Source organism: Chionomys nivalis, chromosome 8 (assembly GCF_950005125.1).
Source record: "Chionomys nivalis chromosome 8, mChiNiv1.1, whole genome shotgun sequence".
Taxonomy (NCBI): Eukaryota; Metazoa; Chordata; class Mammalia; order Rodentia; family Cricetidae; genus Chionomys; species Chionomys nivalis.
Genome location: NC_080093.1, coordinates 26,464,132 through 27,012,891, shown reverse-complemented (window position 1 = coordinate 27,012,891; position 548,760 = coordinate 26,464,132). Strand labels below are relative to the sequence as shown.

Sequence of the window (548,760 nt, the reverse complement as noted above, 5' to 3'; positions counted from 1 at the left end):
AAGTTTTAGTGGTTAGTATAATTTACAGTGTCCTGGCAGGTATGTCCTACCCGAGGCCCACAGGCTTCATACAAAACAACTAGGAATGAAGCCCAAGACAAAACATAAACTTACTTACAGCACTACAGTTGGTCATTCTCCCATCACCTCCCCTCCCCCGTGTGTGTGTGTGTGTGTGTGTGTGTGTGTGTGTGTGTGTGTGTGTGTGTGGTTGAGGGGAGGGGATATGTCTCATTGTGTGATTCTACAGCAGGAAGTTGTAGATAACAATGGCATGTCTACAATTTCCTAGTCTGAGCAAGACTGATAGGGGGAGTAAAAGAGAGGGGAAAAGTAATTCATCATGGAAACAAAGCATCATAGAGAAGCAATGAGGGGGGCTGGGTGGTCTAGAGCCAATCAAATCTCAAACTTGCAAAAAGAAACCCTACTGTCTCAGTCTTTCAAGTATTGGGATTACAAGCGTGCACCTCCACACCCGGCTGCACTAAGAAACTTTTCATTGTGGCGAGATCAGTACATCATCTTACTGTGAGGATGATTTTGTGACAATTAACATATCTCAAAGTTTATCAAGGCATAGATTACATGCACCTTATTATGTATCAATAATTCCCCTAAAAAAAACCTAGGAATAAAATAGGAACAGTAGCAGAGCAATCAGAAAAAAAAAAAAAAGAAGGAAGAGTTCAGAACTTTGGGTACAGAATTGACCAGTCCAACTCTGTAGCCATCCTCCAGGCTTCTTCCAAGCTTGAACCAATTTTCTGGTATTGTAATGTGATGTGGTCCAATACTGTATAGCTTCAAGTAAGTTATGCCACTCTATCGAATATCAACTTTTTCCAAAGTAGACATTAGGGAGACTGCCAGTGAACTCCTGAGGAAGTTTCAAAATTTCTGTTGACTAAAAGGCCAATATCGCATACCTGAAGCACTTCCTAGTCCCCAGAGAAGGTACTCGCTCCTGCATAGGTTGTGTGGCTCTCAGAACATGTGTCCCAGTTGGCAAAGTGTTTAAAAAGCAAAACAAACAAACAACAACAACAAAAAAAAAAACCACCTGAGTTTTTCTTGTTTTAGTAGCTGCATACTTTATTCTTTTCTAATGACAGCACTACAAAGGGAAACCAAATTGGAGAGGTAATTATGGTCTCTGGCCCAGTCTTTCCCACATAGCAGCGGGGTATGGGCAATATGTTACCATGTCCTTCATTCAGCAGCTACAATGATTTAAATTGTCTGTGAAAGGGAGCATGCACACACATAAATGTACTCTTATTAGAACTTGCTGGTTCTCAGAGGGAACTCTTGGCTTCCTTTTTCTGATAAGAGCTGAGATAAATTATGACCATTGGCTTGTCTTACTGATTTCCTGTCAGAGCTTGCAGACTTCCTCACTAGGCTAATGTGTCTTTGCTAAGTGCCTTGGGAATCATCTTCCAATGCCCAACCACAGCCTCAATCCCAGTTGATTCAGCAAAATATTCATGAGATGAAACACCCAAGCCGGGGCTGGAGTGAAGAAGGGAACTTCTGTGGCTGTGATTAGACGGAGCTTAGACAAAGGTCGAGCAATGTAATAATTCTTCTCACCCCTTCATTGTATCTCATTGTGACATTTTTATACATAGATCATTTCTGTTTCTATTCATTTCCCGCAGCCCTCCCTTCTCCCTATTTTTGATCCTCTTCTTCTGCCCAAATAGTCTGCTTTCATAACACACATATTCCACTACCCTCTCAACTTTATTCCCCCTTTAGAGTTCTTTTTCCCTCCTCATAGTAGCCTTCCTATTTATATAACCTAAACACGGTGCACACACAAATGCGCTCACGCACACGTTCAACTATACATTTAAATCTAGCGTTGTCATATGAGAGAGAGGATGCAATAGTTGTCATTCTATGATTTTACTTAGCATGATGACCTCCAGATCCATCCATCCTTCTCCAAATGTCATAATTAGATTCTTCTTTACAGTTGCACGGAACCACCTATTCTTTTTTTTTTTTTTTTTTTTTGGTACCACCTATTCTTTATCTGTTAATTTGTTTCTTGATGGGCATCAAGGCAGGCTCCAGACCTTGCCTATGGTGAACAGTGCAGCGATACCCATGAGCATGCAAGGAGCTCTGCAGTCCACTGATGGTATAGTCTGCAGGAATACATCTTCTGAGGGATAAAGTTGGATCTATGAGAATTTTAGGTTCAGGTTTTTTTAGGAACCTCCACCCTGATTCACACAGTGGCTGGACCAGTTCACATTGCCACAAGCAGAGAATAAAAGTGCTTCTTTCACTATATGTTCGGTGGCATTTATTTATGTGGCTTTCTTGGTGGTAGACATTCTAACTTGGCGGGGGGGCGGGGGAGGAGGTGGAGGAGATGGACTCTCAAGACATTTCTGATCTTTATTTCCCTGATGCCTGAGAATTTGAAACACTTTTTCCAAATATTACTCAACATTTGTATTTCTCCTTTGAGAACTGTCTGTTCTTTGCATCAGCTTACATATTAATTGGAGGATTCAACATGAGGGTGATATTTAACATCGGATTAATCCCCCACCAGAGTGATTCTTGGCAAAGATTTCCTCCATTCTGTACTGTTTTTCTCTGCTCTGCCTGGGCTTTGCTTTGCTGAGCAGAACCCTTTTTATTTTATGTGCTCCTATTTGTTAATCCTGGGGATTATTTCCTGTGCTACTAGAGATTGTTGCAGAAAGTCTATGCTTACACCTGGGTCTCCAAGCATTTTGCATTTTTCAGATCTTTGATTAGCTTAGAATTCATCTCTATGCAGGATGAGAGACATGGATCCATTTTATTCTTTTATATGTGAAAATACACTTTATCCAGAACCAGGTTTTTTTAAAACTTAAATCTTTTTGGTTTTTTAAAGATTTATTTATTTATATGTATACTTTGTTCTGTCTGCATGTATGCCTGCAGGCCAGAAGAGGGCACCAGATCTCATTAAAGACAGTTATGAGCCACCATGTGGTTGCTGGATATTGAAGTCAAGATCTCTGGAAGGGAAGCCAGACTTAACCTCTGAGTCATTTCTCCAGGCCCCAGAACCAGTTTTTAAAGGAGATGTCTTTTTTCTCATGTGTACCTTTGAAACCTGTGCCAGACATTGAATTATTATATCTGTGTAGGTCGTCTATACCTCTGAGTCCTCTATTCTATTACATTGGCCTGAGTTTCTGTTTTTATGCCCATGCCATGCTGGTCTTAATACTGTGTATCTTTAAGAGAGTTTGAGATCAGATCCTTTCACTCCCTTCAGACTCGCTCTCTCTGCTTAGGATTGCCATAGTTATTTGGGGTCTTTGGTGCTTCCATGTGAACTTTGAGATTTTTTTCTAGTTCTGCAAGAAATACCATTGGAATTTTGATGCATTGGTGTTGAATCTGTAGTATTATTTCTATGGATCCATGAGCACAGCAGGCCTATCATCTAGTGTCTTCAGTAATTTTAAGTGTTTATAGATGTCTTTTACTCCTTTGGTAAGGTTTATTTCTAAATGCTTTTGGTTTTTTGGGCTGTTGAGAATTTGATGGCTTCTCTGGTTTCTTTCTTGACCAATTTGTTATTGGCATATAGAAAAGGTTCTGTTTTCTCTGTGTTGTTTTTATATCCTCCTACTTTGCTGAAAATATTTATCGTTAACAGATGGTCTCTGGGTTTGTAGCATAGGGTCATATTCTTTGCAAACAGATCATTGGATTCCTTCCCTTCCTATTTGTATTTCTTTTACCTATTCCTTTTGTCCTTCTTCCAGATAATTTTTGAAATCCCACATCAAATAGCAGCAGAAGGAGTATGTATCCTTGTCTCCTCTGAAGAACTGCATTCAATTCTCCCTGTCTAGTTTAATATTGGCTAAAGATTTGCCATATATAGCATGTTTTATGTTGAGATTGTGTTCTTTCTATTCCTATTTCCTTCAGGGCTTTTATTCTGAAGGGAGACTGAACTTTTTCAAAGCCATTTTGTGTTTTGTTTAAATGACCATTTGAGTTCTGCCTTTAACTTTATTGTGTTTTACACAAACATTTGTTTGGGTATAGTGAGCCATTCCTGCATTCCTGAAATGAAACCAATGTGGTCAAAGTTGCTCTGATTTGTCTTTCCAATTGTGTTTTATTTTTGGATAAAATATGATTCAAGAAGCCATTTTAATTGTTTTGTATGTGGTCATGCTTGCTTTGTGGCCAAAAATACAAATTTTGAGAAGGTGCACGGACTACTAAAAAGAATGTTATTTTCTGTATCTATTAGGTAGAATATTCTGTAAATACATGTTGATTCCATTTAATTGATGGCATACTTTACCTCTGAAACTTGTTCGCTGATTTTTTTTTTTGTTTTGTTTTGTTTTGTTTTTTGAGACAGGGTTTCTCTGTGGTTTTGGAGCCTGTCCTGGAACTAGTTCTTGTAGACCAGGCTGGTCTCGAACTCACAGAGATCCGCCTGCCTCTGCCTCCCAAGTGCTGGGATTAAAGGCGTGCGCCACCACCGCCCGACCGCTGTTTTTTTTTTTTTTTAGCCGCTCTGAGTTATCTGAAAAAAAAAAAAATGTCAGGTGTTGAAATCACCCACTTTATTGTATCAGGACTCATATGACTGTTTATACCCATTACTATATGTTGTAAAATTGAGAACCCCAATGTTTGGTACGCATGTTTTTATAATTGTTCTATCTCAATGAATCATTCTTTTTATTAGTGTATTGTGTCTTCCTTTGCCTCTTCTAAATTTGGTTTGAAGTCTATTTCATCAGATACTAGAATGTCTCCACAGCTTCTTTTTCTATTCCTTGTGGCTTTGTCTTTCATGTTTCTTGGGTTTCCATGTTGCTAATTGGTCTGTGGGTGTCTCATTTACGTTTCTAGAGTATCTTGGTAGTGACTTAAGGATCAATCCTTAATACCACTCAAAACAGTGAAACTAAACCATACAAGATATAGAAATGGTCTTGAAATTGATTTAAAACTACAAATAAGTCACCAATAAATATAAAGAGAAAATGGTAAAATAATGTACACAATGAAGCTTATTGCTTAGAGTAAGTATAGAAATAACTTAATAATGAGATGAAGAAAAGATGCAAACTGGAGAAGAACAGTTAAATAAAAGATAGAGCAAAGAAGAATGCAAAAATATAGAACAAGAAATGAAAGAAAAGAATGAAAAATAGATTTCCCAATAATAATAGAGCTCATAGCCAAAATTAGATAAATACAAGAAGAAAAAATGAAATAATAAAGGTATACAAAAAATCAATAAGATAATGTCAAACTATTAGTTTTGCATGAAGTCACCAACCCACCCCGGCCAAGGAGTCCTATGATTTGCACTGCCCATGCCTCGCCGTTCTTCTCTGCACCGTTTGCCCGTCTGCTTGCACACGCTTTCACCAGCCCATCCCTCCCCTGAATTTCTGAAACTCCTCTTCTTTTTTCTCTGTAATAGCATCTGTGTTTCCTTATCAAGACACTTTCTCCTCACCAAAGTACACACAGGCAGCTTGGCATTCTTCATTCTACTTCTACGTTTTAGAAATTTATTCTTAAAGATTTATTTAGCAGATTTTTTTTAATTATGTGGGAGGAGCTACGTACATGTGACTGCTGGTGTCCCCAGAGGCCAGAGGTGCTGGATACTCCTGCATCTGTAGTTCTAGGAGGTTGTGAACTGCCAGATGTGGGTGCTGGAAACGAAACTCAGGTCCCTCTGAGAGAGCGGCAAGTGCTCTTAAACACTGAGACATTTTTATAGTTCCTGCTAGAAAGTTCTTAATAGTGCATCATCTCAATGCCTCTCTGCAATGCTTTACTCCATGCCATGGACTGACCGAAAAGTCAAGTACCGTGAGTTCTAATCCCAGCCTCACTTGTTTCCTCATTAAAGTGTGAAAAGTGCCAGGTAGTCTCTTTCTCTGAAAGATAAGATCAACGGTTCCCACACTTCAGCTTTAAGGTAGGCCACACCAAATGAGTGGGCATCCCAACAGGAAGCTAGAGTGTAGGACCCAACTGGGTCAACACTGATCAGACTGAAGAATACGTCGTTTGTCTAAACACATTTAAGCTTAATTAAAACAAAGGCAATGGGTGCAAAATAAAATCTTTTAATAGCCTGCTACTTTTCAAACTCAGGCCTCAGAGATCGCTAATGGTTCAAGTCTTAAAGGCCTGTAACTGTCAAAGCTCTATGTATAGGAGAGTTGATTTATAATCACTTAGATCAAGTATGACATCCAGTGGCCTAGTTAGCTAATAACACTTGGATGTTTTTAAGTAGCCTGAGGAATTCTGAGGTCTTCTGTCATTCAGTCTTGCTGATAGCGTTTTAGTCAACTGGAGAAAATCAACCAACACAAGAGGAAGTTTCCGTATTAATTTCCTCAAGTCACGGTGCTGTAAACCAATAGTATCACCCGCTAATACAAAGAAACAGGAAGTGGTGTCCAGGCTTACTAGCTTGCTCATTTACTTTACTAAGCAGTTTTTTTTTTTTTTTTCAACACAATCTGACTGCTGACATCATGCGACATGCCCCTCTGGAGGATTTCAGCACCACTGTTCCCAAGTGTCTGTTTTATCCAAATAGAGATAAGTCTTAGAAAGGATAAATAATACCAAAGAATAAGGAATTATTTAAGGCTGGAACTCGTGACCAGAAGCTCACTCTAGACCACTGGTTCTCAAACTCCTATAGGTGTGACTCTTTAATACAGTTCCCTATGCTATGGTGACCCCCAACCATAAAATTATTTTCATCGCTGCTTCAAAAATACAATTTTGCTACTGCTATGAGTTGTAATGTAAATATTAGATATATCAAGATATGGATATGTGACCCCTGGCAAAGGATGGTTCGATCCTCAAAGGGGTTGCAGAAATGCTGCCCTAGAAACACTCTTCAAGTCCAGGCAAGGCCTCTCAGACTTTAACTGTGGTCACAAACATCCTTTGCCTTGCTTCACAGAAAGGGTACAAGCATAAATTACCATTAATCCTCCATTCTTGGAACTGGGAGAGTAGAAATGAGCACATTGCTTTAAGAACTGGTAACAGAAAGAAGAAAAAACTCGAATATGTAATATATGTATGCATATGTACATACACATACATACCACACATGTACACACGCATGTACACACACACACACATATACAATCTTGAATGGGTAGGTAGTACCAATTAACTAAAAGACAAAAACATCTGAAAGCTTTTAAATTCCAAAGGTTTTGCCCTATATATCCTGGAGAAATAATTAATGGTCACAGTGATAGTCCTGTGGTCATTAAGGAAGATTACATTATTCTTAAATTCTATGTTTAATTAGATAAAGAAAAACTTAATGTAATTTAGGATGGCTTAAAATGGAAGATAATGAGGGAGAATATCTCAATATAATTAAATAGCTTGTCTTGAAGCCTGGCTTGGGTTTGCCACATCTAAATCTTTGAGCATAATCAATAGACTGGTCAAAAAGCCATCTCCTGTCTAGCCAACTCGACCATTATTTATGGGGTTTAGACACAATTCTGGACCCAGAAATCTGTCTTCAGTGCACACCGCCTGATTTTCTCTGCAAAAACACGGAGTCCCTTTAAGTTCAATATCAGAGCAGAGTCACATTCAAGACGTGACTTATAAAGAAATTAGTTCTTCACTTATGTCCCCCCAAACAAACAAGAGAATTCAAAGATGAAAATATTCTCTCACGTGCGGGTAAACACATGTAATCCAACCTGAATGCTCAGAGTATTTAGGAGGCTCAGGCAGGAAGATAATCAGTGTGAGGTCAGCCTCAGCTACACAGCCCAGAATTAAAGGCCAAAGGGAGCTGCATAGTGAAACCCTGGAAAGAGGAAAAGGAAGGGAAGGGAAAGGAGTGGGGGAGGGGGAAAGATGGGGTAAGGTAGAAAGGAGAGGAGGGAGGGAGGGGATTAATTGGAGAGAGGAGAGAAAATAACTTCAGGTGGAGAAATTGCATTACCAAGGCTCCCATGGATGCTAAGTGACACATCCACGTTTTGATCCCAGCAATGCAGACCCCAGAGCTGAGATTATCAACTACGCGAGTGACCACAGAGGGGAACCCCTTATAGCCCCTTTAAGAAGAACTGCTCCCAAGAGCACCAGTAGCTCTCACCTATATTTCGGGAGAAGTTCATGCTTCCCCATAGGATGCCCAGACAAGGAGTAAACACAGCAGAAGCATCAGCACCAGCTCGTCCTTGACTAACACAGACTCCTTCATCAAACTGTCTCAAGACCATGCGGTCTAGGGACGTTGCTATTCAACTGGGCCTCTTGGTTTTCACAATTGCCTTATTACATCTCTGCTGACATCTTAAAGCATCTTATTACATCTTAAAGCTTTTCAACCTATTTCTTCTTCGTCCCACGGGTTTTACGCCCAGGGTCTTTCCTTTTGGCAATTAACTCTTGAAAAACACAAGAGAATGCGGACTGATTGGAGAAAATGCACAACAGAGTAAGACATGGGTGGCTTCCCCTCAACCCACTCGCAAGGAGGACCCCATTCTACACAAAAACGAGGAACACAATTCATCCCTGGCACAAGGGCAACCCATCTACTGAAGAGTCGACGGCGAGCCTGGAAAGATGGCCTGAAGGAGGCAATATTCACGACAATTCAGTGCCTTGGATATTTGAAGACTTTGGGAGAACACTGCCTACAAGAATGTCAGAGTGGGCAGGAGTTTATTAATCTTCAAAGAGGAATATTGTGAAATAAAGGTGGTTGATAAAGAACTACGCGATAAGTGAGAAAAACCAGCGCACCTCTGGAATAGATAGCTTATCTATGGCCTTGGTGAAACAGACACAGCTGAGACGTGGCTGAAAATATACTCTACGTCACGGGCCAGGCATCCAGCCATTCCTTCTGGGACTGCCTGTTCTTTGTGTCTGTTTCTTACTGACAAAGTACCTAATCTGTGGCTAAGTTTGAAAACTGAATCTCGGAGAATTAAAATAAATTAAATCTTTCTTTCATGGCTAAGAAATTCAAAGTCTTATGTAGACCTGGGAAGGGATCAGAGGAAATACATCTTACACATTATTCCGAATCCTCAAGGAAGCTTAGGGAGGTATACCAAGCATAGCATGATTACCCAGCATGCACAAGGTCCTGGGAGTACTGCAGGACTTTTTTTTTCTCTAAGAAACAAAATAAGGAAAGAAAGAATGAGAGAGAGAAAGGAGGGGGAGTGAATTTTCAAGAGAATGCCCTGGCTTTTGAAGTAGGTAGATGGGCTGTTGAGGAATGAGACATAAGCCACCTTAGTCATTCATCACAGGAAGGACACTCAGCTGCCAATATCCAAAACGTCGCTGCTTGTTTCTGCAACATGAACTTTTGAGTTGTCCCTCCAGCGAACATGAGCAGAACATGGGTCTGATATGACTCTCCTGGTCAGAGAGATCTTGATGAAATGACCTGCGGAGTAGCTGTGTGGCCTTATGGGAGCAGTGTGGTCTTACGAATCAGACGTGCCTGTCTTTTGTTCCAGTCTACAATTCTGAGCTGTGCCTTGTGTACAGGGACCTTCTGTTCTTTCAACTCCAGCTCCTTCTGCTGTGAAGCAGAGACAAAATCGTGAGGCTGCCATGAAGTGCAGACCAGGGTACATACACAGAACATATAACTTCCTGTCTGGCATAGGAGAGACCAGGATTGGAAATGCTGAAAAAAAAAAAAAAAAAAAAGCCTGAATCCCACTACATTTGAGAGACACTGAGTTAGAAAAGGTAACTGAAATGTTTTGTTTTCTGTGCCTCAAAGCCAGAATGATCTGTGAGAAAGGGACTGAGCAGTTTGTAAATTCGTAGAATTCTTGGATCATAGAAGTATTTTGATTTGGCTTGGGTTTAAGTTTTTTTGTTTTGGTGTGTGTGTGTGTGTGTGTGTACATGTCTGCGTGTACATCTATCTGTGTTTGTGTGTGTGTGTGTGTGTTTCATGATGTCAGTATCAATAATGCAGGCAATGTCCATTTGAAATAAAACCTATCAAGTATTGCTTACCTCCCTTCTCCCACACAGACTTCATCACCTCTTAAATGGCATTCAAATGATGCATTTTAGTTTTGTAATTTGAAAGACATCAAAAGTGGGGTTTTGAGTTTTTAACCTTTATACCTTTTATTTAAAACACTAATTCTAAGAAAAGAAACAAATGATTTAACGTACATTGGCAGCAGATATAATTATACTTCATACTGAATTAAAAATAGCAGAGAGACCTTCTCAGATGGGTTAAAACAAGACATTGCCTTGCAAGTAAACTAAATTATGGGATGGGAATATGTGTTTTTAAATAAAAAGCAAAGATTTCCTGTAATGTTCCCATGTCCACGTCAAAGCCTCTGTACACTTCCTTTCAGGCCCAGAAGATGGCGCTGCAGGTCCAACACAGAACCTGACAGTGAGCGAAGGTAGGAACTGTAGGGTGAGGGCTTCTCTTTTCTCTGCCCTTGCTTCAGAACAGAGATGTCTGTCTCCGAGATGGAAGCTGTCAGTTGTGCTGGAGTAGGATATTGGGTCAAGCAGTACAAGGTATAGTTTTCTGACCCTTCTGAAATTCTATTTGTATATCTGACCCATTAGAATACCGGAAAAATGGCTTTTATATTTATATGTCTTATTTCAACTATACAGTGATAAAATCAAAAATTAAAATTTAACCAAAAATGTATGTATAAAATGTTTCCAATATTAGAAAAGTGTATCTTATACATGCTTCATTAAAATGGTATCTCACAAAGGAGGTTATTTACACAATGCCATGAATGGAGAAGGACATAGTCCTTCCATGGTTTGGCCACTAACTCAGACCTTCCCCTGGTGAATCAGTGTGCTCCAATCACAGCCATCTTCCCACAGACCCAAATATCATCTCTCAAACCTTTTTATATCCTTCTTCAAGCAACTACTATATGCCAGTCAACAAAACCACCAAGGGTGAAATCTATTTATAATATTAACTATAATTCACAGACTTGCAAATCCTAGACAAGACTCAGGGCTGCTAAGAACAATCCAAAGTTTAACAAGTGGTTTGGGTCTTACTTAGGGCTTCTTTCACTGTGAGCAAATTGGGGGAGGAAAGAGTGTATTTAATCCTATTCTTCTGTATCACAGTCTATCATCAAAGGAAGCAAGGCAGGCATTTATGCTTGATATTCTATGTCAGGTAAAGAGCAGTAGATGCCGCCATGTCTGCTCACTGTGAGTTGAGCAATGATACAAATGGAAGAGTAATCACTGGAAGTGAGTTATCGCAACCCACTAGAGCACAGCGAAGCTGACTTGAAATGCATACGAGCTACCAGAACCATAACCAAATTAAGAATGCTAATTTAATTTTACCAATACCGACTCATGTATCCCTTTAAATAATTATTATTTTATTCTTTCTGGCTTGTGGTTTTTTTAGTGTATTCATATTTTTAAATTGATTTATACTTACAGAAGATTATTAAATCAAATGGATTTTTGCCTAATTTCTTTTCATATACTTAACAATATTTAATGGGGAGGATGTATCAGGAAATATGGCACTCATGAAGACTGTTTCTTTCTTCCATTTAATTTCCATCCCAGTCATCCCCTCAGGTTAAGAAACACCAGGCTAACCTTGGGTCAGAGCTATACTGAGGTCCTGCGGTTGACTCAGAGCTAGTCACGGACACTGGAGTTCAGGGCCCAAAGACTCAGTCTTCACAGGAGCTGCCCTGAGCCCTCTGTCGAGATTTACCACACATGGCAGACAGTTGGCTGAGCATCCATGGTTTCTAGGACACATTTTGCACCTCTAGAGATGCCGCCTCGCCTGTTCATAAATCTAGCGCACTGTGACAGGCAACACATTGAATGAACACCCTTGTGTTTAGAGAACGGAATTCAACTTCAAAGACAAACCAAGGCCTAGGCATAAGGTTCACCAGCCTTTACTTTGGTGAACTATGAAGAAGTCACATAATGGCTACTTTCAGGCTTCCTGCAGAAAAGTGCCAAAGATGGAACAGAAATTGCAGCAGGATTCCTCTTTCCTGAAACTTGCTGCCTGGTTCTCAGCACATAAAAAGACAAGTTTTTATTCGTTTTAATAACTACTGGACAGAAATAGCTACCCTTCAGGTCATGGTTAGGTCAGCATCATGAGGGAGCATTGCTGGCAAGGAAATGTAGATGGGAGACAAAAGGAAAGGGAGCTACTTTAGTGGTTAAGCAGTAACCCTCGGAGCAGGGGGCACTCAGTCAATCAGTGAGCAAACAGCAGCATCCATGTGGGCAGGAGCGTGCCACCTAGAGGAGATGGCAAATGTAAATCATTGACAAATTATGGAAAATGGAAAATACCTAAAATATAGAGTACACTATTTTGTATACAGCCCACCATTTAAAAATGGCAGTCTGAATAAGATGACCTAGAAAAATAATTTCTTCACAAATTAGTAGAGAGAGCAAGATTAAGTGAACAAGTATCTATAGGGAAATAGAGGAAATCACAAAAGAGTCCTGCCAGAATTTAAAATAAAATAAAATAAACTCAGTGAAAGTCACCACACTCAGATGGTTTTGGAACAGAACTTCATGAGATAAGAACTGTCAGCCAGTCCTGCTCACACCTGAGATCTAAGACAGTGTGGAAAAAGAAGCAGAGCTTGAAATTTAATACTTCCTGTAAAGTGAATATAATATTGCTACCAATGCCTAGCAAACACTGAAAACAAGCAAAAAAACACACACACACACATTACAAAACAGAACAATGCCTTTGTTCTAGGTTCATTTCTGTTGCTGTGATTTAAAACAAAATACACTGACAAGAAACAACTTACAGGAGAAAGAGTCTATGTTAGTTGACAGTTCTGGGCTACTGCCCATCAGTGTATTTCTGAAAGCAAGCAATGAAACCCCATAAGTACTGGGTGGGGGAGAAATAAAGCCAGGAGCATTAGGCATTTCCTCTCTCAAAACAGTGTTTTCTAAGTTGCTTTTCCCAGGAAACAGAATCAAACCATTTTTGGACTAGTGCCTGACTCCATGGTTCACATGGATTTTTAAAAGAATGGATGAGACGGACAGCTCCTGAATAGGGTGTCAATCCCAGCTGAAGTGATACCATGTGTCTCTGGCTTTGTGAAATAGAAAACAAACAGCATTACCAACAACGGCTTCTTGGTAAAAAAGGAATGAAATAAACTGAATCTAATTAAAATGTAAGCCAGGTGTGCTGTCGTGGTGTCCATCCACAGTCCCATGGATGGCAGTTATAGGAGGCTCATGGATTCAAGGTCATCCTTGACTATATAGTAAGTGCAATGCTAGACTGAGATCCTCAATGGAAAGAAAAGGCTAAATAAATAAACAGATAAGGGGCTGATGTCGGTCCCCATGATGATGAAGGACTTGCCTGCTGTGCCAGCATGAAGACACAGTTCAGATCCCTGGAATCCATTTTAAAGCCAGGTGAGTATGGCATCTTGCCTGGAATCCCAGCACTGAAGAATGTCTCTGGGGATCTGGGGGACTAGACTAGCAAAATCAGCATGTTCCAGCTCATCAAGAGATTGTACCTCAAGAACTAAAGAATAATCCAGAAGGACACCTGAGGTCAACCTCTGGCTCCAAATTGTGTGCACACACATGCACTCACAGACATGAAAATGCATACATACTACATTCACATCACACACATATATATACACAAAGAAGAAAGAGAGAAAAAGAGAAAGGATGGAAGAAAGGAAGGAAAGAAGGAAGGAAGGAAGGAAGGAGGGAGGGAGGGAGGGAGGGAAGGAAGGAAGGATGTGTTTCCTACAAACAGTAAAGACAAGAAGAAAAAATAAACCACAAGGAAGAAGTTTGTCATAACATGGCAGGGAAATCTAGTAGACAACATGGTTTCCAAGACAAAAAAAAAGGAGAGAAAAAAAAGTTGAGAATTGTTTTATAATAAGTTCAACATAAGATGCAAGTAAAAATGTTAAGCACGGATCTAGAATGGACTTATTAAATGGAACCAGTGCCAAAAGACATCCTTTAGACATTGGGAGCAATTTGACCATCAGCTCTGCAGTAGATGGAATCAAGGAACCATTGAATTTGATAGACGTGAAGTGACCTTGAAGTTAAGTGAAGCAAAAAGAAAAGACTTTATTAAAGAAACAACTATTTTCAAGAGAAACATTCAGGTCAACCTCTCCCCACCCCAGAAAATGGGAAAGAAATGAAAGGAACAAGATCAGGGGAAAGTACAAAATTTCCGAAGCTGCATGGTAAGGTAGGCAGGGTACCATCACATCATTTTTTATAGGAGTGTATATGTTTCAAATTTTCCACAAGAAGATAATCCCGAAAACACACTTGGTGGTAGTCATCTAAAACTGGTTTCCAGGCAGGGTTGTCATGGCGCTCTTCTTGTACCATGGTGAACTACAGGAAAAATGAGGGGGACCCTAGATTCCTCTAGAAGTGTCATATCTCCCAACCATGGAGGAACACATTATTTCTCACAGGACTCCCTTCTATGTCCGAATATAATGGCTGAGATGTTATTTTGTTAATCCAAAAACTAAAATGCTCTTGAAGATTAGAACACGATCTTTGTGGTGGGGTCTCTAAAGCCTTCTCCATTCATAAAAGCTTTTCTTAAAACTGAAAATACTCACCCTAAACATGTCCTGAGTTACTAAAGGGGGAAAAGTTTACTACCATGGCTATCTGTAGTATCTTCTAAATATAGGTACAACCATCTTCTGCCTTCATTTAAAATTGGGTCATTCAAACCTCGTTAAGTTCATTATGATTTGTTTCTGGCTTGCTTCCAGGTAAATGGAACGATATACTGACATTTTCCTAATTGCTTCAGAGGGGATTAACTTACACAAGAAAGAAGAAAAAGACCCAACTGGATCAATCTCAACTAAACATATTTACCCTTGACTCTGCTATCTTATTTATATATATAATAGATATTCATAGTCTTATCCATCATCGTTAAAGATCAATTCCAAAAATTTCAAACTTTCTTTCTATAAAAGTTTAGTTATTGCTACACTCCAACTGATTCATTTGACTTTTCATGGCAAGTAAATTAGCTTCAGATTTTACTAAAGTTCTGGACAGTGATAGGTGACCCTCATAGCTAACCAATATTATATAACATCAGTTGCTATAAAATGTCCATCTTGTGGGGGCAAAGTAAAGAACAGAATAAATTACTAAACCCTCTAAATAGGAAGGTATCCAAGAATCTCTTTTGACTGATACCCAAAGAGAAGGAGATCCATCTGCTGGCCCATGTTATCGTCTGCTGCAGCTGTCCTAACCAAGCACAGTGGAGTGAGGGGCTTGAAGGATAGAAAATACTGCTCCACCGCTCCAGATGCTGTGGAATAATCCCTCTGTACACTGGGAAATGTGCTGCTCTCCTTGTTAAGAAAAAGCTGATTGGCAGACAGCTAGGCAGGATTTTCAGGACAGACAGAATGCTGGGAAGAAGAAGGGCAGAGTCAAAAGAGTCATGAGTAAGATGCAGAAGAAGCAACATGAAGTTCATAGATGATGTAGACGAGTCACAGGGCAGCACAAGCCTGAGCTGTTGGCTGAGCATTCATAGTTAATATTGAGTCTCCATGTTAATTATTTGGGAACTGGTGGATGGGAAAGAAAAGTCCACCTACAATCATGTTTGGAAGTTTAAGATCAGTGTCAGTAGGAAAGGTTTCTCTTGAGAAACTGAGAGAGAACCTGCTCTAAGCTTCTCTCCTGGCCTATTCTGTTTTTTTTTATTTATTCTTTTTTAATTAAAATTTCCAACTGCTCCCCATTTCCCATTTCCCTCCCCCTCCTCCCACATTTTGCCCCCTCCCCCCACTCCCCTCCCCCATCCCCACTCCTCTTCTCCTCCCCCCAGTCCATTCCCCCTCCCTCTCGATACTGAAGAGCAGTCCAAATTCCCTGCCCTACAGGAAGACCAAGGTCCTCCCACTTCCATCCAGGCCCAGGAAGGTGAGCATCCAAACAGGCTAAGCTCCCACAAAGCCAGTTCATGTATTAGGATCGAAACCTAGTGCCATTGTCCTTGGCTTCTCATCAGCCTTCATTGTCCGCCATGTTCAGAGAGTCCAGTTTCAACCCATGCTTATTCAGTCCCAGTCCAGCTGGCCTTGAAGAGCTCCCAATAGGTCAGTTCCACTGTCACAGTGGGTGGGTGCACGCCTCGTGGTCCTGATTTCCTTGCTCATGTTCTCCCTCCTTCTGCTCCTCATTTGGGCCTTAAGAGCTCAGACCGTTGCTCCAAATTGGGTCTCTGTCTCTCTCTCGATCTATCGCCAGATGAAAGTTCCTGTGCCATTCTCCTTGGCCTCTCGTCAGCTCTCATTGTCCACCACATTCAGAGAGTCCGGTTTTATCCCATGTTTTTTCAGTAGCAGTCCAGTTGGCCTTGGTGAGCTCCCAATAGATCAGCCACACTGTCTCAGTGGTTGGGTGCACCCCTCATGGTCCTGACTTCCTTGTTCATGTTCTCTCTCCTTCTGCTCCTCATTATAACCTTGGGAGCTCAGTCCGGTGCTCCAGTGTGGGTCTCTGTCTCTATCTCCATCCATCGCTAGATGAAGGTTCTATGGCGATATGCAAGATATTCATCAGTATGATTATAGGATAGGTTCATTTCAGGTTCCCTATCCTCAGCTGCCCCAATGAACTAACTGGGGACATTGCCCTAGGCATCTGGTAGCCATTCCAAGTTCAAGTCTCTTGCCAACCCTTAGGTGGCTCCCTTACCTAAGGTATGAGTTTCCCTGCTCCCCTATCCAACCTTCCTTTATCCCCAATCACCCCGATTCCCCCAGTTCCCCTCATCTTCTCCTTCACACTTTTCTCTCCCCATCACCCCTCATCCCCATCCCATTTGTCCAACTATGTTCATAGCAGCATTATTTGTAATAGCCAGAACCTGGAAGCAACCTAGATGCCCTTCAATGGAAGAATGGATGAAGAAAGTGCGGAATATATACACATTAGAGTACTACTCTGCGGTAAAAAACAATGACTTCTCGAATTTTGCGTGCAAATGGATGGAAATAGAAAATACGATCCTGAGTGAGGTAACCCAGACCCAAAAAGAAGAACATGGGATGTACTCACTCATAATTGGTTTCTAGCCATGGATAGGGGCCACTGAGTCTATAATTTGTGATCCTAAAGAAGCTAAACAAGAGGGTAAACCCAAGGAAAAACATATAGATATCCTCCCAGCTAAGGGAAATAGACAAGATTGATTGGGCCTATTCTGGTTTTCTGGCATCTTTGGCATCCTTCACCTGTCAAGACAGCCTTGTGACCACTGCCGTCATGGTCATACTTCCTTCTCCTCACATACATTTCTTTGAAAGGGATTTTTTTTTTTTTTTTTTTGGTTTTTGAGACAGGGTTTCTCTGTGGTTTTGGAGCCTGTCCTGGAACTAGCTCTTGTAGACCAGGCTGGTCTCGAACTCACAGAGATCCGCCTGCCTCTGCCTCCCGAGTGCTGGGATTAAAGGCGTGCGCCACCACCGCCCGGCCGAAAGGGATTATTTTATAAACACTATTGGATTAGGTGCTCACCCTTCTCTAGTATAACAGCTTTTAAACAAATTATACCTGGAATGACTTTGCTTCTGAATAAAGCTACATTCAAGACAGGCAGTCAGGGGCAGGACTTCACTTACCTCTTTGGGAGGAACACAATTCAGCTCATACAGAGTCAAAGAACAAAAAAACAAAACAAAACAAAACAAAAAACAACCTACCATATCTGTCCCAGATAGGGTTCCTAGTGCTGTGATGAAACACAAAAGCAAATTGAGGAGGTGAGGAGGGAGGAGTTCCAGCTTACACTTCCATATTGTAGCCCAATACAATTGGGAAGGCAGGAAAGGAGCTCACACAGGGCAGGAATCTGAAGGCAAGAGCTGATGCAGAGGCCATGGAGAGCGGAGAGGTTCTGCTTACTGACTTGCTCTTCATGACTTGCTCAGCCTGCTTTCTAACAGAACCCAGAACCACAAGCCCAGGGGCAGTATCCCCACAGTGGACTGGGCTCTCCCACATCAATCGCTAATTAAGAAAACTCCCTACAGACTTGCCTACAGCCTGACTCTACAGACACATTTTCTCATTTGAGGCTCCCTCCTTTCTAATGACTCCAGCTTGTGTGAACGTGACATAAAACTAGCCAGCACAACTGGTCACTCGTCAACTTGACACACAAACACAAGACTATTAAGCCACAACCTTTCTTTTTTTGTTCATTCCCAAGATCACATGTTAACATCGACATCACAATATAAAACGTTTTGCTAACTTAGTTTCACAGTTGTACAAATTCAAACACTTTAAAGGTTCAGTCTCTTTTGTAAAAAAAATGCAAAGTCTACCAACTGTAGGCACCTAGAAAATAAAAAATAAGGAAAATACTTTCTTATTTCAAGAAGGAAGAAGCAGGGAACGGTAGAACAGAGCTCCAACTGCATAAATAACTTAATGTCCAACATCTTGAATATACTCATAATCTCCTAGTCTCCTCCAAAGGCCCTGGGTCCTTTTTCCTGACTCCACATGTTGCAGCCCACACAGATCGCTTCCTAAGTTCAGGCCAGTTCCACTCCATTGCTGCTGCTGTCCTTGGTAGTAGTGCCACTGTCATCTCCAAAATACGGGGGTCTCTTGCTGCAACTGAACTACACTGTCACCCATCACCTCTACTGGGCTCTCCTCAGAGACTCCAGCCCTGCCTCATAGTACCAAGCCTCATCTTCCCCATGACCCTGTCATGCCTTCAAAACTGGTACCAACTGGGTGACTTACACTAACAAGCTGGGCTGCCAGCACAAGGTACAACCATCGCCATCTCTAGAATATAGCTTCTGTGTGCTAACTCAAGATTTCCAGAAGATTCCACCTCAACAGTGCTGGCCCTCTCTTAATCACAGCTGATTCTTCAGTCCTAGCTGACCAACATTCATTATCCCAGCAAAATAAAGATTTTCCTCCAGTGGTTTTGGCCTCTTCTTGATCTCAGCTGCTTACTTAGCCCCAGCTGACCAGACACGACAAATTCTTCACATATAAGTTCTGGTAGAGTCTTTGCTTCCCTCGGAAACTTCACAAAACAGGCCTCCGTTATCAACACTGCTCTCAATGTTCTTATCATTCAAGTTTCTAAAGAACAGCCCACTGAGCTCTTAGCACTCAGCGAACTAGCCTAAAGTTCCGAGGTTCTTCCCCAATCTTCCCCAAAACATGGTAAGGTCTGTCACAACAATACCCCCATGGTCCTGCTACCAACTTCTGTCCTAGTTAGGGTTACTATTGCTATGATAAAATACCAAAACCAAAAGCAACTTGGGGAGGGAAGGGTTTATGAGACTTAGAGTTCTATAATATAGTCCATCATTGAAGGAAATCAGGGAATGAATACAAACGGCAGAAATCTGGAGGCAGGGGCTGATGCAGAGGCCATGGAGAGGAGCTGCTCACTGGCTTGGTCCCCATGGCTTGCTCAGCCTGCTTTCTTGTAGGACTCAAGACCACCAGCCCCGGGGTGGCACCATCCATAATGGGCTGAACCCCATTAATTAATTAATTAATTAATTAATTACTGATTAAGAAAATGCCCTACAGGCTATCCTACAAAGACATTTTCCCATCTGAGACCTCCTGCTCTCTGATGATTCCAGCTTGTATCAACTTGGCATACAACTAGCCAGTGTCAAATCATTTTCCACAAAACAGCTAGAAAAATTTACCCTCTAATTTATCAACTTACAGAAATAAGTTGATAGTTGTACTGGCCAGAGAAGTTGATATTTGTCTGGCCATGATCCAGAGAAGAAAATACCTAATTGACAGCTTTCCTGGAACTTTACTACACATATTAATTGAAGTTCAAGTTCCAGCTCTTGTAATGGCGAAATGTTATTGTGAGAACTCATTTTTTCATCACTTTGAATTAAATGACCCAAGTGCTGAATTAAACGACAAGTTTGGATTGTTTGACAATTCCAAACTCTTAGGGCCCCAAGTATTTTCTGTATCATTGTTGTCTTTAACACAAAGCTCCATCATTATGGTTGATGGCTGCCCAAGTTCTTGGTATCTTGTTACTTTTACATCTGTAAGGAAGGGAATCTGGTCAGTGGGTTATATGTCTATAACATCTGTGAACATCCATGGGAACACGTTGCTTATATACAATACTGGGCCTGGTCACAAGCACATACACAATGTCCCCTTCCTTCTGACTAATTTCTTCATGTACTTTAGGTCTTACTAAGAGGTCATTTCCCAGGAAACCTACCAGGATATTTCCCTAAGCTATACTGAGTTGTCGTCTCCAGTACTATGGACTACTCTAGTATTAGGGTCCATGTTGTTCATAGTGTCTGTTGACCTGTCTGCTTTGTCCTTTAAACTTCAAGTTCACTAATAAAGAGAACAGCTCTGTGGCCTCATCATTTTTTATCTTAAAGATTAAATATCAACCACAAAGTACACAAATGTTAAATACAAACTTGCTAAAGAAATACACACATTTTCCATGCAACTATCAGTTCTTCTTGAGGACGGTGGTTCTCATGGCTTTTCTAAAATATATTTTAGGATAAAACTCATTGTCATTATTTCAAAGAGAAAATAGGGTGGGGCTTTAGGTATCATCACTTCTTATGTTAGTAAGCTATAGATGTGGCCATACATGAAAAAAAAATGTTATACGGTAATGTCAAAAGCTGATGTATGGCTTTCCATACTCACTTCCCTAAGTCACAGGTCCCCTTTCCAAAAAGATGAAAGTATCATTTTAAAATGAGCTATGTACAGCTGAGTGCCAGGCATACATCATGGATCAAGAAGTAAATCTCCAAAATTACAAAAGAATCTGTCTTTTTTATGAACTTTAAAAAGCTTCATTCTCCATCTCTTCATTCTTGCTATTAGGATTTGCCCTCATTTCTCAAAGGAGAAAACATCTAATAGTCTCTTTTCAAGCCTCCCTGAAGCTGTGACTATCAATCACATGGCTCATTTCTGGAGAAGAAAATATAATGGGGATTTTTCTTGTATTCTTACTAGTTTCCACCTTCCAAAATAAGATTCAAAGTGGAATCTCCCTTCCCCCTTTACTTTGGCATGCATCTGTACAAAGCAATCTTTTGACCGAGAGGGTAAGCCAAAGAATTCATATCAACATGCTGAGAAGAGTATCAGTGATGTCACTGAGGAGCTAGAACACACCTGAATCAGTCACTTCAAGAGTTAGTCCCATGTGAGGTTGCTTACCATCTGGACCACTCTTAATCAGAAATATCTTGTTACTTACAACTGGATGCATCGTAACTCTTTGTGTGGGACAGTATCTGTCTGTTTCCTTCCCTGAAATTTTATCAGTTAAAGATTCCAAAATCCAGTTTAAATAAGCAAGAAAGAATGAATGCTTGAGAACCATGGTTATGAAGAAATCATCTAATGATGGTAATTTATGTTTAAAAATAAAACCCACATTTTAATACCATGGAAAAGCAATAGGCTTGCTTATGCTAGATGAGAAATATAAGACAGCAGGTTGACAAAGGGTGTTCAACAGTAAATTTATTCTTGGTCTTGCTATTCAGAATCAGCTCATAACTTTATAACTAGTCACCTGCCAAGAAAACATCTCAGTTGTCCAAAAAGTTCACAAAGTGCCTGCTATACACACGTTATTAGCATCAGACCTTCAGAGGTTGGGAGGGAACTGGGAGTGGGTATATTCAGTTTGAGTGACTATCTATCTACGAAGCTTATAGATACTACTCACTCCGACCTTGAATAACATAACCACAGCCTTCTTCCATCTTTCTTCCAAGTGTCCACACTACCTCTCATTACAAAATACTTTTCCCAAACACTTTTTCCAAGTATAGTTCTTAATTTATTATTAAATATTCTCTTGAATACTGACAATTTTACAGAATAATAACTTTTACAGAATGCATAAAATATAGATGTGGAAAAGAAATTGTTTTATGCACTCTAAAGGAATCACAGTATCCTTGAAATCAGAGTAGGCAAGGCACAACAAGTGAAATACAGACAGTTGGACAAACAGACTCTCCTCCAAAACAGTGCTCTCGCCAACCCAACCACCACTTCCCACATCCTTTTCCAGAGCTTCTTCCATGCATTTTGGCTCCATGAAGTTATTTACAGACAGAGACACAAACAGGGTCTGTGGCTTTAGATGAACTGATCAGATCAGTTACCTGATGGGGTTCCTTGATGCCCAGGTAACAGGGGTTATATAATGTAGGGACCTGGTCATGGTTTGTCTTTTTTTTTTATAGACTGCAAAAACTAGAAGCATACTGGCTGGAAGAGAATAAGTCTACTGAGGAACTATGTTTCTGTGGTTTATTTCCATGCAGGACTGGGCACGCAGATACATGATACAATGGTCACTATGGCATAGTTACCAATGATAAGGAGGGATTCCTAGGCAGACTTTTTGAGGAAAGTTTCATTGGGGGAATGGTGATGGGAAATACAACTTTGTATTGTTCTGGGCCATAGGAAATACATTTTCAATCGCATCATGGGTTCTGCTATAATTTTTTATTTTAAGATAAACTATTCTCAAAATGTGTTAAGTCCTTGAATATTTACACTTAGTAGGGTGTTCTCATCAGAACAGATATTTACACAAACCTTGAAAATCCTGATTAGCTCATTCTTCAGCAGTCATCCTCCATAGAAACACTGGAAACCAAAGTCAGCAAACCATGCTCTAGGTTCGTTTTGGTTTTGTCTACTATGCTTAAGTACATAAACCATAGGGGAAAAAAGTGCAGGTCTGCCTTACCATTTCTGTTTTTAAAATAAGCTTACTTTTGAAATGAAGATTGATTTTCTCTTAAAATGCTTACTTCTTTACCTACCTGCAATAATATGACTTGACTTTACTAACTTAGGTAATTTTAAAATGCAACTAAAACTTTCAATTCATATTAGATTGTCCTATCTCATAGCTTAGACTATATCATAAGCACTAAAACATTACTTTCAGACTAATATTTAAAAATTATTTGGGCCTCTTTCTTCCCAAATCATAATAATTAGCATAGAAGACATCTAATAGATGATTTGAAAATTTGTGATTGTCAAAGATCCCTCCAGAACTTATATTTCTGGTTGACTATTTTATTCTTCAGAGGATTAATGTACACAATCATTTCAATATGACATGAATGAGTACAACACTGGATATGTATGTTTAAATTACTATTCCATAATTCAAAAGAACCCTGAGTGAGTGAGTAGTTGCTAAGAGAACAGATAAATGTCTTTTAAATTTCCCCTTTGATGACTGTATTTCCAGCGTTAATATTTTTGTCTTAAGATCTACATCCAAGGCAAAGCTTTATAGTTTGAGGTACATTTGACTGGTGAAACATTTAAAAACCATTTCTAGTAATTCTTGGGAAGACTAGACATGATCTAGCAGCATAAGGACACTTTGAGGAATTCAAGGCATAATCAAAGCACTGTAAGTAACATCCACATACTCTGGAGGCAATCCCAGAAATGATCTGAACATGAACAATAACCCTGAGCCAGGCAGACCCATCCCAAAGTGATTGATTGAAAGAACTAAGCTCATTCGAATGCAGAAAAATCTGGCATGCAATTTTTCTGGGTGTATTTTAGCCGGGCTCATATATTTGTAGTAAGTTTACATGATACTTTGTAAATGCAAGTAGGGGAAAATATATAATAATCTTATTCTAACCTAAAGTGAATTAGACCTCGTTATACCTCTCTGGAAAATCAAGTATCAATCTAGAGGATTTCTAGAAAGTTCTCTAGAATTCTCATTCAAAAAGTGTATAAATAATAGGTTAAACATTGTTCACATATCTTCAGATACTATCATTGTATTGCTGAGATTTCATATTAAAGGGAATTATCTCTTAAGCAACCTCAAAGCCTCAAGTAAAATCATGCTTTAGTATGAAGACCACAAGAAGCATGATTACCAGACAACTTCTCTCATACATATTCTCTCATTCACTAATAACCATTCATTCATTCTTTCTCTCTGCCCCCTTCTCTCCCTTCCCTGTAAGCATGCGTATGCATAATCATACAAACACATAAACATGCATATCTGTCTCACCAGCAATAAACTATCTGTCCCCCAAGCAGGGACAACCACAAAAAAAAAAATCAAACTGATAGTTCACATTCGTGTGAAATCACTCTATAATGTACACAGAGAAAAGCTGTTTTTCAAGATCTGTCAACATTTCACTAAGTAGCTACAACTTCGAAAGGAGAAGAAATGCCTTCAAATGCAAGTATGACAGCAGGCTTTAGAAGTTCTTGCTTCCGGTTGTGTCCAAAATATCGTATTCTGTAGATTCCAGGCTGTGCAGTATCTGGAATATACCATTCAATTGTTGCATTGCTCAGACCCAGTAGCCCCTTGTGCCAATAAAGCCTGTTAACAGAAAACAAGAAAATAAGAAACAAAAAATACAACATTGCTCTTTAAAATGTTTGATTTTCATTCTGCGCAACAGCCCAGGTCCCCATCTTACCAGATGACTTCAACCTTCAACCTGCAGACCCAGCCTGCTGTGTACAACTTATGCCAGGACCTTGCTGGTTCACTCTTTGAACATCCTCCCCAGTCCTGAGATCGACCAAGAGTCCCACATTCAATTCCCCATCCCAGTCCAGTCAGCCACATCCAATCTGTCCCCAACCCACAGCCAACATCATCCTAAACGGAGAAAAACTTGAACCAATGCCACTGAAATCAGGAATGAGACAGGGCTGTCCACTATTTCCACTCCTTTCCAAAATCATGTTCTAACCACTCGCTAGAGCAATAAGGCAAGAGAGGGAAATAAAAGAGATATAAATTTGAAAAGAAGAAGTCAAATTATTTTTCTTTGCAGACGAAATGATATTATATGTAAGAGATCTGAAATTTTCACCAGAAACAATCTGGGAACCATCAATAATTTCAACAAAATAGCAGTATGCAAAATCAGCTTACAAAAATCTAAAGCTTTTCTATACACCAACAATAAACACCTTGAAAAGGAGATCACAGACACACTCCTATTCACAATAGCCTCAAAAAATATAAAACATCTAAGAATAAACCTAACCAAGCAGGTGCGGGACCTCTGCAATGAGCTCTACCAAATCATGCCAGCTCTTTCACCTAGGATATTTTTCAACCAATTTACAAGAGGGCTGACTAGTTTTTCAAAAAATTCCTGTGACCATGGGAAAAAACAAAATCAGTGCAAGCTAGAGAGGGTCAGAGCTCAGGGATATTGCGCTTTCCCAGTGTGTGCTAGGCTCTAGATTCCACCCCAACAACACTAAAATAAAAGCCAAAAGATGTACGTTTGTACTTAATCCTAAACATCTCATTGTACTTAATCCTTAAGAAGCCAACACTATGCTGGCTGCTCCTTGTCAATAGAGTTCAAATGGAGCCTAATTAAAAAAAAAATGTGGCCAGAAGGAGCCTTAGAAATTTAATATCATTAATATCATGTCATGTATTAAGAAGTCTTTCAGTTTGTCCTTCCTGCATTTTGAAGCAACTGTTTTCAAGGCATCACGGACAAATAACACGTAGACATGCTTACCTCGTCTCCCAGGAGGCATCATTATACATTATCTGCCAGTCGGCTATAGAGTCCTCATATTTCTCCACAGTGAGGAAGGTTTCATGGGTCTGAAATACAATTAACACCGTTTATCAAGCACAACACAGTCACAGAGAGATGCGGTCTGCTCTGGCTCCCTTCGCTACACACCAACCCACCAATGTCTGCTGTGCACATGCATCAGGATTTACCCAAATTCCTGGGCACACTCTTTTATGCAATGTCTTCAGAATAACACTTTACCTCTTTTTTAAAAAAAGAAAAGCACAAAAATTTAGAAATTTTGAGGAAACATAATTATGGTATTCACAGCAAATTTGGAAGTTAGGGCTGAGCAGAAATTTAAAGTGAAATGAGATTTTAAAAAGACATAAATCGGGGGCTGGAGAGATGGCTCAGAGGGTAAGAGCACTGGCTGCTCTTCCAGAGGTCCTGAGTTCAATTCCCAGCAACCACATGGTGGCTCACAACCATCTGTGATGAGACCTGGTGCCTTCCTTGCCAGCAGTACATTGAATGCTAAATAAATAAATAAATAAATAAATAAATAAATATTTAAAAAAAATAAAAAGACATAAATCAACATCAAGAGGGCAAGCCTCTCCAGTCACTCCATGATTGAGGAGAAGAAATGGGGCATCTTCCTCTCTCTCGCTCTCTCTGCCTCCAGGTAACTGAATTATTATTTACCATGCCTTCCTAAGTCAAAAAGTTGAAAAAAATGCATACATTGTCCCTGTCCTGGGGTGCTAAAGACACTTCTACACTGTAATAATAGATGCCTAGAAACCATATCATAGGCAGAGTGTATTTCTGCACTGAGAGATAACTATAACAGAGCAATTTGTCTCAGACCAAGAATACAGCTTCAAATAAAGCAAAGGTTTGGATGATATGACAAGGTAATCAATAAAATGGCCATATATCTCTATTACCATCAAGGTTTGTCCACTGCCTCCCTGAAAGATAGGGCTCAAAAATCTGTGAAGATGGGTCGGTCGGGAAAGTGCTTGCTGTAGAAGCATGAGGACCCGAGTTGAATGCCCAGAACCCACATGTGCATGTTGATATGCTTAGAATCGCAGTACTGGGAGGTGGAGAGAGCCCTGAAGCTCCCAGGCTAGTCACCTTAAGGCTCTAAGTTCAGTGAGGGGCACTTTCTCAAATAAAATAGAATAAAATAAAGATAGAGAGCAAATGAGGAACATATGCAATGTTGGGCTTTGACCTCCACGTCTCTGCACCCAGCACATATGTGTCCACATCGACCTGAACACACACACACAAACAGGAGTTGTATCTACTTCATCTTTACTCTTCACAAGCCTGTATACCTGCCATTTACAAACCTCCAGGTAACTTTAATAAACAGAGGATTTATTTTTGTTTTGGACATGTCATTGTTTAAAACAGTAATCTAACTTTTCAACTGATACATAACATTTAATAAGGAAGGGCTGTTTCTGCACATTGAGGGCACAGTGGTGTTGTGGGGGCCTTAGATGGAGTAGGAAGTATGATGGTCCCTAATAACTAGGACTAGAATATAGCTTGTAAAACATGTCTAGGTGCTCAAAATATCAGGACAAAACTTCTTTATCATAATCTCTTACAGGTACATATTTATTAAAAAGTAATCTCTTTGCCAATGAGTTTATTTATATACAAAGTAAGGACAATAAAACAAGCTACTGCATAGTAGAGAGGATTAATTAAATGCATGTAGCAGTATATATAAATCATCTAGCTTAATATTTTGAGACAACAATGTTCAGCAATTAGGGATAGTAACAATATGATTGCAGGTAATGAAGAGCACTAGAGATTGCTGTGCACCTTTCCAGAGAGGGCTCTGAGGAGTACCATCATGATGCTGTTAGCATCCTGTCCTCACAGCACTCATGAGATGAGTGCTCTGAGGATGTCAAGCATCATATAGCATTTTGATATCTTCAGAAAGGAATGTTCTGACTGTGCAAATGTTCTGGAGGAACTTGACCACAGGTGCACACTGACTGTCCAAACATTGGAATATCTCTCCCAAAACTTATTGTGATCGCATCATATTGCCACAATTCTATCATGGAGCAATGGCGTTTGAATAGACCGAAAGGACACAGCTCATTTGGCTGGAAGGTGCTTTGGATTACAAGTGATTTTGGACCGTAGGAAGTATGACTCAATATAACGGCTGTATCCACAGTCAGGGTAGAAAAGTGACCTAAAACCCACTTTTGTGGGTCCACTTTCCTCCAAAAATTTCTATAGATTTTGTTGGGAGTTTGTGGTATTGGTTGCTCCCTTCTTTTAATTGGTTAGTATTTTTAAATTTTTGTTAATTTATGTCATTGAGCATGTAGCACAAAGAATGTATGAATGCCACAACACACATGTTGAAGTCAGTTCTCTCCTTCCTCCCTGTGGGATGCTGTGACTGAACTCAGGTTCCTCGGCATTGGCGACAAACTTCTTTACAAACTGAGTCACTTTATCAAACCAGTTTTCTTTAGTTTTTGAGACAAAGCCTTGTTGTATAGGTCAGGCTGGCATACAACTCTTGGTTATCTAGCCTCTACTTCCCATATACTGGGATTTCAACTGTGAGTCACTACGTCTAGTTTGATTAGACGCTTGGAGTCAGAACCTATATCGCTGTTGTTCATTTGGATACAAGATTACTCTATGGAAACTGCAGAAGACAACAGTCATTTATTTCTAGGCATGTTATGTATGTGTATATGTGGTTTATCATATATATATATATATATATATATATATATATATATATATATATTACCAAAGGGAAAAAACAGGACATGTTTGGTAACAAATTTTTAACAGTAATTAACTCTAAAAAACAGATTTGTGGGAAGAGGTACTTCCATGTCCTACTTTATTAATTTTTGTGCTGTTTGTTTTTACATCAGGTATGTTATTTCTTATGTAATTTTTCCATGTTAAACATTCAGTTGTGTCAACAGGAAACCAGCCAATGTAAAGCACATGAAACAGAACACTTAGGTCATGTACCAGTGTGCGATCATTCCAAGACAGAAGACTGAAGTAGCAATGCTGGAGGGGTCAGAAAGGACCCTAAAAGGAGGGGAAATCACCTCCTTATCTTTTTTTGCCCCTTTCACTATGATAACACACTTAGTTAGTTCTAAATTTAAATGTGTAAATGAGAATGTCTCTCAGGAATTGTTCTACACACGACATTCTGAAGGGTCCAGGATGGTCTTCCTGTGTGCTGTGTTCCACATTCAATTGCTCACCAGCTGTACCTTCTGAACATTTTCCCACCTCCAAAAATAAAGTAAGAAAGATCTGATATATTTTTGAATATGTGCGATTCTCCTGTAAAGTGAAGGGAAGCTTTAAAAGTGGATTTAAATTTGGGAGACAATGAAGCTCACCTGATTTTCTGCTGAATTCTTTGGGTTAGCACCTACAAATGTAACTTCAACCACTTCTCCCTGCAAATAAAAATGACCCTAATTAAATCTAATACATGCCTCTTTGCTGTATTCGGATTTGAAACATTATCTCCTATACATCCTAGCATCAGATAGATAGATGATAGATAGATAGATAGATAGATAGATAGATAGATAGATAGATAGATAGATAGATAGATATAGAGATATATATTCCATATACATTCCTGTATGCATGTTCTATTTAATTAAGTGATGCCCTTCTAAGTTTGTTGGAAATTGGAGCCAAAGAATTTTATTTTGGCAGATTCATATATAATAAAGATCCAGAGCTATAGTTTTTAATGGGGTAACACATTAAAATGACTTCAAATTTTGTTACAGAGCCCTATCATGAAACAGCAGTCACATACACCACAGAGAAATCAGAAGTTAACCACACAGTTAGAGCCACGCAGTCATTAACAAAGCTGTCAAAACATTAACTGGAGAAAAGACAGTTTTGACAATGATCTCCGATAACACAGGGAATAATTTGGAACTAACAAATAGGATTGCATGAAATTAGAATATTTCTTCAGCCCAGCAGAAGAAGCCATCATCAGAATGAAGGGTATTTACAGGATGCCCTAAATCTTTGCCAACTATTCATCTTTCTTAGCTTCTTTTCCTATTCCTATGATAAAATACCCTGACAGGAGCAACTTACGGGAGAAAGGGCTTGTTCTGGCTCAAGGTCAAGGTTCAAAGGTCAAGGAAGCACTGAGCTCATTTTCTACATTTTCTTAAAGATTTATTTCAGTTTTAATTATATGTGCACATATATGTCCATTTGTAGACGTCTGCACAAATGTGGGTGCTGTCCGAGGCCAGATGCCTCAGATCCCTCTAGAAGTGGAGTTTCAGCTGGCTATAAGCCTCTGACATGGGTGCTGGGAGCCACACTCCTGTCCCCTGGAAGAGGAGTGCACACTCTTAACTGCTGAGTCACCATCTCAACCCCTAGATTTCTCCATTTTATACAGACCTGAATCTTCTTTCTAAAAAAAAAAAATGGTTCTGCCTACAGTTAAGATTGACCCTCAAACTACTTTCCAAACACCGATGTAAACAAATAAACAAATGCTTCTCTTCGCTTTAATGAGAGAAGTCTCTCTATACAATGAACAGCAGTGAATGCAGATTCTTGCCTACTCAAGGTGCTGAAAATCAAATAGCTGGTTGAGTTCTCAGCCCTAAGGAGACCATTTATACCATTCCAAGTAAGGTTTAAAAAATATTGCAAAACAATGTGTAGAAGGAATGTAAGAGCCAGGAGACAGGGAGGGGGGCTATGAAAAGCTGTTTTCTGGCCTTGACACAGCCATGGCGATCATGGGCTCACAGCAACTGCCCTGGCCCCACTCAAGACTGGACCTGTCAAAAGTCAATCAAGAAACGGGAGGTTTCTCTGTGGCCCTACCCACCCTTTCTAAACCAGTGGCTATTTATGGATTCTAGGTGATGGGCAGTCATCTTCACATGTGTACCCACTGGTGTGCCCAGCAGGTCCCATTGTCTAATTCCATACCCATGGTCACACAGATGGTGCAGATTAAACCCAGCGGTCCCATAGAACAAAACGAAAAGACAAGAACATCAGAAAGGACCTGTAGGGAGGAGGGAGTATCAACAAGAGTGAGAAGGAGGTAAGAGAGGGGAGGGAGGGAGGAATCAGAATATATGTGTGACATTGCCAAATTTAATTAATTAATTTAAGCAAATTTAATTAATTAAAAAAAACTTCCAGAACTATAAACCTCAATGGTAAATTTTACTGTGGATTATACCACAGTAGCCTCTCCTAACATACATTTTTAAGTCCTAAAAATAGAAAAATAAATAGATATGTTAAAATCAGAGAAAGAAAAGCTGGGTCTTCCAGCATCAATTAATCAAGATAATTTCCTGCAGGCATATACCCAGGCCCAGCTCCCAGGTGATTCTAAATTCTTTCAAGTTTGACAATTAACTCTAGTCAACACAAGATCTAATAATGTAGTCCTGTCTAGATTCTACAGAAGAATCCCAGAAATTAAATCCTTAAAAATCAATCATCTGATCAATAAATGGACTAATGAATGTAACATGATGTTCTGCAAGGAAGAAAGACAAATGTCCTAGTGATACTTCCTTCAAGTACTCAACATCGGTAGCTGTCAGGGAAATACAGTTTAAGACCACATTGAGATTTTCTCTCGTGCCTGTTGGATTGACTACTGTCAACTAACCCAGCAGCATCCACTGCTGGTGTGGACAGGGGACAGAGAAACTCTTCTCACCTAGCGCTGGAAATATGCACTCCAGACCAGGCTTGGGTGTTCCATTGCATGAATATTTTGTTGCATCAGCTTGGTTGGGATTGAGACTGTGGTTGGGCATTGGAAGATGATTCCCAAGGCACGTAGCAAAGACATATTAGCCTAATGAGGAAATCTACAAGCTCTAACAGGAAATCGGCAAGACAAGCCAAGGGTCATGATTTATCCCAGTTCTTATCAGAAAAAGCAAGTTTGAGGAGACTTAAGGGAAGGAAATGAAAGAACAAATAAGAAAAAAATATGACACTATATATAGATATAATTTTGAAAATATAAGAACTAAACCCACTTCTTTGCATACTAACTAAAAACAATATAAAAATGCAAAGAAGATGACTATGTATAAAGTATATAATATATAGTATGTATGGCCTTTGAGTAGAAAGGGGACTATGGTGGGGTGGGAGCATGCCTAAAGTGGGGGTAGAGGGGAAGAGAGGGTAATGGGGTTGGTAAACAAACATTGCCTGTTTTCTCTAGATTTAAACAGATATAGGAAGTGAAAACAGACAGGGACCAAGGCACCAGGAAAGCCAAGCATAGGAGCCAAATACTGTGACATACAAGTGGCCTGGCTAGTTTTTCTCAACCTGATGCAAGCTAGGGCCATCTGAGGAAAAGGAAACTTTATCAAGAAAATGCCTACATAGGATTGGCTTGTAACCAAGTCTGTAGGGCATTTTCTTGATTAATGATTTATATGGTAGGGGCTAGCCCACCGTCTGTTGTACTGCCCCTGTCCTCTGCATCAATTCCTGCCTCGGGTTCCAGCTCTAACTGCCCTGGATGATGGACATCAAGCTATAAGATGAAATAAACCCTTTCCTTTCCAAGTTGCTTTTGGTCATGGTGTTTTGACACAGCAATAGAAACTCTAACTAAGAAAACATGGATGAAAATGCCCTGATGAAACTCCTTACTCCTTATGCAAACTAAAAACTTTAATAAAATAAATTGGCCATGCTGAGCAGTGGTGGCGCACGCCTTTAACCCCAGCACTCGGGAGGCAGAGGCAGGCGGATCTCTGGGAGTTCGAGACCAGCCTGGTCTACAAGAGCTAGTGACAGGACAGGCTCTATACCTCTAGCATTCAGATGCCATCACCGCCTTCTTTCATCTATGGGTACCCACACATGCGTAGCAAACACTCTTACACACACACACAAATAAGTAAATAAACAGGAGAACTCTGGATACTTGTCTCCGAAGATCAGAGACAAGCCATGGCTACCAAGTGTCACAAATCCTAGTCCAGATTTGTTGTGGTTTAAATTGATGTGTCCTCCCTCCTACAGTGGTCACTGTATTGAAGGCTGGGGCTCCAAGGATCAGAACTGTTCAGAGATGATAAAAGTACGAGGACACTAACATCACAGTGGGTTTGTCCATTTTTACTCACTATGAACTTGTACCGAACGAATCATTAAGGGGGTGACCTGGTAGAGAAAGCAGGTCACTTGGAGCATGGCTTTGAAGCCTCTATCTTCTCCCTGGTCCTTCCTCGTGTTTCCCTACACTTCTCAGACACTGCAGTGGGAAGATAATCCCATCACACCTTTCCTTCTACCTCATTAGGCAGAAGCCCAGGGCAATGGAGCCAAGTGACATGGTTGAAACCTCTAAAATCATGAACCAAAATAAAATTGCCATTTTGTACTGACGTAGAGGTAAGAGTTAGTGGCTGGCTGTTTTGTTTTTCTGACCTTTAGGTTGAATCCAGTTTCTACCTCTGAGTTTTTATTAATCATGCTTCATGAATAAGTGAATTTATTTAATTTACTGATTATATAATAAGTGTGGAATTTTCTAAGGAATTCATTACCAAAAAATAACCTTTCAGAATTAATACATTTTTCAGTGATGATGAAAACACATAATCAACTTAAAACATAGTGGTGTGGATCCTAGCTCATTTCTGCATGCTTTTTCATCATTTGATCTAAAAACACAACTTGGCCTAACTCCTGTGCACAGTTCTTTGACCATCTATTTAATAAAAAGAATAATTTGCATTTTAGAAAACCAATTTTATATAGTTAACCACCAGGGGGAAAAGCAGTGTTTCCCATTCCGCTCACTTTTGCAGAACCTCTGTAGAGATGGAAATAGATGTCAACATCATCACTGCTGAAGCTAGCCTGTGGTGCCATCAGCATCATCACTGCTGAAGCTAGCCTGTGGTGCCATCAGCATCATCACTGCTGAAGCTAGCCTGTGGTGCCATCAGCATCATCACTGTGAAGCTAGCCTGTGGTGCCATCAGCATCATCACTGCTGAAGCTAGCCTGTGGTGCCATCAGCATCATCACTGCTGAAGCTAGCCTGTGGTGCCATCAGCATCATCACTGCTGAAGCTAGCCTGCCTGTGGTGCCGTCAACATCATCACTGCTGAAACAGTAATATGGTACCTCTAGAAGGAGGTTACAGTGTTAAGCAACACCCTTCCTTTTACCTCCAGAAGCAAATTCCTAAAGCACTGTAGAATTCCCCATGAATCTTACCACTCTGTATTCAGGTTTTGCTGCCTGCAGGACTTCCCCAAACTGTCTGCCTATCGGTGCTCTATCTGCAATATTAGGGATAAGTGTAGCTATCAGGTTCTCGAAGAATGGAGGCTCAGGACCGCTGCTCATGTTGGCTACTGTGTCCTGAAACAGAGAGCATTTGTTAAAAAAAATTCCCTACCCCCAATCACATCTCAAGAAATATCCTTATTAAAGGAGGCACACATATATCTACACAACTTAAATGGGGGCATCAAAAACAATAAACTCATTTTTTCAATATCCTTTGATGTTTTTTAACCGTTACATTGGACTATTAATTTTTATAGCAATACATAGAGTGGGGGATGTATGATCACTCTTACTCTACAAGCAAGAAGATGGGATTGAATATACTCAGTTGGTTCTCAAGATCATATAGTCAGTCTTAAACTAAGTGATCATAATATAGACCAAGAACCAAGTGTCCAAATGACTAAGTCTAAAACTCAGAGGGGCACTGTGGTTTAAAAATTGAGTAATCAAAATATATTCAAGTCCCAAGATTGTATTAAAATTTCAAATACAATAGGCAGTTCAAGTCAGAGGTATATGAGATTGTCGTAGTTTGTCTACAGCATGTAGGTCTCCTCTGTTTCAATCCAGTACATTCACACTCTTTCTTTAAATGGTTTATAGTACTTGCTATGCTGCAATTTCACAGCTTTTACTATTATAAGGCTATCATGAGGCAAGTAATATACTTACAATTATAAATTTACATGTGTTATATACAGATCTGTTTATTATTTTAAGTTCTTTGTTCTACTTGTCAACTAATTGTACCACAACTGCAGTTATATAAATAACTGTATCCTAACGGGACTTTTTTTATACTAAGAATCTTTAAATCACTTGTACACATTTCAGAAACACACACATGTGAATGCCAAGGCAATATTAGAGTTCAACAAACCTAAGCATCCATTCATCAGAACAATTTATAGTATTTTGAACTATCAAGAAATTTAAAATGCTACTTGTTAAAAGGGTAAGAGTCCTCTCAATGGAAGATACATCTCAATTTCAGAGATGTTATAATGAAGAAAATGAACATCTCAAATATTCTGTATCTGTGTGGCCTACTCGACTCTCTGAATGGGAGTAGAGAATCTGGAAACTGAACACTGGCTACAGTTAGAGTACAGATGGCCACTTACTACCTTCAAGAAATTTTAACCATCTGAAATATGGAGAAAAATAATATCTCCTTATTTCAAAAGATAGCTTCATGTTTATAAGATATATAAATGCATAGTATCTTATAAATATACATTTTATATATGAATACACATATGAAATATATATGCAAAAGACTGTGATTACTAAATGGTAGTGATTGAACTTGAGTATTGCTATCATTAAACTTTGAATTACTTTCTCAATGATACCAAGTAGTTCAGTTTTCTTCCCTAAAGAAAACTGCATATAATTTAAAATTTGTCAAATAACATGTATATAAGGTTTCTTTCTTGATTCTGTGCCTCCTTCTCCTGAAGATAATCATAGACATACAAACACACACACACACATTTGATTACCGTAGCAATTGCTTTAGCAAGGTCACTGAAGAGCTGGATGTATGCAGACAGAGTGTGTGGTCCATAAATTGTAGATGCTGCTTCATACCGCTGAGCCTACAGAAAAAACAAGAAGAGGTGTAGACATTTTGTATACACCAATCTGTTTATAGAAGTATTGCATTTTCGGCAAAGAGATGTCCGAACCACTCACATAATCCAATACCAGCAAATACTCACAGTGTTTTTGTGAAAACAGAATGTAAGCCTTTTCCACTAACCAGCGTAAGTGAATGACTGTGCCTAGTCATTGTAAAGGCAATGGGATATTTTGTTTATGTCATTTAGACCACGATTTCTTTTACTCTAAAAGATGATACAGACTCCCACCTTTTGTGCCCGTGGCTATTTAAAGTTTTTGCAATATTAGTGATCTCCCCAGGCTGAAAGAAAATGAGGGTAGAAAGGATTCTATTTAGTAACTCCTAGATAAGTTGACTGCTAATGGTTCCCTCTGTAGAAGGACTTCTACCTCACCACAGAGATAAGAAATAGAACCAAATGCATCTCAGCATCTCATTATGAACTCCCTGCCTTTGGTGACTCTACAGGAAGGCCATCAGTATGCAGGGTCCTCATCATTACAGAAACAGCAGTATTCAGCATGACACCCTTCCAGTATCTTCTGCAATCACTTGGCCATCATATTAGAGCCCTCTTCCTACCTCGTCCTACATTCTGTAAGTCTGCAGATTGTTTCATAATTGGCCTTACCAAAGCGTAAGACAGCAAGTGCATTCTGGGTAGTCATTTGCATGTCAGAATGCAGGTTTCTTTCCAATGCCCCCATCAAAGCAGGTTCCAGGAGAAGGTGGAACTCAATGAGACTATTCTGCTGACATATATTTGAAAGTGATGAGTGCCAAACCAAATATAATCTTTGGCTTATTCTCATCAAATCTTCACCTAAAACCAAGTCATCTCTCAGAATCTCAGAAGTCCAGAAAGAATGTGCAATGAAAAAGAAAAAGCCATGAGACTTTTTACTTTACCTGGTATTCTTCATACGTAGTGATGTAATGTGTGTAAACATTGCATAGACCCGAAACAACAACAGTCATATCCTTCATCCCATACAATTCAAACTCCTAGGAGGGAAAAGTGGAAGACTTATACCTCTTAAGGCTGTTATCTGAGCTCTACATAAGGTGCACATTGCTACGAGTTATTAACAGAAGACAAATCTCTTTTTTCATTTTTTTAAAAATATTTATTTATTTATTATGTATACAATATTCTGTCTGTGTGTATGTCTGCAGGCCAGAAGAGGGCACCAGACCTCATTCCAGATGGTTGTGAGCCACCATGTGGTTGCCGGGAATTGAACTCAGGACCTTTGGAAGAGCAGGCAATGCTCTTAACCGCTGAGCCATTTCTCCAGCCCCCTCTTTTTTCATTTTTTATTGATTTTATTTGGCTATACATTTTTCTCTGCTCCCCTCCCTTTTAACCCTCTCCCATGGTCCCCATGCTCCCAATTTACTGAGGAGATCTTGTTCTTTTCTACTTCCCATGTAGTTTAGATCCATGTAAGTCTCCCTTAGGCTCCTCATTGTTGTCTAGGTTTTCTGGGTTTGTGAATAATAGGCTGGTTTTCTTTTCTTTATATCTAAAAGCCACTTATGAGTGAGTACATATGATATTTGAGGAAACATACCTCTTAAGGAAAATCTTCCCAATGACCAAGACCACCGAGGGAAGAGAGAGATGTCAAAGAGTACTTTGTAAATTGGACCTAATCTCCATTAGAGTTGGACAAATCAATGGTGCTATGAAAATCTTAATAATCATATCAGTGGATGTAGACTCCTATTATTAAAGAGTAATTGCCCCAAAAGTATATTGAGTTTATACTATATATAATTCAGAAATGTTATTAGACCCAACTAATAAGACAAGACATTTATTAGGTTGTCATTTTACAACTATTCTTAATACATCCTGACTCTCAAGAAAATATAGGGAAGAAACAAAATTCTCCTAGTGCAAGGGTTTTATTTAGCCCATTCGTGAGATTCTAAGCAACCTCTAGACATAATTTACTACTTATGTCATGCAAGTATTAACAATTTTAGTTATTAAAATGTAAATTCCAATAAAATATTTTAACTTGCTTATAATTACCTTACTGACATTTCATATTTATCTCTATCCATGACCTTCAAGAATTGCAAACTTTAGCCATTTTAGGAAAGAATAATTCGATAGGGAATTTCTTCCTTTTCAAATACAAATGTGCAAGCATTGTAGCATTGTAGTTCCTATTTAACTTACTTTTTTAACTGCCTCTCGAAATCTTCGTCCTGACATGGTTCTGTGGCAAGAAAGCAGAGTTATGTAAACATCCTCCCATTGGAATGTGTGGGAACGATTCAGAAAGGCTTTTCGTAAATGCCAAGAAACTTAGCCTAGTTCACCCACAGCAGTAAAATATGTAGGAAGTTGATGGTGGGAGGGGGGTGGAAAGGCTTAGCTTTTTCCCTTGACTGGCCTGTCTTCAAAGAACATAACACAACTGCCCCAAAGACGGAAATGAACTCAATGATCTTCCGAGAGAGGAAGATCATCAAGGGTTGGGGTGTAGCTCAATGACGGAGTACTTTCCTGACAGGAACAAAGCCCAGAGCTCCTCCCCTGGTGCCATTAAAAAAAAAAATGACAACATTCTTTCCTATTCATGGTTTCGACACAATGGGTTAGTTGCATGCTACAAGTGACAGCTTGGGCAGAGAGAAAGTTTGATGGTTGGCCCTACCTACAAGTTGGTAATTTTTCATTTTTATATTTATTCCTCCAATATCATCTTAAATATCTGCTGCTTACCAGGACCACTTTTACGTGCTGATGATTTAATAGAAGGGAAATCACATCCCAAGAATGGAAGGTGACCACCGAGGAAGTGAGCTGAAGATAAGGGGAGAATAATAAAGCCAAGTAACGATGGAAGGGGGTGGTGGGAGGGGTGGAGGTAGTAACGGTGCTGATGTTGGTGCTCGCACTGAAGGGAGAGTGACAGCAATGGGTTCTTGCTGGTAAAGATGATTTTAGGTAGTGTGAATAGAATTGGCATCTCTATTCGAGATTCGAGCAGAGGAGTTAAAAAAATTAAAAGACTTGGCCATGAGACTAAGCAGAGAGGATGTGTTTCATGCAGAAAGAACCAGAAATTTAAAGTCCCCGAGTTCAGAACATGCTTAGTGAATCTAACAAGTGTATTTGTAGTTCTAGCTATACAAAAAACCTTGACAATGGTGCAGCATGACGAAGCAGGGCGAACAAGAGGCAAAATCAAAAGATACCAAGACAGGGGGCTTCATGAGACACAGACTGTGTGGGAACCTGAAGGAAATCGGAATGATCCGAGGATTACCTGGAATAGATGAGAAAGGACTGGAAGGTTTTGGACAGAGGAGTGGCATACTGGAATCCTGGTTTAAAGCAATGTTCCCAACCTGTGGGTCATGACACCCTTGGCAAACCTCAAGCTCCAAAAAATATTAGCAAAAATTATGAAGTAAATATGAAATATCAAAGAAAACAATGGTACAGTCACCACAGCATGAGAAACTGTGTTAAAGGGTCGCAGCATCAGAACCACTTTTTAAAAGAAATGCAGGAGACTGCTGCATTGAGAAAGGACTACAGAGGAATCATAAAGGAACCCAAATTGGAGGTTACTGAAATATTCTGAGCGAAAGATAATGATGATGGGGAATTAAAGAATGTGCTGGGTAGAACGTAAGAACTTGATGTATTCCTTAAAGAGGTGAAAAGAAAACTCAAGGACTATTTCAACAACTTCCTCTAATGAAAATAAGAAAGATTGGAAAATATACAGGCTCCGAACATTCTTCAGTCTTTCCAATACCTAAACTGATGTGTTCAAATCTTTTCCTATTGTTTCAAGTCCATGTACGAACACAATTTATTGCACCCTTCTACCCTTGGAACGCCAAGTTTGTGGATTTTTCACACTTTCCCCATCTTTTTCATGGGTGAGAAGTCAGCATAGACAGATTTATTCTTCAGAGGCCCCGCGAAAAGAGGAAAAATTATTTGTCACTGCTGCCAAACATAGTCCAAGAGATCAGCAGAGAACTATCTTCCCCTATAAATTAGGCCCAGGGACAAAGAGATGCCTCGGGAGGTAAAGGTCCTGGCCACCAAGCTTGTGACCCAAGTTCTGTCTCCAGAACCCATATGGTTACTTGTGTGATCTATCCTCTGACCTCCACAGGTATGTCAAGACCTATGTGTCCCACCCACAAATACACAACAACAGATAAGTGATTTTAAAAAGAATCAGTCCCAACAGAAATCCATTTGTTTAGTATGAAACACTTTATAAAGAACTTACGTAAATTCCCCAGGGATAGCAGCTATGGCCAATGACCCAAGAGTCACAATCTGAACATCAACAATATCTGGGTGCCAAGGATGAGGTTTCGTCAGCTGAGACCCAATACAAGAAAATGACATTAGGTATAAATTAACCTTTCCATTGCCAGCAGTCATACGAGTGTCTTATTAAACAATTTCACATGTTTGAAGCTAATTTTGTTTTTTCACCACATCCATAGGATTCATTTCTAGCTATGATGTAACATTAAATACATCATGTACATGTTTCTGTTTTGGCTGTAGCATGTGAATCTCAAATGCAAGGCTTCCTTGCTAAGTTCAGGGTGCTAAAGCATTTGAAGGAGCTTTGGTGGGCTCCTCATTCTGTGCAGGGTAAATGATGGCCTCCTTAATGGATATAGAAAACCATCTGTAATAGTTTATTGCAATCATTTCTATTTTTACCCTGGCATTGTTTTAAGTTGAGAACTCCCAAGTCTGGCTTTATCTTCCAAGGTTCCTTCAAGAGAATCTATACTTTTCCATACTCTGACTAGTGGAAACTGTCTCTCCATCCCTTCCTTCCCTCTTTCTCCTACCCTAACAATTTTAATAGGATACTGGAAGAGTCTACTTTATAAATACTTAACACTCCAACAACATGCTCCTATGAATAGTGGGATGATTTTTTAACACTGCAAATGTTAAAAAATTACATTCTGAAGTAGTGTTAAAAGAAAAATACTTTAGCTGGACAGTGGTGGTGTATGCCTTTAATCCTAGCACTTGGGAGACAAGAGGTAGGTGGGTCTCTGAATTTTAAGCCAGCCTGAACTGAGTTCTTGAGTAAGTTCCAGGACAGCCAGGGCTACACAAACAAATCCTGTCTTGAAAAGCAACCAAAAATTTACTTTAAATACTGATGTTGACAAATAAGCAGAAGGAATTGAGTTAGATCTGCAACATCCACATAAAGACAGGCATGGTGGTGTGGCATGTCCTTAGAATCTTAGCACTGGAAGGTGGAGACAGGGGGAGCCCTGGGACTTGCATGTCAACCAGTCTAGCCTAATTGGTGAACCCCAGTTCCCAGTGAGAGTCTGTGTCTCAATACATAAGGTAAATAGTGCAGAGGAAAAGCATCTGAGGCTACCACTGTCTCCACATACATACACACACACACACACACACACACACAAAAGTACACCTATACATTCAAAGAAAATAAATGTATATGTAAATAAAATTTTAATACTAAACATTTATGTGGGGTCTGGCTGACCGAGAAGACTCTGCAAGTAAAGTGCTAGGTACACAATTCTGAGTTTGATCCTCAGGACGCATGTGCAAAAAGAGTTCTGCACAAAAGTGTCCTCTGCCCTTTGCAAACATTCCCCCACATATATTACATATGCATGATAATAATAAATATGTAATCATAATAATAAATTATTTAAGAATATCTAAATAAGCTCTTCCATGTCAGTATACATTGACCATTTATTAACTGACCATTATTATATTGACCACTTATTATAGCTCAGACACCACAAAGCATAATATTCTGACTCCATTATGACAACCAAATGCCTCACCTCTCCAGTGTGAAGTAGGATTGGCTTGGGTTTATGGCATTCTATGATTTCTTCAGATGGTTTGCCCAAGAGCTGGTCCCGAATAGTGTCCCAAAATAGATCCCCTTCTGTTGTTCCTATTAGGATTGTTATGATTAATAAGATCCCTATGCCAGCACTCTGCGGATGCTATGATTTAGATAGTATTACACACAGTCATTTTAGACATATCAAATATTTTGTTAAAGTCACCGCTCAATGGCTTCAACAATTTGAGCAATAAAAAGAGAAGTGTTTTTTGCGTGTCAAAAAATAATAGCCCTTAATTAGATTGTCACTTTTATAAAAGATAATAGAATACATTTTGTGTGATAATCTCAATGTTTGGTTTATATTAACCTAACTAATTTATGTCATAAACAAAGACAGTTTTCTAATCCACATATTTGTGAACTGCATCATCTTTTTCTCATTTTAAAAATTAACAAGGATGACTTCAACATGTAATACCAGCTGTCTGGCATGTAGACGAAAATAGTAAAACTTTTGGAATTACAGGGTAAGCCTTAATGACGATGCATGGTTCTTGGGTGTGATAGTAATCCACTAGTCACAAAAAGGAAACTGATCTAGACATTTTTGTCTCAACAAATATAATCATAAAATTGCAAAGACAACCTCTCAAAGTAGGGATTTTTTTCAAATAATTTATCTGATGAGGGGTTTGTACACAAAAATATATTTTAGAAAACCTCATAACTCAATAGTTACAATCGAAAACCCAAACTTAAGGAAGAATATATAAATAAACACTTCTCAAAAATTATAGATGATGGCCAATAATCACAGAAAAAGACCTATGACATTATCAAGCATATGCCAATCTAAAATACAATAAGAGACACCATTCCTCACACATGCTGACTAGAATCAGCACACTAGATAACAAGTATTGATGAAGATGTGGAAAAACTGAATGGCTATATTGAGGGTGCAGACATAAAACAACATAGCTATTCTAGAGCTCGTATGATAGGGCTTCAGATGTTAAGACACAGTTAGTATATGACCAGCAAGCTCTCCTCTAGATACACGCCCAAGAAGAAAACAACAAACACAGACACACCCAAGCCCTTGGACATATATACTAAGGACCTCATTATTCATAATGTATTTTTAAAAAGTGGAGCAACCCCAAGATCCATCAACTAAGAAACTGGCAAGTAACATCTGGTATATTGATACCATGAACTAATTTGGCCATAAAAAAAAAATGGTATGCTTCCACAGCTATATCTCCATGTACCTTAAAAGCACAATGCTACATAAAAGATGCAACAAAAAATCTAGATATTGTGTGTTTCCATTCATATGAAATATCTAAAGAAAAATGTAAAGATGGGATGCTTATTTGTTGCTTATATAGTGGCAGAGATGTGACAACTAACATATTCAGATTTTCTGCTGGAGTGATGGAAATTCCAAAGTTGACTATGGAAAGAGCGTATGCCTGCCAACATATTAAAATCCATCCGATGTACTTTAAATGGCTTGTCAATTATTTCTCAGTAGTAACTGTTACTGTTGACTTAGAGGAGGTTTTCTAAAGTATATTTTCTGTACAATTCCCTTAAATTATTTGAAAACATTTTCTCTCATTCTCATGGTTGTTGTTGGGGTTTTTTTCACTTTCTTCATTATAGTCTTGGCACACTGCCATCACAAGGAAATCATGACTGCCTAAAGCAATGGATAACCTGGGGCCAGGGAGATGGTTCAGTGAGTGAAGTCCTTGCTTCCAAAGGGTAAAGATCTGAGTTCAAATACACGCGCGCTCGCACGCGCGCGCGTACCCCCCCCCACACACACACACACTAAATGCATTACCAAGGTTCATCAATATACTGAAGTGCCAAGAGAATTTGTTTCTGCTTCTATTTGCATTAACAAAGCTAAGGGGTAAAAGACACCTATCCCTGGGAGATCGAGACATCACAGCCAAACTTGGCCAGCCTGAAGCCTCCTGAGTCAGACACGGGAGTCATAAACACACTGACCACAGTTAAGCTTCATTGGGAAACAGAAGCCTGACGCCTCCGAACCTGGAAGCACGCATTCCATCCTCCCTCTCACCCTGTGTAATATTGAGGCCCGAAACTCCGTCAATTGTGCCTGCCGCAAAACTGTAGCCCAGGGCAGGTTTACACGTCTTCGCCTGAAACGGGGATCATAAAACAAAAACAAAGACACAGAAGGTCAGCAGTAAGTAACAATGGGCTGTGCTCTGGCCCTGTAAGAAGGTCAGGGCCCTCTGTCATACTCACTACGTGTGTGGCATTGATCTGCACGCTCACATCTGTCATGTTCACCCACTGATGAGCTGCAAACACTGGTCCAGTCACCTCCTGGGAGGCAGAATCGTGCAGCTCCTAGAAAATTCATATAAACTCACTGTCATGAGGGGGAAAAAACTGGAGAGAAACGAACACTAACACAGGCACCTAGCACTTTCTGCACCAACACACCTTCCTCTTACTCACTGCTTGAGAGCATCCTCAGCCCCTTTCCCATCCCCACAGTTCTTTCATTGTTCCCAGGACTTCCCAGAACCTGAAACCTCCAGGAATGTGGACCTGCATCTATTCATCCCAAATAAGAACTTAACATGAAGCAGATCATGACATAAAAGCTCCAATCTCACACTCGCTGGAATGCCAGGCTACCAGCAGGCAGACTTGGCATAAAGCATCCTCTTAGGACTCCTGAGCTCTCCAAAGACAGGAGCCAGGTGGTGGCTCAAAGACACTGTGTCTCTCAAATATCAGCTAGTCTTTGGCATTCTTGTATTTAAAAAAAAAAATCAAGTGATATTTTTCCAAAAGTACAGGAAATGTAAGTTTAATACTTTTGGAGACAGTTGTGCTTATTCCTCTGTGTCGTTCAGTACAGGAAAATCCTACTTCAGCACAAGGATGCTGGCCTGACATCTAGGCCAGTTCCATAACAGCCACCTGTGGCCTTTTAAGACAAGTGACTGGAGTCCCAGCTGCAGCCCGCCTCCCCTGATAAGCAGGGAAGTTGTGCCTCCCTGAAAAGAGAGCCCAGAATTTCTCTGCTCTGATTCTTTCTGTTCTCAGGCCAAGGACAGAAACAAAATTTCGGATACCAAAGTGTGTCACAGGCTCACCCTAAAAAGAATCTGTTAATTTAGAATAATCCACTGATAATAACACAGTAAATAAAAAGAAAGTACAGCAATTAGTCTGCCTGTGGTTATAGATCTTATGTCGATTTTTTTTTTTTTTTTTTTTTTTTTTTTTTTTTTTTTTTTTTTGGTTTTTCGAGACAGGGTTTCTCTGTGGCTTTGGAGCCTGTCCTGGAACTAGCTCTTGTAGACCAGGCTGGTCTCGAACTCACAGAGATTCACCTGCCTCTGCCTCCCAAGTGCTGGGATTAAAGGCGTGCGCCACCACCGCCTGGCATGTCTGATTATTTGAAAGGCTCTTTGGTTCTTCTTAATTGCTTCTGAAACATTTTAGAACTCGGAAGAAATTATCTATTTAAACACAAGGAGGCAGTGTAGATGTGTACATACGCATGCGCACACACACACACACACACGTATGTGTAAGCCATGAAAACAAGGGCATTTAACACTATCATGGACACAGCAGTTAGAAGCCATTTCTCTTCATCATTTCCCTTCAGATACAACTCTGTAGAAGCAGATACAAAAATGGGGACAGAATAGAAGACAAAATTTAGCACATCACTGGGGATATGGCTCTGTCCGTAATGTGTCTATCACACAAGCATGGAGGTCTCAGTTCCATTCCCAGTACCTGTGCAAAACTCGGTAGAGGAGGCACACTTCTAGAGCCCCAGTAGGGTATACAGGCACACTCTTAGTACCTCAGTAACATAGAGAGGTATGCTTCTAGAACCCCAGTAGGGTAGAGAGGCACACTTCTAGAACCCAAGTACTATAGAGATAATGACAGGATTCCTAGGACTTGTTGGCCAGTCAGTCTAGTCAGTCAGTAAGTTCCAAGTTCTATGAGACATCTCCTCTCAAATAACAAGATAGAGAGCAATTCAGCAAGACTCCCAACCCCAACCTTGGGTCTCCACGTACATGTGTACACATGCATGTCTATACATGCACCACACACACAAAAGCACATACCTATACATACATCCATCACACACATGAAACAAAAATTTTAGGAGCAGGAGGAAGGTGGAATCATTCATAGCAATCCCATTGAAAGCCAGAGTCTCCCTTCAACACAAGGGAGAGAAAGAGATGTGACTTTTGCCCTTTCAAAGAAGTATACAAATAAATAAGAATTCGTGGTGCCAGAGATGCTCAGCTCAGCTTTGTCGCTGAAGGCCAAGTTCAGAAGTGGTCAGGTGCCTTTAGCCAGGCAATGACTGGAGAGGTTTCTGAGAATCCTCACGAGGCCACATTAACCGAACACTTTACAGTCTATCTGTCAGCTCAGTCAGAGCTGCGCGCTCAGGCTTTCTAACATCCTAAAATAGAATATTTTCCTGCCTGCTTGGTTTTAAGTGCACTAGGAAGTCTGACCAGATGAGACAGAGTCCTGTGTGGCTCCCAAGGGCAACCTCCCAAACCCAAGTCTTTCAGACTTCCTGGCCAGGCTGAGCTCTTGCATACGGACTTCCTCATAAATGATGTCTGTGGGTTTTAAAGAGCAACACAAAACAAAGATGCAAAGCACTGGGCTCGTGCCTACCTTGGCTCTCTGGTAGATGGCCCGTCCTATAATCTGTGCGCTGTCAAGCATATCTTGCCCAGGTCCACTGGCCATGCACATGCTAGGCTGCAGCAAAATGAGACAATATGATCCATAGTGAGATGACGGATGGTTTTAACAACTGGAAAATTACAAACTGAATCCAACCAACTATGTATGCTAAGTCAATTCTAGCTTTTCTCTTGAAACATTTTCTCCATTTACAGGCTAGGGCAACCAGAATCGTGCTGCATTTGTAGTAGGGAGTGCTTTTAGAATGCATCTATTCCAGGCACTTCCTTCTAAAATTAGGAAACAGAGCTTCGGCTTGGTTGAGAAATTTGCTGGACATTACTAACTCTGAACTGGGACTGGAAGGTAGGCGTTACCCTCTGTCGCTGCCTTCTTACTTGCTCTTGCTTGCCTGGGACTCTCGCTCTGACTGTCTTACAGGGAAACTCATTTGGATTACATTAGAACAGTTAGCAATCCTGGGAGGAAAAGGAACAACTCCTGTAGTGGCGCAAATGAATGCAGACAGATTATATAGATATATACAGCTTTAATAAGGAAATAGACTTACAGGACCACAGGTTCCCGCGGAGCACTGGAAAAGCGGAGCAAAAGAAAAGGGCTGCTGGGATCATGCCCGGCAGATTTATCCGTAAACATTAGCCCGAGGCGAACACGCCCCCAATGGGTGGGGCTATGTCCCTACATCTCCCCCTTTTGTCTAAATAAGATAGAACCAAACCAAATACAACTATAAAGGATATGTTGAACAAACAGAAAGGGGTGAAAAATACCCCCAAAAATAGGTTACATAATGCTTTGTTAACCTTGAATTTCCTCAACGCTAATGAGAAGGGAACATCGAGATGTAGGGACATAGCCCCACCCATTGGGGGCGTGTTCGCCTCGGGCTAATGTTTACGGATAAATCTGCCGGGCGTGATCCCAGCAGCCCTTTTCTTTTGCTCCGCTTTTCCAGTGCTCCGCGGGAACCTGTGGTCCTGTAAGTCTATTTCCTTATTAAAGCTGTATATATCTATATAATCTGTCTGCATTCATTTGCGCCACCACATTTGGCGCCCAACGTGGGGCATATTTTGCCCCCGACCCGGCACAGGGGGGGCGCAAGCTCCACCTTTCCCGGCTAGTTGCCTGAGCTCAGGAAGGCGATTTACAGCGTGCTCCCTGCTCGCTTTCCCTTCTCCCACTCCAGACAGACGCAGGTTAAGATCTTCCCTGGTAAGCCAGCTCGTAGTACTACACAAAATATTAAAAATGGGTTAGATCAATATGTAAGATCTAGCCAATAAGAGGCTGAAACTAATGGGCCAGACAGTGATTAAAAGAATACAGTTTCCATGTAATTATTTCAGGGCATAAGCTAGCCATGCGGGCGGCTGGATGCTGGGGATGTAGCCCCGCCGCTTCTTATTACAACAAACTCCAGCTTTGTATCCAGTTTCCAAGAGCAGAAAAGCCAAGATTGACCAAATACTTAAATACAATGAATGTCATAAAGACACATGGAAAGAAACTACAGGTGAATATATGGTAGATAAATGTGAGAAATAAAAAAGACTTAAAAATAATAATAATAAACATCTTAGTAAATTTGACATCTTAAACATTTTAAAGATCTATATAAGAGGGATGACCTAAATAAGGCTGGGAGAGAATCGATAGACTAAGAAATTTTGTACTATTATGACAAATGTTTTAAGAATTAATGTATTAGGGATCTTAAGATTCTCCATAAGGGAAAACATACTGCTTTTACTTATGCAAAAGAGATGAACTCATTATACTCGTTTCTTACACGTCTTTCCTTGCTCTGACACTATCCATAACAGCTCCCATCAACCACAGTGCCCACCAGCGGATAACTAGCATGCGTACATAGTAGAAGGCTTCTTGGCAATGAAAAGGAGTGGAATCCCTTCATTTGCAACAATGTGCATGGAACTGGAGATCTTCTGTTCAGTGAAATAACCCAGGCACACAAAATCAAACACCACGTACTCTCATTCACTTGTGAAGGCTAGAAAGTTGATGGCATGCAAGAATGGAATGGAATAGGAGTCAACAGAGACCAGGAAAGGTGGAGAGGAAAGGAGTGGAGAGATGTCAGATAAGGTCATCAGAACAATACTAGACAGAATTTGTTCTGAGTTTCTGTAGCACAGTAGGGCAACAACTGTTGGCAATAATGTATTCAAAATAACAAGAAAGGTGCAAAATGCCCACCATGTAAAAACGATTAATGTCTGAAGAGGTGGGTGTGCATATTATCCTAATATCATTGTGCAGATTTGACTTCACAGTGGAAAACTCAGAGAACCTACTTAAAATTTAGAGGACTTGGGTAAATGCTTCAGAGCACAGCGGAGACTGGAGACCAATGGGCCAGTGTGTACTTGGAAACAACACTTTTGCATTTCATTGATGAATATTCAAACATGAAGTACAAGCCCTTACTACATACCCCACCGATGGGACAGGTGCTTTTCTCGTTGTCACAAGACTCTCCTGTGTTGGTACAATGTGGACCGAGGATGTTGGGGGACACGTCTCCGAGATTTGATGAAGCAAAGCCTGCTACGAATGGTCCCTGCCAAAATAAATGCACATTACCTTTTCTTTTATTTCTTTAGTAATGACTTTCATTAAAGACACAAACACTCAATCCACTCAAAACTTCTGTATGAACACACGCATGTGGAGAAGTGCAGAGGTCAAACCCAGGTATCTTTCCTCAGAAGCTCTTCCTCATTCCGTTGTTTGTTTTGGAGGCACAGCCTTTCACAAACTGTCCATCTGCTGATCAGGCAATGCTGACTGACCAGTGAACTCCAGGATCTGCCCATCATTGCCTCTCCTAAACTGAGATTATGAGCATGCCCAAATTTTGACTTGAATGCTAGGTACAGAAAGTATTTTAGTAACTGAACTATCTCTCCAGCCCTCAAACATAATCATGTACAGACAATAAAAAGATAAATAATATTCTGAGAATTTTTTTTATTTTATTTGCTGAACAAAATTTATTTTATTGGATTTATTTTTATTTTATTTTCTAATTTTTTAGTTTCTTAAAAGGCTTGTGTTTTGATCATATTGATGAAAATAATCCAATTATTGACAAAGTTTTCAAAGCAGTTCTTCAAAGGCACACCTCCCTCTAATACACAATTTGACAAGAAACGCAGACTACACCAAATGACAAAATGTGGAGTCATCTATCTATCTAGTATCTGGGACTTTACCTGAAACCCAGAAGTCTACATGCCCTTGACAGTTACCACTGGAGCTGGCCCCCTGTGAGCTCCTCCTTTCTTAATCAGATTAGAGACAGCGGGCACAGTCTTGGACCCACCTCATCCACCATTTCCAATAAACATCTTCAGTTTTCTTAGAGAAAGACATAAATCTATGGCCTTTTTAAGTATAAAGAGGAACCCCTTCCCCCAGATTGAATGGTAGTACACATTTGGAATCCTGACAATGGGGAGGTTAAAGAGAGAAGATCATGAATTCAAGGTTAACCTAGACTACATAGCAAGGCCTTTTCAAAAAAAGGGGGGGATGAATAGAAGGAAGAAAGGGAGGGGAAAAGGCAGGGAGAAAAAAATGGGAAATAAGGCAAAAATCAATGCTAACTAAAAAAAAGAAAGATAGAGTTTTGTCTAAAAAGAGGCTAAAAGATCAGTTTTTAAAATGAGGTTACTATCTATATAATAGAACTGTCATCGTCCACTATGAGCCTTTGATTCTTATCATCTTTATTTATCTACATCTGGTGCTTGCATCCAATGGCCAAGCAGAGAAGTCTCTCCACCATTGTCTATCTGTAGACACTAGTTACCCGTAGCTTAAGAGGTTCCTGCCATAAGTCAATTGACTTGCTGGTTTCGTATCTCATTATTATATGAGTTTCAAGGTCACAGGTGTCTAGGGTTTCTGCTGGCTTAGGTTTATTTTTAATGTGTTTGGGTATTTTGCCTGCATGTATATTCATGTACCATGTGCATGCCGGTGCCTGTGGAGGCCAGAAGATGATGCTGGATTCCCAGAGACTGGAGTTATACACAGCTGTGAGCTGCGGTGTAGGTGCTGGGAATGGAGTCTGGTTCCTCTGGAAAATCAACCAATGCTCTTAACTGATGAGGCACCTCCCCAGGTACTTGGGTTTTGTTGGATAAATAAGGTCCTTGGAAGGAATGTTTTCTCTATAAGAACCCTGAATCAATAAAAATCGTTCATGGTTTTACACCACCAAGAAAGTGCACGATACTCTCCAGCACCGAAGATGAACGTTAGCATCAGCAAAGTGAATTATATTACCAGCTTATCCACAGACTATTACAGGCTACAAAAATACAAATCTGATCTTTCTTATATAATTGGTTGTAAATTTACGAAGCCATCAAATAAGAGACATCTGCTACCAAGAACAAATGGTGCCTTGATTATTTGAAATATTGCTTTCCACAATGGGAGAAAATAGATAGACAAGTAGATATCTCTTTGTGTGTTGGGTGGGGGGCAGGTAAAGCACTTCCCATACAGGCCAGAAGAGGGGTCAAATCTCCTGAAACTGGAGTTGTAGCTGATTGTGAGGCTCCTGATATGGGTGCTAGGAATCAAGCCCTGTTCTCTATAAGAGTAGCAAATACTTTTAACAATGAGTCACTTCACCAGGCCAGTGAATTCTTCCTATCCATGAGAACACCTTATTCTTAACATTTGAATCAAGGTGAAGATTTCAGGCATGTTGATTCTCACCTGTCCAGGTAGATAGCCTCTGTTCTTCTCTTGCTCGAACAGGTAGGCTGCATAGCCCATATTGTCACTGTTCACAAGGTGGTTGCTATTGTTCATGCTGACGGGGTGGATGGCAAACCAGCTATAAAAGAGCAGAGAGTTCCAAGTTAATCGATAGAGCCCAAGGAGTGGGACAAAAGGTGACATCTTCTCTCAGAGGTTTAAGTCTTTTCCAGCAAGTAAAAGCACTTTGTGAGACTGACCCGCTACGCTACCTACTGCCCCAGTGAAGCGCATTAAAGTGTCTTAAATTCTAAGCAGCCTACATTCAGATTCTTTCACTGTTGGTCAGATAAAATTGCCAATTATATGCTCAAGAGTTCTAATCATTCACATTAGAAAAATACAGCACTTCATTTTCATGAATATTGCATTACGATTATCTTCATAAAAGCTTTAACAACTTCCAAGGGTGGTCAGTTACTAGAGAATAGTCCAAATAATTGGATAGACATAGACTTTGTCCTTCAGGACAGACACAAAGATGATAACTACCCCAATTAACCCAATCCAATTCAGTAGACTCTTAGAGTTAGCAGCATGCCACGCCTGGAATAAATGGAGGTTTCTCTTAGAAACTCACAGAAGACAGAGATGTGGACAAAATGCCCTTAATATGATATGACAAATGATATAAAAAGGCTTTTCAGACACAGATGACTAGCAATTAATTTGAAGGGCATCACAGAGCTAGAAACGGCAGAGGAAGTGCATGAAGGCCTAAGAGAAGATGTTATGCATAATTCAGCATGTCCTTCTGCATAGTAGTACCTTGTTTAAATATAGACCCATGCACTTTACAAGCTAATTACACATCTGCTACTTTATTTCACAATGCTGGCAGGCCGTTCGCCTCCATCTGCACAGGTGACACAGAGAAGCAAAATGATGGCCCGTACGTCATAGAAGACTGGTGTCCTCTGTCAACTTGTCTGGAAGCCATCACACTTCAGACCTTCGCACAGGGGAAAGAAGCTGTTGCTGTGATTTGGTTGTGAAATTTCTCCCACAGAGTCTTGTGTCCAAAAACTTCATCCCTAACTGATGGTACTGTTCCGAGAGAAAACAGAACTCTTTGGCTATGGAGCCTAGCTCACCGATGTAGGATTGTAGGCACCTGGTTTGAAGTCGTAACTTGTGTTTTGCCGTGAAATGAAGCCACAGCTGTCCCCTGTTATCCACTCTGTGGCAATTTCCCTGACAAACTATGAGCAAACCACATCGTTCCTGAAGTTCTCTTCGGGCATGTTGTCAACGTGGTAGGGAAAGCTAGCTATGGGAAATGCCGGTGGAGTGCGGGAGCGGAAAAGCGGCTGAACCATTGCTCAAGCAAAGAGAAATGTTGGTTCATGGAGTCTCAGGTTAATTTAGGAGTTTTCAAACTCCTGAGGAGCCAATCCTATGCTGGGAAAAAGGTTTAAATGTTTAGCTTGCATCAGTACCTAAGTGAAAACAGCACATAAAATGAAACATTTATTTAAAGACTCGGGTCGTTTTAGGACTTTGAGATCCACTTAAATCCTCCATTCTCATTGCCTAATAGTGAAAGCAGGGTTAGGGATGATGGCTTGAAGCCTGGTATATGAAGCCAGCAGCATAAAGTGGTTGCTTTGATTGGTGCAGTGCAGTGTGGTCTGGTGTGGATTACAAAGGATTGGGAGAGACTACAGGAGTTGAAAGCCTCCAACCAGCAGAAGGAGAGACAATGTGGCCAGCTCTTTCACCACATACACAGATCTCTCTCTCTCTCTCTCTCTCTCTCTCTCTCTCTCTCTCTCTCTCTCTGTCTTTCTCTCTCTCTCTCTGTCTGTCTGTCTCTCTCTCTGTCTCTCTCTCTCTGTGTGTGTGTATTATGTAGATATAATAATCATTATATAGTAATTGACTTTACAATTCTTCAGGTAGTAAATAGCACAGAAACAGAATTGTAGCATATTAAGCATAATAAACAATACACATAGTCAAAAATCCAGCCAGTGTATTGTTTTCATATTCTGATTTAAAGAGATAGAAAATAGACTTTATTAGGCTGTCAATATAACTCAGTGGAAGAGCATTTACTTAGCATGTGCACGGCCCTAAACTATACACAAACACACATGCATGCACACAAATCAATTAAACTCATACATTTCAAAACTTTATCCAATACAGACTGGTTATTAAACCCTTATAAGAAATTATTTTATTTTAATTTCAAGAATGAGATGTTAGAATTGGGCTGCTACCTTGCACAGCACCCCTTTTTCAGTTACTGACATATGCCCTTTGGGGACAGTGTCTATGAGCCTGAGCTGGACATCTCACCCGAAGTGACTTTATATCAAGGGATGCACCACATCCTGTACCCCTTCCCTCCCCTACCTCCTGCATGGGAATCTGAGAGACTGAGTACAGATCTGGCTGTGAACCCAGGAGAGCTGTAGAAGGAGGCTCTTTCCTGTGGCACATGGGACTGAATCGCCTCAGAGATGCTCCCATCCCAGGCCCTGGCCCATCCTCCGAGTCCGCCATATTGCTGCATCTCTGTCTATCCATGGCATCGATAACCTTTCTAATACACTCCTCATTCCCTTGGTATCTCTTTCAGTGTCTCTTGAACCCTCACTACATCCAAAGACCTAACCACAGTGAGCTTCAGTTACCTATTTTTTTAAAAATAAGGTCTTTGCTGAATAAAGATGTACACTGAAATATTGATGAATGGAATATAAGCTTCCTGCTGTAGGCTGTAAAAATATTCTAGTAGAACAAACAAAAAACGAGAGTGGAAGAATGAAACAGAATGCCAGAATGTTGCCATTTATATCAAAGCTGATTGTCACTGCATGGAGATTGTCCTACTAGTGACCCTAATTAACTCTAAACTTTTCAAGTGTAGCTTTTGTCTTTCATTAAAAAATAATAATAACGATATCCTTCTGCCTAAGGTTCCCAATTAATTCCAAAAATTACTAAATACAATAAGTTTCTGGAGAAATCATCAGTCTATAAAAATAATTCTGTCCCTAAGGTGTCTACTAGTAACTGTGCAAGGGTGTGGACACAGAAGACAGCCTAAGCTCACCCTCCAGATGCCACCTTCCAGAGTCTATATCTGAAAAAACCCTACCTTAGTCTCTCCCTTCGACTCCCTTTTTATCCCTCCCTCTTTCTCCCTCTATCTGTTCCTTGTTTTCCATCTTCCTCTTAAAACACGAAATAAATTCAAATCAACTATTTCACTATTAGATATATTTTGCTGTTTTAATATTTCATTTATTGGGTTTGGAAGAAAAAACATTGCTGATGTTCACAGTAGCTCATGGTTTCTCCACCATGATCTATTGACAATGAGGTGAACTGGATTCAATCACTATACAATTGAAAAAAAAATGCACAGAACAATTCTCTCAACGTTGACTGTTATTTCTCTCCATGTTCTAGGCAAAGGACTTCAAATACATCTATAGTCAGATTATTTTTCAGAAGCAATGATCATTCTCCTTTTAAAACAATTAAACTAAGCCTCCGAGTGACACAGCAGCCTGACCAAGTCCACAGTCCCGCATTGAGCCAGGTCCCCATTGTGGAACCCTGGTTCTCCCCCTCTATTCATTCACTTGCTCATCGATACAAAACAGGGTATCATCTCGCCTTGAGAAAGCATGTAATGCATTAATTTACCTTCAAGGTAAAGAACTCATGAGAGAAGAAGTAGAGGAAATAGTGCCTGCAAAGGCTACAGATGTGAAGAGATGTGTTCGGAGAATGGATAGATGACCAGGGGCCTGAGCAGAAGCAGCTGAGAAAAGAGGAACAAGCTGCTGGACAATGCATCCTGCCTATGTCAAGTCATTGGAGCATGAAATGTAACTGCTACTGTGCTGATTCCCACGGAACACACGTTTTGTTGTGTTTCCATACCAAAGAAGTCATAATTACACACATTAATGTCTGTGGGGAAATCAAATGCTGAGAATTTCTTCTGATTAGATGACAAACTTAATCTATTTATTTCATCTACTTTACATCTAAAAAAATCAATTGCTCACTTGCAATAACTACTCAAGATGTCACTTGAACTACAGAAAAAGGGAGTACATCTTCCTGCTCTTCCCTTTGAAAGGTATGCTATGAAAATGTTGGGCACATCACAGTGTCTAAGGAACTTTGGTAGTGGTGAATATTGATAAACACATAAAGTCACAGTCACATTCATTTTAAAAGATTATGGCTACAATTCATTTTTTCTGTTCGAAGTAATATTCCTCAAAGCAAATTTCCAAAGAGTGGAGGAAAGACTTAGTTTCTCAGAAAGAGTTCAAATGAAGACCTAAAAAGATAAACATGCCCCTGATGACACTTTATGCATAAGGGTGATGTCATACCTCACTGTAATAAAGGACCCGGAACTCTATTTCAAGTCAGTGCAAAACAATCAAGAAAGTAAGCCAAATCAGAGACCATTTACACTACAAAGGTTACTACAAAATTCCAGAGACTGAAAAACAGTACATGTCAACAGAATGTATAAATAAATAAGCAGTACAATAAGATTGACAAGTATAATGAAGGTTTTCTGCTGTATAAATAAGACATTGAAGGAGGAAGATTCCTAGAGCCAAGGATTGAATACAAAATGTGTTTTTTGCTTTGAAAAAATTCTTAACTCTTCTAAAACAAATAGCAAGCCTACCACTGGTTCCATGAACAGCTCTGAGCCTAATAAAGAAACATAATATGAACTGTACCCTTTGTAAGAGGTACAGGAATGTGGTCACTGGGAACATAACCCAGTGGCTGCTCAGTTCACTGAGCCAGGTACTTCAGTCAGTCCAGAGAAAAAGGCTGGCTTGGTGATACACCTTGCAAGGGCCCCTGTGCTAGCTGTAGCCCCCACCGAGCTTAAATCTCCACATACAGGGAAATATAACAGTGTTAGTACATTCAAAGGTGGTGCTCACAGAGTCTAATGGGGACACGGGAACTCTTTGGGTGAACAATACAAAAAGCTATTATGGATTCATAATCAAAGTAAAGCTTAAATCAAATCATACCTGCTTAACATCGGCCCTAACTCTAATTGCTGACATTCATGAAGAGGAGAAAACAGTAAACAAACAACAAGGACAAAGAGGGATGCCTAGAGCTGAAGAGAAAAGGCAATGTGAGCACGGAGGCAGCCTGAACCATGTGTCCGCAACATGAGGAAGCCAAAGGTTGAGGATAATCACTGTAAGCTAAGAATAACACTGCGCAGACTCTCCCTCAAAGGACGCCATTAACCCTGTTGATGCCTTGATTTTGGACTTCTGGTCTCTTGACGCATGAGAGGACAAACTGCTGTTATTTGAAGCCCTTTCTATCTGTGAGTAACATCCCAGAGAAACTAACACACAGCACACAAAGATATATAAGAACGGCTAAGATTACCAACTCCAAAGGGAAACACTAGTGACTTTCTGATGTGGGGCCCCCTCTGTATGCTGTGATTACCATTAAAGAATAAAGAAAACCGGCTTGGCCTGATAGGGTAGAACAGAGGAAGGCAGCGAAGACTAAACTGAATGCTGGGAGAGAGAAGGAAGAGTTACAGAGAAGCTATGTAGCCCCACAGAACACAGATGCTGGAACTTTACCCGGTAAGCCACAGCCTCATGGCGATACACAGATTAACAGAAATGGGTTAAATTAAGATATAAGAGTTAGCCAGTAAGAAGCTAGAGCTAATGGGCCAAGCAGTGTTTTAAATAATATGGTTTCTGTATGATTATTTCAGGGCTGAGCAGTCGGGAACCAACTAGTGGTCTAATTACAACAACTTTCACCTATTTGAGCTGCAGCATTTAATATCTGTAAAAAAGGAAAAAAACTATCGCAGTAATATCTACCTCAAGCACTTGCCAGTTACAGGAACTAACACAAGTAAAGTACTGAGCATCTAGACTGGCCTAGAGTAAGAATGGAATATATATGTGTGAGTGTGTGTGTGTTATATTATATATATGTGTGTGTATGTGTGTTGTTATATTATATATGTGTGTGTGTATGTGTGTGTGTGTTCATTGTCATGGCATTGATGGGTCTATTGATATTCTAACAAGGATGCTCATGAAGAAAGCATAAGATTCTGTAAGCATAAATATTCATTGTAGTAATAGTATTAATGCAACGTTAAAATAAAAGAGCGGATGACTCACACATGCAGCCCATGCATGTTAAGCCAATAGATGAGCTTGAAATGATTAAATGAGGAAACTCTGCCCTCTAGTGGCAGAGAGAGGATGCTCATTAAATACCCATATGCATATCAATTTCCCACGCCCCCTCAAAGGGTGGGGCATGTGAACAGTTCTGACTTAATGACATGCTTGCAAAAGGACTAACAAATAGCCAATCCTCTGGATTTCCACAAACCTTCACTATGTTAAGCTACTGGAGTTTCATGTTCTGCCTGCTGTGGTATTTGGCATGAATCATTATAATGAACACACCTGGGTCACCTCCCTTACAATCCTTCTTACCTCATCCCATTGAAAACTTTGGGGGAAAGAGAAGGAAAGAGGTCTGATTGAATTATCCTGGAAGCATTACTCAGCCCATAATTTGACCCCAATGGAATCTGAATCTTTCTAAAAGGCTCAGAGAGAGGAAAGACAGTGGTGTGAAGCCAAAGGAGTCTTTCTGGTGGGCAGCATCCTCAGAAGAATGTCCCCATCCCTGTACCCAAGAAGAGATGAATGTTCTCAGCGATCCCTTTCCTCATTCTCAAAAAGCCTGCCCAAGAAAGGCCTTTGCTGTAACGATATCGGGGAGATACTCTGGGTGGATTCCATGCAGTAATGACAAACAAAAATCTATCTTTACAGTCTGACCAAGAAATCAACAGTAGAAAAACAGGACATTATCAACAATGGTGTTTTGTGAAAACTCAGCCTAACTAGGAAGTGAAAAACTTCAAAGGAAACCAATAGCACTTTGATTTTCCTAAGACTGTTTCTGGCCGGGCACGGTGATGGATGATACCATCAGGGCTAGCCCGAGTCTGAGAGGGAACACTGCTCACTTTTACAGAGAGAGCATCAGGAAGGCAACACATAGTTAATGCTTTAAAGTTAAGTATTCCCTTGGCTCAGAGTCCCAGCTTCAAGAAAGCAGCTGGAAGAATCTCTGGAAAATGAAGATTTGTGGAGAAATTTTTATGACAACAGCAAGCCAAGCGTATTCCCACATAACGTGAAGTTTACACTCGAATTGCAAGATACAATGGAATGCATTATGGAGTACTACAAAACAGGTTTAAATGATAATATGAAAATCATTAATACTGAAACATATCCATAAGGTATTGATAAATAAAAAAGTAAAACTTTATAAATAATAAAGCCCCACTTTATAAAGAATTTCTAGCATTTTTGGCAAAAGTTAAAATGACCATGCCATAAAATGTCCTTACATGTTAATTTGAATCCTCAATATTAACAGAAGACTTTTATTCACAATTTTTTTCTTGTAGTTCACAATTTGAAAACTGTGTGAATATGAAAGTCTTTTAAATAACAAGAAACTATGGCCATCACTGGGACAATGTCATTGCTAAAATCACAGGACCAGGCTAGAGAAGTACTTCTGGCTTATTAAAGGGGACTGGCAAGGTCTTCTGAATCAAGAGACACTGTCACCCATGGTATCACTGAAAACTACGATCTGCCATGTAAAGGCGACTTTTAAATCTCTTCCGATCCAAAAGCAAGAGATGGGACAGGAGCAAAGTATTGAAGACACGAAGCAAATCACACATGGAGGGAGACACGCGAAAGCCCAGATGGAGAATGATCAGTTTCTGAAAACAGATTGAACCCAGGATGGAGATTGTCAAATATGAAACCAAAAATGCCCTGGAGGTGGTGGTGCAGGCCTTTAATCCCAGCACTTGGGAAGCAAAGGCAGGCGGGTCTCTGTGAGTTCAAGGCCAACCTGATCTATAAGAGCTAGTTTCAGGTCAGCCGACAGAGAAACTCTGTGTCAAAAATAAATAAATATACAACATTTCCAAGCAGCACCCTCCTCAAACCAAACAACAAAGGAAGATTGAAGAAGTGATTTTTAAAAATGCATTGAGACCACTCCCCTGCAAAGAGTTGAATTCGTTATATTTAATAAAACTGCACCGACTTTGAGTCAAAAAGTATTTAAAGCTAGGAAGAGAGATGCCACAAAACCAAACAAGCAACCAAGAATTGGTTTGAATGTCTCAGTGTGAGAAGGTAACCTCTTGATCTTTTCATGCTATTTTGAAGTTTAATGCTTTGTGGGGGGAAGCGAGTGAGCATGATCAGCCACCCTCGCAGAGTGTTCTCTCATTCACACTTACTTACAACTGTTTCTGTATGGGAAGATTAACTCTTAACCACAGCGGGCTTACAGTGGGATAATTGTATGGTTGGCTTTATCTTTCCTATCTATACTGCTAAATTTTCCATGTTTTTTATTCACATGCTGGAAAACAAAATTTGGATTAGAAAAAAAAAATAGCACCGGGGCTGGAGAGATGGCTCAGAGATTAAGAGCACTGGCTGTTCTTCTAGAGGACCTAAGTTCAATTCCCAGCTACCAGGGGGTGACTCACAAAGGTCTGTAATGAGATCTAGTGTCCTCTTCTGGCCTGCAGGCATACATACAATCAGAACACTGAATACATAATAAATTAATAAAAAGTCTTTAAAAAACAAAAAGAAAGAAAGGAAAGAAAAGAAAAAATAATAATTCCATAGATTTCTTCTGGTTAAGAACTTTTCAGGTACTCAACAATCAAACAAGTTCAAGGTCTTCTGCCTGGTTTTTATGGTTTTGTTTTCCAAAGCTGAGATACAGGAATGTTATCAGGCAAGGGTCATTACTTTGGCACATGAAAGGCCTTATCAAGCACCTTTTCAGAGAAGAAGTACCAGACCTAGCAGGAGGCGCACATGGGCATCTCAACTTCCCTGGAGAAGAACAAAGCACAGCTGGAAGGAAGATCAGGGCTGAGAGCCCACAGTGGCTGTCAGAGCAACTCAGAAAGAGCAGGACAGGAAAGGCCCATAGGGACAGGGACCAGAGCCTCCCAAAGCAGAGCTAATGCTGGCGGAGAAAACAAGGATGAGGCAAAATGGAGAAAAAGGAAAAAAAAAAGACAAGATGCAGACTTGTCTAACTAAACCACAGTGGTACATGCCTGTAATTCCAGCACTGGGGACTTTGGGCTGGGATATCATACGTCTGTGGACAGCATTACACCGTGGGACCCTGCTTCAGTGTTTTATAAATGGTTTCTTGGAAAGTTGCTACTGAAATTTTAGCATTTTTTATGTGAGTGATGTCAAGTGAACAGGATGGGGGGAAGTGGACAGGGTAGAAAAGAGGGAGCCACGGAGAACAGAGAGTCAGGCACAGTGACTTACACAGTCACAGTCGTAGAAGGCCATATATAATATTTACACAAACATACCGTGTCTCTGAGTCCTAGAAAGCCACATGGTTCGGGCATTGCCACACAATGGACTTTGCTAGATTCCTACACAAATTATTCCAAGGATTTTCACACATCAGTACTCTCATTGTTTCTAAAATGTTCCTTCAAAGGCCACCCTTCAGGGTCCCTTTTGGCAAGAACTAATGGATTTGCAAGATACAAAATAGAAGGCAAGGGAGAAACTTCTCACAGGGAGGGAAGGGAGGAAGAATAAGGGACTAGGAAAGAAAAGGGGTGGCATAGCAGAGGGGCTAGGGAAAAGAAGAGAGGGAGGGAGGGAGGGAGGGAGGGAGAGGGAGGGGGAGGGAGGGAGGGAGAGGGAGGGGGAGGGGGGGAGGGAGGGAGGGGGGAGGAGAGAAAGGAGAGAGCACTCTACTGCACAAAGGGAAGGAAGGCAAGCTCGAGCCTGCTCCTTTTGTATTTTTCCTGAGGGAAGACGTCCAAGTTTTCTGAGCTGCCACTCCCAGCCATGTTCAAAGGGACGTGTGTGTCAGGAAGGGCTGGTCCTTTCCCTCTCCAGAACTGGCACTCCCGGCTATCTGCTCTGCCCTTGTAAGGCTGTCTCATTTGGTTTAGAAGAAAGAGACATGGTTTTCCTTTCTTCCCTCACAGGTTCTGACATCAGGATTTCTTAACTCTCTGTCCTATTTCCTGCCCTGAATGACAGACAGATGTGACTTCCAGAATCCATCAAGTGGATCTTATGTATGCCGCACAGCTTCTGTCTCACTTCATGGTTCAGAACACCCCAGACATGCTTCTTTGTCCGGAGGAAAATCACTTAGTGCTTTTGCTTGGTGGTGGGGGCGGGGACTAGGAAATAATGTTTCCATGGACCAACCAGAGCAATGGAGGCTGACAGATACAGAATATGGTGTGGCTTATGGACCAGTTTGACTCCTATAACTTCATTTCCTTGCTCAAGTCCCGCCTCTTTATAACTCTTCAAGTCCTGGCTCCTGATCTCACAGTAAAATACTTGAATGAACAATTTTCTTGGCCTTAACCCCAAATTTCTCCTGGCTTTGTTGCTATTTTAGTTTTGTTTTGTTTTTAGTTTGGCTTTTAGAGATAAGGTCTCAATATGTAGACTGGACTGGACTGGAACTTTGGACTGCTTTCCTGAGTGCTGAGATGAGCTGTATGCACCACGACACTGGACAAGATAAAAAATCTTTACTTTATATCTAATCTGTGACTCTGTCTCATAGGCCCTGCCCCTTTGTCCTCTGGTCTCTAGACACCAGATATCCTATCAGTTGTGCAAATGGAACAGCCTGTGCCTCTCCATGGATACTAAATATTTCTCTCATCCCCGTTTTGTCATTAATAATCAGTTTTCAGTACCACTACTACTTCCTCCGGGAAATATTCTCCTATCTTTCTGGCAGGGTCAAATTCCCTTAGGAAAGCCTCATACCTATTCCTTTCTAAACATGTAAGCCAGCTAGGATTAATTATACAATTCCTAGCATCTAGCCCAATCATTTTATGTGTATTTTATGCTACTAAAAGGCCTTCTGTTTCCATCAGTGGGCTGAAGATCCTATAACAATAGTGGCTCATGTCTATCTTGTATTATTTTTAATGTATTCAAAGAACAGTTATCACTATGTGGCAAGAGGCAGGAATCAATAGCAAGTTACTGTAGGATGTCAAGCATAGCAGAATGAGAAGCTTTGCTAAGATCTTGACAGTTGACTCTGGGACTTCCAGATCTGCAATATGGTGACTTAGAAAGCATCACAGAACATCTTGGCCCTAAAACTAGGTGTTTCGATTGCCTGATACCATTGCTGAATGATTCAAAGCTAGTAAGAAGCAATCATAAGAGACTTCAATTGTTCAGACTAGAGCTAAATCAAAAGAATAAAGGTGAGGCCCCATGCCCACCAATTGTGGTCTACTCCGAAAAACTAATTAGAAGTGTATGTTCTGGTGCCGATCTTCTCCTAAATAGTTCATACTAATGTAGTCTACAACTTGAGCTTGAAGCTCAATTCCCTTTGTCACCCTGTCCTGGACACACACTGTAACCCAACTCACTGTTTTTCAAGTCTTCCTGAGAAATCCTTAACTCCTTCCAAGTTCAGTTCAAGAAACGCTCTTGAAACAACTCAGTACCATATACCCCAATGCCTCGCAGCATTAATGAACACAATACATGATGTGGGAATGATTTCTTTCTAATCTGTTGCTTTCATTGGTTAATTAATAAAGAAACTGCCTAGGCCCATTTGATAGGCCAACCCTTAGGTGGGTGGAGTAAACAGAACAGAATGCTGGGAGAAAGAAGCTGAGTTAGTGAGTCGCCATGATTCTCACTTTAACCCATAGTAAGCTTGGGATAAGACAGTCACATAATGGATCTCTAAAGTCACATAGCTGAGAATATGACAGCCCAGAGGTAACCCAAGATACTTTACTGTAGCACCAAGCATTCCCAGAAACTTTCTGAGGGCATTTTTATAGCTCTTAAGTCCGAAGGTCAAAGTGTTTAGACCAATGCTAGACCACCTACTCAATTCCTAGATCAGTTCAACTGCAGTGAGTGAAATGGCATATGAACACAAACGCCTTCTCTTTGAAGAACGCTAGGCCTATGCTTTCCTGCATAATGTCCCTTTCACAAAACCATGTCAAAATCTGGGCTAAGCTGCAGTTTTGCCTCTTTTCCAGCCTTGGGTGATGTCAGCTCAGCTTCTGTCCCTGGGGGGGGGGGGGCGGGCATTGTCCTGTATTAAATTTTATCCTTTTAGGAAAATACATCACAGAAGTTCGCATGTTAGATCTTGAGAAAGTGAGAAACAGTAACATTTACTGTGTTACTAGCCATGGTAGCACACACCAGCACTCAGGTTGAGACAAGAGGATGGCTATTTCATGACCAACCTGGGCTTCACAGGAAGACAAAGCCAGTCTGAACTATGGAATAAAATCTTGTCTCAGAACCTTAAAGCCTAGGGGTGCAGCTTTGTGGTAGAGCAAGCCTAATATGCATAAGACCCTGGGCTCCGTCTCCATCCAGCACCATGAAAATCAAAGCAAAACAACTCTACTTGGTCTTTATATCATGAGACAGGTACATATATGCTGAGATTACCACTAAAATCCCTCACTTGAGTCATTTTTCTTTTGATTAATTTATAAGCAGTGTGGTTAGCACTTAGAGGCTAAGAACCATGCCCAAGTTCTCATGGCTGAATCCATCCATATGTGCTTGATGCCAAGCCTGGATTTCTATCCATACAACTAATTCTCAGCGCTTAATGCTCATCAAGTGTCTTTTTATTCTCCCTGTAATTATGAAAAGACATTCATATAGGGAGGGAGAGAGGGAGGGAAGGGAATGAGGGAAGGAAGAAGAGAGGGAGAGTGGGAAAGAAAGAGGATGGATTACCTGATAAGGCCCAAGTCTTCTCCATTCAAATCTACCATTTTCAAGATTACCATTTCCTTGTCTGTGTCTGAAGAATACCTGTCAGCCAAATAAAGAAACTTGGTCAGTGTTTGTTAGAAACTGACCCTAAGCTCCTACTGACAACAGATGCAGACACAAAAGCTAACAAAATAGGGGTTGGGGAGATGGCTCCATGGATAAGGGCATTGGCCAGGTAAGTCTGAAGACTTGAAATTGGTCTCTGGAACTCATAAAAAAGAAAGAAGAGAACAAGCTCCCAGAAGGTATCCTCTGGCTACCTTATGCGTGCTGTGGTATAAGTTCTTTCAACACACATATGTACACATGTGCATGCGCACACACACACATACATACACACTAATAAAAATAAATAAATAAAATTTAATGCCTCTTCGTGAACTCCAGAGTAAAGAGCGGTCAGCCCTACACTGCAGCCATGATCTCATTCCTCAGCTAAATAAGTAGTTTACAGTTATGATCAGTGGTAGGGGCATTAGATCAACTAACTGAAGCTAAAATACATTTTTACACCATATGCATAGTATTATATAATGTGGATGTGTCTCTTACAAACAGAATTTATGTTTGAAATGTCTACTAATACCAACTTTCAATAGAATTTCTTCAGAAGGACACAGAGATTGCCAACGAAGGTCAGTCAAGACCTGAAACTTCAGAATTCTCCATCTTTTCAAGGAAAATCAGATTATAACTTCTAAAAATAAGTAGCCTTGGCAACTAGACCGATATAATCTGTCAAGCAGCCGAGGTAGAACTGAGATATCACTGTAAGCTGCCACAGTACCCACGCATCTCTTCTCATCCTTCACAAGCCTGGCTCATCACTGTAAAAGCACAGAGTCCTCACATCCGCTGGCTGCTCCGTTTAGTTACGATGTGTCCTATCTGGCTCTTTCTCTCAGATTCTCTCACCTTCCCTGTTCAGGTCAGGTAGACCAGGGTGATGCATCTGGACAACACATAATAAAATAAGATGGAATAAGCCCTGCTCATTGATGATGTGCTCTACACATTGGAATCTCCATTTTATAGACGGAGCAACCGAGACCCAACAAAGAGGGTGAGAAGTCTCCAAAGGCAGTACAGTAGAAAACCGTAACTCCCTGCAGGGTCACAGTCTCGCAAGCCTCCACAGGGTTTCCCATGGACAACAATGTGTGGAGATGGTGGAAAGAATCCATGTCTGTCTCTACATTTATTTCTTGCTTCTTCTTGCCTGAGACAAACATGTTAAAGTTATCTTCTTTATTACTCCTCTGGGATCCCACTACACCCTAGAACTTACCAGCTCTGCCCTTAGATTTTGTTGCTGTTCAGTGAAAAACACACAGTTACACTGTCTGGATGATTCCCACTGACCTCGCTCTCTCTGACGGTGGGTTCTGAAGGTAAGAAGAGGGGCTTCGGTTGATCTGCACATTAGCAACGTTTCCTTTGTTGATAAAGATTTTGCCTGGTTTAAGATTTGTGTGTGCTATCTCAATGCTCTGAAAGTTCAAAAAATAAAGGAATAAAGAGTTGTGAGTTCATGCATCTTTGTGGAGATGATGAGCAAGGCCAACAGAAGATGTCGCCGACACCCTCCATTGTTTCTTATGTGCCCCCAGTGTAGGGAAAGGCTGGAGACTCACGGGGCGAGCATCATTCTGGAGGGAAGGGAAGTGATGGGTAAGGATGTTTGGTACTTATAAGCCACACCCCACAAGAGTTTCATCTCTTGGGCTCTGTGGTCTGCTAGGTCATGAAAAATTTGATAATTTTAGGGCCAAAATGGGAGACTTGACTTCTACCACTCTGGAACAAAATGTATTCAATTTTCCCCTTGATCTCATCATCCTCTTTGTTTTCAATCATCTTTAACTGGGAGCCATGAAGGGACATTTTTTATCACAACTTAGTATATATTAACTTACACACACTAAAACAAAAGTTCTCAAAACAAACTATACTCTCATAAGGTGTGTAGCATGTAGTTCCCAATCTACTTTCCTGGGATCTTTTATAATTAATATTTCTTACAAACCATGACATTTATTTTATAAACCTTTAACACATTACTAAACACAGTATAGAAATATTGTAAAGGAAAGCCTGTCTTTGTCAGCTGAATCTCTGCATGTGGGGTTAATTTTGTAGAGGAAAAAGAGAGAGAGAGAGAGAGAGAGAGAGAGACTAAATTTGAAAGGCAAAAAGAAAGAAAGAAAAGAGAGAGAGAGAAAGGAGAGAGAGAGAGGAGAGAGAGAGAGAGAGAGAGAGAGAGAGAGAGAGAGAGAGAGAGAGAGAGAGAACACTGATAGAATCTCACACAAGAAATGATAAGCTTGAAGACAACTAGGGAGGAAGGAGTAAAGAGCCCAGGTCAGGAATGGGAGAGGAATTGGGGGTGGGGGGCTGATGAAGGATGGGAGTAAGCAAAGGGAAGGAGACAAAAGGAACCGAATAGGGTCATGCAAGAGTGAGCGTCAATCAGTGCCCGAAAAGCTACTCCTGAAGGATTAGGAAATGAACTGCTAAAGGATATTTCTTTGCATCAATACGATACCCAATGGCCAAAGGGTAATCCTACCTTTTTGTTTTTGTTAATTCTGTGTACTAACACAAACCACGACAATTCCTATGCTGTTTAACTTACAGAAAGTAGTATATTACCTGCACCAGTTTCTCTAGCCACAAGGGATGTCGGGAGGACAAAGTCCCAACTTGCTTAGCATGTGGACTTTCTGCATACTGGCCCCCACCCCACAGCACCTCCTTTCCCTCCTTATAAAAACCCTGTCACAGCTGAGTCCCTAAGGTGTTCTCTCTCCTTTTGGGGGAGGAGATTATAGCATCCTCCTCTCCATTGATCTATCATTTCCTGAATATTAGTTTCAGAGCTCTAAAGAGACAGGTCTGCCTCAGGTGTCATTGGGAAAGAGGAAGAAAGGCAGACACCAAAAGTGAACTCAGACCCCAATCCTCCAGGGAATTTCTCTGTGTCACACTAAACCAGTTCCGAAACATCCTTGCAAATGGTGAACTGCAGCCGGTACAGTTCCGAAACATCCTTGCAAATGGTGAACTGCAGCCGGTAGGGAGCTCTTCACCTACCTTAACAATGCCAGACACCAGGTACTGAAAGGTTCGATTGCTGAAGCCTTCACTGGCTAGTATATAGAGCGTGTATTGGAAATATCCTGCTGGACCTGAGTGTGTGTGAGTGCCACTCAGGATAACGTTGTCTCTTCGATACAGGGAGCCATATTTACTCTGTAGCCTCTTCAGGACCTTGAACGAAAGCAAAACATAGAACTAAGAAGAATCCATGGCATCTCAGCAGGAAAGTGGGTTCTGAAGAGCTCAAGCACAGGTCTGCCCCACCCACTTCCTTTTCGAGTGGCCCCTCCCTCCACATTGCTTATCGTAGTAACAAGTGCAATGATGCCAACAGATGCCAACATTTTGCAGGGGCCTGCAATGTGCTAGTATAGCATTGGCTAGACATTTTATGTGCATTATATTATTTAAAATATTCATAGCAACCCCCAAAGCAGTTATTATCAATCTTATTTTTCAGCTGAGAACACTGATATACAAAAGTTAATTTTCCCACTAATCTAAGGAGTAACAGAGATCAAACTCCAGGTCTAAGACTTTGAAATACAACTCTCATCTATTTCTCTTTCAAAATCTAGCATTTCTCACAGACAGAAATACATTGTTTTAACCGTGAAGGTGTTTTCTTATAATGAAAGAGAAAGCCAAAAATAATTATGTGCTGTTATGCCGCACAGTGATGAACTCCGTGCAGGAAAACATTGCAGGGCAAGGGAAATGGTGAGGGGTAAAGAGGGGTCTCCCTAAAGAGCGGCTCTGTTTGCCAAGTGTTTAAATGAAAGAAAAGAAGCTGCTTGTGCCAGGAAAAGCATCCCAGACTCAGCAAAGGCCTCGCAGCCTCGCTTTGCAAGATAGCGAATCCTCTGTTCTTTGACACAGACTATTGCACTTGTTGGTCTACAGCAAACCACCTTCTGCGTGTGAGGTCACCCCAGGAATCTAGCAGAGGACTTACATAGGAAGGAACCATCCTGTCAGCACTAACATGTGAGATATATGAGTGAGAAGCCCCCCATTTCCTGCGTCTAAACAAACAGACACCGATTGCAGCCAAACCAGCTGGGTACTGCTTTGAGCCACTAGGTTTCTGAATTTCTTTGTTTAGCAGTAGATAAAGGAACTTTAGCAAATGTTCACTACATTAGTCAGTCAATGAACACACATATATGTATACGTAAACACACATACATCAGGAAAACACAGAAAAAAATGGTAATATGATATTGACCATGATTCTGTTTAATCACCTACCACCTGACAGTCGCTATTACTGTTACTTCTCAGTGGCACATCATTACAATGACACCATAAAAGTGTCAGTCACTGCCGGGTTGCCTCCCCAGCCTTAACCGGAAAGGAGGTGCCTAGTCTTGCTGCAACTTGATTTCCCATGGCTTGTTGTAATAAGAGCGGCAGGGCTGCGTCCCTGGCACCCAGCCGCCCGCATGGCTAGCTTATGCCCCGAAATAATTACACGGAAACTGTATTCTTTTAATCACTGCCTGGCCCATTAGTTCCAGCCTCTTATTGGCTAGCTCTTACATATTGATCTAACCCATTTCTAATATTCTGTGTAGTACCACGAGCTGGCTTACCAGGAAAGATCTTAACCTGCGTCTGTCTAGAGTGGGAGAATCATGGCGACTCACTACTCGGCTTCTTTCTCCCAGCATTCTGTCTGTTTACTCCACCCACCTAAGGGTTGGCCAATCAAATGGGCCAAGGCAGTTTCTTTATTAGTTAACCAATGACCTTCCTCCATCAATGGCTGGCTGATATACATGGAAGGCCTGCACTTTGGAAGGAGAGGGAGAAGGAAGGAATGGAGCAGAAGTAGGGGATGGAGAAGGGAGCAGAGGGAAGGACTGGAAAGAGAGTGGGGGGGAACTGGTTGGGCCAGGGGAAAAAGTCATTATTGTTTAATTCATAATAAAATATTTTAAACAGAGGGAATAATAAATTTTTTAAAGTATCAATCACAAAGCACCAACTAGCGGCGCCTCTCAAGAACTAGTGCAATCCAGTTTCAGCACACCATTGGTCTAACAGGGGAGGAGTGTGTGCACTGTGATGCATTTAATCTGTAGAGATAACAATTTACTGTCTTCTTCCTTAACTAAAGCATTCTATCAGCCTTGCTCCCATTTGTGGTCATTAAAGGAAAACAGAAGGCCATGTGAAGTATTTTGCCTCATTAGCCTATCCATACCCCCAAGGTTACCATATATGATGACTGCTTAACCATCAATTTGACACAAATTAGAATTACCAGAATAGGGGGCTAGAGAGATGGCTCAGTGACTAAGAGCACCAGCAACTCTTGCAGAGGGCCCTGGTTCCATTCTCAGCACCCCCATGACTGCTTATAACAGTCTATAACTCCAGTTTCAGGAGAGCTTGTGTCCTCTTCTGGCCTCTTTAGGTACTGTGCATATATATTTCCATATATACAGATAAACACTCACTCATATAAAATAAAATAAATAAACCTAAAGAAGAAGAAATAATTGCCAGAGAGCCTCAACCAAGGAATTTTCTTAATTGCCTTTATTTATATGGGAAGACCTACACCAAATGTGAGCAGGGCCTTTGGGTAGCAGCCCAGACAAGGAAATGTTTCCACCTTTTTCTCTCATTGCTGAATTAATTTACCCTGTTTGCTGCTGCTCCAGAGTCCTCTGCTGGTGTTAGAAACCAGTGTTCCCAGGCTTTCATCACTGATTGAGGATCAGTAGCTCTCCCAGAACCTTACAAGACCTCAGTGCCAGATGGAGACTGCTGAGACACCCAGAAACTATCAGTCTCTCTCATGTGAGTCAGTTACTGTGGAGCTGGCTACTCCCTCTGCAGAGGCTCCCTGCCTCAACGGCCCGGTGATCACCAGGTTCTCAGTCTCTGGGCTGTGAGACAATTGTTGTTACGGTTTCAAAGGAAGGTGATTTAATAAAATACATTTTTTAAAAAAATATTTTCCAATCTATCAGTTCTTTTCCTCTAGAGAACCCTAACCATGCCGCATTCACATAAGCAATACCGTGGAAAGAAAATGACAAGCTATAACTAGCAACCCTCTGACAAAGTAGCCTTCGGCTCCATCCCAGCAAGTTTCTGTCTCTTTTGTTTGACTTTGACGCTAGTAGCAAGGCCTCATCCCTCCCCTATGAACCTAGTAACTACCACAGTCATTGAGAAAACAAAATCTGTCAGAAAGAATCAGTGACTGGACCCACCATGGAGCTGGATTAAAACCAAAGACTGTTGTTCTCACAGTTCTCCACTAGGACAAGAAAGTGGGGGAAAACACAGAGTGAAAGTCAAGTTTAAAGCACCCCCTCCATTTATCTCATCCCTAATAAACTCTAACTTAGAATTAAATACACTTGTTCATGCTGAGTCAAGTCTGAGCTCTTAAGAAAGATAGAAATATGAATGTTGGATTGCTGAACAATGAACAGCTCACAGTCACCTTAAAGCACAGCCTCTGGCAGAGACTGAAGGGAAAGAGCTGAATACTGATATGCTAGCCATGCCTGCAAGTAACTCCTACAGACAATCATGGTCCACTTTCAAGAAAGGAAAGCTGCATTTACCCGGAACAAAGCAGTTACAGTCCTGTTTACTGCTCACTTCTTTGTCTTCCCTTTCTGTTCCATCCTGCTGCGAATGCTCTTGGGAACAGGAGCAGAAGAGGGAGAAGGGCGTTCTGTCTCCTGGCCCGCCACACCGCTTACAGATTGTCCCTATCCTCATTCCACTCTGGAAATGTCTTCAGTCTTAGAGCCGAGAAAGAGACTTGACTAAAACCCTGCATCATAAATACGCTTAAGGCACGTACTTAGCTGCTTTTATTTTTCTTCTACCTTTCCTTGGACCGGATTGTGAAAATTAAGTGGGCTGGTATTAAAGGCCTTCCCCCAGGCCTCAGATTACAGGGAGAGTGAAAACAGAAAGCCGTGGTTAAACCGAAGCCACTATTGACCTAAGAGCACCTAGATCACACCCATCACCTCCCTGCATTCCTCTCTGCATCTCCAGTGTCTGTCTTTTTCTCAGGACTCTGCCAAAGACGGCAACCATAGACATCTTGGATTTCTCAGAAGAGCAGAGTGGTGCAAGGCTAATGAGCTCAGCCTGTGTAATGAGCACAAGGAGGCCTAAGTTTGGACCCTAGCTCTGACAATTCCTTGCCACATAACCTTGGATAAGTTATTCTATCCTCTGCAACTTGGTTTCTCTCTTACTAATCCCATAATAATAGCACCTCTCTCAAAGAGTTGGAGGGTTGCTAATTCTTATGGATTATTCTAACAGTATCTGGCTTTCCATGATCACTAGGTTGTCGTTCCCTGTGTTGACATTAGAACCCGGGTTTCCAGGCTTCCGTCATTGACTGAGGACTAGTCGCTCTCCCAGAACCTTACAGGACTTCAGTGACAGATTGAGGCTGCGTAGACACCCAGAAACTACCAAGTTCCCAGTCTCTCAGGTATGAGACAGCTTATTGTGGGACTGGCTACTCCCAAGGCCGAGGCTCCCTGCATCAAGGATCGGGCGATCACCAGGTTCTCCCTCTTGGCTGCGAAATAGTTGTTGTCACAGCTTCAACTGACTTACCATGAGTTCTAGTTAGTGTTTATGCCCACAGGTCATGGTATTTATCTTGTCCTAGAACCTTGTAGTCTCACTGTCATCCCATTGGATGAAGACTAGTTTCGTGTGATACAGAGGAAATTGCCAGGAAGAGGCTGACAACCCCTCCCAAAACCCTAACTTTCCTTTCAGCCACCTAACACCTTCTAAAACTCTGTAAATACTTTCTGTTTGACTGACCTAGTGTAACTATTGTTTTCCTACCTAAATTCTCACCAATTGAGTCTCCATGTTAAAGACTCTACTATTCTGTGACTTCCTCTCTAGTTCCCCTTTATTCCAGTACAAAGGAAGCATCACTGTTTAATTAAGCACCCTGTATAAAACTGTGTTGATATTACTCCACCCAAACATTCCCTAAGATTCCACATTACCCACATAATTAAAATCAATCTAGGATCCCAAGCTCCCTGTAGCTACAACCAATGCCCCATCTAGGCACATACATGACTCCATATTTTCTATGGATTTCTTCTGTTCCCTCCAATGACATCTGTATCCCTCCTTTACAACTCTTTGTTTATTCTGTCCCTTGCATTTGGAATCTCACTATTATAGTTTGTTTTCTGTTGCTGTGATAAAAATCAAAAGCAATTTGTGAAGGAGGAAATGGTTTATTTTAGCTTAACGTTGCACTCCATTGTGAAGAGAAGGTAGAAGAAGAACTCAAGGCAGGAACCTAACGGCAGGAAGAGAAGCAGAGGCCATGGAGGAACACTGCTCACTGGTTTGCTTCCCCCTCCCCGATGACTTACTTGGCCTACTCTTTTTATATAACCCAGAACCATCTGTTCAGGTGTGGAGCTATCCATCATAGGCTGCTCCCTGTCCACATCAATCATTAATCTAGAAAATGCTCCCCACAAACTTGAGGACCAATAAGATGGAGACGATTTTTCAATTCACATAAACCTCTTTCCAAATAAGCCAAGCTTGTGTACAACTGACGAAAATCTAAGCAACATGCTTGCTCTGTACTTTAGCCATTTAGAATTCTGCTCAGTCAAGTATTACTCCTACCAAAACTTTCCTGGCTCTCATTTCCATATCTTTTTGTCTCCTGTAATAGTCTTGAAAGACTGTACATCCATAAATTCTTTCATAGCACCTCCTTCAAAGAGTGAAGTCTATCTGATCATGGCAGCAAGACTCTATAATCCCAGAACTTGGAAGTTTGGGGCAGGAGGTAGCAAGAATGAGCTAAATAGTCTTTTTTTTTTCAAAACAGGGTTTTTCTATGTAGCTTTGGCTGTCCTAGAACTCACTTTGCAGACCAGGCTGGCCTCAAACTCACAGAGATCTACCTACCTCTGCCTCCCACATCCTGGAATTAAAGGTGTGCACCACCACTGCCCATCAAATTGAATAGTCTTAAGCAACATAGTGAGACTCTGCCCCAAAACTAAACAAACCACAGTACTAAAGCTGAATTTCCTAACTCTAAGCTTGGATGGACTTGATTAATATACAGAACAGTAGGATAATTGTGTGTAACTTCTGGAAACAGGTCAGAAAATCACTGTTCCATCCACCCTGCAAGAATTCATGAGGATTGGAGTGGAGACCTGAAGCTTCCTGCCAACAAACACATTAATGAACCACCTTGCACATAGATCTTGCTCCTCAGTCAAGCCTTCAATGTAGCTCTTCTTTGACGTCCTCATAATTGCAAGAGAACCAAGCCAGAACCATGTAGCTAAGCTTGTCCTGAATTCCAGTTCCACAGAGCAAGTGAGATAGTAAATATTTATCATTTTAGGCCACTGTATTACGTGGAAATAGATAATTACTAGAGAACTATACTCCAGTGATTCATGCTTACCTGTATGCTTCTGTGAGTCTTTCCTCCTAAGACTCAACTAGATGGTGGCCATGTAGGGGGCATGGATTGTGACTTCTTTAGTTGTGTCCTTTAGTTGCAAGCACTAGCAAAATACTTTAAAGAAAGTGGGTGATTGGAGCACTTTTCTCTCTAAAAGAATGATGCCTTTCTTAGTTGAATAGAGTATTTGCATGGTGTACAGAAATCCCTGTGCTCAATCCCAAGCACCACAGAAACCACAAGTAATCCCGGTATGCAGAGGATGTAGAGGCAGAAAAATCATAAGTTTAAAGTTATCCTTAGCTATACTGTGACTTTATGGCCCTCACAGTCTACAAGAGACACTGTCTGAGAGAAAGGGTCTGGGGTTAATGTCTCTTTTGAGAATGAAGTTTTTTCATAACCCAGCTCTAGCATTTGCTAAGAACTGCCTTAATTTTGGAAGGTGACTCCTCTCCTCTAAGATTCTGTCTGGGGATAATAGCAGAGCCAGCTCAGGGATGTATTGTTCATGTAGGAGGGAGGAAAATACTTAACTCCCTCCTCCTGTCTACACATGGGAGAGGCTCCCACTACACTCCCAATAGTGACAACACCATACGCTACCTTCGGGCTGTGTCATCACTAACCCCTCCACACAGCACAGCAGCAAAGCTTTCAACAAGAGAGAATGACAGAACATCAGCCTACATGACTGATCCCTGGTCACTTCTCTGGTCGGCCTTACACCTCTCTCCCTCTTTCTCATGCTGGTGAGTCTGCACACACTCCCAGGTCACAGTCACCACCAGATCTGAGCCTACATAGAAAGTAACTCTGGATCAGGCCTTGAAAACTGGTTAGGAGTCTGGCAAGGGGCCTATGGCTGCATTGGATTTCTCCCTCCTTCCCCTCCTGCCTGGGGTCCTCTCTCTTCCTTCTTCCTCTTTCTCTGCTCCTTAAGGCCTCAAGCAACTCAGGACCCTTTTTGTGCCTCTCTGCTCACCTCAACTGTCTACACAGATAAATATCAATCTCTATATTCAGAGGAGGAGGGATCAAATTCTGTCACGTTCTACAGTAGTGTAAGGATGAAGATTCTTTAAACAACCAAAGCAATTTTCCAACTCATCTTACAATAACCAGACTAACAAAACAGCCCCTTCATGTGACCATCAACCATTTCATTCCATTACCAGTTCATGGTCAACCTCCTTGCAAAGCTTAATTTCAGTCCTCAACTGATTCCTTACACGAATCCTCAATCGTGCGCGAACTAGAGAAGGAGGTGAGTGACCAGGCGGTGCTCTGGGGTGTCTGACAAGGACGACTACGTGAGAATTCGTGTGAAAGGGAGTGGTATATAGCAAGCTTTCAGAGAACATTTGCATTCTTAACAATGAGGAGCCATTTTGGAAAGAAACACTTAGAGTTCAATAACAAAGGGCATCTGCCTGTGTAATTGTCTTCCAGGCTGTCGAGACCTTACATCGAAGACAGGAGATACTCTTTAGCTGAGAAGGCAAGTCTGTGGAGTTCCCACTATGGGCATTCACAGACCATCCCCTGCCCCCACCCCCCACCCTGCCATTTCATCTCTTACCTCCAGCCTGAGTCGTTGGGAAATCATACATAGTTCAACACTGACAAATGCCATCCGATTTGACCCATCTGAATCGGCCAAGATGAAAGCACGGCTGTACAGCCTGGTGAGGAGGCCCTGTGCGTTCTGGCCGCTTTTGCCATAGCCCATCTAAAAGGAGAGAAAGTCATTGAGCTTCTCTAGGAGGCAGGCGCAGTAATACCAGGAGAGACTGCTCAGACACACAAAGAGAAAATCATCGCAACTTTGTGGTTCAGTGAGACCGCGTGTGTGTGTGTGTGTGTGTGTGTGTGTGTGTTCCCAAAAAGAGCAAAGAAGACAAAATCGAGATAGAGTACTGATCAGACTGTCAGTCCTTCTCTCTGAGGAGTGAGCATGTGGCTGCACCTTCGGGAGCCTTTCCAAGCCTTTGATGAGATGCTTTTCTGCTAAGGTCTTAGAAGAAAGGAACTGTTTTCCCTCCCCCCACCTTCACTCAGCTTTTTACCGGTTCATCATTCTCTAGACTAAGCCAAGTAAGACTGTGCACTCTGCGACCCTTCTCTTGCCATCCATTAGGACTAAACCCAAGTCTTCCAATGGCTACCTCTACCCTTCACCTTCCCATTCATAAGAGTGTTCAGTTAGGGTTGATAGTTCAAGGTTACTATTCCGAACAGACTGCTGGGCATAATCCATAGCGCATAAAGAGTATTTGGTAGAAGGGAGCAAATTCCAGCAGACCACTTCCTGCTCTTGTTTCCTGGGCAAGCAGCGAGGTGAGTGGGTATTTCCACCATTGGTATGCTGCAGACGACAGGCTGCCTCTGAGTCACGGAAGCGCTTGATGCTGGCCCTTTCTCAATTTACAGTTTTAGCTGTCTTTGTCTATGCTGACATAGCGACCCTTGCCTTTAATTCCAACACTGAGAGGGCAAAAGCAGGTGAATCTTCACGAGTTCAAGGTCAGCCTGGTCTATGTGGTGAGGTCCAGGCCAGCTAAAGTTTATTTAGCAAAGCATTGTCTCAAAATAATAAATAAATATAAAAACAAAAACAAACAAGCAAAAAAACAAAATCTGCATTTGTCTACCCTTTAAAAGTGGGAGATTTCCAATCTCAAATTTTCAGAGATCTTCTGGCTTCTCACCCCAAAACTACCAAATAGGAAAGGTCAGAATGTATGGATCCACTCACAAAAAAAATCATCAGTTGACTTTAAAAAGGACTTGTAGGATGGACACAGATAGTACTCCCTCAAACCCCAGACTTTAGGGTCTGCGGGGATGCTCTATACCCAGTGCCGGAGGTACCATCATACCAAGTGCTGCCAGAGGTCTCTAGGCCTGGGCATGGCAAAGAGAAAAGGCAACAACTCCATGCCATCCCTTATGGCTAGTATGGGCAGTGTTTAGTCAAGTCCACCAGTGACCCAATCAAGAGCCCTGATGTTGGGCAGTTGGTCACCACTGTGCTGAGAGAGTACAAGGCGGGGGAGCTGCAGCAGGACCATGGACTCAGGAATGGTCCTTGGTAGCAGCCCAGGTCAGGTTGTCACCATCACCCAAGGTGAATGAGTGCAGGCTATCCAGCTGCTGCCCCCCACAGCAGTGAAACACCCCAACAAACACGACCACACATGGTGATCCCTACCACAGGCCCTTGCAGGGCCCCCAGTGATGACAGAAGCCACAGACATCAACACATGCCCACTGGGCTGTGCCAGGGCCTGAGAACAAGAGCTGGCCCTTGATTACAGCCCAGGCCGAGGAATCTCCATGGACTTGGGTGGTCAGCTGGCCATTCCCATCAGGCCATTCCTCACCACCCTCACCTCTCCAGATCTGCCTCTCCCCAGCCCACAAGCCCCCCTGTGGCATCAAGACCAAAGGCCGTGTCTGGTTCCATGGCCCAGTTACAGCTATGGGCTGTAGTGATGCCCATAGCTTGTGTTATCACTGGGGTCATTGGTACCATGCTGTGTTGAGTCGGCCCCACCCTTCACTGGCCCTGGTATCACCTGCCCCTTGATGGGTATTGTCATAGATAAGCCCCACCCTTCAGGGGAGAACTCAACTCCACACTTGGGAAAGATGACCTCACCCCTCACCTGGGAATCACACTAGAGTTGACCCCATGGACTGGGGCACAGATGAGTCAATCCTGAGGGTGTAAGGGCAGGAGAACTGACCCAGCTCCCCGCTAGTCTGCCATGTGATGGCATGGGTGAGGCAAAGATGCCCTTCCATCCTCTGCCCATTGCTACCTGTGGCAGGTGAAAGGGCTGGCCCTGGGGTCACAAGAGTAGGACAGCTAGCCCTGATCCTCATCGACTACAGTGCCGGAGAAAGCAGCCTCTGCTTCCCGTCCAGGTCCAGACAGTACACTAAAGCTGACCCTCCTCCACGCTTTGCTACCTGCGGCAAGAGAGAGAGCTAACCCAGGGCCATGAGAAGGAAAGAACTAGCCCTGTCCGACACAAGCCATGGCATCCAGCAAAGTGAGTTCTGTGCTCTGCCTGGGTAGCACACTACAGCTTACCCTGTTGTTTGGGATCCCAAGTGAGCCAGCTCTGAGGGCGTGAGAGCAGGAGAGCTGATCCCACCCCCACCTCATGTGGCCCCTACAGCAAACAGGAGAGAGGACCCTGTGCCTTGCCTGGCCCTGGTGATATGAGTGAGGGCGACTGCTGTGGGATTATGCTCTTGTGCACTGTAAAGATTTGTCACTTGTACTAGCTTTATATAATACTGATTGGCCAGTAGCCAGACAGGAAGTATAGGTGGGGCAACCAGACTAGGACAATGGGAAGAGGAAAGGCAAAGAGTCAGTTACCTACCAGATGCAGAGGAAGCAAAATTAGAATGCCTTACTGAGAAAGGGTACCAAGCCACGTGGTTAAACATAGACAAGAATTGTGGGTGAATTTAAGTCATAAGAGCTTGTTAGTAATAAGCCTGAGCAATAGGCCAAACAGTATATAATTAATATAAGCCTCTGTGTGTTTGGGGGGGGGGGACTGAATGGCTACAGGACTGGGTGGAACAGAAACTTCCATCTACAGGGGACTCAGATCTGACAGCCCGAGAGCAGGAGAACTGCATTGAATAAGTCAGCTTGGGCAGTGCTAGAGAGCTCATGCAGGTAGTGACAATGACAGAAAGCTAGAGCTGACCAACCCAGCCACCACCCAGGCCCAGAACCAGTGCTATGAGTTGGCCCACCCCAGCATCCACTGAATCTATGAACTGTTGGAGCATGTGAAGGGGATGAACCTACAGATCCCAAACATCAGCATCTCCGTGACACAGGACAACAACAGGGTCTCCAAAAGGAGCCCCAGTGAGAGCCCATTATTGGTGGAGTAAAGCAACCAGGGGACTTTAGCCAGACCAGTGACTTGTGGTAATGAACACTTGCAAGTAAGGATGAAGAGACTAAAGGGTAAACTGTGTGTCTCAAGAGGCCACACTACACCTTCAGTAAGATTCCTCCTTCTTGGTTGTTTTGTTTTGTTTTGTTTTGTTTTGTTTGCTTTAGTTTTAGTTCTTTGTTTTGAGTTTTGGTTTTTCTTTTAAATTTGACTTTGTTTTGTGGAGAGGTTGCAAGGGCAGAAGGCAGATGCGAGGGGACAGGGAGACAAGTGGGCTCTGAATGTATGATGTGAAATTCACAGAGAATCAATACAAGTAAAAAAAAAAAAAGACTTGTGATTGAATTTTAAAAACCGGTTTTTCTTATAAGATAGTATTCTTAGTGCTAGACAGCAGCTATGTCAACACAAAAGCTAGAAACGATTACATGATAATCAGAAAAGAAGGATAGCACATAATAAAATAAAATTGCTTGTTTCGTGCCCTATTTAAGGAGCCCAGACATTTACTTACCAAATTGATATCTGATACTTGTCCTGTGCAGTCTGCTCGCCCAGCACCAATGTAGTAGCCACTGAAGTTCTGAGGTGGAGGAGGGTCTGAGATGTGTGTGATTGGAGAGGTCTGGGTGGCTGGAGGAGGGTCTGAAATGTGTGTGATCGGAGAGGTCTGGGTGGCTGTGGGGCCCTGGGTGGTTGAAGACCCATGATTTCCGGAGTCTAAAAACAGAACAGGACATTTGAGAAACAACACTTTATCGCACTGATGCCCTGGCCGTGATTAGAAGGCAGAGTTTTGAGTTTTCAAGGATGGCGTTTACTATTGTCTCTCATTTTTAGTTTTCTTTGGCTTTGAGTTGGTCCACTCATTTCTTAGGACCGTGTCTCATTATGGAATTCAAGTTGGCTTTGAACCCAAAGATCTTCCAGTCTTTGCCTTCTATATGCTGGGATTGTAGCTGTGTGCCACCATGCCCACGGTAATGCATTTGCCTATCTATAAAATCGAAAGTGAGACCTGGGAGCCTGTGTGAAATCATAAGTCAAAGCATCGTCTTGCTCCTGGACTGGTGATGTTTCAGAAAAAGCAAGGCCTTGGCAAACACTCTCCAACTTCAACTTCTCCCCAGCATTTCCTTGTCGCCCGTCTTGTCCCTCCCTTTCCTACTTTCCTACCCTACTCAAGCCGATCATGTAGAAGTGACTGCTGCTAAGCCTCCTAAATCCAAGCGCTGGGTTGGACTTCTTTTTGCACTCTCTCCAGACTTCCCACTGCTCCCCTCTCCATCAAACGCTGTCCACCACTCCCTTCCGAGCTGATCCATCTCCTTCATTCCTGCCTCTAGCCCAGTTCCTCATCAAAGATGTCATCCAAATGTCACTGCCCTGCTTTGGTCCTTAGCCTGCTTAGGCCTTTCATTAATGCAATTGAGTCATTGCATACTTGGTGACATAATTCTACCTCAATGTCATTTTTCTAATACATGTGTGTATGCATTAATGCACACATATTCCATACCGAATGTGTGTGTCTATAACATATAAACACATAGGAATATCAGGGGATGCAAAATGATATAGAGATTAAAAAGCAAGTGCCAGACACAAACTTCTTGCTTTGAAATTTAATTCTCCCAGTTATTGGTGGAACAAATAACCTAATCTAATTCCCTCTGACTTTCTCACCTATAGTAAGAGCTTAAGGTGCTTCCTGGTGCAGTTTTGTGCAGCAACCATGTGAAGACACATTAAAGCTAGAGCGCTGCTACTCTCTTGCTTTGGTTTTCTTTCCAGTTGGGAATGTTGTACATCTAGACCTTTGCTCATTAGTCTTTCTACTGCTGGACAGTAGCCAGGAGTAGTCATAGCATTAAATGTTATTGTCATAGGCACTGGCACTCAGAACAACTTGGAGACTGATATCTGGCTTCTTCCAAGATTCCAGAACTTTGGAATGAAAATTTTAGAGACCAACAACTCCAACTGTAACCAACCTGGCAGTGGTGAAGATATTCCTAAGGGACACTTGCCTGTCCTCCTAGCTATTAGCTACTTCAACAATGGACGGCAAGTCATCGGAATGTCCCCAGAAATTTCATGCTCCAGAGAGGAAAAGGGTGGGAACATGGTGCCAGCCAGGGGTGGGGCAGGAGCTTATCTGCTAGAACAAGATCTCCCATTGTCCTGACAACTTGTCAGAACACCTTGCAAGACAGGACAAACTGAGACGGGATGTGTAACCAAGCAGCTCCACATACCACTTTCCTTGTGTTTAAATTAACCCTCATGCTAGGGAACTTGGGGTGGAAGGGTCATTGACCCTCTGGGTTCCTCTTCCCACTGTTACCGTATTGAATAAATCTTTTTATGCTCGTCAGTATGACTTTGTCTTTTTAATTGGCCCATTATGGACGAATAACCAAGCATAGCTTGATAGGGTTTCCAGGGCCCAGGCTCCCACCCTCACAACTCTGGTGATATAATCGCCTCAAGTTTATAAATAAGAACCTCGACACTTGGAGAAGCGACAAACTGAGACTTCATGGCGAACATGTGATGAATCTGGTGCCCACACCACCTCAGATGAGGCTTTGATATTCGTGCAACTGTATCTCGGGGCTACAAACACACGTGTCTCCTGCACAGCCTCAGATGTTGCAGGGAGAGAAGCATGACTTTTGCTTTTGCTGCACCGCCACCAACATCGAAATGTGATACAAGCTAAGGCCAAGCCTCATATGGAAGGCAAGCTCTTTGCATTCTTCGTGTTTCAATGTGTAAAATGGCATCAACGTGAGAACTTTATAAGAATTTTGTGAAAATAGATGAAAAAAATTATATGGAATTCTTATTAAACTGCACCACCAAACCACAGCGTGTGCACACGCACATGCGCGCGCACACACACACACACACACACACATACACACAAACCAAGAAAAGTGAAGCCATTTTGAGAATATGCTGTGGCTTCTAATAACCCCGGAGTCTCCTTTTCACTAATTTTAGGAACCATGTTTACTGAGCAATGGTAAGACTTGGGATGATTTCATTTCTAGTTGTCCAGGAGTCTGCTTTGCCTACCACTGCAACAGAGAACCCTACTCTTTTGTGTTTGCAGAGAATCTGCAGTGCCAAGACGTGGTAAGGAGGACACTGCAAACAAAGAAGAGGCTACAAGGAAGGACACTAGAGAAAACTTCCGGCTCCTTTGCCACTTTACCTAAAGCCAGCTCTCTCTCGCTCTCTCTTTATCTCTCTCTCTCTTTAATGTGATCAAAACATTAAGTCCTCATCGATCTTCTCTATTCAGCTAACAGCCACCATGTATCTTTGCCCTGAAATAGAGGCCCCACCAATGGCACAATGATAATATTACCTGGAAATGCAGCCTGCATTACATTCAGGAACCAAACTTACTTCCTACATTGCAGCAAGAAAATCAGGCACTATCTAAACAAAACAATTTCTATCTCCTCTCAAAATCTTTGGTGAGTTAAGCTAATATGATATCATGCTAAGGTGCACCTTGTAGGCAGAATGACGGGCCAGCCCTTGTAGGGATTGAGGCTGAGAACCTGCCTTTACTGTTTCAGGATGGCTTGATTGGTTCGCGTTGTTTTCTACTTTGCTTCCAGTAGAAGAGTACGCCAACCAACAGGCAAGTAAAGATTGAAGGCCTAGCAGCAAAAGGTGGACTTACTAGACTCAGAAGAACCTTGAACTGTGAGTACATCAAAAGAAAAGTTAAGAGGACTTGTGTATCTGTTTGTTATCTGGCCATTTGTGGACAAAGGTAAAAGTGATAAAAGTTGCTGTCTTTGCAGAAAACGTAACTTGTGCAGTGGGAGATGACATCTCGGGCTGCTCACAGGCAGCTGAAGCAGAAAGACACCATTTCAGACCTTGGTGCCACCCACCCATCAAGAAATATCCCACAGGTCTGGGAAGGACATCCAGAAGAGCCCCAAATGCTTGCCTTTGTTGTTTTCGATGGTCCCACTGGTGACGAACAAGAGGGTGAGAAGAGCCACGGTGATGACTGTCATCATTACCAGCAGGAAAATGAGGAATGCCTCCAAGGAGGAGAAGGTACGCTTTGCCATTTCTCCTAAGACAAAACAGAGCAGGAAAAGGAATCACAGATTCATGAGCATGCGCTTCAAGCTGCTGGAGACTGCGTGGTCATAGATATCTCTTCCATTCCAGTAGATTAGAACAAGATGCAAGCACAGAACACATTCACCTCTGGCTCCAAATCCGTGACCCAAATCCTTTGAAACCAAGACCAACACATAAAAGTACTCTTTTGAAAAGCCTGGATATACTTTCCAAATCTTTCTCAACTCAATGATCCTCTTGGTAACAACTCCTACGATTTGACACTGACATCTGAAGAAAAATTCATTTGGCAATACAATACCTCTTTTGTTTGTGGAAAAAAAAAAACCTATGGATTTAAACACAAGTGTGCACTAAGAGTGCTTCTGTCTGTAGTATGACTGATAAACAACTCACTATTTGAACTCTGTGGGAGGCTGGCTGACTTAGAGCTGTGTTTACAGACCAAGTAAAATCATCTTGTCCAGGGCCTAGAGAGGTGGCTCCATGCTCAAGAGTATTGGCTGCTCTTCCAGAAGACCCAGATTGACTATGAGCAGCCACACAGGGGTCCACAACCATCTGCAACTCTAGTCCCAGGGCATCTGAGATCCTCTTGCGGTTTGTCAGGGCACTAGACAAGCAAGTAATACAGACATATTGTATGCCAAACAGTTAGACACATAATAAAATAATGTAGACTATTTATTGATTTATGGAAACTGTCTTTTTGTAGACTAGGCTGGCCTCAAACTCACAGAGTTTTACTTGCCTCTGCCTCCCAAGTATTGAGATTAAAGAACTGTACTACCACTGCCAGACAAATTTATTTAAAAAAAAATAAAGAAAAAGAAACATGATCTTGTCCAGATGGAGGTGAAACCCACTACATTACTGTTCAAACTCTGTTGTCACCTTCACTTACATCCTGCTGCAGAAAAGGAGATTGGTGGCTCAAGCCAGGAATTAGTAAAAAATCTCTTTCAGTGATCAAAAAGATGTCTCATAACTTTAACTCCTGTTTTCCAGAAAAATACCACTTTACCATCTCCTTTACAATATTTCAGAAGAATTTATCATCACCCAAAGTGACCTTGGGTAGGAGAATCTTCTACAATATGAGAAGAAATATGACCTGGTGTTTTAAAACTAATTTCTGAAGTCTAGCTACGAAGTTGAAGTCTCTTACTTTCCCCTTACAGGGAAACCTTAGATACTCAGCCACAGATACATGGTGATCATTTTAGGATCCATGTTACAGAATTCCATAAAATGAGATGCTATGGAAGTCTGCATTACTTCTTTGGTCCCGAGATGGAATTACGCGTGCAATGATTTTCTTTATTACTACGTGTCACACAGTAAAGGTGGCATCCCTCCCGGGGTTGGCTGTTAGAGGGTTATTACAAACCCGGGTGAGATTTTTTGGAGCAGTTTTTCATTAAATTTGGGGGGGTTGATTTGTTTATTTTATATGTGTGAGGGTTTTGCCAGCATATTTGCATGTGTAACACACATGTGCCTGGTCCTCAAGTAGGTCACAAGTCAAATTCCTCAAAAGGGGCATTAAGGATGGCTGTGAGCCACTATGCAGGTGCTAGAAACCGAGTCAAGGGCTTCTGCAAAAGCAACCAGCACTCTAATCAGTGAGCCATCTCCAGCCAGAACCTGTTTGCTTAACCTGTACTTTAGGAACTTCCAGGGGTTGAACTTCCAGGACTTGGCCTCCAAAGCAGCAAATTCTGGCTAAGACACTGGTCACGTAAGAGTTTCTCTTGTTGTTTTAAAATGACAAGATAGCTGCATTCAGATAGGCTAAACGATATCATTGTCAGATTCTGTTAAGATAGAAGTTACACTTATAAATCCGAAAGTTGGCATTTCACCCAAATATAGTTCCAAAATATGGCAGCAGCTGCTGCCTTCAGGTGTGCCAGGTCCTCTCTACCTGTTAATCCCTACCCATGGGCTTGAGCCACCTAATTGCTTCCTGGTTTCTTTATGTATTCAATTGTGTAATCCTTGGACTTTAAGGTAAAAAATTAACTGAAAAGCAGAAATTTCTGGGTTGGATAGATCAAGGAAATGACAGAAAGACAGGAACACGTTTTCTTATTATCTCTTATTTTCTCCTTCTTTTATTGTGACTATGCTCATCCTCAACACCAATGTCAGAGCCACCTCCACTCTAGGACAAGACTAGTTAGGTCTGTGCCTTGGTCCCAATTCCCTTCATCAGTCTTGAGAATCAGGAAACACATCTAAAACATGCTTCTGGACCTCTATACTTAAGGAGATTTGCCAATTACTAGATGCTATTTCAGTAACAGATTTTAAGCCCATTATATTTAATATTTGCTTACAGCATTTTTTTAAAAATATATTTTAATAAATACTTAATATATTTAGATAATATATAATTGATAATATATTATATTTTACATAGCTAACATATAACAAATAATATAAATGATATATCTATAACATGTAAAATGAATAAAATAAATATAAAAATTTAAATAACTTTTTAAAAAGCTATTTCTAGGTGTTTCTTCTGAATCAAGATGGGGAATAGCTGGGCATCTCAACCCTAGAGCATCAGAATGCAGACTGTATATATAAATGTGGTCACAGCTTGCCTGTGAAACACAGATAACGTGTGTGTTTGTGTTTATGTGTCTGTGTGTGTTGGTTTTACACTATCAAATATACAACTATACAAAGCAAGAACTCACTTGCTCTAAGCTCTTACTGGATTTGAGTGTTCGACCCCCTAAGCTTCCCCACTCTGCTTATCTCCCATGAGTGCCGCTAACACATTCCCATTCTTTTTCAACTACGTCAGCTGACTTTACCATCCCCTTTCAGGACATCAAACTTTGTAGTAGCCCTGTTTATTTCCAGCATTGATTAATAAAGTCTCAAATCAAACATGACGGTAACTGTCTTGTCTGTCTTCAGAATGTAGATATTCCATAAGGCACTGCACCTCTCTCACTGCATCTTAAATGAGTCTGGATTTCACAGTGGCTCCCTTGATCGGGCAGAAGCCAGCAAGTGTAGCTATCTGTCATAGCTCCGCAAAGATCTGTTTTTCAAGGAGACAACTATGAAAAAAATAACAATTGGGCACAAACGAGCTTTCAAAACTATGCAAATGAGGTGAAACTTCCAGATTTTACCTAGGTCTTAGGTAATAAGATATGAGCTATGATTCCTTCTCCATCTCTCCCCATTGAGAAAAAAAACCAAAAGTCATTCTTACCTGATTCTGGGAATCAAAGCAGTGTTGACCTCCCAGGAGAGCAAATGGCCATTCAGAATCTTGCTCCTTGTCCCTTGCAGGTTATGAGGCTGATTGCTCAATGCGTTCCCAAATCTACTGAGGAAAGATTCCATAGTCAAGTCCAGGGCCTCATTAGCATACCTGTGGCCGCAGCGGGAGGATGTGTGACTAAAGTACATTGATTACAGAATGCTTACACGCACACTCGCACACTCTCCTGAACCTGCCTGCTACTGGAGGCAGATGCCAAAGAAGGCCTGTTAGACCGAAGGTCATTTCGATCTTAATGCAACTCTTCCAGTATGACAAGTTCTGAGGACAAGAACTGCAACCCACATCGCTGAAAATATTTATCTCCTGTATTTATTCAGCTTGTGAGCTGGAAGAAAATGGATGTTGTTGGGCATGGGTGTGGGCTACGGGAACCACTGAGGGATATTTATACACGTTTCAGAACAAAGCGGTGATTTTAATGTTTTGGTTTTCAGATCCTTGTAGCAAAACAGAAAGTCCAAATTAAACAAGAATGTGATTCATAAATAATATAGATATTCAAAATTATGTTGAAAGCAAGGCACAGTACTGTACACCAAGCAAGCTTTAGAGACCAGTCTGCAGTATGTTCCAAGAAACTGTCTTAAAATAGTGACCACGATGGTAGTATTATAGAACTGACAAACTGAGAAGTTCCAATGACACCAAATATTAAGTTATCTCAAGTTTGCAATAGCACATGATAAAGATCAAACAGATGGCAAAACTGAAGTAATTATCTCATGATTAATGGTAGCTTTTGTTTTCATTTTTTTCATCCCTTGGTGGTTTCTGTAACAGCCCTGTATCACTTTTGTAAAGAAGAAAGGGACTGTTTTTCTTCTCCTTAAATACTGTCATCTTCTATGCAAGTAGGAAGCTAAGCAATGGCCTGTCAGCATAGGCTCACCCCCCGTTTGGATTCCCTTTCTTCCTCCTAAATTCAAGGTCTAGGTAGCAGCTTGCAGGCCGTCTGATCCTTTGCAAAGTTAGAAAAGACAGAGGCCTCTAGAATTACAAGTAAATGCCTCTAGACAGATCACCAAGTGATGAATCTTAATGCTGTCTGCTACTGCAAAAAGGAACAGTTTAAGTCACGGCAGCAAACAAGGGGTTTTTTAGTTGGCGTATTTAGGTTAAAATTCTTAAAGGTAGCTAATGTAAAAAGCAGGAGAAGGAGGGAGATGTGATTTCTCAGGAGGAACAGTTCTGCACATATCAGAGCAGGGGCTCCAGAACCGTCTAGCAGATCACTGCCATTGAGATGGATACTTTCCAGTTACTTTAGGGCACTGTGTTCTTCCTTTGGTCTTTGAGTTCTGAAAGATGGTATCTAACTGCCCCAGCATCGATCAAATTCTTAGGGCTACACTGGCCTGCTATGGAGCTTTCTGTCAGCCGTCAGGGCAGGTTCAAGCCTGGAGGGCAAAGGAGCTTCAGAATGCAGACTGCTGATAGCTGTAGTGCCCATACAAACTGGAGGGAAATCTGTCCACATCTAAACTGTAGCCATTAGTATCGTGTGTGTGTGTGTGTGTGTGTGTGTGTGTGTGTGTGTGTGCGCGCGCGCGCATCACATGTACACAAGTGCCAGTGGAGGCCAGAAGAGGGTGCCATATTCTGTGGAACTGGGATTACAGGTGAGCAGCACTGGGAACTGAACTCAAGTCCTTTGAAAAAGCAGCAAGAGCTTTTAACAACTGACCTATCTCTCCAAGTTCCAAATTTTCACAATATGTTACTTATGTCTATCACTTCTGGGCTCAGCAGGCAAGGTACTGACTTCATATATGCTACATTGACAGCCACAGCCTTTTATTCTTTAAGCAATTTTAAAATAATTAGAAATTGAACTAGTTTAAGAAAGCACCTGTTTCAAATGGCATCCATATTTTCTTCATATCATTTCTTGTTCAAGAAACCAAATATCCTTAGAGAGACAGGAATTACATGAACTAAATCTCTAATATATCAGAATTCAAGAAAGTCACCAAGATTATTAGAACTGTGCCAAAAGAACCAAAAAAGTTCCTAATCTAAGACTGATAGTTAGTTTTAAAATAATTTTAGAATGGGAAGAAACAAATACATCTGAATCTATGATCTCATAAAGGCGGTATGCATTTTCATCTCATATAATATTTTAGAGTTTTTGTGATTAACATAATAATTGCTCTTATTTATGAAGTACAATGTAATATTTCAATTCATGTGAACTAATAAAATCAGGACAGCATTTCCACTCCTTTGTCATTACTCTCTGATCGGTCACACAAGCTAATGCTGTAGTCCACAGCATTTCATCACTGTGCTGCAGACCATCCTGTGTGTCAAACCATCATTTCTGAAAGACCCTAAGGAACAAATTCTCCTTTCTAATAGCTGATAGCACAAAGAAAGAAGGTGGGGGAGGAAAGAAGGAAGGAAGAAAGGAAGAAAGGAGATAATTGGGGGGTGATTTCAGAAATAAAAAATCTATTCTGCTTTTTTCTGTACAAATCAACCCTGGAAGAGTCAAATAATTGGTAAAAAGACATTTTCTCACCATCTAAGAAATGGGCAGGACATGAAAAAGACTCAACATAGAGATCTGGCAAATCTCTAGGTAATGTTCAAAACTCACTTTCAAAAGTTTTCTCATTAAGTTAAACTGAAACCTGAGTGCTTGCTTTATAGAAAACACAAAAACACAAGAGACTGTGTGACAGGACCAATATGCTGAGTCAGCCAGAAAAGGCCAGGCTGCCCCATACTGAACAGGGAGCTGGGTTCTATAAATGCAGATGAGAGGAAAGGAGGGGCAGTAAGAGTGGAAGGAACCCACTGGGGCTGGGAGAGGGAAGGACAAGAAAGCCTTGATGATGACAAGGAGGGATGGCAAGGAAAGGAGACGGACAGCACAGAGTACCAGAGCCCTAAGAGTCAGAGCAGCATCGGACACTGTAAACACCAAGCCAGCATCACTTGGAATCTGATTAAGAGAAGGCAGATGTGTGTCTCCCCGAAGTTCTGAGACAATTTGGGAAAGCTGAATACTGTCTAGGTGTCACAGGCTTTTAAAGAATTTTGTTAAAGTGTTAGTATGGTAATGATGTTGTGGTTATGTTATTGAAGAAATTTTGTTGTGGTTGTTGTCCTGAAATAATTCTGAAACAGAATTGTTTTTTAAGAGAATAGAAGAAAGCAAACAAAAAAGGCTAATTTAGATGGGTGGGTGGGTGGACGGATGCATGGGTGGGTGGGAGGACAGGACAGAGGCACGAGAAACAAGCTTTGTTTGATACGCTGGTTGGCAGGGCAGACAGGTTTCAGGTAATAGCAGCTGAAACAGAAGGCTTCACTCAATTCCCATTCCAATCCCAGATGCTGGACCTGCACCTGCCTATTCTGCCATCATGGACGAGGACCTGCCTGTCAGATGCCCTGCCATGAGACTTAGAATCAGGACTGAGCCATTTGGAGAGACACGGGGTCAGGGCCATGCATCCTACCGCTTAGTCTCACGGCAACATGGACCTTCTAGCAGCTTTCTGGCTGTTTTCTCATTCCACAGCTCTGACCCACGTGCTCTGTCTCTGAGCAGCAAAATTCTAAAGGTTAAGCTTGGTCCAAGAGCTCAGCCTCAACTCTTGGTCTTTAGCCTATGCAGAGATTCTAGCGTTATCGCAGCCCTGTGAAAATCCTTTGCTTCTAAGCTCCCTGGGGGAGACTCTGATACGCCCCCACTAAAAACAGTCCAAGTTCGGCCTCATAAAACCAAGTGCTGGACCTTCCACTCCTTGAAAAATGTCTGCATTCTAAGCAGTAGATTCTGTTCCTGTCAAACGGTTTCTGGGAACATTTGGGGGAAGCGGCATGTATGTGTCTGCTCGATGTACATACACTGTGTGTGTATGTGTAGGTAAGAGTCAACTTTGTATGACATTTCTCAGAAATCATCCACTTTTTTTGAGGCAGGGTCTCTTAGTGGGACCTGAGGCTCACTGATTACACGGGGTTGGCTGGCCATCAAGCCCCAGGGACCTGCCTGTCTCAGTATCTCTAACAGCAGGCTTCCAGGTACAGGGCACCATGCCTCCTCTTTAAGTGGGTACTGGGGACTCCTCTTAAGTCCTCATGCTTACATAGCATGCGTTTTACTAACTGAGCCGCCTTCCAAGATACTCTGGGCTGATCTTTAAAATGTAAAGTGATGAGCAGTTTGACACAGTAAATTTTCATAAAACAAGTTAATTTTAAATGGGCTGTCATTGTAGTACATTACCAACTCACAGAGACTGCACAGGGAGAGGGAAAAAATTGCTTTGAATCCCAAAACATTTTAGCTTAACTGTAGATTCACCTTTTCACTTGTATCAGTTTAACCTTGATCTGCAAGAGAAATCCCTGCTCTTGCAATCTGGAATTCGGATGTCTCATTTAAGGTCACATGCTACACTTACCCTACAATGAGTCTGGGATCGCAGTTAGGGACATTCTACCACGCAGTGGGAAGCTCAAGTCCCTGAGCAAAGACCTAATGAGAACCCTGTGCCAGGGGAGCAAAAGGTATAGAACATGAAAGAACACACTAACCACCCTAGAAAATTCACCAAGTCAGTGTAGCGCCCTAAAGACACCAGTAAGCACTGAGCAGCCTCTAGCTTTGCCAAAAAAAAATAAATAAATGAGAGAAATGACCAGTGTTGTCTTCCCAGTTGACTCCAGCTCTGCCTTAGATGCAAAGGAAAAAGATAAGTGGGGCCGTTTGGGGCGTGTGAGTGGCCGGGACTTGAATCTGAAGGTTAATATTGGTTTCTTTAAACACTCTGGGATTTATTTTTCCTTCTTAGAACAAAAAAACCTAACAAGAACATATTTTGTTAAAACATCATGGGATAATACAATTTTTTAAAGTTCTTTGCTAATTTTATAGCCAAATGTCAGTTGTGACACTGTGTGACTGTCTTAAGAGTGGTAGCTTCTGCGCCTCTAAACCCCTACGGCATAGCTATCTTTTCTTAGCCCCTGTCTTCTGCTGGGTTCCAAAGATCTCCCTACTGAGCTTTGAGAAGCTGCCCAGTGAGAGGAGATAAAATTGGAATTGCAAAACCTCCCCACTTCTGCACTTGTGATCAGCCCTAGAGATCTGTATAACCTTTTCCAGAGTGTTTGGAAATTATTCTCTGGTGATTTATCCTTTTCCAAAGCCACAGATAAGAATTTGTTTCGTTTTGTCAGTGGCAAATGTGACATGTTTGCCATACAAGATTGCAAAGGCAGATGGGTTGGAAACAGGCAACAGCTGCATTTATCATCATTCCAGAGACAGGGTGACAATTTCTTTTCGTTTAACTCTTGCCCACCCTATAAATCTTGGCGACTTGGCATCCCCTGCTTAGACCGTGGGCCTATGGGAAAAGTGCCACATTGTCTTTTGATAAAACTTGAGAAAAGAGGGAGAGTCAGGAGACAGCCTGACAGTATCCAGAATTGGCTGAACTCAAACACTTTTTCTAAGAGACACAAAAGCTAGAGGCGAGGCTGAGTGGAGGCTGGTGGAAGGGATGATGTCTTCCATGTACTGAGCGGAATGAGACCTGAGGATAAGATGCACCTGGTGAGAACCCCCCCACTTCCCTGCCTAGAGCACCCATCTACAGCCATGTACAGAGTCCCCGTCGCCCACGTTAGATTCATCACAAAGCAAAAGGTAGCGGGAGCCTGGCAGCGTCTGTATTTGTCACCACCCAACAAGAAGCAACTTGAGGGATTTGTTTTGGCTCCCAGGATGAGGGTACAGTATCTTAGCAAGGAAGCCATGGGGGCAGGGACAGCTGGAAGAAATAGCAGTGAGTGAGGGGGATGGCAACACTCACCCGGCCGGTTCCTGTTTTCTCCCTGGTTCAGTCTGGCCCCGAGTCCCTGGCATGACACTGCCTATGCAGGGTGGGTCTTCTTCCTGAATTAATCCTCTTTAGAAAGTTCCTTACAGAGATGCCCAAAGGTGCACTTCGCTAATGCCCTAGGAATTGCTTCATTGAATCCAGCTGACAATCAAAGTTAGTCACCCAGCTCCTATTCGGGAACCACATGCCACTTCTCACATTCTCTCTTGGTGTGGCCGTCACTCTACATTCCAAGGAGATTCCTATAAAAAACCTCGGACAAGGGAGGAAAATATTCTCGCTTATATGAATCTCCTAGAGAGATCATGCCTGCAGAGAGACTGATGTCTGCTGGTTTCTCAGTTACTGCATTTGGGATGGTGGTAAAGGCAAGATGACATGTAAGGCTCAAGAGGTACAGCTGAGGAAATCAGAGGGTCAGTATCTGACACTTGTCTACCACTAAACTCCTCTGTTAGTCAAAAACTGAGGTGGACCTGAGACTACGGTTGGAGTTACCTACCTAAATTGGGTCCCTACGTGTTTAGGGGCCGCATCAGTCTATGAGTCAGAGCAAGGGAACCAGACAGGAATCAGGAGCCTGAAGAGGCCAAAGGCAGGATCCTTCTCAGATGTTAGAGCCAAGATGGAGCCAGGGAAGATCTAAGCTGAAGCGTATGAAGCACAGATATGGGGTGCTGAACTTCAGCCCCAAGTCTCCTACACACAACGTACATAACTCCATTTTGTGGGTCAGTAGATTAGAGATTTGCATGGGCTGGGCTGACTTAACTAACCAAAACAAAACAGACAATAATTAAAACAGTCATAGCCCATGGAGACCTTACGTGTAGACATTTGCAAAGCTGTAGGACAAGGAGAGGCACCTTTAAAACTCACTGTAAAATGAACGTGGTGAGCTTTTAGTACATGCTAGACACTGTTCCAAGAACAGTATTCAAATTACCCCCATCTAGTGCCCCAGAACTCTGGGAGGATAATATTATTCCTATATTTGTTGATATCTAAATTGAAAATCAAATAAACAACAACAAAACTATCACAGGGAAAATAATTAACTGAAGGTCCTATAGACAAACTAGATTCTGAGGACAAGCTTAGCTGTCCTTGGTCCTCTTGTGAGCTCTCAGTGTCACTATACAATATAAGCATGTGTCTTATGCTATTAATAGATATGAGAATCTCAGAGTAACAATAAGCTACTGAACACAATGTAATCCAACCCCCAAAGCTACTATAAGAAGAAATCAAACATTTAGACTCTGAGGTTCCAGGAAGAGGTGGGGATTCTGAGGTCATCTAAGTCATACAGTTAACACCAAGAGGCAAACTGAAGTTCCTTGCTTGTGGTCACCGTGGTAACGTGCCGAGCTCACTCAAATCTGGTTCTCCATCCCTTTGTGGACATATGGCAAAGAAATGCTTTCCCCTCTGGCGGTTAACAAGGGGCTGTGGGTTGTGGGTGTCAGCGACATATGTCACTTCTAGACTGAAGCGAATGACAATGAGATATTTGAAGAAGATATGAGCTCCGTCTAGTTTCTCCTTCTACATCGCTGCAAAACTGAATTGCAGTGCATTCCAGGAGCCAGGTCTCAGGTGGAAGAAACAAACCTCAGAGACTCACTAGACAAGGCATATGCTTTTCATAATAAGAAATCAACATTTCCATATTAGGCAACTAAGGAATGCATTTGCTATTACACCGAACCTCTTGTCTGTCTTAATGCAATCATACTGCCCGTGGATGAAGATGGTTCCTCAGGATTCCTCGGCTCGGCTCAACTATACACCTTTGCAAATGTCATTCCATTCATCAAAAACCTCCAATAAAATGGTTATCCATTTAGCTCAAAAGGTATCAAAATTTCTCTAACTCAACATAACAGTTGATGAAGCCTCAACTTTAACACGTAGTTAAGAACAGGAAGTAAAGATAAAAGATCTGTAGCTCACAGAAATTCACAGGAAAAAAAAATCAAAGTTCTATCGTCTGGGAGAGGCTCTGGGGCTTAATCATAGCATGGGACTTTTGATTTGCTTAAGCGTAGCCAAGCATTTTTATTTCGATGATAGACAGTACAACAACCAGTATTTGGGGAAGTGGGTCTTGGTGGCAAGAGAAAAAAGCTGAAAGAGACTCAAAATGACTCAGCCTGAAACTATAACCAGTTGTTGGAGTGACAATCCATGGTTTGGTTTGGTTTATTTCTGTTTGTCGAGACAGGGTTCTCTCTGTAGGCCTGGCTCTCCTGGAACCCGCCCTTTAAACCAGGCTGGCCTCAAATTCAGAGATCCACCCGCCTCTGCCTCCCGAATGCTGGAATTAAAGTAGGTGCTAATTTCTGTCACTTTTTTTTCTGAGCTCTAAAATACCCTCATTGGGAAACACATTCCTCCAGAAGACATGCCCCCACCCACCCCCACTTTAGGCTTTGTAAGAAAGAAGTAAATATTCTAAAGCTATTGAAAATGTAAAGACGACAAAGACAGCGTTAGCTACACTAATGCATCTCAAGACGCTACAAATGTTTGTTAGGGGGCGATTTAAAGAACGACTTTCAGTTTTCATTCCATTTCATCATATTAAATTTCTCCTGTAATAATCACACGTTACTTTTGTGGCACAAAAAGAACCTTTACAGGGATGGATTCAGGTATTTCTCAAGGAGACTGATGAAATCCACTCTCCTTAGGCATAAGATAAGGCCACCATTTAATGTAATGCATTGTGGGGCAAACACAGCCAGCTCAGTTCTGATAAAAATCAGTTCCTGCATCTCTCCTCAGATCCTTCAGACTGGGCTCATCTCAGATTATATCATGGTTGAGCTCCTCAGTCAGTGGACTAAGGTCATGGGGCTTTGGGAAGTAAATTGAGTCAGAGCTAGTGAGCCAAGGTACTACGTGTTTAATTCACTGGGCTAATCAGAGAGCAGGCAAGCTGTCATGCCCAGGTGGAATAACCCTTATATGCACCATAGTGATACAAACTCTTTGGAATTGGATAATTATACTGGTATATACATAAGGGATTTGATAAATCTAGTTTGCCAGGGACTGTTACCAAGTTGCCAATCCTGTTGATTTTGCAAATGAGTACATGGAACTGAAGATATGATCTGAAACCAGAATATTTCCCATTCCGATGTGTCAGTTCGAGGGTTAATCTATTCAAATTTTTACTCAGATCTTCCCAGTGCCAGCTCTGCCCAGTCAGAGTAGACAGATGCCAGAACAAACAATGGGAAGGTTGGCACTCCTGCTGAGGGCAAACCAGCCTGGCTGAGCTTCTCTTTAGAGACATGGGATTTACAATGGCAGAGGGGAGGCTTCATGCAAGACCCAACCATTGAGATAGACACCTCATTAGACCCAACCATTAGACATAGAAAGAATAGTGAAAGCCCCAACGTTTTCAAACCGTTCACTCTTGTCTCATGATGCTTAAAATGTGTTTTATTTCATCAAAATGGAGACAAAACAGCAGTTTTACAAGGTGTGTTGAGAGTACCGCTGAAGGAAACGACATCCGAAAGCTGGCATGAGCGCCCACCGCCCTGCCAGCACTCGTGGGTAAGGATGCCTTCAGCCAGCCATGGCTTCTGCCATCATGCAACTAAGTTACTCGATTTTAAAAATCTTGCTCCAGTTTAGTCAGATGAAGAGCTGAGTTATCCTTGAAAATCCTTTGAATGAGAAGGGAGAACTGAGAATTTGTAGAGGGCCAGGGGCATTAACAATGCTTGGGGAGGCCAGGGCTGCCCACATCACTCTCGTACTCAAAGGGGAAGTAAATAAGTGGACACACTTATCAGCCACTCTTCTTTGGAGCAGTGTGTGAGAGAGACTACAGAGTCTGCAAAGGAACCGCAATGGCACTGAGGGTACTATGGGGCTGACGGACTGTTGCAGCTGGACAGTGTGGCCCTATCCAAAGGGCAGAGTCACCACCCATCGGTGCCATGAGGAAGCTCAGACCCTCATTGATTATTAATAAAACCCTTATTGATTGTTAATGAAACATAAGTACCAGAAGTCAAGATCCAACTTCTTGACGTTTAAATGGTAAGTAAAGAATTTTGAGAGGAAAATAAAACAAAAGAAGTTAGTTCATCATGGTTCAAGATAATTCAGTGGAAGAAAAAAATGATCATACACAGTCTATAAACTGCAACCTCTGCATTACTTCCTTCAACAACATGTTCTGAAAATCTATGGAATACGTAATTAAACAAGGATTCTGAGAGGCAGTAGTGGCTTACATCTTTATTCCAACACTCAGGCGTCAGAGCTCCGAATGTGAGGCCAGCCTGGCCTGTAGAGCAAGTTCCAGAGTTCCAGGACAGCTAAGGCTACACAGAGAAACCCTACCTCAAAAAACACAAAACAAAACAAAAACTCCTGCCCTCACACCTCTCACAGACTGGGCTAGGAAGTGGTTCGGGGCAGAGTCTGTGTCTAGCATGTGTTAGGTTTGGTTTCATCCTCAATACTACTTAAACAGTGGGAGCCAGGCGGTGGTGGCGCACGCCTTTAATCCCAACACTCGGGAGGCAGAGGCAGGCGAATCTCTGGGAGTTCGAGGCCAGCCTCGTCTACAAGAGCTAGTTCCGGGACAGGCACCAAAGCTACAGAGAAACCCTGTCTCGAAAAACCAAAAAAAATAAAAAAATAAATAAACAGTGGGTTTTTTTAATAATGATTTTAAAATAAAAAATTAAATCTAGATTGGAACAGAGATGATATGCAAGTAACTCGAATCCTGGCCTAGTGGTACCTCTGGGATCTCTAAGAGGTAAGCTTACAAAAAGAGGTTGCCAGAAAGGGCTTTGCCAAAGAGTTGATACCTAAGTAGAAACCAAAGAGGTAGCTGATAAAGAATATCAATATTTGTGGCTACATAACAAACCACCCCAACATTTACTAGGCAAAAGTAATAACTTCTTTAGCTCACAGTTCTGGACCAGCAGGGCAGCTGTAACCTGGGACTTATCACATCCACAGCGATGCCAGGCTGGGTAAGGAGGTTGGCAGGGAACCACTCATCTAGAAAGGCTCTGTCAGACAGACTGCCTCTGCTCCATGCCGGTTTTTTTCATCAGCCTAGTGGAGGCTTTAACTTATGACAGCTGAACAAGCTTCCAAGGAGGGGTAGGAACCCGCAAGCCTTTGCAGTGTCTAAGTTCAGAATTGTTACAGAGTAACTTTCCCTGAAGTCTGTTGGTCACAGGCAGTTTTAGGGCCAGCTCAGATTCAAGGATAGGAGAAACGGTCTCTGCCTCCACACAGAAGGCCCATTGCAGAAGGTATGGTTTCTGGTAGAGGTCAAGAATTATAGCCATTTTAGTAATTCTCTTTAACCAATAGAGGATGTGGCATGTGGAAAACCTTGAAGATAACCAAGAGAGTGTGGAAATAGAGTTACAGGGAAAACATTTGTTTAGTGTGTCAGCAGCAAAGAAGCCAAAAGGGGTTTCAAGGGAGGGCACAAAAGCGTGATCAAAGGCCAGGTCACAAGAGACACAGGATGTATGCTGCCCAGTGACATAGGAGACTTTTTAAAGGGCTTTCTCCCTGCAAACAAAGTAGCCACATAGGAAATACCATGCTTAGCTAAATGTAATATTGGGCTAGAGAGAAGGCTCAGCTATTAAAGGCTAGGCTCAGAACTAGAATATAATATTATCTAGGCTCATATCTAGTTTGAAAAAGATTTTGGGAAGGCGTCATGAAAGAGGTAGAATTCAAACTATACTTTGAAGGACCAAAAAAAAAAAAATTGTTTTGCCAAGAAGAAAGGTAATCAAAAGGTGAGCGTTAGCCAATAGGCAAGAATCAAAACACAAAACAAAAGCAAACAAAAAACCGACAAAGCATGGCAAAAACATGATGCTGATGTCACTTGTCTAAGCTGAAAACTGCGGTTCTCAATCTCTTTCAGCCTAAACACTGCGAAAGCCTGCATCCTTTTCTGATGCTATCACGTTCACACCCTGGGTGAGCGCCAGAGTTAAGACAGGATGTGGAGTTAGGTGTGGGTATCAGCTTTGTGACTATACCACCACCCACTCTTACCCTGTGACCCTTTGTGATACTGCATCTGAAGACTCGTTAATGCCGCCCCTGCCTCTGCCTGCCAGGGAGGCAAATGTGGCAACCCAGTGAAGCAAGTAAACAAGCTTCAGATTTTCACTCTCCATCCTCTCCTCCATACCCAATCCCCCAGTTTCATCTCCGGCTCTGTATCAGACTACCTGTTGGGACTCTCATCACTCTCTGACCCCATTTGCAGAGGACTAGGTAGATCCTGGTGGAACATTTTGCTTTCCCACTTCCTGTGGAATCCTTCAGCCCATCCCTGCCCCTGCCCCCAGCCCAACCCCATTCCTAAGCATCAGCTCCTAATAACTAGAAAAACATTTTGTCAGAAATTCCCGGTGGCCACACCCAGCAAGATCCCAGAAGAATTTCCTAGCCAGCAACACACAGTCACCACACTCTCCTAAGAATCAGAGAGGGCAACAGAAACCAAGAAACAGAATAAGCACCCAATAAAGACAAGACCAGAAATTGGCACCGAGAACTACAATCATCTCAAACACAGATGCCCAGAAGCTAGCATAAAGCACACACACAAAAAAAAATAATAGCCAGGACACTATGTCTCCACTAGAGCCTAGCAGCCCTACCACAGTAGGCCCTGAGAATTGTAACATAGCTGCAGCACAAGACAAAGACCATAAAGACATAGTCTTTATGAATATGACAGAAGTCCTTAAAGAGGAAATGAATAAATTCCTTGAATAAATAAGAAACATGCACATTGGAAAGAAGTTAATAAACAGTCCAGGACCTGAAAGTAGAAAGAAAATCAATAGAGAAAACCCAAACTGAGGTAAATGTGGAAATGAAAAATCTAGGAACTCCAACAGGAACCTCAGTGGCAAGCCGCATCAAGATTCTTGTCTTGTGTTCACAAGAGATGGAAAAGAGACTCTCAGGCATTGAAGACACAATAGAATAGATACCTTAGTTAAAGAAAATGCTAGATCTAAAAAAACTTCTGGCACAAAACATCCAGAAAGTCTGGCCCACTATTCTTAAAAGGAATAGGGGGAAAAGAAGAAACCCAGGTCAAACACACAGAAAATATTTTCAACAAAATTATAGAATAAAATTTCCCTAACTGAAAGAAGGAGGTGTCTACCAAGGTACAAGAAATAGACACCAAATAGACTGGACCAGAAAAGAAATTCCCCTCCACACATAATAATCAAGATACTAAATATACTGAATAATGAAAGAATATTAAAAACTGTGAGGAGGAAAAGGACAAACCTATTAGCATAACATGTGACTTCTCAATGGAAACTCTAAAAGCTAGAAATAGATGCTCTATAGACCACAATAGCTAGTGAAAATAAGACATTGATGATAAAACCAAATTTAAGCAATATCTATCTACAAACCCAGACCTATAGAAAGCACTACAAGGAAAATTCCAACCTAAAGAGGTTAACCACACCCAAGAAAACAAGGAATAAATCCCAGACCGGGAAATCAAGAAGAAACATACACACACACACACACACACACACCATTGCCATCACCACCACCACCACCACCACCATCACCACTACCATCACCAAATTAACAACCAAATTAACAAATAAATAAATAACAAGAATCAACAAACATTGTTTTTAGTCAGTCAATGGTAGTGAATGCCTTTAACCCCAGCACTTGGGAGGCAGAAGCAGGTGGATCTCTGAGTTCAAGACCCATCTAATCTACAGAGTGAGTTCCAGGGCAACCAGGAACTCACTGTCAAACCTGAAACAATACACTGTTCATTGATATCTCTCAATTCCAATGATCTCATTTCACCAATAAAAGCCACATACTAACATTATGGATACAAAAACAGAAACCCATTCTGTTACATCACCCAAAACATAATTATGGTATCAAGGATAGACATCACCTTGGGGTAAAAGGATGGAAAATGATATCCCAAGCAAATAGACCTTAGAAGCAAGTTGATGTAGTCATTTTAATATCTGACAAAGTAGAATTCAAACTAAAATTAATTATAAGAGTAGGGAAGGATACTAGATATTAATCAAAGGAAAAACCTATCAATTGCAAGAGGACATTGCAATTCTTAACATCTATGCATCAAACAAAAAAGCACTTGAGCTCATAAAAGAAATGCAGCTAAAGTCATATGTTGACCCTCATACACTAACAGTGGGAGACTTTAATACCCCACCATTGCCAATGCACAGACAAAAAGCAAAGAGAAAGCTGCTGGGGCTAACTATTGTTATAAATCAAATGGACTTAACAGACACTTACAAACATTTCTCCCAAACACAAAAGAACATACCTTCTTCTCAGCTCCTCATGGAACTTTAAAAATGACCATTTATACAGACACAAAACAAGCCTCAACAAATACTAGAAAACTGTAATAACACCCAGAATCCTATCTGATCATTACTGACTCAAACTGGATATCAACCCAACAGAAACAACAGAAAGTTAACAAACTTATTAAAATTGAACAAGTCACTACCAAATGAAAAATGAGTGAAGATAGAAATTAAGAATGAAATTAAAAACTTTCTAGAATTGAATGACAAAGAATACACAACATACCCAAACTTGTGGGACACAATGAAGATAGATCTAAGCGACAAGTTCATAGCACTAAGTGCCTAAATAAAAAATTAGAGAGCGCTCATACTAGCAATTTAACAGCACATCTAAAAGCTCTAGAACAAAAAGAAAAAAAAAATCATACCCAAAAAAATAGATAAAAAATATAATCAAACTCAGGGCTAAAATCAAGAAAACAGAAACAAACAAAAAACAAAACAAACAACAAACAAAAACAAAGAATCAATGAAATGAGTTGGTTCTTCGAGAAAATCAGCAAGATTGACAAACCCTTATCCAAACTAACTAAAAGGCAGAGAGAGAATATACAAATTGCCAAAATCAGAATTCTATCAAACTTTCAAAAAGTTAATACCAATACACCTCAAATTGTTCCGTAAAACAGGAACAAAAGATATGCAAATGTACTTCCGCTCCTTCTTTGTAACTATGAGGTCAACTGGGGGGTCACTACCTTCAGGATACATGATCTAGAGCAGCTACACTGTCTAAACATCAGAAAGCTAATGATTTGGTCTCAGAGTGTTAAAGTGATAGACTGTTTGAGTTGTCCTTTGTATCATGTTAATAAAGTCTTTTGTTATTTTCTTCCCCCTTTTACTTTGAGTATAAAAGCTATGGAAAAATAAACGTGGGCAATTTTAGTATTCACTGGAATGCCCTCCCAGTATCTTCTATGGTTTCTGTCTTATTATTTTTATGTCTCCATATTCTTTACTTATATTTCTAAATTCCCATGCCCCTACCCTGGAAAGAGGTATTTTTGTTTAGGTTGGTCCATGACAACTGTTGAAAGACTGCATGGAGGAAAGAAGACCACTGCTTATTTACTCTATAGGTAGGTCTTTCTTCTTGAGTGTCCTGGTAGAACTAAAGCTAGGAAAAGGTCAAGAGTGGATATAAACTAGCTTCACTTGCTTTCCTTCCCTCTCTCCTTCCCCTTTCTCTTTTTCCTTTCTTCCCTCTGACCTACCTTCCTTTTCCCCTTCCCTTCCTTTCCCTTGCTTTCCCTTTCCTTCCTTTCCCTTCCCTGTCTTCATTTATATGACAAGTCAGATTTGTAATGGATTAAGTAAAATGCTGCAGGTTCCCGAGTGGCTGCAGCGGCAGAAATGCTGCAGGTCCCCAAGCTGCAGCAGTGGGCAGTGGGTCCCATGAAGAAAGACAGACAGATGGGCACACCATGAGACCATACCACAGGTCTCTAAAGGCAGCGGGTCCCAGGCAGGGAGCCACGCAGAGGGCGAGAGACAGAGACATGGATAGGCACTCCATGCAGAGTGAGGTTTGATATTTATTTAGTGGGTTATAGAAGGGTAAGGGGAGAAGAAGGAAGAACAGAGAGAAACAGAAACAAAGAGAGAGATGGGGGAAGGGGAGAAAAGAGGAGAATAGAGTGAGACAGAAGCTGCTTCTTTGGGGGAGCAGAAAAGAGAAGAGACTCAGGCTGGAAGCTGAAGATCAACTTGCCTTCGTGGACAGGGGAGGGAGTGGGTGTGGCTTGTCTCTTAAAGGGACAGAGCAAACCACTACAGGAGCAATTCCCGAATTTTCTGCCAGGCCATGACTGTACCATGTAAAGCGGGGTACCCTGTTTGACGAAATACTGACATTTAGTATTTTCCATTTCTTGTTTGTTTGATTGGTTGGTTGGGTTTGGGTTTGGTTTTCTTTTTAGATATAGGCTATGTAGCCCTACCTGGCCTCAAACTTAAACTTGGTGCATTTCTCGCTCCTGAGTCCTGGGATGTATAGTTTTTCATGCAATGAAAATCAAAAACGGGTGTCCATGTTCAGAGGAGGAAGGACTGATCTTAATCCAGTCTCCTTTCAATGAGAAAATATAGCACTGTGTTCTAAAATGTCCCTTTGGGGATTTAACTTTTCTTCAATTCAAGTCAGAGCATGGTCCTAAAGAGAGGAAGCCACATGACTTCTCTGTGTTTGTTCCGTCATCTGTAAAATGGGTAATAGTATCTGCTAAACATTGCTATGTGGAACACAGTCTCTTGGTGCCAATCCAAGGCATACCTAGTTCTTCCCTGCTTCTCCTCTCAGCCTTTCCTTCCATTCCCTTGCCACCCCTCTGACCTGTAGAACCACTCTCTTCCAAGGACCCCCAGCCCGACACTAGGCTGGCAGTCAGGCAGGCTACCTTCATCCTCCCTCTTGCTCTTTATCCTGGTCTCTCCAGACTTACTTACTCTCAGCCCTGGTGCAACCTGCCTGTCTGAGCCCCTCTTCCCAGCCCACTTCCACCTCTTTGGGATTCAGCCTCTTGGTTTGGATCTAGTTCTTTCTCGCTGCTTCTTTGAGCTTTCTATCTTATCTCCATTCCTTTGTGGCTCCCTGGCAACCTGCAGAATAGTTCTCCACCAGGGACCCCACATCTGCCACACTTGGCTAAGACCCAGAATCATTCAGTCTCTCATAGGAACCCCACAGCCACCACATTTGCCTGGGACTCAGAGTGGACAATAGCATCTCCAAAACAGAATACCCATCTAACATAGGCAAGACCAGATCGCCACACCTAGAAACACTCCAAACATTATAACTCAAGATACCTAAATATCACTGCAGAAACAAAAGCATGACCAACCAAGACAATATGCCTCTGCTAGCAGCCATATTGTAAAAAGCTCTGAGAAAGACAATTTATTTGAAGTACAAGACAAGAACTTCAAACTAACAAATATGAATATGTTCAAGGAGTATATGAATAAATTCCACAATCAAAATAATGGCAGTTGAGTAAAATAATAAAAACATGCAAGATGTGAAAGTAGACTTAACAGAGAAACAAAATAACTAAAGAAAATCCAAATGGAGATAAAACTGGAAATGAAAAACATAGGCTGTCAAACCACAAATTACACAGAGAGATACTGGAGTTTAAAAATATGTCATAGCTGGGCAGTGGTGGCGCACGCCTTTAATCCCAGCACTCGGGAGGCAGAGGCAGGCGGATCTCTGTGAGTTCAAGACCAGCCTGGTCTAGAAGAGCTAGTTCCAGGACAGGAACCAAAAAACTACAGAGAAACCCTGTCTTGAAAATCAGAAAGAAAGAAAGAAAGAAAGAAAGAAAGAAAGAAAGAAAGAAAGAAAGAAAGAAAGAAAGAAACATATGTCATAAATTACTGGGCATAGTGGCTCACACCTTAATACCAGCACTCAGGAGGCAGAGTCAGGCAGATCTCTGTAAATTCAAGGCCAGTCTGATCTATAGAACAAGTTCCAGGACAACAGGACAGCCAGGTCTTTTACATAGAGAAACACTGTGTCTGGGGGTCAGGGAAAGGAGAGTCATAAATCAAATAGACCTGAGATATCTCCAGAACATTACACCCAAACACTAAAGATTATGCTTTCTTCTCAGAAGCCAAAGGAACTTTCTCTAATTATTAGGATATAAAGCAAGTCTCAAGGTATATACAGGTCCTATCTGAGTGTTGTAGACCAAAGCTAGACATCAACAACAATTGAAAGAGTAGAAAGTCTACAAATTCATGGCAGCTGAACAGTTAGTTCACTGCTGAATGAGAATCAGGCCAAGGCAGAAAGCAAGAAGGAAATAAAGAACTTCTTATAATTGAATGAAAATGAATACAGAACATGCCAAACTTAGGGGACACAATGAAGGCAGTTCTAAGAGGAAAGCTGATAGCACGAGTGCCCACACTGAAACAACAACAATAACCTGGAAAAGCTCATTGTTCAGAATGAATGGCACACTTGAAAACTCTAGGAGAGCAACAAGAAATAACAGCCACGCCCCACGCCCAGGATTACTTGGCCAATACAAAACAAACTCAGTTGTATTTTTATCAAATATCTGTCTCATTTTGCTTTGTGCATTTTTATGTTATTATTGGCCTTTTGCTTATATTTGACAAGGTAAAGAAGGGAATATGCGGAGGGCAACTAACATATATGAAAAGTCATATAGAAGCCTAATATGATAGATATTTCCTAAATATAAGCATATATAAAAGGAATTTAAATGGAGACAATGCCCCCACTAGTCATCTTATGCTAACAAGTAAAACCACCAGTGCCAAAATGAGTTACATTTTGTTGAGTCATTAGCCAAAAGGGTCTCATAGACAAACAACAAATACCACACTCTCTTGTCAAGACTATTGGTTACTCTCCATAACCTGATGGGTAAGACCCTATTGCTTAAGACACAATTTATTTATGTCATTGATTATGGAGTATCAAGCTGGTGCCCAACTAGAAGCTTCACCTTTACTGACTAGTGTTCATGGTGCTGGAAAGTACCTTGTTTACTACTGGAGGAGAAAAGCTATCAGCTACAAACCTTGTGATCTGCCTGCAAGCCATGCTGGTGCAATAGCGGCACAAACACTGTAGGATTAACCACCATGTTTTTATTGGATTTAAATACTCCAGGAAATGACACCCATGCCAGATACGGTTAGTGTCACTAAAACCTGAGTCTACATAGGACAGTGGCCCTAGCGGGAAAGCTGATACTATTATTCCGCTAAAGGAGCATAGCAACAAAATGACTCCTAATGGCATATTACTATACTTATAGATTATAACACTATGTAACCCTCATCAAAGGATTTCTTCTTGCAATGGATGGAAAGTAACACAGGCAGCATGCATTGAGTAATGGCCCTCAATTTGGAGCACTGAGCCCTAAATGGGATGCCTTTAGTAAGCCCTTTCCCTCAAGGCTCAGGGGTCTATGCAGAAGAAGAGAGGGAAAGATTAGAGCTAGGCAGAGGTGGTGGTGACACGAAGAAAATAATTGTCTTCCAGACACAACAGGATCAACACACATACGAACTCATAGAGACTGAGAGCGCACACAGGACCTGCACAGGTTCAAACCAGTCAGAATCCCAGCACTGAGATGGGGAAGTAGTCCCAGCCTTAAGAAGCTCTTTGCAATTGATACCTACTAGGAAAGGGAAAATCCATTTTCTCCAATGGAGCGTTTCTGAGTATGTCCACCATATTCCAGGCCAGTCCTCTTGTCCAGGAGAAGTTGGCCAAGACAAAACAGACTCTGTGTTTTGTTTTTGTTTTTGTTTGAGACTGTGCTTGAGAAATAGTTTCTGGGTAACTAAATGACAAAGTTTGTTTTGTTTTGATTTCTTTTTGGTGGGGTTTGTTTGTTGTTGTTAGTTTGTTTTGATTTCATTTTTTGTTGTTTTTTAGGAGTTTGATGGGGTTGTTTTGGAGAAAGTGGAAAGAACACAGAGTTGTATAGACAGGAAGGTAGAGAGGATCTGGGAGGAGTTGGAGAAAGAAAGAATATGATCGAATATATTTTATGAAAAACATTTAGACAAAAAGTTAATTCACTAATAAAAAGATTGCTGTGAGGGCTGCATGAGAAATATATGTCCAATGGACTCAGTTCTTAAATGCAACAGCTTCAGTCTCACAGAATGAAGGGCTCATTCTTTCTGGACTTTAAAGTCTGGTTCTCAGACTTTCCAAGAGAAATTTCCCCTTGGTTTAATATATCTGGACCAGATAAAAAACATTAAAGAACCATGGATGGAAAAAAAATGACATAAAGAAAATTCTCCTTGGTTTTCCTTGTCACTAAGGGGATTCTAGTCACAGAGCAAATCTGCTGTAGTTACCAGTCACACCCAGGCCCCATGTACATGACATTGGGAAAATGAACTTTGGCAACTGCCCTTTCACCATAGAGCACAAGGAAAGAAAAATAATGTATATGCGCTGGAAGTGAAACCCAGGCCGTGTCTTACGTGTCCAAAGCATTATCTCTGCCTCAGAGCTACATTTCCACCCCAACCTGACTAACTCCTTGTACTTTTTGTATTTACACAGGATGGAACAGGTGCCTGGGACGGACTCGGTACTGTCTACAAGGCCGCCCACCTCTTAAGCATATATTAGTGGCTTTTTTAGTACAAACTCAGATGTCAAAGCTGCCCTTGGAGTTGGAGGAGGATACATAATTTTTTCATATATTTTTCTTTTCAATGCAGTACCATCGTAAAGATGAATTTGTATAATTCAATTAATAGGTCTACAAGCGTGAACACCTAGGAAGTAGACTGCTTTGGAAAGATGGAAAGATGAGCTGACCGTAACTGTTCCTGTCTTCAAAGCCTTAGAGTCATCTTAGAAAAAATAATAAGGTTTTGGCTTATTGCAATGTTCTGTTAATAGCTCAAAGTAATTTTTGAATTAAGACTATGTTTTCTCCTGGTGTTTTAAAACAACACATCATTTCTCTATCCAAAATTTTCTGCAACAAATACTGCTAAGCAACTGATAAATTTTGAAGCCAGATCTTAAGGAATAAAACTCTTTGATGTACAACATCTGTCAGTTTCTGTGATATAGACTTCAAGCATTGCTGGTTTCTAGTAACCAAAAGATAGTTCTCAAAAGTCAGCTCTGAGCAAGTCTGTATAGGAACTGGCTCCAACGAACCAGTTTGAGCTGTCTCCAACACGTCCTTGTTGGCAACTCACCTAGGAGCTATATTTCAAACGCAGTCTCAGGGAACAATATGCCCTTGAAGCCAGGAACACACCGCGGTCCAGGGTTCGAGACTTGATCCCTCTGTGGCTATAGAAGTTATCCAAAGAATGTAGTTGGCTTTGATTTGTACGAAAATTGTGGTGTGAGCCTTTTCTTTATGGCTGCTGCTCTTCCCGGATCAGACCAGCCTGGCAATCAATTAAGAAATGTTGGTAATGATGATAATATAGGTCAAAGATGGTTCCCGGAGATTTGCCAAGGCCCTCAGTGATGTCACTTCTTGGTCGAGTTCCAAGAGCGCCTATCTGATTCTCTGTCAGGAGTACATTATTGACGGTGCCCTCTGTGGCCGCATTGCCTTCTATGTTATTGAAGCTGAATCTATTCATAGATGTGAAGAAGCTACCGCCTTGAAAAACAGGTATAGCTGTTATCAGAGCCAACTTCTAAGAGGAATCTGATACAAAGTCCCCCACGGAGAATGTCAAGACGGCGGAGGAGCATGCATGAAGCATCATGGACATAAGAGAGCCTTGGTGCAGGCAGAGGGGATGTTAGGGATCCTTTCTCTCTCCAGAATATTCCCCCAGATGTAAATGGTGAAATTGGAAATGAATAATTGGCGATATCACACCCATTTCCCCCTGATTCTGTGAAGCTCCTCCTGCCTGTGGGCTGGTCCAGATAAGCTTACATTGTTTCCTCCCTTTCCCCACTGGATTGGCTCTGGAGGCTTGCTATCTTCCGCCATCTCTCTCACATCTTGTGAACAAACAGGTACTTCTGTCTCTGGTTAGGAGTGGAGAGACTGGAAAAACCTCACTGCAGAAAGACCTCGGATGACCTGCCAGAGGCAGCTCCTGGAATCTGTTTAACCAGAGGCAAAGTTTCCAAGGCTGCCCCTCACGGGACACTGTTTCCTGTGACAGTTTCCTGTGATGAGGAAGGGCCACATCTTTCTGAATCCTGCTAACAAGAAACCACTTCACAGAATTCAGGAAGAAACACAGGGAAAATGTGTGGTAAACCACACAGATATTGTCTCTTGCACGCTGAGGCCCCTGACAGTTCATTGCTTAAGCTATAGCTTTCTCTTAACTTCTGTGTGCTTACCCAGACTGAAGCTTAACTCTTGATGAGTCTGTCTCCAGGAGACAATTTGGCATCCTATTCTCTAGTCTCAGAACCATCCCAGAGGTTAGTATACAGGATCACATGCCTTCCAAATGAAGCAACTAAAATTTGAGGGGGTTCAAAAACTAACACATTAGAAACATCAGATTTGAATTCTTGTCATTGTATCTTTTCACTCCAACTGCTATGATACATGGCAGATGCTCAAAGGAAGGTCCAGAGACAGTGTCGGGTTAAGATAATAGCCTGGAAGTTGCCTCTTGGTGACCTGAGTAAGAAGAGTCCACATAGGAAAGAATAGTTTATTCCAAAGACAGAATGGGGGAGAACTTTGAAAATTCACAAAAGTAATCAGAACCACTGGAAAGTGTCCGGAAAAAAAGACGGAGCATGGCAGAGGGAATCTAAAAAAAAAAAAAATCCAAAACAACAAACAAAACAAACAAACAAACAAAAACTCATCTCCAGCCTTGCGGCCCTCCTCAAAACAGACACCTCATTCAAGAGATCAGCACGGCATTCCTGGTGAAGGGAGGGGCTGTACACCCTCCAAATGAGCCCGCTGAAGTCCTCACCATGCACCCTCTAGGGGAGCCCACCAGAGTCCACACGAGTACCAAATCCAGTTGCTGGCTTGGGTAGGACAGTGGTTCCTTGGGCCACAGGTTGGCTGTGGAGAGGAATGCCGTCTTGTCACTCTGTATAACTCTGCAGGCAATGTTCAGGCGTTATCCGAGAGAAAACCTACTGTTTCAACCTCATCTGCCCTGGAACGTGGAAACGATGGACAATTCCAGGCCAGGGAACCAGAATTTCACCTGCTACAGCTCCAGGATCAGAGACAAGCCTGGGAGATAGCTGTGGAAAGCAGGGTCGGTCCCCGACGAGCCAGAAAGTGCAGGTGCCCAGTGGCTCCACTCAGGCAGAGAGATGCACTGGGAAAGACTCTCTGCCTTTGGCGTCTGGGAGCAGACCTCAATCCCCTGGGCGGATCAGCCTCGTGAGAATCCGTCTCCACTGCTGGGGAGCACGAGCACACCCCCATAACTGCATCTATCTAGCACTGATACCGGCGCTTTTCCACGTGCATTGACTTCAGTGCTGTGGTTACCTCCTCCAGACCCAAAGCACTTGGGAGACACCCTCAGCTAGAGTGCTAGCCACTCCAGGGGATACAATGTGGAGAGTCTCTGGAGGTGTGAGAAACCTGTCTGCAAGGTTTTTAAACTTTTTTGTCCCTTTAAAAAAAAAAGTTCAAATCTTTCCCATTTCCCTTCCATTTATTTCTCTTCCATTTATTATTTGCACATTTTCTTAAAATAGTTTGTGATTTTATAGGACGTTCCACACTAGTTTTTGTTCTTTCTATTTCACGATCATCGGTGACACATTTGTGGGGATTCACTGTTTTTCAGCGAATGTCTAGTGCCTGGGCATCGTGACACCATTGCTACTGTAGGAGTTTGGATTTCTGTTTTTCCCCTCTGAGTAGAGAGCAGGCTCCAAGTAAAGATCCACAGATAGGTGCTGGAGACATGCCTCACTGGTAACACGCACTTGTTGGTTTTGCAGAGGATTTGTGCTCGGTTCCCAGTCCTTACCTGGCAGCTCACCCTTAGCATCACAGTGTCAGAGAATTGGTGCTCTCTTTTGACCTCCACGGGCCCCAGGCATATACATGGTGCACTTACAGACATGCAGGCAAAACACTCGCATACATAAAATGAAAAGGAAGAAATCTTTAAAAAAAGAAATTTAAGACCCACAAAATAAAGCCAGAAGTGATAGCTAAGCCATCAAATTCTATCATGAAAAAACAGAAAATACTTAAAAGCAAGACATGACAAAACTGTCCAAAATGTGATACCTCTTCAACTTCTGAATTCAAAGATCCCAAAATGGGTAAGATGCCAGCTAGAGATCTCAAATCTTACTAGTAAAGCTGATCACTGATCTCAAAGATACAACTGGGTGAATTAAATACAAGACCCAGAGAGTAAGTTCAGCAACAACAAAGAAAAAAAAAAGCCCATAAAATGGATTTAAAAGAAAGAAAAGAAAAGGGAAAAGAAAAAAGGGAAAGAAAGGCTGATAGCATGGATGAAAAATCAGCAAGGATATGGTAATACATTTTTCTGAAAGTATCTCTTGACTTCAAAGAGTCTGAACTTTTGCTGGACCTCTCAGTCAAGTTAATAATATGCAAAACATAAAAAATAGAGAGAGCAAGGCCTTTGGTTAGTGTCAGGCAGAAGACACAGGGGTTTTAAGTGGAGAATTCAAACTTGGGTTTGCTCTTCGTCAAACTACTCCAAGAGTAAGTTGCTTTATTTTCATTCCTTAATACATTATAAATGCACAGGGAAATGGAGATTTTTTAAAAAGATAGAAATGCTAGAAAAGAAAGACTCAAATATCAAATAATACAGAGGAAAGAAAGACCAACAGACAACCAAGACGAAGAGAATCAACAACAGAAGACAAAGGCAAGGGATTCTACATTCAACTACCAACGCAAAAGCAAACATGAACATGACCACAAAGTCCAAGAACTCTGGGATGTGACCAAGAGAACAAATCTCAAAATCTAGTGGGTAGAAGTAGCTGAGATTAAAAACAAAAGACTGCCGGACGGTTGTGACGCACACCTTTAATCCCAGCACTCGGGAGGCAGAGGCAGTGGATCTCTGTGAGCTCGAGGCCAGTCTGGGCTACAAGAGCTAGTTCCAGGACAGGCTCCAAAGCTACAGAGAAACCCTGTCTCAAAAAACCAAAAAAAACAGCAAAAATAAACTAAAGACGGCTCAGCAAAATTATGGCAGAAATTTCTCAAAACTAGATAAAGGAACGGACATTTAAACATAAGAGAAGAACTTCCCCCACAGCATATTGTGAGTTCAATTCCCAGCAACGACATGGTGACTCACAACCATCTGTAATGAGATCTGGCGCCCTCTTCTGGCATGTGGGTATACATGGAGACAAAATGTTGTATAATAAATAAATCTTTTTAAAAAAAAGATCTCTAAGGGGAAAACACTAAGTTGCCCATGATTATGAACAGAATAACACCAGTTTTCACACTAGCAATCCTGAAAGCCAGGCAACCATGGAGTGATATATCTCTGAGCCAGGAAACCATGGAGTGATCTATCCCTAAAAGTCAGGCAACCATGGAGTGATATATCTCTGAGCCAGGAAACCATGGAGTGATCTATCCCTAAAAGTCAGGCAACCATGGAGTGATATATCTCTGAGCCAGGAAACCATGGAGTGATCTATCCCTAAAAGTCAGGCAACCATGGAGTGATCTATCCCTAAAAACCAGGCAACCATGAAATGTGATCTATCCATGAAAGCCAGGAAACCACGGAGTGATCTATTTCTGAAAGCCAGGAAACCACAGAGTGATCTATCTCTGAAAGCCAGGTAACCATGGAGTGATATATCCCTGAAAGCATATAACTCCAACCAAAATGTCACCTCCAGCAAAGCTAACTCTTGAATAGCTGGAGAAATAAGGATATTCCAAGACAAGCACACACTAAGGCAGTTCATAACTACCAATGCACAGCTGCTGAAGACAGTTAAAAGAATTCTACATAGGGAACAGGAAGAAAGACGGAATGATGAGAGCAACAGAAAGAATGAACTCCATGAGAGGAATGTGCAGCAAAGAAAAGCTAGAAATGAATTAATCGTATGTAACCTAGTAAACTAGAAAAATCCCTAATACTAACAGGGACAGAAGAAATAAACAGGGCTGCAAAGTGGGATCAGCATTCAGGAGCATATACTGTTCTTCCAGCTTACAACCATGTGTAACTCCAGTCTCATGGGAACCAATGCTGTGGAACAATCCTTTTATACACTATTAATACGTATTACTCCCATTGGTTAATAAAAATCGGACAGCCCAGTAGCTGGAAAGGAAGTATAGGCAAGACAGTCAGACACAGAGAACTCTGGGAAGAAGGGGGAGGAGTTAGGGGAGACACCCAGCCAGCTGCCAGACAAGGACGTGTAGAAAATGAGATAACAAACCATGAGGCATGGCAAAGCATAAATAGAAATATGGGTAATTTAAGTGTAAGAGTTAGCTAGTAACAAGCCTGAGCTCTTGACAGAGCACATTATGGTAATGTTAAGTCTCTGTGTGGTAATTTGGAAGCAGTTGCCAGGATAGAATCCAGGTGGTCAGGACAGGAAAATTTTCAACTACAAACCAATGCTATCTTCTGAACATTGAGGGTTCTAGGCACGCATGTGGTACACATACATACATGTAAGCAAAACACTTACATACCTAAATAAAGCAAATAAACCTTCAAAAATGAAAACAATCCAGCCAACCAGAAAACAACAAATACAATTACTGGAATTAGTGAACAAGCAGTTAATATCATTGCCTTTACTGTAGTTGCCTCAAATCACCAGTAAAGAAATGCAAACTAGTTGACTGGATTAAAAATCAAGACCAACTGTGCATTACCTACGGAAAAAAAGCCACACCTCGTTGGTAAAGACATCCAGAGGCTGACAGCCAAAGTCTGAAAGCCAGTCTTTCAAGCTAGTGAAGCTGAAAACAAGCTGGTGTGGTAATTCTGACACTTAATAGTGAAGATTTCAAATTGAAATTAGTCAGACAAGATGATGAAAGCTACTACCTGTTAATAAAGAAAAAAATCATCAAGAAGAAATAACAGCTGCAAATATATATATATATATATATATATATATATATATATATATGCTGAATGGTGGAGCTACCAATTCCATAACAAAATATGAATGAGCATAAAATGTTTGATTGATACAGCAACTGTGGGTGATGTCAATAAATATGTCATCCAAACAAAAACAACAACAACTTCAACAAAGGACACCTCTGAGTTAAAGCATACCATAGATCAAGTTGACTTAATAGCTAGCTCCCAAGTATTCCACCCAAGAGATGTGGAATTACACATTTTCCCCCAGTAGCCTGTAGAACATTCTCTAAAATAGAACACATTAGGTAATCAAATATTAATACATATAACAAAATCAAAATAATTTTTAGTAACTTAATAGAGACATAGAATTAGAAATAAATGCAAGAGAAACTACAGAAAGTTTACAACTACTTGGAGAATGAAAAATATACTATTGAATGGCCACTAGATCAGCAAAATCAGAAAAGGGAATTTTAAGTGTGCTGTGGTATAACCCTCTTGTATGCTGTAAATATGTTTCATTCTCATTGGTTAATAAAATAGCTGATTTGACCTATAGCAAGGCAGGATAGAAGCAAGGGGGAAATACAATCAGAGATACAGAGAGAAGGGCAGAATCAGAGAGACACCAGCCAGCGCTAGCTGCTGCCAGAGGAGCAAGATATATGTATTAGAACACAGATAAATTCATGAGACACATAATAAAATGTAGATTAATAGAAATGGGTTAATTTAAGTTGTAAGAGATAGTAATAAGCCTAAAACACCTGATTGGTCTAATAAAGAGATGAACAGTTAATAGCATAGCAAGAGAAAGGATAGGAAGGGTTGGCATACAGAGCAAATAAATAGACTTGCTTAAGAAAGAAAAAATATGGGAATAGATAGTCACAGAAAGAAAGAAATAGTTAAAAAAAACAGGATCGTTAAAGAGACAGTAAACATAATATTAAGAAAAGCCATGTAAAGATACACAGGGAGTCTGAATCCTATGTAGTATTGCTTTGATTTTAAAATTTTTGAATGCTAATCAAGAAAACAGCAGATGCTAAGAGATATGGGATTGAAAGAGGGACTGACTGATGAAATAAACCAGCCTAGATCTTTTAAGAATGCTCTAACTTCAAATAGAAGTCAAAAAAATGCATTTGTCAAATGGAAGTTAAAAATACTTTGGAGAAGAGATTTTGCTTTTGTTTCTACAGGAAACAAGAGGCTGTGGTTTCCGTCCAGGTTAATGTGGATCAGATTTGACCAAGAGAGACCTCCTGAAACTTGACAGGTGATATGTATCAACAAAGGTGACCACTGGTCTTCCCAGGACTTGGGCATTATCTCAAATTTCTCAGAGACCCCTAAAGACACCTTCACCCACAGTCAACAGGAAGCAGTCTAGAAAAAGCAATGTCCACATTCCCAAGAGTTTGGCTGTGGGAGGCTTTTGGTTAATTGTTGGGTCATGAATGTTTGTTATATTTAGGGAAATATAGGAATATAGGATAAAAAGACAACTACTAATCTCAGATATTTTGTATTGGCATGGATTTTGGTATATTGATACAAATTTAAAGTTATTTTTGCTACACTGTATAAATGTTTCTAGTCTTGTTTAGGGTATTGTACCTACATAGCTCATTTAAAAATGTAAGGTAAAGTTCTAGTTTTTAAAATCTATTATTATAAACTATTTAGTATAATCAAGAAACATAGGTTAGTAATTAGTCATCTATAACAATCAAACTTGTAGATGTTAGGCACGTTTTCTAGATCATACAGAGATATTTTGAAGTATAAAATACATACTTCAAAGATATATAGAATATGGAATTTAAAGTGTTTTGTTAACTTAGGACTTTTCATGACAATGAGACACATCTGCTACTGGTAGCACCAATTTACTTCAAATAGGTTAGTTTTCTCCCTTTGTAACCTGTGTGGCCCCTTTAAAAGATGACCAGGACCTCCTCACACTGGAACTGCAGTTAGCTACAAACTAGCTGGTAAGTTTTACTACTTATCTTCAAAGAATGTCTGTGTGCCTGAGAATTTTCCTTGTAGTTTTTTATATTACTAACAAGTTGCTAATGAATGGATACACACACACACACACATTTGGGAATTTGAGAAGAAATAAAATGAAGAAGGGGAAGAAAGAGCACATGCATAGAAAGAATGTGCGAGAGAAGATTCCTTCCTATAGCCATCAGACTTTAGTTCCTTCGCTTATTGTGGCTTCTCTTTTTGAACCCTAAGTGAAAGCCTTTAAGGCTTGAAGGTTTTAAATATAAAATAAATCTTTAAAAAGCTAATATATTTGTCAAAAGTGTGCATGAAAACGTTAAGATAATATATCATAATTAAGTTGGTTCTATCCCAGGGATTCAATGTTGATTTAACACATGCAAAACAATAAACATAATATCCAAAAGGCTTAAGGATAGAAAGTACACAATCATCTCAAGAGATGCAGAAACAGCTTTTGACAAACTTCAATGACCCTTCTTAAAAATAATCTCTGAATATGTACGAATATAAGGAATATATCTCCACTTAAAGATTATACATGACAAATAAGTAGCTAACATTATATTAAATAAGGAAAAATGGTTTCCTAAGGTCAAAAGCAAGACAAGGGTGCGCTCTCTCTCTCTCTCTCTCTCTCTCTCTCTCTCTCTCTCTCTCTCTCTCTCTCTCTGTGTGTGTGTGTGTGTGTGTGTGTGTGTTCTTATTCAATATGGTGTCCAAGCTAAGGTAAATTTTCAGAAAAGGTATCAAATGGAAGTTAGAGATCTGGACAATGGTTCTCTTGGGTTCTAACTACACTATGTATTCCTGGAAGCTTGCAAACATCTTCGCCTTCGGCACAGCGCTTCTACATTGTATCTTCATGGTCCTCTTTGCCCCCTGAATTGCCTCTGATCCTCTCTCCCATGTTTCCTTGGCTCAGCAACCACTAGTCTTCAGAACCCAGGTTCTACAGCCCTTCCTTTCAGCACCTGTCTTTCACTTTAGCAAATATCCGTGGCTTCAGGCAACATGATCTGATCGAGACATTAAGCCGAGCTCCATGGCAGTGTCTCAGAGTGTGGCTAGCCCAAGTTTTACAACAGCGTTTGAATTTTTCAGAGAAATCTTAGTTATCAAAGGAATGCCTGGGTTGAAATACAGATGAACAGAAACTACCAACCCTTAGAAGAGAACATTCTGAGTAATGCGAAAGCATTTGAATTTTGGTTTTGCTCACCGTGCTGGCTAAGGGGCAACTCAGTTTAATCTGGAGGTAGCGCTGACTGGGAAAAAGTGTTTTTAGCTTGTGGCTGATACTGCAGTGTTGAAATGTAGAGAGAGAGAGCGAGCTCTTTGGGCACAGCCTGTATTCCTTGAAATATATTCCATCAAATTAAAATCTTTGAAGGCATTTCTAGTCTGTTTTGAGTTTCCGATATGGTTTTCACTAACAAAATGCAGGTTTGTGAAGTAATAGCGATGCCCACATGAGCAGTACAGCAGTCTGAGGAGACAACCAGGCTTCCTGAAGGTTGCTTCAGGTCACACTGCATACACAGGGGAATAAAGTAGCCAGTCAGGGGGAAAGAGTCAGATCTAAGGTGATGCCTCCCTCATTCGGACTTGTGATGAATTTGTAAAAGTTGCTACCTGAGTCTGAGGTTTTAAATCTTGCCTCCCAAAACAGGGCAGAAAAATGGATTTCTGCCCCCTGGCTCCACTAATTTGACAGACAACTTCACCTCTGTGCCTCTGGGTAGACATTTACAGGATATATAGCAAAAGTGTCTTTTGAATCTCACTGCAATCATGACATTCAAATGACCTGATCATGCAGCACTAGAATTCAGATCAGTTTAAAGACAGTTCACGGATGCAAGATCAGCTTAAATGAGGACAGAGAATCCGCGGGCAGTTACCCTGCACCCGGGGCTCTTATTTTCATGATAGAAAGCAGGCTAATAGACAACCGCTCTTTCTCAAGGGGACCTTGTTTGCAAACACGAACAATCATTGCTTTGTTCTCTGGAGGGAAAACAATACAGCATCAATCAAAGCAAAGCCACATACCCCAACTCGCTGCTGCAGCTGCTCGGCATTCCCTGCAAGCCAGAAAGCCTGCCGGGACGCTTGGGTATCCTCTGCCTTGGCTCTCCTGAACACCCGCTGCAGGTTAACTCTTGGAGGCTGGATGCTCTAAACCCAGAAAGCCAAGGCTCTCTAATTTAACCACTTGCGTGCTGACTCAGCCAGCAGGCACCAGGCACACTGCTGAGCCTGCTGATGGTCCAACCCTTGCACCATCAATACTTGGAAGGGAACTCACAGAGGAGAAGTTCTCAACCTGTGAGTTGTGACCCTTTCGGGGGGGGGGGTCAAATGACCCTAGGGGTCATCTCAGACCATTGGAAATTTACAATTCATAACAGTGGCAAAATTATAGCTATGAAGTAGCAACAAAACAATTATAATTTTATGGTTGGGGTCACAACGAGGAACTGTATTAAAGGGTGGCAGGGTTAGGAAGGCTGGGAACCACTGATATAGTCTGACCTGTTTGTCTGCTTTGATTTGGAAAGGAATTAGCTCGTTCCCCAAGATATCACTGCACACGGCAGAGACAAGATTGAGCCATCAGTGCAGAGACTGAAGTGTAGAACATTTTGGATGAAGGAGTTAAGCTCTAGGAAAGACAGTGTCTCCACTTTCCTAGACAGAGTGCAATTTGAAGAAGAAAATTATTCGCAAGCAGTAAATGTACCAAATTACCTGGGTAATTTGGAGAAACAAAGTCATATTTATACTTCCTATGATGGCCCTCATGGAAGCAGCTTCCTTCAAAACCACCTGTGTTATCTATATTAAAGTTCCTAGGGCAGGTAGGGAAATGCGGTGTGTGTGCCATTTTTCTGTTTGGGAGTTGATTTACAAGTATCAAAGTCAAGGAAAGAAAGTAAACCCTTCCAGTTTTGGAGCAACTTGTTTTTGTTATTTTGTCTTCAGCTTTTTCTTCTTGTGACACATTATCACTGTGTCCCAGCTTCAATCACAACCATTCCCCAGCCTCAGACTTCTTGAACGATGAGATCTCAGGCATGTGTCTCAAGTCTTTGCAGCCTATCTGAAGGAGGTTGACGAACCTAGAATTCCCAAAGAAAACTTGGTCCTTTTCCTCTTGGAAGTGAATTGCTGCATACTAATACCGAGGCAAGAACCAAGCTATGGCAAGCCCCTGGCTGTCTCCAGGCGTGATCTTCTGAGGCCACAGAAGGAAGTAAGAACTCAGTACAGAGCAGACAGCTGTGACACAAGTGTTTGCTAAAACTGAACTGTTGCAGGTACTCACGAAGACAGATCTGCCCAACAGGAACCAGGGCTAGGGACTGCCTGCTCCTTCTCTTTGCTCTCTGCCTTCTGGGGTTTATTACCTGCTAATTAGGCCCCTGGGCTCCAGGGCCTCCTTTGTCTGAACTACTTCTACCCTGGGAGTTTCAAAGCTCCAGGAAAGAGTGCAATGGACCTGTGCATAGGAGAGCATAGACGCCTGGCAGTAATGACAATGACAATAGCAGCTACCCTGCTGAGGCCGGCACACTGACTGTTTCACACACACTCTGTAAGAAAAGCCACCAGCTAGCCAGCAAAATCTGGGTTCCTTTCTCCTTCCCTGTTCACCCTAGAGTCAGGGCTGGTCTATACCTGAAATCTGAGCTGTGGGAGGTCAGAAGTGACCACACAGAGAAAACTGAGAGGTGACTCCTATCAATCAAGAGGCAAGTGGAGGCTGGGAGGGGTGGGGGTAGCAGAGAGGGAAACACTGAACTAGACTGACCAGGGTGTCTCATTTCAGCTTTGTAGAGAACGACCGTAATTTCTTCCTTAGTGTTTAGTGCACCGTTTTGGAGCTTTCAATCTTACTTTACCACTTGTAATTACTCTGACATGTGCAGCAGCCCTATTTCCTGACTCTTGACCAGAAACGAGCTGGCAGGTGTGTTCAGCTTATGAAAAGAGTACACATCACTTCTGTGTATGGAATACTTCAGGAATATTTACCTTTTTTTTATTTATCAACTAAAAACTAGAAAGTGTCTCTGACTCGAGCTGGAGTACACAGCAATGGATGTTATTAATGCATCACACGACATTCAAGGAGGTCATCCCAACACCTTGTTATCTTAGCATCCCAGGACATTGTTAAGGATCCAGATCAGGCTCTGCTAGAGGAACAGGGCACCTGCACCCATGAGCATCTTTAAGAGCAAAAAAAGCTTCCAAGAAGTTGCTCTAGGAATTTCCTATAAAAGGAAATATCAATCTACGATATAAGCTGCCAATCTCACACCTTCGTGTTTATACACAGGGAAATGTAGATCATGTATCACAGCCTGAGCAAAAGGACACAGTTCATGCAAGAATGTTCTCGGTTGCTTTATTCATATCAGTGCTCAGAGTGGAGCTGTAGCATTTTTGGTCTGTCTACCGCTGCTCCCGAACAAACAGCCGACCCAGCAATGCACACAAAGCAGACCTTGCGCATGGTTGTGATTCAAGAATTGGTAGAAAAGACTTAAAAGAGAAAGGACATATTTTTGCCCACAGTTTCAGAATATTCAGCCCACGGTCCCTTGGCCCTGTGCATTTGAACAGGACATCATGGTGTCAGTACTGCCACAGGGAAGCACTGCTCACTTCATGGGCAACCAGGTAGCAAAGAGAGGGGGGATATGAACATTGGGCTACCTTTCTCCCCTTTCATTCTGTCTGGGTTCCAGGCTGATGAAATTTTACTGTGTGTATTCAGCCTGGGTCATCTGTGGAAAAGCCCTTATACCTTATACCTCATGGCTATACCTTATTAATCTCCTAGATGATTCTAGATTCTAGATGATCTAGTCAAGTTGACAGTGAAGGCCCTTAGCAGGGAAGAATGTAAAAAATATAAAGCAGAGTAAAACAAAGCAGACATAGAGACCACTTACTGAAGACACGGTATTGTGGGGGAAGAGTGGAGGGCTGGATATATATCTCAGTGATAGAACACTTGCCTATCACAGTAAAAAGTTTAAAAAGAAAGAAAGAAAGAAAGAAAGAAAGAAAGAAAGAAAGAAAGAAAGAAAGAAAGAAAGAAAGAAAGAAAGAAGAGAAAGGAAAGGAAAAGAAAAGGAAAGGAAAGAAAAACCCAGGGCATCTTAGTTAGGGTTATCACTGTTGTGATAAAAATACCATAATCAGAAGCAACTTGGTGTCGGGGGCAGGGGTGAGTAAAGGGTTTATTTGGTTTACATATCCTGAATTACAATCTAACAATGTTGTATAAAACAAGGACATTGTCACCCCAAGGTATGATTGAGGGGAAGGTTTTTATTATGGGAGAGAGAGAGAGACAGACAGACAGACAGACAGACAGACAGGGGAAGAGTCCAGAGCAGAGAGAGAAAATAGTAGATTAAACACCGCCAGTAGACTGAATTGGGCCATAAGAGGAGGGGGAGTGAGGGAGAATAGGAAAGGGGATAAAAAGAGAGAGCAAAAAGGGCCAAGAGAACACATGGCCTGCAGAGTTATATAGGACTGAGAACCTGGGAGTTGGGGAGCCCACGAGCTGGAGAAATTTAGGGTAGGGAGCAGGATGAGATGAGCCAGATGCCAGGATGGACTCTGTAACAGGTACTTACGCTGCTGAGAGAGCCTGGAGGCTGGCATGGGCTTTGTAGATGCTAATAGGCACCACAATTAGATATTTGCCCCAAGTTTCTTCTGGACCTGAGCAGATATTATTCTGGAAACCTGCTCCACCTGCTTTCTTTTTGTTTCTTTGCTTTCTGTTTTTTCAAGACAGAATTCCTCTTTGTATCTCTGGCTGTCATGAAATTCACTTTGTACACCAGGCTGGCCTCGAACTCACAGAGATCCACCTGCCTCTGACTCCCAGGTGCTGGGATTAAAGGTGTGCGCCACCACCATCGCTGTTTTCTTATAGAACCCAGGCTAGTCCAGGAGTGGCTCCACCTGGGCCTTCCCTCATCAACCACAAATAAAAAAAATGTCTTACAGGATTGCACACAACCTGATCTTGGAAATATTTTCTCAGTTAAGGGCCACTCCTCTCACAGAGGGTCTAGCTTATATGAAGGTGACATTAAAAACTAGCAAGCACAATAGTAGAAACAAAGAGTGGGGCTTGATTTCAGCTCTGCAGGGCTATCAAGGCTGACTAGGAAAGCTATAGGAAACATTCTCTTGAGATAGCATTATCTGATATCTTGATATTTGGGGTATATTAACACATTTTTCAAACAACTAAAGTACACTAATCTGTATATTTTATCATGAATTTTAGATATATGCTTTTTTTAAAAAAAAAGTATTTTTTCTTTCTAAGAGAATGAATTTTGCTGGACCTTGCAGCCAAGTCAATAATATACCTCAAGATGATTTAAGACTATATGTTTACCCCTGCGGTCCTACTGTGTACACCCCCTGTTTAAGCTTAACCTGCCTTTAAGAGAACAATGTAGCACACTTAACTATTTCTTAGATTTCTTATGCAACTTAGTCTTCACAATATAAACTAAATGCCTAGCTTTAATCTTAAGTTATGGATTCTTCCATGCCCTAATACAGAATAACATATGTATGTGTTGTGGCAATCTTTTGCTAAAAGAAGCCAACAGTTTGAAAGCAACCCTAAACCAAACAAATGCTGGAAGTGACATGTATGCAGTTGATAACGTCTGTGTAGTTTTGAGTGTTCTTCTGGGTGAATTGTGTGAGGATAGTAGCATCCACCCTTGTAAAACTCTGCCAAAGAGCTCTGCCCGGAATCGCTTGTTCCTTTCCCATACTGTGTCTTCTGTGCTGGGCAAGGAAGGCAGAGGAAAGCCAGTTGTTAGGGACAGGCAGAGATGTAGGACAGACATAACAGAAAGGCATCAGGAACAGATCAGGCACATACAGCAGACAGACAACAGATGGGTCAGGAACCACAAGCTACAGACAGGTGAAGACACAGAGAGAGAAGTACAGAAGTCAAATTTGAGCTGAATCTTGGCCAAACTAATCAAAGAGGAAATTTCTGTCTTCATTCTTTAATGCCACATTGACATATTTTGGTGTACACTCTGAGGTTGCTTTAACACATTAACTAACACAATCAGTAAATCTTAATTCAGAAGATAAAAATCTGAACAAATTTGAGCTGAGGATGTGCATACTGACCTTGGGGGGAAGTGAACTGGCACTTTTATCTAATTTGGACTGTGCGTGAAAATAAGATGAATTGATAAAGAGAAGCATAAATGATCGCTCTGCGGAAAGCAAGCGGATTAAAGTAATGGTTGAAACTATATGGAACTACAGGGTTTTGTTATGAAATTCTTAAATAAGATTTCTCATAACGAAATGGAAAGAGGAAGAGAGTTTGTAGAGAAAAGTTCCTCATCTTGTCTAAGAAAAGAAACGGGCTTTCTGAGGATGGGCAATCCATCATTTCTTCTGATTTTAACGAGTGATTGAGCACTGAGCAGCTCACATTTGGTGACAGTTTTGCTACCCCAGATGTATGGGAAACTCAGTTTTCCACCCAACCCACGTGTGAAAGTGACATTTCAGAAGCCTTGTTCCATTTTCACTTTTGTTTGAATGTGGCTCAGGTGAGTGTTCAGAGCGCCGACATCTTCTCTTCTGGAGAAAGAATGGTTTCCTCCCTTCCCCCACGTTCTAACAACCTCTGCTATTGCTGGGCACAATGGGCACAATGGGCACAATGGGCCGGAAGCCTTCTGGCTCTATTCTTCCCTTCAGTTCTTCCTCTCACAGTTGCCTTCCTGGCTCCCTCTCACAGCTGATCACCATTCAGAAGTCAAAAGGCTTCCTTGGCAATAAGCACACAATAAGCACACTTCCCACAGGCCTGGCAATGGGGTGACTATGGCCTCCTGAAACTCAAAGTCAATGAGAAAACAAACATCTTAGTAGTTAGATCATCTTTCACACAAATGATCATTGTCTTATTTTATTATTATTATTATTAAATATTCTGATGCGGATATGTAATTAGGTTATGTGCATTGTAACTGAGGTAGGTTTAGTCATTCTGACTAAGATGGGTAGAGTATCCAGACATCTGGTTACTTGCACATCTGGTAAATATGAACCTCTATATAGGAGGCTCCTTAAAATGCCAACTCTCCTTTGTTTGATGTAGATGGGTGTGCTGTGCCATATTCATGACTTCATCATTAAAAATTTAGAGAGGGCTCCAACTTTCATTGGGTCTCTTGAGATAATTTCTTCCTTGACTATTTCAATAACATATGTTAAATTTTTTGAGATTTTTATTTTAAAAAGTAAATTTTCAAATCTACCCCACCTGTCTTAGTTGGGGTTACTACTGCTGGGATGAAACACTGTGACCAGAAGCAACTAGGGAAGAGAAGGGAAGAGTTTATTTGGCTTACACTTCCACACCACTGTTCATTATCAAAGGTGGTCAGAACAGGAATTCATGCTGGGCAGAAACGCAGAGGCAAGAGCTGGGGCCGAGGCCTTGGAGGAACACTGATTACTGGCTTACTCCTCGCGGCTTGTTCAGCCTGTTCTCTTATAGCACCTAGGATGACCAGCCCAGGGATGGCGCCACCTACAGTGGGTTGAGCCCTTCCAAATCAACCACTAATTAAGAAAATGCCTTACCAACTTGCCCACAGACTGATCTTACAGGAATGTTTGCTCAGTTGAGGCTCCGTCCTTTCAGATGACGCCCTTCAGCTTGTCAAGTTGACATAAAACTAGCCAGAATACCACCCCATTCCCCCATTCCCTCCCCTCTAATTCATCCTCTGTCTCCCCATACTGCTATTCCTACCCCACTTCAGCAGCCATCAATTGTCGATAGATTCTCAGCTAGAGATGGGACTTTCTGATTCTTTCATCTGCTCTTGCTAGGATTTTCTCTGGCTTGATCTGATGTAAGCTTTCTGCATGCATCACAGCTGTGTGGGTTCATCTGTACAGAAAGCACTGTTTCCCGACTGTCATCCACTACCTCTGGCTCTTATATTTCCACCCTCTCTTTCACTATGATCCCTAAACCTTGGGAGCAATAGGTGTCATATAGATGCCCAATTTAGAGCCAAGCATGCCTCACGGTCTTGTTTTCTGAATGTACTGGTTGTGAGTCTCTATACTGATAGCTATCTTGTTAAAAAAAAAAAAAAAAAAAAAAAAAAAAAAGCAGCTTCTCTGATGATGGTTGAGAGATGTGCTAATCTTTGGGTATAGGGTATAAAGATGATTACTTAGGGGCATCTTAATACCATGTATATATAGCAAGTAGCAGTAGATTCTCCCTTAGGGTCTATGTATTGTTTAGCCACAGGTTCTCAGCTTAGCTAGTGGTACCAGGCATGAGTTTCATCTTGTGACATAGACCTTAAAACTAATAAGAATATAATCATTTACTCCTATAATATCCAGGCCACTGTTAGCCTGGTGGGCATAATTTTACCAGGCCAGTCATTACTGTAGCTTGCAGCGCTCACAGCTGAGTAAGACACGGTTCATTTTCTCCTCTGATAGATACAACATAGCTCCTTCCAGGACAATGAAAGCTAGCTAGTGGGGATGAAATGTGCAGGTCAGTACCAGTTTGACTGATCCCTTTTCTTTGACATAATAAGTATGTGGTATCTGGATGGGATATCAACAAGCTGAGCAACATTCACAACAGAGTCTGAATGGTACATCAAGTTCTAGAGGGTAATCAAAAACAATGTTAATAGGTTTTATTGTTTTTGGGGGGGATGGAATCCCACCGACCAACAAATGAAAGAAAGGAGTGCCTACCCATACTTGACACTGGACTTCTGGATAGCCTATGATGTCTAATTGTAGGGGCACTAGTACCAGTTACAGGGGAGCTCCATTCAAACTGCACATAGTTAAAGATGTTTCCACGGTGAGTTTTCCTAAGGCTTCGCATATGTCTTTAGCTTTATTATCCCTCTCCATACTCCCTCCTCCACGCTTCCCTCCCATTTTCCCATAATTTTTCCTGCTCTATAATCCCCTTTCCTCCTTCTAACCACCTGTGTTCAATTCCCCGTCCCTTACCACCCATCGCTATGGCCCCTTATTACCCTTGTGACCTCTACTGGTATTTAAACATACACAAAGAGAGAATCCATATGTCAGAGAGAATAAGTAGGTTCCTTCTGGGTGTGGCTTTACCATACTTACAATGATTATTTCCAGCTTCATATATTTGCCTAGAACTTTCAAATTTTCATTCTTTACAGCTGAGTAAAGCCCCACGGTGTATATGTCTTACATTATCATTGCCCACTTATCTACTGATGGACATCTCGGCTGTTCCCATTTCCTGGCTACTGTGAATAGAGCAGTAATGGGCATGGATGAACAGGCGTCTGTGTGCTAAAACAGAGTCCTTTGGCATCTGCCCAGGAGTGGTCTAGCTGCATCACACATCCAGTTCTAGTTTTTGGAGGAACTTCCATGCTGGTTTCCACAGTGGTTGCAGCAGTTTGTACTCCCACCAACAGTGCATAAGCGCTCCCCCTCCCACCCCCGTCCATGCCACCATTTGTTCTCATTTATTTAGTTTCTCATTTTGATCCCAGACATTCTGCCTGGGGTAAGATGAAATCTCAAACTAGTTTTAACTTGCATTATCCTGAAGGCTAAGGATGGTGAATATTAAAAAACAAAAGCAAAACCAGAAAATCTCAGCCATTTATAGTTCTTTTGAGAATTCTGTTTAGTTCCATGCCTTAATTTTTAATTGGATAGTTTGAGTTCTTGGTGCTTAGGTTTTCGTTTGCTTTTTACAACCTTTATTTTTATTTTATGTGTATGGGTGTTTTGTCTGCATGTATATCTGTGAACCACATGCACACAGTGACCACAGAGGCAGAAGCAGGGTATTAGACTAGAGTTACAGACAGTTGTACATCTCCATGTGAGTGCTGGAAATTGAATCTGTGCTTTCTAGGAGTACAACCAGTGCTCTTAACTGCTCAGCCTTCTCTGCAACACTGATGTTGAGTTTTCCTGAGTTTTTTCTAGATATTTTTCTATTCGGTAGGCCAACTCTTCACTCAGATGTTGGTGTTCTTTGCTTTATAGATACCTTTTAGTTTCAGGAGGCCTCACTCAATAACATAATTTTTTTTTCTTTTTCAGTAGAGCAATGTGACATCTGGACTTGTATATAGCTTCATTCTAAGTCCTATATGGGCATTGCCAGGCACACCGGCACACCAACAGTTCTGCAAAGTCTCACTGTCAAGAAGCCTAGGGAATAGGCCTCAGCAATCTGAAGATATGCTAATTACAGGGTCCGAGAACACCAGTTCTCAAACTGTGGGTCTCAACTCCTTTGGGGGAGTCGAATGACCCTTTCACAAGGGTTGCCTAAGAATATCTGCATATCAGATATTTACATTAAGATTCATAACAGCAGCAAAATTACAGTTCTGAAGTAACAACAAAATAATTTTATGGTTTAGGTCACCATATGAGGAACTGGATCAAGAGGTCACAGCATAAGGAAGGGTGAGAACCACTGCACCAGAATGTAACACTTCTACTTTTCATGACACTGTCATTTTCATTCCTCCATGTCCTGACTTTCTGGACATCTGCTGGGTTGAAAGTTGGGACACAAGGTAGACTCTGATAGCCAGATTTAGCTTTTCAACTGTTGTTAGGAGACAAGCTTATGGTCTCATTCACCGTCTCAAAAAATATTACCAAAAATCTCTTTTCTACAGTGTAAAAGCTTGGGAGGTATCATGGCAAGAAAAGGCTGGACCAAACAGAAAACAACTTTTCTTGGATACATCGGAGAACTAAGGTTGTAGGTCCAACCACCACAAAATGTGTAGCCGCATCTAGAATAAGGACCAAGTTCTGCCACAGCAGTTCCAAGACAGAACAGCAACACTGATGAACAGCTGGGGGGAGAAATAGAAGTCAGTGCTAGAACGAGAAATGCTTGGGGGCCTTTATCCCATGCCAGTTACTTCTAACCTTCCCATTTGACATAAGGGGACAAAATACCCAACAAGAGTCAAGTGGTAGATGAGAGGGTTTCATATTTACTTGTGAAGTTCAAGCTTGGAAATACAGCCACACCCGTTAGTCATGAGGGCTATCCAAAATAGTACATCAAAGAGCTATGGAGCCTGTGGTGTCTACAATTGCAAGCATTAAGTACAACACTGACGAATACATTAAAATTAAATTCCTATTTCCCAACTTAATAGGTCTACCTTTCAACAAAAAATTTACAAAGTTTTCTAAAAGACAGGAAGAAATACTCCGAAGAGAGAACATACATACAAAGCAAGAATAAGAACAAGACCCAAGGCCTGGAGAGATGGCTCTGTGGTTAAGAGTACTTATTATTCTTATAGAGAACCTAAGTTCAGTTCCCAGCACTCCCACGATGACTGACCATCATCCATGACTCTGGTTTCAGGGAATCTGACACCCTCTTCTGACCTCTGAGGGGCACCAGGTGTTCATGTGGTACACATACTAACACATTCAGGCAAGATATTCATACACATACAATTAAAGATAAATCTTAAGATAAAAACAAATGTGATCCAAGAATGACCCAAACACACACACACAGAGAGAAGAGAGAGAGAGAGAGAGAGAGAGAGAGAGAGAGAGAGAGAGAGAGAGAGAGAGGAATATCCAGAGAACTTCAAGTTAGAATATGCAGGCCGAGCTCGACAAAGTGGGTCAAGGAAGAGGAGTCCTTTGTGAGACAGATGGGAAATTCAAGGGCTAAGGGAAATGTCAGAAATCATGAGTATTGGAATAGAAACAAAGAGTGTCTGTGGTGTGCTCATCAGTTGGACAGCACTGCCAAAGAACAAGCAAGCTTGATAGTTACATGAAATACAAAAAGAAACAATCAAAGGAAAAATCAAAGAAACATTCCAAACCTTGAGGCCCCTCCAGAAGGTTCAACATATCACCAGGAAGGAGAGTGGAGAAGATCTGAAGTGGTCATGGCTGGGAACTCTCCAAAGCTAATGATGGACACTAGAGTAGACACGTGAGATGCTCACAGAACACTGAAATTAAACATTAAAACCCCAGCGCCTAGGCATGTCCCGTTCAAACAGACAGCGAAGGTCTGTTTTGAAGAAGCCAGTGGAAAGACTCTAACTGCCACCAGAGAAACAAGGATGACAGCAGGCTTCAGGTAAGAAGCCATGTCAACAAGATGTGGGCCACAGAGTCATCACCATGCAACCTAGATTCCCATACCCAGCAAGGTATCCTTTGGGAGTAAAGGGAAAATAAACACATTCCAAGACAAAGCTAAAAGAGTTCATCACCCGCTAACCTGCTCAGAAAGGAGTGAGAATTTCCTCAAGCTAAATGAAAATGGCGGTCAGAAGCTTACATCTAGCTGGGTGTGGTGGCACACACTGTAATTGCAGAAAGAGGCAGAAGGATCTTTGAGTTCCAGGCCAACCAGGACTACAGAGAGAAACCTGTCTCAGAAAACCCCAGAAGAGACAAAACCCTTACATCTACATAAAGCACACCACTACATAAACACAATCATTGACTTTTTCTGATTCTTAATCCTCTAGTCCTTAATTAAACCTAAAAGATAACTACTTGCTTCAGGGAATATGGTGATGATGTACTGGGTGATTATGACGTTTGGATAAGTGACCAGCAGCAATGCTCCCAAGGGACAGAAAGGAGGAGCTGAGCATATACAAAGATGAGACAGATCCTACATTACACTCAAGACAGGCATAGCTTAGGTAAAAACACACACTATAAACTCCAGAACAAACTTTAGGTATATCTTTTTTATGTATATAGATACAAATGGTCATGCCAAGGACACTGGCATTCTGTTCCACTTCTTCACCTTATTGCACTGAGATAGCTTCTCTAGCTGAACCTGCAGCTAGGCTGGGGACAGCAAATTCTCCTGTTTCAATGCTCCTCCCCCAGGATGGAAGGTATAGGTGCCTGTGGTGCTGGGATTTGAACTCAGGTCCTCAGGAAAATACAGCAAGCTCCCTTATTAACCACCAAGTCACCTCCCAGACACTTGTTTATTATGGCAGGGTCTTGCTATGTTGCTTGGGATTGGAATTTTGAGCTGTGAAACAATCCTCCTGCCTCAGTTTATCTGGGACTACAAAGCACACACTATCATGCACCTGACAGAAGGGGGAGTAACTGGTATACCGAGATCCTTTGATGACAAGGATCACATAAATTCCTTCTAACCTGTATTCTGAAATAGTTGCTAGAAGCAGAATGCCAAGAGTTTTACTTTCTTTCCAGTAAGATTGCTGACCACAGGGAGAGAAAGATAAAGGCTATTACATGATTTGTGCAGCAAACTATTCCAGAGTAAACTCAAAACCTAGTTGACTTTCTGTGTAGTCGGGGCCAGATTACAGTGGCACAAATTCTCATTTTCTGTGGTTCCAACCAAAATGACCAAACCTGGCATGCCTCAGAAAAAGAACCACATGATCGCTAGGGCAATGGTAAATTTCCCTCACACCTCACGGTGTACATATCATGTGACTCATGCCATCATTAACAGTCATCCCGCTTACGCTCACCCTCAGAAGCAGAGGCTTCTGCCACTGTTGATTCATTACCTTCAGCTCCCAGCGCTGCCCCGGAAGGGTGGAAACTGGGGACTCCCTGTACCACATCTGCACCCTTGTCACTCTGACTGGTATACACATAACAGAGGACTGTGACTACATCGTGGTTGCATGAAGGTTACCAAGATAACACACATAGCATGCTTAACGCATCAGATGAGTGAAATAATTGTCGCGGTTGTCTAGGGCTTTATCTGATCCAACAGGGCAGAACCTACAGGTGCAACCTGCAGGATAAAAAGACGTTTCTGTGTCCTTCATGGGCTCTACAGCAGGTAGAAGCAAGTCACATCTGTCTGAGGACAGATAGCATGTGTTCTCTCTCATTTTCGTTCGCAGATTTTATAGTCACATAAAATCATGTAGGTACATAAACTGGAAGTAGATGTGAAATTGTTGGGGGAATAATGGGGACACATGAGGCACAAGGGTGCGCTCCTCAATATACAGCATGTACTCGATGTGAAGCTAACAAGGCAATTCCCTGAAACACACACGGCAAACAAACTCCTAACTATACGTTTTAATATAATTGCCTCAAGTTTCAGCCAGGCATTATGGCACACTCCTGTTATTCGGGAGGCTGGGGCAGAAGGGTCTTACATGCTTTGAGCCTGTCTGAGATACAGCGAGTAGTAGGTCAGCCTAGGTAACTTCAGACCCTATAGCAAAATAGGGAAGGAAGCTGGCTGTGCTGATGTGTACCCGTAATCCCAGCCCCTGGAAAGTAGGGGGAAGGCAGATCAGGAGTTCAAGACTAGCCTAGGTTACATGAGATCGTGGGAATGGTGTGGCAGGAATGCAGCAAATGGCACACTACCTTCCCAGAAGATTCAAGGCCCTGGATTCAACCCTCTACCACAACAAAACACTACCTCAAGTTTCTTAGAGGGAGAAAAAGAGCCCATTTCTAAGATGTGTTAGTAATTTATATGGCTATCCACCCTGCTTCCTTTTCAGTACATAGCATCTGTTTAGTGCACAAGGGAAGCCAACCCCACCAAGAGTTGAAGATGGACCAGGTACATCATTTTGTTTGTTTGCTCTGTAGGCCTGGGACACACAAACTCCAAATTCCCTGCAGTCTGGTTTTACCAGCCTCCCTGGGGCGCTCCTTTAACAAAAAAAAGATAGGCCTCTTCTACTAAACCCTTCTGTGCCTTAAATCAGGGATTAGTATCATGTTTCTGTGAAGAGTTTTCCCAAGTCACAGACTGTCCACTCTCTGCCACTGAACCTTGACTCAGATTAGAGGTTCTCAACCCGTAGGTCACGACCCATTTGGGATCACGTATCAGATATTTACATTACAATTCATAATGTAGCAAAATTATAGGTAAGAAGTAGTAATGAAATAATCTTACAGTCGGGGCTTAAGACAACATGAGGACCTGTATTAAAGGGTCTCAGCATTAGGAAGTTTGAGAACCACTGCCTCAAACCCTTACTTCCCATCTACGGGAAAAAGGTTACATTGGTTCATTACAGAAAAAAAAAAAAAAGTGAGTAATTTGGTTGAGAATTCAAGAATTCACAGGTAAACAATAGTAACAGTTTGATTTTAACTTATCTGTGTTTCCTTTTACAGACTGAAAAACAAAGAGTTGTAGGAGTTTTTGATGATAAAAATACATCTTAAAGTCCTGCATGGAGAAATAGGTAAATACTAAGGATTTGGATCACACACGCTTTGAGGAGATCTCGAGGCTTGGTTTCCGGCACTGATTTAACAAGGTCGTGAGTTCCATGAAGATGAACACAACAGAACGGCCATATACTTTCAGTATCAGTTTTTATTACAAAGTGCATCTTGATTAATTTATGATTTAGGTAAGCTGTAAGATCTCAGTATACGCTCTGGAATAATAACTTTACAAAGATTCAAAACAAACAAAAATTTAAAAGCCTTTTTATTTCCTTCACCATTATTGTTTTACAATACAAATATCACCTTGTGAGTAACACACACTCACACACACGCGCACACACACACGCTTGTGCACATATACACACACACACACACAACCTACAGAAGGTAATTCTGCTGCACATAAAATACAGAATGGAACATATATATATATATATATATATATATATATATATTTCTTCGTTCTTAGAAAACTATTTTGTTCTCCACGTTGGCAAGTATGGAGCAGAATACTTCCCCAAACACACGCATGTCAGGAGTAAAACATGCAGTTTCTGCACAAATCTATTTTTAAGGAAATAGATCTCTTTTTTGTTGTTATTCACCAACAAAATTGTCATGAGAGTATGGACAACTAATTTATAGCTTTCAAGTTTTAGGCTAAGTGATCATTTTCAAAACTCTCTTTAAAAAAGATATTCATGGCTGTTTTTATTGAGTAGTTAAAACTGAACTACCAAATAGATGAACTAATTTCAGTGGTATGTCCCATCACTGCCTGCTCACAAAATGTGAATGGGCACATACTCTATTCACAACCCTATTCTTTAATTCAAAACATTTTTAAAACCATTAGCAGTCTTTTCATTTAATTTAGCTATAAATGCAAAATTTAGTAGTGTATACATACATTTATATTTTCATGGAATACTTTATTTTAAATAAAAACATTTAAGATTGCCTACCGACCATACACTCAAGACAAGAAAGGCACTAGAAACATAGACAAATTTCTCTCCCAAGAAGCATTTTTAAATTTTCACTCTCTTTTCTGTGACATGTAAAAATCTTCAAATTTGGTTTTCATAACATCATTTTTGAAAAATAAAGTTAGGAAATACTTAGAAAAATCACTTTATAACAGAATCTTTTTTTTTCCTTTTTTGCAGTTTTTAATACACCGTCTCTGCTGATTTTATAAAACCCCAAGTGAGCAGACCTCTCCAGACCTACCATCTTCAGCTGAGCATCAGCGCAGCAGGCAGAGAGATTTTGGAACCAAATCCCGTTCAGACACATTGAACCCTTCATAGAGACATTTGCTAGAAAATGGCTTACAGCCCTGTCTTTGGGGCAAGAGATATGAAAAGTATGTTTTCCCAAGAAAATAACACACTTTATTTCCAGATATGGCTGGAAAGGCCAGAGCTTATGACATGGAAGCGCGCACGGTGGCGCTGCTGAATTGCACAGAGGAAGTGGTGGCTGCCAGTTAGAGAAGCCCCAGGCTTGACAACAGGAAATGCGTACAGTGCATGAGAAGGGTCTATTTTCTTTATTGTTGTCCACCGTAGGTCCTTTGGAGAGAAAAAAAAAGATCACAGTGCTGACCAGGTAACTCAATAGGTTAAGTCAAGGTAACTGTTGAAAGATAATAGCAGGAGGGAGGCGTTTGTTTATGGCATCTTCTCTCATGGAGTTCTTAGCACTTCGGACAGGTCCTCATTCCCCTCTTTGCAGCGCTGTTATGTGTCGTTTACCAACCGGCTATATTTAACTTGCCTACCAAGGTGGACTACTGGCCAGGGGAAGGGCCAATGGTAAGATCGAGGTACAATTCCTTGGACATTCTTTTCAAAGTACTGAAATGGCCTGTACCACCAAACCCTGGCCAGGAGGTTCATCGGGGATGCTTCCTTTAGCACCTAAGAAAGCGAAGAACATGCGCATTGTTTATCTTACAATCTTTCATTTAAAAACGCTTCCCATGTTGAAATTCAAAGGATCCCAGACTCGCCCCACACCCACCCATACAGCCCAGCTTCACTCCTGGTCCTCCATACTATTCCCCGAACCCATAAAATTCCAGCACAGCAAGGGAAACTGAGACTCCCTCAACTCTTGCCTGTTAAATACCTCAGCCTTTCCTTTCTAGCCTATGTTTACAATAAGGGAAAACTTAAATATAACCACAAAACTAGTGAGGGGCCCAACATAACAAAAGGAGGCTAAGAAGGCATATCAAGCAAAGTGTAGACACGGGCTTAGCGAATATTCTTTTCTCAGCAGTGGGGGTCTGTATTCCAGAAGAAAGCAGTATCTGTGTCATTACAGCGACACTTTACAGAACGGATTCTGCAGAGGCTCAGAGGTATAAAAGCCAGTGCCATCTCAGTCTGCTACTCCTAGGAAGGAAAAGCTATAAAAATATCCATATATTCTTTTCCTCCCCGTACCTCTGACTCCAGCCTACAATGGTGGCACCGAGCTCAGCATGAGCAGCTAAAATCAAAGGCAGGGAAGGGGCAGACTCACTTGCTGATTGGCCATTGTGTGATACCACCAGAAGAGTCTTGTGGTGATGTAGTAGGCCACCACCACGTCCACCGTGTAGTGGTCATGCGCTAAGAGAATGCAGAAGATTCCAACGACGCTGAGGAGCCAGCAAACCCAGTGGTACCACCAGAGTCGCCGAGGGGAATCTAGAAAGAAGAAAGATTTGCAATTGTCCCGTTCTCAGATACCATGAAGGGCACTCAGTCTGTCATGCCTCTGCCATTCCCGAGACCAACTGTTTTACATCTTTTCTCCTGAAAGCCTGGGCCAGCAAACCAGAAGACTTTATTTCTCTATAACCAAGGCTAGCTGGAAACAACTTTCAATGAGTACGTGACAAGCAGCAGTAATTTATATAGGGATAGAAGTTACTTTACATAATTAGAAATGTAACTTAAAAGGTGATTACGGAGGCTAGAGGGATGGTTCAGTGGTTAAGGGTACTGGCTGCTCTTCCAGAGGACCCGGGTTCAAATCCTAGCACCCAGTGCAGCTCACAGCTATCTAATTCTAAAATCAGACACTTTCACACAGACATACCTGCAGGCAGAACACCAATGCACACAAAATAAAAGTAAATACATTTTAAAAAAGGAAAGGTGACTATAACCAAATAGGTACAGGTTATTGCAATGCACTTCAATTTTTTTGTTTTGTTTTTTTGTTTACTTGTTTGACAGTAGGTCTTTCTGTGTAGCCCCAGCTGTCCTGGAACTCATTCTGTGGACCAAGCTAGCCAACACATAGAGATCTGGCTGCCTTTGCTTCCTGAGAGTTGGGATTAAAGGCGTGTGCCACCACAGCTGGCTACTTTCAAAGACTGTTCACAGACATTTTTACATGTATATTTGTATGCATGTTTATATGAGCGTAGACACACATGTATGGAGGTGCATGTATGTCTCACACGTAGAGGTCGGAGGTTGTTGACGAGTCACTCTATTGATTCTCTACCTTATATGCGGAGGGGGGGTCTCTCAATCGAAACCACAGCTCACCAATTCAACTAGTCTAGCTCCTCAGCTTGCTCCCAGGACTCCCTGTCTTGTCCACACCAGCTCTGGAATTACAGTCTGTGCCTACCTGGTATCCCCATGCTCACACCTCAAGCACTCTACCCCCTGAGCCGAGGCCCCAAGCCCTATTCAATGACCACTAATTAAATTTCACTTGTTGATAAATTGAGGCAAATGCTTTATATAAACCCAATACCCAATGTGTCACAGATCCATTTTTAAAATTTAATTTAATAACATTTCTCCCTTCTTCCTCCATCCAAACCCTCCCATATGCCCCTCCCCACTCTCCTTCAAGGTCAAGGCCTCTTCTTTCACAAAATTGTTACTGTGTACATTTGTGTTCGTATATGCATACATATTCACAAATATCCTGCTGAGTCCATATAATATTACTTGTACGCATGTTTTCAGGACTGATCGTTTGACACTGGGCAATCAATTGCTATGTTCTTCCCTGGGGAGAGCCCCCCTCTCGTGTTCCCAGCTTTACTCAGTTGTCTACAGTTCTCTGTGTAGAGTTGAGGCCTCACGGCCTTTCCCCTATCCAGCCTGGCGCACTCAGTGGGGCCATCCTTGTTTAGCTCATGTTTGTGCCACAGAGGCTTAAACACGAACAAAGCAATTATAATCGGTGCGGCCGCCGTCCTGCCTTCTGGGTTCTGTAACTACACAATCACCTCACTATGGCTGCCGTCCTGCCTTCTGGGTTCTGTAACTACACAATCATCTCACTCCAGCTGCCGTCCCGCCCCCTGGGTTCTGTAACTAAACAATCGTCAGAAAGACTGTGAGGCTGCTAATTCAGAAATATAAATAAAAGAACAAATGCCTAGAATTTGTAGTTCAAATGTCTTCCTAAAGACAGGACCCTACCACACAATTACTTGTCTGTACCCGGTTCTGGGGAGACCACTGAAACAGCCCTCTGTTAGTAAAGGTATGTCTTCCTCTTTCTCATTCTCAAGGGGTAGGGGGCTAGAGGGCTTGGGAGTTCAGAGAGAAGTTTGAAGGGATCTACTGCCCCCCTTCCGGGAAGAAGGTACTGCCGTTTTCCTGGATTTTCAAGAGGTCTATCAGTCACCCACTCAGGCAGTGTGCATCTACCATGCCCAGAGACGGGTCCTGCTCGAGATGCCTGGACCAACGCTCAGAGGAGGCAAAGGATGGCCTTGGTTGGGGGAAGCCTTGCCAGAAGGGGAGAGCAGAGGAAGACACTAATCACAGGGTTGTATGAGTACTGAACAATAAACAAGGACAAGGGGGAGCAGGAGGAGAGGGAGGAAAGGGGTTTTTCTTTGATTTTTTTCCCCTAATTTTAAATTGGGTGGTGGGGGCAGGAATGGCCCACTAATATTCATACTTGATACCTTAACGACACAGAAAAAGCAGCTACTGCATATACGTTTTCTGTGTCCATCCACACCATTTTTAAAAATGTTTTTAACTTCTTCCCCACTCATGAAATAAAAATTCATTTTAAAGATGAAGAAATAAAAAGTCGCACAGAGATTAAAGATTTCTCCCAGGGTCACAGTGCTGGTGGCTGATAGTTCCAGGATCCCACACCAGAGTCTTGTGATTCTTGCATGGTGCTTGCCTGGTCTTGTGTGGTGCTTATGATCCCTTATAGATTTTAACATGAGAAACTATTTCAGGTGTTGACCAGTAGGGGGCAGGCACTCCTTTCCCAAAGGGCTGAAGGCATCTGACCCCTAAGGTTCCCGTTTTCTATATCTGGTTATATTATGAGATAAGGTTCATATACCCTTTGAATAGACATTACTAGAATTCACTTTATTTGATCACATAGTCACATCCTTTTACTTTTGTTTCAAGGTCAGGGCTGGGCAATCTGCTTCCTTTTCCTCCTTCCCTACTTCCTATGTGATATGTACATCCCCCCAATCCCCCCCCTCTCCCGCTTCTGTACCTTCCACTTCTCCCCATGGGTGATGGGCAGGTCAGGCCACACCCACTCTGCATAACTACAACAGAAACCAATGACCCATCTCTTGGTCTCTGGTCTGCTCTCTCCAATGCCCCTTGAAAGCTCCTGCCGGGGTGTTTTCTCCCACTTTGAAAGAGATTCAGAAGACACTGTTCCCTGTTCTCCCATTCCCTAAGTGTACCCCACTGACTCTGCTTTGCAGCTTAGGGTACCCTCTGATCGTTGCTACTTATCTATTGATTCTCTTTCTCGTTACTACTCTCAGCGCCCAGCACACTGGCTTTCAGTTACAATGCACCTAAAACACTTTCGGACTGTGGCGGTGGCATGCATCCCTCCTCTGCAGGACCACAGCAACCTACTTCATTCATCACTCTTCAGGGGAACTGCTTAGAGAGTGTTCATTGAACAGTTTATGACAGTAAAATTTTGAGGAAAACTGAATTTTCCGGAGAAACAAATAATCTGTTGTTCAATTACAGGGCTCAAATTCTAACAGCAATGAGAAAGAATGAACCAAACCTCATGTACCAAAAACAATCTGAAAGGAAAAAGTAGCAGAATACACACACACACACACACACACACAGACACACACACATATATGTACATACATATACACATATATGTACATACACACATACATATACAAGCACTCAAACTCATATATACATACATACTTATGTAAATGATTCCATTACATATATTTAAAACTGACCAGATATTACAGCAGCCATCCAGGAACAAAGCACCCTCCACAGAGCTGCAGCTAAGGTCTTTCCCCACATCCGCAGGGTGCACAGGCACAATAAGATAAGACAGCAGTCCTCATGCCTCCAGCCTGGCTTTAGGGGACTTTCCGCAAACTGATTTTCCAAAGGACCACGGGGAGTGGCAGGCGAAGACATTACAAAGCAAGGTTGTTTTAGACTTACACTCTTTGATAAATAAGTAGGTGAGCGTTAGCATGACCGTGTGTCCACTGTACAGATAGTCCCCGCACATGTTGTGAGAGCCTGTGATGGACAAGCCACCTCCGGCGATGAGCTTCATTATCCTCCGCACTTGAGCTTCCCAGTCTCCAAAGAGCTATGGGAAAGGAGAAATGAGATTCACCATTAGTTCCCATGAACCTTTGCTAGCATCCCATTGGCTTTTTATATACTTCATCAAAACACACATGGTCCTCCTCATCAAGTGTGCACGCACTGTTCATTGTGTTAGTGGCAGCCCCTGGAAAGTGTATGGTACTAGCGATGCCGCATCTGGATCTTGAACCTCACTCAGATGCTGGTGTTCTTTGATAGTACATTTCAGCGATGTTTAGGTTCAGGATTTTAACCCAGGGCCTCAAGCATGGCAGGCAAGTGCTCTACCACTAAGCTATGTGCCTGTATCCAACTTAAATTTTAATACAATGAAACAGAAGGAATTAATGGTTGATTTACTGTAATTTGTACTTTGGAAAAAGAAAGCATGACTCTTAAGCAAATATTTAGAGATACACTTTTGCCCAAAGGATAACAATTCTGACCTATTAGCCAAAGCAATTGAAGGTTAGTCGGTCAAATGCATGAAACAAGGAACTCAAAACGATGTACGTTCAGCCCTCTGAAATTACACAGGCAACAGTGGCTATTTTTCCTGTTAGTAAGAGTTGGAGAGAAACTTATAAAGCAATCTATCTGCCTAAGATGCAAGCCTCGGCTGGATACTCAAGTAATAAATGGCTTAACTAACTCACTTGATACAACGTGTAATTGTGCCACCAAAAACACGCAAATGTTTGTATCTATGAGTGCAGTACACTTTTTGTTCAATTTTTTCTTAGATTTATTTATGTGCATGGATGTTTCACTTGCATGTATGTATGTATACCAAGTGTGTGCCTGGTCCAGAAGAGGGTCCTCTGGAAGAGCAGTTATGGATGGTTCTGAGCTACCATGTGGGTGCTGGGAGGTCAAACTCTAGTCCTCTATAAGAGCCATAAATGCTCTTAACCACGGATCCATCGTTTCAGTCCTTGCAGCATTCCCGTTCATTCTAGTTGGCCAGTTTAATTACCGTAATCCCCTTTCAACATTTAATTGCTAATACCCCAGCTTTGGAAAAATGCATGTTTCATTATCTTTTTCCTTACAAATAGCAATCAGGTTTTCTACTTCAGGAAAGCAAGCTGCCAGATCACCCAGAGGATTTGACTTTTCCAATACAAAGGCAACTCTGAATGCTCAGCAAACAGAAGGAAGCAGACTTACACAGAAAGAGTTCATGTTGCGGCACTTCAGAACTGGGTACTGCCGTGCCAACGTCCTCAGAGATTAAAACCAAGCTTTAGATGAAGGATCCAAACAGATATGACTTTGAGAGAACATTCCAGAAAGAGATTGCTTGAGGGCAGGGAGAGGGCTTCAATTTATTAAGCAATGTGATTTCCAATTTAGATTTTAGACCTAGCCACGCAACTAACCCTTTATATGTACATAAGACTTTAGAAAATTTGTCACATCTCTATTCTTCTTCAGGACCTGCAGAGGGTGTATTTTACAAAGCTGGTGGGTAAATGCAGAGAGAGAAAGACCCAGGTCTTTCTGGGAGGCAATGAAGGGAGAGCCACAGCACTGTGTGGCAGTGGCAACATGGACTCACAAAGTGCCCAGTCTAGATGCTTTCCAGAGTTATTTGAGGGCAGGAGACCGGTGGGTTAGCCAAGGCTTTTGACTATAAGGCATAAGTTGAGTAGAAAGAAATATATAGAAAACTACTGAAACAAAACAAAACACAAGGCAACTGTCAACCCCGGGGAAGCAAACTACTGTACAGAAAAGGAAAGGTAATCACAGCAGCGGTTCTCACCCTTCCTAATGCTGTAATCCTTTAACACAGTTCCTCATGCCATGCTGACCCCTGACCCATGAAACTGCTGCTACTTTACAACTGTAATTTTGCTACTATGAATTGTACTGTAAATATCTGTGTTTCCTGATGGCCTTAGGTGACCCCTATCAAAGTCATTCAACCCCCACCCCCAAAAGTGGGGGGCACAGACTAAAAGTCACTAAATTACAGGAAAGTGACACTTGGCTGTCTGTTAAGCACACTTACAGAACTGTAATTGAGTAAGTGCTCACCTCTAAGAGGGGATCCTGTGTACGGTGACGAGGGAGGGGACCCCGTGTACGGTGACGAGGAAGGGGACCCCGTGTACGGTGACGAGGGAGGGGACCCCGTGTACGGTGACGAGGGAGGGGACCCCGTGTACGGTGACGAGGGAGGGACCCCGTGTACGGTGACGAGGGAGGGGACCCCGTGTACGGTGACGAGGGAGGGGACCCCGTGTACGGTGACGAGGGAGGGGACCCCGTGTACGGTGACGAGGGAGGGGACCCCGTGTACGGTGACGAGGGAGGGGACCCCGTGTACGGTGACGAGGGAGGGGACCCTGTGTATGGTGATGAGTGGATCCCGTGTATAGGGAATCTGCTGCAGACCAGGGCTACTGTGTGTCTTAAGAAAATACTTTTGTTTTACATGTATTTTTACAGTATATTTGCTTTACAATGTATTTTAATGTAAGTATCATTACAAAGGAATACTAGAATCCAAAGTTTATAAAGAGTTACAGTATGTGTCAACTTATTAGTGAGGGAAACAGTCTCTGCAAGTGGAGCACGGCCTAAGTGTGCAGTGTCTACTAGGTCTACAGGAGCACACTGTAGTGTGTAGTTCTAGGACTTCCCACTACTCCCTTGGCTGCTGCAGAGCAAGCTCCATTCCTGGCGACTGCCCTGAGCTGCACCTTCAGTAAATCTTTTAGTTTACATTGTATGTTTTCATGACTAGACATATAAATACTGAAGTCAGGTTACACTCGCCTATAATGCTCAACACAGTCATATGCTATAAGGCTAGTTTTGCAGTCTAGAAGGAACAGGCTAAATCTCAGGGGCACAGAGTTTGCATATGGATGAATTAGTCCATCGACATGTACCTGAAAACATCCTTGTCTTTAAACAATGCACGACCACACTATTAGCAAAGTACCGTGCCAACTGCCATGCTAGTCCCTCAGAGTTTGATCAGCCCGATCACCGGATCCAGAGGGAGTAGCAAAGTATGAGCACACTATCAATGTCGCATTTCAACTACCCTGGTCCGCCAAAGATCCCTTAGGAAAATGCCATTCAACCACTGATTCATGGACTCTATCCACATTGGCAAATTACAGTGTATTGATCATAAATAACGGTCTTCCTTCAAACTAGAAAATGCATTATTATTGATCACATGTCTCCGAAAGCTGCTTCTTAAAGCACCCAGACCAACAGCAGGGCAGCTGACCACACAGGGATCATACAGCAGCGACAGAAACAGAACTGGTGGGCTCCTGCCTTGAGCATCCTGCCACCGAGAAAGCCACATGCTCGAAGGGCGGGCTCAGTCAACTCTACAAATGATGGCAAAGCATGCCGTTGTCTGAGTTTTAATGGGCAGGTGTCCCTCTAAGAACAAGACTGGATACTCGCACACTAAGAATTGAGGCCCCACTAGGATAGTAAAGTAACAGGAAGGAAGGACAGATTCCTCAGCAGGAAGATCACTCAAAGTCGCCTGCTCCCTTCTTGCTTTGTTCTCCTGTCACCTAGCTGCTCAGTGATAAAGGAGTAGTGGGGAGGCTTTACAGAACACAACAGTACGTTCCCTTTACACAGAGATCCCAAACTTGTAACAGGATTCTCCCATCAGCTGCCTCCTTTTACCATCCTACGCTCATCTGCTGGCTAACAGCGGTGTTGTGTTCATCCTGCAGAAGAGAAGTACACAGAGGGCTGCGGACTGCTCATGAGGACATAAGGACTCAGATCAGAACAAGGGGCCCTATCTGTGAGCCAAATACAAATGATCCTACCCTGCTCCTGGAGAGAGCACCCCGTGGCTGTAAGCATCTTCTGAAACAGCAAGGGGCAACATTTCCAAGTTCATACTTCGTTGCGGTTCTAATAAAAGTTCATTGATTTAACCTTTTCCTTTGCCTTCTTAAGCCAGGTACTCTCAACCCAATTTGAGCTCTCCTTGCTTTCTATTATGCTACACTGACCTCCAAGAGATTTTTTTGCATGTGTGGGACAGGTTCTTATCATGGAGTCCAGACTAGCCTCAAACTCAGGGCCTTTCCTAGTGCTGGGGTTACAGGTATGCACCGCCCTGTCATGCTTACAAATATACTTTATTATTTATTTCTGATTGTGTATGTGGGGCAGCTGTGCATGAGTGTGCCACTGGGGGACATGCATGAGTGTGCCACTGGTGGGGGTGGGGGGGGAGCTGAGCATGAGTGTGCCACAGTACACATGTCGGGGCCAGACGATGACTGTTGAGTCGGTCCTTTCCTTCCACCTTGACACTGGTGTGAGGACTGAACTCGGGGTTGATGGCAGATGCTAAACCGTCTCACTGGATCCCCAGATACACTTCATAGGAACAAAAATGAGCTCAAGTCTAACTCAAGCCCTATTTTAAATACTTTATTTAAGCTGGGTGTGGTGGCACACGTCTTTAGTCCCAGCACTTGGGAGGCGGAGGCAGGTGGATTCTCTGAGTTCAGGGCCAGCCTGGTCTACAGAGCAAGTACCAGAACAGTCAAGGGCTACATAGACAAACCCTGTCTTGAAACTGTCCACTTCTCCCCTCCCCGCAAAACCCCTTTACTAAATATTCATACATGCACATAATTTGTTTGGATTCAATCGATACTCCATTTTCTTCCCTGTACTCTCACTTTTCCCTACGAACTCCATGTTCCGACATGAGTTTTTAGGTTAACCAAGCAGGAAACATTTTATCTCTCCTAGCCTCAGGTACTACCTGTTTTCAAAGTGACTGCTCGCATTACAGAAATTGAGGACAGTATTACTGTTATCAAGTTGAGGCAATTTTTGGAGGGGGAGCCTCAGGCTCAGTTCCTAACAGCCAGCAGATGAAACGGAGAGGGCTCTCTGTGAACCTGCAGCTCCGCTGGATGCTCACTCAGGAGACTCTTGAACTCTCTGTCCTGCAGAGACAGGCTTTCCTCTGCAAACACCACCACACCCACCACGACTTCTCAGCGGGAGGCTTCACTAAGCACTTCTCCTATATGGTTTCCAGGACTTTTTATTCCACTTGGCTATGGACGGTTTGGCCCTTTTCCACACTCAAATGTTTGCATCAGTTCCTACATTAAGCAGGCTTTGGGGTGGGTGGAGGTCTCTAAGCAACCTCAGCAACAAGACACTAATCTGCCACCAGTCTCTTTAAACTCCAGCCAGAAATAATAATTTTTCATAGCCTTTAATAAGGACTCTATCCAAAGGCCTCATAAAAACTTTAAATTGGATCCACTCTGGATCTGTTACTCACACTCCAATGTTTAAAGCAAAATGTCCCTATAATAAAATTACATTGCTCTAAATTTGGGAGGTAGGAGTGTTCAAGTTCCTCTAGTCAACTCTAGTTAGGAAGTGGATGCTACAAAGAATGTACTCATGTTTTTATTTTGAAATTTGTATATGGAAAAAATAACGAAGCCCTTCATTTTGACTCCATGTCAGTATTTCACTACATCTGCTTCTCTTTTCCTGTGCCATAAGTTTTACAACACCTCACTCCAAAATCCAAAGTAAGAAGCTCTCATCTATAATCATGCATGAAATCTACAGTGATCCAACCTCAGTCTCACCTCATAGCCCCTATGCAGACCACTCACCAGCCCCTACATCATCTCTGGATCCCTGCCCACTGACCTAGGATCAACTCAGGGACCAGCACCCAGGGGCCTGTCATGCTCTGGCTTTTCACAGACATGACAGAGCTTCTGTCTTCATTTTTTTCTCCTGTGATAGTCACACTTTAAGATCATCTCCTTCCTTGGATTTTCTCTGAATGCTGCAGTCTGCTTAAATTCAAATTCAATGCTGTTGGCAGAACAAACAGAACGGCTGTGGTCTCTATCCCAGTGCACCTGTGAGGAAGCCCTGGTGACATCTGTCCGGCTGCTGGTGTGGCCATCTGGCCACACAATGCCTGCCAGATTTCTCCACTAAATATGTTATCTTTGCCCTCTAATAATTAATAAGAAAAGTAGGGATAAGCCCCACCCATTGGGGGCGTGTTCGCCTCGGGCTAATGTTTACTGATAAATCTGTCGGGCGTGATCCCAGCAGCCCTTTTTCTCTGCTTTCCTGTTCTCTGTGGAAAACTGTGGTCCTGTAAGTCTATTTCCTCATTAAAGCTGTATATATTTTTTATAATCTGTCTGTATTCATTTACGTCGTTACAAGAAATGTGAAAAAACTGTTTAAATATTATTGAACCCAACCTTCTCCCAAAAGCTTCAATACCACCCATTATGGATTATAATTTTTGAATTATTTCTGCAATAGCTACCAAATAATCATTTTCTATTTCTTTTACATTTATTCGTTTTTTTCTAAAGTGTCTCTCAAGTTATAAAGTTTCTTTTGATTTATTGCAAACTGATATTGCCATGTTCAAACTGTCTCAAGCATAACCCTGAGGGATGAGGCTACAGCTCAGTGAGAAAGATAGATGACAGAGCCTGGGCTCAAGTCCCAGCACTGCAAAAGCAAGAAACAAAGCTTGACAAACCCATCATGGCCAGAGGGAGAGTTCCCAAGCAGAACAGCCTGGCTTTTTCAGAGTTATCACTGATGGCCTCTCGTGCCCGGGTAGCTCCAAGACCATTCCCGAAGATCAAACTGCCATTGCCCACCTTCCTCTACCCTAAGCCAGTGGGGAAGTGCTGTGGGATAATCCTCTTGCATACTGCAAAGCCTTGTCACTCAAATTGGTACACTAAAACACTGACTGGCTAGTAGCCAGGCAGGAAGTATAGGAAGGGTGATCAGTCTAAGAGTGATGGGAAGGAGAAGGGCAGAGTCAGTAGTCACCAGCCAAATGCAGAGGGAACAGGAGATGAATGTTATGCTAATAAAGGTACCACCACATGGCAGACAAAAATAAGGAACATGGGCTAACTTAAAATGTAAGAGCTAGTTAGTAATAAGCCTGAGCTATTAGTTGAGCATTTATAATTAATATAAACCTCTGAGTGTTTAATTGAGAGCAACAGTGGGACACAGAAACTTCTGCTTACATATGATGTCCAACATGGGGTCGTCATGATCTAAGTAATTACACAGTGGCTTTATTATTATTATTTTTTTTTTTGCTCATGCAGACAAAAAAGGTTACAGATATACATTAAGGACAGATTCAAACAATAACAAAAACCCTCTAAACAATTACAGTGTGTTTAAGGATATATGTAGGTTTGGGAGAGAAAAGAAAAGGGGTAAAGAAAGTCCTTAAAAATGAAATAGAGCAATAACAAAAATAACAAGTCACATAAAGATAGAAAAAACAGAATCTGGATTATGTATATTATTGTGTTGTCTTTAACATTTTGGGTTGTTAAAAGACCTTGGATTATGAAAACTGCTATGTTAAGCATATATTTTAAAATATCTTGACTTCAAAATTTAATTAAAAAATTATGTAACTTTGGGGGAGAGGTTATGCTTTTATATACATAGGAAATGTAAGATTCTGAATTCATTCTGGGTTAAGAAAAATCAGGTTTGAGTGATTGAGGAAGACACCCCTGAAAATCCTGGCTATAAACATAAAAAAAAAAAACCTAAAAGAACTTCAAGGTATGTGGTGTATATTTTACCTGCTCAACACAAAACAAAAAAATCATCTTTGGCTGACTTGTGTACGATACAATCTGTACTTTATTATAGATATTTATGTTACCTTTAGAAGTTTATGTATTTTCAGAGCAAGGAGACCAGACACCAATGAAAACAGATGGTCCAGGTGATTCAACATCTTAAAATGCCTCTGTTGTAGTTTCTTCAGATTTCTACATCCAGAACAGTTTCAAGGCTGCTGACTGAGATGATTCAGTCTCATGACTATTCCAGTCAAGACTTAACCATTATCCTATATTTTCTCAGAGTCACCCAAAGACTACCAGTGTCCTCAATCAATAGCAAGTAGTCTAAGAAATTACATCCACATTCACAAAATATTGGATATATTTGTCATCATTTGGGAGGATTAATTACATGCTGCTATTGGTAATGAACAGGAAAAAAGCTGAACATAGGAGATTGGATTCAGGAATTTTGTTTTAAAAAGAAAAGGGGGGATCTAGAAATGATAGTATAAAAGGGTAGATTACTGAATCTACTTTAATCCAAAAATAACTATTAATCTTACATATTTTACATTAGTATGGATTTTGGCTTATTGATACAAATTTAAAATTAATTTTGCTATACCGTATGTATATTTCTACTCTTTTTTAGGATATCAGGTATATGCAGCTCATTTAAAAATGTAATGTGTAATTAAGAAATACAGATTAATAGTCATATATAATAATCAAACTTATAGTCATGTTAGGTATGTTTTCAAGGTCATACACAGATATATTTAGATACATAATCTTTAAAATACTTCAAAGACCTAAAGAATATGGCATTTAATACGTTTAATAACTTAAGACTTTTCATGACAGTGAGACACATCTGTTCCTGGCAGCACCAATCTATTTCAGAGAAGGTGATGGACATCGAAAAACTCCACATGGAGCTTGTTTTCTTTACGGAAAAAGCTAGCCATATGTGTAAAGAAACTGCCCTTGCCTCAAGGCTGACAGTTACTGTCCAAACTGGACTAGCAGGACACAAGAGATGTGACTACCAAACTTTGCCAAGACAAGTTAGGATAGTTCTTCAAAAGTCCATGCTTTACAGGAAAGTCTGCCAGACATGCTAAGCCTGTAGGCCAGAGTTGGATGCTCCAATGTTACAGAGGAACTTTGGATGTCTGTTCAGGAAGCTTGAGGTCCCGGCCATTAGGCAACATTTCACCCTCGTGAGGTCTTTAATGAAGTTGAAGACTAAATAGTTATAGTCACAGCTTTCTTTAGTTATGATAAAAGATAAATTAGGTAAAAAATTTGGACTCAAAGGTAAGTTAGATAATAAAGTATTTTATCTAACTTTGCCAAGTACTAATAGACTGGATATTATAACTGTAATTCTTACTTGATAACTGCTTTTGTTGTATATAATCTTACTATGTTAAAGTTAAAACCTTCCTTTTTAATTAGACAAAAAGGGAAAATGCTGTGGAATAATCCTCTTGTACACTGTGAAGATTTGTCACTTGAATTGGTTTAATAAAATGCTAATTGGCCAGTAGCCAGGCAGGAAGTATAGATGGGGCAACCAAACAAAGGATGATGGGAAGGAGAAAGGCCGAATTAGAAGTCACACAGCCAGATGCAGAGAAAGCAGTAGATAAATGTGCCATACTAACAAAGGTACCCCCACATGGCAGTGTGAAAATAAGAGTTAACTTAAAATGTAAGAGCTAGGTAGCAATAAGCCTGAGCTATTGGCCAAGGATTTATAATTAATATAAGACTGAGTATTTAATTGAGAGCAGCTGTGGGACAGAGAAACTTCCACTTACAGGTAAGGTTTCCCCTGAGGTGTACATAGTCACCTCTAAGGCTCTCTGGAACTGCTCAATTAATGTCTTGCTTCTTTACAGTTGATTGCTCCTAATATCTGTAAGGCTTTTTGCCTCCTCAATGTTTCCCTCAACAGTGACAGAGCTACCAGCCAGGTCTAGGTATTCCTCACCAATTCACACAGCCATGAAAAAGTACCATCTACAACAGACAGTGGCCAGATGTCCTGCCTCTGTCACCTGGCAGCTCTGAAACATTACTCAGAGCCACATATCTCTGAACTGACTGCAGTTTCCTCCACTCAGAGTTTTCAGCATTAAATGAAAATAAACCATATTTGGAATCACAGTGAGAATGAAAAAGGGGTACATGATTTGGCACCAATCAAAGTCTATCTCCTTTTCTCCCAAGCACCCTACTGTATGACTAGGAAGATGTATCCAAAAGATAAATTGTGAGTACATAATAACTTCTTACTAAAACCTTTCCAGGCTTCCTATGGTCCTTGAAGTCAAAACTCATTAGAAAGGTATAAAGGCCTTTCAAATTTGCTCACACTCTGTCTGTTTCACTTCATCTCAGGCCCCTGGGGCCAGAGAACCAGATACCTGTGCTCACTAAACCTCAAGTCATTCTACATTCCTTTGCATGATCCCTTTCTATCCATCTTCTCTCTGTTTCCACTTGACAGATTCTGACTTGTCCTTCAGAACCTTGGCTCAGACACACCTCCTGCAGGACAGCTTGCATGCCCAGCACAATGGCTGTTTTCCTGTGTATCCATGGCAACTGGGACCCTCATATTCATACAGGGAGGAGTGAGCAAGCCAGGGAACGACCTGATGGATCACACAAGGATCCTAGCTCTGGAGGCCCATGGAGGGACGATGGAGGTGGATGGGACACTTGCTATATACATTTGTGCCCTTAATATTCAACACTATGTCCACACAGGACAGGCTCTCCAGAGATGTTTGCTCGAAGAAATAACTTGTATTAACCAACTGCAATCACATTAGCAATCTGCATTTTCTTGCAGTCTGAATGAGTGATGCCCTCCCGAGGTAAGGAAACCTCAGAGAAGCTGAAAATCTATAAAATAATGCAAAATACACTTGTCAAATATAAGCTGCAACAAGAGTAATAAATGTGCAGACAGCAGAGCTGGAATTATAAGAAAGATAACCATAAAGGACTAATGTATTGAAATATGAATTTTAAAAAATTCCCTTTGCTATATACTTTCAGTATGTCTATAATAAACCTTATTCACAACACAAGTACTTTTTAGCTGGGCAGTGGTGGTGCACACCTTTAATTCCAGCACTCAGGATATAGAGGCAGGTGGATCCCTGAGCTTGAGGCTAGCTTGCTCCATAGAGTGAGTTCCAGGACAGTCTGGGGTGGTTAAACAGAGAAACCCTGTCTTGAAAAGCAAAACAAATAAGGTAATTTTAAAACTAGAAATGATATGGTATATTGTTACCACTATTGTTCTAAAAAGAAAAAAAAGAAAAAAAATTAGCTGGTAAAGTATACAGAAGACTGCACAAAATCAATATCAATCACTGATAACTTAAGCCCCACACAATTTAACTCTATGACACCAAGTTACTTTGGTAATGTAACCAGCTCTTTCTGAAGTCCTCAGAAGGCTGGCAAGGGCTAATCCAACTACTAAAGCGTGTCAGTGTGGAGGGCTTATGAAATACCACAACTGCCACCTGAGAAAGGGGTATAATAGTAACAGAGCAGACTCTGCTGCTTTGTAAGGTTAGACTTGTGCAAGGCAAGGGGCCCATAAGGCCAGCGAGTTTCAGGAGCTTTGATTCTGAAATCTCCCACTAAGACAAGCTGATAGCAACAGCAGAGACGATAACTGTGCAGGGTTTCCCATGGCTACCCCACTTAACAACCAGCCTCAGAGGCTGCCCAAACATGACCATGGTCCTTGTTTGACAGTGACCTGTTCATTGAGGGCCTGAATAAAACTTCAAATGAAATTCATTTGCCAAGAGCCCTGGCTGAGGTGTCATCTCCTGTCTGAACTCTAAGGTCACCACAGAAACCACAACAGAACATTGTGTAGCTCAGGTTAATGCTTAGTCACCACCAGATCAACTTTTCCAAAAGTTGGCATGGGACTGAATGTGCAAATCTGGGAAGTAAACACAGGGTCCGTCTGCCCTTCCTTCCTTCCTTCCTTCCTTCCTTCCTTCCTTCCTTCCTTCCTTCCTTCCTTCCTTCCTTTCCTTCCTTCCTTTTTGAGTTTAGAAAAATACAAACTTACCTAAACTCAAAGATTGCCAGCTGTTCCTGTTTTTTGTTTGTTTGTTTTAGTTCTAAACAGCTCTGACAAGAAGAGTGCGGTTGGGGATCCATAAATGCTCTTGGGGAGAAGCTGCGACAACACTGCCATAGGCTAGTCAAGGGATCGGACGCTTGGCAGCCTCCAGCATCAGCCTGGCACAGCACGCACCCCACGGGTACAGGAAGGTACTTTGTTGTATGCAATCCATGAGGTGAACACATCTTTGCATGTCCCCAGTGACTTATGACTGTTTGCAGCAATATGTGGTGGGAGGCCTGTGCCTCCGGCTGCCCTGCCACCTGGTGACTATTTCTAAGCCCTTAGCTTCTTGTGAGACCAACTTCTATCATTGCTGTCACAGATTTGCTGCAGCAACTTTCTTACAAACTCTGATGCGGAGGAAAGGATTGGGTATACTAATATGGGGGTAAATGTGACGCTGGAACTAGGTGTAGGTTTCTCATTCAGCAGAGCGCTCGTGTAAAGCCTGAACTGCCTTCCAACTGTTTAGTAATGAGTAAGAAAATCTGTCAAGAAACAGGCCTAAAGAGACCTCAGATGCTGACCATCCAATTCTATACATAAGCATTATAGATTCTCTGTCCTTTCTATGGACTTCTCACCCATAGTCACAGGTTTTACCATCACTCACAATATGACAAATCACAAATAGTTATTTCCTAGCCCTGGTTTTCACTTCAACTTGAGACTACAAACCTAGCCATTATAGATGTCACTGAGCTGTCTCACAAGAACTTATGTTTGTCCCAAAGTCATTAACACCCTTCCTTCCCAATTATAATTATCCAAGTGGTAAAACCCAGTCATTGAAATCTTTTCCTTCCTTTCTCATTCCTCCCAATTATTGCCAATTTAACCCTTGAACACTGCTCAAATCTGTGTGGTGTTTTCATCTTTGGGGTTAGTGGCTCATCTTGATCCTATTACGGCATCATCTCAAAATTTCATTCCATAAGGGACAAGCCTGAACCAGGTGTTTTCAACAAAGTATATCTCTATCTGGCCTATCTCTTGTACCTGAGCTCAAAACATAGTGGGTGCTCATGTAGGATGTCCTTCCATATGCTGTGACTATGTGTTTCTCTTATTGGTTGATGAATAAAGTTGTTTTAGCCAATGGCCACGCAGAATATAGCTAGTGGTAAGTCAAAACAATGATAGGGAAAAAGAGAAGGCAGAGTGGATGAGACGCCATGTAGCTGCCGGGCAAGCGAGATGCCAGGGCATCACCACATCACTGTAAGCTACATCCACGTGGTGATACACAGATTAATAGAAATGGGTTAACTTATAAGAGAGAGAGCTAGCCAGTTAAGAAACCTAAGCTATTGGCCAAACAATTGTAAATGACATTAAGCCTCAGAATGGTTATTTCATAAGGGACTGTGGGGACATGGTGGGCGGAGAGAAACCGATCCCCTGGGACTGGCGGGATGGAGAAAAATCTCCATTTACAGGGTGTTTAATGCAAATTGCCCCAATTCTCAGTAGAAGAGCAGGACAATACCAAGTTCCTTCCCTGCTTGCAGAATCTTACAATGATAGAGCCCCTTATACACTGTCTCTGCTCACTCACAAATCCTTAAGATCACATCAAAGACATTATTAGTTAGATTTGCCCATGAACTTTCTTTCATATGTCTCATGGCTAGCAGGCGGGCATTGTGACCCAGTGTTTTTTCTGCTTCCTGTACTTCTGGTCTTAGAGGCTAGGGCAGTTTGGTGGTGACGATGTCTTGATCAGAGTCATTTTACAAGGCTCTTTTTGATTCTGATTCCCTCAGCCTGGCGTGGTCTCTGAGACCTCTAAAGTGCCATCCTTCTCTTCCTTGTGACGCTGGCCCATACTGGGGCATTCCAGCATGTGGCAGAACAGTGAGTCTCAAGCTCGATCTGCTACCCGAGGGTACTTTGCAGCTCTTCGGCTTGAATCCAGACAGCTCTCTGAGTTCTCTTCATGAAGAATTCCTGCTAAACACGCTAAAACTGAACCAAGTCACGTCTCCAAACACAACTTCCTATTGAGAAAAAGTATGGAGGAGCGAGGAACAAATGAACCGACGTCGCCAAGACACAGATGAGGCCATTTAGAGTGTGAATGCAGGTGGAGATCAGGACCGAGGATCCAAGCTCTACACTTCACTTAAGGGGGTAGGGGTAGGGTGGGGAGTCTGACAGACAGACCCGGCAAATATGTACAGACTCTGGATCCTAACGAGTGCAAACAAACCATCAGAAATGCCTTCAAGACAGACAGACTATTCCACTGTCAATGCTAAAGAATTATTAGTTAGACTACCAAGAGTCTAACGCTTATGTAATTAATGCCCAGTATTCTGGCACTTGCTACATCTGTAGTGATTTCGTGGCTGACACTGTCTGACATATGTTTTAAAATACTTCTAAAATAAAAAAGGCAGACAGATGAACCAAAACTAACACGTTGTGATAAGGACTGAACCTGAGTGTTGGGTAGAACAGATTTCCTTACACTAGCCTCTCTACACTGAATACAATTGAAAATTCCAGAACAAAATAAAAGGTTGTGTTCCCGAGCTACATGAAGTCCTGCATTAAAAGAGCAGTGTGCAGAATTTTTCCTTATTGTACAAAATAAATTAGACTGGTTTTAACTACTGTGTGCTGAGGTGTGCTAACACACCTTCAACTGTTTGTTTTTAAGATTCTGAGTTTTAGAAGCCTGCCATAAAATCACGGCACTACTGGATTTCCGTCCAACACATGGGTGACACGTTTGAGTTAATCTCTGTATGGTGCCTGCTACCTCTGCCTCTACCAACAAAACCCGAGAGCTCTTCTTAGCCATGGACTGTGGTTAGGTTCACTGACGACTCTGGCTGACTCGCCACTCTGGATTTGAAGAGCTGATTCGAAATGCACACACCCTCACAAAGGCACAGCCCTTGAACAAGGGAAGGGAAAACAGGCCCCAGACGTAGACTTACTTATCGTCAGAATCCATATCTACCTACTTCTCTGCGGCAACTTTACCAATATCCAGACTCTATTAAATAGAGTTGAACTGCCCTTGGGTGTGTGCCACAATTGTCAGGGGACAGTAGAGAACATTCTGTTCATCAACCACACTGTCAGCGAGAGCTGCCGGACTCTCAACGACAAGGTATTTCCAAATAGAAAAATAAGGAAATGAATGAGTGAATTCTGTAACCTGGGCACTGCAAGTGGGTTCTGGGAAGCATTCACAAAATGAAATGTGAGGCTGGCTTCCTGGGAAGGACTAAGCAAGGACCAGGAAGAGAGGGGGTAGAGATGGAGGAGGGCTGGCTGAGTGTGGTACTAGGAACGTGCATTCTCCAGAATGCAGTGAACCTTGCAGAGTCAGGAAAGCAACCCATCACCTCTGTGGGAATGCCTGCTAAGTCTGGGAGGAGACAAAGTGCACACGAAAACCAAAAGGATCCAGAACTCCCTATCATAAAGATGCCACGAAAAAATCCAGAGAGAATATTGCAGGCCCCTTTCCAAAACTTCTCTGAGAAGATGTCTCCTTTGGCAGGGAGAAACTTAGAAAGGGATGGGACCAAAGACAGCTGGCTATTGCAGCACACAGCTCAATGCAGATAAATGATCTCAAAGTATAGTATTGTATATATATATTATATAGCATTATATATATATATATATATTTAAATCAAGAAATCAAGGCAAGAACTTAGTTTCTTTCCTTTCTTACTGCACTAAGGAGCTTTAATGTATTAAAGAATTAAGTCATTTTCTATTTGATGACATTCCAAAGAATTTTCTAGTTAAAATCTCTTCCAAAGTAATGATTATTTAAATCTGGTGCAAAGGCAGAGTCACCAAGCAAGAGATATAGGGCAGCTTCAAAATCTTCTGGGATACAAGAAAAGGCAGCAGATGCAAGGCCTCTCATCCTTCCCAAGAACAGCCTCACACAAACTAGCAGAGGACTGCCAAGGGACACGAGCATGCCTGCCTGGCCCTGCCGAAAGCACTGATGGGAAGACAGAGAGGGACAAGTGCCACAGGAAACAGCTTTCTGCCTCAGTGAAGGAACACAGACGAAGGCGTCAGATCTGCACGAAGGAACATATCTAATCGTCTGGCAGGAAGCAAAGAGCTCTACCCCCACAGAGAGCTTCAAGCACACTCCCTAGCCACACTTGTTCCTCTCTGGAAGGGGCTGGCGAAGCTGGGGAATTCTGAGAAGGGTGTGGCCGTCAGGCCCTATAGCTGAGGGACATTCCCAGATGAAAGTGATTCTGAGCAAATTTTCATCTTGGCCTTAGTGTAAGGTCCCCAGGGCAAGAGGAGAAACAAACAGAAAGGGGAAATGACAGGGAGGAATAATTTACCTTCGGAGAACAGTTGAAATGCATGCCGGGTACTGGGAGTGTAGTTACATACATTGTAATACACCGATACAGGTACAGCGTGCCCACTATGCAGAAAAATCTTCTGCTAATAATAGACCTAGAAAAAGGGAAAAACAGGGCAGATTCTCAGTCAAGAAATTCCGCAGGTTCATTTACTTAAAAGTTTTCAAAGACCCAATAGAACAAACCCAAAAACCTACTCAAGAGCTTGAAATCAGAGTGGTAAAGTATCACTGGCAAAAGATCTAGGTGGGGAGTTTTAGAATACTGTAAGCTGTGCTTTATATATACGGCCATTAGTTGTCCAAAGGATCACATGGATTTATACTGCTACAAACTAGGCTTTACGGGCCTTAAATCTGAGTTGACATTCAACTAATGGATAAGCAAATCTTATTCAGAGCGGTCCAAGCCATGCAGGACCCGGGGCATTTAAATGTTCTGTGTCTCTGTCTAAAATGTCAAGGTGCTTAGAATGACATGAGCATGAAAACTTCAAATGTGTCTGTGTCAAGGAGTCAGACAGGAAACAGCGAGGGAGTACACATCCGGAACTGACGTTCTAGCATCCTGGGGTCAAAGGAAGAACTACGAAAAGCAAAGTAGAACCCCTGACACTGCTCCTCATTGCTTTGCTCCCTCAGACAGTACTTCTCCCCTCTTCCTAATAGGTAAAACAGGGATGGATAACCACTCTAGAAATACTATCTGGAGCCCCCGACAGAGCAGGCATATAGACAGAGGGCTACAAAATAGAAACAAGGACAAGGAAGAGCCATTAGTTTGTAATGAGAGAGATGAATACAGGCATATATCATGTCCTATGAATTCTAGCACCAAATTCTACCTGTTTCTTAGACTTGACCTCATTAATGTAGTCCTAAGTGTCTCCTTAAGTAGAAACCTTCATTCTCTTTCTCCCATTCAGCCATGGGCTATGGGAGATACATCACATGGTGTATATCACATATTTAGGCTTAAGGTGTTTTTCTTGGCTTGGATAAATATGATTTAGCAAAAAAGAAAATTTAGGAACAGTGGACAGGTTTTTCCTTTAGAAAAGCAAATGTGTGGTTGCTCTACCATTGTGCGCTGTGTCTATTTTAGCTTGGTTTGTCAATTGAGTGTGGAAGCCAAATGCAATACTGTCATTCGTAATTGTTGATTTAGTAAGAGCAATAACGTGACCCACTACCTGTGTGGTGTGTGTGTGTGTGTGTGTGTGTATCACAACAACTTCCTAATACTCTACCAGCATATCACCGGGATACACACAGTTCAAGTTAATTCAGGATTTAGTAAATAAAGATGGGTGGGTATTATGTCTCCTTATCTGTATTTCACAAGTTGGTCAGAACTGTCATTGTCAGAGCTGGCTTTAATCATTTTCTCATAGTCACGGGGTCACATCCCTCCCAGTGGTGAGAATTCACTCTACATGAGGCTGCCACAGATATGTGTGCGTCTCTGGTTTCAAGTGTAATCACAAGAGAAGTGAAAACTATGGTCAACAGATGTCAGTCAAGAACACCACAAAGGAAGTGCCGATGTGAATAGAACGTGCAGGCTATGGAGGTCACTGTGATGTTCAAAAGCAAAGGATTTATGTTTTAAAGAATTGTATATACTTCTAGTGTACAAAGGCATTCCTTTCCCAAATTCAAGAATTCCACACACTTTGAATTCTTTATGGAAAAAAAAAGATTCAAGGAACATTGAAGAAGAGGGAGCAGAAACATTGTAAGAGCCAGAGGATCAGATCAAGGAATTTGCTATGAGGTTGTGCTTCCTAGGGCTGGCAGAGGGCACACTCATAGAGTCTTGCCCACATGACTACCCGAATAGGAGCTGGACAAGAATGGCACCAATGGACACGAAAAAGGAGATGGGGAAAGACCATGAGACCTCAACCCTTCATCAACTACACAAGGAACTACAGGCAACTCAGGAATGCCGAGAGCAGGAGGAATCGTCTTCCACAAGGAAGAACACACCAACTGATCAACTAATACCAAATGAAAACATACATTCAAGTAACACCATGTAGACTGAGCAAGTTGTATTTATGTATTTTGGAATACATATATGTAACAACAATTAATGACAAAAGAGGCCATGAGTTTGAAAGAAAACATAGGGGAGTATACGAAAGGGACTAGAGGAATGGGGAAATGATTAACTATATTATAATCTCAAAAAATATCTTTTTAAAAAAGAAAAACAATCATAGAAGGAATGTCCATGGGATATTACTAGAGATTAAGCAAATGCCAAGAAGGAGTTAGATGCTGGATATAATTCCCCGAAACCCAGAACATTCATTAAATGTCCAGAAACATGCCTTTCGTGTCCCAAAGTCTGTGTTCCATCCGCTCACACTGCAGTGACTGTCAGTGCACAGACTGCCTCTGCTAACAGACTTCCCACTACTGTTTTGCACACCAGGCTCACGACTACTCACCCCCTTCAGAATATTATATCTGCCAAATTTGCATATAAGACAATGAGTAAAATTGTTAATATTTTATATACAATTAAGACTTGCTACAGATGCATGCTGCTTCCAGTACAGGTGACTTATATAGCTTTGTTTGAGACAGGAATTGGGGTAAGGAGTTGAGTTCAGGGCCTTGGAATACAAGCAAGTATTGAACCACTGAGCCATGGCCCAAGGCCCCTACTGAACTTTATAACATCCCTAATTTCAAAAAGGAAATGGGACTTAGAATCTAATTGTGTGATTCAACAACCAGGCTAAAAACAGCAGTATTATAATGTTTTTGGCATTTAGTACAAAGGTTTAAAATTCTAAAGGAAAAAGGGCCAAAGAAATGAATAGACTATAAAGTTCAATTAAATGCTGGAAAGAATTCTGCCGCCCCAAGTAGTCTCTTTCCATGAATCCACAGCAGCAGGACATGCGGCACTCTTGGCTTAGAGTAGGATTTCCGTTCCCCAAAGGACTATATCAACGGAAAAAAATATTATTTCGTACTATGCTACTTGCCTCTATCTCTGCCCCCGCCCCCAAACAGGGTTTCATGTTTCCCAAGTTGGTTTTAAACTCCCTGTGTAGCTAAGAGTGGCAGATAAGAACTGGCATGCCCACTGGCACTTGGCTCAAAATTAAATTACTCTACTTCCCAAGATCTTAAAGACCAACACATTTAAGGGAATTATAAGCCGGGCGGTGGTGGCGCACACCTTTAATCCCAGAATTGGGGAGGAAGAGGCAGGAGGGTCTCTATGAGTTTGAGGCCAGTCTGGTCTTCAGAGTGAGTTCTAGGACAGCCAAGGCTATACAGAGAAAACCTGTCTTGAAAGTCAAAACCAAACCAAAACAAAAGAATTACAGAATTGTAGATAATGACTACTCTCAACCTCAGCTTTACTATCGTTTTGTGATCTTTCCATTTGTTTCTAACCCATTTCTCTGACATAGACTTCATCACCTAAATCTTTCTGGAAGTTCTTGGCTTTTAAAAACTAATAGACCCATATAAAAAACAGTGAACCAAACAACACATTCACAACTAAGAGGCAATAACAAGGGAGATGCTGTGCAGCATGAGGGGAGCCATCGTAGGCAGAGAAAGGGTCCTGTGCAGTTCAGGTCTCTGCTCAGGGATTCGAGCATGCGATCCACGGGGACTCATCCTCACTGGGCCACAGCAGCGCCACTCACATGCTAGATGCTTTACTTTGAACAGAGACTTTCTTGGTGACCTAAGTCATTTCCATGTATTTCCTATGAAATTTGCTTCTTTGTCAGGAAAAAGGAGGACAAGGGCAATGCCTTCCTTCTTAGAGCATCAAGAAAACAAGTTAGCAATAAACAGGCGATGGAAAAGAACTAAGAATGGTTATTGCAATACTTAACTTACCATTTTTTTTTTATTGTAAGTCAAAAGTTGTCCATATAAAGGTGGGGAATTTTACCAAATTTCTTCTTCATGCCTTCAAGCTTTGTATCATTAATTCATTCTGTTTCTTTCCTTTTATACTTCTATGTGAACATCTGCATAAATGTATAAGCACTACATGTGTGCCTGTTGCCCATGGAGGCCAGAAGAGGGCGTCAGATCCCCTGTGACCAGAATTACAGACGGCTGTGAGCCACCAGTTGTGGTGCTGAGAATCAAACTCAGTCCTCTGCAGGAGCAGCCTCTGCTCTTCACTGGGAGCCATTTCTCCAGGCCCTGTATTCTTAAGATGGCCCAGCAATGCATGGCTAGGATTTCTATTTCACAGAAGGCAGAACTGCGTCTCAGAGAGTCTAAACTGAAGTATAATTACATAAGACAAAAAGGTGCTGGAACTTGTGTGAGAAATCCCATTTTGAGTTCCCACATGTGAGTTAAGATTCTATTAGCTGGGTAGTGGTGGCGCACACCTTTAATCCCAGAACTAGGAAGGCAGAGGCAGGTGGATCTTTGTGAGTCTCTGGCTCCCAACAGCTAGTCCCCATTTCTGCCCATACACATTTGCCCTGTAAACCCTTTAGTTTATCTGCCAGAATTAATCTGCCCACTGTCCCTCCAACCCACATCTTTTTTTCTTTTTTTTTCTTTCTTTTTTTTTTTTTGGCATTCACATTTTAGCTTAAAATATTTGCTGAGATGGCTTCATCCATTCAGACAGGTCTGAAAATCCCTAGTCTGAGCTCTGCCTCCTTTCTCCCCTACTCTCCCCTCCCTACTCCCCCCCCCCCACGCAACACTTTCTACTCCCATTACAGCACTTCTATCTCTAGAGCACCAGAAAGCAAAGCAGGAAAACTCAGGGCCTTGAACTCAGGACTGTTGCGGGAAACTCCAAAGAAAGGCTATTCAAACAGATGAAGGGGCAAAGATCAAACTTGCAACGAATCAAAACCAATGCTCTCCTAAGGTCTTTCAGAATTCACTTAGCATATGGGCATCTCCAGAGGCAAGATGGCAGAATGAATCCAGATAGCCAAGCTCCTACCCCAGAGATGCGTCTATATATGTGCAATGTCTTCTCAACTTTTTAAAATCCAACTCAAACAAAGTTCACACTTTCGTTATCTGCATTTCTACTCAGCAATATTCCATCTCACAAGAGACTTTAGCTACCAGTTGAATGGAAGGATCCCGCATAAAACCCAGGGCTCTAAGGGCTACCCATGACACCCCTTGGAAGAAAACATTCGTGGTCAGTATGCCTAACCATCTGTTGACCTATTAGAAAGTTGGGGAACAAAGTTCACGAGGCCACGTGGTCTGGGAAGGAACAATTGGCTTTGGCAGAACCTTTAGGCCATGATAAAGACAATGACTTTAGTGATACATGAGGCAGAAAAGTGATACACGCTGATACCCTCTCAGAGCTGCGAACACTGACTGCTGATTGACCCAAGAAAAACAGACCAGCAGGAGGCTCTAATGCCACCCCGTGTAGGAGGTGACACCAGTTGAAGGTACAGCGAGAAGACTCAGATTTAACAGACCAGGTACTGGGAAAAGGCATCATCAAGGAAGAACTCAAGATGTTTGGGTTGAAAACAGGTAAGAACAGAGAAGCATATGGGAACAGCACCAGCCTGTGGAGGCCCAAAGAGGCCAAAGGTCAGAGAGTTTGGGACTTGTTTTTAGTTCATTCAAGGTTATTGTGTTTCTAACTCAAAGGTCCCACCTACATGTAAATCAGAGTCATGTCAACAGGTGTGGCTAGTTGCCAGACCTCAAGCTCCTGAAATAGGGAAGTAGTTGGTTCCTACCTAAAACAAAAGTCTAAGGAACCAACTAAGTTTCAGTTCCCTATAAGGAAATAACTAGGGATTCCACCCAGGGAGTGGTTTGCCCACAGAGTGCCTGGTCTAGGGCATGGGTCAAGGGCAAGGGCAACAACTGTGCCCCACGACTTTCAGTTTGTGTGTTAATGCAGTCCTTCTGTTCTGCTCCTGCCTTTGGAATTCAGGGGTATATTAAACTATTGGAAATAAAACACGGGTGAATTTTCAGTACTCACTGAAATTCCCTCCCGATACTATCCTATATGTTTCTGCGTTTTATTTTCATTCGCATCTTCATATTCTTTACTATATTTCTAAATCCCCACGCCTCCACTCTGGAAGAGGGTATTTTTGGCCAAGGCTGGCCCCAACACCAGCCTGAGTACCAAGCACTGTGGGATGCTGTGAATTTGTTTCTACTCAGCATCATAATATTGGGTAAAAACTACTATCATTACATAATATTACATAATATTGGGTAAAAACTACTACATTACATAATATTGGGTAAAATTACATAATATTGGGTAAAAACTACTATCATTCTCATCTTGTAGGTAAAGAAACGATTAGGTAAATAGTTTGACCACAGCGCTCAGTAGGTGAATGTCAGACTAAACCAGGAGAATCATCCCATAGGCACTATCCTGGCACTAGGAGGCTGCTGGGAGAAAGGACACAGAGACATCTGTGGTGGACAGCTGAGAAGGGATTAAAGGGACTGTTGGGGCACGTTAGAAAATAGAAGGCAAAATGAATCCACTTAAAACCACAGATGCAGATTAACAATGTGAACTCAAAGTTATTATTTTATCTCTGGTGAGATGAATAATTAGAATTTTTAAAAATTTACATAAAACACACACTCAAGCATACAGACACCACCACCACCACCACCACCAAGATCAGATTATTTAGCTTATTTGTTCGTGGGTCTGTCTGGCAGCTGAGAAGTCCAAACTCTTGGTGCCAGTGTGCTCAGCGCCCGGTAAGGGACTCCTTGCTACATTACCACCATGAAGTGAAGCAGAGCAAATGAAACAGCCTGTATGTCCCCTCTTCAAGACGGGGAGCCCACCTACCTGACTCATCTAGTCCTCATTATTTCCTAAAAGCTCCACCTCAAAGGATCATTAACATAAAACTTGGGGATTACGTTCCAATGTAAATTTAGGAGCACATATTAAAAGAGTATTACTTATCATTATTAACCTGACTACACAAAAGATCATTCCTTACATTGTCTTAGTGTTATAAATAAAAATTTAACTTGACTCTGGTAAAGGACTAACACAGAATAACTTATGCTGGCATTAACCAATTCAGTGGTTATCCAGGGAAATCTAGTTTTCCCACAATTCCTTTGGCCTGGACTATTTAGGCCATGAAATCTAAAATGGTAAAGGTGAGCCCAGGTAAAACCACGTGGTGCTGAATCTACTGTCTGGTCCCACAGGTTCATCTCACAATGTTCCTCAAAATAGAGGAGGCCAAGCACAGAGTACAGGAAGCTGGGGGTACAGATGACCTGAGAGGCAAGGGGTTCAGAAAAGATCCCCAGAAAAACAGGAAATCATCTCAGTCCTGAGGCCAGAGAGATGATGGGTCAGAATCAAAAGGAAAAAAAAACAAACAAACAAACAAACAAACAAACAAAAAACCCGACAAACTTGATTAAAAAACAGAAAGTGAGACAATGAACTTGGATAAGCTTGGTCAGTCAACTTTAGTGGAGCATTAGGTCTGCAGTTCCCGGTAAAGGGACATTTATCCCAAAATGGTGGTTCTGACTTACCTCGGAGGTTACAAGGAAGCACGCAGCTAGGACTGAACTACGTACATTGGCTATGATGTACAGGGAGCAGACAGATCATGACAACCACAAGGGGTGGCGAGAACACCCTAGCATCCCATTCAAATGTCTTCCATATGAAAAGCAACACACAGCATTATTCTAAAAACCAACCCCATCTGTTTTTATTCTATTTGTCCTTTGTGCATGGAATTAATGCCATAGTATGTGTTAAGAAAATACATTTCTAGAGAGTGTTTGTTTTAGTAGCAAAAGTTCCAGACTGGGCTTACACCAAAGAACCTTCACTTCCCAGCATATGTTCCTATGGGATATTGGACAAGTCAACAGATTCTCCAAGTGTCAGTTACTTTCACCAAGAGAAAAGAATAGCACCATTTATTTTTAAAAGGCTTATTAGATCAATGATATTACAATTCATGTAAAAATTGTTAATTAAAGATCAGCTATCTTGGAATCTGCCTCTTGACTAGTTGTAAAGATTTTTGACATGGAAGAAAAAATTTTCAGAATCAAAGAGTAGACACACAAAAGATTCAGTTACATGTAGCAGGAAAAGTAAGGAGAAAAGAAAGAGAAGAGACTGTTCTGAGCTCTTCTCTCATTTACTGATAGAGAGAACTATGGACAGCATATCAGTCAATCAAATAATGGGAGAGGTGTCAAAAACATTACAGTAACAAGAGGGAACTTTGTGTTCCCAGTTTGAACATTTGAGACATGATGATGGGATCAGTGGAAAATTCCCCCAGAATGTTCTCTGCCGCACCCACAATTCACCTGTAGGAGACATTGAGGTCTCTGTGCTCACTGTGCTATGCTTAATATGCTTAAATATGCCAAAGTAAACTATTAGGGATCAGACTCCAGAAGTCTGAACCAACACTGACCAGTGAGTTGTGCTAAATGGAACTAGCTTCTTGCCTCCTGCAGACTGAGGTTGCAGAGACCCTTTACAATAATGCCTGGTAAATAACTAAACAGAGAAAGATGTTGGAAGGTCAATTAGAGAAGAGCCATCTGGTCTACCATAGCGTATGACACAGCGCTGATCAAGTGAACTGACTCTAGGAAATGGCTCTTCTGGAACTTGGAAAGCAAGCTACTTGAATAGAAACCTGGAAAGAATTGTTTCACGTCAAATATTCTACATCAGGTGCTTTAAGAACTTTGCTTAATCTTCACTATCCAAGACAAGAAAATCAGGGACAGTGTGCTGACAGTATCTGCGGCCATAACCTACCATGGAGATCACAGAGGAATGACTACTTGGACACACAGCTAATGTGAAAATAGGCACTGAGGGAACTCAACTAGAACAAAATGAAAGACAAATGTTAGTGGACAGTCCTGTTAATACCAAACAGACCTGAATGCTTAAAATAGTTCTGACCAAAGCAGCTGCCAATCAGCCCAAAGAGCCTGTCCTCAGAAAGTAAATTCTAGTCTCAAAAAAAAGGGAATGCTATAGTCTTACGGTGGGAGAAATCTAGCAAATATACAAGACTTCCCAAACCACAACTTTGGTTGGAGACTAAAATATGAAACAAAGCGGCAGTGTAGCTCAGTGATAGAGAAGGCGCATTGGCCAGGGATAGAGGAGGTGCAGTAGCATGGGTGAGATCCTGGGCTTAGTCACCTGTTCCTACTCCCTGACATACACAAACATACAAACTTTAAAATTAAAACTGAAAGTGAAGAAAGCCTCAGAGTCCTTCTGCTTTTGCAAAGGACCTGGGTTTTGGTTCCCAGTTTCTAAGTGGTAGCACAGACCATCCACAAATCCAGTTCTAGGGAAGCCAACACCCTCAGGCACCAGGTACACACATGGTACATATACATGAATGTGAATAAACACATATACATAAAAACACAAATCTTAAAAACAAACAAAAAACTACAGAAGACACACTATGGGTAAACACTAAAAATCCATCCTGGTACTGTAATAATAACCCCAGAAGAACAACACTGGAAACCTGCACACGTGGGGACACTTTTAAATACAGATGTCATTTCCCTTATCCGCTTCCTTCTCTTTGGGATCAGTTTTCAAAGAACCCATTCAATGATCATTTCCACCCATCAGCCAGTCCCACTGTGGCCCTGCAGGTCTTTAAGGTGCAATATTCTCCCTCATCACCAAACATCTCTACCATTAAGTTCTTGAGTCCACCCCATAATCCAACTGCTTTCTTCTTTTTTCTTCAAATATTTACTAGTACATTCAATTTGTTCTTACATAATTTGCCACTCAGCCAACTGACTTACTCTACTCTTAAGTGAATGTCTAACCCCAAACCATGACAGAAAACCCAGCACAGGATATAGACTACAGAGTGGAAAAGGCCACGGAGAAACATCTTGACCTTGACCTGACTCCAGTTGGGGGGGGGGGTGTTGAAACCCCAATCTCTGATTTGCCTTAGAGTCAGGCTGCAGAATCCCACCAATCACTGAGGTCCTGAGCACAAAACCCCACCAATCCCTTAACTTGCCTCAGAATCAGACCACCAAAACCCACTAATCCCAAACCACCCTGGAAAACTCCACCCCTGCTCCCAAGAAACCCTATATAAACTCTGGACCCTGTTCATTTTTCTGCTGCTTCTCACAGAAGGCAGCCACCTCACCCCCACCACCAGGATTCTCCCTTACCAATAAATCTTGAGTGAGGTTTGTTGGGCAGTGTGATGTTTTCACTGTAACAACTTTCCCTGGAGCCTGAGCAGACTGGACCAAAGTAGAACTGTAACGCTTTTACAGGGAAAACTTTCCCCTAGTCCAGAAGAATTGTAATACTCTGGGGGACCTAAGTAGAGCTGTAACACCCCCCAACCCCTCACTCCATACCCCCCACCCCAGCAGCCTGAGCAGAGCTGCAATACTTCCCTGGAGCAGAGGAGAACAAGCTGAGCTGGGACAGCATTGATGAGGAAACCCTCCCCTGTCAGAACAGAGCTGGGACACCTGCACCTGGGAACCTTTTCCCAGAACGGGGCTGTAAGCTGCAGTGCTTACAGTGATTCTGTGGTCTCCTTCAGCTCCCGACTGCCAGAATCCCTCTCCACCTGAGCTCCAATGCTTACACAGATCACTTGACTTTGTTCCAAAGAAAATATATTCAAGTACAGTTGTGAGTACCCCTGAATTAGTGGAATCTCCCTCTTTAAATAACATAAAAACCAGGGCTTCGTGGGCAAATCCAAGGCCTCATGTGTGAAATACACTATAACAGAAACCAGTTGTGTTCACTATGGCAATGTGCATCACAACAATTCTTTGGATTCAACTCTTGCTATACTGTTACCTACAAAGCAGCCATATCATTTTAATTTTTTTATCATATTTATTTATTTGGGGTGTGTGTGAGGGGGTGGGCCATAGCACAACTTGTGGGAATCATTTCTCCCCTTCCACTATATGGATTCTGAGATCCAAACTCCAGTTTTAAGGCGTGGTAGTAAGCGTCCTAACTGAGCATCCTGCTGATGCTATATAATTCTTCCACAACACAAGTGTGCTTGTATCATTACGTATCAGTGCTTTATCACACTTGATGTTAAATCCACACACTACTGATTCCATCTGAGACCCTGTCTGTACCTCACTAGACAGCTCTCCCCAGCCATTACAGACCCTTTGGGGCTCAAAGAAGCCAAAGAAATAAACTGACCCTCAAACACTTGCTATGTCTTCTACCTGGAACATTCTTTTTCAAATACCTACTTGGGATTGTCTTCCATTTGACTCAAGTGTGTGAGGAACTGCTGTCTCATCCGGGGCCTTTCACAATTACCCAATCTGAAAATACCACGTCTGCCCTATTTCCAACACTCCGAAGCCCTTACACTGACTCACAGTCTCTAGCTCCCTTACACCAACTGACGCCAGATCCTCGGCTGTTTACTGGCTGCCTCACTCTGCCCAGACTAATCACTGCACTAGAGGCCTCTTCTCGCTGCAGCAATCCCCAGGGTCTAGCATGGCTGGCTTACATACAGCAGGTTCCTCAGTGAACTCAAGTTGAATGAATGGATGGATTTTAAATGAACACACTCTATTTATATCTGCCAGGCCCTGTCACAGCATCAGGATATAAGTGGGAGTGATGAACACGGCATCATTTCCTCCTTTAAGGAAAATTTAAAAAAATTTAAAAAATTAAAAAAAAAAATCTGTCACTGAAGGAGACACATGCAGAACTGAGAGAAGGGAAAGTGTTATGAACTGAAGGTGTTTACAGGGAACCAGAGCAGCCGCGGGTACAATAGGGCAGACTCAATTTTTTTTGTGTGTGTGAAGAGCCCCGAGCTTCAAAGCTAAGAAGTTGTGTCTTCATCAGATTCCACAGTGTGGACCCCAGTTAGAAATGAAAGGAGGAGATATACCTAAACTAGAATTGAACTAGAACATAGAACTAGAACTGACGGAGCTCATTATTTAGACAACACCAGCTGAGTTGTTCTACATTTTTAGAAAATGCCACTGGCCAGAGAAGGGGAAAAACAACTTAGGAAACACAGCTCACAAATCTGGCCTGGGTCCCGGAGAGTCTGAGGCACCCTGATCACCACACTCGGTCTCACCCTCGCCTTAATCAGAAAACCTGACTTGGAAACCTCGATGCTGCCTTCACAAGGGTCGGCAATGTCCTGACAGGGTAGGGCCGCAGGAAACATGCATGGGTGACACTGTGTTAGCTGAAAGACTCAGCTCCATCGGTCTGCAAGCTCCAAATACTCTTTATGGTGCTTTCTTAAAACAAGGGGTACCTGGTTTGCAGTGAAGTCTGACACAAAGGCAGAGATTTCCCGGGAATTTTTCCTAGTCAGTGGCTTGAAAGTCCAATTCTAAATGAGGAGACAACATTATTTACAATTTTAAAAACCAAAAAGAGGTTCAGAACCTACTTTCACAGTGAAGGACAACTGTATACAACATAAGACAGGACTGAATGTCACAAATTCAGAATCAAAGTGTTCAGAACCCTACAAGTCTGGCTAAAGGACTTATTGGTGGCAGATGCTGCCCAAAATTCCAGTGGTCTTACTTCTCAATTCTTCATCATCTTTATCTTTTCTCTTACGTTAGAAAGTACAAAGGGAAAAGGAATAGGGGGTCTTTTTAAGGACTCCAGGATTCTTAACGTCAGAATAATTTGGGAGGCGGGGATGGGAATTTGGGCTCTGTTGGGAACTTAATACTAACCAAACAGCTTTGATTCTGAGGAGCTGAGTAAAACGGTTAATAGTAAACCATCCGGCTGGTGGATGCTGGAGAGATGGGCCAAACTGACAAGAAACACAAAAACAAGGGAAGTTAGGGAGGGAGAGTACCCCATAAGCAGAAAGCTCCATCTTTTCAAACCAGTCCATAAATAAAACTGTCACATAGCAACAGCCAATTAGCTAGAAACGAGGGTAGGTGTTGGGGGTAGCATGTCCAAGGGTTATCCTTGTGATGACAGCAGACATGGCAGTCATCAGCATAAACATCCTGCTCTATCAGTTCGTACCCTCTCCCCTCTTCCACGCCTGGACTGCCACATACACTGGGAGAGGTGACAGACTGTCAGGGTGGGGGATGCTTAGGACAACAGTCTAAGGCAGAAACTAGAGTGAAGGCCGTGAAGACTCCTTAGCTGGCTGCATTCAAGTTAGTTACCTGACTATTCCAAGCCCATCACAGTGGCTTACCCGCAATGTTAGGGCCAACCTAAAAGTTTTCTAGGACAACAGGAACCTTGACTGAGAAGCTGTTATTTTTCCTGGGAGGGGAACAAGGCTCCTGAGTTGAAAAAGTTCATCTAAGCCACCTAGCATGCAAAGCCACAGCAGGGGCTAGAACCCAGGCCACCTACTCCAGCATGGAATTAGCTGTGTAGAAGGCATCCCAACTGGTTTATTGTTGTTGAACAACTTAAATAAATAAATTACTATAGTACCGGTAGTAAGTACTAGGAGAATACCAAATTAGAAAACTTAAAGAGAAACAGATTTGGGGAAAATTCCCTGCTAGAAAAATAAAACACGTAGAAATTAGTCCTATGTATAGGAAGTTCATTCAGAACAAGACTGAAATCACAAAACACCTCAATTGCGCAGTAAGTCTGACTTATTGAGTTATATTCTGGGGCAATAGATTTGCCTGTGTGTACGAATTTTGGTGAAAAGCCAGAAAGCGAACTGGAGAAAAAACAAATTTTAAGGGGAAAAAAATAAAACAAAACAAAAAAAATCTCTCAGTAAGTTTAGTTTGAGCTGCCCTTCCCTTTGTGAAGGAGAACCATGGGGAACAGGTTCAGGCTTTTAGGGAGAAAGGGTGAAAAGCCAAAACGTTCCTAAGTGAGAAGCAGGACCAACGCTGTCAGTCAACAGAATGTATGCAAGGAATCCCAAGCATTGCTATCTCCGAAGCCAATTCCTCTCAAAGCCAAAGCAACATCGTTCTTTTTTTTTTCTTCAACTAGATAGCAGAGCCCATCAGTTCCATTTCAAATTCTACTTAGATCATAAATTTGTCAAACTAGTCCCAAGTAAACCCTTGGCTATGCCAGTGACTTTACCAAAGTGAAGATGGTCTCCCTGATGAGGTCAGCAGGTAATCTTCCCTTTCTACTTGTGAACGTCTGACTTCATGAACTGAGAAAGAGTTTATCCAACACCAGGAAAACACTCAGAGCCAAACTGAACAGAAATGCTCTACCTGCATTTTTTTATATTTTATTATCTTGGAAGACAATTTAATATCCAGTCATTGTTCGGCTCAGGCAACTCAGTCTACCAGAGAGAAACTCAAAACAGCTGGTGGCTCCATCATCAGAAGCTGCCCCAGAGTGACAGTTCCAGGTCTGTAGGGAAGCAGCCCCAGTTCTGGCCTCAGTCCCAGGCATGGCCCTGCTCACTATGTGGACTTGGTTACAGTGCCCAAGGGGCAACAGCAGCAAGCTTGGGCTGTGGCCAGGGCACAGTGGTACCTCTTACTGACGATCCCAGTCCAGTGGGTAAGGGAAAATGGTCATTCCCAACTACCACGGGGAAGCCACAAAGATGTTCCACTAAGGAAAAAAAAAAACAAAAAAAAACCCGAGACACCAAGAGCAATGAATTAAAACCAGGGGAAGACACTTACCTAAGCAAATAGCTCACTTTAGGAGATCCCTGCCGTGATTACAGCTTAGGACATAAGAATCACTTTGGATCCAACTAAAACCAAATACAGACTTACTGAGAAACTTCAGAGCTAGCTACTCACTGCTTTAAGTGCTACACATTCTATAAGATGCAGTCACACAGGTTCCACTACATTCTACCTGCTTAAGTTAAATGAGATATCAGTTTTCCCCAACCAAAGTCATTACAGAATAGCTGTCTGATCTATGGGTCAAAAACTATGAGGACATACTGATAAGGTTCTGGGTCTGGCTGGGGGTGGGGAGGAATATTCCGCCACTCACAGCTCACCCTCCAATTGTCAATTCACCGAGTAACCAAGACTAGGTAGCTTTATCATACCTCCCCTGCCCCCCGTAATTCAACAGCCTTTACTCTCTGAAGATATCTGAAAACAGACCGCCATCCGTCATGGTCTTAATTCTGGAGGAACTGAAAGAAAGAGGCAACAAATACAATATTCTCTCAAAGCTCTAGAAGCTTTAGTTAGTCCCATTTCAAAGTTCTTCAATATGCTGTGATTTCAACACTTGGGTAAATTTCATTTCCAAACCATGACTAGATAGCTAAATGCAAACCCATCATCGCTGGATCTTAAGACTATGGTTTACTCTACTTACTTGTATTTTAAGAGCAGCCACTGAATTAACCAGAGTCCTACAAGGATCATGCCGTTAATTTCGCAAATAGAAAAGGCCCACTGCACCCGGTTAAAATGGTCAAAAAACGTGTCCGGTAGTGGAGGCTGCACCTCCTTAGGAGGTACTCGTTCATGGACGACCGAGATCATCACTGTAGTGAGTACGAAACAGGAAAGTGCATAAAGAAAGGCCAGAAAAGTCTTGCCCCACTCCATGGGGTACTGGGAGCGCTCTGGTTCTGGCATGGGGATCTTTATCATCTCTTTCCTATACCCATTTGGCATTCCATTGGGTTTAATCTTGATGCTGAAGCTGCCATCAGGGTCGGGAATGTCGACGCCAACACTGAGGTGCCCGTTGGCGTGGCCATTCTTGTGTGCTTCGATGTGGTGCTCCATTTTCAGGGTCTCGATCATGTCTAAGAGTCGCTGCCCGTTGTCAGACGAGACTCGGCACAGTGGGGGCTTTTTGAAATCCTCTTGGGTTAGGTTGATCAAGTCCTGGCCTGTGAAATGCTCTAGAGGTTCACAGTATTCTGGCATAGCATTCTCCAGCAGCCAGTCTGCCACCTTCTTGGGTGACCAATAAACCACTTCCTTCATGGTACTGGCAGACAAGACGCAGCACCCCCAACTTGCGTTCAGACGTCAGCAGTCACTATTCGTACAAGGCAGGACACTATCCCTCCTGGGCTGGGTCATCTTGTTGGGTCTCATGAGCAGAGACTCAGTTGGCAAGGTGGTCAGGGCAGTTTAAAACTCGTCGTGGAGCGGTGTCTGAACATTAACTCGCCTCATTTCTGAACAGGATTCTTCCTTCTGTGGGAGGAAAAGAAAAGGTTAGGACCAGGGGACTTCCAGATCAGTTCCTTTAAAATGCAAAGAGGCTGGAGGTACATTAATAAAAGCGTGGGAGGACGGTCATCGGTAAACTGTTTCAGATGTGTTAGTTTCAAGCTTAACAATTCCCTGGTTTATGTCTTCCATGAAAGATCATTAAATTGAATCTGAAAATGTGTAGGTCAGGGAGAGCAGTGGATGGATCTCCCAGGGAGTGCTTATTAAAATAACACAACAGACTCTGGACGCGGCTCAACAGAGACCATTGATTCTCTCTGTACCTAACACACTTCCACGACATCATAGGAAACAGTCTGGCAGCCTTGCTGACTCCATCAGTCTCTCTGCTGGGGAACGGTGAAAATGTGCACAGGATGTGACAACTTAGGTATCACAGAAGAAAATCAGAGAAATGCTGGTCTTGAGATCAGCTAGTCCAATCCAACTTTACAAGCCTTTTTTGTTCTTTTCTTGCCAAAAAAGCCACTAGTTCGCTTTTTCCCAACATGTGTGACCCCTAATACAGAAAAGAGTACCACAGAGGCTGACTTGGTTGGCACAACACAGGCAGAACCCAGGGCCAAGGCTCAGGTGATCTTTCTATCCTCGGTCACTCGACACTTCTGTAGATCCCCATGATTTAAAAAAAGGGGGATTTGATCCACCGCTCATCTATAAAAGAGGAATGCATCCTACAAAGGTCAAAGGTCTTGCCCATAGTTGAATGTAAGTTCTGTGTCTATATTTGTGGTGCTTTAAAAGAAAATGGCCACCAAAGGGAGCGGCATTATTAGGAGGTGTGGCCGTGTTGGAGGAAGTGTGTCACTATGGCTATGAGGTCTCTTTTTCTTAAGCTTCCCTCACTGTGACAATTAGCCATTTTCCTACTGTCTGCGAGATACAGCACTCTCAGCTCCAGCACCGTGTCTGCGCCTGCACTTGGACATGCTACCCTTCATGATCATATGGACTGAACCTCTGAAACTGTGAGTGAGTCACCCTCAATTAAATGTTTTCTTTGTAAGAGTTGCCACGGTCCTGGTGTCTCTTCATAGCAATAAAAACCGTAACTAAGACAGACGGCGTTCGTTAAAATACTTGACCAGCGGTCAAATCAAAGGCCTATGCTCTAGTCAAGACCCCAAGAGCAGGACGCACGCATACAGAACAGGTGCAACCAGAGGCCTTGAGTAATACATAGTACTGCAGTAAACACACAGTACTGCGGTAAACACACAGTACTGCAGTAAACACAGTACTGCAGTAAACACACAGTACTGCAGTAAATACACAGTACTGCAGTAAACACACAGTACTGCAGTAAACACACAGTACTGCAGTAAACACAGACCAGCTAGGCTATGCTTGATGATTCTGAGGGTTCCCATTTTTCTGTCACTGATTTCTTTTATATGTGCATACTAATTTTATAACAATCACTAAAAAAATAAGGAAAGCTCAAAGCAGAAGCCCCAATTTCATATGCAATCTCTCCTGCTTGCCTCACTGTCTGGGCTTCAGCCTGTTCCTCTTTAAAATGGGTGCAGTAACAATAAAACATTTCCTTCAGAGGGTTGCTGTCAATCACTGGGTCTACATATGAAAGCAGATGAAACAGTCGAGCTTTTCAGGAGGTTGGTGGTGCACATGTCTTTTTATCCTGTTTCTAGTCATCAGTCATATGCAGTAGGCTCTGTCCACTTTATCTCCCGCTACAACAAACTCTACCATACGGACTTTTTCTGACATGATAATTGCTATGGTAACTACAGAAGGCGCTCCACATACCTAGAAGTTTAAAAGCTGGAAATTATGAGTGACATTGTTTCCCTAAGAATGCGCTCATGGAACTATATCTGGTAATGCTCACTATGCCTTAAAAGGATAGTTCTTCCACCAAGTACACTCAGCACACACTGTCCTCTTCCCATTGTGCACACATTAGGAAGTTACACACTTGAGGCATTCCCACGTAGATAAAATGCTTACGTGGACTTCTCAAATTGACCTCCAAAAGCTTACCTACTCTCCCCATCCATTTTCTCTCCAGTCTCACACCAAACCCTCAAGTTGACTCTAGACTGAGGACAGACAGCATGTGTCCTCCCAGTTTCTTCTAGCACCAACAGCAGTACCAACCCTTAAGGACACACCCCTGTCCCTCCCAAGTATTGGAGGTGCTGTATACCCCCCGTCACTCTCTCCTAGCTAAGCACCTGCAGATTCCCAGAAGCAGCTGAGTGCCTCACGAAGGCAGCTACTTCAAGCAGCCACATATCTCATGTCCCCAGGGCTCAAAAGCCACTCAGTCAATAACTGGCCAATAGCTTCACAAACATCCCTAGCGTTGTAGAGACTGTGTAATGGAAAATAAGCCCAATGGTGTCACTAATATTGAAATGTCTTTTAAGCTACCTTGGACAGTCAAGGAAATTATGAGCATTTTCCAGAGAGAAAGCCCATGTGACTTCTGCATACGCATAACCATTTCCAGGGAACCTCAACTGGGGTGAACTTGGCCTAAGCGCCAAAAGGCGTGCATACCAAACCCGAGTCCCTGCACAGACTGTACAACACAGGGGCCTGTCTCTTAGGCATGAGACCCACGACCTGGCCTCAAACACTCCCCAGGACAGACATCTAGGGTAACTGTTTGAGAAACCCTCAACATCTACAAGAGGATGCTAAAGAAGGGAGAAGGACATTGGCTTTCTCCTCAGTTCCACATCCCATAATTCTTGCCAGCATTGGAAGCACACCAGTGTCTGAAACCCTCAAAACCACAGACTACACAAAGGCCAAGACATTTCTCACTTTTCTCTGATAGAGAAATAGACAAACCATTTCTTATCGAGCGATAACAAACTTCAAAACAGAAACAAATCAAATTGTGGGAGATAATTTAATATAGAGCTAAATATCTATCTGGCACAGCAAGTACTTCAAACATGAACCAAATAGAGGAACAAGAATCTTGCAAAGTCACATCCATCAAATCATTCTTGATAGCCAGAGGAACTCTCCAAAATATGCTACAAGATAGGCCAGCATCTTCTATTTTGTAGCCAACAAGGGTTAAAAAGGCATTCCCTCCCAAACAGAGATCCTGCACCTCCCCCAATCTGGGATACCTTCCCTCCTCAGTGTTCTACACCCAGCCCTTTCCACATCCCCCAAATCCCTTCCTCACTAACATTGGTGACACACACAGAATCTAACCTCCTGGCATGTCTGTGGGGGGGACCACTCAGACGATTCTCTGCAGCCAACACTGGTACCTTAGTGAGGGAAGTCCTTTATGTGTTCCCAGGTAAACTATCTCCTAGTAACTATCTCACTCACCTTCACACAAGCTGCAGCCATGATGAGAATCCAGTCACATTAAAGGGATCAAAGCCTCAGGTTTCTCCATTAAGCATCTTATTCTTTAAAGAACGCCCTACCTTCTTTTCCAGGGACCAACAGGGCCCACAGGGACACTTCACACACTTATAGAAGCTGTCCTTTCAGATAGCATCTCTAATGTCCCATCGCTCCAACACAGGGCTAAAGACCGTTTTCCAGCTTCATGAGGAAACAAACCTTTATTCTAAAGTGAGCTTGAAAACACACATGCGTATGCTGTTTGTCTGCAGCTGATGCTCAAGTTAGGAAAGCGGGAGAAGTCATTTCTGGGGAAGTGATCTCGCGGACAGGGGCCTAGCTTTTTAACAGCCACTGCAAACAAGCGTGTTCAGAGACTCCAGGGCCTGGCTGGGGACGCAGAAGTGAGAGAGCCATTGCTCCCCTTGCCTCCCTCACTCAGTGGAGATGGAGTGAAGGATTTCTACATAGAGACAGGCAAAACATCTCCACAGCGTGGCCTAGAAGACAGGTCATCTTGGGCAACACCCATCATCATCTGGAAAAGCCAGGCTGAACTCACGCACGTCCCACCTTACCAGGCTTATAGCACAACATGGAGGAGGAATACAGAAGAATGAAAAAGTAATAAACATTTCCTCCTGAAACATCCCAAAATTTAAGAGACAGAGACGGTATGGGAACTCTCATCTCTAATTTTTAGAGACAATGTAGAGTCAGATTTTGATTTGTCTAAAATTCTATTCATAGGGGAGAACTGGCTCTATAGCCAAGGAGTTTGCAAAACACTTCTGCTGCCCAACAGTGAACAGCCTCAAGCCCGGAGCACAGCATCTAAAGTCCTCAGCAGCTCCATTAATGGAAGGCAGACCAGAGCACACGTTCATTACAGGGTCCAAGCCCAGCAGGACTTCCTATTTGGTCTTCACCAAGTGAAAAATAACTATACAAAATTCAATTGGACTCAGATTCTTAAAATAGATACTTTAGTCTTTAATACTATAAAAGCCTTTCAATGATACGCCACACCACTATACAATGAATTTATAGTTAATAATGAAAGCCAGATCTCCACGGAAGAAAAAAAATAAACTAAAGCAATCATTCTGGAAATACAAAGATGACTCAACCAGGCAAAATCAGAAAATAAATCTTTTAGGAGTATTTGCTTACACTTCTTCAAAGGGAGCTATTATATGGCCTTGTCACCTGGAAAAGTGTAGAAATAAAATAGCATTGTGATAATAAAAGCCTGTGAGAGTTAAGAGTGGCATAAAACTAAAACATCACACCAGCAGTCTCAGTACTCGAGTCTGAGGCAGGAGGATGGCAAGCCTGGGGCCAGCCTGGGCTACCTAGCAAGACCTAATCTCACAAACCTGTTAACAACACTATAACATCTCCCCTAAATGACTAGAATTAGGAATCGGTTACAAAATGAAATCCAAATCATTAATTCATATCACTTTACTATGAAACAAACTGACATTTTGCAAAAGCTTCAAGTTTAGAGAAAGGTTTCTGAATCAACTAGAACATTCCATAAATGTCAATAATAACATAATTGACCCCCTAAGTCAATGGAATACTTACTTCTCCATGAGTTCAATTTAGATATCTGCTGGAATGGTTTTTTTTTTCCCTAAAGCAGCTCTAGTAGGTTGCACCTTTTCTTATTTAGCTCTTCGAGAGTTAATTTAAGTAAGAGTTTAGAAATTACATGTGAAAGATAGAGCAACGATACTGGCCGAAAGAGCTACACATTCGCTTCTACAGTCTGGGGAGTTTTAGAAGATTTCTCTGAGCTGCTACAACCTTTGCTCTGGCCTTTATTTTCAATTGCTAGTGCATGCAGAGCTCACAATCCCACAATTCAGCTTTGGTTCACAGAGAAAATCATCCCTCCTGAAAGCAGCTCCTCCAGCTAAGTGTATGCTGACCTATTTTGTGGAGCTTTGCTGAAGGCTCGCTTTACAAAACACACACCTCTGCCTTCTGGTCTACTCGGACAGTGAAGACTTCGGGGCTGAGAAGATCTGCATGTGGGGACATCTTTCCGTCTCCACTCGACCTTGTGGATTTAACTGTGTTTAACACTTTGATTTCACACTATCTGTAGAGAATTCCTCCTCAGTGGCTGCCCAACTGTTTATCTAATGGTCTCCTTGTTTAACTCTCTACTCCCACAAATGCTTGAACTACAGTGAGACGCAGCAACCTTCAATGTCCCTGGGTGGAGGTGACTTTGGGTTGGTAAAACTAATAGGACATAACAACAAGAAAGCAGTCACGCCAACTGTGTACTATGAACCACGGTTCTGTCTACATCAGAGAACTCCATTACCAGCACAGTCCACTCAACCCAGGCATTTCATGATAAGGTGTTCCTATATTCAGCAGTCAGCGATCCTAAAGCATCATTTAGTACAACAAAAAATTAGAAATACATTAAAAATTTATTATACAATACATGACTAAGTCCCCACTAAAGACTGCAACACATTTCTGTATTTATAGTGATATTACAATTTTATGAAGAGAACACCAGCTATAAAACAGAGTATCGATTTTGTTAATATATATGTACAATAAATACCATGGGATAAAAGTCAAGGTATTATTTGTTAACTTCCTGTTGTCCCAGAATAACAGAATTATAAAATAATGTTCTGCTTCTCCGCCCCACGATATCTTAAAATCTCTCTGATAAGCACATTTTACTCTTGCCTAGAAAAGAAAAAAAAATAAATCTTGTCGCTCTTCTAAGTATATTGTTCTGAAATCTGAAGGTTGCACTGCAAGGCTGAAAAGATGCTTCCTATACCAGCTTTCTTCAGAAATAGGAAAATGGGCTTGAAGACACGACTAGAATCTACAGACACAACCCTAAGCCCTACATATGAAGAAACAGTACTGAGAAGTGAGCCAATCTACCAGCAACGATAAGACTAAAGCCCAAACCTACGCCAAAATTCCAGGCTGCTATCCCCCACTGTCCACAGCGAAGACAAGCCAGGAGAATTATAACTACCTACCACCGAGTCTCGCGGTGTCTGCCCACTCAGGTAACTATGAAATGGAAAATACCACTTGGAAATTCTTCCCTGGTTGTTACAAAGGGGAAACTCAGCACACACAGCTCTCTGAAAACTTATCACTATAGTTTTCCTTGAGATTTGATTCTGAAAGCTCACTTAAAACTGAAGCAAATCTATTCCCACTCAACTGACCAGCTGCCTCCCTTGTCCTGCTTGCCGGTTAATCTGTCATTCTTAGACGGGGGCTCACTCTAGGGGCACTGGACAATGTCGGAGCATAGCCAATGCTTCAAATTTCAGCAGCTCCCATAGGAGCCGATGTGTACAGTGCTGATGTCGTCTGGCCAGAAGAGCTTCTCCATTTCTAACAAACCTCACTCTGTGCCTTTCCATTCTTCTTATTAAAAATCAAGAGTTCAAATCCCTAGATACCAGGCTTGTTAGCTGGACTTATAAAGACATATGCATGCATAGCTCTCAATAGGTCAGAAAAGTAAACCAAGGCTGTGGGAAAAAACCCAATTGACTTATTAGCTTGTTTTTCTGTTTGTTTGTTTGTTTGTTTGTTTAACAAAAAAAAACAGGGAGCTGGAAATAGAGAGGTGCTGTATTCCCAGTGGTAAAGTGCTTGCCTGGTATGTGTGAAGCCCTAAATTCACTTCCCAGCACCACAACAAACAAACAAAACCACAAAGCTTCGGTATAGATTCTACAGCAGATATCAGCATAGAGCCTTCAACAGCCTTCGCAGTAGTGCACTGGAGGTGAGCAGTTGTAAGACCAGGAACTGGACTTTTGGGTCTGGGAAGACTGGAACTCGGCAGAAACAGTAAACCGCTGCTTAGAGAAGACGGCTCTGACCAGTCCTGAGTACGATGCCTAGGGCCCGAGAGATGCAGCTTTCCTGAGGTCTTCCGGGGGGCTTTTCTCATGACGCAGTTACAGGTGAGAAGCTCTTGCTCCTACAAGTAACCTCCAGAGAACAACCCCAATAAAAGCCCACTGGTTGGCTGGGTGTGGTGGCATATGCCTTTAATCCTAGGGCGTTGTGGTATGTGTGTTTAATCCCAGCACTCGAGAGGCAGAGGCAGGAGGATTTCTGTGAATTCTACCCTGGTTTCCAAAGTTCTAAAACAATCAGGGTTACATAGAGAAACCCTGTCCTGAAAACCAAAACCAAACAAAGAAAACAACCACAGTCCACCAACCTGGACTCTGCGGCAATCGTTACTTTAGTCTGTCATCGGCTCCCTTTTTGGAATGAGCAGACTCTGTGCTGGTGTGTGGGTGTGCTTTTATACCCTGCAGAAAAAGTTTCTCACATGACATTGCTCGAGAAAACACAAAAAGGAAAAAAGAAGATCAAAAATATCTTTTTAAACTGTATAAATAATCATAAAAATCACTCAGAAAAACTGAAATACCAGAACTCAGGAGGCAAAAGCCGAGAGATCTCTGTGAGTTTGAGGCCAGCCTTGTCTGCAGAGTGAGTTCCAGGAGAGCAACAACCAGGGCTATAAAAACAACAACAACAAAACAAAAACAAAAACACCTGAAGAAGGAATACAATCTGTCCAACAGAACGGGAAGCATACAAACATCAAGCATTCCAAAACAGTAGCTGAAAATATATACTACTATTACCATTTCATATTAATTATCTCAAGGGAAGAGAGAGAACAAAGAAATAACAGACAAGCGGTCCATCCTGCTTTTCACCACGGCTCTATTTCCTCCTGCGTCACTCCAGTCAGAACACTCAATCCCTGTCCTTGACTCCGGTATTGGAACCAGAGTATTTACGTTCACTCTCTGTTATTGACATCTAAAAGCAAAACCATGAGTGTATCTTATAGCTTAACATACAGTAAGCATTTTCTCTGGATTTTCTAAGGTGTTCAGAATTCAAATATATCTCTCCTTTCCCTCAAACACCATGAAAATGTCCTTTAAGATGAAACATTTTGATTTATAAATTACTTTTCTCCAAGATAGCTTCTTCAACCTACAAGTAGATGAATTTTTTTTTTTTTTTTTGTCAAATACATGATTGTTCTGACTCTGAAGTACAGTTGTTAATAACCTGTGAACTCTGGAAATCGGTGTCACGATCAACACATTTGCCATAGATAATAAAAGCATCTGTCTTAAAGCAGGCTCTGCCTCAGGTGAGGATTACCCATGTCAAACGGATGCAGGCAGAGAACTGTTTCTGAATTAATAGAAAAGTCTTTGCATCATGTACTTATACAAAATCAGTTTCCCTCGACCACTGAGGAACAGAAATGCCCACACTAGTCAGTTAGTTGCAAGTCTCCCATGCCATGCTTATAAACTCGACCCACTGAAGCAGAGAAGGTGCCACATTTAAAGGACATGACCCCGGGGACTGACACCAGGCATAAAATTAGCAACACCGCACAGGCCCAGCTAGGAGAAATTAAGTTCAAGTGTGTCTGCCAAAATACATTTTGAATGCTTCTTCGATAACTGATTAAGTTCAAACTATTTTCAGACCAGAGAACATTCACGGGGGACTTCTGAATGAAAGGCTCTTCAGCGTGCCTGCATCCGTGATCACAGAAGCACCATGTCCAGGGAGCCACTGCACGCAGCTCTCCCCGCTTCTCTTTTGGGGGGTAAAACAGGATTGGGAACTTCAAGGAAAACAAAAGTTGACCTCTGCCTTTGCACACCCACAGCACATCACATTTGTGTCTTTTTCAGGCAGCAATTCCTAAAACTAAGCAAGCTTTTATTACTATCTCCCGTGACTCCTTTGTTCTAAGACCTCATAATCCAAACCATCTAAGGCCCTTTTTTCTGAACCTCTTTTTCAACTAACAGTTTAAAACACAGACACAGACACAGACAGACAGACAGACAGACAGACAGACAGACAGACACACACACACACAAAAAAAAATCAAAGTTCAGCTGAGAGCTGGGTACATGATGCAAAGCAGCCCCACAGCACAGAATCAGGTTGCTCTACCTGTGAGCAAAGGTGTAAACCACCAGGGGGCAGCACAGCAGTTAAGGAGATGACAGGCTGCCCTAGCAGTCACCAGGTTATAAAGAACACTTCTAAGAGGAAGTCAGCTAGGTAATGAAACTCCAGGAACGACAGCCTCTGCTTTCTGAGTCACCAACTGACATTCTTTCCCCAATACCCTTATGATTTCAACGTTCATACCATTAGCAATAGAGCTATTTTTAAATATTTGCACTATCCTGCAATGTCACAAAACAATTTCAAGGAAGTACAAAAGCCTAAATATCAGAGATCAACATTTACTAGAGAGATTAGCCCTAAGAGCGACACTAGAAATACATCCTTGTCTTATATAAAATTTTAATAAGCTTTATTTCAATACAATAAAATGAGAACTTCAATCGACGGTGATTACTGAATTACAATTAAGTTATAAACATATAAGCTGTAAAACTCGTTCATAAAAAAGTATGCTAAAATATTTATTTTTAATGACTGAGATCTGAAGAAGCATGGCTAGGCTGTTCTGCATTGGGTCCAACAAGCTCTGTCCTCTTAGGAAGACCTGTGTGTCCATCACTATGTTGTGTCACATGGAAAGAATTGAAGTTCAAAGTAAGCATAAACGCTTTCTCAAGTCCACAGCGTTAAGAGTCTCTACCAGTAACATAGATGGTACAATCATATAAATCACAGCTTTAAAGCTACAGACAAAACACTCCAAAAGTAAAAAGATAAGCAACATCACAGGACAAAATGTTTTTTTAAAGATATAGATCACAAATATGAGACGCTCTTTAAAATCTGATAAAGTTTAAATAAACAGGGACTGTAAATCTTTCAGTCATATACATATATAAAACACACACATACAAGCACACACAGACACATATGTTAATGTGTATGAGACTAGGAGCTTGATCATAGGATCATAGGAACACACATGCATACAGCCCCACACAAAGAGAGAGAGAGAAGTTCAACCTTGTTAGTTAAAAACAATTAGACAGCAAAAGTTGCTGTGCTTTGGTAACTGAGTTGATGAAGAGGAAGCATCTAAACGAGAGATGGTGTTGATGAGAGTTCAAGCGCTTTCCCTGCACGCTACTGCTTAGCTGGTCAGGAATCCACCCCCTTCACTTCTGTTTCAATCACCAAGGTTCAGGCAACACCACACTTCACTGGAGCTTCTGCCATTGTCTCCATTTTTGTGCCTGTACAAAGCCCCTCACCCTCACGCCCTGATTGTGATTCCTATCTTTGAAATCTCGCTCTTAAAATAAAAGGCACACTACATGTCACAATAAGCCCCTTTTTGCCTTAGTGTGGCTGAGTCCCGCCACTATACTGTGCTACCCTGCTCAATTTCCAGTTACGGCTTCAGAGCTGTGTGCAGAACATAATTACACAACTTCTTGCTTTTAAATCTGTTTTAGCAGGTGTCTGAGTCACTGTTTTATTGCTGTGAAGAGACACCATGACCAAGACAGCCTTGATGAAAGAAAGCTTGGTGGCTTGCTTACAGTTTCAGAGGTTTGATCTAGTACTATTGGGGCAGCATGCATGCAGGTAGCTGAGAGCTATTAGTTGATCCACAGAATGAGAGAGAAGACACTGGGCTTGGCATGGACTACTGAAACCTCAAAGCGCACCCCCAGTGATACACTTCCTCCAACAAGGCCACACCTCCTGATCCTTTCAAATAGTACCATTCCCTGGTGACTAAGCACTGAAATATGAGCCAGTGGGGCCATTCTCACTCAGACCACAACAGAAAACAGTTCAGGGCTCTGTTAAATGCTTTTTCCTTAAAAAAAAATGACATTACTCTTCTTTATGATTTTGTTTGTGTGTATGTAAGCATGTGCATGCCATAGGTACGCGTGGGGAGCACAGCAGAGCTCGTAGGAGTTGGTTATCTTCTTCCACCCGTGGGCCTGGGTATGGAACTCAGGTCGATCAGGCTTGGCGGGCAAGCATCTTCACCCACTGGACTACACTGTGGGCTCAAAAATTGAAATATTTATTTCTTCTTCCTTCTCATCACTCCCTTTCCCTTCTTTTTAAATAAGATAGGATCTCAAGTAGCCCAAGCTGGCATCAAACTCCTTATGTAGCCGGGGATGACTCTGAACTTCTTGTCCCCATGCTTCTCCCTCTTCACTGAAAGGATTACAGGCTTTGCCACAACATCCAGGTGTGTTTTGTTCCTTAAGTACTGCAGACTGAACTATGCCTTTGTGTATGCTGGGCAAACATTCTACCAACAGGAGCAAGCCCCTTTCCCAGAAACAAACAAACGAACAAACCCTAATTTCTAAAATTGACAGAAGGAACTAAGCACTCCACTGCAATGACCAAAGGAAAGGCCCAGAAGGGTCCCTAAGTTTTCATTCTTTGTTACAGAGAACATAAAACTGAAATTACACAAAACTTATAGAGTACCTGAACAGCAATGAATTAAAAACAAAACACTCGAAATTTATCCAGCTGGACGCACATTAATCTCTTACAGGAAATAACCCCCCACTCTTTTCAATGCTCCATAAATCCTCTTTCGCAGTGTTACTTAATCAGATTTTACAGACTGGGAATACAGGTCAGTAGCTGAGCAATTGCCTAGTGTTTGCAAGGCCCTCAGCTTAGTCTTCAGCAATGGAAAAAAGAAAGAGAAAGGGAGAATGGAAGAAAGGAGGAAGGAGGGAAAAAGGAAGGGGGAATGGGAGATATTACAGTAGGAAATGCACGCTGAGATAGGATCTTAGGGATGCTTTTCAACAGTTCATTATGAACACTGCTGCATCCTTTAGGGACATGCAGCAAGGAGATACTGATAGGAAGAGCGAGAACATAGGCAGAGCTGTGCAGGGCATCACCAGGACGGCGGGTCTCTAACGATTCCTTACCACAGTTCTGGAGAGCTGCCGGTGTCACTGTCCTAAATTGACTTTCTGCATCTCACTCACACAAAGCTCGATTTTCTAGTCTGCCTACATTAGCATTCAAACTATCAGATAAAAGCCACCTCATGCACAAAGATAGCATTACGTTATCACAGCCCAGGAAGGGGCAGCTCAAAAGCATTTCAGAATCTTATCAAATGGTCTGAAGATATGAGGAGATAAAGCAATTAGCTTCCAAATGCCACAGGTGAAGAAGAACCAAGGGAAAATTTTGATTTCATTTGTTGTGTGTGTGTTTGTGTGTGTGTATTGATCTTTAAGATCAAAACTGGAAAAAAGACTAAGACCAGTCAGTAATTATGATGGCATACAGAGCAAGGCAGAATTTAGCATGTAAAGATGGCTAACAATGGCTCTTCAAACTACGCTGAGAACTACTTTCTTACCACAGAATCAGAATAGCAGTCCTGTAGGTATCTATTACAAACCATCTTTCACTTACATGGCAGAGAAGTCATACCATATACTCAACACAAGAGTCTCGGTTCCTCCGAGAGTTCTGAATTTAGAGAGCTCAGTACACACCACAGGGATATCGTATTCATTAAAGGGACTTGATCAGCATTCAGGGAAGAGATTACCAAAGGCTCTGGCAGGGCCAGTGTCACATTCATTACATTAAGGCACAGCTCAAATATATCTATTTATAAACTTAATGAGCTTTGTCTTTCAGAGAGCCAGCACCAGGGGAGCTAAAGACTAAAGATTACACCACACGGTAAAACCAAATCACGAATTAGAGTTCAACCAAACATTTACTAAGCACCTAGTGCATACAAAAGTAATGCTGCTGGCATCCTGTGAGCCCCAGGGGTACACATATCAGAGTTTTTGCCTAACTAGATGAAAATGCTCAAATCAAATTCCTGCTCTTTTAGAAACCTTCTTCTGGAGCAAAACCCTCTGTATATATAGATGCCCAGCATCTCCCAGACTCCTTCACAGACTCCTTCCAACCTATGCGAGCCCGTCCGTCAGCTTTACCTTCAAGTACAACTGCCTCTGATGCGCCTACTGCGCAAACCTCCTGTTTCCTCCTTGACCCCTTAAGGTCACTTTTGTGTTCAAACCCCGTGGGTTGCAGCCATTCAAGGAGAAGCCTAAACTCTCAGTGGCATTCAGTGCCCTTGCTCTGGGCCCTGCTACCTAGTTTCCCACATCCCCCCTTCTCTCATCCAGGCATGATCTCATCCCACTGACTACCGGAGCCAGCTCAGCAGGTCTCACAGGTACTGGGCGTGCTCACGGGCTCCTATTTCAGGGTCTTTGCACTTGAGGCAACTTTGGGAATACCCCTCCCCAGATATCCCTATGATTCAGGTCACTCCCTTGCCTCAATAGTTTGGTTCAAATACCTTTGGCATCAACTGAAACTCCTTGACTATCACTTTTCATATTATTTTACTGCTTCATATTTTTATTTACTTAATATCTTTGCCGCCTGAGGCTACTGGGAAGGGGAGCTATGAAAGCATAAAGACCGGGATAAGAAAATTTGAGAAATTCGGGACCAGAAGCAACCAGAAGGTCTTATCACCCATGATCCAGACAGTACTAAAGCACTAGCCTGACATGGTGGTGCATGCGTATAAACCCAGATATTGTGAGGGCTGAAGAGGGGGGATGCTTCAGCTCATGTGTTTAAGGCCATCCTGGGTTGCACAGAAAGACCATAGCTCAAAGAGAAGAGAAAATAAGCATGAAGCCACCACTGAAGAAATCAGCTCCAAGCAAGCCATTCTGTAGCATGTGCCATGTTTCAAGACAGAATGGAGACAGGCTCTGGAGGAGCAAGTAGCGCACCCCACAACAGCATGGTAGAGAGAGAAACTCAGTGGGCAGACAGAAGGCAGGCATTAGCTTGTCCAGATTAAACCATCTGAGACCACAAGAAAGCACACACAAACCGCAGCGAACACAGAGCGTGGGATCTCCGTCGCATCAAGGTGACACTGGAAAGTTGTGGTCACTAAGATTTCTGGGGCTTGGAAGTCTACAATCAAGGTGTCTGTGCAGTTATCCTAATCCTCACCCCGCATTCAGCTCTGGATAAAGATCGGCTCACTGCCTCCCTCCCGTCATCTGCTGCCTGCTGGCATCCCAGGATGCTCCTCAGCCTGTGGTGTCATTCAGCCATCTGCTTTGCCTTGACGCTGCCTGTGTGCCAACTCTCTCCCTGCCCCTCAATAAGGACACATATGATCGCAGTTTGGTTTACCTGGATAATCCAACATAAGCTCCCCTTCTTAAAAGCCTTAACCATATCTTTTGCCTGAAATGCTGACTCCTCTACCAAGACGTGCCAATACTAGTTCTTAATACATATGCAGTGATTCTACTTTATTACAAATGATTGGAGAACAATATAATACTTCATAAACCTACAATCTGTATCCACGCATTCTGTTGCAGCTTACACATCCACCTTTGCCCTAGAAAAGTGTGGTGATATTTTGTTTGTGCTTTAACAGATAAAGCTTGCCTGAAAATCAGAGTGTGGAGTTAGACACTAGTTAGCCATAGAGGCCAGGCAGTGGTGGCAAACACCTTTAATCTCAGCACTAGGGAGACAGAGGCAGATGGATCTCTGTGAGTCAAAGGCCATCCGGGGCTTCACGAGATTGAATCAATCTAAAGGAGAAACAGAACCAAATGGTGGTGGCTCACATCTTTAATCCCTGCACTAGGAAGGTGGAGACCGAAAATGATATGGCTGGGCGGAGAGAGGAGTATAAGTCCTCGGAGACAGGAGCTCAGGAGGTTTGGGGTTTCATAGAGAGGGCATTCAGTCTGAGGACTTGTAGAGACAGGATACCCCATTCGGTCTGAGGATTTCATAGAGGCAAGAACTAGTGGCTGCTCTGCTTCTCTCATCTTTCGGCTTTCACCGCTAGCATCTGACTCCAGGTTTTTATTATTAAGACCAATTAGAATTCTCACTACAGAGGAGTCTCTCATGTGACTGATGGAATCATTTCCCTGGTCTTACTGATTTCTTTCCTCACATTTCTTAATCCATAAAGACAACAAAATAATTATTTCTAATTAATAGTACACCAGAAAGAGGTGAGAAGTGGGGAAGCTTCAAATTCTATTTAAAATTCAAAGCACACAACTAAGAATTTTAAGTCTAGTTACATGTTTTAAACAATCTAGCCAGAAAACTACATGTTTTTCTATATAACCAGGCCACTGGCAGGCAAGCAGGCTCTGACACCAACATGTCCGAAAAGCTGACCCAGGTCAGTCCCTCTATCACAGCCAATCACAGCAGCAAGGCCTGAAATGTTTCACTACCCCAGGAAACGCACGTTCATTTGCTAATCTGAACACTTTAATCAGAAGCCCACACGAGCATGTAATTTTCAGCTGAGAACAGCATTTGGCCCAGAAAAGGCTTTGAACATCGGATGAATGGAGAGCACACGCAATGAGCTGTTACTATGCCTAGTGAGCGAGCCCGTCTTCTTACTTCCTTAGAGCTACTATATACTGAACAAGCACCCACAAGCCTGGCTGAAGAGCACACTGCACACGGGTTAAACCATCCACAACCCAGAGTGTACTGAACACTGACCACGAAATCACTACACATCCTAGACGGTAAGTAAAGCATAGCTGCACTAAGGAAGCCAGGCACACACTTGGAACTAGGAAACACGGAATAAAAGGAGCCAATGTGTGAAAAAGCAGGTGAGTCTGCCTTCAGTTTAAATGAAAGCAACCACCAGTTCTAAACATCACAAGAGGAAGGCAAGGTCCATTTACCAAAATCCTTCTCTGAATGGCTGAGACAGAACTCAGGACACCCGAGTGTGACAGGAACTCACTCCAATACTGAGAATGAGACTCACCCCATCCATCCAATTCTTTAATAATACTTATGCTCCATAGTTTCCATTTCCTGATTATGGGAAATATTAAAACATAAGTAAGGACCAATCTTTAGAAATGCTCACGGAAGCACGGGGCATGGCAAGGTATACCTATAATCCTAGCACTTAGACAGCTGAGGCAGGGGGCTTGCAAGCTGGAAGCTAGCCTAGGTCCACAAGTGACTTCCAGGACAGTTGGGATACATAGCAAGATCCTGTCTCAAAATGAATGTGCACATGAGCACACACACACATACCAATGCATCAATGTATGCACAAGCACACACATGGCTTCTTTGTTTGTTTTTTGTTTTTGTTTTTTGCTTTTTCAAGACAAAGGTTTGTCTATAGCTTTGGAGCCTGTCCTCGAACTACCTCTGTAGACCAGGCTGGCCTGGCCTTGAACTCACAGAGATCTGCCTGTTTCTGCCTCCCAAGTGCTGGAATTAAAGGCCTGCACCACCACCCCACAGAGAATTTCCTCAAGCACTACACCCCCCGCCCCCGTGGCCCAGGAGTAGATGTGGAACCCTTCATCATGGAACACCACATTGTAATGAATGCAGAGTGTCTGCACACAGCAACATGCCACAGGGTTCATTTCAGGGTGTATCTACTTATCATCACAGGTAAATGGACATACACACTTGCATCTATATATGTACACGTTTCTGAAAACATAGAAATCCTATGTGGGAGGAGAGGAAGGCAACAGGAGACAACACTCTTCTTCTTCACTTCTACCTTCTTACACTATATACCACTATATACCATCCTATTCTTTGAAAATAGAGTAGAGGGCAGGAGCAAAGCAGAAAGAGGGAAAAACAAAACAAGAGTTACCTAAGAATTCAAGTCTCTTTAAATGGAAGTCGTTTCCTGGAGCAGCGCCAAGTTTGCGGTGGACTTACCATAGCCTGCCTCCTTGGAACTCCTTCCTCTTTGGAAGCCTACATTGCTGGGGCCCTGTGGCAACCCTGCTGGGACCAGAGGCAAGGCATGAAAGAAGGAAAGAGAAAGCTGAGCTGCCTCCCCTAAAAACACAGCTGGCACCTCAGCTTCCAGGCCAGGAGCCCGTTCCTTCACTCCTAACCCGCAAGGCCTGGAACACACAAAGATCCTCTTGCCTTCGACTCCAGAGCGTTGGGATTCAAGTCATGTACATGCCTGACATGATCCTGCTTATGTGGTAATATATAACAGACTCAAATGTACAGAAAGTAAGGATTTATGTCTACACTCCACATCGCTAGAATCCCGGTTGACTTTATTCTGCATATTTTCATAGTCCAAAATTTATTATAATCAACACATTACTTTTATAATTGAGAAAGGCTATAAAATAGAAATCCTACAGCTGGGTGCTCTCCCTCAACACAGCTACACACGTACACATCACTCCCTTCTCTGGTCTCAGAAACTCTGCACACGTGTGCTCAACCTGTGTGATAGGCAGAAAGTGAGAGGGAAAACCCGATGAGCTGACAAACTAAATTTAGCGGACAGATCTGAGTTACACGTCTCAAAAACAACCCCTGAAATAGTCTGGCCTTAGAAAACTAAAGTGCATAGGCTTGTCACTCTGGGCTTCCTGAGGCATCTAGTTCTATCAAATGCCCCCAGGAATTACATCTATTAAACAGAGTGCCACGGCGAGCTATTACACAATGTCCTGGCAACTGCACCCTGTGTCTCTATGAAACACAGGATCCCCATAAACCACAAGCAAAGGTCAACCTCCTTTCCTTTTCCTTGTATTCTGTTCAGTGTTTTTGTTGTTTGTTTTGTTTTTTGAGACAGGGACTCACTATGAACCCTGGGCTGGGTTTCAGTGTGAGGCACCCTCCCATCTCAACCTCAGAGTCTCCAGGATTAGAAGTATGAGCCACTATGCCATGCTTAAGGTTCAAGTCTGGAAATGTAGTTAGTAACCTCAGAAATCACCAATAACAACACCTAATAAAAATACCAAAATTCACAATAGAAACATTTTCCCCGACAGACACCGACACTTTTAATGCATTTTATAATATTGCCGAATTATCTCAGCAAAGATTTTAGGTAATTGTACTGCACTGTTGAAGACAAGAAGGCCCAAGAAATGAATGCTTGAAGTTTTTCACTATGAGTCTAACCCACAAAGTTGACAGAATCATCATTCAATTGCTTAAAGAAACGAAGGCAAATACCTATTTCTCCTTTCGCAAGGTTTATAAATAGTTCTGTTGCAATTCTAGCTGTCAGTATTTCACTTGGGATTTTCTTTTAAACTTCCACTCTTCCTGTTGGCCTAAGTTCTTAAAACAAACACACAACCTCCATTCCTCAACCCAACTCTGCTTAAGAGAACAGAAAGATGGCTTCTTCCAAGGGAACTGAATTCAGCTGTGTAGTGGTACCAACCAGAAGGGAAACCTCAGACTTTGTAAACATTCTTTGAGTAATAACAACAGTTTCTAATGACAAGCTTTTATGTTCCTAGGTAAACGTATACCTGTTTGGTTTGAATTCCAAAGAGCACAGTGTCATAGGACTGTCAGACTGCTTTGGCATTTTCTCTCAATATTGCTCTGTTTATAAACACAAGATATTGAGTGCATGCCAAAACAGGTTATTAGATTTATGTTTTCCTTTGTTTTCAGTAGGTACATGAGCCATCTTTTTTTTTCCAGTATAAAATAAAAACCATCTACCAGGCATGGGGATTGGCCCAGGGAAAATGCCTGTGACATATTTATATTTAAACGTGTGAGGGCCTTTGATCACAGTGCTCAATATAAAGTTACATTTGATGACTGAAATCCCCTTTCCATCTATATCCTGAGGTGAACATGGAAAGAGACGGGGCTTTGGGGAGGTGATTATGTTAACATGATAAGGCCCACACAGATGGGACTAGTGTCCTGAAAAAAAACAAGACCCAAGAGTTCAGTTCCCTTGGCCCTTCCACCACAAAAGGGTCTGATGCTAATAGTCCCAGAGGAAGACTAAGCTGGCCTTCAACTTCTTCCTATCCTGAGGATGGTCAGACATTTCTGTAGTTATGGTAATCTTATGGCAGCAGGGGCGGACTGGGACATGGCCTTTCTCTCCTCAATACTTGTCGATATTCTTCCTTTCCTGCTGACTACTGTTTTGTAGGATTCTCAGTTAAGCTGTCTCACAATTGAGACTTTGGTTACCTTACCCTAAAACAATAGTAAGTGACATGACACCCCTGCCCTCCAAAGGTTTCCACCACTTTTTTCCCTGTCATTCTAAAATAAATATAAGGTTCTTAAAGTTGCAAGCGCAGTATAGGGAATTGAGGTATATCTTTCATCAGCTTTGTGTCAAAAGAATCATGGCACAATGAGTAAAGCCAGGAACTATGACAGTCTTAGCCACAAAACCTGTGTTCTTGTCTCAAATTCACTAGCTCCTCCAAGCTACCCCACCCCCGGCCACCTTCCCACCATGAACAGTTAATTGTAAACCTTTCTTAATTTTGCACCTTCCTCTTCCTCTTTCCTTCCTTGCCTCTGATGACCTCAGCAGGTCTGAAAACCACAGTATTTTGTAGAATTGTAGTGATGAGCTGCGGGCAGGACTGCTTTTCATCTCACCCGGCTCCCGTATGGTTAGCTTTACACCCAAAATAACAACACACAAATTGTATTCATTTAAACACTGCCTGGCCCATTAGTTCTAACCTCTTATCAGCTAACTCTCACATCTTGATTAACCCATTTCTAATAATCTGTGTAGCACCACGAGGTGGTGGCTTACCAGGAAAGTCTCTAGCCTACATCCGTCTCGGGTCAAAGGATCATGGCGTCTGCCTCACTGCCTTCTACCCAGCATTCTGTTCTGTCTACTCTACCTACCTAATTTTCTGTCCTATCAAAGGGCCAAGGCAGTTTCTTTATTAACCAATGAAAGTAACACTAGACCGATGACCGACCCTCCTACAACATTTATGTTCCCCGAGTTTTCTCCCAATTCAACTGGGGTCACACCCTTGGGCTAGAAAACCCAGAAGTGAAACATGTCCTAACCAGTTATCACACCAAACAGCACGTGCCGGCCAACTGTCGTTTTACTGTTTTGGGATGCTGACCCTATGTTATTTCTGTCAATATGGTTATAGAAAATCAGGAATGAGATGAAAGTTTTAGAATTAAGTGGTCTTGGGTCCAATGACCTTTCTACCAATTCATGCACCAACGATGGGAAAGCTGTTTTATCTTCTCTTATTCTATTCCATTCAGTGTCCTATAAAACAAATCTATCTGTGACTGTTAAGAGGACTAAGGACATGCATGTAAAGCTGTCAATGACTAGAATTTAATGCTATTCTATGACATCAAGTATCACTATTGCTTTTAAGTGATTTTTATTTTTTTACAGATGAGCCAAAATAAAGGAATGCTGGAATGGTTTGACTATGGAACCTTCTGCATGGGCTTGAGGTTTGAATGCCTATTCTTAGCTTGTACAGCCACTGGAGGTGTGTGGGGGGGGAGGTTCCAGAAAGTTAAGAATTAGTGCCTAACTGGAGGAAGTAGGTCACTAGAGTGGGTCCTTGGGTAGATATTACCCATGGTCTCCCCTCTCCTCTCTCCCCCCATATCCATCATGATACAAACAGTGGTCCTCTGGCACAATGACGTGGGATGTCCTTCTGTATATGTGTTGCTTTTATTGGTTGAAGCTGTCTCGGCAAATTGTTTAGCAGAGTAAAGTCAGGCAGGAAATCAGAACAAAGATATAGAGAGAATAGGCAGAGTCAGGGAGAAACCATGTAGCTGCCAAGGAAAGACACAATGGAACCTTACTGGTAGGCCACAGCCTCGTGGTGATGCAGAGATTAATTAACAGAAATGGGTTACTTTAAGATGTAAGAGTTAGTTAATAAGAAGCCTGAGCTAATAGGGCCAGACAGTGATATAATTAAAAAGAGGGCATCTAGACTCACAAAAACAGGAATCAGTTGGAGCTTCTTGGTAGCAGTGTTTTTTCAGATAGGCTCTGTTTGCTGGTGACAAGCAGAGGTGAGATTCCTTTAAGAGAAGGCTTCCTGACTCAGCATTAGCAGCAAAATCTGCATGGCTTTTTAAAGAGATGGTATCCTGGTAACTTATGTAATAGAGTTTCCATGTGATTATTCATGTTTGGGCAGCTGGGAAACTTAAGAGCCGTCTCTGTTTACAGCACAAGTCCCAGCCACAACAACATTCTTGCTTTTGCTCAAGGAACTGACATCAGGGGGTAGGTCCCAAATGAGTGGGACGGGGCTGTCAAGAACCAACATAACCCCTCCCATCTTTCCCTAGAGGTTTTTTTGAATCAACAGCTGGATAATAAGAACTTGCAAATGTGAAGGCATTTATCCTGGGTTTCCAGCAAATTAAGTTTATGAAGCAGAAGTTGCCCCTCTCTCTGCTCTCTGTTACAGACAGCTTTCCTACCACTCTCTGCAGCTACCCCAAAGACAGGCTATAAGCACATTTAGAGCCTTTTACCTTGGTATGCACATTGTTGCTGTAGCCCTTACAGTTCAACAGACAGGCAGCACACAAGCAAATTCAGCTGTCTCCTTCAATTGTGCTCTTAATCTGCTTTAGAATGACTCACTTTGAAAGAGCAATGAAATATTCAAGGGTAAAGGAATCCCAAAACTACCCTTCTAAATAAAATTGTCTCCAGTTCTCAAGAAAAATTTTAGACATTTAGGCTCAAACTCCACTGTATTACAACAATAATGAGCACACCAAGGCAAAGGGCCCTAAATATAATCACAGTCAGCCTTTGGGGTAGTTACAGAGAGTAGTAGAAACCAGCAACATGGGAGAGCGGTGATGGCATCAAACTGTCCCACCAGGGTCTGTGCACGCTACTGTCACACTTAGAATGGGCATCATTAAGTATGGGCTTCCGTTAGCATCTCCAGACCCTGTCAATGGTGCTGCAGATTTCCCCAGTATCAGATACAACAGGCATAAATGCTGAGGAAAGAGAATATTCCAGTTTCCAAAGACTTCCCAAACAACACAGAGCATATTCCAGAAAGCAGTTTCGGGTGGGGGGGAGGAGAACTAGAGAACAGCAGCTGACCCACTCCTCTCTAACTTACACAATGGTATTTCAACACTTTCCATTCTGAACCGCTACTGTGATGCCCAAATAAGAAGTCTACAGAGAAATCTTTTAAAAACTGAAATACTGCATGGATCATTATTGAACTAGGGGCTAGTGCATTGATAAAGGATAAGTTAGTAAAGTGAACAATCTTTTGGTGGAGTATGTTCTAAAATAAATCCCAGCAGTTGAGACTGAGGTAGGATTACCTTAGTTGATGTCAGCTACACAATGAGTTCAATCCGGGCTATGATAAAGCCCTGTCTTAAAAAAAGAAAGACAAAAAGAGAAAAACAAACAATAACAAAACATAGTTTTCCTTCTATGAAATTAGGGAACCAAAATGCTATCCATTTAGAGCAATGACTCTTAACCTTTGGGAGTCAAACAACCCTTTCACAGGAGTCATCTAAGACCATGGGACATTTACATTACAATTCATAACAGTAGCAAAATCACAGTAACGAAGTAGCAATGAAACTAATGATGTGATTGGGGATCACTATAACACGAAGAACTCTATTAAACAGTCACAGCATTAGGAGGGTGGAGAATCACTGGTTTAGAGTTTAGAGTTTCCTTATCTTAAGTCATGATTTCTTTATGAGCTTAAGAAAATTATATGTCATTATAGCTTAGTGTTGAGCCTATGTCTAAAGCAGCACCATATAACAGGTACCTGCTTTCCATCTAATTCTGTAAGGATGGAAGGTAGCAGTAATTCCTCGAAGATCTCCAAGGGAGGAGATGTGAATGCCACATCTGGAGTGGTCTTCGGCAGGGGACCAGTCTCTGAAGGGCTAATCACAGGTAAGAACGGAAGAAGTCATACTTCCATAACATAACTAGGGCACAGTCCAGGTGTCACTGAAGAATCAAAGAAAAGGAAAGTCAACAGAAAAGAAAAATAAACAATTGAACAGCAAACACGGGACAAAGTCCAAGGGTGAAATGGCATGTTATCTAAGATCTGCTTTGAAATATTGTCTTCTTCTCCAGACTGAAGGGTGATGAACAGGAGAGAGAACTGGGATCACAGAACGTTGATGATAATACTAAATGATAAAGATATCTGATTTATTTTACTATCCTACATTTAAATTGTCATTAAGTTACTTCTACCCTTTTGTGATCTACTGGTTCCCTACTGTACCACAAGTGCATTAGGTGATTCCTTAAGAATGATTTTAAACTGGAATATTGGAATTTTATCTGTATATACTCACTTGGTTTAAAATAATATATACACGTGAGCATTAAGTACTAGAAAAATTTAAGAAAATGAGGCACAAGAACTAGAGGTGAAGTAATGATGAAGGCAGAGAACAAGTTAGCGACAGGCTAGTACCACGAAGTCAATGAACTACTGCCAGAGGAGGTCAAAGTCCTGCACCAAACCTCCGGCATTCGACCCATGGGGCTGCTCATCCATAACTTACCTAATTCACACAACAACCTTTGATCAAAGCAAGTCCCGATTTTGGAAGGCATCCACACATCCCTGTTAGTGTTGCCCAGATCAACTCTCACCTACATCCACTTCCTCAAACTAAAAACACAGTCCAGCAAACAGTGAAAAGAGAAAAGAAAGGTGAAAAGGCCAAACTCGATGTGCAAGATGCCTGTGTCATGCGGAAAATACAAAGCCGAGAGGCACAAGCGCGGCATACCGTCTGACAAGGAAGGACACACCAAATCTTCAATCGGCATTTTCTTACCCAACCTCCATCGCCCCACTCCTCATGAATGATCTCGCTCCAGAGGCCAGGATGGCCAGGAAACAGCTGAGCAACATCACAGTGACAGATAAGGAAGCAGGCCGGAAGGAAGGTAGGATTGTTAGAAATTCCATTTCAGGAAGTCACTGACCTGCTGCCCAGTTGATCAACAGGCTTGATAAAGGCCCAGAATCCTGAGCCCAACCAGTAGGGCTTCAAGAGGCTGTGTGGGCCCCTCTCTGATACCTACGCCTTGACACCTCAGTAAGTATGTAGGAGAGGGCTGGCAAGTGGCTCAGAGGATGACGGTACTTGCTACCCAGCCAAGGACTTGCACTTGATGCCCATGACCCACATGATAAAAGGAGAGAAATGGCTGAGTGGTTGTGGTAGATACCTTTAATACTTTACCTTTAATACTAGCACTTGGGAGGCAGATACAGGCAGATCTCTGTCTCAAAAAACAAAAACAAACAAAAAACAAAAGACAAAAAATACAAAGGAAAAAAGGAGAACTGTCTTTCAAGTTGTCCTCTGATCATTGCATGCAAATGGATACACTCAGAAGCACTGTGCATAAATGTACACACACACAGAGAGAGAGAGAGAGAGAGAGAGAGAGAGAGAGAGAGAGAGAGAGCGCTTCAAAATAACTTTTTAAATAGTACCTTTATGTCGACACAGGTAGTCAAGATTCAGCTAACAGCAGCTTTGGATGAGTGGGTGAACATCTTAGACTTTCCAGTGAAACGCTAAAGGTCCAGTCCCCCAAATAAGGACTCCTTTGATCTTCCATGGGACACTGTGCTCAGTCCATTTGCCTGGAGCAATGTCCTCATTACTCAAATGTTTAGAGAGACATCTCATCTCTACAGATACTAGGAAACCTGCTTATGACCCAATACTCTACTGAAGGAGAAAAGTTTCCAATCTCTTCTGACTTCTTTCTTTTCTGAGTTTGGAAGAGGAATTTGTTTTGCTTAAAAGTGATCAGTTCCCATTTCCTAGGTAAGGTGCATCTTCTGATGGTTTTCATTTTGCTTTGGCCATCAGGAATCCCTCCGCCAAATCAGGGGATAGGTGGGCAAAGCTAGTCAATAGATTGTACCTAAAGACTCAGTGTTGATCCCTCAAGAGCCTGAGTCTAAAACTCAGTAGCCCCTCCATCAGTAGCCCCATGGATTCCTACTTTAGGAGACTCAGGATTCTAGGATGACAATGCATGTAATGGCATAAATGTAGGCTAAAACTACATGTGTATTCTGTACTATATTTTATGACACACAACAAGACCCAATCACACCCAACTGAAGATTCAATTAGTCATAGCTATCCATACTATTGGTCTTCCCAAAGGCTGTGGATTTGTGTTCTTTCAACAGGTTTGTGCAAATCCTAAAACCAGACAGGAAATGGAAACCAAACTAAATAAATCTGAGGTTATATTAAATAAATAAATGTGCATTAGAAAGATAACCATCCTTTTTCATAGTTACCTGTTCCTTTTGTTTTAATCCATCTTTTAAGATACAGTCTACATAATTCTTTGTCAGCATCAGATTTCTAGAAACTAATCTGATAGGGATGTCTAATGAAGAAACTGAAATGTTGACGTTCTGTGACTGTGGCTGTCTCTTAAAGCATGTCCTATAACAATGCAGTATACCACGAGCTCTATGTTCTAATTCATCTGCACGGACTACCTGCAGCTGTCATCTACCAAGAAGAACTCAGTGGCAGTTGTCTGGTGGCACCTGAGTGAGCACATACGTAATACATTCATTTCAGTGTCCAGGGTCACATGCACTGAGATGAGAAGAAACCTTATCCACCTGCCATCTCTACCATAAACCTACATTCTTATGATTGGAACCCTCACCACAGCCCCCAAAGAAAAACACTTTCATGATACGAATCTACCACACAAGGGTTTATGCAATGGGAGCTTGGTCCCTAGTGTGATATTGGGATAGGGGGGAGGAGACACAGATCTTTAAGGGGTAAAACACCCAGGGCGGTCCTCAATAGAAGGTACTGTGCTGGAAAAGGATTTAGGTGATTCTAGCAGGAGAAAGGTAAGTTCTCCACAGACTGAGTTTTTCTAAGGGAAACCACACTGACCCCTCTGTAGCTTATTGTCCAGCCATGGGAACTCTTTAGTTTGCACAGGTTCTTCTTTCTGAAGGCACTCACCAGTAGGCCCTCAGCAGGCGCCAAACTGATGGCGTGGCCCCATCTTGGTTTCCACAAAACTGGGAGGTAAACAAACCTTTTGTAACTAAGGAGCCTGCCCTAGGTATTTCATTCCAGTATCAGCAAAGAGACCAATCTATGGGTCACTGGAACCTTAGTATCTTTCCTGGCAAAGCAAAGGTTTTACCTGAAGTTCTGCTATCTTGTTATACAGCTAATTCATCAGCTCCAGCTGACCAGACAACACCGATTCTTCACACAAACGGCCCCAGAGGCTCGTTTCCCTGTGAAAGGTCACAAGGCAGGCCTCCATCTGTACTGCTCAGATTTTTCTTCAAAGCTCTTAGAGAATATTCCATTGGGCTCTCAACTCAGCGGTTTTTCTGGCCCAAAGTCTCAAAGTCCTTCCACAGTCCTCCCCAAACCATGGTCAGGTCTGTCCCAGCAATTCTGTTATGCTGGTACAAATCCCTATCTGAGGGTTTCTATTTCAGCAATAAAACGCCAGGACCAAAAACAAGTTGGGGAGGAAAAGGGTTTCCAGGCTTACACTTCCATCACTGAAGGAAGTCGGGGCAGGAACTAAAACAGGACAGGGGCCCGGAGGCAAGAGCTGATGCAGAGGCCACGGAGCATGCTGCTCACCCTGCTTTCCTACAAAAGCCAGGACCACCAGCCCAAGGATGGAACAATCCACAAGGGGCTAGGTCCTCCCCCATCAATCACTAAGTAATAAAATGCCTTATAGCTGGAATTCACGGAGGCATTTTCTCAGTTGGAGTTCCCTCCTTTCAGATGGCTCTAGCTGTGTCAAACTGACGTAAAACCAGCCAGGACAGTACCCTTGACACTTACAATCTAATGCACAGTTAGGAATAAAATCAAGTTAAATTTCTGAAGTCTCTGAGATACCTCTAATAAATAACTCCTCTGAGCAGTTAAGGAGCAGGCATTAAACCACTCAGTCCAAGCTCTTCAAACTATTGAGCCTCTACTTAATCCTCGGCCTAGCTTAAGTCCTCCTGCTGTATATACGGGAATACAAGCGAATGACTAAGGCACTGCTCACTGTCACCAATATTAGCTGACTTAAGCCTGGCCATGCCCTTCCCACACAGTTGCGCAATGCTTACCAAGACAGTTGTATTTGCTTCCAAACCTGTTCACACAGGTTGGACTTGTTTCTGCTGCTGCAGGATTTAATTAAGCTGTTAACTAATGAAATGCAAGTATGAGGGGAAAATGAGTTGCTAATCCTATAAAATTAAACTGAACCTTTAGTGGGGCTTGATAAGGGTAGTCAGGTGACAGAGGAATGCTACCAAACTTGTATTTGAGGCAACTTCAATATTCAGAAGGGGGAAAGTGCCTAAAAACCTCCAAGAACTTGGCAATGGGCTCCTTCTGAAGACTTTGCTGTTCCGGAGCAGCCACTTTAAAGAATTAAGCACAGGACGGTTGGTGAGACATTCCGGGTGTGGTTCCGGGAAGACAGTAAACATCACAAATCAGATAAACTTGCAGGACACTATGCATGGGGCTCAAAAAAGTCAAAGCATTTATTAAATTTTAATTTTTTATTTTTTGTGAGTGAGATGGCTCCACAGGAAAAACACTATAATATAGCCTAATGACCTGAGTCCAATCCCCAGGACCCGCACAAACAAACAACTGTAATAACGTATTTGGATTATTCCCCTCACTATTTCTAATGCTTGTGGTAGGGTATAATTTTAATTATTTTCAGCCTTAAATGATTGATCATTCAACTGTTCACTGCAGAGACGAACAAAACCAACATCTAATTTCCTTCCCGCTGCATTTTCTGCCCTTCTTATAAAAGATAAATAAATAAATAAGATTATTTTGTCTGTGTATGGGGTTCTTAAGTGTATGTGAAAGCCCTATGTGTATGGAGGGGGTGGCTGTGAAGATGACAAGCAGCTAGAGCCGCTGGAACTGTTGTTACAAGTGGTTGTGAGTCACCCAGTGTGTTAGGAACCTAGTCAGAGTCCTTTGCAAGAACAAGTGCTCCTAACTGCTGAGCCATCGCTCAGCACCACCCACTCCCACTGTTTTCATCAAACACATCAACAAGAACAAACTTTGCCTCCAATGAAGTCTGTCTCACCTTTCCCTCACTGGCAGCCAGCAGGTCACAAAAATCCCTTTGGATAGGGCTCAGGGTCCCACCTCTGGGGGCTCACACCTCTAGTTCTGCTACCCTCTCATTCTTATGCAATCCCCGCCCTTTTTTGAAGTCTGGGGCCTGCCAGCTAGAAGCTAACCAGAGCACAGCAAAGACTGACTGGCACTGCCACGCCACAGGATTCTCTCCCCAGAACACTCACCTTGCACATTACTCTGTGCTCAGATTCTGAAGTGGTAACAGGTTAAGACTATACAAAGCAAAGGAGAAAACTTCAGTCTTTGGAAAAGGTGGTGCTCAGGGGCTAGGCAAAGTAATAAACAAGTTAGTCTATGAAGCACAAGGAGCTACACCAAAATTTCACTGTGACTTTGGTAAACTAATAAGCCTTTCTGAGTATTTTTCTTGGCTCTAAAAATATAGGTCCTGCCAGACCTACCTCAATATTCTACTGGAGTCCGACCCAGGCATGGCTGATACTCAGAAAACCACTAGTATGTGTACCAGCCAACTGTCTTAGTTGCTATTCTGCTGCTGCGAAGAGACGGCATGATGATGACAACTCTTAACGTCTTCAAAAGCAGAAGTCTTTGGAAAGCAGCAACTATTCACTTCAAGTGGCAATTAAAAATAAATCTATATTCACCATAAAGAGAAATCCCGAAACAGAGCAAGGAAAACCGGAGTCCAAGTAGAGCTGCCCCGCAGAGAGCACACATCCGAACGCTCGCACCACTGCCAGATGACCTGGAAGCCAGGTCATGCCTCAAGAGATGGAAATGTGAGACCATGAAATGAGAGTAGCTCCAATTGCCCGTGTAAGCACACAGTTATAAGCCTTTAATCTAAAATAGTTTACAATAGCAATAAAGTAATAATTAATAATTTTGAAGGAGCTAGAGATATGGCTTAGTGGTTAAGTGTACTTGCCGCTCTTACAGAGAACCCAAGTTTTATTCTAAGCATCCACATAACAGCCTACAATCACATGCATCTCCAGCTCCAAGGGATCTTCCATCCTCTTTGGCTTCCATAGGCACCAAACATGCATGTGCTGCCCACACATATATGCAGACAAACACTCATATGCATAAAATAAATCCTTCTTTCAATGCATTCATTTGCAATATGACAGAGTTGAATAAAGATGGGTTCTGCAACTTTTCTAAGTAAATTGAATACTTCACATCAAAAACAGGTTTGGGTTGTTATGACCAAGAAAGTTTGAGCATTCCCTCTCACAGGGCTCATCCTAGCAAGTTCTTGCTGTTTAGGCTGGTACACTGCTCAAAAAAGCCAGCACCTACTCAGTTCGCAATCAAAGGAAAGGAGGGGAAGGGAAGAAAAAGCAGAAGGAAGGAAAAAGTAAATTTATTCATCTTTGTTCTTTCCAATAATCTGAACTTCAAAACAGAGCATTAATTAGTACTTTCACAAAATAAATCAAGGTAAATGACATACTAAAGGAAATTTTACCATTCTGTAAAAGGTCCATGTGAAGCAATCAATGGACCAATATTACACCCAGGGACACACTGAGAGAGAAATATGTTTGGGAGACGCTAGCAAATAAAAATGCCTACTCAATCAACAGGATACATGAGATGTGTATACAGATTGTTTATATATAATGTATGCAATTACATATATATTTGGAAAGATGGGCATCAAATTACTCATTATATCTAACCCTTTAAAGTAGACACAGATAGAGGGGAGGACTGTCTATCTAAGTTCAAGGAAGGAATGTGGACATACAATGCTAAGAAAGGTCTATTGCTAGGTGGTACTTGCAGAGTTCTTTCCACGGTTTTCATGTCTGTTTAATGTAGCTGTCCATACTTTCCTATGGGAGAGGCTGGGAAGCAATGAAATTCTGGAACCAGATGATCTAGACTTCAGTCTTGGCTCTTGTACTTACTGCTTTAAGATCTGGAAAAAATTGCTCAACCACTCTGAACTACAGTAGCCTTTACTAGCGGAGGCAACAGCACCAAAGCCATAAAGAGAAAGCAAACTGCATAGGAAAGATACCCAGTACAGAACAGAGCATAAATTCCAACATTTTATAAGTAAAACTATGACACCAAAAAGTAATTTTATGAGACAAAAATTAAACAGAAAATTACCAACATTGACTTACTCTACAAGTTCATTCTGTATCAATGTGGAGCAAAATAAACTGAGAAATAACAAAAGCCCTTAGATCCTACCTTATGGCCAACATTGATGCAATCAAACTCCCTATGGGTCACAGCACGGCCAGAGGGTGCCTGGGCAGGAAGCTCCCTAGAGGCACAGCTCAATGTGTTGTGACCAACTCCTAATGTGGCTGCCCAGCAACTGGGCTGCCTCATGATGACAATAATTAACATGCTTCACCTGACCAATGGTGTGAGAACTCCTGAAACGCAAATGCCGTGTTATAAACACTTATACCCAATAATTGACCTCAATGGGACTTCTAGCCTCACCTAGAAACATACAACATAAACCAGGGTCAATTATCTAACATTTGGGACAGCAATGGGGAAAACTGTCTTACTGGTCATGTTCTAGTAAAACAAAGCAAGTATCTACTTTGCTGAAAGACAACACACTAGAAACTGGCCCGTTCTCCTACCTGGTATTTTAAGAGGTCCACTTTAAACTTTGACAAGCCGGAAAAATATCCCCCCTTAATTTGCATAACATGAGAAACTATTTTGTCTTATTGGTGTGTGTGTGTGTGATTTCTTCACCGTATTTTTCAGACAGTGTCTCTTCACTGAACCTGGAGCTCAACATTTTGACTCGACTGAATGGCCAGCAAGCTCCCAATGCCCTTTTGTTCCCATGTCCAAATGTTAGGTTACAGGTGGAGCTGGCTTTTCTACAGCACTAGGGCTCCAAAATCAGTTCCTCGTGACTGCTTACCAAGCACTTTACCCACTAAGCCACTGCCGCAGCCCTATAAATGTGTAAAGAAATGAATGACACATTTGCTGTGTGGTTATTCGGAGTGACAACCAGACATGCCTCACAAAAGTTCCTGCTGATTTATACATTTTACATTTGCCATGACTGATATCAGAATTCTGTTCATATTTGCTCCCTTTCTCCAGGGACAACTGGCTTACCACCAAGAAGGTCCTTCACCCTCAAACCTGTCTTAGAATAACAAATCACAGAAATTCTTATTTCCGGGACCTCATTTTTCTAAGTAGATTCCACTGCCAGACTCATTTATCCTCCTGTGCAAAATGTCAACGACAATACACAAGTGAATTTCTGTCAGCCTTATTTAGCCAACTTGATTAATAAGTTAAAAGCTGAAGTTACAACTTGGATCAAAGCGACGAAAAACTGTTGGACACGGGAAGCTATTTGTGAACCTTCCTTTGTCAAAGACACAGTCTCAGTATCTCCATTTATCTTTCGTGTCAATATACTAGTTAGAAAAGAAAACTGCCATCACTAAATCGTAGCCAAATTGTCTGGTCAAAGGCCTATTTAACAACATCATTCACCCATGATCTCTTTAGCCTACTTCGAGATGTTTGCTTAAAAAACACCATGATCATTTTGAGTAGCCATAGCTGTTCTCTGATGACCTAGTATCCAATTATTTTCTCTTCTGTGTGAATGTCACTGACCAGTAACAGAAGTTGAAGCCTAATAGCGTCAGCTTTCAGAAAATTCGATATATTTTTCTGATTGTGGGCTTTTGTTTTAGTAAATACAAATTAATTGAGTCGATTATCTTCTGGAAACTGTGAAGAGTAAACAAAGCTATTGGCTCATCACAGGTCAAACAGAAAGAAAAGAAGGTCAGAACTCTACTAGAAATTGAGCTATTAACATTTAAGAAAATATCATTTGTCAAACCAAGTAAGGAAAGGATCATGATATGGCTATGAATATAGATTTTTGAACTCAAAAATATTTAAAATCTGCTCAGGAGATGTGTAAGTAATAAAAAACTAACCTACTATTTTCCTGGGACTTAGATTAAAGCTTAGTTTATATAAATTGCAACAACACATTGTATATTCAATTTTTATTAATTAGAATTCTTTTAAGTTTGTTCATTAAAGAAATATAGAGAGAAATTCACTTAAGTCAGACTTTTTTTGTCTTAATGTGAAGTACCTTTTCTATGACTACTAACAAGAAAACAGACAAGATTATCTTATTAGCAGTCTGTAGAGTAACTGCGTGAACAAGGAGAGAATTCAGTCAACATTGGATACAAATGAACTGTTGGTGCATTCAGTGGGATAAATAGGCTATCATTACCTGGGAGCCCACCCCAGATGTCTAGACGCTGACTGACTAGGAGTTAAGACAGCAGGAAAGGGAGACTCTGCACCATCTAGAGTGCATTTGTGAGATCCATCTAGTCAACTTGAAGTGTCCCCAAATGAATTTCCATTCAAGTTTTCTAATCTTGCTCACTTTTGCCCCTGCACTTCTTGTTCTTCTGAATTCACTCAATATACCATGCTCCATAAGGCAATTATAAGCCTACATGTTCAGGATGTAGGAGAGAATCACCTACGACTTTGGATTGCACAGTCATCTCACAGATGACTACACCCTGGTGTTAATAGTCAAAGACATTTGAAGCTCACCTGCCCAGAGTGCCAAGAAACTGATAGGGGCCAATGCAACAGAGGAGAAGGGCATCAGTGACGAGTACTCCCTATAAACAGTTTTGGTAAACGGGATGTTACAGGTCTTGGTGACTGTGGGACTGACTATAACTATTCAGCCCCCAAAACAGCACAAAGTATGGTTACGCTTTCTCAACCAGCATCATTCTTCGATTTTAACTTCATTTTTTAAAGGCGGTTTAATATTCCTTACACTAAAGTAAAGGCATCAGTGTTAATGAAAGCAAAAAGCTCAAAGAAAGGCAAAAATGCATGTAACATTTATTAAGTAAGACTAATTTCTCATGCTTAAAATGTGCTAATGTAAGTCAATGCAACAGAAGTAAGAATGTTCAGGGAAATGGCAAAGACGAATAAGGAAGAGAAAGAAGAAAATAAAAGCACAGAGTAAAGTACACCAGATTAGGGAATTAAAATCCAGGGAACAAAGAAGAGTGAAAAGATCCTAAGTCTTGACCGGATGAAGAAAAACAAAAGAAAATAGGCATTACTTCCAACTCAGCACACCAGCACAGTTAATGCCGTGGGATTTACAGGGATGGGAGGTGGAAAGATGCAACTCTGGATCACAGTACTGCACCAAGTCTCAAAATAGCTATGGAAAGGTTTCAAATGCTCTTACCAAAAAGGAATGATAAACATCTAAGGTGGTGAATATGTTAAAGACTACAATTTGATTACAGGAAACATACCATATGCGTATTATCACTGCACTGTGAATGCCAGGAGGCAGGCAGACCTCCATGAGTTTGAAATTAGCCAGGTCAAGACAGCAAGTCCCAAGCCAGCAAGGATTATATACTAAGACCCTGTCTCAGATAAACATCTAACAATTTTACTGTGGCTCATAAATTTGTACAATTATTAGCAGTTATCTTAAACAAAAATTAAGAATGAAAATTTGGTTTAAAATTAAAATTGGTGGCTTTTGTGGAATCCAGTTTGGCGATTTTATCTAACAAGGTTCATATGCATTTAATCTTTGATCTAGAAATCCCACTTATAGGAATTTAAACACCAACTTTAGCAGCAAGATTGACACATAGGACAGAGTACAGCCAATCTAATAACTAAGTGAGCACACGGTCACAGTTTGGCAACTATTAAAATGTCTAGAAAGAGGCAAAGGTGAAATTACTGCATATTCATTATATTCATTTAATGAAATACCATACCATCCCTACAACCAAAAGCCATGATTTCTGTGTGTGGTTAGGCAAGATCTCCAAAATATTGTATGTATAGAAAAATTAGCTGCAGAATTATAAAGTTTAACATATTTTTATTAAGAGCAAATGGTGATATGCCACTCCGTTTTAGGGGAAAAAAATCACAAGTATACTAACACATTTGAATGTAACCAACACATCTCATCTATAGCTTTTGTTAAGTTTATACACTAACCACAAGCATGCTTTGCTTTTATTTTTGTTATCATGGTTACCAGGATGTAAGATTATGAGTATCTACTCTGTTTGATGTCATCCAATGAAATCTGGTTTAAAATATAAGCAGAAAACTTAAAGAATTTATAATCAGCCTTAATGTCTGAACCTCCCCCAGATCCATTTAATGAGTACCTTCAGGAGCATTGGGAGGTTAAGCTAACACAACAAGAGACGGGAGACCAGAAGTGGAGAGGAGAAAGCAATGCAGACAACAGACAACTCAGAATCAAGGTTAGGGCTGAGTATGCCTAATATTTCAAACAGCAAGTTGACTTACACATTGCACTGTGTTATGAAGCAAGAGACCACAGAAACCTAGCAGCTCAACGCTGCAGTGGAGTGGGGGGGTCTTTTCACTCTTGGAAGCAGTATCATCTCAACTCATAAAGAAATGCACAGAATACCGACCTCATTTGAGTAAAATCAGAGCCATGGAGTGTCGTCTCAAAACCCTCTCAGAGGCAAGATCCCCGGATGGTTCCACAGAAACTCTAGCTTCAGTGGTGCTCTGCACCTTCACAGGCATTAAGCAAGACATGTGAAATGTCATCGGGCCATGTGACACTTGATAAAAGCTGCTCCAAATGCCTCCCATGGCTTAGGAGGCAAACAAGAAGAAAGAAATCTAACCTTCAATCAGCCTTTAGCATTGAGTCACTACATGGACAAACCAGGAATAAACTCAGAAGTTCAAGAAAGCATGAAACGAGTGCCAGGCTGAAAAGAAAACCCCAAATCCTGAGAAGATGGGATTTGTCCTCCCCACGCCCCATCAGTTACTGAGCTATTGTCTCTCCGATCTGACTGACGTAACTGACAAACTCTGACCTGGGACCTGCATGTATCTTGTTCATTTGCAGGCTGCATAATGTTGGTTTGGGTTTTGTGGGTAGACAGAACAGGAGATACTGCAGAGCAAGGAGCTGCACTTCCTGGTTCTGGGGCCCTCCAACAGTGATGGAGCAAGACACCCCCTGGGTGACAGTTCCCTCTGAACACCTATCCTTGGCCCATCTAAAGAAAAATTTTCAGTAAATTCTGCAAGGCAGGTTGGCAGCAAGCTCTACTGGCAGGGAACTGTGTTGCCTTCTTGGCCATGCAGTGTGCCAGGGCCACATCCTCTGTAATGAGCTCAGAGCTCAGCTGTGGGGGGAAGGGTGGCGGGGAATATAATCTCTTCCTTTGGACACTCCCTCCTTTTGAGTCCCTGGAGTGGTGGCTGCTCCCTATATTGGCTACGCTTGGGTTCTGTTTACATAAACCTACAAGGTCCATTTCATATTTAAACCATGGTAATCTCTGTGTTCTTTAAAGGCTGGACTCTTTCCTGGTTGAATTTTCTTCCCCCAACAGTTTAGCCATACAGAGAAAACTTCACTCAGAAAAGAGACTCCCTTATTTAGACAGGGGATGGCACAGTGCTGGCTAACAGTACGTTCCTACCCTACCCGTAGCTTAGTCAACTGACCTTGCTAAGTTTTTATGAGAATGAGTATGAGCACACACAGTGACAGTTTGGAAACGACGGAAATGGTAGGGAACTGTGAGAATCCAAACCTAGAACTCTCAGTAGAGAGGTGACATTGCTATGCTTGCTTGTTTCTCCTAAGTCTTCAATCCAGGGGGGGACCACTCCCTGGTTATGCCCTGTGCAGATAGCCCATCCCTCCTGACTCTTTTCCCTTGGAGTCTTACAGACCCGTGGGATTTTCGCAGAGTGCAACTCTGTGAGTGCCGGTCTTGCTCAAGTTACGTAGGGCATTCGCTTTGATGGTTTTCCTTTAGGAAGCACTTACTGTTCTATCTCTGACTTTCACATGGGCAGAAGTAAATACATCTGAGTCCTCTTCTGCCGAGACGTCTGCTCCTTAGAGCAAGTGCTCAGGTGTTATGGAGCTTCCTCTCTGGGGTTCCTGGCCTGACAATTACCTAGCTGCTCAACAATGTGGAAACAGCACAATAGGTACCTGAGAGGCAGGAGGATTGCCACGAGTTCAAAGCCAGTCTGAACTACACTGCACTGTGCAGGCCAGCCTAGTATACGCAATAAAAAAAAAAAAAAAAGACTGTTTCAAAAAGACAATAAACATACAAAAATCACAATGAACAGAAGTGAAAAGCATTTCATTACAGTAGTGGGAATTTAGGACTTACACGTACTTTAAGTGTTACAGCCCTGAGAACCAAAACACTCTAGATGCTGGATCCAAACTATCCTCCTGAGAGCCAAACTAAAGCATATTTCATAAACTTCTAAGAATGTTTAGCAATACAAAACCACACAAAAAAATTTGCATTTTTTTTTAATCATGCTGCTTTGATGAGGGATTTCTGTAGCTATCTGGTAGTTTGGACAGTTTAAACGAGAAGTGACACGCCTGCTCACTGGCCTGGGAATCCCTAAGACAGCAGTTAACTCATTTTCTTTACTCACGGACTCGTCACTCACAGGGCGGGGTCCTACGTTCCCTGGGTGAGTAAGCATGCCGTGGTACTCACTTGGTAACAATCTTAGGATGTTCATCGCGTTGCCAGGTTGAGAATAGGATAGGAAAGGGACTCCTGGGGTAGACAAGTAACCCCCTGTGAGACCAGCTGGTTTTAGCGGGAAAATCTTCTTGGATTCACCACAGTTCACGGAGGGGCCCAAAACTTTTGGGCTGAGTACATTCAACGTAGCACTAAAGTAAAAATGCCAACTGAATACCCTACTGTAAAAAACACAAACTACAATGTACGGCTCGATGGTGCCTGCTCCCTGGGAAGAACAACAAATACCAATCATGAGCATGCGCAGCTGGAGTGGAACAGCACCTCATGCTTGAGTCGCCCTGCTCCGCTAGACATGGCGCCCTACGGGTTAAGACACTCTACAGTGTTCAGGGACGGCAGCAAGCCCACATTCCACATCAGGCTTTGTACGGAGGAAATCTGTCCTCCAAAGCACAATGAGCACATCACAGATCAGACGGACAGAGACCTGGGAGGGCTCATCCAGGAGAGGGCCATTTCTCCATGCCCTGGCCAGACTGACCTCTCAAACTTGTTTGCCTGGGGCTGAAGAAAGAGTTCGGCAGTTAACATCGCTATGTGCTATTCCAGAAGCCAAGTTTTGGTTCCCAGCACCCACGCTGCAGGTCGCAACCATCCCTGTCTCCAGTCCCAGGGGATCCAGCTCCAATTCTGATGCCCTTGGGCAGTGCATGCATTACAGGCTTATTTTACAGTTTCTTTCAGAATGAGCTTTTCCCCCACAGTTGGAAGTGGGTAAGTGATCTGCCTATTGGCCCTAATACAGGACTCATATCACACATATCCCAATGTGTGGCAGGAACCAATCATGTTCCAGAAAAAGGAAGTTTCTCGTCAGGAGTTTCCAAGCACATTCAGGAAACGGGACAGAACTGCTTTATGGAAAACCAGAATATGCAGCTCACACCCTGCATTTAAACATGAGCTCTCAAACTTAAACTCTAAAATGCACCATGTCCTACATCATAAGGCACACGGTTGCATTTATTTGTTTTAAAGTTGTTTGTTGTTTTATTTTTTTACCCTTTCCATGTCTAGAATATGTCTGGCCTCTAGGTGATGCCCTCCCTACAAATGCAAAGAAATCTATCTTTATACTCTGAGGCTAGACAATCTAGACCTTGGGAGCTTGACAGCAGATACTGCAGAAGTTGATGCCAAGGCCTTTGCACGTGTGTATGCAGCTTACAAACACTTGCAGCAGCATGTGCTAATTCCCAGTCCCACACCCAAGAAAATAAAGGCAAGGAATGGATCTAATATGAAGTCACCCAATACCCTTCAGGTCTCAAAAACTACAATCACTGGTGCCATTTAAACTCATAAATTGCACAAAATGTCTAAGCAATCTACAGATTCAACACAATGCCCATCAAAATCCCAGCAAAATTCTTCACAGACCTCAAAAGAATGGTACTCAGCTTCATATAAAAAAAGCAAAAAAAAAAAACAGGATAGCCAAAACAATCCTGTACAATAAAAGAACTTCTGGAGGCATCACAATCCCTGACTTCAAACTCTACTACAGAGATACAGTACTGAAAACAGCCTGGTATTGGCATAACAAACAGAAGGACCAATGGAACCGAATAGAAGACCCAGGTATCAATCCACACATCTTCGAACACCTGATTTTTGACAAAGAAGCAAAAAAATATCAAATGGAAAAAAGAAAGCATATTTAACAAATGGTGCTGGCATAACTGGATCTCAACATGTAGAAGAATGAAAATAGACCCATATCTATCACCATGAACAAAACTTAAGTCCAAATGGATCAAAGACCTCAACATAAAGCCAGCCACACTGAACCTTAGAGAAGAGAAAGTGAGAAATACACTTGAATGCATTGGCACTGGAGACCACTTCCTAAGTATAATCCCATCAGCACTGAGAGAAACAATAAATGGGACCTCCTGAAACTTAAACGCTTCTGTAAAGCAAAGGACACGTTAACAAGACAAAACGACAGCCTACAGAACGGGAAAAGATCTTCACTAACCCCACATCAGACAGAGGTCTGATCTCCAAAATATACAAAGAACTCAAGAAATTGGCCATCAAAAGAACACATAATCCAATAAAAAAAAAAATGGAGTACAGACCTAAACAGAGAACTCTCAACAGAGGAATCTAAAATGGCTGAAAGACACTTAAGGAAATGTTCAACATCCTTAGTCGTCAGAGAAATGCAAATCAAAACAACTCTGAGGTTCCATCTTACACCTGTAAGAATGGTCAAGATCAAAAACACTGATGACAACTTATACTAAAGAGGTTGTGGGGAAAAGGGAACCCTTCTGCATTGCTGGTGGGAATGCAAGCTGGTACAGCCCCTTTGGATGTCAGTGTGGCGATTTCTCAGAAAATTAGGAAACAACCTTCCTTAAGACCCAGTAATACCACTTTTGGGTATATATCCAAAGGATGCTCAACCATGCCACAAGGATATGTGCTCAACAATGTTTATAGCAGCCTTGTTTGTCATAGCCAGAACCTGGAAACAACCTAAATGCCCCTTGACCGAAGAATAGATAAGGAAAACATAGTACATTTACACAATGGAGTACTACACAGCAGAAAAAAAATAATGACATCTTGGATTTTGCAGGAAAATAGATGGAGCTAGAAAACATTATTTTGAGTGAGGTAACCGAGACACAGAAAGACAATTATCACATGCACTCACTCATATGTGGTTTTTAAACATAAAGCACTACAAACCACAATCCCAGAGAACCTAGACAACAATGAGAACCCTAAAAGAGACTTACATAGATCTAATCTACATGGGAAGTAGAAAAAGACAAGATCTCCTGAGTAAATTGGTGATGGAGGAGTTACTTTCATTTAATAAAGAAACTGCCTTGGCCCATTTATAGGCCAGCCCTTAGGTGGGTGGAGTAAACAGACAGAATGCTGGGAGAAAGAAGCCGAGTCAGAGTCGCCATGATTCTCCCACTCCAGACAGACGCAGGTTAAGATCTTTCCTGGTAAGCCAGCTCGTGGTACTACACAGAATATTAGAAATGGGTTAGATCAATATATAAGAGCTAGCCAATAAGAGGCTGGAACTAATGGGCCAGGCAGTGATTAAAAGAATACAGTTTCCGTGTAATTATTTCGGGTGTAAAGCTAGCCGGGTGGTGGGACGCAGCCCCGCAGCTCATATTACAACAAATTGGGAGCATGGGGACCTTGGGGGAGGGCTGAAGGGAGGGGAGCAGAGAAAAATGTAGAGCTCAATAAAAATCAATTTAAAAAAAAATCTCATAATTTTCTTAGTCTTTACGTTTATTTTCTTGGAGATTAGGGAAAAAAAAAACAGATTTCACACTTCTTAACCACAGACACTGCTGGTTTTTCAGCAGAAAAATCTCCAGATTCAAAGCTACCTTCTTGTGAGATCTAGACTAAACTCACTAAACCCTTGGCTTATGGTCCTGCAAGAAGGATTCTCTGAGAGTAAGGGTTTGGTTGTAGTTGTTTGCCGATACCGATAACCCAGGAACTTCTAGGTGTCGTGAACCCATTAGAGGTAGAAGGCCTCTGCCCATTTCTGCCCTATCAGGAGAACCAGGTGAGCCTGAAGGTTAACTTAACCAAGGGCTCCCTTAACTCACAAAGCTTACTTAGTCTGCATAATCACTTTCTTAGCTGTGCGCTCTGAAGTCCAAGCCATTCCATTATGCATGCCACTCACACCAAGGCTGCTGTGATTCTAGCTTGTCCCCATTCATGGGGAGAATGTGAATTCTAATTCTGCTGCTGGCAGGAGAGGGTTCTCACACTGGCCACCTTTACAGGCTCAAGTCCTGTACTTCTGAGAGGGTTACACAAAAAGAGACCTTCAGAGGGACAACTGTTTCCAACAGTTAATAAAGCACCCTCCTATGACACAGAACTCTTCAGTACTGGAAGAATTAACAAACTACAAAACATGAAGACACAAAAGTGGATTTGAACACTGGAATCTCTCATCTGCCTTCTACCACACAAAAGTCACACTTATCTTAAGGGGAAAAACGCGCATGATAAATATTCTTGTCAGGGAGCTGCATGATGCTGCAGAACAGACTATGGGGCTTGACACAAAAAGAAGGGGCCAAGAACAGTGGGGTCACGTGATACCGCTACACTAGGGTGATGACGGTGGTGCCTTTGGACCTACCCTGGCTGGGTGTGCTGTTTACAACTTAAGACACAGGGATATACATTAAGAAACCATATTAAGAATAGAGCGGTGGTTAATGGGTTATTCTAGTAGGAACATGGATGATATTAGTGCTGAGAGCAAAGTAAATTATGGCAGCGCAGCCTACGAAGTTTCAGCGGAGAAGAATATTAGTAAATGGCCTAGACTTCTTGCGCTATTTAACAAAGAACATGCCTGCTTTTTGTCCTTGTCTTAAAATTTGGGGGGAGGCTAAACTGAAGAGTTTCAGATTAATGGCATTGTCAGAGAAGATTTCAAGACAGCCTAGCATTGACTATATCATGTGGTCACTAACTGGAGAGCAGAGATCCAAGTATAGGTTTACCTTATATATCCCTCTAGGGGATGGGGCAAATGCTATTGGACCATACCACCAATGACAAAAATAAAAATACCTGCAGGTTTTAGAACAAACTCAGTCTCAAAGGCTCTCTCATAAACACATTCTTCCAGCTAGCTAGTGACAATACCCAAGCAAAAACAGCTATTCTAATTTCACAAACACAACAAGTGCTCAACTGGTAAGCCAAGATTTCTCAACCCTGTGCTACTGACAGTCTGACGGGTAAGTCGTTGTCATGGGACTATCCAGGTGCCTGCAAGCAAGCTGGATAGCAGCATGCCTGGCTCCACCCATCCCTAGTCATGACAATAAAACTATGTCCAGACATTACCTTATGTCCTCTAGAGGGTAAACCTGCTCTTTGAGGAGAACCAGAGTCAGCTGACAGAACTACACGCAGAAAAACTGCACTAAATTCAGAAACTAGGAGGAACTAGCTCCCCTACAACCTCATTCAGTACATATTCCTCTTCAAACCAAGCTACAGCTCCCCGTGGGGGGGCACATGTCACACCAGAGGGCACATACAGAATCTGGTGTCAGCTATCTGCATCCTTTTATTAATCAAGTAATATGCCAGCTTCTCTATAATGAACATGTCCAGTGTCTTCCAACCACTGCCCAAGTGATTACATACCCTCTCCAAAATTTCATTGCATACACAGGATATAGGTCTAAACACAAACTCAGTTCAGACAACCTCCTGCCTCAAGCAGTACCACAAAAGCAGAAAAAAATCCACAGCGACAACAATAACTAAGGGTAAGACATGAAGTTTATTATTGCTCTGGAGCACTTCTCATGAATTAACTACTTTAATCCTTCAATGTCTTCAACTGTCTATGAGGTAAGTATTGTGGGATATTTGTACACTGGGTGAAGATATAATGCGCTGATTGGTTTAATAAAAAGATGAATGGCCAATAGCTAGGCAAGAGGTATAGGTGGGACTTCCTGGCAGAGAGGAAGTAGGAGGTGGTGCACACAGGAGACATCAGCAAGATTGGAGAGAGTCAGACATACAGAATGGAAGGATGGTACAAAGCCACATGGTAAAACATAGATTAATAAAAGCAGGTTAATTTAAGTTATAAGAACTAGTTGGGAACAAGTCTAAGCTAAAGGCCAAGATTTCATAATTAATAATAAGTCTCCATGTCATTATTTACGAGCTGGTGATCCAAAGAAAAATCCGACTGCCAAGTATTCCTTCTCTTTCTGTTTTGTGATTAAGGAAACAGAAGCCCAAGCAGTTCCAATAAAATCACACAAGACCTGACTCCTGAGTCCCAGGTTCTTTACTGTTTTCTGTAGTCAATCCAAGAGCCATGGGAATCACATCTTCTAGGGACTCCACCTGGTAACCCGAGATCCCCGGGTTTATCCAGGCGCATTGCTCAAGACTACTTACGTCTGACATCACTGTTCTTCCGACCCGCCTTCTTTGGGTATAAGACAAGCTTATGTATCCATAGTGCTGTCCAACCACATTTTTCTTCTTGGATAGAGAACCCACAGGACACTTTAAATCTCGTACTGAAGCTGGCATGCCATATGTATGCCAACGTCCTGAAATTCCTGCCCAACGCCTCCATTAAAAAAAGACGTGAGGTTAATGAACACAAATGATCTTTAGCAGGCATAGGCCAGATACAGAGATACTGAGGGCCACACTATGTAGCCCAGGCTTGTCTTGAGCTCCAGATCTTCTTGCTTCTGCTTTCCACAGGGTAACATTACAGACATGTGCTACTACTCCCAACCCTCATCACGTGATTTCTGTGAGAGCCTCATCCATCTTTTAAAAGAATATATTTTGCAATTCTCCTTGATAACAGAACACCCTCTGATTCTGAAGTCTTTGGAACTGACCATCTACCTGCTTTTAAAAATCTCATTTCTGGAATACTTTCCTGTGAGATTTCTAAGATTCCTCCTAAGTGATTCGTTCACCAGACTGGCACATTCTGTTGCATGCTCTCTTACTTTGTTTTTTTCACAGACCAGGAAGGAAACCGAGGCCCTCCTGGGTACTTTGGAAATGCTCTGTCATCACGCTACACCCCTAAGCCCTGATACGCTCTTTCAACATCCACAAGCATGCGTGCTACTTCAAATAGCCAGGATGCGGAGATCTGAGGAGGTGACCAAGGCATTCTTGACTTGAAAGGTGAGTGGGAGGTCTACGTAAGGCAGATGGAGGTGAAGAGGTGGGTAAGCTGGAATAGGTGCCTCTGGTCTTCCAAGAAGGTGGCACTGTTTTCTTGCAACACGATGTGCTAGCCAATGGCCACCACTGGAGCGACACACCGCACCTTTCCCCCCTTCTAACAGGTTAAATTGTAGCCCCTCTCATGTCCTTTACCTCATTATTCTTTTTTAAGTTCATTATTATTATTTTTAATTATGTGAACAGGAGGCAGGAGGGCAGGTGTCCACAGGGGCCAAGGGCACCAGCTCTCCCTGGGGCTACAGTCACAGGTGGTTGTGCTGCCTGGCACGGATGCCGGAAACTGAACTCAGGTGCTCCGTAAGAACTCACTTAAGCACGTAAGCACATGCTCTCAGTCACTGCGATGGCTAGAGGCATCTCGTTTGCCCCTAGCTCACCCTTTTGAAAAGGCAAGTTTAACAGCACACTAAGTGCCCAGACTAACTTGAAAACTATTTCCCCACAGCACACCAGACACAGCCCGTATGTACAGTCACCCATCACACTGCGCCTGGCGTGACACTGGGAGAAAGCCAGTGTGCTCCTTCTGAGGAGCAGGAAGGACACAGTCAGAACTAAAGAGCTTCAGGAAGAAAAGTCAACAAAGAGTGGTCACCCTGAGGCAGCCACATGTATCAACCCACCCATCAAGAAGAGTGCAGGGCTTGCTCAGTTAATATTTGAAAACCTCAAGCTTCCTGAGTAAATATATTATTCTGTGAACTTTGAGACTTGGGCACGGGGCACCGAAGACTTTTAAAATCACTTGGAAATCTGCTTCAAACCAAGACTCTCCTCAGTATAAGTTCACATAGGGAAAACTGGCGCTGTTTGAGAGCTATTAGAGCACGGGGAAAACAGCAAATGTCTGACGCTAACTCCCAACAAAGAAAGCAACTGACTGTGAAGTAGGAAACAGGTTACACCAAGTCTTGAACTACGCAGCAGCAGGGGCAATAACACTGCCCTCTTAGCTACTGGGAACGTCAGTGGGAGGAAGGGGATGCGCACGGCCTCAGTTGCAGACAAAAGGACACCCTTAGATGTTCAGCTTTGTAACAACTGCATGTGAACCATCCACAGTTAGGTTTTAGAAGTTTTAGAGTTAGCAGGCTCTTCTCCCACTCTCTCACCACAGGAGGGGGCCTTCCAACTGCCCAGCAGTGCCCTGAGGCGACTTTTCTCTGGAGGTCAGAGGTTGTTAGCCAAGCTTTCCAAGCGGTTACCTTTCACCCAGACACTGGATCAACCTAAGGCAATGCAGCTGGTGTAACTATTAGCCCAGGAGCTTTCAATGGGTGCTGGACGCTCAGCGGGGAACTAACCTCTCCAATTACCAACAAAACGTAATTTAATTATTCCATTTCTAAGTGCTTTCTTTCTAGAGTTTTCTTTACAGACCTAAGAAAGGTCAGTTGCAGAGAATTTTACTCTGCTCTCTCTCTTTCTCCATCTACTGCGAGCGTCAATCTACAGCTTCAAAAATGCAGACGCATAAAGAATAATATTCCTAGCTCAATGCACATTCTTAACCATAGATCAGTTTTGAAATGTCCCTGGTACTGCCTATGCCATCAGAACAAGTGCCCGCCTTTCTGGTACACACTGATTCTACTTACGATAGCATCTAGGTTGTACTGTGCATTTCCTTAGCAACCAAAAGCTATGTCCCAGGCCTCTACCTTCCCAAGTTATGGCAAGAAAGTCGGTAAACTGGGGATTGAGAGGTTTAGCTCCACGAGAGGTTTTGGACTGAATGACTGCCACCAAGGAATAAAATAAAAATCGGCTTGTACAATACAAACAAATCTGCTGGCCAAACAGATTTTTAAAAAAGCTTTTTTTAAAAAAGCCACAAGACAAAAAATTAGCGATTTAGTTTACCTGGTAGAATGCTTAAGTAGCATTGTGACAGACCTTGGGCTGTATCCCCAGCAACACGCTCACACACACACACTCAACCAAGTTAAAAGTAGAATAAAAATTTGTTCCCATCATGAAAACTGAGCTCAGAATCCTGTTGGGGACAACCCAAGTTAAAACACACAGCAAAAGAAAAACAGGGAGAAAAAAAAATAGGCAACCGTCATGCGTTTCTCGGTTAGTTTCACAAGAGCAATCACCTTGAAGCACTAAACAGAAGCAAAAGTCTGCAGAGTAAACAGCCTCTCTGGAAAACACAGACAACACGTGCTCCCTCCCTCCTGGCACCTGGTACAGGGCTCGCTCCCCAGTTTCTCCAACACTGGCTGAAGGTCTTTCTTTGGTAGAGGTGAGCAGAGGAAGCCTGTAATCCTTAAAACTCAGTAGCCAAGCTGTAAATACAATCTCACTACTCAAAGACCTACTCTAGGAAACCCTGACAACCCCAAACTGAAACTGTGTTGCTTGTGTATTATATACTCGGAACCACATCGGCTAGCATCACACAGGATTTGGTGCATTTGTTGATTCACCCTACCTAGCTGGGGGCACAGTCCCAGTCACTGCACTATTACTAGGTAGTTTTGGACTGAAACCCAATTGGTAAGCCGATTCCCGTGAGTTCTCTTGGTGAAGGAAATCCCACTGGTGATCACCGGGTGCCTTGTGGAAGTTACGCACAACTTTGCTCCTCCTCTACTTTTTCTGGAGTCCCACCATCTGGCGCTGCTACAACCCATCACTCTGGAGAATATTTTAATGAACTGCCTTCCTTTCCTTCCCACAAAGAGCCACACCACGTACCTCTCCTCCCGGAGACAGGCTCCTGGAAAGTTCCTGAAGGATCAAGTTTGAGCCAGGCTCTCCGTCCGAGCAAGCGGCCGGTCGTGGGGAGTGGCTGCTGTCCCCGCAGGCGGACCGCCTCTGAGAAGCTGACCGGCGCGGAAAGCACAGAGGACAGTGAGCTCAGGGGGCTGCAGGAGCCAGGCCCGCGCGCCTCAAGCAGCCCAGGGTTTTGGAATGCAGGGCGTGGCTCTCTGCTACAGCTAAAGAAGTGAGTCAGCCCCTGTAAGATCCTAACCAATAAGCGCGTTCACTGTCGGTTAAGGCGGAACTTTCCTTTCTTGATTTCGGTCGAGTTCAGCTTTAGGTCCAGTTTAAGCTTTTACGAACTTTAGCACTTCGAAAGTTCGTGAAAACTTTTCTGAAGCCAGGATTAATCATGTTATAAGAACCAGTGGAAGTCCTTGGGTTTCTGCTGGTACAAGTTCCCGAGTTGAGGCTGTAATGGGTGCAAAGAGCTCTTTAGACCTCCATCAAAGCAGGCTGAGAGCTGGCCTGCAATGAGTCTGGAATGTGCCCACCTAAGGTGGCCAATTACAGGTGACCTTACATGCAAGACACTTAGCTCAGCGCTTCACAGAGTAGCTACTCAGATATGTCAAGTCCTGAATTCGGAGCGCCACTATTGTCAACAGCCATAGACTGAGTAGGGCCAGGTGACACAGACCTGTAATCACAGTTAATCCAGAGGCTGAAGCAGGATTCCTGCCTGGGCAGTTTAGGGAGACTCTGACTCAAACTTTCAAAACAGTTTTTGTTTGGTTGTTTGGCTTTGCTTTTTCTCAAGACAGGGTTTCTCTGTGTAACAGTCCTGGCTGTCCTGGAACTAGTGTAGACCAGACTGGGCTCGAACTCACAGAGATCCTCCTGCCTCTGCCCTTCAGTGCTGGGATTAGAGGTGTGTGCCACCACCACCGCCGCCCAGCTTGTTTGTTTTTAAGGGGTGGCAGGTGCTGGATGTAGCCATATGAGGAAGTTCTAGCTTAACACCCACCAGGTACTAGGCTCCATTCCCTAAACTGAAAAGGAAAAACTTTTAAATGATAAACTGGCCTTTAACTTTAAAAATTGTTTCTTATGCTAAAAATACACAGAGCATTTTACAGCTGAAATAGCTGTTTGGTGTTGCATGGTTTGACTCTCTTAAATCATGAGAAACGTAGGCTTATGGTTTAAGTTTCTTGGACTTGATGTAATTACATAATTGAAAGGAAAGGATCACTAGTGAAAAAAGGAACCTTAAAGGAGTGATATTTCAAAAATTAAATAGACTTAAAAAGCAAGAATATATTTTTAAAACATTCTATCTAGACACAGTGGCTTAAACATTATATTCTAATAAAAAAAATTAAATGAAACTGTAAACAGTTGGGATTTGGCAAATTAGAGGAGACTACAGAACTCCTAATTCCCGGAATCCTGATCTATTAAAACATGAACTAATCACTAGTACTGATGGAGTTTCTGACAGGAAGAACGATTATTTTCACTAGTTATTATTGTGTGCAGGTGGGTGGCGGGGTGGGTGGGTGCGTGTGCACAAGTGTGGAGGTCAAAGGACAGCTTCAAGCAGTCAGTTCTCTTCCTACCTTATGTGGATCCCAAGGGTTAGACGTGGGTCATCAGGCCTGCATGGGAAGCATCTTTATCCACTGAGCTATCGCACCAGCTCAAGACACTTTGTTTATAAATTGCAGATTAAATCTTCTTAGGTTTAGAGATCTCTTGAATTTGACTCCCTTGCCACTCCCACGTGTGTGTGTGTCTGTGCACATGTGCAAGTGTATGGTATGCACATACACACGAACACATGCATGGCTGAATGTATGCTTAGTGGCCAGAGGAAACTCTTGAGTCCTCAGGACCGCTCATTTTTAGTTGTTTTGGTTTTTTGAGACAAGGTTGGCCTGGAATTCCCCAATTAGGCTGAAGCCCCAGAGATGTGTGTCTTCACTTCCCCAATGCTGCCGCTGTACGCATGCACCATCACACTCAGCTCTCCCATCTATTCATTTATGTGTTTATTTATTTGGGAGGAGGTGTGCCACAGCACCTGTGTGAATGTCAGAGAACAACTAACAGGAGTCAGTTCCCATTCTCCATCACGTGGGTTCCAGGGACCAAACTTGGGTTTATCAGGCTTAGTCTCCATGAGCCCTTACCCATGCCATCTTGACAGCCCATACCCAAGCCATCTTGACAGCCCAAGCCTGGTGTCTGGCTTTTTATGTGGGTTATATAGGCTCTGGGTTTTAACTCAAGGTTTAGTCATTAAACAGCTAACACAGTCAGCGCTTAACAGGCTGGGCCATTTCCCCAGATCACTGTGTGTTCCCTTAGAGCCAGTCATCCCACTGGCCAAGACTTCTTCAAAATGTTCTCTAACCAACGAGACCTAAAGCGAGCATGGGGCCTTCCTAAAACATTGTTCTTTCCTGTGAGGCAATGGGAGAAAGCAGAAAGAACACTGTACCATGAACCAAAAGTGCCCTTCCTAGTCTGGGTTCTGCCAGTAGCTGACCAGAACCGCAGCTTCATCTCTCTCAAGTTCTCTGCCAGCTCGTTCACTAGGAAAAACAAACTGACTGGGAAAACAAATGGTCGAAAAGGGCAGAAGCAAGACAGGTCTTCCACTTCTTTCTAGCAACAGGTACCCAGCACATGAAGGGAGCCTGATGGTGCGCTTCCCCCGTATCCCCCAGAGAGGTGACACTCACCAACCCTCGAAGCTAACTTCTGGCAGCCTCTGTGCTCCATCTCCATCTCTTGGCAACTCCCCATCAACAGGCGTGACAGGAAGGCGGCCCTTATGCCTGTACCATTTCTGCCATTCCTGGTTCAAACACTGGCTCCTTGTGCCAGAGTCATGGATGTTGGATGCTGTCCAACTGCTATTTCTGCTGAAGGCCCCTCCCTCTGGGCCTCCGGACAAATAGCACATCACATGATAAATGTCAAAGTTCAGAATGCCATCAGGTCTTACACCTTTCCTCCCTCAGTCACCGAACTGCACCTTTAGAGGAGGTGCAAACGGAAACAGTCTCCTTAAAAGGCAGCGTCTCAAATGGTCATGTTCATGTGGATTTTTAAAAACAGTGTTTTTATTTTAAAAAAAAACTACTGCTATTTATTTTACCTTGTGAACTGTTTTGGTTATATATTATGTACTAGGATATTATTTACTAGGCAATATGCTGGTTGCTATATTGAACTTGACATTCAGAGTAAGTGTTAAGCCCAGGAAGAAGGAAATCTTCCTAAATGCCATCAGCTGCAATCAAAGCACTTAAAACACATTTTCCCACAGCCTTTACAAGGCCGCCATTATCGATATAGTTATGGCATTCTCACAAGAGGAAGGGGTTAAATATTTCCAGGTCTTTGTTATCCACAATGGCAACACAAAGTACAAAGCTGCTCAGTACACAGTTATGAAAAAACAAAGACAAAGATTAGCCCACAGGCCAGATGCAGACCATTCGGTCTGTCAGAAGACAGCTTCTACTCCACGGAACCCAGTCTTTAAATCACACTGCCGAAGAACCCATCACTCTATCTGTGCTTTCCCTTGGGCACTGAGCACAGTCACCTCCACATCTGTCCCACACTGGGCTTGCTGTCTAATGAGTTTCTTGAATCATTTTACTTCTCCTAGTCCAGACACACTTAATCTTGCCTTCTCCTAGAACTCTCTTCCTGGTCCGAGCCCTGACAAGACTACTCCTGTCTTCTCTCCTTCCCCAAGGGGAACAGACCTCATTAATTCATGCCACCCTTCTCCGTGAGCTCCCTACCCTCTCCCCTAACAGGTGACTGCATCTGAGGCAGGCAGCGGTGTATTTCAGAGGCCTAGATCCCACAGGCCTAAGCTACTCTAAGTAGGCAATGTTGTTGATCTAATGCTGCCCAAGTCATATAACAACCTAGACAGTGAAAAGAAAACTTGGCTGCTGCATCCGGAATAAACAACTATTAGAGTTTCTGAAACCAGCTGGCGAGCAGAAGCCAAGCATCAGCCGTGTTTCTCTTTCCAACACGTTCCAACAGTACCGAAGGCTTCTCAGGAGCCAGTCCAGGACTTCCTGAGAGGAAGGGAAGTTTATGCAGCATGTGTCATCTCAAATCTCAGTTCCCCAAACCCTAGCCCACTCAAGAGTGGCGGTAACTCCGTGTAGCTTCCTTCCAGTAAGGAACATATACGCATGCTTGGTAATTTGCCAAAGTGCTCATTTCTTCTTTCATATAAATCTCTCGGTGTATGTGTTATAGTCGCAATATCTCTCTTTAGCTGCCTTTAATAATGACTTCAATAATAAAGTACAGTATCAAAACACAATTGTATTCTCTCTCTCTCTCTGTCTCTCTCTGTCTCTCTCTGTCTCTCTCTCTCACACACACACACACACACACTCACACTCTCACACACATGTTACAGACTAATCTTTTTGTCCACTGTGACAATGTGTCACTCTGATTGGTTTAATAACAAGCTGAACGGCCAATAGCTAGGCAGGACTTCCAGGCACAGAGGACACTAAGAAGGCTGGAGCCGAGCCATGAGGAGTCACATGCCAGACGGAAAGTGAGCAAGACATACAGGAGGACAAGTAAATGCCACACATCGTGTGGCAACCCATAGGTGAAGAGAATGGGTTAATTTAAATTAGAAGCACTAATTAGAAACATGCCTAAGCTATCAGCCAAGCTTTCCTAATTAATAAAAGAAGTCTCCATGTCATGATTTGGGAGTTGGCAGGAGGGACAGAAAAATCCACCCCCCCCCCACACACACGCCCCATGATAGGGGTACAATTGTTTGGATGATCTAATCAAAAGACATGTGACATTTGTATCAGAGCAAGCACCTAGAGTCATTGCCACATATATACCCACATATCTACAGTCACTAGTTTAATTAGTGTCAATACATATCTGTGTTTATGACAGTAAACATTACCACTCTTCCCAAAAAGCTATGTCAGAAGCCAGCTGCCCTATTATCCAATTAAATGCTTCACAGCCGCTATTTGTGACAAAGGACACTGAAACGTTCCAAATATAAATAATCAAGAGAGGCAGTCAGCATTCTTTAGCCTGTGTGTAACAGAGATGGTACCTGAAGCATCCTAGGCCAAGAAGCAAGATGGGGTGAGCCGAATGAAGACGCCAGGCAGCAGGAATGCCTGATCTCTGGGCCTTAGGATCCACTCCCCGGGAACTCTTCAGGGACAAGAAACCCCCTGGATCCTACCTTCTACTCACCTCCCAGCACTGCCACTGTGAGGGACTCTTCCACATTTAGAGCTGTAAGTTTGAAAATTCTCAGCAAAGACTTCCACCTTCTAGCCAGGGCCATTTATCTATAATGCCCTGGTCTACAAGAGAATCGTCTAGTTAGACTGGTGGGAGAAGTAAATTCCATCAGAAGACAATGGATCTACCAAGCTGAGCGGTGGTGGCACACACCTTTAATTCAGGCACTCAGGAGGCAAAGACAGGCAGATATCTGTGAGTTCGAGCCCAGCCTGGTCTACAAGAGTGAATTCCAAGACAGCTGGGGCTGCTATACAGAGACAGAAAATAAGAAAGAAAATGGGTCTACTTCGTAGAAGTGGGACTGAGGAATTAAATCAGCACCTAGCATGAAATTCACTCTATGCCTAATGTGGAGGCTGATCCAGGCATTTCTCCACCTGGTTATAAACTGCATTCTAAATGTTCACTAAAGGTTAAAGCCACTGAACTTTTGCCTAGCCGCTGAGTTCCTGTCACTGGAGACATGGTGTCTAGAGTGCAGATACTGGCATCTCTGGCCCATCCTAAATAGCCCATTTAACTCAGGATTGATCTGAAATTCGACATCAATAATATTTCTAATACTGCACTCAGACTTCATTCAAAACACGGCAAACACATCTGAAATTCTATCTACAATTTAATTCATTTACGGCATCCTTGGTCATGGCAGTGGCGTCCATCCTCTGCACGTTAGCTTAGATTTGCTCTATCTATAATACTGAAAGTCCATTGGTAACATCTGAAAAATCGAGGACTTACAAACAATACCCTCATAAAAAAGAAAACACCACCTATATTAAACCATTAGCCTAAAGTATTTTAATAGAAAATTTTAAATCTTTTAAATGTTGCTGGTTTAGAGAAGACTATCAGGTATGCCATCACAAACATAGTGGCAACAATCAGTAATATAAACTGTCTCACACTTAAATGTTTTTCATGGTAATCTAGCACTGAATACATTCAAAAGGATGTATTTATGATACCTGTTATGGAACATAATAATAAAATCAACACCCACACAGTCACCACACCTAAGAAACCAGCCATTCGAAAAGAAACCCGATAGCTCTTGTGTTCCTCTTCCTGTCTGAGGCTGAAATGGTTTCAGAGTTGTGTTAAAGATTTAGAAGACTTTGGTCTAAGAAGTGTCTTTTATAATAAAATAGGGTGTGGTGCCCATGCCTGCATTCTCAGTACTGGGGAGATGGACACACTGAAAGACAGTTTAGGCTACATAGTAAAACATGGTCTCAAATAAACTAAAATAAGGGCGCTGGAGAAATGGCTTCGCTGTTACAAGCACTTACTGCTCTTGCAGAGGACCTGAGTTCCAGCCCCAGCGCCCACATCAGGTGGCTCATAACACCTTGAACTCTGGCTCCGTTTCTGGCTTCCTCAAGTATGCACTCACATGCACAAACCCATACACAGGCACACACACATTTATATATAATTAGAAATAAAAATAAAATCTTCAAAATCGCCAAAATGTGCAAACAGAGAAGTAAGTACTCTTTGCCTTCTGAAAACATAGCACAGAGGCAATAGGATATAATGGAACATAAAATTGCTGTGCTGGCTAGTTTATGTCATTTACACAAGCTAGAGTTATCGGACTGGAGGGAGTCTCAATTGAGAAAATGCCTCCATAAGATTAGTGATTGATGAGGGAGGGCCCAGTCCATGGTGGGCGATGCCCTCTCTGGGCTGGTAGTCTAGGTTCTATAAGAAAGCAGGCTGAGCAAGCCAGAGGAAGCAAGCCAGCCATCAGTGTCCCTTCATGGCCTCTGCATTAGCTCCTGCCTCCAGGTTCCTGCCTTGCTTGACTTCCTGTCCTGGCTTTCTCCAAAGATGAACTATGATCCAGCAGTATAAGCCTCCCTAACTTGCTTTTGGTCACGGTGCGTCCTTGCAGCAACAGACATCCTAACTAAGACAACTGTTGAATTCAGTCCTGGAGAAACCGGATCCTACGTGGTACCCTGCCAAACACAGAGACCACTAGGGAGACAGGCTATTGTAGTACCTGGCTTTACTCCATGAACTTAGCCAGGACTAGACACTGGTAATTTAAAAGTGCATCAAATCTCCTTGATACAACGTCAGGTCATGAGATGTGTGCCTGGAGAGGTCAACTCCAAATTACCAAAGGAAGGTATGATTAAGCCAAGACCAACTGGTTCTCTCATGACATAAAAAGACAAAGGAAAGGGGCATCTCAATGAACAATAATGAACTCTAATTCACTTATCATCCATCATGGAAAAGTGAGCCAACAACCAGAGGGGAAAACAGAAATCAAAGAAAACAACCCACTAATGAAGGGCTTAATTTTGTTCAACTGTATGTTAATCCACTTACATGACAGGAGACATAAATTAACATGTCATCTGTGAAATTAAAGGAATTATATGGCAAAGAAAGGGCATGTACACAAGGGAGTGAACAAGTCAGTACAAATTGTTTAAGTGAAAAACTGTACATTTGAGAAGGAGCAGCTTAACACCCAGTGTGCGCTGAATGACATTGTAATACATGCTGAGGAAGAGGACATTAACTGAGCGAACAGAAAGCAATGGCATCTGAAATTGGAGCCAACATGTAGAAAAGTGCAGCAGACTCAACACAGTTCACAAAGTATTGGACTGGAATCACCCTGGAGTGCAGGACGCTGGCTGTTTCTTTATGGATGGGCAGCATGGGATCCCAGAAGCTGGACCCATGGTTCGGAATACTCTATACCTCGACACGGACAACGTTAGGCACGTGCTTAAAGAGAAAAAGACGGTTCTTCTTGATGAGTCCTCATCTCTTATCTAAATGCCTCATTTGGGCTGGAAATAGCTAAAGAAGGTTGGTGTCTTCAATAGCACAACTCCTAACTGAGAGGGCACTGCCTGAAGAAGGAAACTAGGGCAACTCATTTTAAAAAGCAGCCCTCCCATTTCCGCGAGACTTCATGCTGACATATTAATTTCCAGATACCATCTCACTATAGCCTCACTATCACCAGCATGTGGTCCCTCCCAGCGGTGCCTGAACTAGTATTTCAAAGCTGATGAGCTTTTAATTTAAAGTGTTCACAACTTTACAATTTTTTTCCCTCTGTAATGCTAACTCACATAGTTTAGATTGAGACACTAATTAGCAAATGTCTAATTCGAATGTCCTATGCCTCTGAAAGCCGCGTAAATCTAGTCCCCTCCCCCTGACACCTGGGTAATTCCTCACCCTCCTTCGTGCTCTTCTATGTATCTTTCATATATTCTACTACTTTCAATTGAGATATTTATTTTATTTATTAAGGCTTCATTACTAACCCTTGAAGCAGAATTAGCATGTTTTATCTGTACTGGAATTCACCCCCCAAACCCATGAGAGTGGGTACCCAGAAAACTGAGTGCTGACCTGAGCACACCACAAAGCTGCCTCCCAGCTCGGGACTACAGCTGCTGACTACACACACCTTGCAGATCTGACCTGAATTATATTGATGCTTGGGCTACTCAGAAACCATAGAAGGTCCATCCTAACGGGGTAATAAAAGAAATCAAACATTTTATCTGTGAAACACTTCTTTAATTGTTACTCCCATGATTACTTTCTGTTACAAAGACCCTCAATCCTGAGGAAGCCCTAGAGTGATAATTCATAATCCAAGGATGTCTCTCTGGTTTTAACCATAAGCTTCCGTATGGATAAGACAAGAATGAATTTTGTACTAATTCAATAATCCCCAGATTCACTGTGAACTATAAATGCGTTTTTAGAGGAAATAAGAGAAGTGAATGTTTTAAGATTATATAAATCTGATTCATGAAACTGACACAAATGAACGCTTTGAAATACCCCAGGTCTTCTCTCTCTCTCTCTCTTTCTTTTCGTGGCTTAATAACAAGTGTTTTAAGAGACAGGTGGCGGAGATTTAAAATAAAAACAACCACCATGATCTCTGCCATTACTTGGCAATTCCAGGCTTCAGTTACTCCCATCTAAAGGGCAAATGAAAGAAACTGAAAAAAAAAAAGTGCTTCTAGAAGGAACTGAGCCATGTGGTCCGGATGATCCAAGCCTGCTCTTCTCTCTGCTTTACTCTCTGTGGTTTCGTAATCAAGCCAAGGTGAACGTTAAGCCACTCAGGTGCTGTCTCTCGGCAAGCAATTACTTTCCACTAAAACCTAATTTCTGAATCAAAAGTAAAAGCACATGCAGTACACAGAGGTACTCTGATTGCCTGAGCCAAACGGGGAGTTCAGATGTAGAGATGATGGCAAGGGGACAGAAGGAAGTAGAAAGGTAGTGAGCAGGTGGGATCTGTCTCCAAGCCTTGCCACCAAGCAGCCAGAAGACACAAGCCAGGGGTCATCCACAAAGCTGAGCTCCCAGTTGAATAATGTCAGTGGAACCCCTGAGAACAGAGACTTAAGTAAAACATTAATCTGGGCATTTACCTTCCATTCCCAAAGCCATATGGCCACAAGAATATGTATTTAACCAAACCTTGATGCCATCAATCAAAGCGACGTGTTCCTATCACAGCCAAGAACTGGGCTCTGCAGACTTGGGCTCTGATGTGCCTTTACCACAGGAGCCTACCACCCGGTGCATTGGAGCCGACTTGCACCACGCCGCTGCAGCAGACTAATTTCTCAGGGCCACTGGCAAGCTGGCCACAGTAAGAATTAAACTAGAGGAGCTTGGGCTGCAGAGGTGGCTCAGCTGCTAAGAACACTTACTGCTCTTGCAGAGAACCCGAGTTTGTTCCCAGTACCCACATCAGGCAGCTCACACCTGCCTGGATTCCAGCTCCAGGGGATCCAATGCCCTCTCCCTGGGCACACACACAGACAGGCATCCATACACATAAGTAAAAATAAAATGAATTTTAAACAAATTATAGAAACTTAAAACTTTTATCATTATAACCAAAATAAAGATAATAAACACTCAAAATTAATTATTTCCTGATTATTTTGCCATTAGCTAGGCTCCTGATGCTTGTTACAATTACCGCGTCTAACTCATAGAAAAACCATATAATGGAGTGTGCATAGCTTTCAAACCTGCCTTTGGTGACTTCTGTGGGGTAGGCTGAAATCCAGCAGAGTAGGAGTGCTTACAGTCCCAGAAACCTGCTGGCATTGGAAGCCCTCCTGGCAGAACCACAGCGCTGACACTGGACTTTGCCACCTAAGGCGTTTATCAGCATCCTTTCCCAGAAGATGTTTATCAGCATCCTTTCCCAGGGATGCCGTGTTTGAGCTGGGCTATCTTTTAAGTCAGAATAGTCTTATCAATTGTAAATCGCAATACAAAGAATACGAACAGAAAACAACCACCTCTGTTATGCCCCTACAGAAAGGGTCTATACAGAAAGTCCTATGGATAGTCTTTCATGTCACAATAGGGATTACCAAATCCAATACACAGATTATTCAGCTGGAGTAGGTACTAAATGGCACAGGAGCAAGTGGGGTCTAGAAATGCCTGACTCAAGGTATCTGAGTTTCTCACTACCGCATGCAATGATAGCACCAGCAGTGTTATTATCCCAGTGAACTGGACATCAGCTAGATGCAACGGTCAGATACCAACAATTGTTCAGAGACAGAGTAGTATGAGATAATTCTTTACAAGGTTCGCTGAGAGCCAGAAAGTTGGAAAGGGGGCTCTTAAGAGTGGGGGTTCTGGAGGGAAGCTCATTAAGACTCGGGAAATAAACAACTCAGAAGTCCCTAGGAGTTCTGGAAACTGACCAGATGCACTAGGTTATATGAGAGCCAGGGCTGCTGAGGAGACCGGGACTAATGGAGCAGCCTGGACAAGATACTGCCTACAAGTCATGCAGAGAGCTCCAGGGCTCCAGTTTTTGTGAATTACCAACCATGCTGGAGTGGGATTTCAGTGATGTGGCTGCCTTTGATTCATCCCTGCTCCCATAAGTAACTGTTCAACCATAGTCTCCTGCACAGAACTCCAGTGCATGCATTGGTGCACCAGGAGGGACTTGGGTCTGTAACATCTGCAGTCGGTTTCCCATGAAGGGTGAGTAGATGCTTGTTTCCCATCTCTCCAGGGACAGGGTCACAGACAGAGAAGGAAAATTTGTGGGCAACGGATCAAATTTTACTCATTCAGCAATTTTCTTCGTAATTACGTCTAATACCCACAAGAGTTACCTAAAGAAGTGGACATAGACGTCCCTAAAAGCAAGAGCATCAGTATTTTTCAGACGCCATTCCTAGTTTAACTGCTGCCTTAGTACAAAGAATCCACCTGCCGTCCATCAACTAAGAACATGTGTCCTCCACAGAACGGCTCATACAATGTCAAGCCTTCACAGGGTTAGCATCGTGTTCTGAAGCTTCTAGAATACTTTAAGTTTTTCTTAATCCTTATTTTAATTTTATGTGTGTGCACGTTGTGTCTGCATGAATGGCTGTGCACTATGTGTGTGCAGTGACTCAGAGGCCAGAAGAAAGTGCTCAAATCTCCTGGACCTGGAGTTCCAGCTAGTGATGAGCGGTCATGTGGATGCTGGGAATTAAACCTGAGACCACTGGAAGAGAAGCCAGTGCTCTTAACGGTGGAGTCGCCTCTCTGTTTGATGCCTTTTGAAACATTTTCAGTTTTTATATATTTACGTCACTTGACTCTACTGCCCTTTTGCTATGACTTCTTAAAAATGATTCACCTAGTCATTAAAAGAATTCCAAAGAGCTAACAAAAATTTACTTACAGATTATTGTAAAAAGATTCTTGTCATCTTGGTTTCCTATGAGATACTAGCTTCTCCCAGTGTTCCGGCACATTTCCATCACCTGTTACCAGGAGAAGGAATCTCATTAGTTGAATGGCTTTTACTAATAACACTTAGCAAACATACCACAGAGATAACAACAAAAACAGCAAAACCCCCAATGGTCCAAAATTCTACCGCTTACTAGCCACAGGCTCCTGGGAAAGTAATTCCTCTCCCCAAGTCTCCATTTCTAAATGAGTATCAAATACCCCCTATTGTCTATGTTTAATGACAGTGAAGTAAGCTAAAGGGCATGGTCCACATCCTTTGACCCAACAGAGATGTTGTCTCAGCAACAGGGACATCCGACATTTATGATTACAACTTCGTTATTGCCCATATGTTGAGCTCATCAAATACTGGAGATCCACACGCGTTCATCCAATAATGGAATACGCCCAGCAAAGTGTTTGTGTTTCATAAAGAGGACCCATTCAGAACAGTATTTCACCGCTGTTTTTAACCTCGTAACAGGGAGGGCCCACAGACTAGGAATAGGACTTTTGTGTTCTTCTTTGTCACGTAGGGTCACTTGTGCCTCCGGAGAATGCAACTATTGGTGAGTTTATGTGAAGAACATGTCGCTCCAGGGAGTCAACACTGGCAGAGCAGGAACACGAGCTAACTTTCCTAAGTGAAGCCCTACCTCAGAGCAAAGAGAACGACAACACAGGTGATGTGGCTCCATCCACACAGTGCTGCAACAGTCCCCTGGAGGAAAGACAGAGGCTTCGTGCGACCCAAGCCAGTAGGAGGTGCAGGGTGGACCAGGAGGGGAGGAGAAGGAAGAAATGCCACAAAATCCAGGGTCAGAGACAACTGGCCAGCACAGAAGGACTTCCCTTTAGAGAAAGACTAAAGCCCCAACACAGAGAAGGACATACTCATTGGCTAGCTACGGCTTTATAAGGCAAGGAAGCTTTTAAAAGCATGGAAAATGCTGTGCAATTTGACATAGGTTTAAAATAAGTAGGTGTGAAGCACGTCTAGCTAGTTAACAACAGAGCAATCTTTGCCAACTAGTTTATTCATCTAGGGCTCAGCAGACTTAAGGTCTATATGATGAGAACAGTAATGCCTACAGTTCAAAGAAGAGCTGAGTGTGTAGACCATCCACACAAGGTGTCCTCAAAAGAAAACCCCACCTAGCGAGCGTGTAACTACTAATGATCACAGTAGACTATTAATATTAAGTTCCTTGTTAGAAAAAGCAACAGGATGCAATCTAGTAAATTCGTAGACTCTCTATGTGGACACTTTGGAAAGAGGTTTAAATCTTCTGACAGAAACACAAACTTCCTAGTATTTATTTTTCAAATTGGCATTATGCTTGCAATTTTAAAGAATCAAAATATAATTACGTCATTCTCCTCTTCCATCTGTCCTTCCAACCTCTCAAATACCCTCTTCCCACTTCGTCTCAAATTCTTGGCCTCTTTTCTTTAATTATTATTAATTATTAAATTATTAAATACAACGGGGCTACCACTGGGGTTGGATAACCAATAGGGGAGCCCATTCCTGGGGAAGACAAATTCTCCCTCTCTCTGCAGTCACTATTTTCTCGTAGATTTCCCCTTCATACTGGCATGTCTGTTGCTGTTGTCCTTCTGCAGGTCTTGTTTAGATAGCCATACTGTTGAGGTACTGGAGTTTCCCTGTCGTTACTAGGAGACATTTATATCATAATGGAGTGTTAAACGGAAATTGCCATTTTCTCTGGCAGCCCTTCCTGACATAAGCCAAGAGAAAGCGCTGTACACCTGCTGGTGTTGTACCAGCACTGAGTTTTCTATGGTGATGGACTCTGAACTGAAGAAAATGACTCACTTCCATCAGAGGCACTGAACTGCTGGGCACTCATTTTCCATCGAAGGCACTGACCTGCTGGGCACTCATTTCCAGCGGAGGTGCTGAACTGCTGTGCACTGACTTCCATCAGAGGCACTGAACTGCTGTGCACTCCACCAGCATTTGCTGGACACAAGGGTCACCCTCAAAACGGCAGGCAGCCCATCTCCCTCAGCACCACATTACAGTCTCACTGAGGACAGCGTGGATAAGACCATGCCAACCTTGAAGCAGGTGTATTAAAACTCTATGTCTACAGAAGGTATCACTGACACCTCTAACTTGCCCCATTTGACACGCCTCCCAATAATGCAGACTGCTTCCATCTTCAGAACGTCTGTGGACAATGTCCATCAGCACACCTGTCTCCCTTGAGCACAGTCACCACTGATGCATGGGGCAAACCCACCTTATTTCCTATTTATGGGAAATATTTTAATAAATTAGCTAAAAGGGTTAAAATTATGATCAAGGATAGCAATGTGTCACTGCTATGGTTAGTTGTTCCAAGCGATTAAAAGTGACATCAACAAGTATGAACCACCCATTCATGCTGCCAAGCACTGGAAGCAGGGAAGGGGATTTAAGACCCTTAAGGACTGTGGGAGTTTGAATGAAAATGGCTCCTATCAGCTCATGTCCTTATGGGAGGAAGCATGTCACTGGGAATAGGCTTTGGGGTTTCATATGTTCAAGCCAGGCCCAGTGTCACTCTTCCTGCTGTCTGCTGATCCAGATGTAGAACTCTCAATTACCATGTCTGCCTGCGTGATGTCATGCTTCCCACCATGATGACAATGGAGTAAACCTCTGAACTGTAAGTCAGCCCGCAATTAATTGTTCTCCTTTATGAGAGCTGCCATGGTCATATTGTCTCCTCACAGCAATAGAATTCCTAAGACAGAAATTCATGCTAATGACTGGGGTACCGCTGCAACAGGACAGATCACACTTTTGTTTGGACTAAGAAAAGTGATTGGCTCCTTTAAGTAGGCCTTAATAGACCACACTATTAAGAGCATGAAATACAGTGGTGGTGAGGGTGATCAGAACTGCTTGGGTCCAACTTAAGAAGTTTCAGAGGAGAAGAATATCAATATGTAGCCTAGAGATCTTACTTGTGAAATTTTGGTGACGAATATGTCTGCTTTCTGCCCTTATAATAAAAAAATCTGCCCGACACTAAATTGATGAGTTATGGATTAACAGCTTTGACAGAGGACATTTCCAAACAACCTAGCCTTGACTGTGTTGTGTGACATTAGTGATCAGACTTATACAGATATATAATGAAAAGGAGCAAGTGGAGAAAGGGAAAACACAAAATGTACAAAAATACAAAAAAGGAGAGGAAAGGAGCACTACGGAGTATAAACAGATTACAGGAAAACCTGACACTGCGTGGAATAAAGAAAGTGGTCACCTCAAAGAAAGACCCCGCCCAGATAAGTTTCCAAATTATGAAAAGAAATTAAGGAAACTTCTTGCTCTAGTCAAGTATTCCTCACTATGCTCCCTTTCCTCCCCTTTGGAACAGTAATGTATATTCTGTGCCACTGTATGTTGGAAGTATGTGAAAGGTTTCTTATTTTGATTTTACAGGGGATTACAGCCAAGAGATTGCACGAATCTCAGAAGAGACATTGACCTTTGGACTTTTAAACATTGTTGAGACTGTGATAGACTACAGGGACTATTGACACTGGACTGAATGCATTTCTGAACCAAAGGTGCTCATGCTACAGACTTGTCGACGTGAACTCACAAAAAAAAAAAAAAAAAAAATCCCGAGATGATGGCACCATGAATGGCATCTTGTTCTAGAACTTGCTGCTGGCAGGAAGAGCACAGGGACCACGCCGGTCTTTTTTTAATACAAAACATATTATGATTTAGAAAGAACTGCATAAAAATCATGCCCCATACTCAAAATGCTACTCTCAGAGAAAGGAACCTATAGCATGTAGCTACTGGTTGACCTCTGGTTATCTTTCATTGCAGTTCGCTTTGTAAAGAAGGAAGGAAGAGGAAGAAAAAGTCATTCAAGGCAGTTAAAGTCTCTGAGGGTGTGGGGAGGGTGGGAGGGAGGGGAGGTGCAGCAGTAAGAAACAGGATCCTAGTTACACAGAATATACAGAGAGGAGGAAAGAGAAATGGCAGCCTTGGCCAAGTTCAGGCATGGTGGGCCCATGATCTCTGTCTTTCATGATTCATTCTGTAGGCAATCCCCTTCCCTTGGGTATGAGTGAGCCCCATGACTTACTTAACTGACAGGGTATCACTGCTATGACAGGATGTGTGTGTTATACTATAGGAGACTGTAATATCCATTCTGCCACGGGAGTCTCTCCCATGCTGGTTATGAAGACAGGCTGCCATGATGTGAGTTACAGAATGAGAGCCACGTGAGGGCAACCTCGACTGACCACAAGAACTCAAGATTCTTGATCCAAGAGCACACAAAAAACTAAGGCCCTCCCCAGCTGCCCCTCAGATAAGACAGTGACCATGCTCCATACTCAGCCAACTCAGGCCCAGACTCCTGCTCCAGGATAGTCAAGAAATCATATGTAAGTCAGTCAATCTATAAGGACTCTGCTGTACTCATGGCTATGTGGCTCTAAATAGTCAGCGCAGAAAGGAAGAGAAATACACATCCATAATGCCTTCTCATGGCCTTCTGAGAGAAGAGGAGGGAGAAAGAGGAAGGCCCAGGGAGCCTCGGGGCTTAGGAGAGACGGACTCCCATCCTAGGCTGGCCACTTGGAAAGTATAATTAGTCCCATTTACCAACAAAATCATCTTCTAAATGGTGATAGGACACTTGGCTGGCTTCCAAAAGCTACTCAGCATGCCAAAGCCTGGGCCATTGAGATCAGCAAGAGAATTTTTACCAGGAAAGAAGTTCTCCTACAGACTTGGCCATAACAGAATAATGTGAGCGTGCTATATATATGCACTGTATTTAAATGCTGCTTGAAGAAGCAAGCTGGAAACTTGCGCTTAGTGCCTTTAAGAACTCAATTAAAATGAAGACATCAAGAGTTTCATGTAAATTTTCCTAATACAAACTCTCAACACTGAACACACACACACACACTCACACACACTCACACACACACACGTAAATCTTCTGAACAAGTACCTACAACTTCTATAAATCAGTTCAGGGAACTTCAAGTCATGGCCAGAGTGCACTCAGCTGTGAATAAAACACCCCCTCACCTCACAGCCCAGCTGACTGCAAGCAGAAAGGTCACCCCATAGTCACATCCTCTGCAAGGTGGAAAACCTACATTGCTCATTCAGACCCAGCCTTGCAGCTGACAGACATAATGCACAGCTCATCTGTCCAAGGTTTCTCTGCAGCAGCACAGTTCTGACCTCCTGTTTCCCAGGCCTCGTTATACCGAGTTCTCTACCAAATGTTAGCTTCATCATGAAAACATGACAACAGTGATATTATTTTGTGAAGGAAAATTAGGAATTCAGTTTTCAGGATACCAGAGAGTTCTTATTTCTAAAGAGCTATGCTCTAGGGCGGGGCAGGGGAGTGGGTACCACTGCATAAAACACTCATGTTAAATGTTCAGTCCTTTCCAAAGCAATGCAAATCTTACTCTCTGAGTAAGATGGAGTGTGCCTTAAATAGGCTGCTTTTCTTATGAATGACCTGAATCTCTTTCGTTACCTTATGTTAAGTAAGGAAGAAAATCAAAAGAGGGCAGGCACAGAAAATGCGCCAGCAAGACTGTTCAACTATTTCATGTATACTGATCCCTAAAGTCACTGATTCATTCAGTGAACATCTGGAGGATGTCTCGAGCCAGAGCAACATGGCAGGTGCAGAGCACAGGCGCCTGGCTGGCTATCGGCAAACAGAGCTTGCTGACACTCTCAACAGAAGTAACCCCATCTTGGCAGCCAACCAATGCAGCAGAAGAATCTGCAGCATGTGTATCAGGAGGCTGATCAGAATGGAGACAGGGCTGTCGTCACCCCTAGATACCTATGTATTTAAAAGGAAGCAGCAGCTTGCTCATCCATGTAATGACATTGCAAGCAATCCCAACAAACGGGGTCAGATATGTCTAAAACCCCTGTTAGGGAACTTTCCCAAAGGGAAAATCCATATAGCCTTTCAACTTTCTCCTTTTTCCCAGACCATGAAAGAATAAACAAAAAATAAGCAAGGGTTTCTCTTCCCCATGAAGCCTACAGTTTCCACTCAGCAAGGACTATAGGCCCTGTGTTAGCATCGCTTGGACATCACATCTTAATTCAAAATGAAATGTGTGGTGCCACACTTGCTCTTGATGCACGGGGAACTTCATGGAAGTCTTGGTTCTAAGTATACACCATATGCACTTCACAGTGTTCATGCAGTCACACCACACAGTGCCAACAAGCACCACCTGAAATGTCCAATGCTGATATGTAAGCTGCTACCAATAAACCAATTCTAAAACATTTCATTATTTTTTGCCTTGCGATTAGGATGGAATTTCCAGTTTCTGAACTGGCCCTAAACACACTTCTGCCATTTTGTACCATATATTTACGCTAAGTGGTGTTCTCAGCCCTGATGATTATAAATTCAAAATATCAACCAACTGTGAAAAATACTGAAGATATTTTCATCTAAGTATCCAGTATTCGGCCAAGATTTAATTCTTTATGTGAAAATAAACAAGCGCAGCATTTCAGTGTGCAAATGAAGCTTTCGTGTTTAATAAATGGTAAAATTCTCTGTATAGCAAAGAACTGTTCTGACATAAATCTCTATTACCAGTAAATGTTTAAGTTTATATATTTATATGTTGCACATGTGCGTGCGCGCGCACACACACACACACTCACACACGCACATGCAAACACATGGCTTATATAAGGAAGGCCTAAGAGTTCCCGCTCTTGCTCCTCTTTGGGTAGTAATACAAGATAAGGGAGCCTGGCTTCCCTCACCTTGTATGTACTGAACGCTGGCTTCTCTGGCTCCTTTCCAGGGAAGGGAACGCACCTGAGCAATCTTCCCTATTCCACCGCCTTCTGTAAACTCGTGGGATGTTTCCTAGCAGTGGTTTCGTGGTTTGTGTGAGGCAGGCAGGAACATGTTATCTTCAACCAGGCAAAGCTTGTGTCACATGTTCTATGTGACACATCTTCCACGGACAGGATAGTAACAAAAGCCTAGCCCTCGCTCAGTCATCTGGGAAAACACCTGTAATTTCTAAATTTATTATTGATCTCTACTATCTCCATCACAATGCAGCATTCCCAGTTTCAACAATACATTCTAAATGGCTTACACTCAATATTATTGATTTTTTCTATAGAAATAGTGTAATTCACAAAATTTAAGCTTTCTGAGTTCTTATTTATGCCAAATTCAACAAGAAGACTGTCTTTGTGTTACTAGAGCAGGTTTTCATAACAACTACAACCACAACCACAACAACTCACAAATGCCCATTTTCCCACAATGAATTCAAAAGTTAAGTTTACTTTCTCACAGACATTTGCAAGTGAAGGAAATCCATCATGACTGCTCTTGGGTACACAGAAAACAAGAAACACCCATATTAGCCCCCAGGTGCTCTGTTTTCCCACAGTCCTGGGGCAGGTGAAGAGCCCGGTGTTCTCGGGCACTGAGCTGGAACCTCCTTCCTAAGCGATGAGGCTCAGCTCCAGTTCTTTCACTGAAGGCAAAGCTTGTGTTTTTCTCTTCTTGGCCACTCCGAACCAAGAAATGAAAACCTTTCAAGTGTGAGTAGTGATCAGACTTCAAGTGAAAAGTGATAAAAAACAAAGACTGACAGAAACGCACTGTGACATGATCTAAGGAAGAGAGCCAGCCCCAAATATTGACTCGCGTCACCTGGGGTAACTACTGGGAAAGGGGAGAAGAACGAAAAGGCCGGATGGCAGGATGACAAATGGATGCCCGGTTGTGGATAGAAGAGGAAAAATCAATGACTGAGAAGAGCACAAACAAGATCAGAACAGACACATGATTCGAGGTTGGTGGTGTGGATCCTGCCAGGGTTGGAGGCAGAACAGCGCCATGTGTGGGGACCAGCGGCATACAGTTTTAGTTTTCTGGCATAAGATATCTTCCCAAATGCTTAATTCTCACAATTTACGGGGCGAGAATAGCTCGAGAGAAGATTGAAATCAGTGGACGTGGTTGTAATGCACTAGGATGATATTAGCAAGAACAGCTATTGTCCAAATTCACTCTGCAGCCTGTGATTCGCTGACTCCCAGCCTCCATAAGGAAACCAGTGGCTACCATACCAAAAGATAGAAAGAGATGCTACAGGCTTCCCTGAAAAGCTTGGCACAATGAAGCCATTCAGTTGGCACCAAGAGCCTGAGGATTTAAAGTCCCAGAAGTTCCTAGATTCCAGGAAGTGCAGCACTGCGGTGGGACAGGGGTCAGAATGGGAAAGATGATATCCTTCTCAGCATTAGTGATGCAAAGATCCCACCTGTAAAACATGCTGTTCGTTGTCCATAGCTCACAACTGTGACCCTGTCTTATCACATCTTTTACGTAGATGACTGTGGAACAAAAATCATCCCAATACTTCAAAATAACTAAGGAAAGAAGACTGTCATGAATGAAGACAAAGGAGTTCTCATTTGTCTAACACAGGTCCTCTGCCTTCCAGACTGTCCCTAGCTTCTCCTCTCCCATTTTCTCACCCAGCTCTTTATTTAGATGCCAATCTCTTTCTCCAAGAAATGTCTCTCAAAAATCTCAGGTGATATCATTTCAAATCTCATTTCTGTGATATGAACTTCGTCACTGTTAGTATCCATGTCATTCTCGGGGCAATGTCTGCTTCCTGGGCTGAGCACAGACTTCCAGAACTGTACCTTGTTGAACGCCCAGGTCTAAAAGAGGCAAGCAGACCTGGATTAAATAGAAAGCTCTGATGGTCACTGCAGCTCTGCTTAGCAAGGATGTGGGTAGTAGAAATCAGCAGTCAGATCTTGCACAGCGTTTTGAGGCTTTGCTGCCTGCAGTGTGGGCAACGTGATATGGCCGGTTGAAGAAAGAAACTGGCCCTAGACTTATACCATAAGAGCAGGAAGAGCAGGCCACATGTTCTCCAGCCGGTACATGGCTATGTCTCCCATGCTCTGCCACTTGGGGGAAAAACCATGATTTTAGTTGATAATAAAACATATTTTTTGAAGGGAAAATACAGATGATATGGGGGAAAAAAACTATTAAAAAAATGGCCAGAACTTTCAAAGTTCAGCCCAAATAACAATCCCCCCAGCAGGAAATTCAGTTACCCACAACAAAGCTTCGCCTAAAATGACGCCCCAAAGAAGCAACAACAATTTCAAAAATAGTATTAGAAAATGAAAGGTGTATGGGGGTCAATCGGCTGGAGTTTCAACCTTTTGAAACTAAAGAAGACATGATAGCCTTAAATAAATGAAAGTTGAGAACTTGTGGTCAGTAGATAAACACTCCATGACATGTTGAGCAGACGAGAGGGTCTATTAAAAAAAAAAAAAAAAAAAAAAAAGAGGAGTCTTGAGGTAAGAAATGGGCACAAGAAAAGAGATGGTAAATTGCACTATTCTTGCAAAAGAAATTCCTGACCATTTTGCAGTGCATCAAAAGCATGTCAGAGCACTGTTTAGTCTGTGACATACATGCATAAGCATATATGAATGAACGAGAACCAACGTGTGTATGGAGGAAACGAGACGCTACAAGTTTCTTAAGTTTCACATGAAGCCGCACCTTAATTCAAGGTAGGAATTCTACTAAGATAGATATTTTAATTAACAAAAAATATAGAAATATAATGATGCAAAGAGACATACCTAAAAAGCTGAAATAAAAATGCAATGTAAAGAATTTTTCAATTAAATAAAAAGGAGAAGAAAAATAAATTTTAGAAAAATGTCTTAAAAGACAGGATCACACTGGATATTGTTGCATGTCTTTAATCCCAGCACTCTGGTCTACCTAGTGAGTTCCAGGAAAGCCAGGGTTACATAGTGAGACACTGTCTCAAAAAAGGAGAAAGAGGAGAAAGGAGAGAGAAAGAATCTCTTGGGGCAGACTGAAGGCTCCGGGGTATTAAAAAGACACACTGCTCTTTCAGAGGATCTGATGTGAGTCCCAGCACCCCACATCAGGGGCTCAGAATCACTGTAACTCCAGCACCAGAGGATCTGATGACGCTGGTCTCTGTGGGCATTGTACTCATGTGTACAAACACACACACACACACACACACACACGACTAGACACAACAAAAAACATTTTTAAAAGGATGAACCAGGGCTGGAGAGATGGCTCAGTGGTTAAGAGCATTGCCTGCTCTTCCAAAGGTCCTGAGTTCAATTCCCGGCAACCACATGGTGGCTAACAACCATCTGTAATGAGGTAATGAGGTCTGGTGCCCTCTTCTGGCCTGCAGACATATACACAGACAGAATATTGAATACATAATAAATAAATAAATAAATAAATTAAAAAAAAAAAAGGATGAACCAATTAAAAAGAAATTTTAGCGAGGGAACTAATACTAACCGTGCCAATAACTGCAGCCAATAAAGAGAGACTAAATGTTAGAACTGAAATGTATAGATCCTTAAAAAATATGCTTAGAAGGTAACATAGAACCCCGCTCTTGTCGACAATGGATGCTCTTTAAATAGATACAGCCTAGTAAACAGGTGAGAAGGATGTGCCAGGCTGAAGAAAGAAAGAAAGAAAGAAAGAAAGAAAGAAAGAAAGAAAGAAAGAAAGAAAGAAAGAAAGGAGGAAGGGGGAGGGAGGGAGGGAGAGGGAGAAACAAAGAAAGAAAAGAAAAAAACAGAGAATAACAAGAAAATATTAAATTTATGTCACTCATGAGACAAAGAAAAAAAGCTCCCAGATAAACACAGGATCAAGATAAGGACAAATGACTAAAAGAAAGGAATATAGCAGAGGTCACACACATACAATAATTGGTGAGTGTGAGGATAATCTTTGAAGCGAACTAAGCAGGACTAGATGGATCCTAATCACCGCCTCATGACTAAACAGAAATAAGAGTGATAACACAATTAAGCATAAAAGTTAAAACTAAACCATTTACAGGAAAACAAGCCAAAGTGTATTCATAAAGTACGGAGGCCAACCGTTACAGGTAAATAAGAAAAGTGATCATTTGGACTTCATGAAGATGAAAATGCCCCCCTTTTCAAAGATCAAAAAAAAAAACTGAAAAAAAATCAATAATTGCAAAGTATACACCAGGCACACATTAAACGTCCACCCAGATTCACACAAGCCAGATTTTGAAATAGCAGAAGACTTGGCCAGATCCTTCATAAGGAGGACATGAAAAGCAGTATTCAAAAACATTTTCAACATCATTAGCCACCAAGGAAATCACGAGAAAGCACAACAAAATAACACCGCATCTACAGATGGCTAGCATCAAAATCTAACAAAACAAAGTGGAGGATCAGGGATGTGGATGGTAGAATTAGCAAAGCATTCACTACTGACGAGAATGCTACAATGTACATCTCATTGCCAAATGCTATGTGACAACTTTGTACAAAGTCACACATTTCCTCAAGGGGGTATCTTTAAGAACATGTCTCCAAGAAAGAAAAACACATGTTTATAATAAGAAGTGTGCAGTTATGTTCAAGATATCCATAATGGTTTCAAATTGAAGTCCGCCCTAATACACACCAATAGCAAATAGATACAGTCATCAGATGCAATATTACTAAGCAGCAGAAAGGAACACATTGACACACACAAACAACAAGTATGAATCACAAAAGTATCATTACATAGAACAAAAGAAGACAAACCCATTCAGTATGACTGTGTCTGAGGTTTTGGAAGAGCCAGCACCTGTCAACACAATCAAACTTGTGCCCACTCCTGTTAAAAGGGACACCGACAGAACGGGCACATGATGGGAACGGGCGACAGGAATGTCCTTTCTTAGTGGCTTCAGTTTGTTTTATTTTGTTTTCACTAACTTTGATTTATTTTATTTTGTTTTATTGAGACAGTATCTCGCTATGCAGCCCAGACTGGCCTCAGACTTACTGTTCTCCTGTCTGAGCCTCCCCTGAGCTGGAACTTGGGGTGTGAGGCACCATGCCCAACAGAAGCATCCTCTGCCTCTAGAGAGATGACAATTCACTAGCTCTCTTTAAAAAGGAAAAGGAACTGTGAGCTTCCTGTCAAAACAGTCTGTGAACCAGTCATATTAAAATGTTCATAAAATATGAATTAAAAGCAATCTGTATTTAGATCTCATTTAATTTTATTTAACATGCTGACGTGTGTGTGTGTGTGTGTTGTGTGTTTGCTGGGGATCTTCTATCCTAGTCTTCCAAGCACTAGAGTTACAGGCAGGCCTCCACGCTTGCCCAAGGTCTATTATCCATGGAGCCATCATCTCCGCAGTCAATCTAAAGGCCACTTTTAACCCCACGACAGGAAAGGCATGCAACAGTGAAGCAGAAGACAAATCCTGATGCTCTAGTGCTTTCGGTCAGTAGTATCTTTAAACTTCTACAGTACAACAGGTAAGACAGCAGTCACTAGAGAAATGAAGAAAAGATGACTCCCTGTGACTGAGAAACTCTCAGTCTGGTAAAAGACAAGAAACTCACTGAGGTATAAAAAGGGCTGGAATATAATAAATAATAAAAGGGAATAAGAGTCCAGTGACAGAGAGTTCACCTGGAGTGCTCTAGGCCCTGGGTTCAGTTCCCAAAATGAAAACAAAAAGTGCAATTAAATTTAGAGAAAATACATGATTATTTTTCCTTCCAAAAATCACACATGCAATATTAATAACAGAAAAGTACAAAGTCAGTTAAAACTTTTAAAGAACAGAATGATTTTAAGAAAACTTATTTTTTAGTAACTATCTCTACCCAGTCACATTTCTTAACTGTAGTCAAAGTAACTCATTTTCCTTTCTTCTTTGTTCAGCTGATATGTAGAAATTACACATAATTATCATGTGTAATATGATACTTTGATAAACCTGTACAACTGATATGTAAAAATTACATATCATTATCATGTGTAATATGATACTTTGCTAAGCCTATATTTCCCTGTGAGCGACTGACTGCAGCAAGCTTATTAACATATACATTAACTTCCATACTTCTTTTGTTGCCGTGAGACTACTTCAAATCTACTCTCAGAAATGATCAGTAATATTTTGTCACCCACAGACACTATGCTGTATAATAGCTAATACTCTTGCTCAACTTCTTTTTAGTGATTACCATGTCCAAAGCACAGAGGATTGGGCAACTGTATATTGCATACTTCCCAAACCTGCCATACCGAGAACCGCTGCCATCCCCAGTGCCATGGGCACCTGGATACCCCGTACACAATAAAGCTGACTGCAGCACATGCCCCAAAGAAGAGAAGATAGGTTGGGTCTCATCCTTGGGAATCTTCTCATGGTCTCCTGAGCTACTTCTATTCCTACCACTTTCCTTTACAGCCATCATTTCAAAACCATCAATGACCTGCAGTGTTACTAAGGGGAACAGCAGTCCTCAGTTCAGTCTGACAGCCCAGCAGCATGTGACACCGACTTCCTGCAGCTCCCTGAGTCACACTAGCTCCTGCCCTACAGAGCCCCAACCATCTATTTTTTTTCCAGACCTTCCTTTCCATTCTCTTCAAGGTCTTCATTTTTTCACCCAAGTGGCCTCAAACCCAGCCCTGTGTGTCACTGTCAATCCAAAGAATATACAGCCTGAGTGGTTCCTTGCAGTGGTCATAATCTTGAGTGATGACAAGGTTGCCTTGCCAACCTGTCACAAGTGTGCCACCCCTGCAGGAAATGCTGATGATGGGGAAGGGTGTGAATTGATGTGGGATTCCCCTCTGCATGTTGTGAATACCATTGGTTAATAAAGAAACTGTCTTGGGCCTGCGCAGGGAATAGAGGTAGATGGGGAAAACTAAGCTGAATGCTGGGAGAAGAAGGCAGATAAGAGAGAAGCCATGGAGTCCCACTGGACACAGATGCCAGAACTTTACCCGGTAAACCACAGCCACGTAGCAATACACAGATTAATAGAAATGGGTTAAATTAATATGTAAGAGTTAGCCACTGAGAAGCTAGAGCTAATAGGCTAATCAGTGTCTTAAGTAATATGGTTTCTGTGTGATTATTTTCGGGGCTGAGAAGCAGGGAAACAAACAAGTGGCCTCCATGCTACAAATTGGCGCCCAACAGTTAATGCCCAGAACAAGGGCGAATAAACCTCTAAACATCTACTCCCTTCTGTCATGAACTGGGGTATCTCTAAAAGTATAATCTATTAACAAATTAGAGGCTATAAACACGAGACAAAAACTCGTGAGAAGGTGGGACATGGAACACTCTGAGGTGGAGGCAGGAGAGTCACAAGTGTGATTGTAGCTCTAGCTACACAAGAGGAAAGCTCTTGGGGGAGAGGAGGAGAAAGGGAACAAAACAATTTTTTATTTATTTGGAATCCCAGTATTTAAAATTCACTGCTTCCCATGGATGTTAATCAATCTAGCAGGATCTTAGCTTCTCGCATGCCCTTAACTGGAATCCTTCTGAAACAACTGGAATCCTTCTGGAATGAAGAGTCCACACAGAGCAGAGGCTTACTGTGGCTGGATCCTCATTCCTACACTGGTTCTAGAGTGAAACACCACTAAGACATTAGTACTCAGTGAGATTGCTACTGCCAGCAAATTCAGTAAATATGGCTGGGAATCCCCCAAACAACAAAGCTATTTGGTTAAGAGTCTTAAGATAGGTATGAGGGTCACACTTGATGGTAGTTATCAAAATCTCAACACTATGTTCCAATATCAAAGTTTAAGCATCTTTTCTTCATCCTGGCTAAGAAAGCAAAGCAGCACCTATGGACTGAACTCCTCATCCCACCCTGCCATCACCAAACTCCCCTGTCCCACACAAACATCAGCCAGGGGGTGGGGCGGGGGGATGACCCCTCCCCCTGACAATATCACCCACCCAGGCCCTCGCCCTTCCCCAACATCAGGTATGGGGGTGAAACAGCCACAAGTCACTTATTCCCCAGCCTGAGGGAAGGGTGACAAGCAGGCAATGGTGCTTACACTGATCTCACCAAAGGAGTCTTGGATCAGGAAGACTCCTTCCTGTCAATTACCTTCTGCAGGCTCCACTCACAAAACCCCTGATGAAGGCCTCTGGGCTAATGGAGGAAAGTGTCCGTGCTTCTGTCTGTTACACACATGTCCTCCCAGGCCATAGTCTTTGTCACCTTCCACTAAACTAGAATGTCAGGCTTTCAAATTTTCACGTTTAAAACAAGAATATTAAAACTTTTGAAGAAAAATCACATTTTATTTAAAAAGAAGGGGCAGAAATAGTTCTGGAGTGACCTCTTGACCCTAGGGAGGGTAGCTGTAAAAATAAGGTTCTGTTATCTGAGTGCAACACTTAATCTAACTACCTATCTGGTGTCCGTTCCTTTGGTCTGAAAGCCAGCCAGCTAAGCCTTCACTGCTTGTAAAGTATAAAACTCTTCCCAGGTGCTGGGAACCTTTCTAAGAGGAAGAAAACGCTCCTCTTCAAGCAACTTCATGAGAATGGAGATTCTGATGTGGCTACGTCTGGGCTAGCTAGGCTTGTGTGCACCTTTGGGAAGTCTCGGGAGCTCTGTACTTCCTCAACATCTTTGCCTGGGATGTCCTTGCCCCAGATGTAAGCAGGCTCACCCCCCGCTTATGTCCATAGCTGGATGGTCCCTTCTCACACAAGACTTCATGGCTCCCATCTTCACATGAGGAAGGGCATTGTTGGCACACACAGTACACACCTCTGTCTCTCCACCTCTCTCCCTCCCCCACCCTCATCAGGTATAGCACACGGGTATTTTACATATATATGGAGCTTACTATCTTTTTTTCCACTAAACTGAGTCCCACAACACAGGTTTCGGCTGTTCCTTTTTCTGTCTTCCTGCCAATTGTGACGGCTGACCTCTGTCCCCTAACCAAGGCCTACAACAGGAACTCTCAAGAGGTCTGAGGCTTCCTTCGCCCAGTGGGGGCTACTGACCTAACCAGGGTTAAACTGTGGAAAATATTTAAACAACAAAAGAGGATGTGAAGAGTTTTAATTAAATAGCACAGTGAAAAAGAGGGCTGAACTACTTAAGAATAAGATATGAGAGGTTTCGGGTCATAGACTGGCTGCCCACCTCAAAGAAAGAAACAGAGGTTCCAAAATACCCTAGTTTAAAAAAACACCATTCTAAGCCAGGCATTAGCAGCACAGGCCTTTAATTCCAGCACTGGAGAGGCAGAGGAAGGCAGATCTCTCTGAGTTCAAGGCCAGCCTGTTCTACAAAAGAGCGTTCCAGAACAGGCTCCAAAGCTACACAGAAAAACCCTGTCTTGAAAAAAAAAAAAAAAAAAAAACAAAAAACCCACCAACAACAAGATAGATGAAAATCGTGGCAATTGTAAATCCCTCACCCGATACTCTCTTTCCAGTGTGACCTCAAGTGGCTAAGAAGTATGTCTACCTAATACCAGGCAGATCATTTACTCTTTAGCCACATGGAACATGGAAGACTTTGTGCCACGAAGAACACATTATCAAAGGATATTTAAGCATGTAGAAGAAATGCATGCATTGTATAGGGTAAAATAAATATGAAAGATTTGTGATTTTAATTTCGTCTCTTTTTTTAAAGCATACCTATTCATAGATATAAGAATGGAAGCCTCTACACCAAAATACTTTTAAGTAGGGCTTTTTAATTTTCTTTTTATTTTGTTCTGTTTGTTTGTTTGAGTAAATGTCTGTTTGATAGCCCTGACTGTCGTAGAACTCGAATAACAGGCCAGGCTGGCCTCAAAATCAGAGACTTGCCTGCCTCTGCCTTCTGAACGCTGAGAACAAAACATGCACCACCATAGTCTTAAATTTTCTTTAAAATCTGCATAGCAAAACTCTAGAGTCCCATTCAGAGCAAACGACTGAGCTTGGCGAGATACACCTCTAACCACAGCACAAGGGAAATACAGCCCATGTCCAAAAAATTATAGATTGGGAATGGGAAGGAAGAGTGGGAAGGGTGGTAAGGGGGAGGGGGGCATTTTCTTTAGGCAATGACAGACATATGAGATAAAATTCTGAAATCTGCACACCGCTGCCAGAGCTGTCCTTCACTGAGGGATGGCTTGGTCAAATCCTAGTCCCGTCCCTCTACTGATGCAACCACTAAAACAAGCTGACTTGTTTTTAATTTTCTTCTTATTTTGTTCTGTTTGTTTGTTGGAGTAAAGGCCTCTTTACGTAGCCCTGGCTGTCCCGGAACTCACATCTTAGACCATGGCTGGCCTCAAAAGAGATCCTCCTGCCTCTGCCTCCCGAGCACTGGGAATGACAGCATGCGCCCTACGGAGAAGACTGAACTAGCCTAGCACACCTCACAGGCAGACACACCCTCCGAGTCTAAACTGAAACGACCCTGCTCTAAGGAAGCCCCCGATCCAGAAGGAAGTCCCCACTGCTCCAAGGAGAATGCTGTCACCACACCACAGCTTTGGAATGCCTTTGTGTGGATGTGATAAGCAAGAAAATTCCCAGGGGTGGCTGTCACCTCTGTGTGCAGTCAGCGAGGCAGAGCTAAGCAGTCTGGGAAATCAGATGGGTCTCCGATCAAGTTTGGGCTCCTTCATCTTCTAAGGACATGATCTCTGGCAACTTCACCACCTCACAAGCCTCAGGTTGGTCTCTCAGTGAGCAGCTAAGATTTTCCCGGGATTTTGATGACAAACTAAAATATTCATCTATGGGGCTTGAAGTGGCTTGGTGATAGGGTATTTCCCTGTCATGGAAGAGGCACCTCGTTTCAATTCTCAGTACCAGGGGTAAGAAGGAAAAAAACAATGATTAAAATATTTATCAGGATGAATAGTTATTGTTAACTCATTAACATTCCAAAAGCCTAAATATATAGGCTTTTAAGCTAATTTTTAAAATAAACATAAAACAGAATGAATGTCATGTCCCTAAGTTCCAAGTCTAAGTCCTCCAGGACAACCTCTTGAGAGTCAACAATCTGAGTCAATGCATGGTATCTACGTGGATGTCTTGTTTTTCACTTGGTTATATCTACAGTGCTAGGTTTCTCTCCCAGACTACGATAAACTGCAATTCCAGGGGCCCTCTGCTAAAATGGATTTAATGGCTGAACTAAGTTTGTGAACTACGTAAGATTTCTAGAAAAACCTTATCGCTTCTTCTCCAGTATCAGCCTCACTAGGTTCACACAGAAAGGACAGGATGATAAATATGAAACCAGATACCACAGCAGAGCCTGCATCAGAAATAGAAGCACTTTTAATAAGGTCTCATAACAACCATCTCCACAAATGATGAAAATAGTAAGTGTTGAAAATTCCTCAAGAATTAAACACACATTCTTAAATTCAGCTTCAAAAGGAGGTGGCAGCACACAGTGCCATTTCCAGACCATGGAGTACAGTCCACGGCACAGATCAGAGCCCAGAGACAATGGAGTACAGTCCACAGCACAGATCCCGAGCCCAGAGACCATGGAGTACAGTCCACAGCACAGATCCCGAGCCCAGAGACCATGGAGTACAGTCCACAGCACAGATCCTGAGCCCAGAGACCATGGAGTACAGTTCACGGCACAGATCCTGAGCCCAGAGACCATGGAATACAGTCCACAGCACAGATCAGAGCCCAGAGACCATGGAGTACAGTCCATAGCACAGATCAGAGCCCAGAGACCAAGGAGTATAGAACACATCACAGATTCTGAGCCCAGAGAGTGCCAGTGTTGACTAGGGTTAAGTTCAAAAGCCAATAAAAGTTTATTTGGAGGGCACACACTTGCTGAGATTTTAAACTGCTCTGTTCCCAGAAAAGACATCAACGCAGTGTCCGGCCAGAAATTCCCCAGCAACACCTGGCCAGAGTCAAGCTCACTGATTCTTTATTATCCCACAGGCAATGGGAAGGGCTATAAAGGAAGGGACTGAGTCAGAGCTAACAGTAACACTCAGGTTAGAGAACAGACTGACATGTTCCAGTCCTAAGCACTGGCCCCATTCCCACAGGACACGGTGCCTAACTCTGTATATCCGGGTAGGCATGCCAGGTGATTCTAGCAACCAGTTCTTTTATGATAATTGTCATGTGTGCTTTCTGAGGCAGGTCTTGCCAGGTATCATGTTTCCCACCCAGATAATGGGATTCATTACTAGGGACCCAAAGGTGATCTTAGACAGTTTGAGATTAACTCTGAAATAGCATCGTAAAATTCCAAAGCTAAAAGAACCTTACAAATGCAGGAGAACGGCTCAACAGAAATAATAGCACTATGATGGGTAATAATTTGAAAACAACAATAAAACATTCCAATAGTCCTGCTCTACCCCCTTAGCTTCAGCTTTTCTATTTTGTGCTGTTTTCATTATTATTAACATAAAACAGATATAACACATCTTTTCTTAATTAAAAACTAAGTCCTTAACCTTTGTGGTGGTTTGAACGAGAATAACTCCGGCAGTTAGTGGAACTGTTTGGGAAAGATTGAGAGGTGTCTTATAGGAGAAAGTGTGTCACTGGGGAGGGGGGTGAACGTGGAGGTTTCAGAAGCCCATACCTGGCCCAGTCTCTCTATCTCTATCTCTCACTATCTTTAACTTGAAGATAAAATGAGAGTTCTCAGCTCCGGTTCACTGGCAGCCATGAAGCTCATGGACTCATCCTCTGAAAATCTAAGCGGGACCCCAATCAAATGTGTTCTTTTGTGAATTGCCTTAGTCGCGGTATCACTACGGAGCTGTAAATACTGACTAAGACACTCACCTCCCTTCTTCCTTTTTCCTTCCCGTTTAGAATCTCTAAGCCTCGATCTAAATCTTTTTGAGGTTCACATGAAACCCGTGATGAATCCAAGGCCTTTCTAAGCCTCAACCTCAAATGTTCAAGAAGCCACTCCTGAACCCAATGTCCAGGGCATTGGGCAGGCTAACATGCTGAGCTGCTCCCTCCTTTGTGGGGCTGAGATTGAGTGAGAACGTCCCAGATGCTAGGCATGCGCTCTACTGCTGAGTCACAGCCCAGCTGGGAATAAACAACTCAAAGGGCAAAAGCAGTCACCCTCTTGACAGTTCCTTAGAACCTAGTGCTGGCCTCTTGTACGCGATCATGTTCAGTCCAACATGGTGGTGCACACCTTTAATCCCAGCACTTGTGGGGAATACGCAGGCATATTTCTGTAAGCTGAGGCCAGCCTGGTCTACATAGCAAGTTCCAGAGCAAACACAACATAGTGAGTCTCTCTCTCTCTCTCTCTCTCTCTCTCTCTCTCTCTCTCTCACACACACACACACACACACACAGACACACACAGGAAAAGAAAAAAGAAAGACACACAGAAGGAGAGAGAAATAAAGAAAGGAAGAAAAAAGCATGTTCAACCTACCACAGCCATAAACAGTCAAAAAGTAGCAGCTGTCTCAACTAATATGAGACAAAATTTTAAAGCCTAATCCCCTTCCATGGTAAACAGCATTCACTTACAGCTTAGTGGGAATACAGAGATACACACTCATTTATTATATAAAGAACACTACCTCTTAATAAAAGTAATGCACAGCCTATAAGCCCAAAGCCAAAGCCCCATGGCTTTATCTCAATAAAAAGGGAATAACAAATTCAAACTTTCACTAAAAATAAAATAATAAATCAGAAGAGGAAATAAATTCATATTGCTTCATATGGGAAAAGTCTTAGTTTACCTTGATGTCGAAATAACAGTTGGAAAGTAAATTTGCTACTGTTGGCTTTGGGTCCTGGTGCATCACATGTCAAAAGACTACCGAAAAGAAAGCAAGCGGGTTGGGGATGAAGCCGAGGGGCAGAACACTTGCTTGGCGTGCCCAAGGTCTTGGCTCAGTTCCCAGCACCACAAGATAAATTTTAAAAAATAAATAAAACAAATGAAAAAGAAATAGATTTGAATTATTTCTAAAGTACTTTTTAAAGTCTTCCAAGTATTAACTTTTAAAAAGCAATACTTTGGGATTGTGAATGGCCATAGTAACTGACCTGTCTGCACTGCTTCCCTTCAAGTTGCCATTAAAATGATAAGATAGCAAAATAATGACAAATCCATTAAAAGAAAAGAAATGAAAGCCGCACCACAGAAGATAAGGGACACTGGGGCACTATGCATACTGGAAAGCAGAGCAACTGTGGAGGCTGAGAAGCCAAAGCACAGCCACTGAAGTTCCCTCAGGGCTGAGGACAGAGGGACCAAAATAACACTGTAAAGGCAGCCTGCCTAAAAGTCTACAGAAAAACTCTTACCTTATACCATTTACAGAAATTAAGTCAAAATGGATTTGAGCTGTACAAAGTAAGATCTAAAACTAAAATTCCTAGAAGAAAATGCAAGAACGAAGGTTCAAGGCATGTAATTTGTCAACAGATTGCTTAGTTGTTGCTGTAGGAATTCCTACTGCCAGTAGCCTTTAAGTTACTCGCCCCAAATTGGGCGACAGATGAAGAAGGATGCTTACAAGAAATCCCATACTAGTCCTTCTTCAGGTTGTGACACCAAAGGCCCAGGCAACAACAGCAAAACAGACCAGGATTAAATCCAATGTAAAAGCTTCTGCACAGCAAAGGAAGAAATCAACAGAATGGAAGGTAAGCTAGAGAGCAGGAGGCTGTACTGGCAAACCATGACTATGAAAGATATGAACAGCCAAATTTAAAGATCTCTTAGCACTCAACAACAAAAACCCTAAGAACCAAAAATTTATGCACAGACATCTCCCTGGATGATAAACAAATGGTCAACTGTACATGAGTAGATGTTCAGCATCACTAATCGGTATAAGCAAGTCAAAAAGCAAAATCAAATGTGGCCGCCTACATATTAGAATGGCAATTAGCAAAAACAGACAATGACAAGTGTTGACAAGACTGTGGAGAAACTGGAACCCTTGTACCCTCTTAGAAATGTAAAATGGTACAAATGGTATGGAGCACACACAGACAATCTCTCAAAAGTTAAATAGAGAACTATCGTATGATCTAGTTTATGAAGTATATCTGAAAGAATTGAAAATAAGATTTTGAAGAGATATTTGCATATCAGTATTCACTATGACAGTTTTAGTAATAGCCAAGGTTAAAAAACACCATACTATATGTCTACTGACAAATAACTGGGTAAAGAAAATATGGTTGCCTTGTCAGTGGAATACTATTCAGCCCTCAGAAAGAAGATTCTATCATGTGCTGCTACATGCACGAACGGTCAGGTCATTAAGAAGCAACTAGCCTCAAAGAGACAACAGATTTCAGGGACAAAGGAAAAGAAAGAAAGATAATTTCCAGGGGCTAGGGAGAGGGAGAAGGAACTCCATAGATAAGTAATGATTTTCCAAGATGAAAAAAGTCTCAAGATCCTTTACATAAAAGACGTAAATTAACACTACCTACCTCATACTAAACATGATTAAGAGGGTAAATGATGTGATTCACATTTTATTAATCATAGGAAAAGAGGAATTGAGAGATTATCCTGGATTATCTAAATGGGTCCAGCGTAATCAAAGAGTTCTGAGAAAGGAAAAATGGTAGAGAGATGAGCTGATCAGAATCATACAATGTAAGAAATAGCTGACCCATCATTTCTAATTTTGTGACAGAAGAGAGCAAGAAAGTCACCAAACTGATGCTAAGTGAAAAACTACAAATATCAGGGAAAGTGAGGCAGGGAGGAGGAGGGGAAAGAAGAAGAAAAAGGGAGGAAAAAGGAAAGAGGGACTGTGGAAGGGAGCCCCCAGCATGGAATTTCTTGGGATAAAGAAAAGTGTTAACCATTTCCTAGAGGCTTAAAACATCTCATGCAGCCAAATAGGAAGCAGAATGGCTGTTACATGACAACATATACCAAAACACTCAGCCAAAACCAAATAATTATCACAACCCAGCAAATATTAATACTTAAATACAGTCTAGAGCACAGCTGCACTAAGAGAAATGGAAATCTGGACATGGTGGTACATATCTAATTGTCCCAGAGGCTGAGATAGGAAGACTCTAAGTTTGAGGTCAGGGAAAGCCCACAGTCTCCCCCCACCCCTCATAAAAGGAGAGAAGGAGAAGGTGGAGGAAGAAGATAAGTAAAAGAAAAGTGGGTGGGGGTAGGAATGGCAAGTGAATCCCAGCAGTCAAAGGTCACCTTTAAATCTTCATCAGGAAATAGAACAGATAACTAACATTTTTGAAAAAGCCACTAAAGTAACACTTAAAGCATCTTCTCTATTTTGAAACATACATGAATACCAGAAAATACAACCAAAAGAACTAAATTGTCTATCTTTAGTCAAAGGGGAAGATGGGAAACTATTAATCATTGTGGTAGATAGTTTTATATCAATTTGACATAAGCTAAAGGCATTGGAGAGGAGGGAACCTCAGTTAAGAAAATGCCTTCATAAGACCCCTGGGCTGGTGGTCAAGGGTTTTATAAGAAAGCACGTATTTTTACTATTCTTTCAGATATGTAATTGATAGGTTGCATCAGCATTTTCATCGTAAGAGTCATGTTTCAGAGTGTTGACTGCACTTCACACATTGTAGTATGGCCTGTTCACTGTTTGCCATTCGGACTTTATGGACTTTTTGTAAAAATACGTGCTTGTTCAATATACATATATAACTAAATTAAGTGGAATATGTGTTTGACTGTGTCATCTGTAGTACTCACAGTCTTTATATATTCACGTTGGCCATGATCGTTTCTGTAGAACATCTCAGAAGACAGACAGACACTAGAACATAAAAGAATTAAACATCCATTTACCTCAGTCATGCTGTTACTTTTCTTCATCAGTCTTCCATCCAGTCTAGGAGAAAAATAAGTAAATTAAAGTACATTCTTCATACAACGAGCTGCTTTAAAAGGAAAAAACAAGGTCATCACTACCCCCTCCTTATCTGCCCACTGAGAAATAAATGTCCTTCCCTCCTTGACAACTTCACCCCAGTTATTTTGGTAGAAAGACCAGGTTTGTGGTTGGGCAAACAAGCAGAGCACTCCAGACCCGTCTGAGGACACATCATCAGACTTCCAGGCAAGGACCTAATGACACAGCCCCTTTCCCTTCAGATTAACTGCTAACTTACTATTGAAACTGACATGATGGGCAAGCACATTTTTCAAACTGTAAAGATTAGAATTCTGGCAGAAAAGGATAGTGAGATGTTTATAGACTCCTTTGTATCATAACACGATCAACAGCAGCTACATGGAATAAGCATGGGCACATGGAGGTGCCCGTGATTGAAGAACCTGTACACAGATGTGAACCCTGGACAAAACATGCTTCTTTGCCCTGCTTCAGGAGATTTTTTCAACTAAATCAAACATGACCTTTTCAACATGTATGTATGAATAATGAAATTTAAGATACATGTATGTGAATCAAAATACTACAGAGAGACGGTACCTTTAAAAATGGCAGCCTGGCACAGTGGCACATGCTTATTTTTAATTTAAATTTAACACTCAAAAAACTGAGTAGAACTCTTAAGTCTGAGGCCAGTCTTGGCAACAGAATGAATTTAAGAACAACCTAACCTACAAATTGAGACCTTGTCTCAAAATAAATATGGTGTAGGAGGTCCTTCTCTCTATGTGTTGTTTTTATTGGTTAATGAATAAAGAAAATGCTTTGGGCTGTAGCAAGACAGAACTTAGCTAGGTGGGGAAAACTAAATTGAATGCTGGGAGAAAAAAGGTGGAGTCAGTGAGGTGTCATATAGTTGCCAGAGACAGAAGCATGGAACTTTGCCAGTAGGCCATGAGCCTTCTGGTAAAATATAAAATAATGGAAATGGGTTAATTCTAGATGTAAGAGCTAGCTAGCAATACACTTAAGCTATTGGCCAAGCAGTATTGCAAATAATATAGTTTCTGTGTGATTGTTTTGGGGGTCTTGGGCAGCCAGGAACTAACTAGAGGCCTCTTATAACAAAATACATTAAATAAACCACATTTAAAAATTAATAAACATTTTTATTACTGTCACACATACAAACAGAAAAACAATAAAGAAAGGAAAGGAAAAGAAAGGAAAAAGGAAGGAAGGAGGGAGGGAGGGAGGGAGGGAGGGAGGGAGGGAGGGAGGGAGGGAGGGAGGAAGGAAGGAAGGAAGGAAGGAAGGAAGGAAGGAAGGAAGGAAGGAAGGAAGGAAGCTTGGCTTTGAACACACAGGTTCTGCCTAGAGGCAGATACAGGGATCCTTATTACTCAGAAAAGTGTCCGAGTATGAGAATCCACATAACTGGACCAATAGCTGGCTGAGAGCTAATCCTATTCAGGAATATGCTGTCATGCAAAGGATGAAAGTGCTTTGGCTGATGGGTGGCCAATGGCAGGATCTCCAGAGACTATGATGGGGTGTTGTTCATGATAGACAGCAGGGAAAGGGCCTTCCCATCATGAAGCAAGACTGAACTGTTGAATATAACATGGGGGGGAAAGAGGAAAATAAGAATAAGGAGACTGCCAAAGGGGGGTGATTTCCTTTCTACAAGTAAACAACAACAACAAACTCTATAGTAAAGATAACACAATTTATATGTGGTGTAAGCTAGACCAAGTTACTAATGCACCGCTCCACTTGGTCTTCCAAGTCCCAGAGCAAACGCTGAAGTTGGTTCCCTCCAGTCCATAGGAACCAAGAATCTCCAAACAGTGCAACTGAGTTAGCAGGTAAGGCAAGCTATACCGGGCAGGGCCACTGATGCTATCAACAAAGGACTCGTGTTCACAGGAATAAAAACACATGGTTGGATATAGGATCTGACATGTAGTCCCTGCCCAAGCACCACTCAAATCAGAAGGCTCATGTCATTCTGAATCCATTCTTACAAATTACCCACAAACCCAATGACCATTTCTGTGAAGCAGGCACACCAGCCACTCTGTACCCGGGAGAAGACCTTTCAAAAGAAACCTTCCTGCATCCCACCTCCTAGTTCTGAAACCTGCTAAATGGCCCAACTATTCTCCTACAGCCGTTCTGTAACAAGAGACACCAGAAGCACACAGTGTCCCTCCCGGGCAGCAGCTCATGTACTCAGGTACCACCAGTTACTGAGGAACCCCGAGAACACCACCTTCCAACAACGTGCCAAGCCTCTGTTAATATTTCCTTTGTATAATAAGTGATTTCAAAGACCAGGGTCAAAACAGGAACATAGTTCAAAAAAGGGAAGTTTCTGTTATGTCACTTGAGGGGTAAAAAAACAGTAACTACTTTAAAAAGACAGTGTGTGTGTGTGTGTGGTGGCCAAGATATGTGCTTGAAAAGGTTCTCCTGCATCCTCAATGATAAATATAAAACTGGACCTCAATTGCAATCGCAGACTGTCAGTCCCTAAAAGCACGAGGTAGAGTGCTAAAGGAAGCCTTGAAGCCACAACCTAATCAGATGTAGACAATTCAGAGGCTACACAACTTCTCTGGGGTTATACCAGGAGAGAGGGGGAAAGGCCCCAAGTCACGCTTGCTGAATTACTTGGGCTATAATGACCATGACAGCTCTGGCTTCATGATGAAAGCTCCCAGACTGTCTCAAACCATTCAGTAACACTTCCATCTTCTAGTTTCAAGTTATTTGGACTCTGATCTTGAAAAAGGTGTTGGGGGGGGGGGAGTCCCTTTTCCTTGTGCGATGGTAAAAGTGTTTTGCTAGTAAGGAACTTGAGGACAGGAAGTACAGGAGGCCTGGATCCACTCAGGATCTGTCCTGTGAGGACAGCAGCTGAACTGTGAGGACAGTCAGAGCTCCCTGGGGAGTTTCCTTGTGTGAGACTCAGGATGGCCAAAGAGCAGGCTTGCAGGTGTTTGTGACGACACAAATCTTTCTGGGACTAGATAAGCAGGTAACCCGTAGACCGGACATTCACAGATGAATGGCTAGAGAGTGGAAGTCCCCAGTTCTCCTTGCAGCTATGACTTTAAACATTCACTTAGGATCCAGCTAAAGAGAGAGAGAGAGAGAGAGACTAAACAAGACCTGAACAGCAATGACACCACTGACAGACTAACATGGAAGGGAGAACGCTCAGGAGGTCCAACCCAAAAGAAAGAGTTACAAACAACTGGGGACTGTTGAGTTCCAGCAGGAAAAATGGTCTTCCCAGGGGAACAGCCCCCTAACTGGTTATCCAACACCAAGTGGTCAACCCTGAGATCACATACATACAAGTAACACTACACAGAATGAACAGATGTTTTGGTGTGTGTGTGTGTGTGTGTGTGTGTGTGTGTGTGTGTAAAGAATTAAAGAAAAAGAGACCATCCATGAATTTGAGAGAGAGTATGGATGGGGAGAATGAATTGGGGGGGGGGGGAAGAAGAAAGGGATGGGCGAAATGTAACTATAATTTGAAAATTATAGGTAAGGCAGAAATCGTTGTAGACATGAACCCAGTGATAGGCAGAAGATTGCAAGTGGGGGTTCTCGTACTCCTCAGAATTATGGTATGACAATATTTAAATGCCTCGGGGCTTACTACTGGTGATTTTCTCCTAAGAAAAACACACCCACAGTAGGAAAAGACCCAAGAGCAGAAAGGAGTGGACATAAGAGCCACTGTTGAGGAAGGAAAAAATAAAAGCTTACAGGTCTTTGTAGGACACGTGCAAGAATCCATTTTACATTTGGAGGGCCGGCCCTTTCAAATCTTCCTTCATCAGGAAGTGCCAAGATGGCAATCTGATCGGCTGGCTGGTTGGTCAGTTGGTTAGCCACAGGCAGTGGCTCAGAAGCAACCCTGAGAGGCAGTGGCATTGTGTCACCATTATGTGCCATGCAGAGATGGTGTGGAAATGCAGCAAGCATGCTTTGTTTCTGCAGCCTGATGCAAGCCAATTTCAGTTATTCGTTCTTGGAGGGAGATGATGTGTAATTAGACATCGAAAATATAGACAGCAGGAATAGCATAAGAGCAATTCAAATACATTTTCCCGCTAAGACTGTACTTTATTAAAACAATTTTTAAAAAGCTGAAAAATCTTTCTTACAAGCAATACATTGTGTAAATTAAGAGTCTGACTTTAAAAAACATAAAAGACAAAATATGAAGACAGGTTAACCAGGCCACTAGCACCCCAGTGAAGACAGGTTAGCTGGGACCTCCCTTCTGTCTCTCTAATAAGTGAAGAAGGGCCTTTACAACTCTGCCATCTCTCTTAAGGTGTAAAAACACTCCAGGTAGCCGGGCGGTGGTGGCGCACGCCTTTAATCCCAGCACTCGGGAGGCAGAGGCAGGCGGATCTCTGTGAGTTCGAGACCAGCCTGGTCTACAAGAGCTAGTTCCAGGACAGGCTCCAAAACCACAGAGAAACCCTGTCTCGAAAAACCAAAAAAAAAAAAAAAAAAAAAAAAAAAAAAAAAAAAAAAAAAACACTCCAGGTATAGTCTCTGACTCTCTAGGCTGCAAAATTCAGTCTCCCTCTAGAGCAGTGGTTCTCACCCTTTTTTACACTGTGAGCCTGTAATATAATTCCCCAAGTTGTGATGAACCCCAAACATAAAATTATTTTTGTTGCTACTATAATTTTGCTACTCCTGTGGTTTGTAATATACATATCGGATATGCAGGATATCTGATATGTGACCCCAAAGAATGTCACGGTCCACGGGTTGAGAGCTGCTAGTCTACACTCGCCCACAGATTCCTGCTGCCAGCCCTCCTCACAGGAAAATCATCCCGGTGCCTTCATCTCCCCTTCAGTGCGTGGTATTAGCTGTTTGAGACCAACCAAGAGAACATGCAAGGGAGGACTTGGGTGTCTTCTCCCAAGCTTTCCTGAAACTGCCAGAATTCCCAGAAAGCCAGGCTTCTCCTGGGAAACAGAGTGCTCTCTTCTCTGAGGGGCTAGGCTGTGTTGTAAAAGAAAGCACACAACTTTCTCAAGTACCCCATGGTGTACCCCTTCTCAGCTTGCCTCTAAATCTGGCTTTCCTTCCTTTTCCCTCAGGAAAGAACAGTTGATTGGAGGGTTTGTGAGCAGTGATGTCCTAAGGGGAAGACAGAGTTAGCGATTGCAATCTGCTAAAATGTAGGAGTTGAAGGAAAAGATTTGGGGCCATGGGGACTCAAGCAAGATAGGACGCACCCTTAAGGAAGGACTGTGTTCCAGGAACTGGTGAAGAAATGTTCTGGGTGACACACGCTGACGAAAGCCCGGAAGCAGCGGAGGCTGGAATGTACCCTGGAGCACTCCTTCTTATCAAGTGAGCAGGTTCCAGGAAGGAAAAGGCACCTCAGCACTTCACTGGGCAGATGGTGGGGACACACAGAGGTGACAAACTGACAGCACCATGTTGTAAACAAACAACATCAGCAAACATGACTACTCCCTGCTGGGGGTCTCATCTGAACCCATGAGCCAAGACCGCGAGGCCAAGAAACATTCTTCTGTGCTTCACTGATGGAAACTGCTAGGTATGGCATGAAGAACAGGGTCTTCTATAGTGAACCAAATATGGATGACCATGGCTCGGGAAAATGAAATCAGGCAGCCCCAAATACCATGTTCTAAAGTAGTAAGCAGAGTTGTAGAACGAAAGGGAGCCACACATGAAGCTAGGAACATGTAAGTATATTCCAAAATGGTTTGCCTAATGATCACAAGGAGGTACGGTCAAACATGTAGGTGGGCAATGACAAGCTAGCTATTAAGGGAGCTAACAAAAGCCCAAGATAATTTGGCTCCAGAACTATGAAATTCTAATCAGTCAATTGGCCTCATAGAATCTTTAATATGTATTTGGCTTTTGTTCTTGGAATTTCTATCTGTGATCTCAAAGGGGTTTGTTCTTATCAACACTGGCCTTTCAAGGAAGCAAAAGCTCAATCCCTATGTCATCTTTTGAAGGCCCAAATGTGCCTTTGGTTCCTGAAGCTTTCACTGCGAAATTTACCATCTGAGATGATTTCCAGCACCATATCTTGCTAGAGTGACCTCAGTAACATGCCCGGTCTCCAATGTCACGGGAGTAGTGTGAGTTGCTTTTAAAGTTCTGCCAATAGGACTGCCAAAAATACCCTTCCTGGGCTCTCTGGAACACAGTTTCCTCAGGGCAAGCGTCACGCTGCTTTTATGCTTAAAATGCAACAGATCCCGGTCAGCACCTGGTAAATGCCAACATGGCTGTCTGCTATCAGTTACATTAAAGCAAACCAAGTTTCTCAGTTCACTGGTGAAACCATCTGTACTTCAAAAGCATACTGCTGTGTGACTGCCATCTCTCTCCATTCCGGGCCTAGCAAGAGTAATAGAAATAACTCACAGCAATGAACAAATTACCTACCTGACCTTATTTGGTCTTCATTATTTTTAATCAAGCTATAAATATGTAAATACACGCACACACGCGCGCACGTGTGCGCGCACATTCATACACACACACAAGTAAATCTTTGATTTAGGTAGTTAATTACCTCCATGTTACATTTGAATATTAGTATCTTCTATTTTACAGCTCCCCTTTTTAAAAAAAAGGATTAAAAATTGTAGATTATTTTCATTTTCCATACCAACCCTTATCTATTATAGTCTAAGTAGCTTCCATTTGAAATTAGTGACATTGTGTCCCTCGCCAGAAAGTCCCCAGAACACAAGTTATATATCCTACCCCATAACCCAAAGCCTACAGTCCAGTGACTTAATAACTATCGTAGAAACAAATCTAAGAGTCTTGTCTTTTGAAGCCAAGTTCTTTTAAGACATGGAGAAGAATAGGTGTTTACCAGAAATCAGAAGAACAATGAGAACCTGGTCATTTAAAGTGCTTTTGAAATACTTTGAAGTAACATCTTCAAAAGAAAATTCCACAAGAATTAGCAAGCCAAGCTACCATAACAAAGTGTGCCAATGGCACACACAAAAACACTTGTGTTCCTCAGAAGGGCAAAGATAGCAAACAAGTTCAGAGCGTAAGATGAACTAACAATTCCTGTTTGCCCCGGACACGCTGAAAATGAAATGGCTGAGAGGATTATCTCAGGGCCAGAGCACACGTTTACTGGTTCAGACCTGGGCACTCTCCCCAAAACTCCACCCCATAAAAGTGTGTGTGCATATGTAAAATTCTTTCTCAAGGCACATTAAAGAAAATGTTTCAAACCAAAAATCGACAAATTCTCTCAAGTAGTATGCAGGGTATGGCTCACCTACTCTTCTTGGGGAATTCTACTACACCCTCAGATCCAGATGTCTCTCAACTGCCATTGCTGCACTGTCTGATACAATCACACGCACAGACACAACTGACTAAACCTGAAAATATTAGTTACTCAAAAAAAGAGTCCTTTATGAAATGGCCAAAAGGCATGGTTTCTAAAAGGATGGGATCCACAATGAGACTCTTTGCCTCAAGAGCCAGATATGAGTAAGCCTACAAGAACCTAGATGCATGGTAAAAGGTCCTGAGGGACACTTAATGTCACAGGCCAAGTGTGCACAGAAACTAACGGTCCCGTCTGTTCTTGGTCTGGGATCCTCAGATCCACATCCTTACATCCTAATCTTTTCTACAGCAAAATACAACATGACTTTTGCAACCGAGAAAATACCTAAAATACACAGCTAATGATTTAAAAGAAAAAAAAAACCTAAGTTAAATTTACTATTGCCATGTTAGTTAAGCTATTAGAAGAAACATCTTACAGCACATAGGTCAATTTTTAAAACAATACAGCTTTATTCTTTCAATGTCTCTCCCTTGTGCTTCGGGTGTCTCACCTATAGAATGCAGTCAATGGCCCTAATATATTAGTCCTCTTGCCAAACAAAGGGACACAAATAGTTTTATACAACTGGAAAGTATTCTCTACTGTGTGGTTGCCACATGGTAATCCTCGTGATTTCATAATTACAACTAATAGATTTGTCTATCATTTCAGTGATTTGTAGATAATTTAGAACTTCTCAGAGTATTTAATTTTTCCCACTAAAAATATAATTATACTCAGTGTCCTGCCTCTCTCTCTTAAAGAAACTAAGAAGTCCAGAGAATCTTATGTGATTATTAGCAGAAATCCCTAAGTCAAAATGGTGCTGCAGCTTTGGCTATAGTAGTTGCAACACTGTGTGGGGTGAAGGGTGTGGTCACGATACAAGACAATGGAATTGTACCTCTCTCTCCTGGACACTTCCTGTTCAGGCTTCAGTGAAAAAGAAAGAGCCGTTAGCTCAGACCCAAAGTCTATAACTATTCAGTGAATGAAACTGCTCAAAAAATATTTTTAAATGATGTCTCAAAAAAAACTGTCTAAGACTTGAACATGGGCAAGAAAGCCCCTTGAGTGCTTGTTTTTAGACATTAACTAGAGCGGCCTCTGCGATCGGCTGGCCCGTAAGGCCACGCACTACTTCACAGAGAGTAATTCTAAGTGCTTCTTTCCTACAGCACTGTAAAGAAACGATGTCTGCTAGAGATGCCTGGAAGAAAAATAACCCCAAATATAACAGGGCTGTTCTCTAGCTCCTCAAATTCTCCTCTAATTTTCACATTACCTAAGCTGAACAGAACTGGAGCAGACTTTCTCAGAAGCAGCTTTTGCTGAAAAAAGCTACAACTCCTCGCTTGAGTTCACAGGTAACCAGACAGAGGATGGAAGCTAGACCTCTGACCGCTATTTTCAGTCTGGTGTCTCCTTTACATTGTCTGTAAACCACAAACAGATGACTCTCCTTTGCCTTCCCTCTTGAGTCTTCTGGGATCCAGGATGGCAGCACCTTGAAGACTGACACCTCCCCACCCCAGAGGAGAGCAATTATCCCTGACTGGGAAGCCTCAGAAGAGGCCTGGTCTGGAACAGGACCCTGTGGGAAACAGACTAGTCCCTTCATACAGAGACTGCAGAAACAAAGCTCAATTACCCATCAGACCATGCCCTGCCCGGACTGTGTATTTATGCATTCCTCTTGCCCCTGGCTCCAATTCTTCCTCCATTTTAAACATCGCTACTCTTAAAATAAGATTCAGGGTCATTTGTTCCTCTTCCCAATGTGGCCACACTAATGAATCCTCCTCTGCTTCTCACCATCACTTATGTCTGTAATTGTCACACTGGGGAAGGTGTCCAAGGCTGGTGTGTTAAGGCTGCCATAGCCTCAGCTTTCACCCTGAAAGTCCCAGTTACAAAATCGTGGGCCATGTTCCTTTTATATTGACTGGCAGCTTGCTTTTAACCGTTTGAAAATGTTTCTTTAGCACTGATGGTCTATCTTAGTCACTGTCCTATGGATGTGAAGAGACACCATGACCGAGGCAACTCATAAAAAAGAAAGCATTTAATTGGGGACTTGCTTTACAGTTTCCGAGGCTTCTTCCATGATGATCATGGCAGAGAACACAGCAGCAGGCAAGCGTGGTGCTCAAGTAGCTGAAAGGCACATCCTGATCCAATAGCTGGGCGTTGGCTTTCGAAACCTCAAAGCCCACACCCGGTGACACACCCTCTCCAACAAGGCCACACCTCCAAATCTTTTTAATCCTTCTGAAAAGTTCCACTCTCTGGTGAGCGAGCTTTAAGTCCATGAGCCTATGGGGCCATTTTTATTACAACCACATCATGGTCCACTGTCATCCATCCTCTTCACTGGAGTACCGAGAAAAGTGTCTACTATAGTTCTCAGTGAGGAATCGACTACAACCCGGCAGACTGTGCTGCTTGGAAGCCAGATCCATTTAGACAGAATGAGGTAGTAACGTACAGATGACATTGCCATAAACAGCTGAGCCAATTACATTCTTAATCTCCTGAATACATCCATGGACCACACTAAGGCCCAGCCTGGAGTGGCAACTGCAGAGGTGTGTCTGAGAGCTTGTGCTGCAGACACAGAGTTTAAAAATAAACAACTAACAGCTATCATCTGAGTTTCTAAAGATAAAGGGGTGTGGTCTGCATGTGTGTATGTGTGTGTGCACACATTCTCAGATGCACATGTGAAAGCCAGAAGTTTATGCCAGGCACCTGCCTCTATGACTCTCGACCTTGCTTTTGGAGATAGGATCTCTCACTGACCCTGGAGCTGAAAAGTTCAGCTAGCTGCTCCAGGGATCTATCTGTTCACTCAGCCCCCAGCCCTAGGGTTCCTAATGTGGGTGCTTAGACTCCAAACTCAGGTCCTCATGCTTCAACAGCAGCCACTTCACTGACCAGGCCTGTTCCCCGGCCCCTGAATATGCTTCTTAGTGAATATAATACAAACAAAATCCTACAAAATACACAGAGAAGATGTTGTGTAAATAGAGTCCTGTTATGTACATAAAGAAGGTGGTACGCAAACAAATGCTATAAATGTATTAAACCATAGATAAAATGCCATCAGGTCTATGTAATAAAGTTAGCTAGCATACATAACTAAGAAAGTGGGGCTAAGTCCTATCTTAAGAACTAATAACTACATATCCAAAGTAGCAAAGAAGAGACTTGTAGGCACATTATCAGCACAGCCTCCTTCCCCTTGAAAGCCTCACTGCTGGCGGGGAGACATCCACACCAGGTAAAGAATAAACTCAAGCAGCAACATCTTTGCAGGCGCTGGGTCAAAATCCATTTACACATTGATGCAGAGTAAAAGTTTGGGAAAAGGTTTCCATGCGACAATGGTGACAACAAAGCTTTAGACATAGCCACACAGACGCACTCCAGCAAAGTGCAAAGCACCTGTGACTGCCTCAGTAAGAGTGAGTTCTATTGGCTGATAAACTCAGCTCAGGCTAGGGCCTAGGGGAAGGATCTGTGATGAGCATACGGATAAATTTTATTGATGAAGGATACAAAGTTTATGGGGATGAGGTCAAATCCACTGAGAGACATTTAGAGCCTAATCATTCTTGGGATTTGGAAGGGATTCAGGTGGAGGTTGGTTCCTAACAGACTAGCAAAGGATCAGCAGGTTGTCAGACAACAGTCACTCACGTCTTCCAGGTGAAAAGCTTCATTGATTTCCTTCCCTTGAAGAAGAGAGGCCCACGTGACTGACAAGCCTGGTTTCTCCAATGCTTATTTTATTCTAAGCTGTACTTCCTACAGGCAAACACTTTGAAATCCTACAAACCTTAAGCTTCTCAAAATACGTATTTGTGACACTCTGCCTATACCTCAGTATAGTTTGTAAAGGAACTATTACAGGCATGGAAAGGGAAATGGGGCTAAATAATTCGTCTTTACACAAGCAGGGGGCGGAGGTAGCATAGTATTCATTTTCTGAGTCAGAAAATGCATCAACTGAAATAACCAGTTCAGGAGTTTGATATAAGTCAGTGTGATTCATAAAAATATATTTACACACAGGATTTACACAGCAAAATCAAAGATTTATGCAAGTAGTGAGATCCTACTGAGATTTAGAAACAGCAATTGGAGTAATTTATAAAAGAATTTAATTTAAATATAGCTTTTCAAGGAACAACCTATCGAATCAAACAATTTCAAGCTTCAAGCATAGGGAGTGTTGGTCACTCTCAGGTTTGCGGAACCAAAGGTTTCATGTTCCTCCTAAGTAGCTGCAAAAACTGCTTTCGCCACCGAGGTTCCCTCCTCTTCCACAGCTCTGGTTTCTAGCTGTCAATCATGTGCCACTGAAATCCATTCCTCGGCTGTAGTTACCTTGGTTTCTATACATCAAAATGTCCCAGAGTGTGGCTAATGTACACTAGGAATTTCCATTGCTCAGAACTACCATGAAATTAATATCTTAAAGAAAACGATGCACTTAGCTAGGCTCCTGGGCTCCTTCCACTGAGGCATTCCTCATTCTATAAGCGTCTATCCAGGGGCTCAGAGAGTTGGCAGAGTAAGAAAGGCCCTCACTAGCAAGCAGAACCTGAGGTCTCTGCCCCAGAGAGGCTAAGGATTGAGCCAAGGCCTGGTGCATGCAGGCGAGGTATTCTGTGACTGAAGTTTTCTGTGACTCAGCACCAAGACTACTTCATTCACTCACTTACCAACCACCTCAAGGTCAGAAATCAGAAATCTATACGACTAAAGCAGTAATATCCTGGACCTTAGGAGACCCAGGTTAAAGCAAACCTCCAAACAGGCTTGTTTCTATAACAATACAAACATAACTGTCCAGATAACAAAATTATTTAAGATGGATTTTTCTTTCAGTACATTCAAGTTTTTCAGAAATTTATTATTATACTTGTTGACACAGTTAGGCAGGGAGAAGGAAGAGCTTTTTATCAGGGGCAAATTCTAGCCTTGTTCCTGTAAAGTCTTCATGACAACTGTCCAGTGTCTTAGCTGGGGTTTACTACTGTGAAAAGACACCAGGACCACACCAACTCTTATAAGTGGGAGGCCACAGGAACACACAGCAGGTGACAACTGTTGTCCACATGTCAACCCACGAGAGGAATGACTCTCTGATGGAGAAGAATCCCATCCAGGCAAGGCCTGTGGGACCACCGACTCTGGAAACTCTTGCTCCTGTCCGTAATTCCACATGTGCAAAAGCAGCTACAGTGTCTACCCAATACCTGCACTGTTGTGTGTAGCTTCATATGATATCCATGTGTAATCTCACAATTGCATCTCAATCTTATGTGTACATATATCCATAGGTGGTCAGGAAGATGACCTGTCATTAAGCTGTATGATTTTGCTGTACAGAAAATATACTGGAATATGCTTTATAACTAGCCCTATTGTCTCACGAGGACTATAAGACATTTAAAAGCCTGCTTTGCTCCTTTTACTCAGACTAACACAAGAAAATATCAATTTCTCCCAGTCTAAGACAAGCTACACACAATTAGCTCATTTCTACCTCAGAGCAAGTTTAAACTAGACTGGATGTTTTTGTAAAATGGATAAGCTAAAAGCTTTACAGATATGTACAAGGTCAGAGTTACAGATGTCTAATCAAGGTTATTAACACTAAGCAACCTAGAAAACCATGCCAACTCTTCACTTGCCAAGTCTGGCTGATAAAGACCTATATCTAGCAGCTTGTCTGGCCGGGCACTGTGCCCCCGACCTCTGGTCAGTCTCATACCTGGAATCTTGAGCATTTACCATGGTACATGGCTCAGCTCCTTATCATTTACCCAAGGAATGTGCCATGACCAATGAGATGTAACTCTTACAACATTTTTTCTTATTGCCTCAAGATTCCTGTAAAAAAAAAATGTTAAAAAATGTTCTTAAGCTAGGTGAACAGAGAAGTGAGGGAGAATTGAAACAGAGAATTAAAACAAAGGAGAAATAGAAAGAATTAGAACTTATAAGAAAATTAGAAGACAAAAAATACAGAACATGACCCAATCAGCACATGTATAATTTATTCCATACCCCTAAGACAGAAAGGCCTCAAGTTCAGTTTTGTTACACTTTAGAATTTTTTTTGAACCCTGGGAGTAGCCTTAAGAGCTGGTCTTTCAAGCTACTAATAGGAAACATTTAATTGGGGCTAGCTTACAGGTTCTAGGTTTAGGCCATTATCATCGTCATGGTAGGAAACATGGCGGCATGCAGGGGGACGTGGTGCTGTAGAGGTAACTGAGAGTTGTACATGCAGACTGGCAAGCAGAGGGAAGAGAGAGTGACATCAGGCCTGGCTTGGGTGCTGGGAACCTCAAAGCCCACAAGCAGTGACACACTTCCTCCAACAAGGCCACATCTCCTAATAGTGCCACTCCCTGTGAGCCTATGAGGTCCACTTTCTTTCAAACCACCAGATCCAGATACCCACACGAATCTAATATAAGCAAGTAATCTTTTAAACTTAGCCTCCTCTGAAGCTACAAAAAGGGTACTAAGACTAAACAGGCAAAGCCTACATCAATTCTTCTACACCACCCATGACGACGCCTACACAGGAGGCATTTAACTACTCTGCAGTGAGTGGACAGTCTCAGATGATGTTTTACTATTCACAAACAATTCTAGGAACTTTTGATTAGGTTATGTAAAATCCACTTAAATCCTGAGGAAGCATAATTCTTAAAAACCTGCAGGAAGAAAACAAAAAACAAAACAAAAAACCACAGTAGGTAACCAGTTTGGACACCGATTGACATTTTCCAAACTAGCCACAAATTTACTCTTCAGTCCTGTTAACAGGTAACTGTCCTGTCAGGAGCAAGAGAGACTTGTGTCTCCCTTTGGCTTTCCAGCTACTGAACCAATGGACCCCAAGCAGCTGACATTTCTCCAGAAATCCCGTGCAAAGAGAACGAGAAAGCCGATGTCCTGGTGTTAAGCAGCCAGGGGAGCTTATTCCCTGGACGGACTTCCCATGGCTCTGACAACTCCACAGACCTCCTTGTAGAGGGGACTGGTGCCATACAGTTGTGATGAGCCAAAGCACACCTAGACCAGGACCGGACCTGGACCTGAGCTACTTAAGTATACACAGCTCTTGTCCTCTATTTAAACCTAAGCTTCATGTTAGGACCCTAAAGATGGACTTGAGGGGAAGGGGGGTCAGTGAACCATTTTTATTCCTCTTGCCAATGTCGTCACTTCAATAAATATCATTTTCTACTTTCCACTGCTCTGTCTTTGGCTGGACTACTGAGGACCAGTGCCAAACATAACTATTAAGAAGGCTGCCAGGCCCCATGTTCACCTTAACACTGGTAAGAAATCTGAATATCTTCCATTGGAAGGTCAAAATCGCTTATATCAAATACAGTTGCCTGAAGCAAATGGGCAGTGGGAGGGATTCGAGCCTCAAGTTCCGAGGCCTGAGTTGGGAGGCCATACCTCTGCCAGTGTGTGTTACACCTCATGACAGCCTTTGCTCTGTCCTGGGCATTCAGCTGAAAGCTGGGTAAGAAGCTGCCTCATCAGGGATTCTGGATTAAAATGATCTGCATTTACAATGATTCTAACTATTCCAAATTATGAGCAAGAGTGGGGCCTGATTACTGTTGATTAAAAAATTACTACTGAAGGCAACAGAAGTGAGATGTGATGAGACAAGCTTTGAAATTAAGCAATATAAACATGGCATGTAAGAGAAGCCATGGAAACTGTGTGGGCCATTCCTAGGTGACGGAGTCATTGATATCCCAGTGAGAATTTAGTGGGCTGGGTCCAGGGAAGCGGATCACCTCCAGATGTATATATGGGACAGGTATGTCCACAGGAACAAGGAAGAACCTGGTTTGTCAACCATATGATTTCATGCTACCTGTATAATCTGTAATGACCTGGGATTAAGACATTTATTTCTGAGCTTCAAGTTTCATAAAAGTCCAATGTGTGAATAATGTCACTGATCTAAAACAAGGTCTCCAAACCAGGGTAAAGCGCCTGGACACTCCAGGTGACCACTCCCAGCTTAGGTGGCCTCTGACAAGAGCAATTAATAAACAGCGGTGGAGTTCCTCTGGCAATGAAACAGACATTCTATAAAACTGTCTTTCAAAGTAAATTTGTAAGTTGTTGGAGAAGGAAAAGAAAAAAACATCAATAGCACTGGCAAAGACACAGTACATGACATGTTTCCAGACGTGCCCTTTAATGTACGTGTGTTCTGAAGGATTAAATGGCAAAGCTCAGGTGCCAAGCTCCACATTAAATGCTGAAACAGCTCAACAAAAGACAAACACAACAAACAGCAGAAGCAAACCAGTATCAGGTGCTGGAGGCATGGCTGCTCTTCTAAAAGGTCTGGGTTTGATTCCCAGCACCCACACGGCAGCTCACAACTGTCGGTAACTCCAGTTCCAGGGGATCCGATGCTGTCTCTTTTCCTTTGCTGACCTTCCCACCCAACCAGTGGTCTAAGGACCCATTTGCGTGCGGTCCACTCTCTACGTAATTGCTAGCACTTTGCACAATGACAGTTCAAATAGCTGTGGACCAACAGGAAAATGAGGACCCATCTTATCAAGCATCACAATCGGCACACCCAGCCACATTAAAGCTGGGTGTAACACTTGTGCCTTCCCGTTCTACTGTATTGAATCTTCCCACACAGGACTGAACAGAATCAGTACAAATAGGTATGAGAAACTAAAGGCAAAATGGGTGTTGAGAGCCATCATCTGACAAGTTAAGACCAGATAATTCATCCCACTTGCGTTTAACTTGCCTATCTTTTGGTTTCGGATTTCATTGTAATTTTAGTGCCTGTTCACCTGGGTCAGTGCAAATCTTCCACGGCATGTCTGCACTTTGCTTTCCCTCCTAGCTCAGAAAGCTGCTGCTGAGCGCACCCAGAGAGAAATTACCCCGGTAACAACTTTCAGGCAAGTCAACTGCTGAGAGATGCCACTCACTCTGAACTGAACGACATAAGAAAATGCAGACTCCAAACAAGACGGGGTTCTCTAGAGGAACAAATCCTAATGGGGGCACCGGTGGCACATGCCTTTGATCCTAGCACTAGGGAGGCAGAGGAAGTGGGATCTCTATGAATTTGAGGCCAGTTTGGTCGACAAAGTTAGTTCCAAAACCCCAACAAACTCTGAAGAAACCTTAGTTTGATGATATGGGCCAAGCAGTCCTACAACACCCTGCAAATGCAGTGACTCAGTCCCCAAATTGAGTTTGGGTCCCCTCCTAAGTTTCAATATGGTGCTGAAAGCTGGGCAGCTCCCCTGAGAGCCGCTGATATTGAGTATTCCTTGTCAAAGGTTGTAGAAGCCGGGGTCTGATGCTGGCCAGGAGGTCAATGGCATGATTATGGGAAGGGGTTTCTTCCTCGTTTCTTCTCCCTCATCCCTGGACTGGGTAGGGAGGAACTATTACCATATTTGATGCTGATTAAGGGTACAGACAGTCTTCTGAAGAGTCGTGGCCCAGCCCTATAATGCTGTGGGACAATGGTTTGTACCTTGTCAATTGTATTTTAATAAAACACTGATTGGCCAGTAGCCAGGCAGGAAGCACAAGCAGGACAACCAGGCAGGAAATATAGGCGGGACAACCAGGCAAGAAGTAGAGGCAGGGTGATGAAAACAGGAGAATTCTGGGAAGAGGAAGAGGAAAGCTTTTTCTGCAGTCGTGACCCAGCCACAAAAGAAGCAAGATGTGACTGCCTCTCTGAATAAGGTACCAAGCCATGTGGCTAACACAGACAAGTATAATGGGCTAATGTAAGTTGTAAGAGTAATAACAAGCCTGAGCTAATGGGCCAATCAGTCTATAACTAATGTAGACCTTTGTGTGATTTCTTTGGGACTTTGCGGGGACCAGGCAGGACAGAACACCCCCCCCCCCCCCGACAACACTGTAAGATACTGCCATCTCATTAGCACTGTGGCTGATCTTTCCTATCAAGCCTGCGGCTTCAGGATGATGGGGATCATGGTTAAGACCAGGGCGTTCTATGGGTACGAGACCACTGACACAGTTCTCCTAGGGTACAGTGAAGTGAGTGCCATGGTCAGAAGCAATGCTTCATGGAAAAGCATAATGGTGGAGTCTCCAAGTCCGTGAGTAAAAGTTTTTGGAGCAGGGTTAACAGAAAAAAGGCAAATGTAGATCTAGAATAAGTACCTGTTCTAGGAAGGACAATGCGTTACCCCTTCCGTGACGGAAGGCCACAGAAGCTGAACTCTGCGATCAGCATGGGTTGGCAGTAGTGGTGACAGAGCCACCTCCTTCGGAGAGCAGTAGCAAAGGCAGGCACATACTCCTCCTCTAAGGCCTCTTTATAGCTGCACCAACTTCAGAAAGTGTCACCCCTTTGAGGGTGGCTTCCCCACCCGGTTGTTCCCTTAAAGAAACACTGTCTCAGACACATTAGAGCTATTTCCTAGGTGATTCTGAATTCTGCCAAGTTGACAATCAAAACCAATTATCATACTGACAATTAGAGAAATAAAATTCAAAGTCTCAATGACTTCCTACTATTCCTAACTTGTCCCGGCCATCTGTTAAGTGTGTTGGAATAACTCCACTTGTAAAATATGATGGTTTTATATTTTTTATATAACAGAGGGAAGAATTCAAACCCAACCATTTCATCTTAAAATTATTTTTAGTGCAATGAAATACACATCACAAAATCTAACACTGTGGACATCGTTAAGTAGGCAGTCTGAGCATGAAGAACATTCACATTGCTGGGCTGCAGCGGTGCATGCCTTTAATCCCAGCACTCGGGAGGCAGAGGCAGGCGGAATTCTGTGAGTTCAAGGCCAGCCTGGTCTACAAGAGCTAGTTCTACGACAGGCTCCGAGAAAAAAACAAAAAACAAAAAACAAAAACAAACAAACAAAAAAACAAAACAAAGAAAAGCATCACATTGTGGCTGGGCATGGTGGCTTTAATCCCAGCACTAGAGAGGCAAACACAGATGGATCTCTGAGTTTAGGCCAGCCTGGTCTATACACAGTTCCAGGACAGCCAGGGCTACATAAAGAAAACCTGTTTTGATTCTTTGTTGTTTTTTTTTTAAGAAAAAAAAATCACATTGCTGCACAACCCTATTATCATATCACCAAAATGTCTACACCACCCAAATCAGCAGTTCTGTTACACAACAGCTCCCCACTCCCACTGCTCCCAGAGCCAGGAAACCCCCGTTCTGCTGGCAGTTTCTAGGCGCTTCACTGAGTGAACAATAACCTCATTTGTTCCTGTGAGATGGGCTTGTTTTACTTAGCAAAATGGCTTCAAGGTCATACATGTTGCACCATGTGCTGCAATTTCTTTCCTCTTTATGTGTTTATGTGTGTTTCATATATGTACACATATATACTTGTACATATAGATACATGTTGGGGGGACAGACTAGTGGTCAATACCAGTGTTTCCGCTATCACTCTCAGACAAGGCCTCTCAATGAACCCAGAGCTCGCTGACTGGGCAAGTACACCCAGCTAGCAACCAGGGATCCTCCTGTCTCTGACTTCCCTTCACTAAGACCACAGGTGGATACAGCACCCAGCTTATTTTAATGTGGGTGCTGGGATCTAAATTCAGGCAGGTCCTCAGGCATGTGTGGCAAGCACTTTACTGACTGGCAACTCCCTAACCCGAATTTCTTTTAAAAAGCAAAATAATTTCATTCCACTTTGTGTGTAGGGCATGTTCTGTTTCTCCATTCATATCTCAGTGAATATTTAGGTTGGCTCCAACTCTTAGCTGTCGCAAATAATGTTGTTATGAACATGAATGAGTCGTTAAGATTCTATTTGCAATCATTCTGTATAGCCTATTTCTCATTTGTTGAGGAGTTATCAAACTGTTTTCCATGGCAGCGGGGCCACTTTAAATCGCCATCAAAAACACAGCAGGACTCCAGTTTTCCACATCATCAACACACTTGTTATTTTCTGTTTCTTAAGACAGAAATCTTTAAAATCTATTAATTGAATTCATTTTTTATTTCATCGATGTAGTTGGCTAAGAATGTCAGAAAACCTGATTTGCATCAATACTCTAAATATCTCTGGAGAAGCGATTTTAATAAAGCTCTGAAAAGAAAAAAAAAAAGAGAAGCAGAAAAGGACGGGAAGAGAAAGAAAGGAAAGAGAGTGAGCTGTAGAAACTGCGTACAGCTCTGAATCAGCCACTCCCGAGGAAAAGCATTGCCGCAACCTTCGGTCTCTTTACCTGCGCAATTCCCCAAATCCCTTGTCTTCAAAGCTCTTGGGAGAAGTTATAGAATTACACACAACACTTAACATCAGCACCCAGTGAGCACTGAGATCAGGAGAGATGAGATGGTAAGGACGACAAAGTTTTGTTATCACTGGAAAAATTGCCAGAACTCACAAAAGACCTCCTATTAGTATTTCAATATAGGTTCATCACCCATCCAGATGATATTGTCTTAGTATCCATAGGAATATACTTCCCGGATCTCAAGGATGTCATTAGAGTTATATTAACAGCATTTTCTCATCTACACTTTTAAAAATGTAAGACTACAAACCTATTCTTCCACAGAGTGTGCAGAGTGTCAGAAAATAAGCAGTGGCAGCAGCTCTAACTCGCACCTCCCCATGGTTTGGAAGCAGGAACAAGAACATACCATATCCCTAAAATTGTAATGAACCCTAGTCATACAACAAAAGATGGGAGAGCATGGTGAGGCAGCTGGTCACCCCTGTTCTTGATTCATCGATTCAAACGGCTCACCTTTAAACCTTTGGTTTCAGCTGAATTCATATGGTATTTGAAAAAATAAAGGAACCATTAGCTGGAGACTGGACAGGAATCTTTTTTTCTGGGAATTGTATCTGGATTTTCAATGATGTTCACAGAATCAAGGCTATGTGTTCAAAATCATGCAACCCAAACTCCCACCAAATGTCTGCTGTTAGCTTGTTAAAAACTTACTAATGGATTGTAGCAAAATACAAAATGCATTGGAATGTTATAGATACCACTGAAGTGTAACAAAGATGAACATGTTCAAACAAATCAGTGGGTTTTCAAGTAAAACCTAAGCGAAAAGGATGCAAATCAAGCTTCTGCAAGACCCCTGTCATGCTCTAAGCACTTCAAACTTCTAATCTGCATAAGCCTTTGCAGTTGAGATCCATCAATATTATAATGTATTCTGAATAGTTCCTTACAATTTTGACATTTTATTTACATACTCCGTTGAGAAATATTCATGTCAAATAACACTCTAAAACCTTGTTACACTGCTGGCTCAGGTCTCAATCACATTGTAGAGACCTATTATGACTGGGTCTTGGTGAATTGGGCTGGAACACAACTGGCCACAAAGCATGCCCAACAAGATGAATTCCTGAAGAAGTTCATCCCTCTACCCAGCAGTCTGTGTACCACATACCCGGAGTACCTGTATTACATCATTCCCTCTGCCTCCGCGACGTTCTTTCCAATGGACCACCCAGAGAAAGCCAGTAAGAAGCTGAGTGCCTCTGAGAAGAACTGGAGGAGGCACGGGATGTTGGTCAAAGTACATTGTATATGACCTCCTCAAAGAATAAATAAATTTTAAAGAGGAAAAAAAAAGCAGAGTGGTAACAAGCAGGGCACCTCCTCTGTCACTGTTTTTACCCTCAGCCCCACCCTAGTAAACTACTCTTGTGAAAGCTGAGCCTCACCTCCCAAAGGCAAGCTGAGTGCTTCTTTCTGCCTAGCACTGACATAGTTTTTACCAGGACTGCTATTCCGTCCCTGTTAACTAATGTCAGAGGGCTTCCCAATCTCCAACTGCCACCTTTGACAAGGAACCTGGTTCCAGTGCTAGGGACAGGACCACATCTCGGGAGTCTCACTGCGATGATTTCAACCCCAGATTCTTATGGCATTTTCCAGAACACCCAAATGACAGCTCATTCATTCAGAGCAGCTACGTCACACATAAGGACCCTGTACGCCGCTCACTTCTCCATGAACACGGTAATTTCGGCAATTATATGAATGCCTTTTCTAATAACTTCCTCTTCCAGCACTGGAGGCAGCACGGATCCAGCAGAGACCACAAACCACGCTCAGCTCTTGCTCTCCCTCATCCCCTTTACACTGATGCTATTCTGCTTTTATGCTTTATGAGATGATATCTGTTGCTTTAGGGACTATCCTTCAAGGGCAACATTACATCTGTCTGCTTTGTCACCTGACAAACTCACAGACTCATTCTTGGTTGGGGCACAATTCCTGCTGCCAGTATTAGAAATGTGAACCTTGACCCCTTGTCCAAGATGTTTCTGGCCTCCATTAAACTACTTCTATCTTCTTCTGTAATCAACCACACTATTTTACTCACGGGAAGAACAATTCTCTCTGATTTCAGTGTCTGACCTATTCATCTCTTTGGCTGGGATTTGCACCTGCTATCTGGGACTGGCCGCTCTGCAGCAGAGAAAGACACAATCTCTGACTCGCAGAGTTTACATCCTAGCTAGGTAAGGTATATGTGCTCAAGCAAGAGAATAAAGCACACACTTCTGTGTTCTGGTGAATGCTCCCCGAGAAAACAGTGCAGGAATACAGGGCACAGGGAGGTGAGAGGGAGCAGAAACTGGGCCAGCAACTGCTAGGATGGCCTCTAGTCCGCCGGGAACAGTGCAAAAGGGAACTTCAGAAAGCAGAGGTTGTTTGTGTCACTTCTGACATCCAATTCGGAACAAATGTCAGCCATTCTACAACAATCAAGGTCTGCATGTAGCATCTCCCGCCATCTTCTCTTGCTGTCAATACTCGGGCAGTGACACCCATCCTTCCTCCAGTGCACCCCAAGGTATCCCCGTACTCATGCTCCCTTTTCCCCTGCCCAACTGCAGTAGCTTCCTTCTCTTGTCCATCCTCAGCAGCACCCTAGAGAAGGGAACAAGGATGGGAAGGACCAGTTCAAACTGTATCAGTGTAACCAACAAACAAAAGAGAGGCTCCCAACTGTCTAAGACAATCACTACATTATCTATCTCATGAACTCCAAAAGTTTTGCATTATATACAAAAATACTTTGTCACATTTTTAATTAAACATTTTAAATATGTTTAATTTCCCTCTCATCTTCCAGTTCATTAAGGACTTCAGTTTGCAGCTGTAACACTATATGACTCATACAGAAACTAAGAAAAATTAATAAGCAATTCTTGAGAAAAAGCAGTTTGCAAATAACATCAAGACAAAATGTGAACACCCTGGCTAGGAAGATGGGTAAAGATATCTGACCCAAGTTTGATCCTCAGAAATTATGAAAGCAATCTATGGCAACACACATCTATAATCCCAGCATTCTACAGTGAGATGGGAGGCAGAGAAGGAAAGCAGGCTGCAAGGTCACAGGCCAACAAGCCTGGAGTCCTCAGCGCAGCTGCAGAGACAAGGGAGACCTTGTCTCAAACAAGGTGGAAGGTGAGAACTGATGCTCACAAACTGTCCTTTGAGTTCCACACACATGCTGCGCCATGCATAGCTGCACTTGTGTGCATGCATGTGTGTGCGCGCGCACACAAACACACACACACACACACTAAACATCTTTTTAATGTGGACACCCACAACGCAGCAGTACAGTATTTCACTTAGACCAAACTACTAAGTAACACTTGAAGTCCCTTTGATATACTGCTATACTTTATAAGTCCTTATAAGGTCCTGTCTTGTGGGGTGCCACAGGCATTTCTAGAATGTGTGAGCTAGAAGCCCCACTTTCACAAAGTTTAAAATGCAGTTAGAGACTCTGAGAAGACTCAACCAATGACAAACGAACAAAAGAACCTTTTAACAGAAGCTGAGATGGGAAGGGGAAAACCGACTGTCAAAGGTTGTACTCTGACACAGCAGCACATATGCACACATACACATGTGCATGCATGTACAAGTGTGCACACACACGTGCATAGACACACTTCATATATGCACAAGCAAGAATGATGAATAAAAATGTGCTTGTTTTTCAGCCTCCAGGTACTACTGTCAAGTGTGGCTCAAGGGTTTTTAGAAAAGAGGGGCGGATAACTGCACTGGAAACAAATTCACCCTCTAGTAATTGCCCTAACCTGGACTGACTTGTTCTCAAGTCAGAAAATGAACCCGACACTCAAATAAGATTCTCAGCACTCTTTCACTTGTCGTATGACATGAAGATAATGCGAACAGAAAGGCCAAGTTAAGCCAAATCCAAAATGTAGTCAAGTTCCATTAATGTAAAATCGCGACCTCGGGGGATGAGGGGAACAGAAACATTAAGATCAAACACTTTATTAATTACCATGGAATAAGGTAAAGAGAGTCAAAACGACCCATATCCAGAGGCATGCTGAAAAGGAGACCCCGAGCAGAACACCCAATTAGTAATGTCTCCCCAAAACGCAGTCCTATGAATAAAATGTACAAATCCATCTCTTTACCGTTAACAAGGAAATGATCTGGGCTAGAGAGAGAAAATGAATTTGCAGGCTTGTGTGAGAACAGCTGACTCAGAACACACAACTTGTGTGCCTTGGAGTAAGACATGCTGTCTGGTTCCCAGGTCTCAGCTAAGAAGAGTTGAACATGCAGCCGGCCCTCCAATGCTAAAGGCGAGAGGCACTCAACAGCAAACATCATTTCCTGTTACCGCCACACCCATATCTGCATGGCCTGAGGCCTCGGGGGGCTCAGGACTGTGGGCAGGTTCATCATGTTGGTACATATATTATACTGAGCAAGTTATGAGGAGCACATAGCACCAAGAGAAAGAAAGAGTGCCAGGCGTGCCAAGTCACACAGACACAGCTTCTTTGCAGCTAGAAGTCCTCTCATGCCCTCGGAGTGTAGGAAAATGCCACACACGTTGAGAAAAGACTATAAGAAAGGCCTGCATGAGAGGAGACGGTTTTCTCTGTCAAGATTGGAACACAAGTACCAAATACAGACTCACACCTGAAATTCATGCAAAACACCTGAAACCAGGGTGTGCCGTGGGGCTCCACCAGGCCTCTCCCATGGGGAGCTGATGGAGCAAGTCTGGGTATCTGGGTGGTGCCTGAGAAGCTTTGCCTTTAACAAGCACCTGAGGAAGCACATAAGCTCAGGCAAGTCTGGGGAACACTGGAGTGCACAACCATGTTGCAGTCCACAGCCCTTAGTAACAGCACCAATTATGTTCGCTTATAAAATGACAACAATAGCTAATAGTGGCCTTCTTATACAATACTAGCATTTTGACAATATCCATTTTAAAGGAAGGTTGGTAGACTGTGCAACACTGCACAGATAATACGTGATAGAAACGAGATCAGAATAGAGGCCTAACTCCAATAGCTATACTGTATACATTAGATACACAGCTTCACTGACAAGTACAGATCCTGCCCACCCTACCAAAAGTAACAGCAGCTTTACTTATTCTCAAAGGGTGAAAAAAAAATGTAGAGAAATATTTCTGAGTTAGCTCTTTCGAGTCACTGCCAGCATGGTAAGACGCATACTACTTCTGTGCATGCTATCTTCATGCTGCTGGTCCAGCTTTGGTCTTAGTCTCCAGACCTGTCCCTGGGAGGAGAAAAAAAAAAAAACAAGCAAAAAGACCAGGGGTTCCTCCCATATAAACAGTTAGCATAGCAGAGTTATAGTGTGTTACAATTTAGCACCCAAATCTGTGAGATGGAAGGAACTTCTGTTTGCTTTAAAGCCTAGTTGAGTGGTTTAAAAGGGGAAGTGGGGCTAGGTATTTGTGTCAGTGTATGAAGAGTAACAGAGGGTTCAGGTGATCCCTGAACTCCGGTGTTCCACTGTGGTTCTTTGACTTTGCAACGGTGCCGTGGCCAGAAGCATCCAATTGGAACTGCGGCTCACACTTGGAGCGTCCATCTCCCAGCATTGTCCAGTTTTCTCATAACCTGTCCTGTGGCTGATGAGCAGCCAAGACAGCTGCAGATCAGTGTGGAAAGCAAGCCATACTGTGCTGTGCACAGAGCAGCTAAGCTCGGGTGGAAGGTGGGCTGGTTTGGGGTGCTGAACACATTTCAGCCCCGTGAGCTCTTCCGTTTACATGTGGTGTATCTGCACATAAAGCCTCAATCATAAGCCAAGGAGCATCTGTGTGCAAATATTTTTGTATCTGTTGTCTTCGTATCACAGCTCACAGTAAGTTTTTTTTAAAGAGAAAAAACTTGTCCTTGGTTAAAATGAAAGGCTTAATCTGTGGCAGGATCAGTAACCCCAGCCCTCTCAGGTTAGCTGGAAACTCATTTGAGTTTCAAAAAGAAACAAAAACAAAACCATGACTCACCCAGGTACTTGCTGAGGCCCCTAATGCATACAGTCGGATGGGGACAAATGACTCACCCAAGTACTTGCTGAGGCCACAGTGCATATAGCAGGGGCTGGTAGAGACCCTTGTGGTATTGATTCCTTTCTCCTAAGAGGCCCACCCAGGGTCTGTCAGGCTGTGACAAGCACCGAGAAGTAGGAGAGGTGGAGGTAGGGAAGATGTCCCTACTATGGGGTCACCTCAGCATTGGCATGGGGGGACTGCAGATCAGGCACTCCTACAGGGGAGATGACCCCCAGAGTACACAGTTCCCTCCACCCCAACCAAAGCTCAGACCTCTAAAGCCAGACCTCTAGCAGAAGGGGATGGCCCAGAGGGACTTTTCTGACCTCCTGGTCATATGTGACCCCTCTAACTCACAGTACTCTCCAAGCACTAATAACAACTGTAATCAAATCATTTCTAGAAACAAACATCCATGGGGGCAGAGTTCATACCAGTTGGACTCTTTTTTTTATGTCCCCAAAGCTTCAAAAATAGCAAAGTCCAATATACATTGGGCAAAGAACGAGGCGTTTCAGGTACTTCCCATGTGCTCTCTCTCCCTCCTCACTGTTTTCCCACAGACTTCCTTCTTCAAAACAGCTGTAAGGAACTAGGAAAAAGCCATGCGGAAAATCAAAATGAAGGTCCAGACTGAGCAGGGCAGAATTTGTCTTGCGGAGTCTGAGTTCATCTTCTTGAACTATATTCTGAGGAAGGCGCTGAAACAAAGCAAATACCACCTAAGATCACACAGGTCAACCACAGAGCCAAGCCAGCTCACATGAGTAAGTGGTGCCAGACAGAAACAGGAAGCAATAGAAAACCCCCAAAACCCTTCGAGGCCTGTCCATTCGGGGCCCTACGGCCTAGTACCAAATGTAGCAGTCCCCAGCATTTCTTTTTTTTTTTTTTTATTTTTTTTTAGTCCCCAGCATTTCTAACACCCAGTGTGGGTTATGCAGCTGCTCAGTCCAAGCTGCCCAGCTTACAGGAAGGTCCACGCACAAGATGACACAGCTTGTTGGTAGGGAGGTCTGGTCAACAAACTCCATCTCCATGAGCTCATCCACCCTCAAGCACTGCCTGAACTGACGAAGGCAAAGAGAAGGACTGTGACTGTCTGTTCCCCTGTAGCTGCCACCGATCCCAGTCCCACAAGTCTCTTGTCCCTGCATCTCCGTGCAGCTGCTCTACTGAGCAACAGAGCGCAGGACACGGAAGCTCCGGGCTCTGGACAACAGGGAGTAGGCTAAGCAGTCTAGAGAACAAGCAGCTGGGACCTCTTATCAAACACTCTGGGTCACCAAAGTCACATTTTTAAAAAATGCATGATTACCCTTCTGTGCAAGAGCAGGGGACAGAAAGAGGCCTGAGCCGTGGAATACACTCCTGCATACAAAACAGCATGCGAATCTCTGCATTAAGTCTGATGTATATGGAAGTTTAATTTCTATGTGATCCAACTACCTCAAACCAACTGCCTCACCCGTTCCCCCAAACCAATCAGTTAACAACTAATGTGCTGGTATCATAATACCACTTACAAGTCACCAATTGAACACGTGAGACTCTTCTAGGGACAGCATCCTAACTGGCCTCATGCCATGCTCAGGAGCTTCAAGCTGGCAAGACACACTGTCACCATGGTGTGGTGACACAAAGGGAGAACCATAGACACAATTTCATCATTCTTGAATTTGACCAAATTGGGATGGAAAATACCTTGGGGGGGGGGATATATCTGTACCGAACATGCACAAACCTCTTCATTTAAATCATGTTAAATTAGGCATTACAAATAATCTGGAGATGACTCAAGAGTTTTCAGGAGGGTATGTATAGGTTATATATAAATATTGCCTTTTTTTTTTTTTTTTTTTTAAACCAAGGTGCTTGGGCATTCTCAGATCTTAGTATCTGTGGGGCTTCTGGACCTGATTACTGTTTGCTCCAGCACTGGTGGGACCTTAAGTTAAGAAAGCAACACGGACTCACCTAACTATCACAGGACACGAACACTAAGGGTCTGGAGGCTGGGGGTGCGCTTCAGTGACTCCTGGCCTGATGCCCGCGAGGCTCTGAGTTTAAACCCCACCACTGCAAGATGAAGCAAATTTTAGAGTACACAACTTTGTGTAGTATCACCAGGCAGAAAGCAGAGGTGGGGTGATAAGAACAGGAGAATTCTGGGAAGAGGAAAGCACAGTTTGCAGTCATTACCCAGACGCAGAAAAGGCAACATGAGAATGCCTTGTTGATAAAGGTACCAAGCCACGTAGCTAACACAGACAAGAATTATGGGTTAACGTAAGATGTAAGAATTAGTTAATAAGAAACCTGAGTTAATAGGCCAACCAGTTTATGATTAATGTAGACCTCTGTGTGTTTCTTTGGGACTGAACACCTTGCAGGCAGGGCAGGACAGAAATCTCAGTCAACAAGGTAATGTACAAAAGAATGCTGGCTGGCCCTGGAAACTGGAAAAGCCATGAGCACAGACTATCTATACCCTCAAGCCTGTCAGAAGCTGAGTTTTGCCCTGTGTGACCTATGTTGGGTTTTTGAGACCTGCAAGAATTTGTGCTACTCCATCTCCAAAGGCTCAGCTGATTATGCAGCAGCAGCAGCAGCAGCAATGAATACAGGAGAATAAACGTGATGTATTACTTGTCATTTTAAATCTTTCACATTGTGTGACTCCTATTATACCTGTTTAGTTGGGAAACTTAAATGCTTTGCCTTCCTTCTTTGTCATGACTTCCCAAAGGCAAGAACTGCATGTAAGATTCACGCTCTCTGAAGAAAGAAAGAGGGGAGGAAGGGAGGGAGGGAGGGAGGGAGGGAGGGAGGGAGGGAGGGAGGGAGGGAGGGAGGGAGGGAGGGAGGGAGGGAAAAATTAGGACCAGAAACAAATAAAAACCATCCGTATAGCACTTTTCTGGCCAGACAACATCTACACATCAAGGCCCAGCCCTGCACAATGATCTCTCCTCATCGCTCTTCCTGTGGCGATGCCAACCACCCTTGCATGGTCTGTTACACGTTAGCAGATGGTGACAACTCTTCTTTCTGGGTAAACCCAACAACACCTCATGACAGGCAAGGGCACTTGGTCAATGATCAGCAACTGTTTACTCAACCTAGCTGACTACCGGCCAGAAGCAAAGTCAACCTAATCTAGTAAAACCTACTTTAAACCAACAAGGAGCCTCCTATTGGAGAAAAAAACCTGCAATTTTTTTTTTTTTTTTTTTTACATTTGAAAATCTATTATGGGGGAGGAAGTTGAAAAATCTCAGCATAGTTGTTATAGTCGAGGAACAAAACAATCTGAAATTTTGTCTCTACTAATTATAACTATCAAAGGCAGAACAGAAGAAGATGAATGAAATTTGACTAAATGTTCACACATTAAAGCCGGAATTAGGAAGAGCCATAGCCTGTTACACTCTCCCAGAAACACCATGTGAACAGGTACTGGGACAGCACCCGCCTCTATGGTAAGAGTTATTCCTGTGGTTTATAGGCCAAAGTCCCAATGAGGCTCAAACCATATATCCTAACAAGCCAGCACATGACACTAAAGAAGTTTCAATTCTTATCCAACCAGCACGAGGAAACACTGAATCTTCATAGCATTTAGGGCTAAAATAATTATCAGTAGTGGTTTCAGTTTAAAGTCTGTAGGCAGAGGCTGCTCGGTTGTTTCCTGGCCACCCAGACTCGAATAATAACACAGCAACTATATTAATTGCAACACTGTTTGACCAATAGCTTAGGCATATTTCTAGCTAACTCTTACACCTTAAATGAATCCATTTCTATTAAGCTGTGAATCACCATGAGGCTGCAGCCTACCAGTAAGGTAATGGCTGGCAGCTGGCATCTATCTGCTTCGGCAGCTACATGTTATCTCTTTGACTCCACCTACTTTCTATATCTCTGTTTGGATTTCCCACCTGGCTTTGTTCTACTAAGCCATTGGATGAAACAGCTTCTTTAGTAATCACTGGTAATAACACATATTCATAGCATACAGAGGGGAATCCCACATCAAGAGTCCATTTTAATGATGTCTCATTTGCAGACAGTAACCCAACCTTCTTCATGTTCAGCTCTGTCAGTTCTGACAAAAACAGCCACAACCATGGCAGAGGGGGGCAGGGGAGAGAGGGAGAGGGAGGAAAAAACACTTCACTCCTTCCAGATTTCTCTCCCCCTTTGTGCTTCCATCTTCTCTCCTTGTCATCCACTCCCGGCTAAGATGGTCTGTTTCCAAATTCCACACTTCACCTTTTTACAGAATGTTCCTCGAATGGCATCCTACTCGTCATACCCTTGTGAGCTTGGCTTCCATGCACTGTGACGAACCCGACACTCATCCACGGGGCTATGTTGCTCTTTACTGCCAGTGCGTAGCATCCCACTAGTGAGGAACCTTCCACTGAAGGACAGACCAGTTCTTTTATCATCCACTATGTGCTTTATGGTTTTAGAAGAAGCTGCTAGGAATACTAGCCTAGAGGTTTTTGTGCAAAAAGACTTTCTCTTCTCTTGGATACATACCCAGGAGCAGAAGTGCTGCCTTATACTGGAAGAAAGTGGCTGCTTTTCTGATTCCTCAGATTGTTGCCCAGGACTTTGTCCTAACCAATTTTGTTCAGTGTTACTGACTTTGAGGCTTTTTTTTTTTTTTTTTTGTTTTTTTTTGTTTTTTTTGAGACAGGGTTTCTCTGTGGTTTTGGAGTCTGTCCTGGAACTAGCTCTTGTAGACCAGGCTGGTCTCGAACTCACAGAGATCCGCCTGTCTCTGCCTCCCGAGTGCTGGGATTAAAGGCGTGCGCCACCACCGCCCGGCATGAGGCATTTTAATTAGTGCATTGTATTTCTTAAAGCTTTTTTATTTTAAAATAATTCTAGATTGATGCAGAAGTTGCAAATCTTCGAGTTCTAGTACATTCTCCACCCAGCTGCCCTATCTTCCCTAACTACAACACAATGGTTAAAAACGAGAACTTGACATTATATATAATCCCAGTCACGACACTGTAGGCTTCTTGGATGTCACCATTCACTAGTGTTTACTCTTTTTGTATGCAGGTCTATCAAACTTGGTATGTACAGACTTAACACACAACCACCCTCCCAATCAGAACACAAATCCGATGCATCAAAGTGCATTTCATACAGAAAGTGTTCTTCCCTCAGAGTTCCTTGGTCAATCATGATTTTCTTTTGCTCTCAATTTTTATCTCAAGCAAATTTTGAAAAGCAATTATTTGGCTGGAGAGACTAGACTCTGTAGTTACGAGCACTGATTGCTCTTCCAGAGGGTCCAAGTTCAACTCCCAGCACCCAGATGATGACTTTCAACCATACATAATTTGAGCCCCAGAGCATCTGGGACCCTCTTCTGACCTCTGCAGGCACCACACACACACCTGGTGCACAAGCATACATATGGGCAAAACATTCAAACACATAAAATAATAGATAAATCTTTAAGGGAAAAAAAGCAATCATCAAGCAGGGCACTGTGACTCATGCATGTAACCCCAACAATCAGAACACAGAAGCAGGAGATCAAGCTCCAGGCTAGACTTGACTGCAAAACCTCAATCCTAATTTAAAATTATTACACAAATGAGACAGCTATCTCCTCCGCAGCTGCTATGAGCAAGCTGGAGTTCAATTTTCAGGTCCTGTTTAGGCTGTCAGAAGACAATGACCACTGCCTTCAAAGAAACTTCGAGTAGATTCACACGCCCACACAAAGTTGGCACACACTACCCACGGTGACAAGTCACAAGCGTAGTCTGGATAAGACTGAGAAGAAGGTCCTAGTAAGCAAACCCCACTCCCAGACTCAGTGCTCCAGGCCCAGGCCCTCCACAGGAACGAAACAGTCAAGTCTCACAACGGCTAAGTGTTAGGCACACAGCCAAGATACTCTCAAAATAGAAAGATCTTCCAAAGATCTCCAGGGCTTAAGAGCTTTCCTGAAGACCACTCATCTCCTTGGACCAAAGCTTGACTCAGAAGAGATATAGAATCGGTAATTCTCCAAGTGATGTTATCTCAGGGACACCTTATGGCAATTTTCTCCCATAAGCCATCCAACCATCATAGCCCCTTGTTTCAGATGCTCTCAGGAATAGTGAACACTGGAATCCATCGCCAGCTTTTAATTACTATCCAGCATGATCTTCTCTTCGAGTCTGTGGGACCCACACTGACAGCCAGAATTGTTCCTTACTCTCAGTCTGCAAACATTCTGTTACCAACCTCTACTGCTATTGTAACCGTATCTTGTGCCACCTCCCTGTTCAATACCAATAGTCCCAGTTACCCGATACATCTCTTTATCACCTAGTATCTACACCCCAAGTTTCCAGGCACATGGTAAGTGAATCAAAGAACATTTTGCAAAAGTGAAGTGTGGCTATCAAATTGCATTATTAGCACCAGGGTTTTGAGGGAGTGGACTGAGAAACAAACGGGTCTTATGGGGAAAGAAATCTATCAAAGATGCAGTATAGGCAGTCTAGTTTAAGAAGTATATCATAAAGCAACTAAATGTTGACAGGGAGATGCCCATGTGTCCGAGAAAGGGACAAGTAGAAAACAAGATATTCCCGCACATGATTGAGGCTTGCAAGCAGCTAAGCAGTACTGTAGGGGAAAGCAGATCTTCCCTGCTATCATGAAGGTCGACGGAGCAAAGCGCAAGCTGTGTCTTATGACTTCATTGCTAAGGGCTTCTGCCAAGAGCTGTGCTGGCAGAGACACAGCGCTCAAGAAGCATCAAGAATCCATAACAGCTGGGATGGGAGTCATCAGGACACACTCAAGAAAGGGGGTGGGGCAGGGGAACACTTGCAGAAAGTCTCTTTCCAGAGAGACTATCTTTCCACAGCCACATCTAATGTTCAAATCACCCTCACAAACACACGCCCAGGAGACCCTAGTCCAAGGCAATGAATGGCCTGGATTTGGCAGACTCTAAGCTTGTCTCTCCTCTGCTGAATCTCTTTTTTAAACATTTATTTTTAATGTTTATTTATTATGTGTACAATATTCTGTCTGTGTGTATGTCTGCAGGCCAGAAGAGGGCACCAGACCTCATTACAGATGGTTGTGAGCCACCATGTGGTTGCTGGGAATTGAACTCAGAACCTTTGGAAGAGCAGGCAATGCTCTTAACCACTGAGCCATCTCTCCAGCCCCTCTGCTGAATCTCTTGAGCCAGCTCTGAGAAAGTTCAGGAGCCAAGGAACTGATAGTTTAGCACTTGGCCCTGCATTATGGTTTGCTTCTGCACACAAAAAGCATTGTCATTTAATGATTCATCAATGAAAAAACTCTCAAATCAAAATGGTGCCCACAGTACCACCCATGATTCTAAACAGCACTAAACACCAATGCAATCAATCACATGGCTTCTCAGAGGGCTGCTTCCTAACAAGCAATAGGCCATTTTGACCTATGTCAACCCACAGCATCCCTGAGTATGGGCATCGGAAAAGGAGAGGAGAGGGTACCATAGACCACCAAGCACTCTTTCTCCCCTCCAGGACTGTCGAGATAAGCTCAAGCATGCTATCGGGGACCTCCCTGGCAATAACCTAAAATATATACAGAAAAACAACAGATTCTTGTGATCACATTTGGTAACAGAGGCCACCATTGTGGTGCTTTACGTAAGACACTGAGCTGCTCTGATGGGAATTCTACTCACGGTCACACAACGTCAAATGTCACTGATTGCTTGCTTCTCCTCTCCCTCGTATAACTGAGGCTCAATTGGAAAGAACCTGCGTCCTGGTTACACAGAACCCCATGCAGTAAGTGAAACTAGCAAGGGCAGGCAGTTGTGAGCCTCTGGAAAAGGTTTTCAAAGTGTGTAGATGCGTCTCCCAGCTCTGGTCTGTAAAGGTCACCCTAGCCGTGGTCCCCAAACGAGGATCCCTCTACACAAGAACTCCAGTCTCCAGAGTTACCCTCTCTGCCTTCTTTTCTGCCACAAAACTGCCCTTCTAAATCAATGCAGCCAGGAATGCAGATGATAAAGTACAGCACGCAGGCTTCTCCAACTCACAAGCTGAAGAACAACGGAAAGCCATAGGGAGGGCTCCGAAATACCTCCCAAGTGTCCAGTCACACAAGAAGCATTTACAATCGTCCATTTAAACATAACTCCATAAACACAGTAAAGGCACATTTACCAATTAATGAAATCGTCACTAAAGCTTTCCAATGAGCTCCAAATAGAGCTACTTCAAGACAAACTGTCACACTATCTATACACCCGTCAAAGCAGGTGGCACTCTGGTACAGAAACTGGACCTGAGTGATGCTTAACCTGCAGGACACTGCTAGGGAGTGGCAGGGGCCACTGCAGATGACCCCGGTAGAAAGGTAGCACCTCATGGATTTTCAAAACCAGGAAGAATAACTGCAAATCAAAGCAGAGTCTTAAAAGTCATTTCAACTTCCTTCTTCCCAGGGAAAGGAAGCTTATTGTTAACTTCAAAAGGTCCAAACGAGTTATCAAAAGCTGCCTGTGAGCAGCGGACAAAAGATATTCTGTATGGTTTATCTACAAATGCCAAAAAATGCACTCCCTTGCAATTATGCCTCTGCCTCCATGCTATTGTGTATTATTTTAGCTATTTCTGAATTAAACAGTCTACGCAAACATGTTCATTTTTCCTAGCTCATCCTGGAGCAAAAAGAAGGGAGACTAACATTTTGGTGACTGCCTATTGCAATGGTTATGACTATATTTGGCTATATTCTATTTGGTCCTGATTGTATTTGGAGATGGAGCCTTGGAAAGTCATTAGGACTCGTGGAGGCTGTGGTGGTGCAGCTTCTATGGAGGCCCTGGTGGCCAGGCTCCCACACTGTTATCTTCTTTTTGTGTTATGACGCAGCAAGAAGACCCTCACCAGATGCTGGTCCATGCATTTCGACTTCTTAGCCTCCAGATCTATGAGCCCATCTCACCTATAGTCTTTATAAACTACCTGACTACAAACTCGATGGCTTGAAAGCAATACACATGTATGATCTCACAGTTCTGGAGGTCAGGTTCACAGTTCATCTTACAATGTGTTGGAGAGGGCTGGGTTCCTCTTAGAAGCGCTGGAGGAGGACAGGGCCAGAGCAGGACCCCTGGGCTGTGTTGTACTTTGATGTCTGCCTTAATCTCATGTCTCCTTCCCTGACACTGGCCACCGTATCACAATCTTACAAGGAATTTCATGTGAGTTTATGGGATCCTACTTGGAGCCAGCTCTAACACCTTGTTTAGATATGACTAGACAATTTAGACTCCTCTTTCTATCTTGAGATTCTTAGCTTCGTTATAGTTATTGCATCTTCTGCCACTTGAAAACACACTCCCAGGTTCCAGGGGTCAGAACATAGACATCTTTGGGCACCATTATTCTGCTTCCATGACATGCTGGGTCCAACTCATGTCAATGAAGCTCTTTAGAGTGCTGAGTGACTTTTACAAATACAAAGGCTGTGGGGAGACAGCTCACTTAAGTGCTAGATGGGCAAGTCTGAGCCCTTGAGCTTGGCCCCCAAAAATCCAGGAAAAAGGCCTGAAGTGACAGGCCTGGGAAAGTGGAGACAGTGAGGTCGCTGGCACTCACTGGCCTTCCAGTCTACCTCAGTCAGGGAACTTTCGGGCTAATAAGAAACCTTATCCTCAAAAGGCAAGATGGAAAGCAATTGAGGAAGTCACCCAATGTCAACCTCTACACGCATACCCATGTGCATGCATGCTGTGGAATAATACTTTAACTATGTAAAGGCGTGTTACATAGGCTTATGCTGCATTTTTTTAGTTACATAACGATTTGAAGCTTTGTTTATGCTGCATTTGTTTAATTATGTAAAGACGTGTTGCTGTTTTACCTTGTCTGCCTAAGGCACCTGAATGATCTAATAAAAAAGCTGTACAGCCAATAGCTAGGCAGTAGAGGGATAGGCAGAGCTGGTCGGCAGAGAGAATAAATAGGAAAAAGAATCTAGGCAAAAAGGGAAGAACAGAGAGAGAACAAGGGAGAAAGTGAGGGAGACATCAGGGCCGCCAGCCAGGCAACCACGAGAAAGACACAGAGTAGGACATACATAATGAAAGAAAGGTAAAAAGCCCTGAGGCAAAATGCAGATGAAAAGAAACAGGTTAATTTAAGCTGTAAGAGCTAGTGAGATAAACATAAGCTAAGTCCAAGCACTCATAACTAGTAAAAAGCCTCCGTGTCATGATTTGGGAGCGGGTTGATAGCCCAAAAGAAAGCCTGTTAGTTACATGAACATCTAATACACACACAAACAGGGTAGGGAGACAAAGAGAAAGAGAGATTCAAGACTATTAAGTGGCTATAAAACCAAAATACTTGGGAAGCACTGCTCTGGCAAATGCACAGATCAAAGCGGTTATAAGGTGGGAAAGGCATGCGTGAGGAAAGCTAAGTGGTAACCAGAACCATACAGGCTGCGTTCAACTTCCAATGGGACCAATGTGGTCTGGTTACCAATAAAGCGGTTATGGCTTCCTCTGAATCATGCTTCCAACTTCTCAACACCTTCCTATTGCAGAGACAAAAGAAACAGATGAACAAACAAACAAATTATCCTGCGGGCATTTGTTGTTGTTGGTGGTGGTGGTTTGATTGTTTTGTTTTGTTTTTTGAGACAGGGTTTCTCTGTGTATCTTTGGCTGTCCTAAAACTCACTCCGTAAACCAGGCTGGCCTTGAACTCACAGAGATCCGCCAGCCTCTGCCTCCCTAGTGCTAGGATTCAAGGCATGTGCTTGCTTACCAAGCTACTCCTGAAGGCGTTTTTTAAAGGTGAACTGGCAAGCAGGTAACAACTTGTAGTCAAAAGGGTTTGTAGGAATATTAACCTTCCAAACCATTGTTCAGAAGTATACTAGTCTCAGACAGAGAGGGGGAGAGAAGATGTGCAAATGGCTGGTGGTCCACAGCCAAGGCGCGAGAGAGAAGTAATCAGTATCACCACAGAGGCAAATTGCTGGAGCCCTAAGAACCAGAGAGAGCACTTGGCAAAGCACTGCCCTGGGTTCAGAAACTGGGCCTGGTGACCAAAAGGAGATTCACAGTCACTCTGACAACTGCCAGCAAGACCCAGCTTTAAACATCCTAAAAGACATAGCCATCCGAAATGCCACATTATTAGGCTGACCAACATCAGGTCCACAGTAAGAAACTAACTGTACTTGGGTGAACCACGTTAGAAATGATTTTGCCTAATTTATACACAAGAATAAAAACATTGTAATCAGACAAAGGATTCTCACTAATCACAACCTTCAAAGGAACATGTTTAGAGTAAAAATGAAAAGGAGGGGTAGAGACTCAGAGGGCCAGCATCAGCTGCTCAATGAACCACCTGGCCCAGGCCAACAGAGCCAAAGCGGGAGGACCATTGCATTCTTCCCCCAGAGCCAAGTGACATTCACTAGTGACAGGCAGCCCAGAGGGCTTGCCAGGTCTCCCTGGAGAAGTTGTGGCCACGCCTGGCAAGCTTCTTCAGTCCTGTACCTCACTTCCCCCCAGCTCCCTGTGTAGAACTTCAAGAATGTCCAGCCAACCCAACACCACCTAGAAAACAAAACCCAGCAGCAGGGCCTAAACCACTGGCAAAAACAAAACAAAACAAAACCAAGGGCACAGGCATAAGGAACTACCAATCCAAGCTGAAATCCAAAGGCAGAGAAACTACAGAACTTTCTAGCATTTTTATTTCTGTGAGGAAAATACCAGTCAATCTTTGGAGAGCCTCCAGCCACAGCTCAGCATTTCCCAGCAACATTTGCAGAGCCTGCCTTTCTAAGGTTATGCTGGCATTACAAAAGCCACAATGCCAGCCTTAGAACCAGCAAAGGATAAAGATCTTGTGGCTTAGAAGCATGCCTTATAGCCCAGTTTTATCACTAATTACACACACACACCTGTCAAAATTTTGTGCCATCTAAAGAGGTATGACTGGGCTTGTTCTGCGAAAGAACAAAGAAAAAGGAGAAACTATGAAATCAGCAATTATATTGGGCATGCAGTTTTGACGTATTCCAGACGCCCAAGCCCCAAGGCATCTTAGTATTCTATCAATGGAAGCTTTCATTTTGCCTTCCACACCTAACAGAGGACAGGCTAAACACTGAGGGTGCTCACACAAATGAGACCTCGAATTCACACTAGCAAACTGCTTCTTTCTCCACTCCACGTGAAGAAGAAAGGCACCCACAGGCAGAACCCACGGTTGAATCTTATATGTGTCGTAGTCTGGCTAGAAAGAAAACTGACACTTGAACAGAAAACAGAAGGTGCGATATAGGAAGCTGGACCTGAGGAAGCATTGCTTTGTTTTCTTGTGTGTGTTTTAATCACATGGGCACTCCTAAGACAGGAACTGGGGTAGATTTCTGCTATACAATAATTTTGGATAAAAGCTAGAAAATTATGTTTTGAAATGGACTCATGCAAGGGTTAGCTTCGGGTACAAACAACCAGATCTGCGAGAACATGGCAGCAGCCGTGCACTGAAACTTAGGCCAAGATTCTTGAAGAGTAAACTCAGCAGAATGACGAAGTTGCGGGAGACAGCTAAGACTTCAGTCACAGTGGAGAGAATCTAGACATCCTGCCTTCCAGATACTCCTGTAAACAAGCAAGCAAGCAAAAAATGGTCCTGGGTCTGTAGTGCGCAGAAGGTATACCTTGAGATTCCAAGATAGAATTATCAAGGGACTTGGTAAGGCAGGGTGAGGTAAGAAACGAGTCTCACTGTTACATAGCCCAGACTGGCCTACAATTCATTATGTAGCACAGGATGACATAAAATGTAGCAATTCTCATGTCTCAGCTTCCCAAGAGCTGGGACTATAAGAAGTGACATCATGCTTGGATGAATTAGCAACAATGGCTCTGACAATCCTCCTGCCTCTGCATCCAAGACAGTCGGGATCTCCAGGTGACTCCAACCTAGATATTGTTACCTGTGATCTTCTCAGATAAAAGCCTCATTTGTATTATTAACAAATAACAAACTCAACCCGCACATCAGGGAAGAAGAAAACAGACTCATTTAGAGTACTCAGAAGTTTAAATCCTGGTATTAACTAATATAAGGTAGGAAATAACTGTTTATTGTTGGTTAAAAATAAGAAATAAAGCAGAAAGACCTCATCAAAGATATTCTCACAGATATTGAAAGCAGAAATAGCACTTTTGACAAAGAGAATATAAGATCATTAATAGTAAGATCTCAAAGAAAAATTCAATATAGCAGAAGAGAAAATTATTAAATAGAAGTTCAACCTTGAGGAAGTCAACAAAATGCAACAGAAAAGAAAGCAGACATTAAATAGAAGTTAAAGATGCTGAGAGGAAAAAGAAGCCCTGACATCCACTTAACCCGCCAAAATGACAGGATAAGCAGGAAACCAGGTTTAAAACACTAATAGCCAGGGCATTTTCATGACTGATAAACAACAAGAAATCTGCAGATACATGAAATGCACAATTAGAAAAACATGTTAAAAAACAAAACAAAACAAAACCAGAACTGCACATCACCAAAGACAACCTTGGAGTGTGTTACGCCATTCACTAAAGACCAGCAAACAAAAGCCTCACAGATGTCTTAACACTGACAAGAAAGACAGTACTGGCACAATGGGGGAGTGTGTTTACAAGGCCATCTGGAAGTAATTGTAATCCGAGAAACGAAAGAGTGAGAATCAGACATTCCAGAAACTAAAACCAAACAAAAAGAGACTCTCCTTCTGAAGAGGGAGGACAAGCTGATAAGACGGAAGAAAGACACAGGGTGGAAAAAGAAAAGTGGAAGACATGGTAACGGTGTTGAGTTAAAAACGAATAAAAACTGTCCTGAAATTACGAGTTTATTTTTTACATGACACAATTATATAAGTTTGACAAAATCATCTAAGTACAGAAAGAACATTAGTGGCCCTGTGAGTTTTATATTATTCTGGAATGGAGTCAGAATACGTGAGATGCTGACTGAGCTTTTTTAACTGCCAAGTGTCCGTAGAACATTCAGGACAATTATTAGAAGAGAAATTCAACACATAAAAGAAAATGGGAACTGAATAAGGATATGAACTAACAGAAACTTCGATTCAAAGCAATGGAAATGGACCACACAGGAAACAACAATGTTCCATTATATCCAATAAACAAAAGAGAGATAAGCTGCATCCATCCTACATGGGAAGAATGAAAGAAGCCAATGCAGCTCTCAGGAGATGAGGGAGGAGGATCTCAAGTTCTAGGCAGCCTGGGCTACAGAGAAAGACGCAGGCCAGAATAGGAGCTGAGGCCAGAAGATGGGAGAAGGAAAAGACTGAAAAGTGTTATCTACGTTGAAATTGTGAGCTCTGTTCTCTAAACAAAAGATGCTCAATCTCATGATTCACCAAGAATAGCAAATTAGAATATAGTACCTCACATACTAGGAGGGCAACAAAAATACCAGATTTTTGGAGGGAAGCGAGACCACAGATGAACTGCAATGGATTCTTGGTGTGGGAGAATTGTCTGTATTCTGTCAATCATGTTATAAATAAACGCTGATTGGCCAGGCAAAAAATATAGGCGGGAAAACCAGACAGGAAGTAGAAATGATATAATGAGAACAGAAGAATTCTGGGAAGGAGGAAGTTGATTCCTCCTACTCCTTCTCAGACCACCGGAGCAGCAGGATGTGATCTGCTCCACTGAAGAAGGTACTGAGCCACATGGCTAACATAGATCAGAAAAATGGGTTAATCAAGATGTGAGAGTTAGCCAGTGAGAGGCTAGAGCTAATGGGCCAATCAGCTTATAATTTATAGAGATCTGTGTGTGATTTTCTTTATGGCTAAACAGTTGTGGGGTACCTAGCAGGACAAAAACCCAAACAAGCAGGCCTGGCCCTTCATGTTACAGATTCTACCTGCAGGTCCTGTTCTAGCAATAAAAGGTGATTCATTACAATTACACACAACAATCACAGAACACACCCAAGCAAAAAAGGCAAGTTGTAAAAATGTTACATGAAATATATCATTCTTATCAAGCCTGAAAATAAACAAAACTTGGCAGAACTGTCTTTATGTATACCGCAGTTACATATATAGTAATTACACCAGGCATAGTAGTTATGCTAGATTGGCAACTGACAGAGACATAGAGACACTATTTAGGTCATACAGTTAGCTTTTATATTCTAGGTCATAGCAATACATTTTTCTGAAAATATCTATTGACCCCAAAGGATCTGAACTTTTGCTGGACCTTGCAGCTAGGTTAATCATGCTGCTTGGAATCATTTAAGGCTGTGTACTTGGCCTGCTATCCTACTGTGTGCTCAGCCTATTTGTCTTTCACCCGCCTTCAGGAGAACACAGTAACATACCTTATTACATCTTAGATTTCCCATGCAAGCTTTTAGAAATTAAGCTAAGTGCACAGCTTTAATCTTAAAGTATGTGCTCTCCCATGCCTGACTCAGAATAATGTTATGTGTGTATATGTATGCTGTGATAAACAGCCAACAGGCTGGAAGGACCTTAAAACCAATCACCACCATAGATGCCAGAAGCAGCATGAGAATTTGTCTTGATAGCATTGCTGGTACTGTTAAATGCTCTTCTGTGTCACAGGGGTCAATGACGTAACCTCTCCTTGTAAGACTCTGCTAGAGATTCTGTAAAGAATCCCCCCCTTTCCATGTCCTGCTGTTCAGTAAATTCAAAACAAAGCCCTCTGTAGGGACAGGCACAGATTCAGACACACATGAGCACAAGTCACAGGCTTCAGGCACAGACACCCAGAACAGACAGATTACAGGTCGGCCGGCAACCACAAACTACAGTAAGAAGGTGCAAGGAGGGTAGTGGGGGTTGGAATTTGGGCTTGCATTTGCTAAAATTAAGGAGATGCTTTGCTTCCATTCCTTAATGTGACATTGACATGTTTTGATGTCTTCTGAGTTATCTTTATGGCATTAACCAATACACGTTGTGAAGGCCTTTATTCCACCTCACTACTGTTATCAGCCCTGGCATAAGCTGCCCAATGCAAGGAAGGCAGCACATTTGCTAACTGTAATCTTCTAAGAAAGAGACCTCAGTTGAAAGCAAACCTGGTCTAACGGGGACTGCCCCTGGATGATACCCGTGAGCCTTTCTGAAATCTTTCAAAATCCTGGGGCTTGTATGACTCAGGAGGAGACTGTTTCCTGTGTGCAGTCTGTCATTCTGCCTAAACACACTGCTTGCCTCCTCTAATGGACGAGCTGGCCTCTCTAGTGCCTTTCCTGACCCTCCACAGAAGATAATGCCCTTTCCTTGTTATGAAATATTTAACTATATAAAGATATGTTACATTTGTTTATGCTGTGGAATATTACTTTAACTGTGTAAAGGTGTGTTACATTTGTTTATGATACATTTGTTTAATTATGTAAAGATGTGTTGCTGTTTCACCTTACCTGCCTAAGGAACCTGATTGGTCTAATAAGAAACCTGAATGGCAGAAGAGAGATAGGTGAGGCTGGCAGGCAAAGCAGGAGGCTAATAAGTAGGAGGTGAAATTGGTGTGGGATGTCCTTTGTCTATGTGTTGCTTTTATTGGTTAATGAATAAAGAAACTGCCTTGGCCGATTGATAAGGCAGAACTTAGGTAGGTGGTTGGGGAGGGGGGACTGGACTGAATGCTGGGAAAAGGAAGGCAAACGGAGAGACGTCATGGAGCTGCCAGAGTCAGACCTGCCGAATTTTTCCCCGATAAGCCACTGCCATGTGGCGACATACAGATTAATAGAAATGAGTTAAATTAAGATATAAGTGTTAGCCAATAAGAAGCTAGAGCTAATGGGCCAAGCAGTGTTTTAATTAATATAGTTTCTGTGTGGTTATTTAGGTTCTGGGCAGCCAGGACAAACAAGCAGCCTCCTCCTACAGAAAATTTTGACTCAGAAGAGGAGAGAAGAAGAGAGGAAAGAGATACCCGAGGCCAGCCAGGCAGCCACCAGACAGACACAGAAGAAGCAGGTAAAGTAGAACATACAGAAAGAAAAGGGAAAAGTCCCAAGGAAAAAGTAGATAAAGAGAATCAGCTTGATTTAAGTTGAAAGGGCTAGCCAGAAACAAGACTAAATAGGCTGAGCATTCATCACTAATAAGAAGTCTCTGTGTCATGATTTGAGAGCTGGGTGCTGACCCCAAACAAAGAAAAAGCCTGGTACATTTCCTTAGCTGATTTTCCCTTGAGATACCACAAAAGGCGACATTCTCTCACGGCCACCAGGGTCGGACACTAGGTCTCAGAGTAAATGAGGAGCAATTTCACTTACCTGTGCTACCTCTTACACACACACCCTGCTGCACTCCAACTGCACTGTACTGGAAAGGTCACAGCTCCTTCAGCCACGGAAGCTTTGCCTAGAATAACAAAGGCAGGAAATGAGAGAAAAGTCAACAAAGGAACCAAAGTGTCCATTACAGAAAGAAACTCATTTAATTGGGTAAAATCTTCACCATTAAGAGGAGAAATGACCACCCAAATTAAGTGAATTCTCTAGTTTGGCCTGAGCCACTTTTCATCTATAATCAAAACTCTAAGTAGTAAGCCAGTGTTTGTGGAAGAAATTATTCTGATTTCCAAAGAGCAGTGGTGTGCATTTCCTCATTGGAGCCCCACAATCCTGAGGATATGATACTTCTGGGGAATATTCTTTTTAAACGGAGCAGTAGTTGAAGTTCTCAACGGTTAGGAAACTTCCTCCCAAACCACTCAGCTACCAAGTGTCAAAGAAGAAATGAGAAAGGTTGGCATACAGCTCAGCCGGCAGAGCTCTGGCCTAACATGCCGAAGCCTTGGGTTCAATCTCCCCATCCTCTGTGGCTCCTGAACCCTAGCACTTAGGAGCTGGAACCAATATTGTTTCTTCTTGCATGAGATCTGCAGGTCTAACTTTCCACCCGACAGATGCAGAAACACCTTCATCTACTCTTGGAGTAGAAAATCCATACCAGGGCAACTGAACCATTATCTTTCTCACATACCCAGTATTCCTTTGCCCTGAAGGTCATATTTATCACAGCTGAACATTCACTTGCTCTCTCCCCCACACACATTTAGTACTTTTGTCTTGAGTCACATGAAGATCAATTTCACACCTCATGGCCCCTTTCCTCGAAGAACTTCAGAGATTATTCCCAAAGAATAGAGATACTCTTACGCAATTGCAAGTCATCAACCTTGGTACCTCTGACACAGATGCTTTAACCCACTCCGTATGCAGTTGCCCTAGTAAACAAAAAATTTATGAGACTTCTTCCAATTCAGGATCCATCCCAGAGTTAGATAAAGTACTTCACTCCTATTTTTCTTTAATGTGAAACACACACAGCACCTCTTTGTTGCCACAACACCTTGAGAAGAATGTAGTTCCTCCCTTTTGAGTTGATGGAGCATTTCCATTTCGGCTTGTCTGACCTTACCTCGGGTAATTCTGGATGAATCAGAATGGCTTATGTTTACTCAGCTGGAAAATTCCCTAAGTGAGAAACTCTCTGAATATCACCTCTGAAGGTACAAGGTCTATCCTGACCCCAAAGTAATAGCCACTTTATTCAATAAAAGGAAATCACGGCATTTCACCTTACAACAAATGCTTCATCTAGGGGGAAACACTTTAATAGCATCCAAATACCTTGTCCTACACCTCAAAATCCCCTCTCCTGCCCTCTGTGTCATATCAACACTTGGAAAACTGAGGCAGGGGGATCATGAGTTCAAGGTCAGCCTGAGATACATAGTAAGCCACTGCCTAAGACAGAGGAGAGGTAAAGAAGGAGAAAATTTCCCAGGTATCCTGACGTGTTCCTGTTCCATACTTAAGGGCAGCTGCAGTGCATGGACTCCAATGTTCCTTCCACATTACTACTGGTTCGTTATCAGGACTCTTGATCCTTGTTCACCAGTGAAGCAGCTGGGTTCAGTACAAATACGCGAGTCCTGCTTTCTCATGACAAATCCCTACTTCATTCCTGTGCTTTACATTGGAATTCAGACCTAGCCAGGGAGAGCCCCTCAAGATGTCTACTATGTATTTTCAACATACTTATTTTTTCCTTATTTTTATTTCTTGCTCACATTAAAAAATGTTCAGGACTTAATCTTGTATCTGTCCTTTCTCTGTTCTGGATGAAATCATTTCTTCAAAGAGTCCTAAGGTCTTTTTCGAGAAGAACAAGACACGGGGATCCTCAATGACAGCTTCCAGGCAGCCTGCTTCACCTTGTTGACCTTCGTTCTAAATATGAGCCACATGCTCCTTTCTGCCAAGAAGTAGACAAGTCGAGGGGCACAGTTCAGCTGTGGCAGCTAAATTACTGGTCAGCCTCACCAACTGTGACTCCAGGGTCTACATTTGTTTAAGATGGATCCACTTCGATGCTTAAATCCTTAGCACCAGCAAGTGGCCTTCCTCAACAGTCCTGTCCTTACTCCTTGAGATGTGGTTGATCCAATCTGTCGCCAGCATGGCTCAGGTGCTCAAGGAACACACCTTCCTGCATCTGTCTTTCTGTTCTCTGCCTGGATGTAGCTACTCTCTGCTATCCATGATCATATGGATACCTCAACTCTCAAGAGCTTCTTTCTCCATTATCTTGCTGGGCGAATTCCAGCCTCAGTGGCCTTGAGAGACCTGCCACCTCCATGCTATGAGACCGCAGGCTCTCCCGGTGCTGGCCACATCTACTTCGGCAGAAAATGGGCTGTTCCACAAGCCAAATACCAAGACAGGACAGGGGACCCTCAAATGACCCTCTTCTCTCATGGGTCACAATCTTGGCCACTTGTTGTCCACTGCCAGCAGCTTCATGAATACAGTGCCTGTATTTAGTGTGGAAATGGAAGATCAGCTCTGGCTGCCTCTTTTTGTCTTCATGCCTTCAACATTAGGTAAGGCTGTACTGGGAACGGTGAAGGATCACACCTTTCAGCACATTTTAATAAGGTCTGTAAGGATTCCAAAACAGTCACTTTCTGGCACATTCTTAGCTATGCACCTGTTCACTTGGTCTATAAGCCCCAGCATCCAAATTGCTCTCTAGGATGGAAGTGATTCCAGATGAGATGGCAAAGAAAGGTCTCTCCTCACTCTAGAAAACAGATGCTCACTTCATGGCTGCCTCCCACCCCAGCACAGCTGTATTTCTATGACTCTTCCTCCAGTCAAAGCCAGCAGTCGGTTGCCATGGTACATATTTCCTGTTTATATGCACATACTTAGGAGTGAAGACTTTCCATGTGAATCATTTTCTGATGCATTTTCTTTTTTTTTTAAACTACTAACCACATATCTTGACAGAGAATTAGAAAGCAGTCAAGAAAAAAGAAAGAAAATACAACCCCAAACACAAAGCTAGCAAGAGGAAAATCGGAAGAAAAAAATGGTATTTTTATCACATGCTGCAAAGAAAACTTTGTATTTCTAGGAAACCAGAGAACTTATCTTTACTGTTCCACCAGATTCACACTTACTGCTCCACACACACACACGCACGCACACACACGCACGCACGCGCGCACACAGCAGGGAGAACCACAGCAATGGGAGCCTCACACTACTGCCTCAGCAGACTTTTCTCCACGTGAAAACCCCACACTGCAGCTAATCTAGTCCACACACAGACAGCTTTGCCTTTCTTTGGTTTTGCTTCAAATGGCCCAGGAATTAAAAAGCAAGAGTGATGTAACGGTGCTGCCCTCCCAATCTCTCTCGACCCTACCATTCTCCACCCCTAGGAACTCTCAGCACACCTCCTCAGAGGTCCCTCTGAATCTCCAGTGGAATTCTGTTTCCATGAGTCAGCCTGGATCCTGTTCCACGTGGATTCCTCTGTGTGTTCCCATTTCCCAGGAACAGCAAGAGCTCCATGACTGGTCACCATCTGCTCTTCCCGTTCATCTCCCTCACATAGGCCCCATCTCTTGTGAAAAGCCCTCAGCCTCTCTAGTGAAGCATCCTGCTTTCCCTTCTTCCTCTTGGCTAATTTGTTGGGGGCATGACAACCCCTGAGAAATTCTTTTGTGATCACTGTCTAAGGCTGGCTTAGTGGGCCACCTCAGTGCTCCACCTCAGCCCCACCTCAGTGCTCCACCTCAGCCCCACCTCAGTGCTCCACCTCAGCCCCACCACAATGCCCTCCTAGCACCTGGCCACCTCTGGAAGAAATAAAGGCAGAATTGTGATGATCCCTTCCGCCGTGCTAAGCATGGGTGAGCACTGTCTCCACACGTTCTTTACAGTGGATGCTGGTGTTCTGCCAACAGGATGCTATTCCACTCAGCTCATTTCACAGACAATCACACAGGCAAGGGGATGCAACAGCATCCCAGTGTCACAGCCAGGAAGTGGCAGAGCCAAAGAACTCCAATAGCTAAAAATTAACAGGATGATGAGGAACACAAGGAAAAGTCTCAGAACATCGATGGTGACCTCGGGACAGCACTGAAGGGAAAGTGAGATTCGCTCATCTGAATCCTTCACAAGGAACTGATACTCATAGACTTGGCCCATATGGAGTTCTCAGAACATAGGCTAAGATATGACAAGAAGATGGGCAATTTCTACAACCCAGAAATATACACATGAATCAAGAAAAAAGACATTAAAAATTGAAGATACAAAATTCATGTGGAGAATTTAATCTGGGAGAAAACCAAAGAACAAACAGGGAAACCATTAACATTTGACATTTTAAGATCTACTCTGCTATGAGGAGCAACAGGCAGAACTTTTACATTTCCAAAGATAGGAAATAAATAATTACATAATTTTTCACTGTAAAGTATGAGAATTTTAGCTTCAATACAAGGACTTCCCCCAAAACAATAATTTTAATCTAAGGAACATGTACTTTATGTGCCCATAATTGTGGGGAATGGAGAATGTCCTGAGTGAATACGTGCTGTTGACATGGGTACAGTCATGTCAAAAACTCCAACCCCTCAGCCACAGGGGAAAATGGCAAAGCCCCTCAATCCCTGAGGCTCAGCGGGATGGCAAGGCCTTGCTCTAAGTCCAGATGTGGATGTTGATAATGTGTAGAAAATGTCTACCATAGCTCCCCCGACCCCATACTGACGCCTAGGCACTACCCTTACCAAGGTTATCTAAACTTGCCTCCTGGATGCCGGTGTATACCAGAAACCTGCTACCTTGTTTTCTGTATGCAATGCCTCCTCTCTGTTCAGCTGCATGCAAGTGTCTCTATGTGCTTCTCTTTTCTTCATCCCCTTGCTTTCCCAGTCAGGAGCACCCAGGAGCCATGCTGGATGCCGCACCCAATACAACTGCTGTGCTAATGACCAATATGCTGAACTTCATTGTTCATATTTCAGTCGAATATGCAATTCTGCCTTATGGAAGTTTCAACAATAATAGAAAACAGAAGCAACTGTTGAAAGCTTTAAGCCAGAGACCGCTCATTGAAGGAAGCCCAGTTCTGACGACGCTACAGAAACCTCCCTGCTTCTAAGCACAGACTCTTTCCAAGCATAACACACATAAAATTTACAAAGTCTGAAATGGGGCAACACATGCCTTGGTAGATTCAAAGACCGACCAACATGCTAACCAAAAGTATTTAGTTGGTACCTATTATCCAACAATCATTTAATAAGCATTAGCTATTGGTACGGACAAACAATTTTCACCTTACTCTTATCAACTTCAAGCTATTTTATCTCGGATTCTATTAAAGACAAGAGGCAGTAAGGCAAATATAACTTCAAAATGAAAAAGAACAGACCACGTGTTCAACCACACAGCTAGTGCATATCTATCCACTATTACAATAGAATTTCATAAAACGTCCACCAAGAACACGCACCAGGGTGGGGAAAATGAGAACAAAAACAACACCGAGAGCCATGATTAGAGAACAGCATCCTAGTCTCTTGTGGTTTAAATGACAATGCCCCCATAGGCTCATATGCATGATTAGTCCCCAGTTGGTGGAACTGTTTGGGAAGGATTAGTAGGTGTGAACTTGTTGGAGATGTGTCACTGAGGTTGGGTTTTCACAGTTCAAAAGCCCATGACAGTCTTAGGATTCTCATTTTCCCTCTTGTTCTCTCTGCCTCCTGCTTGTAGGTCTGTTGTAAGCTTTCACCTACTACTCCAGTGTCAGACCTGCCTGCCTGCTGCCATGTTCCTCAGGCATGCTCATGGACCGGAAGACATAATATTGTAAAAATAACTATCTCATTAAAAGCAGTCTACAGATCCAATGCAATCCCCATCCAAATCCCAATGTCATTATTCTCAGAAACAGAAAAAAAACTTCATTCATAAGAACAAAAGACTCCAGATACCCAAAGCATTCCTGAACAAGAAGAATAATGCTGGAAATATCATATTTGATTTCAAATCCAGAGCCACAGTAACAAAACCAGCCTAGTGCGGGCACAAAAGCAGACAGAGAAAACAGAAGCTCCAGATGTAAACCCAGACAACCACCTGACTTTTGGCAAAGAAGCCAAAAATATTCTTTAGAGAAAAGAATCTCTTCAATAAGTGCTAAATGTCTAATGTAAAAGAATAAATTCAGATGTTCATATCTCACCCTCACAAAAATGAACACATGGCCTTAACACAAGACCTGAAACTCACCAGGCGCTGGTGGTGCAGGCCTTTAATCCTAGCACTCTGGAGGCTGAGGGAGACAGATCTCCGAGTTCAAGGCCAACCTAGTCTACAGAGTGAGTTTAAGAGCAGCCAGGGCTACACAGAGAAATCCTGTCTTAAAAAACAAAACAAAGCAACAACAAAAACCAGAAGACCTAAACCTCAAACTATGAGAGTAAAAACTAAAGAAGACACTTTAAGATGTGGATACACGGAAAGGTTTTTCTGAACAGGACTTGAATTGCTATGGAAAACAAGGTCAACAACACACTAAGTGACCTCCTGGGTCACTACAGCAACAGCAACAGTTAACTAAGTGAAAAGACAGAATACAGGATGAGAGAAAACTTGGCTAGCCATGCACCTGATGCACAAGCAGCAATCAAAACATTTAAATAACTCAGAAAATTCAACTATAAATAATCAAACAATCCAGAGGCTGTTAGAGGGCCTGCCACACATAATGATCTGCGTTCAAGTCCCTGATACCTGCATAAAAGCCAGGGGTGGCAGTGCCCATCTGAGACCCCAGAACAAGAGAAGTGGAGACATCAGACCCTTGGAGTTCATTGACTGGCCAACCAAGCTGAATAAACGTGCTCCAGGTTCACTAATGGATGCTGTCTCAAAAAGAGAAAAGGAAGAATAATGGAACAAGCCCAATGTTGACCTCACCCTACGTCAACACACACAAGAAAAAAATCAAACAGCCTAGTCAACAAACAGGCTAGTAAAATGAACAGACAACTCACAAAAGATGAAATACTGATGGCTAGTAGACATGTGAGGTCCTCCAAGCCAGGGGTATTACCTGGAACCCACCCATCCATGCCAGTCTCAACACTCAGTCACACAGCCTAACCCTGGTCATGCAGTCAGTCCATGGACCGGCCTCCTACAAAGCTTCTATTTGCAACAGATGGAGACTGCTCTAGGGATCCACAGCTGATCAGATGCAGAGATCTGCAAGATAAGTCCTACACTGATAGCTCAGGGAATATCGAGGAAGAGGGGACCAGGATGCCAGCTGCTCTGTAGTGCCCCCTAGAAAAGACAGGAGAAGTGCAACCATGAACACTCACCAATATGCCTGCCTGACCAAGACCAGCATAATGATACTACCAGGTGACATAACAATGTGGACAGGGGAAATTTCGCAAGGTCCCACCCCTAGATAAAGGACTACAGGTGGCCAATGGCTACTGAAAGAAGAAAAATCATTTTCCTGCAGAACAAGCTCCTACATAGGCTGTTCAATCCCAAGTGGTCATCCCTGGACCCATGTATCTATGGGCAATGCAAAATAGACTCATCAAGCTGAACATACATCTGTTTGTGTGCGTATACACACATACATATACATATAAATGTAACAATAATAATTAAGAAGAGGTCATGAATTTAGGAGGGAGAGGGGGAAAAAAGGGGGAGGAGCAGGAGGGATATAGATAAAGTATTTATGGATAAAGTTCTAAAACAGTATTGTAGAAAACATGAAAAATGTTCAACCTCACTAGCCATGAAGTTAAAACTACTTGAGATTCTATCTTATCCCAGTCAGAAGACAGTCATAGGAAATCAACAGCAAATTCTAGCAAGGATGTGGACAAAAGGGAGCCTTTTACACACGCTGATGGGAATGTAAACTTGTCTAGCCATTATGCTAGACAAATAGGTACAGAGCTTGCTCAAAAACTTGAATACAGATCTTCCAAATGAGTCAGCCCTGTAACTCCTGGCTATTTACTTAAAGGGCTCTAAGTCAACTTATCAGAGAGACACTTGCACATCAATGCTCATTATGGATGGCACTTTTCCCAACTGCTAAATAGTGGAGCCAAGCTAAGTGTCCAATAACAGAAGAATGGACAAAACTGTGGATGTATACAAAGATATTACTTTCCATAATAAGAAAGAATGGAGTTGTAACATTTACATAAAAATGATACAACTGGACATAATGTTACTTGGATTAAGGCAGTCTCAGAAAGACAAGTAGGTTTTCCTGTTGTTCCTACACTTTATGTTGTCACAATAAGTTATTCCTGAACATAGAAAATGAATGCACAGTGAAACTACCCAGGGAGTAACGAAGACAGCTGGAAGAGAAGAAAGGGTGAAGAGAGGGTGGAGATAGGAGGGAATATGTATATTCATGCTCAATGTATAATACATACTACATGAAAAAGTTTTTATTTTCTTGTTTTTGTTTTGTTTTGTTTTAAGAACCTGGACTTTGAAGTTAGATACACCTGGGTTTCTTTGCACGTTAGCCAACGACAAACAGATCCTTGTGCCAAAGATGCTCTGCGGGAGGTTATCACCAACTGCATGGGCCAATGAGGTCTGTGGCTGGAATTAAACATTGAGCAAAATAAAAATAAGTAGATACACACACATATACATACACACACATATATATACACATATGCATATATAAATACACACACACACAATTGCTATTGTTCTGTTTCAAGACTTAATCTAAGCCACACAGAAAAAAATAACAAATAGACAGGATTATTCTGATACAGGTGAAATTTACAGGATTTGAATAAAATGCGAACTCATTAAAATATCAATAAGGATGCAATATTAAATAAATAAACAAACAAACAACCAAGATGCTGGAGAATGAGAGAAAACGCTTTGTGTTGAGTGTTAAGAACAGTCATTGTGTTCAAAGGCCTACCCTATCCTTCATCAGGGAACAGGAACTTCACAGATGTTATTCAGTCCTCAAAACCACTCAGGTTTCATCAAATGGCCCCAGTTTACGTGAGAGATTTTTGAGTGTCTCAAGGCATAGGTGACTAGCTTCAGGCTATGCTGCCAATGAACTGCAGAGACTGATATTGTAAACTAGCAAACTTACTGGCGAAGCCATCAGGGACAAAATGGGGGTGGGGGCAGGGTTGTCACACTGCCATTCCACAAAGCATTCCTTAGCTCCAACCAAATACCCTGGGCAATATCCAGACTCATCCATCACTACATCCTCATGATGTGGGCTGTGCTTTGAGTCCCAGGCACTTAGAGGTCATGAGACATCACCCATAAAAGTGAGGGTTTACTATAGATCCCATCCTACAAGCCAGAGTATTCTCAGCACAAGGGACATTCAACAACTCTTCAACTTGTTCATGGGACTATGTGTCAGCTATTCTTAAGAAAAAGGGCAAAGACAAAGCTGAATCTGTACATTGTAAGATGCTAATTTCTGATAATACTTCCAGGATGAGGATGGCGGGGTGCAGCCCATGTGTGCATCACTGCTGGGTCCTTAGACACGCTGACTGCCAGCTTTCAGTATATGCAGGTGGGGTCTCTCTCTCTCTCTCTCTCTCTCTCTCTCTCTCTCTCTCTCTCTCACACACACACACACACACACACACACACACCAAGCTATAGAACAAACGGCTGAGAAGAGGAGTGTGAAGGGTAGCAGCCTGAGGAGGCGCTAGTTATGACCACCAGGAAGGCCTCAGACCCACCTCCTCTTTGGAATGTAAAAGTCATGGAAAAGTGGGGCCACGGGAAGTCACATTTGTCTGAATTATCATTATTTCAATTTTTAGTATGGTTTGTGTGCATGATGTAAGTTGTGGAGGGCAGAGGATAACTCTAGAATTGGGTCTCTCTCCTTCCACCTTTATTCCAGGACTTGAATTCAGTTTGCCAGGCTTGCATGGCAAGAGCTTTTACCCACACTCTGAGCCATCTAACCAGCCCCTACTATTATTTTCAAATGAACAAATTTTATACTCTGGGGTAAAAATGTTCCCAAACCCCTCTGCCTATTCAAAATATTTGTCAATATTTTGAAATACCTACAGGCCAAAAAAATGACTTCTAATTTACTATTTCAGACAGATGAATCAGACGGGTAAAAACAATCTACTAGTATTGTGCTTCTGCAGAAGGCACGGAGAAGAATAAGATGGGCCAGCTAGTTTACTGGAGAGAGAACATAAACAGACAATTACAGTACCATACAATTAATGCTTTGGGGAAAGCAGAACCAAGTGGGGGAGGGTGCGGAGGAGGGATGACTAATCCTGCTTAGGCTTCAACCTCACTTAGTGAGGAAAAAGGGCTTTCCCCAAATGACCTGTGCAATTTCCTTGTCTGATCGTCATTAACTTTAAAGCACACACCATGCCAGTTCATCTCCCCACTGCGCCAGTCCGGCACCATCCACACGGCACACTGTCCTAACAGGCACTGGTTAAGCAAGCTGTGAGATGGTCAGGCACGCAACAGACATGAGTGGCCCAGTCAGCTGAATCTTAGCCGAGTTCTCCCTGGAGCTTTCTACAAAAATTTCTAGCCTTCCAACAGTCAACTAATACAGTGTGTGTTTCTGTATCCAAAGATCTTAGAGACACCAAATGGATGGTCTGTCTAAAACTAGGGGACCGCCATTTAAGAGTTCATGCTGTTTGGGGACAGGGAGATGGCTCAGTTGTTGAAGCACTTGCAATGAAAATGTGAGAACCAGAGTTCAGATCGCCAGCACACATGGAAAACCCAGGCGGGTCTCATTGCCCACCTGCAATCCCAGTGCCCAAGAGGCAAAGAGGGCCTAGCAAGAGACCGTGCCTCAGTAGGCACAGTGAGAGCGCTGGAAGAAGCCCTCACATCAACAGGTAGCCTCCACATGCATGCACACGTATGTGCACATACACACACACCACAAACATACATTACACACGTCAAAAAAATAAAGTTATTTTAACTTCAAAATTTTTACCTGCACGAAACATTTCAGGTAACATACAATATAAGACATGTATGTACTTGGAACAGCCAAAACCAACCATGCTGTAAAATGAAGAAACTAATTTCCCAAGCCTAAGGAGATGCTTATGACTTTACATTGAAATTACTCTAAATATTTGGGAAGACAGAAAGGACAACAGGGAAGGCCACATGGCTCAGACCTAAGTTAGATTATAAGGAGAGTTTTCCCCTTTGGAACCCGGCCTGTAGGACGCAGGCAAAAGAGGTGTCAAATGGCTTCACTAAAAAGCTATGAGCATAAAACTAACGAACGGGGTTTTGAGAAGGACAAAGTTTTCTTTTTCTTTTAATAAAAAAGTCCTTTTGAAGTTGAGAGGCTTTAAAAGACTCATTTTCAGCAGGCTGAATTCATCCAGTGTTCCAGCAGGACATCTAATCTTACTATCTTCCTTAACTTCAGTGTATGTACTGTTGATTACTTTAAAAATCTGCCAGATAACAGATATTGCCACTAACTTTTATGGTGAGTAAAGATGAGAAGGAGAGGGAGGAAGGGGAAAGAATACAAGCGTTTGGCAGGTAAACACTCACGTGGATGTTACCACATGTCATTACTAGGGTGGATGCTGAGCCAGTACAAACACTGATCACCCTGCCTAAGTAAGAAAGTCTTTTGGAATCTCCACAATATCATTGAAACTAGGGTTTTCCTAAATCTGAAATTCATACCCAAGGATCTGACATACAAGTCATATCTCAGGCTACCGGGTCCTTGTATAGTTGTACCCACTGTCTGAGTGCACGCTTTTGGGTATCACATCTATAACCATCTTGCTATCTGTAGACACTAAGCTCCTGGGTTATGCCAAATAGACTTAAATCAAAGCAGCAGAATGGTAAGGCAGTATTTTTTTTCTCAAAAGTAAAAACACTGAACAAGGGGTGGGAGTGCGCGTCTATGATCTAAGCATTTCAAAGCCAAGGCTGGAGGACCAAGTTTGAGGACAGACTGGGCTATAGAATGAGAAGTTGTGTCAGGAAAGAGAAACGAAAAATGAGTAAGAAAAGAAACCAATAAATGCAAACAAACAGACCCTGGAGTCGATAAACAAAAAAGACTTAGACCATATTCCTACTGGGGAATGAGATAGCTACAGTCAGGCAGACAGCTGCATCAGGCACCAGTGTGAGCTATATTTTAAGCTCCAGGCGTGGTTTATGGTTGCCTCTGTATCAGTCCAAATTCACATGTTCGTTCCTAGGCGAGGCAGATCCACCTTTCTCTATAGCTACATGGATCAGGTCTGGATTTGCTGGACTTACAATGACAAGAGTGTAAGCTGATGACTGATTCCTTTGATTGTCCTTTAAATACCTAAGTCATTATCTCAATGCACTCGAGCACGGAGTGCAGCTATCGGGACCATGCAACAAAGACAAGCGTAAATCCAGAAGGAAAGTAAGATTAAACAGAAATGTAACCAGAAACAATTCGATATGCTTCCCATGAAGTCAGCACTTTGAGAACTGTTGCCTGTGAATGATAATAAACTAAGCTGAACAGGCCTGTGTTGGGAGGAATGATATCACTATGCATCCAGAGTTTCATGAATCTTCTACCATTTGATCCAGTTCTACAACTAAAATTCAATAATTGTTGAAAATGCAAAAAAGAAAGTCTAAAAATTTAGGAGGCAACCACATAGAATACTGTGCAGGTAGTAAAAATTATTTTTACACAAAAATAATTAAGATATAATATTAAACATATAAATGCTCTTTAAAGTATCAAATATACCGACATGGTCACGTAGGAAAAGAAACAAACCTGGAAAAATGATAGCCACCCAATCAGTAGGGAAAGACACAAAGCTGACAAATTGGCAGTCGTGAACGCCAGTCTTGGTCACTTCCGTATCCTCAGGGACTCCGACAGTCCCAGCTCACTGCAGGCACACGGACATTCTGAAATTCTCTCCGTCAAAAACAACCAGAGACATCTTAGTGTCTGGTCATTTGTATTGTGCCTTGGCTATTCTTAGGCAGCAGGCAATGTTGGCTGAGGAACCTCACACTAAGTTGAGGACACTTTCTGGGCCCTGGCAAGAATGATGTTCATGGTCCTTTGCTCTTGGGACTCCAGATGTGGCCTAAAAACTTAGCTCCTGTGGAATCTGGTGTCTCAAGCTTTGCTCAGATGTTCAGTCGAAACATCTGGAAGCCTGGTCTCTGTGAATAACGATGGACAATGATGAGCCAGGTCTAAAGGTCTTTCCCCATCTCTGGGCCTTGACTCGTACATCTGGGAAAAGAACTAGCTAGACAGATTATCACTTCAAAGGTTCGGTTTAGCAATAAAATAAGAGCTTATGATCTAAGAACGATCATCAGACTGAAAACAGAAAGGTTGTCCACACATTTTATTTATCATACGCACCTTGCTGTAACTTCATTCTTAACATCTTCTTTGGGATTACCTTCTAGGTGGTATATTAAGCCTTGTTCTATAGGGATCAAGAGGTTGGGGTAGTTAAAATATTTATTTTATTTCTTTGTTGTGTGTCTGTTTTTGAAGAATGGTCTCATTATCTCAGGCTGGCCTCATCTTTACCTCAACTTCTGTTCCTGCAGCCTCCCCCTCCCACGTACTGAGAGGACAGGCATCCATGCCCACACTTGGGGTTATGGGATCTTCGTGACCTAACCTAGGGCCTCATGCACGCTAAGCAAGCACTTTGCAGCTAAGCTACAACACTGTTTTGCTACTGTTGTTTTCATTCTTCCATGCAATGCGTCTCAGTCGAGGAAAGGAGGACAATTGCCTTGTTCCAGCTGAACCCAACGCAACTTCATTTCCACCCCAGGGTAAAAGCCTATATATACCCAGTCTACTGACATTTACCAGGTACCAAGGGGGACTTAACTGAGCTTTGGGGCATGAAGAATCTGCAGCACAGGAAGAGCCTGCATTTTCACAGTGAGCCTCAGAGATGGGCAAGCCTGCTGCCCACCTCTCGGACCCAGTGCTGCTTAAGCTGCATTGCCAATGCCGTCACTTAAGGCAACAAAAGGTGCATTGTATTCCTTCAGTCATTTCCACACCACGCTGTAAATGCATTTTGCACAGTTACCATAGCCTAGCCACATAAAATTTTCATTGCCATATTACAAAGGTTTTTGTTGTTTTGTTTTATTCTGCTCCAAATCAGAAGCCCAAACAATTTGCTTTATTTCTTTTATTTGGGGTATTATATCAATTCTTCCTTTCCTTCTTCCAAACCCCCCATATGCTCCTTGCTTTCTTTCAAATTCAAAGCCTCTATTTTCATTAATCTCCACTATATACATATATAGATACATACATATATAAATACATATAAACATATATACCTAAATACAACCTGCTCAGTCTATATAATGTTGCTTGTACGTATATTTTCAGAGCTGGCCATTTGGTACTAGATAACCAATTGGTATGCCCATCCCTGGGGAAGACTGCTGCTTCTGCTCTCAACTGAAAGGATCTCCTTTCAATAACTTTATATCCATCTCATCTCCAAGCTCGTGATCTAACCACAGAATCTAAGAAATCCAGTCTTACTTCGGAGTCTCATCTCCAGCCTTCGTGTCTGTGCCCCAGCCCCAACAGAATCACAGAAGCCAAAGAGGGTGGCCCTGGAGACGTCAGCTCCCAGACTAAGCCCACTCCTCTGCCTGGCCCAGGCACACTGATAACCCTGTATTCCTGTGTCCAAAGAACAGGCAAAGAACCATCACTGGCTCAGAGGCTACATCTACCCTCCCAGAAGTCTCTTTCCAGCTTGAAAGAGCAGAGAGCCACGGCCGGACGTGGAGGCCAGGGGCCCTTCCTATACAGGCCGCCCCACCTTGTTCTTTCTAAGAGGAAGTGGGCTGGAAATCCTGTACACTCATTGTTTTATTAATAAAACCTTTGGAGGAAGAAAGTCTTCAACAGGGATACATACTCACTGGGGAAATTAGGAGGCAAAGGCACAAATATTTTTATGTTTCTTGTCAACTTTGGTCATCTGAGACTTTTGAAACAAAAACAGAATCCTAAGCCATCTAAGTTTGATGAGTTGCTGATGACACATTAGACAAACACCTGCCATATTATGTACATCACCACCACAGCAGAGCATTCTGGGATAGGAAGAGGGCCTCGTGTGGGTAGAGAAAGTTCACCACTTTCCAAGATGCCTCACTCACAGAACTAGAGCTAGATAAGGTCTATGAACAGATGCAGCTAGATGTTCAGTGAGAGGCCGACTTGTAATAAACATAAATTCAGTCTCTCTCTCTCTCTCTCTCTCTCTCTCTCTCTCTCTCTCTCTCTCTCTCTCTCTCTCTCTCGTGCTGGAAATAAAGGCACGCTCCTGCAGCCCTGGTACAAAGGATGCAAGCCCTACACGCTTAAGGGACCAGTTCACTGATACAGCCCTATGGCTTCATGGATCAGGCCTTAGGCTAGAAATCTGACTTCTGAAAGCCAGCTTTAGCGCCTGACATCTCTCACACCTGAATCCACCTCTTCTGGGACACAGAGGTCGAGCCTTGGCATACTGGGTATTCAGGGCTATACACCTACACCCAGGCCTCAAATTTCCTGGACAGACCTTCAAACTAAGCAAAAAGCTAAGGCTTCTGTGCTGATGTGGTTTCTATGCTGTCTGGGACTATATTAATATCCCTTCTTCTCCACAGGCGAACTGGCCCAAGCCCTCCTCCCATCACACTCGTTCCTAGTCGAACACTGTTCAGACTGGGACGGGAGGGGCAAACAGCTCCCTGGGAACACTAATGTTTAGATTTAAGATGACTAGTTCTTTCATTATTTTGAATTAAAAGGACTAGATTCATTAGATTCTTTGGAGTAAAAAGTCGCCAAGTTACCCATACATCTGAATATGGCTTTGCTTACTGTACTGAACTGCTTCAATTACAGAAACAATCTCTCATGCTCACAGATAGTTCGATAATTAATAAAGCCCAAGGAAGGAGAACCCGACATGGAATTCCACCGGAGATTGTAGTGACTATGTAGCTATTTCAGACATTGTGATGGATGTCTTTAGCCCTCCCAGAGCTCACAGCTCCTTGAGAGCAATGTGAGTCTCATGTGTTTATTGCAGTCTGTTTATCATACATTTTGTGCCTTGCCAGCATGACATCATCAATACAAATGCACAACAGGCTACCATACAAACAAACTGCAGCAAATACTAGAAGACATCTGGGTCACTTCCCATGTTTACTATGCATCTTCAGAGCTAACAGTTTCCATAGAAATAACCGCTAGAAAGAGGCTCACTGGAGTCAAAAGATTAACGAATTGTTTCTCAGTCAGCCACAAGAGGCCTTTTAGGGAAAAAAACCTTCTGAGTCATTTCAGCATCTACATTTTTCTCAACCAGCTTTGGCTAAATTTTCCTAGTTTGTTCCTGCTGCCTTTACTGTTAGCTAAATTTATACTTGGTTTTCAAATTATTCAAATCTAGTACTTAGCTAATCATCTCTGGGCTAACAAGCTATATTGTTCAATGTAGCATCTCTACCATTTGAAATAACAACTGACATCTTGTTCATGGTTTTGTGTTTTGAGGCAGGATTTCACTTAGCCTAAGCTAGCCTGTGCTATGTCGATGAGAATGGACCTGAACTCCCAATCCTCTTGTCTCTGCCTCCCAAGTGCTGACATTCCAGGCCATGTATCATTATGCCCAACATGTTTGTCTACTGCTATATTTTAGCTCATATTTCAAACTGGATGACTAGTATTAATCAGCAAATATCCCAGGATCCTTTGCTTATTTTATCTAATTTCAGATCAAACCCTTTATGTAGATTTCTCACGGTGGGCAAATTTTTTCTCCAAAAGCTTCAGAGTTAAAAAAAAAAAAAAAAAAAAAAAAGAAAACTGTTTCAAGTTACGAACGTTCCCACTTTGCTAAGGATAATCACTCGGAGTGGTATTAGGGCACAGCACTGGGATTCTAGGGACCCTGTCTTCTTTTGTGATGCTAAGACTTAAAGTACTTAGCATATCCCCTACTTTCGTTGATAGAACTTACATGCCAGTACAAGAATAGACTACAGATTGTGAAGTATTTCCTAGGTGGGACTGAAATAGCTCAGGTTGATTCTCCTTGTCAGAACTCTTACCCACATTTCACACCCGAAAGGTTGAATCTAATGGAGAACCCAAAAGGAATGACACCATCATTGTCGGAGCTGTGAAGCCACCCAAGAAGATGACTTCAAACTTGGCTTTCTTTCCCTGAACATAATTACACCCACACTGCATCCAATGGGCAACACTGTCAGAACATATTATGATGAAGCACAGGACAAGACACAGACAAAGCCATGATTCTAAATGAGGCACCATTAATTGATGAGGGCTGTCTCAAGGACTATGGGGTACTTACATGCTATACTTGAGAATATTAAACACTAATATACACTATGGACATGGTGACCACTAGAAATGTCCAAACAATTGGAGTAAGCGTGTCACTCACCCCGTTTAGAACCAGTTTCTACTCAGTGAGATGGAGCTAACTCCCAGGAGCCCGGGATGTAACTGGGAACAGCGCATCTCCAGGCATGGATGGTAAGGTGTACACCAAAGGCGATCTGAAGATGCCCAGTGAGCTCTGCTGTGAATGGGAGAAGAAATTCGGTTCCTTCAGGAATCTGGTCCAGAACCAAACCTGTTGTTAGACAGTTTCTCCACACCTTGCATGCTCCCCCTTCTCTGTGGTGATTTCATGAACTCTAAGACCAAACAAAGCTGGGCTCACAAAACAGTGTTAGGATTGTTTCTTTTTTGTTGTTCTTGAGAAAGCATCTCACGATACAGTTTTAGCTGGCTTGGAATTCAGTATAGTCTCGACCAGGCTGGCCTAGAACTCAACAGAGACCCACCTGTCTCAGCCTCCCAAGTACTAGGATTAATGGTATTAACTACGTCAACAGAAATGCCAAAAACACTACAACTGGTCCTGTCCTGTTTAAGACAAGCTAGTTCCTTGTGCCTGGCCATCTAGGGAAGACAAGCAGGGAGTAAAAGTCCTGGTGAAGGTGCGAGCACCACCAGCCCATTTCTAGGGCTTTCCAGAGAACTGAACTTGGCTGAATAAAAGGATCAGAGACTTGCTTAATTCCTTCCTGCCTGTCAGCTCTCAAAGGGCCACTGTTCCAAAGGCCAGTGTACGCCTTCTGAGAACAAGGCTCCTTGTTGATCGTCTGTTCTGTGATTGAAAGGGACACTGACTGTGTTCAAGCTTAGCCATAGTCAGGACTGTCACCTTTTACCGCAGCACTGGTAGCTTCCAGACAACTTTACGAGTGGACATGTGAGTCTTCTCATCTAGACCCTGCTCAAAATGTACCAACAATGCCCTGCACACATGGGCCCTGGCTCCCTAGATTCTGGAACCCATTGAAAATACAAAGTGCTAGCTAAAAAGAGCAAATTTTTGGGACTCGACGTGTGTGTCCATAAGCCGTAGAGGCAGGGAACTGAAATTGAAATCCTGCCACATGTTTCTGATACAGGTGATTGAGGACTGCACAGAATGACGCCCAAAAGAAGCCAAAAGCTGACATCGTCTTGACAGTTTACATTCTATCGCCTTGAGACAGATCCATGTCTTAGAGTTTCTATTGTTGTGATAAAACCCCATGACCAAAGCATCCTAGGAAAAAAAGGGCTTACATATTACAGGTCATATTGAGTTAAGCCAAGGCTTAACTTAAGACAGGAACTGACTCCATGAAACAATGCCACTCCCTGGCTCATTCCCCAGCTTGCTCAGATTGCTTTCTTATGCAACTCAGCCACTTGTCCAGAAGCAGCACCACCACTATAGGTGAGGCCCTCACACATCAATCATTAGTCAAGAAAATGCCCCACAGATCCCCATAGGCCCGATCTGACGGAGGCAAGTACTCAGTTGAGGTTCCCTCTTTCTACATGACTATAGCTTGTTTCAAGTTGATAGGAAAATAAGACAACTTCTCATTAACAAAAGTAAGAAAGTCAAAAGGAAACAACAAAAATCACCTTAAAAACTAAAAATTAAGAGAAAAAAAACTGAAGGTTGGAGAGATGGCTCACAGATTAAGAGCATTTGTTTGCTACTCTTGCAAAGGACCTTAGGAAAGCTCTCAGCAACCACCTATAACTCCCCTTCCTGGGGATCCCTGCAGGCTCCTCCATGCATGAAGTACATGTAGACACTCCAGGCCCAACACACACACACACATATATATATAATAAATCTTTTGTTACAAATTGATTTTTAAAATTGCCTTAACGCTGAAAGAAAACTAGAGTCCCTGCTGTATGATCAAATAGAGATAAAGTCATTATTAAAATGTATATTGACCTATATGATTAAATTTATGTTTTAGGCTGATCAAAAAAATGATTTCTACCAAAGCATGCTGAATGTAATTATACAACCTTGCTTTGGAATAAGTTTTACTTTTTTTCAATATTTCTTTATTCTCGTGAATACTTACCATCTAATGACTTTTATCACCTGTCACGAAATCCAAGGAATGAGGAGCTGATGCATGTTTAATGGTCAGTATAGAAAGCCGGAAATATCTCAGTGGTTAAGAATGCTTACTGCCCTTCCAGAGGACCCAGGTTCATTTCACAACACCCACTTTGGGTGGCTTATAATCATTTGTAATTCCAGTTCTAGGGGTACAACACCCTCTTCTGGCCTCCATGGGTACCTGTATTCACATGCACATTGTTACACAAATACACATGCATGCACAGAATTAAGAATAAGAAAATAAATCTTTAAAAAGAAAGGGTAAAAGGCAAAATAAGAGGCTAAACACCGAGAGGGTTGTGCCTCCATCTGCTAAATATAGAAAGAGAAGATACATTGCATACCACAGGCCTATCAGATAATCCAGTGGCCAGAAACAGCTTTGAAACAACAAGTAAGAAAGCTCAGGGAAACAATGTGCTGTATTAGCCATGGCATTTTGGTCACACAAAATAGATGGGCCACTGCTCAGACTTTTTAAGCAGCACTTAAAATATTCATAAATACCATTACTTTTACTTCTTCACTCAAGAAATATAATTGTCTACTTCATGCCAAGGACTCTATATACCGATACAGTGGGCTACCAGACGATGGTGTGGTGCAATAATGGGGCGCTTTCTGACCTAAGACCTTAGAAGTGGAACTCAATGGGGAATTGAAGGAATATTGCTAAACAAATAGAGATAGAAAAGGAGAAATATGGAGGCTACTGCAAAGGAACTGAAATCAAGTTACCATGGCTGAATCCAAGTGAGGGAAGGAGGGGAGATGGAGGAGGGACCATGGAGAAGAGAGGTAACAACAGGTTACATGAGATTGCACAGTTATGAAGTCATTATCAGAACATGGTGGAAAGTTAAGTATTGAGCAGGTCATGTTGGGTGTTGGGGGGTTGCTTTCTGTTGGGTTGTAGGACAGGAACATCTGACTGTTGTAAAACTTAACCCAAGGTGGTATAATTACATTCAACATGCTTTGACAGAAACCATTTTGTGGTTGACCTAAAATGCAAATTTTAACCATATAGGTCAATATATGGGTTCCCATACTCTTTTGTGTCTCAAAATCACTGGGTCACAGGCAAGCGACTGCCTATGTGACAGGAAAATGAAAAAGAGGTGCTAGCCAGTCCCCAGGTTGGCAGCCCTGATGGTGGGGGCCACATGGGAGGAGTTCAGATGAATGTTTTTCTATGTTCTGTTCCTAAAGCTCTCTTTGCTGAGCAAGCAGTACCCACCGCAACAGAACAAGGCACACAGCTACTGCCACAAACCCACAGAGCTGGGAATTTGAGAAGCAGATGTAACTAAAGAGCCTGCTCAGAAAACGGGGCACTGATCTTCCATCCCTCAGAACTTCACAAAGCAGGTGTTTCTGTGCTCGTTTTACCAATTTAAAAAATCAGTTAGGAATTCCTCTCAAGCTAATGAAATGTTTACCTTCCAAATGAGGAAGGCTCTTCAGAAAGGAGCCCAGCAGATACTCCTGGTTGACAGGGTTGGCCTACCAGACAAGCAAGGCCACACCACTGGACTAAATTAGTTCTTCCTCACTCACAGAGAACTGATATGGAGCGTGACACAGGAAAGCAGATCTATCTTCACTGAACCAAAGCTGGGAGTCACAGCACCCGAGACTGGCTGAACTCCCACAGGCTAAGAGAGACAGTCCAGAACTGGTGATTTGGTCCAAAAGTGGTTTTTTTTTTTTTTTTTTTTTTGGTTTTTCGAGACAGGGTTTCTCTGTGGCTTTGGAGCCTGTCCTGGAACTAGCTTCGTAGACCAGGCTGGTCTCGAACTCACAGAGATCCGCCTGCCTCTGCCTCCCGAGTGCTGGGATTAAAGGCGTGCGCCACCATGGCCCGGCCAAAAGTGTTTTTGTAAAAAAAAAAAAAAAAAAAAAAAAAAAAATTTAGCCATTCAGGGGAGAACACTACAGCAACTTTGCTTCCAATTTTACAAAGCAGATAGCTGAAATCATAGAGAAACATATCCTTCAGTTCCACAGGGAAGACCTGAAAAATATAAATGCCAGCAGCCAATGAGGAGCAGGCGATCCCATACTTATTCACCACACAACCAGGGCTCGATGACAGCCCCCTTCTGCTCTCAGGACCTCAGAAGCACCACACTTGCTAAAAGCTCCATAAAGCCACCACGGAGAGAAGACCGTCAGATCAACAAAAGGTAAATTTGAACTTAACTGGGGACAACTAGAAATATATAATCACATTCAGGTGGTGGAAAGTAGGGACATCAGGAGTTCAAGGCCATCCTCAACTCTGTATAGTCGGAGAAAGCTGATGCCCAAGAGTTGTCTTCTGACCTCCACACAGGCACTGTGACATAACACAAATACGTAAACAAAATGATGAAATGAAAACTTGGGACTCCGTTTATTTGAATTACATAACTGTCTAAGCTGGGCAGAGTTAGTTCACCTTTCAATTAATATTCTCAATAGCAGGGTAACAAAGCAATAAGCACGGCACGGCAGGGTACATACTGAGACATGATCCCTTTTTGTTGAGATTACTAGCAAACAGACTGCTTAGTTACCAATTCTTCTCTAGTTTCTGGGAAAGAACCTGATCTATGCACAAACCCTTCTGGGCAAAGAATTGCCTCTTAAGTCTTCTTCTCTCCGCCATTCCTCTGAGCACTGTTCCTGCAGACAGCGGGAAGCACTGCAGATTTCAGTTCCTCTGTGTGAGCTGTAAACATAATCAGTCTTCCTCACTCCTCCACACACAAGCCACTCAGAATGCCTCGGCCTGGGGCCACAACCTTATCTCTGAATGCTCTTCCTTCCCAAAGCTGCCCTCCAGCCAAACGTCTACCATATCTATACCAGAGGCAGATATATAACTCAGCCTGACAACTTCAGTTCATATTCAGGCCAAGTGAGAGGGGTGAGCTGACTCCTACAGATTGTCCTCTGACCTCCACATGGGCAACATGGTGTGTTCATGCCTCTACATGCAGACCAGACAGACAGACAGATACACACACACACACACACACACACACACACACACTAATTTAAGAAATGGGAAAATTAAGAGACCCTAGGAAGGAAAGGAACTCTATACTCCAGACGCCAGTTTGATGTGGGATTCTCCTCTGTATGCTGTGATTACCATTAACAAATAAAGAAAACTGGCTTGGCCTGATAGGGCAGAACTTAGCTAGGTAGGGAAAACTAAACTGAATTCTGGGAGAAAGGAGGCAGAGTCAGGGAGAAGCCAGGTAGCTCCACCAGAGACAGACATACTGAAACTTTGCTGGTAGGCCACGACCTCGTGGTGATGCACATATTAATGGAGATGAGTTAAATTAATATGTAAGAGTTAGCCAATAGGAAGCTAGAGCTAATGGGCCAAGCAATGTTTTTGTTTGTTTGGTTGGTTGGTTGGTTGGTTTTTTGGTTTTTCAAGACAGGGTTTCTCTGTGGCTTTGGAGCCTGTCCTGGAACTAGCTCTTGTAGACCAGGCTGGTCTCGAACTCACAGAGATTCACCTGCCTCTGCCTCCCAAGTGCTGGGATTAACAAGCAGTGTTTTAAATAATATAATTTCTGTGTAATTATTTCAGGTCTGAGCTGCTGGGCAGCTGGAAATACACTAGCGGCCTCCTCATAACAATTGATCAGCTGAAGTCTCTCCCCAGTTGAGAACAAACAAACTCCAGTACAATTAATAAAATTTAGTATTACAATTGCCTACATAAAGACAATATTTCTTTTCTAGAGAAGTATTTCAATATGAATGTTAAAGTTGCAGTGGAATGTGCGTGAGTTGCTCTCCTGGTGGCTGTGACAAAATACCCTGCAAAAAAACAACTGAAGGGAGGGTCTATTTCCCATCACAGTGGGGACGGCACCAAAGCACAAGGAGCTCATATTTGTATCTGCTGCTACTCGGTTCCCTTTCTCCTTTCAATTCATCCTGAGCCCCAACCCCATGGACTCACATTTAGGACGAATCATGCTACCTTAATTAATAATCTAGAAAGTTCCTCACAGTCATACCCAGTGGTTTGTTTCTATGTTGACTTTAAATCCAGTCAGGCGAGCAGTCAAGATTTTCCATCACACCACACTTAAAAGCCTAAGCAGGCATATCCTTCCTGCTTCTCCAAGGGGAAGCAGTAGTTATCTGAGGACGTCACAAACAGGCTACAAACGTTGTTTATAATTAACGCCCTGGATACAGCTTTTCAGTCACAGTTTTATCTTCTCCACTGTAATCCTATCAGATACATACAGCTATTGTAAAGAAACTAAAATACTGTCCTGAGAAGCTCATGCTTCTCACATTTGAATGTTTCAGAAGCATCATATAATGCTAGAAAATAAAGGGAAGAAAGAACTAAAATGTACACATATGCATACAAACACACACATCAATGACAATGGGGTACATTAAGAGCCACCTAAATAACCTCCCAATGATCAAGGCTGGAACATATTGGGCAATACAAATAAAAGCACATAGTACTGGATTTGAACCTAAAGTATTAATTATCCATGAATCCATACTGTTATGTATAAATGACATGTTCAATAAATGATGAATAGGCCAGGCAGTAGTGGCACACGCCCTTAATCCCATCATTGGGGAGGCAGAGGCATGTGGACCTCTGAGTTTGAGGCCAGCCTGGTCTACAGAGTGAGTTCCAGGACAGCCAGGGTTACGCATTGAAACCCTATCTTGAAAAAACAATAATAAATAAATAAACAAACAAACAAACAAATGGTGGCTAGCATACAGAAGTCCTATATAGAAGAATTCAAAGTGTTTTCTATAGATACCTCATCTGAGCATAACTCATGTGTGCGCTACTTGACAGCAGAGAAACCTGGCATTACTGTCTCAGCTTGCTGAGATGATCCAGGTCATACCAACAGAGATAAGTCATGTTGCTTTTTCCTCATAAAAAAAGGTACAATGAAAAGAACATCTCCTTTCTCTGATCCTGCAAAACAACTTTAATCTAATCAGGAAATCCTAAGGCCAGTCTCAACTGAAGGACAGTTTATAAAACGTTTGACTAGTACTCCTCCACGCTGTCAAGGTCAAGAGAGAGAGAGAGAGAGAGAGAGAGAGAAAGTCTATCAGTCACCATCTAGAAGTCCAAAGAGACACAGCTAGATCGAATGCGGCACGCATGACTGCTGTTAGCCTGCAGAAAAGGAACATTATTACATAAAAACTAAGAAAGCTGAATAAAATATGATTCAAATTAATTATAATGTCTCAATTAGTTGTGATTGACACGCAGTACTAACATTAGAAAGTTAAAGCTTATTTTTAAAAACTCTCTTTGCCTCTGTCATCCTGCCTCACCCCTACTCAGACTGTAGTAATTCCATGTCCAAAGCTTCCACTGTTCCCCTCCCTTTTGTTCATGCTGCCCTGCCCAGTCTTTATCTTTTCCAGTCCGTGTTCTATACAATTGTCAAGGTCCGTTTTCTAACACAAAATCTCAAGGATAGCACATTCACGATGGAATCCTTTAATAGCTCACTTAGATCAAAGTCAACAACTTCTTATGTGAATGCCAAGATGGCAAATACTCAGAGCTCTGCAAGCCTCCCTCCTCTGCCACTACGGCAACTGGCAAACAGAAATGCCCATATTCCAATAAAGCCATTTTCATGAAAGCAAGCAGAGACCTCAACTTGGACCAAAAACCATGCTGTTCCTATTGCTGGCATAGAGAATCGGGCCCACACTCCTCCTCTCCCCCTTCTCTACAGGGGAGCCCTATTCTCCTGTGAATGCCCTACACTTAGAGGAGCACCCTTCTCTGTGAAAATCTTCTAGATTCCATGTCAGGATAATCCCACCCTGTAGGGGAAGCCCAGCCAATCACCTTGCTTGAAGGGTAGGATTCCCTTGGGCTAATACTTACTTATAAATCTTGCAAGTGTGCTCCTCGCAGCCCCTTCTGTTTCCTGCTCTTCGTTGGAACCTTGGTTTTGTGAGTTGTTCCTTTCTTCCCCTTAATAAAGCTGATATTACAGCTAGCCTGATTAATCCTATTTGTCGGTCCATTACGCCCCATCACCACCCATTTCAAAACTCATAGCCTTTAACCCCTAAAACTCATCGGGCACAACATCAAAACTCACATATTACAAGACAGGAACTCCATGTCTATAATTCTCACACTTAGGAGGCTGAGGCCTGGGGATTGCCAACTGTTTGAGACCAGCCTAGGAATAAATTCCAGGACAGCATAAGCTACCAATCAAGACTGTGTCAAAAACTGAATGAATGAATGAATATAAACGTCATTTAACTTTGCATATCTGTCTTGGTTTTGAGGTCATAAAGCAACATATAATTGGTTAACATATACCCCATGCTTTAGAAATACTAATGGGAACCAAAGATTGATCACAGCTCCAGAACATGTGCAGGCACTCCGCCAGCTGTGAACTGCTGGGTCCTTTAACAAGACCGGCTTCGTAGTCTGAGTCTGAGGAGTGTGGGACTCAACAGAGTTAAGAAGCTTGCTTCACATCAGGAAGTCACTGAATTGTGAATGTCCCTAAAGACAGACACCCTACCAGATAATTCTCACATTTGTTTGACCATAGAATATTTATATATTTTTATCCTCTGTGAACTACAATGCAGTTAGAGAGTTTTTGAAATCTGGTGTATATCCATACTGGGCAGACTAAAAGTTTGAATTTTAACCATCATTATGGTAGGTGGCCTATGGAATGGTAACATCCTAATCTCTAAAGTCTATAAATATTTCTTTACAAGCTGAGGTGTTGGGTGCAGGGGCTTTACAAATGCGATCAGGTGAAAGTTGGAGAAGCCAAGTAGGTCCCTATATACAAAGGTGTCCTTAGCATGCAGAGGCTGGCCTGATACCAAACACAAGAAGAAAAGGCAATATAACCTCACAGGGACTCAAACAAGACAGCGCGGAAAAGGAATTCTGGGAGCCACCACAGCTACAAGAGGCAATGGCAGATTCTCCTAGAATCTGCAGAGAGGGACAGCTCTGATCATTAAAACCAATCCTGGACGTCAGGCCTGCAGAATCATCAGAAAGCAAATTTCCGATGCTTAAACAGCCCCAAATTTGTGATAATCTGTTACGGCATCCACATGGCCACATGACTTATACTTAGTACACTTCTGCCTTCCATTTTGTGTTTTGGGCCTAAATTCAACCTCTGTAACAACTGCCACTGAAGGCAAATGTTGAACAGCTTCTTGTGCTCGAAGCTCCCTGTGCTTCAGAGCCTGTAAAATACAAAGGCCCCAAGGCCTGCAAGAGCAACCCTGTGTCCAGCTGTGCTGCCCCTGGCTGGAGCTGGGCTGCTCGGCTCCACTGAGGCACAGTTCATCCAGTCAGAGGTCACAGCCACCAACTATCATTATTTGACAGAAAGTAAAAGGATCACAGCTGGGATACACAGAAACCCTCATTAAATATTCTTCAGTGACATCAGATCAGCCTTGTCCTCATTAGGGTCACGATTAACCTTGGTTAGGGAGGTTTCATCACCCACTTAAAAGAATCATCAGTAACTGAGGACAAGAGGCCCTGGATCCGGACCCAACCAGCTGGATTTCAGGTCCAGCTTTAACAGTTACTTGTCAATCCCACTGCCTCAAAGTGTCCCCCGTGTGACTCGGGAATCTCACGTGGAAGGTAGATTGATATTTAATAATGATTACGTAGCTTCTCTGTGAATTAAATGTGATTATGTACACAAGTCACTTAGTATATATAGCGCCTCGCATGTAAGTGACACGGAATAGTCAGACCTCGGAGTGAAAATGCAACCCGTGAAAATAATTATTTGATAATTCCTCCTACTGAGGAGGCTGCGTCTACGCAGTTTCACCTCAAGCAAAACCTCATTCTTTGGCCTTCAGTTTCACAAAGTACAAACATTTATGTGGCTGGACATTGAAAATGACCTCAACAAAGAGAGGTGGGTTCAAGAGCCCCTGGTTCCATCCTGGACCACAGTTTTCAGGATAAATTGCCAGGGTTGATAATTTTAAGACACGTACTTAGTGTTGTGTTAAATCCGTGGTATGCGTTAGAAAGCTTAAAGGTCCTGTTCCTCTGAGGGAGCCCTGTACTAACGGGCATCTGTACTGGCAGAAGCAGAACACCACCAAAGGCCATCTTATTATCAGCTACCGAAGCTCCAGCTAAGGCTTTGTCTTATCTGTCAGTTATGCTCAGAACAGCAAATCAAATCATTCTGATAAAGCTCAAAAAACAGAACCTCTGCGAGCAACAAGACAAAAGGTCACAGTGTGGAGTGCAAGTGTCCACACTTATCACTGTTGCCACCATCCCCAAGCGCCACCTACTGCCACATCTGACAACACCACCTGTTTGTGCTGAGGATTCAGAAGGTATCACACACATCACACCATATAGCAAACATCTGCTCACTGTATACATCGGGAAATGCCCGAGACTCAGACTTGATGCCTAAAACCTTTAGGAGGACTCCTTTGCTAGGTGTGGTGGCACATGCCTGTAATGGCAGGACTTGATAGAAGATGAAGAATAAAGAATTCAGTGCCAGCCTGGATCCTATAGCAATGCTGTCTTTAAACTCACACACATACACACATACACACTGAGGATAAAACTCAATGATCAAGTATTTGTCTAATATATCAAGGATTTGTGTTGACTGCCCAGGAAAGAACAAGGGAGGGAGGGAGGGAGGAAGGGAGGGATGAAGGGAGGGAAGAAGGGAGAGAAGGAGGGAGAAAAGGAAGAGAAACACCAGCCCTGTGCAAGAAAACAAGTCTCCATGCTGGCCACATTAAAAAAAAAAAAACAGAGCAGTAGCAGTAGCAGCATTCCCTTGTCAGGGACAACAGATGAGATTCAACTCACCTAGAGTCCACAAACACACAGCATGGGCTGTGCTGGTAGAAACCATCAGGACACAGCAAAATCTTCATAGAGACTCCCAGTTCAGAAAAAGAAGTGCATGCTAATAAAGAACTTAGCAGTAACAGTTTTTAAGAAGCCTCTCCTTTTTTATTGTAATTTTGAAGTAGAGGTTAAATATCCAAATACCAGTGGAGCCAGCCTGCAGTTGGCAGGGGGCAAAGCCCAACGGCCGAAGGGCAGCCTCACTCATGCCTGCCAGCTCCAGGGCCAGCAGAGAGACTGGCTGCCACCACTCATGAGCAGGTACCCAGAGCAGTCCTGGGTCTCTGTCTCCAACACAGCTCACCTAGAGAATCAGCCAATCACTCTCTGTTCTTTCTTTTAAAAATGAGATGTCATATGAGTGAATTAAAAAAAAAAATCCCAGGGGAAATAAATTAAGAAGTAAATATTGGAGGGCTGGAGAGATGGCTCAGCAGGTAAGAGCACTAGCTGTTCTTGCGGAGGACCCGAGTTCAATTCCCAGCACCCTCATGGCAGCTCACAAACATCTAGAACTACCAAAAAAAAAAAAAAATCAAACAAATAAAAAGGAAGTAAATATTCCCTTTTGCTCTGTACAGTTTCTGACATTCTATGTCACTGTGTATTTTGCTTTTGCAAAGTAGCTTTCTACACTCAATAACACAACAAGCACACCCTTCCGCATCAGTATGCTCACAGCTTCATTCTCTAAATTCAGAGTTAGAGCACAGAATGTCATTGCAGATAACTGGGTCTCAGATACCTCTAGCTAAATAGAAGAAGACCACACTCTTGCAAAATGGGGCCACATAGGACATGTCACCAACATCATACAATGCCCTTCCCTTTCCAAAAGCGCAAGCTTCCCGCATGGCCGGTACAAAGGAACAGGCGAGAAAAAGGCCTCTAAGGAAAGGAAAGACCCTGACTCAGCCAGGAGCTTCACAGACATTAAGCTTGGGGTTCTAATCACAATGAGTCTAGGTATTTGCTAAAACCATCCAAGTCAGCACTTAGACTCAGCGAGTCACAGTCTACCTATTTCTAAAGCACATCTGGAATGGAGTTAGTTGGCTTAGTCCAACGCAGCCCACCGTCTCCCCAGGTTCAAGGTCTTAATCACAAGGACAAAACCTGGCTCACAAACAAGGTGCTTACAGCCACATGACCCATCCCATGTCAATGCCAGGGCCTCGTGGGAGGCCAGAGATGCAGGAAGAGCGCAGGATGCAGACGAGGTTTCTGCTCCAAGCCTTTCCTTCTTGAAGGGAAGCGGCTGGTAAGTGGAGAACAATAACCCTCATATTTAAAACACTAATTCGATTAGTGACTCAAGATCCTGCAAAGCTAATTAAGCATTCAGATCTTCAGTAATTCCAATTTGGTTCCCAGATGCAGAAAAATCTCTCCATCTAAAGATATCAACTCCCTGGAGGCCAAAGCCCGCTGGCCTGCATGGCTAGCTTTTAAAACACTTAGGAAACTTGACCTCAAAGTAAAATCAGCAGTTTAGGGGGGTTGGAGCATCTGAGAAAACATACTGGAAACCAACACACATTCAAAGATACTTTGATCTCTTTTCCTATTAGTACATACAACTTGCTTTCTAAAATAAACACTGAAGCCTCTCCCACCGTTCCTTAATTTAGTTACATGAAAAGAATATCTCTCATTGCCAAGCTATAAGAGAAGAATATTCTAGACTGTCCCCTCTTCTTTAATCCTTCTTTTCCAAACACTACTATACTGACCTCAATTCTCCAGTCCCTTGCCTTAGGTTTTCATGAAATCCCAGGGTGGGCATGATGACAATAATCATTTCACAGTCGCCGGAGTCACCCTCTCCGGGGCACAGAACTCCCTGGGTAGCCTCCCACACTCATTCTCTCAATTCACTCAGCAAGCATTTCCAGAGTCCCTGCCATGCAACAGGCACTGCTCCAGGCCAGAAATCAAAGCAATGTGCACAGTCACACAGTTCAGAAGCACCCCACAGTGGTGTCAGTCAGGCGTGCGGCCTGTGCCAGGGGAGGACGCAGGAAGGGACTAGCGAGGCAGGCTTGAGGGTGGGACTTCATCAAGGGCAGTCAACAAAAGTCTCATTCCAGATGGGACACTGAGTGTGTCCTGAAGGAAAAAGAGGGGACAAACATGCCAGGGGTTGTGTATTCCAGGAATGCAGGGGCTCAGGACCCAGCCATCAGAGACGTGATCAGAGAGCGCACACAGAACCACACAGACATAGTCATACCCGTGACGCTCACTTAAAATGAAACCAAAATAATGTTTTTTCCATTCAGTAATTCCTTCCAGAAATTCCCAGAGAAACTTAAAGGTTTTAAGAATATCGAGGAAAAACAAGTCAAGAAATAGAGAGCCAAGCATTAGAATTCATCCTGGTGTTTGCTTAGCAATCAACATACAGTCCTCCGGCATCACTTTCAAACCAACAGCAGGAAATGCTGGTCTTCCGGAGAGAAGGCTACGGTCAACACGTCTGAGAACTGAGACGAGAACATGAAGAGAAGTAGCCCCAGTGCCACCCAGTCTCCCAGCTGCTACTGTGCTCTAAGTGTGGTTTGTGGTCCTGTCTGCCGCCAACTTTGAGTAAAATCTGAGTCAAGTTCATATGAATACGCCATGGACAGGACGCTTTGCTGTGCTGCCCATCTTGCTAGCACATCCAAACACAAACACCAACCAGACGCTCCTGGGTAAAACCGAGAGGCATTTTCCAGTGTGAGAATGCTCACTGGGGGTACCGCTCTTTGTGAACAGTTTTGAAGTTACCGTTTGATTATTGAAAATGTCTTAGATATGTGCACGGACCACAAAGAGTATGATGGATGTTGCATTTCCATGAGGAGACAGAGGCAGCTTTTCATAAGATCTGCTTTAAATTACAGAATTAAGAAGCATCATTAGAAGTCATTTAGAAAGACAATTTTTCTTTAGCATCTTTTTGTTTACAGAATAGCAGTTGCTTGAGAACAAGAACGAAGACCTAGCACTCTTAATATTTAAGCAGTGTGGCTATTTATGAGTTAGGAAAGAATAGCCATTCTACTGTGGCTAATAAAAATATCTTCATTGCTAAAAATTTTAATAAAATATTCCAAGGGGAAAATGTGTTTTATTTCAAGAAATACATAAAACTCTACACATTTTTTGTAGAAATCAGAACCTGATCTAGAAATCTGTAAGAGCAAAGGTAAATAAATGTCAATGGCAAAGCTAAAGCAAACAGTGCCAACCGTCTGTTTCTATTATGAAGCAGGAAGCAAAAAAATACCCTAAGAGCCTGAGGAAGCCGGATCTTTTCCATTGGGCACTGAGTATACCCTCCCTGAGGCTGCACCTTCTACCTCCAACCCTCAAAAGACACACAGGGGGAACTGCTCCCCAAGAATAGGGGGCTGACGAAAGTCAGCAGAAACAGTTAATGACACTTCACTGGCCCTACGGCTCCATTCGTGACTATCCAGACAGCAAGCACCAGACGCAATTCCAATTTCTATTTCTCTGTCACCCTAACAGGTGCTCTTGAGAATGAAAGCACAGAGGAGCTAAGAGGTTCACAGCTTCTGTGAGCTATAGCTTATTGCTCTAGGTCCCTGCTGTAACCAGAATACTTTCCCATTCCCATGCTTCGGGACTCTAGGATGACTGGCAATTATTACATATTAATATTCAGTGAACTCTCATTATTTATTGCTTTTTCATAGGGTTTTTAATTTTAAGGATATTCTATTTAGAGGCACCACATAAGATTCATTGCCATATGTGACATCTGCGTTTATCACCATTACGAAAAGTGAGCAAGGTACCCCTTGGCTGCTTAAACAGCAGGCCTAGAACACCCCAGGTAAACAACTTGGTATGAGCCACACACTGATGCAGAATGGCACCTGGCGTCTTTTCCTGGCTAATGAGGAGCTGGGTTCTGTTGGCGTCAATGGCGTGGATTTGAAAGGCCTTCGAGCCAGTGCTCACTGAATCTCATGTAAACACACATTGGTCTGGAAGTTATTCAAGACTGCCCCAGAGATCCATTCTGACCACATCTGGAAGAGAGACCACAATGCTAACAAAAACATAAATACGCCTTGGGGTACCCATTCCACATCAAAGACCTGTTGTGAACACTGGTTAAGGGTTGGTTCAAGGAAGACCTAAAATGTGGTTTTCCTTAGGATAATCTTTTAGTTCAAACTTCCTTGTTTTTATAAGCAGTGACACTTCTCAAATCGCTAACAATTAACCCCTCAGCCCAGCTCCATCCAGTGAAGCTGGCTTTCCAAAGCCCTCCCTATCCAGCATGCTCTGTGTGCTTCCACAGACAGCACAGACCCGGGAAGCTTATGGAAAGAGAGAAGGGGCTGGAATGATGTCAGCTTCAGCAATCTGGACCTAGCCTTTGAACCAAGGAATCCACCACTCCTTTCAATGGCAGAGAAACTGAACTCTACAAAGAAGCCAAATGTCTTATTCAATGCCGTACGGATATCTGAGTACAGAGTGTGACCCTATACTCAGTCTCTATCGACAGGGTCTAGAGGGTTTTCCCAGCAGTTTGCTGAGACCGTTCACTGAGCACAGGAAATACTTCTTCCTACAGGCAGAAATGAAGAGTCTCACACAGTGAGCCCCAGGCAAATGTCCACAGCGTGACATGGGTGTTTACAGGGCGTATGGGCAAAAACAACAAATTATTTACATCCTGTTACAAGTCTTAAAAATAAGATGCATCTTCTCCTATATAAAGTTATTAGGAATTGAGCCAGGCGGTGGTGGCACACGCCTTTAATCCCAGCACTCGGGAGGCAGAGGCAGGCGGATCTCTGGGAGTTCGAGGCCAGCCTGGTCTACAAGAGCTAGTTCCAGGACAGGCTCCAAAGCTACAGAGAAACCCTGTCTCGAAAAACCAAAAAAAAAAAAAAAAGTTATTAGGAATTTAAGATCAGTTTTACATAAACACCAGGAAACATTTGATACCTTCTCAAATACAGGAAGGGAAGTTTTATCAACATAGGGAAAGGGGTCAAAGCTGATATAAACAGTTCAGCAGGACCGTGGCTCCCAGTGGCGACAGCCACTCCATGTCTGTATCTGTGGCAACATATGCATTCTTAGGCATAAATATGTGCACATGTGTGCATCTGCATTATTTGCTTTTTCTTGATGATTCCAACCAAACAACTGCCAGGTATTAATGTCAGACATTAAGGAAAGAACATTACCAATGACAAGTACCAGTCAAATTGATGGGGTGACTGGGAACCTTGATATGGTTCCTGATAGTTACCCCCATTCTGTAGGAAACCTGACACAAAGTTCAGAGAAGCACAATCCCTGTGTTACAGTGGTTCCTCTCACATGGCAGGGTCATTTCAGTACATCGTCACCCATTGTTTACACTGGATTTCCGGCCTCTCGGGATCACCCTCTGTCCTCAAAGATTTCAGTGTCATGTTGGTGTTCCTAGCAGTGGTTTCCACAGGCTCCATCACTTGCTAAGGGACTGGAAGATGGTAATAGTAGAGTTCTGCTGGTTCTGTTCAACTTTTCCTATTTGAGTCAGACCTTGTGACTTAGAATAGTCTAAGCAAGAAGACCAAGCAGGGCTTCCAAAATGTTGGTCCTTGCAGTGAGCACCCACAGTTTTAAGTTGACAGCTGAAGAATCGGCTAACTGGTAAAGTTCATGGAACCAAAGGTTAGAAGCTAAAAGGCCTTGTTTTCCAATCTCAAACTGGTCGCATGGGCTCAGGCAAAGCACAATTTCTCTGGGACTATTTTATCACTCCTGTTATGGCATGTAAGTGCTTACCATGTTGGGAGTCGTAGTCCAAGCACTTTGCATGAGTCAACTCATTCGATCCCACAGCAACACTATGAAGTAGGTGTCACCGCACTCATACGTCAACTAGGCAGCCAGAAGAAGCCCAGTGACGCTGACAACATGAAGGATGCAGCCCATCAGTACAAAGCATCAGCACTGACACATTAGGATAGTCACCATTCCCTTCAACTTACACCTTCCATGACATCTTAACAATGAGCTATGCTTTAATCGGTCACATTTATGCCACCTTCTTCAAACTCATCAATGCCTGCCATAAGAGCAAAACTTTCATCTTGAAATAATAAAATACATAAAGCATCTAAGGCACTGGTGGTGGATGATCACTTTAATAAAAGAGCAACATCAAGTGAACTGGAAATCCTTGTGCTCCGCAGGTTCTTGTTTAGTCAGTTCGTATGCAGTAGGAAGACCTCAGTTCGTAGAACTAAAAGGCAGAAGGATGTTCTGTCATAAGAGGGCTTAGAACCAAGCACAACCCGTCCTGACACCTCATCCATTTCAGCAGACTTCTCCTAACAGGACTCTGCCCACATCACCTACCACCCTGCTTCCTGACAGAAGAGAAGGAGGGTGCAGTAACATCTGGAAGCCAGCAGAGAGCACATCTTTATGTGAGTTCAAAACATGTCCTAAAAGGTTAAATTAAAAACATACAAAGACACTGTGGTGGTGTGTGTGGGGGGTGGGGGATCACACATGTTCACGTACACCTTTCTTTTCCAAGTCAGCAAATGAATCTGAGTCACACCCTTTTTATCTCACCTTTTTTAATTTTTCAACTTTCAAAATCCTTGTCTCTCCCCAGCCCAACTCAATCCCCATGTAAATAAATGGACAAGCTGCTAGTTTCTAGATTAATTATTCTAGGACTCCACTATGTGTAAAAAGAAAGGTCTGGTCAACAAGCAAATTCCCAGCTTCTGTACCCATAGGTTACAGGACGTATGGTAGATCTACTGTAAGCCTCAGAGGTCTATGCGACTGACAAACATCCTCTGCATCCATGTGTATACTACACCTATTCATACAAGTACACATTTATACACATACATGCACATGTACACACATGTGCACATGCACACACACAGCAGAAGCAGCAGCAGCAACCACCGTCTTCCCCCTCCATCTCTCGCACAGAGTTGGGAGAGCACACTTGGAGGAGCACTGTGGCAGATGCTTCAGGAGCAAAGTTCCACGCTTCTCAAGCCCAGCTTACATGCACTCAGCAGCACTCCCCCTCAGGAATGGCTGGGATTCTGCCATGTCCTTTCCTATGCATCTGCTCACAATCCCCGAGACACCATCTTTAGAACAAACATCTATGACCTGAGATGGTCACTGCTATGGCACTGCTAGAATGCAAAAATCTCAGTATCAAAGTCCATGACAGCTTTAGCAATTCATCCCCAGCCCGAGTCACCACCTTGAAAACATCAGAGCAGTAACTCCCCTCGGGAACTAATAAGCACTCTGCAGACAGTGGCTTTCTCGTCCACACTTGATGTGTAGAACATGCACTAACATGGGACAGTTCAGAGTCAGTCCCCAGTCATCACTGCTTTCAGATCCACCCATTCTCTGGCCAAACACAGGTAGGAATTTGCACACTCATGCCTAGAGGAAAGGTATTCTGTGCACACAGGGCAAGCAGTCTGAGCACACCGTGCTGACGTGCCACTACTTCTATTAAAGACTGTATCACACCAGAGTGTAAAAGAACCTCTCTAAAGCCCTGTCACCAAAAACCACCTTAAGTCCTCTTACATAAGGCGTTCTTCTTAGACTTATTTCCTATGCAATCAGTCCCACAGTGACTGGGGTTTGAGTTTCAGGAATCCACAGGCCCAGCGTTTCTGATTACACTTGTGTATGCTTTGAATGAAGTTACTGACACTCTATCTCAAATACCACAAGTGGCCAGGACACCTGCTCCCAGTGCTCCATGCCAGCTCTCCCAGATCCTGCCAGCAAACAGTCCTCTGACAGCCTAGAGAGGCTCAGCCTAGAAGAAAGATAGGCACCACTTGGGCCTGGAAGACACCGGCCATAGGGCCAAGTTCAACAACCTCTCCTCCAACACAACACTCTTGTGCCCAAACATACTCCTGTTCCAGCCATTACAGCATGAACTTTAGCTCCATGGTGACCACAACCTAGGATCTAGTATGAACTCCAGCTCTCCTGAATCCACCACACAAGACACAGATACTCGTTGCAGGGGGGGGGGGGGGGGGGAATCTATCACATATGAAGCAGAAAAGACCTGCTGCAAGGAAGTGACAGGTACAATCAGAACTGCATATGTCACAGGGGAGGAAAAGGGCCAAGCTCACGAAGGGCGGAGGTGGGGTGTCTAGATAAGTAAACCCTGCTAGCTCGGCGAGCATCTGGGCCCTGGGAGATCCTTCTCATTAAATGCTTCTGATAAAAGAGTATTTTCTGTGTGTGCTCCTCATTTCATGGAGCTTAACACGGAAAAGGACACCTTCGAACCTCCACCTCTGGCAGACAGTTTGGACTTGCATGGTTTGGTTTCATCTGAAGTCAGTGCCTTTTGGAAGACATGTGAATATCGAGACCGGCCTTGAGTCATTTGTTCTAAGAACTCATTTAAAGGCAGAATGGATAAGGACCATGGAAGAGTTAAGTTCCTCACAAACAGCACTCTTTTTTTCTTGACAATGGAGACTGTGTCCCTAATAGCCACAAGATAAATCAAAAGAACACATTCGATAGCAAAATCCGGCAGTGTTACTATTGCTGCTCATATATCCAGATCGCTAGGAGCTCTCTCCAAATTCTATAACTCAAATGTAGAACTGGGCAATAAGCAATTTGTGAGGAAGAAAGGACCCAGGACAGTATGAATGACCCATTAATAGACTACAATGAAATAAAGAACTTTTTGCCTATTACAAAAAATGTCAGAGCAGCGGGAATCATTAGATTATAAAAAGAAGACAAAACCAGGTCTTTGATGCCCTGGGCCTCTTGGCTATCATTGGTGGCCTACAGCCTCTGGCCCTCTCCTGACACTTTCCCCACCCCTTACCAGAAACAACATGCCAGTCAACATCACTTAGTTTTCTCAGTGGATTTCCTTTTCAGTTAAGTGTCTGAAACTTTGCACTGATCTGTTTTTACAAGATAATTAAGTCATGAAGTCAGTCTCAGTCTCTGTCTCTCTCTCTTCCCCAGAAACTAACTTGCTGAGCTCAAAACGCCAGGCTTAGAAGAGTCTGGCAGACACATACTAGGTGCTCAGAAGAGGTGGCGGATGGAGAGGGGATTGTTAAGGAGCTATGCTGTAAGAAGATTCTTACTGGGAAACAGAAAGAAAGGACTGGGGGGGCGGGGTGGAAGAAGGGAAAGAAGGATCAACAATGGTTGTACATACCTGTAACCCTGACGCTCAAGGTGCAAGGAGGGGAACTCTAGCTCAAGACAAGCCTGAACTACATAGTAAGACCAATCTTGGCGTAGAGGTATGTTAGTAATGGTGCAGCTTAAATTTTTGAGAAGTGCTTGGCATTTTAGGAAGTACTTCTGGTCAGAAAATAATTACAGATATGCAATAAAGACAAATCCAGATTTAAAAAAAAAAAAGACCTCTAAATGGGTCTCGGTCACAGTGTTGGATAAATGTACGTAGGCTTGGAAGAGAGAAGAAAAAGAGCACAGAGAGTTGGAAAAGAAGTAAATGGTCACAGTGTTGGATAAATGTATGTAGGCTTGGGAGAGAGAAGAAAAAGAGCACAGAGAGTTGGAAAAGAAGTAAATGGTTTAAAAAAAATAAAACAAAGTCTTTAAAAAGACAGATTACAGACAGTCATAGATTAAAGAAACAAATAAAAATAAGCCACATAAAGATGGAAAATACTCAGAGAGTCTAGATTATGTATATTATTGTGTTGTCTCTGAATTTTTTGACTGTGAAGGAGCTAAATACAGAGAGACATTTCATTGTATGGACTGCTAAGTTAAACCAACATAAAGGTATCCTGACTTCAGAATTTGAGTCTAAGAATATGTTGTTTTGGAAGAGAAGTTCTTCTTTTGTTTTCACAGAAGATGAGAACTTGTGGATTGCTTCCAGACCAATATGGTTTGATGAACCAAGACCCCCCCCCAAAAGGTTGTTGTGAACACCCACAAAAAATTACTTCACCCAACTGCTGACTGAGATGAACCTAGCACACAAAATACACCATGAAAGACCTGATTAACAGCACCCCCAATCAGCAGGTAGTCTAGAAATCTGTATCCATATTCTCAAATATTATTTATAAGTGTTTCTTTATATTTAAAGGGGGATATGCTATAGAGATTTGCATTGGTATGGATCTTGGTTTACTGATACAAACTTAAGGTCAATTTTGTTACATGTATATTTCTGTTCTTGATTAAGGTATTGTGTTTGTGCAGCTCATTTAAAAAATGCAAAGTATAATTAAGAAATACAGGTAATAGATAATTTTCTATAATGGTCAAGCTGGTAGTCATGTTAGTTAAATTTTCTAGATATACAGAGATGTATTTCAGATAGATAGGTATTCTTCAAGCCTTTCAAAGACTACAGAATCTGGCATTTTAAATGTTTTAGTAACTTAGGACTTTTCATGACAAAGAGACACATATGCTCCTAACAGTACCAATCTTCTTCAAAAGGATGATGGACATTGAAGAGGCCCCTTATAGAGTTTGCTAGTCATTTGGGCAAGAAACTGTTCTTGCCTGGACTGCTTAACTAGACATGCAGGACCCAATGACTGCTGAACTTGCCTAAAGGTGAGATGATCCTTTGGGGTTCCTGCTTCATGAAAAAGTCTGCCAGACATTTTGCAGGACACAGAAAAAAGTGACTGACAATATAGGTGGACCTGTCTTTGAAATTTCCTGCTTCACAGAAAAGTCTACTGGATACTATGGGCCTGTAGGCTGACGATGGATGCTCCAACGGTACAGAAGAACTTTGGGTGACTGTCCAGGCAACGAAATGTTTCTGTCAATTCTAGAGTTTTAGAAGTTGCTTACAATAAACTTATTGTTTACTTAGGTAATATTATATCCTTCTGGAGTCTTTGGTGGAGTTGAAGAATAGACAGTTATAGTTTTCCTTAGATATGATAAAAGATAAAGTAGATATAAATATTGTAACTGTAATTCTTGTTTGATACCTGTTTTGTTATATGTAATTTTAGTATGTTAAAGTTCCTTTTTATTTAAACAGAAAAAAAAGGGAAATGGTGTGGAAGGTCCTTCAGTTTATGTGTTGCTTTTATTGGTTAATGAATAAAGGAACTGCTTTGGGCTGATAGCAGAGCTATAGGGGAATAGAGCTAGGTGGAGAAAACTAAACTGAATGCTGAGAGAAAGGAGGCAGAGTCAGGGAGAAGCCATGGAGCCACTGCCGGTGACAGAGTGCTGAAACTTTGTTGGTAGGCCACAACCTTGTGCATAGATTAATGAAGATGGGTTAAATTAAGATCTAAGAGTTAGCAAATAAGAAGCTAGCATGAATGGGCCAAGCAGTGTTTTAAATAATATAGTTTCTGTGTGACTATTTCGGGTCTAAACAGTGGAGCAGTCAATAACCAATAAGCGGCCCTCCAAACAAATTCTACTACCAAGGACTGTCCTGCTGCATCTCAGCAGATGGCAGCAAGGGGCGTGTGGGCAGCACTGAATCTACTAGAGCTGCTTGGAACAGATTAGCGAGCAGCATGTTCAGAGCAGACCCTGGGGAAATACTGGTGAAACTTCCTTTTATGTTTCACAGACACATCTGCATAAATGGTTAAGAACTTGGGAACCAACTCCAGAAGAATTAGAATTTCAACTCTACCCCTGAAGGCCCTGGGCAAGGAACTCGCCTCTCTAAGCTACTGAGTCCTTGAAACAACACAGTCTCTATTCCTTTGCCTCAATTTGGCCCAGAAAACTTCACCCTCTCCCTTAGAGACCAAGTCTAGAAGCTAGTGTAGTGATGCTCAGTGTCTGAGCTGCTTGGGACGGGGGTAAAGATGAGTGTGAGGAGGGTCACCCCATGAGAGGTAGCAGGAGCCATCACCTCTTCCATACTGCCTCTTAGTGTGTGCCCATAATCGTCATGTGCTCCCTCCAACCCAGTCAGGAGCAAGCTGTTGATCCCACCAGGGTCTGGATGGTGGCAAAGGTGTCCTCACTAAGGTGCCAAAGACACAGTGGTGGCTCATTTTCCTGTGAGAATGCTTGCAGCCTACTTTCCTTTGATAGCTATTCTTGAAATGAAGAGATTTTTTTTTCTCCTAAGTTTTCATTTGTAACCAAGAACATAAAGCCATTATTGGAAAAATCTGGGCAACCGTTGACTCTCAGAACTGTAGAAATGCAACCAACTTTTGTTGGACTATTAAATTCCCCATCACTCAAGTGCACATAATAAATCTTCACTCATGGCCCACTGTAAGGCTCTGTGATATGTACTTACAGCTTAACTCAAGGCAAGCAGAGATGCTGCACTTCAAATTCAATGGGAAGTTTTGTAATTTGTGCTTGGATTTTGTCAATTTATACATAAACATTCACTACTTGTGTATCCAGGGTCGTACACAACACAGTCCAATGGTACAAAAATAAAACATTCCAGAAAGTACACATGAAGCCAAAGGAATCCACAAACAGGACTGGTTTGACCCAAGTGGCATTGGTGTTAAGGTTTTTTGTCAGTTACTTAAAAATCTGGATTTCCATGAAAATTGGACAATCTACCACAGGCACTCCTCCACCAGGGCACCACGTGGCAATACCAAACAGGCTCTACAAAGCATCTGCTCCTGTTAGAAGGGACATCAGCCCCCTGGTATGTCATATGTTCAGCCCCCAATGTTATCTGACCTCTGACACACATTGCCAGTTTGTGTACACATGGGCCTGGAGAGATTCCAGTTTGGAATGCTTGTTTTTATCACAAAAGACAAAACAAACACACATGTATTTCAAATATTTTAAAATTGAAATCTCCTTTTCCAAGAGGAAAGAAGATAAACCCCCTTTTCCAAGTCACTACATGTCCCCTAGATTTTGGCTTTTACACATACAGGGAACTTTTAAATCACTGTATCTTATTCATCTACTGTATTATGTAAATGTTTTCCAGATTTGACAAGATGTTATGCTTCTGTTTCATGTATATGACTGCCTTTTAGGTGTTTTAAGTTGTTTGAGGGCATTTGCCCAGTTCACTAGAAAAGAAAGCAACTGGGGTAAAAATCTCAAAATATTTCAACTGTTTTTGCCTTGACCATCACAGCTCTCAAAAATGCAAAATCCTGATTTTATAAGCAGAAAGTAAGAGTCATAAAGGCAATAGCTTTGAACAGTCAACAATACATATTTTTTTCATCCAGCCTTTCCCTTTCTTGGATCCAAAGAAAGCAAATGGAAGACTTTAACGCGTGGCTACTCAATAATGCTCGACAACCAGGGACTGCTTAGTGAAGGGAATGAGGAAACGACGGAAAAGAAAAGTGAAAAGACACAATTAACCTTCTTTCTCAGCCCAAGGCATCCATTGGAACGCTTTGCTCGCTTTTCTCCACTTCCTCCACCCATATAAGAATTCCCTTCCTTCATCATGAACACCACATCGTTGCAATCACTGCTGCCGTCCAAGATAGTACTCTGAGGCTCATCCTCCTAAAACTCCCCCAAAAGTAAAGGCTGACTTTAAAAAAATAAAATAAAATAAAATAGCATACACAAACTTATATTTGCATTCCCCTACACACGCAGGAAAAAAGTCACCAACTCAATATGGCAGGATTTTCTTGTCAAAAAAAAAAAAAATGAGGTGGTTAATGCTACACAATACACCCACATACACAATGAGTGTAAAGAAAAGAAGTTCTCTTTTCTCTCAGAAGGGGTGAACAATATAGAAAAAAGAGAATGAAGGAATCCAACTGACAAGGCAAGAGAAACATAAACTGAGAATCAGTTGGTTTTGTCTCTGTGACCACGACAGCATAAGCTTTGGTGACAAATGCACCTGGCCAGTGCTGCCATTACGGTATCTATCTGAATGGAGACTTCCCCTCCGCGTTGCTTCCTAGAAAAGAGGGTGACCAGCCCCAATATGAAGTCTAGTGTTCAGTGTGTCGCAAAAGCAACATGGTGGCTGACCTCCTGACAGCCCTATGTGAGGGCTGCTGGTTGCCTGCGAATCACCTAAGAAACCACGGTTGCATTGTTAAAGATAACTGTGCACCGTGCTGGGACTTCCGGGAGACTGAGGCAAAGCTTTTCTAGGTTTCCTCAGTTCTTACCTCAGACAGAAACTCTGCACCCAAAAGGAGTAAGTCTTTACTGCTTAACCAGCTACCAGCTCCTGCAGAGAACTTGCTGTCTTGGTTCCTCAATACCAAAGACAGGAAAGAAGCAGATCTCAATTATGTGAAATCACCGAGTACAACAGAAACCTCTTTCAGGAACTCCATTATTGATCCTCAAGTCTATCCTTATAATGTCAATAAGTCTAAGAAAATGCACATTTCTAAAGCTTTGATGACTCTGAACATATTCTTAACTATCCTGAAAAACAAATCAATATAAATTAGTGGTTCTCAACGTGTGGGTCACAACCCTTTTGGGGTCAAGCTATCCTTCCACAGGGACTGCCTAACACCATCAGAAAACACAGATATTTACATTCTGATACATGACAAAAGTAAAATTACATTTATGAAGTGGCAATAAAAATAACTTTATGGTTGGGGTGTGGTCCACCACAACAAGAGGAACTGCACTGAAGGGTCACCGCAAAGGGGAGGTTGAGAATCGCTGATATAAACAGAGCCTGTGAGTATAGAGGTATGCCACCAAGCATAATGGCAAACACTGAGCCTAGCATTATAGAGGCAGAGGCCTCCCTCTCTATGAGTTCAAGGCCAGCCACTGTCTTACATAATGAGCCCTTGTACGGCTAGTGCTATTAAAGGAGGTATTAAATTCTTCCTAGAGTAAAAGTAAATGCTGAGCACTGGGTACGGTGGTGCATGCTTATGATTTCCAGAAGGCAGAAGGATCCAGAATTCAATGCCTGCCTGGGTCGGTCATCCTGAAGCACATAATGAGACCTGACCACAAGGACCTTGACTGGATTGGTGTCTTTTACTTTGTGTTTGAGGCAGGAAAGAATCCCAAAGCCCTCAATATTACACTGTTAAGATTCTAATTAGGAACCATGTGGACAAGGTAAGAGGCCAAGAGGCCAGAGTTCTTACCTCTGGCCAAATGCAAGCATCACACTTCTAATTAAACCACTGGGGGTGGGGGGGAGTATGGCTACCTAATAAATTCAGCTTGCTTTATGAACAATTTCTTTCCACTAGTAAATTTAAAAGTTTCAAAAGGAGAACTATTATACATCTTTATCAGGCTGTGCTGCTGATGCCCTAGAAGTTCCCAGGAAAGCATCAGGAACTTACAATATCAACTCTGACAGCTAATACTTCAAGAGACCATGGTAGGCACTGAAAAATGAGGCTTAAAAATCAAAACGATAGCAATGAGGAAAACCATGTTGGAATCTGGATGCAATCCAAACAGAGCTTGGCACCCTTTCCATTCTCCTGCAAGGAGCACTGTTGCTTCTGGAACGGTATTTGGCACACAGAAAGTGGCACCATACAGAACCAGCACAAAACAATACAATACATGATTATAAATATAGCATGCTAATACACACAGGATGATAACATCTGCTGATGTTAGCATGACCATTTATCCAGCACCATGCTAAGCACTACATGTATGTACATATACACAGCTTAGATTTTTAAATCTATAAACTATATTTACATATAGAATGCATATACATACATATATGTATAACTTCATTTTCTGATATTCTTACTTACACACAAGTAAGCCTTATGATTACCCTGAGGCAAATGGTACACCCACTTGGTGAACGAGACAAATTCTGTGAGTGTAAAAGGATAATGCCCTTTCCACAGTGAGTCAGGAAGGGAGGATTTTGTCTGTGCTTTTTGTGCACTATGTCTCTCACCAAAGAAAATTCTCAAGACAACTGACAGTCACACAGGATGGTGACACAGACTATCATTATACATCTAGTAAACATGCTGTTAAGGCCAGCAGCGCCTCCCCACACTGCTCCAACTGGAGAGAATCATCACCGATGACACCATATGGAGTTCAGTGCAGCTCGGGACAAAGACCTCGCCCTGTAAGGCTCACAACCCTTCTTCTATGAAAACTAAAGCAACTAACTCCTGAGGATATCCCTATAAATTCGATTTGTAATTAAGGATTATAGACTACTGCATAAGGTAAGACATCCACCAGAGGTCCCTCCCACCAAACTGAAGAGTCTGTGCATGAGGAGGGAAGAAAAGTGAGCTAAACCAGCGGTGTTGAGCATTCCATGACCTAGGTGAAGTTAGTAGCAAACAATACTGGGCAGTTACTTGTTGGGTTTTCTGCACTTGCTCTTAGACAAAAGGCTGGGGAGGAACTTGTTGATTTTGAAACCAAATGTAAACGTCTGTGACTTTCCCTGTTACTATGATAAACTACTCTAGCAGACACAGCTTTAAGCAGAGAGGTCTTATTTTGGCTTGCAGTTTAAGGGAATAAACCATCTAGGTGAGGAAGCCTCCGAAGAGGAGCTTGACTGAGCAGCTAGTCACTTGTGTCCGTCCACAGCCAGGAAGCAGAGGCAGTCCAGTGCCTGAGTTCGGCTCACTTCTCCTTTTAATATGGTCCGAATCCAACTCTAGAGTTTGCCACTGAAGGTGGACAGGTCTTCTCACTTAGTTAACTTAGCCAAGCAATCCTCCTCAGGCAAACCAGAGGGCCCATCCCCAAGTGATTCTAGATCGCATCAAATTGAGAACTGAGATGATATCATAGCTAACCAGAAAGATGCCTTCCAATGGCCTCTGCTTTCTCTGTATTCTCTTCTCTTGTCCCACATGCTCCTCTTCTCTTTAACTGGCATTTGGGGGATGAATTATCAAGGCTTGCGGGAGCAGTTGTCTTAGCTGGGGTCTCTATTGCTATGACAAGGCACCTTGACCATGAAAACTCTTACAAAGAAAAGTATTTCATTGGAGCTGGCTTACAGGTTCAGAGGTTTAGTACATTATCATCATGATAAGAGGCATGGCAGTGGCAGGCAGATGTGGTGCTAGAGAAGGAACCAAGAGTTCTACATCTGGATCAGCAGGCAGCAGGAAGAAGAGCGAGACACAGAATTTAAATAGATCCACACCACAATGAACAATATGGAAGCAAAAATTCTTAAGAAAATTTTTGCAAACTAAACATCATCTAATTGGTTTCATTTCAAGATACAAGTTTGGCTCAACATACAGAATTCGGTATGTATAATATGTATGTAAACGCACTTTTAGTCAGAAAGCCTATGATCATTTCAACAGATACAGAAATTCCCTTTGACAAAAAAACTTCAACATCCCTTCAAGAAAACAGGCAAAATGAAATGAGAAGTTTTATATATAAAGGCAGCCTACCATTGACAAATTATATCATTACTTAAATGGAAAATAAGCTTATTCAAAAAATAAAATTAAGGCAACTCCTACAGTCCTAATGTATCACATACAAATCCAAACATTTGCTCTAAAATGCTATATGAAACGAAAGTGAACAGTTTAGAAAACTTCCTTCAACATTCTATCCAGGTCTGGTCTAATTTGATCGTCTGTAGTATCTATCCTTTTCAAAAGCATTTACTGTCAAGTGCACTGAAAATTGCTCTGGCAGGCATTTCTTGTTCAAACTATTTATTCTTTAGGGATTTGTTCTTAAGTTTTCTATCCTCCCTGTAGAGCTCTGAATGTGCTGTGTGCTGACATTTTGCAGAAGGGCAGCTTCTAACAAAATCCTGAATGGCATGTCTGAGATACTACGAATTACCACAGAACAGACAGAACCGAGCATCAGAGGACGTCAGGGACGTTTCTAATCACTTGAATTTGGCCAAAAGTTTCTAGCACCGACTCCTTATCATTTGTGACTGCTGCTCACACACGCATGCATTCACACACACAGAGAGACTACACACACGTATGCACGCACACACACGCACATACACATGCATGCATACACATGCGCGCGCGCACGCGCACACACACATGCACGCACACACAAGCACACAAGATCTGATCAGACCAAAGGGGACAGATCTCATCTGAGTAACAGAGGCCCATCAAGACCAAACAGGGTGGGTTATGAGTAATGTCATTAGAGGGAACTGCACAGAGGTAGTGAGAGCAGTTTGCCAGAACTGAAATGAACTCACTGGGCACGCTGACACACCAGCACCTTGCAACTATCTCAAGCTCAAGGACAGCCTGCACTACCTCAGCAGACTTTGTCTCAATGTCAACAGTAAAAATGGAGTCATTTGTGTCAGTCCTTCCAACAGCAACAAAGCCATGACAGTATAGAAGATGGTTCTAACGCAGGGTAACCCAACATCTAAGCCCTCCCGCTAGAACTCCATCTCTGTATCTCCTAGTCACAGAGCTATTCACAAGAAAGATGGCTCCCAAAGAACGTATGCAGGTACATGTCTTCTGTCTTTGTTTCTCTGAATTCTGCTTACAATGGTGTTTCTACTCCAGTTTCAAACAGCAGGCTCTTTTCACTTGTATACTTCTAATTATATCGTGTCCCCTCTGGGATGGTTGGGGGCACTGTCAACTTGACAGGGTCTACTCACACAGGAGGCACACCTCGGAACACACCTGTGAGGGATTATTTAGCTTAGCTTCTGGGCATGTCTGTGAGGCGGGAAGACCATCCCTAAAGAAAGGCCAGTGGATGGCTCAGCTCACTGACTCAAAGCACTTGCTGGGCACAGCTGATGACCTGAGACAGACTCAGCACCTGCCATGGAAGAAGAAAGAGAACTGTCTCCCAAAAGGTCATCCTCACCTCAGATTTCAAGAACTAAGAATGCTGCAGGACAGACCACCCAAATGAGAATGGTTATCTGTGCTGGAGAGCTTGTGCATGGGAGCAGACCATCTTATAGGAACCACATTGGTGGCTTTGGACAACAGAGCGATTACCAGACTAATGGTTTCTCTGACTTCTTACAGAACCTGAGCTCAGACAGGGATGGGCAGAAACACCCTGACCGCTCAAAAACACAGACCTTCTTCCCCCTGCCCCAACTCTTTTTCATCTTATTCTGGACAAAGCAGGCATCTCCCAAATCATGTTCTAACTGGGACCGCCACACAGGGTTCTCACAGAATGCCAACAGTTTCTAGGACACCCTACCAAAGGCACTGATCTCAAAGCTTTGTCCCAGCTCTTCCTCAGCAGCCACCACAGCTGCAGCTGGGGAGGGCACCCTTTTTGGCAGAACAGTTGAATTCCATAAATGCCACCCTTTCTTCTCGACCCCTCCACAAGCTGGAGGAGTCAGTCCCACAATGGACAGAATATTTCATTCACACTCTGCTGGAGAACAATTTTTCTCATAGAGAAACTGGGTAGTTAAATTCTCAACCAGATGAGGGACCTATTCATGACTACCTAAAGTGACAAATGACAAAGCTGTTCTCTGTCTCATAATACTGCACATATTTTTTTGAATCATCAAATCTGTGTCGCAAATTTAACCCTTTTGTTTACTGATGGCACTTTTGAGGTCGCCCATTATGCAATAATTTCTCGCTCGCTCGCTTGCTCACTCACACGCATGCACGCGCGCGCGCGCACACACACACACACACACACACACACACCTTCAGCTAACATTAATTTGTTAAGGAATACAAATAACAGTTACTGTCTATGGCCATACCACCCAGAATGTGCCTGATCTTCTCTGATCTCTGAAGCTAAGCAGGGTTGGGCTTGGTTAGTACTTAGATGAGAGACAAAAAACAGTTACCAAACACTGAGTACTTACATCATGTTGGCTACAGGATGAAATTTTAATAACTGTTGTCCCTCAAGCATAGACTCTAAATGTTCTTGGAAACTGTCTTTGGAGGCTCTCTGGCTCTTTTATCCAGGAACCTATAAATAGTGCAGAGCTAGGCTCTAAGCGCTGAGCATGAGCTAATTCTAGCAAGTTCAGAAAGTGATGGTTTCCGTACACAACAGTTAGAGTTCTCCTTTTCATCGAGACCTAGGGGGAGGAAGAAAGGGGTGGGCCTTGGTTTCCCTTTGCGGGCTCTCAGAATTCAGAAGTCTTTTTGAACGATCCAAGCTGCTTCAGCTAAAGGGAGGAGAGCCGAGGAGATACTGGGCCAATACGAGGGCCAGGGAGCTTTGAAAGTGGGTACATGGCAGAAGCAGCAACTGCGATAACCAGTGAGGATGAAAATGTGCAGGAAACCAGGGGTTAGCTTGTCTCGGCTAGTGTGTCATCATCCACACGCCCCCCCTCTTAGTACGGGAGGTCCTGGTGGGCACAGCTCACACCGCTCATTTCACTACCATATAAAGAGAGAACCAGGGAGGCAGGCTTGAAGGACATGACGTGACCAAGACAGAAGTCTCAAGCAAGCTAATTAAACAAGGAAGGTCCCTGTCCTGATCAGCAAGAATTTATACTTTATTTATATTTAATTTAACTAAAAATAGTACGAGACTGTAGGAGTTTCAAGAGACAAGAGTGACGTTCTAGACGCAGGAAAGCTGTGAGTCTGGTTTCTACAGAGGTAGCTAGAGGGTCCAGACCAGCCAGACGAACAGTGCTGTCTGCTTAGCCCTCAACCCTGCGTGTCCACAAGAAGGGCCCAGGCAAGCTTTCCTAGCAATCAGCACGGAAATGGGTTTCCCTTGTGTCTCTGATGCGGAAGTGACAGTCATTGAGGAGTGGCTCTTGTGTGTCCACAAGCCTCTGAAAAGAGGTCTGTTATCTAGTGAACACCAAGGCCAGGAGCATATTTTGCTTACTGCACAATGACCAAAGCATTCCTCCAAGCAGCTGTGTGTGGACATGGACGGCGGCGGGCTCATCCATATCCTGAGAGACAGGAAGCAACTGAACTGACCACCAGCAGTGGTGAATTGTGAAAGAATCCACACAGTTAGCCTGTCCCAAAAGAGCCGCTCTGCCCTCCTCTAACTGCCTGACCTGCTCTCGGAATGAAAGTCAAAACTTCTTTATCTTCCCATTGCCAGCCCGAGCGGGAGTGCTTCGTGAAAACATTTACTAAGAATAAAACTCACAAATTTAACCCAGCTCCCTATGCTGTATTTATATCTAATCTCTTTGGCCCAGGAATGTCCTTTGTGGGTGGCCAGTGGCAAATAGATTTAAAGTCTATTATTCTGCTTTTTATGGGAAACAACTTAATGAGCCCATTGCATTTTAATCTCAGGATTATATGCTTAGTTCCTGGAAAATTCCTTTTAGAAACATCAGTGAGGAGCTTTTTAAGTGTCTTCTTATCAGACGGCCCATTTACACATTCATTGGTACTCAAGCACCTGAAACAAAGGCCTTTAACCCAAAAAGGAAAGACAGCCTCTGCATAGTTAACAAGAAAGCCAAGATCTCCCCTGAGACCATCTAAATATATACCACACCTTAAAAAATAGAGCACTCCAAATGAAGGTGTGTCTGACCAAGCAGGCGGTGACCTGTGAATCCTGACCTCCTGCAAAGTCTGTCCTCCAAGGGTGCTGGCTTGTTTGGTTTGGGTTTTTGTTTTTAAGACTTCCAAATGGATTTCGAGTTAAGTTAGCAAATACTTTTAGTTCCTCTCTTAAAAATTCTCAACACAGAAATAATTATTTCACTGAAAAAGCTGTAAATCTCCTAGGAGAAAGATAGCAGAAGCAGAGAGTAAAATCTTCACATTGGTTTAAAGTTGGAAAATGAAGGCAACAGACTCACAAAGCAAAAGAAGACAAGTCTTCCAGTTTGTGAAGCACCACTCTGCCTCAGAAACAGACCTTCCAGAACCTTCCAGCACATGAGATATATAACACGAATGACGAGAAAAGAGAAAAAAAAATGCAACTAGAAGCAAAGATAGTGCAAAAAAATAAAGTTTCAAAAGATTAAAAAAATTAATCTCAGAAAACTCACTGTTTATGAAAACATTAAGGAAATATCAATAACAGAAAATAAGCATGACCACAAACATAAAAGAGGCTCTCACAGGCAAGTCAACATCTTGGAAGAAAGCTGAGCAAACAGTGGGGAAAGCCAATCCTAGCACAGAAGACAGAACAAGGAATGAGCATCTCCTGCAAGGTCCTGTGGTAAACACCCAGGGAAAGCAGCTTGGAGGAGGAGGGGCTTATTTGGCTTAAGGTTCCTTGCTGCAGCTCCCTACTGTACTGGGCTAACTGTCTCCCTAAACAGGACCCCAAACCAGGAAATGGTGCTGCCCACATTCAGGGTGAGTTTTCTCGCCTCAATTAAGAAGATGCTTCACAGGTATGCCCATGGGCCAACCTGATCTACTCAATTCCTCCCTGAGACTCTTTCCAAATCCTTCTAGGTTTTATTACATGGTAAAGGTATTCATGACAGTGTCCGTTTGGATCTCGGCATAGATAGATAGATAGATAGATAGATAGATAGATAGATAGATAGACAGACAGACAGACAGACAGACAGACAGATAGATAATAAACACAAACAAAAAACCCAAAAAGTACATCCAACCGTGGTGTAGTATCAGTAAACTGTCTGACACAATAAAGAATAAAGTCAAGACACAGACTAAAAGGTTCTAGGAAGAATGGAGAATCGGCAGGTGCTGGTTCTTACATTGAGCATGGATGCCAGGAGATGATGAACGGCGCTTCCCCATCCGCAACTCGGTGATTTCCAGCCCGGAATTCTACACCAAGCCAGGCAATAAATTATACATGAGCGCTACATTCTCAGGTAGCAGCTCGGAAGTCTTACCTTTCATTTGCAAATTATTAGAAAGCCTGCAAAATTAGATAGTAAAAGAAGAAAAATCAGAATATAGAATGGAGGAAAGAGAAAAGCCAATGAATGCAGAGGGAGGATAGAAGCAGTCCTCAGAAACGGGGGGGGGGGGCAAAGCACAACACAGCAAGCCCATAGCACAAGGATGCATGTCCAGGATATGGTTCAGGGGTAAGTCCTTCAAGATGAAACTGATATGTATTAAAATATTGCCAGAAGCCTCATGTGGAATGCTGTAGTTACCGATACATACCTTTAAAAAGAAAAGGTGAAATTTTTTTTTTTAAGATTAAGATAAATGTAGCTGAGCTACTAAACAAGGTATTTACGAATCTGAATTCTAGTTACATAGTATAAGGTAAATACCAGGAAGAGAACAGCATAAAGGAACTGGACCTTTCAAAAAGTATAAAGAAGCCAGGCAGTGGTGGCACATGCTGGGGGAGGTAGGGAGGGGACAGGTGGATCTCTGTAAGTTTGTGAGTTCAAGGCCAGCCTGGTCTACAGAGCAAGTTCCAGTACAGCCAGAGCTGCACACATACACACACACAAAAAAAAAAAAAAAAACCTGTCTCAAAAAAAACAAACAAACAACAAAAAACAAAACAAAAAAATTATAAAGCCTAAACTTTTAAGTCAGTATTACATCCTGTATCAGTCTTAATGACTTACAAAATAGTTTCAGTGTGTCGTGTCATTTAAACTTAGCACAGCTGATGGCCTCTGAGAAATCAAGCAAATTGAAACACCTTCCACCAACAAGTTTGTAGACGCTGGACTACAAAGTACATGGTATGCTCAGAGTGGATTCCAGACTCACAAACTGCTCCAGACAGGCCCTGGGGAACACAAGGACGTGAGCCTGACAGGACTGGACCTCGGGTCTTCTCACTCACGCTCACCACGTCACTCTGTGCTCAGTCTATAATATATCTTGGTGTAGGAGGTCCTTTTGTCTTTGTGTTGCTTTCATTGGTTAATAAAGAAACTGCCTTGGCCTAGTTGATAGGGCAGAACTTAGGTAGGCGGGGAAGACAGAACTGAATGCTGGGAGAAAGAAAGGCAAAGTGAGGAGAGAATCGCCATGGACCCACTGCCAGAGATAGACGTGCTGAGACTTTGCTGGTAGGCCACAACCTCGTGGTGATATACAGATTAATAAAAATAAGTTTAAAAAAGGCAGCCTACTGACTGGGAGAAGATCTTCACCAACCCCGCAACAGACAAAGGTCTGATCTCCAAAATATATAAAGAACTCAAGAAACTAGACTTTAAAAGGATAATTAACCCAATTAAAAAATGGGGCACTGAACTGAACAGAGAATTCTCAACAGAAGAAGTTAAAATGGCCAAAAGATACTTAAGGTCATGCTCAACCTCCTTAGCGATCAGAGAAATGCAAATCAAAACAACTTTGAGATATCATCTTACACCTGTCAGAATGGCTAAAATCAAAAACACCAAGGATAGCCTTTGCTGGAGAGGTTGTGGAGAAAGGGGTACCCTCATCCATTGCTGGTGGGACTGCAAACTTGTGCAACCACTTTGGAAATCAGTGTGGCGGTTTCTCAGAAAAATTGGGATCAACCTACCCCTGGACCCAGCAATACCACTCTTGGGAATATACCCAAGAGATGCCCTATCATATGACAAAAGCATTTGTCCAACTATGTTCATAGCAGCATTATTTGTAATAGCCAGAACCTGGAAGCAACCTAGATGCCCTTCAATGGAAGAATGGATGAAGAAAGTGTGGAATATTTACACATTAGAGTACTACTCTGCGGTAAAAAACAATGACTTCTCGAATTTTGCATGCAAATGGATGGAAATAGAAAATACGATCCTGAGTGAGGTAACCCAGACCCAAAAAGAAGAACATGGGATGTACTCACTCATAATTGGTTTCTAGCCATGGATAGGGGCCACTGAGTCTATAATTTGTGATCCTAAAGAAGCTAAACAAGAGGGTAAACCCAAGGAAAAACATATAGATATCCTCCCAGCTATGGGAAATAGACAAGATTGATGGGCAAAAATTGGAATCTTGGGGGTGGGGTGGGATGGGGATGAGGGGTGATGGGGAGAGAAAAGTGTGAAGGAGAAGATGAGGGGAACTGGGGGAATCGGGGTGATTGGGGATAAAGGAAGGTTGGATAGGGGAGCAGGGAAACTCATACCTTAGGTAAGGGAGCCACCTAAGGGTTGGCAAGAGACTTGAACTTGGAATGGCTACCAGATGCCCAGGGCAATGTCCCCAGTTAGTTCATTGGGGCACCTGAGGATAGGGAACCTGAAATGAACCTATCCTATAATCATACTGATGAATATCTTGCATATCGCCATAGAACCTTCATCTAGTGATGGATGGAGATAGAGACAGAGACCCACACTGGAGCACCGGACTGAGCTCCCAAGGTTATAATGAGGAGCAGAAGGAGAGAGAACATGAACAAGGAAGTCAGGAACATGAGGGGTGCACCCAACCACTGAGACAGTGTGGCCGATCTATTGGGAGCTCACCAAGGCCAGCTGGACTGCTACTGAAAAAACATGGGATAAAACCGGACTCTCTGAATGTGGCGGACAATGAGAGCTGAAGAGAAGCCAAGGAGAATGGCACAGGAACTTTCATCTGGCGATAGATCGAGAGAGAGACAGAGACCCAATTTGGAGCAACGGTCGGAGCTCTTAAGGTCCAAATGAGGAGCAGAAGGAGGGAGAACATGAGCAAGGAAATCAGGACCACGAGGGAGGCACCCACCCACTGTGACAGTGGAACTGATCTATTGGGAGCTCTCCAAGGCCAGCTGGACTGGGACTGAATAAGCATGGGTTGAAACTGGACTCTCTGAACATGGCGGACAATGAAGGCTGATGAGAAGCCAAGGACAATGGCACTAGGTTTCGATCCTAATACATGAACTGGCTTTGTGGGAGCTTAGCCTGATTGGATGCTCACCTTCCTGGGCCTGGATGGAAGTGGGAGGACCTTGGTCTTCCTGTAGGGCAGGGAATTTGGACTGCTCTTCAGTATCGAGAGGGAGGGGGAATGGACTGGGGGGAGGAGAAGAGGAGTGGGGTTGGGGGAGGGGAGTGGGGGGAGGGGGCAATATGTGGGAGGAGGGGGAGGGAAATGGGAAACGGGGAGCAGTTGGAAATTTTAATTAAAAAAGAATAAAATAAAAAAAAATTCAATAACAAAAAAAATTAAAAAAAAATAAAAATAAGTTAAACTAATATGTAAGAGCCAATAAGAAGTTAGAGCTAATGGGCCAAGCAGTAGTTTAATTAATACAGTTTCTGTGTGGTTATTTCGGATGTAAGCTGGCAAGGCAGCCAGGATGAACAAGCAGACCCTCTCCTTGCAATAATATCTGAAATAGTGAAATCCATGAAAAAAGCAAAACAACACCAGAATTTAGAGAGCAGGAAAAAAACAAGAGTGTATGATGGGATTTAGTGTTTCACATAATCAAAGAAAAAGGATATCAGTGTGAGAGTGAGAAACAGGAACCAGGGAGGGGCTCTTGGGAGAGTAGCTTGGAGGGAAGGAAAGAAGGGAAATGATGTAATTCTGTTTTAGAGGCTGGAGAAATGGCTCATGGGTTAAGAGTACTCGTTGCTCTTCCTGAGGACATGGGTTCAATTCCCAGCAACCCCATGGCAGCTCACAACCGTCTGTAACTCCAGTCCCAAGATGTTCAAGACGCATGGTATACAGACACATATGTAGGCAGAACACCCACAAAATTAAAATAAAAGTAAACTTTTTAAAAATTTCTAAAGGTTTTAAAAGAGAAAACACTAAACAGGTAGTCAGCAAAAGAACTTGTAGTGGTATGCATCCCATAGTGAATAACAATGTTGTCACATAATAATGAAGGTGAGCTATGAGATGGGCCCAGGTCAAAGGCAATGAAGGAATTATTAATATTCAGTCCTAGACTACTTAGCAGGAAGATCTGGAGGAGATGAGAACAGTCAGGTGGAGTTAAATCTAAGAAACTATTATGTTCCCACAGGCACTGGTAAACTCGGGCTCATTCTACAGGATCAGAAGTTAATCCACTGACTTTCTGAGTATGTGAGATTTGGGATGTAATTATCATCATAAGACAAGGTGTTGGAATCAATACTCAAACACCACCACGTCCTCCTGTTAAAGAGACAACAATAACAAGGGGTGTTTGAACACTAGGCGTTAGTGTAAGAGTTGTCTGAAATTCCTAGCAGTGTCTCATTGTCACGCTCTTGTCAAAAGAAAGGTTCAAAATAAATAAATAAAACACAAAGGCAACGGCACAGCTCAGAGGGGTTTGTTCATTCCAGGCATAACTGAGCTCCTCCCACAGGCCAGGCGGCTGCACCCAGCGGAAAATGTACTGGAGGGCGCGGTTGTCATGCAGGGAAGCAATGGGTCTGGCCAGGAAATAAGCTTTGTAAATATTGATTAACACCATCTTTCCCTTAAAAGCATAGCATGGAGAGCCAAAACTGTGTTTTCTACTAAGTTTTGCCTTGCTTTGATAGCTGCACATGTGAGAACTGCATCCTTCAACTTCCAGTCTCCAGTCTCCAGTAAATATAAAGAGACCATAGTAGTTGTCCCCACACACAACAGGACCTCCCTAAATGTCGGGGTCACACCAATATCGGAGTCCCAAGAGCAAGCCTCCTACATTGCAAAGGAAAAAGCATTCTCAGCAATTGTGAGAAAACATTTTAATAGGGAAGTACTGACTCCTCCTAGACAGAACTGGCCAAAAGTCTCAGAAACAAAAAGATGGTCACAGTCAGGGACCACATCTCACATTCTGTTGACACAATCAAGTCACCTCCCACCCCAAAAATGTGTTTGTCATCTACTACTCTGACTACAGACAGGGTTTGATTAAACAACCAAAAGACATTTCTGAGTGCACGCTAACTCTAGATGTACCCGAACATCCCCACTCAAGTATGTTCCTAACAGGGAGGAACATCAGCAGAAAATGGCAGAAAGATCAACTCCCTACAGTCAAGAGCAGCACCGGCCTTTGGACATGGAGGTACTTCTACAGAGCGGTCTACTTTGTATGGATTCTTCGTCCCTGCTTCCTCGGTTATTAACTCAAATGCCCCACAGCCAACACAAAGGCAAGAGTGCCATAGAAAAGGTCAGGACTTGACAATACTGACCCTTAACCGTCAATATGCCACCAGCCAGGACCTCAGCCCAATAACAAGGGGTAAGAAGCCTGGCAATCACAAGATACTATTAGAAATACCCCATAAATGCCCATTCAGTTGAACTTTCCCAGGACCTCGAGGGGTAAAAACCTTTAACCCCATTGAACAGTTAAAGAAATGGGCGGAAAGAGGTTAAGTACTATATCAAGTTTATGCATCCAGACCTACACATCCATGTTCCTCATTACCTGTTCATTCTGTCATCCTACTGTATCTCTCAGTTCAAACAAGAGAACAAATTTCAAAATGCTTTGCAAACCATATAAAGACATGCTGATTACAACTATCACAATTAGTGAGCCTTCCAATACCAAATGACCTTCCTGGTAACTACCTTCAAGTACCACTAAAGACAACCGCTACCTACTGCCCATCTACTGCATTTCCACTTCAGTTAAAGGAATGCCAACCTCAGGATCCAGAACTGAAGCACATACTATGACAATCCAATTAAAACAGACCAGTGACCCCAATCACAGGGACGTCCTCGTGCTTGGTACACATCGAATCACAGCCAGGATGATCATTTCATGACCTGAACTTGAAGTTGCTACAGGTCTGCACTCAAACAAACACACAGTCTATCCAGATACTCAGAGCATCCCTTAGATCCCCAGCCAGGCTCCTCCTTTAGGGAGACCCATCCCTGACCTCAATAACATGCACACTAAGTTGGTAGTTTGAACGGGTTCTGCATCACTTTCAACCAAAAGAATCATCTTGGTACTTTCTACAGCACACTTTATTCTATTGTGCCACACTGACATGGACTTCAGAACACTCTTTTTTGAAAATAAAATTTGAGACTGACAAAGGAAATTTTAACAAGATGGACTTGACAAGACAACCTCCCTAAGGGTAGCATTCCTGGCAAGATAGCTCCATATAATATAGAAGAACAAGTTGATTTTTCTAGTACCACAAAGCAAGTGATTTTCCTATTACCAATTTTTTTAAAGAAATAATATACTAAGTTGTGCCAATGATGCAGGCCTATAAATCTGAGCTACTTAGGACATTGAGACAAGAAGATTGAAAGTTCAAAGCCAGCTGAGGAAATAGTGGAAAGGGGGGCATTTTAGCTCCAGAGCTATCAGTTCACAATTCTGCAGGGTTGGAAGCATGCCACCAGCATCTGCTCAGCCATGGTAGGTCCTTGTGCAAAGCAATGTCAACAATGATGTGCACACACGCAGAGCGATGAGCACCAAATACAGGAGCAGAGCGAGAACAGGACACTCAGTCTCAATAAGCTAAGCAGGATCTCAGGAACCACGTTAATTCCCTCTGAGGGCAGCACCCAGCTGGCCTCCTCTCTCTCCAGCACGGCAGTTCTCAACCTTCCTAATGCTGCCACCTTTAATACAGTCATGATGGATTAAATCATGTTGTGATGATCCCCACCATAAAATTATTTCACTGCTACTTCTTAACTGTATTTTTTACTATTATGAATCATAATGAAAATATGTAATATGCAGGACATTTGATATGTGACCCCTGTGAAAGGGTCATTTGACCCCAAAGGGTCCCAACTCACCTGCAGCATCATTTCATGCATCTCTAGCGAGTGAACCTCTGGGAAACAATCTATAGCTCTTAAAGCAAATCAGCTGCACGCAAGCTTGGCAACAGAACAAGCCAGTATGGAGGTCACTCTCGCTCACTCTGTATTCGCTCACACTCCCTCTCTGTGGTTCCTTCAGAAGTCCCGAGACTTCAGAGAAAAGCATTGTTGCCCATCTATGTCCCTGCCCTCAAGTAGGGTAAAAAGCATTTCACCTGTGGTCTGGGGACTCCAAAGGTGATGGATAGCATCACCGAGAGATTTAAGCTTTTCTGCACTTGAGAATCATTGCACACCACTAAAAAATTACAGTACAACATTCAAGGAAACACCCAGTCTCACTTCCTAAAAGACAGCTTGGGCTGAAAGACGGCAGTGCAGCCCGTGAAGCCTATGATGGCTCACTCACGTGATCGTAGCTGGTCTGAGGACAGTCATGGGGTGGTGAATGGGCAAGTATCTGCCCGTAAGATGCACACAGCACACACACACACACATACCACTAACTAGCCAGGTGGCACAAGTCTTTAATCCCAGCACTCGGGAGGCAGAGGCAGGTGAATCTTTATGAGTTGAAGGCTAGCCTGATCTACAGAGTGAGTTCCGGGACAGCCAGGACTGTTACATAGAGAAACCCTGTCTTGAAAAACTAAATAAACACTAGATCAAAGTGATATTTAAAACACATTTCTCAGAGAAATATAAAAGGCATTACTCTGTGTTCCTTGCAATGCTGTCTACAGACTCCTATTAAACATAACCGTTTATGACCCTGAGCGAGGGAACAGATAAGCACACAATCACAGCCTGATTCGCCACACTACATTCCACACTGCATTATCTTGGTTGGCTGTTCTTTCTGTTGAGGTTTGCTATGATTACAACAGCATAAGATAGAGCTTTGCAGGACTTGTGATAAACATTCCAAAGCTCCCCTCCCCCTCTCCAGACCAAGCAGCCATCACACAGCTTGGAGTTACACATTCATATACAGCTAGGCTCTTAAAGCTCTAAGAACTGGAGTTCTTACACAGTTCTCTTAACTGAGCTAGTCACTGGACTGTGTAGAGTACCTACATATCAAGTTTTTTTTTTTTTTTTTTTTTGGTTTTTTCGAGACAGGGTTTCTCTGTGGTTTTGGAGCCTGTCCTGGAACTAGCTCTGTAGACCAGGCTGGTCTCGAACTCACAGAGATCTGCCTGCCTCTGCCTCCCGAGTGCTGGGATTAAAGGCGTGCGCCACCACCGCCCGGCTCCCTACATAGCAAGTTTATAAAACTAATTAAGAGGGCTGATACATTAATTTTAAATTGAGGAACCGGCAGTTTCATTTCCATACTGTATTTTGTTATACCTCATACTAAACACAAACACAGAATGAAATTTTGAAATCGCACGCCTATTAAAAATGTTCTAAGTACACAAATTTTATCTGATTACCATCATTTGTACATAAAATATAATGGCACTTTAAATCCTGTTGGACGAATGAATGAACGAACTTGATGAGCTCAGGTTTTTATATAACCACCTAGATTATCCTTACTATATCTTTGTTTCAATGACATAAAGCAGGAGCTGGCAGACATTTTGAAAAGGGCAGATCATAAATATTTTCATTTTTGTGAGCCATATAAATCATTTGTTGCAACTACATCCCCTGAGTTTTTATGCAACTTTCAACTCTATTGTTATATAACACAATGTGTGAGCAAATCAGCATGATTGTATTTGAATAAAACTTTATTTAGAAAAACAGAATTTGGCAATAAAAAAAAATTGTTTTGCCATGGAGAATATTTTCTTCTAGCCTTTAAACAGCTTGCTAAACCGAGCCAGACATACTTGGTTATACACACTCAAATCTTTGCAGTTATTGCCTGCTAACTGCAGTCCTGTAGCCAGCTTGGTCTCTGGATGCTTGTGAATGACTTTCCTGAGTACAACTAATCCGTGTCCACCACTGTGGCTCCATAACCACAACAGCCTCCTCAAGGGCAAGGCCACACGAACAGCTCTTTCCCTTCCTGGGGACTGAGAGTTACGGAGGCAGAGGAGGCTCTAGACAGCAGGGGCAGCAGAGCAGAGAGTCCCAAGAGCAGCCGGGGTCACAGCGGGTCTGAAGAAACCACGCAGTGTGCCCCATGTGCCTGCATCCCCCATCATGGCAGGACTTCTCCACAAACAGCAGAAGCCGGGCAAAGGCTGGCCATCTTATTGCTATTCCGCTGTAGCCATGGTAAAGATAAACCTCACCCAATCCCCATTTCGGTGAAGGTTGGCCTGGATACGTGGACCCCTCAGAATGAACCACACGGGCTAGAATAAATAAATCATGTTGTTTCACACAGTGGAATGCTCAACAGCAATGAACAGGGACACTGTACAACTGGATGCAACAACAGCAGTAACAGATGCTTGTTTGATAAAATCACACAAAAATATAATCTGGGTTATACTTCACACGCACACACATAATTTATGCTGCTACAAGTCAGGGGAGCAGCATAGTGTCTACTAGAGGGGATGAGATGGCATTGGTGGTGTTTCTTAATCTAGGTGCTAATCACACAGGTGTATTTGGTTTGTGACGTTATCTTGAGCTATATATTTCTAATACATGTAATTAGAAGAAGCCAGGAATTCAGAGCAGCCAGGAGCTACCCTGCGAGAAATAATGGTTCATGTCATCAGCTCTGATTTTAATGACTTGTAACTACAATCAATACAAAAATGATAAAGTTCAGCAAGCCTTTTAGCTATTATGTAAAATTTCTACTCCAACAGTCATACCCAGAGCTTGGGATCATTTTTAACCTCTCCAGTGTTGATTTCAACAGATTAACCCAAATTTCGCAGGACCACTCGTGATCTTTCCACAGCCTCCTACAGTTTTTTTGGTTTTTTTTTTTTTTTTGGTTTTTTTTTTTTAAACTAACCAATCTTCCATCACATTAGATCACAGAGACTGGCTTACTTTATGAAACGCTCATGGGGAAGAGGGTGGTCACATCTGGTCCACTCACCCAGCCAACCAGAGGCAGCCACGGTGAACAAGCAGCTTACAGGAGGGGTAAGCACAGACATCTCTCCCATGTGGGGCCAACACCGTACCTCTCTATTCACATGGCTCTTACCAACCTAATTCAGACTGCTTAGCTGCCCGTTAATTAGATAAAAATTGGTGTTAAATTAATTAGATAAAAATGTTAGCAAAATGCTAACAATATTGGTTAAAGGTCTCGTATTTCTGTAAACTATGCAGTGAGACAATCTCAGTTATACACCTAAATGATCTGGTGTCGCATAACGTATGAGTGTTCTAAAATGCCACTCAAGGGAGAACGTCAGTATTTTTAGAAGCTCCTAAAAATTTAGGAGAAAATGCCATGATGCTTGCAACTTATTTCCATGTGCTTCCGCAAAACAAAAACAAAATAACAGAAATATTTTTTAGAGGAACAAACCCACCCAAACAGGAAAAACATTCTAGCAGAATGCTAATGACTTTCCAATCCCGCTACGGCACACAGGGGCTCACTGTGTGTTCCCTCAACTCTTTGGCTGCCTTGAAAATTTTTCATAGTAAAATACTGCAGAGTTGATGAAGGAGGGTTATCTATCTATGGGTTACTTTCATTGGTTAATAAAGAAACTGCCTTGGCCCTTTGATAGGACAGAAAATTAGGTAGGTAGAGTAGACAGAACAGAATGCTGGGAAGAAGGGAGGTGAGGCATACACTATAGCTCTCCTCTCCAAGATGGACGCAGGTTAAGATCCTTCCTGGTAAGCCACCACCTCGTGGTGCTACACTCGTTAATAGAAATGGGTTAATCAAGATGTGAGAGTTAGCCAGTAAGAGGCTAGAACTAATGGGCCAAGCAGTGTTTAAAAGAATACAGTTTCCGTGTAATTATTTTGGGTAAAGCTTGCCGGGAAGTGGCCCGCAGCTCCTTCTACACAGAGTCTTTACTCACCTTCCAAGTGGGTGGCTATCTTCTAAGTAAAATCAAATGGCTAAGTCTGCCCACGGGCACCGCTCATGCTGTCTTCACCCTGAAAGCAACAGGAAGCAACGTATTAGCAGCAAGGAAGGAACAGTATTAAGTTAATGCTATTCCCATCAGTAGATGTACTTATATAGGAAGCTTCGAGATTAAAATTTTGCTATAACTTGAAAAATCAGGAAGAAATATGAAAAGAAAGCAATGATCTATTGTCTGTGGGACATTCCATCAGCCTCACTCACTCTAGGAATCCTTGTCTCAAAGCAATCTCCTGATGAACCTCTTTTTCATACTCTCTCTAGCTTCATCTTAAGGTGCATTTGACAAAAATTGCCCATAGTTAGGATAGACAAAGTGATGTTCTACCATATGTATACACTGAGAAATTATTACTACAATCACCTAATTAACATGTCCGTTACTTCATGTACTTAATTACCTTCTTTGATTGTTTTGACCCATGTCTAGCTATGTAGCCCAGGCTGGCTTTAACTCTGGACCCTCTTAGCCTGTATCCAGAGTGCTGGGGTTATAGGTACGGGCCACTAGCTCTCAGCTATTAATTACTTCATTATTTGTGGTGAGAACTCCAGAGAATTCTCTGCTCTCAGCAACTTTCCAACTCAAAATACATTCTTCTTAATAACAGCCGTCATGTCAGCCTTCAGGTCTTCCAAATATCAGTGCCACCGGGAGTTTCTCTTCATCTGAAACCATTTCAAGACGGCGGCACCGTCCAAACATCCTGAACTCAGCCCCAACTCAGAAAAGACTGGAAGTACAAAGGCCTGTGTGCCTCCTTCTGACCTCGAACTTCTGAGGCCATGAGCATCAGGTCTTCTCTCACAGCAAGACGGCAGGACTTACTCAACTCATCTGAAGCAGAGAGAGCCAGATCCAACCGACACCCCCACTTCGTGCTTCCCAGCAAGGCCACACTCACATTGCCACTACCACAGACCTTCTGCTTTGGAGGTGCCTAAGCCACTTCAGTTTCTCCATAGCTCTCAGGGGGTTTACTGCCCGCTAGAGAAGGCAGCGAAGAGTCCAAGATGACGTTTAACAACTATATCTGACTAGAAAATAACAGAAATGAAGTTCCAACATAAGCTTTCCGGCCCCAGATTCAGAGTTTGTCTCACTACACGCGATTTGCTCTGCCCCAGGCGAAGATGATGCACTTACGAAAAGCATCCAAAGCCAAAGGGCAAACGGCACTCACCTGAGGGAGCGGGTGTGCACTAACGTATGTTTCCTAAGAGGAGACATCCACAGTCATGCTTAATAGTACCATTAGTCCTGTAATCAGCACAATTACTATAATTACTACTAATAATTATACTTCCCTTGCAGACACAATAACCCTCCATGTATTTCTGGTATTTTATACATATAATTCATTTTCTTCCCTTTTCTCCAAAGAGTGCAGTTGGCCAACTAACTGAAGTAAATAACAAACATCCCATTGGAACGCTGGTTATTTTCATCTTTGAGGTAATCCAAGGATGCCCTTGCTGGTGAGGACTCTCCTTTCCATAAAATAAAAGCTATGATGCAATACTGTGGCACAGACACTGCCCCATAAATGAAGACCAGACACAGAGGGGAGAACAGAAACTTCGTGTGCTGGCAGGAAGGGCATCTCCGCTGGGCACATGTCTGCGTACACAGAGCTTGGGGGTGTGATAGTTAACTGGGGAACAGAGGCCTGAGGAGAGTTAACAGAAAGACATGGTGAAGCCCTGTCCACTCCACGGGCGAGCTTAAGAAGTGAGAGATGCCCACCCAGCTGCAGCCTCACCTGGAGCTCACACTGCCTTCCAGAGATGCTGGATTCCCAAGGAGACTAGTGACCCCGCCCCACAGACGGGGGCACTTGGACCCCCAGGAATATTCACCGAGCAGTCATTGCTGCAGCCACACAGAACTAAGGGGAAAATTCCAGAAACACTGATCTAAACTCAACGATTGGGTGGGAGAAGGCTAAGCAGACAGACCGACAATTTAAAAGTTGCTCATATTAAAACAAGAAGTAAAATGCAATTGGTACATGAATTCTTAAGAAAAATAAATCCTGTTTGACTTCCCTAGGCCATTTCCAGCTTCGCTCTCATTTGTGTGGGATGGGAAGAGAAGCGTGGCCTTCTTATTAAAGACAGTCACAGAGAGGGCACAGGTATGCCATGGAATATAACTCCACAATGACCCTCGTTCTGAAGACATCGCCTCAAAATCAGGGGTCCCAGCTGTGGAGGCAGACAGAAGGAACTCTGGGTACCTGTAAGCCCATCTCTCCATCACATGTAGACTGGTATCCCTGGGGTCCAACCGTCCTCATTATCCTTCCCACCCACTGACCCCCTACAGTTACAAGCTCATCTGGCGGGCTCCTATCACGCATGCACTGGGTTTCATATTGGTAACATTTTTCTGTACCTATTGGTAAGACATTATTTGCAGCTATTTTCATTTAAAGTGATGATTGTATGGCTACTATATAAAAATAAACATCAATTTAGTTTGTCTCTAAAAAGCTGTTATTCTGAAATAAGTTTGAAAAAGAGTGAGTGTGGAAGGCAGCCTCCAAAATGGAGGCCAGTGGTCTCCACCTCCCAGCATTCCTGCATCCCCACCTCCCAGCATTCCTGGATCCCCACCTCCCAGCATTCCTGCATCCCCACCTCCCAGCATTCCTGCATCCCCCACCTCCCAGCATTCCTGCATCCCCACCTCCCAGCATTCCTGGATCCCCACCTCCCAGCATTCCTGCATCCCCACCTCCCAGCATTCCTGCATCCCCACCTCCCAGCATTCCTGCATCCCCCACCTCCCAGCATTCCTGCAGTGGTGCAGTCCATCTTGTCCACAGTGAACAAGGCTGCTATGGGTGAACGCTACACCGCAGGAGAATGCCGAACAGGCGCTTCAAAGGCTACACGAAGACTCTGCAGCTCATGTCTTCTTCTATCTTTGGAGGGAGGGAAGCTGGCTGCCATGCAGTGAAGACCCTCAAGAAGCCATACTAGAGCTGGAGATGCAGTTCTATAGGTAGAGCACTTGCCATGCAAGCAGGAAGACCTGAGTTCGAATCCCCAGAACCTGTGCATCACCAACTTACCATAGGACCAAGGGGATTACAGACATACCTGCTGCATCTATATGCTTTCATACACACACACACACACACACACACACACACACCAACAAAAAGAAGTTATTCAGGGAGTAACACACGGTAAAAATCTATTCCCAAACGCAGTGAGAAACTGAGGCTTCCAACAACCATGACTATGAGCCATAGACACAGATCTCTCGGCACTAGGTGGTCCTCACTGCAACTCCATGAGAACCCAAGTCAAAACTACCCAGCTGACCTGCTCCCAGGTTTCTGACCCCCACACGGAAAATATGAGCTCATGCTGAGGTCTAGTGTAAAGGTTCTGAGATCACTGTCACACAATGACTACGGTCACAGAACGCGCCTGGCTTGGGTTTTGCTGTGGGGGCCGTGGATGCACTTGCTGACTATTTCTCTGCTCCTCTTTACCACCTCCCCAACTGTGGAGATGCACCCCTAGCCTGAGTTTCGAACCAATCCGTCATTTGTTTCTCCTTATGGCTTCACCATCTATGTAGTCTCAATATGCCATTGTGTTGCACCTAATTGAAGCCAAATGTAAAAGGAACCATATTGTGTTATCTTCTTCTGAGACTTCCTCTTTCCCTAAGATTTGATTCTGAGATTTGTCCTTGTTGATTCATGTGGCTGTGGTCGATTCGTTTTCTTTTTTCCTCATTCCACATACAATGAAAATGTGTGAACAGACTCACAATTCCCAGCTCTAGTCTACTGCTGAGGATCTTGGGAGTTTTCAATTTTCAGCTGTCCTGAATAATGATGCCATTATATCCTGGCACTTGTGCCCTGGTATGCATGGCAAGTTTCTTGCAGAACTAACAAGGGAAAGATGGCGAGGCTTGGAGACCAAGCAAGCTCAGTCCTCTAAGTAACGCCAAATTGTTCCTCAAAGTGTGTGTGTTTGGCGGCCTCTAGCTGCTTTTCCGGTCTCTCTGTGAGAGGCATGCTTGTTTTACTAATTATAGGGAAAGCTTTCAACCAACAAACGGGAAAGTTGTTCCTCTTTTCAGCGTCACTCCTGCAAATAAACAGCACTCCAAAGCGGTGACCCAGGCAGGCGGAGCACAGTGTTGACAGGGCTTCAGAATAAGGATGGAGACCCAGCCAGAACCACACACTGCCTGTGGGTGAGGCCGCTTCTAGACCTAGTGCAGGTACATGCAGAGGCTGTTCTCTTCCTGATGGACTCACAGTGTGGTCCTACTTGATTGTTGTCTTAGTAAAATGGGAACAAAAAAAAACAAACAAAAAAAGAGAACTTGCTCACAACAGCCAAATTCAAAACTATAGCAGAGGAATCAGTCACCGCTATGAAATGACTCTCCTTGAGGAAGACAGGCTTTGCTTTTTATATTTTCACCTGCAAGATGAAACTACTACGTACTGCCACTAATTTCTCTTTTTAGTACTTCTATTTAAAAAATTAAGTATTTTCTATGATAAAAATTGCAGAGTTAGCCAATCCAGTTTCTGTGGTGGAAAGGGTAACTTTATGATAATCTACATGTCTAGTAAAAAATAAGACCACAAATAACTCTCTTGGCATTAAACACAAGTAATAATAAATTATTTCAATTGGGCCAGAAAAGCATTTTTATACAAGTCAGAATTTTTAAAAATGGGATCATTTGAAGTCAATCTCTCAGCAATTTGTATTTGTCTCTTTAAAGTCATTTATCTTGGCGCTAGAGAGAGCTTGACAATTAAGAGCACAGGCCGCTCTTCCAGATGACCCAGGTTCAATTCGCAGCACCCACATGGACTGACAACTGTAACTCCATTTCCAGGAGCTGGAACGCCCTCCTCTGAAAACCCCAGGCACCAGGCACACAAGTGGTGCACAAACATAAATGAAGGCAAAACATTCACATAATAGCAATGTTTAATTATGCATCTGTATGAGATGGGAGCCACTGTACCCATTTATAGATGGAGAACACTGAGGCAGAGAAAGCAATGAAGTTGTACACAATGCAACTGATAAGCTGCAGGACCAGGATTTGAACCCAAGAAGTTTATTCAACAGTCTGAATTTGCTTGTTTACTTATTTGAAGATAGAATCATAAATAAACCATATCCCAGGCTGGCCTCAAACTCAGGATCCTCCCACATTCGCCTCCCGTAATGCTGGTTATGCCTCTACTCCTGGCCTAGAATCCGCACTCCTACCCATTTCCCTCGGCCTCTCCTCAGACACTCAAGCCTGAGGCGGAAGAGCCTGAGAGGCATCGACAGGCACACCTGCTAAACACTAGGCTCCTATATATGCCGAGGGCGTCTCCAATGTTGGGCTCCATTCTCTGTGGTCTTCCCACACAGCTAGGACAAATATTGCCATTTTGTTCCTGAAGATGTTTAAGCTGAGATCCTGAGAAAGTTGAGGAGAATAGCATAGGCTATTAAAAAAAAGGCAAATGACCCTTTCACAAGGGGCCTTAAGACCATCAGAAAACACATTAGGATTCATAACAATAGCAAAATTACAGTTAGGAAGGAGCAACAAAATAATTTTATGGTTGAACTGAGGTAAAGGGTCGCAGCATTAGGAAGGTGAGAGCCACTGCTGTAGATGATGGAATGTCACCTGAGCTTGGGGCTCCATAAGCAGGTGTTGACCTCAGACCCCGAGACCAGTTCCCAAAGAGGAAAAATGCACGGACTCCTGTGAAGAAACCTGGTGTCCTGGCAGACTGAAGAGCCCAACCCAGCACCATCTCCTTATGGGTTTACCCAGGACAGGCAAATGTCCTCTAGGACATAAAGCTTCTATCCACAAAATGGGAATATTTTCTTTCAAAGGATTACAGTGAGGATGAACGAGATATACACAGGAAATGCACCTGGCACACAGTAGGCATAGTACACAGCCGCTTGGCAGTGAGGAGTGAAGAGCCACTCAGCAGAGAAGACAGCTGTGTTCTACCCACAAAGCCTCGGTCTTCACAGTTAAGGACCTGAGAAAACTTTAACAGCCACACATGTATCCTAGTGGGTTTTTACTAATATTAAGATTTCCTAGTTCTGGGGCTAGGGGGTGGGTGGGAGATGCTTCGGCAATCAAGAGCATTTACTGCTCTCAATTCATCGAAGAACAGGAAATGGTTCCCAGGCCCTACAAGGGAGTCTCCCTCTAGCCTGGGACCCTCCAGCTCTAGATCTGACGTGCACTGCTGGCCTTCATGGGCACCTGCACACACACGCACTGACACACAGACACAGACAAATTATCTTTTTAAAAATGGCTTCTTCATCCTGTACTACCCTAAACAGAGTAATGTTGCCAATGAGATCGACCTTTTGAACTTAGTAGGCATTACACTTTTTTTTTTTTTTTTTTTTTTTGGTTTTGGTTTTTCGAGACAGGGTTTCTCTGTAGCTTTGGTGCCTGTCCCAGAACTAGCTCTTGTAGACCAGGCTGGCCTCGAACTCCCAGAGATCCGCCTGCCTCTGCCTCCTGAGTGCTGGGATTAAAGGCATGCACCACCACCACCCGGCAGCATTACACTTTTGATATAAACATTGCTCATTTTAAGTCTTCTAGATCAGAAAAATCTTAATCACCCATTTAAGAATAGCAGGTTTTTTTTTCAACGTATTTCTAGTTTCCTGAAAATCATCTCAAATTATCTGGCCAATGAAGAACCAATGGAGGAGGAGGAGAAAAGAATAAAGAAAAGACAGTAAATGGCCAAATGACCTCTGCCGACACCAAGTTGGGACTCCTCAACAGCACCCCTGTGCTGCACATAAGAGGTATTTCACGTATAAAGTGTGAACTTGGGAACAGAGTGTCCATGTTAGTGCCTAACATCTCCATGGTAACTGATCCTGTTTGCATGTTTACAAAGAATGACAGAGCAGCAGCAGCTACAGGACTGCAGTTCTGCGTTGCAAGCTGGAGCAATCCAGTCACTCCTGACCCACTGACGCTGGCCTGAGGAAGCCTGAGCCACGAGCTGCTCCGGATGTTGTACAGAGGAGAGCAAACGCCTAACAAGGGGGCTTTTTCCGAAACAGATAACAAGAAGGAACAGCAACCACCTCAGAACAGTGCGAGCTGTGTGAAGACAGCATAGGTGGCCGATACTTGCGTTTTCTCAGGATGTCCTATGGACAACCATTCTGCTCCACAGACGTCTGCATTCCTCTTGAACAAATTTGCTTGTATTTGTCTCTTCTGGGAGACATGTAACACAGGTCCCGACTTCACAGATAACAAGAAGTTGACTTTCATATGTTAAATGACTGGCCCAAAGTCACCAAGCAGTATATGGGTAATGTTACTGGCTCAGAGCATATTGTAAGTACTCAGACATGTCCTAACCATGGGCTCCTTGGTTCATAAAATGAGGCCACTACTAATGTACCAAGGGTTTTATAAGAACAAAATGAGATTATACGTACACATATGCATATGCATGTACACGTATGTATCCATGTGTACAAGCATATGTATGTCTATTCTTCCCCCACCCCATTCTCTCTTTTCGTTCCTTGATCTTTGGATTATACTGTGATAGGTTGGCAGCAACATTAATATAAAATGTATTGCATAAAAACCAACTGGGAGATGATTAGAATAATGACAATGATGATAGAAAATATGAGCATAAGATAGACAGACAATAAATGTTCAATGCCACTAATTATGAAGGCAACGCAATTCTAAACCACAATGATACATCAGGACGCACTAATCAGAACACCTGTTCTTTTTCTCCCCTATATAACCAAAACTGTGGTGAGCAGCAAATGTCAGGGAGGAAGGAAGGGTTTGTTTGGGCTCACACTTGAGGGTATGTACATGGTCCAACACCAGGGGAAGGCGTGGCAGGAGCAGCAGCTCCAGGCTGCGGGAGCAGTAACAACGGGCTGCTTGCTCACTCTCCATGGACCAGGAAGCAGAGATAAAGACAGGAAGCAGGGCTAAACTAGAAAACTTAGCCCCTCCCTGTACCCCACCCCTAGGCACCACTGCCCAAAGGTCTTTCACAACAGCCTTCCCATCAGCTGGGAACCAGGAAAGTGTTCATCATATGACTCAACATGAGTACATTTTATATCTATACCAAGACATTCTGCTCCTGGCCCAAGTCACTGAAGTCCAACTTCAAAATCCATAGAATCTTTTTGAATTAATTAATCTATTGTATACAAGTGTTTTGCTTGCAGGTCTGTCTGTACACCGTGTGCACAGTTGGTCCCCAAGAAGGCCTGAAGAGGATGTCAGATACCCTAGAACTGCAATTGCAGACCGTTGTGAGCTGCCACATGGGTGTCAAGGATCAAGTCTGGGTTCCCTGCAAGAACAGCTACTGCTTTTAACTGGTGACCCGCCTCTCCACCCCATCCCTATAGTCTTATCAGATTCAACACTGTTCAAAGTCTGTTCTAAGACTTAAGATAATTCCTTAACTACGAGGCCCTAAAGCAGACGTCCTCCAGCAGGGTCCTCTGAAGGCTCTATCCTTCAGGGCAGTAGCTTGACAAATGAACCTGCACTGCAGGGCCCTCACCCTCTGGGAAAATGGTGGTTTACTCTCAAGGTACCTTTCTTTGGCCACAAGGAAAAGTCCAGGTTTTTCCTTAATGGCACTAATGTCTTTAACAAAAATATTATCTTCTCTGACTTTAGCCAGGATCGCACTCCTTTCCTTCCCGAGCTGTACATTCGTTCTGTTTCTATTCTGTTCTCCGCTCTCTCGCATCCTGTAAACCTCAGTGAACGCCGAGTGCAATGACCACACCGCAGCCTGACCATCACGCTGCCCGAGACTTCCTCTGCCAAACAAACAGCCCATTATTTTTGACTTCAATGTCACTCCCATTTTCAGGACACAGACAGAGTGCAGCCAGAGTGCTTGTCAAATGAAACACAATGGTCTCTAGCAGTCAGTTCCTGGTAAAAGCCCTTGCTCCCTCTTGGAAGTCCTGGGGACAGTGGCCCAGTAAACTCTGCTTACAGAACTGTGGGTTTGCCTAGCCCACAGCCACAAGTCTCCAATTCCTCCTACACACTCATCCCAAAGACCCGACCACGTGATCAGGCTTATCACAGCTCTCACGGCTTCGGTCAAGCTGCACACCTGAGCCGGGCGGTGGTGACACGCCTTTAATCCCAGCACTGAGGAGGCAGAGACATGCGGATCTCTGTCCTAATCTACAAAAGCTAGTTGCAGGACAGGCTCCAAAAGCTACAGAGAAACCCAGTCTTGAAAAGCCAAATAAATAAAGATGGGCACCTGCTGTATCTTTAGCGATGTCCTTTATTATAAACCAGCAAACATCATGAGTCAGTGAGCCATCCTTAGCAAACGAGTGACATCTGAGGGGGTGGGGCTATAGCAATCCCCGATTTTCTGGTTTAGAGCTAGTTGGTTAGAAACACAGGTAAGACACTCTGAAATGGGGACCAGTCTTGTGGGACTGAGCCCTTAAACAGTGGAAGCTGTACCAACTTCAGTAGCTAGTATAATGCTGACGAACAGCTTGGCACACGTATGGGGTCAGAAGACATGTATTGAGTGGCATGTAAGTGTAAGGGGGAAAATCTGTTTACAGAATATCTGGGTTAAAATCTAGATTAGATCTCTCCTGGCTGTGCGACTTATGGTACTCTCTGCAACCTCCTCTAGACATGCAGGCATGGCTGGTTAAAGCATTTAGCACTGGTAATCAACTCAACCTTCAGCCCCTCTGTGGTGGTTTGAATGAGAATGTCTCAAGCAGTTCACACTCTCAACTTCCTGCTTGAGATTCAAGACGTGAGCTCTCAAGCCCCAGCTGTCAGGTCTGTCTGCTGCCACACTTCCCACTCGTGATGGTGATGGACTCTTAGACCTCTGGAACCGGAAGCTTGGATAAACCCTTCCTTCTCTGTCTTGCCTTGGCCATGGTGTTTCAGCACAACAGGGTAGTAACTAAGACACCCCCTAGTGCCTTGCTCGTTCTGGAGACCAGTTCCCGTTCTCACAAACCTGGAGATCCAGCATCAGGCGCTCGTTCCACTGCAGAGTCTAAGGTTTTAAAAACTATGTGCCAGAAACTATGAGCAGAGACCAAATACATACTTGTTATTGACAGCCAGCCAGCCAGCTAGCCTATGGCGCTGCAGATAATGGAGACGAGCATTCTGCCTTCTACAGAAGGCCTTTTTTCCTTCTTTTTCCTCAAGGCAGGGTCAGGCGGGCCTGAAACTCACTGAGTATGAACTTGAATTCCTCAGGTGCTGGAATTACAGGTGTGACCACCACAGGCAGCCTGTAATAACTACCTCTGAACCTATTTTTCCTGCCTTGTGTCATGGCACTGAAGTTCATGCCTTGAGGGTGGTTATTATCAGAGGGCATTAGTGCCTAGCATGTTCAGCAGCTGTCTGCGCTGGAATTACATCTGGAAGGGGAGGGGGAAGCTGCTGGGAAGTTTTACAGTGTTTACTGTGAGCCTGACACTCACTGGACACTGTCCTTAAACATCAGAGAGAAAGCCGTGACTAGACGGCAGTTTCTCCACATCGCGTACTTTTCTATTGTTGGGGTGAAACAGCATGAACAAAGCAGCTTATAAAAGCGGTTTAACTGGACTTGGTTCAGTGGGCTAAACTTAGTTCATGGTGTAGAGTGAAGGCATGGTGGCAGGAAGAGCTGAGAGCTAACATCTCAAGCTCAAGCCAAAGGCAGAGAGAGCTCACTCCAAATGGTAGGAGTCTTTTGAAATTTCAAAGCCCACCTCCAATGGCACATCTCCTCCAATAAGCCACACCTCCTAATCCTCCAAACTGTTCCATCTAGGGACAAAATAGTCAAACATGTGAGCCTATGGGGGTTCTTTTCACTCAAACCACCTCAGTCTCTCAACTTACACTCTTGGGAAAATGTATTATATCCACCATATACACACACTATAAATACTTTATATGTAAGCATATAAACACATCAAAATGTTCATATTTGATAAAACTGGGGTTGGATGTTTGTTAAAAGCATTTTTGCTCTATTTTTTCTCAACATTTAAAATATTTTTAAAATAAAAAATAGTTTTTAGTGAGAAAACATTAAAGGCAAAGTCTCTACTGGCTGGGGAAAGTAGCTCGCCGAGCTAATTCATTTCCAAGAATTGTGGATGAGAAATTTTTACTGTAATCTATTTTTTAACATAATGCTCCACAGCTGAAAAAGCAATCAGAAAGGGGGGAAAAATAGAAATGACCAAGTCCAGCCAACAGAATTCAACCGGGTAACAAGAGGTTCTCAAGGGCCGGAGAGATGAGGGTTAATTAAGATCATGTACTGCACTTGCAGAGGACCTGACCTCACTTCCCAGCACCCAATCAGGCTGTTCCCAACTGCCTGGAATTGGAGCTCCAGGGTGTCCTCTGGCCTCAAGTGTACCTGCGCTCACATGAACATAACCACACACAAACACACACATACGTATACATAATTAACAATAAGGGTTTTGTAAAAGGAGAAGATACCCTTCGTCGAGCTAAAAGGTCCTCATCTCTATCTCCGCATCCTCTGGAACAATAATAGAAGTACATTTTCAGGTACTTTTGCTTCAAGGAGACGTCAACGTGCATTATGCACTGGGGGTCTGCAGACATGGTTCCATGATAAACTTGCAGGTCGGCGCTATCATCCCCTTTACAGATGAGATGAATACTCAAAAGCTTAAGCCCTTTGCTCATCGTCTGCAGAGGCTGCTGGTGACTGACAGGGCTGCCATCCAGTCCCATCCCTGACAAGAGTCAGAACCATGGGTTTGTTTTCATTACTCTGTAACACATCCCTACCACTCTCTGACATGTCTCTGTCTTGGTTCTCATCTACCTCTAAGCCCTACAAATGACTGAACCACATCAAGAATGAAATCTCTAGCAGGCGGCTCTGTGAACTGAAGACAAAACTCCAAGAAATTAGTCTGGAGATAAAGGTTAGCACTTCCAAATGTTAGGTCAAGACAATAAAAATAAAACTGAGAGATGCTGAAACTGTAGATAACCTAGCATACACAAAGCCCTTTGGGAAAGGATATGAAGGGACCATTTAGAGGGTAAAAAAAAAAATGAAGTCAGAAACACCACAGTCATGAAAGAAGTGCTGTTTTTAAGATTTGCTTGTTTTTATCTTAGCAATGCTAGAGATGGCACCTGGGGACTTACATGTGATAGACAAGTGTTCCAGAATTCTTTTTTTTAATTTGACACCCATAACATTTGAAGGGATATTAAATGTACAAGCAGCAACAAAATGTGAGAAAATTTAAAAGAAGAAGAGTTCTCTTTCATTCTGGCTTGTTTCTATGAACTACATACAGTCTCACTGGGTAGCCCAGGATGACCTAAAACTTGTGTGATCCTCCTGTCTCAGCCTCCCAAGTTCCGGGATTCCAAGTGTGTATAATCATACCCAGCTAAAGCACTTCTGTTTTGCTTTGGCTTGTTTTCTCTGTGGTGCTGACAACAAACAGGGTTCTGTGTATGACAGACAAGTGCTCGACCACTGAACTATATGTTCAACCCCCCAAAAAGAGAGAAAAAAAAATTCTTAAAGTAACTCTCGAAAGTGATTTATGTTTTGAACACTTGTTATTGTGAAAGTGTGTAAAGTTTGTTTTCTACATGTAGACAAAGGAGCAAGACACAGGTGAGCTTATTAAAATGTTATTGTTTACCAAATTTTTAAAGATTAAGAATAGCCTAAAGCTTGAAATACATGCTATTGTTTATCCCAGTAGGAGTTGCATTAACTATTCTGGAAATAAAATATAGAACAAGAAAATGGGGAGAATTGGATTGAACATTCACATCAATATTTCTGACCTGCAGAGTTTATTCCCAAAATAGAGGCTTTGGCACAAAACAAAAAGCTCTGCGCTTTTCTCATGGTTCCCTCCCACAGAGCCTGAAGCTTAAAAGCTAAACTGTTCCAGCTATATGTTCTAGACAGTGAGGACTTTTTTTACTCAAAACTATATTATCAGGGCAGGGGACACATGCAGCCTACATGTACAGTCCCAGACCAATCAGAGGCCCTATCCCAAAAACAACACCCAAGGTTGTCTTCTGACCTACACACACACACACACACAGGGCACAAGCACACACACGCATATACACACAAAACCTTACCAAAGTGCTCTATTTACCAGTTAGACTTTCATGCTCCTGCCACCCCCACCCAAAAGAAAGAAAACTGGTCTGCCCACATGAGCCTGTGCGTGCCACCATGGGGCACATACCACATGTCACATTCCAGCCTACAGTCCACACATATTAGGGCTGAGGATTGAATGACAAGAAACATTTGCAGGTGCAACTCAGGCAGAGAAACCACAGGTAGGGCCTAAAACAAGGGTTATAATAAGGAAGATAAGACGGCCAGGAACACTGAGACTCACATACCCAAAGGGGAGAAAGAAATGTAAGGACAGTCAAGGAGGAAGAGAATGAGTCACCCAGTATGGTAGGATGAGAATTACTGTCAAGGCTCCATAGCATAATCTGACATGCATGAGGCCCTGGATTCCATTCCTGGCACCAAAAGTAATTAATTAATTAATTAACTATAGTCAATGAGATGGTTCAGCAGGTAAAAGCATTTCCTGTCAAGCTTCATGACTTGAGTTATGCTGTGGAACAATGGTCTTGTACCCTGTAATGATTTGTTACTTGTATTTTAATAAAATGCTGATTGGTCAATAGCCAGGCAAGAAGTATAGGCGGAGCAACCAGAACAGGAGAATTCTGGGAAGAGGAAAGGCTCAGTCTGCAGTTCTCACAGAGGCAGCCAGACACAGAGGAATCAAGATGAGAACACCTCACTGATAAAAGGTACCAAGCCATGTGGCTAAATACAGACAAGAATAATGAGCTAATTTATGATGTAAGAGTTAGTTAATAAGTAGCCTGAGCTAATAGACAAATCAATTTATAATTAATGTAGACCTCTGTGTTTCTTTGGGACTGAACAACTGTATGACCGACCGGGTGGGACAGAAATCTCTGTCAACAGAGTTGGATCTCCAGAACCTACATGGAGGAAGACAAACAACTCCTGAAATCTGTCCTCTGATCTCTGTATGTACACACACCCACATAAAATAAATGCTGAAAATAAATACGCAGGCACATATACCATACAGCATGAAAATAGCCCATACTATGAAAACACCAACCACAGTGCTGTCAGTAAACAGGATGAGCACGCGTGTGCCTTTAGAAAATATAAACAGAAAATAGTAGAGAAGAAAATGTGGGCAGCATAAGCAGACGCACTTGACTGGCTGGCATATTTTTATGACTTTAGCCACATATGATTATTATCAGGCCTATCAAAGAACAAAGTATCATACTTTCCCCACAAAATAGGAAGGTAATCTCAATTTCCTGTAAGTACACAAAAAATGTATCTTCAACCACAGAAGGTAGACCATGGCCAAACTGCTAGACTTCCCACAGAGGGGAAGTCTGCTACTCTAGGGTCTCCACCCAGCCTTCCTTACTACACAGATTTGGAGAAAAACACGAAACAAAATCAAAGTTTGCTGCCAGACACAGCATGTAGCCCAGAACCACAACCCGACCCGAACTCATTATCATCTCCCTGCAGAAAGCCAGCACCGCTGCCCCCAACACAAGCTCGAAGATGCACAGGCCACTGCAGCTCCTGTCTGCAGTCCCTCAAAGGTTCACTGAGAGCTTGGTCACCTGAGACTGGATTGAGGAAGCAAACGCCATGGCCAGATCTCCTCTTGAGTTACTGACAGGCAAGAGCTATCAAAGCAAAAGATAAGGAAAGACCAGGCTGGCTTCCAAGAATGCTGGCCTGGCTCACAGATGCTGCCAAGTGTGTTGGGAAGAATATTCCCCAGAATGTAAAGTTGCTCTCTTGACCTCAGGCAACACTAGCACCATCAACCAAAACCGGCCAAAGGGTCAAAGTACTCTGATGCCTGTAGCCAAGCTGGGGAAAGGGACTGATCACTAAGAAGCCTCTGACTTAGAAAGCACTTTTTAAAGACCTTCTGAAAGGTCGATCCAAAGCAACAGTTATGTAGCCATATTCATAATGTCCAGAGTACATTCATCCATGTTCATTTAAATGTGCTATACAGATGTTATGAAATACTACTCAGCCGTTAAAAGGGAGAATCTGAATACATGCTACAATATATATTAATCTTGAAAACATCTTGCTAAGTAAAAAAAGTTGGATACAAAGGAAATTTTATATAATTCATATATGAGTGCATAGGGTAGTCAAATTCATAGGCACAGAAAGTAAAATAGTAGTAGACACAGGCTATGGAGAAAGAAAGTGAGAACCACTTTCTGAGTAGAAGCGCTCAGATGACATAAGGCTCCGTAGATGGACAACAGAGACGGCTGTGCGACAGCATGAATGTACTTAATGTCCTGAGTTATATGCTTAAAATAATGAAAATGCAAAATTTCATGCCTGTATATTTCACTTCAGTTTTTGAAACTAAAAGGTATTTTTGTATTTTAAAAAAAGAAAATACTGCCGGGCGGTGGTGGCGCACGCCTTTAATCCCAGCACTTGGGAGGCAGAGGCAGGCGGATCTCTGTGAGTTTGAGACCAGGCTGGTCTACAAGAGCTAGTTCCAGGACAGGCTCCAAAACCACAGAGAAACCCTGTCTCGAAAAACCAAAAAAAAAAAAAAAAAAAATACTGACAATAATTTCAGTCATATCTTAGAAATTATTATACTCTGAAATGATATAAACATATACTTCCTTATTATGTTTTGATTTTTGAGGTAGGGTCTGGCAGTGCAGCCCAGGCTGGCCTCAAACATGTCTTCCACCTCATACTTGGCCAAATTTGATCTTCAGTCTTTATTTAGGAAGCAACAAGCCAAAAGTTCTCTTCTAATGTTGGCAGTGACCTCACTGACAAAGGCCACAGCATCAGGAGGCCAAGTGATGTTCAAAGGCAGGGTAGCTGGTTATTGGGTGTCTTAATTCTGGGTGACTATAAGAAAACTTTCGTACTGAGAAGGTAACAGCAACCACAAAGAGCTTGCTTGGCTTGTAAGCAACACCTCGGTGCAGGAAATGTGGCCAACTGTGAACATACACAAGAGTGAGAGCAACGTTATCCCAAAGAGCTTGCTCCTAAAAAGACCTAGGTGCAGAAAATATAGCTTACTGAAGACATACAAGAGTGACACTCCCTTACATGTTACCCCTATGAGGATGCTCAATGCTCTTTCTTAGGGTACACGCCGGAGTGAGTTGCAGGCCATGAAAGCTGAGATGCAAATGAAAAGTCAGGAAGCAGCTCTGTTATCTTGAAATCCATCATCCCGCTGCAATGTCAGGGTTTCGAGCCAAGGCTGAAGGACTCTGCTCCCTCCTAACTGCCTGTGGGAAGCAGCAAGCGCTTGCAGAAAACATCAGGGAAAACAAAATAGAAATGTATAAATAAACAAAAATCATGCTCAAGACACCATCTCACTTCTGTGTCTGAAATGATCCAGAGACATTCTCCTCCAGCAGAACACAAAGCAGGGGTGAGGAATTACTGAAACAAAACTGTACCCTACCCACCAAGGAGTTTCTATGAGAGAACAAAGTCATTTAGTTCACAAAACTTCAGTGGCCTGGAGACAAACACTCTCAGTTTAGTGCCCTGGCAGAGCTACCCAAATAGTTCAAATCAAACCAAAAGAAAGCTTTGCTCTCCCGCCCCCACCCCCAGCTCAAATCCAGCCCCATCCAGTGTCACACTTCCCTGCATTGATCATACCTGCTCTGAAGCTAAGATCCTGTATTAGAGCACTAAACTCCACCAGGATCTGAGTCCTAAAACCAGAAAAATTCATATGAAGCTTGAGGTTTTATAACACAAGTGTGGTCCTGCTCACCCAGACTCAGCTCTGCCTGGGTTGGTCCCTCTGAGCACTCCACTGTCCATATTGGGCTAACATGCTCACTTGGTGCACATTCGATATTTATAGAGGGAAAAATACAGAGATACATGTGTGCCAAAATACAGCAGCAGCAGCCATCCCTGCAGGTGACAAGGGAGCTACTACTGTGTTTACTGTGTTCTGTAAATGGAGATAAGAAATGACGGGGTCGGAGAAGAGGAGAAAAAGGGCTTGGACCCGGGCTAAGGTGTCAGCCACTAAGGATCCACCCTCTGTCCTCAGCACAAGTTCAATGGCTCCAGGGTCACCACTCACAGTCACTCCTATTACAGAAACACGCTGCGCTCAGAGCCCGGTGTGGGGCTGGAAGGAAGCGAGCAACAGGAAGTACACTCATCCATAACACAAGGAGCACCTCAGCCGCTTCAGAGATGCCAGAAGTGACAGCCAGCTGCCCCGTAAGCAGAGGCACACCTGAAACGGGGGCACACGCCATAGAAACATTGTCAGGGAAATCATTCTTGCTGTCCTGCAGTGAGCAGTCACAGGTGACAAGCTGGCCAAGCCAGTGGGGCCTGACTCCCTTGCAGGCTGAAACCCCCTAAGTGCAGAAGCCACGCCTGAGTCCTTCATCACTGGCTCACAACGACAGCCAGCCAAAGTCATATGAATAGTTTAGTTTTTTAACAAAAGCAGTGTATACATTTTGTATCTAATGATGTTTTCAACACACCTTTATCCTCATAGATGTATTTTTAACGATTGCTACTAGCCTGTTATGTGGATAGACACAATTTATTTAACCAACTCCTATAGTTGGGTGTCAGGCTTCCAACTTTGCATTACTGATTAAGAGCTCTGGCAATGAAGACTGATCTTGACTGTTTTTTAAAGTAACCCATAGGTCAGAATGGTGGGATCAGAGAGTATGTATCTACGCTACCCTTAAAAGCTAGCCCACAATGCTTCATGAAGGCAACCATCATGAACTTTCTGGGGTTGGAAAGTGATTACACTGACCACCAAAGTCACAAACTGTCCTTTCCAGGCTTCAGTCCAGGGTTCATGGGACACAGCAGGCTGAAAAGTCAGCACCAGCTGCGAGCACCATCTGCCTCCGGCCCCAGCAGCTCAGCCCCTCTTCCGGCCGTGGAGAACGGGACAAGAGTCTAACACGGCACCGCGTTCCACTGCCCACTGTGCCACTTCGCTCTGACTACCTCTGAGGAAAACTGAGTCTGCGCCATCCGTAAGACAGGAGCACAAGCCCTGTGTCTCCTGTGAGGGTCTCAACTGTCCACCTGCTTCCTCTGGGGTAATCACTTCCCAATAGTTCCTCCAAAAAACAGGAAGTGCCCTAAGGTCAAGTTCTCAGGCCTACGGATTTTCACTCTTCACCCGCTCAGGACCGTTGGCCTTCAGACACCTTCCTGGTGAAGTCAATGAGTGCTCTAGCTACTGTGCCCCCAAAAAAACACACTTAAGTACCGGCAAAAGGAGCACACTCATTGTGGAGCCTTCCAGGAATTCAGCCGCAGTCCTGGGAGCTGACAGGGCCATCTAACAAATGGTGACTACAAATGTGCAGCTTGCAGAAGTCCTGAATGACGGTCCGGTTTCTGTTGTTGCAATCAGAGGGGAAACAGTCAGGCTGAGGGCCCCATGGAAACCTGGCCTACTGCCCATCCCCCAGCTGGTAACTCTGTAGGGCCTCCCAAAGTAATTCAGCTATTTCTATGCACTAAAGCAAATCTCAAGTTCTAAAACCTTGTGAATGGTTGGCAAAGCTGTTGCCAGGTGGTTCCCTGCATGAAGCGTCACCCCTTGACCACCTAGGGGGCCTCCTGTTCGTTTTCTTAATTAGTTCTTATTGCCCACCACCCAGAAAACGCCACGTGATCTAGGTTTTGTTCTGTTCACACCTATACACTTCACACTAGCTGAAGCTGAAGTGCCAGACACTCCGGCAATCTTCAAAGACTTCGCTAAAGATCCAGGACCTTCTTCACCTAGTGCCTTGCTGTGCATGCGCCAGCGACTGCGAGGTGCAAAGGGGAACTGACAACAAACAATGGTAAAAAATCACAGGGAAGCTGTAATAGGTCCAAGAGCAGAGGCCAGGGAAATGGGCCATCCAGCTCAACAGCACAGGGCCTCACTCCAAGAGTCTCAGCCCCTGCGAGGAAAGGGACAGCACACTTCCTCTAACATCACTCTCTGTGGCTACTTCCCCCAGCCACCTTTACCATTAAAGGACGCCACGCTACACCCCGTGGGTATGGCTAAGGTCTTCACACAACACTTGCACCACAGAGGCTAATATTCTATTTCCCATGAGGATAGCCCAAAAGAGGGCAAGCCCGAGCCCACTGCTATTGAATCAGATGCCTGTGTCCTTGCTAGCTGAGTTCCTGTTACCCAGAGGTCTATTATGGTCTCGCCTTCCTCACAAACAGCAGGCAAAGTTCAAGTAACATCTGAAGTGCAACCCAGGCACATCTGCCATCATGGCCCTCACCTGCCCTCCTTCATCTCAGGTGACCAGGGGCAGCCTGGCTTTGGCTGACAGCCAGAGGTATTCCCAGCAGAGGCCTTTTATAACCCCCTTATAAAATGTAAGCCTTCAACAGCTGGAAAATCGAGCCCTAACTGTTCTTTCTATCAAATGGCTTGGGTATGACCAAAGCAAAGCAGGGCCACGGAAAACAGGACTCAGTTTCACTGTCAAAGGCTAGCAAACAGCTGCCGTGCAAATCCATGGGCTGCACTGTTAAGGCACAGGAGGGAGCTATGCTATCCGGGGACTAACTGGCCAGCAGTCGGCTGTTCCAAATTTTCCCTTCCAAACACAGGAGCAGAGGCCCAAGGTTCCCCAGCCGCTTGGCGGGCACACAGGCTCGGCCTGCCCTCGTTTGTGAGGGCGCTTCAGGAGCAGGAGGCGGGAGTAAGAGGGAAAGAAAGCACAGCCACTGAAAGTAGAATTCAGCATGAAAACCCAAGCTGAAAAAAGAGCCGGTCATCTTCCCTAAGTTTCCATCTTAGGAACCGGTCTGCGTGCATCTTTAAAGGCAAAGGTGTGAACTGGCAATGTCCCGTGACTCTCTGGGTGGGTTCGGAGTACAGTCCTGGTCTCCAGTCCTTCCTGCCGATGACCACTATTAGGTCCCACCTTTCCAGACACCTGCACCAAAAATGGCTTATGCTCCGCCCACAACACGCTGCCATCCCATACCATTGGCTCTCTTCTGTGCACTGTGCCAATGCAGGGAAGCCGCAGGAAGAGACCACTGTCCCAGGGGGCCTGGCTCAGCTGTGACCTGGCCTCACTATGTGGTGGTGATACTACTAGCTGAGGACATGGCTCTCTCACAGAACCTTTTCTAGGCTCCAAGCTGTTCCTCCTTCCTGTTTTAGCTGTAACCCTGCTCACGCAGGGAAACCTGCTATGCTAACTGCAGCTGTTTGTGCTGCTTGAGGACTCATTAGTATCAGCGTGCCCACGTGGCAGCCCTCTTACCTACTCTCTCGGAGTGGTGCCGAGCTCTTTCTTGCTACAAACACTTTGGCGTCACAGTTAAATCAGTGAATGAGACTGCCTTCTGTCTCTCCACTGCCAGGCTAGGAATCTTTCATCATCTGTGCTTCCTTTTCCCACGGGGCTAAATGGTGGGAAGCACCACCCCCTAATCTGGGCATGTGCAAGTGGGGCCGGAAAACAAACGATGCCATCTTCCGAAGACAGGTTGCCGGTGGCACTCCATACTCTGAGGAATCTTAGGGCGTCAGGTGTTGCTGACGCCCCAGTTTACCATCGCTCTTAGCCACATCACACACAGTGCTGAGCAGGGGTGCTTGCTGCTCTGCCATCCCAAATGGAAGCAACTGATCCCAGGCGGCTGCAGCACGGCTTTGGGTGACAGTTCCCAAATCATGTCGCCAGATCAATGGCAGCAGCACCTGGGAGCGGGTGAACATGAGAAACACACTGGCTGCCTGCCACCTGCCCCCAAGCAACCTGCCACAGAAACTCTGGGGGTTGGGCCCAGCGAGCAGGCGGGGGGGTAAAACTGATGCAAACTGAAACTTGAGGCCCACTAGCTCAGGCAGAGGAACACCCAAGGTCACAAGGTCATGGGAACACCCAGCTTGGGCCAACCTCTGTATCACAACTTGACATAATTACCTGACTTCTCACCAACAGCACCCACTGTTTTTTGCCAACTGGCAGGAGCCCCAAACATGAACTCCTTCAGGACACTTCTCCTCCTGTTTTCTCAGGGAAATTACTCAGGCCTCACTTTCTGGTCTCCAAAAAGGGAGTGGCAACATCCACATCTTAGGGTCACGGTAGACACAGGCTGGTTTGGGATTAGTGTCGGAAACCACACATTGGGGTAACTTCTGTGGAAGACCAGCCTCGACGAAATTCGTACGTTCCAGGGTAGGAGCATATGGATTAGGCAGGAGGAGCAGAGATATGAGAGAAATAAGAGAGAAACACAGAACAGCATGGAGAGGGAAATTCAGTGAATGCTGAATCCATCCATGTTTATTCTCCACAAGCTTATATACTTCACTCCAAAAGGGGAGCGGGGAGGTAACAGCCTTCATTAACATGGTATAAGGAATAGACTAGAATGCTCCACTTTTGATCCGGGTGGAGCAGATTCACCTCTATACCTAAAATAGCAATTCACTACACTCTAGGTCAGAATCTCTTGTTTGTAGCCACATCTGTTGTCAACAACTTTGAAAGAGCAAAAAACAAGCTCAAACTCCGACCTCCAGTCAAGGTGGAACAGGCTCACATCTGTGGGCCCTCACAGATTAGCCTTCCACGAATCTTTTCTGTAGTCCTGCCAAAAGGACTAAACAGAACTAGGAAAAGAGCAAAATGAGACTGGCTTCCTGTGTGTTTACCATCGTATTTCTTTCTACCTTTCCCTTCCAGAGCTCTGGGGGAAGACATTCAGAATAACAGACATACACCGGCCTCAGCGGTGTCTCAGGCACGTATCTGCTCTGTCTATAACCTGACCACGCCTTGCACATCCAACAGCATGCAGAAAGCCCATACTACTGGACTACAGAGCCTCCCACCAGACCCTTCTGGACAAAAGCCATCCGACTCAGGGGCATCGTGCCTCACACACCTCAAAGGAAACAGAGTAAGACTATGGGGCTATCAATAAAGACGGAAAGGAAACAGAGTAAGACTGGGGCTATCAACAAAGACGGAAAGACCAGCAGCTAATGTTTACATGGCTCTAAATTGGTACCACAGTTTGGATCTCCAGTGTCCCCCCAAATGCCCATGTTTGGAGGTTTGGTCCCAGACGATGATGCTACTGGAAAGTGGTGAGATCTTTAAGAGCTGTGGCCCAGTCGAAGGAAGTTAGGTAATAGGAGAGATGAATACCCGAGCCTTTCGAGACCCCACCGTTAGGGAGACAGAAACCAGTGGACTTGATGGCTTCGGGCTGGCCCCGCCCCTCACAATCAATACAGCTACAAGGAGGTCCTAGAGCTCCAAGCCTCTTGATTACCTCCTAAAGGAAGAGAACCTCAGTTAGATCTGTGACCTTGGAAGGAAAAGTCACATCCTAAACTTCCCAGAAAGTCAGAAACTGATTGCTGTCTAAACCTAGTCCCAGAGGCCCCAAACTTTATAAGATTACTATGTAGCCCTGCAGCTTTCTGAGAACAAACAAGGACACACCACTGCACCCTCCCTGTACAACTGGACACAGAAGGGCCTGTCAATCACCTGGACAGGTTCTGGATGCTTTAGTGAGAGTAGAAAGCACGCCGAGCACATAAATCAACACAATGGTCCTTTGGGTCACGGTGCACTCTCACAGAGCAAGTCTGTTTGACTCGCTGCCTACCTTCTTCATTATGTAATAAACACAGCCATAAAATCAGTAATAAACTCTGCCTGTCTGCCTCAGTATCCTCTGTGTGGCTCATCTTAATTCTTCAGAGATCACAAAGACCAGGGCACTGAAGAGAGCCGACAGCAAAATCCCAGCGACACTAGCATGAAGCACAACCTCTCCTCAAGCCACATGACCATGAACTGAAACCATGAGCCCATGAGCCCAAATGAATCTTTCCTCCTTAAAAGGTGATTTTCACGGCACGGAGGGCGGGGGAGGCATTTTGTCACAGTGACAGAGAGAAAACTGATACACTTTGCAACAGACACTCAGTGCCTTACAAACATTAGCTTACGTCTTTCTCACAGCTACTCAACAACCCTAGACGGTAGCTGCTGTTCTTGCGCCCACCCAAGAACACAGGGCCTGAGGCCCTGTCCCATAACCTGCTGCCAATGTACAGCCCACCCACGGTGGGGAAAGGCAAAGCCAAGCACTCTAGTTCCATGGTCAACGCTCTTACATTCTAGAACTCAGAGAGCTACTGCTATCTACACATACACCAGCCACCTAGCACGACTTAGCAGAACACTGATCTTAAGGCACTGAATCCAGATGCGGGGTAGGCAAGATGGTTCAGCAGGCGACCAAGGGCACTTGCCATACACCTCACAGTCTGAGCTCATTTCTCAGGAACTGCGTGGTGGATGAAGAGAACCAACTTCTACAAGTTGTCACCTGACCTCCATACATGCACTGAGGTGTGTGTGTGCAAACACGCAAACACACATACAACAAACAAGTAAATATAAAAATATTAATTTTTTTTAAATCTAGGTGCAACATTTATTACCAGAAGGTTCAACACCAGGTCCTCAGAGTCCCCAATAGAAATGTTAATTACACTCATTTTCGCATCCTCCTCTCTCCTCCCTACTGGAACGCCACACAAGTCAAACCTCCAAGAGCCGATTTCCCTCTTCCATGACTCTGCTGGCACTGTAGCACCTAATTGAATGCCATTCGCTACAAAGAGTCCTCTGACTGCTGATTGGATATTAGTTGTATTTTCCTCCCGACTCAACTGTAAAATTCCTTGGAAGTATCCATACTTTCTGGGAAAGTAGACAGAGGTTCCAAGCTCCCATCCGTAGATCTGGGGTGCCGAGCACTAATTGGCTGGCTCCTTCACTTTGCTTTCCTGACACTTGTTGGTCATAAATCCTTAGAAGCAGATGAAAGTCTGAAATGTACTATTTAAAGACAGTTTTGGGTGGGCTATGACATCGGCTCTGCTTCCAGGCCTGCACGCGGGTACCTCCAGGGCCTCACAGAGGAAGTGCACTTATTCAGGCTTGAGGAAGGAGGAGTTTAGGGCAGTGAAGCAGAAAGGAGGGAAAAAGTGACCAATGTCACTCAAGCCTGTAAAAGACTAGAGACTGTTCAAGACCCATCCCCAAAGCCCTTACTCTGTCTACACCCGTAAGGTAGGAACAATTGTGGTTTAATATGTAATGTCTGCCACAGGCACATGTGTAAAAAGGCTAGGTCCCCAGTTGGTGGAGCTATTACAAAAGCTTTTAAAAACTTTTGAGTGGCTGTCCGCAGTTGGAAAAAGTAGGCCACCAGGTAGTCTTTGGGGTATCTTGTCCCTGAATACTTCCTGGTAGCTCTCTGTTACCTGCCGTGATGAGAGTCCCCTCCACATGCTGCTGCCATGAGATCGAGCAATCACAGACAGAACACTTAGGGACCACGCCTGCAACTGTGTCTCTGCTCTAGAATTGCTTCTCTCGGGTGTTAATAATAAAACATCCAAACAAACTCTGTCCAAACATATGACCTAAAAAATTCCCATTGGCTCAACAGTACAGAATGTGTTTAGCATGTATATGGTATTCAAGTTCCAGCACCAATAATGAAAGAAATGTTGCCATAACAGAGAAGATTGTAAACTTTATTTAAAGGTTATGTTTTAAAGATGGGATGACAATGACCATGATAAACTCAGTATCAAAATAAAAACAATGTCAATCCTCTCCATGAGACTTAACCTAAGTATCGCCAATCACATTTCCTAGACTTTATTAAGGACTTAAGAAGCATTCCAAAATATATATAGAAAAGCAAAGATCAAGCCAACGTCAAAAACAAGATGGTCCCATCCCACCATATCAAACACGGTATAAAGCTCTGATGAAAAAATAAGGGCTTGGCACAGAAACAGAAGACTGGAAGAATTAAGAACAAAATACCAGGCCCTGGGAGGCATCAAAATTAGTGGGCAGAACTTAAGGGGAACAGGGTTAGGTGCAGGGGATGACAACATTCTGGAGAGGAATCATGCTGATGCTTATTCAACATGAATGTCGCACTACTGAACCACACAAAAATGATTGTCTCGAAGGTTTACGTTCTATGTCTTATGTCACGGTTTAATATAAGATATTTTAAATAAATACTGTATCACAGTTTTTAAAGAATTATAAACCAGTATGTTTAGTGAAAGGAGCCAGACACAATAAAGTACCATACAGTATGGACTATTTATATAAAATTCTAGAAATGCAAGCTATAGTGACTATACAAGTCTGAGTATAACAGGAAGGGCCTGACTACATAAAGGGCCCAGGGAAATTTCGGGGGTGACAGAAACATTCAGTATCTTCACTGTGGCAGCTCCAAGTTAGCTACATTGTCAAAAGTAAAGTACACGTTTTAAATTGATTTATCTACATAAATTATAATTCTTGAAAAACTGACAAACTCTTGTGTGTATGTAGAAACATGATATGCAATCAAAACAGCCTCACCAAAATCATGAAAGAATGCATTGTTTAAGTGATGGTTTAGGAAAGCTGTCTCACAAAATAAAAAAGGAGGGAAAGAAACACAAATGTGGGGGAGGGAAAAGAGAATAAGAAGGGAGGAACAGAAGATAAAATGGGCAGTTGGTCAACTAAATAATACAAGGAATGCCTCCAATCCATTAAGACTCATATAAATCTACATGAAAACCATGAGAGCTCATTAACTAGCCACAAAACCCTGGTAAACTAAAGAGCTGGTTAACACCCAAAACTAACAAGGACGGGGTGTATCACCCTGAAACCAGCTTGCAAGTGTGACCAGCTCAGCAGCTCAGAAAGTAACTGAGCGCGAGCTGGTGTTTCTCAGCCTTCCAGAGCAGGCCCTGGACCCAGGCCCTACAGCAGTGCTTCTCAAAGGCTCCCTGCATCAGAATCCCCAGGTGAGAGACATCAAAACACAAATTAGTGGCTTCCGACCTCAGAGTTTCTGATTCAGAGGGTCTAAAATCTGCATCACTAGTAGGGAGCATGCTTCCAAAACCACTACCCCTAGAGAGCTTTTCACAGAGATCAGTAAGAGAAGGCAGTCAGCATTTTATTCAGTTTTGCCATTGTCACAGGACGAAGGTGAGTTGAGCATTTATCTCTAGCACACACATACACACACATGCATATAAACTTACATGAGTCTGTGTGGCAGTTTGAATGTAACTAGGCCCCATAAGTTCATAAGAGTGGTACTATTCAGAGGATTGGCCTTGTTGGGGTAGATGTGGTGTGGCCTTGTTGGAAGAAGTGTGTCTCTGTGGAGATGGGCTTTGAAGTCTCCTATGCTCAAACTACACCTAGTGAAACATCTCACTTCCTGTTGACTGTGGGATCAAGATGTAGCTCCTTCTCCACTCTCAGCTCCTCCTCCAGCACCATGTCTGCCTGCATGTCACCATGTCCTGTCAAGACGACAATGGACTAAGCCTCTGAAATTGTAAGCCACCCAATTAAAAATGTTTTCCTTTATAAGAGTTGCAGTAGTCATGGTGTCTCTTCACAGCATCAGAAACCCAAAGACAGTAGGGGGTATGTATGAGTGCATACATACAAGCTAAACCTACACAAAGCTACCAAATAAAACATTGAAAGAAATTCTGTCAACTCTCATGAAATGTTGAACCATTTCTAGGATAAACGTTTTGGGGAGGTTTGAAGTGCTTTCCTTTTGCAGTAAGTGCTCCAGTTGGAACCCAGGACCCTGTGCGTGCTTGAGCAAGCACTCTCCCACTGGTCCACAGCCTCAGCACCATTCAGGGAAACTGAAGACAATAAATCAAGTAACACATCTTTAACAAATATCCACACAACCCCTTCCCCCAAAAACCTCATGCAATACAAGAGAGAAGACTGCTCTGGCAGAATGGAGAGGAACGGAGTGACAACCAACAGCAAGGGGTTCTGTACAATGAGAGGACCTGATGCCAAGCCTAGGAGGGAAGAAAATCACCCAGGTTCTAAGTTCTAGTTCCCCTGCATTGCCTAAAAGTGCTGCCTCCCTGGAAGTTCCATTAGCCTTGTATCCTCGTTAAAGGGTATCTGGCTGGCCAGTGAGAGCAGAAGGAATTCTTTCTCAAATAGAAGCACCAGGTAATCCAATACCCAGGATTTCAACATTCCATTGAGGCCTAGTCTTCCCTTTGACAGATTCAAAGGAAGCTGGGGTTCTCGCTGTGTGTGTGTGTGTGTGTGTGTGTGTGTGTGTATGTGTGTGAATATTTCCACGTCTACACCTGTCTGTGGTACATCTATATGTTGAGAAAAGACTCTGAGGGGGACAAAGCATTCTGGCAGACACTGCGACACACCTGTTCACAAGCCATTCAATTTGGTTTGACTGAAACCAGAAGTTACAGCCACAGCCACAAACCCAAACCATCTCCCTTCCCACAGGGGCTGCCCTCTCTTCCCCTTTATTCATTCCCCATCCTCACACCAAAACAAACTGATCCAAACTGTGTTTTTTTTTAAACTGGGTACTCTAATTTAAGTGACAAACTTTGCAGCACAGGGAGCAATAAATAAGCATTGGTACCCTCTCTCTGTCTTGAATTTATATTCCTGATGAACAGTTTTAACCAACAAGCCCAAATCTTTAAAGACAAGGCATACCAAAAAAGTTATTTTTAAAAAAAGTGGTACCATTCAAAGACCCAGCCACCTATACTCTGTCCTGTCTTCACAAAACAACACTGGCCACCATGTCTTCTCGGCACTTGAGCAGATTTCGCCTTTTCTACAGCAGTGCTTATCACTGAACGACAATGAGTTAGGGATCCTGCAGTTTCCTAAAGTGCTTCACAGGAAATGAGGTCTTGCCAACCAGAGAACACATGATACATGTCAGGAGCACAGTTCAGATACAAACAGCTGGTGGCTAGCGCATTTAAGAGTCTTCGTTCACGTTTTTTATGAGCTACCCCGAATGCCCTTTATTCTAGCTCAAGAGAAGTACGTGCCACAAGTTGAAAATGAAAATGTAAACAAGACAAGCATTGAGTTGTTGACATGCAACTGTTGTTGACGATCAACACGAGGCAATTGCATCTTGGGAAAATACACAAAGGTCTTTAAGTGTCTAGCTTGTATAATTCACAGACATTGCTATACATTTTTTGTCCTAACAGACACATTTTGCTTACAGACAAAAAGGATGAGGAATGTGGTAAATACTAGTGCTCTTCTCTTATAAAAACTGTTTTTAAATATGAACAAGCAGTTACTGAGTACTACACAGGTCAGGCATCATGCAAGACACTGGAACGCTCCAATGAGTAAGATACTTTAAATAAATGTGTGCCTTTAATAACTTAATATCCTGGATTAGTAGTTTCTTTTAAGTTCCCTGATATTTGAAGTAGTTCAATGTCATGACAAGTGGCAAAAAAAATAATCATGTGTGTTTACAAACAATAAAAATGTCTGGTCTCTGAAGCAGAAACGGAAGGGGGCTCTCACTATAGAATAACTACTTAAACTGCGCTGTAGTGGCAGCCACCTCCTGCCACCCAGCAAGTTTGTGATGCAGAGGCTTTAAAATGTGCCTTATAGCTTAAGAGGAACATTAAGGAAACCCAAAGAACCAGGGTATTCGGAAGGAAAGGGGGGGAGACAGGGAAGAGACTTAGGCTGTGACTAAGAAGCCGGCTCCTGGAGTTACCCCACAGCTAGGCACCGCCAGCAGCGGGCATGGGCTCTACAGCTTGCTCGCCTGCTTGCTCCACCAAGGCAAGGCTTTGGAGCTGGAAACATGCCACCTGCTGAATCACCAAACCTCCCTGGACTTCCCTTTAAAAAAAAAAAAAAAATGACCACATCGTCACCCAACCCTGGCTGGCTTCTTCCATGGACACCTACCATTGACCAATGAAACACCTGGCCCAGAAATCCTTTCCCCTGCCTCACAGACCCAAACTGCCTCCCAAGACAACTTCCTTCAGAATCCTACTTCATCAATCTCACTCCTTTCTGCTCCCTCAGCCCCCCACTCCTGCTGATATTCAGCCCCCAGTGCCAGAAGGCATGGGGAGTTGGCAGCACAGAATGACAGGCATCCACCACTTCCACAGCCAGACAGCCAACCAGAAACATCGCCAGTCTGAAGACGGTAAATTTCGGGGGAGCTATGACAGAAGGCAGGCCTCAGAACACAGAAAATAAACTTCCCGTCAGAAACCAGCCTTCTGTCTTTTTCTAAGTGTGCTCCGCTGAACTCTGTCCTGTTCTGAAGGTGAAATGCAACATCCAAGAAGCACCTGCCCGGATTCTCTCAGCTCCCCAGGACCACAAGCATCTTTCACCCCGACTGTTACTCGCTACAGTCAAAAGGGATCAAGCGTTAAGCAGAACGCGCCAGGATGAATCCGTTAGCTGAACAAGAGCACTGGGACCACCGAAGGAAGACAGCCGGGGTGTGGGTTAAGACGCGGGCAGAGGCAGCCACTGCTGCCGCTGATGTGCCCTTGACAAGTCGCCTACGACCACGCAGACCCCTCATTCGCTGGGCGAACCGCGACCAGAGCGACGCTGATGCCCCTGCAGGCCTTACCCTTTAACACCCCCACGCGGCGGGGATACGCGGGGTCTCGGAGCAGCGGCAAGCGATCCTGGGGCTGTTACGCCGCCTAGGGAGGAGGGGCTCGCTCCTCCGGGAAGAGGGTCCCACCTGTTATGTCGTTGGGGGTCATCAAGGGGCCGTGCTGAAGGGAATCCCAAAGCCGCGGGCGCCTAGCCGGCTGCAATCAGACCAGGAGGTACCAACTGTCACTCCGCCGCCCGGGCTGTGGGGGTGGGGCTGAGATTTGGGGGTCCACCCCTGAACACTGCCGGACCTCTGGCTGGCTGGCGCTCCAAAGGTCCTCGGCTCTGGGTTCTCGGGCCCCGCCACAGTCCGCTCGCCCCAATATGACACCAGGCAGCCTTCCAGCCCGCACGCAGCACCTCGGAAAGGTGCCCACTGACGCCTCCGCCTTCCTCCCCGCCCAAGTTGGCGGGGGAGCCCCGCCGGCGGCCCGCCCCCTCGGAGCCGGGATCGCGGCCGCCAGAGCGCTCCCCCGCGCCCACCCCCACGAGCGGCCGCGGGGGGACAGCCGGCCAGGGACGCGCGCGACACCGCGCGGGCTGCGCTCACGCCCCCTCGCCCCGGCTGTCCGCCTGCCGTCCGCCGAGGTCAGGCCCGGCCTGCGAGACTCGGGTCAAATCCAGCAGCCCGCGACCCGGAGGCCGGCCCTCCGCCCCCGCCCCGCGACTCACTTGCACGCGAGTCGTCGCAGCCGCCGGAATTCTTTTCCACGCGCAGAGCTCCCAGCCGCGGAACGAAATCCGGGGCAGGGCGGCGTGCGGGCTCCGCACCGATTGCACCCTCCCGCCCGAGTGCTAGGCTCCCGAGAAGAACAGCCCGCCCGCACCGGCCCTCCCGGCTCCTGTCCAGCCGGCAACCCGCCGCCGCTGCCCCGGCCGCTGCGGAGCTGGCAAAAAGGCTTCCGACTTGGAGCCTCCGGCTGCCGAGCATGCCCAGTCCGCGGCGAAGCCGGGTCGGCTTCCCGCGCGACGCCGGTCCGTTCCTCCGGGTGTTCCCGGCGGCCGGGGGGCGGGGACCGTGGACGCTCGACCGGGGACCCAGCGGAGTCCCGCAGGACAGCGAGCCCTGGGACGTTCGTGGAGGGATGGGGTGGGGTGGGGGGTAGGTCCTTTTCCTTATCGTTTCAAGCAACGGGAACTGGAGAGGCGAGCGCATCCCCACCCCCCACCCCCCCATGGCGACAAGGGCCCAGATGACTGGTTTCATCCTCCGCGATCAGAAGCCCAATTAGGAGCCAGCCCGAGATTTGTGCGGCTACAGCCGGCCAGAGAGCTGGGGACTCAAACTCAGCCTTCGAGAAACCACCCTCGGGAACAGCAGTTTGCGAAATACACTGGGATTTTCTTCCCCACCAAGCCCAAGAGAGCGACACTGGGGACTGACTCATGAGTGATCATTTAAAAATGGATGGTCCTCAAACTCTTGGGAACATTTCCCAAAGCTCTAATCCTTACACTCCCATCTTCCCCAAAAAATCAGGGGTATGCCGGCTTCCTAAATCACGCAGCGCCAGGCAGCTCGGAGGCGCCGGAGGGCTCCTAGCAGTCTCGGTGCACCGGGCCGCCTAGTCCGGCCGGGCCCCACCTCCTGCCGCCGCTCGGAGCTGCGGCGAAAACCTGGAGAGCGCCGCACCAGAGCCGGAGCACTGCGCATGCCCAATGGCCCCACGGGGTGCGGGTCGCCCGCAGATTTCCTCCTGCTCGCACAGCGGAACCCAGTACCCGGACCCGGATCGCGCAGCAGGGACAGCAGCCTTCCCGGGTACCCGGCCTTCTGGGCCCGCCCGCGCGTGCTGCGGTGACACAGGTCGCCCTGGTTGCGCTGCCCGCGGGGGTCAGGTCTATAGACGGGGAGGGTATGGGGGGGTGGGAGGAACGGACCGGGAGCGGCCCTGTCTGCGTGACACGTGACTGTCCGCCGCGCTCCGGGGCAGCCATCTTCCGCCCTGCGGGGCCGCTGGCGAGGGACCCAGTCCCGCCGCCACCCCACCAGGCCCGGGTCCCTGCCCTCACCTGCCTCCGCGGGGCTACAGTCTGGTTGCCGCTGCGCTGGCCCTCGATAGCCTGGAGGACCGGCTGTCTCTGGAGCCCGAACCTGAAGGCTGAGAGTTGGAGAGCAGCTCTCCTGGGCCAGACGGTTTCTGCTTTTCCCCCCGGGGCGGAAGTTGGAAGGAGTTCCCGTTCCTAAGGCGCAGGCACCGGTACCGCTTCTGCTGCTTCCCTGTTCTGACCCATTCCTGGCGAGGGAGGATGGAGGTGGCGGAAGACGTCAGGACCGCCGTCGCTCTCCTCCATACATTTCCCCTGCTGCTCGTCAGGTTCGATGGTGATGCTGTTAGTCACTTGGGGGTCCCTGAAATCTCTGGACACGCAACCTTATCAACCTTAGAAGGGCACATTCACTGTCACACCTAGACCTACGGAATCAGAGACGCTACTGGTGGGGTCCTTACTGAAATCGGGTTAACACTTCCTCAAGGTGAATCTAATGGCCGCTTTGCCTAAGCCCTAGAGACTCGTTTTCATGTAAGACGCTGAAAGCTTATTATGCTCTACCCTCAAACGGATTCAAACTGAGGGCTTTTCCTGTGTAGGCACTTAAAGTCTTGTCCTCTCCTTCATCTCTGGCCTCTTCACCGGAGGACACTATACCACTGCACTTCTCAGGGAGATTAAGAAAGGGTGCGTTTGTCACATGGTTCTTTTAAATGACAACTGGCATTCAGTTCAGTGTGGAGTGTCAGCCAAGAGCAAGAGAGTGCCTGAGAGTCATAGTATCCCCATTGGGTATTTACATCAGTTGGCTCCTAGAGGATAAAAGGCAGGCTTGCTGTTTTAAGTGCTGGACAGCCACTGGCAGTTCGCAGTGCTACTTTGCACTTGCTGTAACCGAGGTCCAAGCAAGCCCTGCAATGTGATAGATCAAGGAATCTAGACTTTTAAACCCATCCCCAGCACCCTCTGCGCGCACGTGTGTGTGTGTGCACTTGTAAAAATGAATTGAAGTCTGCAGAACTATGACAGTTACTAATGTGGCACAGTCAATATAGGGTTAGTCTAGTTTTCCCTTTTTCCCCTATGTCTTTGAAACGTTTTTGTAGAAAATAAAAATAAAAACAAAACGGATTTCTTCTGTTTGTAACTTTAGAATGATGCATAACATATGAAAAGGGAAGGGTATAAAAGCATTTTCACATCAAATTTCAAGAAATAGTTCTGAGACAAAGCACACATAAATATGCTATACTTAACATAGCTGTAAAAAATGGGAGGGGACGTGAAAATCTAAAGAGAAACCATAACATTTAGTAAAGTCTGAATTGTGTGGTTATAAGAGACACTTCAGAGTTGACATCCTTTCCATTTAAATTGTGTTCTTTAAGTCACTCTTGGTATCAAAAAATATTTAGTATTTAATGCTTCCTTTCTGGTCCTCTGAGTAACAAAGAACCTTACCAGGGGGCTGGAGGAATAACTTGGCAGTTGAGAGTACTTGCTGTTCTTGAAGGGGACCCTACTTCAGTTCCCAATATCCACCTTGCAACCAATAGCCATCTATAATTCCAGCTCCAAGGGATCTGATGCCCTCTTCTGACTGCAGAGAGCACCAAGCACGCAAGATATACACATGCATGCAGGCAGACAGGCAAACAATCATAAATGATATATCTCTAAGAAATAAAAGAATGGTAACTTTCTTACAAAAATCATTAAGAAATATATTAATTTAAAAAAAATTAGGCCTCTTAAGTACATGGACAAGCATAGATAATGTTGGAAGAGCTAACAAAAATGAAACACCACCAAGCCAGTGTGTCATGCTAAAATAATACCAAGAACAAGTACTGAGACATATGCTTCCCTTGCCCAAGTGACTACTCCGAAGTTGGTTATTTCTAAAAATTAATAATCTAAGTAGAAAATAAAATTTAATTCCATTGACCTGTAAGTAGCAGCCACCACTTACTAGACAGTAGTGAAACTTCACACAATGCTCCAGAATCAAGGGGACGCCAGTGTGTAGCCGTGGAGATGTGTCTCTGTGCAAGAATCCAGAGCTGCACAGCCTGAGCAGCAGGAACAAGGCTTAACAGCCTTCCCATCTCCTTAAATACATCTGGTCAACCTACATCCTAGGCTCAAACATCAATGCTGTGGGAGGGGAGCCAGCCGCCTATGACAAGGTTCCTTCCAAGTATGTGCCCTAAGGAGTAGATATGTGAAAAATCTGCCCTCAAAGTTCATTCCTGTGCCTCCGCCTAAGATTCCTGGCTTTACTGTTTCTTGATTCCTTCTATTAGTCAACAAAAACTGGGATTATTTGATCATACTTGGGTAGATGAGGGATGCAGCCCAATTTCTCCTTGAACACAAAACATCTTTCCCTACATGCTAAATGCCATAGGATGGATATGTATTGTCTCTGATCTTTCTGGGTATCTAGCAAATGGATGTCAACCAAAATAGCTCTTAGTAAATACTTTCTGGACCATAACATATTATTCTCTTTTCTATTTTTATTTCTCTGTGCTGCAAATTGGCACAAAAAGGATAAATACAAAGAATGGAAATGTCTTTGTTATATTATCCCTCTCTAGCTAGGATTCTACTTTTTCCATCTCACTATATTTTAAAGGGATTTTCAGAGTAGACGTTTGTGACTGCTGTGGTGGTTTGAATGAGGATGGCCCCCATGGACTCCTATGTTTGAATTGGTCCTCTGTTAGTGGGACTGTCTGAGAGGGGTTAGGAGGTGTGATCTTGTAGGTAGTGTGTCACTGCGATAAGCCCATGCTATTCCCTGTTAGCGATCCCCCTCTCCCTCTCCTTCTCCCTCTCTGCTTCCTGTTTATGAACCAGTAAGCTCTCAGCTACTGCTCCAGCACCATGACCGCCTGATTGCTGCCATGTTCCTGCCTTATGGTCATGGACTCCAGCCCTATGATTGCCATCTCTCAATTAAGTGGTTTCCTTTACAAGCTGCCTTGGTCAAAGTGTTTTGTCATAGCAACAGAAAGGTAACTAAGACACTTGACTAACAAGGGTCAGATGGATAGATGGCATCTACAGAGTGCTGCCCGGGATGGTAGATATGGTACCCCTGCCAAAACCACCATTTCACTCCTGGCTTCTTGAGTAATCAGTGTGTCACTCCAGGCAGGTTTAATTCTTGCCTCTTAAAATGAGAATTCTGTAATCCACTCTCCTCGCTTCCATGGGTATCATGAAAATTAATTAGATCTTTAATACAAATATATGTCTGTAAAAATTTTATAGACAATTGAGGTGAGCATAATAAAAACATGAAGTATTGTTGAATTTATTGTGAATGTTGTATTTAGCAGTCAGCTTCCTTCTAGTACAAGCACTGGACAGAGTGATAGGCGCATATTGTCTTCTCCAACTAGCATTTATAAGTGGGTCCCAGGTAGCTCCAGCGCTAAAGGAGGGGAGAGTTACATAATATCCCCTGAATTATATGGTTCCAGAACAAACTCCTCATAGCTAGGCCATGCTGCAGTGAGAACCGTGGCAGTCGAGGGCTGGCACTGTTTCTACATTTCCCTTAGGAGAGATTGGAGGAGTGAATCGGATTTCTTCCAGCATGTCTTGGTCAGTGGAAAGGGTAGGATACACTTGCATTCTCTCTCTTCATTTGACACCTTGAGGAATGAGATAACAACTGTCCTGGAATAATTTGATAGAACAGTGGCTAAATCCTGTGCACTGCAGTCTAGACCAGGGCTTCTCCGCCTGAGCCCTGGACATTTGGACCAGACACTCTGTTGTAAGGAGCTCTCCTGTCAACCACTGGACATTTAGCAGCATCCATGGCCTTAACCAACTAGATGCCAATAATAGCCCTGCTGGCTGTAACAGCCATATATCCAGGCATTGCTGTATGTCCTCCGAGAAGGTGGAGAGGATTCAGCCTGCACTGAAAAATACTATTTTGGCAGTGTGTAAAATGGAGTAAGTGAATCAAAAGAAGCTGGGATCTTAAATTGATCGTCACTTAGCTCATATTGGCTGTCCATAATGAATCCATTCAGCTAGTGATTGTCAAGTTGTACCAGACAGAGCACAAGATCAAATATCATGTGTGTGCAATAAACAGGAAGTCCCAATTCTCCATAGAAGGTCCATCCATCACCCCCATGCCAATATCTACCCTCGATCAAGGTTGTCAGATACCACATGCTACATACTGATACTATCATTTTATTACTTACTTAAAACCCAAATGAAATTCTGTGCCTTGAGTTTTTAACTGCTGAGTCTGGAAGCCCTGTGGACATAAAGTTTTATCACCATCCTAAGTCGTGACTCCGTGCACTCGTGCCAAGGGTGACTCAGGTACAATGGCACTATCTATAGTTCCGGAGCCTGGGGGGTGGGGCCATTCTGGATATATCACATCCTATCACTCACTCCCCCAAAAAGTTATTGCAAATACTTTTTTAAAGAAAGAGGGGAAAGAGTACTGGAGAGATGGCTCAGCAGTGAAGAGCACTGGCTGCTCTTCCAAGGGAACCAGGTTCCATTCCCAGCACTCAGTGGCAACTCATAGCCATTTATAGCTCCAGTTCCAGAGGATATGACACCTCTCCATATGGGTCCCGGGCACACACATGTTGCTCTGACATACATGCGGGCAAAATATCCATATACACAAAAATCAAATAATTTTTTAAAAGAAATGTGGAGAGAATGGGGGGATACTCCTCATAGCAAAAATTAGAAAGATGGCATAATGTTTCAAAGATATCATGTTATCTCGAGACTGGTGAAATAGCTCAGAGGTTAAGAGCTCTTGCTGAGGACCTGGGTTCAATTCCCAGCATCAACATGATGACTCAGCCACCTGTGACTCCAGTTCCAAGGGATTCTACATCCTCTTCTGCCCTCCACAGGCAACAGGCACACATGTAGTGTGCGTGCATAGGCGCAGGCAAACACTCGTACACACAAAAAACTCTTAAAGAAAATCAGGACGTTTTCCTCAAAATGCATACCATAGACTAGGGGGTGAGAGTACTGTAGAAGTGAAAATTAAGCAAGGTCACTAAAAATAGGTGTATTTCTCACACAGTGGGGTCTGGAGGCTAACATTTTTAGAAAATGTCAGAAGGCGAAATGTCTTGAGTGATTGTTTAAAACATTAGCTCTTGTGCTCACACTGTAAACAGAGCTGCAGACTGGGGAGGAGAAAAACAAGGTACAAAGGAGGGGATGGGCAGATTGAATATAAGCCTAAGAATACTGAAAATTTATTGAATTTAGTGTCTCACCACATCATCTTATTCATCAACATTCAGGGAGCCATGCTCACAAAAACCTTGAGAGAGCAGGTCAGGGGCCATTTTATTAGGTCAAAAGATGCGGCTTTTTCCTTCCATACGATCTCTCTGCACCTCTGTCAGTGAGCGCCTCTAATTTTCTAAAACCACTTTTATAACCGTTTCCATTCTTTCTGCGCGAGGAAGAATGTGTGTCACTCTTGCCTCCTTGTCAGCTTCTCTTTCACTTCAGTTTGTTGATTGGGTGGGAAGAAAGAGGCATCATAAGCATCAATCCAGAAATTTTGACAGTGCCTCTTGGAACAACGCTGTGCTGATCTCTTCTGCAACTGGATAATGTAGCTCTGGAGCAATGGGATGGACTCGGAGATACTGTAGCCTTTCGTGGGTTCAGGAAGAAGAGATTTCTTTTGCCTTGCCTCACTTTTGTGGCTGTGGCTTTAGTATTTGAGACAGGGTCTCGTATAGCCCAGGCTAACCTCCACACTGTTATATAGCCAGGGATGACCTTGACTCCTGATCTTGTCCCCCACCCCCAGCATTCTGAGATTACAGACATTCCCTATCACCATGCCTGGCTCATTTACCTGATTCCTGCCCTTATAGAGCTGACTGTGTGGTACTGAAACAGACTTTATAAGCATTTTAATGAATATCTACCCATCCCTGGAGGTCCTGATTTAAGTGATTTGAAGCAGGAGGACCCAGACATCAGTATTTTTTATAAGTTCAATAGGTAATCCAAGCAGTCTGGGCTGGGTTTATGTGTTGAAATTTAATACCTGCTGTGAGATATTAAGAGGGTGAGATTTAATCTAACTATATTAGGAGGAGGGCTTCTGGGGGGGGGGCGACAGAATTTTGTAGCCATTAGGGGTCGCTAAGCTAGACCACACAAACTGTGGCCTCACAAACTTTAATCAAGCACTGTAGAGTATTGTGGTTTTATCTTAAAGCAACAGAGACCAGTCACTGAAGAGCTGACATTGTAAGATCGGCTGAAGGAGCTGCCGGCCTCTGCTGCTTCCTTTCTGGCCTTTGGCTTTGCTGCAGCTTTGTTTTTCTGGATCTACCATGATTCTTGAGTTGCAGGACTCTTCGCATCCAGGTTTGAGATACAGAGGACAGAAGGGCAAACTCGGGAACCCGCTGCCTTGTTGAGCCCTGGGTTCCAAGGTTCATGGATGGTCCCCACCTTCTTTTTGCCTTTCAGGATCTTCAGGGGTTTTGTCATACTCATGATGGCCAGAGGTTTTAGTTGTGCTTAACAGCAACACTGGGAGAAAGTCTACTTCTACGGCTTTCTAAAACTAAAAGCATTCTGGGAACTGGAGAAATGACTTAGCACTTAAGAGTTCTTACTGCTCCTGCAGAGGACCAGGTTAGGACCAGTTCCTAACACTCACATGGTGGCTCACACCTACCTGTAACTCCCAATTTGAGAGGATCCAAGGCCCTCTTCTTATGTCCCTGGGCTCATGGATATGCACGGTGGACCTACATATACTCAGGTACACACATGAATACATAAACTAAATTAAATGATTGTTCTAAAGACATGTCAAACAAAAGAAAGTAAAGTCTAAGTAAAAACTCTTGCAAACTGGACCTGGTGGAGTACACCTATAATTCCAGTAGTTAGGAAGCTGAGGCAGGAGGATTTAGAGTTTGAAGGCAGAGTGAGATAGGCAGCAAGATTGTTTCAACAGAACGAACATGATACTTGAGTGGTCTGGACGAGGGAAGATTGTATGGGAGGCACCGACATCCCCGTGTTCTCTTCACATTCTCATACAGCATTTGCGTAGAGCTGGGCTCTACTACCCCAGCAGCAGAGATACAAGAGAGAACAGCTTCCCTGGAGCACTGTAATTAAGGGGCACTAATGCCCTCCAGATGTTTCTTTCTAAAGCTTTTAAATATTCCCTTCAAGGAAAAAGGGAGTTGATTTCTGAAAGCACCTCACGAATGGTCTAGCTTCTTACATTTCTCTGACACTTTGCATTTACTAGGTATAAGCAACAGTAAGCAAGATACAGCTCATGTCTGAACTTGAGAAGAACTTAAATGATAGCTTCACTTGTTTCTTCAATTACCAGCCACTGTGGTTTAGCTGGGGTTTGAATATGCCTCCTGCAATTTCAAGGCTAATTCCAGTAATGAAGTACTGGTAAATTGTACCTTGACTTGCTTCCAAGGGCCCATTTATAAATGGCAAGACCCCTGACTTGATGCTAGTGGGAAGTCAGGAGGTTCAAGAGGTGGGGCCTAGTAGAAGATAGTAAGTCATTAAGGATCTGTCTTCCAAGGAGACTGTGAGACCAGAGTTTTCCCCACTGGCCTTGCTTCTGGCTGGCCTGTGGTGAGGAGCTTCCTCTATTGTACATTGCTGTGGTAGTGAGTTGCCTCTCCACAGGCGCAAGATGCCAGGGGGTGCATGGCTGTCATCCTTCTGGACACTGTGAATATGCATTATTCTGATTGGTTTAATAAAGAAGCTGACTGGCCAATAGCTAAACAAGATAACGCTAGGCAGGAGAGCCAAGCTGAGATGCTGGGAGGAAGCAGGAAAGAGAGAAGATCATGAGCAGACATAGAGAAAAGCAAGATGGGTGTGCTGTACTGAGAAAAGGTACTATGCCACGTGGCAAAGCATAGATAAGAAATATTAGTTAATTTAAAATATAAGAGTTAGCTAGTAGCAAGCCTGAGCTATTGGCCAAGCATTTGTAATTAATTTTAAGCCTCTGTTTTGGTTATTTGGGACCTGGAAAACAGGACAGAAACTTCCACCTACAGAAAGCTGCATCCCCACAGGTCCAGATGCCAGGGGGTCAACTAACCTCTGAAACTTCAAACCAAAATAAACGTTTCTTCCAAAACTGATTAGTTCACAGATTTTCTTATAGTAACACAAAGATGACTACTATAGGGATTAAGAGATTGGAAACCTCATCTGTCAATTATGCTTAGAGATGGGGCATGTGGAAAATGATTAGGATCAGGTAAAATGATTAGCATGGAGCCACCATGGTCAAATAGGGGCGGCTTTATATGAAGGAGAAAGACCAGAGGACGTACATACATAAGCATACCATTTCTTGCCACGTGATGTCCTGCACACTTCAGAACTCTGCCGCTGAAGACCATCACATATGGCCCCTTAGTCTGGACTTACTATAAAACAAGGTAAATCTCTTCCTTCTTGTCTGGTCTATGGTATTATGTTACTGACAATAACACAGATAATATCATGTATCTGGGTTTAAATAACTACAAAGCAGGGGCTTGAAACTCTGGCTGTACATTAAAATTACCAAAATAAACATAAAAATATCTGTGCTAAACATCCTCTCAGCGATCCTCACTCCATTCATCGAAGAAAGCCCATGTTTCGGTATGTGCTTTCTGAAGTTATTGCCATTCACCCGCTACTTAAAAGGGAATCATGGCACTTAAAAGGAACTCACCAGAGGTCATGGGATTGTTGCCAAACCTATAAAGCTACACACGTTTAAAGGCCATGGCTTTGGCTGCTGCTTCTCATCACTTGAGGACTTGGAAGAATCCCTGGATACAGGCTACCTCACAGACCAGTAAGTCAAACCTTAGTCAGGATGTGGAAAGTCTGAGAGGGCAGGTTAGACATTAAGTCTAGAATCCTTGTAACTGAGGTTGAGAAGTCTGTCTTTAAGTGGCTAGCCCCTCTATTAGAAGTGCCTCAGGAATCAGAATAGCTGGTGTTTGTATATTTGGTTCTTATGGAAACTTACCTTTCAAATGTTTCCTTGAATTTCTACTGAGCCTCTTTGACTCATTTCATTGCCTGGTTGCTTGGGCATGTCGGTCGTTTTATTAGAACTACTGTTCCATATGTGAGGAGTCTCTCCTGCAGTCTCCTTGAGAAGCATACTCATCTTGGCATTGACCTAAATTGCATCTTTGACAGGGGATTCCAAGACTGTTATTCACTGCATGCTTGTGCAAGTAAAGAACAGAACTTGTTGCTTTATGAAGGAACTGTAATGAATAAGATGTGGTCTCATTTCAAACAAACATATATCGCTATATACATGATTGATTGATAAACTAGCTAACTGCTCCTTATCTCTGGTATTAAATTTGCCATCTAGTTTCCATCTTTAACAAGAAATCTTTCTTTATAAATAAACGACTTTACTAGCACAAAGCCGTTTTCCACCTGTATTGTTCTGAGTTGATTTTTGTTCTTTTCCAGGCAGTCAACATACTTTCTAATTACTCTTAAAAATCACTTTAATTCCAGCTCATTTTTAATTCACCAGCCAACCATACTGATGGCATTGTCCCTGTGCACTAATGAAAGCAAAGGGCACACTAGTTAATAAGCTAGCCAGTGATAATTTGGACTTCAAACTTAGCAAAAGGACAGACAGAGATTGCAACATAGGGGTCAGTGGGATGGCCCAGTGGATAAAGGGCTTGCCACACAAGCCTGCTGACTTGAGCTCAATCCCAGGAATCCACACAAAGGTGGAAGGTGAGAAGTGACTCCACAGAGTTAGCTCCTAACCCTTCACACATGGTCTTGGGAGTACGCATACCAGGATAATAATAATCAACCAAAGATTTATGAGAAAAACATCCCATCGTAATGTGTACCCTAAGCATGGAAGATTAAAATGAGAGTAACCTAGACAACCTTGTGATCACTGTGCCTTCTGGGAACTTACCCACTATTTTAAGCCCCTTTCAACACATTTTCTTTCCAGAGGTCTTATCCTTCTCACAAACCAATCCTTAAAAAGGGACTGAGGACTGTAGAGACAGCTCAGCTCGTAGAGGGTCTTGCTGCCAAATCTCACAATCTGAGTTCGATCCCCAGGCTCCATGTCATAGAAGAGATTCAACTCCCCCAAGCTGTCCTCTGACCTCCACACTTCCTCCATGACACACATGCCCACACAAATGCACACAACACACTCACAAATAAAATAAATAAATGTGATTTGCTTACGGATTTACAGCCAGCCTCCCCCTCCACTCCCTGACAGCCACAGCCTATACTCTGAATCACCCTCCTACCCTCTGCAATGTGATACTCAATGCCACCATCCTGGTAATCTTTCTCTCTTGAAGATAATGTTGAGGACTAGAGCTGGAACCAAAAGATCTGATCAGTAAAGGAGGCTGGGGGAGGTCAGGAAAGCAAAGACACAACTTTGGTGTGCAGTGGAGGCATACCAAGGGGGAACCGTGGGGACACACGTGGTGACAGGAGGCGACAGAAGGAAGGACTATCACATCACCGCCTTATCCGCAGGGTGGGGTTGCAAGAATCACACTGGACACTTAATGCCTAGGTAAGTAAGTAGCCAGTTCTGAGATAGACTGGATTTCCCTGAAATATTGACAGAGAAACCCGCTCTTCTGGGTTATATGCCTGCAGCCTTCTTTGAATCTCAACACTTCTGCTTTGGGGCCAATTCTAAATAAGGATTGTTTTTTTTTAAAACTTATCTATTATTATTTATTTTGTATGGTGTGTGTGTGTGTATGTGTGTGTGTGTGTGTGTTAGGCTCTCTTTCACAATGTGGGTTCTAAGGATTGAACACAGGTCTTCTGACTTGTCAGCAAGCAGCGTAGCCCACCGAAGCATCTTGACAACTCCAGCTAAGGGTTTCTTGACCGCAAGCAAAAGGCGCCTAGGAATGGCAGACAGGCAACTCCAGCGTGATTCGCATACAAGGTGTGAGATTTCATTGCGCTTTTCACAAGAGCACACAACTGAAAGCTTATGAATTGTTTATTTCTGGAATTTTCCATTTAAAGTGTTAGACTGTGGCCGGCCACAGGTGATTGAACCTGAAAGTGAAGCTGTAAATAAAGGAAACACAATATTGTTATAGCTAACGAGCAAGGAAAATTCCTGTGGTGTGTCCCATTTCTCCCCCCCGCCACACACACACTCCCTACCCAGCTCATGTTAAGCTCTTGTCCTTGTGCCCAGTAGAAACCATTTTACACGGCACGGTCCTATTTCTCTCTTCTGTCTTCACCTCTCTCACTTTCCCACCCGATATCCACTCATTAAATGACTCTGGCTCCAATATCCAGCCACAGTCTACCCTCACTGCCCACCAAAATTCTACAAATAAAGATGAGGGGAGAAAAATCTGGACCCATAATCCCAACATTCGGGAGACTGACGCTGAAGGATTTTGGACTCAAGACTTGGCTGGACTATAAAGTAAGACTGTCCGGGATGGGGAGAGAAGAAAGGAGGAGGAGGAGGAGGAATGAAGGAAGAGAAGAGAGTCCTTCTCATTCTTCAGACTCAGCTCACCTCCATGGGGATAAATGAGTGACCAAGCAAAGGCTCTGTCATCATCCAAATTCTTAGTGGGGCCTGAAATCTGCCTGCAATGTGGCCCTTTGAACAGGCCAACCCCACACACTGCTCACTGACAAGTATAACATTCTGTAATTGGACTTACCAGCTGCTTAAGGGGGAAATGTGCTCTGTGAACCTGAACCGTACATTGTCTCTTTGACGTCGGTTGCTCAACTGCTCTAAGACATTCTTTCTGACCTACAACACTGGTGTTCTGGCCTCTCTCTTTTCAACTCCACTCTCTCGTTTATTGATTTTAGCTCCTTTCTCACACGGGCTTCTATGACATAATCCTGGAGGGAATCAAGTAGATGTTTCCAATTAGATTCATTAAATTCCCTTAAGAAGTGATTAGGACCGTACAGTCTCAGGTGGTTGGTTCCCTCAGTAAAACAGTAATATTTTTTGGGGTGCTTGCCAACAGTAGACCAGATTTTAAATATCACATTTACTGCTTTGTCATTGGAAGACTGAGAAACTATGGGTTCAACTAATGATAATGTATTTTACTGGATGTCTTTACATGATTATAATGGAGCCAGACATATGAACACCTAACTGAAGGAGCTGAGGGTGATGGTTAATTAATGTGAGGTCTCTAACCGGATATTACTGGCTTTAAATTCCTGTGCCAGCTACAGGGGTTGGAGGAAGTAACTTATCTGGGCCTTGGTTTTCTTACATGTGGAATAAGGGTCCTAATAGGGCATTTGGGGAGAAATGAATAAAGTCAACTCAATAGTCTATGGAATGGATACACTTCTTGGTGTCATGGAAACTGTTGCTAGGTTTCCTGTGGCCGAACTCTACAGGCAGAGGAGAGAGGGAGTGGTAGTGGTTGCACATTTGATCCAACTGAGAAGTGCTTAGGGGACCAGCAAAGCACACCCATGAATACATCCATAAAGGGTGCTTCAGAAAGGATAAAGGGGTGCAGACCTTCTCCTCCTCTTCCTCATCTTCCTCCTCCTCCTCCTTCACCTTTTCCTCCTCCTCCTTCTGATCTCACTCCTTTCCTTCCTGGTCACCATGGTGTAAGCTGCTCCACCCATGTCCTCTTTGCCATAACAGACTGAAACCTCTGAACTGTTAGCTAAACAAACATTTCTTCTTACCTGGATTGTGTCAGATACTGTCACAGAGATGAGAAAGCTAAAGGAGGAAAGAGGGAGAAGGAGAGGTTTAGTTTTTGAGGGGTGCTGGATTTTCTTTGTTGCCAGACTCCTGTGTGAATATCACAAGAAGGATATTTGGAACGTATTTTCTTCTCATTTATAAATCTGGTTCCATCTAGTCATCAATTGCTATAACCCAAGGAAGTCCTCTACCAAGACAAGGGGAATTGCAAATAAGACATACAGCACACAGCAACAGAGAAAATGAAATGATTTCCTGTCTACTGGGGGGCGGGGGCGTGAGCATCAGCAGGACACTGTCAAACCTCAGCCGAGCATGGTGACCTATCCTTGTGCTCTTGACACTGCAGAGTGCAGAGGCTGAGGCAGGAGATTAGAAGTTCCAGGTCAATCTAGGGAGGCCATATCCAATGGGGGAGGAAGGGGAGGGAGGAAGAGAAACACAGCACAATAAAAATTCAAACTGTGTAAGTTTGCTGGAACTGAGTAGGACTCGTGGGCCCTGCCCTGAAGTAGATGAGGGTTGTCGCAAGGTCTTGAGGTGTCCATGGTGACATTATAAAGGCATCCATTCATATATCTGTAACAGAAACTGGAACTTTGAGTCCCTTTGAGAGACATAGGAAGTAACCAAGAGGTTTTGAGCTGAGATGTACTATTAGGAGGATAAGAAAGTAGACACAATGTCAACCAAAATATGGACTAAGGAGATGTCTTGACTGTCATCCATAAACCACAAGTCTCTTTTGAATACCAAATAACTCATGAGGCCAAACTGTAGAGTTCAAAAAACTTGCTCCCAAAGCTCTGTCTAGGAAGCAATTGTATATGTATGGGTAAATTCATTCTCTGTGACAAAATATGCATAACATAAATCTTAACGGTTTTAAAGTATTAAATTCAATACATTAAGTACATTCATATTTTTATGGACATGACTAATACCTATTTCAAACAGAAATGCTATACTCATTCTAAGTCCTGGCATCTGCTAGTCTACTTTTGGTATCTATGAATCTGTTTATTCTGGGTACCTCATGTCACTAGGATGAGACAACATTTGTTCTTAGCTTAGGAAATAGCATTTTACAGAGACTGTGAAAGCTGAGCCTACCTCCCCCCATTTTTAGCTATGAAGACACTGACGTCCAGTAAAAATAAAGGCTGTAACACATGGGCCATGTGGAGTAAAAGATTTAGATCTTGGTCCCACCTTGAGATCTAAATCAGAGGCAGAACTCTGGCTTTCCCACATTCTGATTTGAACTGAAAAAACATGTCTCCTTGGAAACAAACACGCACACCAAACCAAACTTCCGAGCAACTTAAGTTACTATATGTCATGTGGTCTGACTCCCACCCCTGCCCCATGTTCATTTTTAAAGAAGATGATACCTTCAGCTGAGCAGGGGATAAAGAATTTTGGAGTATATCAGTAGTGTCTTTATAATACTACTAAACATATTTTGTGAAGTGAAAAGTACATGCTCTCTAAAAGGCGGTTTTCCATGGTCTTCATGAGTTGGCAAAAATATTCACACGTGGTTCCCACAGGTTTAGACTAATGTGAACATCCCAGCACACATTAATTCACATACAGTTAGGTCTATGTGAAATACAATGATACAATGATTGAATTTACTATATATAGCCATTGTTTTAAACTATTCATAGCGCTATGAGCCTCATTTCACAGATGAAGAAATAAGTAACATTGTGTCAGTAAAAAATTTTCATTGCTATGACAAAATACCTAAGACAAAAACAACAAAATAATAATTTATTTTAGCTTATGGTTTTAAAGGCTTCAGTCCCATAGGGAGAGCTGGGTGGAATAGATCAGCAATCATCATAGCAGCCAGGAAGCAGAGAGAAGAAAGAGACTGGGGAACACTTAGAGCCTTCAAAGTATAAGCCTCCAGTGATGATGTCCCTCCTTCTGCTAGGCCCTGCCACCTAAAATCACCACTTCCTCCCAAAATAGCACAGCAGCTGGGGACCAAGCACTGAACATGTGCACCTGGGGATATTTTCCATATTCAAACCACAAGTGTGTATATGGTGAACATAGAGTTTGAAGAATGCCCAGTTTGACAGCAACACAAAGAAAGTTGTCTATGATGCAGAAGAGCCATGAGGGCCAAGTGCCTCTGGCTCCCACCTCCTCCTGGATCCCGAGGAAAGCAGTCTCCAGGGCAAACCCATTTCCATTGTGGTGAGAGGCTGCTCTTTTCACCTTTGGCAAGTGTATCGAGGAAACTGAAACCCTGTTTCTGCTGCATTTCCTACTTCTCTTCAGCAACCACAGCCCCCTTTGGGTTTTGCACAAGCTGATATTCTTTGGTTCCTCCAGTCACTGCTCTGCTGCTTGATTTCAAAGTGGGGTTTGGGTCACAGGGTCAGAGGCAGAAGCCTCATCCCATGGAGATCTGGGTAGAACAGCTCAGCATCCTTTATGAATATGAATTTAATAATCTTTATTTTAAAAAGATTCCCCATCATGTGAAATCTCTCCCAATTATCCTCAAGAGCAAAAACTTTATGACGTGCTTTTCTTTTGATTTTCAAAAAGAAATAATTTTTCCCCAAGCATGCTTTGCAAGGAGTTGAGATCATCAATAAGAAATTCATATGTCTTTCTTGGAAATGGTACAAGCCAGGTCCTAGGAATCTGTCTCCAAAGCAATCGATATAAAAGTCATTTCCATTACCGTGAAGCACTGAGAGTCTGGAATCCATTCTGTCTGAGCCAACCTCCTGCTTTAGTCCCATCAGAACACACTGGCTGGGCCCAGAGTCACTGTAGTGTTTAGAAATAGAATGAGCAGTCCAGGGCTACGTCTGTGGTTGCCACAGTGTGACGGATGACAGAGGATCAGCCAGACTGCATTTATGATTCAGCAATGGGGATGAAAATGAGTGCATTTATTCTTTTTGTTTTATAATAATGTTTTTATTAGAAAGAAATGATAGATGGGCATTGTTGAAATTCGGAAAGTGCAAAACCATAAAGGAGAGAGTAGAAACTGCTGGTGATCTCTCCACCAAACATTCTCTTTATCTGCCTTTAGGTTTGCTTCCACTGTTGACTGCATCTGCTTTACTCTAGAACACATGTAAATCATGTCCTATGTGTTATTTTATATGATGAAGAACATGCCAGCATGTTTTACAGCTTTTCTAATTTGACACTATAATGCCGACGTCTCACACCTGAAGAACTAAAGACGTTATGAATGACTATTGTATTCAGATGTAACGACATACCAAGAAAACATTAAATGATTTCCCCCAGCTGCACCTATCCATTCTTTCCACCCTGTCACCACTGCAAATAAGACTTTGAGAAATTTTGCCATACGTAATAATTTGTGAGTTCCTCCGATTACTTTCATTTCCAGAAGTGATAGTCATGTTTACAGGTTTTTGTATTTTAATTGTTTTTCTTTTCTTTTTGAGACAGGGGTCCCTTTCTATAGCTATGGCTTTTCTGGAACTTATCCTGTGTAGTGGACGAGGCTCGCCTCAAACTCACAGAGAGTCACCTGTGCTGGGATTAAAGGAAAGCAGTCAAATTCTATGGACACAAGCTAGCTGAAATTTGACTTAAAGTTTATATGAATTTGAGGAGTATATTTAACTTTTGTTTACTTCTTCCCCACTGTGGCCAGATGAAATTTTTTGATACTGGAGTCAGTGAATGAAGAACTTGTTTAATCCAATAGTATGCATCACCAAACACTGAACATAGAGGAATCTTCCAGGGGGTGCAGCATGACTCGTGTGTGTCTTTTGGGTGCCCACTGGTAATTCCTACTCCCACTTAGGTTGATTATTCAGAGACATTAACAAGTGACATTTTTCCTAGTGGGTTTTAACTTATGTATTAAAAACACCTGACAGCAGCTGAAAATATGAGTGACAGCTTAAAGTCTGAGTCCTCCCACTCACTCCCAAGACAATGTGAAGGTCAAATAAATTCACTGGGCTATAACTCATGCTGTTGCAGAATGGGAGGCCTGGAAGCATTGACCCCACTGGGATATTCTGAGGATTATCTGAGATCATTCCTGTGAAAACATACTATGATGTTAAGTACATAATAATTGTTCAATAAATGTTTTCTATTACTATTTTATATTGTCGAGGAATTCTGGAAAGTAATTCCCCTAAAATAGGGTATGTAATGACATATTCCACGAAAACATTTTTTAAAAATGCAGTCAAGAAGTAAAAATAAGAAACAAATCTATCAAAATTCTATAAAAGTTTGTAATTATTTAAATTTCTTGTTAGTGGAGAAGATATGTGTGTGCTATGGAGTCAAGACTTAAAGGAGGCAAAGGAATATGCTGCACAGAGCTAAGGAAGAAATATTCTAGGTAGAGGACCTAAATAGAGAAGGCCACAAGGCAGAAGTATATCTGCTTTGAGACAAAAGAAGGGGAAGAGATGGTTGGCACAGGTTTAGTGAGAGCCTGGTGAGAAATGATGGCAGAGAGAAGTGGTTGGTTAGCGGAGAGCCAGGAAGTCAGTATAATTTGGGTTATCTTGGATCATTTTCTCAAGGATTGTTCTATAATAATGTGTATTCTGCAAGAGGACTTTTCTTGGCCTATCTCTGTGCTCCAAATGGATTATACCACCCTGTCACTCTGCTATGTTCTTTGTCTTTGTGACAGGTTAGAAGACAGCCCTGGGGAAAACAGTAAGTGAAGACAGTGCCTCCGCTGGCTCTGCCTGGGTATTTGCCATAAAGTAGCAAGAGTAGCGTTTTGAGGTTCAGGGTCTTGCTACCACTGCCTGGGTATTTGCCATAAAGGAGCAGGAGTAGCGTTTTGAGGTTCAGGGTCCTGCTACCACTGCCTGGGTATTTGCTGTGGAGTACAAGGACCAGTGTTGTGAGGTTCAGGGTTTTACTACCTTGTCAGGAGTAGAACTGGGGCTCCTGCATTATACAGAGAAGGTGACCCTCTTCCTGCAGGCATCAACATACAAAGATCTTGCTAAAATGGAGAGCTCTAGTTACAGAAAAAGAGACCAAACCTGTGTAGCCTTTCTCCTGGGAGGGTCCACTTAATAACTGACAAAGCACTCTCAGTGATGAGAAGGAGGTGAGTGAGTGTAAGAGGAAACTGTGCCTTCATCTCCCATCCATCCAGACGCGAATAAACACACAGCAACTATATTAATTACAACACTGTTTGGCCTATTAGCTCAGGCTTCTTATTAACTAACTCTTATATCTTAAATTAACCCATTTCTATTATTTTATATTTTACCACTAGGCTCGTGATTTGTTACCTCTTGCTTCTTGGGTTGCCTCATGGCGTCTCCTTGACTCTGCTTTCTTTCTCTCTATATCTTTGTTCTGATTTCCCACCTGGCTTTACTCTGTTAAGCCGTTGACCAAAACAGCTTTATTCATCAACCAATAAAAGCAACACATATACAGAAGGACATCCCACGTCAAGTGAGATCAAAGGTTGTAATGAACTAGGACGTCTGTATGAGCAAATGTATGACCTTAAAATCCCCCATGCTTGACAACAAAAACAAATGTAAATGCCAGTACTTACTTACTGGGCCAAATTTACCTGATATTGCCAGTGAGAAATGAAACTCTGATAAGACACAGGTTAGAAAGGTCAAAGCAAGACTGAGACTATGACAATTTTACTGCAAGCTATCAGACCTTTTATAACTTTATCAGAAGCAGAATATAACGGCAATTGCCAGGATCAATACAATGTTAGTTGCCAAACCAGCTATACAAGTTACACAAGATTAATGTCTAAGATCAGTGGTTCAGCCAAGCTTCTTTATGCTTTATTGACTTCTAGGGAACATGGAGAATCAGAAGGCAGCCTGAATGCTTCACTGCCTGAGGGAGTTCTCAGGACCCAAAAGGCACACAGTGCCCCAGGAGTCACAGACTTTAACTTGAAGAACCTATGACCTCTCAAGGCAGCTAGACCAGGCCAACTTCATAATTCCCTACAAACAAAAATATGTATTTATGGTTTAAGATGTGTCTGAGAACAGTCAAAAAATGGAGTTGTGTGAGAATTCTGAGTAAGAAAACAAGACAAGAGTCTTGTGGCTTCAGTTTCTTCAAAGCACAGAATTGTTCTTGGAATGTGTAAACATTATCCTCCCATGTGTAGTGGATAGGAGTGAGTTTACTTCAGCTGCTCTACGGAAAAGCATGTTTTTGCCAAGTGTGGCTTGTCTTTGTCCTTATTCACATGACTTTCTTAACTCTCAGAGTTTAAATTGTCTGATATTCTGTATAAAGTTGGGTATTTCACAAGACTTGTCTGCCTCATTTTTAAGTTCTGCTCTCCCAGGTTCATGAAACTAACTAGAGTGGCAGCAAAGATGGTGGTGGGGCAGGGCTGAAAATTCTGTGTTTTTACAAACCACCTACAGCTTTGCCACATTTTTTTAACTTCATCTATATATGCATTTGTATATCTCTTTATGAAAACCCAAAGCTTCTTTTATTTATATTTCAAGAATGCTGAAACATTAAAATGGATGTTTGGGATCTATGGTACATACTTGTTTTCAATTCATGTAAATAAGTATAAATAACAGCAGTCACTTTGCCGTGGGTCCTGTATGTCTAGTTTATATATCATTACAGTCAAGCAATCCAAGCAACAGCAGTTTCTTGCCCAAATGGCTAGCCTTGCCACACTGAAGGCAAACCCCATAATGAGTTTATTTGATGTCCATCATCCTCTTTGAAGCAATTGGTGCTGCCAGGAACAGACATGCTTCACAGTCGAAAAAAATCTAAGTTCTTAAAACATTTTAAAAGTCATACTCTGTAGGTCTTTGAAGTGTTTGATGATTACCTATCCGTCTAAAATATATTTCTGTATATCTAGAAAACCTAACATTTTTATAAGTTTGACTATTATAGGTAACTATTAATTTGTATTTCTTAATGCTATATTTTTAAGTGAGCTGCATAAACATAATACCTTAAACAAGAGTAGAAATATACATATAGTATAATAAAATTTGTTGTGGGGAGCTGTGGGCTGTGTTCCTGCCGCCGCAGCTCTTGGTAGCCTGGCTAGCTTATGCCCCAAAATAACAACACACAAACTGTATTCATATAAACACTGCTTGGCTCATTAGCTCTAGCCCTTACTGGCTAATTCTCATATCCCGATCAACCCATCTCTAATAATCTGTGTAGCACCAGTCTTACCAGGAAAGATTCAGCATGTCTGACCTGGCGGCTTGCTTCATCGCTTCTGGCCTGGAGAGCAGCGGCATGGCATCTGAGCTCACTTCCTCTTCCTCCCAGCATTCTGTTCTGTTTACTCCACCCACCTATGTTCTAACCTATGAGGGCCAAGCAGTTTCTTTATTATTTAAACAATGACCTTCCTCCATCAAAAATTGACCTTAAATTTGTATTGAAATACAAATTTCTCTAAACAAGAATAAGAACATATACACAGTGTAACAAAATTAACTTTCAATTTGTATCATATCAAAATCCAAGTCAAGGTAAAATATCTGGCATCAGTAGTTGTCTTTTTATCCTATATTCCTATATTTTCCTAAATTTAACAAACATCCATAACCTACCAAATAACTAAAGGTCATCTATACCCCCCACAACTATTGAGAATATGCACATCATTTTCTCTAAAATGTTTCTTGCTATCTGTGATCTTTAGGGTTCATGGAGACTGTTCAGGCACTCTTGCTCAATCAAACCATATGAACTTGGAAGGAATCCACAGCTTCTCATCTTCTGTGAAAACAAAAGCAGAAGCTCTTTTCCAAAGCAAAATATCCATAGACTTAAATTTTGAAGTCAAAACACCCTTAAAATATATATGTTGGACTAGCTTAGAAGCCCTCACAATCAAATGTCTCTTAGCAGTTAGTTCATCAACAGTTAAAAAAAATTCAAAGAAAACCCAACTATATATGATCTAGATTCTTTGTGTAGTTTTTAATCTTTACATGGCCCATTATAATTTTTTTACTCTATTCCTCCTTTAAGAACTTCAGTTTATTATCCTTAAGTCATTTTTTTTAATCTATGACTCAATCTACCCTCTATCCCCTCTCTCTCTCTCCCAAGTACATGCATATTTCTCAAACACACTATGACCCGTTCAGATGTCTTTTTGTCTGAATCTGTTCTTATTGTATATCTGTAATTTTTTTTTGACTGGGAAGGTATTTAAAACATTAATTGGGCATGGCTAAGACCAAGGCGGTGGCCCTGGATGTATGCTCATCACCAGCTCTGGGAAACAGCAGGTCTGTGTCACCACCAAGCATCTTGTAGAACACTGCCCATAAACCTTTTTATTTTCTGTAGGAGTAAAAACTAAATCCGACATACAGCATACATCATGGCTTAGAGATACCTCTGTGTTCTACTGTGGGAATTCACTATGCTATGCTTAAGCCCATCAACGCTGTGGTGTCTCTGCACTGTTGCCTGCATGAACGACACAACCAGGAAGTTGTCCTCAACTCTGTCTATGTATTCTGCAACCCCCTTTTAAAAAAATTTCTCTGGTCTCATGTGGATATACTTGCCCCACATTGGGTGCCATCTGTAAATGGATACTTTTCTTTATTTTGCCTGGTCCCACTGGACCAGTTTCTCTTCTCCTGTTTCTCTTCTCTTCTCCTAGTTCATTTCCCAACAACCCAGCAGCTCAGACCTGAAATAATCACACAGAAACTGTATTATTTAAAACACTGCTTGGCCAATGACTCTAGTACATTTCTATCAAGCTCTTATATATATTAAATTAACCCATTTTATTATTTTATATTTTACCATGAAGCTCATGGCCTACCAGCAAATTTCCACCAGGCTGCTTACATCTTTCTCCTCTGATGGCTCCATGGTATCTCTCTAACTCTGCCTACTCTCTGTATATATCTCCTCCAGACTGGTTTTATTCTGTTAAGCCATTGACAGAAAGCAGCTTTTTTATTTTTTAACCAATAAAAGCAACACATCTATAAAAGGACTTCCCACACCAGGTCCCCACAGACGATTATAAAGTAACCATTCAGAGGCTTAATAATAATTGTAATTGTTTGACCAATGGCTCAAGCATATTTCTGACTAGTTTTCACAATTAAATTAACCCATATCTACTAATCTGTGTATCGCCACACAGCCATGGCTTACTGATGTTGCCCTGGCATGTTACTCCTTTGGCAGCTACCTAGCATATCCCTGACTCTGCCTTCTTTCTCTCTGTATCTTTGTTTGGATCTTCTGCCTGACTCTATTCTGCCTGGATACTAGCTAAAATGGCTTTATTCATGAATCAATGAGAGAAACACATATTCATAACATATAAAAGGGCATCCTACATCATCTAATAATTCTAAATATATTTTTAAAATATATAAGAACTCTGGGAAGAGTTCTAAGTCCAGTGAGTAACAGCACTCCATTTGGAATAGCAGCAGTTTGAAAAGTTAGTCTTCTGAATATTCCTGTATAGATATCTTTGTTGTGATAGATTGTTGACTATAAACCCAAAACCCAGTGTTGAGAGTTTCTCCTATATAACTTTATAGTAGGCTAGCTTATTCAGAGTAATGCCTGTTGGCTTAACCATTCACTCCCACTAGTTGCTGAAAAGAGACAGCCTGAAGTCACACAAACACTTGTCCAGTGGAATACGAAAAATTCTCCCCTGGAACATGATCTCCTCATTCTCCCCATCTCATGCCCCAACTGCTCAAAAGGAAATGCTAGGAGTCTTCCTTTAGATCCATCACCACCACGTATAGTCAATAAATCCCTCAAAATCAACAGACCCATCTCTGAAAGGTTTCACAACTCTGTCTTCCTTCTTCCTTCTCACTGCAGCAATCCTGGTCCAGGCCTTACCACAGCTGGCCTCCTCCTGATTAGCTCTCATATGGTCTCCCGGCTCCCACGATTGCCCCTCAAAGGCAATCAGAGTGATTTCAAAATCTATGTCGAGTCATGCCATTTCTCTGTGAAATCTTCCCCCGTCTTTCAACATAGTGAAATAAAACTCAAGCTCGTTGTGATGGTCTGTGAGACTGTCACTTGACCAGGCTCTTTCCTCACTCTTCTTACTTCATCTCTGCTCTTCCCCCTACCAGATAACTCTCCAGCTACTACACTCCAGCCCCCAGGCTCTTGGTTTCCCCAACCTCTTCAGTTTGTTCCAGCATTTGCATTCCTGGACTGCCTTCCTTTGCCTCACCTCTTAAGGCTAGCTCCTTGTCTGTCAGTCAGTTCTCAACATAAACAGGGCCTCTTCACATAAGCCCTCACAGCCTCAGATCTAGGACAGTTTGTACTATTTAAACTCTTTAGAGAACATTGCTCTTGTTTGTTTGTTTATTTTGAGATGGGGACTTCTTTATGTTGACCAAGCTCAAATTGAACTAGCAAGGCTTAAGTAATTCTGCTTCTGCTCACCTAATATCTGCTACAAATCACTGTCATTCATTTCTCAGTTTTTAACAGCTGTCTCTTATCCCACCCAGCATGTAAACTTCATGGGACTAAGAATTTTAACTGTGCAATTCTCCTTCACATATTCAGTGCCATGCTTGTTAAGTACAGGGTACTCATAAATATTTAGTGAATCAGTCAAGTGTTTTCTTGATGGACCCACTTTCTACCTAAGAGTTGGGTATGAGTTGGTGATCTGTACTTCTGTCTTAGTCGGGATTCTATTACTATGAAGAGAGACCATGACCACAGCAACTCTTATAAAGGAAAACATTTAACTGGGCTGGCTTACAGTTTCAAGGTTTAGCCCAATATCATCACAGTTGGAAGCATGGAGGCATGCAGGCAGACATGGTGCTAGAGAGGAAGTTGAGAGTTCTACATCTTGACTCACAGCCAGCAGGAAGAGACAGTGAGCCACTAGGCCTTCCTTAAGCTTCTGAAACCTCAAAGCCCACTCCCAGTGACACACTTCCTCCAACAAGGCCACACCTCCTAATAGTGCTATTCCCTATGAACCTATGGAAGCCATTTTCTTTCAAACTACCACAATATCCAACATGTATCTTATCTGGCCACTCTTGTGATAGTGTTAAACATTCCTTCATCACCAAGGAGCCTGGAACAGGAAAGGAGAGGGAGATATGGCAAATGTGAAATAGTTCCCCTGCATATGAATCAATAACACTACTTATTTTTGCTTATTGGATATTTCCCATGAGTATATTCTTCTGAGATGCATATCTTTCTCTTTAGTGAGTTGGTAGCTCTGTACAATAAAGAGATAGTTCTTTTTCATACTTAAAACTCAAGATGCTGGTGAAATGCTTTTAAAAGTTTACAAATCACTGTTGAACTCTTACACTATTTTAATTATACAACATAAAAATCAAGAGCTATAGTTCTCTAACAACATAGCAAAAGGTTAAGAAATGATCCACTGGGCATGGGGGCACACACCTTTAATCCCAACACTTGGGAGGCAGAAGCAGGCAAATCTCTGAGTTCGAGATCAGCCTGTTCTACAGAGTGAGTTCCAGGACAGCCAGGGCTGTTACACAGAGAATCCCTGTCTCAGAAAAAAAAACGAGAAAGAGAGAGAGAGAGAGAGAGAGAGAGAGAGAGAGAGAGAGAAGAAAGGATGGAAAAAAGAAAGAAAAGAAAGAAAAATAAGTGGTCTAACTACACTTCTTCTGATCCTGAGTTCCAATTTCCCCAGTCTCATCCCAAGCCCTCTAACAGGAAATTATTCCACAAAATAAAAAACAGAAGGAACATTGTCCAGTTCATACTATGAGGCAATAGCTTACCCTGATACCCAAACCACATAAAAACCTAACAAAGAAAGAATTACAGACCAATTTCCCTTATGAAAACAGATGCAAAAAGTTCTCAATAAAATACTTTACAAACCAAGAACACATCAAAAAATATCATCCAGCCGGGCGGTGGTGGCGCACACCTTTAATCCCAGTACTTGGGAGGCAGAGGCAGGCGGATCTCTGGGAGTTCGAGGCCAGCCTGGTCTACAAGAGCTAGTTCCGGGACAAGCACCAAAGCTACAGAGAAACCTTGTCTCGAAAAACTAAAAAACAAACAAACAAACAAAAAAAAAAAACAAAAAAATTATCATCCACCATAATCAAGTAGGCTTCATCCCAGAGACAGAGAGATGATTCAATAAATGTATGAAAATCAATAAATGTAACCCACAATATAAACAAACTAAAAGAACAAAAGATCATCTCATTAAACACAGAAAAGGTTTTTGGTAAAATCCAACACATCTTATGGTAAAGTCCTGGAGAGATTAGGGACACAAGGAACATACCTAAACACAGTAAAGGCAATTTATAGCAAGCCTATAGCCAACTTCAAATTAAATGACAAGAAATTCAAAAGAAATTCCATTAAAATCAGGACCAAGATGAGGTTGTCCACTTTCTCCATATCTATTCAATACAGTTCTTGAAGTCTTAGCTAGAGTAATATGACAACTGGAGGACATCAAGAGAACACAAATTGGAAAGGAAGAAGACAGTGTCATTATTTGCAGATGATAAAATAGTATCTATTTAAGGGACCCTAAAATTTCCACTGGGAAGTTCATACAACTGATAAACACTTTCAGCAAAAGTGGCTAGATACAAATATTAATGCATAAAAACCAGTAGTGTTCTTATGTGCAAATGACAAGTGGGCTTAGGAAGAAATCAGGGAAACAACACCTTTTACAACAGCCTCAAATAATATAAAATAACTTGGGGTAACTCTAACCAAGCAAGTGAAAGACTAATATGATAAAAACTTTTAGGTTTTCAGAGAAAGAAATTGAAGAAGAAATCAGAAATGGAAAGATCTTCCCTGCTCATGGATTAACATAGTAAAATGGCCATCCTAACAAAAGCAATCTACAGATCCAATGCAAACCCCATTAAAATCCCAACACAATTCTTTACAGACCTTGAAAGAACAATACTCAACTTCATATGGAATATGAAAAACTTAGGATAGCTTAAACAATCCTGAACAATAAAATAATTGTGAGAGGTCTCACCATTTCTGATTTCAAGTTGTACTATAGAGTTATAGTAATAAAAATCACATGATATTGTCATACATAAATACACACACACACATACACCAGATGTCTGATATAGAAGCCAGTAATCACACTGGAAAAAAAGAAAGCTGGTCTGACTATTTGTCAGCATGTAGAAGAATGCAAGTAAATCCATACTTATCACCCTGCACAAAACTCAAGTCCAAGTAGATCAAAGACTCCAACATAAACCCAGATAGACTTAATGTGATATAAGAGAAAGTGGAGAATAGCCTTGAACTCAATGGCTCAGGAGAAGACTTTCTGAACAGAATACCATTAACACAGTCAATAAGATCAACAATTAATAAATGAGACCTCATGAAACTGAAAAGTTTCTGTAAGGCCAAGGAAGTCATCAATTGAACACAGTAGCAGCCCATAAAATGGAAAAAGATCTTTACCCAACTTCACATCTGACAGAGGGCTAATATCAAATATATATAAATATAAAAAACTCAAAAAAACTAAATATCAAAAAACCAAATAATCCAATTAAACATGGACTTCTCTGTGAGGGGAAAATCTCTGGGTGGACTGGGGGTGTGTGGGGACAGGAGGGGGAAGATCAGATGTGAAGGGTGTCTTAGGGTTTCTGCTGTGTGAAGAGACACCATGACCATGACAACTCTTAGAAACGAAACGTTTAATTGTGGTGGCTTGCTCTCAGTTCAGAGCTTCAGTCCATCATGGTGGGAAGCATGTAGGCAGGTGTAGCACAGAAGAAATAGCCATGTGCCCTACATCATCTTACAGGCAACAGGAAGTTGACTGACTGTCACACCCAGGGAAGCTTGAGAAAAAGACCTCAAAGCCTGCCACACAGTGGCACACTTCCAACCAAAGGTGTGGCCCCGATTAAAGGTGTACCCTCCAGCCTCAAGGTCTGGATTAAAGGCTTGTGTCATCCAGCCTCCCCCAACAAAGCCACACCTCTTAATAGCGTCACTCTATGAGCTTCTGGGGGCAAATACATTCAAACTACCACCATGGGGGAGGAGAGATAAGGTAGAGAAAGAGAGTGCAAGGAAAGACAGAATTGAGGGCATTTGCTGGATGATGTGGAAACCTGGTACAGTGGAAGCTTTCTAAAATATATGAGGGGATCATACTGAGGTCTTCTAATAATGGGGATACAGAGTCTCAACTGGCCATCTCTTGTCACCAAATGGGGCTTCCAGGAGCCAGACTGGGTTGCATTCAATTGAATTGTTGGCCAAGGGGGTCCCATGGAAATCTTCAAACAACCCAGGCTGCTGTTAAAACAATAGACTGCTCTCTGCAAACTGGCAGTTGGGCTTTGCTGCTGAGAGCAACACTCACAACTCACCGACCATGGAGAAGTTGAGCTGGTGCCTGCAAGGAGCCTTCACCTCTATGCCTCTTTAGTGCAGAAAGGTACTCAGCAGGATGCCAAAAGAAAAACAGAAACACCAACCCAGCCACAAAACCCTTGACCTAGAATCTGTCCTACTTGGAAAACATGCCAGGGCAATGGTGGCACAGCACTTGTGGTAGTAACCAACCAATACCTGATTGGACTGAAGGCCACTCTGTGAAATGGAGTCCGCACCTAACAATGCCATGACAACCAAGAACCAGGAACTAGAGAGCCCAAAGATCTAGAGTAAAACCAAGCACTACATGTCTAAAAAGAAAAAAAAATCAATCAAATGACTCCTATTAGTATTCTGCTATATTCATAGATCAATGCCTTACTTAGTCCTCATCAGAGAAGCTTCCTCCATCAGCAGATAGAAGCAGATACAAAGACCCACAACCAGACATCCCACAACCAGACATTTGTTGCAGGATATTTGTTTACGCCGTGTGAAGATGTGTCCTTGTGATTAGTCTAATAAAGAAAACAGGCAGTAGCTATGCAGGAGAGAATGGGCAGGTCTTCCAGGGAAAGGGAGGAACTCCGGATGAATCTAGGTGTGTGAGGGAGACAGCAGCGAGATGCAGAGAGAGGCAGACGTACCTTATGGAAGAGAGGTAATGAGCCACACGGCAGAATGTGGGTTAATTTAAGGTCTAAGAGCAAGTTGGAAACATGCACAAGCTAAAGGCCAAGCTTTCAAAATTAATAATAAGTCTCTGTGTCATGATTTGAGGGTTGGTGGGTAAAGACCATTCAACTATAGACATAACTCAGAGTCTAAATGTGAAGTTTTTGTTTTTTTAAAAAAAATCAAATCCCTCCCCTCAGAGCTCAGCAAAACCTGAAGAGGAGACAGAAAAAGAATGTAAGAATCAGAGGAAAAGAAGGACACCAGGAGAGCAAGGCCCTCCAAATCAACTAAACCAGGTGTTTATGATCTCACAGAGACAGATGCAGCAAACACAGGCCTACATGGTTCTGGGCCAGGTCCTCTGCATCTATATTATAGCTTTTAGCTTAGTATTTTTATGGAACCTCTGAGTGTGAGTCCAGTTTTTGGGACTCTTTTCCTCCTATTGGGTTGCTGTGTCCAACTTCCAGATGCTGGTTTTTGTTTTATCTTACTATCTTTTATTTTGTCAGGTTGGTTGTTATTTATTAGAAGCCTGTTCTTTTCTAATGAGAGACAGAAAGGGAGTGGATCTGGAGGGGATGGGAGGTGCAGAGTAGCTAGGAGTAGAAGGAGGGGAACCTACAGTCAGGATATAGTATATAGGAAAAGAATCTACAATTTTAAAAAGGGAGGAGAGAAGAATGGTCTAAAGATCACACTAAACAGTGGCCATTTTCACATTTTATGGTAATCACTTCCTTGAGTATTTTCATACCATCCCTCCCTATTTCTTTTGCCTTTAAAATAAGTTAGTAACGGAAACTACAAACACATTATGGTTTGGCAAGTTTAGAGCCAAGCCTTGAAATACATGCAGAGAAACATGTGTTTGGGGCAATATCGCCCCCTAGAGGTCCTTAGCATACTTTGGGCAAGACATGACCCACCCAACAGTCAGAGACTGTCCTGCATCGTGAATCAGGTCTATCCTCTGATTTCAAAAAGGCTGACAACACAATGACAAGACATTTGGTCCTGGTCCACGGTCGTCGTCGCCCATGAAGATGATGATCTGGACCCTCTCCGGGAGGATGAAAATCGGGGAGAGCCGTCAGTGCCGAGAAAAAGCACTGTGAGTGAGGCCCAAGCGTGCGCTCAATAGGACGGTGGACAGAAAGCGATGTCACGGAGCCTGACTCCACCCTACCGCACCTTGTTGTACCTAGAAAGGTGGGCGGAATGGCGTCACCAGGCTGGCCGCTAGGGATGCATTCTTAAGACTGCGTTTCTAGAGGAGATGTGCAGAACTGGCTGGAGGCCGATCAGTGAGAGGGGTCGGAAGAGGAGCAGAACCGCGCCATGGGAGGAGTTAAAGCCCCACACCCGGGGACTGTTTCTTCAAGCGCTTTCCCCTTCCACCCCCAACTTGATTCATACCTGACTTCTTGATTTAGGATTCATTTTCTTTTCTTATTTCTCAGTCCCATGTTCCATGGCCCCATCACAAGAGCGAGTGGAGCTCCCCAAAGCAGTCAGGCTATTTAGGGATCATCTTGGCAATATTCTGGGAACGTACCCTGTGAAGGGCCACAGCCTCACCTCTACAGGGTTAGTAGAGACTCCTAAGCTCCACCTCTGCCCTCAGTGAATGTGCAGCTGGGAGAGGTGACATTCATGTGACGACTCTGCTCAACAGATGCCACTGATGGCAGATGATGCCAGTCAGCGATGCTTAGATGTTTAAAGAAAGAGCTTCCACACCAAAGGGGACTGATCGAGGGACACTGCGTGCCTCATAGGATGTAGCACAAATTCTAATTGGCCTTAACAATAAAAACCTGGAGTCAGGTTTTAGGGGATGAGAGCTGAAGAATCAGAGTAGAGCAGCCACCACTAGAGAGTTCTTACCTCTACCAATGCTCAAACCGAAGGGGCCATCCTGTCCCTTATAAAACCTCAGACTGCTGCTGCCTCTATGGAACCTCAGACTGCATCTGAGCTCTTGTCTCTTCCCATCTTATATTCCTTTCTCCACCCAGCCATATCACTCCTGTCCCCAGCTCCCTAGTGCTGGGATTAAAGGAGTGTGATCCCAAGTGTTGAAATCACCTTTGTGTGAGCTGTTTCTCTTTTAGAAATATTCAATCTTGTGCGGACCATGTCAGTCTTGAACTCACAGAGATCCGTCTGCCCCTGTCTCCTGAGTGCTGGGATTAAAGGTGTGTGCCACCACTGCCTGGCCTCTATGGCTAACTAGTAGCCTAGCTCTGTACTCTGATCTCCAGGCAAGCTTTATTTGTTAGATTACAAACAACGTATCACTACAACAGGATGGGCGCACATGAACTCAAAGCATTCCAGGTGGGGAAATCGACTGGGCCAAGGAAATAGTCCTTGCTAAGGTAAAGTGAACTTGATAGTCTTGTATGAAAATCCAAAGAGTATTTATAAACTTTTCTTCCGAGATGGAATCAAAGTTGACTCAATAGCCCATTTCTGTGCATCAGCTTGCTGGGGACAACGGCTTAGCCATTCCCCAAGTATCACGGAACTGCAGAGATGAGACTATCATGGATAATAAATTGGGGAAACATAAAATGCAATATCTGTTCTGCATGCCTAAGCACCAAGGCATGCTCATGCATCTGTGGGTGCCGCAAGAATAGGCTGAGAATGAGTCTGAAAGATTCGTTTCTTTCCAATAAAGAGGGCCATCATGTCCCCCAGCTTTTACAGTAATTATTTTTGGAACGTTTTAGATAAGAAACTGAAGGAGACAGGAAGGAGGAAATGATGAAGAAGCTGAAGAAGAACTGACAAGAGTCAATACAGCCAAGAAATGGATTTTACTGTTGAGTCAACAATGCTTCCAGCTGATTTAACCGAACAAACAAAGCTATAAGTACTTTATTGTGTTTGTTTTGCTGTGCTTCTATGTAGACAGAAGATCCATTGTAAAACACAAAGCCTTCCTAGAGTTAGGATCTGAGTAACTTCACAGATGTTTGAGAAAATAAAATGTAGATTCTTTCACTGAATGTTTGGCTTTTTATTAGATTTTACGCGCGCGTGTGTGTGTGTGTGTGTGTGTGAGAGAGAGAGAGAGAGAGAGAGAGAGAGAGAGAGAGAGAGAGAGAGAGACTATGAGCAGGCATGCATGTGCCAGAGAACACATGTGGAGGTCAGAGGACAATCTGTGGGAGTCAGCTCTCTCTTCCCATCCTGTGTCCTGGGGGATCAAATTCAGGAAGTGAGGTAAAGTGCCTTACCTATCAGGGAGCCATGTCACCGGCCCCAGGAAGTCCATTTTAGAGCATGAACTGAGACAGTGACATCTTCCGTGACTTTCTCCTGGATTAGACTCCTCACCAGAATCCTGAGTCGCTACAACGATCACTCTCATACTCCTCCCAACTCTGCTTGTACGCGTCCCCCCACTCAGCATTTCCATTCCAGCTCACGGATGTTCAACTTGCCAACTTTATCTGCAATGATCTTCTGATGTTGTACCTATCTTGCCTTATCTGGCCTTCTTATTTCTTCATGAACTTCTATAACCTCAAGCAAGCTATCAATTGTTTAGTTCATTGATTTCTTACTATAAGGGGCAATGCTTTTGCTAATCTGGCTGTTTACTTTTGACTGTCTGAGACTAGGAGGTGAGCATGACGAAGGCAAGGACTTGGTCTGTCTTGTCAGCACCGTCTCCTGCTCTCTGACTAGGGCATGGCATGCAGAAGAGTCCGTTCATTGAACCACACGGCCTTGCCAACATATGGCCTTCGGTCTGCAAAAAGCAGTCTCCTAAAGCTGGTCACTTGTGAAATGAACAAATGTGCTGAAATTTTGAGTTGCTTCCGCTAGGGGGCAGCAGAAAGTTATAGCTATTTGTGTGCCATTAGAATTTGGTCTTGATTTTTCACTTGATCTCTTATTCTAAATTGTTCTCAGACCTACCATTGAAATCCTCTAATTATAAATTACCTTTCATAAAGGCATTATTCTTTATTAAAATAGACAATCTGGGTTAGTTAAGTGCAAAATTTAAAGACAACATCTCTTCAAGGAAATTTAATAAAAGAGTAAAATTTATTTAAGTTTTACTGAACCATACTTTAGACACATAAAATTTGTCTACTTTAATACATAATTTAATGAGTTTTGATATTTCCATTGCAACACAAAAGCCTTTCTTGCCTATTTGCAGCCAGTACCCCAGAGCCTGCTACCCTAGGCAACCACTGACTCCCCTCGCTGGTCCTCTTACAGGTTTGTTTCTACTGATCTCCATTTAAGCCTTTCACCCAGGATCTTGCATGTCTCCCCTCTTTCACTCTGCACAGTGTTTCTGAGTTTGACCCATATTGTCCATCAATAATCCCCAGACAATTTTTAACCTCTTTGTAGCCTTTGATGGAAGGTCACACACAGACTTTCTCAGACTTCTTTTGAGGTGAGTTTCAGTACCAGAAGGGGGTACTTCATGCTGACTAAAAGAGCCAGTATTGTTGGCAGGACCAGTCAACACTATGCTGTCTAAATGAAAAGGAAGGTTTTAACTTTAACATAGTAAAATTACATATAACAAAACATATATCAAGCAAGAATTACAGTTATAATATTTATAGCTACTTTATCTTCTATTATAACTAAGGAAAACTATAACTATAGGTATCTATTCTTCAACTCCATAAAAGACCGCAGAAGGATATAATTAAATTGTAAGCAACTTCCAAAACTCTAGAATTGACAGAGACTTATTACTGCCTGGACAGTCACCCAAAGTTCTTCTGTATCATTTATAGTATCCAGCAGACTTTTCCATGAAACAGGAAATTTGAAGATCTGTTCTTCCTTGTAATAGCAATTTGTCAGTCACTTTTTTCTGTGTCCTGTAGAATGTCTTGCAGACTCTTTTATGAAGCAAGAACCCCGAAGGATTGTTTCACCTTTAGGCAAGTTCAGCAGTCATTTCTCTGTGGGTTCTGCATGTCTAGTTTATATAGCATAATATTAAGCAGTCCAGGCAAAAGTAGTTTCTTGCCCAAATGGCTAGTAAACTCCATAAGGAGTTTCTTCGATGCCTATCTTCCTCTTGAAGGAATTGGTGCTGCCAGGAGTTCCTACTCTGACCTCTGCTTCAGCACCTGCCTAGAGTTCCTACTCTGACCTCCCTTGGTGATAGATCATGGCCTGAGAGCTGTTAGCTAAAATAAACCCTTTCCTCCCCAAGTTGCTTTTATTTATGTATTTTATTATAGCAACAGAAACCCCTCAGAAAGGATAAGGTTTCCCAGGAGGAGTCAACAAAGTCCAGCATATAAAGTTGAAGTAGGACCAAGCCTCTCCACCCTGCACTGAGGCTGAGCAAGGTATCCCTCCATAGGGAATGGGCTCCAAAAAGCCAGTTCTGCATGAAATTCTTTATAGTAACAGAATAAAGAAAGTTATACATCAAGGTATTCTTTTATAGGATGTATATACTACCTGATGGCATTATTAGCCTTTGGATTAGTAGAAGAGAGGGATCTATACTGCGTATTCCAAAAGAATTTACCTAATACTTAAAAGAATTGATTTTAGGTCAAACACAGAGGTGGATGATGAATGGCTGTTTAAAATGCTAAAGAGAGCCAAGGTAGTTTGGTTCTGGATCTGCAACATTCTAGCTCCCCATAATCACAGACGTTTGTGTTGCTTAATTGCCTTTGTAGAAGTTTTAGCACTGCTCCCTAACCCACCAGAATTTCAGGACTGAAGGAAATAGTTCTTCTGAGCATGTTGAAATGAGAAGGGAGGAGGGGCACACTTCCAGTGGGGATGCAATTAGCATAGCACTGGGTGGCTCTGCTTCCTACTTAATTAAAGGATTAGCCTCATTAGAGAAAGCAATGGTTTATTTAAGCTCACAGTTGTACTTATTGGATGCTGCAGACTCCTCTGGAGCAGTGGTTGATTACATCCTCACAGCAAAGAAGTCACAGTGACAGGAGTTTGGTCACATGGTACCTGCTGCAGTCAGGAAGCAAAGAGAGAGAAATGGGGGTGTGTTGACAGAGGTTTCTGTCCTGCCTGGTCCTGTAGTCATTCAGTCACAAAGAAGCACACAGAGGATTACATTAACTATAAACCAGTTGGCCTAGTAGCTCAGGCTTCTTATTAATTAATTCTTACATCTTACATTAACCCATTATTATTTTCTGTGTTATCCACGTGGCTACTGGCCAATCCATGTTTTATTAAAAATAATACAAGTGACAGGGTGTTGAAGGAGCTGCGGGCTGCATTCCTGCCACCCAGCTCCTGGCCGCCTGGCTAGCTTATGCCCCAAAATAACAATACACAAACTGTATTCATTTAAACACTGCTTGGCCCATTAGCTCTAACCTCTTCTAGGCTAATTCTCACGTATTAATTTAGCCCATTTCTAATAATCTGCATAGCACCACTAGGTACGCTTACCGGGAAAGATTTAGCATGTCTGACCTGGCAGCTTGCTTCATCGTGTCTGCCCTGGGGAGCAGCTGCATGGCATCTAAGCTTACTTCCTCTTCCTCCCAGCATTCTGTTCTGTTTACTCCACCCACCTATGTTCTAACCTATGAGGGCCAAGCAGTTTCTTTATTAATTAACCAATGACCTTCCTCCATCAACAGGGTACAGACCACTGTCCCACAGCACTTCTTCACCCCTTTATTCAAAACAAGAACTCTGAATAGCAATCTCCTTTGTTTAGCTTTTTTCCTAACCATTATCCACACATAACAACTTGTAACCAACATTCTAAACAAAGGCAAACATCCATAATCCGTTTTTTGGGGGAATGTGGGCATACTTTTCCAGGCTACGTTCTGCTGATTGGGGGCGCTAATAGTCTTATGGGGACCTAAAGAAAACTTCGAATTATGGTCAAGTCCTAAATGAAATATTCTGTTTCAAAACTGAGCGGTATTTTTTCTGCTACCACTGAATCAGTAAGACTTCTCTTAAAGGAGCTGTAGCATGTCTCCAGCAAGCAAAGCCCATTCAAGGGAAAAAATGTGGCTAAACTTTGATTTTTAGTGTCTAAAATTCCCTTCCAAGCTTTCTCAGGTTTTACATGGATGTAATTAGCCCCACATTGGTGCGCCAATTGTAGTTGGCCAGTAGCCAGGCAAGAAGTATAGGCGGGACAATGAGGCAGGAAGTAGAGGTGGGAAAATGAGAACAGGAGAATTCTGGGAAGATGAAAGGTTCAGGCTGCAGTCTTTACCCAGCCACAGAGGAAACAAGATGAGACTTTCTCACTGACAAAGATATAAAGCCACCTGGCTAACACAGACAAGAATTATGGGTTAAGATGTAAGAATGAGTTAATAAGAAGCCTGGCCAACCAGTTTATAATTAATGTAGACCTCTGTGTGTTTCTTTGGGACTGAACGACTGTGGGACCAGGTAGGACAGAAACCTTTGTCAACAGGAGTGCCCGGACATTTTCTCCTTTTTCCTCTCCAGCTCATAAAATTGGGCCACCCATACTTAGGGTGGATCTTCTAAACTCAAAGCAATCCAGAAAACTGCCTCACACATTTGTTCAACAGCTTATTGTTAAATGATTCTAGATCTTATCAGTCAACATTAACGAGTCCTCCCCTTGTCAATCTGACACACAAACACACCACTTTAAAGCCATGGACCTTCCACTTTTATTTTTATAACCTTGCAACAAAAAATACACTCACCCAACTCCAAACATCCCCATCATCTTTAATAGTTCCAACATTGCTCAAAAGTGTAAGCACAGAGGTCTTCAGAGATTCAATAAAACAACTGTGTGCCCTATGACATCAAATAGAAAGTTACCTATGAGCATCATGCAATGGCATGGAGTACACTTTCCCTTTTCAAAAGGGGAATAAGGACATTGAGAGGAAAGATCAGGACAAAACCAGACTGAAGCCCAGAGGGCGAACACCAAACTCTGCTGCTGGCATTGTCATCTGAGGTTTGTGACTGAAGCCACCCAGGAGCCTGCCCCAACTCCATCTCTGCTGCCTGAGGCACATCCAGCCTGTCCTATCGGCTGACTCCATTTAAATCATACAGCTATCCTTGGCAGTCCTGGCATCTCCAACATCCTTGGAGCTCTCCTGCAATTGAGGAACTTCACCTTCTATGCAGTGAAATGACCTCGGAACCTCATTCAAGGAATCCAACCCTGCCCCACATATCCTGGCCTTAAGCTAGCTTCTGGAACCTTGGCAAAAGCTTCACCCTTGTACTTCTCATGCCCATAAAATCAGAACCGTATGGATGATGATACCAAGTTTTGCTGCCTTGGATCACACTTGTACTGACCCCTGTATGACTCCCAAGGCAACACTTCTGTAGGCAGCCTGCAGAGAGCATAACTAAAATGTTGGCAAACATGGATTGGTTCAAGCCGAGAAAGAAGCATTGTCGGTTTTGCAGATGTGGGGACCCTCAGCTTGGTTGAAATGCTTCAAAGGCAACCTTACAATGGAGTGATGGTTTTCCTCCTGAGTCTAGTGAACATCCTTCAGCTCTTTGTCCTGAATATCCCGCCTGATGATTATCTTCTTTCAAGAAGATAAGATTCTGTAAATAATAAATCTGTACTGAAGTATTTCTTTTAAAAAGTTTACACACTATCTAACAAACCCGAAATCTACAGAAAAAGTAGAGGCATTAAAATAGATTGATGAGGAAACAGAGCCATGCTGGCCATGAAGACATCATTTTCTGCCTCTGTCTTCTGAGTGCTGGAGTCACGGGTTTGGACCAGCATGCCAGGCCACGATATTTCTCTTCATAAAGATTTGTTTTCATATCAATTTTCTTTTCTTCTCTCTCCTGCTCTCCTCCCCGCTGCCCCCATCTCTTTCCTATGTTCTTCTCTTTCTTCCCCTACTGTCTTATTTTCTTCATCTGATTTCCCACAATAGAGGCAATTACTTGTGGGATTATTTCCTGTCTACATCCTGTTTAGACCACATGAATGCCGAGACTATCTGTAATTCTAGCGTAGGCCATGATGTCTTAGGAACAGAAGACTCCAAGGGCAAAAAAGACGTGTGTGTTAAAGATTCTTTAAGACTGAGTGACTGGTTACATCTTAGTTATTTTAAGGAGCCAGGCATGGTGGCACACACATTTAATCCCAGCATTTTGGAGGTGGATCTCTGTGAGTTCAAGACTAGCCTGGTCAACATAGCAAGTTTGAGACCAACCAGGGCTACATAGTGAGACTTTGTCTCCAAAACCAAACCAAACAACAACAAAAACAAAACAAACAAACAAAAATCCTTGAATTTCAGTGGTCTCCTCTTCCATCTCAAAAACACGAAGATGTAAATTGTCTTTGTTCCCACTAAGAAAGGAGACCAGTTTAGTGCAATTGTGTTGTGTGTGTTTTCAATAATTGTTCATGTCATATAACTGCTTATGTATCATTTTGTATGTTGTTCCTAGACCATGGACACTCTCATCTGGCGAAAAATAAACTATCTTGTATTCTCTTTGAAGTGAGAGCTGTTTTATTCTGATAGTTTGCAATAAGCAAATCTGTATTTCTGTAATGAACTTCTCAAATTAAGGTAATTTCCTAAATGTACTGTTTTATTTTTATTTACTTAAAAAATGCCGAAGGATGCTTCTTCATCTTGCTGTTCCATGATTTGATAAGCCCATATCATGTCTACTCAATAGTATACATATATGCTATTTCAGGTGCCCAGGTTTAGACGGCACCCACAGATCCCCACCCTAAGCACTATGAAGAGTTCCAATGTGGGCTTTTCCTCACATAGCTTCCTATTGATGTCATCAGTTTCCTTAGCTAAGAACGGTGGTCATCATACCTTTCCCAGAAAAAACACCCACACCCAAACCTCCCATTTCATAGAGAACATTCTTCTTACTGAAATAGAGGGTGACAGTCACACAGTCAGGCAAAGTCATGTAACATGAGGTTTCTGTCCTGCCTAGTTCCCACAGCCGTTAGTCCCAAAGAAAATCACACAGAGAGCCTACATTAGATATAAACTGATTGGCCCATTAGCTCAGGTTTCTTGTTAACTCTTATAACTTATAATAAAGCCACTCACTGGCTTATAGTTCTTCTGTCTTTCTTTCTAGTCTTTCTTTTAGAGTCTGCTTTATGTATAAACATACACCTCTCCTGGTTAGAAAACTTAGTGTCCTGTTCTCTCTGGATTTAAGCTCTCAGTGACATTTCACTGTAGACAGTTCTGAGGCTCAACGCTAATAAATGACTCCATGAAGCTCTATTACCTGTGTACTTATACTTAATGACCCCCCAGGTCTTGTTGCCTACAAATCCCTGCCAGCGATTCCAAGTCCCAAGACTCTAAGACCTCCTGTGCTTCCTTTTCTCCAATCCTTTCTTTATGATCTTGTTAATGTCACAGCCTGAAGAACACCCCCCCCCAGCCTACACTATATGTGGCCCCTACAAATAGAGACCTATAGTAGCATACATCATTTCGTTTGTCACTTTAGGTTGGTGAAATTAGTATGTATGTGATACAGGTTGAGCAGCCCCACTGCAAAAATCAAATATCTGAAAAGATCCAGAATACAAAACTTTCTGAACATTGATGTAGTGCCACAGGCAGAAAATCCCATGACTGACCTTATGTGATGGACTTAACCACAGTGCGAGAAAACTAGAATGCTGTCTAAATTCAGTCAGACTACGGACACAAGGCAGCTAAAAACACCAAATTTGTTCGTGTCAGGGCTCTCGTCCCCACAATACTCATTCGCTGCATGTAAACACTCCAAGATCTGAAAAAGTGTAAAATCTAGAACACTTCTGGTTCAAGCATCCTTGCTAACAACTACTCATCCCATGTTTAATGGGTCTGCCTCTCATTTGTCTGTCTATCTCATTTGTCTGTTTGACCTGGCTTTATCTGTACCTTTATTCTGCGTTCAGGGCTATTTCTCCAAGGTCTTTTTAGACAAAAGCCACTTACACAAGTCTTCCGCTGAGCACAGCCTGAGTGATCTCTCTGCAGGTGAATCCTGTAGAAGGCTTCACTTCCCTCTTCTGGACAAAGTACTTCTCTTGTTCTGACAGACATCTTCTGTCTCCAATGCTCGTCATATTGGAAGTAAACCATTCCATTATTGTCCAGCCTTATGTTCTGTTTGACATATCTGCCATGTTCTTGTCATTATATCCTAAAACAATTAATATTCCTTTGCATTACTGAACTTTATCATGAGAGTTATCTTTTTTAGCCTTGAACTTCCACAATGTCTCTAAGTTCTTCTAGGACATCTTACACTTCAAGTTCACATTCCTTTTTCTCAATTCTCATTACCCAATTTTTAGGGTGACAGGATACCTTTTTACATTGTATTTATATTTTTCTTTCAAGAATGAGCACTCCCCGGTCCCTAGAAGTACTTGCCATGAGGCCAGTAAGGCCTGTTTTCTGTTCTTGACAAAGCTGGTCTAGCTTTCAAACACCCTGCTTATGCAATCCTCACCAAAACTCCACTGCCATTCTATGTATGTTTATTGGTCACAAGAACATCCTCTTTTAAGAAATATGTTTTCATTTTGTTAGCCTACTTACTGGGTTGCTTGACTTTGGGGTATTTAGTGGAGTTTCTGCTGTGTTTTACATATTCTAGATATTAATCCCTTTCTGAAGTATAGCTATATGGATTTCCTCCCACCCTACAGGCTGTCTGTTCACTCAGTTGAGAGTTCCTTTCGCTCTGCAAAAGTCTTTTAATTCTATGTAGTCTTATTTGTGAATTGCTCTGGCTGTTTCTAGCACTATTGAGGTTGTATTCAGAAAGTGGTGTCTATTCCTATGTCCTGAACTGTTTCCCTATATCTTTCTTTAGCAGTTTAAGCATTTCCAGTTTTAAATTAAGGTTTTTATTTTTAAAAAAGATGTACTTATTTATTATTTATACAGTGTTCAGTGTTCTGCTTGTGTGTATACCTAAAGGCCAGAAGAGGGCACCAGATCTTATTACAGATGACTGTGAGCCACCACGTGGTTGCTGAGAATTGAACTTAGGACCTTTGAAGAACAGTCAGTGCTCTTAACCTTTGAACCATCTCTCCGGCCCTAAATTAAGGCCTTTAATCCAGTTTAAAACGACTTTTATGTAAAGTGAGAATATGGACCTAATTTCATTCTTCTGAAGGCAGAAGAAATCCAATTTTGCCAGTATTCTTTGTTGAAAAGACAGACTTTTTTTTTTCCAGTGAACGTTTTTGACACTCTTGTAAAAAATTAGGCATTCACACTCCCCTTCACAATAGCCTCAAAGAAAATAAAATATCCAGGAAAAAACCCAACTAAAAAAATGAAGGCTCTCTACAATAAAAACTTTAAGCAGAGACAGGGACAGAGAAAGACAGAGAAAGACAAAGAAAACTAAAAGACATCCCATGCTCATGGATCAGTAGATTTAATATTGTGAAAATGACCATTTTACTAAAGGTTATTTACATGTCCAATGCCATCCCAAACAAAATCCTCATCTCATTCTCCACAGAAACCGGACCAAGTATCCTAAAACTCATATGAAACCACAAAAGATCCCCGCTAACCAAACAATCCAATGCTGAAACAGTGCTGGTGGGATTGGCATTCTAGCCCTTAAGATATATTACAGAACCACGGTAATAAAAACAACACAGTAGGGCAGAAAAAACCCTAAGAGTAGACCAAAGTAACAAAATTGAAAGCGCAAACATGAGTAACTTGAGCCATTGACAAAGCTGCCAAAGACATAAACTGGAAAAACAAAGCATTTTCAACAAATGTCATTGGGAAGACTGGATGTCCAGGTACAGAAAAATGGCACTAGACCCACAGACCACCTAACAAAAAAACAACACTGGGCATGAGAAGCCCTTTTTTGAGGTCAGGCTTGTGCAAGAGACTTGGGAAACATCACAACATATTGCTATTGCCTTTGCCTGCTCCCCGGAGGTAGAAGGTCAGTACTGACTGCAGAAGACACCATGCAGCTTTAGACATAAGGCGCAGAGGTTCCTGATCTGCAACTGACCAGAAAGTCTTCTCCCGAGAACTGACTTTCATGGTACCAGAAGGAGCCATGCAAGCTTCCAAATGAGGGAAGCAACCAGCAGTCTTTGTTTTTCTCATTTCTTGTTGTGGTTGTTTTAAGATAGGGCCTTGCTATGTACCCCAGGCTGGCACTAAACTGGGTGATTTCTCTGCTTCAGTCTCTTAAGTACTGTACTTACAGGCATGAACCACCAAGCCATCTCACCCACTTTTATGCTATACGTTTTACTAACATTTCTTTATGGAACAAGAATTATGAAACTAAATTGGGTAGAATAAGCCACTGGTAGGTATGTTAGACAATTAGGATAAAGGATGGAGATAATTTTAGAGTTCTGATTAGATGAGAGGGACTCACCCACATGACAAGACTAAGCATTAAGGTGTTCTAAATCACTATATATTCAGATTTAATTTTAGAAAAGTTATGATTATGGATTATTCATCAGCCAAATAAAATGATAAATACCTTCCTCTCTAGTCAACCATATTACTTCATTTTCCATGAAATGAATTTTAATGTGATTCAGAGCAGTTTTATTCTCAGAGGCATTAGCAATACCTCTTGCTTCTAGAGACAAAACCCCACCAGAACTCTCATCTTTATAATAAACTCCAAATCATCAGTAAAAATTAATCAGCAAGGCTGGGTCCATATCTCAGAGGCAGAGTGCTTTGTCTAACACGTAAAAGGCCCTGAGTTCAATGCAAAAACAAGAAAGTAAAACATCAGCAAAAATCTAGAAGAGGAAAACAAGAAAGTCTATTTTAAACTATTATATGATCACCAAAAAGAGAAAATAATATATCTATACAGATAAGACTGAACTAGGTATTTTTTTATTTTTATTTTTTGAACTGGGTATTTTAAATACGTGTTGTTCAAATAATAAAAATCTTTGCACCTAGAAGGTGAAAAGATACATTGACTGATAAAGTTTTTCTTTAAAGAGGTATTTTCTTCTAAGGGAGAAGTGGATGCCTGGAACCGATCAAGGCTTTTGTAATGCTAGATAGACAAGGTATATCACTAAGCTACACACCCAGCAAGGAAAATTTGAAATAAAAATATGCAGTTGTTCCTATCTAAACCTTAGCTCAATGGGTTTTTACTGAATTCCATGTACTAGCTACTGAAAAATGCAGCCCCTGAGCAGACTCTGTTAGGCACAGGACACAGAAGCGAACAGCATGGAGGAGGCCTCCTCCTGTGTTTATAGTCCAAGGGATGAGATACAATAGATACTCAACTACCAACTTGTTCATTTATTTATTGACAAAGATTCATTGGGGTTCTATCATGTGCCAGACATTGTTCTGGGCATTCTGAATATAGCAAAACCTGAAAGTAGTAAGAATTTTCTACCCTCAGGTTGATTAAACCGTGTCTCATTGTGATAAATGCTACAGAGGGAAAATGCAAGTTGCCAAAGGAATCTGTCCAACACACACCCTACAGAGAGTCTGAAAACTTGCTCAAACACATTTAGAACAGGGCCGGGAAACTGATCCATTTATTTGTTTCCTTCAGAGTAAGTTCAAGCTGTACTAGATTATAAAGCCCAAAATTGATGAGGGAGGAATGGAATTTTTGGGTGCCCACTCGGAATCTTGTACTCATGTATACTGTGCCGCCAACAAATTGACAAGGTACAAGTGGCCACTTCCAGGTGCCTCCTCCCAGACTGGGCTCCGCGGGGGAATAGGCCAGTGCTGCACGCATGTGCGCTGTGGTTGATGTGGAGATACTTCTGCAGTACAGAACACCCGAGAAGAGCTCACTGCACGGACCTTATCATTGAGGACTCATCCGCAGGCTGCATTTTAGAGTAGACGGTGCATTCTTGGTCTGTGTTGGCAAAGACTGCCCACGCACCTTGTTTGTTCTGACTTTCTTCTGTTTGTCGGATAAGAAAAGACTTTTATATTTGTGTAAGTGGGATGTATGCCTCACAGTCTATCCTGTCAAACATACTATCAAAATTCAGTGATTGTATAGCTTAACATTATATAACTTTTTTTACATTGCCTTTTGCATGTTAGGGAAGGCTTTACCTCTGAGACACATCCTTATCCCCACCAATCAATAGGTTTAATAAATGGCACATTGTGTAGTATGGACATACTAATTTAAGGTGACAAGCATCCAGCTTGAGCCAGTATTCTCTGGTCATATTCTATTGGGACTATAGAAGAGAGAAAATGCCAACCATGGCCCATCAGGGAGCAGGAATGAGGCAGGATAGAAAGAAAGGAGGAATTGGGCTGTGAGAAGCAAAGGAAACCTTTTCTTGCCCCTGAAATCTTGTTCATGTTTTCTGCTGAACATGAGAAGCTTCAACACAACTGATAAACCAGGATTGCCTGGAGACACGAGGTTTATTTTCCTGTAGATACCTCAAACAAGGGCATTAGAAAATAAACTATGCTCTTAGAACAAATAGACTGCCTTATGGCCAGGATGTCTGTGACCTGGAATTTAACTAGATTAGCACACCTCTCTCACCCCCAAATCTAAACAATATACCTCATAAGGCCACCTTGTAATTTCATTACAGGAAAATTCTTAAAGATCAGTAAACTACTTTACACCTTTACTTCATTGTTAAACTTTACATCGATCTTTTCTATAAAGACACTGTCTTAGGGTTTCTATTGCTGTGATGAAACACCATGACCAAAAGGCAAGGTGGGGGAGGAAAGGGTTTTACTACAAACCTGTTTCAAAGTCCCTGCGAACAGTGTGGGCTCTCTTCTACTGTTTACCAACGCTCTGCTCTAACAGCTTAAAATGAAACACTGTGGGCTGGGGCGATGGCTCAGGGGTTGAAGTGCTTGGTGACAAGTAAAAAAAGGAGCTCTGATTCCCCAGACCACCTACCTGTGAATGCCGGAGGGCCCGTGAGGTCAGTGCTACAGAGAAGAGAGGGAGAATTCCCTGAGAATTCTCTCTAGCTGTATCAGTGCAATCTAGACTGAGCGATTCTGCCTCAGTGAATAAGGTGGGGGAGCAGTGGAGGACGGCAGCTGTCCACCACAGGCTTCCTCAGACAGGAGCACACACATGCACGTGTGCCTGCTCACACAAGTGCATTCACACGTGTTTGAACACACATACACACATGCCTGCTCACCCCAGGAACCTACACATGAAGGAAAGAGAAAGAGAAAAATAATAATAAAATATAAGAATTGCCAGGAGGGGAAACACAGAAAAATGTAAGAAAAAATTTAAATTTATGCAGAGGATAGAAAGATAACTTATAATTACCATGAGTAGGGAATTTGTGACCACAGTTAAAAACCCATCATGGTAGCATAAGCCTTCAGCATGCCGCACTGAAAGCTACCTGGTGTGGTCTTGTACATCTATAAATGCAAAAATAAATGGGACTTTTGTCTGAGGCTGAGTCAAAGGGCGAAAAGCTACACACCAAGTAAACAGAAGTAGGAAATAGACAAGAGAAGCCATTGTTTTACTTGACAAAGTAGACTTAAAGCAAAATAAAGCAGAAATAATAAAGAAAGCCAGTACACTCAATAAAGTGAATCTGTCAATAATATATAACAATGATAAATGCATATAAATTACACTTAATCACAAGAAAAAAATACTACTGGACACAAAGAGACAGATAAGTCTAGATAAAATAATAGTGAGTGACTTAAATAACCGATTCATCAAAAGATCAATTTTCCAGATAGAAATTGAACAAAAAACTTGAGACTTAAACTGCATAACCAATCAAATGGGTTTAACAGATGTCAATAGAATATTCCACCCAAAGGCTTTAGAATAAACATTCTACTTAGCAACCCGAGGAACTATCTCCAAAAGAGACTGCTCTCTGGGCCACAGTGAAAGTCTATTTTTGCTGTCTGGGGCAGGGTCTCGCGTGCCTCAGGCTGACCTTGCAGTCTCAATCCTTTCACCGAGCCTCCCTAGTGCTAGGTTGCGCATCGCTGTGCTTAGCTTGTTTGGGAGTTCTGGACTAAGCTTTTGAAAATTTCCTCATGGGGGCCTCTTCTCTGGTTTTGGTCTCTCATTACCAGCCTTCCCTCCCACAGTATTGCTTCTAGAGAACCAGGTGTTCACCACAGTCGCAGGGAAGACACTAGAGACACGGAGGAAATTCATTCTTCAGGCCAGAATAGGAAAAAGAGTTTATTTGCTACAACTGTAAAAGGATACCAGGCTGGACACCAGAGTAGTGTCTATGCAAATCTGAAAAAAATAAACAGGAATTGATTTGGGGGAGGGTTGTTTGTTTTTTTGTTTGTTTGTTTTAAACAGCATTTCTCTGTGTAGCCCTAGCTGTCCTGGAACTAGCTCTGTAGACCAGGCTGGTCTCAAACTTACAAAGATACACAAGCCTCTGCCTCCCGAGTGCATGTAGCATGAAGTAAATGACTGTGGAATAAATGAACAAATGTGGGCATTATTTTAATACATGTGTCTTTAGTGTTCAGTTTTTCATAAAGAAGGAACTAAGATCTTGTTTACGGCTCTTGGCAACAGCTAACCTGAGTATGCCTTGATCTCCTGCCTGCAGCCTCCTCTTTCTGACAAGACGCTTCTATTCTGCTCCCCAGAATTATCTGTAACCACCACGAAGCGGAGCTGGGCTTTATCAGTATATGTCCCTCCCCTCCTGTCCTAGGACACTAGCGTTCTGCTTAATCCTGAGAACAGCAGTTTCTGCACGTGCAAGGAGAGATACTTTATCCCTGGGATTCAGTCTAAGGGCAGAAACTCCACTACAGCCATCACTCTAAGCATTAGTAATCCAGAAGGCCTTAATTATAAAATACTGGTCATCGCTCATCAGCGCCTCCTCTCTCCCCTCCCAGGCCTAATATAATCTCTCCATGAATTCACCAACCGTGGGCATTTTATGTGAGTGGTACCCTATCACACAGTACTTAGCCTTCTGTGACTGGGCCACTACACCAGACACATTGCTTGCACAGTTAATCCAATTGCCACAGAACTCTTCATCCTCCTGATGGCTTGAATAATGTTCCCTTTCATATGTACATTGCATCTTGCCTATTCGTTTCTCTGCTGATGGGTACATGTGGTGTTTCTCCTTTGGGATACTGTGAATAGTGGGGCTATAGACATTTGAGTACAAGTATCTGTTCCAGTTGCTGCTTTCAATTCTTTGAAAATATATACATAAGAAAGCAATTACTGGCCATATGGTTATTCTACATTTTGCTTCTTAAGATATGGCCAAGGTGTATTTCACAGTGAAAGTACTGTTTAATATCCTAACATACCAGGTCTTCAATTTCTCCAGATCTTCATCAGCACTAGTGATTCATTTTTTCTTTCTGGCGTTCATCAAGGGGTTTTGAATAGCATCTTTTCATATATATTTCTCAGAGAACATTTATTTACTTTTCTCATTTAATATTGAGTTGTCATGCCAAGCATCGTAGCATACAACCTGAACCCAATACTCAGGAGGCACAGGGAGGTGGATTTCTATGAGCTCAAGGCCAGCCTTGTCTACATAGCAAGTTCCAGGCCAGTAAAGGCTAACAATGAGATTCAAAAATCCAAAAATAAACAGACTTATTTTTATGGCTTCAAAAAATCAATCAATCATTTTATCAATGTGGTGTATTACAATGATTTTTACATATGAATAGCTCTTAAAAATCTTCATTAAAGTTCATTGAATAAAACATAACAGTACACAATCCATTTATCGTGAGCAGGATCATACACTTCCTGGCCTATTGGGGAGAATGTTTGCACTTACACTCACAAGGGCTATTAGTCTGTAGTTGTGAAGTTCTTGCCTTTTTTGTTAGGGTAATGCTGGTCTCATCAATGAGTTAGGAAGAGTTCTTTCCTCGTCTGCAAGTGTTTGAGAAGGGAAAGTACTGACTCTTTCCCTTCTGTTTGACAGAAGACACCAATGAAGTCACCTTGTCCTGGGTTTGTTTGAGGAGGTTTCTCATTGCTGATTCTATCTTCATGCTTGAAACTGGTCTGTTCAGATTGCTGCTTTCTTCTTGAAGCAATTTTAGCAGGTTGTGAGTTTCTAAAAACTGGTCCATTTACCTATAATAAGTTACATAACTTTGTTGGACACATAATATTTTCTTAGAATCATTTTGTCCTTGTGAAGTGTTAAATTGCCTTCATTTATCGTGTTATCTGAGTGTTTGCTCTTTTTTCTTAATTGACCTAAGGATTTTCGATTTTGTTGAGCTTTTCAAAGAACCACCTTTTTAATTTTTTTATTTATTTTTATTTTAGACTATCTGCGCTATCTTTCTAGTTTCAACTTAATTTTTTTTTCTGTTTTAATCCTTGTTTACTTTGTCTTCATGACTCTCAACTCAAGTGATTGTAAAAGAGTCAGCACTAAGCCAGGCGGTGGTGGTGCACGCCTTTAATCCCAGCACTTGGGAGGCAGAGGCAGGCGGATCTCCGGGAGTTTGAGGCCAGCCTGGTCTATAAGAGCTAGTTCCGGGATGGGCACCAAAACTACAGAGAAATCCTGTCTCAAAAAAAAAAAAAAAAAAAAAAAAAAAGAGTCAAAAGAGTCAGCACTTACTTTTTTCTCAAATGCCTAAAACCATAAGAAGAAATATATATCTCCAGTGTCATCAGGCAAAGAATAGTTTGTGTTGTTACATTTTCTGTTTAATATTTGTGAACATTGTATCAATTATAACATTCTTATAAAGACATTTATAAAAAACAAAACAAGCAGCCATTAAGGAAACCAGCTAGATCAAATGTTAAGGATATTTTCCAAACTGAACTTCTACAAGGCTAAAGGATGGCTCAGTCGTTTAGAGCAGTTGTTGCTCCTGCAAAGAACCTGAGTTTGGTTCCCAGCACCCACTTCTGTAACTCCAGTCTAGAGAATCCAACCACCCTCTTCTGAACTCAGCGGACACCAGGCATGCATGTAGTACACATACATGCATGCTGGCAAACTGTTTATACCCATAAAATAAATAGATAGATCTTAAGAAGTTAAAATAGCTAAGAACGAGAACAATACAGAGAGTTCTTAGATGTTTACAGGAAGAACTGAAATCAGCGCTCTCACTTTTAGGTCATCACGTTATTGGAAGACATATCAGACTGCAGAACACAAGCCCAGTGAGGACTTTCCACTGTGTTATAAACACTGATCTCTCACTTAAGAGAATAGCATGGGTATTGCTGTAATGTAGCTCCTGCAACCCTCCTGTAAGGCCTGGTGCACATGTAGGCTACCTTCTAAAGGTTCTGTGCTAAGAATGGACTTCTGTTTGGTTTTCATTTGCATCTCCTGCTTAGCTTCTACATTTCATCTTGCCTACAAGTGTCCCGACCCTGCTCACCTCCATCTCACATCTCATCTTATCCTCCTTCCTTCGAACCTGCTCACTACCTCCCACACTCCATAGCCATGGTATTGAGACCCAAGATTACACAGAGCCAAGGAAATGGCGTTAGAATATAACAATCTGTGATTTTTCTATTGCCCTTAATAAGTGATTTCAGCAAAACCAACAACACTTGAGAGCAACTTAAAACATGCAAGGAGGAAGAAAAGGTCTGAAGGAAAGAAACACAGGATGTCTCCACTTCCTTTGATTACATTCTAGAATGGATGTAACTTAATCCTTGTTGGGCAACTCCAGGAAAGGCATGTGAATTCTGATTCTGCATTCACAACATTTTATCAGTGTTAGTCTGCAACATCATGAGATAGCTGGGAAGATAAAAGGAGATAATTATACTGCAAACTATATTTCTATATTGTAGCTTTCCACCCTGCCCATTTCTCTTTTCTTTTTTAATTTCTTCTCTTCTCTGTGGGATGGATGATCCAGAGCTTGAACAGAGCAAGCTGGGCTCAGACTTTGCAAATCCACATTTTTCTGCCTCCGATTCTTACATGTCCAAGAACAAGGAGCCCAAAACACGCCTTTGCAGGAGGATCCATTTCTCTTTTCATTCATTTTTATACACACACCTAACACACAAATAATTAACCCACCTTTTCACCAAAGAATTGCTGAGAATATATTTACTGTATGATAGAAGGAATGCTTTTTACTAGCTTCCTGTATTAGAGTATTAACAATTTTTTTCCAGCCCTGCCTTATCTCTTACAGTACAGAATCAGACAAGGGGAAAGATAATATGTGGGGATAAAGGTGTTATGGAACCATTATATGTGCTTTCTTGGACAGTAAACTGTCTTGTTTAGTAAGGTGGCTGCAGCTATGTGTATAGCACATAGGGACCTATATTGTCTTCTGACTTAGGTACTGTTTGACATTTAATATTTGTTGATATATCAAAAACAGACAACCAATTCAATCCAAGCAAAAATCTTTTCTTTCTACAACAAACAAATAAAAGACAAAACTAAAAGAGAAAAAATGTGGTTTTAAATTGACCATGGAGGTTATATAAAGGGACATTCAAACACTAAATTTAAAAAAAAAAAAAAAAAAAAAAAACCTGCCTTCCTACAAAAGAACTAACAAAATAGAACCACTATGACCTAAGGGCGTGAAAAGACTTTGTATTTTGGAAAACTAACACTGCACAAAAGATGCTAATATAATCATGACCATGTATTTTGTTCTCAAGTCAAGGTTTTTGTTTCTTCGAGAACAGGGCTTCTCTGTGTAGCCTTGGCTGTTACGAAACTTGCTCTGTCAACCAGGTTGGCCTTGAACTCATGAGATCCACCTGCCTCTGCCTCCTGAATGCTAGGATCAAAGGACTGCTGCCACAGACAAGACAAGCAGGGTTTGGAAAGTCGTTATTTATCTCTGTGAAGTGATACCAATTTACTTTGGGTATATGAGACTTCGGGAAGAAAATATGCAGCCATGCAGCAATGCTAACATCACTAGAAAAGGATCAGCAAATGTATAGCAGTTGTTTCTTCCATTAAATGGGGAGTAACACATGATGCAAAGAACATTAGTAACTTAAACCCATCGGAATTTTGGTTTGTGTGTGACTTAGAACCAAGTTTTAATAAAAACAAAGATATTAACAACATTATCTTAAGATATGTCCAGACACCAGAGGTAAAACTTTGTCAATTCTTCAAGCTGGGCACAATGGAGAGTATAATCAGCATGCCACCGCCATGCTTATGCATAGGTAGGTTAGGGAACAAACTGTGGTTAGCTACTGTTTTTGAGCAAACGTATCTTAGAGTCTGCAGCACTGGTGACCTGAAGAGCCTGTACAATTAAGCAAAAAGGAAATGCTACCGATGCAAGGATCCCTACAGCCCCGTCCATTTTACACCATCTATTCAGCTATTTACTGAGGTGAAAAGCAAGTGGACATTAAGCCAACAACTGGAAAAAGTAGAAAGAGGACTGAAACAACCGGAGGGCGGTAAGATAACGAAGCAGCAGCTTTCCTGGCAAAGGCATTAAGTCAGTTGCTTAATGTTGCTGTGAGATAATAAATATCTATGAAAAATGACCATCTGTCAGTCTACTCGACCAGGGGAGAAGTGGAAATAAGAAGTCTAAATGCTGCCTAAAAGAAATAACTGATAGCAGGGTGGAGCAAGAGTCTACAGAGTTTTCGTTAACTGTCCCATTTAACTTTTTCAGTCTCACGTCGTAGGTGCTATCAGGTGTAGGATATTCAACTCTTGATAGGTGAAATGGAAAAGCAGAAGACTTTAACTTGCTTAAGATCTTGTGGAGAGTAAACAATGAAGTTTGAGTTGAAAGTTAGAAAGCCCACCATCAGAATCTGTGTTGTTGTGTAGTACAGCCCTTAAAAAGCACAGCAAATGACTGTCACTAAGATGCCATCTACGGTACTATGTAATGTTATCATTGCCATGGCTATTTTAGACACCCTAGGGATAATACAGCCTATTTTTAGTGTCGTAGGTTGAAAAAATTCTACTTAAAGAATAATGCAAAATGGCTGAGTCAAGTTTTCCTCCCACTCTAAACGCAGAAGCTAATTTTCACTTATGGATAAAATTATGCAGTCACTAGAGGTCCAAGTCTTGTATTCTTTGATTGTCAAAGCTGACCAATCAACTTTTGTTTCCCCATTTCTTTTAGCTACAGATCCTTTCCCACTTTCATTCCGATTACAAACTCAAGCCAGTCAAACCCGACGTGTCAGCTGCACTTTCCAAGGCTCCACTTCCGTCTGTCCCCCTCTTCAGGCAATCTTGCCTCCACTATTACTACAGAAACTGGCCATCTGGTGTGGGTCCCATGAAGTCCCTACGCTTTTAGCCATATGGTCACCCACCCTCCCTGTCTTCACTGAAAAGACAAGTTTTCTCCTGTCACGAATTAAATTATCTCTATTCTGGGTTCCATCTTCTTCAATTTCTTCAAATACCTTGACGCACTAATTTTCCATTTTGTCTCTTGTCATGGTGGATTATGGCAGATTTGTCAAGCATATTGCTGTAGCTTTCACAGCCTCTTACGAGGAAGAGTGAGTGACTCATGATTTCTACAAAGGGCAGCTATGCTTTGTACTGTGTGTACTCCACCTGATTACAGATCAGCAGAGGAGTAGGTCCCTCGAGGGACAGCCATTTTACGCACTGATCAGAGAATTAGGACATGACTTGACATGAAAACATAGTTTCTCATCCTACTAAATTCCACTACTGTAGGAACTAACAGTCTACTATGAGACACAGGGAGATTTTTATTATGAAATAAGCTATACAATTTTCTCCATGACCAGTTCATGGAAGAAGCATTTACTTAATGATCTGTGGAAATAAATACATACTACACAGGAAAAACATCAAACACGAATACTAATAAAACACAATTACAGCACCCACTTACGTGGGTTATAAGTATCTGTCATTAACCACACAGTGTAGGTTCAAAGATTGCAAAGTTTTCAGATAGGAAACAAAGATCGGAGAGTTTAGATAACTTATCAAAGTCCTCAGTTAGTGAGTCACAGAGTTTGGGCTCTGTTTCCAGATCAATGTCCTCAGTTAGTGAGTCATGGAGTTTGGACTTTGTTTACAGAGCTTGTGGGTTTTTTGTCCTCTTCAGAAGATATCTAGCCTTTCCCTTTTCAAAACATGTCACGGCTCAGTTTAATCCTTGTCAGAGTACCATGACGTTGAAAAGATATGGATTAGCTTTACCTACGATTATAAAACAGAATAAACTTAAGAGATAATCAGGAGGAAAATAATACTCAGCTAGGGACAAATTTAGTGTTTATAAGTCATTTGAGTATATCCTAGGCTCTGTATGTAGTTCTAACAGGGTCACTACAGACTGACTAACCAGGAAGAGGTAGCTTGGTAGCAACTGAGAATGCAGGAGCATGCAAAGTGATCGTTTCTTTCCGAGGTGATCATTAGTAAACACATGTGCTAGACAAACTATAGTTCTATCTGGCACCAATATTTGCTGAATGAATATCAAGCAGTATCTGACAGATTAATATCTTGAATGTACAAAGAACTCAAAAAACTAAACAAGAAAATAATTTAATCCAAAAAAAAATGGCTAAGATACTCTATGGCTCTTGTGAGGAGCATTGTCAGCCCAAGTGGTAAAGCTTCATTTAAAGTATTTGTGTGTGTACATGTATTAGATATAATTTTACATGAATAGGAAACAATGATTTCTGGAGACTTTATAAAACATCACTAATGGTACTTGTTCATTATTTGCCCCTCTTCTTCTGTATTGGCATCCTTATCCTCCTCTATGGAAGAAGCCCCCTTTCCAGATTTCCCCATTCCACCCTTCAGATTACCTATATCCTGCCACAATCATCCCCACTACCAGGCCTGGGATATCTCCATTTGAGTTGTTTGTCAGGGTATTCCAAATGACCTCCAGAACCATATAGGCCATTGCTGTTGTCCTTGGTTGCCTCTCATAGGTTGAAGTTAAGTCCCTACAGCTGAAGGCTCTACACACTTCGGAGATGGAACCCAGAAGATTGATTTGAGTAGCTGCCATAGGACAGAAAATACTCTTTATGATGCCAAGGGAGAAATGCAATCAACAATGCTACCCAGATGTGATGCCTAGGAGCCACAACATTGTCCAGCCTGGCAAGATATCCTAATGATGGAAGACTGGTTCTCATATCTTGCTGGTAACCCTGGCTGTCTAACGGGGAGTAAGGCCCGTTCAACAAGAGAGAAATAATATCTAGAAACCTTGAAAAATACCTGGGGCTAGTGAGGTCATGGATCTGAAGGAAACCACTACCATCACTGTACTAGACCAGCATAATTCCTAACTGCATCCTAAAACTCAAGCCCATAGATAAAATGCAGCTTTTACCCCTCCAGCAAAAGAAGTTTCTCTTGCAGAAAACAGAGAACATTTCAGAAAGCAACAACCGGTCATAACGCTGTGATCATGGGGAGTCCCAAAGGATACATCTACAACAAACACCTGCACCTAAAGCTCAGAGAACATTGCAGAAGAGGTGGGCAGAAAGATTGTAAGAGCCAGGCGACCAGGAAGTCTGCTGTGAGATTGTATCTCCTGGAAATGACAGGGGAGGTACACCCATGACACCTCAACAACATGGCTGCCTACTAAAGATCTGAACAATGACATCATCCATAAACATCCTAGCACGGACCGAAGAAGAAAATCATGGGTCACGGTCCCTAAACAAAGAACTCCAGACAACCAATGACTGCAGAGAGAGAAGAACCAATCTCTCCTTGGTATGAGTGCCCTAATGTTTTATCCAGTACAAAATGGTCAGCCCTGAAGTCACATATACATAAGCAACACTAATGGGACTTGGCAGGTTGTATTTATATATTTATGTTTATGCATATATATATATATATGTTTATTCATATGTAAGAATAACCAAAGAAAAAGAGGCCATCAGCTTGAGAGGGTCTTGTAGGAGACTTGGAAGGAGTTGGAGAGAAAAGGGGGAAAGAGATGTAACTATATTTTAATTAAAAATGAAAAAATAAGCCAGGTAGTGGTGGCACATGCCTTTAATCCCAGCACTTGGGAGGCAGAGGCAGGAAGATCTCTGTGAGTTTGAGGGCAGCCTGATCTATTGAGTGAGTTCCAGGACAGCTAAGGCTACACAGAGAAACCCTGTTTCAAAGGGGGAAAAAGTAATAATAATAATAATAAAAAACAGGCCAAGAAAATGGATAAAGTTCTCAAAAGAAGAAATATAAATGGTCTATGAGTATTTTCAAAAATCTTCAACATCGTTAGTGACCAGAGAATGTGAATTAAAACGACTTTGAGATTCCATCTCTCCCCATCAGAATGACTAGCATCAATAAAATACATGACAGCAAATGGTGGCAAGGGTGAAGGAAAAGAGGAACCTGTGTTAGGGTTGGTCGAGTGTAAAGAGCTGTAGCTACTATGTAAGTCAGCGTTTCCCGAAAGGCTGAAATACAGAACTTCTGTACATCCCAGCTTTGCCATTCAGACACACCCAAGGGGTCTACATCTCACTACAGAGATGCTTGCTCAGCTTTGTCATTCAGATACACACCCAAGGGGTCTACATCCCACTACAGAGATGCTTGCTCAGCCATGCTTACCATAGCTCTATTGACAACTAGGAAAAGAAATCAGGCTAGATGTCCATCAATGGATGAATAATCAAAACAAATATTCTGCATTATATAATACATATGTCATATTATATATAATATATATACTGATAAATATCTATACATATATATGGAATTATACTCAGCCAGACAGAAAAATGAAATTTTAAGGAAACCAATAGAACTGGGCAATACTGAGGTAGCCTAGGCTTAGAAAGACTAACACCCTATGCTCGTTCTCATTTTCAGACTTTAGTTTTTGGTGTATATCTATGTGAGTGTGTGTAGACACTGGGAAACTAAAAGGGGGCCCATGAGGAGCAGAGGAAGCTTTACTAAGGGTGATGGGTGGACAAGGTACTATGACAGATCTAGAAAGGAAGGAGGAACACTGGAGAAAGATCTAAGTGGGGTTTTGAGCTGGGGAGATAGAGACAGAACTACAGTCAAAACTAGGTACGTGTGGAAATGCCACAAGGAAACCTACGACTCTGTAAATATAAGATTACAGCAATTGAAAAAAAAATGTGTCATATTGAAAACAAATGAACAACCAAACAAGCACCTTACACTATAAAGTGTAAGGCTTAAAACTCAGTGAGTGCTAATTTAAGTAACCTTCTAAGAAAAAATAAAACTGATGGTGAATTTTTAGTCTCTTGAGAGTCTACAAAGTGACATGTCATAAAGAGCACACTTGTCTCAGAATTATTGCACAGCAAGTCTTAAATTTTCAGCATTCGAGTTGGATCTATTCTTGATTTTGTAGTATTTCCTTCCTGTTAGAACTAGGGAGGAGATACTTAACTGGAAGATTAAAAATGGTGGTGGTGTCTTTATGGGAAAGCGTCACTTGCAAACTGTGGTCCAACTTTCTTAAGTTTGGATCATCACACGGTTTACCGCTTCTTTCCTCAACTGGCATATACACTGGGGTTCTGGTAGAAAAACCAAGGTATTTAAATGTCATAACTTTTGAGTCCAAGTCTAACAGCCTAACACTCAACTGTTGGGGCTGGAGAGATGGCTCAGTGGCTGAGTGCTTACTACTTTTGCAGAGGACCCGAGTGAAGTTCCCAACACCCACAGGAGGGCTCATAATCGCCTATAACTTCAGTTCCGGGGGCTCCAATGCCTTATTACAGTCTCCATGGCTTCTGCACACACATGGCTGCACATAAAGTCATGTCCTGCTGGTTCACACATTAGACACTAAGAACATCTTTAAAACTCAAGTGCTGGTTTGTGTATCTAACCACACGGGAGAAATGTGGGTGTTTCCTCCATATAGCAGATGAGTTCATACTTAATAATGGGACACATCTGTTAGGCCATGACTCAGTGTACCCAAATTATAAGGACGGCTGTTTCTACTCTCTAAAGAGCCTTCGTGATTAACAAGCATACCATTTTGAGGTGTTGTGTCAGCTCTAGCCTGATCGAAATCATAGTAGAGGCCTGGAATTTCAATTTCTGTTGAAATAAGCCCCTGTTCAAATTCATGCTTCTGATGTGTCCTGCTTATTTTCAAATTCTAATAAAAAGCAGGCGGGTGGGGGGGTGGTGCTTCGGGAGGTATCCTGCAAGCAAAGGCCAGAGACGTCCTTTGTTGGGTGGCCTGGAGACCGAAGCTTCAGAGGCCACATTTTGAAAACACATAGTAAAGGACGAGACAAAAGCCATCTACTAAGGACTCTCTTGTGGCAGAACCGGCACTGAGACTGGATGTGGGCTCCTTTGGCACAACCGTAAAACCTAAACAGCCCAGGAATCTTTGACGTCGGTTCCTGAGGCGCCAACCTGCCAGACAGACGCCCACACCGCGGGGTCAGGTGACGCCGGTTCCACCTGCGCTCGGTGTCGCACGCTCCTCGGGATTTTCCACCGCTCCATCTGCCCACATGCACCGCGGTTCCCAGCGACCGTCCGCCTTACAGCTCTAAGCCAACTCTGAAGCCGAGGTACCGGAGACCACGCTCGCTCTCAGAGGTCCCCAGCCGGAAGCGCGCTCTACTCCCGCCCCCCGCCGGCGGATCCGGAAGTGGGGGTCGGCAGCGGCGCGCCGCCCTCCGCGGGCCCCCGGGCATGATGCTCTCCGGCGCCCGCAGCCGCCTCCCGGCCTCGGTAGCACCCGCCGCGGTCCTGGCTGCGGCGCTGCTCTCGTCGTTCGCGCGCTGCTCTTTCCCAGGGCGCGGCGACCCGGTGGCGTCGGTGCTCAGCCCCTACTTCGGCACGAAGACTCGCTACGAAGATGTCAACCCCTGGCTGCTGGTCGACCCGGTGGCGCAGCAGCGGGACCCGAAGCTACTGGAGGGGACCTGCACCCCGGTGCAGCTGGTCGCCCTCATCCGTCACGGCACCCGCTACCCTACGACCAAGCAGATCCGCAAGCTGAGGCAGCTGCAGGGGCTGCTGCAGACTAGGGGACCCGGAGACCGCGGGAGCGGAGTGGCAGCCGCGCTGGCCGAGTGGTCGCTGTGGTACGATGACTGGATGGACGGGCAGCTGGTGGAGAAGGGGCGGCAGGACATGCGACAGCTGGCACTGCGCCTGGCCGCCCTCTTCCCCGACCTCTTCAGCCGGGAAAACTACGGCCGCCTGCAGCTGATCACCAGCTCCAAGCACCGCTGTGTGGACAGCAGCGCCGCCTTCCTCCAAGGGCTGTGGCAACACTACCACCCCGGACTGCCACCGCCAGACGTCTCAGGTGACAGCGCGCCCCGCCTCCCCCAGATCCGGACCCCCAGTTCAGCCTCTGCTCGCGGCCCCCTTTCCAGCCTTACGTTCCCCGCACTACCACCGCCGTTTGCGCTCTCAGAGCGCAGGATGTTGTGGACTTGGCTGCCTCTGTTGTATTAATAGTACGCTTGTTTAGTCACTCATCAGCTGTGACTTCCTAGCATTTTCTGCGTGAGGGGTGCTGTAGGGGACGCTGGAGATCCAGCAGGAAAGCGGGGAAGTATCGCTCCCAGAGTTACATTCCCCATTCACAAACTGTGTTATCCCTCTGAGCAACTAGTTTAACAGCTGGCACATTTGCAGGGCGGTGGTGGCGCACGCCTTTAGTTCTAGCACTCGGGAGGCAGAAGCAGGCGGATCTGTGTGAGTTCGAGGCCAGCCTGGTCTGCAAGAGCTAGTTCCAGAACAGGCTCCAAAACTACAGAGAAACCCTGTCTCGAAAAACCAAACCAACCAAACAAATAATTCGTACATTCTTTACTATAGAACTTTCTTCCTCCCGCATTGCTTATGACAGTTGGACGTTTTTTCTTTCTTTCTTTTTTATCATCGTCTTTTCAGGTGTTTCCACATTTACGTGCTGTTTTTGGAAGCCACTTTTCAGATCCTCTGTGTCCTTCTTTTCCCTTCTGTTTTATTCTTGTGTTTACTGTAGCATTTCCCTCGTTGTGGCTGTGGTATATGGCACATACACCACCTTACCAAGTTACTCCATCATGACACGGATTCAGAATTTGGGAGCTCTTGGGGTGGAATCCTGTTTGGTGTGCTTCCTTCACTCCCTTACATCGCTTATGACTAGTCAGGCCAGAATCCAGGTTGTGGCTTTTCTAGATTGGGTCTTTTCCCTCCAAAAATGTTGCAGTTGCCAGATCTTACAGCAAACATAATGCCCTTGTATACCGCGCATGCTTCACGTTTAGTTTGTTGACTGCATACCCCGGCTTTATGAAGGCGCTAATCGTGTCCACTGCCCAACCTCACGGTTGAAGAAATGAAGCAAAAATACCAAATAACTTGCTAATTTTCATTCAGCTGGATGTGGATCTTGGAAACCCGATTTAGAACTTGTTCTCAACCGTTACACCTTACATCTTCTGAGTACTTTGCCCTTAACACACCTGATGAAAATAGCATGTAACATCTTTGTACCAAAAGATGAGCAAGTGTAAGCAACTGCTTATCAGTGTTGAGGTAAGAGAATGGAAGTGAGGACATCATTAGCCTCCAGGGACTCAAAAAACTAGAAGTACTTATTTTGTCATTTCTCCCCTAACATTTAAAAAGCTCTTGTAGAGAATTCCCCATTGTTGTGTGTCATGTTACTACTGACATATGTGTGCCAATTTGTTGAGTGTGCTTTTTAATTATGGCTACATTTTTTCATTAGTTTGAGTGGAAATCCTCCTAAATCCATTAAAGTTCACTTGAGTCTCAAAACTAGAATATTTAAAATGGCACCACAGGGCTGGTGAGATGGTTCAGCAGGTAGAGGCACTTGCAGCCAAGCCTGCCAGCCCGACTCAGGTCCCTGGACCTGCATAGTGAAGGAGGAGAACTGAGCCCTGCCAGCTGCACACGAAATAAATGCCTGTCAGTTTTTAAAAAGCACAGTGTGTACTGTGTAAATATATACAGGAGAAATGAATTATGGTCTTCAGATTGCATTGTGAGGATTGGCGTTTGCCTCCTGTGCAAAGCCAGGGATGGAAACAGTTTAGGGAAATCTAGCCCTGATTGTTTCAGTCCCAGAGGTTAAACTTAACCCTGACCACTCCATTGTCATCTGTAGAGGGTCGTTTTGTCTATTGTGTACATCTGTGCTTCTGAGAAAAGCCACACAATCAGAACAATTAATTTGATAACACAGATGAGAAGTTGATCTTTGGAGTCATATGGGAAGATGACAGAATTCCCTTATTCAGGATGTTTCTTTAAGAACTATAATCCAGTTGGCAAGTAGAGTAGGCAGAATTATATTTGGGAAATATATTTACGTATATATTTATATTTTTGCCCACATAACCAACATAGTATGGTCTAACTTGTTTTTTCATGTTCATAGACAGAAGCAATACTTAATGTTCTTTTCCCATTGGAAGAATGGTGATTGAGATGTTTTGAATATGACTGGAAAAAGGCCCCAACAAATTGAAGCATAATAACGAAGGCTTTTTCTATAAATGTTTGTTGCCACGTTGTGGAAACAATGTAACCTAGTAAATGCTAAATGGGAGCCATCTGAGAGCTTCAGGCAGAGGAGGAGCGGAGGTGCCTGGCTTCTGAGCTGAAACAGTGGACCTGAAACAGCCGTGTTGCTTTGCTGGTTTTCGTAGTTTTTGTCAAAACAATATTTTGTCAAGTAACTCAGCTTGGAAAATTGGTTGAGAAAATGAAATGTTCCACTTGGAGTCTTGCTTAACGGGAGAAACAGACCTGTCGAATTCTCCACCTGGTGTCTGGAAACTGCTGGGTCTAAGTTTGCTTTCTAAGGGTACCCGTGTTTTAAGAATATATATACCTTGTATAGTATTGCTTTAACTCATTTCTTTTCAGTCTACTTTTTTTAGTCTTTTCTAGCCTATCGGTTCATGCATTGTAATTGTTATAAATGAAGAAGCTGAGCTGGGGATGTAACTAGCTTATTGGGTAGAGAGCTGGCCTACCATATAAAGGCCCTGAGTTTGACCCCTTAATACCTCAAAAAAAGCAAAATAAACACTCCACGAAACAAAACAAAAAACCCATTCTCTTTGGGACTAGAAAGATGACTCTGTGGTTGAGAGTATTGCTCTTGCAGAGGACTCAAGTTTGGTTCCAAGTACAGGCAACTCAAATTTGTTAACTCCAGCTCCCCAGGATCTGACTCCCTCTTCTGGCTTCCACTAGCAACTGCACCCTTCTCTTGATCACTATATTTTCTTTTTTCCCCCAGACACAGCTTAGTAGTTTGTTAATGTACCCTTTTCACTTTAAATTTTCAGTCATTTGAATTGTCACTAATGCCAATGACTTACACATGTATGCTTTCTTCACTTCAGATATGGGGTGTGACCCTCCAAGAATTAACGATAAACTAATGAGGTTCTTTGATCATTGTGAGAAGTTTTTAACTGATGTGGAAAGAAACGATTCGGCTCTTTATCATGTAGAAGCCTTCAAAACTGGACCTGAAATGCAGAAGATTCTAAACAAAGTTGCAGCTACTTTGCAAGTGCCAGTAAACAGTTTAAATGCAGGTATTGTATCTATTATATTTCATTTCAATTCAGGTGTAAACAGTTTGGAAGTGTTAAATGTAAACAAACAAACAAACAAAAACAGTTACTCTTAGGTGTCACAATAAATTTATGTTAATTAAATAGCATGTCTTGGGCCAGGAAAATTATATACCACATGCTTAATTTTATTTTCATATTTTTAGAATATTTTATAAATTAATGTATGAGGCTTTTAAATGTGGATTTTTTTGTGCGAGCCTCATCTCTAAGCATAACTTAATTTAAAAATTGCCTTTTCTAAATTATCTCTTTGTGTCATGTGGTGGTGGCGCACACCTTTAATCCCAGCACTCAGGAGGCAGAGGCAGGCAAATCTCTTGAGTTCGAGGCCAGCCTGGTCTACAAAGTGAGTTCCAGGAGCGCCAGGGCTGTTACACAGAGAAACCCTGTCTCAAAAAACAAAAAACAAACAAAATTATATTGGGGGGGGAGCGGGAGGAGAGGAAGGAAAGGCAACTGAAATTGATATGTAAAAATTAAATAAATATTACCTCTTTGTAAAAAATGCAAGTGAAAAATCATAAATCCTTTTGTTTTGGGAAACCTTAGGAGTGCATGTTACTGTGGAGAACGGTAGGTTTTAGGGAGTGAGAATTGAGGTAGGTTTGCAGCTTCTATATGTGGAGGAGACTCCAGGGACGTGAGTAGCCGCCTCTGTCCTGAGCTGTTGAAGGGAGCCTGTGGTTTGTCATCTATGCTGAGACACTTGGGAGGGTGAAAGCAGGTGACTGCCAGTGGGAAACAGGGCACACGATTGCCTAGGAGTGGACAACTAAGAGAATGAGGGTTTTTTTTGTTGTTTTCTAAAACTTTATAATTTATTATGATACTTGTGGATATTAATATGTAGAGAGAAGTGATTATATGTCTCATTATATTGTGAATCAGTTTCCAAAAGATTAGAAGAAGAAGGTGTCAGTGCAAGGGGGAAAGTTAAAATCTACTGTACCTGGCTTGGTAAAGTGTTTCTTGCTTGTTTATTTTGTCATTTGTTTCCTGGTATAGAGTACATCACCTCATAGTCTGAGAGCTAGAACTCCAAATGAGCCATACCATGTCTTCAGACACACACAGCATTAACAAGCCACTCTGTTTTATTAGGTGTTGTGGTTCTAAAACCTTATAGAAGCCCAAGTTTCCAATACCTTTTATGTATAGTTCTAAAGAAATAAAAGTCTTTCTTAAGATTTTATTTTATGTGTGTTTGCCTGCAAATGTGTGGGTGTGTGACTACCACGTGTGTTGCCTGGTGGTGCCCGTGGAGCCAGAAGAGGGGATCAGATCCTCTGGAACTGATTACAGACCATTGTGAGCTTTCATGTGGATGCTAGGAATAGAACCTGGGTCCTCTGTGAGAGAAGCTAGGGCTTTTAACTGCTGATCCATCTTTCCAACCCCAAAATGTTGTGGGTTTTTTTGTTAAATATATTACCTCAGGGATTCTTTAAACTGAACTGGTATGGAATGTATATACTATCAATTAATTAATCTTGGTCTCATTTTCCTTTGGGAAAGAAAAACACAGTAAAACAAACCAAAAATCAGAGTAATGGTTACAGCTACTACCGTTGGCACCTCATGCCTTCGTTCCCTGAACTCTTCAGTTTTAGATGTTCCCGCTTGTTTACTAGAGAACCCCATGTTTGACTCCTCTTGACCAAGGCCTCCTTTTATAGCCCAAGCCCTGATTCATGTATCCCTTTCTTTAGTACCATTTATGTCTAAAGTAAAGCAGTTAGCAGTATAAATATTCCTGGTTCCTAATTCTGAAATCTGCTGGAATTTCTTAGGCAGCTAAGTTCGGAAAATGGATCTAATTACCTTGCTAGTATGGGGTTGTCCTTTCTTCGTTCTCTGCTTGGAGTCTTCATCTTTCTCCAGCCCCTTCATTCTATTTTTCCTTCTCAATCTTCTAGGGCCCTCTCTCACATTTTACATGTCTCTATTTATGTACTTAAAAGTTATAATATGAGCCGGGCAGTGGTGGCGCACGCCTTTAATCCCAGCACTCGGGAGGCAGAGGCAGGCGGATCTCTGTGAGTTCGAGACCAGCCTGGTCTACAAGAGCTAGTTCCAGGACAGGCTCCAAAGCCACAGAGAAACCCTGTCTCGAAAAACCAAAAAAAAAAAAAAAGTTATAATATGAGCTGTTTTGTAGTTTTAAAAGCTGATAGTAAATATACTGTCATTGCTAATATTCAAGGAGGACTAAAACATTGGAAACTTTTGCTCCCTTTTTCTACCCTTCTAAAGATATCAATATGGAGTTCTGTTCAATAAGTCAGTGTGTGAACCCTTTGTTGGGTCTGCTACAAAGCATGCACTTAGGAACCAACTAGGTTTAGCAGCTTTAAAAATCGCCCTTTGCAGGCTGCTTCATGGGCTCGTTGGACAGCGATGCCTCCCTCTGCTGTTGCAGTTGTCCGTTTGCATGTACAGGTCAAGCCTTGGTCCTCAGATAGTCTCGTCTCCAGAAATACAGTTCTTCAGCTGTGCGTGTAACTATGCACATAGTGGTTCATGAGTATATAGTCTTTAAAAACTAGAGAAATGAATAACCCACAAATTCTACCTGTTTTCTCCCCCAGACTTAATTCAGGTAGCTTTTTTCACCTGTTCATTTGACCTGGCAATTAACGGCGTCCATTCTCCCTGGTGTGATGTGTTTGATGTAGATGACGCAAAGGTAAGTTCCATTGTGTGCTCTTCCTCGTGCTTTTTAGTCATTTGAAAGTTTCGTTGTTTACTCAAAGCAGTGTTCCAGAAAATAAATACGATAAACTGCCTGTGACTAACTCCCCATTTTCCTAGGTGAGGGGGGATGGAGGCTTAAGGAGGAAATTATTTGTGTCCATAGAACTCAGAAAAACTTTTCTTTTCTTTTCTTTTCTTTTTTTTTTCTTTTTTTTTTTTTTTGGTTTTTTGAGACAGGGTTTCTCTGTGGCTTTGGAGCCTGTCCTGGAACTAGCTCTTGTAGACCAGGGCTGGCCTCGAACTCACAGAGATCCGCCTGCCTCTGCCTCCCGAGTGCTGGGATTAAAGAGAAAAACTTTTTTTTTTATAGTAATTTGATTTCTAAGTCTTCCCCCCTCCCCATTCCAATTAGAAACCCACTGCTGGGAGAAGTAGTAGGACTGATACAAGACCAAGTTCCGCTCCGCAAGGACCGTTTCCCACAGACCTGGCTCATCCCATGAATTCATCCCATTCATGAGAAATTCAGTTGCTGCTTGCCTGAGAGGTGCCTGGTGCCACCTGGCGGTGGCAGTGGTACCACACAGTTTCTGTCTTCCTGTCCCCTCTCCTCACCTGACTGGTGCACTTTGAAGGAGTACAGAGAGACTTCTGAGGACTTTAAGGGAGCTAAATTTTGCTTGATTCTTGAGTGCTGGGGTCTAGAAAGGATGAATTAGGAGAATATTTTGGATCATTCAGGATTATAGACTTCTGGACCTTAGTTACTCCTTATGTACATAAATAAAACGTCAGTGTTTCATATGGGAATTGAGAATTGCTTCAAAGTTTACTTAAATTCTAAAGAAATATGCCAAACAGCAAATTTCAAGCACATGAAGGCACTTTATTTTGTTTCTGGAGACTTAGGTGGCCAGGAGCAGGTCAAAGGTCATGCATGGTTCTTGACCAGTGCCATGGGAGGTCTGATGGGTTCTCAGCGAATGGCTGCTGTCAGGTGCTGAGTGCCAATGTCGATACATGTTTGTTCTCCCCCTTTGTGCTCTGAGTCGGTGCTGGGTGGCCGGCTTCTTCTCACCCCCAGTAACCTTCTGTGTGGCCTCCAAACCCATTAAATACCTACTGCTGGGAGAATTGGCAGGGCCAGTATAAAGCCAGTTGTCCTCAGAGAGAACGTTTTCCCACAGACCTGAGTCTAAACTATCTTCCCAGTCCCATTTCATATTTTAGTGTTTCTAGTTAGCTACGGAATAATGAATTGGACTATGTACATGTATGTCGTATAATAACCTTATTCTCCCCCGCTTCTGCCCTTCTCTATTTCCCCCTGCTTCTCTGCCCACCACAGCTAGTTTTTTTTTCTTCTTTATATGAGAGAAAGCATGAGGTATTTATCTTTCTTCCCCCTGTTGCCCACTTTTGCTCCCCTACCTCTCCTCCCTTCAGATTTCTTTCTTCTCCCTCATTTCTCCTTTAACTGGAAACCTTCAAAATGAAAAGAGCCCCATTGATAATTTTGCCAATATCAATACAAAGAAATGTCTGGTCACCATTCACATGCCTCAAAGCATCTCCTTTCCTCCCTACACATACGGCTTGGGTCCAGGGGAAGATTATAACTGATATGATTTTCAGTATTGCATAAATGATGACTTTTGGTAATAGAGAAATTTCATTTAACTGAACTTATCTGCTCAGGTTACTCTAGTTGTTGAAACATTTAGGATACAGCTGACTTGCTGCCTGCTCTTTCCTATTCTGCGTGGCTTTGTCCATGTGCTCCCTTGTGAAGACTGACAGTGCCTGCTTTAAGTGCACGCTGCTTTCTGTGAGGTGGCCATAACCTGCCCGCTGACCCTTGTCTCATCACCGGAGTACTGCCCTCACCCCGCTTATTCACTTCCTCTTCTATCAAACATTTACTCTTGCTTTCTGTACATCTTTTTTTCTACTTGTTGATAATTTGATGTATGGCAAAAACCTGACACCACATTTGGTTAAAAGCTCCGTGTGTTAGGATGCTCTTGGAACTTTTTAACGTTAAAAACTTGTTTAATAAGAATAACACACTGAGCACTTGTGCATCTAAACAAGATACTTCTCCTACAAGATCATAAATATATAGCCATTTATATCATATTTTTCTGATATCATAGTGTATATCATAACTATAACATATAACAGTCCAATCTACAATTTTCATGGTTATCTTAATAAAGCCCCTCTGTAGTTGTTTTTCGTAAATTCAGAGTCTCATCACAGATCACTGCTCTCATTTGGTGTCGTGTCTGTTTGGTCTCCTAGTCTAGAAAAGTGCTCTTTCTTTCATCTCTTATGCATTGGTGTCCTCTAGGAATCCAGGCTTTTTTTTTTTTTCAAAATGTCTTGGATATGCCTAATTTTTTACTTACATATTCAGATTGAACATTTTTGACAAGAATTCTACTTGAGATACTTCTGACTGTATCCCATTACAAAGGATCATGTCAGTGTGTCACATCTTTGATATGTTTGATCATTGGATAAAGATGTTGCCTGCCAGGTTTCTCTACTGTGGGTACATCTTTGGCTCTTTGTAACCAAAGAACTCATTTAAGCAACATGACTTAACAATTTGAAATACGTGTTTAAATACATTAAGAGATTTCATATATGTCATGTGTGTAATTATATATATGTAATTTCATAATATATATACTTTATATGTATATAATTTCATATGTATATGAAATTATTTAATTTTTCATCCAAAATATATTGTAGCTAGAGAGATGGCCCAGCAATTAGGAGCACTTACAGTGCTTGTAGAGGACTCAGATTCATCCACATTGTGGCTTACAACCTTTTTTTAACTCCAAATTGTGGGATCAAATGCATCCTTCGGCCTCCAAAGGCTCCTGCTCATACATGGTGCACACACGCACTAGCGCACACATATACACAAGTTATTCAAGCACACACACATGCATATATTTTTCCTAGGAAAAATATAAAAGGATGTCTTTTATGTGTTCTGTGTTTTTTTTTTCAGTGATTTGATTAAAAATAATTTTATTTCTTAAAACTTGGCACCTATACCATACAGTAGGATTATATAGTAAAGTATTTATAGATGAAATAAAATTCTATGAGGGATTTGCTTGAGGATAATCCATTGATAACTCGAGCATAGTTGAAACAGGATTGACTAAATGTTGATTACTGGTGAAGCTGAATGAGGGGTACACATGGGATTATCCTGCTGCTGGTGTATATTTTTTTGTGTTTGTAATGCCCCCTTAAAATGTTTGAAAACTGAAAAAGGATGGCTTGGTGAGATGGCTCGGCTGGTAAACCTGGCAGCGTGAGTTTGACCTCCTGGAGTCTACGTGGTAGAGGAGAGAGCCACCCTGCATGGTGTCCTCTGATTCCACTCTTGGCTTACACACACCTGCCCAATCAAGTGTGCTTCTGTGCATGCGTGCACACACACATACACACAATGAATGTATAAAAGATTTTAAATGGAGAGACATTTTTACAATTCTGAGAACTGTGGAAATTTTTAGTTACCCAGGACCTTGTGAAATGCTGGGCCACTTATACTGTTATTTAGCATAAATTTGTTTTAGTGGATGTTTTATTTCAGATATTTGCTTAGAGCTGAAATACTGATACAAGATAAGCACAAGGAATGAAGGGTGTTAATGTGCGCTCTCCGGAGGTCACAGGATGGGTAAGAAGCCGGGCAGCAGTGGCCGGGCAGGCTTTACCTGCACTCCGCAGCGCAGCGTTGCATTTTTCACAGGTCCGCTGTTGCGGGAGGTCCTTCCAGCCAATAGCCGCTGAGATACCAGCCTATTGGGGCGTGGTCTCTCTCTCTTTAAAAAAAAAAAAAAAAAAAACGGCCACTTCCCTCCTTGCTCTCTCTTACTTCCTGCTCCGCTTCAGGCTACTAGACTCCCTGATTGCGCTGTTGTCTGGGATGGTGATCTGTAAGTTTTTTCCCCTTTAAATAAATAACCATTATATTAATCATAATTCCAAACTAGCGTGGGATTGTTTGTGACTTACGCCTTCGCCTTTAGTCCGCACCCTCTTCAGTTACATATGCACCTGCATTTCCTATTCTGTGGTTGCCTTCTGTGTTTAAGAATTTCCTACCTTTAATCCCAGCACTCGGGAGGCAGAGGCAGGCGGATCTCTGTGAGTTCGAGACCAGCCTTGTCTACAGAGCTAGTTCCAGGACAGGCTCCAAAACCACAGAGAAACCCTGTCTCGAAAAAACAGAAAAAAAAAAAAAAAAAAAAGAATTTCCTATAAAAGTCATTTGCATTATCCAGATCTGCCTTCTGGTAAACCTGCCCCTCACCGTTTAAACACTTCTCTTTAGAGCTTTGACTCTAGTTATTTGTTAATGCAAATTTTCCCAGTCAGGTAGCTATATTAGACTGTGCTGTTAAATTCTGTTGCACCTGCACTTTCCAGCCTTTTATATGACATGTTAAATGTGAGCATGGGGTGATTTTTTTGTAATGATAATTTGCTACTGTTTTCATTCCTAATTCTATTATTTTATTCCTGAGTAGATTTATTGTATCTTTACCTAGTTCATATTCTGTTGAAATCTGTATGTGTGGTTGCTTCTTCCTTTTGCTGATTTTGATGTGTTTTGTTCGGGCTCCGGCATACTGACCTAACTCTACTCCTAAGCTTTGACTAGTACCAAGTTTCTTTAGGATTTCTTGTCTTAAAATTCTTAAAAATTTATATTGACTGCGATTAAAAGTCAGAAGAAAGTGGCCAGAGCTGATGATCTTTGTTTCCCTTTAACCCCGACTCCAGTTGTACCACAGATGTTGCTGTGAGTCCTGGACCTCGGAGGTCAGTCCTTAAATGCCTGAGGCGGCCGATGTGGTGGCAGAAGCTAAGTCTGTGCCATTGCTCTGATGAAATTAGTGTAACTCTTCTCAGAGCTGTTATTATTAATCAGGACACCTGGTACATGTCTGGAACGGTATTAGAAATTACCTTTGAAATGTTTCTGTTTAGGTACTGGAATATTTAAATGATCTGAAGCAATATTGGAAACGAAGCTATGGCTATAGCATTAACAGCCGGTCCAGCTGCACCCTGTTTCAGGATATCTTTCTACACCTGGACAAAGCAGTTGAGCAGAAGCAAAGGTAAAAATGTCTTTAAAAATGTGGAGTTCATTTAGAGCTAGCTGTTCATAAACTTCTGGAAAATGTCTTACAATGCATGACTTTTTTGTGTATATTTTAAAAAGAAGATACGATAATTGATATTGTCCAATCAATATACTAGTCATGTTGAAGTTGTACTATATATTTTTTCCCCTCTCAACATTACATTTCTGTAATGTTCTGTAATTATAGTTCTGTAATTGCATATGTCTAGCAGTGAGGTCGTCCATGCTGTGAGTATATGTCAGTTTTAGCTGTCTTCACTTCTCGGTGGCACTTGAGTTCTTTGTAGTTTGTTAAAAATAGCTTCTGACATTAATATGCAAAATGCTTTTCCCTTACAAGAGAATCTCTCGCTTGAAGAAAAGAAGCTTTTGTTAACATTCATACTTTAAAAAGTTACTTTTGCAAACAAGTTCTTACAGCCTTGAGGTTGTAGCTCGGTGCTCAGGTGCATGCTGAGTGTGAGGTGTCTAGCACCAAAACCAAGCAAACAAAATTAAAGCTCATGATAGAAATATTTGATAGACCCTCAACCCTGTTTCACTTGACACATATGTAGCCACAGATGTTGGTCAAAATGGGGCAACAGAACCTGGAGGTAGTCTGTTTCACAGGGGTTAAAGTAAGACATTTTGTTCATACCAATATATTTTATTTATGGGCTCAGTACTAGTTTATAAAATGTTCTTGGATTTGACAGGAGTTAAGACAAAAATCCTAATAAAACAAAACCCCCGGCTAGATTAACTACTTAGTTTCTGCCACCAGAAACATTTTTTTAAAAATGGCATGTGTGAATTTATTTATTGTGTGGATGTCAAGGGACAACTTGCAAAAGTTGATTTTCTCTTCCACTCTATGGGTCCCAGGTATGAACCCTGGGTCATCAGCCACGGCGGCAAGTTCTTTTACCAGCTGAGCCATCTCACTGGTCCAACCAGAAGCTTCTATGGGGATTTCAAATAAAGATAATACTTATGATAAGAGTTAACGTTTTCCTGTTTGATTTTCTGAATGGCTTCCAGCTCTTATACTTTATAAGACAGCAGATCTTTCCTGGTTTGTCATTGTTCATTGCCCCAGTGTAAGGGGATAATAAATTTATAATTGCAACAAGAGGCTCTTAAATAACTCTGTAAAGCTTGCTATTATAATTTAATTCTAGTTCAGAGCTTAAGTAATAAAATTTTATCAGTAGTATTTTAAAATAAATGAGACAAGACCCAATTATTGGTTGAGCAGAATTCTTTGGGTTTTGTTTGTTTGTTTGTTTGTTTGAGCAGAATTCTTTGGGTTTTGTTTGTTTGTTTTGTTCTTCTTTCTTTTTGAGACAAGGTTTCCCTATTATGTAGCTCTGGCTGTCCTGGAACTCACTATGTAGACCAGGCTGGTCTTGAATTCACAGTCCCTGCCTCCAAAGTGCTGTGATTAAAGGCATGGACCACCACACTGGGCTATTGTTGTGTAGAATTTTTATCAAAATCCCACAAGTTTCTTTGTGGAAATTGAGAAGTTCCAAATTTACACAGGACTTTAAAAGATCTATAGAAATAAAAATAATTTTGAAAAGAGCAAAAGGATTTGTCATATTTCTGTCAGAACCTATAGAAAGCCTGGTGTGCTGGGGTGCACCTGGTATGCTGGTATGCACCTGGTGTGCTGGTGTGCTCCTGCTGTACTAGTGTGCTCGTTGTGTTCTGGTATGTACCTAGTGTGCTGGTGTGCTCCTGATGTACTGGTGTGCACCTGGTGTGCTGGTGTGCTCCTGCTGTACTAGTGTACTCGTCGTATTCTGGTATGTACCTAGTGTGCTGGTGTGCTCCTGATGTACTGGTGTGCACCTGGTGTGCTGATATGTACCTGGCGTTCTGGTGTGCTCCTGATGTTCTGGTGTGCTGATATGTACCTGGTGTTCTGGTGTGCTCCTGATGTACTGGTGTGCACCTGGTGTGCTGATGTGCTGGTGTGTTTTAGTGTGCTGGTATGTTGGTATGTACCTGGAATCCCAGCACTTTGGAGGCTGAGGCAGAATTATGGGTTGGAGGATCATCCTGGGTTACATAACAAAAGCCTGCCTCAAAAAGAAACCCTCAGAGATAATGTAGTCATAGATAAATCAAGGGATATAGTAACATCGTGAAATAAACTCATATTTAGTAGGCCATCTATATCCATGGGTTCCCCACCTCAGTGTTTAGTCAATTATGTGTAAATTCACATGGGTACTGAATATATATAGATTTTTTTATTCTTCATTATTCTTTGAATAATACTGAATATGAATCTTTGCATAGCCATTAGAAATAATCTAGAGATAAAGTGTATGACAGGATAAATACAGATCCTATGTAAATATTACACCATGGGGGAGCCCTAGAATCAGTTGCCCACGCATACTGAAGAAGTTTCCCATGCGTGTTGAATTGCTTTTCAACAGAAGATGCCAAGGCAATACTATGGGAAAGGACATCACTTTAACAGATGATGCTGGGACAGCTAGATGTCTGTGCTAAAGAGATAAGACACTTAGACCCTTCACCGTACAAATACGTCATAGATTTTAATGTACAGTCTAAAACCATAAACTTCCGAAAAAGAGAATAAGAGCAATGATCTAATTATAAAAGATTGATCTCTCAGAAGAAAACATTCATGATCTTGGATTAAGTGAGGCTTTCTTATGTAACACCCAAACCATGATCCATTAATAAAAATGCACAAAATAGGTTATTCACATTTTAAACTATTCTTCTCAAAGTTACTATTTGGGAAATAGAAAATATTTGCAAAACTTATATGTATATAAGAATTTGAATCCAAATATATAGAGAATTACATCTTAGTAAGAAAATGATCTGTTTTTTAAAGAAGGTATAAAAGGGGTTACAGATATAGTGTGCAGTCTGTACTTAATAAATACAAGTCCTGGGCTAAATGCCCATTATCCCCCTCCCAAATAACAAGGAAGAGCAAAAGATGTAAACAGATTCAATTAAAGACAATACATGGATGGGAAGTATGTATATGAGAAAATATTCACCAGCATTTTCTGTCATCCATCATCATGGATATCAATGCCACAGTGAAATACCACTCATGACCTTTAAACTGGGGAAAATAAGAGGATCAACTTCATTCGTGACTGATGTATGAATGTAAAATATTATACCCTTTTTAGAGAACATTGGCAGTTTCTGACATTAAACATCATATAACTGAGCAAATCCACCCAAAGTATCTACTCAGTAGTAATGTAAAAAGATAGACATTACTCTTATGCCTTGGGTATTTCAGATTTTGTAATTAATAGAGTTTTTTTTTAGGTTGTGTAATTCTTTCTTTTAACGTTAGATGGTAGCATTGAAACCACTGCACTATGATTCCCTTGTATAGGGGCGCAATAAATTTGTACTGTGTTTGTCAGTTTACTCGTTAAAACAGGGCGGGGGTATGGTCTCTTAAACTTCTTAGGAATGTGTTCAGATTGTAGGTTGTTTTATAAAGTTCATGGGCTGTAACCCTGGGGCCATGATCTTTTTAGTGCTAGGTATTGAAAGAAGATGGGCTAAATAAGGGGAGTTTATGTAAACAGCATGGCTATTCCCTAAGTTCAGATTCATATGTCTAACTGTTTTAGGGGGCTCATCTCTCTCTCTCTCTCTCTCTCTCTCTGTCTCTTTTGGGTAGGCAAGCTCTCGTTGTTATTCTGTGTGAGTCTAAGACATTTTCAACATACTGTTCTGTCTTCACTATCTCAATGCCTTGGATAGTTGGTGCCATATGTGTGTGTGTAATGTAGAATGTGGTATATACAGAGGCGTTTCTACAATGCTGCATTTTCTTCTGTACTACTTAGTTTAGTGCCAAACCAGCCTCCTAGACGTCTAACTGATAATACCATGTCATTATGGACTCCATTTTTCTTGTGTTCTATATCTAGTCATTGCTTTGTGGGTTTTTAAAATTACATTTATTTACTTACCTATGCTCGTGCATGTATGTGTGTGTGTGTGTTTTTTTTACACATGAGTGTGTATCACAGCATGTGTGTGGAGTTCAGAGGATAACTTGAGGGAGTCTGTTCTCTTCTACCCTGCAGATTCCAGGTGTCAAACTCAGGTTGAGACTTGAAGGACTTGAAGGCCTTTTCCCCCTGAGCCATCTCTTCAGATGTTTAAACCTTCCAATATACATTTTTCATACTTTCCAATTCTTTACATTTTCTTTAGCTTTATTTCAGCTATCTTCAATTTAAGCTAATATGCCTTTTCTCCTAGATTTTAAAAAACATGTGATTATCTTGTATGTATCTGTGTGTAGTAGGAGTGTAAGTACATGTCTATATGTATGCATGTGTGTAGAGGTCAGACCCCAATGTTGTGTCTTCCTCTACTGCTGTTTATACTCACTAAATCTTTAGCACACTCTCTCTTTTAAGATTTATTTTATTTTTAGTTCTGTGTGTGTGTGTGTGTGTGTGTGTGTGAATGCAGGTTCCTGCAGATGGCAGAAGAGGGTGTTAGATCCCTTGGATCTGGAATTATATGCACTGTGAGCTACTCAGCATGGGTGTTGGGAACAGAACTCAGGTCGTCTGGAAGAACAACAAATACTCTGAACTGTGAGCCATCTCTCCGGCCCTCTTTTGGTCTTTGTTGATGCCTCTTGATGAGCTGTTGTCCCAGCAGGGAGACATCTCTTTCCTATGGATTTGAGGTTTTACCAGTTTGCCTTGTCAGCTTAGGGAATATTTTTTGCTAATCGTTTCCTTCAAATTTGGATGTATGACTCCGTGTGTGTGACAGTTGCTGACATTTGAGCAGCCCATCTGGACTCCTGAGCTTCCTTGTCTGTTGTTTCTCCTCTCTGGGATCTGCTCCATGAGTCCCAGCCAGGGCTTCCTTAATAGATTCCCGCTCACCTCAGGATTGCTCATGTGTGCTCCTACGTCCTCCACCACAGCCTGCCCTGCTGTGTGTGCTCCTCCGTCCTCCACCACAGCCTGCCCTGCTGTGTGTGCTCCTCAGTCCTCCACCACAGCCTGCAAGCTCTAGGAAGTCAGCCAGTGCGGTTGGTGGGGTCAGCTCATTTGCCTCCTTTCTCTCTTACTCCGTTGTCTGTCTAAACACTGCTGTTTCATATCATTCTTCCCACGTTCTAATATTAGTAGGGAGGATAATAGCTTTTATTCCTCTCTATCTTGTGAACTTAATTTCCACATGGTTTTGCTTAAGAAAAAAATACATCATTTTAGTTCTAGGCTTACATTGTCAAATGCATACTTCTCCAGAGACTTACTGTGGTTAAATCTGTAAGAAGACTTGTAAACAAAATTTATTTTCTCTGATTTTCATCTCAAAACTTCTTATAAGCCTGGCAGTTCCAGCTGCTTGTTTGTGCTCTTACATAAGTGTGCAAGTGGTGAGATTTGCCCAAAGCTCCACCTGATATTCCTAGATCATATTTGGAAACAAAGTTTGTGTAATACCAGTTGCATGTGAAACATAAATAAAGAGCTTAGAAAGATTTAGCTGAGTACATTCGGGGGGAAACATGCAATTATTAGTTTTTCTTTTCGAGTATTTCAAATTACTTCAGGCATTTACTCATTTCTTAATGCAATTTTAGACTTTGGATTTAATTTTGGTTTTGGTTGAAGATTTAAAATCTCACTGATTTATATAAATAAAATAAGGCTGTAATTTTCAGAACCATATCCTTCCTGGGTAACATAAGGTAATTCACTGACTACATTGAACTTTTTATTTCTGAGATCTGGTTTGTTAGATTTGCTTAGGAGCTAGGGAGGTGGCTTACCAGGTAAACTGCTTGCTGTGCAAACATGAAGATCTGCATTGGAGTCCCCAGCACCCATGTAAACAGCAGGACATGGCAGCACACTTCTGTAACCCTTACACTGGGAGGCAGAGACAGGTAGATTCCAGGCCAGCCAGTGTAGCCCATCTGGGGAGTTGCAGATTCAGTGAGCGATCCCATGTCACAAACTAGAGTATGAGATTCCACCTGTAGCTGAGGAGCTCTGGTCAGCTAGTGACTGCTGGGGGGTAGCGGGGCATTTTTCTTCAGTGGTGTAGCCATAGGAAGTCACCTGTGCCCCTATAACTAATGCCACAATCCCATGCCCATGGTCACACAAGCAACATGTCCATGATCTGTCTTCAGTGTATTCATTGCATGACCCTCTGGTCCCTTCCCCTGCCCACAAACCCACAAACCTTCTTTCCAACAAGCCCCCTCCTGTGTGTGTGTGTCTGTCTGTCTGTCTGTCTGTGTGTGTGAGAGAGAGAGAGAGACAGAGAGAGAGACAGAGAGAGAGAGACACAGAGAGAGAGTTTTCCCCATTCAGACTCAGGCACATTTGCTCCCATTTGTGTTGCTAGTATCTGGTCTCCATCGTAGACTAGCTCTGGAGCTCTGACTCAGAGAAGGCCAGAAATAAATCCAGACACCTTCCATGCTATCCTTGGGATAGAGTAGAGGCAGAAACAGGCGATTGGTGCTTTCATGGAGTGCTTAGCCTGTGTGAATCAGAGCAAACCTGTTCCCAGAAGATGGCTTACAACTAAATTGAACTCCCTGAGGTTTACTATTCAGTTTAGTGCTTGGAGCAATGGCAGCATGTCCCTAGAAATGAACCTTAATTGCTTCCTTATAGGAGTTACTGATTTACCCAATCTCTTCCTGATTGGCTGTGAAGCTAACAGTTCTACTCAGCCAGGCCCTGCTGCCACAGGGTTCTGTGCAGTTGCCTCTTCTGGTGAATGGCGATGACTAACCCTCTGAAACTTAAGCCAAAAGAAATCCTCCCTTTAAAAACATTTATAAAAACTATGTGCATACTTTTAATGGCTTCTCATAAAAATCAGTTCATATACTCTTGTAAGAGGAGCTGCTCAAAGCCCCTGTGGGGGGCGCTCCCGAAGCCCCACCTCTCCCTGGAAGCTGTTGGCAGTTAAAGGTTGATGGGGAAGGGCGTAGCCACTGTTGAGTTGCTGGCGCTCCAGTAAACAGCCCCTCACCATGCTCATGCCAGCTGCCTTAGCATACCTCAGTGGGTCATGAAAACAAAGCAAATAGAAAGAGAGAGAGAGAGAGAGAGAGAGAGAGAGAGAGAGAGAGAGAGAGAGAGAGAGAGAGAGAGAGAGAGAGAGAGATTGTTGAGAAAGAAGACTTCAGAGGGAGTTAGGAGGGGGATGGGATGTGAAAATGAGCACAGCACAGTATGTGCCCATGAAAAAATCTTTTGTATATGCATGTGCAAAAATCCCACAACTCAGTCAGCCTCCCATAGTGAGGATCCTTTACACACCCTCCCCTCTACACACATTTGCTGCTCAGATGTAATTTAGAAGAGAAACACAATATTTTTTCCCCACTGAGTGCTTATATTACTTAAATCTATTCTCCCCCACACACAGACATTTAAGTAATAGACATAGTCTTATAAAAGGACAGGTAAATGTAAGCATGGGCAGCTGTTTAAGGACTATATTAACCCTTTCGGGGGTACACATTCCCTTTTTGACATAGATGTTTCCATGGAAGTTTATGTTTATCTAACTGATATTTTTACCAATCAAGTTTTAAACAACAAAGTAGAAATCAGATTATGTACAGCCACAACCTTTTTTTATATATAAATGAAGAAAAGCATTCTGTATTCTTGGTTGTAAATGTACTCTTGATTTTGAACTTGCATCCAGAGCCAGAGTAGCAAGCCACGAGTTTATTTTTAATTTTCAGGTACATTCTACCTGAAGGAAACTAATTTTTTAAAATATGTAACTTTATGGCCTATGTAGTAGTCCATGCCTTTCTTTAATCCTAGCACTTGACAGGCAGGAGCAGGCAAATCTCTGAGTCTGAGGCTGGACGGGTCTAAACAGTGAATTCCAGTGTGTTCCTGTGTACAGCAAATACAAGTGTATCCCTGCCTTCGCAATGCAAGCCAGCAGCTGCACTTGCTCAGTTATCAGGCAGGAAGCAGTAGGGACATGGGGCTCTCCACACACTGATCCTTAGCAAGTTCCTCCTCAGACAGATGAATTTACCAATTAGATGCAACTATCTGTGAAAGCCAGAAATCCATTTCCTTGTGTTATCTTACCTGCCTTTCTCCTCACCCCAACCCACGTGAGCAGTGAGTGAGGTGCCCGGCATGGAGTGATGCTTCTGCCACACCCAGCAGATTCGCCCAGTGGACCTTTGAAAAGGCTGTTCCTTATGACATCTTGAAAAATTGAACGTGGCCGTTTTATTTGGGACCTTTTATTTAATATGAGCAGCACCACCTTGTACCCTCTTTCTTAGTTACAAGAACATCTGCTTTAATCCGCAGTAAAGGTTGAGAAAACATCAAACATGAAATCATGTTCATTCCTCTTTTTTTTATTTGACATTATTTTATAAACTTAAAATATCTTTACTTGGTTACTATAAAATACATAAACTATTAGTTATTATTTCCTATAGACACATGTGGAAATCATGTTCTAACTGCTTTTAATGATTCTCATTTAGTTTTTTAGACTGTTATTGAGGGATTAAAAACATTTTATATTTAGCTATAATCATAATTATTTTTGTTTTATGGTACCGGCATATTAGCCAGAGCCTTAGAGTTCTGTTTTTATATATTGCAGACTTTTACAGCAGAGAGTGTTCTGCATCAGATCATGCTCTCGTGGCATTTATTAAAACGAGCACTTTCTTTCCTGTTGTAAATTGTTTTAAATTTAAATTGTTATTTATTTTTATTTATGTGTAGGTTTTGCTTGCATGTGTGTACGTACACTGCATGTGTGTAGTGCCCATGGAGCCAGAAGGGGGCATTGGGGGTCACTGGAACTGGGGTTCAGGTGGTTGCGAGCCATCGTGTGGGTGCTGGAAGTAGAACCCAGACCCTCTGGAAGAATAACCAGTCAGAGCCAGGCGGTGGTGGCGCACGCCTTTAATCCCAGCACTTGGGAGGCAGAGGCAGGCGGATCTCTGTGAGTTCGAGACCAGCCTGGTCTACAAGAGCTAGTTCCAGGACAGGCTCCAAAACCACAGAGAAACCCTGTCTCGAAAAACCAAAAAAAAAAAAAAAAAAAAAGAATAACCAGTGTTCTAAACACCTGAACCATGTATCCAGCCCTGCCATCTAGAATAATTTATTTTATAAATATTATAAATTTTATCTATTCATAAAATATATTTATAAAATAATTTCATAAGTAATTCTTCTGTAAATACTAATTTATAGGAAAATATAAGTTACTTTTAAATTCAATCAAATGCCAGAAGACAGTAATTTATTTGTGCTTTGCATGGCTTCCTTATGAATCTAATATATAAACAGTTTGATTGTACATAAAATACTCAGTACACCTTTTTAACTTTTAAAAACTCGGTGTTTTTAAAAAGTTATCTTTAGTTTTTATTTATGTGTGCACATGCACACATGCATGCAGGTACTAGCAAAGGCCAGAAGAGGGCATCCAATCCCCTGGAGCTGGAGTTACAGGCACTTGTGCTGTCTTATATGGGTGTTGGGAACCTGCCTTGGCATATGTGAGAGTGGCATGTGCTTCTCCTTTCTGGCCCCACAGTAACATGTTACAGCACCGTTTTCCTTAGCATTCTTCTGAAAACTTGATTTTACAACATTGTTGATAGCAGGGGAGATAGAAGAAAAAATGAGGCACTTTATAATTTAAGCATAAAGAATCTTCAGTTTTAAAATTTGGGTCAGACTGGGATTATAGCAAGCTCAGTGACAGATGTGTTCTTATGTTCAAACTCTAGTTCAAATGAATCACAACCTAGATTTAATTTTTCTGTAGTTTAGATATGTTTAAGGGCCTTAAACTCTCAGTTTATGCTCAGCCCTTTTGGTCTCTTTGCCCAACACATGCCCGTTATGTATTTATCCTCACAAATGCCTGTTCCTTCAGCTCTGGGGACAGAATTACTGGGGCCTGCTGAACTCTGGCCTCAGCCCCCCCCCCCCAAAAAGGCAAACCATTGGGGAAAGACCTCCAGTCTTAAAGGAAAGAGACAGAGGCTAGCACTCAGCACCTTCTTCTGGTCTCTCTGTGTGTGCAAAGGTGCACACACACAAATGAATAATTACATACTGAGAGAAAGAACAAGTGGAAAGAGACAGCACTTTGAGTGGATTCTTTCATGGGGTGTACCATAGAGCACTCTTCCCTGGGACCAGCTCAGCCCGCGCCTCACAGAAAGGCAGGCCAGTGCTGCAGTGGGCACTTGAGGGTCTTCTCAACAGAATGGTCCTGTGTTCGTCTTCAGATAGAGCTGCAGCACTCTGGAAATCCTGATTCCTAGAACTTGATGTTTTCTGTAAAAATAGTTCAGTTCTCCCATAGAATTTCAGCCACATGCTTGAGTTACTTATATAAAGAACTTTTTAAATAGGAGTCATCAAGATGACTGCCAAGCCTGACCATCGATGAAGTTCTGTGTACAGACCCACATAGTGGAAGGAGAGGACCAACTCCTGACATTTGTCCTCTGACCTCCATGCTACGGCAATAGGGTGTAGGTGGGGATTTCCTGTCCTGAAGCTGCTCTCAAATAAACACACTCAGCCAATAATAGATCAGGCTTATGACTAACTAGCTCTTCCGTCTTAAGTTAGCCCATTCCTTACTTACGCTCTGTCACGTGTCAGTACCTTTTTTAGCATGATGCACTCATCTCCTCCCCCTGTGTCTGACTGTCAACTCCAGACTCTGATCCTCTTCCTCCCAGCATTCTCCTAGTCTGACTCTCCTGCCTAACCATATTCTGTTCAGCAATTGGCCATTCAGCTTCTTTATTAAATATATATTCACACAGTATAAAGAAATACTCCATAGCATTAGTGAGCCTCCCTCAACTTATACACTAAATGTAATAATAATAAAAATAAAGATGGGATTACATTTTCAAATGAGAAAATTAGGTACTGTTAAGTATAAATATTACGTTTTTTTGACATGAGTATATGTTTTCCCTTCAATTTCTTATTTAAGGTCTCAGCCAGTTTCTTCTCCAGTCATCCTCCAGTTCGGTCACGCAGAGACCCTCCTGCCACTGCTCTCCCTCATGGGCTACTTCAAAGACAAGGAGCCCCTCACAGCATATAATTTTAAGGAGCAGGACCATCGCAAGTTCCGAAGTGGCCGCATCGTACCTTATGCCTCAAACCTGATATTTGTGCTTTACCACTGTGAAAACGCAAAGACCCCGCAAGAAGAATTCCAAGTACAGATGCTGCTGAACGAAAAGGTGTTACCCTTGGCTCACTCGCAGGAAACCGTTGCTTTTTATGAGGATCTGAAGAGCTACTACAAGGATATTCTTCAGAACTGTCAAACCAGTAAGGAATGTGACCTCCCCAAAGTGAACGTCACCTCTGATGAGCTGTGAGGAGCTGAGGGCAAACTCAGTCTGGCAGTGCCTTTCTCAGGGTGATTGTGTTTGCAGTAGGTAGGCAACCTCTCTATCCGGAAAGCTTTCAAGGCCTTGGGGTCGTGGTATACAGCTTTAATCCCAGCCCTCTGGAGGCAGGCAAGAGGATCTCTGTGAGTTCAAGGCTAGCCTGATCTTCATAGTGAGTTCCAGGCCAGCCAAGGCTACATAGAGAAATCACCATAGATTGCTTAGTCCTTGTGTCTTTTCACAGAAAATAATAATTTCTTTTAGGATCTGGGCATACGGGTAAGACATGACTTTCCCTGGGGCAGCTCTCATCAGGGCAAAGCCAAGTACAAGGAAACAGCTGGCCCAGAAAGTGTCTGCAGAGCTGAAATTGCTCCAACTTACCTAAGAAACTCCCTGGGATGGAACATTATTAGAAAGTGACACTTCAGAATGTTGGATACCAAAGCACAGTGTCCCTGGATGATCTAAGTCAGGGACTTCAGTGATCATGTTGACTTCCTTCCTTCTGCTTCATGTAGGTCACCGCTAGCACAAATGACGTCATTTGGTCATGTGGTAAAGTGGGCGCCTGACTTCAGAAGAAAGCCTAAAATAATAGCCATCTAGAGGGGAATTTGACACAGTATTAAGAACCAGGCTGAAGAAAGACTGAAAGTGTGGGATATTTTGGTTACTATTATTTATAAAAATATTTAAACACTTCATCAGTAATTTCCTTCAACCTCCAAGTAGGTCTTACAGGGTCACCTGAATTCCATCTGGCCTGTTTGGGGTGTCTCGTGATGACAGAGTACACACTGGGCAGACAGATGCCAGCCTTTCTCACGTTCATTGCAGGCTGCCCTTTTCATTCCATCATGGCTTTCCTTTTTATATTTTGTTATTACATTAAGCATATTTTTTTGGTGGTTTGGATTTTCTCGTTTTAAATAAAGACCATTCTGGCTGATTTAATTGTATAACTTTCAAACCTGTTTCACAGAAATTCTGAGTTCTCTCAAATGCCATGAAAGTGTTTGCTGCAATAAAGTTCTTGTGACTTTACTGCCGAGTCATTTCTTCATTCGGTCGTTGATAATGAGGGGTTGGAATTTCAAGTGTTTGCGTTGGCGCGGCAAACCAGTGAATGGGCCTTTCCAGTGCCTCTCGTTCTAATTTGTATTCACCATAAAAGATCGTATCTCCAAAAGAGAAAATTTTTTGTGTTGAAATGTATGGTTAATATTATCAAAGCATATTAGTCAAATCTCAATACAATCTGCTGTGCAATTTTATAGTTTACCTCTGAGGAAAGGAATCCTGTGACAATCAGTCCACAGTGAGGCTGTGCCTGTGTCTGGACACAGCATCACCTATGGTGAGCATGCGGACATTTCAGCCACGTTTCCACTAGTAAAAGAAAAATCCATGTTAGGCCTTGAAGAAAAGCTAAGATGCGTACCATTTGGGAAGCCATCCGTATGCTTCCTAGTTACATTAGTGTTTAATACAATAAATTTTTTGGCTAGTGAAACTCTACTCTAAAGCTAGGGACACAGTTAAAAGTGAAACCATACACTTAATTTAGGAATACAGGTGAAAGATTTTTAATGCTGTCTTTTGAAAGTAAACCCTCCTCTTCCTGTTTTGTAAACTATAACTAGAGGGGCCAGCAAGATGGCTCAGTGGGTAAAGATGCCTGCCTGACAACTTTAGTTTGATCCTCTGGATTCACATGGGAGGGGAACATAGACTCCCACAAGCTGTATCTGTCCTCCACATGTGTACATACATGCATGTGTACACATGATGTGTACATACACAGAAACACTTTCAAGTAGTAAGATTTAAATATATAGCTAGAGGCATGTTTAAAATTAAATGAACCACTGGATTGTGTGACATTGCCAATGCCTTTTTGAATGTTTTCCAAGGGTTAAAAAAAAAAGCACTACAGATGAATAAAGAGACAAGCCAACTCTGGGGGATTTAAATATGGTGTTCATGCTGTGGAAAGATGATGCACAGCTTTTTCAGAAACTAGATTATTCTAGAAGAGCAAACATCCAGAGCTGGGCTGATGTGAACAACTAAGAGAATGCAGGTGTGGGAGGTACTTCCAGGAAGATTGGCATGGGAAGACAACCCCAGATTGGGTAGCTCTTTCCAGCATCGGCCATAAAGAGACTTCACAGACAGACTGCCTGCCCACTTTTGCTAATGAGTATGGCTATTGCTGCTGCTGCTGGTGGTGATAATGATGATGATGCTACTACCATCTTTCAGTGACCTTAGATAGCAGCATCTTTGGACTCCCATCGTGGATTGAAGACTAGCAACTTCCCAGGACTCATCTAGTCCTTAGCACTATTTTGGGACTGCTGAAGCATCAGGCTTTGTAGCCTGAGGAGAAATCGGTTCTCACCCTCTCTAGCCACCTGGTCCTTATTGGTTATAAGCCATTCAAATGAATTAGTGCACACGTTCATGCATTCTCTCGGTTCTGTTCACTAGAGGACCTGCCCAATACAGACATCATTGATTCACCTAGTCTTCCAGAACACAAGTCCTGCAAAAAAGGTGTGGTTTGAATGAAAATGGTCCTCATTGGCTCACTTGATTGAGTGTTTGGTTTCTAGTTGGAGGAGGTGTGTCACTGGGGGTAGGCTCTGAGGAGGTGTGTCACTGGGGGAGGCTCTGAGGTTTCAAAAGCCCACACCAAGCCTAGTCTTTATGCTTCCAACTGTGAATGAGATGTGAGCTCTCAGCTACTGGTCCAGAACAAACCCTGCCCGCCGCCATGCTCCCTGCCATGATGGGCAGAGACTAACTCTCTGAAACTGTAAGCAAGTCCCCCAATTAAATGCTTTCTTTTATAAGCTGCCTTGGTCATGGTGTCTCTTCACAGCAATAGAAAAGTAATGAAAACAGAAGTTATAATTGATGCTGCAGAAGGATGCTGGCTTCAGAACGACCTCAGGATTCTATTTTCTTACACAAGGTTCTGGGCTGTTCGCACGCTGCTGAGTGCCTTTCCAGGCAGTTTTCTGACTCATTAGACCAAAGTTCTTCAAGAATAGTCTCCTGTGGGTACTATAAATGAGAGTATATTTAGCTTTTTTGAGGTGAAACCATGCCATCTGGGAATCATTGTAAATGGCTGAATTAAATACAAGTGAGAAATAATTGCACTTGTAAATTAGAGCAGATAAACGGAAGCATTAGGAGTTTATCTTAAAGTGGTGCTTTATATTTTTCACTTAACTATGGAAACTTTTTTTTTAATTTAAGTTTTTTTTTTTTTAATTAAAATCAAAACTTCAAATGGAAGTCCTTGGTCTCCAAACACCGTTCATAAATCAGGGGGTTTGCCACCACTTTGCTGTCACAGCAAATGCAGCTGGCCCCTTGTGCTTTGACTCATGCTTGCTCCTGCAACAGTGAGTTTCTAAACCTCTAAATGTGTGATACAAACAAAATAATGAGCACTCCACCCATCCTGCTTTACCGAAATGAACATTGTAACATACGCTTTAGATCCCAACCAGATCCCTGCAGTGCTGAGGACGCGTGTGCTTCTCCAACCCAGCTCTCCTCGTTCCCTGCCCAGAGTTTTCACCACACCGTGACGATGCCTAACTGAAAACTTGAGAGTTAACCGAAAATAGCTCCATGAAACGGAGTCATAGCGTATGTGCTGTTCTTGTATGTGATTTAACTCATGTGCTTGTTGGTCCTGATCTTTGGCACAAATACTAATTTTTATTTTTTTTACATTTATTTTGTATCTGAATTTGTATTTGATTTGAATGAAAATGGCCCCCATACAGGGAGTGGCATATTAGGAGGTGTGGCCTTGTTGGAGGAAGTGTGTGTGTGTGGGGGGGACGACTTTGAGGTTTCAAATGCTCAAGCCAGGTTTCAAGGTTCACTGCCTCTTCCTACGGCCTTTGGATCCAGATGTAGAACTCTCAGCTACCAGTCCGGCACCATGTCTGCCTGCATGCCAGCATGCTTCCCACCATGATGATACTGGACTAAACCTCTGAACCTGTAAGTCAGCCCCAATTAAATGTTTTCCTTTATAAGAGTTGTCTTGGCCAGGTGGTGGCGGCACACATCTTTAATCCCAGCACTCAGAAGGCAAAGGCAGATGGATCTCTGTGAGTTCGAGGCCAGCTTGGTCCACAGAGCTAGTTCCAAGACAATCAAGGCTGCGAGCGTGCACATGCATACACACACACACACACACAAATATCCTGTATCGAAAACCAAAGAAAAATAAATTAAAAAATAGATAAATAAAAAGAGTTGTCTTGGCCATGGTGTCTCTTCACAGCAATAAAACCCTAGGCCAGTCTGCATGTACAACATACATACGAAAGAACAACTTGCCGCACTCGGTTGGCCACACGCTGGACTCTGTGGATAGTGCTCAGGTGGTCGGGGTTGGCAGCACCCACCTTCAGCTGCCGATCCATCCTGTTAGCCCTAAGTTGGTCCTTTAAATTCACCTGTACCTGCTGAGGGCATTCTGTGTTCAGACGCTGCATTTACCCTGTGGCTGTGTGAAGATGTCTCTACCTCGTTCTTTTATCCAAAGGTGTCACCTGTGTCGCCTGAAGAGCAAGTGTGTCTTGTGCTGGCTACATAGCTTGGGACTCTTTGGATGACTTTGTAAAATAACAGATATCATGAATGTGTGATGGTAATAGAGTTCATTGTTAAATAGGACTATAGTCAATATCAACCCTGTAAACACACATGGCATATAAATATTTGAGGTCGGAAGGCAAGCAATGGCTATTTTTATTAATTTTGTTAATACTACCTACAGTCGTGACATTAGGTGTTATTCTCATTTGGAATAAGAACTGGAGGTCCTACCTGAGATATGTGAAGGACTGGACATTGGAAATAATATTTGCCTAAGAAGGTCCAGTTTAGTTAAGCCAAAATTTAACCCCTGTTATTTTGACATCTTCTCGACTAATCGTACACGCTAACATTAGTTGACAACTGCGTGTGAGCATTGTGTTGCTTCATTGTTTTGACCCCGTGGCCATTGTGAAGGTGCTGGTCCCTGCCATTCACTGGAAACTTCCCACATCTAACCCTGACCTTTCCTAGACACTAGAAGCAAAAGTGAGCGGTGAAGGAATAACTGCGTCGTCTCTCCAGGCACCCAACTCAATTCTGCTGCGTCTGGTCATCACCGCAGAGCTGGCCCACACCCGGAGTTAATCGGCTGACCCAGAACATCAAGTAGGACATTGTGGAGCACCTTTCCCTAAGGACGTATTTCAGGTGGTTCTCTAATGACCCCTGGAACTTGACTGCCTTTTGCCAAAAATAAACTGAAACTTAAGCATTCATGATGCTATAATTTGTTTCATGTGACTATGACCCTGAATCTGGGTCACAGATCACTTAACTGTCTCTGAGCCATTGTTCTTGTTCAGGTTCGTTCTTCCGGACATCTGGCAGCCTCTTTCACTTGCTCAAGTCCGTTCGTCTCTGGCTTGTTTATGTTTGAGAGCAGTTGTTTCGCCCAGTATGTCCACAGCAGAAAGATTTGTCTCCTCCTTCATGCCTGGCCGTTTGGAAGGAGAGTATCTTTACAAGCTATTTACTCCTCCTCCTGCCATCTTTTTATGCGACCACCAGGGTGCCTATGAAGCAAATGCCAGGTCCTTATCAGGCCACACTCCAGTCATCATCTGGTTCCTAACTCTGGCAAGGACGTATGGTTCCATAGGCGAATCCTTGGGCGTTTGTCTACTGGTTTCCTTTCTGTGGGTCACTGTTGTTGTTATTGTTTTAGGTATTTCTTTTTAATAAATTGATTTGTTTGTTTATTTGTTTGTTTTGCAGCCTGCTGCAGTTTCCCTCCTCTGCTCTCAGTCCCTCCCCCAATCCTTCCACATCCCCAGCCCCCAATCCACTCCACCTCCGTTTCCATTTGGGAAAGGCCAGATCTCCCATGAGTATCAACAAAACACGGCATATCAAGTTGCAGTAAGACTAAACACCTCCCTGGGTATTAAGGCTGAGCAAGATTAGAAGTCCCACAAAAGAACCCAAGCTATACAACTGTAACATATATGTAGAGGGCCTAGTCAGTCCCATGTAGGCTCCCTGGTTGTCGGTTCAGTCTCTGTGAGCCACTGTGAGCCCAGGTTTGTTGATTCTGTAGGTTTTTTTTGTTGTGTCCTTGAACTCTCTGGCTCGCACAATCCTTTCTCCTCCTCTTCTGCAGGATCCCTGAACTCCACCTTATGTTTGGCTCTGGGTCTACATCTGTGTCCATCTCTAGCTGGATGAGGCCTTTCTGATGACAATTGGACTAGCCACCAATCTGGTCACAGGAGATGGCCCACTCAGGCTACAAATTTGCTCTTGCTAGGAGTCTAAGCTGGGATTGTCTTAATAGATTCCTGGGAGATTCCCTTGCACCAGGTTTTTATCTGACCGCCCCCCCCCCACACACACACATACACACACTTTCCAGTAGTCTCTTTCAGTTACTCTTCCCCTCGAGGGGATCCTTCTATCTCTCTTCTTCCTCAGAAGGCAGAGCAGAGCAGTAGTGATGCTTGTGGAAGTGGCTGATTATTGCTTGTGGAGATCAGGCTGGGGAATGCTGCTTTTCTTTTCTTTGTTTTTCAAGACAGGGTTTCTCTGTAGCTTTGGAGCCTGTCCTATTCGTAGCTCTTGTAGACCAGGCTGGCCTTGAACTCACAGAGATCCACCTGTTTCTGAGGTGTGTGCCGCCACCACCCAGTGGAATGCTGCTTTTTTAACTGGCCTATTTTAGATTTAGAATTGTAGCATCCTTAATCCATTCAAGTGCTGTAGGCTGGAGGAAGTTCCTGAGTCTCACAAGCTTTTATTGCATCTTCAGTACCATGTGACTGAGTTAAAGTGACACCATCTCTGGGATTGTGCATTGAAAGGGTTTCCCTGTCCTTGTTGAGCCAAAGCCAGCACACTTCCGGATGCACACATCTTCTAACCATGTTTCAAGGCTTCAGGTTTTTCTAGGAAGAGTATGAAGTTTTCTGGGTCCCACTCGGAAACCTTTCAGTTCTTCTGAATTTTGCCATCTACTGAAGGTAAGAGAATCGTTAACACCTTTTCAAAACAGTTCAAACTTCCCTTAGCCTGTGGACAGACAGTTTCCTGGAGTATAGTCACCGCTATTGGGGTATCAACAACAGACCAAAGAAATGATTTCACTGATTCTGGCTTTGGGAACCGTTGAGTTTATCAGGCTTACATAATGGAACATGGACAACCCTAAAACACCTGTGTCCCCAGAAGTCCCAAACAAACATGGTTCACACCCACTCGAAAGCTACAAAGACAGAGGCCCCTTTGGTTAACTATTTACCCCCACCCCATCCACTGAAGCGCTCCCTGAAACCGTGTATAGCTGAGCAGTTTCTTGGAGGGAGGTTACTGCTACCCAGGAGGTGGGGCATGGCTGGACTCCGGGAAGTCTTTGATGCCCCCCCCCCCCCCGCCTCCTATGGACGAATGAGAACAGGTCCAGTCTTGCTGAGGTCTCTTGTCATTACTCTACCGCCAATGATTCAGATACTAACAACTGTGTTGCCTATGCTCACGGGCCAGCATTCTGCAGCAACCTCACACTTTAAAAAACAAAAGAAGAAAGGAAGAAAGAGATGTTAAAAGCATGACTAGCAGCCCTACACGATACTTCAGAAGCTCCTTCCCGGCAACTGAAACCTCTGATTGCTGGTCATTTCATAAGCACTTTTCTAGATGGATACCTGTGTTCACCGGTATTTGCTCAAACACGTATGCAAAAGTCAGTCCCAAGGGAATCCTCTCGTGTAATGTAATAATATATATGTTTTATAATTCTACCCAGTGATAGATGTGGTGTTGGATTATTACAGAAATCTGTGTATTAAAGAATAACAGTGGGTAGGAGACATACCAACACCCGACAAGCGTTGGAGCACATAAAGATAAATTCTCCTGCTTCATCCTCGTACTGAGCTTAGTAGTATGAGACCCACTTGGCCAGTGAGAAAATGGTGAAAATTAGTGTTGTTATTTTTCTTTCTTCTAACACTTCATGCAGGATCTAAATTTGCTACACTTCCCTCGGGGCTAGTAGTGGAATCTGCAGGCTGTTTCTGTGAGGCAGACTGATTGCCAGCTACTCTGCTGGCTTGATTCATCGCTGCAATAAACATGTTTTCGAGGTGCCCCTGACCTTTGCCCCTGGAACCATTGGCTGTACTTGCTAAGACCAAGGGGATGCAGGAAGTGGGAGGAGGTAAAAGCAAACTATGAGCTGTAGACGGATCTTTCTTTGGGTCACCTGCTCACAAAAGACGGCACGGAGACTTGTTAATTATGAAAGCTCAGGCTTATTTTAGGTTTGTTCTTAACTGGTTCTCTTTTTCAGTAATTTATTTACTTTTATTTCATTTGCATTGGTATTTTGCCGACATGTCTGTGTGAGGGTGCCAGATCTTGGAGTTACAGACAGTTGTGAGCTGCCGTGTAGGTACTGGGAATTGAACCTGCGTCCTCTGGAAGAGCAGTCAGTGCTTTTAACTGCTGAGCCATCTCTCTAGCCCCCTAACTAGTTCTTATAATTTAAATTAACCCTTATTTTAACCCACATTTTAATCTATGTTCTTTACATGGCTCGGTTACCATCACTCTGACTGCCCATCCTGCTTCCTCTCCATCTGACTTGCGACCCCCGCCCCCTTTCTTATTCCCAGAGCTGTCTGTCCCCAGAAGTCCCACCTAATTTTTTCCTGTCTAGTTAATGGCCATTCAACTCTTTATTAAGCCAGTCACAGTGACACATCTTCAGTGTAAAGGACTATTCCACAATGACCAGAGCTTCATGGATAACCTCTTCGGTTTCTTCTGTCTCCCGAGGCAGCTAACTGCCTAGTCTAGAAGGTTTTTTCAGTCAGTCAAGGGGTGGGACAGGTTCCTTGCTTCTTTTGTCTTATTGCACTTACTTACATTGGGGGTGGGGGTGGGGAATGTGTGCCACTGTGCCCATGTGGAAGTCAGAGGACTGCTTGTGGGAACTGGTTCCCTCCTCCACCATGTGGGTTGGAACTCATTGTTGGGCTCGGCAGGAAGTGCCTTTACCCTCTGTGCCATCTTGCCGATCCAGGTCCATTGATTCTTGTATTAAACCATATCATAGAGTTGTCTCTGAAGTTTCTCAGAGCAAGGCACAATTCACACCTTGTTGGAACTTTTAAAGCAGGGTGTGATCCATACCTTGCTTTGAGGCCAGACACAGCTACATTACAGCACAGGCTTGTTTCCCCTTTTATTGGCTTTATAACAAACCTGTCAGGGCAATAACTGGGAATTTAGCATGAGATTAAGCAGAGATAAAATATGACAGGAGCTCATATATTTTATGTGCACACTGTGCATGTGCTAATTAGGTCTTATCCCTGATTCTATATATCCTCGGGAAGTTCTCAGAGAAGGAAGATGTCTATATTTGATGGGTTCCGGGACACAGCTGTCATCGACGTAGGCCAGACCTCACAGCCTCATTCCTGAAGCTCAACTGTTGATTCTGTAAAGCAGGTTGGTTGAGCGCAGCAGTGGCAGCTGGTAGATGCCTTACCCAAGAGTCAGGATGCAGAATTTAAGGATAGAAGAGCCAGGGCCTTGCTACCAACTTGCCATCTGTTGTACATGTTGACCTGTGTCAATGATCTCCACCCTACCCCATCCCCATATAATGGAGTATGTCCCCTCTGCCCATTTTAGTAGCTGTGTGTGTTACAGTAAATGCCACTCCACCTCTCCACTGTTGATATGAGTAGAGTCTTGTTACAGACTTTTTTACACTGCTAAAAATTTTACACTGCTAAAATTATTGCCCAGTTGGAAGACTCGAATATAAAACTTGTTTTCCCAGCAATAACTCCACCTAATACGTGGTCCCACGTGGGGCTTTACGCTGAGTAAGGAAACTTCTAAGGCAGATGAACAGTGCAAAAGGCAAAGCAAAAAACTAGAAAAGTCTCCAGCTGGCGCTGACTAAATCAGGCTACAGACAGGGGCACAAGCAGACTCTCTGAAGGTTGTCTATTATAATATTATAATTCATTGAAATGATGAAATGTACATCCAGTTGGAGAATTAAGACGCTAATGTGATATGTGAATCATGACATTGTATGAAGACTTACATGCAATAGACGAGCACAAGAAAGCCTGTACTATGCCAATGGGCCAAAAAGCCTCTGAATTCCACTCTTTTCTGATAAAGATGCTATTCAGTTATTTTGCCCCCTCCTTCTCATTTTCGGTACAGGGTCTCATGTAGTTCAGCTGGCCTTGGACTTGGATCCTCTTGCCTCATTCTCTTCAGTGCTGGGATTACAGGCATGTATCACCATGCCTAACCTTATTTTGTCTCCTTTTAAAGTGAGTTGTTCATTAGTATTGAGATATAAGTGTTCTTTATATATTCGGGCTATAAATACTTTACAAGATATTGTAGGCCGGGCGATGGTGGCACACGCCTTTAATCCCAGCACTTGGGAGGCAGAGGCAGGCGGATCTCTGTGAGTTCGAGACCAGCCTGGTCTACAGAGCTAGTTCCAGGACAGGCTCCAAAGCCACAGAGAAACCCTGTCTCGAAAAACCAAAAAAAAAAAAAAAAAAGATATTGTAAAATATTTTCTCCAAGTTTGTGGCTTCTTTTAGTCAACATTATCTTCATGGATTTATTTGTGTTTCATGAGCTTTTCATTAATTCTCATATCCTACTATATGAATACAATTTATTATCTTGATGGACATTTGGGGTACTTTAAAAGTTTTGGCTCCCCAAATAGTGCTGTTTTTTTGGTGAACTTTTGTGTGCATTTTCTATGCATACAATTCTATTCAGAGTGGAATTTTGAGGCTGTAGAGAAAATATATGTTCATCTTTGCTATATAGAAACTCGAAATCTGGCATGTTCCAAAATCCCTCCTCGAGTGCTGATAGAACATCACAAGTAGAAATGTCACATCAGACCTTATGTAACAGGCCACAGTAAAACCACAGGCACCCTAAAACTATATATAATTACCTGTGTATATAAAACAAATAAGCTTTGTGGTTAGGGTTGGATCCTTCATGAAATTTTGCTATGGATATGCAAATATTCCAAAATCTGGGGGCGGGGGATCCAGAATCCGAAATTGTCTGGTCTCAGCATTTTGGGTAAGGAAAATTAGGAAGGAAATCTCTGTATCGCTAAACAGTTTTCCAAAAACAGTTTGTCAGGATGTACTGCCGCCAACAATATGTGAACATACCATCCGACTGCCTTTCTGCCAGCATTTGGTTGCCATGTCCAGCAAGGCTCCAGGATGGACCTGACTGGTGAGGAATGAAGAAAAGACAGATACACGGATGCACAGACAGAAATCTGGGTTCAGGTGAACTGGACTCTGATGGAGAAACCACGGCACCCAAAAAGCTCGGTTTGTTAATTATACAGAATTGGATGGAGAGGTAGGGTTACTGCACACCGCTGAGCAAGGGGGCAGGATGATTACAAACAGGTTGTGCATAGAGCTGCACAAGGGGCAGGTTGAGCTGATCTGGACAGGAGCCGTCTCTGTAGGGGAGCAGTGTTCAGGTTGTAATTATCCAGGGAGAGAAAGCTAGGGTGGACATTTTCTGCACACACTGTCTATACATACATACATACATACAGAGAGAGAGAGAGAGAGAGAGAGAGAGAGAGAGAGAGAGAACACCATAAGGCACTAGGGTCCCTGCCATGGCTGTGCCTATGCCAACAACACACATTCTCTCAGGGCTTCACACGCTCAGGGCTACCTCCACTCCCCCACATCTTATATTCTTCTTTTAACCATTCTTGTGATGTGCTGAGATCTCTCAAAGAGGGCTGAATTTGCATTTCTTGGATGACTAAGGAAACTGAAGCCCTTTCCCAGCAGGTATTATATAATGTCTTTTGTGACGAGCCTGGCTGCTTGGTTTCAGTTTGCTTGTTGGCTGTTCCTTGTATTGATTCGTCCCCTATTCGAACTTTCAGACTTTACTGTTTACCCTTGAGATTCTGGATTCTGGAGTCGTCTTTAACCTAGGGTGGGAGGGGAGGGTCGAAAGTTCCATTCCAGAAACTTCTCAGTTCCTCTTTCTTGAACTATTTTTCAGCTTACATTTCACTTTTGTGTGACTCTTAGATGCATGCTGGATCCTTCCAGTGCGCTGCCCTTTTATTCCTCGCAGGCATATGGGTCCGTGTCTGTGTGCTCACGCACACGTGGAGGCCCAAGGCCAACCCTGGGAGAATTCCTCCATTTCTCTCTGCCTTAGACACTGAAGCAGGATCTCGCAAACGAACCCAGAGTTCATCAGAATTGCTAATGTAAATAGCCAGCTCACCCTGACGATCCCCATCTTCAAACACAGGAATTACAGGTGGACCTCCACAGCCAGCCAGCATGGATGGGTTCCTGGACTCCATTCTCCCATCCTCACATGGGCCTGGAGTCCCGAGCCATGTCCCCATCCCAAGTCAGTCCCCAACGACTTTGCTGTTTTTCTGTACTTTTCTGTACAGCCTCCCTCTGGTGCTCTCTGAGCAATTACCTTACTGCTATTTATTTTGCATTTTTCCAGCCGAGCTAGTGCCCCGGTCCTTATTTATGTTTAACTGTCCTTTTTGAGATGGGATGTTGGTTGTTGCCCAGGCTGATTTCAAACTCCCAGATTCAAGGGAACCCCCGTTCTCCCCTAGAGTTTTATTACAGGTGCATGCCTGTATGGCTGACTTACTGCATCATCTTAACCAAAAGTCTAATTATGCATTTTAAGTTTTATGTCCTTCCAGATGAGAGGCAACATTACTGAATTTCTATGAACCCAAGTTCACCTATCTGAAAAAAAAATTATTAAGGCCTTTTAATTCTAAATATATTTACCCTATAATCGATGACTGTATCCATGTTCGCTTGGCTAATTTGGGGAGTAGGAGACTTTGAATCTCTACTTTCTGATTCAAGAGTTGTTTCTGTCTCACTTGGCAGAGAATCAAGGTATCTAATCCTTGGCACGGCATATACACCCATTCTAGATAGCCATGGAGATTTCTCTAATCTTCCCTGGACGCAGAACTGGCTCAGATGCCAAATTTTGAAATTCCATACATAAAACCAGATAAGATTCTGAGAGTCCAACCCCTCTGATGTGGAAGTTGAATCTTAGGCAAAGAGCAAAGGGTAGAAATCGAGAAAGAAGTGTTGAGCATGGTCGAGCTGGCCTCAGAAGCAATCATTAGATGAACCCGTACCTGCCCTACAGCCAGGAGAGGTGGCAACCATGTGATGGGCGGTCGTTTATCTTGCAGCATAAGAACAATGGCCACAAGATCAGGGAAGAAGAGCTTGGCTAGTTAAACAAAAACTGCTGCTTCTTACTAAATAATTAAATCAACCGAATAAATAATTATTAAGATCCACAAAACATGAAACTTTTAGGAAAGTGATAAGGTTTTTTTTTTTTCTTTTTCCAGTTGCTTAAAGAAACCAGGCTGCTGCTATGACATGCTGAAGCCAGTGCGTAGAGCGGCTTAAGACACCAGTCATGAACAACAGGGAGGGCATGGGCTCACTGTGTCCCCTGCAGCAAGCAAGCTGTGTGGCTTGAGGAGCCAGTTTACCTCCTGTTCGCATCTCATCTTTTTATTCTCCTCTAGTAGATGAAGAAAGTTCCAAAGACGGAAGAACAAACACACACAAAACCCTTGAATCTTGAGAGCTGGGTGTTTTTCCTCCTTGAATTCTATTCTTTGTATTTGAACACAAAAGATCCTGATTGCTTGAATTGGTTCAATTTCAAAATCCAAATAAAAACACGCCTGTTGTTCTAATCTGATTTAAGTTTTCAACATTGTCAGGAGCGCTGAGTAGGAATTTAAAGGAGCAGCTCAAGGTTTGGGCTCTGGCCTGAACCCGAAGCCTCTGAGCGCCACCTACCCCCCACCCCACCCCATCCCCCCACCCCCCTACCCCCGCCTGGATCCCTGCTGGGACAGCTGGAAATTGCGCCCGCTTGGCTTGTGAAGAAATGTCTGGTGGGCTACTTCTGTCTGCTGCTAGGCTTCCTCCTGGCTCTGGGCACTGAGAAGGTTGTCACGAATCTGGATAATCCCCTGCTGGAAGCTTTCCTGCTTCTCAGGAGAGGCAGCCAATCATTTCCCACAGCGGAGGAGCACAGGTGGCTGGCTGGCTACCTGACCCCCAAGGGTTCTGTGCAAACTAATTGTTTTTTTCCCTTAGTTGGTATGAGTTGCTAATTTTCTTCCTTCCCTCCCTCCCTCCCTTCCTCCCTCCCTCCCTCCCTCCCTCCCTCCCTCCCTCCCTCCCTCTCTCTCTCCCTCCCTCTCCCTGTCTCTTCTTTCCTTCCTTTCTTTCTCTTTTCATCTTGGGCCAAAGGACAGTACACTGTCAGGAATTTCAGCTTTATGAAGACTCAGTTGAGGGACAGTGACATGGGTCAACAGAACCACTGCTTTCTGACCCAGCTCTGAGGAACGGGGAAAATGACAGAAGACACCTCCCTTCTGCTAGCTGCCTGCATACAACGCGCACATAATCCCTGTCACCACACACACACACACACACACACAGAGAGAGAGAGAGAGAGAGAGAGAGAGAGAGAGAGAGATTTCTGCCTTCGCTCTGAAGGAAACAGGCAGGTTCAAAGCCAGGAGCTGACAAGAGGACGAAAGCTCTGTCAGAGGAGGGGCAGCTTGTAGGGGCTCAGCACACAGGCTGGACTCCTGGGAATAAAGCTTTTGAATTGAGCAGGCTTTCCGTATGTGCAAGGGCCCACCACATAACACGGGCTCAAGGAAATGTGTTGAATGGATTGGATGAGTTAAATGTCTGTACCTAAACAAGGTGGTTTCTCTCATCTCTGTCTTCTGGCTTTTTCTCTCTCTCTTTACCCAGGCAAGACTTGTATTTACCTCCAGAGAAAGGCTGGGCCAGCCAAGTACCCAATGAGGAGCTGGACCAGCCAAGTGCCCAGTGAGGAGCTGGACCAGCCGAGTGCCCAATGAGGAGCACGTTGCCTGAAATAAGTTGGTTCTTCCCTAACTTCATAGTGCCCCCTAGTCCCTAGCCACCTCCCCCCCCCCACACACACACTTTTAAAATGTCAGATCCAAACCAACAAGTATGACTTTGAAAGGTTGAGGCTGATGAAGCTGCACTGATCCAGCCATAGGCTGCATTTTGCCGCATGATGAGGGTCTTCTTCAAGGCCAGCCCAGCTCCTCAGGTCTGTAAGGGGCTGCAGCCAGGGTCTCCCAGCAGGCTTTGGCCTAGGCTCTGTGCTGTTGCTGTTTCCCTCAAGAATGTTAAGTTAGAAGGGATCCAAAACAACAGGAAGAGGAAGACAGAGCATTTGATGTCCTGAGTTCCTGCCAGCCCATCCCTCTATAAATCTCTGTTCCTTTAATAGGACTTAAATTATGCCTGGAAATCTGTCTATGCAAAAGCTGTGGTCAGAAGCTTAAACTTTATCTGTGTGCTTAATATCTTGCTGTTCATTTATCTGTGTAGACAGATGGGCAAAGAAGAATTGCAGGAGTCTTCACACTGTGTGCTGGCCCCGGGGCTGAGCCCTTTGCCTACAGACTCATTAAGCCCATTGTAATCTGAGGTAGGCATTCCTATCACCTCCACTTATAAGTGAGGAAAATGGGACTGAGGGAGAAGTACCTTGTCCAAAATCAAGAAGGGTCAGGAGTAGGAGACAGATCAGAGCCATCTCACTGGAGCCCGTGTTCCCAGGCCTCACTTTTCCTGCCAACCGACACTTGGTGATACAGTGGCCAGCCTGGCCGTGTCTGGGATAGAAGCATGTTCCTCTGCCTCAAAGGAGCAGAATTACACTTCAGGTTTGATATTTGAGATTCTCCTGGCAGATTTCTTTTTGACCCCAAGCTTTGCCTGGTCCATCAATGATGGAGGTGGGTCATCTTTCTGTTGTTTCATTGGTTAAGTAATAAAGAAACTGCTTTGGCCCCTTTAATAGGACAGAAAATTAGGTAGGCGGAGTAGACAGAACAGAATGCTGGGAGAAAGAAGCCAAGTCAGGAGTCGCCATGATTCACCCACCAGACACAAACGCAGGTTAAGATCTCCCTGGTAAGCCACTAGATCGTGGTGCTACACAGAATATTAGAAATGGGTTAATCTAGATATGAGAGCTAGCCAGTAAGAGGCTGGAGCTAATGGGCCAAGCAGTGTTTAAAAGAATACAGTTTCCGTGTAATTATTTCAGGGCATAAGCTAGCCATGTGGGCGGCTGGGTGCCGGGGACGCAGCCCTGCCGTCCATATTACTACAGAGTGGCACCCAGCGTGGTAATGAACACCATGTAAAAGCTGAGAGGGCTTAAAAAGGACAGAGAGAGAATTTAAGACAGCTTTTTGCTGTTTTGGGTTGCGTGCCGCAAAGAAATTGTCCTGACTCAGCAGCAGGAAAAAACTGGCTGTTTTAAAATACCGGCTTTCTGGGCTGTGCTGCCATTGCGATCTCTGTCTGGCTCCTGCAGGAGACAGAGTCTTTGAATGGATCTTTTGGAGTAAAGTGCTATGGCTTGCTTGATGGCAATGTGGACTGCTGTGTGCCTGGAACTGTGTGTGGCTCAGGGGCACCAAATGGCTCTGAGGCAGGAGGGCTCAGCTCCGCCATGCTAAACTGTGCTGGTCTCAGGCAGGAACTACCATAATTACCATAATAACAGCACAGTTAAGGTTTAGACTGGCTGTAAACAGGCAGTACCGTATTACCCATACATGGTGCAACTTAAGTTTTTAAAAAGTGCTTAACATTTTAAGAAATGCTCCTGGATAATAAAAAAATTACAGATTCACAATAGAACTGATTCAGACACTGTTGGATGAATGTACGTAGGCTAGAGAGAGAAGAAACAAATATAGAGAATAAAGTTAATGGTTTAAAAAAAGGGTAAAGTCTTTAAAGAGACAGAATACAGATAGTTGTAGATTAAAAGAAATAAAATAAGCCACGTAAAAATGGAAAATTCACAGAGAGTCTGGATTCTTTGTATTATTGTGTTTTCTTTAAAATTTTTGACTGTGAAGGAGCTAAGTACAGAGAGACATTTCATTATATGGGCTGCCAAGCTAAACCACAATGGATATAAGGGTATTATGATTTCAGAATATGGGTCTAAGGATATGATGCTTTGGAGAGGGTCTTCTTTTGTTTTCACAGAGGATGAGACTCTGTGGATTGCGTCTATCCCGATATGGTATGATAGACCACGCCCTCCTGAAAAGTTGCTGTGAACACCTTCAGAAAATTACTTCACTCAACTGCCAACTGAAATGACCCTGACACACAGGTTACACCATGAAAGATCTGAATACAACGCCCCCATTCAGCAGGAAGCAGTTTGGAGAGAAAAACTGCGCCCACGTTCCCAAATATGGTTTATAAATGTTCTTTTACATTTAAAGGGGGATATGATATAGATATGAATAATTTGCATTGGTATGGATTTTAAGGTTAATTTTGTTATATGTATATGTATTTCTGTTCTTAAGGTATTGTGATTATGTAGTTCATTTAAAAATGTAATGTAAATATAGGTTGTTAATGGATAATCATCGATAATAGTAAAGCTTGTAGTCATGTTAGTTAGATTTTCTAGATATGCATAGATATATTTCAGATAGGCATTCTTCATATCTTTCAAAGGCTACAGAATATGGCATTTAAGTGTTTTAATAACTTAGGGCTTTTCATGACAATGAGACACGTCTGCTCCTGGCAGCACCAATCTACTTCAAGAGGAAGATGGGCATCGAAGAGGCTCCTTATGGAGTTTGATAGCCATTTGGGCATGAAACTGCTCATGCCTGGACTGTTGCATAAACTGGACACAGAGAACCCACAGAAAGAGGACTGCTGAACTTGCCTAAAGGTGAGATGGTTTTTCGGGGTTCCTGATTCATGAAAGAGTCTGCGAGACATTCTGCAGGACACAGCAAAAAGTGACTGAACTGTCTTTGGAATTTCCTGCTTGATAAAAATGTCTGCTGGATACTATGGGCCTGTAGGCTGAAGATGGATGCCCCAACGGTACAGAGGAACTTTGGGTGACTGTCCAGGCAGCAAGATGTCTCTGTCATTTCTAGAGTTTGAAGTATCTTACTTCTTGTTTACTTAGGTAATATTATATCCTTCTGGAGTCTTTGATGGAGTTGAAGAATGGATAGATAGTTATAGTTTTCCTTAGTTATGATAAGAGATAAAATAGATATAAATATTGTAACTGTAATTCTTGCTTGATAACCATTTTGTTATATGTAATCTTACTATGTTAAAGTGAAAGCCATTTTTTGTTTAAACAGAAAAAGGGGAAATGATGGAGGTGGGTCATCTTTCTGTTGTTTCATTGGTTAAGTAATAAAGAAACTGCTTTGGCCCCTTTAATAGGACAGAAAATTAGGTAGGCGGAGTAGACAGAACAGAATGCTGGGAGAAAGAAGCCAAGTCAGGAGTCGCCATGATTCACCCACCAGACACAGACGCAGGTTAAGATCTCCCTGGTAAGCCACTAGATCGTGGTGCTACACAGAATATTAGAAATGGGTTAATCTAGATATGAGAGCTAGCCAGTAAGAGGCTGGAGCTAATGGGCCAAGCAGTGTTTAAAAGAATACAGTTTCCGTGTAATTATTTCGGGGCATAAGCTAGCCATGTGGGCGGCTGGGTGCCGGGGACGCAGCCCTGCCGTCCATATTACAACACATCAAGTGACTAGCAAACAGCAACTGTCATTTCCTTGTTGACTGTATTAGGTGTGTTGCTGAGCAGATTGTTTGCACTCTGCACTTCCAACTAAGAAGAGGGAGTACTGGTTTAACCACTGTTCGTATCAATAGAAATCATCTAAATCTGTGACAGCTTGTGAATCCTTCCTAAACCATTTATTGATCAGCATAAATCAGATAAATCCATCATGTATGTGTCATTGTGGAAAGGACATTGGCTCAAGAATTGTTTTTATCGGGAAAGTTTTGGCCAGAAAGCCAAAGAACAACCAGAGGGAATGGCGTGATCCTTTCCTTACTCAACTAATGCTTTACTGCCCCAAAACAAGTCTCAGTGATGAGCAGGTCAGCCAAGGGACGAGTTTCATTTTATATATTATCTATCCAATTAGATACATCTATCCATAAATGAGAGAAGACAGAGAAGCCCTGCATTCAACAGGTTTGCAATTAATTTCAAGATGATCTTTTAACCTCTGGACTAAAGTCAAGTAGAGTAACACCCTTATAGGCCAAGCACACATAGCGTTAGCAGTTGAAATGACTTTGCAGTTCCACGGGAAATTGGCTTTTTTATATATTTATTTATTTATTTTTAAATATTTATTATGTATACAATATTCTGTCTACATGTGTGTCTGCAGGCCAGAAGAGGGCACCAGACCTCATTACAGATGGTTGTGAGCCACCATGTGGTTGCCGGGAATTGAACTCAGGACCTTTCGAAGAGCAGGCAATGTTCTTAACCTCTGAGCCATCTCTCCAGCCCTATATATTTATTTTTATTAATTAATTTGTGCCAGTTCAATCACAGTTCCCCTCCCTCCTCTCTTCCCACTCCCTCCCTCCAACTTGTCCCCTCCCCATCCATACCCACTCCTTTTTCTTCAGAAAAGGGCAAGTCTCCCATGTCAGCCAGCCATGGCATATCGAGTTGCAGTGAGACTGGGCACCTCCTTTCCAATTGGACAAGGCAACCCAGAGTCCCCAAAGCAGCTAAGAGTCAAAGTCCACGCTCCCACTGTTAGGAGTCCCACAAGAAGACCAAGCCACACAACTGTCACACATGTGCAGAGGGCCTTGGTCAGTCCCATGTAAGCTCTCTAGTAGGCAGTTCAGTCTCTGTGAGCTCCTATGAGCCTAGGTTAGTTGATTCTGTGAGGATTGTGTGTGTGTGTGTGGGGGGGGTGTCCTTGGTCCCTCTGGCTCCCACAATCCTTCCTCCCCCTCTTCCACATGATTTCCTGAGGTTCACCTAACGTCTGGCTGTGGGTCTCTGCATCTGTTTCTACCAGTGAGTGAATTAAGCCTCTCTGGTGACAACTGGGCTAGGCACCAATCTATGAGTACAGCAGATTATCATTTGTTCACTTCATTGACTACTTGGTTTGAGTGGTCATGTTTGCTTCTGTCCTAGCTCTCTGGGCTGCCCAGCCTCTGGGTCCTCTGCCATTCAGGCAGTGACAGGAGTGGACTCCCTCTCATGGTATGAGTCTCAGGCTGGACCAGTCGTTGGTTGGTCATTCCCCTAATTTCTGTGCCACCTCTTGTTGTATGATGTTTTATCCTTTACTCTTTTGGCTTTGTGAGGGGCCCACCACCCAGCTCCCAAATAAATCACTACATCATTCTAAGTTAGGAATGCCTGGCCTTAACTTGACTTGTTTCTTGCCAGCTTTCCTTAACTTATATTATCCCAACTACTTTTCGCTCTGGACTTTTTCCATTCTCTTACTTTTGTAAATCTTACTCTTACTTTGTAGCTGGATGGCTGGGCCCTGACGTCCTCCTCCTCCTCCTCCTCTGGCTCTCTTCTTCTTCTTCCTGGTTCTCCTTCTATTTATACTCTTTGCCCGCCAGCCCCACCTACCCTTGCTCCTGCCTCGCTGTGGGACGTTCAGATTTTTATTAGGAACATCAGGCATTTTAGACAGGCAAAGAATCACAGCTTCACAGAATTAAATAAAGGCAGCATAACCAAAAGTCACACACCTTAAACTAATATTCTGCAACAAACCTTTACCCCAGAAGATCCTGTAGGCAGGGTGTATTGTAAGTCAAAAGTTATGTGACTGACATGGCCAAGGTCCCAGTCTCTCTATTGGAAGTCTTACCTGGTTACAGGAGACAGCTGATTCAGGCTTCAGATCTTATCGCTGCTAGGATTCACCCTCATAGATTTCTGGGAGTTTCCATTGCCCTACGTTTCTAGCTCATCCTGGAGATAGCCCTGATTCCAGTTGTCTTTCACAGTACTCTCCTTCATGGGAACAGGAGGGACCAGGTCGGGGAGGATGGATGGAGGGAGTACTGGCTTTTCCAAATGACTTGTAGGAAGTTCACGGAGCTGGAGTTCAGGCTTCTTCATTTCCCGCTCCTTGCCTTCAGGGTATTTGTGAATGTGAACTAAAGCTGATTCATTCTCAGATGTCTCATTCGAGATAATGATGCAACAATAGAAGTTACAACTGTGCCAAAGGTCACAGAAAAATAGCTACACAAAAATGTATCTAGTAGAGTAGTTCCCAAATTAAGTAACAAAAGGGTTATGGTTTCTGAGAACAAGGCCGGTTTCTAATACCTGCTCTCTAACGATGTTCTTCCCAGACAGAGCCACTGTCTCCCATCAATTTCCCCCAACACATGCGTCAGCTCCTGATGCTAAGCACTGGGGCTCATCTCATCCCCTCACCGAGCTCTCCCACACTAGGCACTTGGAACCTAGGAGACAGTCACTATTTCAGGACACCCACGGCCTTTCAGGGACTGCGACACTTTGGAAGATAATCAGTATACTGTGTAAGGGCTCTAATGGTGATATTTAGAGAATTCTTCTTGATGGTCAGTGGATGCTTCACAAGGCATCTGGTAGGCTGAACTATGAAGGTCAAGGGTTGATCACCTTGATACAGCTGAGAGACTACATCTGGTTCTGACCTTCAGCATGATAAAGAGCTGGGTTTTGAAAACAGCAGAAGAATTTTAAAAAATTGCTTTTGGATTTGGACAGCACTGAATCCTGATTCTACCGCACACCAGTTATGTATTCTTGACATTATTGCCCTCTCTGAGCCTCTGTTTCCATATCTATAAAAATATTGTGAATATTTTGTATAACTTTCTGTGAGGACACCCTAAGTAAAGACATATAATAATTAAGACTAAGAGATAGTAAATAAAAATACAAGATAGCCTTTTAATTTTATTTTTAGGAAGTAATTTTTAAGCACAAATGAGCCTCAAGTACCACATGGCATATATATTCGATATGTATTTGTCTGATATTAAATTTATCTGAAATTAAAATTTAACTGGTAGCCTGTTGTAATACTTGTCCAATGACAGATAACATTAAGTGAACCATGTTTTAAGTTGCTACGATGAGGGCTTTCAGACAGGGGTACTGACTTGACGTAAATAAGAGTTTTGAACAAAACAACAGACTTTGCACAGCATGTATGTAAGAGGGACTTATGGGAGCAGAAAGTGAAGGTTATCTATTAGTGTTAGAATTCAGAAGTTTCTCCGAGAATAAGGAACATATGACCTTAAAAAAAAAAAAAAAAGAGTTTTCTTCGAGATGGTTGGTAGCACCACCACCAACAAAAACATCCCACATTTGTAAGAGCTAGATCATAGCCGTGGGGTCTGAGGTGCGACACCAGCTTAACTGTTGCTGGCTAATAGCACGGCCAGGTCACAGTTTCTTAGCTGATGAAAGATGCTGCAGGTTAAATCAGATAAAAGTCCCGCAGTCTTAGCCTGTGCCTTGAACTATGGAGAGACATTCAGAGAAGGATGTGCCCCCCCCACACACACACACATACGAAGGCTCACAATCCTGTCTTCATCTAGAGCTGGCGCACTAACATGTACTTGTTAGGTTGCATCACTTCCTGAATCACGTTCCATGAAGGCAGGCTGGTTGCAACACAGCGTCCCAGGCCTGGTGAACAGGAGGTCCACTTCTCCTTTGTCAACGAATGAATCAGAGTGGGCTGGGCTCACCGTGAAAGGTTCGGTGGGATTCCTTAGAAATGGGCCGAGCAGGAAATCGTGGTCCTCTTCGTCATCATCCACTTGGCTGCCACTCACTGTGAACCAGGCCTGGAACACGGCGCTTTCTGGAAATTCTACTCAAATCTTCCAATAACTCTTAAAAGTAAAGGTTTAACAAGCCTCGAAGCCCATTTTTATTCTGCAAATCAGCTTAAGTACTATCTCTGGGAGACCTTCCGTAGCCAGCCTACCTACCAAGAAGCGTTCCTTCATGCTGCTCCTCTATCTCAGCCCAAGTCCTTTCACAGGATCGAAAGAATTTAATTTCTGAAAGCCCAAAGTGAATTTATTAAATATTTCTGCTGCATCTATCTATAGCCCAGGGCTACAGGAGCTGATTTTCTTGCTACTATTGTGTTTCCAACACCCATTAGACAGCACATTGCCTGACTCTTAGTAGGGATCCAGTTAGTATTTGTCAATAATACATTTTATTTCCAGGTTTGTCTGCACAGAATCACTGCAGCTTTAAAAACGTAAAGCAACAATCACATGCGCATACACATACAAACGCACACATACATACCACACACACAAACACATACAAACACACACACAAATACACACATGCATACAAACACACATACCATACACATACACAAACATACAATATACATAAACACACCACAGTGCACACAAACACACATAAACATACATACACACATACACATAAAAAGCCACATATACATACTACACAAACACACACACATACAAACACACACATGCCATATACAAACACACACAGCATCTCAAAGACACAACCATGAAGGCCTCACTTCACACTCATCAGACCCAAGTTTCTGCTTGGAATAGATTTGGGAAACCCATGCATCCTTGTTTCTTCTTTCTCTTCTTTTCAAATTCTGTGTCTCAGTGTGACACACTGACGAAGGTGAAATGGTCACTGAGTACATGTACCTGTAAGGAAACTGTCATGGCTTGCAGAGGAAATGGCCCAAAGCGGATGTGCTGAAGGCTTGCTTGCTCCTCAGCTGGTGGCACTCTTGGGAGGTGTTTGGTTCATGAGGTCATTGGCCTCATCAATGTATTAATCCACTGATGAATTCATAACTGAATGGGCTTTCAAGAAGTGGGTCAGGGCAGAGACATGTCTATGAGGGAACTTCTTGTCCCTGGCTGCTGCAAGAGGAGCTGTCTCTTTCGTCACATGCTTCTACTGCCATCATGTCCGGCCTCACCTCAAGACCATGACAGTGATGCTCACCCACCACGGAATGACATCTCTCCAACAGCAGCTAGCTAGAGTAAATTATTTTCCACTACTCAAGGCCCTGGGGTCATTATGGAAAAGAGTTCAGAAAGATTGTTACAGCCAGAAGAATACAGAGTTTGCGGTGAGATCGTGCCTTCAAAAGATGTCAGAAGCTACATCCACGAATTAATTCTCACCAACATGGATGCCAAAAACATGAACTTAATAAATATGACACCAGTAGCCATGGGAAGATAGGTAATGAGGTCTCAACCCCTAAGCGAAGAATTACAGGCAACTAAGGAATGTTGACAGTGGGAGATATAGTCTTCTCCAGGGTAGAACACACCAGCTGGATAGCCCATACCAACTGGTCATCCCTGAAAACACATATACAAGTAACATTATACAGACTGAGGAGGTTGTAGTTATGCATTTATGAACACACACACACGTATATGTGTATATCTTTATATATGTATATAATAACAAAGGAAAGGAGATTAAGATTTGAAAGAGTGGGGGTATAAATGGGAGGGTTCAGAGGGAGGAAAGGGAAGGAGGATGGTGTAAGGATGTTATAATCTCAAAAAAATTTAAATTACTTTAAAAAGTCGTTATGAAAAACTGGGAGAATATATTTATAAATATTTACCTTTATCTGTAAATAAAGTGCCTAAGTAATTACTTACGCCAAAAACATATAAAGGATTCTCAACATGAGGAGGCTGGAAAGGTGAGTCAGCAGACAAGACTGCACACAGCTTGCACAGAGGACCCACATTCGGTCCCCAAAACCCAGGTTGGAGATTCACATTCACAAATGGTGGATGGCTGAAGACCATTTCCAGGTCCCATGCTTCTGTAACTGTTTCTTGTCTTTCCACTGTTTTGTGAGGTGTTACTTGGGGATGGAGGCACTGGGATTTGAACCTAGAACCTCATGCAATCTAGGCAGGTACTTTGTCACTAAACTATCCCTTTTGAAGCTATTTTGAGATAAAACCTTAAGAAGTTGCCTAGCCCTGAGCTCACCCTGTAGCCCAAACAGGCCTTGAACTTTCATTCTCCCTGCTACAGCCTCCAGTGTAGCTGGAATTACAGACCTGTGCCTACTCGCGGTATTTTATTAGGAGAGACTAGGAAAGGGACCCATGTGCCTTGGTTTCTGCCCTCAGGAACGTGGGCTTTAGACTCCATGGAAATGTTTCTTCTGGGTACTCAGAAACTTTTCCTACTTTCTAATTTGCTTCTGTCAGATAACATTGACTGCCACTCTTCGTTGGGTTGGTCAAGGTACAAGGGTAACATTATAAAGTTCTTGAAATCGATACAGTAAAATAATAATCAGATGGCCTTAACCTTGTATGAGAATTCCTTAAAACACCTGGCTAAAAGCATTTCTGATGAAATTGGTGGAGAAATTTCATCAGGCTGGCACGAGGCATGTTGATCCTCCAATAGGAAGTGGTTGCCACTAGTTAGTAGGCACCTACTCGGAGATCAGGAGACAGAGAATTCATACAGATATTCCTAGACTTGCAAAGAGAATTTGTGTTGTCTCTACAATCACCCCATGTTTAACAAAAGAGCCTGAAAGTTAAATGACCACCACATTTAAGAACCCATGGGACCTGGAAATAGTCTTCAGCCATCTACCATGTGTGAATCTCCAACGTGGGTGCTGGGAACCGAATGTTGGTCCTCTGTGGGAGCTGTGTGCAGTCTTGTCATTCATTCAGCTCTTAAGCTAATTCTCCACATTTGTCCTGTCTCTTTGTAGGGCTCCAAGGAAACAGACATGAAACTATTATGCAGTTACTTGGTATATTTTCTTTCAGAGAGGATGAATAACAGGGACCAAAATAACTCAAATCAGTGGCTTCAAACTCATCTACCTGTACCTGTAGAGATCTGGGAGCATAAAGGCCAGCGTCTGTGGTGAGCTGGACCTGAACGCTGACTAGGGACAGTTCCTCCTCAGTTCTCCACTGTGTTCTTGGGGGAAATTTGAACCCAAGGCTGCTCAAGCCATTCACTCTATCTAGGTGTGCATGCATGTTCATGCATGAGTGCATGTGTGCATGTGCAAATGGAGGCCAGTGTTTGATGTTGGGTATCTTCATTGATCACTGTCAACCGCGAGTGTGTGTGTGTGTGTGTTTAAAACAGGTTCTCACTATGTCTCCCAGGCTAACCTCCAATTCCTGACAATCCTTCTGCCTCAGCCTCCTGACTAATTAGATCACAGCATATATCACAGTACCCAGAAATAGTTTTGTAGTCTTACACTATCATATATTATATGGCTCCATTTATATGAAAGCTCAGAGTAGACAAGTCCATACACAAAGATCCAGCAAGTTCAGTAGTTACGAGGATTACTCAGGAATGGGCTATGAAATGTTTAAGGTTTCTTTTGAGGGTAGAAAATATTTAAAGCATTGTACGATGGATCTATGACTCTGGGAATATACAAAAGTTCCTGACCTGTGCACTTTACAAGATGAACTGTATAGTAGAAGAATAAAACTCAATAAAGCTATTAGAAAGACAATAAGCATGATAATGTCACAATAATTTTATTAGTGTTTCAGGTAATGTATTTCTCGAAATTATCTCACTTTATCAGAAACCTAATAATTAGCAATACTCAATGAATTAATCTGGGTGTGGTGTGCCTGTAATTCCTGTAACACTGGGAGAGCTTGACTTCGGACTGGGCTGCATAGAGACCCTATCTAGAAAACGTTGAATAAGTGACAACAATTATCATGCACAAAGGAGCATGTAAGGGAGGAAAGTTTGGCATAAAAAAAATGGGCTGCAAGTGAAACAAAACAAATTGTAAAAACTATCTGTGAGGGTGGGTAGGAGGATTGTCAAAAGAAGTTTCTGTCCTGGTTGTGGTCTGCTCCAGGGGACTCTGTATCAGAACTTCCTTATCTGGTGTGCAAACGGTTCACTGCCCAAGAGCATGCAGTTAACAGGTGATCGAGGGCTGGGGTTAATCTATTTTCTCCAGTGTGTCCTGGTTCAAGGTGCATCTCCCCAGAGGACACCATTTTCTAATCTGTAAAAAGTGCTGTGTCACCATTTAACATCTGCTGATGCAGGAGAGACAAGAGGTGACAGTCACCAAAGGAGGAAGTAGCTACCAGATGTGGAGCAGTTATAGAAGTCTGCCTAAGAAATGTGCAGGACTTAGGCCGTGCAGACTGAGGCCAGAGTCAGGCTGTCTTCTGTGAGGCCGGGAGAAGACGATGCAAGCCGAGGTAGGGAGTGAATGGCAGTTGGAAGCTTGTATGGCCCAATCTATTCGCTTAGCAAATAGTCACTGAGTCAGGTCTTGAGACGAAAACCTCTTCCACACAAAGACCAAAGCCTACTGAGATAGGATGACTCACAACTGTGCCACAGCGAGGCGGGCACGAGTTGCATAAGGTTGTAGGTTCTTTGGGGGCTGAGAGCAGAGCAGAGTTCACAGTGGGAGCATTTTCCCCATCCAGATGGTCTAAGGGGACTCAGGCTGGGGACTTAAGGGGAAAGAAAGAAATGTGACCCAGTGAATGCCTTTGCACGTAAGGCAGATGAGAGCAGCCTCCGCTTGGACAGTGTAGGGACATAGAGCCTGCAAAACAGGCTCTCCGGGGCAGATTTACTTTAAGACTATCTAACTGTGCCCAGGCTATGGTCTCAGTCAAACTAAACAAGAAAAGACTAGATAAATAGCCTGTATCTCATGTTTGATTTGGCCTTTAATTTTGTATGCTTAAAGTATGATGTCAGAGACCTTCTCCTCATTATTACTGAAGAAGAAAAGAGGGATCCACTTTCTGTTGTTGATAAGCACCAGGACCAAAAACTAGTTAGGAAGGAAAAGGTTTATTTCAGCTTACATCTGACGTCCACCATGAAGGGGAGTCAGGACGGGATTCAGGAGGTAGAGATTGAAACAGGAGGGGCCTTGCTTACTGGCATGTGCCCCGTGGCTTGCTCAGCTGGCTTTCTTCTTGTTTTCTTTGTTCATTGATTCTCTGTGGATTTCACGTCATACATCCTGATTCCACTCATCTCCCTGACCCCTCGCATCTGCCCTCTGCCCTTGCAACCTCCCCTACCCCAAACGAAAGCATATTTAGAAGAAAAAACAAAACAAAAACAAACCAAGCGAATAAAAAGAAGGAAAATCTTGAGGAAGCTGTAGCATGGCCTGCTAGTCTGTCTGTTCTTGCCAGTATTCATTAGCACGAGTCACGAGTCTAGCTTGAGGCCTCTGGCTTCTCTACACCACCAATAACAGGCTCTCACTGGGGCTCTCTCAGGTACCCTGTTGTTGTCCTGTGTCATGGAGAGCCTGCTGCTTTGGATCTTGGGTTCATCCCCTTCACATGCTCCAACCGTTCATAGAGTCAGTGGATGTTCGGACAGATCAACTCATAGGCCTGGGCCTGGGCCTGGGTGGTAGCTGGGTTGGTCTGCTCTCTAGCTTCCCCTGGCTGTCACTACCCGGATGAGCTCTCCAGCACTCTACAGTAGCTCACACAGTGCAGCCTACAGCAAGGAGCAGGGCCTGTTCTCTCCTTGCTCTCAGGCCCTCAGATCCGGCCTCTCTCCCTCATGTCGCCAGGACCAGCTCTACTGTTTTGCCCAGGCAAGGTGCAGGGTTCTCTCTGCCAATTGCTTTCTTATACAACCCAGGATGACCTGCCCGGGATAGGCCACCAAAAATGGTCTGGGCCCTCCGTGTTAATCAAGAATCTGTGCCCACATGCTTCCCTGCAGGCAATCTGGTGGAGGCTGAGAGCCCTCTTCCCAAATGATGCTAGGTTGTGTCAGGTTGAAAAAAATCCAGCCAGGATGAGGGGACAACTGATTTCACATGAGCTAAAAGGAGAGCAAAGTAATCTTTTTAAGATCCAGTTATTAGTGAGGAGGAGGAAGTATGGAACTCCCCTATAGTTGAACTTGAATGTCTTCCTCTGTCTTTGTCCACGAATATGAAACAACCAAGTACATTGCCTAGCTGAAACCACATGGTGTTTTTCCTGAAAAAAGATGCTTTGTGTTTTCGGCATGTTCTCCTGCTGTAGCCCAGGCTGTCCTGGTGTATTCTATGCAACTCTTCAGACTCATGGTCCTTTGGTCTCAGTTGCCCACGTGCTGGGATTGCAGGCATGCACCACCAGGTCCAGCTGAAAAGATACTTGAGAACATGGGTGTGCTGGATAGTTTAAGTCAGCCTGACACAAGCTAGAGTTATATGAAAGAAGGGAACCTTAATGGAGGAAATGTCTCCATAAGAGCTGGCTATATGGCATTTTCCTAACTGATGATTAATGGAGGAAGGCCCAGTGCATTGTGGGTGGGGCCATCCCTGGACTGGTGGTCCTGCATTCTAAAGAAAGCAGGCTCAAAAAGCATGGAGAGAAGACAGTAAGCAGCATTCCTCCATGGCCTCTACTCCTGCCTTCAGGTTCCTGCCCTGTTTGAGTTCCTGTCCTGATTTCCTCCAGTGATGAACAGTGCTATGGAAATGTGAGTCAAATAAACCCTTCCTCACCTGCTTGTTTTTTGGTCATGGTATTTCATCACAACAATAGAAACCCTAAGATAATGGGATAATATAAAATTAAAGGCTTCAAGATTTAAATCAACTGCAGGCCTATAAGACATGATTCAAAATCATGAATCCTATCCACTGAGGTAAGAACTGGTGAGCTAAGAAATAGGAGCGCCCATCTGAGAAACAGTCTTCTATGCCTGGGTCTCAGTTAAGTGGTAGAGGGCTTGTCTAGCATGGACCTGAGTTTAGTCACCAGCACCAAAAACAAAACAAAGAACCAGGATGTCAGCCACCACCTCTGGATTGCATCTTTCAACCCAACTGGAAGCACCGGCCCTGTGCTCTTATAAGCAACACCGTGCATTCATTATTTAGTGTGATGATATCATGCAGGGTGGGGAAGGCCAGCAATCAGAAGAAGCGTTTGACATTGCTGAGTACTTTGTGAAATGCATGGTTCTTCTGACACGGAAAATGGAAGAGGCTGAAATGATGGCCCTGGAATTGCTTAGACTGTGTGAGGACCACTAGATAGATAAAAGCAGCTAGTGGCCTTGTTCCCTGCTTGCCCCTGAATAAAGGAAACAGCCAGTGCCCTTGTTACCTGCATACATGGAGCCAGCAAAACCAGACCATCTCCTCTAGCGATCTCAGATTTGAGTAAAGATAGGCTGCTTTATCCCAGTTTCTCTTTTGTAAGACTCATCTCTGAGTTTAATTTTTTCCCGTTTTCTTATTATAATAAGATAATTATATACTTATTAAATATATTATATAATAAAATAATTATATAATACAATAACATAATTTACCACTAAAAGGGGATGGGAAGTTGGTTCAGTGGGTAGCGCTTGCTACATGAACAGGAGAACCCAAATTCCAATTCTCAGGCCCCACGTAAAATGTCAAGCGTGACCCTGAGCATCTATAACTCCATTTGGTGGGGTGGCTGGAGGCAGGAGGATACCTGCATTTCATGTGAAGCCAGTCTAACTGAAAGCATGAGCTCCGAGTTCAGTAACAGACCAGAAAGACATCCCAACACTGAGCAGTGGCTTCTGTGGGCACACTCATGGACACACTTCTGCATAGTTGTGCACACACATATACACCATATGCGTTAATTTGCCCTTGAAGCCATTTCTTAAGTTGTGTGTGTAGGAGAGAGTATGTGCACACTACGATGCACTAGTGGAGGTCACAGGGAAACTTTAGGGTCACTTCCTCATTTTCCTGCTGCGCACCTGAGGAATTCACCTGCCATCTGCCCATGGCAGTACTGGAATTACACACTCGTAACCCATGTCCAGCTTTTACATGAGTTCTGGCTATTCACACTCAGGTCCTTGCTGCTTGCACGAAGCGTTTTTGCCTGTGGAGTCATTTCCCTAGTGTCAAACTATTTTTTAAGTGAACAGTTTGGTGGAATCAGTTTAATGTCCAAGTGTCTTAGGGTTTCTGTTGCTGTGAAGAGACACCGTGACCATGGCAACTCCCATCAAAGAACACATTTAATTGAGGTGCTAACAGTTTCAAAGGCTTAGTCTAGTATCATCATGGCAGGACATGGTGGCGTGCAGGCAGACATGGTGCTGGAGAAGGAGCTGAGAGTTCTACATCTTGATCTACAGACAACAGGAAGTGAACTGTGACACTGGATAGCTTGAGCATAGGAGACCTCAAGCCCTACCCCTACAGTGACACCCTTCCTCCATACCTATTCCAACAAGGCCACACCTCCTAATAGTGCCACTCCCTACAAGCTTATGAGGGCCAATCACATTCAAACTTGCACACCAAAATCATTAAAGCCAAGATATGACTTCCAAAACTTTCATTAACCCAGACAGAAATACTGATCCTTAAGCAATAATTCTCTATTTTTGCTTAGGAAATCCTAACTTTTCTACCCTCACTAGTTTTCCTCGTCTAAATATTTCATATATTACACAAGAGAAATTGACGTGGATTTCATTGTGTGTCTACTTTATTTCCTGTGTTTTCAAGGCTCATTCATATTGTAGCACCATGAGAATGTCTTCCTTCATGGCTGCGAGACCTCCTGCTGTGTGGATCACCACATTGTGCCTGTCTAGCCACCTGCTGATGGACACCGGGTTGTTTGCACCTTTGACTTGAATATTGCCGCTATAAACCCTGCCATACACAGAGTCCTGTTTTGAGTTTGAATAAATTCCTAGAGGTAAATTGTCGAGTCAGATAACTAGCTTTGTGAGGAATAGACTCAACAGGGTAGCACCCTTTCACCTTCCCATCAGCCATTACAAGATTTCCAGTTTCTCTGTATATCCACCCTCTGTTGTATAGAATTATGCTCTGAGCCAAACTGCCATTCCTTCAGGATTCAGTTGAACCTGCTTGGCAAAGATCATTTCTGCTGGGCTCGTTGACTTTTGAACTTCTCTTATACAAGGGGGGGGGGGGAGGCTCATGGGACCCTCCCCTGAGTATCCAGCTACCTCTCCCAAAAAGCTGTCTGCAATTTTGCCCTAATTGCTTGTGGCCTCTGGGGTCTTGGGGAAGGGCTAGGAGAGAGGGGATGCTCTCTATGTAGAGATACAGAAAACTATCATCCCTGCTGGATAAAGGCTTTGTAGTGCAGCTTTTGTAGGGAGAACCCCCATACTCCTGAAAGTAACCCGTCCCTCACCTGCGCTCTTTAAGAAAGCCCAATAAATTCACTGGTACCTCAAAATGAACATTGATGGCGTGTACTTTGGTCTGTTATTGGTGCCTTAGGGAAGTGGGCAGATCCTGTTTGTTTCCCCCAGGAAGTGACACTGACACCTTTACTGTCTACCCTTTAAATTATAGTTATCTTGGTTAGGGCAGTGGTATCTCATTGGGATCTTGATTACTATTACCTACTTCCTAATTGAAGAACATCTTATATGTATATGTTATTTGGAGAAATATCTATCTAACATCTTTTAAGTTGAGTTGACTTTGTTGAGTGTATAAGCTCTTTATATGTGTGGATATTAACAGTGCATCAGGTATATGATTGGCAAATTTTTTCTCTCACTTTTCACTCTTTTTAAAAGAAATATCACCAACCTAAACAGGAGGAAGTCTCACCTGAAAATAAAGAAAAATGCAAGAAAAAGATTTAGAACAAAGTGGGAAAAGCAGTAAGAGAAACAAATGGACTCACACACACGAGTGTGTCTAGCCACAGTTTTCTGCTCACACACACACACAAGTGTGCGGAGCCACATTTTTCTGCTTTTACACACACACAAGTGTGCAGAGCCACAGTTTTATGCTCACACACACAAGTGTGCAGAGCCACAGTTTTCTGCTCACACACACAAGTGTGCAAAGCCACAATTGTCTGCTCACACACACAAGTGTGCAGAGCCACAGTTTTCTGCTCACACACACAAGTGTGCGGAGCCAGAATTTTCTATGAGGCTTTGCCTGTTACCGTCAGAGTGGTGTGGCCGCCTTCTTGTTCATTTAATCTTTAAACTGCTAAAAATGAATGACAGGAGTTTCCAGGAGAGCTTCTGAGTTGCACGGGCCTAGGCTAGACTTCCAGCTCAGCTGTTTAGTACCTGAGTGTGGGATATAGCATTTTATCTGTTGAAATGTCGATCCGTTAATTTTTGTAGTGATTAAAACAAAAAATAATATAAAGAATGTGTCTGGTGCACCCGCGATACGGAAAGAACTCAGTAGATATTAGCTGTGGGAGCCACTGCTTTGTTCACGGATGTGCTTTGTGTACTGAGGCTGTCAGCAAAGTCTTGCCTGGGTTGCTGAGTTGCAGAACTTGCGACAATAAAAGTTCTTAAGTTTCAAATTTTGTGTGATTCGTTGCACAGCAACAGATAGCTAATAGGCTTTGCAAACTGATGGATGGTTCTGTGAGAATCCCCAGTAGGCCTAACGGTGATAGGCAGCGTCTGCCAAGGATGCTAAGTTAATGGTATTCTAAGTGGAATCACACCGTTCTCCAGATGCTAATCTGAGGTTCACATATGTAAAGAGATTTGAGAAGCCACAGCTCAGAATATTTCTTTCTGCATGGCTCTAGGAGGAATCACATCCAAAGAAGCAAACTGTTGCACTGATATTATCCATATTTTTCTGATTTTTTTTCCTAGTAAAGATCTGAGGGCTCACAAAATCAGGAGGTTGAAGGCAGTGGGGTAAGAGAGCTTCACAAGGCAGCCAATGGCCTTTAGATTTTTTATTTCTTTTTATTAGTGAGCTGAAAGTCTTGAAAGAAAACTAACCACATTGTAGAAATGGATATCCAAGAGGAAGGAGAAAAGCTGTGCAAACCCTAGGGGGTGAGGAGAAGTTGACTCAGGCTGGGGATGCTGCTGTAAAATCCCCCAGAGGTGCTTCCTTCAAAGGATGACTGGGAACTCGCAGGGCATCTCAGAATTGCAGTTCACTTCCTTCCAGCTTATGACTGGTTTTAACTTGTTTCCATGGCTGTAGCTTTGCTATTTTCTGGCTCTTTTTCTCCTTGTCCTGACTTTTGTTGCATTTTTTTATATTATTAATTTTTACATTTATTTTCTTCTTCCCTTATCTTATATGTGTGTATGCAAATGTTTCCTTTGAACACTTAAAACAGAATTAAATGTTGACTTTCACTAATATATAAATATCTATTTAAGTGGTGAAGACCTCTGCACAGGACACTTTTTCCCCAGCCTCCTGCTAGCGCTTTCTGAAATGTTGTTTCCAGTTTGTTTTTAAGTTCATACTTATTGACACAAATTATTCATTTATATTTATTGCTATATTCTTTTTAATATTCTAAAAGTTGCATTTTATCCTTCCGTGGCACCTAGAGAAACAGAAAATGAGAGCAAGAGTGAGTACACACGCATGCCATGGCGCCCCTGTGGGGGTCTGAGGGCAACTTGCAAGTCAGTTCTTGTGGACCCTGGGGATGGACTCAGGTCATCAGGCTCGGAAGCAGGCACCTTTGCCTGCTGAAGCATCACGCTGGTCTCACTGCTATTTTCCTAATGATTGATTTTCTCACTGTGACTTTTGCTTTAAATTCATTTTCCTTTAAATTCATCCCTTTTCCTCCTGAACATAATCTGAAGCAGTTCTTCCAGAGAGAATTTCTAGATGACAACTGGTCTATGTTTGGGGTTTTTCTTTTCTTTTTGGTTTTGTTTTGTTTCGTTTTTTTGAGACAAGTTTTCTCCCATCTTGAGCTCATATAGGCCTGCCTCTGCCTCCCCAGTGCTGGGACTAAAGTCGTGTGCCTCCCCTGCCCAACTTTGTTCTACGAATTTGTATGACTGAAAGTGTCTTTCATTCTTACAGTTCCATGATCATTTGACTGGGTATAGAGAGTCCTAGATCCAAAATTACTTTCTTTTAGCACACTGGTATTTAATCTCAATTGCTGCTAGTAACAGCGTTCTTCTTGCTGTTTTGTTTTTGTTCTGAGAGACAGGGTTTCTCTGTGTAACAGGTTCTGGAACTCGCTTTGTAGACCAGGCTGGGTTCGAGCTTACAGAGATCCTCCTGCCTCTACCTCCTGAGTGCCGGTGCATTTTTCTAGCCTTTAAATGTGTCTTTTTCTTCACACAGCTTTTACGATGTACACTTTGCCTCTAATACTGTGGGATTGTTTTTGTTTTGTATTTTCATTCTTTTCTGGCTACATTCTAGAAGCTATGCTCTGACTAACTCCTTAACCACTCAGCCTCCGACAGTGCAGTACCTGCTGCTGTCATCTGCCAATTTTAAAAACTTTACAATTATGCTTCCATTTGATATTGCTAGTACGTTGTAATGTCATGGCACACTTTTTAATTCAAAGGTTTCTCTTGTCCCCTGGCTTTTACTACCACCTGGGATCTCCTCACTGGGGACACTTGCCTTCTAACCCAGCATGTACAAAGACCAAACCCAAAAAAAAGTTTGTGTATGAATTATGAATTCACTAAATTAAAACAATGCCCTAAGTGCTAGATGCTTCTAAGGGAAGGTTGTTGGGGGAGGCTGCTCATTCATTTCCCAGACATCCAGACCCAAAATATTCACACAGAAACCATATTATTTGCAATACTGTTTGGCAAATAGCTTAAGCATATTTCTGGCTAACTTTTATATCCTAAACTAACTAAATCCATTAATCTGTGTATCGCCACGTGGCTGTGGCTTACCGGGTAAAGTTCCATCTTCCGTGTCTGTCTCTGGCAGGGCTACATGGCATCTCACTGACTCCGCCTTCTTTTTCCCAGCATTCAGTTTAGTTTTCCCCGCCTAGCTCTATTCTGCTAAGCCACTGGCTGAAACAGCTTTATTCATTAACCAATAAAAGCAGCACATAGACAGAAGGACTTCCCACACCATTTTCCCTTTTCTGTTTAAATAAAAAGGAAGGTTTTAACTTTAACATAGTAAAATTACTTATACTAAGACAGGTATCAAGCAAGAATTACAGTTACAACATTTATATCTACTTAATCTCTTATCATAACTAAGAAAACTATCATTACCTATTCTTCACCTCCATCAAAGACTCCAGAAGGATATAATATTATCTATGAAAACAGAAAGTGCATTGTAAGCAACTTTCAAAACTCTAGAATATTGACAGAAACATCTTGCTGCCTGGACAGTCACCCAAAGTTCCTCTGTAACATTGTGGGCACCCATCTTCAGCCTACTGGTCCATAGTATCCGAGTAGAAAGGAATTCTGCAGGATACAAATCAGGGTTCCTGATTCATGAAAGAGTCTGCCAGACATTCCGCAGGACACAGAAGAAAGTGACTGACAAACGCCAATATAGGTGAAACTGTCTTTAAAGCTTCCTGCTTCATGGAAAAGTCTGCCAGATACTATGGGTCTGTAGGTTAAAGATTGGATGCTTCAATGTTAGAGGAACTTTGGGTGACTATCCAGGCAAGGAGATGTCTCTGTCAATTATAGAATTTTGGAAGTTGCTTATAATGCACTTCCTGTTTTTTAGGTAATATTATATCCTTCTGGGGGTCTTTGATGGAGTTGAAGAATAGATAGTTATAATTATAGTTTTCCTCAGTTATGATAAAAGATAAAGTAGATATAAATATTGTAACTGTAATTCTCTCTTGATACCTGTTTTGTTATATGTAATCTTGCTATGTTAAATTTAAAACCTTCCTTTCTATTTAGACAGAAAAGAAGAGATGATGTGGGAAGTCCTTCTGGATATGTGTTGCTTTTATTGGTTAATGAATAAAAAAGCTGGTTTGGCCTGTGATAGGGCAGAATAGAGCTAGGCGGTAAAAACTAAACTGAATGCTGGGAAGAAGAAGGCAGAGTCAGGGAGAAACCATGTATCTCTGTCAGAGAGACACACACCAGAGCTGGTAAACCATGAGCCTTGTGGTAAAGTATAAAATAATAGAAATAGGTTAATTTAAGATATAAGAACTAGTCAATAAGAAGTTGGAGCTAGTAAGGCCAAACAGTATTGCAATAAATCCAGATTTATGTGTGATTATTTTGGGAGTCTAGGCAGCCAGGAAACAAACCAGCAGCCTCCGCCAACAGAAGGTGCTACCAAAATGCTTGCTATAGCCCGGTAGTGGTGGCACACACTTTTAATCCCAGCACTTAGAAGGCAGAGGCAGAGGCAGGGAGATTGCAGTGAGTCTGAAGCTAGCCTAGTCTACAAAGCAAGTTCCAGGACAGCCAGAGCTGTTGTTACACAGAGAGACCCTGTCTCGAAAAATAAACAAACAAACAAACAAATGCTCCCCACATTACCTGTTTTCCGTCTTTGCAAAAGCATAGTGTTCGGACACACAGGCATTTCTGAGATAAGCTTTAACTTCTTCTTTTTTTTTTTTTTTTTTTTTTGGTTTTTCGAGACAGGGTTTCTCTGTGGCTTTGGAGCCTGTCCTAGAACTAGCTCTGTAGACCACGCTGGTCTTGAACTCACAGAGATCTGCCTGCTTCTGCCTCCCGAGTGCTAGGATTAAAGGCGTGTGCCACCATCGCCCAGCTAAGCTTTAACTTCTTAAAGCAGTGGTTCTCAACCTTCCTAATGCCGCCCTTTAATAAAAGACCCCTAACCATAAAATTATCTTGTTGCTACTTTGTAACTGTAATTTTGCTACTACTACAAATCACAATATAAATATCTTATATGCCGGATAGCTGATCTGCCACACCTTGGAAAGGGTCATTCAATCCCCCAAGGGTCATGGTCCACAGGTTGAGAACTGTTGTCTGTAGCATGAATTCTATTTGGTCTTAATAATAAAAACAGAGTTTTATTATTTTATTTATTATTTTATTATAGGGGTTAATGCTAAAGATCAGAGAAGCAGAGAGGCCAGCCACTAGAGTTCTTTTACCTCTGCCAATGCTCAGACCAAAGGGGCGATCCTGTCCTCCTGTCCTCAGACTGCATCTGTCTCCACCAAACCTCACACTGCACTGAGCTCCTGTCTCCTTCCACCTTATATTCCTCTCTCTGCCCAGCCATATCACTCCTGTGTCCACCTTCTTAATGTTGAGATTAAAGGCATGGGATCCCAAGTGCTGGGATCTCCTTTGTGTGAGCTCTGTTTTTCTTTTAGACAGCTTCACTCTTTTGTAGCCCAGGGTGGTCTTACAGTAACAGAGATCCCTCTGCCTCTGTCTTCTGAGTCCTGGATTAAAGGTGTGTGCCTCCAGTCCCTGGCATCTAGTGGCTTAACTCTGCACTCTAATCTTCAGGCAGGCTTCATTTGTTAAAACATAAACAAAATATCACTACAGCTGTCTAAGACAGTATTACACGAAATGACATCCCTTTCAAGAGCTGGGAAATTGTTTTCTTTGTTCTTCCCCTTCAGAGCTCAGCAGTGAACCTCAGACACAGGTGCGGAGATGGAATATGATCAGACAGACAAGACAGGACACATTGAGCAAGTGGCCATGGCTTTTGGCATCCACAGGTTTCTAATCTAAAGGATAAAGAATGAGCCAACATCAGCTGCAGGAAGTTAGGCAGACATGGCGTTTGCTGTTGGAAATCTGAGTTCTGCAATCAGGTGAGCTGTGTTTGCTTTGGAAGAGGCTTAACCGTCGGCGTCTCCCTTAGGGATTCTAGTCGGCACCTGCTTCTTACTGTGAGGTCAAAGACACTAAAGTTTCTCAAAGTCCCAGGGTTTGCTAGATGATTGTTCAATATGGACTAAAAACAAACACGGAGCAGCTGACTCCAATTGGTCCCAAGCAGAATTTGTTTAGGTTTTCTACTGGAGAAGCACCGAACCGCAGGCCAAGGTCAGAAGGATAAAATGTACCCCTGCTTCCTTGTAGCATCATTGGTACGACTTTGCTTCTCCACATCTTCCTAAGCCCTGTAGGGCGAATCTGATTCTGCGAAGATTTTCTTACTGTTTGATCTGTTCCTTCTTTTTTCAGAAATAAAACATTTTCTGATAACCATAGATAGATTAGCATCTGTCTGGAGCTTTTGAAGTCCTATGGGTAGAGGTGGGAAAACACAAAACCTTTTGGTTTTCTAGAAATTTCTTATCTTAGACACAGGTGAGTAACTTACGTCCTCTTTCACCCTGGACGAAGGGCTTTGCTAACAATAGATTGACAGTGCTACATGTTAACCTTCAACAACTTAATGGGTTATTTATTTTTACTGTAAGTTTCAGAAAAATTGTTTTGTCAAGATATCAGTAGGAGTAACCATATTTATCAGGAAACAGTGTGTCTGTTTGAACCGGAGGCACTGGCAGATGTGTATGTTGGAAAAACCAGTTTCCACAAGTGGATTTCATTCTATTTGGGACCATATATGATTCAAACGAATCACTACAAATATTTTCTATATCCTCCCAATATTTCAAAATTATATTTTACTAGAAATGTTTGTACAATAAAAGTGATGGCTACCTACTGAATGCACCATAGAAACTACTGGTCTAATATTTGAGGTTTAAGTGTGACTTCTTCCAAAGTTTACTTTAAAACTTTGGAGAAGTTTATTTTAAAACTAGGGGAAAGAAAATTCAAACACACCCAAACTTTGTCCTTGTCGGTGATGTCATGAATGGCTTCACTGAACCATGCTGTCTCTGACAGGGCCCCTTTGTATACATGGTTTCTCATACAGTGTCCTAAGTAATCTTAGAACTGAATCAAGATTTCCAAGTGTGTTGGGTGGGGGATGTGTTTTGGTTTGACTCATAAATGTAAGATTATTCTGGTCTTAAATAGAACCACCAGGCTAGCTCTGGTAGACATAAATGTTAAATGTTATCAAAACCCGAGCAGGCAATATGGTAACCCTAACAGGAACAGTCCTGGCTTAAAGCCTACAGTGACCTCTTTAAAAATGATTTAGTAAATGGCTCAGCTACTGCCAAAACAAACAAACAAACAAACAAACAAGCAAACAAACATTCTTGTTTTAGAGACAGCTAACAAGATAACTAGCTGAACATTAGTGCTATTGCTGCATTGCAAACTATCCCAAACTCAATAGGGTTACAATAGGGACTAATCCTTGCTTGAGAGCTTATCCGTCAACAGTAGGGTTCTGTTCCCTGTGGCTAGGCTACCACATGCATTCTCAATCAGCCGGAGTTCATTCACAGGCTGCTTTTCTGGTCTAGGGTTAGACTTTCTCACAGCTTTAGAGCCTGGCTGAGATGGTTAGAATGACTCAGCTATGTTCCATGTCTCTTTCTGCAGCAGGCTAGCATGTGTTTGTTCAGAGGGCAGTCACAAGGCGCGGAGAGACAGCCTTGAATCAGCTTGAAACTATATATATTTATATACACACACACACACACATATATATAGTTTAAAATAATATATATAATTTAAAACTATATATACATATATGTATACTTATACACACACACATATATATATACACTTACACATTTGGTCACACACAGCATATCCCAAGGCTGACCCATATTCAAGGGGGTAGACAATAGATTCCATTTTTATGTGGCTAGGGACTAAAAGTCACATTGCAAAGGGAAGTCAAGGCAACTGGGGCCAGTTTTGCAATCAGTGTCCTGCTGTGCCCACCACTAACACGAGAGTACACGAGAAATGAAAAGGGTTGGTTTATAAATCAACCTTTTCTACTTCCTTTAAATGTCAGTTTGAAGTTTGTTCTTTGATTCTTTGGTGGCATAGGTATGAGAGAAAGAGAGAGAGACTGAGTGTGTGTGTGTGTGTGCCTGTGTGAGTTTATGCTTTGCATGCATGTGTTTCTGAGTGTGTGCATGTGTACATGCTTGTATTTGTGTGAGTGTGTGTCTGTGTGTGTGCGCATGTGTGTCTGCACGTAATGAGAACTGAGATAGATCATAGACTCTTGAGCTTGACCTTCAGGAACCCAGGACAAACCAGAATCCACAGAAGAGTGGATGGTCCATTCAGAACTCTGCCTTTGGGATTGATGCTTCCTGGAGAAAGAATGCTATTGGCCTCTGGATTGGCGCCCAAACCTTTGCCAAAGGAGATCCAGGTTCTTTGGCTCTGAATTCGTTTCACCAAGGCTACACACAGGAGGCCAAACAATTCCTTAAAGTCAGAGTCCTTTGCCAGACAGAGGACATTTGAGGCAGGCAAACGGACCAGTGCCCCTACAGAACTTCCAGTAATTCAATCCATGCACAATAAAATCCAATCGCAACTTAAGTCACCTCCTGGTGGGCAGAGGGAATCAGTGGTCATTCCCGCTTTGACCGTTCCTCTCCGTGAAGAACCCTGGAAAGGGTCTTGAGGCTAAGGACACAGGTTATACGGAGAGTGCGGTGAATCTAGCGTGGCTCTCATTTGCTCAATGACACTGACAATTTGCTTCTTTAACTCGTGTCTGTCCTGCCCTATTCAGTCAGTCTACAGGTAGACACGTGACTCCAGGAGCATGGGGATGCACCTATGAGAGGAGGTTTGTAAAAGTTAGGAATGCTTCTAGTTGCTGGTGACTTTGCCCTTATACTAGTTATTGGTCTTCATTGATACAAAAGATGCTCTTGGGGTGGATGAGCTACTTAGAATTCTTTCCCACAGCTCTGTTCTCAGTGACAACTCATGGCTACACATAGTCCCCACCATTATGTCCTCACAGGACAGCATTTATAACAGCACAGAGAGAAAGAAGCCAAAAAAAAAAAAAAAAATCTTTAGATGGCCTGCCTCTCTGCACATAGCATCCTTGAATGGCTTCCCAGTTACACCCTACTGACTGAAGCATGACTACCTCCAGCCAATCACTATAGGAAGAGAATGAGATCACACTGATAGGTTCAGGCCCATTTCAGTTCGACCTCCATGCTGGGCACACCGCCGCCAGTGTATGACATTTATGGTCTCTGTTCTTACTTTGAATTTCAACCAGGGCCGAAGTGAGCGTTGGCTTCTTGGGACATTTGACCACTCATTTAAGAAGGGCTGATGCCGCCTTAAAATTCTTAACCATTTATAAACAAAGAGCCCCCCCCTCCCTTCAGTTTGCATTTAACTCCTCACTGCCAAATTATACCTGGTCCTGGCCGACCTTTTCTTGCTTCCCTTTCAAGCAGCTGCTTTCTCTCCCCCACTTTCCTGAAGCAACATATACCGGTGGGTGCTGACTCAGCCGGTGGACATGGTTGGTTCAGAAAGAAAAATCTGTCCTGGGCAGGATGGAAAGCCGTGAGAAAATGCTTCTGCATCCCAACCATCAAGGCCCTCTGCACATTTCCTGGAAGGTCCGGGGGGATGAGAGGGAGGTGGTCCAGGTCACAATGGTCACCGTGATAATGCATCCTCCTCTGACCCACTTTCCCTGGGTCGACTCACACACAAACATACACACACCAGTCTTATCTCAGATTTGGCCTTCAGGGAGTCCAGTGCTCAACCACTCTGTGAATAAAATCCAGGCTTCTTTCTATAAGGAAGGCAACGTAACTGTTTACTCATCAACAGGCTGTTCACACATCGTCAGCTGTGTTGCTTATGGCCCCAGAAGGAGAATCCATTTCAGAGCTGATAGCTCTGGTTTCCCAGTCAGATACAGCGTCTGTTGAATACCCACTGTGTACCAAGCATGGTGCTGTTTTCCATGACACTCTCTCATGTTAGTTACGCAACAGCTCCTTCCCAATGTCTCTATCTGCAAGACCAGCACAGCAAAGATCAGAGCCATGAGGGGCTTCCCAGGGACAGAAAACAGACACAGATATTTTTAAAATTAAGATCTATTTTATCTTAATTTTAATTATTTCTTACGTACGAGTATTTTGTCTACATGCGTGTTTATGAACCATGTGAGAGCCTGCAGCCCTGGGAGTCGTGGGACTGAAATGCCAGGCAGTTGTGAATTGACGTGAGGGTTCTCTGGAAGAGCAGCCAGTGCTCTTAGCTACTGTGCCATCTCTCCCATCCACAGATAGAGAATCTTAATGAGAGTTCTCTGGACGTACTTCCTGCAACAGCATCACGACAAAAAAAAGAATACTTGAGTATGGGCTGAGAGGTTGGCCCTAAGCCTGTGTCACTCATACAGGACCCAGGACCTCCTGAAGAGCACTCGGTAAGCAGGAAAGCCAGCGGCGAAGCAGGCTGTCCTCTGGGCTTTTGAATATTGTATAAAAGTTTTCTCAGCAGTGTTTCAGGGTTGTGGCCACAGCCCGGCTTATAAATTTTCTTTCAACCCAGAGCAACCAGGCCTGGCATTTTCCAAGCCAGGCTAGACAGATGGTTCTATTTTGCTTTGTCACTTTAAAGGGAGTACCCTGCCCTTTTGCAGACTCAGTGCTGGAGGCAGCCTACACTTGGAGACTGTACTGGATAAGGAGGTCAGGCAAACACTGGAGGAGACAGACCACAGACTACGGGGACACCACTGTCTTTTTCCAGGGCAAGCCGGTGAAAGAAACCAGACGTTGGTCCAGACGCCGCCGCCTATGACTGAAGCTGAATTGGGAAAGGGTGCCAGGGCCTGGCTAGCAGTCGGCGACATGGCTGAAGAAAACTGTAACGTCATTATGCTCAAAGGATTTATTTAGTACGTGGTATGTGAGGTGTGACCCTCCTCTGTGGAAAACACGGACTGGAAACTTACTAAGTTGTCAGTACAGGATAAATGAAATTGAGTGATAAATTAATAAATTATGCATATAACACTTCCAATAGAGACATTCCAATTCATCTTTGTTATATACATAAATTTTCTCAGGGTTTATGAGATAAAATTTAATGTGTCACTAACCCCTGCTGATATCAATCTCCCCAAGATTTTTCCTCTCAGTTGATAAAACATCAACAAAATGGTCTCAAACCTTTCATGGCTCTTATCTTCCATCAATAGGAAACTGAGCCTGTAGCTCCTATATACTAGAAATTATATTGCTATATTGTTTCACTGATATTATATATAATGTGGGGCTGGGGATGTAGCTCCCTTGTTAGAGTGCTTGCCTAACATGAGAAAGTCCTGGCTGCAGCCTCCAGAAGTGGATAAAATTATAGATACATGCCTGTAATTCTAGTGCTCAAGAGGTAGAGGCCAAAGAATCTGAAGTTTAAGGTCACCCTCAGGTATACAGTCATCTTGTGGTCAGCCTTGGCTACATGAGACCCTGACTGAAATAAAATAAATAAAATGACAATAGTTTATGTATACTGGAGAGCAGGCTACGTTTAAAGGATAAGATAAATATTATACCATCTTATAAGCACATTTAAATTAGGGTCAGCACAAACATCTCTGCTTTAGCATATAGTAACATGATGAAATAGACTTCTTTTTTTTTTTTTTTTTTTTTTGGTTTTTTGAGACAGAGTTTCTCTGTGGCTTTGGAGCCTGTCCTGGAACTAGCTCTTGTAGACCAGGCTGGTCTCGAACTCACCGAGATTCACCTGCCTCCCAAGTGCTGGGATTAAAGGCGTGCGCCACCACCGCCCGGCTAATAGACTTCTTTTTGAAAAAATCAATTTTTGGTTTAAAGGTTTGGACCAATTTGGTTTATTTTAATACCATTTTTTTATTTTATTAAGGATTTATATCAGTGGCTTTTGCTATACTCACAAAGTTATGTCCACATTATCACTACCTAATTTTACAGTATTTTTTCTTACCTTCAAAAGAAACCCACACTCTTTAGTAGACCCCAGACTCCCTTCCACTCTCAGCCTCTAGAAATGACCAGTAATCATTTCTGTCTCCATGGGTTTGCTGGACATTTCCCGTAAGTGGAATAATACAGATGAGTCTTGCTTCTTTAATGTTATATTAATCTGTATCTGTGTTGTAGTAGCATATATCTGTAATTCATTCCTCTTTATGGCCAAATAATGTTCCAGTGAACGGATATGCCACAGGTTCTTTGCCTCTTAATCAACTGTTAGATGTTTGGGCTGCTTCCACTTTGGGCCTATAAAGACTAATTGTGACTTAAATATTTCTGTTCAATATTTTTGTATCTTTGTTTTCATTTATTTTATGAAGAGTAACATTGCTAGCTCATGCACTACCTGAATGTTTAATCATTTAAGGAACTGCCACACTTTTTGCAAAGTGACTGCAACATTTTATAAACTACCCCCCAATGTATGAGAGTTCCAGTTTCTTCAAATCCATGCTAACATTTGTCGTTATCTATTTGATTATTGTCATCTTGATGGTTGTGAATGGTATCTCACTGTGGTTTTATGTACATTTCTCAAATTACTAAAGACCTTGAGAAACTTATGTTTCTGGAAGTTTGTTTAGCATCTTTGGTTAAATGTTTTCTCAAATTCTTTGTATAATTTTTGGCTGAGTAGTTTTCCTACTATTGAGTAGTTAGAGTTCTTTTTTATATATTTTTTTATTTTTTTAGAGTTCTTTATATAGTCTCTAGTTTGGATACTAGATCTTATCACATATGATTTATGCTGTCCTGTGGCTTTTTACTTTCTTCACAATGGTCTTTAAAGCACAAACCTTTTTAAATTATTTTATTTTGTGTATATGTATGTGTCTGGTGTCCTCAGAGGCCAGAAAAGGGCATTGGGTCTCCTGGAACTGGAGTTGCAGATGGTTGTTAGCTACCATGTGGGTACTAGGAACTGAACCTGGGTCCTCTAGAAGAGGAACCCCCGCTCTTGACCTCTGAGCCATCTCTCTAACCACACTCTTTCTTAGAAATTTTCACAACATTTTTTTTGAGACAGGGTCTTCTTATCTATCATTGCTATCATGCTACTGCTTGTTATATGGCCTTCAACTTGTAACAATCCTCCTGCTTCAGCCTCCTAAGTGCTGGGATTAAAGATGTGTGATATGGGAAAATTACTTTGTAAGTTAATTTTTGGAAATACTTTCATCTTTCTGAAGTTTTTTTGCTAAAAGCATAAAAGTGATAACTTTTGTTGTTTTAAATCTTATACTGCAATATAATAAATAGTAACGAGACACCTACTCATTTCCTTCCTTCCAAACAAAAAAATGTAAAGTAACTGCCTGTTCTGTATAGCTTCCCAAATCATGTTAGAAAGGTTCCATATGGAAAAGGCAAAATTTAAAATGGAAGTAATTATTTTTATTTAAAGAAAAGTTTCCCTTTATACCTTGTCCTTTGGATATCCAGTTACTTTCTGTGGAGAGACGGTGAATGTAGAAGACCAATATGGTTTTAAAAAAAAAGTACTCAGAATGTGGCCAAAAAGATCAAAAGATGGGGAAAATAAAAAAGGGTGAGGTGTTTGTATTTCTAGAATGAAGTTTGAGAGGGAAGGACAACATGAAATAGTCAAAGAAATAACAGCTGAACGCTTGTCAGGATTAAGATGAGTCAAACATAAAAGCCCAATAAATCCCAAGCAGCAAAAAAGAAAACAAAGAAAGAAAAGGCTTTCTCGGAGTGTGGGAAATGGTTCTTATCTTTATTATAGAGTGTTTCAAAATGATACACAATTCTCAATGCATCAAATGTGTGTGAGGGAATTTCCTTGCATGTAAATAATGCTGCTATGACCCCAATGTTTGTGTCCCTCCAACTTTCTGGGTTGAGATCCTAACTCTCAAGGTGAATGTAAGCAATGGACTCTTCCACAGAAAGAGACCGAGTATCCAGAGGACAGTGACCAGAACCCCTAACAACTCAGAGTCAAGGGTCCATCTGGCAGCCCCTGCGGAGCTCTGTCCCTAGCGGTCAAGCCTTGTTCCGGGTTGACCCTCTGGAGGACACTGCATGCAGGCGAAGCCATCTCATCACTCCTTTGCAAATTTTACAATCAAATATATTAGTAACGCAGGCTCCAACTGAATACAGAGACATTTATTGTTTTCCATTGTCTATTAAACTCCTAAATAAACAAAGATTAGGGGGAAAAAATCTTTTTTGTTTCATTTTGTTTGCTTTTTGTTTTTTGAGATGGGGTTTCTCTGTGTAGCCCAGGCTCTCCTGAAACTTGCTTCATAGACCAGGTTGGCCTTGAATTCAGATATCCATCTGTCTTTGCCTCCCAAGTGCTGAGATTAAAGGCATATGCCACCGCCACCTGGATGGAAAAATTTTTTAATATGAATAAAGAATCTAATATGAGGGACATGTTTTACCAGAAATGTCTAAGTTAGGTTTTTTTTATTGCTGTGAAGAGACACCATGACCATGGCAACTCTTATAAGGAAAACATTTAGTTGAGGGGACTTGCTTACAGTTTCAAGGGTTCAGTCTATTATCAGCATGGCAGGGAGCATGGTGACAGGCAAGCACACATGGTTTCAGAGCTGAGAGTTCTTAAATCTTCTTAGGCAGGCAACCGGAAGCTTGAGGAAGGAGACCTCTCAAAGCCACTTCCTCCAAAACCACACCTACCAGCAAGGCCACATCTCTTAATAGTGCCACTTTAGGGGTCATTTCCTTTGGGGGTCATTTTCTTTCAAACCACCACAAGACCTAACTAAAAGCAAACAAACAAACAAACAAAAAAAAAACTTGCTCCTTTCTATAAGGACAAGTTCAAATCTCTGTATCTTTTGCTTAACGATCTTTTTTTTTTTTTTTTTTTTTTTTTTTAAAGTTTTAGATTGGGGAGCTGGAAAGATGGCTCAGACATTAAGAGCACTTTTCTTTCAGAATATCTGGGTTCATTTCTCAGCACCCACACCGTGGCTCACAAATTTAACTCCAGTTCCAAGAGATTTAGCACTCTCTTCTGACCTTCCAGGCACCATGTATGTGATATACATACACACATGTAGGCAAACACTCATACATATAAAAAGAAATAAGTTTTTTAAATTAACGGTATAAATTGCAGAAATTAAGAGTGAAATCCCCAGAATCTGAGCCTCTTGCTGCCACTTACAAAGCATTTCTTCACACTCTATCACATATTCAAAGGTTCTTCTTACCTTGTGTTTCTCAGAATCCATAATTCTTAGAGCAATATCAGTGAACCGGCATAGTTGCCATTTCGTCTTATTCTTGCCAGCCTTGTCTAGCTTCCAGAGCTCCAGTTCATTCGCTGACGTGGTAACAACAGGAGATTGAACTATGCTAGGAATGACAGAGAGAGAGAGAGAGAGAGAGAGAGAGAGAGAGAGAGAGAGAGAGAGAGAGAGAAACAGAGAGAGAAGAGAGAGAGAGAGAAACAGAGAGAGAGAGAAACAGCGAGAGAGAGAGAGAGAGAGAGAGAGAGAGAGAGAAAGACAGAGAGAGAGAGAGAGAGAGAGAGAGAGAGAGAGACTACTCCAATGAAGAGTAGATAACCATGAATGCAAAGTGACTTTGAGATGTTAGCTGGAGAGATGACTCAGCAGTTAAAAGCACTACGTGTTCTTGTCGAGGACCAGAGTTCCATCCCTGCACCCACATCACATGGCCGGCAGACATCCCAGATCCCCGGGATACAACACACTCTTACGACTTCGGTAGTCACCCACACACGTGTGAATATCCACACAATAGATACACACTTCTATGCATAAAATTAAAAATATATTTTTTAAAAAAGAAAAAGTAGTATTCTGGTGACACAATTTTTAGACACATACAAGGAAGAGGGAACATTTAATCAGAGGGACAAAGAGCCATGGGAAAATAAATGGTCATTTTTAGCCTGCTAAAAACACGAAAAATTTTCCAAGAGCAGAATTTCCTGATGAAGATCCAGTTTCTTTGTGAATCAGACCTACAAAAAAGGGCTCTGCTTGTGAGTCAGGAGGTTCTTAAAAGTTCAGGAAACTCTGTTCCCTGAGAGGGCGACCTGATGTTCTGGAAGTTGGGCTGGCCTCAGATGGTTAAATGGAGGTTCTCAGAACTGAGTCAATTCCAAGACTTCTAATCTCTATCCCCATTGTCTCACAGAACCTGATATTATTTTGCAACCCGAGGCCTGTACACAAGCTGGTGGAGCTGCCTGGGTTTCTAGGGAGCCCTGGTGCTGAGGGGAGATGCATGTGGCAGCCCTCTTGTCTTGGAAAACCTTTGGGGAGGTAATAACAGAGGAGAGGGCAGAGGCAGACAACCAAGGGTAGCATTTGGCATATGACCACTGTCCTTTTAAAGAGATACTGTCTACTGTCTGCATCTGTTATTTTTTTAAGATTCCTTTATTTTTATGTGCACTCGTGTTTTGCCTGCATGTACATCTGTGTGAGGATGCCAGATTCCCTGGAACTGGAGTTCTAGACAGTTGTGAAGCTGCCGTGTGGGTGCTGGGAATTGAACCCGGGTCCTCTGGAAAAGTAGCCAGTGCTTTTCACTGCTGAGCCAGTGGGGAGGAGATAATGGCATTGTCATAGGAAATGAACCGGAAGCCCAGTTACCGTGGCAGGTATGTGATGCAGGAGCCTGCGGGACACAGGACTCCTGAATACACATTCTGCCATCGTGATCATGCATAAAGCTGAACCCATTGCTGGCAAGCAGACCTGGTGGGGCACAGGAGTCCCTAGCCAAGCAGATCCACAAGGGCAACTCTCTGGCTTTTAATCCTAGGCCACTTGCCGAATTTACAATCATGAGCACGTTCAAGCCCATGGGTGATGGTAAGGACTTTCTGAAGTTCTTATAATAAATAAAATGCTATTTTCAAGTATTTAATGGGAATACCTACACATAGTAGGCCCAGAGCTATGTTGTCAACAAGGATATTATAAGGATGGGCTAACTAAGAAATGGCCCAGAGGGTATCTTTCTGACTCTAAACAACCCTCTCAGCTACCTGATTCTGGGGGGGGGGGGGCAGTTTTAATAATTTTATAATCTACAGACAACTTTTTAGTGCAAAATAGTTCCAAACTGTACATCATAAATTCCTTCCTGTCTGGAGGAGTTTCAGCCCACTTCCCCTTCTTACTTATTTTGAGAAATATTCTTTATTTATAAATAGAGACACTCCTGGAATATGTAGGCTCAGGGAAAATATTTTCCAATACTTACTAATTTTAAGAATTTCATAAATGGGTGTTGTATTTACACTCTTTCCATCTTATACTCTCCCCTCTCCAATTCTGCCCATGCCCCTCACCCCTCTCAACACCCTTCTTCTTTACATACATACATACATACATACATACATACATACAAACATACATACACACATGTATACATATGAATATATAAATACAACCTGCTGAGTCCATTTATTGTTGTTCATATGTGTATGTGTTTTGGATGATCATGTAGGCTTGGGTAGTCTATCGGGGGCTCATCCCTAGAGAAGACCAATTCTCCATCTTAGCAGTCACTAATTACCTATAACTCTTTTAACCATCCTGTCCTTTCTTCCTCAATGCTCCCTGAGTCTTAGGTGCAGGAGATGCGTTGTAGATGTATCAGTTGTGGTTGGGAACCACACAATCTTTTTTGTTCAAAGCAGTTTGACCAGTGTGGTTTTCTGTAATGGTCTTTGACCATTGCAGAGAGAAATTTCTTTGATGCAGGTAGGAACTACATTCGTGGGCATGGGGATACATATTTCGAATGTCATGGGCAGTTGTGCTGGCTGTGTAAAGTGATGGTAGAGGGTTCTCCTCCAGGATTCTCCACCTCACTAGTCCCAAGTAGTTGGCTCGGTTTCCAGTACCCAACATGATCTCCCTGTTACTGAGCAGGGCCTTAAGTCTAATTTAGACAGCTGTTGGTTACTGCCAAGACATAAGTGCCACCATTGCAACTCTAGGGTTATCATGCCATGCTAGTTGTATTGTGGGTCTATCATAGGTATCATATCTGGTAGAATTATGGTAGGATTTGGAAGCTTCTGTGACAACTTCTAGTACCATGAAAACTAAACCTCGGAGAGGAAGGAGGCTCTCGGGTCGGAACCCAGATCCTCTGGGTCTTGTGCCTGAACGCATATGTCTTCAGGAATAGGCACTTACCTTCAAACTTCAGGAGAAAACCAAGGGCAATTGCAATGTCCTGTAACGTTTGGGAAGTTTCTTGGATTCCCCTGATCAACAATTTGAAAGGGGATTTCTCATGCCTGGAATTGGGGTTTTTTGTTAGCTACTCTATGGCTTTTAGAGGGAGCATTGTCAGTCTAGGTGGGAGAATTTCAATTGCCTATACTCTTCATCTAGAGGTGGGACCTAGATCTAAGGGAAACTATTTTTATATAAACTATCTGAGGTTTATTTTAGATGAATGACAGAACCCGAGAAAGAGCAACCCAGTCCACCCCCGACTGTGTGTGTGTGTGTGTGTCCGCGTGTGTGTGTGTGAGTGTGTCCGTACATGTTTACATACACCTGAGGATGATAGAGGTTGACAGAAGGTGTCTTTCTCAATTGTTCTTCTCCTTACTCTTTCAGAGTCTCTCACTAAACCTGGGACTTGTAGGTTTGGCTAGACTGACTGGCAAGCAAGCCCGGGGTACTCCTGCCTCTGCCCCCCAAAAGCTGAGATTACAGGTGCAAACTATGTCAACTCAGATCTTCACGCTTGAACACCGTCTCCCTAGCCCCCAGCTACGCTTCTTGAACTGGGTCAGGGTCTGCACTTCCTAGAAGCATCTGGTCAACCTCACACACAGAGAACAGAGAACACTCCCTCGAGAAAAGGGGGTTGAGTTCAAGTGGGCTCCCTTCTGAGTACCAGACGGAGAGAGACTTCGAGGACAGTGCTTCAGAGTGTGGGGTTTTAGAAGGACAGAGCTGGGGCAGAGGTCTCTCAGACATTTGCATCAACAAGATGCAAATGTCAGTAAGACAAGGTTTCTTCCGAAACTGTTTGCTGTGTGTGTTCATTGAGTTCTAACATAACATGTCCCTGCATTTGGGGATTTAGCAAATGTGTGCTTTTTAAACTAAACAACTGAGTTGTGGTAGTATTTTGTTTGTGCTCTAACAAATAAAGCCTGCCTGAAGATCAGAGAGTGGAGCTAGCCACTAGTTAACCACAGAGGCCAGGCAGTAGTGGCTCACACTTTTTAATCCCAGCACTTGGGATCCCATGCCTTTGATCCCAGTTCTTGAGAGACGCGTGTCTTTAATACCAGCATGAGGGAGGAGGAAACAGGAAGTCATATAGCTGGAGGAAGAGAGGAGGATAAGGTGGGTGGAGGCAGGAACGGGACCCTTCCAGGCTGAGGAGCTGGCAAGGTTAGAATTGGCTGTGGCTTGTTCCTTTGTCTCTCTGATCTTTCAGCATTTACCCTGATATCTGACCCCAGGTTTTTATTATTAAGACCAACTAGAATTCGTGCTTCACTGAGTAGAACTTTTTAAAAGAATTTCTATAAAGAAATTCATCTTCTCTAATCCTTAGAGTAGTTCTCTGGACACCTTTCAGTTAGATACACTAGAGCCTTTCATACCTGCAAATTCTGCTTCTAGAATATTCTTCCACTTAGAAGATCAAATTCTCCCAAGGAAAATGCGTTCCTTGCCTGAATACTTCCATTTCTAAGAAGGGTTTTATTTCTGCCTTGAAAAAGATCAGTCATCCTTCACATTACCAGTCCAGGGCAAATGACATTTCCCTGAGAAGCATGTCGGATGGGGTCTGCACACAAGCCTCTGTGCGGCTCTCCACAGAGTTATTTTGTTTCCAGCCAACATCATATACTCTGTAGCACTGAGTGGATTGCAGTCCTGCCCCTACTCAGGGTGCTTTCCCTACTGCTGTCTAGAGGTCTGAACCTGTCAACAAATCTCTGCCCTGCAACACTCACCCTCCCACACATATTGGATTACTCCCCACCCCCGCCACCACCACCCATTTGCTGGTGTTGACCGTGATTTTGCCATCTCTTCCAGTCCTTTGCTGCCACTGCAAGGGATAAACAAGTACCGGCTATCCCCAAAGCTTGGTTGCAATAACACCTTTTCCAAGAAGCCTGTTTTGAAATTCTTTCTGGTAGAGTTGGCTGGGAACCTATTGGCCTCTAGGGTTCTCTCACCGTAGTAGAGATTGTTGTTTTGTTTGTTTGTCTGGTTTGGTTTTTTTTTTTCCAAAACAAAGAAATCAAAATATTTTCTTCAATCCCAGGTTTTATTTTCAGTCAGTATACAAAGTAGTGAATTTCTTTATGAAATTTTCATGTCTACTTTGTTACTCATCCCCTCCCCCTCCCCCCTGTGGTTCTCTTCCTCTAGCCCCATGCCCCCGACTTCTGCTTTCCTGTCACATGTATTCCATCACATATGCCCTCACTTAAGTTCTCTTCTTCCCCTCTCTTGGTCCCCTTTCTAGCTTCATGACTTAAACTAAGACCCAGAGCCACACATCTGTATGAGAAATAACATGTGGTGTTTATCTTTATAGCATGGTTTATTTCACTTAACATAATGACTTCCACCTTGTCCATTTTATTGCAAATGTCTTGATTTCATTTTCCTCCTAGATTGAAGAGAAGTTAAATATTTTCATAGGCTCCTGTGCTTGTTAGTTTTAATACCAACTTGACATGAGCTAGAGTCATACGAGAGGAGGGAATCTTATTTGGGAAGATATCTCTGTAAGACTGGACTGTTAATTAATGATTGATCCACAATGGGCTGGGCCACCCCTGGGCTGGTGGTCCTGAGCTCTATAAGAAAGCAGGCTGAGCAATCTCTAAGGAGCAAGTCAGTAAGCAGCACCCCTCCATGGCCTCTGCATCAGCTCCTACCTCCAGGTTCTGGCTTGAATCCCTTCCTTGATGTCAATGGATAATGAACAGTGATTATATTTTCGAGAGAAGGGGAGGAAAAAAATCATCTGTGGAAAATGAGTTATAGTCTTGATTGTGTGTGAGTGCTTCATTGGGATAATCAACTCTCTGAGGCGGAAACATATACCGCAGTTCCCCCAGCATCTTAAACAGTGAAAAAAAATACACAAAAAGCATAGCTTCCCAAATGCTTGTGTGAACATGGCACAGAATGCTTACTCAACAATCTCATTCCACCATTGACCACACCAAGCTTTGAAATATCTCTCAGCAACTTCTGCCCACCGTGCTGTTTCCACCTCTTTGATCCCATCAAGAGATAAGACCTTCAGGTGGACCAAACCCCACAGGACCTCTTCCAGCTCCTCCTGCTCAGCCTTCAGAGCCTCTTGTAAGCCTTCATTTTCTCTGGCAATGGTGTGGCCCCACACACAAACCTTTAACCACCTACAACCTTCATAACCTTGCGATTTCATCCAAGTCACTGGCATGTTCTGGCCCAAGCCTGGGTCAGGGCACCTAATTAAGGACTGCTTTTGGGTTGAGTACTTTTTGAAATGGGTTTTATATATCAGTACCATTTAACTGAGATGCTCTATTGAATCACACTGACTGTTAAAATATTTTTCTTTTTCTCATTTAATGAAAATAGACTTTTTTCCGTTACATAGTATATTCTAGTTACAGTATCCCCTCCCTCTACTTCTTCCAGTTCTTCCCCTGCCATCCAAATACACCCCCTTCCTTTCTCTCATTAGAAGAAAGCAAACAGGCTCCTATGGGATAATAATATATAATAATATAAAACAGAAACTAACACATCAGTATACGTCGAAATAAACAGAAACAGACAGATGGGAAAGGGCACAAGAAACAGATAAAGGTGCCGAGACCCATTCATTTAAACTTTAAAGAATCCCATAAAAACACTGCCCTGGAAACCATAACATATTTGCAAAGGGAAAATATAAAATAACTCCAGATTTTGTGGCAAGTTGACACAAGACCAGCCAGCACAACTCTTGTCAACTTAACACACAAACACATTACTATTAAGCCACACCCTTCCTTTCTTACTCATCCCCAAGTTCTCATTTTAAAAGCATAAATAACTTAAGAATTCCGTAGTCTTTACAAATCCAAACATATTAAATTTCAGTGTCTTTAAAATATCCAATCACTCTAAATATTCAACATCTCTCTTAAAAGTTTAGTCTTTCAGCTGGTGGCTCCTATAAAAATTAAAATTAAATTAACTGTCTTCTTCAAGAGGGAAGAATTAGGACACAGCCACAATCTAAATCAAGCAAAGCCAAACTCCAAGAGTATAAATAACCAGATTCCCAGTTATTTGGGCTTCACGCATGATCTTCTGGACTCCACCAAGGAGCATGAGCTCCTTCTCCAGCGCTGCCCTCTGCAGCACACACAGCTCCTTTTCTAGGCTCCGGCTGGCTCCACTTCCTGCCATTGCAGTTCTTACCAGTCATCTCGTGGTTCGGGCGTCTCCACAATGCTGGGATCCTCTGCTGCCACTGGGCTGCTCTTTCACCAATAGCCACTCATAGGCTCTCTTCATGGTGCCAAGCCTCAACTTCTTTGCATGAGTGGTGTGGGACAATGGTCTATATTCTGTCGATTATATTTTAAATAAATGCTGATTGGCCAGTAGCCAGGCAGGAAGTATAGGCAGAACAACCAGAAAGTAGAGGTGGGTCAATGAGAACAAGAGAATTCTGGGAAGAAGGAAGTTCCTTCTGCAGTCCTGGCCCAACCACAGAAGAAGCAAGATGTGACTGCCTTGTTGAAAAAGGTACTGAGCCATGTGGCTAACGTAGACAAAAAAATAATGGATTAATATAAGTTAGAACAGTTAATAAGAAGCCTGAGCGAATGGGCCAATTAGTTTATAACTAATGTAGACCTCTGTGTGATTATTTGGAGCTTAAAGATTGCCAGGGACCAGGCTGAACAGAAAAACTCAGAAAACACACGACCCCTTCAGTTATGCGCCTTCAGTTGCCACTGGGGCTGCACCTTCACTAATGACTTCTCCTGGCCTCTAATTGTGCCAAACTTTAGCTACTCTCCATGGTCCCTTAATGTCTTCAAAACCAACACCACTTGAGTGACTTGTACACTACCAAGATCAGCTGTCAGCACAAAGTACAACCCTAAAGGCTTCTGTGTATGATGACCTTCAGGAAACACTTCCCAGAATAGTTCACCTCCGTGATGCTGATCTCTTCTCAGCCACCACTAGTTTTTTGTTTTTTTATTATTTTATTGAGCTCCACATTTTTCTCTGTTCCCCTCCCTGCCTCTCCCCTCCCCTTCAACTCTCTCCTATGGTCCCCATGTTCCCAATTTATTCAGGAGATCTTGTCTTTTACTACTTCCCATGTAGATTAGATCCATGTCTCTCTTAGGGTCCTCATTGTTGTTTAGGTTCTCTGGGATTGTGATTTGTAGGCTGGTTTTCTTTGCTTTATGTTTAAAAAAAACCACCTATGAGTGAGTATATGTGATAATTGTCTTTCTAGGTCTGAATTACCTCACTCAAAATGATGTTTTCTAGCCCCATCCATTTGCCTGTAAATTTCAAGATGTCATTATTTTCTCTGCTGTGTAGTACTCCATTGTGTAAATGTACCACGTTTTCCTTATCCATTCTTTGATCAAGGGTCATTTAGGTTGTTTCCAGGTTCTGGCTATGACAAACAATGCTCCTATGATCATAGTTAAATATGTGTCCTTGTGGTATGATTGAGCATCCTTTGGATATATTCCCAAAAGTGGCATTGCTGGGTCTTGAAGAAGGTTGTTTCCTAATTTTCTGAGAAATCACCATACTGACATCCAAAGGGGCTGTACCAGTTTGCACTCCCACCAGCAATGCAGAAGTGTTCTCTTTTACCCACAACCTCTCCAGCATAAGTTGTCATCAATGTTTTTGATCTTGGCCATTCTTCCATGTGTAAGATGGAATCTCAGAGTTGTTTTGATTTGCATTTCTCTAATGACTAATGATGTTGAGCATTTCCTTAAGTGTCTTTCAGCCATTTTAGAGTCCTCTGTTGAGAGTTCTCTGTTTAGGTCTGTACTCTATTTTTTTTATTGGATTATTTGTTCTTTTGATGACCAATTTCTTGAGTTCTTTGTATATTTTGGAGATCTGCCCTCTGTCTGATGTGGGGTTGGTGAAGATCTTTTCCCATTCTGTAGGCTGCCATTTTGTCTTGTTGACCATGCCCTTTGCTTTACAGAAGCTTTTCAATTTCAGGAGTCTCCATTTATTAATTGTTTCTCTCAGTGTCTATGCTACTGGGGTTATATTAAGGAAGTGGTCTCCTGGAAGCAGGAATTTGAAAGACTGTTTTGTCTATATTGACAGTTTGTCAGTCACATTCTTCTGTGTCCTACAGAATGTCTGGCAGACTCTTTCATGAAGCAGAAACCCTGACAGGACTGTCTTACCTTCTTTTGGCAAGCTCATCAGTCATTTTTCTGTGGGTCCTGCATATCCAGTTTATACAAATGAGATATTGGATAGTTATTCCCACATATTTTGTGCTACCATTACACAAGCAGATCTTTCAGGAAGAATATTATTGTAGACCAAAGGGTTTGTGACTGGATTGGTGTTTAGGTTTCTTCTTTGGTTATACAGAATATCTACCTATACCAAAAGCACTAGAACATAGGGGTGATGGCTCTATGTAGGCACTAACTCTACTTCACCATGTTCAATGAGTTGTGTAGGTATTGTCTGCAGCAGTGGTGCCTTGCTGACATTTTGTGGCGAGCAACATATTGGAGAACAACAGCCTGGGTTGTTTGGGGGTTTCTATTGGACCCCTTTGGCCATCAACTCCACTAGATGTAACCCAATCCAGGTACTGGATTCTTCATTTGGTGACAAAAGAAGGACTGGGGACCTCTCTCCCCATTATTTGACAATTTCATTTATATCATTTTCATATACGTATATATTTTATGAAGCTTCTCCTTTATTAAATTTCATACTACCTCTCAAATGGCCCTTAACTTTAGCTGTCAGGTGATCAACTCTGACGTAAGACAGACTTGCTGAGAAGAAAGAACTAAAATGCCAAAGTAGACAAAAAGACTAAGATGCGGGCCAGGGCTGAGAGAAACACAAGATGGACACAGCAGTTCACACCAACAGAGAGCTGAAAGAAGACCCCTGGAGCAGGGCAGGCCTAGCCCAGTGTGTGACCAGTACCAACCTGCAGCCTGGTAGGAAGGGAGAGAGGGTCAAATGTGGTAAACATGCCCAGTGGTAAGCACTGTGTGTCTGCTCGGATAGGTATAGGAGCCAGATTTCCCCCAAACACTAGATTTAGACTTGATGTTGTCAATTAAGGTATTTAAGCATGTGATTAATATTTATTCAATTCTTAGATATATTTATTTTATGCGTGAGTGTTTTGTCTGTGTGAAGGTATGTGTACCGCATGTGCACCCGGTACCCTCAAAAGTCAGAATGTCCCTGGGACTGGAGTTACAGATGGGTATGAACCACTATTTGGGTGCTGGGAATTGGTCTTGGGTCCTCTGCAAGAGGAACAGGTGCTCTTAACGGCTGAGCTATGTTGTTCTGCTAATCAGCTACTAGGGACCTTCCCTGGTACCTCTCTGATTTCCTGGTGTCCTGCCAATGTCTACCACCTGAAGTTAACTGAAAGGGAACCTGCAGGTGTTGACCACAGAGTCCAGTAGCCCCGAGAGCAGGGGACAGCAGGAGGGTCAACTCAGGATTGCCCAATATCAAGAGTAACTTTCCCAAGAGGCATTTGCACAACACAATGCTAACCACGATGGGTACTCTCAGTTTGGGAACGTTTTGTCTCAGCTGGTGAAGAGGGAGTGGTCCAGCACAGTCACGCCTTTCTCATTAGCCTCCGCCCCAGGGCTTCTCCCTGACCTTTTCCCGTACATTTCCATAGGAGTTCCCCAAGGCTCAGGAAACTGTCTGCAAAGGGAGCAAGGTTCCCCACACAGCTGCGCCTCTGGGCACAGCGCTCCATCAGCCTGTTTTGTCCTTTGCCCGTCCATAAGCAACGCCTATTGATCCACACTCACAGGCCACATGCTTTGTGACATCTGTGAAGTCTATTGTTTGATGGCCCTAGAGACCTCCCCAGCTTTTCTCTGTTTCCGCTGTCTGGTTTTGTTATTGCACGTTGACACAAGGACTCCTGCGGTTTAAACACGGAACCACTTGCTCTCGGCACCCTGAGCAACCCGGAACAGAGGTGGCAAATGACTCCTGTATCTCGCTTCTGTCCATCTCAGAGCTAAACAAGTGGGGTCAGAACATAAGCACGACCTGGGAAAGAGGCTCTCAGGTTTCTCCTGGATGAAGATTTGCTACTCTTTGGGAAAGAGCAGCATTTTTCCAAGCTCGCTTCTGACGATATCCGCATTTAGGCATGTAATACAGCCTGCGACAGTCTAGGAAACGGGCTGGAGACTTTCTTGTTGGCAGGTACCTGGTGTCAACCTTGCTCATACTAACTACCCACAGCATGTCCATAAAGTAACCGTGGACACTGTTCTTAAGCTGCCTCAGTCAGAGCAAAGAGCAATTCAGCAGAGGTGCAAGGCTCTATTGTGCGGGTCTCCGGGACAGGACAAGCCTACTCAGAACTGCTGTGTCAATCGTATACCAGAGACTCATTTCAAGGAGCGCTGTTAGGGGAAGGATTGCATTTGACACGCAGGTGTTTATGTGTGATTTGGGAGAACCTGGGGGGAACATAAGTGCGTTTATTTAGTACATTTTGTAGTGTATTATTTTTAGGAGCAGCGGGGAGGAAGGGTTTACTTCACCTTGGAGGTTGCAGCCCCTCACCGAGGGCAGGGCAGGAATTCCAGCATGAACCTATGAACCTGAGGAAGAAACTGTGGCTGATGCTGGCTTAGGTTCAGGCTCATGCATAAGCAAACTTTTTTTTTTTTTTTTTTTTTTGGAGACAGGGTCACTCTGTGTAACTCTGGCTGACCTTAGTCTCACAGAGATCCACCTGGCTCTGCCTCATGTGTACTGAAATTAAAAGCAAGCACGGAGCTGTAGATCAAAGAATACGAAGCATTTTAAGACTCCAGCTCCATTGCATTTCTTAGGCCACACTGGTAAATACTTCACAGTGCAACACACAGCCTTCATTAGGAGTGGCAAAAATTTCCAGTCAGCTGCCTCCGAGAAGCAACAGGTATTGTGAGGGTTCAGGTTATCTCATAATACAGCCAGGAAGCATTCATCCCTCTTTTAAGGAGGGAATGGCTAGGCAGCTTATACTTGTTCATGTCTAATGTCCCACTAAGCCTAATTAAAAAAGAGTTACCTGCCGCTAAACTCTCTTTAAATCCTTAAATCCATGCATTTTATTGTCTTCCCCCAGAGTCACTGCTGCCAAGCAGAACCCGAGCCTCCATGTCCTTGGTCAAACTCTCTCCCATGTTGTCCTGACTAAAGCCATGAAATCCTCATGACTCTTAGGATGTACCTAATAAGCCATATTCCGAAAGCCACCTTTCTGGTCACTTGTCTCGATTAATCTGTTCCCACCGACATGGTACTCTCTACTGATCTCAAGAGTCTAAAACCAACTTTCTTGCCCACCTTTACCCACCGAATCCTGCCAGATTCACACCTCAAATACCACCACTTCTTCCAATCTGCCAGGCCTGCCCAGAAGATCTTTCCTTATGAAGCACTTGCCCCCCTGTGCCTAGTGGGCCCCTCGAAGGTTGGGAGACAGTTCACAGAGTTGGTTCTTTTTTTTGTTTGTTTGTTTTGTTTTGTTTTGTTTTGTTTTGTTTTTTTTTTTTGGTTTTTCGAGACAGAGTTTCTCTGTAGCTTTGGAGCCTGTCCTGGAGCTAGCTCTTGTAGACCAGGCTGGTCTCGAACTCACAGAGATCCACCTGTCCCTGCCTCCGAGTGCTGGGATTAAAGGTGTGCGCCACCACCGCCCGGCCAGAGTTGGTTCTTTTATCAAGCAGCTCTGAGCCTCCTGTCCACCAGTCACTAAATACGTGTCTGCCAAGTACCGTTCTGCAGGCTTTAAGTTACATGTAGAGGCACAAAGGCAAGCGGTCTTGTGAGATTATCCTTGATACAGTTCCCTTCCCTCCTTGTGTGACCGTGTTGGCCATCCTTGTCTTGGTCCCAGCTTTCCTTGGTTCCCAGGACTTAGAAGATGCCAGGTACCTGCCCTCCTCCTGAGGTGGCCAGTGGTTATGGTGTAGAGTCTCAGTTGTGAGGCTATGAAGAAGCCACTTTAGCCAAGAGTAGGAGTGCTGGCATTTTCCCGGAGGAAAACCCAGCGGCGACACTGGAAAGGAAGACATTGTTGTGGAGTGTTTATTTCACTATGGAAGGATGTGTTGCATTTGTCTAATTAAAAAAGACTTAAATTCCTCCTAGTTATAAGAAGGAAACTCGTGTTTCTTCTCACCACCCCCTTTCTCTTTCCGCCAGAATCCCACCATCTAGTCCAGGCTGGACTCAAACTCACAGTTCCCCTGCCTCAGCCTCTCCAGTGCTAATATTAGAGACATGAGTCACCTTGTCCTATATATGCATAGAAATTTGAACATAGTGTGAAGGAATTATTTTTCCTTCTCCGATATAAGGGAAAATACATGTTCATTTTCTGAGTCCTGTGAGACGGTATTGGATCAACACCAATCTGCACAGTCACTGTACCTGCCTGCTCCGTTCCACGTGTTGCCATTATCTGAATTATGCGCTTGATCTTTAAAAGATGACTATACATTTCTGTGTTTACTGTGTGGATGCTATCCAACCCAACCTTTGATTATCCGATTGTAAAACCCTTTTGCCAGAAAAGGTCAGAGCAGCAGAAGTCTATTACACTCCACTTTGCTAGTAATATAAAGGAAAGAGACGTGAGATGGTTTTTTTTTTTAAGTTTTCTTATAGTTGGATTTTAATATTATGGGGTTATTTTAAACAAATATGATACAAGTGCACAAAATATTTAAACAGTATAAAGGAGTATGTCTTCCTCTGTGAAAGCAACAGCTGCTGATTGTGTTTTGTGTCTCTTCCTAGAGATCTGAGAAGCAAATATCAAAAAGGATGTGGGCTTATCTACAGCCTCCTTTCCCTTTTCTTACACACACCCCACCTTTTCCCTCTTAGTAACAGGTCCCAGAGTCTGTCCTGTACTAGAACAGATAGATATTCTCTTAGGAAGGTATACCAGATATACCATGATGGCCTTAGCCATTTCTCTACTGATGAATACTTAACCAATGCAGTCTTTTTAGTAGGTGTGTGTGTGTGTGTGTGTGTGTGTGTGTGTGTGTGTGCAAGTGTACCGTCGTATATGGCATATGTTTGGAGATCGGAAAACACCTTTGTAAGATTGGTTTGCTCCTTTAATCTTTATATGGGTTCTGGGGTTAAAACTTAAGTTCCCAGACTTAAGAGGCAAACACCTTGACCCACTGAGCCAACCCACTGGTCTCGCACAGTCTCTTACTCTCACACCGGAAAGGCCTCTCTGCTTCTGCCAGTGCAAAGGGTTTCCCTTTTGTTAAAACACTTCAGTGAGGAGCCTCCCAAGGAATAAGCCACAATAACGGGGAGGTGCCACTTTGTATTCTTAGTCAGGTTCCAAATGTCCTTGTTTTCCTGGCTGACGGTGCCTGTGTCTCCGCACTCTTCCTGATCCTGGAGGACAGTGTTAAATTCTTGCCTCTCGCCATTATTGCTGCTGGGGGTAGACGCTGAAGCTCCGGGTCTAGCTCGATTTAAACAAACTCTTCTCCAGGCACCAGCTGACCTCTGGCATGACAATCATACTCTGTGTACTGAGTAATAGGCTAGGTGGAACCGGCCTGAAAAGCTTCTAGAATAATGGCTGTGTGAGAGGCCTCCATGTAGGTTGGCCAGCAGAGTTGAGCACTAGACTGTGCCTTGCAGTACCCTGCTCTTCTCTCAGAAGAGAAATCTTGGAGGTTACCACTTCAGTCAACAAAGCAGCTTAGTTTGGGGTAACTTGGACTTCTTGGGTGTGTGTTGAAGGTCTTCCATGAGAAGGCTTGATCAGTGCTCTGCCATACGGCGTCTCCACGGCGGAGAACCGGCATGCATACACTTAACTTGCAAGAGGTCAACATGAGTACTTAGAGAAAAAGAGGAAAAAGGAAAGTAGTCTAAGGAATGCCTAACAAGTCGCCCGATGACTCTGAGACGAGCAGTATAGACAGGCGTACCTGAGATCCGCCTCACTCGTGGGCTGAAATCTTTAGAAAGACTGCAAAGGTAATTGCAAAGGTTTGACTCCCCAAAATGAGCTCTTTTTTTTTTTTCTGCCAGAGGTGAGAGAGTGTTCACAGAAGAAGGCAAGAGACACTGCTTCCAAACATGGTGAAATATGAGGACTGGCACCCAAGGGTGTGCTCTGCCCTCCATATGTGCACTGTGGTGTATGTACCTACACACACACACACACACGAAAAATACATGTAGTTACTGGCATGCTCCCTAGCTTCTTGAGCTGGCATACATGCTCACATATACTCATTGACAGACATGGAAACAGGCTCAGAGGTACTAGTCTCAGGGCAGAGATGAAATAGGAGCAAAATCATTTAGATTGGGGACATAGAGTGGGCTGAAGACAAAGTGTTCCTCATTCCCAAGTGAACTTACACCTCACACTCAGGCCCATGGACAATCCACATCTTTAATTCCAGATTATTCTACCTTGGTCTCTCCCAGGGAATCCCACCCTCTTCTGAAAACCTCTCCTCTGAGCTGGCATAAAGGAACTGGTGCATTGAGAATAATGAACAAAACTTTGGGGCATATGAGGAAACTGTATTTAGCATTGTCTACATTCAACTATGTGCTTGGGATGTGCTTGCTTTTGAACTTGAAGAATTTTTAAGGTTACTATTGACAATATATGAATTCCACCCTTAGATACTAACTTTTACCATGATCCACATTAGACCTGAACCCTTCTGTGTCTCACCTGAACTTGCCTGAGGTTCACAGAGGCAAAGTGAATGCCAAGATTCATAAGCTGAAAATAAACAGCCAGTCTAGAGTTCAAAGCCACGATGTTGACACAGCCTCAGAGTTCAGCCAATGCACTTCATGGCTGCCTTATTAACAGCTCTGTAACCTCACACCTGAGAGCATGAGATAGGGACACATGGCTGGTGGACTTCTTTAACCAGGGCTTTGGTATTTCCCAGAACTATCTGAGAAAACCAGGACAGATCAAGGCAACCCATGTTTGTTGGTTAACCTTTAGGGGTTTTGAAAGGCCCTGAGCTGCACTATTTTGATTTTTTTTTATTCTAGATTCTTCTTCTGATATTTTGTGACTGATCCTCATCCTGAGTTATGGCCCTGGAATAAAGCCCTGCTTTCATAGAGGCTCAATGGTATCTTGAATACACAAACCCTCTTAGATCTAAGACCAGCCCATCTGCAACGAACTTTGAGTTCATGGAGTCTTTTATTGAAGTTATGAACTCTGAAAACTAAGAGGTTAACAATGCAAAGATCACATGCTTTACCAACCCATTTTGCCATTTCCTGGAGATTAGGAACTGTACTGAGATAAGTGACACCAGTGACGAATTGAGTTGCGATTGCTTTTCACACAAGAGGAGAAACTTTATCAGGTCAGAAATAAAGTGACAGGTGAGAAATAAAGAAATAAAATGAATCAGGTAAAGAAATAAAGCTCTCCAAATAAACAATACAAATAGACAAAAAAAATACAAAAACATATTTAACATCAATAATTGGAGGTGGGGAGAGAATCAAAGGAAAAAACACGAGATATCACTTTATATTAACTGGAGGTACATTTTTTTTTAAGCATGATGAATAAGACCGTGAAGAAACCAGAACCCTCCTAAACTGGCTGATGGGATTCTGGTTCGACCACCTTGAGAGACAAACAGTCTGGCAGTCCCTTAAATGATTAAACACAGACATTATTGCTCCTCCCGCAGGCGGTCTATCAGGAAATAGCTCAGGTCTAAGAGTAAACTCCTGTTGTTAGAGGTATATGAAAACAAAAATCATAAAACAATTTCTTTTAAATCATCAAAGACTTAACGATCGGTGTGTTTTCTACAAACACCTAAATTCCTTCTTCACTTACACAGAATTAATTCTCTATGAGTATTTGAAAGTTAATGATCATTTTATTTCACTTAAAATATTTCAAACATGCTGCAGGCACAGGGGCAGGCCAGGAGGCTTGCTGAACAGTGCCTAGTGTTGGCTGTGGAGCCTGACTCCACGTTTGAATGCTGGTATGGCCTTTACTTAGTCCTTTCACCCTTCCCTACCTCATTTTCTCCTTCATGAAGTGGAACAGCAATAGCACCTGCTGAGTGCTTAACTCCCCCAATAAATATAAAGCACTGCCTTAGTTAAAGCTTCTATTGCTATACCGAGACAGCTTGACCATGGCAACTCTTATGAAGGAAAACATTTCATTGGGGCTGACTTACAGTTTCAGAGGTTTAGTTTATTATCATGGCGGATGGCAAGCAGGCAACATGGTGCTGGAAGAAGGAGCTGAGAGTTCAACATCTTGATCTGCAGGCAGCAGAAGTAACCGTGTGTCACAACCAAGCACTGCTTGAGCAAAGCAGACCTGAAAGCCCACCCCCACTTCCTCCAACAAGGCCACACCTCCTAATGGTGCCACTCCCTTTGGGGGCCATTTTATTTCAAACTACCACAAGCCCTTTCACGATAGTGCCCAGCGCCCTGGCTATTAACTTCTCTGCCAGGATTTGCTAACTCTGCATTCAGCCAAAACCAGGAAATCCCCACATCTCACGAACATGAGGTTATACCAGCTGTAATTTGTATCAGTGAAAGAACCCCAAATGTTGGCAAGTTTCTTTAGCACTTTATAGTGTAATTGCCTCTCGGAGTAGAATGACTGCTATCAATGTCCCCCATTTCCTTCAGCCTATAAAGTTTAATCTTAATAAACATGGCCTAAAACGGAGGATTATGTTGGATGTTTGTGGTACACATGCCATGGGCGTAACCAAATACTTTCTTATTGGACTTTAGACCTGCTGCACATGACAGAAGCCATACCTAGCACTGTTCTCAGGGTCAAGAACCTCTGGCTAGAGAGTCCTAAGGGAGAGCCTGTTATTATAGTTGGCTAGATGGATTCAGTATTAAAGTGACTCCTAATGACTTATTGTAGCCAGACCTGCAGGACAGGGTATCTCTCAACTGTCACAGAGAAGCTTCTTCTTGTAGTATACGGCAATTAGCTGGTCAGTGTGCCGAGAATGAAAGTCTTCAGGGTACTCATCCCCAAATGGGATTTTCCTATCACATCCTTCTGTGCAAGGCTATGGGATTTTCACAGAAGGGGCAGAGGCAGTAAGAGCCACAGGCGTATTTGACCATAAGAATAACACACCCAAGACTTGTAAGAGTTCATGCCACAGAAAATCCCAGGATGCAGTGAGAAAATGGTTATGAAGTCCCCCCTCTACCTGAGGAGCTATTGGCCATTGCTAGCTGCTGCTAGCTCCTTCTTTAAGGCCATGACCTGGTTAAGTCAACCAAGCTCCATAGTAGATCTCAAACCCAAATGTATTTGAGCAGTACAAAAAGATTTTTTTTCAACCCAGGCTATGTAGGTGGGGAGGGAAGTGGGAGAGCATCTGGGAAGGGATAGGAAAGATGGAGTGAATATGATCAAGATGTGAATTAATGGAAGGTTGTTTTTTAAAAATAGAAATATGGCCAGGCAGTGGTGGCACTTTAATCCCAGCACTTGGGAGGCAGACAGGCAGCTCTCTGTGAGTTCAAAGCCAGCCTGGTCTACAGAGCAAGTTCCAGGAGAGCCAAGGCTGTTACACAGAGAAACCCTGTCTTGAAAAATATAAAAATAAAAATAGAAATAACTTTCATCCGCAACCCAGAGAAATGTGAATGGTGAATCTCCCAGAAGAAAAAAGAAAGTAAAAGGTCTATGTTCTCATTCTAAGCACTGAATACCTGGATATCCTCAGGGACCATGCAAAGAAAATTGCAATGCAGGCATAGCAGAACAGAGATAGCAGCTTGCTCAAGCAGCAGAAACGAGTTACTGGTTGCGTCTTTAATGGAGTGGAGGTTGTACTTGATCTGATCAAGTTCCTGGTTTGGTAGACTGCTCATTGTTACCAAAACATCCCAACAGAAGCAGAAGGGCCCTTGGCTGTGGCAACTGGAGTGAAGAGGAGAGCAAAGACATCACCAAGTCCCAGCTGAGCCCTGTGGACCTGGGCAGTACAAACCTGGGGGGAGTCAACCACCTAGAGCTGTTCGGATTGTCTGCAAAGGGGATTGATTGGCATCCTACTCATTTCCAATCATGGGCATCAGATACCTATCTGTGTTAGAAAGAGTGGTCTAAAACAAACATTTACCATCTCTGTTTTTATAGGTCAGGGTTCCAGGCATGACTTAGCCGGGCCCCTATGCCTCAAAGCTCAGGGGACAGGCGCTGCACTTTAGTGACCTGGTAGTATGTGACTCTTCATCTCAGGGGCTGACTAGAGGAACATTATTTCCTCGTTCTTTGTGCGGCTATTGCCAGGCCTCAGGCATCACGGGTTCTGGTTTCCTTCTCAGGTGGATCTCACTCCAGGGCAGCTCAGAACACAGCATCCAGAGGAGGAGGTGCTTAGAGAGGTGGAGAGGCAGCGAAAAGAGTGAAGACAGAGCGATAGGGCAGTAGGAAGCCTGTCCTTTTGTGACCTAATCTTGCCATAGAAAGCCAGTCATCAATCTAGCCCGTGCCCAAGATGACACAACAGGAAATGGAAACAATATGAGTTACCTCAGGAACTGTCTCCCATATTTACAACTTTGTGCCCTCCTTGATCTCTGGCACCAATCCCAGAAATCTCAGGGTTAAAAGTTCCTGGCAGCAATTGCCTCCTCTCAAAAATTAAAGTCAACTGACTATGACCTATAATCTATCATTCTTGAACGGTTCTGTGCTTGGTATGTTAAAACGCATTGTTAGAGTTTTTGCTGTTTCAAGAAAGGTTTTGTTGGCCAGTGAGACGTCTCAGAAGATAAAGGCCAAAACTAACGATCTGAGTTCAATCCCAGGAACTCGCGTAGCAGAAGAGGATCAGCTTCTGGAAATTGTCCTCTGACCTCCACATGCGTGTATGCCCCTCCCCCATACACATACAGAGTAAAATATAAGACAGGAAAGAAAATTCTAAGAAGAACTGGAGAGATGGCTCAGCAGTTACAAGCATGTACAGTTCTTGTAAAGGACCCCAGTAAAGGACCCCAGTTCCATTTTCATCACCCCATAGTGGGTGGTTCACAACCACCTGCAACTCCAGTTCCAGAGAGATCTAATACCACTGGTCTTCTTATGCTCTAGCACTATGGATACACATATAACATAACTTAGAAATAACAAAAATAGGCTGGACGAAGTGGTACACGCCTTTAACCTCAGCACTCAAGAGGTAGAAGCAGGTATATCTCAATGAGTTCAAGGCTATAGAGAGACCCTGCCTCAAATAACTAAAAATCATAATAGTAAACCTTTTATAAGAAGAACAGATAATTTTATGGAATAATGAATATTAATTTAAGGATAGATCATGTTTGTAAATTGTTACGTTAAAAATAGCACAGAAACTGGGTGGTGGTGGCGCACCCCTTTAACCCCGGCAATCAGGAGGCAGAGGCAGGCAGATCTCTGAGTTCAAGTCCAGCCTCGTTCAGAGAGAAAGTTCTAGGATGCTCAGGGTTACAGAGAAACCCTATCTTGAAAAACCAAAACCAACCAACCAACCAACCAAACAAACAAAAAAAAAACAAAACCAAAAACATCCAAAAAACCAAAAATAAAGCACACAAAAGTTAAGGACTTCTTCCATTATCCCAAAGCTGTTGTTGTTTATTGTTGTTGTTAGGGGGGCTGGGGTCATAGAAGCCAGGATTTGCATTTGCTGAGCCAACACTTCTGTATCTCCAGTCCATGAAGTTAACTCTCGGGAAAGAAGTCGTCTGAGACATTGAGGGACATGTGACGTTCTAACAGAGTGGAAGCTGGAAGAAGGTTCACTACAGTGAGTACAAATTGTATAAAGGTGGGAAATAGTTCAGTTGCCCTGCTGATAATAAATTATCGGGATGCAGGAGTGGATCAGGGCACATTCTCAGTTGTTAAATCACGTTTGAATTGCTAAACCTCTCAGCTGTCTATGGATTGAAGAACTTGTCAGAAATTAGACAAACCGTATCAGCTGGCTATGTTGCATTTACAATGATGTAAGTATCTGACGCGATTTGTAAATGGCTTCACATGTCCGTTTACCCCACTGATTCCATGCGGGACTGGACAGGGCAGAGAGCTATAGGCAATGATAATTTGGGAGAATTTTTGAGCATGGTGAAGTCCTGAGGATTTGGTGGTGCAAATCAGAGGGAGAACTTCCCAGTATTAGGGAAGGAAAACACACAAAACAAAACCTTTTCCTTTACGCTTTTAGGGTTAGAGGGTGGGTGGGTCTTGGAGTCAAACTAGCTAGAGGCAGAATAATAAATTCAAAGGTTTATTTCATATGAATGTAGGGAGAAGGCCTTTCTAGAAAATAAGGAAAACTTTCCCGGTGGAGAACTTCTATGTTGTATTAAATTGAGAGGAAACTGATTGAAAAAGATGGTCACTTTAGTAAAGCTTATTTGTGCAGATTTGTTTTGGTAGCTATTTTGCATCACTAATGTTGGGGTGCCCTTATTTCCTTGGTATACAAGCGAGGAGGGGGACACTTTTACATGCAAAAATATGTTACCTGTGCAAAAGGCAATATATTCACTGCTTGTAGGCAGCAAAGGGGAGAGAGCTGAGAGTTCATACAAAACCAGTTTAACGCTACTTGCTCCATGTCCTGAAAAAACCTGTATTATAGAGGGTCTGCAAATTTTGAGGAGGATTGAAGCCATATATACATTTTATACCTTAAGCTGACTTTTAACTGGCCCTGGGTCTTTCTGGGGCTGTGGCCCCTGCCCACTGTTAGGGAACACAAAAGGGAAGAAAAAGAATTGAATGTAGGTTTTCTGCTTCCAAGCCTAGGGTTCTTCTACAGCATGGGTATAAAAAGCCTGAATAGAGACACATGGCAGAGGAAACTTGCTCTTCTTAAATGTGTGTATAATTTATTATACTATTATAATTACTAACATTTCCACTCAGATGTCCTTTATAATATGAGGAGGCATTGTAGAGAGCCAGATAAAATAATCACCTAGTTAGTCAAGAATGGGGAGAACTCAAGAGAGCTGCAGATTGTGAAACCTAGTTGCTTCTCATAGGCCCTATTGTGACTCGTGATAAAGACTTGGTATCAGCTCAGTGGCTGCTAGGAATAGACCCCGCCAGCTAGCACTTTGAATCATGGGAAAGCACCATAAGTCATATAGAAGAAGAGAGTATTATTAAATAAAACAGATATGGATAGCAGAGGATAAAAGCAGACATCAATAACAGGAGAAACCACAAAAACATACAAACACTTGGAGAATGAACAACATACATCTGAATAACCACTAGGCCATTGAAGAAATTGAGGAGGAAAAAAAAGAGTCAGAATCAAATGAAAATGCCCTCTTCTTGCTCCACAGGCACCAAACACACACTCGGGAGACACACACACACACACACATACTGACAAAACACGCATATACATAAAAGAAAAGTAAATAACTCTTTACAAAACAAATGTAAGACAGCAGGTAATTACCCTAAGAACCGCAATTGCATGGTCATCTCAATAGATGTAGAAAAGACTTTTGACAAACATCAGCATTCCTTCATTATAAAAGTCTGGAAGAAATCGGAAATAAAACATACCTCAACATGATGGAGACTTGATATGACAAATGTATAGCCAGCTTTATACTAACCAAGGAAAAATAAAAGCATTTTCTCTAAAATCAGGAATAAGACAAGAATATCTCAACTCTTATTCAATAAAGTACTTAAAGTCTGTAGGAGCCACACATGATATGCTAAATATGAACAGATCACCCAAAGGAAGTTCTTCAGTTCCAACTATTATCACCTACCAGAGTAGGACTCAGCCATCTATAAGTTTAATGGAGGCCTGAGTCTCAGGAGTTTAACCTGAAGCAATACCTGAGCCCCGCCCAAGAACAGACCATCCAAAGGAAATGCCTAAAGTTCCAACTGCTGTAGATAGGATCACCTTCCAGCACACATACACCAGGACACCCCCAGACAAATGTCAGCCAATCAGGGGTCCTGAACCTCAGAAATCCCTCACTCCCACCTTTACTACTATAAAATCCCAACTCTAACTGAGCTCGGGGTTCTCCATTTATTGCAATACGTTGGACATGCGGAGAGACCGAGTTTGCAAACTTGCATAAAATAAAGGCTCTTTGCTTGTACATATGGGACATGGTCTCCTTGTTGGCCTTTGGGGGACTTCGCAGATTTGGGCATAACAAAGTCGTAGTCAGAGCCTTAAGGCAAGAGGGAAAATAATAAACTGGATTTAAAATAGGAAAGGCAGAAGTTAAATGACCCCTGTGGGGTCATGGCATGATCCCACACTTACAAGACACTAAACACTTCATGATAATACTTTTAGCTATGACAAACATTTTCAACAAATGCAAAATCAACACAGAAAAAAAAATCAGTTTTACTGAATACCAGCAATGAACTTGCCAAGAATGAAGTCAGGAAATAAAATCCACTCACGAAATCCTTGAAAAAATTCCTAGGAATAAACATAAACAACCAAGGAGGTAAAATATTTCCACAATGCAAATTTAAAACTGTGAAGAGCCAGGTGTGGTGGTGCATGCCTTTGATCCCAGCTCTCTGGAGGCAGAGGCAGATCTCTGTGAGTCAGAGGCCAGCCTGGTTCACGTGTAAGTTCCAGGATATCTAGGACTACGTAGAGACTCTATCTCAAAAAATCAAAATAAATTAATGTAAAATACAGAATTCTTAAATTAAAAACTATGAAGAAAGAAATCGAGAAAAGACTAGAACATGAAAAAATCTCCCAAGTTCATGGATTGGCAAAATTAATATTGTGAAAATGGTTATAATACCAAAAACGACCTATCAATTTAGTGAAATCTTCATTAAACTTTCAATAGAACATCACAGAACTAGAAAAAAAGATCTCAAAATCTGTATGGAATATCAAAAGATGCCAAGTACCAAAAGCAGAGAATACTGGGAGTATCTCAATCCCAACGTCAAACTGTTCCACAGAGGTATAGTAATATCACCACAGAACTATAGTAATGACAGCAGCAAAAGACAGACACATGGGCCAATGACATAGAATTGGGGAAAATATCAATCTACACAATTGCAGTCATCTGTTTCTTGACAAAAATGTTAAGACAGCCGGGTGGTGTATGCCTTTAATCCCAGCACTCAGGATGCAGAGGCAGGTGGATCGCTGTGAGTTCAAGGCCAGCCCAGTCTACAAGAGCTAGTTCCAGGACAGGCTCCAAAGCTATAGAGAAACCCTGTCTCAAAAAAACAACAACAAAAATATTAAAACATACAATCGGAGAAAAGACAGCCTCTTCCATAGCAGTAGAAGGAAAACCAGATCCTTGCCCCACTTTAAAATCCACAGACAAAACCCCTGCCTCACAGAACCCCACTCAAAAGGGGTCAAAGGTCTCAAGACCTAAGCCCTGAAGTTGCCAAAACTGTAAGATGCAGGCATAGGCAAGGACTTTTGAGACCCTGGAGCCTCAGGAAATAATCCCAAGAAGTGATTAGTGGGATCACATGGGATTAAAAGGCTTCTGAACATCAGAGAAGAGGCAACCTAGAGAATAGTAAGAAATCATTGCCAATGCAGCATCTAACCAAGAATTAATATCTAGAATCTATTATAAAGAACTCAAAAAATTAAAAATAAGAAACACCCATTAATAAATGGGCCAGTGAATTGAATAGACAGTTCTCACAAGAAGAAATACAAGTGTCCAGTAAATATTTCGGGGAGGGTGGAATTCAACATCTTTAGCCATCGGGAGAATGCAAACTCCATCACACCCCAGGCAGAATGGGCATCGTTGAGTAAGCCAATGATAGCAAAACCTGGTGAGGTGTGAGGAGAGGAGCCCTCTCCTGCTGATGGAAAGTAAACTGGCCAGCTATGAAGCCAGGGAGAAAGGCATTCCACCCACTATGTTATCCAGATAAACCATGCCTAAGTACTTATCTGAAGGACTATAAGCAAGCGTGCTAGAGATATTTCCTTATTGCTACTCTATTCACAATAGCCAAGATACAGAAGCAGCCTAGATTCCCATCAACCACTGAAGGGATAAAGAAAATTGGTGTGTCTAGACCAATGGAATTTTATTCAGATATGAGGAAGATATTTATGTCACTTGAAGGAAAATGAATGGAACTAGAGATCATAATTTTAAACAACCAGAACTAGATAAATTAAACATCACATTTTTATCTTATAGGCTAATCTGTATTTTAAAATATTATATATATAATATATTTAATATATATGGCAAGAAAGTAGAAGCGGTACCATTTGCGGGAAGAAGGGGGCATGGGGAATATGAACAAGGTATACGCAGGCAGCACAGCCATTTTACAATATTAATCCTCACTATCCATGAGCATGGGCAGTCTTCCATCATGTAGTGGCTTCAGGTTGTTTTTCCTTTACCATTTTAACTTCTCGTTGCAAGGTCTTTCACTTCCATGGTTACATTTATTTTAAGGTATATAATGATAAACGCGTGAAACATCTTAATGAAATCCATTATTTTGTATGCCGACTACACTTAATTTTAAAAATTCTAAAAAGCGTATTGTGACAGTGTTTTAATAACATTAATGGATTTTTGTACTCACTATTCCTTTTCCCTATACTCACCACCATTCAAGCAAGAACGTTCTGGTCTCAGAGTGGTAAACAGAGAAACTAGTGTCTCCCTGTGATGGTGTTACACATTTAAAAGCTCTCTGAGAAGGCAGACTAAACAAAGCCTTTGGAGAAAGAGAACCCAGGCTAATGAAAAAGGCCCCCACGATAATTAGAGCTAAATGACCTTGCCGAGGAATGCCAGGGTGAGAGTGAGGAATGCAGACTTTTGTGAGCACTCTAGGGGATTTCTGTACACACTACAGTCAGAGAACCTTTGTGGTTCCCAGCTGGCTGCATTGCAGAACCATCCCAGGATGCGGCAGGCTCTCCACCCAGACAGCTGTCGACCTGGGGGAAGACAAAGTCTAGGCAACAGGGCTGTTTGGGTTTTTTGTTTTAAGGTCCTCGGGCAACCACAATGACCAGTCCTAGGAATAAACCTTCCCAGTTGTCTTGTTCACATTCCCCATCCATAACCCCCTCATTGGTCCTCCCCTTCCCTAATAACCATTCTACTTTCACGTCATGGCACACGCCTTTAATCCCAGTCTCGGGATTTTGAGAGGCAGGACGATGTCTGTGAGTTTGAGTCCAGCCTGGTCTACAGAGTAAGTTCCAGGACAGCCAGGGCTACTCAGAGAAGCCCTGTCCTAAAAAGATAGGGGAGGAGAGGGGGGGGAGGGGAGGGGAGAGGAGGGGAGGAGAGGAGACTGTAGCTGTGTTTTTAGGATTCAGTGATAGAAATATTACATGAAGATTAAGAAATGAATTTAATAACATTTTAAGTGACTGTGAGTTATTCTTCTATAGCACCTAAAACATTGAAATAATATTAGTGCATATATAGAAGTATATATTTTTCAGAAAATGTATAGGATTTATAGAAACTTTTATAACACTTTCAGGAGCCTGAAGGCCTACAAGATGTGGATCATTATAAATCTTCTTTGAGCATTAAAGTGAGACAGTGCTTGTCAAGTTGTTGAAAGCCCACAAACTTAGTACTTGTGAGATATAGGCAGGAGGCTTGGGAATTCAGGGTCACCTTTGGCTCACAGTGAGTTTGAGACCAGACTGAGCTACGTCCTGAATATCTCAAAAAGACATTATATCCTTCCATCATTCAATTTGCTCAATTTTCATCTAAAAAGCACTATTTCCACTCCTTCACTCTTTCCCCCTTTTCCTTTTTTTCCTTTCTTTAAAATATATTTCCTAAAACATTTACACTTGATACATTATTTAAATAAACCAATAGTTAAATGATTTAGTAATTACAGTTTAGTTGGATATTTTTCCAATCATTTGCATTTCTAAGCATTGTGAATTAAGTATGTGCCACTTTGCTAAACATCTCTTCAAAGCATCCATTTAAAGCTGAAAAAAACTAGTCCATTCATGAACTAAAGTCATTGGTTTATCTGCCCACGCTGCTGTTGCTTTCATTGGGCTTTCTTGAAACTTGGAATTTCTATAATGGCCTGTTTGCATTTTATGTAGCATGTAATCATGCTAAGAAGTCTACTTGTTTTATTTTGTTTTACATTGTGTGTGTGTGTGTGTGTGAGAGAGAGAGAGAGAGAGAGAGAGAGAGAGAGAGAGAGAGAGAGCATGCCCGCTGAAGAGTGCATACCCTCGACACTGTATCCCTATAGAGGTCAAAGGACGACTTGGAGTATGGTTCTATCTTCCACCATACAGGTGCTGGGGATTGAACTCTGGTCACAGGACTTTGCCTTAATTGCCTTTACCCACTCAGCCATCCCTATGAATTAATACAAAGACTACACAATACCTTTGGGCTGGATTCCACCTGAGACATGGAAGAAGAGCGTTGGTTTTGCCTGGGTTATATACACAGTTTTCCCTGCGAGGCAGCTGTTGAGTGGCCAGGTCTGCTATTAATGTTCCACATCTAGTTTTTCTCTGTAGACCGCACTGAACCTTAAGCGACAGACTGGGTTTCTTCCCAAAGGAGAGCCAGGAGCATGAGGACAGAAAATGAGCCCATTGCATAGCCCAGGCGGCCTCAGCAGTCGGTCAGGAGGTGGCATGCTACCCCTGTTCCAGCCTCCTTTTACCCTGGAAAACTTCAAATATGAATGTTTTCAAAGTTCTGCAGCCACTGCCCTAGCTTTTGATTTTTGCTCTTGTACCAGCTGTGTCCCTCCAGATACCCACTTATTCTGGTTCTTCTGTCTCTATAGCCAGGTGGGCCTTAAACTTTCCATCTTCCTGCTTTGGCCTCTCAGGTAGCTAGAATTACAAGCCTGTGGCACTGGGCCCAACTAGCCCAGTTCTTAAGACATTTTCCTAGGAGTTGGGGAAATGACTCAGCGGTTAATATGTAAGAGGCCCAGAGTTCAGATTCCTTTGAGACCCAGGGAAACAATGGGTGGGCATGGTGGTCTGCCTGTAATTCCAATCTCAGTGTGCAGGAATGGATTCCCAGAGCAAGCTAGCTATCAGGGCTAGCTGAACTGGTGAGTTCTAAGTCTGGCTGGAGATCCTAATGTAAAGAATAAGGTGAAAGAGCAATTGAGAAAGATTGTCCATATCAACTGTGATCCTCACTGTGCATGAAACCACACACACACACGCCCCATATGCACATATAGTGAGAAGAAGAGAAAAGGCATTTCCTTGAACACACACACACACACACACACACTTGTCTCACCAGACTTTGGGTGCCTTAGATATCTGATTCTCCTCCTAGAACCTCACAAGTGACCCCCAGTCCCACCAAAGACTGCCACACAGCTAACACCCTCTCATCGTGACGGGCATGATGAGGAACACACACATTCTTGTCGCTGCCTGATCGGAACAGTATGCTCTCTATTCCGACCTTCGCTCTTCTTCTGTTTCGTCTTCTAAAATCAGCAGCGCAGATCTGGGTAATCCGCTGCACACACCGTATGATTTCGGGAGTCTCTCTGCCTGTAATTTTTTAAATTTCCATACCACCCACTTTGGAGAAGGGAGGGCTCACACAGCCCTGCCAGTTCTTAAAGTCCCAGGTCATTTCCAGTCTCGCCCAAGGGAACCCTGACAACCAGCCTCCACTGTCCCTTCCTTTCGGCCCCAGAGAATCAGCCTTAGGCCAGACAACAGACAAATCCAGGGTGAAGACATGTTGCTGCCTCTTGAAGGAAAACAAGATTATCGTTGTCTCTCGGATGGATTTTTAAATGCTCTTAATTTGTAAAAGGACTTTTGCTAGTATTATGATTAGCACTGTTAGCATTGTTTTCCTTATGTGTATGTGGTGGGGGCTGCCCAGTGAGGTGAGAAGAGCACGTCAGATCCCCTGGAGCCCAAATGCTCTTAATTATAAGCCCCAGTTAATAAAACTCCAAATGGGAAGCTACTATAAATATCTAAGGGGTAGGCTGTGAACGCCCATCAGCAGACCCCACACCATGAGAGAAGCCCATAGCCCTTCAAGGTGTTTTTGACATGTTTGTGCTTTAAGTCACAGTAAACCAGATAAGACACGCCTTTATCATTTCTTTTTACCTGTTCCAGACATGTATTAGTTGAAGTGACCAGATTAGAGAGAATTCATCTCTCCTAATGGATTATAAGTGTCTTCTTGCCTGACTGACTGTTGCTGTTTCTGGGAAGCCTGTTCAGAAGCCACAGGAAGGACTTCTTTCTGAATAGGATGCTACCTACATTTGTATAAGGAGTTTCAGCAATTCAGTTTTTCCTCCAACACTTATGCATTACAGCCACTAGGGGGCAGCGCGGTTGAATTCCTTTGTCATGACCATGCATGGGTGGTGCCTTCTTGTTAGATCCTTGACTAAAATATGTTGAGCACCCCTAAGATAGGCTGGGGAACCTGTGACATTAAATACTCACCAACTTGAATTCTTTGCGTTTCCCATGGTCATTTGGAGGAGTTGGTTGATTCCAACTTTCCTAAACAAAAAGAATCAGCTAGCCAGCCTCACCTTTTTAGGTTACTCAAGCCTCAACAGTTTCTAGAAAGAAAAGAAAATGGGCAAAACTGGGCCCTTATGTGAATGCCGTGAGTGGTACAGAGAGCTGTAGCTCAGTCCCACATGGCCCACGGTGTTGAACACAGCCTTGGAGAGGATGTTAGCACCGGAGCTGGGAAGATGGTGTTCATCTGCCAGATGATTGGATCCATCCCTTCCCCTGCCCACAGTGAGTCTCTCCCTTTCCCTGGACACAGAACCCTGATTGTAACTTCAGCTTCTGCTGCCCTCAGAAGTGCTCTTATAGGAGTAAGAAAAGTAGTGCAATGGAAAGGACTCCAGGGCCTTGCCTTGAAGAAGACAGACTTAGGAGAGTAAGTTGTGTGTGTGTGTGTGTGTGTGTGTGTGTGTGTGTGTGTGTGTGTGTGTTTAAACTTGCTGCACTGAGTTCTGGCTAAACCGGTAATCTATGGTGTTAAAGGGTCATAACCACCTGGCTTGAATCCAAGGTAGCTGAGACTCCAATACGACATCTTTAGAAGATTAACAAAATACATGTTCAAAAGCAGTACTTGAAAATTAATTGACTCGTCGGGGTGAAACTCGGGTTGTCATGGGGTGTCAAAATAGTTGCCCTAGGCATCTTAGTGATTTAGATGTCAGATCACTTGGGGGAGTCCTGGATTTGAGTCTCAGTCCTACTCCTAACTAGGGATCACAGACCCTATTATTCCCTTTTTCTGAGCCTCTGATGTGCACCTGCCGAAGACAGAAAAATTAGGTAAACCATCTCTGAATTTCTCGTACATCTAAGACAACAAAGATTTCTTTTCCAGGAAGTAGCCTTAAGGATTTATGATCACCTTCCGTCTTCGTTTGAAGAACACAGAATTTTTCACTGTAAAATAGAAAAGAA

At 42.7% G+C, this 548,760-nt stretch overlaps 3 protein-coding genes and 1 non-coding gene across 10 annotated transcripts; 1 reads left to right on the top strand and 3 right to left on the bottom strand.

Annotated features, from left to right (window-relative positions):
* Positions 1–24,390: 24,390 nt before the first annotated feature.
* On the bottom strand, positions 24,391–82,747 carry Asah2 (N-acylsphingosine amidohydrolase 2). Of its 2 annotated transcripts, none has more exons than XM_057779284.1 (20): positions 82,621–82,747; positions 79,156–79,361; positions 75,290–75,439; positions 67,230–67,406; positions 65,499–65,626; positions 64,098–64,175; positions 51,163–51,283; positions 48,863–48,988; positions 46,369–46,455; positions 43,933–44,037; positions 43,742–43,823; positions 41,630–41,745; positions 40,051–40,145; positions 37,968–38,007; positions 36,686–36,781; positions 35,655–35,750; positions 34,072–34,218; positions 29,189–29,248; positions 25,752–25,840; positions 24,391–24,580 (listed from the first exon to the last, which is right to left on the bottom strand). In XM_057779284.1, exons 1-20 carry the CDS (start codon positions 82,745–82,747, stop codon positions 24,391–24,393), a joined length of 2,316 nt encoding a protein of 771 aa, XP_057635267.1. The 2 variants fall into 2 exon arrangements, with proteins under 2 accessions (XP_057635267.1, XP_057635268.1); XM_057779285.1 differs by having other exon boundaries at positions 43,933–44,034.
* A 48,727-nt stretch (positions 82,748–131,474) lies between these two features.
* Sgms1 (sphingomyelin synthase 1) lies at positions 131,475–390,314 on the bottom strand. Of its 6 annotated transcripts, none has more exons than XM_057778401.1 (10): positions 390,197–390,314; positions 358,298–358,376; positions 296,092–296,179; positions 252,812–252,854; positions 228,968–229,049; positions 169,482–170,320; positions 154,098–154,215; positions 137,794–137,947; positions 133,871–134,037; positions 131,475–133,260 (listed from the first exon to the last, which is right to left on the bottom strand). In XM_057778401.1, the coding sequence occupies exons 6-10, from the start codon at positions 170,102–170,104 to the stop codon at positions 133,081–133,083; spliced, it is 1,242 nt and encodes a 413-aa protein (XP_057634384.1). In that variant the 5' UTR covers positions 170,105–170,320; positions 228,968–229,049; positions 252,812–252,854; positions 296,092–296,179; positions 358,298–358,376; positions 390,197–390,314; the 3' UTR covers positions 131,475–133,080. The 6 variants fall into 6 exon arrangements, with proteins under 6 accessions (XP_057634384.1, XP_057634382.1, XP_057634383.1 ...); XM_057778399.1 differs by lacking the exon at positions 390,197–390,314 and adding an exon at positions 388,856–389,143; XM_057778400.1 differs by lacking the exon at positions 390,197–390,314 and adding an exon at positions 388,269–388,448.
* Positions 390,315–439,014: 48,700 nt separating this feature from the next.
* On the bottom strand, positions 439,015–439,144 carry LOC130880841 (small nucleolar RNA SNORA38). Its single transcript, XR_009057644.1, has one exon. It is a non-coding gene; the product is annotated as a small nucleolar RNA SNORA38 (small nucleolar RNA).
* Positions 439,145–446,663: 7,519 nt separating this feature from the next.
* Minpp1 (multiple inositol-polyphosphate phosphatase 1) lies at positions 446,664–471,157 on the top strand. Its single transcript, XM_057779849.1, has 5 exons — positions 446,664–447,466; positions 450,540–450,737; positions 453,368–453,465; positions 458,505–458,638; positions 469,702–471,157. Exons 1-5 carry the CDS (start codon positions 446,845–446,847, stop codon positions 470,096–470,098), a joined length of 1,449 nt encoding a protein of 482 aa, XP_057635832.1. The 5' UTR covers positions 446,664–446,844; the 3' UTR covers positions 470,099–471,157.
* Positions 471,158–548,760: the final 77,603 nt, after the last annotated feature.

Bases quoted from the DNA above. Each gene is read 5' to 3' on its own strand.
- Asah2 (XM_057779284.1), bottom strand. From the start codon at position 82,747: ATGGCAAAGCGTACCTTCTCCTCCTTGGAGGCATTCCTCATTTTCCTG. The intron at 79,362-82,620 runs GCAAGCATTTGG...TTCTGTTTTTAG, and splicing joins GACCATCGAAAACAACAAAG to ACTCCGGAAATCATGGGTCT. The intron at 24,581-25,751 runs GTAAGCATGTCT...TTCTGTTAACAG, and splicing joins GATGCCTCCTGGGAGACGAG to GCTTTATTGGCACAAGGGGC.
- Sgms1 (XM_057778401.1), bottom strand. From the start codon at position 170,104: ATGAAGGAAGTGGTTTATTGGTCACCCAAGAAGGTGGCAGACTGGCTG. The intron at 154,216-169,481 runs GTAAGTAGAGTA...CCCTTTTTCTAG, and splicing joins TGGCTGCTCTTAAAATACAA to GTCTATTATTAGCAGAAGAT. The intron at 137,948-154,097 runs GTAAATTATTCC...CCTTTCCCATAG, and splicing joins ATTTCAACTGTTCTCCGAAG to CTCTTTGGAGACTGGGAAGC.
- Minpp1 (XM_057779849.1), top strand. From the start codon at position 446,845: ATGATGCTCTCCGGCGCCCGCAGCCGCCTCCCGGCCTCGGTAGCACCC. The intron at 453,466-458,504 runs GTAAGTTCCATT...GTTTCTGTTTAG, and splicing joins TTGATGTAGATGACGCAAAG to GTACTGGAATATTTAAATGA. The intron at 458,639-469,701 runs GTAAAAATGTCT...TTCTTATTTAAG, and splicing joins GCAGTTGAGCAGAAGCAAAG to GTCTCAGCCAGTTTCTTCTC.